The following is a 576,716-nucleotide window of genomic DNA, read 5'->3' as shown; positions in this document are numbered from 1 at the left end:
TGTACACAGGGACTTGTATGATGGACATTCTACATAAACGGATAATAATAATAATAATAATAATAATAATAATAACAATAATAATAATAGTAGTAGTAGTAGATATGGTGGAGTTGCCTGTAAGGAGATGTTTATTTAAGATTTATGGAAGGAGTCTCCAGTGTCAGCACTTTGTAAGAGTCAAAGGTCAAACTGTAACATTAAGTTTTGCAACAAAAAGTCTTCAGGAAAGAGGAGTTTGCGCTTTGTGCTTTTTCGTTTACATGATAAGCGTCATTAACTTGAAAAGTTACATCAGCACTCAAGGAAAGTTTCTCGTATTCAGTGTCGGGTTACGTAGCTTCCTGTTCAGATCATTAAAATGACCTGCATGTAGTTCACACCTCTGAGGTTGCCAGATTTTTCTCTTTAAAGGCAAGGCTCTATAATAGCATCTACACCACCATCTTTAAACACAAAGGATTCTATATCAAGGGATAGAAAATGCAGACTGAAGAAGCAAATCATGTTTTTTGTTGTTGTTGCTGTTAAATGTACTATGATGTAACTTAAATGCAAGAGACATTTTAAAAATGTAAGAGTAAAAAGGAGTAATATGATGACATATGAGTGAGAAGATGGCATGAATTGAAATAAACATCTAACAGGAATCTAGTATATTGCCAGTATTTAGCAGCTTGAATAGTCCTACTTGATATTATCACATTAATCCCTGCACGTTTAGTTTCATTTGACAATATGGCTTCCACAAGAAAAATGAGCTGAAGTCCACGCCTTTGTGCAAAAAACCCCTGTCTGAGTAGTATTAAATCCATAGTTACAGTATGTATGAGGTCTGAATACAGATGTGCATGATTTCTGTATTAACTCCTCATGACACAATCATAACTCAACTCTGAAAACAACAAATCATATGTACGTGTGAGTTTTAACAGTGTTTTTAGCACTGAATACACCTTGCTTTAAAAAATAAAAATATCAGTGCTTACGTCTCAGTTGTTTGGACCGGTCATGACCGTGATCATCTTTAATCATTTCAACGCCACCTGTGTGGCCTGGTTCAAGGTTCAAGGCTCTTTATTTGTATTACTGTGTGTATCAATGGACCTGTGCATCAATGTTGTTTCTTTTTTTTTTAAATACTTAGACTTGCAATGCATTTTGCACAAGCAGGAAATTATCAAAAGACCACAATTATTGTACGATGACCATCCCAATTATTCCACCTCAGTCATTCAATGGTTGAGTATTGTTCGATCCTGAAAATCTTTTCATCCCTCGTTGCAACTTTAAACTTTATATCCGACGTGCGCTGAAGCAAAATTGGAAAAAAAAAAAAATCTGTTAAATGGAGGATGTGCAGGTCAAGGGAAGTGATTTTAAACTGCTTTTTTGAAGCGCTGTATCAGACGTGTGGGACCACAATGCCTCGTTTCCTATTTGCAGATTAAAAAAGAAATCTTTCAGAGTTCACTGCTTTTGAACACTGCACGATTGACCTTGATTTTGTTCTTCTCTGCTTTTAGTTGGTCAAAGATTTTTATTCTCTTTAGTTATGCTTTAGTCTCATCTGGCCAGTGAGACTTCACTGAGATGCCCCCCAAACACACTCTCAATTTCTGACTTGAGGAAATCACGTAGTCATTATAACTGAATCATCTTTTACAGAAAAGTCACACAAACTACACACATGAAAAATAAACCCAATAACTTCACACGTGCTTTTTTAGACACTTTATATTATATTTTATACATTTTTCACATATAGGGCATGTGGTTTTATTTTCACATGTGATTTTCTCACAATTTATTCATTTATTTTATATTTTTTCACATGATCACATGATGTCATAACACTTTGAAATGCACATTCATGTGTTATTCATGTGATCACATGTTACTCTCATAATTACATGTGAAAAACATGATAGTTTAACTGCTGCTAAGGTGTATTAATTGTTGCGTGATTCCAGGATTGTAGTACCACTTAACCCCAAAAAAGTCACTTTTTTTTTCAATTGTTTTAGTCATTTTAAACAGTGAATCTTGAAAAAAAAATAAAAAAAAAAGAAACACTTTACCATTCAAAAATATGTTAACACATCTCAGGAAACTGTCTTATTAAGAAAAGGTATCTTGGCTTAGATGACAAACAGAGTTGAGTTTTTTTCATAGAATTAGCAAACACACAAAATGTGGTTAGGACATTAAGAACCTTCTTAATATATATATTTTTTTATTCCTATTTACTTTCACTATATAATTTGAGTGACAGGTTTGCACTTTCAAAGTGACCTCATCAGTCAATATCCCAAAAGTAAAGTAAAGAATTAAAAAAATGAGAAATCTTAATTTTCTTCTTCACATGATCATCAGGAAATTTGGATGATAAAACTTCCCGTTGAACATGCAGCTTGTGGAATATTCCAAATATTCCATGGGGGTGGATGTTTTCAGGTAACAGGATTGATCTGAAATGTACCTTTTCCAGAAGCGATCATGGACGACTCATGGAAAAGGATGTTTCAAGCTCAAGATTACTGCACAATGATTATATTTCAAGTTGTAGTCAATTATAAGTGCTGTAGAGGTTTAATTAATATCGTATCTGAAGTTATTTATCTGAAACATGCACATACGTTACTGTGAAGGACACTTTATGTCTTTTATCTTCACTTTACATACTTATTTGTAAATGTAATATCAGTGCATATTCCACAAATGTCACCGAATTCATGGAATCACCCTTTTCTGTAACTTTAGAAACCGATTTGTGAATTACTTCAACAGTTGTCTCTTTTGTTGGTTCCGTGTTTTTTTTTTTTTTTTTTGCATTTAAACTAAAAAAAAAATTAATTTAGTCACTTGGCCTCTTGCAGACTTCTTAATAAGGCTCCTGAATGAATGAATCCTAATTGTGTGATGTGTTTTACGTAAACACTGAACACTCCTCCAGCTGGTCCTTTTCTACCCTCTGTACTTGTATGATCTCTATTTTTTTTCTTTTGCCTGACAGTCTTTAGTGCAGAATGCATCTTTACACACCGCTCCATTAGCAGTGAGAAGTGAAAGGAGCCTATTCACACACTTTATTTTTAATCAAAGTGGGAGGTGAATTGTGCACTGAAGAACACTTAATGTTAGTGCAATGAAAGCGCCTCGGATCTCAAGGCTATTTTTCTCATCGTTACACCAGTTTCTTCACATGTTTACAGCAAATAAAATGCAATCTCGTTTAAAGGATGAACAAAAATAATGTGTATCATATTCTTTTAGAACCTGTGAGATTTACTGTTGGAGATCATCTTTACTATTTTCTTTACTTTTTCTCATCATATAGGATCTTATCATTGGCTCTAACATGCCATGAATAAATAAATCTGTATTTCAACCTACACGTTCAGAAAAATGTGCGATTCTAAACTGCATCATTCTTTGTACACCTTTTGTACCTTTAATGTGTATCTTTTACTTAGAACAGTGCAAAAGCATACCTTTAAAGTTTTAATCTAAAAGGTAATTGCATCCAATATATATATATATATATATATATATATATATATATATATATATATATATATATATATATAATTATTTATAAAAGCACACTGCATGCACATTTGCACATTTGAAAGATACATATTAAAGGTACAAAAGACAAAAGTACCACCCTACCAACAAGGAAAAGTACCCTTTTTTTTCTGAGAGTGGACTGTGTACGTACATTTATGTACGTGTGTCAAATAAAATCAAATTAAACCCGTTTTTCTTCTCTCTTTTTTTTTTTTGTTGTGCGCTCCACACCTGACTGATCCACATTAGTGAGACTCCTTTGTTCCATCGCTGGGACATGTGATGTCTAAAGAGACGCCCAGGCGTGTTGGAGCTTTGTTTAATGGACCTGGTGTTGTGTTCATTGATTTGGTGTATGCGTGTGAGATTTTGCACACCATACACATTAACACACCTATTATAAAATATTAAACGCATCCGTTTTTTTTTTTTTATATTACCACACTGTTGAATTCTGGAATGTGATTGGTCAGAAGGTGTTGAATTTTCTCTTTCAAGTTATCGTTTCTATAGTAGCAGCTCATTCGTGGGGACTTTTATGGCGCTCTCTCCACATGAACTAAGACTAATAATAAAAAACACATTAAAAAACATATAATTTAACAAAGAAAAATCATGAGTCGGTGATGATTGGTGACGATTTCTGTGAGATGTTTAATTAGCACTTTTGGAAGGAGTCTCCAGTGTCAGCACTTTGTAACAGTCAGAGGTAAAGCTGTAACTTTAAGTTTCCAGACGTGGAAAAGTGTTCAGGAAGGAGAACTTTGCACATTGTGGCTTCTCAATAACAAGCATCGTTAACTTTAAGAGAGAGAGAGAAGAGAGGCAAGTGAAGGAACGAAAGTTTATAGCTGCTATAACATAAGCGATAACAGGAACTTTTCACGGATGTTCCACAATATTAAATATAACTTTGAACTATATCTTTATAATCTATAATAAATCAATTGCAATCATGAGTAAATTGCTGTGATATAAGAGGAATAAAATACTTCAGGACATGCTGTTATTGGAAAATAATCAACTTTGGGCTAGTAACAGTAACTAGGCTTCGGTATGTGAACTCATTCAGTCTTATAGAACTTTATCATTTCAAGGTTGTGATATACAAACATCTCAACTTGTCTGATTTTGTTCTTTAGAGCCATAGATGAACTCAGTCAGTGTTTTCCCAACTCAGTGAATTTAACATGCCACCTCAGGTCAAAGAGTGGAGAAGTGTTTTATTCATTATGTGTACAGTTCCTTGGAAAAAGGCCTTCATTTAGATAACCAGGTCTGTTTTTTAAATAAAAACATTTATTAAACTTGTTTAGGCATATCTTTCCTGCAATACAGCCTAACTCCTTATATTATATATGTATATGCTTATATTATATATGTGTATATATATATATATATATATATATATATATATATATATATATATATATATATATATATATATATATATATATATATATGTTCACTTGTTCCCACCCTGTAACGAGATAATCAATGTTATTCACTTCACCTGTCTGTGATTTTAATGTTATGACTGATCTGTGTGTGTGTATATATATATACACATACATATATATATATATATATATATATATATATATATATATATATATATACACATATATATATATATATATATATATATATATATATATATATATATATATATGTGTGTGTGTGTGTGTGTGTGTGTGTATACACACAGTCATAACATTAAAAGTGAATAACACTGATTATCTCTTTACAATGGCAGGGGTGGGAACAAGTGAACAAGCAAGTGAACAGTCAATTCTCGAAGCTGATGCATTGGAAGCAGGAAAAATGGGCAAGCGTAAGGATCTGAGTGACTTTGACAAGGGCCAAATTGTGATGGCTAGACGACTGGGTCAGAGCGTCTCCAAAAAGGCAGGAGTGTTTCCAGTATGCACTGGTTAGTGCTTACCAAAAGTGATCCATCTGGTCCGAACCCACAGAAAAGCTACTGTAGCACAAATTGCTGAATAAGTTAATGCTGGCTGTGATAGAAAGGTGTCTGAACACACACTGCATCGCAGCTTGCTGCACATGGGGCTGTGTAGCTACAGACCAGTCCGAGTGCCCATTCTGACCCCTGTCCACTGCTGAAAGCCCCTACAATAGGCACGTGAGCATCAGACCTGGACCATTGAGCAATGAAAGAAGGTGATGAATCAAATTTTCTTTTATATCATGTGGATGGCTGGGTGCGTGTGTCGCTTACCTGGTGAAGAGATGGCACCAGGATGCACTATGCTGGAGGAGGCAGTGTGATGCTCTGGGCAATGTTCTGCTGGGAAACCTCGGGTCCTGGCATTCATGATCCTTCATGGCAACGGTATTCCCTAATGCCAGTGGCTTCTTTCAGCAGGATAATGCGCCCTGCCACACTGCAAAAAATGTTCAGGAATGGTTTGAGGAAAATGACAAAAAGTTTAAGGTGTTGACTTGGCCTCCAAATTCCCCAGATCTCAATCCGATTGAGCTTCTGTGGGATGTGCTGGACAAACACAGCTTGGTGCCAGATTGCCAGATACCACAGCACACCTTCAGAGGTTTTGAGGAGCCCATGCCTCGACAGGTCAGAGCTGTTTTGACGGCACAAGGGGCATGTTGTTTTAACGTTATGGCTGATTGGTGAAAATATATATATATATATATATATATATATATATATATATATATATATATATATATATATATATATATATATATATATATTCACCAATCAGCCATAATATATATATTGCTTTCAAATGGATTTAATTGATTTAATAAAAAAATCTTTTCAGTCAGGGAATTGAATTTCTCTTGCATGTCTGTTTTTTTTTTTTTAATAATATATAATTTATCTGTGTGAACTTGGTGGCTTATGAGAAAGTGATTACACTGAAATCCTCAATGTCAGGGGCATTTCATTTTTCCCCCATTTTCTTTGCGTCCACTTGCATCTTTCCATGCTCTTGTTTTACTCTCTGTATTGACTTACTACTCCACCTTGTCTAGCTTGACCTTCTATTATAAGTTGCTTAGAAACCCGGGAGAAAAGATTGAGATGCTTCATCCAAGCCTTTGTATCTCGTCTCTTTCATGCTGTTTTTGTCAGCCTCTATCCTGCCATGCAAGGGCGCCATAATAGCAGAACGGCTCCTCGTTTTCATTGTAAGAACCCATCCCACTGGTGTGTCACCACCTCAGCTCGCAGACTTTTAATTTATTTTCCACTTCACATCTCTTCTTCTTCTTCTTCTTCTTCTTTTTTTGGAGCTTTTACATTTTTTTGCATGTATTAAATGAACACAGGGACACCACAGATGTAGATTTTAACCATGCTTTTATAGATCAGACCCTTCCCCACTCATATATGCACCTCTAATAAAGGAAAAAAAGCCTGCATCCAGAGTGACAAACAGCATGTGGAGTCAACAATTATGTTTTGATTTGCACCTGTTGTGGTGTTAGCGAGAGGAGAAGAACATGATCTTTCTCTCATTAATGAGCTCCGTTTGTTGAATGGCTCCTCCGGCCGGTGCCGTCTTTTTCATCCTGCGGTCTGCCCTGCCTTTTGTGCTCACCTCCCAGCTCACCTAAAGGAGATAGCATTATACGGGCATTCAATTAAAGTCTTTGGGGACAGAAAAAAATGCTAGGCGGAGGACCGAGAAGAAAGCCAGGAAGAAAGGTTTATTCTTCCAGGCCTGGAAATGATTCTTAATTAGGAGATATGTTTAGATGTTTAATGAAGGAGATGCTAAGGATAACAGCATCAAGGCAGCGCTTAACAAACACTCAGGTTATCCCGAAAGGAGCAAAGCTAAAATGTGAGAAATGTTTTTCAAATGGTGTATTTAAGGCTGCATAATTACGGCTTTTAGAGCGGCCAGGACGGGTGACTCTGACACGCTGAATACCTGGGCACGCGGGGCTAAGCTCGGCCTGGAGAGCCGGAATTCCCTCTTTCATTCCCGTCACGGTATCAAAGTACTCATGAATGATTTGTGCCTTAATGAGGCTGATAAGTTAATTAATATAAATTCCAGTCATAATGAGATCATTAGTAAATCTTTAGATCCGTCTAATCAGGTTGCCTGCGTCACAGCACTAATGATTTTGACAGTCATGTAGTCATGAGCTACTTTCTTATTGCAATGGTGGAAATTAGGCTACTTAAAGGAAAAACTTTTAGTATATTTCTATTGAAATATTCATTATTCCTGTGAGGAGTTAGAGCTTGTGTGTCATGCTGATGTCACAGGAGGATGTTGTTGTTAGCACAGATACAATGGTATTTATTAAGAGAAAAAAATTTCACTAATCTCAAACATAAAGTATAATGTCAAGGTTTTATGGTTAGCTCCAAAAAGCAAAAGAGCAAGACCACTGGAGAAATCCAGTGCAGAAGGAGTGGTGATGTTAGTGCAAACACTGGACTCAAAGTCCCAGAATGCAATGTAGCTATATGACAGAGTTGCAATAATTTACGGCAGCTTGGCTAGTTAGCGATCTACACAATGATGAGCGCTTCATTAGCGTTGTTATATTATAATTATAATAATATCTTTTGCTAATAATGAATGGTTACAATGGGTCAGACTAAACTTCAGGTCTGCGGCTTGGTATGATTTAAGTGAGGGCCCAATTAAGATTTCACTTAAGGCCCCAAAAGATTCAGAACCAGCCCTGTTTTCTTCATTTCCACCATTTTCTTTTGCGTTTAACAACGTGAACATAAAACATGTTTTCTTGCACACCCCATTGTTGCTTGCATACTATACAAAGCAGTCCAACATTATACTAAAATACAGAAAATACAGAGAACTGCATGAGGGCCGCCATCTTGGAATTGTGGATTCATGTCATGTGATCTCCACAAACAGCATTTTCAGATTTATGGCATTTCAGACCTCCGGAGGCCTAGCATAATCATGGAAGTTAGCCACATCCATTAAGTATGGCATGTTAGTTTCATGTCATGTTTCATTTTATATTACAGAATCAAAAACTTGTGCCATCATCAGTTCACCATCATCTCTGCCCACTTATTACCAAAATACAGAAAATACAGAAAACAGCATCAGGATGACATCCGCCATCTTGGAATTGTGGCGATCACATGTCAGTCATGTCATGTGATCTCCACAAAACAGAGTTTTCAGATTTATCCACTTGATTTGAGATGCGTTTTCCTCTACAGAAAAGTCACATGGACTTCAAATGTGAAAAATCACATGGTTATACATGTGTTTTAAAGACACTTCATGTTTCATGAATTTTTACGTGTAGCACACGTGTGCAATCCAATTATTGCTCCCGTGATGTCACTTGAATTCACATGTGAAACGTCATGATGAAATGCACCTTAGCATGTTTTTTCAGATGTTATTACTCACATGATCACACGTGAAATGGATATTTTATCATTTTCACAAATTTGTACAAGTACAAATTTGTACTTGATCTAGTGTACATGATTTAATTATACTTATTATAAATATAATTTAGATTTGTAAATTTCTTTATACTGTGAAGGTCAACACAGATAGAAGAGCTATTTAGCACAAGAACCTTCAGTCAATTTTATTTGTTCTACTGGAACAACAAGCACACATACGCATTCCCTCTCTTTATATCCTTCACATACACACACACTGAGCTGTTTGCCCCCTGGTGCTTTTGAGCGGTTTCATTTCTTCGTTTTCTTTTTCAGCTGTCCTACTAGAGTTTCAGAGCCGTTTCTAACTTGGTGCCTGTCCCTGCAGCGTGGAGGCGCGGCCACATGACCGTTGATTCATGGGGACGCCCATAGAGCTGTCATTTCCAGGGCAGGTGTCGAGAAACTGGCCGGGCGCCTGAGCAAAGAAAAAGATTCTGACCTCATCCTGAAATACTGCAAGATGATGGCCCGCCGGTCACAGGACCCAAGGTAGTGACATAAAAGGGCTTTTCTAGGTACAGAAATGAAACCTGATCAAGTCCAAGCAGAAGTCGCAGCCATGCTGGAGTCTTACGAAGGGCATCGTGAATGACAGAGAAGGCGGTCATCTGTACGGCTTTGTTTTCAGCAGCTCATTCACACTGTGTGTTTATTTAGCTAGCTGGAATAAAGATACAAATGAACCTGATGAAAATGAGGACAAATATACAGTAAATGAGCATCTTTCAATGATAAAAAGATAATACATTTCATTTTTGGCATCTCCATCAGATTATTATTTCATAACAAATATCATAAAGTGGATTATTTAGAATTTTTGTTTCTGCACCAACCACAACAGCACTACTAAGAAAAACGCACAACATGGTGTGAAGAAGCAAGAAGCGTGGCTGGGGCTGATTTCTGTCTAACCCAGGCTGTAGATCATGCAGCCTGTCAGTAACAGGCGTGTCAGGTGATTACACAGATGAACACGCCCCCTAGATATGATTTCAATTAGCACTGATATTTTACACACACATCTATGAAACATCATTAGCGGAAATACAGTCACAGGTGTAATGAACGTGAAAGAGGTCTATAATTGACTCTAAATTGCTTTCTTTTTTTTTGTTACATGAATTTGGAGGAGAAACAAAAAGTAGATAGACTAAACACACACTGTGCAATCAAATCAAATACAAATTACACAAATTACTTTTGGTTTGAAAGTGATTTTTGGTTTGAATGAAAGAGTTGTGTGTAATAGTTTGCTCTAAATCATTCTTATTATGCCGTCAATGAGACCAACCTAATAGTTTGATTGTTAGGAGGCTGACAGATTAGATTTCACATCCTTAATGATGATGTAACTTCAGTAACTTCCAGTAGTTTCTTGCTCTATAAAGCTAAATTCCATTAAAATTCCAGCTTTCACTGCATGTGTCTTATTTTATTGAGATGCTACATTCAGGAATTCTTGTCATGCAGAATCCGATCTGGCTTAAGCACGCATAAGTGCATTGTGGTTTTTTTTTGTTTGTTTGTTTCGTTTTGTTTTTTTGCTGTGAGCGGAACCAAACTATTACACTCTCGGTGCTCAGCGTCTGAGGTGCTACACCGTAAGTGGGTAAATTCCTCAGGTTTGTTAAGTAATTTGGTGCATGATATTTCCACCATGATTATAGCTTTTGGCTTTGTGCCCTGAGCCGAGCCACCAGGCCTCCATGTGGGAACAGTTAACTGAAACGAGGAGAGGGAACGAAGAGACCACACAAGGCAGTGCTCAGGACATCAAATCACCTTTGCGAATTAACTGCACGCCACATCCTGGAAAATTTTAATCATGAGAGCTCACTGGTATGATCCCTCTCGGTCACTCTATATCCTCACACACACACACACACACACACACACACACAAAGACACTCACACACCATGCATACACACCCCGAGGTCCGGCTGAAGGCACAGAGGTTTAAGCGCAAGATTCTCAAGATTCTCCGCAACATAGCAGCGATGCTTTAGAGAGTTTCTGGAGCTTGTTATGGAAGATGCCTGGGATGGTTCCTCGAGTGTATATTTTCATTTAGTCTGAATGCCTGGCACACTCTCATCATAAACAGAAGCCTAGGTAGGCATAGATAGAATAGTTGCTTCGCACTCTATGTGATGAAAGAAACCATTCATTAACTTAGCTCATTTACATAGCTGAGGGGCAATTTCAGGGGCCCGCACCAATTAATGCAACGTGGCTGGAGATCCGTCTTCAGAGCCAACGAGAGATCTACTGTCATCTGTAGGACCAGATCCTAGATAAAAAGCTGAATGTATTGCAATATTTTACTGATTATCCTCCCAACTATTAAATACATACTCAATTCTAAGCTCTTCTTCCTATGAAACCTTCAATAAATTACATTATGTAAGGATTGAAACAGATGGAGACATGCAGTTATAGGAAAATGATCAGCAATGGGATGAAGCGGTGTTTCTGTTACCACCTTGAAGTTGATTATTTTCCTAAAACAGCATGCCCTGAAGCATTTTATTCCTCTTATACAACAGCCAACCACAACCACAGAATCTTACAAAAGCACTTTATATTAACATTTCTAAATGAGTATAGAAACATGGCCATTATTTTTGTTGTTTATTGTCAGAGACTCCCTAAAGCCCGGTCTCGCTGTCAAAGCGCATATCGCCTTGCGTCCAGCTTGTGTATGCCATTCTCACCGCGTCTGTCATGCACCTTGTTTCCAAGTATGGTCACTATGAGCAAGCTGTCACTGGGGGCCTTTGTGCAAAATTAATGGCTGACAGAGAAGGGCAAAAAAGTCAGGACAGCTGCCTCTGTCACCACCCGGGAGAGGGGCCACTCCACCTCCTCCACCAACCTCAACTCAGCCACCCTAAACATGTCTTTCTGCTCATTTGATTTTGCTGTCAGCGACTCTTTCTAATAATTTCATTTTATTTTATTTATTGGTGTTCATGGTGCCACCACCACACCACATGGCACCGACACACACGCTTTAGCTCCTGTTCCTATTCACGAGTCCCGTTCTGTATTTTTGGGAGCCTTTTGGAGCAGCGTGTAAAGTGAGATGTCTGTCCAACAGAGATGCCTTTACTCCACCCAAATGGCCTTTCACATTCAGCAATCCGTGGCGGCGGTGAAGAGACATGCGAAAAGAGACCGGCCTGTTCAGTGGACGATTTACCACATCTGTCCACACTGAGCCCTATAAATACACCACAAGTGTGACCTGAAGAAATGAGACCGGGCTGAAATTCCAAGCCGTTAAGGATTTTCTTCTTTTCAGCACTCATATACCTTTTTTCGAGCCATTATCTGTTTTTTGTTTCTTCTGTAACCGAATGCATAGACACTTTCTCACGATCTCTGTTAAAGCCGGTCTGTGGCTGTTTGTCAAACATTTTGTCAATGTCATTCAGCGTGCTTGGAATTACACTTCACTGCATATGTGTTCTTTCGTATCAGCACTCAACGGCACACGTGTGGTGGGTCTTTATGGCTAGAGCAAATCGCTTTCTGAAGGGAGATGTGCTGTTTCACAGCTTTAATGGTCCTGCATAATAGAGGTGTTGAAATGAGTATCTCAATGGAAGGTTCAGAAAGCAAGGACGTGCCCATTTAATGTGTACCGTCTTGTGAGGACACTCAAAGCACATTTATATTCTGTCATATTGTCTACTGTACATGACAGACCTGCCTTATTGGCACAAAGACCTCAGTGTTGACATTTAAGACTGAACGCTTTTGATTATTTAATATGACATTGCCGTGATAAACACAGATTCTCCGCTATATTGCTCTTGCAGTATTTTTCAGTGTATGAGGACAGATCTTTTGAATCTTTCTGAAAGAGTAAACCAGATGACATTTACAGACTTTTTGATGAACCATACTGACTTAACAATAAACCACTCAAAAGACTGAGCTTCCCCTCATCCAATTCGACTCCAAGCAGTTATCCAAGCATCTATTCTACACCATTCTACACCTTTTCATTGCATTGTAGACAGTTTTAATGAATTATTTGAACTCGTCTATTATATTACTGCCCACTACATGTACATTTTGTTTCTTTTTTTAAAAATTCTTTTTACTTTCCAACTGTTCTGTTGACTGGCTGTGTTCGTTAATGTGACAGGAAAATGCCTACTGAGAAAAAAAACATACCCTAAATATAGTTTTCTAACATTTGCTTACATTACTTTTCTAATTTTTAATTTCTAATTGTACGTAATGGTTTCCATTAAACATTGCTGTGATCAGGATTCTTCCATTATTGTTTTATTTTAACAACAGCAACAAAAAAAAAACACTTCTGTCTACATAACCATTAATATTACTGTATTTATTGAATTCTCGATTCTGATTGGTCAGAAGGTGTTGATTATTTTTCTACAAAAACAGGCTTATATTAATGCGCTCATTCAAATATGTTATCATTTTTATAGTAACAGAGAATTGTATCGGGGACAGTCGATAGAAATGGATTTTAAAAACGTGCATAACTGTGGATTTGGTGAAGTTTTTGGTATATTTGCAGGAATATTTATGGAAGGAGTCTCCAATGTCAGCGTAATGTTTTCAGAGACAAGGTTGTCTTAAGGAGAAACAGCTTTGCACTTTCCCTTCTAATTAACTTCAAGAGAGAGGAGAAAGAGAGGCTGCTGAGGGAACGACTGTTTATAGCTGCTATAATGCAAGTGATAACAGGAGCTCACTTGTTTTGTGGATGTTCCATGTCATTAAATGTGATAATAAGTGGATTAAAACATATGATGTGTCAATTGTAATGTAATGTTTGTCAAATTGTTGTGATATAAGAGGAATAAAAAAACTTAAGGATGTGCTTCAGGGTGGTGACAGTATCTATAACAGAATGCCCCTCAGTGTTCCATTCCTTACATAGCCGTCCTTTAGTCCACTACCTAGCTTGTTTTAACAGTAATGTCCAGAATGGTGTGGTCATTGAAGAATGTAACAGGATTTCATAACTGGGGTTGAACTGACAGTTAGCAAATATCCACCTTTATTTAACGACTTTGCAAGTCTTCATTGAGTATCTTCGGCCTTCTCCAGCCCCCTCCACTCCTCCTTTACTTCATCAGCTCCCACAAAGCTGTCAATCCCCCCCTTCAGCTGTCCCCCAGATCACAGCGCAGGCTGCTGATGGATGGCACATGACCATGACACCAGCCTGCTCGCCTTTGTTGGAAGTAAGCATGTGTTGTTACAAGTGGCCTGCCCTAATTTTAACCGCTAATGGGCTTCGGCCCTGCCTGGATCCAGGTCCTTGCCAGAAATAGGCCAGTCATGTGTTTGACAAGGAGTCAGGGTATCCTTCGAAGACATATCTGAAAGGAAATGGTGGGTTTTTTGGCTAAAATGTGGCATTCCTCTGTGGTTTCTACCCTTCAGTCTCTGCCTTGTAACTCGCAAACTCTAGTGCCATCCTCAGCTGGGGTTATAAATGAACCTTGGCCATAGCAGCAGCACAGGAAGGAATGACCTCAGTGTATCAGATAGCAGGTGACGTGTGGTTGTTGACACTGAGAGCGATCGGCTGCCCGCCTTGTTTGTCACTAAACCCCTATGGCTATGGCATTACAGATGGTAAATAGACATGTTGATGAGGTTTACATTCAGAAGGATGTTTATTAAAGAGTGCTTTACATGCACTCTTTACACTCCCAAATATTATTATTAACACAGTGTTTCTCTACTGTGGCCTGTGTTTGCAAAATAAATTACAAGACATGACAGAAAAAACAAAAACACAATAGCAAATCAGAAAACATACCAGCAAAGCCAAAAACATGACAACAAATCAGAAAACATGGCAACACAACCACAAACTAAAAAAGCAAAACTAAAAACATGACAGCAAATCAGAAAACGCAACAGCAAACCAGAAAACATGCCAACAAAACCAGAAACACAAGAGTATAATCAAAAAACACAATAGTAAAACCAAAAAAACACAACCATAAAATAAAATAACACAACAGTAACACCAAAAACACAACAGCAAATTTTAAAAAGGCAGCAAAACCAAAAAACACAACAGCAAACCAGAAAACATGGCAACAAACATTAAAATAATAAAAAATTACAGTAAAAACAAAAATGCAACAGCAAACCAGAAAACATGGCAACAAACATTAAAAAAAAAAAAAAAGTAAAACCAAAAACATGACGGCAAATCAGAAAACATCGCAGCAGATCAGGCAACATGCCAACAAAACCAAAAAACACAACAATATTTTACAAAATTTTAAACAAATTTTAAAAAGACAGCAAAACCAAAAATGCACAACACAACAGTAAAACCAAAAACACAACAGCAAATTTTAAAAAGACAGCAAAACCAAAAATGCAGCAGCAAACCACAAAATTTACTGTTGTAGCTTTGTTACAAAGTATTAACACTGGAGACTCCTTCCAAAAATGCCAAATACACATCTCCTCACAGACATTTTCACTGTATCAATGATTACAAGCATTTTTTAACAATACACTTATGCTGAGCATCCTCTACACAAGTCCCTGTGTAATTTGTTACGAGAAACTATAACCTACTAGAACGACCACATTACAGTTTTTTTTTTTTTTTACAGTTGCATGCACACATTTCTCAATACGTTTTCAAAACTCTTCACACAGTTGGCTTTACCAGCATGCAGCTCAACATAGCAGTTTACCTCACACCCAAAATGCACTAAAACTACCGAAACATTTCATACACACCTCAAAAACATCTCAATCTACCAGAACACTAGCAAAGGCTTCTCTCTCCACAAGAGCACTTTATCATTCAGAATCAGAATCAGAAAGCTTTTATTGCCAAGTGTGCTCACACACACAAGGAATATGACTTGGTGTGAAGCTCCCAGAACACACCAATAAGACAGTGAGACATATAATAATAAAAATGACAAATAATAATAATATGAGAAATATATATTTTATAACATATTTTATAACATATTATTATTAGTTATATATATATGTGTATATATATATATATATATATATATATATATATATATATATATATATATATATATGTGTATATATATATATATATATATATATATATATATATATATATATATATACACACACACACACACACACACCATATAGTAGACACAATAGGCTTAACAATAGGCTTAAACGGAATAGATATATGTACAGATATGATATAATACAGCTATGTGCAAGGTGAAGGCAATTGCAGAAGCATTAAGGATATGTGTACGGGTAATATAGTAAAAGAATGAATTTACATACTGCACAAAACAATTGCATCCACAGAGAGGTATTTCACTACATAATGACCTGAAAAACACTAACCTCAGGTAATATTTCTCATTTTGTTTTGGATTTTTATACATAAACCAACATTCTATTACAAAACAAGAACATAGTACCTTTTTATAGAATGTACTACTTTATAGTAGCACAACAATTGTAAGAAAATGCCACAATATACAGTATTTCAGTGTCATTTATGATGTCATTTTTGCAGGGAGTCAATCTAAAGAACAAAAAAATTGAAACCATGGAAATTCCAAGAAAATAACAAAAATTTGTAGATTTGCTGTGCACACATAGACACACATACACATGTGAGATATCACACATCACCAAGCACTAAAGATATCCATTTAATGTACAGCACAATAAAAATCATGCACTGAATTGATTCAGATGAGTGCATCATTCACACATTCACACGTGCTCGTTTTATATGTTGTGATAGCTCAGTTGTTAAGGCATCAGGTTATTGAGCAGAAGGTTGTGAGTTCAAATCCCAGCATCACAAAGCAGATTGTTATCCTTCAAGTGCTCTGTATCCTGTTGCTTTGGATAATAGTGTCAGGTAAAGGTGAGAAGACAGATAAAAAGATAGATAGTAACTAAGTAAAAAACAAATTACCTGAGTAAGGCTAAATGTGCTAAATCAAATGTTTGTTTGACTTTTTTAGAATTTGGATTTTTTTTTAATTTGTTACAAAGAAGTAGCACTTTGTCAGTTTTCGAGCTTACGGTATATTAATTAGTTTTGAAAACAGTATGTAAAGATGAAAAATGAGCTGTAGATACACAGAGTTTTGTTGAAGGTTGAGTGTGAGTGAGAAAAGAATTCATGAATGTGGAAAGCAGAGGTTATTCAATGCTTTTTGTGTTAAAGCAATGAAAAGTGGCGCACAGTTCAGTCCACATAGAATTATGAAAATGTAAACACAGTATTAATAAATACATGTAACTAATTGTAAAAAAAAAAAAAAAAAAAAAAAAAAAGAAAAAAAAGTTATAGAAACCTGTCATTTATAGCTACTACCGTCAGATCTGCTTTTACGGAAAATAACATCAGACCAAATTAACACCGTCTGACCAATCAGAATAGAGAATTTAACAGCACGGTGATGTATCGTTTATCCACTGTAAGCTATAGCAGGATGCAAATAAATACACTTCCGGTTGACGAATTATCTATTTATTGAAAGAACATAAGCTGCTTTTTGTTATTTCTTCTAATGTTCTTATAGACATGATTCATTAAATGGTTCTGTGTTGTCAGTCATGTCAAATCACCTTGATTGAACATTGTGCAAGACTAAGAGTATCATTCTTACCCAAACATGTTAACGTCTGTATTAACACCTCTATTACTGCGACATCCGGCAGCATATCAGTCTCTAGAGCTTCAAGGTCTTCCAAGAGTGAAGTACATATGCTTATTCAAAAAACAGTTTAAATGGCTGGCCTTGCTATTCTCAGCAGTAAGAATAAATTTTTAAAAAATGGAAATCGCATTTAAACACAGACAATGGCACTTTTATTTTCAGATTTCATATTAAATAGCCTGGTGGAAATAATAAAAATAATAATAATAATAACAGCATGTACTGGATATCAAGAGAAAATCAAATTCTATAATTAAACACTAGATGCCAACAGAATAGTGATTAAAGATTAAAACCTTTATGTCTCACATTTGGCATATATTTATATTACGGTTTTTCCCAAATGTTTACACACTAAAATTGGAACCTGAAACGCAATCACCGAAACCTGAAACTCATGTATCAAATCCATAAACCAAGTCTGCAAAATTGCAAGCACACTTCCTGCATTACACTCAGTTTTCAATTCTATATCATACTTTTTGCAGAACATACACACAGTTCTCTACCTTAGGCACAACATTCAAAATTAAAATCTCTTTAGTCCCTTTGGAAAGCAAGGCCAATCACAGTGCCAAGCTCTATACACCAATTGGCAATTCACTCCTCACAGGTGTGAAAAGTAGTTAGTTTTAGCACTATAAAAGGCCACAGATGACCTCTCCTGTTTTGGAGGAAAATGGAAGTCAATGGTGAAGCAAGAGCTAGAGGTGAAGGAGTGAGAGTAAGATGAGGAAGAGATGGATGAGGATGAGGAAGTTGTCTCAAATGAGGGCCACATTGCTTGAACATGTGCTCAACCATGGACTGAGTATGAGGGAGGCTGGGCAGAGGGTTCAGCCCAACCTGAGCTGCTACAATGGTTGCATCTATCATCTGTACATTCAGAAACGAAAACCAGAAAGTTACCTACCATCTACACTATTCTCTTTATGTATGTATGCTGTAGTATACTGTAGTCCGACATATCATATATACTCAGTGATTGTTGGCCAATGTTACAGTAATGTCATTTCATATTGAAAGAAAATAGATTATTTTAGCTTACTGTAGCCAATCATATCATATTTGTGGATCTTCTACAGAACTGAGAGATGACCAGGCCACATTGGAAGACACCGGCTGTTCACACCAGAACAAAAGACCGCTATTGTGAACATGGTGATGGCGAACAATACCATTAGACTATGAGAAATCCAGAACCACGTAATTGCAGACAACACAATATTCAATAATATTCACCAGGTGGGCTTGTCTACATTGAACCATGTATTACAGCACAACCGAATCCAGGTCTACAGGGTGTCATTTGAGCAACACCTACAACACCGCCCTTCTCATCACATTCCTGGACACACTACATGGCCTCCTCATTCCAGCCGAGCAGACGGGTTCCACTGGGCTGCTCTGGTCTACAACTGGTTCACTGACTGCCCACAATTTATTGTTCTATACCTCCTACCATATTCCCCATTCCTAAATCCAATTGAAGAGTTTTTTCGGCATGGCGTTGGAAGGTGTATGGCTGCCATTCCCTTGCACGCATGCCTCTTCTCCAGGCAATGGCGGATGCATGTGGTGAAGTTGATGTGGGGGGCTTTCGGTGGCTGGATCCGACACTCCAGAAGAATCTTTCCCTGCTCCTTTAGCCAGGGAGAACATCGCTTGTGATGTAGAAGAGGTGCTGTGGCCAGACCAAAATGGGAGGCACGATGCAGCCTAATTTCATTTTTCTTACATTTTTCATGTGTTTTTGTGTTTTTGTGTTTAGAATTTTGAAAGAATGAGCCACTTTCATTTTTTTATTTTTGTACAGAAAACCCTTAACCTTACTGAATGTTTTCCCTGGTTTTCTCCTGTTCGGTATGGAAAGTGTTATATACAAGTGTTCAAAAATACTGCATTTTGGAACTACTGTAAATGACAATGTTTTTGTTACTGTATTGTATTTGTGTGTTTATTTATGTATAGTTGAGTAGGTATACATTACTGTAACAACCAGCTACAGTGTAACACTGACAATGCAAAAGGCATCAACCTAATGATGAGATATTCATAGTAGTGTTTTGTGTTGTTGGTTGGTAGACAGATCTATTCATATTATGTGTGTGTGTGTGTGTGCCATTTTGGTGCAAAAAAACATTTTGGAAAGAGATAAAATACTTTTGAATGCAGTGTTTGCTTTTGCTACAGATTTGCAAAGTTTTGCATTTTGCATTTGTGGTTTTGTGTTTAGAGTTTTGGGACAATGGGCCAAAGATTCAGCAAAAGTAGGTAGACAATTGCAAAAAACTGTAAACCTGAGAGCCAATCAGTTTTCAATTTGGTGGCCACGAAACATGCAAAGTTTCTTTATGTAAGAAACAAAAATTAGAGATATTTTTTATTCCTCTTAAATTTGCTAAAATCAACCGAAATACATTTTTTGACCGCTTTTTTGTGGAAGATTTTAAATACACTATCAAACGTAACTAATTAGGCTAATACCAAAGTGCGTTTCTCCATTTAACTGATTCCTCAATTCTGATTGGTCACAAGGTTGATTAATTTTCTATAACAGCAGCTCTGACACTAGCACACCTGCAAATCACAGTTATATATTAATACACTTGTTCTAATAAGTTCTTGTTTCTATAGTAACAGCTCATACAGGGAGTTTATTTAATTAATGCTCTATATTAATTTGGTGAAGTTTTCTGTAAGGTGTTTATTTAACATTTATGGAAGGAGTCTCCAGTGTCAGCACTTTGTAACAGTCAGAGATAAAGCTGTAAATTTTCCCACAAGGCAAAGTCTTCAGGATAACCAAGGAAAAGAGAGAGGTTGGTGATGGAACAACTGTTTATAGCTGCTATTTATAACATAAGTGAGAACAGGAACTTGATTCCTTGATACAGAAATGTAACTAAAATGGATAAAAAGTATGTGTGTGTCATTCTTGAATAAATAATTTAACTTGCTGTGGTATGTGCGCATGTTAAGGTCAGTGGTTTTAAATTTGTTTTTTTTTTCTCTCATTCCGGCAATTTTAATAAAATATCTATGTATCTGGTGTGGATGTAACATTCTAGAAGAAAAATTAAATCACGTCCAATAAACACACTTGGATCAAATCACTTATTTTGGCAGAAATGTTAAACTGCACCATGCAAGTGAAGGACATTTTTACTCTTTTAACAGCAGGTGGGCCAACACACATGATTCACTGGTTATAATGAATCCCCACACACACCGTTGTGTAAGTTGAGCCTCTACATCAAATGACACTTTCGCCTCTTCATAAAGTAAACTGCTCTTTATGAAGGATTAATCTCAGGGTTGTCATGACTCACGGCCATCACTGAAATCTGAAGATGTGTTTTTAGCAGGTGGGTTTGTAAGATTAGTTTGACCTTTTATAAGGCTAGAAATGGTGCAACATACACAATAGAGACAGGCACAACGGTGTAATAGACAACACAATATCTAACTTTATAATACTGCAACACCTGACGGAAGATGAGAAAAGAGGTCGTCTCTGCACTCGCTGACCTTGATACCAAAAATCTTATCTTTAAACTGCTTCTTCATGTGTGTGGCAGGAGGGAACTGAGGTTCACCTGTATGTATGTGGGGAAGGAAAATACTTTCAGTTCGTCCTCTTTTTTCTCTTCCTTGGCAAGCAAGGGGTTTGATTGTGTAAAAAAAAATTAATTCTGGCTATCACTGGAAAGCACGATTACTCTTATACTCCACCCACCCCAACCTCTGGTAGCCTGTGCTTCATACATAGATCTAGTCTTTAATTTTATTCTTATTTATTCTAAGAAAAAAACTTATATAATTTTTATTTTTTAAACGCATGTGTTAAAATTATTGGAGTAATGCAATTCCAATATCTGTATCTGTTTAATTCTCCAAATATCTGTATCTGTATCAGTCTTCGGATTTAAACTCGATGTAGGTGTGGCATAAATCGCAGAGGATTTTTGTTTCTTTGTTTTTTAAAACTCTATCAGCATGGAGTATGAATTCTGGTCTCAACTAGACACATCCCTATCTATTATTTTTATTATTATTTTTGTTTTTACCTGCTTGTGATATTTATCTGGTTTAATTATTTCTCAAAATATAATCTAGTAACCTCATCTAAACCACTATGACTCTGACCAGGCAGTTACTAAGGATGAATGCTGTAAAAGCATTGTGCAGCCGGTCCCTCAGGCTTCGTATCTGACCACTTCTTCACATCCACATGAAAGTAAAAACATGCAACTCGTGACTTGCGGCTTTTTGGCTGCATCCCACAGGATCTCAGTCCCAGTACACACCTCTAGTCTCAAGTCTCCAATTTCCAAATAATGTGTTCATATTCTTTTACATTATTAGTCAAAATTACTGGATAAAAATGTCCTTGTGGTTATTTACCTTAATATAACTTCAATGTGGGAGAAATTTAACCTTTAATTGAAGTAAATATATTCTAAAAAATAAAACAAATCTATGTGTCACAATTATTGGCACCCCTGCACTTAGTATGTTGTGCAACATATCATCACTGATTCCTCTCTCATGATACATGATGAGTAATCAATCTGAGAGCACTCATTAGAGAAGCTCTCCCCATCCTCCAGGGCCCCATGACCTCACTGGTGGACCCTCCTCTTCAGCTCACCACACTGGTGAGTAGCTCAGATGACTGAGATGGTCATGACAAAAGCTTGATTCTGTTGGCAGTGAACCATTTTTGTGTGGACCTGGATGCGTGTTTTGGATCATTGTCCTGCTAGAAGATCCAACCTTGACACAGTTGTAACTTCTCGATAGAGGAAGCCAGATTTTCATGTTAAATCTTCAAGTCTTTCTTGGAGTCCATGATGCCATTTATAATAATAAGTTCCCAGAGTGTTTGGAGGAAAAAACAGCTCCACAATATCACAGAACCTCCACCATACTTACATACAGAGGGGATTTTTCTTTCCTGCACAGCCATTCTTCTTTTAATACCAAAAACACCTTGGGTGTTTGTTGTCCATAAGCTCTATTTTTTTGTCTCATCTAATTATAAAGTCATGTTTCAGTACTGTCTAGCGAACTCCATGCACTTTATTCTGGCATGCCTACCAAATAAATAAATAAATAAATAAATAGGTTGTGTCTAATTGTAGGTTTGGACACATGTTAACCCCCAAAAATCTTAACATCTGCAAATCTTCAATCATGATTCTTGGATGAAATTTTGCCTCTCTGACCATCCTCTCCACTGTGTATCGGGAAAAATAAACTTGCTGGCAGGTTCATTACTCTTTTTTAACTGAAGCTTAATTAATTTCCTAAGATATGAGCACTTTCAGGCATATCTTAACACCTTAAAACCATTGCTGGATGAATGACACTCAACAAACTCAACAAAATCTCAGTATATTTGTGTGTTTAATCTTTATTTAACCAGTTTGGTTCTATTGAGGGAAAGGAGCGAAGTCTGATCAAAAAAGGCAGAACCTAAGCTATCACACAAGAAATTAAACCAGAGAACAAAATAAATTAAAAGTTTAACACCGAGAGCAATCACATTAAAACAGTCCTCTTAGAAATAACTTAAAATCTAATAATGAAATGAGTTGCCCAGGTTTCAAAATGAACATTACTTTAATAACCTAGACTATACTACAATACAGACTAATATGAGAGAAGCTCATAAAGAATTGCTTTGTAATCTAAGCCACTCCAGTGTCTGTCTCTACACTGAGAGCTGAAAGCAAACACATCACAGTGATGAGTCAAATGTCTGGCCTTGCTCATGAATCTGGTAAACAGAATCCATTCAAAGCTGACTTTGAAACATGCACGAACAAGGTAAAAGGCAGAAAAAGAATTATTTATTAGCCAAAAAGCAAAGATTTGTTACTGAAATTAATAGACAGCTTCAACCTTATGAACTGAATATAAGTAATAAAAAAAAGCACAAAATAGTGTCTAATATATATATATATATATATATATATATATATATATATATATATATATATATATATGTGTGTGTGTGTGTGTGTGTGTGTATCCTTTAAGTCCTGTAAGTTGGGAGGTGGGGCCTCCATGGATCAGACTTGTTCGTCCAGCACACCCCACAGATGCTCAATAGGATTGAGCTCTGTGGAATTTGAAGTCAACACCTTCAACTCTTTGTCATGTTCCTCAAACCATTCCTGAAATTGCACTGATTTTTGCAGTGTGGCAGGGCGCATGATCCTGCTGAAAGAGACCACTGCCTCTAGAGAATACACTTGCCATGAAGTGGTGTACTTGATCTGCAACAATGTTTAGGTAGGTGGTATGTGTCAAAGTAACATCCACGTGAATGTCAGAACCCAAAGTTTCCCAGCAGAACATTGCCCAGACTATCACAGTGCCTCCACCAGCTTGCCTTCTTCCCATAGCGCATCCTGGTGCCATCTCATCCTCAGGTAAGTGATGCACAAGCACCCGGCCATCCACATGATGTAAATGAAAACATGATTCATCAGAGCAGGCCACCTTCTTCCATTGCTCTGTGATAAAGTTCTGATGCTCACATGCACAGGCGCTGTTTTGGAGATGCCCTGACCCAGCCGTCTAGCCATCACAACTTGGCCCTTGTCAAAGTCGCTCAGGTCGTTACGCTTGCCCATTTTTTGTGCTTCCACACATCAGCTTTGAGAACTGACTGTTCACTTGGTGTGTAATATATCCCGCCACTGTAATGAGATAATCAATGTTATTAAAAGTGTTCATATCCAATATATAATCAGTGAAATAGTACAGGGGTGTGCAGTTACAGGAAAATAATCAGCGATAGTGTGGTGCTGATGCGTCCAGAATAGAAGCAAAGTTACTGTTACAATTCCAAAATTGATTACTTTCCTACAGCAGGACATCCCGAAGTGTTTTATTCCTCTTATACCACAGCAATTTGTCAATTATTGGAATTTTTATTTATTAAAAAAAATTGCATTTTATCAGTTCATAGCTACCTTGAATGTTGTGGAATGCCCATATTTCCTGTTATGCCTTTGTCATTGGAGCATTTCTCTTTAAGTTAATAAGACAAAAAAAAATGCAGCTGGTTACAAAGAAACCTGAAAACTTTCCTGTGGATTAAAATATAAAGTTATTGCTTTATCCCTGAATGCTACAAACTGCTGACACTGAAAAATCCTCACAGAAAACTTCACCACGTCAACAACTTCATACGTTTTTAATCCGTTCACCTGGAGCTTCTGCCATAGAAGCTAAGTGAATGAGAGTTTACTATGGAAACAGTAACATGTCAAAACGAGTTTCTGTTAATTAACTGGCACCTTCTCACCAGTCAGAATGGAGGATTTAACAGCGTTGAGGAATTTTAACAAATGCTTAAAGTGGATCTTGTGCTGACGAAGGCATTTGTGTCAAAACATTTGCCATTATTTAGCTGTGGCTGATGAAATATCGAGTGTTACTCAATCTGGCCCGTGTGCTGAGCGTGTCTAAAGCATGTTGTGGAGAGGATGAATGGAGGCAGTGTGTGTGTGATAGAGTGTGTCTGTAAGTGCACTGTATCTGCCTCAGTCACAGCCAAACATACAGCTGACACCACGCCCGCAATGAGTGAAGAGTTGATCCGATGTGTATGGATTCCCACATTTCTTCCTCAAACAGGGTCAGCAGTTCATCACTGTCCAACAGCAGCGACAGGTGGGTCACACTCTCAAATGACCCGCTGAGCAGAGCCGCTTTAACGCTGGCTAGAAAATCTTAAAAACAGTCAAAAAATATGATTTTAAATCACTAATTCGTATTGGATCATAGATTACATTTATATACTGTAGATTGACATTTGGGTTAAATTTTGGGTCAAACAGTGTTAAATTCACTTTTTTTTTCTTTTCAAATTTACCTTCATCAGTTTCAGGGATTGTTCTGCATGTCATATAGGTTGGTATTTTGTCCATTTTTTGACCAATCATATCTGAAATCCAAATGATTAAAGGATAACTTAGCTAGCTAACTAAACATTAGTGAGGAACCTAAATCATGGTTGTTTGGCTGCTGTTAAAACAAATCACTGAGGCTCTGATACAGAAATCACACTCTTGTCAACCTGTGACAAGACCGTGCTAGTGAACTAGATAGCTAGTCAACAAGCTATGTGCTAAAATGATCTATAATGAAATACAGAGCAGTAGGAGCAAGCAACTCCAGTCTATACCTTTGCGTGAATGTTGTGATACGTCAGCAATCCCTGAAGAAAAAGTTCATGACACCATGGTTTTAAAGTATTTAGAGAGTTTTGTTTGTGGAAAAAATCTTTGTGATATGGTCAAACACCTCTTCCTGTGAACTATCTGGTTCTTGGCTATATTGAGGAATGGAAAGTACCATAAATACACTTTACCAAAAGCTAGAAATCTGGCTTAAAATACTACACATATAGCTGTACTTCAACAAATCCAGTGTTTCATTTTACATACATTTTACATGCATTTTTTTCTTTACCACTTTTCTTCCTTATTGGAGCAAGAAAGCACATTGCTCATAGATTTACTCTACTTAGCTCACTATGAATACCACCGCTAAGATCACTAATTAACACTATGTTCACACAAGCGACAGACCCCCGCTCTTTTTCTTTATACATGCGCAACACAGCTGAGATTTGTGTTTTCTCACTTCTGTGCAAATTAGATAAGATGCCATAAAGCCACAAATCCAAATAATTGGCTCAAATGATTCCTCTGAGCAATGCTATGCTGCGTGTGGTGCGACGTTTCTTCAGTTCCCCGTTCACAACATTAGTTCCCACGTGAAATGACTAAAAATTGGACAAAAATTTATTTCATCTCATTCTGGCATATACAACCACTCATTAAATGTGTGTAAAGACACATTTATTTAAGAAAAGTAGGAAGGAAGTAGCACAGATCGTTGGTGCCTCTGGTGCAAATATGTTGCTCGTACATTTAGCTTGATTTGCTAATCTGCCGATGACACTAGCATGACACATAGCTAGTTTTGTAAATCAAACTTAAAGACAATCTAAATAAAGTGGTGTTTATAAATCATCTAGTGGGTTCTAGTGTCCATTTTGGCTATTACTGTTCGTTTAAAACACCTAGAAACAACAACATTAGCAGTCGCTACACACCTACGGAGACGAACGACAAGTGAAACGCCACTTGTTGAATGAGTGTGAATGTAGGGTTACTGGATTAGCAGATATAGTGATAACAACTTCCTTTCCTCCCTAGTCTTCTTCTCTCATTCAGGATCAGTAGGTTGTCAGTATTCAGGAATATTTTGCCCATATGCTGTGCTGTGTGTGTCCAGGACAGGTGTTACACATGTCCTTCCTAAAACAGACACTCTCTGTTTCACGTTTCACACCGAAACCCTGCAGTTGCTCTGGACACACACACACACACACACAAGTGTAGAGATTCACACTCACGTCATATCATTACAATCATCAGCGACACGTGGGTATCAACTGACTCACAATTCATCTAGATGATGTTATGAATGAAAAATAATTCTTCCAGTGTCACATTTTGCTAGGCTAGCTCTATGGCTAGGTCTCAGTCATGTAACTTTGTATAGTAATAACCTGTAAAAAAAAATAAAGTAAAATAATAATAATAATAATAATAATAATAATAATAATAATAATAATAATGATAATAATGAACAGAAAAGACAGTCTTTATAGGAGCACGCACTTTTTTTACAGGAATGCATCGCACCTGTAAACTTTTAGCTACAAAACCTGCATGCTAAGCTAGCTTTCTAACTTAGCTAATCTTGAAAGTTAACAAAACTGTAATAGCTGTGATAGACTTTGTCAAGTTTGGCTACTGTAATAAAAAAAATCACTAAGAATATTTTAATGACCTTTGAGAAGTTAGATACTGAAAACCCACTCATGTTGATTTGCAACTAATACAAGCTAGTTTCCAAGCCATTAGCTAGCCCACTAGCTATGTAGCTTAAAGCTATGTACAGTAGACAACTGAACTTATCTTTCCGATACCTACATTTTTCTTTGTTACGCGTGAAATCAAACATTAATAGATTGTATTAAATAAAAATGGCTTGCGTCACTAAAAACGCAATAAAAACAGCCTTCGCAGGAACAAACAAAAATTTTGTCTATTAAATTGTGTCTCTCTCAATGCACCAGTGATTTAGAAAAAGTGTAAAGAAAAAAAAAAAGTATGGCAGATGATTTTGCTTCTTTATACAACAAAGATACTTAGCGAATTTGCATAATGATCTGCCAAGAGAATAAGAATAATTAAAGCATAAAATTAGGAAAAGTGTCTATAAATAAGCTTAGTGATAGTACATGTTTTATTTCATAATGAAAAATATTAGATTTTATTAAATTCCAAATATTTTCACTTGATATTTTCAGTGAAATCTTCACAACTACATACAGTATATATATATAAATATATATATATATTTGTAAAATAAAAACAGTGTCTATTTGATGTCCAATTGAATTATTGAATTATAAAAAAAAATGCTCAAAGAACCAGGGCATTGAGTGTATAGCTAAATTTCCATAATTTCCATAATTATCCTAGCTTTTCCAAGGCTTTTCCTAAACGTCATTACACTTCTCTGGAAAGGCATTTTACACTTACAAGAAAGCTTAAACAAATCTCATTCTGGCATCAAAAATCTCACTACAATCAAAACACCAACATGAACCGATTAGCTAGCTAGGTAGTTAGCCTGCAAATATAATAGCCTACATAATGGATTGTTTGTCTCTTTTCCCCTACACTTATGGCCGTAACTTTGCTTTGAAAAGTGCATGATCTATTCACGCAAAGCATTTGTGAGCATTGAATTTTAACCATTTCAACCAGCAGCTTTGTAAATCTACATCGTGTTGCACTGGGATGGCAGTTGGGGGAAAAAAGGAAGTGAAAGAGTAAAACTCTATTTCAGTCGAAGCTACAGCTGGTATAACACTTCACCCTTGAAGTGGGAAAAGTACTCACATCTGGATTCGCAGGTTTTATCACAGAGGAGCTGTTTTATTCCAGATGAATAAATTGCAGAAATGTGCTGAACTTTTTTTTTTTTTTTTTTTAGAAAGAAATTGGATCAGTTTCTGCTGCTAAGTGTTACATTAAATGTTTTAGGGGTAACACTTTACAATAACAGTACATGAATAATCATGCACTAATACCTGAATTAATAACTACTTAAATATGAACTAATGATGAGTTAAGGCATGTACAAATCATGAACTAATGAAGAGCTAACCTTAACTACGACATAAGTCTTATAGGTCTTATGCTATTATCTATTAATATTTAAACACCGGACTAAAACACTAGAAAATAATCTTATAGGACACTGGTTTTAAATATTAATAGATAATAGCAACTGCTAAATGTTAATGTGTTAATCTCATCCTTGTGGGCAAAGGAGCAGTGACCCAGGCCCTAGACACACGGAGCATGTACTAGTACTGCAGCGGGATTTGAAGAGAAATGGATGGAGAATGACATAAAAACAGGTTGAGATGAAATTATTGGTGTTTATTATTAGTGCGTCTTTCTACGTTCAATAAGGAAGATCAACGTAAATGAAAGTAATCATCCAATGATGCTGAATACGCAGCTGCATATGGCAAATTATATAAGAAATCAGAAATTATGCACGTTTAATTCATATTCTTTCTTACAGAGCCTGTTTGAGTTAGTTTACCTCTACGTGCTAATTAATACACTAACTAACAAATATGTACTAACATGTAGTTAAGGTGATCGTTATTTATGCATGAATTCATAAAACTCGTCGTAGTTGAGGTTAGCTCTTCATTAGTTCATGATTAGTACATGCCTTAACTCATCATTAGTTCATATTTAAGTACATATTAATTCAGGTATTAGTGCATGATTATTCATGTACTGTTATTGTAAAGTGTTACTGTTTTAACAAACAACACTTTCGGAAAGTAGTAGGGACATGACCAAAGTTATTTTTTGGTGGTTTTATTACATCATTCAGATATAATAGTGCGTTATTAGTACTAAAAGTAGGACAATTGCATGACTGGACATGTAATGTGTAGCAGATATGTGACTGAATCTGAATGTGTGTTTAGATAGTGTTTACCGAGAGTAGAGCAGAGGACACCGTGCGGCCTGTTTTTGTTGAAATATTTCACACCCTTTGCTCAAGTGCATGTTTGCATTCCTCGCTGCTTTCCGACTTGCCTTGACAATGCTTTTGTATGCTGGTGCTTTCATCTCCTGCGTCCCACCACCCCGCCCCTGCCTTGACGAGACGCAGGCAGATTAATAGCAAATGGACGGATAAGGCCAAGGGACACAAAGCCATGGACCCGTCAGTTTAGTCTGGAGAAAGAGTGAAAACAGAAGGGAACTAAAAGCTACACGTGAGATACTCTTCTCTCTTCTTCTGTCAGACGTGTTGAATGCACCGCTGTCTCAGAGGCATTAGGTCCTATTAGCTCTCAACGATTCCTTCTCCTTAAGCTGTTTGGGTGGAAATAGAAACCCTGTCGGGTTACACGGCCTAAAACCCCCATTGTTTTGGAGCTGTCACATCAGAAATGAAGAGTTATGACAAGCCGTAACTTTATCTGCTAACAGGTGTGGCACGGCCAAATTGGAAAGCAGAACAATATGTATGAAGTGGGATCACGAACAAACAGTTGCTCGTCCTTTTAATGTGTAATCTTTAAATAAACAAGCCATTAGCGTCTCCTCAGAGGTGTTACACCTATTCATTTTCACCACCACTTCAAGCCGCTGTGCAGGCTTATACACTGTTTATAGATATGTACGTATTATATATATATATATATATATATATATATATATATATATATATATATATATATATATATATATATATATATAAATATAATATTAATGCATAGTTGCACTTAAAAAAAAATCTGAAAAAAAATGAGGTACGAGTTAAAAGAAAGCTTCAAATTCATTGCTTAAGCACAAAATATACATGAACGCTGAAAGAATAGCCCCCTAAAAAAGCATTTTAAATAAAACTTTTGTTATCAATTTTAATTGCTAATGTAGAGGAGTTGTTAGCTAACATGAACATGCAAACAGTAATCCAGTTTACAACCTGAAATTATCCCTGAGGTTAGCTAGCATGCTAACAGCTTCCCTTATTAAACTTGAAATGTGTGAATTTTCCATTTTTAACCAATTCATATTTCAGTTTTTCACATGGAGTGCGTGTATTTTTAATGCCACATGTCACGTTATACAGGATGTTTAGAGTTACATTTAATGTTGTGAAACAAATTAGTTCCATCGTTCCCTCACCTCCCTTTTTTTTTCTTCTTCTTAACAAGACAAAAAAAAAGGCCCCGCAGCTTGTCATGTTACAGAGAAACATGCAAAAACTCCTTGGTCCTGAAGACTTTCCTGTGGCTGATACAAAGCTCTGACACTGGAGACTCATTCCAGAAATGTTAAATAAACAGCTCCTTACGGAAAACGTCAACATTTCTACAAATATACATTTATCATTGTTAAATAACAATGTTTTAATCCATCTATTATTAATCTTAGATTTTGTGAAGCGTCTGCAATACAAGTAAACCCGTGATATGATTGACAGCCGATGCTACTGTCCAAGCTGGTGTTATAGAAAAGAAATCAACACCTTCCAACCAATCAGAATGGAGGATTCCATACAGTGCTTTGGTATAAAAGAAAGTATTTCACGTCCAGCACTGCTAGCTTGTTATAATAAGTGTGAGTGAACATTCCTGTCATATTCCTGATGAAATGTTGATGAGCGGGAACGCTGCCTGTTCCAGCTTCTCAGCACGGTTATGACAAAAGCACTGTCGTTGCTTAAAGCGAGCACAGGCTCTTTGTTTTGTCAGTTGTAGGGTAATGTTGATTTTTAAAAGCCCTAATGATATATAATGCCCTTTGACCCAGGTACCAGTTGCAATGAGACTATTTGACCTCTGACCCTTGCTGTGAGATGGCGAAGCTGTGGCATTTTGAGCCGAGGCACCAGAGCAGCACTCGTCAGTTGCTTTCTGTGTACAACAGATTCGAGTGTCATAGTTAATTTGCTTCTCATTTTTTAACCGGTGAAAGAGTGGAGGTTTGTAGGCACGCCCCGTAGTTTAGCCGATAAACAGAACCATTATGCTATACTGAGCTTTTTCTCTGTTATGTTATTAATAACAATTCTACAATAAAATGTACTGAATTTGTCTTCATATGATTTATAGTTTTTCATAGTTTTGCAGTATATTTATTGAATATTTCTTCTCATTATTTATCATTAAGCTACTGTGAATTTTGGATCATTATTATGATCTGTTAGAAATGTTAAAATAGCCTCAAGGGCTGATTGAGTCGTAGCCTAAACACACAGATTACTGATAATATTAATATTAATGTATTAATAAATCACTTTCAGGTGTTAATTCATCAATACAACATTTTACAGGCTGTACCATCACCATCATCACCATCATTCATTTTCTATAACAGCAGAAGACATTTATTTAGCATTATTGGAAGGAGTCTCCAGTTCCAGAGATGAGAAAAGTCTTTGAGACAGATGAGTTTACACTCTGTGGTTTCTCTGTGACAAGACAAGCTGCATTTTTTTGTCTTATTAACTTGAAGAAACAGAAAAAAACAAAGGCTGGTGAGGGAATGACTATTTATAGCTGCTATAACGTAAGTGAAAACAGGAACTGACTTGTTACAACATTAATCGTAACTATAAACAGATAATGAGTGCGATGTTTTGGTCATTAATACATTTAAAAATTGTAATTGTTGGCAAATTGCTGTTGTATGAGAGGAATAAAACACTTTAGGGATGTGCTGTTATTGGAAAATAATCAGTAGCAGTGACTCTGCTTTATCACACCACCCCATTGTTGATTATTTTCCTATAACAGCATGGCACCAAGTGTTAAAATATTAATAATTGAAAGATAGAGGGACAGCAGATGGTACACTTGCCAAACTTTCTATACAAAAAAATTAAACTAATACAAACAGATTTAGGCCAGATAGATTCTGATTAGCTTGTAAAAATGCTTTTTTTAAAAAAAACATTTTAAATTTATTTTTGCTTTTTATTTATTTTTGATCCCCTGAAACATCATGAGTAGACATCATGCTACAATAACAGTCCTAATATACTTTTTTCATATGTCTATATGTGTTCAAAATGGATACTTTCCATCGGTTTGATCATGAAAGTTAGTTTTCGTGTGTTTTTTTTCCCTAAACCTTTGTTTTATCAGCATGACACACTGAGAGATGGATAATGAGCTGATCATTTGAATCGACACTGGTTTAGGAAATAAAAAGTAATTTATTCATCGATCATCAATCACTCAGTAGCTACTTCATCCTGATCACTGTGAATAAACAGAAGTACAACTTTTTTCCTGTAGTGCATTGTTATGACACTGTCGGCTATCTACAGAACATTGTATGACACAAGCATAATAATAACGTCATCTTTTTTCGAATTTGAGTTGACTGGAGAACCCCCTGTCCTTCACTGTCCTTTACTGTCCTTCACTGTCCACTTTACTGTTAATTATCTGAGTAGTTGAATCAGGTGTGTTAGAGCAGAAAAACACTAAAATGACCAAGTCTGGAACCTGTGTGTTAAATATTATTTGCATACTATGGGTCTTTTTCAAACCATCTGGTGATCAGTGGCAGGAAATACAGCTCACAATCACTGCAGCGTCCCTAAATCCATACTCAAGCTTTCACTCTTTTCCCACTGATGTGCTTGTAAGAAAGAAATGGCTTTGTGCTAATCATTGGGATGAGGGTGAGCATTCTAAGAGGTTAGCGTGTACTTTTGTGGCTCACAGTTCAGAAAAAAATCTGACTACTCGAAAACCTTTGGGCGTAGACTCTTAAAACATGGGTCTATACACTTTTTCAGTTTGATAGTCAACATCTGTAAAACTCACAAACTCTGAAAAGCTAGCAGTGTATATAGGACCTGCTCCTGCTACAGAGCACGACTACGCAGCTTTTTTTCCTCCAAGCATAAAATGACAATTCTCATCATCCCCTGCACACACACTTTTCCTGATTGTTGCTAATACTAGCTAGCTAGATTATAGGTGCTGTGTTTATTAGCATCTGCCCCAGTCGATTGATTTAAACAGACTAGCTAGCTAACTATGTGTGAACAATATTTACTGTTCACCTTAATCCAGAATATACTATTAATAGATGGTTCACATTCGGGCACTCATGCATTTTAGTATGTAAACAATGTTCAAAGTGGTAACCAGAACGCTATTATTCATGTACTGGATACGACGATCGTCAGTTGTCATGAAAAATAGCCCAGGGTATTAAATTGTGTTAATTAAAGCATGATTAGACTCACGTTGCAAACAATTTCCATCGATAATGTTTTATTTCTGATGTTACGTCTTCTCTGATTGTTGCGTGATGTCCACATAGACAATCTCTGAAGCATTAACACCTGTTCATTTGTTTTCTGCTGGATTTTTAAGTGTTAATTCACCGCTGCAACTTTGTAGAGCCTATAATACATTACCATCATCCATTTTCTATAGCTCTGAGTGCAAAAATGTGTTTAGTAACATTCTGCAAGCAATTTTCACAGATGTTTCGTGTCTCATTTTACTTGTTTGTAACTACTGTATAACATGTATGCTATGTCTAAAACTAGAAAAACTAAATCATTCGGCTGGAAAGCCATTGCAATATTGCAATATTTTGATAAGTAATAACTCCTTGTAGCTTTTTATTTCCTAAACCAGTGTTTCTTCAGCATGTTTGAGGGGACTTTCAGGATTAGATCTCTCCTGATAATGAGCTGATCGTTTGTATCGACACTGGTTTACTCAATAAGTACAGAAGTACAACACGCATTTATTTATTTATTTAGTTAGTTAGTTAGTTAGTTAGTTAGTTAGATGTAGTTCATTATTACAGCTCTGTAGACCATCTACAGCAATATTGAGTCAAAAATATTTAATCTTTCTATTAAATCTTTCACTATATGGCCAAAAGTATGTGTACCCCTGACCATCACACTCATATGTGCTTGTTGATCATCCCATTCCAGATTTATTCCCCCTTTTTACTGTTATAATAAGCTCCACTTTTCTGGGAAGGTTTTCCACTAGATGTTGGAGCGTGGCTGTGGGGATTTGTGATCATTCAGCCACAAGAGCATTAGTGAGATCAGGTACTGATGTTACAGAAGGTGAGGAGGTCTGGGGTGCAGTCAGTGTTCCAGTTCATCCCAAAGGTGTTCAGTGGGGTTGAGGTCAGGGCTCTGTGCAGGACACTCCAGTTCTTCCACTCCAACCTTCACACACCATGTCTTCATGGAGCTCGAATCGTGCACAGGGGCATTGTCATGCTGGAACAGGTTTGAGCCTCTCAGTTCCACTAAAGGAAAATTGTAATTCTACAACATACACAGACACCTTATATAATTGTGTGCTTCGAAATTTGTAGTACCAGTTTGCAGAACCACATATGTGTGTGATGATCAGGTGTCCATATACTTTTGGCCATATAGTGTGCTTTATGTTTCATTTAAACTTATGAAAAACACTAAAAATAATTTTCATAAAATGTATCAATAATGTTTTGTGTTGTTTTTTTTTTACTCCTTTTATATTCAGTTTGAATATTTAGAAAACGCATGCAACAATTTCGAGTTTAAAAAAAGTGGAATATGAGGGAAAAAACAGAAAAAAAAAATTTATGCACACAGTGGTTAACACTCATGCTGTATATAAAGCTAGAAGGGCTTTAAGGACAGCGCGCGCTCCTAGATTGGTCGCTTGAGCGCTCGCGCAGTCAGACGTCAAAACGGGGCGAGTAGCGGTTTCTCACACACACACACACACACACACACATACAGACACACACACACCGGGGTGGTTAGAGAGAAAGAGAGAGAGAGAGAGACTTCCACACGCCGCGCGCACACACCCGGAGAGCCACGCGCGCGCCTCGGACCGTGGACTCTTGTATTTCTCGTACTTCTTTCTTCTTTCTTCGCTCCAGAACCTCGTTGATCTCCAATGAAGCGTGATTGTCTGCTGTTAAACTCTTCTACTTGACAACATTGGCTCGTTTTTTTCCGCCATGAGCTGCTTGGATGTCATGTACCAAGTGTACGCGCCGCCTCAGCCTTACTTCACCCCAACTTACAGCCCGTACCATCATCATCCTCATCCTCATCCTCACCACCAGGTACGTCTCACAGCCACCAGTTCAGCTGGTGCACTACTCGAGTCAAGATTCAAGAACTTTACTGGAGTATGCACGAGCTTGCTGTGGAGTTGATGCAGTAGCCAGAAAAGGATAAATAATAACAAATAAAAGAATGGCAATGTTTAAAAAATGAAACAAGGTACTGTGCAGATTTAAAAAAAGTCCAATGAGGCATAAATTGGGGGAAAAAACTATCCAGGAATCCAGGAAGTAAGTGCAGTGTACTAAAGTAAACTAACTAAACTAAAAAAAAAAACAGAAAAAAAGATATAATTCTGTAAATAAAGAAGAATCCAGCAGGTAACTGCAGTGTGCTTCTGTACAGATAGTAGATGCAGTAAAAGTTACATCTAGTACACAAAGTTTTCCAGAGAAGCAGGAAGTTTCAGACAAAAAGTCCTTCATCAGCTGTGCAAGCAAAGTGTTTCTGAAGCTGTAGGAACTGAAACCAGGAGATTTTCCAAATATCTTATTTATAAATGAATATAAACTATTTATATGTCAATTATTTATTTATATACACACAGTAAAGGTACTCTTGGTCATACCACAATACTCTGAGGTATTGTGCAATCTAAGTCAAAATGAAATTCAAGCTGTTAAACTTCGAGTGAGTTCACGAATGTATATATTAAAAATAATATATCATAATTTATCCTAAAATCATTTACTAGTCTTAAAAAAGCAACCTGGTTTACTTTTCCCTCTGTACATTCTGTTGCTTTAGTATTTAATCTTCTCATGTGAACCATTTATTTATTATTAATTCCATGTTTAATTTCATGTTACATAATTTAAGTGTGTGTGGGTGTGTGTGCACTGTTTCGGATTCAGAAATAAGATTAAGGAGAGGTCTATTAAAGATGATATATATATATATATATATATATATATATATATATATATATATATATATATATGATGTGAAATCATTCCTTGCTCTTGGTAACTAAAGGGGTGTTTAAAGCTTTTGCACTTTCTTAAAACCTCTCACAGCAAACACACACATGCACATACGTGTTTGAACGCAGGGCTGGTGTTCATATTCGAAATAGTGCGAAAAGTGTCAAATTTCACACAGCTCACGCAACACACATGTAGCCAAGTGCTGGATTTTGCTTTTACCTGAGCAAGTCTGTGTGGAAATATAATATACATGTTTTTTTGACTGTAACGCAATAATTTATAAATTGGTTTTAAAGTTATCTTTTTTAACGTATATGATATACACTGAGAAAGGAAAAGGGTTAAAGAATATACCTAACTCAAAAGCTCATATTCAAGCAGAGATTATTATAGAAATATATTAATATTAATAATAATATTAACAACGTCCTGTAAGTGGTAATGTTTGTGTTGTTTCAGAAATTGGCTTTCTATTCAAAAATGCAAGAAGAGCCCGTAAGTGGAGGGAACTCGTTCTCCAGCCATCCCGCGCCCACTATAAAGGAGGAGGACTGCGCGCCGGAGAAGGAGCAGCCGCCTGAGGCTGAGTACATCAGCTCACGATGCGTCCTCTTCACCTACTTCCAGGGAGACATCAGCTCGGTGGTGGACGAACATTTCAGCCGTGCCCTGAGCCAAACCAGCAGCTACGGCCCCGCGTCAGCCAGCAGCAACAAAAGCACACGAGGGGGCGCGTCCTGGAAAGGTGTGCAATGCTGTTCATGTAGTCAAGTAACTGTGCAACACTCAGGAATATTCTCACTGATTGAGGATGATTGATTTTCAAAAAAAAAAAGAAAGTCACTGTATGTGAACGCTGCAGGATAATCACTAAAATCTGAGATAATCCTGATTATTTTGCATGATAGAAGTTACTATGATTTGAAATTATCCAGCTAATGTAGCTTTATTGCAGTTGATCGTGTTAATGTTTTAGATCAACAGAAAGCAGACTTCTCTGTCTGGAGTCAATCTCTCAAATATGGCAGCTGATTTGATTTATAATTACGGAGAACAAAAATAGTGCTTCAGTCTATTTTCAAACAAAAAACAAACCAAAAAAAGAACAACCGCACACTTAGTGCTTGTAACACATTGAATTTTTGAGCCAAAAGAATTTTTATTAAACTTTTTATCTATGCGTCATCATCATCATCATCATCATTTTGTCTTTATTCTCATAATTCGTAATTAAAAATATTCAACATCTGATGTTAATGTTTAAAATACATATTTATATGAATGCTGTCCATCTCTCTTCCTCCAGACGGATCATTCCCAATGAGCCAGCGCAGTTTCCCTCCGTCCTTCTGGAACAGCGCGTACCAGCCGTCAGTCACGGCGTCATTAAGCAGTGCTCTGGGCGCGTCCCACACCGACCTGCCCTTCCCTGCTGACCCCTACTCCAGCGCCTCGTTACACAGCCACCTCCACCAGGCGACGCCGGAATCCTGGCACCCGACACACCACCACCACCATCATCCGTACCCGCTCGGCGGCTCCATCAGCGCTCAGAGCTCGGCTTATCCTCGGCCCTCGGTGCACGACGTGTACGGGACGCACTTCGACCCGCGGTACAGTTCTCTCCTAGTGCCCTCGGTGCGGCCGCACAGACTGCCCCCGGCCACGGTGCCCGCTCCCGGACCCTCACCGTGTGACATCAGCAAGAGCGATCCAGCCAGCTCGGCATGGACCGGAGCTTTCACTGGGACGGGATCCGATATGGGACAGAGCCTCAGTCTGAACGTGGACGCAGGTAAGAAACACTGACTCTCAGCCACAACAACAGTGTAAAATTATTTCCAAAATTTACCTGCTTGGATGAATTTCTCTAATGAACATGCAAGATTATTTCATAGCAAATTTGTAAAATAGTTTATATTATGTTGTAGATATCACCTTCACAGCATTTTAACTTGAGAGTGTCAAGAACTTAATGAAAGACTGTTCTTTGTAGATATGAAGCAAAAAAAAAGTCAGAAAGTAATGAACATAACAGAAAGCTTAAATCGCAAGCTGTCCTTTCTTATCGCAATGTTTTAAAGGAACTCTTCAGCGTTTTTCGAACTAATCTCGATCTGCTGAAGAAGAAGAAGAAGAAGAAGAATTTCACCACATTTTCCCTGCACGAAAAAAAAAAAAAAAACTGGAAACCTGTTTCCTCCAAACACATGCATAATGGAAGTATAAGGGCAGTTGTTTAAAATACACGACAATATAATACAAATACCAAAAAAATCTACTGTCACACCCAAGACAGTAAAGGTTTAAGACACTTTCCAACACTAGAGCGATACAATAAAACTAGGTTCTTATACTTTCTGAAGGTTTTGTGGTGTTCCTGCACCATCAGAGCCACACAACTACACCAGTAACACAAATCCTTCCCTCTGAAGAAGTAGTCCCATCTCTATAAGGATGATACAGGATTAACGCTTCATTTATAAACCCATGAAAGAGCTCTACAAAAAAAAAAAAAACGCATGTGTACATGAAACCATGTACATTTTCGTCCTGATTTGTGGAGGTTTTGTTCTGGAAATATTATACCATTATACCATGTAGGAGATATTACACCATGTAGTAGTGACATCACTAATAAGTGAATTTGAATGTGTAATATGCATATTGAGAAAATATATCCAGTTTATAAACATGTAGAATTCAACAAAAGCTCTTAGACTTTCATTATAAGTGAGATTTGGCTGTAAACACGGGAATTTTTGTTCAGTTTTGTTAATGGTTAATGCATATGCATTACTGACATGATGAATAGACATTATTCCTTTAACTTCTTCGCCTCTTCATCCCTGTGTTCTTTGCAGTGTATGTCACGTGCTTCACAGATGTTTCAGATACAAAACTATACAAAAGAATTCAAATACAAATAGAGAAGGTCTAGCCAAAGTACACTGCAGTGAATATATATATATATATATATATATATATATATATATATATATATATATATATATATATATATATATATATATATATATTTATACATGTTTCTTATTCTCATGATAATTTTTGTAGTAGCTAGAAAATATCTAAAGGTTTAAAATAAAACAGTATCTATTATTCAATTCAATTTTAGTTATATTACTCTTTCAACAATGGACACTGCACAAAGCAGAAATATGGATAAAGATTTATATGTTTTCTGCTTCTACTTTTTTCCTCACAGACGTTGAAGTAGTTGTTATGAATACTACATTTTTATGTTCCTTTAAAAGTCAGAAGGTTGGTTCTGTTGTATAATTTTACAATCCTAGTTTCGGGAAAAAAAAGGATATGAATGGCTTTTTCAACCTTTACGCCTTTATTTTCACACTTTCTTGCTTCAGAGCTTGTTGGTTTCCCTCTTCCTTCTCCACTTTTCTTACCCTCCTTTTCTCTTCTTGTCTTACTTTTTCTCTCAGGTCTGCAAAACCAGGATAAAAGCAAGGACTTGTATTGGTTTTAGTGGCCTGCCTGCCCGCTCCAGCCTCGGCTGATCTCTGTCTTTCTGTGCCTTGCGCTTAGGCCACAGCAGGCTTGTCTTTTTTTTTTTTCTTCCCTGTAACAGATTGTGATCTCACTTGCAGCTCGGCGCTACGCGCTCTGCAGCGGGGGCATCCTGAGCTGAAATCGCACCACAGTGGATAAACCCAAAGGCTCTGTCAGCCCCTACCAGAGCGGAGAGAGAGAGAGAGAGAGAGAGAGAGAGAGAGAGAGAGAGAGAGACGAGACTTGCTGGAGGAACGGCCTTCCAGAAATACACGCTGGTGGTGTGACCGGCAGCTGTTCTCTCCAACACACATCCAAGAGAAATAAAAAAGAAGAACAAGCGCTTCATTCTGGGATGCGTGAGAACCGAAACGTCAGAAGTGCTCAGAACGTCCTTCACAACAGGGACCACGGCCAGTGTCAAAGACAGGACAGGGTCTTATTGCAACTTTTTTTTTTTTAAGAAACGAGAGACTCCGATGAGAGAGCAGCATTCCCTGTCGTGTATTACAGAAGAGACCGGAGGCTATTTGAAGCCACTTGACTCTATCTATATTGCTCTCGACAGCTGTCATCGACAACTGGCTTGGAGCTCAGTGGACACACACAATCGCAGCGTCGCTCTGCACCGCTTCCCGGCTTGGGATTTTTTTTTTTTTTTGAATAAAAGGAGCGTTTTGTTGAACACACCCACGTGGAAACAAGTGGTTTGTGAGTTAAGGATAAACAAGGGGAAGAGTTGACACATGAGGAAGTGCCAGCAGATGGACACACACATACACACACACACACACACACACACACACACACACACTGTTTCAATGTTGCTGTATATACTACATGTGTCTGAATGTGAAGTCGGCTCATTGCTGTGAACACACTGCCAAAAATCTGCTGTTCGGATTTCTGTCATCACTGGCTCAGTAGCTATGTTTACACGCAGTCCAAGAATTTCCAAATATAAAACGAATTTACATCAAACCGTGTAGATTTTGTATCCACCAAGACCTCAGAGAGCGCTATTTCATTCGGCTGTATACTTTCATATTACTAGAATGACAGTAAAGCTCTCAACTCTCTACTTTTATGCCAATTGGTGCTGTAAAGATTATCATTTATGCCAGTTTGGCTTTTGAAATATTACAACTTTATGTAAAAGATTAAGTCTGAGCGCACGTTAGAAGGGGTTTAAAAGTCAGAGAACATTAAAAATCTGGGAAATTTTGCATTTAAAACCGGAAATTTTTAGAATTTTAATAGAAAGAAAGGAAATGTTCAATATCTTGAATAGTGACTTGTTTCTAGGTTATTATTTAAATGTAAATCTGAGCAAAATTTGTGATATTGATCACAAAAGATCAGATTTTCCTAAAGTCGTATCCTTTCTGTTGGAGCACGGGTTCAGACGACACACAAATTTATGGAGTCCATGTCAGCTCGAGGGTCAATAAAGCAAAAAGGAGGACGTACCAAAACATGCTAAGAAATTCTGCAGTTCGTGTAAATATTTCTGTAAGACTTAAAAGCAGTTATTGCTGATAATATCATTTGCAATGAAAAATATTGTAATAAATCAGAAAGCAATGCGCAATAGAAGCATTTTTATTTCCAGATTTTTACTGCCAGACTTGAAAAATGAAATGAAAACGAATGAAATTTCTATCCAGCTGAACTAAGTCAATAGTATTAGACTCTTAAACTATTAAATTATTAATAATGAATCTTTAAAGCATATTATTGAGTAACTAGGGTGCATTCAGAGTTATGAGAGTGAGGAATATACATCTGGACACACCTACATATCCAGGGAATTGAATTCATTTAAAAAGAAAAACGTTTTTGAATTTGATTTGTATATAAACAATTGCTTATGTATTAGATTAAAAAAATATAGGAAGCCACGAGGGGTGTGTAAATAATATTTCAAAGCAAGGATGATGCAAAACTGGCTTTCTTACCTGTGAGTGATATTATCTGTTAAAAAGAAGCTTCTTGTTTTTTCTTATTTATTTTTACGCTATGTATTGACGCTAAAAAGTCCTCATCTGTCCTCATAGGTGATTCGGATTACATATCGCGTGCATTTACATTTGAGATTTTCAACAGATTTATAGCAAATTTAAGGTAAATATAATAAATAGGCGTCTGCGATCAGGCTGAATTCGGATTGGCGTGAGTCTCTGCGTGTAAACGCAGCCCATGTGACCAGTGTGACGAGTCCCAGTAGTGTATTTGAACATATTAATATATTACCTTGTAAAGTATTTTTCCTTGTTGAGGAGAGTTCAGTGTTTATCTGCTTTATCTATACCGTCTGTCTTCATGCTAACGGAGTGGAACTGTGTCATACACACAACTGTTGCTGTCTTCTTTCAGTATTAACGGAAAAGTAGTTTAAAAAAAACAGAAGTGCATGCACACTGCTCTAAATGCTCTCGAAATATTTATTTGAAAATGCTGAAATATTTTAAAAATCGATGCATTTAAACCAGTGTAGAGACTGAACCCGTTTTCTATTTTTAACTTATTTTGGATTTTTATGCCAAGCAGCACATACGAGCTGCAAGTTGGATGCACGTAAGACAAGGTTTATCTTTTTCACCAATCCTGGCTGGGCATTTCCACGAGGCAGTCTTTAGCACCTGAGCAGGACTTTTATAGAAGAAAGATTCCATACAACATTGGGAACCTTCCCTTTTCATAGTGACCTTCCCTGTGTATGTTTTTACCCGTGTACATAAAGGCTCAACGTCAAGGGCCTGCTGTATTAATAAAGTGACTCCAGCTGTCCGAAAACACAAAACGACTCTGATTAAATCATGACCAGTTTATTATCACGCTCTACATGGCTTTTACATTTAGTTTTGTCACTTAAATCATGATGTAGTACAATGTTTCCCATTACCCCGGATATTCACTGTTTTCTACAGATTCTTGCTTTATATGCCATAATAACCAGCACATTTATTATATACACATGAGATTTATATGCAGTGCACAGGGAAGCTGAACAGTATGGACAAAAATAACGTAATTATATTCCCTGTGCATTTTGATTGTAATTAGCCTTTCAGTATATTGAGGAAGAAAGCAGACGAACTTGTGATGTGTCCCAGTTAAAGTAAAATAGCAAGTGTGTCCTTTTTACATAACAAATAAAATAAAAAAAAAGGGAAAAAACACATTTGTATATTTAAAACATAAAATATGTAATACACAGGCATTGTAAAAATGCTGTATGAACACAAATTTTAAAGAAAGTTTATTTCTGTAACTGGCTGTTGTGATGGTGATATTAGAAAAAAAAAGAACAACCTATCATATGTCACATTAAATAAAAAAAATTTCTGGCCTAGATTATTACTGATAGATTATTATACTGACCAAAAATGAATTAAAAAAAATCTTTCTTTCTTTCTTTCTTTCTTTCTTTCTTCTCTCTCTCTCTCTCTCTTTCTTTCTTTTGTTTGTTGTTCCTTTCTTTCTTTCTTTTCTCTCTCTCTCTCTCTCTCTCTCTCTCTCTCTTTCTTTCTTTTGTTTGTTGTTCCTTTCTTTCTTTCTTTCTTTCTTTCTTTTGTTTGTTCTTTCTTTCTTTCATCTCTCTTCCTCTCATTCTTTCTTTCTTTCCTCTCTCTCTCTCTCTCTCTCTCTCTCTCTCTCTCTCTCACTCTCTTTCTTTCTGAACACTGCCACAGGTTATATTTTATAGTTTTATCAGCTTTGTAAGACAACTGTAGGCAAATATTAGATATAAACATAAATGTCCCCCTTTTTAAAAATTCTAATAAAAATAAATTAAAAATAAAAACAAATCAAAATACAAAATTTGCATATTCCAGAGGCTAAAACATAACAACAAAACATAAATATGGAATAAAACATCTGGGAATGCTGATTGGAAAAAAAAAAAACTGATGACCCTGTAATGTGTGTGTGGGTGTGTGTTTGCAGGTATTTGAATTTATGAATTGGAAAAATGAATTTATATGTTTGTTTGTTTGTTTGTTTGTTTACTAATAATGCCACAGTTTTTGTTTTATTAATTTATTGGACTTGTAAAGCAAATAATATAAGCAAATAATAGCCATAAACGTAGATGTCCCATTTTTTAAACAATAACCAAGACAAAATTTAACAATGCCAAAGAATTTTTACACAATAATAAATAATAACAATGTAACAATGGAATTTATCAAAATATCCACAATATTTACTAAACACAATGCAAACGCAAGAACATTAAAGTATGCATGTTAAAAAATTGTAGTGAAGGGTAATAAATTATATATTGTTCAATACTAATACATAGAATATGTAGTACATGGAGAACATCACAGGAACTGTCATAGGAAAATATTATTATTAAAAATTATATTATATTGCTGCACTTAGCAATCTCAGACGAAATATGATAACTGTGTGTCTTTGCATTTACATCACAACACACACTGAGCAATACTGTTTACGGATAAACAAAACATTATGTATTTTTATGATTTAAAATACAAGGAAGTTACATGGGGGTGTGACGGACATCTAAATGATATTTCAAAGCAAAATGATGCAAGTCATGAACACTTAGGGCTTTCAGCTCGATAAGACTGACATCATCTATTAAAAACGAGATTCTCTGAGGTCAGGACGCTCAGTAAATATAATAACAACACAACAAAATACAAGACCTGCATATTACAATGTCCAGAACTCCAATAACACTAATAAACTAGATATTATTCAGAATATATTTAATACACAGGCAACATGAGGAATGTGAAAACAGCCTTTAAATAAAATGACATGGTCCTGCAAATTGTAAACAAAATATGTCTTGCATATATATTTGGCAAAAAAAAAAACGAAAAACAAAACTGATGAACCTGTGATCACTGTGAGAATGTGTATATTTAAATATCAAAGAATCTAATTTGTGACAAAAAAGATTCAAGAAAATCTGAATGGGAAAAATTATAATTGGTCAGGAAACACAATAAATACATAACAAAATCTAAAATTTGCATATTACAGAGGCTAAAATATAACAACAAACATATTTTTGTAAAATACAAAGACCAAAATGTCTTCCATCCAGGGTATATTCTGCTGTGTGTGTGTGTGTGTGTGTGTGTGTGTGTTGCCCTGTTATGGACTCTCCCTATCTTGCACCCAGTGTTCCTGGGATAGTCTCCGGATTTACGCAATCCTGACCAGGAAAAAAAAAAAACTTACTGGAGATGATTAAATCACAAATCAGTAATGTCATTGTATTGATGTAACTAAAATTTGCATTTATTTTGTCTTTATTATGGATCACAAAAATGCCAATTTTTCCCCAAGACTTATCTTGAACCTCTGTGATTAGTCTAAATACTTAAAAAAACACAATATTTGCATATAGCAATGGCTGATATTGAAATCTCAGTTAACAAACGCTATATTGTACAGTCCCAGTACATAGGAAATGTAATACTTAGGCAGTATAAGTGCATGAAAGCATGTTTAATAGCAGAGCATCAGGTTATTACGAGTTAAAGAAAGCTGTCCATCTCCTCCTCACCTCATATCATGTTGATTAGACAGAAAACGAGCGCGGCTATTCATCATCATTAAAGCTTTTAAAGGGTCCCTGAGTTTGCACCGATAGCCGAAGCGACCGGACAGCTGTAGATTAATATCACTTTTTGACTGGAGTGATGAAGGATGAGCAACGGCTCATGAACAGAGCTTTTCTTTCTTAATGGAGTGGCTAAAACTGAGATCATTTTTCTCAGTGTTCAGAGAAAAGAAAAAAGAAGTCAAGCAATAGACTTGCAGGTCGCTAAATACAGGGCCGTGCAGACACGAAATGCTCAGAGGATACGTACAAAAGCTCATAAATCATCAGGACATGATGAAGTTCACACACAGCCACGTCCTAAACTCTGTGTTATGGAACTAAATATATCAAAAATACCACATTTAACATGTACATTAGAAATACATCCATCCTATACATTAGTATAATATTGAAAAATAATGAAAAAAATATACAATAAAAAATACACAATTAAAAATAAATGTATTACAAATGAATAACAGATGAATACATGAATAAATTAAAATTAATTTAATAAAAAATTAATAATGAAATGCTATTAGTTATGTGATGGATTAAAAATCCCACTGCTTTTAATATGGTGCTATTTTATTTATTTTTATTATTTTAAACTGGCTCTTTTTTAAATAAAGTCATTATTCTAAATTAATTAATTATAAATTCATTACTATTAATCATATTTTTTTTTTCATTTTTAAAAATAAAATCATAGCCCTTATAATGCTCAACACAAAATAAAATGTGAGAAGTATGTAAAGTTTAATAATGGCTTAATAATAATAATTTCACATTCAGTCATATTAATAACACAGATTATTATGATTTCCATCAGCTCTATTTAGACAAATCAACCACTTCTGTAAAAGACACTTTCACTATTTGTTTCACTATTGCATTTCTTTTTCATTCTGCCGAATAAAATAAAAATACTGGCTTGGGAAAGCACTTAAAATTCCAAAAATTTGCAAATAAAATTACACTCACCATAATCTTCTTTGTCAGCATGAAAAAGAACAACAGAGCTGAGGTTCGTGCTGCCAAAGCAAATTAAGGCGAAAATCGTTTTATATGCAAAAGTTTTATTTGCGAAATTGTTGCAACGTACAGTGTTTCACCGTCCTGTCCTCTCCTCACACCCGGGATAAAGCAATATGACTGGTGCTGAGAGGAATTACTGTATATCAAGACCTTGTAATTATAAATCATATCAGGCAACAAATAAAGGGTTTTGGTGCAACAGAAAAATTTTCACGCTTTCGTTCAAAGATCACGAGTTTCAATCCCAGTGATGCCACAGCTATCTGTGGCCGGAAGTCCAAGAGAGCAAAACTGGCCGTGCTCTCTGGGTGGGAGGGATTTTATGCTCTCTCCCCTGTCAATCACAGTGTCACTTGCCAATAATGAGCATCTGGGAGCTCATGGATGTGGAAGAGGGCAGATAGAGCTTTGCCCTTGAGTGTGTTACGCTGCCCTGTGCCCTGTGGTTAGCTGGCTTCATGTCGTATGATAGGGAGGAATTTTGGGGAAAATTCCAAAAAAAATTAAAAATAAAATAAAATAAAATAAAAGGAATTGACTCTCAATAAAGTCAGGGCAATGTTTTAGGGCAAAAAATATTTTTTTTTATTTTAAACAATATTTTGGGATAAAACTTCTCACGTAATGCATATTCAAAAGCTTGTAAATAACATATTAATAACTGTAAATTTACTGAAAAGTTAGAAAGAGAATGTCTGGATGTACACGTTTGATTTAGTGCGTTACAGTGTGCAGATTTCCTCAGGATTTACCTTGCTGTAGCGTTAGAACATATGACTCCATTTTGTAACGACATGTCAGAGCTGCCAGCTTTCCATCACTCTGTAGAAGCCACTCTGCTGTATATGCTTTAAGTGTCTTCTTTAATTACACTTCTCAATGTCAAGATGTAATTGTAAGCATGTGTACGGTGAACAGCAGAAGGAACTGTGTTTTCACTGAACGAATTCATTACGCCTGCGCCGTTACAAACAGACGGAGTGTTTTGAATGCATTGCCACACACTACTCCGGGCACGAAGCCACATTCCGATCGGTGCTAATCAAGGTCGATGACCCTCCCTGGCAGTGCTGCTGCTTGGAAGATGCAGTCTGAGAGACTGGTACATTGAAATCACGGGGTGTCTGCCATTCAGGCTGTACGGTTCCACTTAAACAGACCACCATGTGCACGGATCATTCAGCGTGTTTACAGATATGCCCCTATGACTTCCAATTCAGCATGCTAGCACTCACTTGTTGTCACCTTCAAGCACTTCAGTGCACAAGTGGATGCCAGGTTTGCATCTCGCTGCTGTTTGAGAATCTATAGTGTAGCTTTTTTGTGTTAATCTCCCACTGCTGATTGTTGGTATGTGAACATCACTAAATGCCTGTGGTGGGAAACGGCTCTGAGCGACATTCGGTCCATCCACAAGTGTCACATGGCTGGCTAGTCTCACACCATCACCGCTGGAATTTTTCACATTAGTCACCATCAGTGGTAGCAATGTGGATTTGTGACAGGAATGATGGACCAATTTAGCAATCTGCATACGCCATGGAGCGCTAGTCACCATTTTGTTTTATCATTAACCTCATCCTTAATAAAACTTCATTTTAAAAAAAATATGAAAGAATCCTGACTATGCCCTGCTACCGGAGATTACGCAGATCCTTTTTAAGGTCAGCGTGCCACTGAGGCCCTTGAAATCCTGAGGAATGGTGCTGATCCTCCACCATCAGCTTTTGTTAAACCTTTAGCACACAGGCCTGCTCACTATGAAGCCTGGAGCTGTTCATTCCCATCACAGAGAGACAGCATGCCCTGAATTAACAGCTGTTTTCAAGCCAGTGCACACTCGCATTATTGTTTTATTGCACACAGATGGTTAGGAGTCACCTTAACCATAAAGCTGCTTAATCTGATACATCAAATCATTCTTATTTATCATCATATCTGGTGTAATGGCCCTGGGTTTTGGATATTATTAACCTATTTAAGCCAGTTAAAGCTGCCACAGTCTAAAAGAAGCTTTTTCTTATTTATAACTAGTAAAAGAATGCAGTTGTACAAAAGACTGTGAAAATTGTTTACTTGACTTCCTGTAAATTCATGTCCTGCAATTACACCTTATCCAATTATAACCTTTCTTTAAAGATTTTTCTTGAAATTTAATATTTTATATTCTAATATTAGTTTATATGAGCATAGTTACTAACAGTTAATAATTTTTAAATAATGAATAATTGTAGAAAAAATTATTTTGTTTGCATCTTAATTTAATAATTTAATTTAATTTAATAAGATGTTAAAGATGCAAAATGTTCTTTAAAATGTTTATTTTATTTTACCTAGTTTATTTATTGATTTATGTATTTATGTATTTAGTTAGTTAGTTAGTTAGTTAGTTTATTTCCAGGTACACATTGGCAGAAACTTTAATACCTTTTTTCCACCTCGACTGACACTGACCAATTTCACGGATTTTGTTTTATTTTATTTTAGTTTAGTTTATTTTAGTTTAGTTTTATTAGTTTATTGTATTGTATTGTATTGTATTGTATTGTATCCAGCAAGCAATTGCAGCTATATGGCTCTATCAGATGACAGGAAGTGATGTAAATGGTTTGTTTCACAGACTTTCATGCAGCATAACTATAAATGGATTAAAGATATAATGTCATTTTTTAATTAAGGAAAAATTATAATAGTTGGCAAATTGTTGTTGTATACAAGGAGTAAAATACTTCAAAATATTCCTTTATTAAGTGGTGAGTGGTCGCTTTAACTCCTCTTTGTGAAGAATCCCATCACGGCACCCTTTCAGTGATTGCTTTCCTATAATGGCACACTCCATGGGTTCCTGCTTTCTTATGGAACATTGTACTTGCTGGGTAGTTATATTTTACATCAGTCTATTTCCTGGACATAATCTAACCCCAGTGCTATGCTTCATTAATTCTTTCCTAAATTAATCAATCACTAAACTTAACAATAACCTTAAACAAATTTATAAACATATAAATTTAATATGAAATTTAAATGAAAATCTAGAATTCACAAAAGCCAACTGATTTATAGCATTTGACAGATAAATACCTCCATGTGGGGTATATAAAGAACGTGAAACTTTAAAACATCCTGTCATAGTGCTACTTTGGAGGTGTTAACTCTTAAATGGTGGTGTCACATTTCACTATTCTATACGTTCCCTACATGTCAAGTGGAGCTGAACACGTTTTAAAGAAAAGAGAAGAGTCCAAAGGTCTTGTCCTGGGAATTCCTAACATAGCCGATATACTTTATTACAAAGAACAAAAAAAAAAAAAGAAGAAGAAAAGAAAAGAATGAAAGACCCTAGTTGAAAAATACGATTTTTTTGTAACATTTAAAACAAATGCGAACAAATGCAGACATTCATTTTCTTCTCACTGGAATTCTTAATTTTTTTTGTACCATGAAGTGCTATTTTAGCTGTTTAAGTACACTTGGCTAAGGTATGTGGGTTTGGCAGAAAATTGTGCGGTTTAGTGTGGAAACATGACCTGTATGCCTGACTGCCTGTGTGTAAGAATTTAAACATTTTTAACTGCCAAAACGTTGACATGCATCTTCAAGGGAAATGCGGTGACACATGGATTCTGTAAAAAATCTGTAAAAGTGATGGGATCCATATACAGTACTGAGTTTGAAAGCTTGAAAGGAAGTTAGCTTTAAGTCGAACTGACATTTCACCTGCAGAAAGTGTTGTGTTTCTTCCAGACCCTTGCGGCTGTGTTTACGCTCGCCGTGATTTCCTTTTCTGCTGCAGTCATGTGCGAGCTACACAAAGCCGTCACGTCTGCGTGCAGCGCTCTCCACTCTAAATGAATGTGAGTACACTCGTAAATACGAGACGTTTCCTTGGACTGTTGAAATACAAGCATCAACATATCGACTGACACCCAAATTAACAACGTACCCGTATTGTCACTGCTACAGTTACTGAGTGAAACACGTGCCTAGTTGGAGAAACAGCTGCTGGGCTCTCTGTGGATCTCTTAGACTGATTTTTAAAATGTATGGTCCTTCAGGGAAATCTATCTCGCATGTTAAGATATTAAGCTTAACAGGCTGAAATCGTTTACTTGTGAAGAGACGTACTGATGTTCTGATTAAAACAAGCTGCGAAACTGACAAGTACCGTTTTTCACACACATCATTCAGAAGTATCAAGGTTTCATTAATGCAGCTCCAGCCAGGGAATGTGGTTTAAGGCACAATACGAAGCTAAACGGAGACAGCACTTGAAGTGGCTTGCCGCACACTGAGCACACGACTCAAAGGAACTCCACATTCCCCAAAATTAAGAAATGGAAAAGCTAAATTATACTCATATGAGCTCATGCTTACTATATTCCTCCACATTCAGGACCTCCTCAGTGTGTAAAGACCCTACGTTCGAGAACCTACCATGAAAATGACACATTTCATGCACACATTTGTACTATTATCCATGTGAGGACCTTCCACTGACATAATTATTAATGCAGCTATTTAATGCTAGGCTAAACCTAAATCGAAATGAAACATCGTAGCTCTTTTTTTCAATTTTGTAAATAAAACCTCGAAAAAAAAAAGCTGTGAAAGCTACTAAAGGTAAATGTAAAAGAGACTAAATGCAAATCATTAGAATTTCCTTAATGTCCCCATGTCATTATCATGGATGCTAGTTAACCACATTTTATGCATTTGCTAATTCTATGATAAAAAGCTCAATGCTTTCAACCTTGCTACTTATTTAAGAGCAAAAAGCGGCTATTGCCAGCAAAGAAACCTTGTAAAAAATTAATTTTTGAATAGTTCAAAGCATATTTTTTTGAATTCAATGTCTTTTTTAAGAGTTACAAGGGCAGCATAGCAACATAATTATGGAATCATAATTTTGTCTTTTTTTCTGCTGTGCTGTCAAAGTGTTACACAATTGAAAAATTGAAATGGTGACTCAAAGTTAAAAAGCATCTATATATAAATGTACTAGTATGTAAATGTAAAATGGTCAGCATCATCTCAAAAATTTATTACTATTCAATTCTTATTAGAAGTTAGAAAGCTTAAGGTTAGGCTTCATACCTTTTCTTATAACTTTGCATGAAATTGAAAGAAATTCAGCCACATCACCTTCACGTGTTTTGAATTTGTCTGAATTTCTCATGTTCTTTTTTCCCATTAGAGGAAGTGGGACTAATGGACAAACTGTCCTTGCACACCTGGTATGGATTAATAAATAAAGGTAAAATACACTGGAATGTGATTTGAGTGAATTTTTAGCCAGACAGAAGAAAAAAATGACTTATGAAATTTGATATTTGTAAGAAGTCTGAAATACATTGTAAGGAGTTTTTTTTTTTTTTGTGGAAAGGTCATTTTCACTTATTCTCCAGTAAAATATAAATCACTTAAAGTGACACTTCAGTATAGTAAAAATTACCTTCCAACTCTTAGGAAGTGTATATAGTTATGAGAGTAAGGAACATAAATCTGGACCCACAGATGGCTCCTGGGACTTTAACGCTGACTAACAGCAATGTCCTGCACATATAAATATTTTTATTCCAGCATGGTGTGTGTTTGCATTCATTGTTGAGTTTTACAACCATGGAATACTGATTCTAAAACAGCATAAGTTTTATCACACTCATGTCCTGACTCTGACCTTTGCCAACTTGCAGGCCAAGTATAGATATAAACTGCATGTGAAAGTTTGTTGTGAGTTCTCAGCTAAAATTCTAAATAATAACGAGAAATAGCGAAATCAGTAACATCTGATATTTCCTCCACTAACTTTATTTATGGATATAATCAACATTAACAAACCATCAATTTCAGAATTAAAACACCATAAGCAATGTTAACAAAACACACATATCAAACCAAGTCGAGTCCAGCATCCCCAGCTTTAGAGTCAGAGCCAAATGCAGAGACCCTAAATCTAGAGTCCAAATCAAGTTGAGTCCCTATCTCTAGAGTCTTAGTCAGCATCCCAAATCCCCAGCTCTAGAGTCTGAATCAAGTGCAGAGTCTCCAGCTTAAGAGTCAGTGTCAAGTCCACAGTCCCCCAGCTATAAAGTCAGAGTCAATCTGAGGTAAGTCTAGAGTCTAAAGCCATAGTGTCGAGTCCATATTCCTAGGCTGTAAGGCTCAAGTTGTGTCTAAAGTTTCAAGAGTTCCCACTCTAGGGTCTAAGTCCAGTCCAGAGTCCCTATTTCTATAATCTGAGTCAAGTGTAGAATCCCAAGCCTTGGAGTCTGACTTGAGTCCAGGATACTAAGCAGTATAGTCCAAGTTGAGTCCAAAGTTCCTAGCTCCAGAGTCCAAGTCAACTACAGAGTCAGGTTGAGAATCCCCAGCTCTGGAGTCCAAGTCCAATCCAGAGTCCTTAGCGTTAGAATCTGAGTCAAGTCTAGAGTCCCAAGCCAGTCCAGAGTCTGAAGCCATAGTGTCTTGCTAAAGTCCATATTCTGAAGTCATAGTGTCTGAATCCCTAGCTCTAGAGTCTCCATGCATTTTTGAGTCCTAGGTGAGTTAGCTAAAATATGTAAGAGTAATCACTAAAGGAAAAAAACACAAAAACCTAGGATTTTATTGCTTCAGCTATGTAGTCACTATCTAAAAATATTAACTTGCTATATTACATAGCCTATTTCAGTACACTAACTTTTAACACCCTGAGAAAGGCGTGTCTAAAGCCAGTTTTAGCCTGTGTGATCACAACGGTCTTGCAAGATTATTACTTATCACAATGTATGAAATGATCTCAATAAAATCTTGCCCCAATTCTGGAACAGACTGCATGATAACGTGCGTTCTCCATGTCAGTTTGTACGATGAAGATCCTTTAACAATAGAGCTGCAATTAAAGAAAATTACTGTGTTCTGCTTGTGCACAAAATGGGGAACATAAACAGGAACAATCCAGAGGTTTAATAGTGGCAATGATATGCCTTGAGAAAACACATTTTAAAAGGTGAGGAAGATGAGTTTGGAGCCATCCATGGCTGGGTAAAGCGGCCCACATGAAATATCCATTCTTCTATGTGAGTTTGATGTAATAAGGATATTTTTCTGGCAGCTTTCCAGCTCAGTGCACGAGGACCAGGCATGTTGGCTGGTGTTGTTATACTAATCAACATGATTTGTATTTGTCTCATGATTTGTCTTCATGTAATACTATGTTATTCTCCTATCAGTGGCTTTTAGTCAGAAATTTGTTGCTTGCTGTTTTTGTTGGATGCTGGTGAGCACGTCACATTATATGTTCTAAGACCACCCATCTCAACTCACGACCAAAGATTTCTTTTTCTTTTATGTGCAGTTTTTGTCTGCAACACCAAAACTGCTGAAAATCGTACTGTGCAAAGCCAACTTTAGATGTGGTGTTGGTTATTCCGATACTATATGTTTTCATACAGACATTCTCTTTTTGTCATTTAATTCACTGTAGCCAAAAGATAACAACAGACACTGCTATTCTGATGGAACAAAGTAAATCTCTCGCTGTGGTGGTTGCATAATTCCATCTTAACCAGACTTGACCAGACATGTTTTTTTTCTGCATGCAATCTGTGTGATTGGAGTCCAAGAATTCTGCATTGAGTCACAAGTCAAGTGCAATTCACAATCCCAGATCTCTATACACGCTAGCGTAGATTCATGTTTCTGACTGGTTCCACACAAAGTTCAACCCTTAAAGATGCTGTAATTAGCATTTCAGTTGTGCAAAAGTACACAAGATTAACAGATGTGTATCAGTGATTACACTGGTCAAGACCCGTTCCTCTCTTCTACTGATGCAACAAATGCATTTGGCGTAAAGTAGGAATGTGTGTTGGGAAGCTCCAGCACTGAATCCCACACAATACCAGGATTAAGTATCATCCATTCGGTGTGTCAACAGTTCTCTGTCTTCAAACGCCTGAGCACTTTTTCATGTCCTATGACCTCGGGACTTGCTGTGGTAATGGCAAACAAACAGTGTTACCTGGCTAGGTAACCTAAAACCCTCCTACTTCCTTCTAAAAGCTGAGCTGTAGCCATTAGGCCTGGGCCCCAGGGTGCGGGAGCTTTACGGGCTGAAATGAAGGAGGGGAGACCCAGAGATCCTAATGGAGCTCAGCTGCATTAACCTGAAAGGTGCAGCTGCAGAGGAAAAGAGATGTAGGATGAGAGGTGATTGCTGAGGTGTGAAGATGAGTGCAGGGAGGCCACGGGATTTTCATGCCGCACAACAAAGTTAAAACGCAAAAGCAAATGTCTGTGAAAGCCTGAAATGGATTCTGATTTTTAACAAAAGATGTTTTGCACATGGATACCTGGATAGCCTGCTAAAGAAGATAGAAGAAGAAATGTTCTGTAGTCTTTACAATAAAAATGTCATCATTATTTACTGTTTAAGTTAATAGTACCAAACCAATTATGATTCCAAAGTATCAACTCTTATGAATTAATAAACAGAAATTAACCTGTGTTAACTAAATAATAAAAACCTATAACTTAAAATAAGTTCACAAAGAAGAATATAAACAAACAGTTTAGTTAATACTTAAGGAATTAGTTTATACTGGTCACTAAATGTTTACAATTTACCAAACTCAGGTATCTGGGTATCTAAGTTGAGAACAGCTTCATCACAGCTTTATAATGGATACTGTGGATTTATGTTTAGTCATGGATGAATATTTAACATTAGTTAATTCTTGTATATATTATTTATGGCCTTATAGCAGAGCACTGTTGAATTCTCAAATCTGATTGGTCAGAAGGTGTTGATTTTCTATAACAGCAGATCTGACATGTCAGCATGATGGCACAGCAAGTTCCCCGGGTTGATCCTGAGCTCAGGTTTTCTGTCTGTGTGGCGTTTTGCATGTTCTCCCCATATTAGCTTGGGTTTACTCTGGATTCTCTGGGTTCCTCCCAAAATCATGCTAGTAGGTGGTTATGCTAAAATGCCCCTGAAATGCCTGTGTGTGTGTGTGTGTGTGTGTGTGTGTATGGTGCCCCTGTGATAGACTGGGTCTACACTACATCCCGGGTGTATTCTCAACTCACACCCAGCATTCCCGGGTTAGGCTCCAGATACACCTCCATTCTGACCAGGATAAAGGGCTTACTCAGGATGAATGATGAATGAGACCATGTTGGATTGCCATGGAAGTGAAAGTATGATGAAGAAGCCTTCCAATTCACTCGCATGTTTAAATGTAGTATTGGTAATAAATTTAGTCAACGCACATTCTGAAGGAAACGGGTTGTAGTTGAAGTACTTAATAGCCACCTGTTTTTAATAAAAAATACCTACACTGGAAAAAAATGTGGAACTTGCAGAGATAAAGACAGAGTAGACGAGTGGCAATGCATTTATTTATATGTCACAGAATGTAAAGGACATCCAGCGAGACTGAGAATGAAACTGGTACGAAAGACGCCTGTGATGAGACTGAAACAACCCACACGCACACACACGTTCATGGTTAGAAAAACAGTGGCGCACACGTCACTGGTTGTCACACACGTAGCGGCGTCGCTGGCTGAGACTTGGCCGTGTAAGAGGGACAGGTGGACATAGCGGCTGTCAGGCTGCAGGAGATTGATGCAGCGGGTCATTGTGGAGCTGCTGGTGTCCTCTTACTGCACAGACAGCTGCTCTGAGGAGATGCACTGTCCTCTTACAGCAACACACACACACACACACACACACACTTTCCCAATGTGGAATAAATCTGAGAATTTAGTAAATACTACTAGACTTAATTCAACCTTAACAGTGTTAAGGTATTATTTTCACACTGTTAGAGTTCATTCTATAATAAAAGAAAAATGCTGTTAATCTCATAAAATGCTGTTAATAAAACAAAAAGATATTTTATTCTGCACTCTAGCTGGTATTGCAACATTGTAAGTGTTAATTCACTTCCTAAAAGTTTATATTAACACATTAATATTTAATGTAACATGGCGTATATTAATTTAAGCTTGCAAAAGACTTATTCATCACAGTAAGAGTAATTTAATACCTATAATTTAATATATATCTATCTATCTATCTATCTATCTATCGATCTCTCTATCTATCTATCTATCTATCTATCTATCTATCAAACATCAGAATGGGGAAAAATGAGATCTCGGTGACTTTGACCAGTTGTTGGTGCCAGACAGTCTGGTTTAAATATTTCAGAAACTGCTGATCTCCTGGGAATTTCACACATATCAGGCTCTAAAGTTTACTCAGAATGGTGAAAAAACAAAAAACATCCAGTAAGTTGCAATTCTGCGGATGGAAATGCCTTGTTGATGAGCTAGGTCAGAGGAGAATGGCTGGACTGATTGGAGGTGACAGGTAGGTTATAGTAACTCAAATAATCACTCTTTACAACTGTGGTGAGCAGAAAAGTATCTCAGAAAGCACAACATGTTGAACCTTGAGACGGATGGGATACAGCAGCAGAAGGCCACACTGGGTTCCACTCCTATCAGCCAAGACCAGGAATATGATGCTACAGTAACAGCTGAAGGCTGGAAAAAGACCAGACGATATTAAAATATATTTGTCTTGTGTCGTGAATAATTAATTGAAATTGTAAATAATAAAAGCACTATGTTAATTTAACACCATAGATTTCAACTGGATATTGCTTGTGTTCATTCAAAACCAAGTGTTGAAGTAATATTGGTATAGTGGTATTCCAGACAGCAAGCACAATTTCACACCAAGAAACTTAATTTAACACTGTAAGGATTAATACATGCTGTATTTATTTCCACGCGTTCAATCAACCCTGCGTTATATCCACATTGATTTAATAATTGCATGTGTGTGTGAAGGACAATGACCTTCTGTGTCAACCTAAGTGGAAATGTTTGAACGAATTAAAAAAAAAAAGTCCACTAATGATTTTTTTTGTCAGGGCGTGGGGTTGAAAGGAGAAAGGACGAGCTTATTCGCCAAAATATTTGGACAATTTATTTACTTCAGTGTCATAGAAGCAGTTTCTCACATTCCAAAAAATTAATCTGTCAGATCAAGTAGGGTGACTGTTGTTAATCAGCGAAAATATGTTAACCTTTTGTTAAATTTTTAATCCAACAGCAAAGTCCAAATATAATATAAAAAAAAATTGATCACAAAAGTGATGAAATACCAAAGACTGTGTGTTGAATTAAAAATTCCACATTGAATCAAACTAAAGGCTGCACACAGTCCCTCCATTAACTACAGCGGCCCTGAAGGGCAACCAGGCAAGATTGAGTGCTTTTATTTAAAAATTAATCCTGTCTTATTTAACATTGCTTCCCTTTATTTTAACTGGGCCTTTTATTTTAAAGGTGGCTCCTTTTTTAAAGTTGGCTCTTTTTATTTAAAAGTTGGCTTGTATAGGCTTAGCTGGCCTTCAAGGCTGCTGTAGTTAAGCATCTGAAAAACCCTAGAAGCCTCATTCTCACAATAGACATTTTAAAAAATACTAACAAATACGCAAGAATTACATCTATGATTCATTTTTTTTTCTTTGCATACCTGTAATTTCATACTTAAAACCCGAAATAATAGCTGACGTGATGTACTTTAAGCACTGAAACAGACTATTTTCACATACTATTCATTACAGTAGGATGAGTTGGGAATGTAGACAATGACCCGAGGCAACAATGACCAGAGGGCAGCATTAATGATCACAAAGGTTCGGCACTTTTTTTTTTTTTTTTTCCGGAAAGTGCTTTTTTAACAATATGAGAGTGGCAACTGGCTTATTAGAAACATCTTCGAAAACTGCAAAAGGGAAACTATGCCATTTTATTTAAAAATGCTGGATTTTGGAGTTTGTGATGTTCAGAGATACTCAAAGCGACCAAAGATCTGAGGAGGTTTCATCAAATACTGAAGTCTGAGGCCTCACTTTTGAGTGGCAGTAGAGTTTATTCTCAATTCATAAAAAGATGCAAGTGGTATGTGAGAACTTTTTTTTTTTTTTTTTTTTTGCGTTTCAGCAAATTGGAAGTACTCATTTCTTCAGTGAGGTCTTCTGTTCCTGTTCACAACACAACATTTCTGATATGTGGTGCTTTAAGGGCACATCAGTGTTTATGGCCCTAAACGATGACCAGGAAGTACAGTATGCCTCAAAGACACAAGGTAGATGTTATTGAATGCTCTGAAGTATGTAAAGAGGTGATAAAGGGAACCTGACTGACTTGCATATCAATATTTATAATTAACACGATCTTACATTTCATTATGATTTATTTATGAAATTCTGAGTTGATGCCTATGGTTTAAAATTCTTTCAACAACATGTTGCTCTATTTTCAAAGTGCCCTACATTACCCACAATGCCACATGACTGTCTGCTAATAGTGGTGCCTTTGCTCCATCTATACATAGAGAGCAATGCAGCAGCGCTTTAGTCCCCTCACACCCTCATTTATACACTCTACTCAAACAGATCAGCTTCTGAAGCTTCGACTTTCATGCCATCAATGTCATCGTGCCCACTGTCTCATAGATAGCTAGCTAGCTGAGCCGAGTCTCTGCTGTTACTCAGTACAACTGTGTCATATAGCAGTGTTGCATTCTGGGATTTTGAGTTGAATGTTTGCACCAACGTCTCCACTACTTCCACGCTGGATTTCTCATTAATATGATGAAAATACTAAAGTACATTTAGTGTGTGTGTTTTTTTAGGAGCTAACAGTGAAACCTGACTGTTATTCCTTATGTTTGAGATCTTATAGCCAGAACAGCTGTCAGAGCTGCTGTTATGGAAAATTTATCAACACCTTCTGACCAATCAGATTTGAGAATTCAAAGATGCTGTAGTAAAATATAAATCAGGGAGCTAAAAAACATCAAAATGGAAAATCCAAGGTAGTACTTGCAAATGAAGTGAAATGGTGAATATGCTAATGAATTGAAATGGTGAATATGCTAATGAAGTGAAATGGGGAATATGCTAATGAAGTGAAATGGTGAATATGCTAATGAAGTGAAATGGTGAATATGCTAATGAAGTGAAATGGTGAATATGCTAATGAAGTGAAATTGTGAATATGCTAATGAAGTGAAATGGGGAATATGCTAATGAAGTGAGATGGTGAATATGCTAATGAAGTGAAATGGGGAATATGCTAATGAAGTGAAATGGGGAATATGCTAATGAAGTGAGATGGTGAATATGCTAATGAAGTGAAATGGGGAATATGCTAATGAAGTGAGATGGTGAATATGCTAATGAAGTGAAATGGGGAATATGCTAATGAAGTGAAATGGGGAATATGCTAATGAAGTGAAATGGGGAATATGCTAATGAAGTGAGATGGTGAATATGCTAATGAAGTGAAATGGGGAATATGCTAATGAAGTGAAATGGGAAATATGCTAATGAAGTGAACTGGCAAGTATGCAAATGAAGTGAACTGGCAAGTATGCAAATGAAGTGAACTGGCAAGTATGCAAATGAAGTGAAATGGTGAATATCCAAATGAAGTGAATGGGGAATATGCTAATGAAGTGAAATGGTGAATGGCATGTGTGGGGCTGTGGGCATTTTAAGTTTAAGTATTCATAAACTTTTAAAGGATTTCTGTAAAAGAAGGTGGTTATGTGATTTTTTTCGGTTTACTAATACTGTTTTGTGGAATTACCAGCAATTTGTTATTCAATATGGGAAAATACAGGCTTCAGAAAATTTTTAGATGACTTCAACAATCTTATTACGTAAATGAATTATGTAAATCTTATCATTGTCATTTCAGGTATTTAATATCAACTTAACGTTTACCATCTTTTCATACTTACATGCAGTGATCTGTAGCACACCTGCTTAAACCATCAGTACCATCAGTGTTAGTGGATCAGAGTGACTGTTATCCCTCAACCTTGAATACAGTAAGAGCTACAGAGGCCTTATAAAGCAGTATCAATGATGTTTTCAGCATTGAGCTCACAGAGACAAGTGTGTACGTTAAAGTTTTTCTACTTTGAGATGGTTTTCAAAGTTATGATTTACGTCTTTTTGTGTCAGTATATGTCTAGCCATCACTATGAGAGTTTTTCTAGGACACATTTGGAAAAAGTACAAAAGTAAATCCCTGAATGAACACTACAGTGACATACCACTTTTCAGGAAAAAAAAAAAAAAAAAACAGCAGTGAAGAAGCCTTTAGGAGTCCTTTCAAATGTGTGTGTGTGTTTTAATTCACTTGGAGAGAAAAAATGATCATGTTAAAACATTCTTTGCAGTTGATGTCTCAAATTTTATCTCAATGTCCATCATTTTGTAAAAATGCACAAATCGTATTAGGCCTGAGTTACAGCGCCATCTGGGGACAGAAACTCTTTTGCACTGGTCTAATAATAAGGCTTGCTTGTAGCATCTCAGATGTTTCACTAAGTCTCTAGGTCAACTTCATATCTGTGTTGTACTGAATGATAATATAGAAGACAGTAAGAAGACAGTCTTGTAATTCCAGTCTTGTAAAGCCATAATTGACTGATTTGGGACTAACTTAAAAGATCATGATGTGCTATATGACTTGGACTTTTCATTCACTCAACTGTGACTCTGCATGAATACTAACATTCTCTATACTATGTATACTATTGTATACTATGTAAAGAATAGACCATTCGGTGGCATGCTGTTATAGGAAAATAATCAACAATGGAGCGTAGTGTTCCAGCCTCACCGCTCAAGGGTCCCAGTGAGTATCCCTGAGCTTGGGTTACTGTCTGTGCAGAGCTTCACATGTTCTCCCCGCATGGGTTTTTTCTACAGGCTCTCCAGGTTCCTCTCACCTCCCAAAAACATGCCAGTAGGTGGATTGGCTTTTAAATGTTAAATTGCCCCTAAGTGTGAATGAGTGTGATGTCATGTGATGACCTGGTGTCCCATCCAGTGTGTGTTATCTCTGTACAATGCACCTTGTATATTTGTACAGCTTGTCATTTGCACTGAGCTGGTCTCTACTTTCTCTACCTCACACCTTGCACATGTATATATATATATATATATACACACACACACACACAACATATATATATATATATATATATATATATATATATATATATATATATATATATATATATATATATATTATAGACATATTGTTATTTGCACTTCTGGTTAGATGCTAAACTGCATTTCATTGGCTCTGTACTCGTACTCTGTACAATGACAATAAAGTTGAATCTAATCTAATCTAATCTAATCTAAATTCCCACCTCACACCCAGTGATCCCAGTGTTCCTGGGATAGACTCCGGATCCACCATGACCATGACCAGGAAAAAGTGCCTACTGAAGATAAATCAATAGATGAATTTATTCTATAATTGAATATATATATATATATATATATATATATATATATATATATATATATATATGTGTGTGTGTGTGTGTGTGTGTGTGTGTGTGTGTGTGTATATATATATATATATATATATATATATATATATATATATATATATATATATCAGACTTCCATATTAACCACAGTTTGTCAGCCACAGTTTTGTTTGTTGTTGTTGTTGGTTTGATTTCTAGTTGTAAAGAAGGTTATCAGGTATTAAAAAAAATCACCAGTTATGTATATTAGACCAATAAAACACAATAAAATTGCATGTAGTGTCTGTTACATTGAGTAGATTTGATTGTAGACCTCTAGAGGGAGCCATGGCTTTAAAAACCCATTTCCCTGAAACTCCAGTTGACTTGAGAGTCCAGTCACCCTTCGAGGTGTGTCTGTGTGTCAAACACAGAAGTCACAACATCAGATCTTAACATCAGATATTTCAGGAAATCTGTGTTAACGTGGCTTCTTCATGGACATTTTCACTGTGTAATGTCTCTGAGTTAGATGAACTGTCTGTAGGCATGCCCAATTCACAGCGAGCAAACTTTAGTTTTGATAAGAGATGGCACGATACCACCTTTTTCTTTTCTGATCAAGTCAAGTCAAGTCAAGTGGCTTTATCGTCATTTTGACCTTATACAGCTAGTTAGTGCACAGTGAAACGTAACAACGTTCCTCCAGGACTAAGGTGCTACATCCAACAAAACACAGAACTACAGAGGCCATTACATATATTTACATAAAGTGCACAGTGCAAACATGTACAAGACAGTACAAAAACTATCAAACATAAGGAGTAGCAGCCAGATGGAGAGTATAAATATACAGTATATAATAAATATGTAATTGCAAAGAGGATGGAGTGATGCTCAGTTGAGTGTGTGTGTGTGTGTGTTTTCAGTCCAGACCCTGAGTGTTGAGGAGTCTGATGGCTTGGGGGAAGAAACTGTTGTACAGTCTGGCTGTGAGGGCCCGAATGCTTCGGTACCAAATCCGATACCGATACCAACACCTCGAGCATCACCTGATATTAATTCCAATCTAATATTGTATTTTAATCATTTTCAATTTAAACTGAAGCACTTCACACTCAAACTCTTACACACAAAAACCATATATATAATATACTAAAGTACAAATGTATTAAACTCATTCCTAACAAAAGAAAAAACAGTCAAGTCTTTTTATATGTAAAGTCCAAAAATAAATTTCTTTCCCAAATCCAATCCTAATCTTTGTCGTTATTTACAGGATTGGATATCTGATGTGTTTCTCCGATATCTGATCCACTGGTATTGGTATTGACCGTATCAGATCTGCTCCATCTCTAGTTTTAACCCTAGTGGAAATATACTTATTATTTAGTTAATTACTAATGTATACTTTAATTCATTTTATTTTTATCCCTAAAGCCAAACATCTCTAGCACAACAGAGAAACCTTATATTAATGGAGCTACCTCCTAAACAACACATTTAAGGTGTTTTCTGCATCACACACTTAATTTCCGTCCCTGAAGGAAAACTAGCCATTAGATGATCATCTTAAAGATGAGATTGTTTTCTTAGGCCACTTCAAGCAGCCTGACCTTTGACTTTCTCTGAAGAAGTTCACACTGTCTTATCTCGTATTTATTCTCCTTAATCATTTGTACGTGTCTACAGCCTGTGGTTTATTGGTCTAACGTCATATCAGTGTGAGGTGGATATGATCTGTGTGGAGCAGGACAGAATTACGACATCATTATCAACCATGTAGGATGTTTTCCTGAAGAAAAAAAAAAAAACATTCAACTTAAATCATATTTCAACAATAGTAAAGGATTGAGCTCTCAACATTATCTGGTTTTGTTCTGCAGTGTGTAATACATTTATTACAGTACTCTTGAATCTGTTTTCCAAAATTCTTAAAAATTTTGACAACAGCTTATTTTAAATATTAATTCATAATAATGAATTCATATTATTATAATGCTTGTCATCAGTGTTTATCTTGTGTAAATGCACTAAAATTAATAAATAGGCCTAAAATTAAATAAATAGGCCTAAAATTCTCCATTCATATTCTATTTGCTTGTATTATTTCATTTTTTGTTTTATTTTAAATTAATAATAATAATAATAATAATAATAATAATAATAATAGTTTTATTTATGCCAAATATAATTGACCTACATTGAAAGCTTTTATGAGTTAATTTATACTGTCTTGATTAAAAAAAAAAAAAAAGAAGCACCATATGGCATATAGACTGAAACCACAGAAGTGTCAGTTAGACAGGTCTGACTGGTAAAGTGACCGTTAGTTGGTGGAGGAAAAAAAATGGCACCCCACATCTTATACAGGTGCACTTTATTATGATTTTATTCTTTTTTTTTAATTTCCTGACTTTATATTCCTAATCTCTTAGGATTAGGATCAGATTCGAATTTTATACCATATACCATTTTTATTGTTTTCTGTTTCTTAAATTGTTTATAAAATTACTTGTTATTCATGTGATGTATTTGATTGCCATTATATTATCATCGTGTTAAATTCTATCTAAAAAAAATATTAAATTAAAATCCTACAAAGGTTGTCCAATATGTTTTTTTAATTTTATGATCTTTTTTTTATGCTGATAGTGTTGTGTTTGTTATCTATATTCCTAAAGCCGTCATTGTATATAATATTTTTAGACTTTTTTTGTTTGTTTTCATCATTACATATTTTAGACCTGAATGTTTGGATATTCGAAGATTATTGTTATTATTATTATTATTATTATTATTATTATTATTATTGTTGTTGTTGTTGTTGTTGTTGTTGTTGTTGATAATGATGTTATTTATTTATTTATTTCAGGCATGCTGTTTAAGCCTTTTTTCCAATCCATTTACTTTTTAATAAGTATTATTTAGACAGAATCAAAATTAATAAATCATGCAATTCTAAGGTTTAAAAAAAAGAAGAGAAAATAATAAAGAATCTGTATCTGTATAAATATAAATAAATTTATACACGAGAGGGTTAAAGTGTTATTATATTAATGGTTATTATTATAATAATATTATTGTTATATTAAACTCTGCGCGTGAGAGAGAGAAAAAAAGAAAGGGCCAAATCTCAAATGGCTCTGATTATCATTCCAGGTGCACTAGGTAGGGTGTAAATTAGACTTTACAGTGTGTGTATGGAGGGTCCTTATGGGTTTTGTATGTGTTTATTATTTGAGTGTGAGCGTGAGCGCATGCGCAATGTTGCCGCGTGCCGTTTGGTGGCGCAACTGGAGGCAAAACACGGAAGAGTTCATTCAGAGAGAGAGAGAGAGAGAGAGAGAGAGTGTGTGTGTGTGTGTGTGTGAGAGAGAGAGAGAGAGAGAGAGAGTGTGTGAGAGAGAGGGAGCGAGGCAGAGAGAGATAGAGAGTGTGTGTGTGTGTGTGTGTGTGTGTGTGAGAGAGAGAGAGAGAGAGAGAGAGAGAGAGAGTGTGTGTGTGTGTGTGTGTGTGTGTGTGTGAGAGAGTGAGAGAGAGAGTGTGTGAGACAGAGAGAGAGAGAGAGAGAGAGCGCGCACTAAAATCTCGTGCAGTAGACTCAGTTCCCGGCTCCTACACGGACGGGCTCGCGCTGTTTCTCTTTTCTCTCCGGGAAGAAGTTCCAGTGAAGTTGCTCCAGATGCGCGTTGGCGCTGTTTCCGCGTCTCCCGGTGGCCTGAAGCTGAAATGTTCCCCGAAAAGTCATTTTATGGACTGCTTTTCGTGTGTGTGACCATTTCCCCGCTTACCCTCACCGACAAACCCGGTAAGTGAGCAGAAAAGGCTTGTGAGAAAAAAAAAAACAAAAACAAAATAACCGGAAACAAACTATACAATGTTGCGTTAAATAAGCTAACAGTATTAGCACAGTGTTCCTAAGTGTTCATGAAAATGTAACCGAGACTAACGTTAACCCATTAACCTGTGCTAGCTAAAGCCCAAAGTGCATACTAACCTACTAATTAGTGTGTAAAAATCAAACACAAACCTGAGTTTGAGGAGTTTACAACGTAAAACGCGTTTGTCTCATTGTCAGGGTCTGGTTTTGCGAAATATAATGTTATATAATAGAAAATAAACATTTTTTAGGTCAAAGTTATAGTGTAGAACTACAAACAGGACTGTGGCCAAATCCCAAATAACTCCCTGCTCTCTCTCTTTCTCCATGTACACTGATTATAATGTGAAATAATAGCTGTAAAGCACCCTACTTAGTGCACTAGGGCTGTATTTAGGATTCAGCCTTCGTCATTGAGCACTTTTGACATTTAAATGTTAAAATTCTACCTAAAAAAGCAAAGTTAGTGATTATTCAGGGTTCTTACAGATGATTCATGTCTAAAAGGATGTTTTTAAGTTTTCAAATGGACTTCATTTTGAAAAGAAAACTAGTGAAATGCTTGATTTTTCCATTACTAGTGGAATAAACATAACATTTGGGAGAAACCTTGAAAATGTTCAGCTTTGTTAATGTTTCCACTCTGAAGTTGTGTGTTTGAGTTAGAAATATTGCGAATATTAAATAGATAAATGAAAAATGCTCAGTTCTTTCATTCCGAGTGGGTTAAATAACCATTTCCTAGGAAGTACGAACTGTGGGAGAAAAGGAAACGTTTCATAATTTTGCACACTTTTGAGCTTTGCAATAAAGTGACAGAATAATGCTACTTACTTTTTTTAATGTTGCTTACTTTCTTCCTCTTCAACCTCTTTATTTATTTGTTTGTTTGCTCATTCGTTCATCCACTTAGTCGTATGTCATATTCTGAGCTGAAATTTGTCTTAAAGGAGGCCATTTTAAAAAAAATCGGTATATTAAATATATCCAATCGATACCTGTACAATCTCCGTGAAGATTTGCTTCCTGGAAACAGGTTCATTTTGTTTTAGGACTGAGAGATATATCGATACGAGAGCAGTATTGTGATATGAACACACGAGTTCAGGGGTATGCTGAGGTGTCGGTACTTTTGTAACGCTGTTGTTAGTCGGCACTCAGACTTGAAATACATTTTTGTGCCTGTCACGTTGTTTTCCCTTCTCTTTCCTCGTATGATACTTTGTTTTGTAAACATTGAGTAAAAACTTGCCTCACTTTATATTTTTTTAACAATATGGCTGCACTGTTTGGTTGGCAAAATTTCAGCAACATGAAATATTGTGATACAAATCGTCTTCAGTACGATGATGCGATATTTTTCGTTAAATCGTCCTAAATATCGTGATGCAAATCATCTTCAGGTACGATGATGTGATATTTTCTGCTAAATTGTCCTAAAAGTTGTGATACAAATCGTGTTCGGGTCCAGCGATGTGACATTTTCCTCTCAATTGTCCTAAATATCGTGATACAAATCATCTTAAGGTATGATGACACGATATTTTCCGTTAAATCGTCCTGAATATTGTGATACAAATCGTCTCTGGGTCCAGCGATGCGATATTTTCCTCTAAATTGTCCTAAATATCGTGATAAAAATCATCTTCGGGTGCAGTGAGGTGATATTTTTCGTTAAATCGTCCTAAATGTTGTGATACAAATACTCTTCAGGTACGACGATGTGATATTTTTTGTTAAATCGTCCTAAATGTTGTGATACAAATACTCTTCAGGTACGACGATGTGATATTTTTTGTTAAATCGTCCTAAATGTTGTGATACAAATCGTCTTCAGGTACGACGATGTGATATTTTTTGTTAAATCGTCCTAAATGCTGTGATACAAGTCGTCTTTTGGTATGATGATGTGATATTTTCCACCATATCGTCCACTGCTTTAGTGCCACATTCTGTTTACACTTAGAGTTATCATTTTTTAATAATCTGAAAGGTTTTATCTTGCATTCGATGCCATGGTGGACTAGATCGGATGTTTTAGTTTTTGTGAAACACTAAGCTGACGCGGGGAGTTTCAGATGTGCCAGCCGTGTTGGTGTTATCACGATGTGATGGCGTCACTGTGAAAGTATGACGGTTGCTTTACTGCAGGTTTGTCTGGTTTGTTTTGTTGCAACAGCATGCAAGACTCCGAACGAATCGTCCAGCCATTCCTTGTTTTCTGGTCGGCATGCTGTCAAGCACCCGTTTCAATTTCATTTTTGATGTGAGCGCAATATCAGTGTTCAGAGTAACCGATACTGGTCCGATCCGATGTCTGATAACTGGTCAGGAACTGAGCTTATCTAGCCAAGTTATGTGAAACCTGAAAGGCATGATGGCATCATCACACATCTTCATTCTTCATAGCATAAAATATTATCGCATACAGACCCAGGAACATTGTGATGTATTTCCTGAGCATTGTAGATCTCAAGTGTCGGTGCTTTTAAACCTTCACTGTTGCTTTCTGCAATGTGATTACAAACCTATTTTTGCACTGATTGCATCATTTTGTTAGCAAAGCATTTAACCAAACCAAATAATCCTACATTTCAAGTTCTGTGAAAATGCCTCGAGATGATTTGTGTCCTCAAACATCAGCAGATCAGAGAGTTAAATGAGAGCTAAATGGATATTCATGATTATTTATCATGCGTTGGAGGAATTTGTGAATTTGCTTTTACACAGAAGTTTCATACTATATGCCTACAGATCTTCAATTTTTTATTCTTTAAATCAAAATATGGCAACTTCCGTTGTTGAGTTTGTAGATACACAAGACAGCTGCAGTGTTTATCCTGCATTTCTTTGCGCAGAAGTACATAACTCTGTACTGCAGTTTGCACTTTGTTAGATATGTATATATGATGATATGTATTGTAGAAATGCCTTTGAGAATCTTTACGTTATTACTTTATACGTAAATTAATAAATGCTTGTGCTACCAATTATGCAGTCCTAGCTATAGTAGGTTAAGCTTAGCCTGTGGAGTGATCTTTAGTTTTGTCTAACGGAGAAATCGGGAACTGTGAGAGCGTCGTAGTGAGGAGCTTGTGCTTTACTGCCCGAGTCAATAAAACTTGATTCCCAACATTAGCTACTTGGCTGATGTTTGGGTTTCGTCATTATTGATTATTGAGCTCTCATCTCTCAGAGCTGATTGGAGTTAATTAATTGAGAGCCATATCTGCGATCGCTTGGTGAGAAATCATGCACTTCCTGCCTTCTAGTGTATGCGCTTAGCTTTCTACTTTGTGGAAAAAGTACATTTAATTTTTTTCCTGATTTTTCAGACGGCCAGCTGGCCTCACTTTGGGTTTTCTCACTGTATCTTGTTCAGTGAATGTTTAGCAGATTTGAAGCAGCAGTTGCATTGCCTGAACATGTGCACCTCTTGTTCATATTTCACGTTTTCCTCTGAGGGACTCCAGAGGGGATTCAGGTGTTGAGCTCGAAATAGCGTTCCACTTTTATCCTCAAATCAGCAGCATGAAGGTCTTTAAGTCAGTCACTGACAGTCACTGATTATTTTTCTAGAACAGCACGTCCCTGAGTGTTTTATTCCTTTCCACATTTCTACCCACATGCCTGCATCTCAGCTGCTCAGTCTGTCACACTTCCTGGTATTAATTATATGTTGTGGTCCACACTGCGTGGTCTTTTTTAGCTCATGACGTCAACGCTCGCTCACCTGCCACCAGGTGGGTCTTTCCTGTTTGCGCATTTCCATTGGCCTCTCTCTGAAACGAGCCCATGAGCACGTCTGGCTTCGGTTTAGTCGAGACCACAAAGGCCACTGTGTGTCCACTACGGCTGACGTAATGCAGCGTAGGTAATGTGCTGTTAGTTTTACGCCCTGCTTAACATAAACCTCAAAGCTGCACTGTGTTCTGGGCTTAGAGGCGCGTTAGGTCAGAAATATTTTTCACTGTCGCGTGAGAACTGTAAGAATGTCTCTCAATGCCATGCCAGGCTTTAGGGTTGTGATCCATTAGTAATTTGCTCCTTGAGAGGGAAAGTAGTGCTTAAAATGGTTTTGTTATCCTTTATATTGGTGCAGTAATGTAATAATATGACACTAACATTTCACTACTAAAACATAGATCTTTCAGACACATTAATGCATTCAGTGCATAAAAAATTAGAGATGCATCAGTACAGATACAGGTATCGGGTATTGTCCTGGTACCGTGCTCATTTACTCACTCTCCGATACCAACATACGGCTTGTGTACATCGCCACACCAATGAACCAATGACACGAAATGACAGCGATCTGGACGTATTTCATAATCACTGATCAAAGCAAAGCAGACTGTGCTCTGTGAAAATATCTACACGAGCGTACTTCTACAACACAAGCAACCGGATGTGGAGCAGTGAGGAGAGCGTGCAGAGAGACCATCAGGCGGGAGAGCACTTCACTACAGCGAGCACTGAGACACGCTACCTTTCATCAGCATGTACACTTTGCTCATGAATCTCAAAATGCATGCTCATTTTTATTGACCATCCTCGCTGATAGTGCTCAGCACTCTCTGTTAAAGACACCGTTTAACTGGTATGACATTTTAAATGAAAAACTCAGCATGAGGAGTTCATTGCTAGCAGCACACAAAGGCAACCAACATAAACAGAGCTAAATAAAATGTTTCTTGATGCTTAGTACTACATACGTCACTCATTTTGGTATGAGCATCGCTATCGGTATTGCCGAGTACTGAAAGATTTACACTAATGCATCCGTATTAAAAATAATTCCATATATAAACAAATGAATGAAGAATTCAGTCATGTTTCTGGAGGCACTATGAGGGCAGAGATTTACAGCACTCCAGTTGGATGGAAACCCCACTACAGATGCTTCAGCCGTGGGAAACAGTGCTGAACGTGCATGTGACACACACACACACACACACACACACACACACACGCTGTCCCACGTCCTGCGCTCATCTGAAGACCTGCTGCTCCCAGCAGCTGACCATCCCGAGCAGCCTGTGAATACTCCGGAGGAGTCGCATTCCTCTCCGCGCCGCTGTGCTCTCCTCATTGCCGAGCTCAAACTCAAGTGCACGTCAGGAGCGTCTGCGCTTTGTTGCGACTTGTCTCGCTCAGACAAGGCATGCACTTATTGAAGTCCTGCTGTGGATTGCTTTGACATGCAGCATATCAATTTAATTATTCAGGATCTCAGGTTAAATCTGTTCAGTCATCCATATCCCGTGTGTATCCTTTTTCAGAAATTTCTATTCATTTTCTAGGGTCAGTGTTTGGGTTGCATATACGCCCTGTGTGGTGGGAATCATAGAAAATGAAATTACACAATCTACCTGGAATTCACACCAGACACCTCATGGTAGTCATGTGTGCAGCATTAGCATATCATAAGCAACCTCGTGCCCAATCTCCACTTCCGACTCAGGATGGAGGCTGTAATTAGCTGCAACAGCATATTTGGGTATGGGCAGTTTTCAGGGAAATGGGGAATAAATAACAATAATACGGGATACTTTAGTGCGCGCAGTACTGACGTGTATGGAATACTGCGGTGCACGGGACGTAGAGGTGTATGGGCTACCCAAGTGTACCAGATCCTGAAGTATACAAAACACTGTCCAGAATTCTAAGAATACCGGAGTGTACAAGATACTGAAGTGTATGTGGTACTGAAGTATTTGGAATACTGCAGTGTACAGGATGCAGAGGTGTATCGGGGATACCGATATGTACTGGATACTGAGGTGTACGGGCAACCCAAGTGTATTAAATACTAAAGTGTCCGGAAAACCGACATGTGTAGGGGATACTGAAATATATGGAATGCTGAAATATATTGAAGTGTATGTGTAAGGGATATTGAAGTGTATGTGATACCGAAGTATATGGAATACTGCAGTGTACGGGATGCAGAGGTGTATGGGCAACCTAAGTGTATCAAATACTAAGGTGTCTGGAATACCGAAGTATATGGGGAGCCAAAGTGTAATACTGCACCCCTACCTTAAACAGAATGTAGGATTATTGTATTACATAGCAAAGAAATGTTAATATCTAATTAGCATTTTCTTAATTGTCCCAATCGTGCAAAGAAATGCACTGTAAGGAATAATGACGCTTAATTTCAAGCACGTATTGGGAATACTGACGATGCATACTGATGAGGGATGTAAAACGTTCTTTATTGGTTCAAATACTACCTGTTAAAGTGCATTAGAGTAGGGCTGGGTGATGTAATCGATATTTTAATAAATTATGTCACAGTGTGATTTGCCCTCCATCTGCTACTACTATCTGAGCTGCTGTTATAGAAACTTCATCATTAAATTCTAACCAATCAGGTTAGAGAATGTAACAGTATAACATTTAAAAATATCAGCACATAACTGGGTGGTAGGTATATCTATTTGAGGAAATATATTAAAGTATTTTGTTCTGTGTTCCCCTCAGAGGATGGTTGTGGCCAGTCAGATCTGGGTCCACAGAGTGGTCTCATGTCCTCGAGGAACTATCCGGACGAGTACCCCAACAACTCATTGTGCGAGAGGAAGATCCGCGTGCACAGTAGCCTCAGGATCGTGCTAAAGTTTGAACACGTCTCCATCGAGGGAGTGGACTGTGAGACTGACTATCTGAAGGTCTTAAAGGAGAACCATGGGACGACTTTTGGTAAGCTAACAGTGTTTTAATTCTGTATAACTTTTATTTGTAGCTGAATGCATTGATGTAGTCATGAAGTGGATAAGAAGTGTTGCAGATCTAGTGCTGTATTTCCAACAAATCTGAAATATACCCAGGTGATAACCTCCAGAGAAGCTCCTCCTACTTTCACTGGATGTTATGTGATAGGAATGTTGCACATATACACTCGGCCTGGATAAGATAGTCCTGGGTTTAAATCTGTTCCTAGTCAGATTAACTCTTGTTACGAAATTTTCCTCCGTAAGTAGATTGCAGTAAGATTTTGCATGACGATCTAGACTTGTGCATCGTGTAACTTTAAGACATTCTTTCATTAGATGCCTGAGATGTTTATGTAGTCAGTTTCCTAAACACTTCCTGGTTTGGTCAGAGAGAAATCAGGGCTGTTTCCAGATTCCGACTTGGAATTCTGACTTAGTGGGTTGAAGTGAACGGTATTTCCAAATTCCCTGTATGGATAAATGCATCCTAACTGTGTCGGGTTTATTTGCCACACCAGTTGACTTTTATTAGATGTAGATTGCTTGTGGAAAAAGTTGCATGACGCTGCCTGTCTGCTGATTTTAGCTGTTTAACTTGTTTTGCTAGTTATCCAGCCAAAAGGAGAAGAAGCCAATCCTGTAAATGTCACTATATACTGTGATTCACACTCTGTCCTACACCGGCACTTCCTCGTTAGGAACAAATTGTGGTTTTTTTTTTTTTTTGTTTTTTTTTTGTTTTTTTGTAATTTAGAAATATGGACACCTGTTCTATTTACAACCTACCTCTCAGAACATGCTGCTGTTGTCTTTCGTTTTGAGCACTGTAACGTGAGGTAAACAGCTTCATTGTGCTGGTGGTGTGTTAATGAGATCAGTGCATGTTAAGACATTGTGCTTCTATTTTAAAGATTAAATGGGGATTTCACCAGGTGTGGTGGAAATCATGTTGTGAAATCAGATGGAAAAACTGTGTTCAGCAGTAGTGCAGAGAATCACACCATGTTGGTGTGAAAGTGTGCGAAATCCTGTTCTCATGTAGTGCTCTGGCATGAGTCAGGCTCCATAGGTCACATGTTCTAGGGTTCTTAAGGAAGGTTTGGGAAACGTGTTCTTAATGAAAGAAAGGAAGCTCATTTAAACATGGATGCTCCACCCCCTGACTGCCTATGAATGGCTGATACATGGTGACAGATCGTAATTTGGAGCATATACAACCATATACAGTGGATATAAAAAGTCTACACACATCTCACAAAAAACAGCTTATGACCCAGAGAACACCATATCCATGGTGAAGCATTGAGGTGGCAGCATCATGCTATGGGGCTGCTTCTCTTCAGCTGGCACTGGGGCTCTATTCAAGATAGACGGAATCATCAGCTCCAAATACCAATCTATTTTGGCAAAAAAAACCTGCAGGCCTCTGTTAGACAGCTGACGACAAAAAAACTTCACCTGCCAGCACAATCATGAACCACATTCTGGCAAGAGACATTGACTGGGAGGATTCAGTACAGATTTTGTTTAACCAAGCAGTGATCTGATTTCTAGCTTTGCCCACATGTCAGTATTTGTTTTTCTGGTACCCTGACATGAAATAAGGGTCACATGGCGATAGAAATAACGACAGAATGTAGAATCACGGTTGAGGTACTGTACCGTGCCTCGCTGTCTGATGGAAAAGTGCTACTATTCTCTTCATCTCGATCTCTATCTCTGTCACATATAAGCTGCTGTTAATCAAAGACACAGATTGATGAGAGAAGTGAAATTTCAGTCCAGTGCGTCAGAGGATATTGGAAAACTCCTGATGAACCACTCCTCAGTCATCCCTAGATCATGTGATTACTCTTTCCTAAAGGATGCTGTGTGTTGCTCACACCAGGTTTCACAACGTGAGCGCATGAGGAAGTGAGGAAGTGACTTAGCCAACAGTTCACCAATAGTTTCTGCACGAGGGTGTTGATTTGTTCGAAACCAGAGTAAGAGAATTTTATTAGCGGGGTATGTGACACACGTACAGGGGATTCGTAACATACTAAACAGACTGGACAATTTACAAATATGGCAAGAAGTACGAGAAATCAAACTTTAACTGACATAAACTGAAATAATTAGGATAAATGTATAAAGTAGGTAGAAATTATAGTGCTACAGAGTTTTAAAAGAATGATGAATAAAGAGTTTAAGAGAATTTCTGTGAGCAATTTTTATAATCCTTGTAAAAAAATATTGTCTAAATTATAAAATATATAAAATACTTTTATCATATAAAATGTTATGTAAGTTATAATGTATGATTTATAATTATAATATAAAATTACATATAATTTACATCAGAATAATTACAAAATTATTCAATGAATTTAACTGTTTATTTTTATGGTTAAATGTAATAATATTTCATATAATGTTTATGAAATAATTTGATACATTATTTTGCAAAATACATAATTGGGTTATTATATATGGGTTATTATGAATAATAAATAATAAATACATTCATTCTCTTAAAAATTATTATTTATATAAAGTATTTTGAAGTTTTAAATTTATTACAGTATAAATTACAAAAATATAAAATATGTTTTGTACAATTTCTTTTGGTACATTATCATGCAGATTTATATTAATCTATTCAAGTTGGCTACAAAGAGAGCAGTGCTTGTTAAATATAATGGATTCAGAAATACACACACTAGATTCAGCCTGTGAACTCCTGATGTCACACTAAAAGCTCTGATCTGAGGAATAATGATGCGCAACACTTCACAGCGCTGGCTCTAAGACCATCAGCTCACTGTCGTGTCACTGTATATCAGATCCACATCACATCACAGCACGTCCGGCCCTTTACAGCCCTATTGTCTCTCCCCGCCGGTCCTTCAGTCAGGCTCCTGCTTCTGACAAAAGACGACTCATTATTTCATGGCCGGTCTGAAAGGTTAGGAGGAAGAGACGGTTCAGGTGACGCCGTGCAGCGTGCCAGGGCTTTATGCAGCTGAAAATGGAGAACCGACTGAAATAAAGAGCCATGTGGCCACATAGGGGGGGTCTGTGAAACACCAGCTCTTCTCACACACCAATCTGCTACTGAAAAAGTGACTCAGTACTGGATCAGATTGGACAGATTTCCAGTATTTGTAATATTTGCTATGAGTGGTGTCTGCAACTTCAAGACCGACAAAACTTTTTGTGTTGTATTAATTAATTGTGTTGTATCTCGTAATGTGTGTTTCCCTATAGTCTATTTCGTATCCTGTGCAAACTTTAATAACTTGCTGTCTAACTTGGGAGCAGAGAAACAAAACATCTTTCTCTGATGCATCTTATCGTCCCTTGTCCTTGCTGTCCAACAGATAAAGCTGTGAATCTTCACTCGGGGTCGAAATTAACAAAATGAAACAGCATGTGCTTTATCAGGGCAACTTCACTATACAAGAATGCAATGAGTATCTCCACCGTTGTTCAACACAAAGCACATGTCATTTATATAATGTTATTTCAATTTCATAATGAGCTTAGTTACAGCTAATAACTTGTTAGGTTTGTGTCCTGACTTCAGTTTTACAAACATTCCTGACCTTGTTAATGGCTAATTAATTTTAAAAAAAAAAAAAACACACACACAACTAAATACTAATGCTAGCGACTAGGAAGCTCTTAACCAGCTTCTGGTGTGTTTTCCACTCTAATGATGTAACGTGTACATGATATTCATGTCTGGCCACGCCCCTTTCTCTGCCTCTCCTCACAGCCATGGCCGACACTGTCATCAGTCAGTGATGGTTAGGGGGCGTGATTGGACGATGGCATGTTACACTCCGTCTCACAAGCCTACTGATGAATAAAATTCATGCACCGTAACATGGTAATCTCTTGCGACACCATGAAGTGGGATGGACATGGATAATATTTCTGCCTCTGTGTCTGTTGTGTGTTAGCGTACTGGCAGTATTGCGGCGAGCCGAAATCTCACCCCACAGTGACCAGCCAGCCACTTTACACAGACGCCAGCGAGCTCACAGTGAGCTTCCGCTCCAGCCGTCACTCCTCAGGCAGAGGCTTCCGGCTTTCCTACACCACCGTGAACCGCACAGGTAGGTCAGACATCTTTCATCCTCTCACACACTTCACATATGCAATGTTTAGTCTGCTGTCCTCCTCCTCGCTGTGGTTCTTTAGGCAGGTGATGACACAGCAAACACACTCTGGACCAAAACAACTGGTCTGAGAGTGGGGAGTGTGTGAGTGAGGCATGCTTCCAACTCCAGCATGGGTCATTTGCAGTGAGAAAGTGATTCAACTCTGAATCGAGTGAGGAAGTGAATTAAACATTCCTTGTGTTTTGGGTTGCAGCTTTTTTTTTTTTCTTTTTTTTTTTTTTTTCTGGAGATCCAAGCTGCTAAACTGAGCCAAAGGACTCCAAATACCCTGCAATGCACAAACTATTTTTAAACTAATTATTTAAAGAATTATTACATTTTTCCGTCGCCGTATTTCTGACCAATGTGTGAATTTTTAAAGTATGTTTTCAGCCAAAGTGTTTTTCATAATTAAATAAAAAGAAAGAGAACTAAACCAAATAGGAGCCAAACAAAAATGATCAAATTCACTGAAATCCAACACATAGTGTCCGCCATTTTTTTTTTTTTTTTTTTTTTTTTTTTTTAGAATTTTGATTGGATTTTAAAGCAGGTTACACTCGTTAAGTCGGTCTAAGCCTCGGCATGTCCTCACTGTATCTTCACTCAGCATGTCCCGACATAACGCACTGCTCTCACCCTGACGTTACATATCCACTCCCATGCTTTATCAGTGTCTGTGTGTGTGTGTGTGTGTGTGTGTGTGTGTGTGTGTGTGTGTGTGTGTGTGAGAGAGAGAGAGAGAGAGAGAGTGTGGAGGTGTTTCAAGCCAGATGTGGTAAAGGAAGCAGGCTGTTCATCCTGTTGTGATGCCTGTGTGTGTATGTGTGTGTGTGTCCGTGTCCTGTTGTGCCTCCTGCTGTTTGTTGAGATATCCCTGGTTTTCCGCTGAGGAGACATTTCTGAGCTTCTCTTATTGTCCCTCATTGTGTTTGTGTCCCTCCTGTGCTTTTCCTCCTCAGAGCTGCTGACGTGCACAGACAAAGGCAGCCATTTCTCCCTTTCACACTACAGGTAACTGTTTTTACTGTTTTCACATCTCACATTTCACATCGCAAGCTCCCACGTTTTACTATAAATATTAATGTAGGAGAAAATAAAGGCTCTGAATAAACATGTCATTTATGGCACACTGTATTATCTCACATACATTTAATTATGTTAATTATTTAATTAAATATAAGAGCAAAGACATTATGTGACCTAAAAGTTATATTGCATTAGTTCAACAAACATACCTTTTCAACAGGTATGTTTCAGTGTCACTCTTTTTTCTGTGGCTGAATCTCAAATGTTGTTCTTCTGGCTAGTGTACTGTATTATGTCCTATATGTAAAATGGGCTGCAGTGGGGAAATAAATAAAAATGAACCTAAACCATTAAATTTGCACAATTTTCACCTTCTCTGGTCTATGATATTCTGTCTCTGCATTTCTCTCCATCTCTCTGTCTCTCTCCCCCCTCTCTCTGTCCCTCTCTCTCTTTTTTTCTGTCTGTCTTTCTCTAACTCAGTCTTTCTCTCTGTCTCTTTCTCTCTCTTTGTCCCTTCCTCTTTCTTTCCGTATGTATCTCTCTTATTGGTGCTCTCTGTCTCTCTATCTCTGATGCTTTCTCTCTGTCTCTCTCTATCTCTTTTTGTTGCTCTCTCTCCAGCTCTCTCTCCTGTCTGTATTTCTCTGTCTTTCTCTGTCTGTCTGTCTGTCTCTCCCTCTCCCTCTATCTCTGTCTTTTATTTCAGTGCAGATTGTCACTGTTTGTTGGTCTGAATCTTTTCGTCACTTTTGTTTTCATTCTCCGCACACATAAATTATCTCCCTAGCTCTTGTTGATTCTCTGTCACATTATCTCTGTGTGTGTGTGTGTGTGTGTGTGTGTATGTGTGTACGCGCGCGTGTGCGCACACATGTGTGCGCTACAATTAGCTGAAGTGTAAGCAGCTACTTTATTGTTGTCTCATGGTGTAGGAAGTTCTGTCCGGCCGGATGTGGAGCAGCAGCGGGTGACGTGGCCGGAGACGTTTCTCAGGGCTACAGACATGTGAGTGCAGCTTTTATTGTTCTGCATTTCATCAGAGAGGGGATGAGAAGTGTGACGGGATATCCCTGGGGACAGTTTTCCCCCCGCTGAGCACGGGGGAATATTTATGAGCAGGCAGAACAGGTTGGTGTTGGAGATGAGCGGCAGGATGGAGGCTCCTCTGAGCAGGAGGCCTGGGATGCTTTTGGTTAAAGAATAGAGGCTGGGGGAAGGAAAGCTCAGTGCTGGTCTCATTGTGTTTCATTGTGTGTGACAGCTCAGTGCGAAGTATCTGAGAGAACAGGGAGGTGTGTGTGTGTGTGTGTGTGTGTGTCCACATGCGGTAAATTAATTGTCCAGCCCTCATTGTTCTCATAGTTACCTCAGAAAGTCAGTGGAGTCAGGCTGAACCATGAACATCAAGTAAGAATTAACATCCACATGCAGATGTTTAGTTCCTTTTTGACTGAGAAGGCGCTTTCTATTTTACTCCCGTTCCCATTGTCTGGTTACTATGACTTCTTGGTGTAAATGTGAACATGATGCCAGACAGAATGAGCCTTTCTTGTTGAATATGATTGGACCATTTGTTGTAACGATGTGGGAGAGGAGTCCGATGTGTTTGAATTAAAAACCCATTTTCCTTACAGTTTGCACCACAAAACATCCTCAGTCTCAGCTTCCTCCATGTTTGCTGTGTTTCTGTACGTTTGAATTGTAGGTTTCATCACACAGCTTGCAACACTTTTATTATTTCACACAATGCTCATGGTCCCTACAGTCCAGTGGAAACGCAAAACAGGAACTCATCCTGGAACTATGTCGTTTTTGTTCTGGAAGTGAGCGATTTATTACCAGACCACAAATTTTTACCCACAAAGTTTGGGGTTCTGTTTGCCTTCACGTCCTCTTTACAGTCCAGGAGGTGTAAGATACTCTCCAGGGAGCAATCAAGACATGATGATACAGCCTGTGGGGTCTTAACCGAGGTCTTGATGTTGGATTCAACCTGACTCGGAAGTGGGAAGTTGGAACGTATATCTTTTTTATGTCAGGATTAAGCTTGACTTTTGTTAATAGCAAGCTAGCCAGCTAATATTAGCGACGAGCAATAAATTTAACATTGCGAAGTATTTACCTTGTCAAAACAGCAGACCATATGGTCAGTGTTGGAGCTTTATTTACTGTTGATGAGATGGCACGTGCTTTCCGAATAGAAATTCCACGTTAAAGCGGCGTTTTTAACCAGTCAGAAAAATCAGAGGCTGGAAAATCTGAGGTATGCTCTGTAATCAAACGCAGCACCGCTGACAGTATCAGACACCCCACCCACAAGCTACAGAGAGTCTTGTACACTTTTCTGGCTGGAAGATTCAGGATCTTGAAGGGTGCAATCTGATTGGCTGTTCATGCTTCAAGTTTTCAGCGTATTTTTGAACACGAAACTTTTTAGAACAAGATGGAGATTTGGAAGTTGGTAAAATGAGCATATTGGGAGAAAATGGAGTAAAAAAAAGTAGGCAGTTCTTGGCTGGTTAGTGACCAGACTCTTTAGCGAATGCTAGAAATCTGGCTTCCCAGGTACGGGTGTCGACTCTTCACACTCACAGGCAGTGTGGCTGATTATCTCACAATGGCTTTTGTAAAAAAAAAAATGAAAAAAAAAAAAACAGGTGGAGCTCAGAGCTGTTAGGTTACAGACACAAGTCTCGGATGTGGCTACAGCATAGATAACAAACACACAAAACAGAAACCGTCAGCATTTAAGCTCCACATGGTTGATCTAATCCCGCCTCAGTGCTTCTAAATGCCTTCATTCATTGTCTAAACGAAACTGCTGTACACTGTAAGAGCTTGTCTTTGTGTAAACACAACTGATCAAAGTCCTGTTAGTCACTAGTGTTAATGAGCTGCTCTAGGGGAAGGACTGATACCAACAGAAGGGTGGTGTGAACAAACTTGTGTGACAGTGTGGGATTTGCTTTTGCAGACAGCGGGAATTATTGTTTATCGTCTTGTTAGTGATAATTACTCATAAACTTTAAACACATTATGGTCAATAGCTCTGTATTAGTGCGGTCACATTAATTGATAAATTATACTCGCATGTGAAATTTGACAGTTCTGTTTATCGATTTAATATCCAAGACCAAACTTTTTCAACTCTCAAGGAGGCTAACTCTTACCCTGTGCTAACACCACATTTATTTATTTGTTTTCTGTTTGTTTGTTTGTTCAAATCACTCGTTAATGGGCGTTCCTACCCTTAGTTGACTGCCGGTTGCTGTGGTTTCACTGGTATCACAGTTATCTATAGACCATGTACAAACCCACCCATTTGACCACAAATCAGATGTCTTCCTACTAAAGTGTGATGAGTTTCCTTTTTGACCACAAATCAAAACTTTTACTGCTAAAAATAAAAAATCAGGTGTAAAAATCGCTTGCACTCAGTGCATCACTCTCTATAGTATCAGAATGAACAAAAACATTTGCTCTGTTTGTTTGCGGCACATTAAACCCGGAGCAGCGTGGTTCAGGAACTGCAAGCAGGTGCAAAAATCAGGAATTTGAATGTTTTACAGTAAGGAGGGAAAAAAATGTACCATTATCGCTCGCTCTTATCTGTAAGCGCCATAATCACTACTAATTTGCTTCTAATAAAGTTAAACTCCGCCTTTCCAGCGTTTTACGTCACTCTTCTCACCCACTTCACATTGCTTATGATTGCTTCACCTTCTGTCACTGGATATCGCTATTTCTAATTAAAAACAGGGTTGTTATGGTGTCATGGTTTCACAGTTAATCACGGTGTATGACCATTACATTTCCATCTACTGCCATCTCCACGTTAATGTTTTTTTTTTTTTTTTTTTTTTTTTTAACCGATGAGGGTCATTACTCCAGTGGTTCATCCCTCTTGTCCGACTGCTACTCAGCAAAAATTTCACAGCCCCTTTTCTCTGGAGGCGCTCTAAATCACACTACTACTAATGTTCTATTTTTGCTTTCATTATTTGTTTTACACGCACATGCGCACACACACACACACACACAAGGATGTGTAGAGACACTTGTACAAAGATTTCATGATACTTTTTTGCTGTAATTTTCACCACTGGCTTGTGTGTTTTTAAACTGTTGATTAATAGAAAGATATTCTAGACTAGATTTTTAGCAGAAATTTTCTGAGATATCAAAAATATCATGATATTGTGTACAAATTTTTAAAAATAACTTGCATTATAGTTTTTTGTGTTTTATGGTTGAATGTTTGAATTATTTATGTAGAGTGATCATTGTAACCAGCAGATGAATTGATTAGATTTTGGAATTGATCCGAACAGCGTCAAGGTCAGAGCAAGGTCAAATGTCTGAAATAATTTTTCTTCAATAGCTTCCTTCCTGTTTGAAGTAGGATATTTTAAGGATATTTCAGGCTTACAAATTAGTAACAAGGACTAGACCTGCTGGCAGAGGAGGCCTCCCTGTTGAGACGTTCTACTTTTTTCTTTTTCTTCTTAATAATTAACAGCTGATTTGATGTTAGAGTTTGTCCTAAATTGATAGAATTATTTCTACAGAATTTATTTTTCCTATAGTTCTCCTTTTCATATATTAAATATATTTTCAGATTTTTTTTTTTAAAGCAACACAAGTTTTGCTGGAAGTTTCTTAGCAGATCTCTGTGTTACTTACTGTATCTTGAATTGTAGAAATGTCTTTGAGAATCGTGACATCGTGAAAGTTTCAGCACACGCCATTGAGAATGAAAGCCTTTCAGCGGCGTCGTTCTCATCTAAGGGGTTAAAATAAGAAAGATTTAGTCAAAAGCATTAGCGCTGAAATCTGTAATCCAGCTGCGGTGTAGTTATGGCCCTGGTTGGTGGATTAATGATCAGGTTCATGAGGCAGAACGTCCTGAATACCAGCATCTGTTTCTGCTGATTAGACACAATGTGTACTCTATTACCACATCCCACTAATGAAGAGTCTGATGTAGAGCAACAGAGAGACAGTGTAACTCACAGAGAAAACACATGGAGCTAGACAGGTGGAGCTGCAGATTATGGATCAGGCCACTGGAGCCAGATAAAAAGCTCAAAATTGTCCTAGCTCATGATGAAAGTCAGCATAATGTCTCCTGATTGGAGGAAAGTCTGAGTAAAGTAATTACTTTGTTCACAGGTTTTCAGGGAGTGTGTGTGTGTGTGATTGTGTGTGACTGTGTGTTCCTACAGCATGCTGCAGTGACTGTAATTGTGGCTCATTACTTCTGTAACACTGTGCTCTCTTTATCCACATCTCAGCTCTGAAAAGTGTGTGTTCAGCAGTAATCTCACAAAAGTGTATCTGGAAATGGAAAACACTTCCTGTTGAGGCTGACAAAGAAGTTTCTGGAACTGAGATTGAGCTTTAAATTATATATATATATATATATATATATATATATATATATATATATATATATATATATATATATATATAAGTTAAAGCTCAATCTCAGTTCCATATAATGCATATAATGTGTGTGTATGATATGTATATATGTATGTATGTACATACGTACATATGTTTGTGTGTGTTCGTACATGCATACGTGTGTGTGGGTGTATACATATATGCATGCATACTTGGGTGTGCGTGTGTGTGTATGTTCTTTCCTGTGTATACATGTGCGTATGTACGTGTGGGTGTGTGTGTTTTGTTTAAATGCATGTGTATATATGCCTGTGTGTGTACCTCTGTGTACATGTGTATGTGCATAAGTGCCTACATGTATAGGTGTGTGTGTGTTGGTGGGTGGGAGTGTATGTGTGATTTTGTATGTGTGTGCTTACGTGTGTGTTCTCTTCCTCCTGGTTCTTCATTTCAGACATCAGTTCTGTGTAAAGCTGCAGTCCACGCAGGAATCTTTCCAGACCAGTTTGGGGGCGAGATCACAGTGGAGAATCAGAGAGGACTTCGCTACTACGAGTCAGTGCAAGCCAACGGCATCCAATCCAAATCGTGAGTTTACTTCACTCATCTTCAGTCAGGAGTCAGGAGTCACTGCAGTGTGTCTCATGCAGTGTAACAGGGGACCTTGTGGGCTGTGGTGCAGAAATACTTCAGAGATTTATCCATACTGTGTGTGTGTGTGTGTGTGTGAGTGTGTGTGTGATCACCACAGACACAAACTGCTACACCTTTCCCTTTTGGTTTTTTTTTTTGTTTTGTTTTTTTTTCTTTTTTCCCCCCACTCCCGGCTACGGATGGCATCGTTGGACCGTTTCTTTCTTTTTTTTTTCTTCCTTTCTTCCTTCCTTTCTCTCACACATACTTTTCTTTCCTTTCTCCTGTTTCTCCCTTCTCTTCCCCATTCTTCCTCTTTTTTAAAATTATTTGTTACTCTTTTTGTTTCCCATTTTCTGTGTTTTTCTGTTTCCTATCTCATTCTTTCCCTCTTTCTTGTCCCTTTTCTCTCTCTCTCTCACTCTCACCGTTTTTTTCCCCATTTTTAACCTTCTCTCCCCCACTCTTCTTCATTTAAATTCTTTGTTACTCTTCTTTCCCCCATTCTTCCTTTTATACATTTTGTTACATTTTGTGTTTCCTGTCTTTCTTTTTCTCTTTTCCCTCATTCTATTCTTCTTTCTCTGTCACTTTCTTTCTTTGCTTTTCTTTATTTATTCCTGTTTTACCCTTCTTTTCTCCATTCTTCCTCATTTAAGTTACTTTTTTGTTTCCTGTTTTTTTGTTTCTTTTACTATCTCTCTCTCTCACACACACACACACACCTTTCTTTCCTTTTTCCTGTTTTTATTTGTTTTTATTTCTTTCTTTTAATCATTTGTCTGTTCATTTCTCAGTACAGAGAATGATTTAAAGCTCTTGAGTCTTGTAATCACACACGTGCGTTACAGATGCTGTGGAGAGAAATGAGGTTAAAAAGCTGCTTGTAAAGGCTCTTTACAGTAAGTGTGTGTGGTGTGTGTTTAGTTACACTGCTCAGTATCAGTTAAACACCATGCTTAGTGTAGTGACAGTAACAGTTCACATTGTTGATGTGATTAAAAGGAGAGTTTATTCCATCTCTAGCGCAGAGCGTTTGGTATGCGAGTGTGGACATGTTCGTTAGAGACGCATCTTTATTTACCTGTGCATCTCTTACTGCTGCTGGTGAGACGGGGTTTGATGGGCCAAGCGTTGCCTCATTTGAGGAGTGTTTTGTTTGGAGTAGGGCTGTGCCACAGATGTGTTCGACAGTTTATCCTTTTATTTTGTATATCTTGAGCTGGCAGCTTGTTATCTGGAGCGGTGACAGGACAGAAGTGCCTGCTGGGAAACTGCTTTCTACATGTTGAAATGAGACGGCTGTACTGTTGGCTTCTCAAGTCTGTCTGTAATCATGTGGTGCATTTAAAATGCGTCGCAGTCAGCGCAAAATGACCTTCTATTGATTTGCCCTTGAGGTTTGTTTCTTTCAGAAATGTCCACATCGGTGTCTGCTGTGGTTTTTCACCAAAAGATATTACTTTTAGAGAATGGAGAAGTGGGAAAACAGCATGTCATGGAACTTGAATGCATTTTTTTATCCACCGTATTTTAATAGGATTAGGACAGTATTGTGCTTTACAGCAAGACAGCTGAGCAGTGGGCTTTTCATTTAGTACTTTACTTTCTTTTATTCCACACTTTTCGATTCTGAGTGGTCAGAAGGTGTTGATTAATGCTCTATAACAGCAGTTCTGAGAGTAGTTCCAAATAAATCCAAATAAATCAAGACTAATGATAAACAGATTTAAAATTGTGTTATTGATTTATCATTTGTGGAAGGAGTCTCCAGTGTCAGAGGTTTTTTTGCCATGGGAGGTTGCACTTTCAGGATTCTCAGTAACATGAGGAGTGCATCCCGTGCGCTTCAGGATCCCGTACAGTACCCCTCAGACTGCTTTGTAACGTTGCTTATAAATTATAGGGGTTTCCATTTTGGGACTTCTATTCCAAGGTCTTCCAAAATCTATTTGAAAATTCGAATAAACTACAAGCAAAATTAGAAATCTAAACCTGAGCTCGTACTGAATTGATTTTACTTTGTTGTTTCCTGCAATGGTTTAACTCTTGCAATGTCAAGAATTCAACTAATCACAGGATTTTTTAAAAATAAAATTTATATCTGACTGATCTGTTTAGTGTATATAATTTGAGATTTGTAAAATCAATACATTTTAACATGAATAAAAATAGGTTGAAATGATTTCTAGCCGAAAGAGCTGTGAAATGTGTGGCTGGTGTTCAGATGAGTTTCCTCTCATCACTGAGACAGATTTCTGTTAGAAGCAAATCTACTCCGAGAGGATGGATTGATGATGGAGGCTCTCCAGAGACAGCTTTACGCTCGGAGGAACGTTGGGATCAATACGATTCAATAATCACTTTCCCTGCTTGGCACGCCTGAAGCGAGTACTGCGCTTGTGCACATTTGTTGTTGCTCAGTGTGGCTGTGTGTTGGTGGCCAGTGATTAAACCTGAGTCATCTTATTTATTCATGCTGCCTTTTTACGGCGAGTAAAACTCTTTTTCCACGTGCGAGGCTCAACTCCAAAGTTAATGCTAGGAATGATGAAAAGGAAATGGCAGCCAGGACGCCTGTGAAAATGGCACGTTCTTAAGTAATAGCTGTGAGAGGTGCAATTTCCCGCCATGCGCCCTCTAATTAGCTCCAGCACAGCTCTGTCAGGCGGCTCGGCTTCACCGCAGACGTGTGTGTGTGTGTGTGTGTGTGTGTGTGTGGTGGGGGGTGCGGGGAGTTGCAGGGGCAGCAGGGGGTCTTTAGGAACAAAAGCCTCACTTGGTTTAGCAGTGATTTGGGAGTGGGACAATAGAGGATCTGCTCTTTACCCCCAGTGGGTGTTTCCCTCCATTTATCACTGTAATTATAATCACTGACTGATCTTTCTTTCTCTTTTTTCTCTTCTTCTCTTTCAGCGGCTCTTTGTCTGAATCTCTCTTCACATTTGTCACCAACGGTAAGAGATTTTTTTTTTTTTTTCCCATAAGCATGTATATTTCTATTATATATTCCCATTTGTTGAAGATGAATCACTTTCTGTCCCAAGAACTTTATACAGAAGGTGTGGAAGTGCTTTGAAGCTGCTTTTAGCATGTAAACTCCACAACCCTCAAAGCTCCGCCCACAGGACACGCCTCCAACATCCTCACTTAGTGATTCATAATAGCATCAACAACAATAATCATCGTCTTCTGTACTCTCTCTCCTCTTTATTTTCTTTTTCTCTCTTTCTCAGCTTTCCTTCTTCTGCTTTTCACACTTTCTCATTTTCTTTCATCACTTTTTCAGTCTTTTAGTTTTATCTCTCTTTCCTTCATTCTTCCTTCCCTTCTCCCTTTCTCCTTTTCCTTCCTTCCCTTCCCTCCTTCTTTCATTGCCTCTTTCTTTCCTTCCTTCCTCCCTGTCTCCCTTTCCTTCACCCTTCCTATTCTGTTTTTGCTGGATAATTATTTTTTTTAGTAAACTGTTTATTTATTTGTTCATAAGAGGAGCTTTATATATTGTTAGATTTATTATATTTTTTATTATATTCCAATTTGAACAATGTGATGCTGTCTGTTAATTACTCGTCTTCTCCTGTAGCTTCTCTGTGCTACGTTTTTATTTACATGTTGGCATCAAATAGAAATGTAGTTGGGATGATCCTGAGGGAAAATCTTTTGTGTGTGTGTGTGTGTTGGAGCGAGTGAAACTCCTGCTGGTGGTTTCTCAGGCTGCTTTAGGAAGCGTGGGAACCTCTTATCTCCTGATTAGATTTATTTCTACCTGACAGACTGGCAGCGGGAGGGTTTTATTTCCACAGAGTAGCTTGACTTGTGCTGGCACGTCTCAGGTGGCTCTCTTTGCCAAGAACCACGCTAACAGACCAAACGGCAGCCTGCTGTCAACACCGAGCTCCAACGGCCGCTTCACACACCTGCTCATGTCTGTGCCCCAGCAGAAAAACACTACTAGTTGTGTTTCCCTAGGATGATGTCGCAGGATGGCCACCACACACACACACATACACACACCCTGACTGAAGTAGATAAGTGGCTACAAATCAATGAGCTTTTCTCTGAAATTAATTTACCACACCACAGTGCACTTAAGACCGTGACAGACAACCCCCATTCTTTAAAACCAACTGAAACCTCATTACTGTCAATCCATCTCCAGCCACTTCAATCAGGATCAGTGTCCCGTCCCCCTTCCAAGCTTCACCTCACACTCATATCATCAAACTCTGACACTCCAAGGAAGTGGCTTTGAGACGGGGAGTAAAAGGCCTTTCTCATTTCTTTTCTTGATACAGATATGTTCCGTACACGTGACCCTGTTTAAGTAAACACATGCTGAGCTTTTTAAAAGGATTTTTTCTTTCCTGTTGAGTCAGTGAGCACCATAAATAAGTCATAGCCCACATGCGTTTTATGTTGAATACACTGCACACGCAGCCAGAAAAGCAGCGCTATTTCTTTTTGATGTTTTTTATATCCTTTTTCATTGCTTTCCTGTCGGGCAAAATGAAAACTGTTGTCAATGTAACTGCATGTGTAAAGGCCTCATTACTGTAAGCTCACTGACCGAGGCCGTAAGCTCACTGACCGAAGCTGTCTGTCTCTTTGTCTGCCTCTGTCTATGTATCTGTCTGTATCTGTCTAACTGTCCATATCAGTTTGTCTGTCTGACTGCCTGTCTGTCTATCTGTTTGTCTGCCTGCCTTTATCCATTTCTGTCTGTCTGTCTGTACATGTAAATATTATATGTTTGATATAGAATAGAATTATTGGGGTGGGAGTGTTGGACTATAAATGACTAGTCCTGGCCAATCAGCATACAGCAGCATCCCAACCCTCACACTGTTGTTCTACATAGTGAAGTGAAGAAGTGAAGTGATGTGTGGGCAGGTATGGTGACCCACACTCTGGAATCTGTGTGTTCACTACACACACCGTGAACACACACCCGAAGGCAGCCTTTTTTGCTGCGGCGCCTGGGGAACAGTTGGGGGTTCAGTGCCTTGCTCAAGGGTCTCACCTCAGTCGTGGTATTGAGGGTGGAAGAGAGCGCTGGTCATTCACCCCACCTACAATCCCTGCCAGATTGAACCCACAACCTTCGGGTTACAAGTCCGACTCTCTAACCATTAGGCCACGACTGCCCAGTAGCTATATGAAGTAACAGCTGGTGTTGCGCTATTTTCCTACTCGTTAGTACAATGTTAAGTTATTTGGGACATGACATGAACTCCAGATGCCTGATGTGAAGCTGGTGCCAGATCCTGACTCACTTCTACTGCTGTGGTTCCTCTCGCTCTCCGGATCTGCCTGATTCATCTTGCACTTCTTTCTGCACTTGTGACTCACCTTGTGTTGGTCGGGGATGGTCCCACATGGACGCCCTAAAGATTTTCACTTCCATATAACGGTTTATGTCCAAGTCTCACTCTTGTTTCAGTGTTCTCACCTGGATGCTGTAGATTTGTACGTAAGAACTGCAGCTGTGATCATAAAGACTGTCCTGTGCTCGTCACCACTGTCTCCTCTGATTCGTTCATTAGGGATCTATAGCTAAATCTGGTTTATGACTATGTCTAATGATAAAAGTGCTCTCTCTTTTCTTTCCTTTTCTCCTGCTACAGACTGTTCCAGACAGGTAGTACTTCAGCCCGTATCTGTTAACTCCTCATGGGAGAGAAACGTATTCGATGGGACTCATAGCGATTGGTCCCCAGGCCTCGGCCACTCCCTCTCCCCAACAGGAAATTGGGACAACAAGTCTGACAGTAAACTCTGGCTCCAGCTCGACCTGGGAGAGAAGAAGAGGATCACAGGTTAGAGTTACTAAAGCATTGTATTTACTTTTCATGCTTATCTGTGACAGTAGATATACACATTAGAGACCTGAGTAATGGATGATATCATTCTCCAGGAAATTAACAGTTGTCCATCAGTAAAATGGAAAAACTTGCACATACATTGAAAAAATATATTTTATAAAACATTTCACACGTAAATATTCATATCAAAGCTATATTTCTCTGCTTTAAAGGTTAATGAAGCATGTGCATGTTTTATTTAGTGGAGCCTTAGCTAGTTTAGCTATCTGATGTTCCCTAACTCACTACATTAGCTTGCAGTATTAGTTCATATAAGAAAGTGATGCTCAACACATCTTTTCTCATTGAAAAAAATTGGTAAATTTATGCTGAATAAGAATCCAAAGTTTACTGCAAATTATTGATTTTCATCTTTGTTCTTTTACTTAAATGCCCTTAGAAAAATCACTGAAGAAAATGATTGTGTTATGTGTTAAACTACTCTGAATTTTTCATAATTTTTTTTTAGCTATAAAAATTAGGGCTCTATCAATCAGTGTTTCAGTGTCACTGCTGATAATATCACAAAGTAATTTTTTGAATTTTGGCTGACTTTTTATGAGTAAAAAAAATTTCAGACACCCTGTATTTTATGGCATGGTCGTATGATGACTGCCATGTAACAGCTTGGCCATAATGCCTGTGAGCTTTAGCATGATGCTTGCAGAGGTTCAGCTCTGTTACTAAGACAGTATCTGGATTGTATCCTGATAATATTTTACACTTGTAGTTAAATGTGTCTTTGCTAAGGCTGACTGAAATCTGACAGCTGTATTTTGTGTTAATATGCATTACATTCAAACACCAAATACCAGAGTTGTTACCTGATTTATGACTTGATTTATGAATAAGGTTGCCACATCAAAAATCTTGATTTTCATGGCTTTTTTTTTTTTTTTTTATTGGAAGGGGTTTTAGCTGCTGGATGTGGTTTGGAGATTCCGTCACATTCACACCAGCATAACGTGTGGCTAAAACAGCGTTCCTGCATCTGTTTCCTAATCTGTGTCTCTATATTAGTTAGTTGTAACCCAAGTTCACCAGGCCAGAGCGTAGGTACAAATCATCTCCGGCTCAACAGTCACAATCTAAAAGCTCAGTGAAACTCTGCTTCTTAGATTTCAGCTGTTTTTCTTGATCAGTTTTCAACCTTTTTTTTTTCCTCCCGATCTGGAATAATGCAGATTAACAGGATTAGAGCTCTCTATGCACACATCTGTCAGAGAGAGAGAAGGAAAGGGATCAGAGTCCAGGCTTCAGTCCAGAGACTGTTACAAGGGGTAATTATGCTTACAAAGGCTCTTTCTCGTGACCATCGATGAAGTATCCAATGTTAGTGCCCTAGAGCACATGAGAGTTCCCATGCTCCTCCGCCTTACACCCAGCTGATCACTGCAGCTTTATTTCTGGTGTTGCGTAAAAGCATTGAAAGCCCTTCTGTTTTTTGTCCCCGGCTTTTATTTTATTTACTTGTTTATTTACAAAGGCACATTTCAGTATGGGAGCAGGCAGGAGTTTATTCTGAACTTGGCGGCCAGGCCAAACCCAGGACGAGAGAAGGCTCGCTTTGTGTTCTGCACGGAAGCCATGTTTTTTTTAAATGTGATGTTTGTGACTGAACTCGGCTCCTCAGAGAGAGGAAGCTCTGTTATCTTAGCAGCTCTGGTATAATATGATGAGACTGAGTGTCACTGAAGAATACTGCTCTTTATTTAGAGAAAGTCATCGGCCTCTGGTGTTCTCCTGGCCTCAGCAGGAAGCTTTATCCTCAGCAGTGTAAACAAGAGAGGAGATGATTCAGGGTGCAAATATACTTGACTTTATCTTTTAGATTTTTTTTTTTGTTAGATTGAAAGCACAATGCAATATGATAACAGATTTGTTATTTCCGAAAGAGGCTTTTCTGCAACTAAATATCTGGGCTGAGTTAGGTTACACTTCTTGTTCTTGGTCCAAGAGATCAAAACGGGGACCTGTGGGTGGAGCTAATAAGAGTGCAGACTACTGAAAGGTCCAATTCACAGGTCACATGATCATCCTGATCATTCCTCTGCTGGATGGAACAGTGATCTTCTGTAGTGTAGTGACTGTCTGACAAAGTTTCTATCCTTTTCTAATCTTGTTTGGCAATTTAATTACCCACTGTAATGTTTTCTTATCACTGATATTTAGCTTGATTTTACCTTTCATACTTGTGATCTAAGGTCCAATCCCAAAGGTCTTCCTTCATCAGGGGTCATTAACGGGTGGACCGTGGTATAGACATGAACCCAGGAAAGTATTTCAGCGGACCAAACCGAGTACACATAAAAATACTGTAGTAGAGTGTATAAAAAATGGGCGTAGTTCACTACAGTTTGTTAAACATCAACATGTATGGCTCCTGTAGTAGATCTGTTGCGGCTAATCATGTCCATTAATATCAATTATTCATGTGATGGAAGCTAATTGGACCAGAGGCTAGCTGCCGGACTAGAGACATTTGCTCAGAAAGTTTCTTAGACGTTCACAGATTTTTCAGGCAGTAGTCAAAAGTGGTAACTTGAAGTACTACTACTATACAAAACAACCACTTAAAATTCTTATTTTTAGCCATAAACTAATTGCTAATTATTAGTCATGTTAACTGTTTCTGTCATTCAGTCATGATAGTTGCTTATCTGAAACTTTGTAAGCAAGACAAGCTTGTAGCTGGAACTTTACTAATTTTAGTTGACTATTTCTGTTCCAGAATGTTGACTCACTACCTGGAGTGTAACATAAAAACACTGTAGAGTGTACATAGAGCACTTTAGGCCCAGTAAAATGTTTTGACGGAGTGGATGAGGATATTGTAGTATTGTGGCATTAAAATGAAATATATTTTATAATGGAAAATATTTATTTAAATGCAAATTCCAAACACCTTGTTGGTTTGCTTTTTTTTTTTTTTTTAAACCACATCAACAGGCAGAATTGTTCTCCTGTTTTTTTTTTTCTTTTCTGAACTGCCTAATCACCAAATTAGTAGGTTTCATGCATGATGGCTGAACACACCAGATCTTGACTTCTGACGGGTGAAAAATGAGGTAATGACAGGTCTCTGGTTCGCCACTCAGGCACCGCTAGGAGACGTCTTGGCTGTACGGCAGCAGGAAGTCAGACACAAAAATCCAGGTTACGTCAGTCATGAAGCGAGTTTTATACCTAATGCTTTCTGATGATAGCAGTAATCTCCATGCGTGATGCTGTAACAGTGATTTAAACCACGTTTGTAAAGACCTAAATGTTCAGAATTGACTCCATGATGCAGATAATGTGTTTGTTTTTAACAGCAGTTTCAATCACTTCCTGCTTAATACCATAGTGATGTCATCACTGATGCAGATTTATCAAAAGTTCAGAAAAAATGGGTTTATTTGTTTTCCTTTAACATACTGTGCTTTTATCATCATACACTATAGAGAGAGACAAAAAAGTTTGTGGACCCCTGTGCTGAATGTTTATTTGTCCTCATTTATTTTTGTAGATGTTCAATATAAATTAATGGTTTTTTTTCCAGTATTTTGTGCTTATCTACCTCTAACAAATGTTGTTTATATTTTTAGGGATTTTAACCAAGGGTTCAGATTCCGGTTACTTTGTGAGAAGCTACAAGATCATGTACAAGGAGAAGAGCCGCTGGCGCACGTACACACAGTATAAAAGCTCTGAAGATATGGTGAGACAGTGAATCAGTTAATTATGTGACTCTGGTTGCTGTTTGCTCTCTGATTAACTGTGATATTTGTCTGGCAGATATTTGAAGGGAATGTGGACAATCTCTACCACACACGCAACACTTTCCGTCCCTCTTTTGCCGCACGTTACGTCCGTGTCGTCCCTCTGCAGTGGCACCAGAGGATCAGTCTGAGCGCGGAGCTCCTGGGCTGCCCGTACGTCCGAGATTCAACAGGTGAGTGTGTGAGAAAAGGATGAAGGGGTTCTTCATGTGGTGTATGCATGTTAGGGTCACACAAACATCTTAGCTTCTGGATACAGTGATCAGAGAAGGTCAGCCATAGAATGACGATCCAAGGATGTGCATATCGGTTGAAAATTAGGAACGAATGACACAAAATGGCATCCTTTGTTTGTCGATCAACTTTAGCACCTTTGACACATTTCTGTAAAAAGAGGATGAGCTAATGTTGAATGAATATGAAAAAAGACATAAAGAAAAAAAATTATTATTTTATTTATATTATTATAATTTATTATACCAGCAAACTGGACCTAACTTGTAATCCTGTTATATCTCTACTAGCATTCGCAGTAGTCACTGCGACGTCTCAGGTCACGCAGGAGGTTTTGTCCAGCCAGCCCAAACTGGTTGAAGATGAAATCCCAGAGCACCTGCCTCAGTCTGATCTGGGTACAGCTTCATCTACATCTCCTGCTTTACACAGTAGACATTATACACTTGCCTGTAATGTTCTTCCTTTTCCTCCGTCCACAGTGAAGCTGATCATCATCGTGGTGTCGGCGGTGGGGTGTGTGGCCGTGCTGCTGGTGGTCGGGATCTGCATTTTTAAAGTGCTGCAGAAGTAAGTGCACCCGATGACGTTTAAGCTGTTGTTACGATAGACTGAACACAAGTCTAAAGAGAAATGCAGCACACTTCAGCAGATTTTGTTCCAGACGTCAAACGTTTCTGTGATGTAAATGCAAATATACAGTACCTGCACTGGCAATAGACTGATCGAGTATAGTTACTGGAAAATGTACAGGTTGAACAGAAATGAATCAAAACAAAGATGACGGTAAAAAACAAAGTTGCGCCCATGTTGCATTTTATTTATTATTCCTGCACTGAAACACTAAACTCTGCTTTGTGGCTTTTTTTTTTTTTTTTTTTGGCTCAGCGGTGGCTGTTTTTTGTTTTTTATTTTTTTAATTCTGGTTAGGTTCACGTGACACTGTAAGTTAGTCTACATTGTGTTCAAGTATGAAGGTGGACTCCTGTGCAAGCGTCCTCACACAGCTTGGTGAACTGTAGAACTGTAAATGCATGCTAAAGAGAAGTTAAACTGTAACTACAACTGAGTTTACACACAGCTTCACCTGAGAGAACTGATTTTTTTTGTCTTCTTGTTTTGAGGTGTCAGTGGTTCAGTTCAAATCAATAAAAGCCTGGAAATTGCTCATTTTAAAATGGCAGTGCTGTAAATTGGTCGATTGACGTGTCTACCTTTTCTTTATCTAAGACTTGTGAGCCGCAGGAGCTCTGAGATGATTAATGTCCTGGGTTTATCTTCACTCGCTTTCTATTGCTTATAGAACAGGTTTTATTGAACTGGTGGAGATACGCAGACGTGTGTGTGTGTGTGTGTGTGTGTGTGCGTGCGTGTGCGTGCGCGCGCGTGCTGGTTGTTGCTGTCTGCGCTGATAAGCATATGGGCCGCTGATGTACATGACCGAGCAACTGACAGTGGTATTATCATCCTTCTGATCACACTTATTGTATAGCTGCCTGTGGAAGAGAAAAGAAAGGGAAGAGGGAGGAGGAGAAGAAAAGGAGGGAGGGAGGGCCAAAGGTCAGAGTCAAGAGATTAACCTGCTCTGTGTCAGGCTGGGGATGGAGGGATTTGGGGGAAGGATGATAAAGCTGTGGAGGAGTGCAGCAGGAACAATAACCTGAGAGCTGGAGATCCCGAGGGAAAGACTCTGCTCACGTTAATCTGTCTCTCTTCTCTTCTTTCTTTCTTTCTTTCTTTCTTTCTTTCTCTTTTCCCTTATTTCTGTCTCTTTGTTTCTATGACTCTAATTCATTGTATGCATTTCTCTCTCTCTCTCTCACCTTCTTTCTGTCTTTCTCTCTGACTCTAATTCTTTCTGTCTATGTCTATCTCTCCGTCTCCCTTTTTCCCTTCTTTCTGTCTCTTTTTCCCTTCTTTCTGTCTCTTTTTTCACCTTTTGTCTCCTTGTCTTTCTCACTAAATCTAATTCATTGTGTGTGTCTCTCTCTGTGTCTCACCTTCTTTCATCTCTCCAACTCTAATTCTTTCTGTCTGTCTGTCTCCCCCCCCTCGCCTTCTTTTTGTCTCTCTCTTCCTAATGTGTGTCTCTCTGTGATTCTATCTCCATCTCTCTCTCTTCCTTTCTTTCTTTCTATCTCTCTCTGACTAAATCTCTCTCTCTCTCTCTCTCTCTCTCTCTCTCTCTCTCTCTCTCTCTCTCTCTCTCTCCAGGAAGAAGAGCAAAGAGAACATGTATGACTCTGCAGATCTTCCACAAGCAGGTCAGTGCATAAACACAGCACTGAAATTTTGGTCACTAAATTTCAGTTTTTGGGCAAAGAGTAAAAACATTTGATGTTTGTTTGTTTCCGTTGTTTAGATTGACCCCTAAATTTTCAGCTTATAAACAGTGTGAATCGAACATGAATCTCTTTCTCTGTATCAAATCCACATCAACTGAAACAGTGATCTTTAAACTCTGTTTAAAAATCAAAGCATGAGTGTCTGGTATGAACTGCTTCATTTTCACACGTACACACTACATCGCATTTCCCAGTCCTGCATGATCACCCATGAACATCATACAGCAGCAGCCAAACATTAAACCTCCTAAAACATTTCGCAACAAAAAAAACAAATACAGTCCATGCAGTGGTACAAGTGAACTCTGGAGCGAGTAGGAGCCAAGAATGTTCATTTCCGCACATCACTGTACTTCACACTACTTCACACACAGCTGTAAACACACTTGAAAGCCCTTGACATTTAAAGCCCCAGAAGGGAACCCGGCGAAGCAGCAGTGTCCTGACTGTCTATAAACACTGAGTGTGGAAAATACACACACCACATTGCTGTGTTTTATTAGGAGAAAGACCGACACAGGCGCTACTGTTAACTGCTAAACACTAACCGCTAGTTTAAATTATTCCACTACATGAATCACTTCACGAAGAAGTTACATTTTTGGCAACTGGAACTGTGTTTACTTCCAATTTTCAACAGGCCACGTCTCACAACGTGCAACACCACACACACACACACACACACACACACACACACACACACACAGAATTAAAATAAAGAGCAGACTGAATTTGTGCTCTTTGTGCCTCTCGATACCCACAAATACACAAATACTTTTATTTGTTTTCTAATCATGGAGTGCGACTTTTGTTACCGTCCTTTTATAATATAATTAAGCTATACTGTATAATACAAGAAGCACTGCGCTTTCAGGAGTAACAAGATTGTGGATGTTGCTGTTACTTAGCAACTCGGGTTTAGCCAATCAGATTGTTGCACAATTTTATTTTCATCATATTTGTATATCAGGTTTAAAATAATTTGGTTGTTTGGTTGTTGCTATGAGCTGCTTAACCAAACAGCCGTTTACACAAAGGAAGAACCTTAATCCAAGCACTTCCTCCATATTCATCTGAACAATCGTGCCGTCTCTCAGGTTGGTGGGAAATAAACTACAACCTCATGTTTTACTGATTCCTGTTTGAACAGGTTCCTGCTTTTTGACTATACTTTAAAAAAATACCCTAAGGCTTGTTTTAAGAAAAAGCTGGGGAAAAAAAAAAAATTAGGCTTGTTCAAACATCTGGAGACGATAAACATGATGATTCTGTGAAATTCTAACGAACAGTTCACATTCTGGTCACATTTTCTCTAAATTCTTCCTCTGTGTGTTCTTCTTTTCCTGCTTTGTCATTACCAGTGCAGTCTTTCTCCTCGTCTTTTCTTTTCTCTGTGGGACAGAAATGTATGATTTAAGGCTTAGTGGTTCTGTTAGGCCGAAGCCTGTCCTTTCATTACGTCTCTGACTGCTTCTTGTTTTTTTGCATATCCAGGTTGCTGGAAGCAGGTGAAACATCCGTCTGCCAGGCAGCAGTCCACTGAGTTCACCTTCAGCTACAGCTCGGAGAAAGAGCACCTGCCCAAAATAGACCTGGTCACCAGCGACATGGCAGGTCAGACACCAGCCTCGCTCATCAGTATGGCACTGTTTTATACAGAAATCGATTAAGTTTACGATAACACACTGTGTTATAATATTCACACTCCTCTACCTACGTGCTAGATTTGTTACTGTTCGAATACTGCCTGAATTTTCAATATATTTATAGTATTTGAAGGCAAAAATATTTACCTTTGAATATTTACGGTAATTGTACATGTAGTAGTTAATTTCCAATAGGATCTTATACATATATTTCTAATCTCAGATCCTGTTTTATTAAGCCTATTGTGCATTGCATAGGTTCTACAAGCCTATATGCTATGTAGTGAGCACATATAGAGAATAGGATTTAGGATTTGCTCTAAATATGTATCGGAAGGTTAAATTAAAACTATTCCTTTGTGAAAATGAGTTAAAGATGGTGGATTTTATATAGATCATGAAAAGAAGGTAAATATATGTGACTGTCAGAGAAAAATAACAAAATCCGAGAGATTTCATATTCCATATTTTATAATAAAATTACAAGCTCATGAATAGCCAGAAGCATTTGAATACTAAATTCAAATTCATATCTAAGTACATCCAAGTGCATTGTAAAGTAACCATTAACGTGTAGACAAGTGGTCTATGCAGTTCAAATTATAATCTGCGGCTCTAACCTGAGTGTTCACTTCTCAGACCCTGAGCAGTTAAGTTAACAAGCTTACCTATAGAACGTGTCATTGATTTTTTTTTTTTTTTTCTTTTCTTTGAAGAGGAAATGCTCTGTTGATGCATCAGAGCTGTGAATGCAGTACATTTTAACACTGACATTTTCTCAGAGCTTTGTTTGTGGTTAAAAGACTAATAGCCCTGCAGTGCTGCAGATAAATTGAGGGATAAAAAGGGAGTATTTTTTTTTTCCTAAAAGCCAGATCACATGTAAAGTACAAAAGCATAGCCCTTTATACCGAATTCAGTGGAGACTTTCAATATCATTAAAAAATGCGTCTATAGTGAGCAACAATGATGAAGACGATGTCATACCTCTCTTAAATAATCAAATAAGAAACAAAAGAAGCCAAAACTGAGTGAATGTCATTATTTTAAAAGGCAACATGCTTTTTCCCTTTAAGAATGTACAAGCAGTGTTTCTCACATATTTATTTACAAAAACCTTTTTTGGAGCTGTTCTGCTCTTCGTCATTCTTGAAAGTTATAAGATGCGTGGCCGTCATGTTGACAGGCTTATTTTCATGTTATAGATATTGTTTCTGAGAAATTAAGACTGCTTTAAAAAATACAATGAAATAAAATCATGTAAAATCATCTCCACTGCTAAAGGATTTTGCACTGTTGCACAAAAAAATCCTAATGACCCGTTTGCTTATGCTTATAAAAGGCTTTTCTCAATTGATAAATATTAACTGATCATAAATAACCAAATCCCCCAGGTATAGAAAAAAAATAATAATAAAAAATATAGGCTAAGGCTGTCAAATTAATACAAACACTGTTTTTAATTTTAATTACTTTATTCAGGAGTCATAAATATTACATATGAGTTAGATATGCATAATTAACTCAAGTTATTTTTCATGAATGAGTTAATTACTCAAAATGTTATATGTTAATTAGTAAATTAATTATTTAGAGTCCATTTAGCCAAAGAAAATTTGTCAGGCGACTAAAAGTAGAACACCAAGGATTTGAGTTTCTTTAAGCCTTTGAAAATGGAGTTGTATAATTATTATACATACTCAACTAACATTAAGACTATTATGACATTATTTTTAGTTATTGATGCAGCTTTAAAACATACTACATAAACTGAAGTGGTCTCATTATAAAAGTTAGAACTAAAAAAAAAAAATAATAAATATAATTGCATCATAGCACAGTGAATTAAAAATGAATGGAGTTGTGATTTTCCTAGATATTTGCATCCTTAACATCATTACTGTAGGTTTGGTCTGCAGGCATTAGTGTTTGGATATATGAACAGTCCTTAATAGTAATTAACTTTCTCCTGCTTTTTTTAATCTGTTGAACTTGGCTGATCCTTCTGTCTGACCTCACTCTAACCTCACTCTGATCTCTTTCCAATCTCACTCTCTGATCTCTCACTCTGATCTCTCACTCTGATCTCACGCTGATCTCTTATCTGATCTCTTGTCTGATCTCACACTGATCTCTTGTCTGATCTCACGCTGATCTCTGTTTGATCTCTTTCCGATCTCACTCTCTGATCTCTCACTCTGATCTCACGCTGATCTCTTATCTGATCTCTTGTCTGATCTCACGCTGATCTCTATTTGATCTCTTTCCGATCTCACTCTCTGATCTTACTCTGATCCTTATCTAATCTCTGATCTCTTATCTTATCTCACTCTGATTTCTATCTGATCTTACTCTGACCTTACTCTGATCTCTCATCTCACTCTGATCTTTTTGATCTCCATCTGATCTTACTCTGATTTCTATCTGATCTCACTCTGATCTCTCTTTTTGATCTACATCTGATCTCACTCTGATCTCACTCTGATATCTCTTTTTGATCTCCATCTGATCTTACTCTGATTTCTATCTGATCTCACTGATCTTCCTCTGATCTCTCTCATCTCACTCTGATCTCTCTTTCTGATCTCTATCTGATCTCAATCTATCTCTCTCATCTCACTTGGATCTTTCTTTAATCTCTGTCTGATCTCTCACACTCTTTTCAGACTACCAGCAGCCGCTGATGCTTGGTGTGGGAACGGTGTCCAGGAAAGGCTCCACCTTCAGGCCCATGGACACGGACTCCAAGGACAATACCAATGAGGCCATGTCTCATTACGACTACCTGCACACGGCCAATCAGTACGCTCTCCCACTGACCAATCAGGAGCCGGAGTACGCCACGCCCATCATCGAGCGCCATGCCTTTCGGAAGGACGTCTTCTTTGCGGATCCCAGCTACAGTGTCCCTGGGGTTGTCCTCAGCAAAAGTTCCTCATTTAAAGCCACAGACAACAGCAACTACAGAAAGGTGGTGGGAGGAAATGTGTCTGGGGGTTACCAGACGCCCCAGACCAAATGGGACGGACCAAACCATTCAGAGGGGGCCAAACCTGGCAGATCCAGCCATTCTGAGGATGTTTACGACAGCCCTAAGGGCAGGAATCCTGCAGTTCTGCAGAACGGAGGCTTTTCGGAGTATCAGAGACCTCAGGCAAAGGGTTACTCGGCACCTCGGGACTGCGTTCGGCTCAATGCCTCCGTCCCACAGCGACCCGACCCTGAGGGCTGCAGCCTGAGTGGAACCTGAACACGCGTGAACATACAGACTTGTTTCATGTGACCTCACAAAAAAAAACACCTCCGGGATCTTCTCATAACTTATTTTTATACTAGAGAGAGATACGGTTTTGTTTTTGGATATATGTGCTGAGAAAGATGGCCTTCTCAGTGAGCATGAGGAATCGTCGATGCTGTGTGTGTGTGTGTGCTTTTTTTGTTTTGTTTTTAAACTGCTGTGCAAATTGGTTATATTTTGTCTTAAGAGATTTATTGGTTTTATTTTTTTTAAGGAACAGGGTTTGCTGAAGCTTTCACCTCTCTCTCTCTCAGCGATGTGAAAATGTGTGTAACATATACAAATAAGGCATATGAGGCATTTTGAAGATGACCTCTTGTAATATAATGTGATCCACCGTCTCCATTTTCTGAGCTACTTAGGAGTAGCATCATAGGCAGTTCTGGTGCAGCTCTGGTGTTTGGAGGGTGACGTAACTTTTTTTGTTTTTGTTTTTGTTTGAATTGTCGAACTGCTCCGAGCAAGACGGGTTTCTTCTCTTCCTTTGACTGACTGGCTTCCTGTTTCAAGGAGACACTTCCTCTGTTCCTCTGAGCCATGTGCAGTGGTACTGTTGTGTCAGTGTGTAACATTTTATTGAGTGTACATATTCCCTGTACAGATTTGAAATGTATATCATGGAAAGAGGACGGAAAGACGTTGCGTCGCTTATTTAAAGCACCCACAAAGCTGCTGGCGTGCATTAATGCTGCTGCATTAAAGAGACATTAAAGAGACGTGGACATGTCATGTGGTCTTTACCGGCATGCCAGACTGAGTGAGTGAATAAGATGTCTGACATTGCTGAGATGTTCCTGCGTGGTTCCTGTGTGAAGGTTTCAGCTCTGAGACTCCCACCACTGCTCTTCAGCTGTGAGTAGAGTCGTGAATGCAGGCTCAGCAGTTGACCTGGCTCTCAGGCTGTCTCAGCATTGTGAGAATGTCTGTGTGTGTGTGTGTGTGTGTCTCAGCAGCAGCCGTAGCCCGTGAGAGCGACATGCTGGAAACCGCCTGCATTCCATACACACGGCTGTAAAACAGAAACACTGATCTACAGCCTGCTCACACTTCCTAAACACACAGGATGTGCATTATGAGTAGGGATAAAAACAGAGCACACACACACACACTTTCATCCTGCACTTCTGGTGGAAGCCTGACAAACAACACGCACTGGTGTATTCGACTGGTGTGTGTGTGTTGGAATGTGACTGTTGCATCAGTCGTGAACAGCAGCTGACGCCGCTGTTCAAGCCCACTATTAAACTCCATTTAGCTGATACATACAGTGAAGTGCAAAAGTTTACTGGAGAACGGTTAAAGTGAAATATTAACGTTTCACAGCACAGAGGGTCAGAAAAGAAATAAAGAGATAGTTTAGGGAGACCAAACAGTAGAAATAAAATAACTAAGAAAACCAAAAATATGAATACCAGGAGACCTTATAGGAATATAAGTTCATATTTTTATCTCATAAGAAGTATTTTTAATACTTAATGTTGAAACTTAATGTAATGGCTCATAAAGCCAACTTGCATTAAATTTCTTGTTGCAGTGAGGATGTCCATACTTTTGCACACAACTGCTTATATTGTACATGTTGCAGGAAGATGTTAAAATAACCAAATGCTTACTATTCATCTTTCTGTAATTATATACATAACTGTTAATGATTTAAATATGTTTCTTCAGTATTGAGATGGTTCCTTAGTTAACGCAGTTTAGAATATTTTATATATAGGTACATGTACAGGTACATTTATCAGGCATAACTACCATATAGGTCACTTCATAAGTGTAGAATTACTGACTGTAACCCATCTACTGTTCTCTGTGCAGCGAAGAAACAGGACCATCACTGAACAGCTATTATTCAGGTGGTGGTATAGCACAGCACTACTGAATCCTCAATTCTGATTGGTCAGAGTGTGTTGATTAATTTTCTTTAAGAGTAGCTCTGACAGGTCTGTATTAAAGCACTCATTCTAATATGTTATCATTTCTATAGGAACGACTTAGAGACATGTATGGTGGACGTTTTCTGTGAGGAGATGTTTATTCAGCATTTTTGGAAGGAGTCTCCAGTGTAAGCTCTTTGTAACAGTCAGAGGTAACTTTAAGTTTTCCGCCACAGGAAAGTCTTCAGGAGAGAGGACGTTGTGTTTTTCTGTTTCTTGATAACAAGCTGTATTTTTTTTCTGCCTGATTAACTTCCAGCGAAAGTGAGGAAATGACTGTCTATAGCTGCTATAATGTAAGTGATAACAGGAACTAACTTGTTTCACAGACATTCCTCAATACTAAACGTAACCATAAATGGATAAATAGCATGGCGTGTTGCTCCTTAATAAATAAAACAGTGTCAGTGTTAGGAAATAAAGCACTGTTACAGGAAAATAATCAACTTCTGGTTGGTAACAGTAAATCCACATCATCACACCACCACTAAGTCACTGATTATTTTCCTACAACAGCACAACACTACAACAGTGTTTTATTCCTTTCTTACTACAGCTGGAGACGAAAGCTAATCTTTTTCCGTGCACAGTGTGTGTTGACCGTCATCTAGTCTTTATCAGGGTCAGTTTCTGGCCATTGTTGGTTGGAGTTTTTGGCTGGTGGACTGTTTCTCCTCACCCCAGCAGTGATAATGATGTATTTATAAATGCCTAGTATATTCACAGTGCTGGTTCTTTTTCAGTGATAGATGAAGTAGAAATAGCATCCACCTACAAAGTGAACTTAATTGTACCACATCGTACTATAATAGGTTATCTTTAAGACAAAAGGCCTAGATGATGAGTGATTTGATTCCTAGGGAAGACTTTGAGGTGTATGTGTGTGGGTGAGTGGGAGGTCTGGGCTGTTCACACCAAGGTGTGGGCTACGTTCTCCACACAGCGTTCCTCCTCGTTCTGTTCTCGTCTCTCGGCTCACACCAGCATGTGAACATGGCATGTGCATCAAAGCAACATGAAAGCATGCAAGAAGCTTCTCTCATCTCCAGAGCTCTGGGCTTTCCTGCTTCGCCAAAAATTCCATGCATGTCTCTTCATGCAGAATGTTAACTGCAGAGGAGGGGGACTTCTACTCTCCAGGTCTGCTGTGTGTGTGTGTGTGTGTGTGTCTGTGTGTGTGGTCACGGAATATATCACATAACAAATCTCTGACTGAGTTAAACTATTGTAGACGTAATGAGTAATCAGGTATAGAGACATAACAGAGATGGAATATTTCCAGAATGATTTCCATATCACTCAGAATTTATAATTATGAAATTTATAAAATATTTTTTTAAGAACATGTTAGTATAGAATGCTGTAACGCTAGTACTAGTACCAGTTGCATACATGCAGACACAAGCACTCAAAAGAGCATTTCAATATTCAAGATTCAAAGAACTTTATTAATCCCAGGGGGACATTGCTTGTTACAATTGCTCTCAGAAAGAAGGAAAGAAAGAAAGAAAGAAGAAATTTAAAAAAATATATACCTATTTTATAAATATATATACCTAAATTTGTATTGCACATGAAAGTCCCTTATTGCACATGAATTGAACATGTATTGCATATGCATTACACATGAAAGTCCCAGCGCTTATAGAGAGGAGTAGTACATGATGGCCACAGGGATAAAGGATCTTCTGAAGCGTCATGTGATCATGTGATCATGTGATATCTTCTGATATCACATCGCCCCCTGGTGTTGGAACACCATCCTTACACACATTTAAATGAAACTGTAAATGCATGTCATTTCTCTCGTTAAAGGAATACTCCAGAGTTTTCCACCCTAATTTCTAGTTATCACATCTGTAGTACGTGTGTGAGCACCACAGCTAAGAATTTCAACACACTTCCCTGCACTGAGAAAAACCCTCCAAACTCACTTATCGTACAAGTCTAAGGGCAGTTGTTGAACGCCTTCATCAATTCTTCAGTCAAAGTTGTTTGCAAATTAACTAAATCTCTATAATTCCTCCTTTTGGTCATGGAACTACTTTTAGAAGGAAAAACTTGTGGTTACTCGTGTAGTTTTTTGGTTCTGGTGGCGCATGAATACCACAAAACCTTCAGGGAAGCCTCCAGTGCTGGAAAGTTAAAAAAAATAAATAAATAGAAAAGATAAAGTACATAAATTTGATAAGACTTTCTCTAAACTCTCTCTTCCTAACACCTTTCATTGCTAAGGTTGGATTATACTTGCTGATTATACGTGGATTACATATACTATGTGTATGCCGTGTATCCTGCAGTCGTTTGGAGCGTTGCTTGTGCATGTCCTCAGAAATTAACTCTACGCGTCGATGTGGTGCAATACCAACATAAATAGTGGGAGTAGAATAGCACCATGTGACACTAGTGACAAACTAGGGACAAACTCAATTCGCACACTTATGTACTGCTCTGGACTGTTATTGAGTACTAATGCTAATCTTTTTTCCTATTACATTTAATGTTTAAAAATCTTCTTACATAGTCTTCAGACCTACGAAAGGTCTGTTTTGTGTAGGTCTTCTGGATTTTCTAGATTAATAAATATTTTTGAGTGTAAGGTCAGATTTTTAGATTTGATACGCAGCTCATGACAACACTCACAACGACAACGGAAAGTTTTAACCGGGCTCATCAGTGTGTTTTCAAAATAGCTGTGCAAGAAATCTCGAAACATTTTACAGTTCGACTCGGAAAACAGCTGGAAAGGGATGTTTTGGCTCGAACATGCCATCTAGTAGATGTTGATTTTAATCTTCCAGATGTACTGTACATAAACTGCACTGAGTATGTAAACAATGTCACTTGCGTTTCTGCTGCTTCCGCACAGCCACAAAAAGTCATCATGTGACATTTCATTTGGCCTTAAGAGTGTAATGGCTGTAAGCTTTAATTTGCGCTACAGAGTAGAATATTTTAAACCCTTATTGACGGATTTCAACAACTGCCATTTTGTAATTACTGCTAAAGAATAATGTTTTCCTGTACACTCTCAGAAAAAGGGCAGCTTTTGTATCTTTATTGTGTATCTTTTACCTGGAATGGTGCATGTAGTGTACACTTAAAGCTTTACCTTTAAAAGGGGATTACATTCATGTCTTGGGGCAGTTGTTGAGTTTCTTCATCCAACTATGCTTGTGGTAAAACATTATGGCAAATCTCCTCCTTCTGAAAAAGTAACACAATCAGATTTAGAGCATCATTTACAACAACCTTTGACTGAAGAATTTATGAAAAATGTTTCACATAAACTTTTTTTAGACAGACTTCAACAAGTGCCCTTAGACTGCTATTATAAATGAGTTTAGCGTAAACAGGTTTTCTTTTTCTTTTTTTTTTTTCATGAGGAAAATTTGTTGAAATTTTTATGTGGTAATTACACACACCACACCACACACTACATATGCAATGTATAGAGATTAGTTTAAAAGTCTGGAGTATTCCTTTAATGGTATTTCTCATTAGCAGAGACAAACCAAGCTGAAATGAGCAAATAAGTTTATTCCAATATTATTATGCAGTAAATACCGATATGACATTTATACCAAACCTTTCAGGTTGCAGTAGACATGTGCCGATATTAGGTTTATATCACAGTCTTTCCAACGTGTTTATTCTGGAATATCATTGGGAATACAGTTATGAGATTTCCTTCATGCAAATTTGCAAAAATGAGGAAACGTGTCTTTACACTGCTGTTTGCATGGGACATATTTTACATACAGATGTACAAATGCTGACTTGAAATGCTCCCAACCTACAGTAGATAGTAGGGATAATCTACAGTATCTGTAATATCAACCGAGTTTAATAATACGTATAACTGATAATCAGATAACTGATTATCGGCACATGCCTAGCTTGCAGAAATAGGGATCATATGACAAGCAGGAAGTTAACAATCACCAATAAACCATATGAAGTACAGGTGGATTTAAAATGCAGGCTTGATGCTTTCTGTAGGTGTTTCCTGTGGCATGCAGTGACAGTGTGATCCAGTTACGAGAATCCTGTCTCACCACACACTCCGTAATACATCAGTAACAGAAAATCCGCTCCATAAGGTCCACAAGCTGATTGTCTGCAAAATTCCTCCTTTAAAAAAAAAAAAAAAAAAAAAAAAAAAAAAAAGGTTTCAGAGTCCGATTTAGAAAAGAAGCACACTGGATGTGTGTGTGTGTATGTGAGTGTCATGTTCACACTCTGTAAAATGTCTCAGAGGAGAGAGCAGGTAAAATACTGGTACAGAGATTTTCTATTTAGCGAATAATGAAGCAGTCACCCGAGTAATCATTTAGGTTTGCTGATATTTTACTGCTATACACACAGAAGACATCATCACAGCTCTCAGAGTCACAGCATAGAGCATTTTGCATGTTGTGGTTTCTCAGATATGTGACATTTTTTCTTGTTATTACCTTTGAGAGAGAAAAGAGAGGGTGGTGATGTTACGACTGTTTAGAGCTACTATAATGTAAGTGGTAACAGCAATGAAGTTTTTTTTGGGGAAAAAAAAGATGTTCCAGATTAAATGTATTAAATGGTATTACATTCATTAATAAATACAAATTGGTAGCAAATTGCTGTGGTCTAAGAGGAATAAAACACTTCAGGACATGCTGTTAGAGGAAAATAATCAACAGTGCCACAGTGACAGTCGTTGATTATATTCCTCTAACAGCATGACTTACTTATTTGTTACGTGATGGATGAAGAACAGCACCCTGTTCACCTCAAGTCACACACACATATTGCACATTCTCAGGTCACCTTACCGGTACTTTAACATCTCAGTTTTTTTCCCTCTGCATCCCAGTAAGTGATATCTCTTATTTCCTATTGGGCATTTCTTACAATTTAAAAAAACAAAAAAAAAAAGCAAAATTGTAAACCAGGCTGCTTCTTATCAGATTCCACTTGTTACCTTACGTTCCTATAACAATATTCCTCTAATGATGCGTTCAAATGGAAATCAATTTTGTGCTATAAATTGGTTCTCAAGAGGTTAAAGTTGGACGAACACTGTTGCTTGGCAACTGAGAAACACAGCCCCGGAGTATAAGCTAGCTAATAGTTGGAGAGATTGATTTAGCTAGCTAATACATAACAAACTTTTTCTTAAAGAACAATGTAAATGCAGAACGATAGAGGAAAGGAGATAAGATTGTAGAAAATATCAACATTTACCTCAGATATGTTAGTAAATTATTTAAAAAATGAATTTATATGGCTAAAATTCCATTTATATTTAGTGTTGATCGCTAACTGAACTGCTGACGAGTTCCAACCTGAGAAGCACCAACAGTGAACTCTGTGAGAAAGTCATGAATATCACATTAGGAAATTATTCACATTTATATTTCTAAACACAATGAATACACAATCCCTGTCTGAACGCAGTGTAAGTATATGTAGCAGTGTTCTGGCAACTCTCAGAATCATAACATACAAAGTCTTTTTTTAAGTAATTTTCCAATACATCTGAGGTAAATGTTGATATTCTCTATTATTTTGTCACATTTCCACCATCATTCTCCGTTTACATTATTCATAGAAGGACTTAGCTAGCTAAATGGATCTGTCCCTACATCATTTCTCCTACATTTTCATGTATAACACACATCCTCAGTGCGTTTTACATTAATATCTCTTTTATACAGAAATGGTCCAGAATTTATTATACCACATTCTCAGATACTGCAGAAATATTTCAGAAGCTGAAAGACAGACAGACAGACAGACTCACAAAGATACACACACACACACACACACACACACAGTGATGTGACTTCCCAGTTAGGCTATTGGGTGTTGTGTGTACACAAAATGGCTGCTATTTATATTCTGCGATCATTTGGCTCATTAGTTCCTCAGAAACTCCTCCGCTTTGTGTGTCTGCATGACGCAATGATGCCGAGAGTATATCAAAACACGACAGCGGCAGCAGACTAAACCAACCTGAGCTGCGTCTCAAATCACACACTAACGTTCAGCAGATCATTTACATCACATGCATTTTTAACAAACCCTCTTATACCCAAACCTCAATATTTTCTACATCTGAACATTTATAGTTTAGGTCAAAGTATGTGATTTGAGACACACGTTACAGCTACAAAACAATTTTGGAAAGTCCTCAAAACAAGCTAACAGACATTTTAGGCATTTGGGTTTTTTTTTCTCCACATATTTTTATACATATATTTCCACTCCTCTCTACAGTGACAAACATGCGCATAAGTTCTGGTGAAATCGCTAACATTTTACTAGTTGTCATGGAAACCTGCTGTCCATACTGCAAAAAAAGATATCTAATTAAGTAAAATAGTGAAATTTCTGCCATTTTTAAGCTTATGATTAGTAGAAATGTTTATAAATAGGCTTAATACTTATATCATGAGAAATATTAGCTACATACTACTAATTTACACTAATTTTACACTAAGATATTTTTTTGCAGCAGGGATCTGGTTGATAGAGTTTTAAATCCTCCAGATGCGTATAATGTACGCAGACCAGTTATTATGTGAGGAATTATACACAAGCAGCAGCAGTAGATGTGTGTGTGTGCATGTAGTTACCTGTGAAATATAACGCCACCCTTACACTATGTGATTTAGCACTTTTAACAAAGTTATTTCCTGAAATATAGATGTGTGTTGTGGCCTGGGAAAACCCTTTGGATGTCACTGATGTAGCTGAATTCTGGAAAATGGACAAAGTGAAAAATTTGGTTTGGGCCAAAATTGTGTTTTTTTCTGCTTATAATCTACTTCGATGCTTATACTTCAAGAAACGATAAAAAACGGAAGTTTTTTTTATTTACTTTCTAACCTTGCTGTGGTTACCTTCCTGCAAAGATCATGTTGTGTTATGTTTAACAAACGCAGTGGTAAAAACAGTCAGTCTGTTTAAAGATGTCCGCAACCTAGCTAGCTAAGTGTGATTTCCTCACGCAGTCAACGTCACAATTTGATCAAGTTGCTGGATAGGGACATGTCATCGCTAAACATACACACACGTAATTCATTCATTCTGGGTCTTAAAATGTCCGTGATGTCAAAATCTGACTAGGTGAAAGGTTTTTTCCAGACGCCACACGTTTGTCAACAGTTTCACTGTAGCTACACGGCTCATGTATAACTCTCTTTCTTAATCTGGCTTTTAGCATCCAATCAGAGCAAGCATGAGTGCAGAAACGGCTGTGATTGGTTAAGCATGGAAGGCAATGAAAGTAAAGGAGGCGGGCCTTACTGCAAAGTCAGTTCTATTCTTGTTCTTGGAAATGAACTAAAAATGTGGATAATAAAGCAAGTCTGTAAATTAATTTCACATATCGCTCAGTTCTAGGCTGAATAATAACATTTCACCAACCCTTTGCCCATAACAAGAGGAAACAACACCTTTTTCCAAACAGGAAGACACTAAAATGACATGTACGAAAGACAAAAAATTTATGGGTCAATCCACGTGAAATCACTGGAAGCTTCCCAACTGACCATCTGCATTAGTTTCTGAGATATAGAGGCTTTAAAAAAGGGGGTGTGGCCCTGTGAAAACTACAGCAAAATTACTCTTGAACTATTCTAAATGCATGAAATTTACAGAGACTGTTGTCTAGTATAAGATGTCTTTAACTTAAAAAATAGAAGGTTCACAGTTGCATACATGTCAATTTATAGCCTGTTGTTTGTAGTAAAGCATGGCATATTTTATACCTTTATTGTTATAGATTCCTTCAATATTTTGTGCTTTTGCTAATTAAAATATGCTCCTACAAGTGATATAATTCTTTTTATGGTAGACCTTGTCATACATGGGCAATATACATTTGAAATAAAGGTGCAAACATTTTTTTTCCCATTTTTAACACCACATAAATCAGAAAGTTTGAGTTCTTTCAGACATACACCTAATTGCTAAGAAAGTACTATAACATGAGTAATAGATATGAAAATTTCAAAGATCTGATGTGCTTTAGTGTGGAGATATAGAGGGCCAAAGGACATTTCTGTTTATTTTTATTTACTTATTTATTTTTATATTTTTAGCAGGCCATAAATTGGCAAATATGCAACTGTGTACCTTCAATTACAAGTTAAAGACAGCGTATACTAGACAACAATCCCTAAAAAACTGCATGTATCTAGCATGAATAAGTCAAAATTTATGGACTTGTGCAACTTTTTCTGGAGCACTGGTTTTTCCAGGGCCATGCCCCCTTTTAAAGCCTCTATATCTCAGAAACTAATGCAGATACAAGCTTGAAATTCTGCACTATTTTATTCGGAATAGTGACATTATTTCCAGAAAATATGAAGCAAATCTGAGATGGTTGGTCGGGAAGATTTTTTTTTTAAATCTGGTGATTTGAGGTGGATTTACCCTTACGTTAGATAATGATTATATGTGGTATGCTAACCTCCACTCTTTGCTATATCCAATTAATTTACAGAAAGAAGAGATTTTAGATTAATTCCCCAGTACTGCATCAGAGCTCAGGCCTAATTCACCTGCTGGGGATCAGTAACTGCACACAAAGGATATTTAAAAAAAAAAAAAAAAAAAAAAAAAAAAAAAAAAAGCACCCATCACATCCCATCTCTTCCACCTTTCCAGAGCTGTTTCTCTGTAAATACACATCACACTCAGCCATTTTCCTGACCACAGTTGATGTTAATTCAGAAGACATCGTGCTTGAGTACAACTTCCACGTGAGAAGCTGTCCTCTCTGTGTTTCCTCCCAGTGTCTCCATGTGATCTCCAGTGGACTCTGAAACTGTGTCATGTCCATACGGTACAAAACACACGTCTTGGTATGTTACAGGTATCATACAGGGCTGGAGTTTTTATTTCTCTCTCTCCTTCTCCCTGTGAGGAGGGGACCGGAGCCCCTCTCGTCTCTCCCAGCTCTTCAGGACGAGTTCTGAGGAGACTCGGCCGTCTTGGAGGGCGTCTCCTCAGATGGACTCTCGCTGGAGATGCCCGTGTCTCCGTTCTCGGCTCCGTCCGCCATCAGGTGCTTCTCCACAACTGCATATGAGAGAAAAGACAATCGAGACGTGAATCTGAAGGCTATGCTCTAAGGACATGTGTTGTAAGGACAGGAATTTGCAGGTTTAGTGTATAATTTTGTAGGTATTAGGCTGCTTTCACAGTTTCTCATCCAACAGCGCACATTCTAGTGTTTAACAAGCACAGCCAAATGGTCTTTTATGGCCTCTAAAATCATAAACTTCGCAAGTGATGGAGTACTAATCCATGTATTGGGGCCATCTTAAGCACTGAATCTCCACAACACTTAATCTAATGATATATTATTATCTACTAATAATTCTTTTGTTCTTGCCTTGCAGTGATGCAGAATCAGCAGGGCCGTTGCCATGGCTACTGCCATTTCCCTCCTCCAGCTCATCCAGGTAGAGACGATAGCGATGCCCACTCTCATCCTCATACTCCACGTTCTCATCATCCGAGTCCACCTCCGGTGCCACGTACACCACCTCAAACTCAATCTCTCCTCTCTGCAGGAGAACGGAATAAAATCATCAGTGAATAATCAGTCACCGTGCTGCTACAAGTGTATCACGGAATCTCACAAATCATGTTCTTAGCCACTGATGGAGGGAGTAACCTGCTGAGAGAGGATGGTCACTGCCTCCTTGTGCTTGGCGTCTCTCAGGTTGATGTTGTTGACGGCTAATATGGCGTCTCCCACGTGCAGCCCCCCGCATCGCTCTGCAGGCTGGGCCGGGTGGATCTCCGAGATCAGGATGGGAACGCCGTGCTCTTTACCTCCCTGCGACATCAGAAGCGCACAAATGTCACACCGGAAACGTACACGTGTTGTGCAAAGCCTAGGCACAACAGCAGGTCCTTTCTGATCTGTGATTAATGTGTTTGAAAACTGAATCATAGACACAATGTGTGATAAATTTGGTAGATTCAGGTCTTATGGATCGTAGGACTCACTGTGATCGAGATCCCAAGCCCCTCGTGGTCCTCTTTAGACAGAAGCACTTTGCGGATAGGACCGACTCCTTGAGTCTTCTTCAGAGATTCTGGGTCCTGATGAAAGAAGAGATCACCATCAGTAACCATCACGAATGGTATTCTACAGGGTGTCTGCAAAGTCAGGAACCAATGAGAGTACCAAGAAGCACTATCTCTACCCTTTCATTCAGTGTTAATGCCATTTTTTACCTGTAAGGAATAAAAAAATATATCTAAAAATAACTGTAAATAAATAAGTAAATAAATAAATACAAGATCACATATATGTAGTTTAACTCTCATTGGTTATCTCATTGGTTATCTCATTCGGACACCCTGAAAAAAGCAGTGATTCTCAAAGTGGGCTCCTTGAAGTAACCAGTGGTCCATGATGTTTTATTTTAATACCATACTTTTTAATTTTTTTTAATTATTTAGTCTTATAGTTAGCCTGTTTGACTGGTCATTTGAAATTACCTGGCTTCAATCCAACCCTCAATAACCCAAAAACAAGTCTGACTATAAATAATGTCATATAAATTTACCAGAATATGAATACACACATTTGAATAATATATATGAATTGCTCATAGAATAAATCTGTACTGAGGGGTCCATGGAATTTCTTTACCGCTAAAGGGCTGACTGGCTGCAAAAAGTTTGAGAGCCCCTGCTATAAAGAATGTTGTTCTTCTTTCGGCTGCTACGGTTAGGGGTCACTACAGAGGATCATTGGTCCGCATATTTTGCTTTGGCACAGTTTTTACACCGGATGCCCTTCCTGACGCAAACCTCCCCAATTTTATCCAGGCTTGGGACCGGCACTGGGAGACTTGTGCACCCCCAGCCATGAGAGCGCTGTGGCCTAACCACTAATCCTCCAGGGACCCCCTGCTCTAAAGAATACTTTTTTTCCTCAATTATTTGCTATTTTTGGTTATCTGTAACAACAGCTTGAAGTGACCGGCTATGCCATGTCGATTTTAGTGCCTGCACTATGTTTAAGTTGCATAATTAATTTTTCCCTGTTGTCAGGATATCGGGAGTTCGAATGTATGATGCCACAGCCATCCATATCCAGGAGTCCAAGACAGTGTAACTGCCTGTGCTCTCTGAGTGGAAGGAATGGCATTACTCTGTCCCCTGTCACTCAAACTGAATCTAACCAATCACGTGCATCCGTGAACTCATGTATGCGGAACAGGGCAGTTAGCACTTTCCTCCAAGTGTTCAGCTGTGCTGTGATGCAGCATGAGACATTTCTGTGTACTACATACTCAGTTATATAGTGTGTATTACACAGTACACTGCAGTGTCTGTAAGTTAGTTCTCACATGTCCTGCGGGTGATGGCAAAGGCTTCTTTGGGTCGTTGCGCCCTCTGCAGGCTCGGATGACTGTTTTGTGGCGGTGCAGATGAATCTCAGCTTCCAGCTGGTTCCACAGTTTATCGTGAGCCGGTCCCTTCATGTCCCGACCTAATAACTGAATCTGCTGGACCCTAAAACACACAACAGACAACTCAAGAAACTGGAGTTTTCTCCACACACTGAGTCAGGAAGTCTGCAGACACGACTCACTTTCACTCATTGCAGGGTTGCCAGATCTGCAGTTTTCAGGAAGAATTAATCTGACACAAGCTCTTGTTGTCTGCAGGCTGGGAGTTTTGCATTCATTTGCATTAATTAATTTCAATGTGAAAGACTCACTTTCACTCATTGCAGGGTTGCCAGATCTGCAGTTTTCAGGGAGAATTAATCTGACACAAGCTCTTTTTGTCTGCAGGCTGGGAGTTTTGCATTCATTTGCATTAATTAATTTCAATGTTTTGCAAGCCAAGTAGGTAAACTGCAATTTTTTTAATGCAAACAAAAAATGCATGATGTTCTACATATACACATACACATATATCTTTGCGGCAGTTATAATTAAAATGTTGTACAAGGGTGGGTCAAGTGAAAACCTTAAAATTTTTTTATTTGCAATCTTTTTTGTATATAGTTATATATTTTTGTTACAAAGGTATATCATATTTTTACACAATTTCCATTTTGTGCAATTCAAATGGTCCAGCGATTAATAGGTGCCCGGATTCCTCTAGAAAAAAAATTTGACTCAATTCTAATTCGAAGGTTTTTCTTTTGACCCACACTTGTAAATTAACAGGTGCAATGTTAGTGTTACAATATGAATGTACTTCTTGTGTGGTAGTGTACTGGTCTAATAAATCAATGCTAAGTTCAGATATTTTCATATTTGTGAAAATATCTGTAACAATTTGACCATTTTAGGACCTTTAGGAGATCCATTATTTGGCTTTATATTTGGCTTGAGACAGACAGATTTTGATTTTTGAAACCTGACTGGTTTTGTCATCATGCTAATCTGGCAACCGTGCCTCATCGTAACATCACAGCACAGTGTTTGTGGTTCTCTTACCTCCCAGCGAGCTCCTTGTCCAGGTATTTGGCTGCCAGTCTGGCGCCGTACACCTCAGCCTGCAGTACTGCGATGTGCCTGCGGAGGGCTTCGTTCTCTTTTTTCAGCATCCTCACCTCGGCTTCCAGCTTCACCTCCTTCACCTTCTCCTTCTTACTGGCCTCCAGTTCCTTCTCCTGTTAACCGCACACACAAAATGTATTTAAGAAGTGTGTGTATATAGCCTGAAGTGTGAATCACACACACACAGTTAGTTTTTTGCCAAGACTGTCAAAAACACAAACACACATGCACAGACTCACACACACACATCTACCACACTAACTAGACTAAGCCCGCTACGACACAAGACACACACTAACACCACTTTAGTCCAAAGCAATGGCTTTCATTACAACAAATGAATTGTACAAATTATGACCTAATAAGCAGAAGTGCAGGATTGTAGCAACATTTCGAGCCTTTCCGAAACATTTAAGGTGGCATATGGGCAATTTCCACATTTTTATGCAACATATTGACTTGCAAAGTGTCCCAATGACTGCACAAGTTCATCATCAGTGACCTTTCAAAGACAACACACACCAATATTCTATTACAGATGCAATTTACTAGCATTAAGGATGTTAAATTTATACCACAGCACTGCCGATTCTCCAATCTGACTGGTCAGAATATATTGATTGATTAACAATGATATTTACAGGTTTATATTAATGTGCTCCATCTAGTAGGTTATCATTTCTATCGTAACAGCTCATTCACATGAACTTGTATGGTATGGTGGACACTTACACATTTTAAGCTTAATAATAAATGGATTTTTTTTTTACTAGACATGTTATTTAACACTGAAAACTATGTATGTGCTTCTCTAGTGGAGCTTTCTTCAAGGAGATGTTTGTTTATTTCGTTTATAGAAGAAGACTTTGAGGTAAAGCTGATCCTTTTAGTTTTCCGCCCCACCAGGAAAGTCAGAGGAGTTTGCGCTTTCTGGTTTCTTTGACATAACAAGCTGCTTTTTTTCATCTTATTTAATTGTAGTGAGACAAAATAGAGATACTGGTGCAGGAAAGACTGTTCATAGCTGCTATAATCAAAGCCATAACACTTGTTTTGCTGATGTTCTGTAAATACAAATGGATAAAAATGACAATGTATAACTGTCAGAGTTGGCAAACTGCTGTAGTAAAAGAGGAATAAAACACTTAGAGAAGTGCCGTCATAAGAAAATAATCAACTTTGCGGTGGTAACAGTGACTCTGCTTCATGTTGGGGTGCACCACACCACTCAGTCGTTGATTATTTTCCTGTAATGGTGTTTCCTGAGTGTTTCCCTTTTTAAGGAAATTGCACATATCCATCTTCAAATGGCTCAGAACACAGTAAAGAAATACTACAAATCCAAACCAGTGTGTCAGTAATGACAGTACTAGCCCAACACAAACATATAAAACATGATCAGCGTGTGACTGTTCACCACCATGTAGAGTACATCGGTTAGACAAATCCACAAGCATAGACAGGACACAGAGAGACATGAGCGGGGGAAGACAACAAGATGCACACGGAGCACTTACCATCTCCTCCACGGAGGCAACAGGCTTAGGGCCAAGGAGAGAAACACAGAGGGTCAGAGGTTAGAAAGGCAGTGATTTCAGGATCAGGGAGGTAAAAGCAGAACTGTAGTAATCACTCAGGCTTTCTCCATACGCTCAGCTCAGTGAGACAGAAGAGAGACAGAGCAGTTAACAAGAGGCTCAAACCACAGCGTGGATTAGCAGCAAACACACGATGAGCACTATCACAACAGAAGAAATGATTAAGACCTGACTGATAGATCAGCTATTAAAGTTCCAGAGTATTGGTGGAAATCACACTGATAAAGCAGGACTAATGTCTTTAAAATGGTCTATAGCAAAATCATATACATAAATGTGAGGGTACAGTGCAAAAGTTTGCATACCCTTGGGACAAAACTCTTGTTCATGTACCTGCTCTCCATTGAACTGCATCCTCTCCAACCAGCTGCGATTATGTTTGCACTACAAATATAATGCATCCATATGCGTCCTTGACCACATCCGAACGTGGTTCGAATGAAGGGATCATAATGAGTCTACGAGACGCATACGACCCCATTTATATTTCTACTTACAGCTGACCAGCTGTAATCTGATCACTCAAGACGCATGTTAATATCAGGTTTAAAACACGGCCTTAGTGTGTTAGGTTTCACAGATGTTTTTACATTATCATAAGCAACAAAAACAGTCAAATAGTGCACATTATAATATTAAAACAGAAATAAATCAAAATATCAGTTAATATATCAGTTAAAAAGTTAGCATCTCCCTTCCAGAAAGTCATCTTCAGGAACCGCTATATCCTGGTCAGGGTTGCCATTTGTACATTGATATAAATATTTCCTAAAAACATGCCATAAGTTTTAGAAGAACTGCCTTTATATCCTTTGAACAGATTTTCAAATCTTTTCAAACTATTTTCCACGCATTTTGGAATGATCTCTTCTTGCAGAAAACTTGTACATTTCATTCCTAACCATTTTGGCTTTTTTGTAAATAGAGATATTCTTTCCTGGTTTCCAGAAACTATAGGGGATGCAAAGTTTTGCACCCATTTTTTTTTTTTTAAACAATATACTGTTGGACACTAGGGGGCGCTAATCAGTCATGGAAGAGTGTGATATGTTTGGGATTCAAACCCACAATAGTCTTCAAAATTGAAGACCTTTTTCAGTTATATGAGTTTTTGTTGTTTATTTGTGCAGTTGACCCATTATATCACCAAAGCTCAGTAAATTTAAGTCCTGCTTCAGAGAGCCAACAATTTTTCCACTTGTTTAAGAGCTACACTACTGCTTACTCAGGTGTAGACATTTCCTATCACACGGCATAAAATAATAGCAACCGTGAAGGATTTTACAATTTTCACTTTGGGCTCTGACAATAGAGTTTAGCCTCCAGACCCAAATCCTTCATTTATACACAGCACAGTGATTACATAACACCAGAGACTATTTATTCTGAATGCACTGCTGTTTAAAAGCTTTAACAATGTTTTGTTTCTTGCAATTGGCAGTAAAATGTTGCTTCATTTATGTTGTATTAATTTAGCTTTTTTCTTTTTCCAGAGACCCTTCATTGTTACATTTTTGTCAGAAAAATTACAGAAACTGGGTTGCTCATGGGGATGAAATAACTCCACCTCCGAGCTATAAAGTCTGCTGGTGTTTGCTTAGATTTTGCTCATATAAAACTGGATCAATTAACAAATGTTTTAGTTTATTTAAAGCAGTATCCACATCTGTAATCACTGGCATATTCGTCTGGCCCTAGAATAATATGAATACAATAATGCCGCGAAGGACAGAGGAGTCTCTAATTTTATGCAAAGCCAAGCAGAGATAAAATGGCCTATCTAAAATAGATCCTAACAAGCCAATAAGTCTACATGTGAGTCTGATGTAAGGTGCTAGAGCTAGGCTAAACAGGTGAAGAACAGGCTGTATGAAAGTGCACACCATCCTGTCTTTAATGGAGCTGGAGTCGACGTTCTGGCCTGCTTTGGCGTGGAGCTGCAGCTGCAGAGCGTGAAGCTGGAGCAGCTGCTCATGGACCTCCTTCTCCACCACGACCTTCTCTGCCTGCACGTCCGTCAGCTCCGACTTCAGATCCACCAGCTGAGCCTGAGGCAAGCACACAGACAAGAGAGAAGAACCTTATTAGTTATGACAATACTTAATGAAAGCTTATAGGATCAAGTTTTATCAGGTGAAGCTCATATCTGACACAGTGTTCACTAAACAAACTAAAAGCACTAAAACATTATACTCAAAACATACTAATTTTAGAAATTAGTTATAATGGGCAATCTAATTCATTTTTAAAAATTGCATCTGAATAATTATTAATTCATATATTTATGAGTCTGTATGTTATCCAGCCACAAAATGAACAAATTCACTTCCTGTTCACTATACACGCTTACTATATACCTTACAATAACAAATACGTTAGCATTTCTATAGTAACAGCTCATACACAGGGACTTGTATGGTGGACGCGCCACATAATTTAAAAATAATAATAAACAGATAAAATACATGTTAAACAAAGTTAAACCAATAATTGTTGATGTGGTGACATTTTTTGTTAGTAGACATTTATTTAACATTTATGGAAGGAGACTTAGTAAAAGTCACAGCGCTTTGCGAAGTTTATCAGCACAGGAAAGTATTCAGATATGAGGAGCTTTCGCTCTCCGTTTTCTCTGTAAAATGACAAGATGCATTCTGAGAGAGAGAGAGAGAGAGAGAGAGAGAGACAGAGAGAGAGAGAGAGAAGGCTGGTGAAGAATGATTGTTTTTGGGAGTTATAACATAAGTGAGAACAGGAACTAACTTTTAAAATCATTAAAATGCACAAGATTTCGTAAATTAATAAATTAAACTTTGTAATAGTTGGCAAATCTCTGTGATATAAGCAGAATAACACATTCCAGACTGTTGTACAGCTGTTACACAAAAATACTGCACTTCACGGGGGAGTAGTGGCACTCCGCTTGCGCGTTGGGCCGCATCACACCACCCTGGTCTGGAGTGTGTTATTCCTTATATAAAATATATGGGGCAAGCTGCGCTGTGATGGCGTTGTGCTCTTGGCGCAAAAAAAAAGGCATTTAATAGCTGAAACAAAGGGTTCCTGAGAGGGAGGGTTCCTGTGAAAGAGCTGTGAAAGACATCCAACATGGCAGATCTGATTAAAGGAGGAGAGACAGAGCTCGATCCCATCAACAAGAGGCAAGTTTAAATCTCAAGTCATCCAAAATAATAAGCTGAATTGGACATCTGGAGCATCTGTGGTTCAGTGTCAAGATTTTATACCAGGAGAAAGGCTTTTAAACACTGCACTTTACTCTGAGTAAGCACATCATTTACTCTACCTCACTTAGCTACTAATAAATGGAGTCTGTTGGGAAAGTTTACGACTCTAATGAGGAGGCTGAGAGAGCTGCTCACTGCTCATCATATTGTTCTCTTTCCTTCAGAGACAGGAACAGCAATCCTCTGAGAGACGAGGTTTAGATTCAATTAAACTTAAAAAACAGCATTACCTTAACAAGCTTTTTAAAAAAAACTGCTGAGAACAGAGACGGCTATTGATTTAGATTCACTAAAGTAACCAAACCTATGATTTTTAAAGTATATTAATATTCGTAGTTGTTAATAATCCTCACCTGTTAAAAATAGCTAACTAGTTAAAATAAACTAATCTGACAGGATTATCTTAACAGTCATATTCATACACTAATCCTCACTGATAAAAATAACTAACTAGCTAACAAGAGCCAAACTGGTATGTAAATTATATTTATAGATGTTAATAATCTTCACTGCTAATGCTAACCAACTAGTTTACATAAGCCAAGCTGACAGGATTTTTAATGCATTTTCATAAATGGTAATTATCTTTACTGCTAAAAATAGCCAACTAGCTAAAATGAGCTAATCTGACAGGATTTCTGAGTAGATTTGTAAAATATATTTGTGTGTTATTCTTAATTTCTAATGTGACCCGATTAGCTTATATATGCTGAGCTGACAGGATTTCAGATATGATTTTTTTTAAATTCATATACAATTAATAATCTCTACTATTAACACTAGCCAACTAGCGAATATGAGCCAACCTGACAAGATTTTTAAGTCATATTCATAGCCGTAAATAATCCTCACTACTAAAAATAGCTAACACAAGCCAAGCTGACAGGATTTTTAAGTCATATTCATAAAACATGAATAATCCTCACTTCTAATGATAGTCAGCTAGCTAAAATAAGCTCAGCTGACAGGAAGTCATTCAGAGATGCTAATAATTTTCACTGCTAATGCTAGCCAACTAGCTTACCTTAGCTAACCTGACAGGATTTCTATTAGGATATTGAAGTTATTTACAATTAATAATCTTTACTGCTCTCACTACCCAACTAGGTAACATGAGCTACGATTACAGGATTTGTTAAAAACAGCCAACTAGCTAACCTGACAGGATTTCTGAGTAGATTTGTAAGTCAATTTAATTGTCACTGCTAATGTTAGCCTAAGGGACTGACACAAACTAAGCTGACAGGATTTTTAACAGCATTTTTAGTATCAATTTACTATGAACACTGTTTACTCTAACCACAGCTAATGTGATCTAGCCTGACAGGATTACTAAGTGGATTTCAAGAAGCCATAATTCATAAACATGCTAAAGGACATTCCGTCAAACTGGAAGTGCAAATGAACGAACTGGTAAGCGTAAATATATACAAAGCTTCAGACTGTGAAAGTAATACGATTCAAAAGATGTAACTGGCACGCAGTCTTCCACTTAATACATTTTAATACAAACTATCCACCTCTCAGCTTCACAAAGTATTGTCCAGACTTAGGCCCATTTCTTACACACTTATAATACTGCATAAATATTTCATCTGGTGTATGATATTTGGTAATAGTAATAACTGCTTCATGGCACTTCCTGGGTTTTACTGCCTTCCAGTGATTTAATGCTTGGGCATTAACCCCGATAGCTGTCCGTGTTGGCTCGTGATCCCGGTTCTAATAAACAGGCCGAGAGTGAAGACACCATAACTTGGGTGAGACGACATCTATGGTAATAGCTGATTTTAACACTACATGACTTAACACACTGTCTTCCTGCTGAGTGCAAGAAGTCATGCAATTTCCACACTTGCTTTGCTGTTATTTGTGCAACACTACCAAAAATGCTGATCATTTTCTCAGTGACGACTCAAAGAAGCTTTTAAGAAATTTGGGAAGTTGTGGGCACAATGCAGCTGAAAGTGCTGTACTTTGTGACACACAAAACATACAGGAAAATAATCAACAACGTGTTGGTGTGACGAAGCAGAGTTTCCGTTACCACCCTGAAGCTGATTATTTTACTATAACAACACGTCTTGTAGTGTTTTATTTGTCTTCTACCACAGCCATTTCCAATGATTACAAGTTTCAATTTATTAAAATAACATATGACTTTTATCCATTTATAGTTACATTTAATATTGTGGATTGTCTATGAAACAAGTTAATTATGTCGTAGCAGTCGTTCCCTCACCGGCCTCTCTCTTTTTTTTTTTTTTTTTTATTTCTCTTTTCTTTATTTCTCTATTTCTCTGTGTTGGGATAAATCACAGCATTCCTTAGACCAAAATAACTGACATTTAAAGAATCCAACCTGACATTTAAACATTTCATATCAAGGCTTTACAACAGTGCTTCAAAATATCACGAGGCCATCAATACGTGATACGACTCCACTCCATATTTACATAACACCTTACATAAATAGTAAAAAGTAGGTACAATTAAGTATGTCATTAGGGACAATTTACACTGGCACACGGCAACCAGCAACTATTTTTCTATCAGTAAAGGAGCCGTAATTACCAGCTAATTGGAAAAAGCATATAATTGCTAGAATTATGATTATAATGTAGTTGTTTGTTGCAGTATAATTGTTTGACAGCTATTGGTGGAAAAAAAAAAAAAAAAAAAGTTACTGCTTAAATCATTTTTCGTGGGCGGGTTTTAGTTTGTGGGACAAAGAAAGAAAGATTTTTAGAGTGTATATGCCGCTTTTACTGCTTTACTTCCTTCCTTCGTTCGTTCATTCATTCATCAGTAGCTACTTTATCCTGGTCCAGGGTCACGGTGTTTATATTTTGAGAAATAGAACCAAGTTAGTTATTCAGAAAAATATCCCAGACAGGTGCAAACAATAATAACTGCAGGATTGGGCAGGATTGCTCAAATTTCTGTGAAAAGGGATCCTGAGATGCAGTTTGGTCATCTTTATGTGGAGGAAAGCCTGTTTCGTAGCTGCTGTGTGATGGAAGAGAGCTAGTCATTGGCTGGCAATTTGCAGATTGGGGATAAAATTGAGGATAAAATCAGGAAGAAACCTTTTGAAATACTCTAATGTCTAAGAAGTATTTTGCAAATATCTTGTGTAAATTTTCAAAGCATGAATATTTTATTAAATTGCAATATTTAATTTATGACTTAAAAACTGAACTTTCAGTGCACTGCTAATTTTTTTTTTTAGCCCTGCTAGAGCCCAATATTATATACGAGCACATAAATCAGTAGCCTAGCCTGTGTTGTTAAAGTTAAAGGTGATTTTAGCCAAAAAGATTGCTTTGTGCATTTTTACACATTTATATTTAGTGTTTTTTGAGGCTGCAATGACCAGAAAGAGCAGTCACTGACTGAACAGGTTCTATAGACTCACTTCTCTAAACCTGCACGTCTTGTTCAAAATGATCTGGCCTTAAGGCGAGATGTATTCTCTCGACCCCTGATTATCTCTGTTCTATTATTTCTTGGTCTTTGTCTAAGCGTCACATCTCAGAAAAGAAGATTCATTATAATAGAGCTGGATTTCAAACGTCATGTCACACCTACATTCTCACCAGGTCATATGGGAATATGTGAGATCTTTTTAACCATCTTTTCTGTACAAATAACTAGGACCAGTCGACGAGGAACAGTGTTTGTGAACCAAAGTCAAGGATCAGCATTTGAGAACCAAGGCTCAGGACCAGCATTCTAGGACAAGCATTCAAGAACCAAGGTGAAGGATGAGTGTTCATAAATCAGCGTTTGAACCCAAGGACCGGACCAGCATTTGAGACTTAAGGCTGAGGACCAGGGTTCTTGGACCAGCATTCGAGGCCCAATGCCGAAGGCCAACATTCACGAACCCGTGTTCGAGAACCAAGGCAGAGGACCAGCTTTCAAAAACCTGTGTTTCAGACCCAAAGCCAAGAACCAGGGTTTGAGAACCAAAGCAGAGGACCATCATTTGAGGCAGTTTCTGTTGTTTCTGTGTGTATTTATGTTTTTTACATATATTCAGGCCCTGTGTTTATGTTAAACTGTGACTAGGCCTACTGCCTTACTGGCCTGAATAAAACACTCATCACTATAAAATATTTTTTAGTTTCTTAATAATTCAAACACCACCTGCTATGTTTTTGTATGATAACCATAGCAATGATGCAAATCATTGTGGACAAAAGTTAGTGTATAAAAAATTCTTGTGTAATGGTGTGTGAGATAAGATGGATGAGTTTGGGACTGGAAAAGAACAGAGCATGTTTACATAGTCAACTCCAGCAACTTTTACACACACACACACACACACACACACAGAGGAAGGATCAGAGGGCAGATACTAATGACTGATGACGCAGGAGAGTGAAACACTCACGTATAATGATTATAGTGATTATAATGAGAGCTATACTGGTTCCACAGGTTTGTGAAATTAGGATAAGATGAGAGATATGATACTTGATATATGATATGATATGAGTAAAGTTTTATTGTCTTACTCATAAAACTCAGCTCATCATTAGGCCCAGGACATTATAAGCTGCAGCTCCTTGGGGTGGACATTATTGCATTACTCTGGACCTAATGATGAACATGTGAGTAAGATGTAACTGTATATAAGAGCAAGTCCTCACCTCTAATTTATGATTGAGCTGAAAGACAGTCTGTGCTTTATGGCAAAGCTGAGCAAAGCACGAACTCAGGCTCGTCATCTTCTGCCGGCCTTCGTACGTGATGTCGGCCTGGTCCGGATCGATCTCCCCCAGCAGCAGATCCACATCCACAAACGCCTTATCGAACTCCTTCTCCAGCACCTCCAGCCAGCGGAACACCGACATACCCGCGGCCGGGGCGGAGAGCCGCGAGCCCGGCGAGGCAGCGGGGGAGGCGCCGGCGGCGGCGGACGCGGACATTTGGAGAACGAGCCGAGCCTTTCTACACAAACAAAACCGCTTTTATTTTATTTTCTCCTCTTCTAATAAAAGTGTTTACGTTCTCTGATCACCTAAATCTAGCTACTCAGTAGGACTTCACACCGATCTGCGTAGATAAACGGAGACAAACAGCTTGATTAAATTGTTTATTTTAGCTTTTCCGCGTTCACATCAGGATGTAGAGATCCGAAATCGAAGCTGAGTCGTCAACGTGGATCGATTACACAAGTCTGCCACACGCTTCAGGCTAATGAGCAGGAAAAAGCAGCGGAAAACAGATCTAATCGATTGAAACAAACGTAGTCGAGCCCGGAAGTCTAAAGTTAGAACATGGCGACTTCTTCTGTCCTTTAGCTTTTTAATTTTTTTTTATTATTTATTTATGATGGGGTGTGTGTGTATATATATATATATATATATATATATATATATATATATATATATATATATAACACCATTATACATAAATATTTTGTTAATATTTAAATATATAATGCATATAAATATTACGTATTTATTTATTTATTTATATCCTTTCTTGTATGTACTTTTCACTTGTAGTTGTTATTATTATTATTATTATTTTTTTATTTCATTTTATCATAATATATATCTTACATGTGTAATTGCATATAATATAATATAATATAATATAATATAATATAATATAATATAATATAATATAATATAATATAATATAATTGCATTATGGAAATAATTTTTTTTCCAAAACATTATTACATTATTTTATTTTATTATTTTAAATTATTTATTGTATTATTTTTATATTATTGTTTAACAAAATGTAAAGTTTTCTATTCAGTATTTAATATAATATAATTTCATTACATTACATTATGGAAATGAAAACAAAACAAAAAAGGACATGATAATTTGTTTCAAGATTTAATATAATATATAATAATACAAATATATTTTTCTTCATTTTCTTATATGTATTTTACATTTGTATTTATTATTATTATTGTTATTATTATTATTATCATTGTTGTTGTTTATAATGTTTATGTTTTCTTTCTAAAATATTCTTACATTATTTTATTTTATTGTATTTAATGATATGTTTAAGATAATTTTAATTTCTATATTTAATTTATTATAATATAAACAAAAACAAATTAGAGATTAATTTGTATTTTAATTGTAACTTTATAATATTTGATACAATATGAAAATCTTCCACTATAGGACATCCTACACTATGTTAGCATATGTGTATGTGACAGTATCTGATAAATACTGCTATTTAGACAGAGAGGTATGAAAAATATCCCTTGTGATATTCATGTAAATGTATTGGGACTCCAGTGGCTTCTGCATGACATGCTGTGAAATTCCCATAAAGTACAACAGGTACACAAAACATCATTAAAATTAAAATCAGATAAATAATTCTGTGTAATTTTAATATTTAACACATGTACAAGATTTGATAAAAGAAGCATGCATAAATCAAACAGGTGGTAATGAGGGGTATCTATAAGTCAAGAACTACAGTTATGTATTTTAGGTTGTGTTAAAGGTCAGATAAATATATAATGAATTTATAATATATTCCAATAATTGGTATAGCAATTCTGAACTTGGAGTTAAACCTCACCTTCCAGTTTATTAGGAACACCTGTACACCTGCACATTCATGCAGTTATGTAAGCAGCCAATCATGCGGCAGCAGCACAATGCAAAAAATTATGCTGGTCAAAAGCTTCAGTTAGGGTTCACGTCAAACATCAGAATGAAGAAAAAGTGTAATGTCTGTAACTTTAACCATGGCAAGGTTGTTGGTGCCAGATGGGCTGGTTTGACAGCACACAACAGTCTCTAGAGTTTACACAGAATGGTGCAAAAAAAAACCAAAAAAACATCCTGTGAGTGGAGGGTCTGCAGGCTGAAACACCTTGTTGATGAGAGAGATCAGAGGAGAATGACCAGACTGGTTTGACAGGAAGTGTATAGTAACTCAAATAAGCACTCTTTACAACCGTGGTGAGCAGAAAAGCATCTCAGATTACACGACACATCAAACCTTGAGGTGGATAAGTTACAACAGCAGAAGATCACATCAGGTTCCACATCAGGTTCCTGTCAGCCAAGAAGAAGAATCTGAGGCTATCGTGGGCACAGACTCACCCAAACTGGACAGTTGGAAACTGGAAAAGGACCAGATGATTTTTTTGTGTGTTACATAACATGTGAAGGGTTCAAAAACCACATGTATAAATTTCAAATGTGAATTTCATGTGACTTCATTTCATCTTTGTGCGTATTAATGGGACTGGCTTGCCGTCCTCTCTGTTTCATGTCATTTCTTCCATGTGCTTCACCAAAATACCATATTGAGTCAGCTTTCTTAGAAATGTTATGTTATGCGTTGGAGCTGTGGTAGGCCTGCCATCCTGTTTTGCTTGTGTTTGTGAAGTATTTATTCACCAGCACATTGTGCTGACAGGATGGACCGAGGGTGGAGGCCAATCTGCCTTTCTTTCCTCGTCCTTTGCTAATGCTGACGTTGCAGTTCTTCTCCAAACCTGAAATTCACAGAACACAAGGATGACTTCATACAGAACTATCCAGACTTCTGTGAATATATCAGTCTGCTTTTCCCTTTAACTCCTAAGTTCTTGTCCTTGGGGTTGCTTGAGATGTGGATGGGATCTCAGGTGATTTTTTTATGAACTATTATTTATAATGTAGTTCTATGCATATAAAATTGATTTGTGGAATATTTAATAAATTAATTTGATTATAATCCTGAACTCTGTCATTATCTTTCATTCAGTCTGGAGATAGCATAGCCATGGTTTCTAGCTAGAAACACAATGAAATACTATATTCGTGCTATATTTTACAGTATTTGTCAATAATCTAAACAGCACATGTGTAATATTTCAGTCGGTATCTGCAGCTCTACTACAGAGCTTAAGAGTGAAAATCTCACATTATGCTATCATATATAATGCATGTATTGCATGTTCATGTTATATTATTATATAATAATATTGACAAATATTTGCAAGTTATATTTACCAAACCAGTACAAGAAAGCACAGATGTGAATGCTCCATGCCCCAACATGTGCACATCGCAATACTTTCGGAGTAAAATGGGCTTTAGAGTCATGAAAGTATTACGTGAAATGCACTATGTGAACTAGATTAAACTGACACCCACAACCATTTGCTAGCACTGAATTATGGGATGCACGGTTCAGTTCCATTGTATGCTATAAATCAAAGTAGCGATCTAAGTAACAGCCGAGGTGAGGTGCAGTATGTGCTTTCTCACTACTCTGAATCTCATAACTTTGATATGCTGCAGTGTGACGCACAATCCCAGTCCTCTCATTTGACATGGTGAGTGTAATGTATTTTTCATGTGGTTGTTTTTATTTACAGTAATACACTTATTTACAGTAATACACTGTGAATCTTTAAAGTAGTCGTTTTTACTCATTTCCACTAGGAATAGTTGGAGAGTATGAGTGAGTGTGTGTGTGTGTGTGTGTGTGTGTGTGTTTGGGGGGGTCATGAGAACTTTGAGGCCTTAAAATGGGGTCACTGATCAAAAAAGTTCAAGAACCCCTGCTTTAACTGATTAAGATTTATTGCAACTTAATATTTGAGAACTAATTTGTGTAAATTTTCTTCATTACAATCTGAATTTAAAATGCACAAATCTGAATCTTTATGCATTGATTTGAATTTGTGGGCGAAGTTTTGTAGCTTGGAGTTTGTAGATCAAAATGAAATTGTATTCCATGGCTTGAATTTTTTTGTGCATGGTTTCAAATTGTATAATTTTTATAATCAGGTGTAGAAAATATAGATTCATAAATTCATATTTTTGGTGGCACAATCCATTTCAAATTCAGATTCAAATTTTCAAAACATTACATCTGGTGATAAGCAAAAGAGCACAGATTCGATTGTCACCATTTTAGCCACAATGAGCCAGTAATGTAGTATTTTGAAAATTTAAATCTGGATTTGAAGAACTGAATTTTGTACAGTTTAAATTCAGATTGTACTGGCACATTTCTCATTCCATAAAGCACTACATCTTTCAGTACAAACTGCACAGAAATTTATTATTATTGTGTGCCTCAGAATAGCATTTAAAATAATTGCTGTCCTTTTTAGTGACCCATGCTAAGGGAACTCATTTAGTAAAAGTACTTAAGCAGAGGAAATGGCATTGGGCTGTAAACAGTTTATCAGCAAGTTTCTCACGTCTGCAAACAGAGAGGACAATCTACAACCAAGATGCCAGTTCCGTGTCAGTGTTTTCTAACTGAGATAATGATCTGAGCCATTGTTCCAGATAAACCAGAGGAGTCCTTCTCTCACTGGCAGATCAGCTATTTAAGCCTCCGAGTCTCAGGAAGCTGTTTCAGCACTGGCTTAGCCCGAGTCATGTCTCCATGATGTGGATGCTTCACGTTCTCCTTTACACTCTGCTCTATAATCTCAGCTCTGTGTTCTGCCATGTATGTCCAGAGAAATGTGTGTGTGAACCAGCAGCGTCTGTGCAATGTTTTAGGGTGCAGTCTATACCCTCGGGCATCCCAGGAGACGTGAGGAAACTGAACTTAGGATATAACCACATAAAGGAGATAAAGGTAATGCTTAATATCTGTCAACTTGGCACAGGCTTCTATTGGTTACAAGTGGCTTTGTAATGGTATTTTCCATATGGGTTCAATGTGAATGAGCTGTAATGGTCAACCAGGAAGCCTGTAACTGATTTGAGGTTTATTGAGAAACCAATATAATGGGATATATATATATATATATATATATATATATATATATATATATATATATATATATATATATATATACAATATATATATATGTGTGTGTGTGTGTGTGTGTGTGTGTGTGTGTACAGTACTGTGCAAAAGTCTTAGGCACCCTATTTTTGTTTTAGTACATACTTTGTTATAGATTTCTATTTTATGATTCTACATTATTGATTCAGTACAAAAACATTTTAGATTCCAAACATTAGTTTTCCAGCACAAAATAAAATTTTACAGAAAAATGTTTGTATGTCAGTAAAGAAAGCAGCAGATTCCATAAGAGACACTTTTCAGATAAAAACATAATGAAGGCTGCCGGGTTTCGCTGCAAAAATAAGAAGCAAGTCGACAGTCAAAGTCTCCAGAAGAACTGCGGCTGCTTCTGCAAGATGCTCAGTAACACTTACAGCTCATTTCCTTATAAAACTGCACACACTGCACCTGAGACTACTATTTTTTTTTTTTAAAGCGAAGGATCGTCACACCAAATATTGACTTTGTCTCATTTATTACTGTTTACTGCTCTTTATAGTATTTTTTAAATGTAGAAACATTTAGTTTCATTATTTCTGAAGGCATCTTTGCTCTACAGCATTTCTTTGCATGTGCCTAAGACTTTTGCACACTACTGTATATATATACATATAAAGGTCATACGGTTGTTTGTGCTGATAGACTATGAATGAATCCTGCACTATAGTCTTTCTGAAAAAAAAAACAGGAAAGCACTGATATATAACACTCATGGCTATCTAGATAGAACTGACAAATATTCAATTAAATTACAATTCTTTACAAGCATTATTCATCAACACTTTTTCAAAACTCCTCACACGTTTCTCTGTACAAACACGAAGCTCATATCACATCTCAAACTCAAGATACGCTATTTTTTTTCCTAATCAGACAGCAATAAGTGCAAAAAATTACGTTTTTACATTACACTGGCATTACAATACATGCACATACATTTGCTATGTATAGTTGATGTAGTAAATATTTTTCTTGCTAGTTTGCTTTGTATTGTAATTACTTGGTGGTTATTTGGTTGATATTGAACTCAGATGTTTCAGTTTTGCGGTTACAAATGCAAGGGCTCATTCTGACTGTACAGAACATACATTATTATGGAAATGTGTACAATAATATTTATTCCTGAATTCAACAGAACACAAGTTAGATTCAAGATGACACTATTTATAGGCCTGCTTGAAGTTTGGATTAAATTCAAGTTACCAGTCAAATCAGACAATAACTATACTAACATAACATCTATCTATCTATCTATCTATCTAACCAAATACGAATACATTACATGAAATGAACAGATAATACATTCTAAACAGATACAAATACAGATATGAATAGGATGTGCAGTATGCAGGTTTTTTCCTCCAGAAGTTTGCAGAGAGGTTCCTATGGCATCTGAATGAGACTAGTAGTGTGCATTGGGACTGATTTGGGATCCCAACTGAGTAGGATGCTTTTTACTTTCATGCAAGCATGAGTGAGTGGTCAGGTGTGAAGCTCAAATAAAGACCACTCTCATAAACATCCTGTATTCAACTACCTGGTAAGGGTCATGGCGGTTTATATTAGGCTACTAGTTCTTTTTATATTTTGGGGAAAAGAAACAAAAGAATTTGTTAGAAAATATTACAGGTAGGTACAAACAAAAATAATAATTGTGTGAGTGGGATAAAAAAAAAAAAAAAAAAAAAAACAGTCCTGTGCACACCTCGCCAGTGATATTGGGTTTAGGAACTGCCAAAATTCACAGATCATGCTGAGAGTTTTTTTTTTCTTTGTTTTCCAGTGTTCCAGGGACATAGTCATAGGGTTAATATTATAAACTTCAGGTTTAAATCCATATACAGATACAGATACTTGGAGCGCTGAACAGATATACAGGAGATACAGTGACATTGTGTTGATCTCTGGTGATCTTACATTGACCTCATTTGCCTGTGGCTTTTATCCAAAGCCACTTACAAATGAGAGAGGAAAAACTGAGCAGTTGTGGGCTAAAAGACTTGCTCAAGGGCCCAAAAGTGGCAGCTTGGTTGTGCTGGGATTTGAACTCATGACCTTCTAATCCATAGCTCAATGCTTAAGAAAAACCACAGAGTCCCAGCTTAGTTGCTAAGCACATGCCAAGTAATATAACTTCCAGACCTTTACACCTCTCTATTCAGGGTGAAGAAATGAAAAGGTCAATAAGGTAGGAGGAAAAGTGACTCCATTTTGAATGGGATGCAAATCAGTATGTGTCCCATGCAAATGTGTGTGTGTGTGTGTGTGTGTGTGTGTGTGTTATGTCAGGCAGGTTAGATCTTCGGTTCCCAACTTTTGTAAAGACTCCTGTAACTGTAAAATAGATCTCTTAAGGATCCTTTAAAGGTTTTGTGAACCCTACAGAGGCTTTCTTAATCAGAGAGGAGAATCTCTTTAGAAATCTAAAAACTTAATGACCCAAAGGACTCTTGGGATTTTCTCTTAGAAAATGTAGAAGAAACTCCTTAAGGTTTATTCATTTTGTCCCGTAAAGATGTTAACTAAAATCTACAACAGAGAGGGTTCCAGGAAGAAGTTGCAAACACATAATCATCCAAATAAACCCTTAAAGAACCCTTGAAGAACCCTTTTTCTAAAAGTGTGGTTTGTTTCAGGTTTCATTAAATACCTGCACCACATGCTTTCAAAATGTGCAGTTTGTAATATTTAATAATATTTCTACCACTGTTTAATTCCTGTAATTTTAAAGCTATAGTAACATTTACAGGTCTAGAAGCGTTCGTCCTTCTGAAACTCTATAACAAAGGGTTCCTTTTCAGAAAAGGTTCTGAGGAGTGTCCTTTTAGAAAGCTAGAACCATTATCCATCCTAAAAAATCTTGGAGGAGCCAGTTTTAAGAGTGTACCTTGGAGAACCTGTGATTAGCAACATTGCTGTGTGATGGATCTCACTAGCTTCTTATGCAGTGTCTGAATTTGTTCTCATTCACAATGAAGTGACTTATTTGGGATGCAGCCATTTTGTAATGTCATCTCAATACCCAGAATGCACTGTAAATCCAGTGCACAACCAGAGGTACACTACTTCCACACTGAGTAACAGAGTGTATAGTGATTTCTTTGTGATTGTTAAGTAATTTGCTTATCTAAGAGCAGGTCATGATTATGTGTTGATTTCAGGTTTATGTTTATATTTTTCTGGCCCTGAAATTAACTCTATCTCTAGCTGGAACAGTAGAACTTCAGCCGTGCCCATTTTTCCTGAAAGGCAACTCATGATGCATATGTAGTTTTAAGAGAAATGGTGGCTGGGGTTAAGGGGAAGGTTTGTAAGTGTTTTCAGCGCAAATTACAAACTGCTCCTTTAATACTTGTTTTTAAATTTTAGAGTAGAGAATTGTCTGGCTTGCCAGGTCTTGAAGAAGTCATCCTGTCATCATGTGGAGTGGAGCAGGTCGATGCCAACACATTCAGGGCTCAAAAGCATTTGAAGTCTTTGGATCTCCAGAAGAACAAGCTGCGCCACATCCCTCGCGGTCTTCCCTCCAGCCTCGAGATCCTCCACATGGGTCACAACCGGATCCACACGCTGCAGGAGTCTGCTCTTCACGGCCTGAGGAGACTTCGTGTCCTAAATCTGCAGAATAATCTGATTACCACGGTGCGCGCCAGCACCCTCTCAGCCCTGCTAAAGCTGGAGTCTCTCTATCTGGATGGTAATAAAATTGAGACTGTCCAGGGAGTTCTCAGGTTGCCAGTGCTGAATTGGTTTAGTCTGGCAAATAATAAGATCTCATCACTCCCGTCAGCTCTCTTCTCATCACTGCAACTTCTAAAGACTTTAGACTTGTCCTCAAACCTTCTGACCAAAGTTCCTCACAACCTCCCACAAGCCCTGATTCACCTGAACCTGGACAGAAACCAGATCAGATCATTAAAGAGCCGTGATCTGGCCCAACTGCGTGACCTTACGACTCTGTCTGCTTGCTTCAACAGACTGGTGTCTGTAGACGGCGGTCTTCGGCTGCCCAATCTCACCGTGTTGGAGTTGGCAGGTAACCAGCTGCGAGTGCTGCCCAGCAGGCTGTCGACTAAACTCGAGAAGTTGGACTGTGGGCAGAATCAGATACAGGATGTGACCCATCAGCAGCTGTCTGGTCTAAGGCACCTGAAACATCTGTTTCTGGAGAACAACACCATCCGACAGTTTGAACCCAACGCTCTGAGGGACTGTATTCACCTCACCAACCTGGCTCTGGAGCAGAACCTCCTCTCCACCCTCCCACATGGGTCAGTTCATTTCATTACCGACACTGACTAAAAGTGAGAAGAAGCATCTTTTAAATCACTTTTAAAGTTGTAAAATGGCAAAAATGTTCAGTACAGCTGGGGTGGTAATCCAGAAGCCGAAGGTATAGTGTTGTCAGATGGCACTTATTTGGGCTGCTAAAGGTTCATTTTGGGGTATTTTGCATACATTATATTAATTATATCCAGTGGGTAAATTGTAAAAATAAAAAATAAAAAATAATTCAGTGAGGGTGGGTGGAAGCCACGGAAGCGTTGAGGGAATAAATATTGAATATTGAATATTGAAACACGTCATTGAATTCCTCTCGACAAACATTACAACCAAAGATACACTTACCCTAGCAAGGTTTAATATATATATATATATATATATATATATATATATATATATATTTAATTGCCATTTAGCTTGCCTACTGATGTAATAGCCTGTGGCATAAAATAGTTCAATACTGAGGTATTTCCTCCATATAAATTTAAATATACCATTTTATAGTTTTTTTAATGGAGTTGCTAGCTTGGTCATTTGTAGAGGGAGAAAAGGAAAGAGAAGAGAGCATACATGTCACTCATCATTGGTTTAGTCGCAGGTGTCCAAGTGTAGAAGATTAAAGTTGAACAATATTAAGCGTAATGAAAGGATGTTCAGGATGAGCAGATTGTGAATAAGAGTCCTGGAATGACAGACAGGAGACAGGACAGACTTTATGATTACAGCAGCAGCTCTTAGGTCTATCTACAGGATCCAGGTGAGATTAAACACTGAAGCAAGAGTGATGCTCGGGCATAAACCGTTGTTGGTTAGTGCAAATCTTTACAGAATCCATCCAACAGTATGACGTTTATTACTGACCGTTCTGCTGACCTCTGTGCCCAATCTAGGCTCCCTGAGTCACTAGTGCGCCTGGATCTGAAAGGAAACCGCATTACCATGATTCAAGAAAGCACCCTGAAGCCCCTCAAGCGCCTTCAAGTGCTGAATGTGCGCAACAACAGGCTCTCCTCGCTGCCTGCCATGAGCCTGCTGCCCAGACTGAGGACTCTGTACCTAGAGGGAAACCAGTGGAACTGCACATGCGAGCTCGTCAAAGTCAAAAGAGCACTGCTGGCTCGGGATGTGGACATGAGCACAGAATTCTGCACTGAACCTGTCCATTCATCACTGGACATCTGGCAAGCGTACATCATGGCCCAAGAGACGTGTGAGGCACAGAACAGAGAGTTCTTACCAGAGAGCCATACAGTAAACACAGACAATGAAGAGTATGATGACTATGACTTTTAATTTGAAGAGAAAAAACAGCAAGTTAGGAAATATTAGAATTACAATGTACAGTTCACTTTTTATATAGTTCATAGACAACATGATGCTTAGGGATTTTTATTTTTAATTTTCTGTCATTTTGTATCAGAGTGTATGTAATGCATTTTTAATGTGTAACATTTTTTTAATTCTAAAGTCTAGAGTCTAGATTGACCAGCTTTAAGATTTCACCTACAGTAACACATTAAACCACCAGAGGGCGCCACAGATCTTCTTTCATTCACTGTAAAACTCTATTTAAATCCCTTTTCTACGCACTAGTCCACATTACATTACTCAATAAATCATATGGTACATTTTGTTATATCGTGTATACACTATTTGGTGTCCTTTTTTTTATTTACTGATCCTATTGTTATGTACTTATTTACGTTCCATTCTTATGGAAAAAATGGAAAAAGTTAAAACGTTTTATGTCCCAGCTTTATGTCTTCATAAAAAAATTATGTGACTTTATATTAAATAAAATATATTTAATATGTATTTTGAGTGTGAGCAAAATAAACACCTGTTGTTAGTATAAGCACTTTACTCAATTTTGGGGGAAAAATTATAATATCATTGTTGTTGTTGTTGTTGTTGTTGTTATATGACTTTTTCCCCACTGTCTATCTTCTATAAGATTTAAGCCTATATTAAACAAATACTAGATCGAAAAATATTTTTAGATATATTCAAGGCTATTATTATTATTATTAGTAGTAGTAGTAGTAGTAGTAGTAGTAATTGTTGTTGTTAATAGTAGCAGTAGTAGTAATTGTTATTATTAATATTAGTAGTGGTAGTAGAAGTAATTGTTATTATTATTAGTAGTAGTAGTAGTAATTGTTATTATTATTAATATTAGTAGTAGTAGCAGTAGAAGTAATTGTTATTATTATTAGTAGTAGTAGTAGTAATTGTTATTATTATTAATATTAGTAGTAGTAGCAGTAGTAGTAATTGTTGTTATTGTTATTATTATTATTATTAGTAGTAGGAGGAGGAGTAGTATGTTTTTTTTTTTTTTTTGTAGTAGTAGTAGAAGAAGAAGAAGTGGTAGCAGAAGCAGTTAGTTAGTTAGTTAGTTAGTTCCGCTTAAATCCGTGCATTCACAGCTACAATCTCATCTTTCAAAAATCTGATTTTCTCATTTTAAGACACAGGAAGTGTTCCTCTTTTATTGGCTCGAGCCTTGAATTTCCGGGGGTTGACCAATCAGAGCGCTACACGTAACTCGGGAGTGTAAAGTGTAAAGGTTAACAAAATGGCGGCCGGCAGTTTGAGGTGTTGGCAGTAATCGAATGGCTTGTTACCGGCTCGATTAACGCTCGCTGTTTAAATAAACACGGACGTTAGCGATGCGGGCTTGTTTGAGTCCCTGACAAACTCGAAATCTAATTAGGAGATTTTAAACTGTTATTATTGTTATTATTATTTTTAATTTAATTATGGCGTTAGTGTATGAGTTGGTATGGCGAGTTTTGCACGTCCTCCTCCAGCTTCAGCGCGCGGCGGTGTCCTGGTTCCAGGCGCGCGCATGGAAGCGCACCTGGCTGCTATGGAGACGAGCCGCGGCTGCTGTGCTGCTCCCGCTAGCGCTCGGGTTTGCTAACCAGAAGAAGCTCGGAGCCGCGGCGGGGAAGCGACCGAGCCGCCGGTGTCGGCTGCTGACGGACGGGAAGGCTTTGGAGAAGCTGCCGCTGCACGTCGGGCTGCTGGTCGCGGAGGAGGAGGCGCATTACACCGACATGGCTAATGTGGTGGTGTGGTGTATGGCCCTCGGCATCTCTTATGTCAGCGTGTATGATAACGAAGGTAAAAAAAAGGCCTTTGTATTATTAATGTGGCAGATAATAACAATAATAATAGGAAATAGATGAACTACAGAAGTGTTGGGCCGCGTCCTAAACGGCTCAGTGTTCCCTATATAGGTGTACTGGTGTTACTATGGAGTTATAGCTGTTGCGCCCTACATAGTGGACTAGCTGTTCGATTTGAGACGCGGCCCATGTCTGAGAGAGTCAGGTGCTCTGCTGTCATCACTTCTTCATTTGTGTTTTTCCAAATTTTCCTCAGCAAGCAACACTTTGTCAGCCTTATGACATTCTCCAGAGGAACTGATAATAACCCTTAACAATAATAATAATCATAATAATAACAATAACAATAACAACAACAAAACAACAACTACTACAGCAGCAGTATAGATAGAATACTCCTACACAGAATAATATGTATACATAATACATAGAAAATTCCTAGCAAAGCTTAATATCAATGTATGTCATGTTTGGAGCCTTCATCTGTTTGACGTTTTAACGTTATGATAATCTAGTCTTAAAAATCTGAAGGTTGTATGATGTCGTACTAGTAGGTGAAACAGTGACACAGGAGCTCCGGGGGAATTAGTTTGATCCTGAGCTCAGGTTAATGTCTTTGTGGAGCTTCACATGTTCTCCTCTGGGTTCTCCGTTTTCCTCCCTTCTCCACGAAACATGCCGAGGGTAGATTGGCTACGCTGGATTGCCCCTAGCTATGAATTTATGTGTGTATGAACTGGCATCGCACTCAATTCAGGGTGTATTCCTACCTCACACCCAGTGTTCCCAGGATCGACTCCGGATCCATCGTGACCCTAACTAGGATGAAAAGCTTACTGAAGATGAATGATGATGATATCATGGTACTTAAAACCCAACAAGCATATGGTGAAAAAGGAACATGCGTAATGAAATAAGAACATGACCACTCGTGCATTCATTTAAGCTAATGCATCTAAAAGAAAATATTATGTACTATCAAACTGTCAAACACTGATTGTTTAGTAAAAGTCCCTCAGCTGTCAGAAATATACGTAATTATGAGCTTGTGACTACACTTTGACGTCATGCTATAAACGCAATGAACAAAACCAACCGAAATGATGACAGTTGTACGAGATAATGCAAAAAGTAAAATCTAATAAAGCTACAGTCTTGTGCAGAAACTGGGCTCACTTAAACCGAATCATGGGTTTATCATCATGTATTTTATTACATGGAGTGATTATAATCACAAGGTCTGTAATGTTCTGGGATTCATGTTGAGCCATATCTTTTAGGCTAATTTGACATAAAATCTGAATCATTCTTAAACATGTGAAGCACCACTTACTGATCCGTCTCCATCCATATGTCTCCATACCATAAACATGTTCACGTCAGCGGGTTATAAACATTTTATTGCCCCTTTAGTCATAGTGTAGGAATTGCAGAGCTGGAGCTGCCAGCGTGTCCAGGCGCTTGGGTTGAAATCCATTCCAAACACACCACTGATGTTTTCAGTAGGCTATATCTTCAGTTAATCAGGAATCAATATGGAATTTAATATAGTGTGTTACGTTGCTGTTTTGTTGTGTCCACTGCTCAGTGGCCCGAACTGTACCTGTGCATGTGTTCTCCTTATTGCTAACCAAACTGAGACGTGTGTGTGAGGCAAGAGTGAAATAGTTTTTTTTTTTTTTTTTAATTTTCAACCTTCCAGTTGATTTCAACCTTCCAAGGATTGACGTATTGTGCGTTCTGAGATGCTTTTCTGCTCACCACGGTTGTAAAGAGTGATTATTGAGTTACCGTAGCCTTCCTGTCAGCTCGAACCAGTCTGGCCGTTCTCCTCTGACCTCTCTCATGAAAGAGGTGTCTCTTCTCCCAGAAATGGCTGTTTTTTGTTTTATGCACCATTCTGTGTAACCTCTAGAGACTGGTGTGTGTGTGTGTGTGTGTGTGTGTGTGTGTGTGTGTGTGTGTGTGTGTGTGTGTGAGTGTGTGTGAGTGTGTGTGAGTGTGTGTGTGTGTGTGTGTGAGTGAGTGTGTGTGTGAGAGAAAATCCCAGGAGATCAGCAAGTTTCTGAAATATTCAAACTGGCACCAGCATACATTCCAAAGTCAAAGTCAGTGAGATCACATTTTTTCCTGATTCTGATGTTCGATGTGAACATTAACTGAAGCTCTTGATCCGTGTCTGCGTGTTCTTCTGCGTTCTGCTGCTGCCATGTGATTGGCTGATTGGATTATTACATGAATGAGCAGTTCGATTCAATTCAGTTTTATTTTTTATGGTGCTTGAAACAATGGATATTGCAACACGAAGCAGCTTTACAGAGATCTGGATGTAGAAATAGTCTTCAATTTGGGAATATTTCGACATGCAGTGTGTGTGTGTGTGTGTGTGTGTGTGTGTGTGTGTGTGTGTGTGTGTGTGTGTGTGTGTGTGTGTGTGTGCGGGGTTGAACTGCAGCCAGCATTTACCTTTAACCGAGATTAAGCAACTGAACAAGCTCAACACTGATGCCAGATACAGAGACACAGACAGGGACCGTCATGCAGGCTGAGGGAATAGTGTGTGTGTGTGTGTGTGTATGTGTGTGTGTGTGGGTGGGTGTGAGACAGAGTCATGAGGACTAAAATTAAAGCAATGCACCAGCTTCCACACTCTTTGCTGTGTGAGAGATCTAAATCTGTCTGTGTTTTCATAGTTCTCAGTTACTAATGCTAAAACCTGATGGCTCCTACACCAGCGTATTTCTTTTCAGGGGATGAAAGATGACTATGAGCACCTCCCTGTATAGTATCCGCTCTTTTATAATGTTGAACAGAGGCTTAGCGCTTAGTAGTACAGCACTGACCTCGCCTTTGTTCTTCAGGTGTGTTCAGGAGGAACAACTCCAGACTGATGGAGGAGATTGTGAAGCAGCAGAAGGAGCTCCTGGGCTCGGAAAGCTGCAAATACTCGGCAGAGTTCCTGAATAATGGCACAGACACACAGGAACAAGGTGAGTGCCAACACCCAAAAATCACTTGAACAGGTTCCACCGGGAAAGCTTGTCAGGACTCACCTCATGTATCATGCCTCTAACAGCTTCTTTTCAAACTGGTCCAAACTGGCCATACCAGGCAATTTACCAGGACAATTTAAGAGCTTGTGAAAGGATGTGTTATAGGAACACAAATTTAAGAGTCACTGTTTTCCTGTATGTGTATTTTGTTTGGTAGTCAAGCAACAATAGCATCAGCTGAACGATTATGTTAAGAAAAGTTTCTAGTAGTAGGTTTCTGCCAGTTCCTGTTCTCTTTATTGTGAGTAAAACGAGCATGGTAACTGAGGCGATCACTTTTATTCTGTGATGGCTCTTGGTGCTCCTGCTGCATTATGGGAATTGGTGGTCGTTATTCCTGATCATCAGTACCTGAGGTGTGGACTTGTCTTTATGATAATAACATGTCTGACTGGTACAGTTATGCTGATTGCGTTAGGGCTGGTGAAACTCCAGAGACTGGGGTGGCTTCCTATAACTACGAACTTCCTTCGCATACTTTAAGGTTGTCAACTGAGCGCTTTCTAACGACTGCCCCCTAAAATATATATATATATATATATATATGTATACAGGTGAAACTCGAAAAATTAGAATATCGTGCAAAAGTTCATTTATTTCAGTAATGCAACTTAAAAGGTGAAACTAATATATGAGATAGACTCATTACATGCAAAGCAAGATAGTTCAAGCCGTGATTTGTCATAATTGAGATGATTATGGCTTACAGCTCATGAAAACCCCAAATCCACAATATCAGAAAATTAGAATATTGTGAAAAGGTGCAATATTCTAGGCTCAAAGTGTCCCACTCTAATCAGCTAATTAAGCCATAACACCTGCAAAGGGTTCCTGAGCCTTTAAATGGTCTCTCAGTCTAGTTCAGTAGGAATCACAATCATGGGAAAGACTGCTGACCTGACAGTTGTGCAGAAAACCATCACTGACACCCTCCATAAGGAGGGAAAGCCTCAAAAGGTAATTGCAAAAGAAGTTGGATGTTCCCAAAGTGCTGTATCAAAGCACATTAATAGAAAGTTATGTGGTAGGGAAAAGTGTGGAAGGAAAAGGTGCACAAGCAGCAGGGATGACCGCAGCCTGGAGAGGATTGTCAGGAAAAGGCCATTCAAAAGTGTTGGGGACTTTCACAAGGAGTGGACTGAGGCTGGAGTCAGCGCATCAAGAGCCACCACACACAGACGGATCCTGGCAATGGGCTTCAAATGTCGTATTCCTCTTTGTCAAGCCGCTCCTGAACAACAAACAACATCAGAAGCGTCTTACCTGGGCTAAAGAAAAAAAGAACTGGTCTGTTGCTCAGTGGTCCAAAGTCCTCTTTTCTGATGAGAGCAAGTTTTGCATCTCATTTGGAAACCAAGGACCCAGAGTCTGGAGGAAGAATGGAGAGGCACACACTGCAAGATGCTTGAAGTCCAGTGTGAAGTTTCCACAGTCTGTGTTGATTTGGGGAGCCATGTCATCTGCTGGTGTTGGTCCACTGTGCTTCATTAAGTCCAGGGTCAACGCAGCCGTCTACCAGGAGATTTTGGAGCACTTCATGCTTCCTTCCGCAGACGAGCTTTATGGGGATGCTGACTTCATTTTCCAGCAGGACTTGGCACCTGCCCACACTGCCAAAAGCACCAAAACCTGGTTCAGTGACCGTGGGATTACTGTGCTTGATTGGCCAGCAAACTCGCCTGACCTGAACCCCATAGAGAATCTATAGGGCATTGCCAAGAGAAAGATGAGAGACATGAGACCGAACAATGCAGAAGAGCTGAAGGCCGCTATTCAAACATCCTGGTCTTCCATAACACCTCAGCAGTGCCACAGGCTGATAGCTTCCATGCCACGCCACATTGAGGCAGTAATTGCTGCAAAAGGGGCCCAAACCAAGTACTGAGTACGTATGCATGCTTATACTTTTCAGAGGTCCGATATTGTTCTATGTACAATCCTTGTTTTATTGATTGCATGTAATATTCTAATTTTCTGAGATTGTGGATTTGGGGTTTTCATGAGCTGTAAGCCATAATCATCTCAATTATGACAAATCACGGCTTGAACTATCTTGCTTTGCATGTAATGAGTCTATCTCATATATTAGTTTCACCTTTTAAGTTGCACTACTGAAATAAATGAACTTTTGCACGATATTCTAATTTTTCGAGTTTCACCTGTGTGTGTGTGTGTGTGTGTATAAAACTACAATGTACAGGTCCCTTGTTTAGACTTGATGACTGCGGCGCAAAACAGCTTGTTCTCAATAAAGAAGAAAGATATACGCAAGTCTCCTGGTGTTCACTTCTGAGTTTCCAGCATTGTCCATGAAAAATGTTCAACCAGGCGCTTTGACGCTTTCAACCTTCTATCATGAGTTTGAATCTGAATAAAGTGGCTGGGAGTCCACGAGTGGCAAAATCAGCTATTCCTGTCTTCACCCTAGCCAACCACATGTGCTCATGTATGCAGAATAGTGCTGTTTAGATCCCTCATCCCTTGACTGCTGTCCTAGAGGAACCTCCAAGATAATGAGTTTGAAATGGCTGCCACTGAACTGAGAGAAAAAATGAGGTAAAATGAGATAAAGAAAATATTTCAGCCACCCATGTCACTGAAACGGCTAGTTATAGTAATCACAGTGACAGGATTTAAAATCTACAAGTTACCTTTTAGTTTATTCATGGAGTTACACTGATCAAGCCTGATTTAACGATTTAACTTTTAAGATTACAGTCGACTCCGTACGTTTGCATACTCTCAGGGCGAGACATCGAGTATGATCAGTTCACTGAAGCTTTTTCATAATCAGATTATATTAATTGTTAAATGACAAAGATATTATTCATATATAAAAATAAAACTTCAGTCCAAATGTTTGCTATGTTGTGAATTTTCTGAAATGAAGGACTAAAAACACTCAGGGGTGTGCTGTTACTGCAAAATAATCAACGAGCCAGACGGACATGAAGCCAGGTTATTGTTTTCACCCCTGAAGTGCTTTATTCCTCTTATACCACAGCACTTTATGACAATTATGATATTTTTTATTTATTAAATAAAGTCAAATCATATTCTTTATTTGTTTATCGTATTGTAACAGCTCTAAACAGTCGTGCCCTCACCAGCCTCTCTTTTTCTTTCTCTTGAAGTTAATAAAACAAAAAATGCAGCTTGACATGTGACCAAGAAACCAGAAAGTCCTCTATGCTGAAGACTTTCCTCAAGAGGGAAAACTTAAAGCATAGCTTTTACCTCAAATCACTGACACTGACTAAAGTGTTATTTAAAACTTATTTAAATGTTAAGTAAACGTCTTTTTACATAAACTTCACCAGAGCAATGTTTATACATTTTCTGTTGATTAGTAACAGCGCTTTCCGTTTATTGTTCATTTATTGTATTAATTATGTGGCACTATATGTCTGCTGTGCAAGTCTTCGTGAATGGGTTGTCACCTGTTATCTGATTTACAGCCAGAACTGCTGTTAGAGCTGCTGTTATAGAAAGTTAATCAACACCTTCTGACCTTCTCGATTTGAGAATTCAGCAGTGTTATGTTGTAACGACTTTTAGTCCACCTCGCCCCTCATGTAGACCAACCACATATTTCACTCACATTCTTCCACTACTGTCAGAGATTACACACTGCTTTCTGTAGAGCAGGTCTTGAACAGGTTTACAGATCTTGTAGATCAGGACAAAACTTAATTTCAGACTATTTTTCTTGTTAAATTTGTCCTATATTTTAAATTGTTGTTCCCCTGGGGGGGTGCGCATTATCACGGCTGTATCACAGATCTGATCCTCTCGATTTAATAGTTGTCGTGTCTTAAATGGTAGTTAAGCTAAAAAAAAAAAAAAAAAACACTAAAAAAGTCAGAGAAGACAGAAAAGTGATTCAGTTCTTGTGAGGAAACTTGAACCCCACAAAAATTATAAAGCCAAGAGGACAAACTATGGTCTCCTTTCTGAAAAAATGTAGCAACTGTTAATAAAGTAATGGTATAACAGGCTAGATTTTTTTTTAAATGTTATTTGATATTCACAGTCAGGGCAAAAAGAAATTGCTTAACTAGCTAAACTTACCTGTTCAGGAAACCATTTTATTCCCTAAATTACATCACACCAAGTGAAGAAAATCTCAAGACAATGTTTGATGTGTATTTAAAAAATTCTTTGTCTTTCTTAGGTAAGCTGAATGCAATTAACCAAAGAGTCTGAAGTTCATAAGTCCTACCATGCCACATGTACAGTAGATAGTTTAATTAAATGTCTTTAATTAAATCTGTTTTCACTAAAAAAAACATTAATGGTGACTCAGTGATACATGTGTGTGTGTGTGTGTGTGTGTGTGTGTGTGTGTGTGTGTGTGTAGTGTCATGGTGTCAGACGGTGGTAAAGGTCTTGTCTCCAGACGACGGGAAGCTCAGTATCGTGCGAGCGGCGCAGCAGCTGTGTAAGGCCGTAGAGCAGAAAGAGAGCACATCCAAAGACATCAACGTCACTGTGTTGGACTCCTTACTGCGGGGTAAGAGGTCACTACACACCAACATTCACTGAATACATAGTGCAGTGTGTTTCAACCGAAATACACACACAACCGTGTCATCACCAGGGTTCTAGTTCATACTGCGTTTCAGAGATCAGTGCCGGATCCGAGGCTCTGGATCTGAAGGTTGTTGCCTGAACATAACAATGATATTGGTTTAAGTTAAGCAAGAAGCAATGTTACCATAACATCAAGCAGTGTGTGAGTCGAGTCAGCTTTGAGTGTTTAGCTTTTTAATCTCCCCACTTGTGTTTTTTTTTTTTTTTTTTTTTTTTTTTTTCCCCCCCAAGTTTTAAAATATTTATGTCTCGTAAGTGTTATTATTGAAAAGAAAGCAAGAAGAACAATTTCTGTCCGCAGTAGAGTTGCTCAGCATTTCATATTTACCCGACATTCAGGAACACACACATGCTCTGGTTATTGAAACAGCATCAATATATTGCCTTTATCTTCTAATAATGACAATATTAACAGTGTAATGATTCTAGGAATAACTGCACAAGAAATATAGGTGTTTTTTTTTGTTGTTTTTTTTTAAACATATGCATGTACAAATCCTGTCTAAACCATGTCACTGAATAAAAGTGTCGAACAAACGCTGAGTCAGCTTCATTCAGGACATTTCATGTTCTCCTTCTACCTTAAGATGCTAGTTTGATTTAAAATAGATTAAAAATTCTGCCATTTCTCACAGGACTTTTTTTTTTTTTTTTTTTTTTTTTTTTTTTTAAACGTAGCCATGAGCGCAACATATCTCAAACACACATGCACAGAATAATCACAGATTCTGATAGTGAAAATAATCAGACACGAAGGTTTTACATGGCTTCTTCTATTTAACAGAATATTGAAAAGATTAGCCACCCCATTCGATCGGATAGGAATTTCATTCAAATTGGCCAAATTGATTGAGCTCTCAGCAGGATTATTAATTATTAATTATAATAATTATTAGGCTTCATGTAAACACTACCGATAGGGTTTTTTTTTTTTTTTTTTTTTTTTGCATATGCAGAGTGTCGGCTGCTCTGGTAAAGTTTGTGACTGCTGTAGACCTCCAGATGCATTTACATTCACATTTACCTCCTGCTTTTATCCAGAGCAACTTACAATACACACAGGATACAACTGACAGGTTGAGGCATAAAGGTATTGTTGAAGGCCAAACAATGTGACAGCTTAGTGATGTCAGGGTTTTAACTCACAACCTTCCAACTTTCCCAGAAGCCCAGTGTCTTACCCATTCCCCCCGACCCTATTCAAAACTACCAGCAGCTGTTCACTGCTCTCTCTCTGTCCCTCTCTGAAGGAGACTCTGTAATCACCTGCTTGTAGGACATTCTCCAACTCACACAAGCCAATATATATATATGATGATATATATATATGATGATATATATACCGTTTTTGTTTTCCAGAGTCAAAGAACATCCCAGACCCCGAGCTGGTGCTGAAGTTCGGCCCAGTGGAGAGTACACTCGGCTTCCTGCCCTGGCACATCAGACTAACGGAGTTCATGTGAGTATTGCACAAAGACCACGGGTAAACCCAAACCAACCATTCACTTATTTCTATTTCTAGAAAGGAAAAACCCTGAATTTATTTTTATAACCATTAATAATAAAGCAGTGTTTATAAAGTGTGTGTAGTTTCTAAATAGCAAACAAATTCATTTTGGTTTGGTCTTTTTATACCTTTTCTTCAAGAATTTGTATTTATTGAAATTCAGTTGGGTTTTATTTGATCAATAAGAAAAATATTACTTGATAAATATGATCCTCATGAAATTAAAGTGACATCATATCGATTTTTAGCTATTATTATAGTTTTTGTCATTTTAACCTGGAGGAACGGTATCCCTATGCTCACTCCCTCAAATCTGCCTTACATAGTCTGATTAGTCTGATTATCCGACCTGTGCAGATCGTTGCCTATATATAGCTCTGTAAACATCTGTGGGGGTCAGTGTGCGTTCACGGGAGTGTGTTCTTCCTCATGCAGTAAGCAGTGTGTTGATGTTCAGTTGCTCATTTCTTTGTTTATGGTTTAATATTCACTGTCATAAAATTCTTCTATTCTTCAGTAGCCATGCAGAAAGTCTGTACATAAGAACAAATCAGTGCAGATCAGTTTAGCGGTTAGGTTACAGCTGTCAAGTAGTCAGTTAATAGTTTCTGCATAAAGAATTCATCAGGAGGCTATAATGAGTCGTTTACTGATTTGTCACTGGCTGAGCTTTACGTTTTTAAAGCTTTAAAGTGTTTATTTCTAACACTGTTGAACCCTCTTGAGACTTTTCTCTAGCACTTTTTTTTAATGATTGTTAAGGCTACAGATTTTGCTCGGTGTCTCCTGTTTCTAAACCATAATGCTGTCAGCATTTCCCTGAACGTCCACTTGATGGCGATGGATCGCCTTTTTTTTTTCAGGATCCCGTATAATTTTTTCACTTCCTGGATCAATATGGAGGTCCATGTCCAAGTCTTTGTGCCTGATGGTGTATTTCCAAACCTTAAACATTATATTTCCTGATGATGTATTTCCAAACCTTAAACAGTGCAGACACTCAATAAAGGCCAGCTATTCTGTCTTCCAGTTATTAGAGACTCAAGACAAATTGTCTCCTTGTCCTTATTATGTGCACCAGTGCAGCCTCCCTAATGCATCTCACATTTCATATCCTTTTCAGGATACAGATAATGACATTAATTTTCTTAGTATATTTTTAAACATAGAATGCAATTTGGGGAAGTATCGTGGTTTTTTTTGTTTTTTTTTTTAATGAAGAATCAGTTACTGATCCAGCACTAGAGCACTACATGCAGGGCTCAGTGCTTAGAGGGATTAGTGGGGCTACGCCCTGACTTTCTTCAGGAAAAAAATAAAAACAAGGTTCAATTTTTGCCATTTATCTAAATATAATTCTGTTGAGAAATGGCTTAAAGTGGATATTTCTAACTTTGATGGTGTCAAAAACAATAGCATCACTGGCAGGCGTAACAAAAAAGACACGTGTATGAAGAAGCGACGCTGGGGCTGATTTCTTTCTAGCTTGCACTTCATGAAACAATGTCCACTGAGGTCATTTATTGAAATTTATTGAAATAACATCCATTGGGGCTTATTTATTCAAACCCAGGTCGCTGGCACAGCCATAACACATCATTAGCAGTGATTTAGAAGGCGCATGTGTAATACAGTAACAGGTTTAATAAAGGAGCTAGTAGAAGTAAATAGATTAAGCAAACATAATCCAGTCAATGTATAAATTAAACGAAGGGACAAATGACTGAATTATATGAAAGAGCTGATGAACAGCAAGGATAACTTTTCTTTTTCTTTTCTGTTTTACCCGCTTGCTAGTCGAGATTAAAACACTTGACTTAAAAAGAAATTAGGAAGCCTAAATGGTGTTGCCTGTCTTTATCTCTCTCTCTCTCTCTCTCTCTCTCTCTCTCTCTCTCTGTATGTGTGTGTGATAGGTTTATGAGTAATGATGAGACTCTGTGCAATAAGGCTCAGACATTATGATTACTGATAGATGTCTGTCTCTCTTCCATGCAGCTCTTTGCCTTCCCACAAAGACGTCTCTTACGACGACTTCCTCTGCGCTCTTCGGCGTTACGCGTCCTGCGAGCAGCGACTGGGGAAGTGAGCGAGTCCTCCAAAAAACCTGAACTGAAGGAATCCATGCGAGAGACGTCCTCTCTCTCTCTCTCTCTATGTTTACAAAACACGCAGCTGAGCATCAGCATCCCGACGCCGCATCAGCATCTCTCCTTCACAACACACACGGCCCGGTTCTGACCCTGTACACCAAGGCTCTGTGTGAGTGAATGAGTAAATACGTGTAACTGTAAGTGTGTGTGTGTGTGTGTGTATGTGTGTGTGTGCGTGTGTGAGAGCCTGCCCTGCTGCTGCGTGTACACGGAGCAGAACTTCCATTCATCCGTGAGCGGCTCCAGAGACACGGTTAGCAATATGGTGTAGATTTCAGCGTCACACTTCATCCCATTTTGTCCTCTTGGTGTGTGTGGAAGCACTGTAGCGTGGGCCGCTGAGTCAGCCAGCACTGTGCACTGAGGAAAAGGAACATTACGACGGGAAAACCAGTCATCCATCACAACATCTCGGCAGCATGCATCACAAGGAAACTCATTAATGACTTAGCAATGATCTAATGCAGTTGGAATGAATCGTGAACAGTACGAGCATGTGGACCTGAGGGAGCATGTGAAATGTGTTAAATGTAAACGTGTGTGTGGGGGTGTGCGTGCGTGCGTGTGTGTGTGCGCGTTTAGGCCACTGATTGTACTGAAAAAAAACTTGACTTTGATTTACAATTGATACAAAATTGTTTATGATCATATGCTGTATTGTTTTTTTTTTGTTTTTTTTTTGCCAATCAGTCACATTTTCAGGCTAATGCTCCGTCCAACAGTTTACTTCTTAAATAAGAAATCATTTTTTCCTTCTTTTCTTTTTTTTTTTTTTTTTAATATATAAATTAAGTACATGTCTATTAGGTGTGGGTGATATGGCAAAAATGTATTATGTATATACCGAAGTTAAAGTAGGAACACTATCCAAAAAAAAAAAAAAACCCCCAAAAAAAACAGCACCCCAGTATGAGAGACTGAAAGTCAAATGTTTTTTCAAAATGACTGATATTTAAAAAACATAACAAGCTGAAACATTTTTAACATCCAGACTCGTTACTGTAAGTAACCCTAGAGTTTGTTGTTGTAAAAGTACTCACGTTCTTCACAACACTCTTGCACTGTCATATCGCCCACTCCTAATCTGCAAATCTGAGAGACAAATCCGAAGATGTGTACGTGAATGTGGATCAGCTGCGTTGTGGAGAGACACTGCACTGAATTTTACACCGTAATGCTAACCTCAGAGGCTCGCAGACGACGAGTGTCTTGCCATTTGTCGGAAGTCTTAAACCGAGCAGTGTATTTATTAGTCATGGCTCATCGTATAAGAGGGTTGATGTAATAGTGTCCAGTGTCCAGTGCGAATGCTTAATAAATGTTACTGAAAACCTGAACAGAGGTTGAGTTCTGGCTTATTACAGCAAGCTAAAAACCATTAAACAATACAAAAAATGACATCTTAGCAAGTTAAAATATATTGAATATAGTCAAAATGATCTGTTTCTCCTTGTAGAAGATTACAAGACACCAAATCTGAGATTATTCATCCTATTTATAGATATTTTTACTCATTTCAAGCTAGAAATAGTCTTGTTCTATTAGCAGATAATTGTGATCATTTTAAGCATTTATTTTTAGAAAGAAGCAAAATTATCTGCTAAGAGAATTTTTAAAACTTAAAATTAGTAAATTATGTCCAGAAATAATAATTTAAGGTTTAATAATCTTATGTTTGGTTTATTGTATTCTTACAATAGGAAATAGTACATAAATCTGACTATATTCAAGATATTCTCACTTGCTGTCATTTTTTGCAGTGAAAGAACATTTTCATAAAATGAAAACTTGACTGAATCTAACTGAAATACTGCACAATGCACGAACATTTCTAATGAATCTTCAGATGAATTGTAATGCGCTTTTATGGATAGACATTTGCCACAAAGCAGCTTTACAGGCATTCAGATGTAGATTTAGATCCATAGTGAACAATCCAGATGTGACAGTGGTGAGGGGAAAAAAAGACCTGGAGAGGAGCCAGACTCAAAAGGAAGACAAGGATAGTGCGGATGTAAATCATTAGACCACAGTGCTGTTGAGCACTCCGTTCTGATTGGTCAGAAGGTGTTGATTAATTTTCTATAACGGCAGCTCTGACAAAAGTGCAGCTGCAAATCACAGGTTTGTATTAATTCCTGTTTCTATAGTAACATCTTACGCAGGGACTTGTATGGCGGCTGTGCTACATAATGTAAAGCTCAAAAGAAACCAATTTAAAAATAGAAACACGTAATTATGTGATTATTACAGATCAGGAAACGTTTTTTTAATAAACTACATTCTGCACCTGTATTATTCCATTATTCCTAACTATGCTGTGTTCCATCATTGGGCTTTTTGGTGCTGTCCAAAACAAAGCATCTATGATCACATCATCTCCTGTGCACACTTTCAAGCTTCTGTGCAAAGCTAATTTAAAATTATTGCAAAAAAAAAAAAAAAGTTTTTGGCAAGTGAACAAATCCTCAACATAGTCGAATGTATTTCCTAGTCCAAGATAACAATAAACCAAATTACACGTTTTTATTCATTTCAACTTTGAAACATTCTTGTTCTATTGGCAGATCATTTTTCTCATTTTAAACACTAAATTTCTAATAGAATTAGAAAATGTTGCTTCGCACCTCTGGGCTGGGGGTTCGAATCCCGCCTCCGCCCTGTGTGTGTGGAGTTTGCGTGTTCTCCCCGTGCTTCGGGGGTTTCCTCTGGGTCCTCTGTTTTCCTCCCTCAGTCCAAAGACATGCGTCGTAGGCTGATTGGCATTTCCAAATGTTCTGTAGTGTGTAAGTGTGTGTGTTTGTGCCCTGTGATGAGTTGGCACCCCACCCAGGGTGTCCCCTGCCTTGTACCTCGAGTCTCCTGTGATAGGCTCCAGGCTCCCTGTGATCCTGCGTAGGATAAGCGGTACAGAAAATAGATGGATGGAAAGCTTGAAATGAGTAAAATCATCTAAAACCAGGCTGAATAATATTACATTTGAGTTATAATAACTGCATATTGAGAAATATTAGATCAAGTGCTCATATTCATGATATTTTCACTAGCTTTTGTTCGGCGTCGTGTCGTTATACCCAGTTTCACGTACGTTGTACTTGATGTGTATGTACACTGCTCAGCACAGGAGACATAATCAATACCCCGACACTTTACACTGATTAATCGTTTGTACTTGTCAGAGCTAGAGCTTTGCTCAGCACGCTCTGTGTTATAAACAATGTTCGTTCAAATCTGCCCAGTTAAGAGAGATGTGTGCTGATATTCATATTCAACATTGTTGAATTCTCAGTTCTGATTGGTCAGAAGGTGTTAATTCATTTTCTATAGCAGCAGCTCAGACAGTAGTTCCAGCTACAAATCACAGGTTTATATTAATGAGCCCCTTCTAATACGTCATAGTTTCTATATTAATAAATTACACAAGGACTTATTGTATATGGTGGACGCTCCACATAAACGAACTTTTAAAAAAAAACAATGTTCTGTAAAGAAATTTTTTTTGTTTATTTAAAATTTATGGAAGGAGTCTCCAGTGTCAGCGCTTTGTAACAGTCCGAGGTAAAGCTGTAATTTTCAGTTTTCTGACACAGGAAAGTCTTCAGGACGGAGGAGTTTATGCTTTTCTCGATAACATGACAAGCTGCGTTTTTTTATATATTCATGAGAGAAACAAATAGAGGCTGGTGAGGGAACGGATGCTGCTATAATGTAAGTGATAACAGGAACTAACATGTTTTGCGGACGTTCTACAACATTAACTGTAACAATAAACAGAAAACAATTGATATGTTACCCTTAAAAAGGGTAATGGTTGGCAAATCGCTATAATATAAGTAGAATAAAACACTTCAGGATGTGCTATAAGTGCAAAATTATGAGCTTTGCTTCATCACATCATTCTGTTGTTGATTATTTTCCTATAACAGCGCACCCTTAAGTGTTTTATTCCTTACATACAGTATTTACCGTGTCTTGACCCTTTAGCAGACAGTCTGTTTGAAGTGAGTAAAATAATTCATGGTCATGTCAGCTCTCTCGTATTTAATGTTTGGTTTCTTCTGCTCTGTAAAGTCGTCTTTAGATCATTATTTAATCAGTTAATCTTTTATTGATCCGTGATTTTCCTCATACAGTTTTAAATTGTGTGTGTTTGATAGAGAATGAGAGTGTTGCTGCTTAAGCTGCTTAGAAAATTGATTGGCTCTCTGCTTTGTGGATGGTCGCTGGCAGAAAGTGGAACATTTATTTTGCTGTCGGCTTTTCCATGTTCTCTGGCTGAACACGAGCAGAACAACACGAGCCGAGGCCCAAATGAGCCGTCGCTGTTTATAAAGCGCTCGCAGCTGCTTTGGGGAGCTCAGTGAAGAGAATGTTTTTCACTGCTCATGGACTTGCAGGGGTTTTTACTCACTGGAGCCTTTATTCATTACACACTAACAGGAGATTATTTAATCGAAGCCAGATTTGATTATTTAAGAGCCAATAGCTCAGCAATGCCAACTCTTTCAGTGTTATAAAAAATACTCACGGACTTCCTGTGATTTCAGAACGGATTTATTTTAATGAGCATAATCCCACTACTCAAACAGGCAAACATGCATCATTTTACTTATTTATATGAGGCATTAGAGATTTTTATTCCTTTTATCCCTGAACCTTCCACATACAGAACCCAAACCAGTGCTAAATCATACATCTGAATTTTTTTAATCATATAAACAAAACTTTTCCTATTTTTATTTAGATTTCAGTTAGAATGAAGTTGGATTATTCATCTTTTATACTTGTTTTAAAGATCTCAACATTTATTTTCAAATCAGAACTGCATTGTAATCTGCGACTGAGCTCTCAGGCTGCAGTAAAATGTTCATTCTCTATCAGTTTATGCAGAAAGTTGCTGCTAAAATTAATTTAAAATATTTTTTGTATCACACTAAGAGCACTTTTCCTTTTTTTAAAAAAATTCCGATACAATGAAGAATTATGTGTACTTGTTTTAAAGTTATCAGAGCACCCTTAAACAGAAAATGAACACACATTTTAAACAAACAGACAAATAAATAAATAGACAAACAAACAGACAAAGAAACAAACAAAATAAATAAATAAATAAATAAATAGACAAAACAAACAAACAAATATACAAACAGGCAAACAAATAAGTGCATAAACAGACAAACAAATAAAAGAATAGATAGATAGATAGATAGATAGATAGATAGATAGATAGATGTTATTTGTACCCAATGCCCTTTAGGATTTTAAAATGACAGAACTGCATGTTAATAATAATAATAATAATAATAGTAATAATAATATAGCAACAACCAAAGCATAAAAATGAATATAGGTGAGCCGCACAACATTTCTGAGCGACAGCAGATAGCATGTGATGTGAGATAAAGGTGTTAGTTTTAGTTCCAGTACCAGTAGCCAGATCCTCTCTGCCTGCAGTAGTGTTCGTACTCTATTGGTTTTTATGCTGTAAATTGGACTCTGATTTCAGTCTGTGAATAAAATAACTCCCTTGATGAAGCAGTGAGATGTTTTGCATGTTTACTTTCCTGTTTATTCAGGGCTGGGTAGAAAATCTCGACTGTGGCACGGTGCTGTGTTCCTCTAATCAGTGCCGACTCCTCAGTGACGGACAGAGCCAGGTGTTGCTGCAAACGATTTCATTCTTCAGCAGTTTGTCAGTTAAGTGTGTGTGTGTGTGTGTGTGTGTGTGTGTGTGTGTGTGAGAATAATGTGTAAATGGGTTTATGCAGAACAGAAAATGCTTAGAAAAAAAATCACAGATGTGGTTAAAGTGATATTTTAAGTGAACTTACATTCCATTTTGTGTTGTGTTACAACCTGGAACTGAAATGGATTTAATGTCCTGAATCTTTACAAGATAGTGCTTCATACTGAATTGCTGGGAAAATCAGTACAGTTTGCAAAATTCATCAGAAGCCAGATAAACACAGACAGTCTGAAAAACAGCTTTCTCTCCCAAAGCTGTGGCGTCCATCATTCCCCTCCCAGTGCGTGTTACAGGACTGATCAAACCCCCTCCTCCTCCACAGCCACGTGACATATTTACTGTTATTCCTTATTTTGCTGCTCACTCCTGTATACATAATTTCTTATCTTTCTTACCTTATAATTAGTTAAATAAAATTGACCTGTGTATATTTAAAGTGTCACATGATCTCAATATAACCGTACACCCATTCCATTTGCTCGAAACTAACCGCATCATGAAGACCAAGGAGCGATCAAAAGCAAGTCTGGAACAATCCGCATCACATCACACCATCGTTGATTATTTTCCTATAACAGACCTGCCAATAAGCCCCGCCCCAAAGTGTGTTGTTCCTTATTTATTTCTGTCTCTACATTGTTAATTCTCTCATGTTGGAACCCGTGGAGGGGCGCAATGGTTTAGTGGTTAGCACTGTTGCCTCATGCCTCCTGGGTTGGGGGTTTGAATCCTGCCCCTGCCCTGTGTGTGTGTGTGTGTGGAGCTTGTGTGTGCTCTCCCTGTGCTTTGGGAGGGTTTCCTCCGGGTTCTCCAGTTTCCTCACCCAGTCCAAATACAAGAGTTCTAGGCTGACTGGCATTTCCAAATTGTGTGTGAGTGTGTGTGCGATTGTGCCCTGTGATGGGTTGGCACCCTGTCCAGCGTGTCCCCCGCCTTGTCCCCTGAGTTATCCCCCTGGTATAGGCTCCAGGATCCCCCGTGACCCTGTGTAGGATAAGCAGTACAGAGAATGGATAGACGGATGGACCCCCTAAAGCAAACAATGCCATTAGAGTGGATTTTTGGAATACGGTTGAGTGCAAAAGTTTGCACACCCTTACCTTGAGACCTTTTCCTAAGTTACAGCTGACTTTTATGAAGCGCTGACACCGGAGACTCCTTTCTTTCATGGATGTTCAATTTCCAGGTAACATTTCCTCATAGGAAAACTTCATCATATCAACATTTACACACTTTTTTTTTTTTTTTTTAAATTATTGATTTGTCTTGAAGCTACAACAACTGTTAGAGCACCTGTGATAGAAAATTAATCAACATCTTCTGGCCAAGCAGAATCGAGAATTTTACAATTTTTGTAAAGCATTTCGGCTGACGAGGTTAAAGGAAAATTCACATTCCTGGCTGTCTAGACATAATTTTAGAGCAATTTAAATGACAAAATAGCAAGCGATCTCTCAAATTGGGCAACCTTGAGTAACTTTTTGAGTAGAGAACTTTTTTTGTGTGAATAAAACAGTTTCTGATGGTGAAGCCGTGAGTGAAGCTGTGTTCCTGCAGTCAGCACCAAGTCCGCGGTCAGCTATCAGAAGCTTCTGGAAGGGAAACCTGAGACGCAGTGTAGAGAGAAAGCGAGAGAAACACATTTCAGTCGCTGAGCTAAGTGGAAAATTCATATTATTTCTTATACGATTGCAAGGTAAGTGGAAAATTGAAACCGTTCATCATGTCAGTGCAGCATGAAGCCCGCTGACAGAAAGTTTGTGCACCCTCATCAGCCTCATCATTTCTCACACTGACACGTTATAGAGGTAGCTGAGCTCTGGTGTTAATCCTCTGTGTAAATGATACGCACTTTACAAAGCAGAATATACACAGTATACCGTGTGATATATCGATTAACTCGAGCTGAACACTTATTGAGCTGTTTGAGTCAAGACAGGCTCCCATTAACACACACATAAATAAACATAAGGACTTGCTTGGTTCTGGTTTATTGATTTGAGGGTCTATTTATAGCTCATGCTCCATGAGGTCTGCTTTTTTTTTTTTTTTTTCAGCAGAGCAGCTATGCTTTGCTAACACCACCTTCTTGGTTTAGGAGATTAATGGCACCCTGATGCATCGTTACCTCTCGCAAAGCCTGGTGTTTGGAGATTGATAATGTTTCACTCAGCTGCACAATTATCAGTAAAGGCTGGATATTGCCTTATAATACTGTTTTATTTCATTAATCACGTCCAAGTGCATGCTTGTGCATTCACACATGCTCTGCCTCATTTTATTAAATTGTTTAATAATTTAAATTATTGAATAATAGAAGAAAAATGGTGCAATTCCATGAAAACTTGATAAATAATTTTATATTAAAGCATTAAATGTTATTTTTTAAATAAAATTTTTTTTAATTAATTTTTTTAATTAAAATATTTTTAAAGATTTTTTTCAGTTTAAATTACACATTTTTTTTGTATAATATTTTAATGTAGAATCTAAGAAAACTTGCATTTAACAAAAAAAGTGTTAACCCATCTCAGGCAATAATCTCTCTCTCTCTCTCTTTACAAGGTTTCTTTACTGACAGTAGAAAGTAGAATGCAACAGGGTTATTTTATTTTATTTTATTTTATTTTATTTTATTTTATTTTATTTTATTTTATTTTATTTTATAAATGGCACTCAGACATTACAGTAAAGACTTGATAATGATTTATTTAAAATTAATTTTTAAGTAAATCATTTATTTTCAGTGTGCACTATAAGAAAAAAAGGTTAAATCTAAAACCCTAAAGGGTTGTCCCTCTGATGGAGACCTTAAAGTAGAACAGATTCAGGAATTTAAAGACTATTAACGATCAAGAGAACCCTTTTTCTTCTGGGTGTACGGATTAGAAGAGAACACACTAGAACATGCATTCACACATTCCCTGTTATTCAGTGGCTTCTGAATCAATTTGGACCCATTCAGTTTTTGCACACTATATTGTGTTATAGATTTAATTTCAAACGGAATAAATGGACTTTTTGGCCATTACTCTGCACGCAATAATCCATAGTGACAAAGTGAAAACAAGCTTTTTTGAAATTTCTGCAAATTTACTAAAAATCAAAAACTGAAATCTCTCATTTAGCCGTATTCAGCCCCTTGGCTAAAACATACTCCAAACTGAACTCACATATTAGATAATAACCTACTAGAACATGCACATATGCTGTCTTTTCTTTCTTTCTTTCTTTCTTTTAAAATAAACAGATGCGTACAAATGAAACTAAAACGTACTAGAACATGCATTCACACACGTTCACTCTTTCTTCATGGATTTACTTTCAGATTAGATGAAAACATGCATTTACTGCCACTCGTTTTTATTTAATTTTTTTTTTTTTTTACAGACGCTGTGCACTTGTGAGATGAGAACATGCTAGAACATACATTCACACACGTTCACCCACTTGAGATTGATGCATTGACATGAACTCTGAGCATCTGGAGGATCAGGCTGAGGACAGCAGAGCTGCTTCAGGACAGAGATCAATACACAAGAGTTTAATCACATGTGGGGGAAGTGTAGGCATACACACCAGCTCTGATTTATGTGTGTGTGTGTGTGTGTGTGTGTGTGTGTGTGTGCAATGACACTGTTAGCCACACTGCTCACAGGAACATATCAGAACGCTCCATGGGTACGTTGCCTGTAAAGGAGCACACAAATGACAGAATACACAAAATATGATTTTGTACCTCATGGCCATGTTAAACAAAATCACTCGCACGTGCAAATGAAAGAAAGATTCATCTCATGACCTGTCCACAGCTCTGTATTAAAGCCACTTACATACTGAAATATTGCTCCATGGTGTGTGTATTGTTCCCAGCACACCTCGTGCACCACTCACATTCACAATCTTACTATCCTAGTGAGGACCTTCCCCTGACATAACTTTCAATGCTAATTTAAAAGCTAATTAAGCTAATTAATGCTTTGCTACACCTAACACTAACCCTGACCTTAACCTCAGTAACCTAAAGGAAACATTTTGTCTCTTTTACAGTATTTACCTGTTTTTTAATGCTGTTTTCCTTGTGGGGAACAGCCAAATATTCCTATCATTGTGGGGAACATTTGGACCTCAAAACATATAAAAACATACCCCCAAACCCCTCCACCAACACACACACACACACACACAAGACACACACTGTCTTGTTTCTCTCTATTCACAATCAAAATGTGTGTGGGTGTGAGTCGGTGTAAAGCTTAACCCATGTTCACACAGATACAGTATAAAGCTCGTGCGTGTACAGGTTCCTCGTGTTTGATGAGCACTGCATGGGTCAAAACGCCGATGTGTTTCCATGGCAACGGAGAGGTGGTAGGCGTCTCGGCTCTGTGGAAACGACCTTTGTAACCTACACGTGACCTTCAATTAAGGCTCCAGCCAGAAAGCGCTGCAACACACACACACACACACACACAGGCCTGTTTTTATTACTGACGCAAAAACATCATTGAACAAAAACCTTATCCTTAATAAAATCAATAGCTCCATGCTCACACAGTGCGTTTCATTTCACTGTTCAATCCTACAGCAGTGTTCAGTGTTCAGTCTTCCCTCTCAGATATCACTATTATTATTATTATTATTGTTATTATTATTATTAGTAGTAGTAGTAGTAAAAGTGGTGGTAGTGGTGGTGGTGGTGGCTGTAGTAGCCATTAAAATAATACTAATAATAATAATAATAGCATAAAAAAGACTAAACATGCAATGTCTTACTCTGTAAATATAATAAATATAAGTGTTTATTTTAAACAGCATTAAGGAATTCGATGTAAATCTAAGGAAAACTATACTGCTCTGTATTTATTTGAGTAATAGTACGTAATTACTATCTAAATAGTTAGCTATTTTTTTCCTATCTCATCCAGTGACAAACCCTTAATATAATGCTAGCTATATATAACACCTTATTTTTTATTAAGTTATTTATGTTTAGCTACTCTAAAAACGATGGAGAAGATTGCATGAAGGAGTGAAAGTGAGAATGCAATTCCCCTTTGCATTGCGTTTGACTTACATCACTGTGTTGCAATAGTGCCACACAGAAGTGCAATCACTGTCCAAATACAGCCCTAAGCTGTTCTCGGGGCGTGGTTGCAATGGAAAGAAAGAGATAAGGAGCTGAAAGTGTCAGTTTCCCGGCAGTGTCGCTGTCTGTAGAAAGAAATGCTATTTAAAGGCTCATTATTTCTTCATTTCTACTGCACTGAACCCTTCATCATCAGGCTTTTCAGAATTATTAGTAAAACACATGAATATTCCTAATAATAATATTCATAGCTCACAGTGGAGTCTAGGAGTTATAAAGTCGAATTTCTTTACAAATCACTCCTGACACAAGGTGAGTGTTAAATTCATTAAAAAGCAACACCTGCCTGATTGTTTTTCCACTGAAGCAATAATGAAGCTTTTTTTTTTTAAGTGTAATTTGTTCTCTTTGTGCCACAAATAAAAATGCAATATATCTGTTTATTAAATTTCACATTCTCCACCCTTCATTCCAACATTATCTATCTTATTCAATATTTAACCTTAATATCAAACTACAGATTGAATAAAATCTTACTACACCCTTCAAAAATGAATGAACTGAGATGACGTAAACCTCAAAAAAATCCCATTTGTAAAGCAGAACTGCACCAGAGATGAAGGAGCCTCCTTACCAGAAGTGTGTCGAGGGCACATGAGATCAAATATTGACATTTTCCCAATGTTAACCTTGGCTTGTCTGTCTCCTGCCTCACTAGCAAGCTGCTCAGTTTAGACGTGTGGTCTCTCGGGTCGCAAATTAATTGCGTACTGTGCCAGATGACGTGTAGTGAACTAGTGCTTTGTTTTACCCTCAAAAGGTCCACCTGGTTCCAACCTCGTCTTTATTAACAGTTTTGTCTTGGCTGAATGATGTGAAGAAGTGAAGATGGGGCTCTTCATGTACAGTGGCATGTTCTGGGTTTTAAACAGAAGGACAATAAGTTACTATTAAAATTGGTAATAAAAGGCATTACAGCACATTATACTGTAGTTACATCACGGTTCTTTTACAAAGGAACAGGAATACTTTTTAGTGTTCATTACCTATTGCAAAGATTGAAAGGTTTTTTAAAGATAGACAATGAATGAAGTTATATAAATAAGTAATAAGTAAGTAATAAGTGAATGAACAAGCAAACAAATGAATAAAAGTACAAACAACAAAATATATAAGACTACTTTTGATTTTTTATTTTGATCTATCTATCTAATTTATTTATTTATCCCTCTCTCTCTGTCTCTCTCTCTCTCTCTCTCTCTCTATATATATATATATATATATATATATATATATATAAACATATTTCACTCACTCACTCACTTCCAGTGACCACTTTATCCTGGTCATGGTGTCTGTGGATCCGTAGCGTATCCCGGGAACACTGGGTGTGAGGTGGGAATACACCCGGGAATACGCCCGGTAACCATACCTTGCACTGTTTTTACCCACTTTGCACTTTCTCCTGCATTATTTCTTTAAAGGATCTAAAAATGGTCACTCCGAAAAGCTAGGCATTGTTTGGCAAGTCCACTGAACTAATTGAGTTTTATAGCCAAGTTATGCTTTATTGTGTTTTACTGGTTATAAAGAATTTAGTGAGTAATAATTCTCTGAATCACTAAAAATCCACTAAAAACTGGACATAAATGGTGTAATATGACCTTGTGAAATCATTTGAAACTATAAAGCCTTGTGAAACTGTAGCAATCCGCGCAGCTCTTTCAGGCGATTCTTCATCATGGCTGAAAAACCGGGGGCTTTAGAAAACTCGTCATGTCCGAAATTCAGTGCTTTGCACAAGATGGTGACGGCTTTCAATCCGTGCCACTCACTGATTTGGTTGACAGCTGATGGTATTCTCTGTGAAGAAAGAGAGCAAATGAAACCATTCCTGCTTTTTTATTAGACTCTAAAGCTCTTGTTCCTGTAAGGCTTCAATTTACTGCTAGACTTCTACACAGCAATTTAAAAAAAATAAAATAAAAGTGATGACACTGTGCTCACTTGGCGCAGAGTCTTACAGAGACCTTGACAATTTAATTGAGTTTTGCAGCTCTGTAGTGTAACGAGGTCCGCAGCCTTTATTAGCAGGTGACAGTAACAACAAGAACTGAGAAATTAGCTGTGTATTTCCAAAACATTTTCTTCTACAGTAGCAACAATATTTATAAAGTGCTGAATGCCTTGTTTATCTCAAAACATTTGTACAGAGATGTGTAGTCGTTAAAAAATAATTGTATAAAATAATAATTACACGCATAATTTCATGACTGGAAAAATATCTACTTTTCTTCTAAGAACAAAAAATTATTCTTATTTACTTTTTTTTAAAATAGTATTTTATCTAAAAAAAAAAACTTGTCAAAATGATTCACCCCTAAAGAATATAAAATAAAATAAATGCAAAAAAAAAACAAAAAAAACGTCATTAAAGGACTTTATCAGTAATACACCAGAATATGACAAGGTGTGTTTTCTGAAAGGGAGAAAGACAGAAAAGGAGAGGCTGGTGAGGGAATGATTGTTTATCACAGCTTTAATGTAAATAATAACAGAAACTAACTTAACTATCTTAACTATAAACTGTTAAAATGCATGATGTGTTGTTCATTAATAAATGAAACAATGTAATTAAACTGCTGTGCAATGTAAAGGTAAATTGCTGTGGTATAAGCGGAATAACACATGACAGACCAGCGTGGATTATTTTCATATAACTACATCATCTGTTGTGCTTTATGCCTTACAATTAAAATGCAGCTTGTGTAGATAAAAAAAAGTCAAAGTCTTTTATTTGTCATTTGCACAGTTGCCACATGGAAAACTGCACACTGAAATTCTTGTGGTAACTCCACTAACAAATACTGTTAATAATATATTAACAACATATAACCTCTACTGGTAACACTTTCTATGATGCCCATGCTCATAATGAATTATTTATAAGCAAGTAATTATTTATAAAGACACAAGACCTATGGTTCATTATAATAACAGTTATAGTTACATTTATATTGCTGTTATAATTACTTATAAGTGATGTACCTGCTTTTTCAATGGCCATGCTCATAATGCATTATACACCAATTTATAAGTATTAATTAGTCAGTCTTATGGTTCAATGAATGCATTTATAAAGATGCAGCATCATGCAAATGCAAATATAAAATATACAGGGCAAAAAAAAGTATACAAGAATACACAAAATACATAAGAGATACACAAAATGTACATACATATGGGTGGGCAGTGCACATACAATATGCAATGGTGCAATGTGCAAAGTAGTGTGTAAAAATGAAAAAAAAAACAACAACAAACAAACAAACAAAAAACAGAAACTATCTTGAAGATAATCATGTGGCAAAAAACTGTTACAAAGCAATGGTACTGCAGACTCCTTTCATAAATATTAAACAAACGTCTCCTGACAGAAAACTTCATCAGATCAACGATTATACATTTCTTTAAACGGTTTGACAGTGACAGTGACCGTAACAGTGACAGTGCCGGTAACAGTGAAAGTAACAATGCCTGTAAAAGTGACAATGTCAGTAACAGTGACAGTAACAGTAACAGTGTCAGTGACAGTAACAGTCACAGGAACAGTGTCAGTGACAGTGTCAGTGACAGTAACAGTGACAGAAATAGTGTCAGTGACTGTGACAGTGTCAGTGACAGTAACAGTGAAAGTCACAGTAATAATGTCAGTGACAGTAATAGTGTCAGTGACAGTAACAGTAACAGTGAAAGTGACAGTAATAGTGTCAGTGATAGTAACAGTAACAGTGAAAGTGACAGTAATAGTGTCAGAGACAGTAACAGTAACAGTGTCAATGACAGTAACAGTGACTGTAATAGCATCAGTGACAGTGACAGTAACAGTGACAGTAATAGTGTCAGTAACAGTGACAGTGTCAGTAACAGTGAAAGTAACAGTGTCAGTGACAGTAACAATGATAGTAACAGGGTCAGTGACAGTGTCAGTGACAGAGACAGTAACAGTGACAGAAACAGTTACAGTGACAGTAACAGTGACACTGACAGTAACAGTGATAGTAACAGTGACAGTGAGAGTAACAGTGTCAGTAACAGTTACAGAGACAGTAACAGTGACACTGACAGTAACAGTGTCAGTAACAGTTACAGAGACAGTGACAGTGACAGTGACAGTAACAGTAATAGTGTCAGTGACAGTAACAGTTACAGAGACAGTAACGGTGTCAGTGACAGTAACAGTGATAGTAACAGTTACAGAGACAGTGACAGTAACAGTAATAGTGTCAGTGACAGTAACAGTTACAGAGACAGTAACAGTGTCAGTGACAGTAACAGTTACAGAGACAGTAACAGTGACAGTAACAGTAACAGTGTCAGTGACAGTAACAGTGACAGTGACAGTAACAGTGTCAGTGTCAGTGACAGTAACAGTTACAGAGACAGTAACAGTGTCAGTGACAGTGACAGTAACAGTTACAGAGACAGTAACAGTTACAGAGACAGTAACAGTGTCAGTGACAGTAACAGTTACAGAGACAGTAACAGTGTCAGTGACAGTAATAGTGTCAGTGACAGTAACAGTAATAGTGTCAGTGACAGTAACAGTTACAGAGACAGTAATAGTGTCAGTGACAGTAACAGTTACAGAGACAGTAACAGTGACAGTAACAGTGTCAGTGACAGTGACAGTAACAGTTACAGAGACAGTAACAGTGTCAGTGACAGTAACAGTTACAGAGACAATGACAGTGACAGTAACAGTAATAGTGTCAGTGACAGTAACAGTGACAGTGACAGTAACAGTGACAGTGACAGTAACAGTGTCAGTGACAGTAACAGTTACAGAGACAATGACAGTGACAGTAACATTGTCAGTGACAGTAACAGTGTCAGTGACAGTAACAGTGACAGTTACAGAGACAGTAACAGTGTCAGTGACAGTAACAGTGTCAGTGACAGTAACAGTGACAGTAACAGTGACAGTGACAGTGACAGTGCTCCCCCTAGCGGCTGAAAGCTGTAACTCTTTAATTGAAAGCTCACCGTCTCGGAGCAGAGCAGCAGCAGTCTTTCAGTCCGGCGGTGGCGTTCACACGCTCATACACACTCTCACACACACTCTCTCTCACACACGTCCTCCCTCCTCGTCCTGGACATGAACACCTGATTTTTCTCACCTGCATGATGGAGAGCTAGACGGTCAAAAAAAAAACAAAAAAAACAAAACACCAGCTGAATGAATTCAAAGAGCGCCATGCCCTGCGCTTTCTGACTCGCACACACACACGTTTCCAGCCGTGAGAGAGTGAGAGAGAGGAGAGAGAGAGGAGAGAGAGAGATGATTCAGCCCGAGCTCCACAATCATGTGGCTCCTAACACGGAGCCCAGTCCTGCAGACACAGCTCCAGCATCCCTCAGCCTGCTGCACAGGATCCGGAGAGTCTTCACCAGGTGAGGAGAAAACGCGAAGTGCGCATCTGTCACGCACGGTGTTTATGCACAAGCTCGTGCGTGCGCGCGCAAGACGTGGCTCTTCATTTAATCTTGTTTCGTGCGTGCGTGTGTGTGTGTGTGTGTGATCAATATTCTGTGTTTCTAAAGAAATGTTACAGCCAAGGCACTATAAACACGTTGTTTCCTGATGCACCTGAGTGTGTGTGTGTGTGTGCGTGTGATATTCATTTCCAGTTCAGTATTCTGTGTTGCAAAAGAAATATGTGTGTGTGATATTCATTTCCAGTTCAGTATTCTGTGTTGCAAAAGAAATGTGTGTGTGTGTGTGATCAGCATCTGTAAGCATTTTGCATCTGTCCATCATCTTGCTAAAGAAATTCAATAAGGACCTTCTTAGTAACATAAAACTTGGTTAAATGTGGTGTACAGAAATCTTATTTTGCAGTGTTGCAAATTTTATTTTTGCAGCCCTCCTCTTTTGTCTTGTGCATTGTGTGTGTGTGCATTGTGTGTGTGTGTGTGTGTGTGTGTTAACATCAGTCATGAGCTTAAAAGATTTCACACAGAAAGCTGAGGCAAGCATGAAAAATTGGCCTGAAAATCAACCAAAAGAAAATAATAAGCAGCTCAGTTTTGCAGACACTTCTGCGTGGCCCGTGCGTGCGTGTGTGTGTGTGTGTGTGTGTGTGTGTGTGAGAGAGAGAGACAAAGAGAGAGAGAGAGAGAGAGAGAGAGAGATTTGTTGATGGGGAGTGTATCAGGAGTGGATGCAGTGTGATTAGAAAGCATAGCATTACAGTGTGTCAGTGTGATAGAGTAGATTTCTGTCCTAGCTTAGATGAGAACTTGTCTTGTTCTGACAAAGTGGTATAGAAAGTGTGAGAGAACCAATGGTGCAGTGGAGAGCCAAATTCCAGCTGTGTGTACGTGTGTACGTGTGTACGTGTTTTGATGAAGCCACAATGGCTGACAGCTGGTGCTCCTGACTCTCAGATTGCTCACGTTCGCCGTCCTTACCATCTGCTGGAGCTTTTCAGGCCCGGCTTTATTCCTTCCTTTATGTACACAACAATGTGTCGTGCGGTGGAATGCATGTGGCCAGCTCGGGTTCCCTCCAGTTCGTCCAGGACCAGAGAGGAATCTGCTCTTGGGCTGAGCATTAATCACTGAGGGTGGTCCTCGAAGCAGAATCCATTGTTTTACACAGTGCAGTTTATTACAAATTAACTACTAATCAGAGTTGTTATAATTATTTATTGATACCACAGCACTGCTGAATGCTCAAACCTTATCAGTCAGAGTTTTCTATAACAGCAGTAGATTCTTGCTGTAAGGTAAATCACAGGTTTATATTAATGTGCTCATATCTAATCCATTATCGTTTCTATAGTAACCACTAATTCACAGAGATTTGTATAGCGGTCACTGTGCATAAACGCATTAAAAATCCATTTGCAATTATTGACATGGTGAAGCTTTTTGTGAAAGAGTATAGTCAGAGATAAAGCTGTTCCTTTAGGTTTTCACAGGATAGAGAGCTTTGAGTTTTCTCAGTAATGTCAAAAGTTCCATTTTTGGTCTTATTAATATGAACAAATGGGAGCATGGGGCTACTATAAATAAACTATGATGTGTTGTTGACAAATTGCTGTGGAATAAGAGGAACAAAACTTTTTAACTTTTTTTCATTTTAAAAAATAATTATTAACTTTGGGACAGTAACGATAACTGAACAAGTCAACAAGCCTAAGCTCCTTTACAGAACTGGGGCTGTGTGGATCCATTTAAGTTAGAAGTCTAAGCTAGCTAGCTTATTCACAAAGAAAGTTTTGCCTCGATTAGGCATGTTTGATATAACATCGTCTCTGTACATATATAACAATCGTCTCTACACGATCTTAGACTGCAACAATGTCCAGTGACACTTTTACTTAGCTTATATTGTATTAACTACCAATCGTTACACGTTTTGCGTAACTGCGCTGTAATTTAATATCGGAGTATGCTAATACATGCTATGACTTCAAAATACAAGAAAAGAGAAGTCTTCTATTCTCCCCAATAAAATGGAAGATGAGCAAATGATATCTGGAGTGATTGCCCGATGCTGCCTGGAAGTCGCTTCTTACTCTTACTAGCTAGCTAGTTAGATAGCCACTAACTAACTTCATTTAACTTCATAAAACTTTCCTTTTTAAGCCAGGTTAAGCTGATTTATCATTTGCACAGTATACCAGGATATACTGTATGTACACTGAAATGCTTGTGGCAAGGGTAGAGTAAGCTGCTCACGTAAGATAATATGACACACACACAGACACACACACACACACAATTACATCAACAACTTACCGGACTTCTACTTTTTCAGTTTGAATGTAAACGTAAACTGCAGTTTCTTTTCTTTTCACACTAGATGTGGCCCCCCTGCGACTGCCTGATACATAAACCTTTTCGCCAAATGATAGTGAAATGCGCTTTTCAGAATATCTATTTTAAAAAGTATGGGGCCCCCTGGTGGTCCGGAGGTACTAAGCAACCACTTATAGCAAGAAACAGCCCTGATTCACACCCTAGCATGTGACACGTCAGTGGTGAGTCACATCAGTTCTCTACACTGGATGGTTCTTAGTGAATAAACCTGTATGTTGGTTACAGTATATCTGTGTGAAACCTCTCTTTAAAAAAGGCTGTTATATATTACACACTGAGAGGTGTTCATATTACCTCCTGGGCTGGAGTATTCCCGCTGATCCTGCTGCGTGTGAGCCCCTGAGAAGCCCCGTGACATTTATTTAACTTCTTTAAACTCACTGTACGGCATAGCGTATTATCGCCTGTAATTTACTCTGAATGAGAGCAATGAAACGGCTGTTTAAGAGCACGTAATGACTCAGTGCCGATTACTGCCAGTCGTTTGTGAAGTTGTATAATAAAGCATGTGGCAAAGGAAACCCCTCGGCCACTAAATAGAGATACGCTTCGTACTGTTTCTCTCACTGATTATCTAAAGCAGTGCTGAATTTAATTTTAATCCATTAAAATTCTATGTACATAATAAAATGTTTACTAAAATGAACTAGGAACATTTGCAATCCATTACCCACATTAATAATAGCAGGATTTATGAATATGATTGGATATTTATAGGAATTTGTAAATGCTCTCATGTACTGCCACCACTGGCTAACTTTGCTAACTAGCTAGTTAGCTGCTAGTAAACTAGCTCACATTAATCACAGATTAAAATAAGAGAGAATTCAGTATCTGAGTCTCTGATTGCATCATCATATTCTCAGAGATTCATTTAACAGCATTCATGGCGTTACCATAACAACCTGTCATGAATTCCCCTTCTCAGGGTGCATTAGGGTTTTGTTTAGGGTTCGCATCATGTGCATTTGTTTACATTTCCACGTGCCTTTGTTTCTCTCTCCAGCCCTGTTCTGTCATTGCTGTGTTACCTGATTGTGTTCGCCTGTTCTTTGTTAGCCCTTTGATTAGTTTGTCCATTTATACTACACTGTTTCTTTCTCTTTTCCGTAAGTCTTATAGTGCATTCTTTTGTGTCATGAAGTCTAACTCTTGTTCTGAGTGTTGTGTGTCATTGTTCTTCCTGATTTTAATGCGTTTTTCTCCGTCTTATGATTATGGATTATTCTGGTTTAATGTTGTCTGCCTGTGTTTTTCTTTTCACTTGCCATCGACATTGATTATAATTCTCCCAAATAAAACAACCACACTTGTGTCCTGCCTCATTTAACCACACATTACAGAACCACAAATTTGTCTATCACTAATTTTAGCTAAAATTGTTAGCTAGCCAGCTTAGCATTCAAGTTCTGAGGCTAAAAGTTTTTTAGGCTCAACATCATCCTCTAATCACAGTAGTGTTAGGTACAAAAACCGTAACGCTCTCTGAATCAGGTTTTTATAGAATTACTGAGAAAAACAAGGAAAAATGTAACTTTTAATGTTTGTGCATTGACAAATCTGACCCAGACACTCTCCTGTACAAACAGAATTAGCCACTAAGTGAAGCTAACTGTTTAAAATGTAATATTTGACATGAGGGGCACTTCATGAAATTGGTGTTTTTGGTCCTGTCCCTTAGTGTTTTGGATAATAATATGAAATTAAGTCTAGAAAAAAACTGTTTTAGAGAGATTCTAATTTTAATTTTCTTTTTTGTCAATTCTTGGAAAACGATTAAAACTTTTGATGACTCATCCTGTGCTAGTCTTGTGATTGTCCAATTAAATGCGCTCTATAACGTATGTGTCTTGCTCTATAGTAGCAGCTCATTAGCAGTAAACATAGTTCATTGGTGTGTTTTTAGTTGTGGATCTCCCTGCACGCTATTCCCTTTCCATCTCTTGATGGAAAAAACATTAGTTAGAGTTTATTCATTTTAAAGAAGATGGAATTTGGCGGTTTTGTTTTTGCGGAGTGTTATATCGGAGTGGTGCTGTTCAGTGCCGGAGAGCTGCAACCTCAGACTGATCGAGAACGTGATTCCTTCAATAAGCGTCAGTAATATCATTTAATCCACCACGTCTGCCTGTGATGACCTTGTGACCTTCGGTGCTGCTGAAGTTCCTTGAACCTCGCCTCAATCTTGTACAGTATAACTCCAAAAACACGTCATCTCTTCATCTAGGATATCTTTCTGGTTAAAGTGGACAAGCGTGGGTAAAGGTGATGGTGAGAAATCTTTCACAGTTGAAAAAAAGGCTATCGTTAAATTCTTCGCTATTCATATTTAGCTAGATTTTTTATTTAGCTAAGCTACTGTCTAGTTTGTTTAGACTCAGCAGGGGGTGTGATGCATCTTGAACACTATTGGCTGTTGTGTAAATCAAACACTTCAACAGCACTTCACTGTCACTCTGACTCCTGTTTGAAAAAGAATATACAGGATCAAATCACAGCTCTCAAGCCATTTCATATGGAGTTTAAATTAAATTACTTAAGATACTTAAACTGTGTTAATGTTTTTTTTTTTTAAATAATATTAGTACTTTGCGATTTTATTTAATTTTTTAGTACTAGAATGAAATTCTGAACAGGACTCCAGGTAATCATTTTTATAATGCGTAAATGTTTATAGCACACAAAGAAAGATTTCATGTAGTGTGAAACACCAAGGAATCCAAATCAGTGACAACTTTAACTTATCAACATATATGATCATTTTTACATTACTGTTATCAGGAACTTTACTCGCCTGACAGCTCAGGCTGAAATGTGTGACGCTTATCTGCCCAAGATATTGCAGCATTTTCACAAAACTTTGATCCAAGATCCCCTGGTGTTTGGTGACAGGGTTCAGAAATGTAAGATGTCACACATTTTATTAATCCACCACATGACTGGTGAAAGGCTGAGTGAAAAAGTCTTGTCCTCTAAATCCATTACACACAGTACATTCTTCCTCAGTGCTGTGTCTTGGGTAAAACAGAGCTGATGGCAAAGAGGCAATTATGGTGTACAGTAGAAAAAGGAAGTGCCATTTCCTTCGCTGGAGATCTTTTGTTTCAATTACAGACTTGCCAGATTTTCCTCGCTCACCTCATTATAAGATGTATGGCTGGCCTATTGTGTGATGATGACAGAATGATCTCAGTAATTGTAGCCGTGCAGGTAGCGATCGATAAAACTCGGCATCCTTATTCACTATTACACAGAAAAATATGGAGCGAAAGAGAGAGAGAGAGAGAGAAATGAGAGCGAGAAAATATGTGCTATTTTTATGTCTACACGCAGAATTAAAGTGTTTTGCTCACATTTTTTAACATGTAGCTCTGGGGTTGATCATAATTTTCTCAAGGGAGATGTGTCTGAGTTGCCGCGCGGGTTCTCGCTTACAGAAACGAAAATAGAACCAAATAGAACCTGTTTAGAAATTTTCACCATTAACTACTCAAAGAGCCCTTGAGGAACCCTTTTTCTATGAGAGAAAAAGACAAAAGCTTTGGCTTTTGTCTCATGATTTAAGAAATATAATCATTTACAGCTTTTTGTGAAGAGGTTCGGCATGTTGTGCATGCTTTTCTGCTCAGCATGGTTGTAAAGAGTGGTTATGTGAGTTACTATAGCCTTCCTGTCACCTTGAAACGGTCCAGGCCATTGTCCTCTAACCTATCTCATCTGCAAGATGTTTCCGCCCACAGAACTGCTGCTCACTGGATGTTTTTTGTTTTTTTTGCACCATTCTATATAAAGTGTTGAGTGTAAAAATACCAGGAGATCAGCAGTTTCAGAAATACTCAAACCTGCCCATCTGGCACTAACAACCATGCCACAGTCAAAGTCATAGAAATCTCATATTTTCCTCATTCTGGTGTTTGATGTGAGCGTTACCTGAAGCTCTTGACTTCTGCATGATGTTGTGCTGCTGCCATGTGATTGGCTGATTGGATAATTGCATGAATGATCAGGTGTACAGGTGTTCCTATTAAAGTGGCAGTGAGTGCACGTGTTTGTAAGCCATGGACAAATATTGAGGTTTTTATCTGAACAGACAAAGCACTCACAAGAGCACGTTTTTTGCTGTTATGAAAAAAAATGCTCTTTTGGCAAACACACTGTAACCATAACAATGCTCTTACCAGTCCTAACTAGTATCAGATAACTAACTAGCTTAGCTATCTAAGTTCATTTTGGGTAAATGTCCCAGAAATAGACAAGTTATTTTAGTTGAATAGCAGTGTTGACAATTAAATATTTATGTTGCCCCCTCAACTTGCAATCTGATTGGTCAGGAGCTAAAAAAAAAAGCTTCAATCTGAACTATTCCAGATATTCCTGGCTGCTGGATTAACTTTAGTTTGCTAAAAAAAAAAGTTGAACATTTTAGCATTGTTACAGAGGGGGGCAAAGACAATATCACATTTACAATATCTTTCAAGCATTGAAATACAATGTTGTTGTTCCTCTTTCGGCTGCTCCTGTTAGGGGTTGCCACAGCAGATCATTGGTCTGTTTTTTTTTTTTTTTTTAATGCCAGATGCCCTTCCTGACACAACCCTCCCCAATTTTATCCGGGCTTGGGACCAGCAAAGAGAGCACACTGTTGAACGGTTTCCTGGCTGGGAATCGAACCCAGGCCACATCAGTAAAAGAACTGTGGCCTAACCACTAGTCCTTCAGGGACCCGAGTATTGAAATATAATAAGGTGCATAAATAACAGTGCAATATTAGCTAACATTGTAGCTATCAGTTTTCAGAACATTCACTAAGTCCTTCCTGTTAAAGATGTAGCTAATGCACAACACTTTTCCTCAAACTCTCCTGAAATCCATGTGACTGAGCTTATACTGCGCTTTCAGCTGTGTAATAAAATCTGATCATCAACCATGAAGGGGGTAGAAAATCTATACAAACCCTAAAAATGAGTACACACTGTTGTTTAGCTTGATGAAAGCAAATGTAAAAGATTATTTCAGAAAATATTTTCTCTTGTTGCCACTTTTTAAATGTAATCTGTCACATTTCACACATGAATTTAATCCAGTCATATTAGCTGAGGTTGAAGGAGTCTTGCTAGATCCAGTCACTAGCATAAAAGCTTAACCACTGAGTCACTGCTGCCATTTAATAGGTGAAACATTCTCCCCAGCCTGGCAACCTGGTAGACAATATGTGGAATGCTTTCGGTTCATTGAGGGAAAGAGAGACTGAGGCTTTTGTGGCCGTTCTGGACTATCGAAGCCATTCATATGAGCAGCGTGAGGAAATAGAGGCGACCGTGGCAGGCGTCCTCACGGACAAAGCCGCTGTTCGTCTTTTCAGCCAAACTAAATCTAGTCATATGCAACCTTATAACAAACAATGGCCATATGGTACCATTTCGTGTAAAAATTCATATGAATCAAGTTGAAATAAAGGGTACACACAGGAACTCCTGTCTCTAACCCTAACCCTAACCTCTGGATCATTTCCAGGAACGCTTCTTGCTATAAGTGCTATAAGCAATCACTTAGGAACCCTGAGCCACTATTGGATTATTGGATTGGATTATTTTCCTGTAACAGCGCACCCCGAAGTGTTTTATTCCTCTAATACCGTATGAATTACAATTTTTATTTATTAAAGAACGACACATTGCACTTTTTATACATTTGTGGAAGGTCAGTGAAACAATTTAGTGAAACAAGTCAGTTCCTGTTATCACTTACGTTGTAGCAGCTATAACAGTAATTTCCTCACTTTCTCTTGTTAATAAGACAGAAAAAAGCAGCTCGTTACTAAGAAACCACAAAACTCAGTGCTGTCTATCCTGAAGACTTTCCTGTGGCAGAAAACGTAACAGAACAGCATTACCGCAGACTGTTAAAAAGTGCCGTTATAGAAAGTTAATCAACATCTACTGACTGATCAGAAGGGAGAATTTAACAGCGCTGTGGTTATGTTCCACTGAAAGTGAGCAACATTTTTGGGCTGAGTGATTGATGAGATCTAGGAGCAGGATGAGCGGTGCTGATATCTGTATTGTCCTGATCTGTATTTCTGCTCATGGGGAGGGATATTATACAGCCATCCTCAGCGATGTGACTGGCTGTTTAATCATTGGTTGTAATTAGGAATTCAGTCAGGAGGACGCACATGGCTTGACTCAGCAGGGGATGAGCTGCAATTAAGTTTGGTACTCAGTCTTCATTGTGAAATCCTCTAGACTTTAATGAGCCTTGCAGTTTTGTTTGCATCTCAATGCGCATTTGTCTTGAAGAGCTTCATAAGACATTTATAAGCAATTTAATCTGAGTGCCTTAATCAGCTGCATTTCAGTGGGATGCTCTTTTTTCCTTGATGTATTGAAACATTTTGTTTTTGTTTTTCTCTTAAGTCGAATGCGCAATTTGATGCAGGTCTGTAGACCGTTCCGGGTCATCTCTGCTCAGACATACCTTTCAGCTCAGGACTAGTAATTAGCAAGTAATTATCAAACTCTCCATGAGCTGAGTCAGGTGTGTTAGAGCAGGGAAACACAAACATGTGCACTGTGGCGACGGATAAACCTACAACAGCTGTTTTCTAAAATATAGACAAATTTCCAGTCAACCTTGGCAGAACAATGTAGTTGATAAATAAGGGATTTAAACCTGACAGCGTAATCCGTATATAAAATTGCAGTGATCATTTGCAATTGGATGATTTGACAGTTCACATTAGCGAAAATCCTTGTATGTAAATTTACCCAAACACAGGAGCTCTTGAAGGATATGAATGTTTTTTCCCAGCTATGAATAAATACATCCATATCTGGTTTAAAATGAGGCCCATTGACTTTTACCATATGTGCTATGTCAACGGGTTTAAAAGAACACCACAGCTGGTAGCTATGGTTATCTGTGGGATATTTGCCAAATATGGGCGAATGTAAAGGTGAAAAATTGAGTGTAAAAATTGTAGGGCTTAATATCTTAATTCAAATCACAGAACTGTTAGGTCATTATGAGTCCAAGATCTTAAAGTGTTGTTAAAATCTTATCAGGTCAGATGCAAGATGCAGCTGTAAACAGGGTCTATTGTTACATCCTCCTCTGATCTCCATTAGGGTTTTTTTCCCCCAAGAAAAAACAGTGAGGACACATGAGCCGATGTGATGAAAACAGTGCTGAAATACAGGGCATGCCTCATGTCTCTGTACTCAGTTAGCCGACGGTTGCTGCGTTGTTACTCCTGCCTCGCAGATCTCTGGAGCTGGAGAGAAGCAGCAATACATGTTTAGAGGACTGACTGAGACTAATAAGTAAGAGGTCAGGCTCTGCACCAAACCCTGCACCTCAGACCTATGCTGCTCCAACGCTTTGATTATGGTGCTCATATAATATAGACGAGGGAGCTGTCTTTGGGCTGAACAAGCAAATAATACATAAAATATTTGGGCTCTCAATTAATCATCCTTTCAACGCACAGTGTCAAATAGGATCGTTTACTTGATGCTGGATTCCTTCCAGTGGAAAATGATTAATCAAGATAAAGTCAGGAGTGGCACGTCAAAGTGTCAGTTTTGCTGCCAAACGAAGGACACCGTGGATGCAATTTGTCTCTGCATATGCCACCGGGCGGCAGCTAGATCGCCTTTGATATGAGCGATGGCGCGTCTCAAAGAGAAATCATGTCTTTCATTACAGCTTCTTGCAAAATTCCGTCCAGAGGGATTGCATCATGGAGAGTGGCACAATACCTGACAGACATTTTGATGTATGTTTTAGATGCAGAGGTCTCTGGCTGTCATCTGCGTATCATCATGAGGGTTGAATGAAAGAGCCGCCGTGGCTGTAAAAAGTCCCGGCAGCACTGTGGCTCATCGAGATCCCTGCTGACAGTTGGCTTTTTATCACTACGGCTTGAGCAGTTAAAAAGGCCTGTAAGTTAGTCATGCAGCACTTCAGTTCACTGGTACTGACTCCGGTACACGGGTTTTCTTCTGACATTCTGTATTGACAATTTCACAGACACAATAGTTGCTTTCTTCTTCGCCTCCGACGTGATTGTTGCATTTTATAGATATTCTGTTGCTTGTGTAAAAGGTCTGGTGAATGCCGGTTGTTCCGTGTGGCTGCTTTTTAAAAGGCTTTGATAACATGTTATGTGTGTGGGATGTGTGAGTAAAAAAGTGTCTTTTTCAAGCTAAAAATAAAGAAGCGTCAGATTGTAAGAGATGTGTTTTTAACTGAAGTTCAGTAAAAAAAAAAAAAGGCAGTGTGATGAGTTATAAAGAGAGAAGAAGAAAAGTGGAGACAGATGGAGTGAGAAACATTGTGCCTTGCTTGGTAATTAAAAGGGGTGGGTTGTCTTTTACAGGAAAGCCTTCATCTGACAAGCTTCGCTATGCTAAAATGGCAGCTGTTCTCCCTGTCCTCACCTTGCAGCTATTGATGAAGAGAAGAACATGACATGTTTTTAGTGCTCTTCGTCCACATGCACCATGTTCAACTGCAACACAGCACAGGCTACACAGTGCCATTTTAATGCTATTCTGTCAATTGTATTTGATGGTCATAGAAGCAAATGTGATATATAATTAGTATAAAACATGTTTTGGATTTCTTGAATGATAAAACTGAAGATTATGGTACATTTTGGAGTAGGCACTTGTACAACTTTGCTTTGTACAACTAGAAAGTCTCTGCAGCACCTTCAGCTTGTGAGAAGTATAAGAAGAGCAAAGCAGCTTCCAAACACCTGAATGAAAAAGGAAACTCTGACTAGCTATTTTCTGCCCAGCATGACCAACTTCTTTTACTTTTAATATTCACTAATAGCTAGTGAGCTAAATGCTAGCTAGTAAGCAGAACTGCTTAGATCTTGTAGCTACACTAAGCTCTCACCAGCATGAGAAAAATATAACAGCAGGTTAGCATGTGTGATACGTATAACAGCAGGTTAGCATGTGTGATACGTTACGAATCAAAGTCTAATCATGTGCAAATATCGAGAAAATATTTTGACGACTGGTGTGGTTTCTGGAGGACACATAGCATTTAAATTAGCGCTAGCGATCATCCATCAGAAAGCAAACATTGCCCATGACTCATCATATTTTCCACTTACAAATTTTTTTCAAAATTCAAAATATGTACTATATTATTTTTAGTTGCAGTATATTTTAGGAATATTTACCTTTTGGGTATTTTGGGGATATTATGTAAAAATACATACATAATTTTTGCTAATAATTTTAGCTCACACTAAACACCAAATCAAGGCTTCTAAGATATCCAGTGTTCCCAGGATTAGCTCCGGATCCACTGTGACCCTGACCAGGATGAAGTGCTTACTGACGATGAATGAATGAATATGATCGAAGTGTTTCTGAGAATGTTTAACACAAATCCTGCTTTCAGAGAATCATGGAGCCTGGAGCAAAATGCCACTAGTCAGTGTCTGAAGATGGCTCGTGGCCGATTTTCCAGCACTGAATTTCCCCTAGCAGTGTTTTTCTGTGTGCCAAAGAGTGACGTAAAGCGAAGATCATCGGCACATAATCAGGGCATTGATGGTAGAGAGCCTATTTGAACCCTTCACCACATCTCTGAGGGTTATTCAGAACAGAAACACACACACTTAGACCTTTCCCTCAATCCCTTTAGTGTCTGAGCCAGAACGAGACCAATGGAGCATTTGTACTTTTCACACAATGACAGATTGCCTTATTAGGGGGTAATATGGGGGGAAGCTCATTTAGAGCTGTTTATTAGTATAGACCATATGTCCTCCTATATGTTAGTCTGTACTAATTATTTGTGATGGATGAGATGCCGAGGCATTTAACAGCCGCGTATATTAATATTCATAACCGCTTCCCTGTATGTGTATGACAGGAAGGTGAATGTTGATGCCTGAGAGCCTGAGAGCACACATCATGCCAACCCACATCCGGTTGGTTAATGGGTGTATCTTGTACTCATTTAGTAGCCCATTTGGTTGCTTTTATTACTTTGTAATTATCCTTGTAAAGCATTCCTTGGCTTTGCTAAAATGCTGTATAAATGAAACTTATTTTATTTATAATCCAATGGTGCTTTAATTAGCTGGTGCCTAATAATCCATTAATAATCCAACTGATAGCTCATTATTGAAAATTCCTTTCGATAATCTGTCAAATAGATGAATAATAGCCATGTAAACCTTTGTGTACTTTCACTATCGGAATCTTTATAGTCAAGGTAGGCTGAAAGGCAGATGAAAAAAAACACAATGTTGTACTGACATCTTCCTAATTAGCAACCGAACTGCACACGATGTCTTTGCCCCCTTTTTAGGTAAATATGCCATGAAGCAGAAATTATAAAGCATTTTTCTTTCATTACATGACGTATTTAAGAGTGAGACCATTTCAGATTGTGGCTGGACATTAGTTTTATTATTTCTTGAGATTTGGTTGTTAAAAACGCTGTGGTTTTGCTAACAAACAGCAACAAAACAGGTGATATGATATTTTCTATACAGTAGTACAGTATAATATAGTATATAATAGTTACAAAAAATTAAAGTATAAAATGAGGAAAAGTATGGACTCACACGAGTTGATACTCACTATACTCAGACAAAATCACCTATTGTGATATCATATCATATCATATCATATAATATCATATCATATCATATATCATCCAGCCTTATATGATTAAAGATGGAAGATTATGAAAAACAAGATTTTTGTCTTTTTAGTGACTGATATTGACCAGTTGTGCACAATATGACCAGGGACATGAACTAACAAGGAAAGGTTTGAATTTCAGTCTTTAAACCTTACCCATTTTTTCTCAATATGCACAGAGAAGCAGAGCAGCGACTTTAGACATGCAAAATGAGCCTTTGAGATGGTGTTCCTAGCTGAGGTGCAAAGCGAGCTCAGCTGGGTCATGCACATGGCTTTGGTCATGAATAGAGATCTGTGGAAGAAACAAATGAGGAGAATCCTTGGCTGTCTGGATTTAATTAGCTCACCAGTGTAGCCTTAAACTGCACAATTATTCTCAGCCGATTGGCTTTCTCTTTAGCCCTGGAGCCCCTGTCGAAGTGCCCCTATACACCAACGGCGAGTGGCTAATGAGGCTTGGGCTTGGCTAAGTGGGTCAGGCCTTTGGAGTGACCACCGAGGTCACCCACCTACTCGTAAATACTCAGAGGAAGGCCAATATGTCTCGACTAGATTATAGAGGATTATATAAGGAAAAAGGAAGAAGGTAGTAAGGAGAGATGAAGACAAGAAATGGCCAAGAGAGATGGAAAAGAAGAGGCAGAGAAAGACAGAGTGAACCCAGTACCCCTCATGCCCCATGACTCAGTAAAGACTTGTTCAATACACACATAGTGCACGTGGTTAATGAAAGGCTGTATTTGTGAGGCAGTGATTCTCAAAAAAAAAAAAAAATCCTAGCCTTCTTCTCATGGGGTCATGAATGCTGCAGCAGGAAGGACAAAGGGATTTTGTGTGTGAGCGGACGAAATCACACAAAAGACACACCAGCTCTGGCCCAAAAATAGTAGGACTGAGGACTAAAGCCCATTTAGGGACATTATGGAGGTCAGGACAAGCCAAAGTAACAGCTCATATCAGTCATTAGCCATGTTTGTGCTGGTTAGTGAATTTCATTTATTAAAAAATTTACTATGAAGAAATGTTTCCTAGATGAATAATGAACATCTTAATGTGAAAGTTCCAGCAGGAAAAGGCAGCAAAGTGTCTACAGCTTCCATTAGTATGTAAATCTCCGACCTTACACACCCATCCCCTTTCCTGGTAAATCAGTATTGCATGGCATGAATTTGCATATTGGAACATGATTGGCTCTCATATTTTATGATGTAATAGCACTTGCCTTACTCCAATGAGATGATCAGCTGCTCTTTCTTAAAAGAATGTGGCACAACACTGACAGTGGTCTGGGTTCGTTATAATTTTCCAGAAAGGTATTAATCAAAGAAAACAACATTTTTGTAAAGTTGAAGGACTAGAAAATATATTTCCAAAAATCAATTTAAACGCTAAAATGTGTCCCACAGGAAGAACTCTTTAAGGTTCTAGGTAAAACCCGACAACAGAGGGTTTCCCTTTCATAAGAGGAACACCTTTTGACCAGTTGACCAATTAGGAACCCTAATTTTTATACGACTGAAACATTTTATACTATTGCTATTCAAAGCTTACAGCCTAGAAGTGGATCTTGTGTAATGTTGCATGAAATATGATAATAAAAACTTCTGAGAAAAACAAAGTTAAATCTAGAATTAAAACTTAAACCTTCCAACACTGGGTTTCCCTTTCAGGAAAACTCCTTTAGGAACTCTCTTGAGGAACTTTTTTTCTAACAGAGTACTAGCTACTGATTGCTAGTGCCTCGTGGTGCATTATTATTATTATTATTATTATTATTATTATTATTATTATTATGGGAAAGGCTCTGTGCTGTTTACTTAGCAGCCTATTTTCCATATACCCAAGCCGTAATTTTTACTTTTGTCATGACAACACGTAAATCGGTGTTCAACTCCATGTCCCACAATGCAACTCGGACTACAGACATGGACTCTTTGGACTACCCTTTCACCACAGTCAATGTCACGTTCACAGTCACCCGATTTCTGATTACACACACCTGGACTCATTACCACCACAGCCTATATAAGCACACTCATCACACTCACTCACTGCGATGTATTCGTTCAGATCTGTAAATACCAAGCCTTTATTTGTTATTGCTCATGATTTTTGGATTGTTCCTCTGGTTCTTGATTCTGCCTTGTTCTTTGACATTCTGTTTGATCATTGCCTGACTTTGTACCTGTCCCTCGACCTTGTGTATTGTCTAAGGTTTTAGATCTGTTTGCAATTTGCCGGTTCTTTTAATAAAAGCATTTCCCACAGCTGTGGCTGTCTCTTCCACCTTTCACGATATACCTGTAATTATGTTAAAATACACAACGTATGTAATCGTCATCTTAAACAATATTTATGATAGTAGACCCGCAAAACCCTTTTACACAGCTTTAATGACCTATCAGGTTTCAAATTTATGATTCATTTATTTTGTAATGGCACTTCCACTGCTGTTTATTGCACCATTTATTATGCCATAATTATTCCAGAATTACTCAATTTGCAACGATTATTTCATAATTACACATTTATTGTCTGTGGTCATAAATAAATTTACTGTCTTGTTCAGTCTCAACTCATTTATCACATTTCATCCCATGGATAATAATACTGAATATCCGTTTTGCATTTTAAATGATCTGATATAGATACTGGATATGGGGAAATTTCACTAACTGATCAATAGCAGAGAAGATGATGAAATTGCAAACATCCATAAAATATTATGTTTTTAGGAATATTTGTGAGAAAACAGAAAGCTCTTAAAATAAAATCTGAGGAAAAAATGAACAATAAAATATACCCCTATTTTATGAAATTTTATTAATCGCAGATTTTGATTTGACTTGAAACACAAATTTTTATATTTTACGCTTGTCACGAGACCGTATTCGTGTTGCTACTCTTTATTCATGTCTCACTTTATAGGTTTACAGATTCCTATATTATGCGCAAAGGTTTTACAGGTTAAAACTGGAACTTGTTTATTTCAGCTGAATGTTATAATATTGAAGTATTTCAGTCACTTGACTGATTTGCTTTGACTGTAACCACTGAGTTGTAAATGTAGCATGAAAGTTCATATGTATCACATACATGTCCAAAAAGCACATAAATTCTTATTTGTTATTCATAAATATGAAGCTGTAATATGAGGATTGTGTTTGCAAAAAAAAAAAAAAAAAATGATAGATTTGCATTTCCTAATAAAGATTCCTAACTCATTGTTGCATTTACTTTTAATTGCAAAATAGCTACATATCCTCCTCTCTAAGAAAGAACGGTTGCTAGGTAATTAAAATCGAGACACTTATAGGAAATTCTGCTGATTTCTTGCAGGACCGCTGGACTTTATGGAGTCTGGAGTAGATGTGTGTTCTCATAAACTCATTAGAGCGCTCTTGTCTGCACTGTGAATGTGTTTGAGTTGTCTTGTTTCAATATTAACTCTTCAGACGTGACAGGATTCAAATTCGTTGGTCAGGACACTCAGGATTTGTTTGCTTGGCACTCAGTGAACTCTATAATGAGCTTACAAGTTTATCATGTATGCGTGTGCATTGTGTAGACATTCATGTGTTGTAGAATTGCGGCACGCTGCTGAGGAACTGTCCTGGATATCGACATCTACATGACATCCAAATACTTAAGTTTATTATCTCAGACAGTTTAACATAAAGCCCTTTCAAAAATATGGCTCTGTAAAATAATAAATCGTAAAATAATTTAATAGGTGTTTCAAGCCTTACAAATTGCTCACCTAGTAACATCTCTCCACCTTTATCTTATTAGAAATTAGATCATTTGTTAGAAATTGATTAGAAATGCTATAAAACCCTCCCAAATTAGCAAAATAGCTACCTTCTAGCAAACTAGCTTGAGTTTGTTACAGGTGGACACAAGTATGATTTTTTTATGTGAACATCAATTTATCCTTATGTTGTGCAGTCAACATAGGAAGGCAAATACACAGTACACTCAACGTTCGTCATGAGAACACTGTTGCTAGGCAACTGGGATATATGGGCACTGAGCACTAGTAATTGTGATTGAGGCTAAGGATTTTGCTAGCGCATAGTCGTTATATGTTATTTGCATCATGTCTACATTGTGTATTTCCAGACAATGTAAAGGAGGAATGACAGCAGAAATGACATAGAACTGTCAGGAATATTGACATTTTCCTCAAATGTGTTGGAAAATTACTAAGAAAATACTCCATGTGACTAAAATTGCACTATAATTACACTTAACATTGACTGCTAACCAACTGTATTGAGGTAAGTATCTCAGGATTAACCATTCATACAAAATCTTTTTGTAAATACTGTGAACACAAACACTGTTATTTTTAAATGCAGCATTAATGTCAGTGATGTATTTAACAGCAGCCAAACCTTAAAATATATCATTAAAGTCAAAACACTAACATTCTAACATTAGCTAGGTTAGCTAGCTAGTTAGTAGTGGCATAACAATATAACGCACCATATTGTTCCGTTCGATACAAAGCTCTCGATGTGATACATCAGTGTAACGAACAACACATTCAACACACTGCATAATAAAGTCGGCGACTCGTTATATAAAAAATTATTATATTATTTGAGGTGTAATAAACTTCTGAACACACTCTTGCCTTCTTTTGAAAAAGTAACTAACTCTTTATCTTAAATCAGGAGAAGCTAAAAGGGTTTAAAAAAAAACAAGCTTCTCCTAATGTAACGAATCCGGCCTCTGTGGTTCCCCCTGATCGTCACCAGAGGTCACCATCACCCGAGTATTGACTTTCCCCTCGAAACTACATTTCCCATCACCCCGCACCCAGCACTGATTACGAGCTCACCTGCAGCCTATTACCGGGACTACTTAAGCCTCCGCCTCTCGCTCACTCATTGCGAAGTCTTGTTTTGCCCCGGCTAACATTTCTGAGCGTTTATACCTTCTCTGTTGGATTACTGTGTTTGACCTTGGACTGTTTCTTCGCGTTTCTGATTCTTTGCTGCCTGCCCTGACCTCGGACTGTTCCTTCTCGTTTCTGATTCTTTGCTGCCTGCCCTGACCATCTGCCTGTTTGATCACTCTGCCTTTGTTTTGCCTCTGTTTACCCTGTTTCGCTGTAGCCCGACCACGCCTGTACGACTGTGTCTGCCTTTTATTAAAACGCTGCTAATGGATCCCCATTCTGTTGACTCCTCGTTACAGAAGACTTCGCCGCCTCTCGATCCAGCAGCGGTCTACAGACTCTCTACCGAAGTCTCTGCCCAGGCTAACGTGCTAGCCGCCCATCAACAACAGCTAGCACGTCTCACATCACTCACGGAGGAATTAGTAAAAACTTTGCAAGCGATACGGCTACCTCCTTCCGAATCTGCCTCACCGTCGGTAGAGCCAGCACCCCAAGCACCTCCCCCGAGTCATGCTACGGCTAGCCCTCGCTTAGCTTACCCGGAAAAGTTCGACGGCACACCGGCGAAGTGTAAGGGCTTTCTGCTCCAATGCTCCTTGTTTGTCTCGCAGCAGCCGGCGCTATATCCCACGGAAGAGAGTCGCATCGCTTTTGTCTGCTCTCTCCTGTCTGGCAAGGCGTTAGACTGGGCCACCGCCGTGTGGAATTTCACTCGACCAGCCTTTTCCTCGTTCGAGGCGTTTTTGCAGCGATTCCGAGAGGTGTTTGATCTGCCCGAAGGAGGAGACGGAGCCGGTGAACAAATTCTCAAGCTGCGTCAGGGGGAAAAAACGGCGGCGGATTTTGCCCTATCATTTCGCACACTGGCTGCACAAACCGGATGGTCTGATGACCCCTTAAAGCTGCTTTTCCGCAAGGGTCTAAACCTGGAGCTACAGGCTGAGCTCGCCTGTCGAGATGAGGGCAAGACCTTAGATCAGCTGATTAATCTTGCCATTCGCATTGACAATCTAATTCGCTCTAGGAGACCCAGCAGGGGTTCAGCGCTTCGTTCACCGAGCCCTCCGCTAATGCCTGAGCAAGAGGCGATGCAGGTGGGGCACGCTCGTATCTCCCCTGAGGAAAGAGAGCGCCGTTATCGTAGAAACCTCTGCCTCTACTGCGGCCAAGCCGGTCATGTGAAAGCTTCCTGCCCCACAAGACCCAAGCAACACGCTCCCTCTGCGGTGAGTCAATCATCTCATATTTCAAAGTGTATTAAGGTACCTGTTAAATTAGCCTTTAGTAATGGGATGGTAGAGACAATGGCTCTAATCGATTCTGGAGCAGCAGGAAATTTTATTGATGCGGGTTTCGCCAAAGCTCATGACCTCCCTCTCATACCTTGTAAATCTCCTTTGGCAGTGGCAGCGTTAGACGGAAGACCTCTGGGCGCCGGTCAGGTCCTACACACCACCAATGACATCTGCCTGACTACTGGCGCCATGCACTCAGAAACCATTCGTTTCTTCATCATACAAGCTCCCAATAACCCAGTTATTCTTGGACTGCCCTGGCTTCAGCTCCACGAACCACAGATCTCATGGACTGAGGGTCAAATCATTCACTGGTCGGCCAAGTGTTTTGTACAGTGTCTTCAGACCCTGGAACCAACGTCACTTAAAGCAGTCATCGTTAAGAAGGACCCTCTGCCCTCAGCCAACCTTCCTTCGGAGTATGCTGATCTAGCTGAGGCATTCAGCAAGTCCAACGCTGCCCAATTACCGCCACACCGGTCTAGCGACTGCGCCATCGAGCTGCTCCCTGGTTCTACACCACCCAGAGGTAGAATCTTCCCTCTTTCGCAACCAGAGACTGAAGCCATGAAAGCCTACATTGAGGAAGAACTGGCTAAGGGCTTCATCGTTCCATCTACGTCTCCTGCTTCCGCCGGATTCTTCTTTGTCAAAAAGAGAGATGGGGGTCTTCGGCCCTGTATTGATTATAGAGGTTTAAACGAAGTAACTGTCAAGTTCCGGTATCCCTTACCTCTAGTTCCACCGGCTCTAGAGCAGCTTCGCTCCGCCAAATACTTCACCAAGCTCGATCTGCGCAATGCCTACAATCTGATTCGCATAAAGGAGGGGGACGAGTGGAAGACCGCCTTCTCCACCACTTCTGGGCACTATGAGTACCGGGTCATGCCGTTCGGCCTCGTCAACAGTCCCTCAGTCTTCCAGGCATTCATAAACGATGTATTCCGTGACATGCTGAATAGATGGGTCATCGTCTACATGGATGACATTCTCATCTACTCCGCCTCTCTTGAAACACACATTCACCATGTCAGAGCCGTACTACAACGTTTGATCTCCCACCAGTTATATGCTAAAGCAGAGAAATGTGAATTTCATCAGACTTCCACCACGTTCCTGGGATATGTGGTCAGTCCTGAGGGAGTGGCGATGGACGATCGTAAAGTGCAGGCCGTCCTGAACTGGCCCCAACCTACGACTGTTAAGGAGATGCAGAGATTCCTTGGATTCTCCAACTTCTACAGACGATTCATCAGAGACTTCAGCTCCATCGCAGGCCCCCTGACTTCAATGACCAAGAGGAGAGGAGGACGCTTAACCTGGTCGCCCGTAGCCGACAGAGCCTTTAATCACCTCAAGGAACGGTTCTCTACTGCACCTATACTCCATCACCCTGATCCTGAACGCGAATTCATAGTGGAGGTAGATGCCTCCAGCACAGGCGTCGGGGCCATTCTTTCGCAACGTCATGGCAGTCCACCCAAACTCTTCCCCTGTGCCTACTTCTCTCGCAAGCTTAACCAAGCGGAACAGAATTATGATGTGGGGAACCGCGAACTATTGGCTATGAAGGCGGCGCTGGAGGAGTGGCGACATTGGCTTGAGGGAGCCAAATTTCCCTTCTCAGTTCTCACCGACCATCGCAATCTGGAATCATCCGCTCTGCAAAAACACTCAATCACCGACAGGCTAGGTGGGCGTTGTTCTTCACACGTTTCCAGTTCACAGTAACTTATCGTCCAGGTTCCAAGAACACCAAAGCAGATGCGCTTTCTCGCCAGTTTGAGTCCGCTTACGAACCCCTTTCTCCCGATCCCATCTTACCTACCACTCTCATCGTGGCACCAGTGCAGTGGGACATCATGACCGAAATTGCGGAGACACAGGGCACCGATCCCATACCGGCTGCATGTCCTCCTAATAGGACCTTTGTACCTCTTTCCCTGAGGAACAGAGCTATTCAACTGGCTCATGACCTCCCCGGCTCCGGACACCCCGGAATAACGGCTTCCATCCAACTCCTCACCAACAAATTCTGGTGGCCCTCACTCCGTACTGACACCATTGCATACATTAAGAACTGTGTAACTTGCAACGCCACCAAATCCTCCAAACAGTTACCGGCAGGTTTGCTCCAGCCTCTACCCATCCCTCAGAGACCCTGGTCCCACATCGCCATCGACTTCGTCACCGACCTCCCCAACTCCAGAGGCAATACCACCATTCTTACTGTGGTTGACCGCTTCTCTAAGTCCTGTCGCCTAATACCCTTACCCAAACTACCCACAGCCCTAGAAACAGCAGAGGCTCTGTGCAGTTATGTGTTCCGCTTCTACGGACTCCCTGAAGATATCGTCTCGGACAGAGGCCCTCAGTTCACTTCGCGCGTATGGACAGCCTTCTTCAAACGTCTCAACATTAACATAAGCCTTACCTCGGGCTACCATCCTGAATCCAATGGGCAAACCGAGCGGCTCAACCAAGAGATCACCCGCTTCCTAAGATCCTACTGTCACCGCAACCAAGCTGATTGGAGCCGATATCTGTTTTGGGCAGAATACGCGCAAAATTCCCTGCGCAAACAATCCACCGGGCTTACACCCTTCCAATGCGTGCTGGGGTTCCAACCACCTCTCTTTCCCTGGTCCGGGGAGCCCACAGAATTACCTGCAGTTAATGACTGGTTCAGGAGGAGTGAAACCACCTGGAACGAGGCCCATACCCATCTCCAACGCGCCATCAGGAGACAGAAGGAACAGGCAGATCACCACCGACGTCCCAACCCTGAGTATGTCCCGGGATCATGGGTCTGGCTCTCCACTAGAGACCTCCGGCTCCGACTACCCTGCCGCAAACTCAGTCCCAGGTACGTGGGCCCTTTCAAAGTCATTAAACAAATAACCCCTGTTTCTTATCGTTTGGCTTTACCTCCACAATATCGTATCTCACCCACTTTTCATGTCTCCCTGCTCAAGGCCGCTGGTGCTCCGAGAAGGGCGGACGACCTAGATGAGGCCCGGAACCAGGGACCCCCTCCCCTCATCATCGACGGTGAGGAGGCGTATCAGGTGCAGGAAATCTTAAACTCTCGGCGCCGGGGAGGAGTCCTGCAATATCTCGTGGACTGGGAGGGGTACGGACCGGAGGAGAGGTCCTGGGTCGATGCCAAGGACATTCTTGACCCGTCTCTTACTACTGACTTCCACAGGACCCATCCGGATAAACCGGCCCCTCGTCCTCGCGGAAGACCCCGGCGTCGTCTGCCTTCTCACGTCAGGAGCCGCTCGCAGGAGGGGGGCTCTGTAACGAATCCGGCCTCTGTGGTTCCCCCTGATCGTCACCAGAGGTCACCATCACCCGAGTATTGACTTTCCCCTCGAAACTACATTTCCCATCACCCCGCACCCAGCACTGATTACGAGCTCACCTGCAGCCTATTACCGGGACTACTTAAGCCTCCGCCTCTCGCTCACTCATTGCGAAGTCTTGTTTTGCCCCGGCTAACATTTCTGAGCGTTTATATCTTCTCTGTTGGATTACTGTGTTTGACCTTGGACTGTTTCTTCGCGTTTCTGATTCTTTGCTGCCTGCCCTGACCTCGGACTGTTCCTTCTCGTTTCTGATTCTTTGCTGCCTGCCCTGACCATCTGCCTGTTTGATCACTCTGCCTTTGTTTTGCCTCTGTTTACCCTGTTTCGCTGTAGCCCGACCACGCCTGTACGACTGTGTCTGCCTTTTATTAAAACGCTGCTAATGGATCCCCATTCTGTTGACTCCTCGTTACACCTAAACACCCTGTTTTTACAAGACAATAGACGTGCATGCTAGCACACTAGCTCCAACGTTCAGAAATTATTGTACGTTTATACAACAGTTAGATCCGATCCACTAATTTGATTGGACAAGTGGTGTTCCAAGAGTACTTATTCCAAGAGAATTTTCGAAGGTGTTCCAAGAGAGACTATATTTAGTGTAACCTCATCGTGTGTGTTCGCCACTTAAAATTCCACTTCCTAGTTCGAAACAGTTACTATAGTAGAGTTACTGACATCATCAGCAGACATACATTTTTCATGAATATATCTTTTGACTTAAAATATGAAAGCTAATCAGTTGAAGATGAAAAGCAAGACGGGACACCAATTTCGCCAGATAACAGGAACGTACAAATCACTGTGAGCTAGCTAGCCAGCTAGCTGACATGCTGTAAAGTAAGTGTAGCTTTTTTGGGATCTAATTCCCACTAGCAGAGCAAAAATAAACAAAACATTTGGCTAGATTGTGTCCAAAATGTCAGTTACTTGATATAAATTTCTTGTTGATAGAACTGTTGTATAAAAGCAACATTGCATTCGCAATCATGCGGTTATACTAAATATCAGCACGGCTGTGACTGTCGCTTCATGCAGCCTACAGCTGAATCACAGCGATGCCGATATTCAGCATAACCGCACTCTTGCTTGTGCAATATTGCTTAATTATAATGTTGAATGGTTTAATCAATTGAAAATGAAAACCTAAGGTACATATTCATACAATGTTTATTTTTGCTGTATCGAAAATGTATAGTATCAAAGAGATCGTATATATGTGGAGATTGTATCAAATTTGAAGTTTGTGTATTGTTACATTGCTAATAGTTTGATAGTTTAGCATGCAGGCTGTGAGGCTAAAAGTGTCTGAGTAACACATAATCTCTCACCTTGGACATGGCTGGTGTAAATAGAAAAAAACAGAAATCTATAAATGACACTTGAATAAACTGAGTATATTTTATGTTCATATGCTATATATATTATATGCGTATAAAAGAACTTTGGTTACATTGAGTTGCATGGGTTCATTGAGGATTTAAGTGGACTTAAGCCGAATTATTCATGCAGCAATATATTGGTGATATACTAGACTCCTATTAGATTTTTGTTTCAATGCTTGCCATGTTCTCATTCATATACCATCATATTAATCTTTATAGTTTTCATTTTTTTAATTGCAGTTTTAAATTACATCAGTCTACGTTTTCTGTCCCTGATTTATTTATTTTTTTTTTTTGGCTTAAAGGCAAGTGTTCATATTTCAAATCTATGGGCTAGACATTAGTGTGTTTAAAATCTATGGCCTAGACACTAGATAGTTTAATATTTATGGCTCTGGCACTTCTACCTAAGAAATTTCTGGCAACCTTAGAGGCCTGAACTACACAAAGGTAATTAAGCAGGTACGTAACCCAGCTCTGAATACACATAACTTTTCCCATGCAAACTTAATCCACTAACTCTGAAAATGGCCCGTAGAATGTAAGGATAGTGATGATGATGATCAGTAGTGACGGCTAGTTGATCATTAAACAAAAGAAGCTGTCCTCCATAGATAGGCAAAGTTAGTGAACATCCACCAGCTAGAGTGTAAAGTCTCTCTGAGACTCATTAATGCTCTATTTCTGTCTCGCAGGATGTGAGGTCACGGCATGTCAAATAATTTTTAGCATCATTACCAAGATAGACCGTCTCTCGGGCAGACATGAAAGACTTCTTCACTTTGCAGCTACAGATTGAAAATGCTTTCTGTCTGAGCGTGACAGGCTTGTAGTAGATGCAGATGAGCGGTAATACGCCTCCGATGCTGATGACAGACATGCTAATGCACTAGAGCTCCCATTAGCATGACTAGAAGAGGAAATCTGTTAAATGGACTCCAGAAGGCTTTAAAACCTGTGCATTATGCATTCCTATAGTCACTCTCAAATACTGTCATAGTGCTTTAGAGTCTCTTATGGCATCGTGCTAAAAGGTTTGGAGGCATGCACTTGATTTTAAATGTACTCTGTAAAAAAAAAAAAATTGTGAAACAGTGCAGACTATGGAACATTTGAATGATATCTCTGTCCAACAATTCTTAACTGTGAGCCTCAGTGAATCGACCCAGAAAACACGTGAAGCCCTGAGCCATTTGTACCTGAGTGTGATGTTTTTCATTGATGTGGATGTAGGATCTGCCAGCATTTAAATTAAATATGAATCTTCTAAAGCAGGTAGAAGGATCACAGACTCTGCTTGATACACACACACACACACACACACACACACACTTTTCTACTGACTGTCTTTCTGTCAGCCCCGCACAATGCACCATGGTCTTCTGGGAATTTCTCTTTGAGCAGTTGCTTCATACAGACTGTTTGGACTCAGAAGCATCTTCGGGCCACCACTGGGAGCTCGAGCAGGTACAGATCCAGAGTGTGCATTTTGTGAGGACTCTGTGCCTTGTGTTTTATATGCTTATCTGAGTGCCCTAAGCCTTATTCAGGCAGGATTAGTTTTACCTAGAGACTCATATTCTAAAGATATTCTTTAAAGTTTAAAGTAATGCTCCAATTTTTTTTTAAATCTCCTTACTTCTATTCACTGTATCTTTACCATATGTTTGATTACCAAAGAAATGACACTTTTCTTCGTATTAAGAAATCAAAACAAAAAAAACCCAGAAAAAGTCTTAGAGCAGTTGTTAATCTAGTTGAAACATATTTTTGTAGAACATTCATCCATTCTTCTTCCTGGTCAGGGTTGCAGTGGATCCGGAGCGTATCCTGGGAACACTGGGAGCGAGTCAGGAATACTCCGTGGATGGGATGCCAGTGCATCGCAGGAAACCATGTTCACGCACACTGACACATTCATTCACACCTGGGGCAAGTTAGAGTCAATCCAGCTACTGACATGTTTTTGGGAGGTGGGAGGAAACCAGAGAACCCAGAGGAAACCCACACTGACGTGGAGAAATGGCGCGTTTGTAGAACACAGATGAATACTGTAGTCAAAAAGATTATTTATAAATGAACCCCTAAATTTATAGAATTCATCCTTCCAGGGATGAAGCACTACTTTTTTTAGAGAGAAGACATTTGTGGTTGCCAGTGCAGTTGCCTGGGTCTGTTTGGAAAATGTCAGTGGGTTTAGTGGCAGTTAAACAATGTTTTTATCTAGCATATACACACACCCCTCTTGCAAATTTATCTGTCACCTAGTAGAGGACGGATTCCCCTTTTTGAATCTGGTTTTGCTCAAGGTTTCCTCCTCATGTTATCTCAGGAAGTTTTTCCTCGCCACTGTCACCTCTGGCTTGTTCATTAGGGATCTAAATATCCGGATTTCTGTAAAGCTACTTTGTGACTTTGTGACAACGTCTATTCTTAAAAGCATTATGAAAGTAAAAGAACTGAATTCAATTTTGAGCTGAAAGAAAAATCACTTGTGTGTTGTGATATTGTTGAGTGTAAGCTGTGTAAATCAGTTGTGTAACAGTACTATGTAAAGAATATCATTGTCTACTGAGGATTAAAACACCACAATGTTGCTGACACCAACATACTGTGCTAAATGTAGGGTAAATTCAGAAACAGCTTATATCTCAGGCATGATATGGATTAGTTTGTCCAAATTATTAAATTAAATATGATTGTTTGCATTTTGGGCCATTTTTAGTCCAGATTCGAAACTGGTATAGTTTAATTCTGGTGTAGTTGTACCACTCTAGGTTTATAATACTATGTGCCACTGCTGTGAATGATCCTTCCGACAATCATATTCAGGTCAAAATATTCTACCTGCCGGCTGATTAGCAAAATCTTACAAGTAAAGCTGGTCTTGATGGTTGCATCCATTACACTGGTCGGGTTGAATTGGCTGATGCTCAAAGGAACAGCTTGCGATGGCAGCTGTGGAAAAATAACAACAGATTCATTTCCTCTAGGGAAAATAAAATACTTTCACCTCTTCTGGCATTTCTAGCATCCTTGTATGTAGTATACCACAGGGGTCTGTCTTTTCTTCTTTGATAGGCTGCTTGTCTAGAACAGCTGATCGAATGTTTTGCTTGAACTCGGTCTCCTCGAAGTGCTTTATGGCGAGGTCGTTCCACAGGCAGGTTCAGGAGTTTTGAGTAATTATCGGTGTTGGCAGACTCATGGCTGACCTGCAGCCATTTTAATTCCCTTTTGTTCTACATCGCTTTGTCTACTCTCACTCAGGGCGTTTTTTGTTGATGTGGTGTTTTTGATAAATAATGTAACTCCACCAGTCATCTATTCCAAGCTGCAGGCGTTCTGTGGTTGAATTTGGAAAGGCGATTGAAATGTAGTTATGATACCGATGGAAGGTCAGAGGCTCCATAACTGTGACTGTTAAAACCCATAACGAGACACATATACAGTAATGACTTACTTATATGACTTACTCAGCTCTTTATCGACCCTGTTTTGAGTTTTTTTGTTGTAGTTTGTCCTAAAAGGTCTTCTAGTCTGAAGTATGTTGTTCATCGAGCTTAATCTGGGACAGCAGAGAGCAAAATGCACTCTGTGTGTTTGTTCAATAGAGCTGTGCTTATTCGGCTTTCATCCGATGGTTTTGTGTCTGTTGTTGTCCTTGACTATACTTCTTCAGCCCCTCGTGACTGCGGTGCTCTGTTTATCTCCTGACCTTAATCGAGACTTGTGTAGAAGAGTGATGCTTCTAAACTGCAGTGTGAACTTATTTACTATTACATTCAATATGTGAATGGTCTATATTGTGGAAATTGGCTTTTTTTTTCTTTTTTTTTTGGTTGGCTTTTTTTTTTTGTCCAGTCCATGGCTGAAATTAACATACACACAGCTAACAAACTAAAGGTGTACACTGGACCTGAGATCCCATAGGAACTCAGGATAGCAATGAAAATTCACATTGTTTAGTTTGACTGCATGCAGGTGACTTATGGTATAAATTTAAATATAAATAATATATAAAAATGTATAAATAATAATTTAAAAAAATCAGCAAAGACTGAAACAAAAGTTTTCTACATTCATTTACAAAAGATTTCTTGTTAATATTAGGTAGCTAATTTACTGCTATAAGGTAGCTAATTTACCGATGTAAGATAATGAACTAATGAATGTTAATGAGTCTTTATGAATAATAATGAGTAGTGGGTGGTCTTGTGGAAATCAGGCTGTAAATTGGAGACATATGGAAAGGCACTCTACAGAGGTTCATTTAAAATATTAAAAAATAGATTGTTAAACTAGATTTTAATGTAGCGTAAAAAATTTTGAGATGTGTCACATGATGCCCGAAAATAATAAGCTATATCACCTTTAAGGTACATGGTCACAGCTCAATTTTCCAGCTGAAAGTGTGAAGGGAAAAAAGGAGCTGAATGGGTGTGAAATGCCAATCTGCTGGCCCTCACTGGCAGGAATGTGTTTGTCTGAAGAAATCGCAGGCACTGGAGCAGGAAATGAAGTGTAATAAGGAAGAATAATGGCACCGTCAGCCTGTCAATAGCAGCTCAGAAACTTATTGTCCTTGACTTATTACTGCACAAATTTAATACACTTTTGAACTCTCTCATGCCATTTTGCATGCTGATTTTCCATTGCCCTGTGGACCTCGCCCATCTAAAATAATTATATTTAAAAAAAAAACATTTTAAATTTAATAATCAGTCAGCTTTTCTTTTAGATAATTGCAGGTATGGTGATTTGGATTATTCATGAAGGTAGAATGCCTCAAATCTGTATTAAGTTTTGATAGCAGATGAATTATTCATGGAGTAAAGACATCAGGTTATATCAAGAGAGCGCCACTTTTCAGCAGGGGTTCATAACCATAAATTTTGGTGGGGCAGGACGACATTAATAACGACGTAGCCTCAAACAAAATTAAATTGTGAGGCTATCACATTTGATTTAAGCTATAGGCTACTACCTGTTCAAATTTTAGAGTAACCCTGTAATAGACAGTTGAGAGTCGAAAACTCACAATCATCCAGTGTACAGTCTAGCAGCTTGTTTTGAGTGGTTTTAGACCTACCTTTGTTCAGTCGTGTTTGATACAACAGTTGTGTTTCCCTTTCCCATGTGATTAGTTTCATATATGAACAGTACTCATGTGCTGCAATCCATCTTACAAGACCTGAAGGTCTGAAAATGTAATAGGGTACATTTATACTTCCTTCACTTTTACCTCACTCATTGTCTTACCTGTATCTCAAAAACTGCACAAAACAAGCCAAAAAAAAAAAATCAGGCACTGGAAAAAGGAGACACATTTTACTTCTTGTTCTCAGCCTTTTTCTCTGCTCGGAAAACAAGGTCGCTATTGTGAACATGCCTTTCTGATAAACAGACATTATCCACTCCATAATCCACCTTTCTGTCTGTTGGTCTTACAATAAAACATCATAGACACAGTGTCTGCACTTACACTTTGCCTTTGTTTGTGAAAATTTATTAGATTTCATTTTGATTATATGCTATAAAACAAGCCACTGAGTATTTTTACATTAGTCCATTTTAGTGTAAAAAAACACAACCCTGGCAACCCTGTTCTTAAGTGTCCTATCTGCTGCTCCTCCATCGAGCATGGGGCAGCGTGATTCCTGCCCCAACGAGCCTCTGTTAATGCTTGTTGCAGTTCTCATTCTTGACCACTAGGTGCAATATAGTTATAATATAAAAGTGTATTCTGATATAATTTCAAAGCAATATTATGATAATTAGAAGGACACTTCTTTTTAAACGTGGTGAGCTTGGTGGTGTGAGTGCTGTGTGAAGAATTCCACCCGGGTTGCCACCTCACAGGGTCCTCGGCTCGATCCTGATCCCTGGTTGCTCTCTGTGGAGAGTTTATGTGTATGTTCTTCCCGTGTGTGTGTGTGTTTCTGGCTTCTTGGGTTTCTTCCCACCTCCCAAAAACATGCCAGCAGGTGGATTGGCTGTGCTAAATTGTCCCTAGGTGTGAATGTGTGTGCGTGTGTGTGTGTGCGTGTGTGCATGGTGCCCTGCGCTTGACTGGCATCCTATCCAGGGTGTATTCCTGCTTCACCCTAACCAGGATAAAATACTTGCTGAAGATGAATGAATATAATATTGTGTGTTGATGAAGTAAGATGATTTGCGTTAGTTCATTAACGTTTCAAGAAAGTAGATTTCTTGTTATCTGTGCCTTTTTGGAGTTACGAGAGGAGACACACACTCAAGAGAGGTTTTCTATGATATTTTTTGAGCAGTATTTAAATTCGTGACATCTATTCTGCCCATTTAAGTTTGTTATTTTTATAAGTCAACAAAAACAGCTTTTTTCTCCGATACTTAGTAGATTATAAGTCCATAATCCTTCAGATCTATACGAATTCGACCCTAAATAAGACTGGCCCTTGGTCACAGTAATAGAGTGTTGATCTTTTAAATGCCAAATTATAATTAGTTAGACTAAATTATAAAAAAGTTAGACTCATGTCAATAAATAAATATTAGCCACCACCGTGTGCAACTAAACAAACAATTAGAACCTGAACAGCTTGTAATTTTTTATAAAAAACATATCATCAGCATCACTAGCTTTAATTAAATAATTACAAAAAGCCAAACACTTGATCATGAGTAAATTATGATTAATTGTGCAGACATACATAGACACATCTCAGTTTAGCAAACCCAAACTCCTTCCTGACTTTATTTATAGCGATGCACATCCATTTCACTCGCTATAATTTAGGTGGGTATTCATTAACTCTTATTTTAATACATTTACGTAGGACTTTAGTGTTGATTTCATTTGCATGCGTCTTTCTTGTAGTAAGTTGTGCTGTTCGCTCACATCGAGTTCTCGCTTGGGAGTTGATTGTGATTTGATAAACGCTGTTCATCATGATGAGAGAATGGCTAATTAAGTGTTTCATAACTAGCGAATGAATAATTGAGTCAACAAGTAAGGCACTGTTTTTGAATATGGAAACCAGACTTCAGAAACAAAGACTGTTGCAGATGGAGATCTATCTGTCCTGCATATCTTCTGAACATTTCTTTGGGTTAGTCATAGATCAGATATGTGTTCATCACTGCAGTACTTGTGTCAAGGTCCTCTCTCATGTGAGGCCAAACTTTGTAGCCTCACGCCTGTTTCTGGGCACTGAGCACACACCCTGCTGATCCAAGACCCTCCTTTGCACAGCCTGGTGTGTAAAGGTCAGCTCATTGCCCTCGACAGTGTATGGAGTGTGTCACTGATGTTGAGATTTAACCACTCCATATGGTGCTGGGGCTGCTATGGTCCAGCCAATTTTAAGCAAGGAAGAAAAACACTTGGGAGTGTGCTGTTATTGGAAAATACCATATGACTGGGTGGTGTGATGCAGCCTGATGCCAAGGGGATGGATTATTTTCCTATAACAGCATATCTCAATGCATTTCCTCTTATACTACAGTAATTCACTTTTTTGCATGTTTAAATGCATTAATGTACGATACATTGTGCTTTTTATCCATTTAATGTTAGCGTTTGTGAGACAAGTTGGTGCCTGTTATCACTTACGTTATAGCAGCTATAAAATTTCGCTCCCTTACCAGCCTCTGTTTTTCCTCTTTCTTGAAGTTAAAAGACTTAGAATCATAAGACAGCTTGTGAGAAACCACAAAGCACAAATGCAAGTCCTCTGTACTGAAGACTTTCACACAGCAGAAAAACTTACTGACTGTTACAAAGTAACACTGGAGACGCCTTCAATAAATATATAAAAAAAAACTTTATATCAAAGATGATACCTTTTTCTTTGTTAAATAACAATAAGTTTTTTAATCTGTTTATTATTAGGCTTAGATTATAGAGACCGTCTGCCATACAGTTCCCTTACAATTCCCAGTGAATTAGCTGTTACTATAGAAACAGTAACGTATCAGTACAAGTGCATTCATTTAAACCTATCGTCTGATATACAGGTCAAACTACAGTCAGAGCTGCTGTTATATAAAATTAATCAACACCTTGCCCAATCACTGAAACAACCTCACAGTCAAGACAATTCGTTTTCAACAGCTTGTCATTAAATATATCATATTTAACACATTTCAAATATATTAATCACCAGAAGCAACCATTATCTAAAAATCAGGATCTGTAAAATTAGGATCTAAGATCATTACCATCGACCATCTACTGCTTTTTTCTACTGCTTTTAGCCTTCTGATATTTTATGAATTCATCTCATTTGTCAGCTGTGGAGAGACGGCTGAGGATCTGCGGTGGGAGCAGAATGAGACAGGACGTAATGGTATCTGTCTGTGGTGGTATTTAAATGCTCATAAATACTGTATAAATGCAGCAGTAAAGGAAGATGGTGGCTGCATAAGAATCAAGCAAAAATGATTGAATGTTTTATATTTATGTGTGTGCACTGCTTTGTATTCGGGTGTAGCGGCGCATGGAATTTTCTTACACTTACATGGTGGTTTTTTTTTTATTTCCTGATGTCATGTCTGAAGGGTGAGTGATATGACATAAGCATCATTTACTTTTAGCTTATGAAGAGAACATTTACTTTAAACAGTTCTTTTATGCCTCTCGTCACTCTTAATTAGCATTATACTTGAGTTTTAGTTTCAGTTTTACGTTTTTATGACTCCTGAGATGAATATCCTGATTCATCTCAAGTAAAACCAGCACAGTGGCACCGTGGGTAGTGACCAGGATAAAGTGCTTACTGAAGATGAATGAATAAAAAAAACCCTTATTTGAAGCATCTAGGCTTGATCAGGATGGTCACGACACACATTCTAATAATAATTTATTATTGGTTAGTCTTTGATTTGCATGTTACAGCCTCCTGTGATATCTGTACTGTAATTAATTAACAAATGATGTCTTGTGCAGCTCTAGTCTACATAAATTGAATCCTCAGTGTCCTGATTTGAATCAAGTCATTTACTGTAATGTACTGTCCAGTTGAATGGCATCTGATTAACAGTAAATTCAGTGTACTGACCCTTACTATCCTTGTTACTGTCCTATTATTCATAGTAATGCCCTCTAAGGCAATTGCAATGTGTCTCATTATGTCTCCGTAATGTATCCGCATACAAGCGTAGACTTGAATTAAACAATCTGTATCCATAATGGAGACTTATGAATCCTATAGACACTTACAAAGCAGCTTATCTGTTTAATTTCTTTAAATAAGAGCACAAATTTAACTACAATATGGACACCATTTTATTGGCTAAAATAATAATAATAATATCATGACTTATGGCTATATATATATATATATATATATATATATATATATATATATATATATATATATATGAGTGTGTGTGTGTGTGTGTGTGTGTGTAAAAGATTTCAGCTTTCCTGATATTTCCTGATATTTACATCTAGATATGTTAGAACATTTTTCTGTAAATTGACAGAGGTTGTTTCTGAAGGCTAGTGAATTCATTCCGCTGCTACCATCATGAGTTACATCATCAATAAAGCAGCTCTCTGGTCTTCATGTTGGTTTATCCTTTTTAACAACCTTTTTAATTGTATAACTCTCTCTCTCTCTCTCTCTCTCTCTCTCTCTATATATATATATATATATATATATATATATATATATGTCACATATATACTATACCCTCTCCAGGGCTCCAGTATAAATGAAGCAACTATTACATCTGCCCATACAGTCCACACTGCAGCAAGTTGTGGAATTAAAGTTTTCTTTGATTCACTTAAAAGTGTGCTGATGGAGCCTGTGGGGCAACAGAACTGGGAAACAGAGAATAAAACCAAATTAAAAAATCATCACGAAAAGCCTGGCGGTGCTTTAAAGATATGATCCCTTATAAGGAACCAACACAGACGTGTGCTACTCCACTTGTAAAACTCATCTGCTTGGGTCTTGCTTCATTAAAGTCAAGGATGTAATGGCATTCATGAGGGAAATTATATTTCTCTTTTTTCCGTCTCTTAAAGCGCATAAGTCTTGTTTTTTAGTGCACAAACATGCACACACATATCCTTGATGAAAGTTTTATGTGCTTGTCTCTCAGCGTGTGTCCACGCTGTCAGTCATGCTGCTCTGCCTCAGCTAGAAACCATATCCTTTGTGCTTCCTATTGCATGAGGCGGCAAATCATTAATTAAGTCTGACGAAGCGAACGGCTGCATTGTCGTGCTTTAGAAAAAGACATCCATTTTGCTTTGTCTTCAGCCTATCCAGTCTTTTCTATTCAGAACGTCTTTCCTTTACCTGTCATGTTGACAAGGTTATTACAAGTTAACATTTGTCTACAGATTGTATGCCTCTGTCTGTATGATTACAGTGACTGATGAACGACAGTAATGAATTTTAAATTTAGTGGCCTTGTGACCTGATAGGCATTTGATAGACAGATCCTGACGTTTGGAATCGTAAAGCAGACTAGAGTTCTAGAGGACTACAATTAGTGGTGTACTAGATCAGCAAAAGACACTAGAGAACTAAGGGACTAGAGCACTACTGTACTAGATTTAGGGGTGTACTAGGTTAGTACAACAGACTAAAGTACTATGAAACTAATGCACTAGCCTTAGTGGTGTAATAGATTAGTATAACAGACTGGAGTATTAATGTATTACTGTACAGGATATAGTGGTGTACTGAATTAGTATGACACATAGGAGTACTTGAGTACTACTATACTACACTTGGTGTACTAGATTAGTATGACAGATGGGAGTACTTGAATACTACTATACTACACTTAGTGTTGTACTAGATTAGTATAACAGACTGGAGTACTAGAGTATTACTATACTAGACTTAGTTGTGTACTAGATTATTATTACAGACTGGAATACTTGAGTATTACTATACTGGACTTAGTGGTGTACTAGATTAGTATGACAGACTGGAATACTAGAGTGTTACTATACTAGAGTGGTGGTAGAGTGATGTACTAGATCAGCAAAAGAGACAAGAGAAATAGAGGACTAACATGCTTGTGCACAACACTTATTGGTATACTAAGTTAGTACAACACACTAGAGTATTTGAGTACAACTATACTACACTTAGTGGTGTACTAGATTAGTATAACAGACTGGAGTACTAGAGTATTACTATACTAGACTTAGTGGTGTACTTTAGTACTATCACACTATTACTATATTACTTGTATTATTACTATTACACTATACTATCACAGACTAGAGGACTAGAGTAATGCTGTACTAGACTTAGTTGGGTACTGAATTAATACAACAGATTAGACTAGTAGTACTAGTTTCAGAGCAGTACTAAAAAAAATCAAGGTCTAGAGGACTGATATACTAGCGGTATAGAGTGAGAGGAGCTGAGTATTGGGCATTACAGCATGGCTGTGGCTGAATCTTTGCCTTGCAGGGAGGACGTGTCCCTCTTTGCTGTTAGCATGAGTGTAAATGACGAATGAATTTATTTCCTGTCTGTGTGAAATGAAGCTGAGTTATGCGCAGGCAGTGTGGCTCTTCACAGTAGTGTAGCAGTTCGCCGGCATGCATATGGAACAAGGTTGTGTTGTTTTGCTGGTATGAGTGTGTGTGGTGGGGAAGAGTGTGTCAGGGATTTCCTAAAGGAAATGACCATTAATTCTGTGCAGTGCTCGAGAGCCTGATACCTGTCTCAGCTCAACACACTGCTGAATATTTGATCAAGGTCCTGAGCAAGTAAAGCTCTCTGTAGGACGTTGCACTTTTAAGACCAATTAACATCTTATACTGTCAGAGCCTTCGCAAAGGTAATTACTGCATGTCAGTGGAAATATAATGTGAGGTGCTTAATGACATATCATTAAGAACTCTGCTGACACATTTATGTGTAAGGAATAAAATACCTAGGGCGTGCTGTTATGGGGAAATAATCAGCGACAGTGTGGTGCGATGAAGCCTGACACTAAGCGGAGTTACTTTTACCGTCCGGAGTTGATTATTTTCTTATAACAGCACACCTTAATCATTATTCCTCTTATACCACAGTAAATGTTAAAGATTATCATTTTTTATTTATGAACACTAAAAAATGTATGAGTAGTTACTGTAACGTGTGGGCTTGATAGGCAGGAGGTAAAAATAAACATGTACTTCATTTGTAGCGAACAAGGATATTAAGAAAGAACCAAGGCTTAGTAACGCATGATACAAGCAATGACAATTCACAATAAATCAAAGACACAGGAGGCTATAAATAGACAAAGTAATCAAGAACTAAACACAAAGCAAGTGAACGCAATCGGTTTAATGATCAGATGAAACGGGGTGGAGACAGGACCAAGACAGAAACCAACACAATCTTGAGCACATGGCACTTGTTGCCATGGGAACCATGATACAAAGGGGCAATCCGTGACAGTTACATTTAATGTTGTTGAACATCTGAAATAAGTTAGTTCCTGTTATCTCTTAGGGTAGAGCAGCATTTCCCTCATTTTTTAAATTTAATGAGTATAAAAAATGCTGCTTTTTACACAGAAACCTCATAGAGCAGTGACGTTCATCCTGAAACTTTTCAGTGGTGGAAAACTTAAAGGATGAGCTATACCACTTAACTGTTACAGCCATACCAGTAACTGTTACAAAACGCCAACACTGGAGACAAAATCTTCGTAATATCAGAGATTGTATGCTTTTCTTCGTTAAGTAACAGCAAATTTTATATCCATTTATTACTAGACTTACTCCGTAAGAACGGCAGGTAGTATTAGAATGAATGCATTAATATAACGTGTGATTTGCCTTGCAGCCGGAACTACTGCCAGAGCTGCTGTTATAGAAAATTAATCAATACCTTTGGACGAATCAGAATTGTGAATTCAACAGCACCGTTGTATAACGCTTATTAAAGCAAGTTATAAGAACCAATCAAGAGGACCATACTAATATGAGCAACAGCTACAGTGTTGAAAAAACACTCTACAGTCCTTTTTGTGTTTTTTTTTCTCTTCCTAGCTTTTGTGCTTTAATTGAACTGTATACTGACCTTGAGTCTGAGAATAGTGCTGCAGAAATAAAATCATAGCAGCATTGTGTATCTGCTTTTAAACAGGCTCTCCTGACTGTACTATTTTCTGTGTGGCATTTCTAATACGCTCAGCGCCTTTCTGCACGGCTCCCAAGCCTGCCTTAAAATCCCCTCGTATTGCTGTGAGAGAGGATTTTACGGTAGGCTTGGGCCACACTGATGTTTTGAACAGATCAGGGCCGGACAGAGCGCCCATTAAAGAGGCTTTTCTCCCCCTGTGTGTAAATTCACTTTGTGCTCTCCTAATCCCTTGGTGAATTAGTGAAATGAAGCGCTGCACTGTGTGGGGTGGACAGTAGCGCTGTGAACGCTCCGGCTTTCAGCGACCCCACAGGGAGACTGATCCACTTAGTAGAGGAGCAGGAATGTCCTAAGGAATGTGGACACAAGAGCAAGTATTTCAAATATACTGAGCTTTTTTTTTTTTTTCAAATTTGTTTGCACTTCTGTTGTGTAATATAATAGAGAACAACAACAAATAGATTTATGATATATTCAATCGTTTATTCATCCATCTTCAGTAACCGTCAGGGTCATGGTGAATCTGAAGCCTATCCTGGGATCACTGGGAGTACAGTGGGAATACACCCTGGATGGGATGCCAGTCCATCGCAGGGCACCACACACACACACACACACACACACACTTATAGACTCTAGAGGTTGACAACTAGGGGAATTTAGCATAGCCAGTTCACCTACATGCATGCTTTTGGGAGATGGAACCAAACCAGAGAACCAAGAAGAAACCCACTCGGACATTTGGAGAACATATAAAACTCCACACAAGCAGTTCAGAATTGAATCAGGGTCTCTGGAGCTGTGAAGTGACAATGATACCCGCTTCACCACCGTACTGCCAAGTGTGTAGTTAGGCACCAAATCTAGATTGGACATAAGAAGGACACGCAGATATGATCAGATATAATTAACAGCAACTTCATTGCCTCCAAAAAAGTCTGTAGTAATTTCTCCCATTACTGTGCAGCACTGTTAGATGGGATGTAAATTAGTGTTAACAAGGATCTTAAGTTGAAAGTGGATGTGCTAGTGATTAGTCATACCGTATAGTAATTAATAGGGCTGAGTCTTCTCAGACATAATGATGTCATCACTCACATATTTTCTGCCCTTTTATTAAAAGCTCTGGCATGCCACAGAACGTTACTGTTAAAATACACAGACATGCCTGTTCCTCTTTTAACTATCCTAGTGCTTTTCATTGCACATTAATGCATGCATTAAGAGGAATATAATGAGAGAGAGGATGTAGGAATAATGAAAGTGAATGATGCCATGCTGATCTAAACTGAGAGAAACAGCTTAGCGTCTATTCAATATGTAAAAGATGGAACAAAAAAACAGTCTACCTACGGTGTGTGTGTGTGTGTGTTTGTGTATGTGTGTGATCTCAGATGAGAAGGTGGAGACTAGACGCCGCATTACTGGTTGTTAATCTGGGTGATTATGTGTTGTAGTGGAAGCACGTCAGGCCCAGGTGGTGCTGGTGGCATGGCCGCAGTGGGACTTGGTATAACAGCTCCGTCTGTGCGACACCTAGCCAAGTTGCTCTCTGAAACATAATCCATGCTTTATGGCATTTATCTGTGCAAATGAGAATGGAGTAAGCCCACAAGCTCCGGGGGGATGTGACCTACTTCCATGTAAAACCATTGTTTACCCTGTGTGATGCCCCTGACTGTGTGTGTTTGTGCATGTGCTGCCAAACCTGGCCGGCGAGGGCACCTGGCAGGGCACCTGGCATCTCCCGGCACCATGCGAAGGGATCTGGAGGAGACAGGTGTAGCAGGCTTACTCCTACACGCACGGATGAGTTCCCTCATGTTTTCTGCGCCTCATTACTGTATTTTTTCTACACACCCCTACTAAGATGCCTTCTTCCGTATTCCCTTTATCACTCGCTGTGCTGCGTCCAGGTTTTTGGACATGGAGTAGCAATGTGAGAGTAGGAGCACTCTATAGATGGGCACCCCTTCAGAGAAGATTGCTTTAAGGCTACATGGAAATCACGACCTCCTCTAAAATTTCATTAAAATGTGGAAATGAAATGTTTCTGTATTAAATGTGTCTGTATTATTCATCGGTCTTGGTGAAATTCAATATTTTAGCGAATCGAATGATCAAATATCTCGCTGCAGTATCACGCTGTTCGTTATTTTAATGCAAACTGTTTTCGGTGGACAGTGCAGCCTGCGTGAAAATCTCCCCTGACATGGTGCTGATAGGAATGAAGTGAAGCCCAGCTTTTATTGGCTCCTATGGCAGATTTAAGAACACTGTGTTTTAGTGGTAGGTAAGTTTAATGCTCATTGGACAACAGATTTTTAATATATGTCGTTTTATGTCCTGCCCAGAAGCCGTGCATCTCTGGGAGTGAAAGCGAATGTGGGCGAGCGAGTTTTGCGTAGAAAAATATATCTTAATGTTTATTGGACAATGTCTCTCAGATCTCTCAATGGGGTGGAACTTCATAATCAACTTCCAAACATTAAAACAGTAATAGACATGACTGACATCTGAAACTTGAACACGTCAGACTCACAGAGTGCTCGGACCTGCAGCAGTCAGTCAGTAACCGAATCCATAACAGCGTTACACAACTAGCTTGTTATTTTATCGTTGTAATTGGTAAATATTGTAAATAAATTGTAAGTATAAATTTATATTTGATTATTTGTATTTGTTTTTTGGGTATTTATAGATCTAGATATTCTTATTACCTGCTGAAATTCAGCTATTTAGCTAGTAGCTTAGCTGGCAACATTAGTAATTTTGTCGACCTGACCAGCTCACACCTCGATGCCACTCACATGGCCACGCCCACGATTTCTCCAAATCTCTCTATCCTCTTTTTTCTTTTCCTCTCTGGCTTTTTTCTTTCTAGGTAGTAGTCTTGGTTCTGTGCCCTGCTTTGTAGTGAAGGTGTGAGGGGCGTAAGAGGAAGAAGGTGTCTTGCTGAATACCTGCTTCGAATGGGAATGAAATTATCCCTTAATGTGGCCTATACTCAGTCCGACAGCTGAGTCTCTGTAGGTCACCCTGCTGATCTGTATCAACCTGGACTGGAGTAATTTCAGGGAAAATCATCTTTGTTCTGGGCTTCTGGACTTGACGGGAAGCAAAGAGCTTGGGATGGGAGTGAAAAATATATATATATAATGAGTCTTTCTGAACATTTTCTCCCAATATGTGTCTCATCCCAGGAACCCAAATCGGCTTCATAATTAAGCTGTATAGACTTCATAATTTACTTTCTCAAAGAAAGAAAGACTGTCGGAATAGATTTCCAGAGGAGTGCGCTGCTTGAAGAACTGGCCTTGAAAAATCCTGGTGGTTTCAGTTGAAAAAAAACAACCCTAATTTCAACCTTCCTTTGTTTCTTAGAGTAGTCAAGTCAGGTTTACTGTAATGTATTCAGAATACATTTTACAACAAATACAACAAAGTTATTATTAAGCAATTTTATAATAGGTTTTTAAATATATATATATATATATATTTTTTAAACTAAATGTTTCATTTATAAAAAAGAAATACAAATATTTAACACTTCCAATCAGTTTATAATGATAAAAAAAAATTCCATGATATCTTAGAAAAGTGTATTGTGACAAATTTTATCACAATACCAACATTATATCATTATATCATCCAGAGATAAAATAATGTGCTTTAGAGAAGGGATATCACACTGATCGCATAGATAATTGCCACAAATCATGCAAGTGTAGGCACTATAAAATAAACTGGATGGGATAAAGCGACTATGTAATAATAATAATAATAATAATAATAATAATAAGCAACATTATTTATATATCATGTCGTATACATTAAAAAGTAGCTCAAAGTGCTTTACAAAGACAAAATGGCATAAAATAGAGAAAATAAAATGCAAAAGAAATTCTCAAAATAAATACTTATAAAATACTCTAGTAACTTATAAAATACTCTAGTAAGTAAATAATTATGTAAATAAGATATAATAGTCATAAAGAAAAATCAGGGATTTAATTAATTCTTTATGACTATTGTATCTTACTTACTTAATTATTTTTCAAAGTTACTATATTATTTTATAAGTATTTATTTTGAGAATATTTTTTTACTTTTTTTTTCATTAAAGCAGGGATTTATAGCTCAGGAAAAGATTACCTTTAAAGTAAATGATTAAATGAAAAAATAAATCAAGTGATTCATGAAATGTAAAACTGCTAGCTGGCTGAAGTTGCTTTTTAAATTTACCAGGAAAATGTGTGTGTTTTGGGAGGGACATCCAGGGTTTGGAGGTGTATACAGTTCACAAAAAGCAGAAGTGTGAAGTAATACAGAATTATGTAATTTTATATATAACTTTAAAATATAACTTTATATATAACTAATTTTATATGTAACTTTAAATATAATTTTATATTATTAACTGCTTGTTCTCTGATCTTATTGCGGCTCTAAATGAGTCTAAATTTATTAAAGGCAGGTACACGAGGAGGGTAAAGCTGTTAAAGCCTATAGATAAAATGCTCACATTAACTATAATACATAAATACATAATGTGTTACAACAAAAATAATAAACTAATCAAGGTTTTGTCTTTTTTTCAATTAGATTAGATCTAGATTGTTCCAGTAAAATAGTGACATTTCTCAATTTATTAAAAATTTAATAATCAACTATTCTTACTTTAGTTATAATTATTGCTTGGTTAGATTTTCGGATTTTCATTTTAGAGGTTTTAAAATACAGGCTGTTTACAAAGCTTTGACTGGCAATACACACTCTCAGTCAACAGTGTATGAACACCATTTCTATGAGTCTAACCCAGAAAGTTTTCCCAAAATAATACTGAAATAAAACTGTGCATGATTTTTACAGGTAGACATTTAGCTCAAGAAACACAAAGCCCTGTCTTTACTCAGAAACGCGACTCTGACTCACCGGCTCATTAAAAAGGTTAACAATGAACACACACTGAGCTTAATTTCAACTCTTATACAAAAGCATTGTAATTCATTTTCTGGTTTAAGACGTGTTTAAAAATAACACAGTCAGTCTTTCTGTCTTGTTCGATAAATTCATCTTAGTTTCAAGAACACACAGTGCATTATTTTCATATAACAGCTCGGTTTGGAGTGTGTTATTCTGCATATACCACAATGATTTACCAACAATTACACTGTTTAATTTATTAATGTATGAAACTCTGGAAGTGTCCTCTGTCCTGAAGACTTTCCTGTTCTTAGAGAAGGGATATCATGACCGTTACAAAGCACTTACATCTGAGACTCCTTCCACAAATGTTAAATAAATGTCTAACAAAAATACATCACCTCATCAATGATTATAGGTTTTACTTTGTTAAACAACACTATTTTTTTTAAACCATTTATTATTATTCTTAGATTATGTTGCGTGTCCGCTGTACAAGTCCCTATGTATGAGCTGTTGCTATACAAACAATAATGTAGTACAATGAGTTTATTAATATTAACCTATTGTTGATGCTACAGCCAGAACTACCTGTGCTGTTACAAGAAAATAATGCAGACTTTCCGACCAATCAGATTTGAGGATTCAGTCGTACTGTGGTATAATACATGTTAACACATATAGATATTATGAGAACCCCCCTGAACCCACAGATGAAAAATCAACCTGAAAAGATCCAAAACTAGTTTAAATCTGCTTAAAAATTTCGACCTGACAACACTGCTAACAACATAATTAAAATATTGAAATATTGATTAGTAAACATTCAAGTAGTGTCTATAGTCATAGTTATACACTCACCATCCACTTTATTAGGAACACCTGCATATTTATGCAGTTGTCCAATCAGCCAATCATGTGGCAGCAGCAAAATGCACAAAATCATGCAGATACAGGTCAAACATCAGATCAAGCATCAGAATGAAGAAAAAGTGTGATCTCTGTAAGCGTGGTGAGCAGAAAAGCATCTCAGAATGCACAACACATCAAACCTTGTGGTGGATGAACTACAACAGCAGAAGATCACATTGGGTTCCACTGTTGTCAGGCAAGAACAGGAATCTGAGGCTATAATGGACACAGATTCGCCCAAACTGGACAGTTGAAGATTACAAAAAAATAAACAAAAACAAAACAAAACAAAAAAAAACCACTTGGTCTTTTTCCAGTCTATAACTATCCAGTTTGGGTTAGTCTGTGTCCATGATAGCCTCAGATTCTTGTTCTTGGCTGACAGGAGTGGAATGCGATGTGGTCTTCTGCCGTTGTAGCAGATCCACCTCAAGTTTTGATGTGTTGTGCATTCTGAGATGCTTTTCTGCTCACCACGGTTGTAAAGAGTGCTTATTTGAGTTACTATAGACTTCCTGTTGGCTCAAACCAGAGATTAAAATTTTTTACCAATCTGTTGTTCGTCGTGAACATTAACTGAATCTCTTGACCTGTATCTGCATGATTTTATGCATTGTGCTCCTGTCACATGATTGGCTGATTGGATAATTGAGCATAAATGAGCAGCCGTACAGGTGTTCCTAATAAAGTGGACGGTGATTGTATATACTACAGTCATATGTGTAATGACGTATAAAAAATTTACATCCTGGCATCTGACTTTGAATGAATATTTTCTACTCTCCAGAGTGCAAGCAGTGCAAGAACAGTATGTATTTAGGATATTTTAATCTATTGATTCAATAATGATACTTTTAACCAAAAAAAGTTACACCCTGCAGCTTTAATTAGCATATTCATATAGATCAGAAACCATCTTGAATTTATATCTTTGTTTCTGTGTTTGTACCTGACATCAAGACAAATTGCTAGTACTGTAGAGTGTCCTTTACTGTACCTGGCAATAAATTGTTTCTGATTCTGATTCTGATCTTACAAATGTCTGACAAATATTTGAAGAATATCTGGTTCTTTGTTGACTGGATGTACTCCCCAGATAGCAGACGACTCCAATCTGGATCCACATTTTCTCCAGCAGATCCGCATAACAGTCACCTCCGCTTAGCGGATTTGGACCAGCTCCCGTGCAGATTCGGTTCATGAATCTAGACTCCTTTATGGCAAATCCACAGAAAAGTTGCAGTCATTTCACTCCTTCAGTGTGACTTCGGGACGGAGTCAGATTAAAAACGAGCTATTATTTGATTGACATATATGTATGTATAGTGAGAAGAAAACCAGGCATGCATAAAAGTTTCTCAATAATATATGGCATTTGTTAAAGGTTGTCTCTCGTAATCATTTTCTTTTTTGTAAGAAAAAAAGACTTTACAGAAGCTGTAATCCAAATTTATTTAAACATTTATCCAGGTAGGAACCCCCTGGGCATCATGACACAGGCACAGAAAAGCGAAAATGCGTACATATTTCATTTTAACCATAATTGCTTCAGCGGAAAGCAAATTGGTTTTCATCTAAATGCAAATGTTTTCACCTCTCTGGTCGTGTTGTACAAAAAGATCGTGCAGGCAGGTTTAGACCGTTCCTGGATGTGGAGAAAGCATCAGATATGTAACGTGCTTCAATATTTAATCTGACTAAACAGCACTGCTGGGAAAAAGAAACACACTATTGCCTGAAAACACTGAATACTTTATTCACACTTTAATGTCAGACTGTGAAATGCAACTGCATGTCCTTGAACATTTGTAATGTCAATATACGAGGGGTCGTTTACATTATGACACAGGATGATGTGTTATTATTTCACATTTCACAGAAAAAGCCACTAAGATCTGTATGAAAAATTCACATGATAACTGTCTAAGATAGTATAATCTTTTTTTTACACACTGTAGTTCCATAAATGATGACAGATTGACTCCTTTAACTTGATCTCAGATAGTTATCTAGTTATATTGATTAAAAAAAAGAAAAGAAATAAATGTTAGCTATCTAGAATTTGATATCAAATTTCTGTGAAGGGAGCTAGCTAGTTTAGTTTGGAGAAAAACAGCTAGCTTGCTAGGTAATATGTTTTGCATCCCAGTATATCTTGAATCTGACATCTTAGTTTGCTGAGTGTAAAAGCTGATTTAACAGACAGAAATGATTAGCAGCATTGCTTACAAACTTATCATAGCATGAGGCATTTTTCTTAGCAGTAAGATACTGAAGCATGATGGAATTTTACAATTTTACAAAAAAAAAATTACGAAAGTACATTTAAATAACTTTGCTCTAACATACAGGAATATTATGTATGAAATAATATTACTGTATGTTAGAGCAAAGTTTTTTTTTAAATGTACTTTTGGAACAGACTGGACTATGTTAGCTAGCCAGCTATAGCTAGCAAAGGTACTGCTAGGGAATGCTACTTTTAAGCTAATTTTAGCTAGCTAGGTCTATTTCTGTGTTTAAAGAGGGTCCTATGTAACTAAAAAAGTGCCCATGTACGGCTCATTTTGCCACCTCAAAAGTCTAAATTTTCTCAATATGACAGAACCTGTAGAAGTTTCTCTTTTTTATTTTAGTCTTTTTTGAGAAAACATCTGAGGAAAATGTTCATATCGTAGATGGTTCTGTCTCTTTTTCACCATCATTCTGCCTTTATGTTTTTCTTTACTTTTTTTAGCTACATGCTAGCGAGATAAATCAGTTGTTAGCATGTTTATATTCAGTGTCCATATTTCTTAGGTGCCTAGCAACTTGTTCACTCGACTTTAAACAGTTGAAATCCACTAAATCTGTGAGAAGTTTTTTTTTTTTTTTAAATGTTCATTACTGTTCATTTGGAGTTGTAGTTTAGACATAATGTGACTGGGCTCTTGCTAACCACTTGGCTACTGGTAGAAAACTATGATAAGAAAGACAGCAAGTAGCCAAAATAATGGATTTAAAAAAAAAATTAAACTCAATTCCCATCATACTGAATATCTATATTCTTGTGCAAGACTTTCAACGAGTTTACATCTGCCAATACAGCACTGCATTTTCAGTCAGGAAGGCATTCAATGAAAAATATGGGTGAAGGTTTACATTATTTAGGGCTAGAATATACAGTACTGTGCACAAGGCTTAGGCACATGCAAAGAAATGCTGTAGAGCAAAGATGTCTACAAAAATAATGAAATTAAATGTTTCTACATTAAAAAATACTATAAAGAGCAGTAAACAGTAATAAATCAAACAAAGACAATATTTGGTGTAACGACCCTTTGCGTAAAAAAAAAAAATAGTAGTCTCGGGTACAATTTTTGCAGTTTTTTAAGGAAACTTTACTGAGCATCTTGCAGAAGCAGCCACAGTTCTTCTGGAGACTTTGACTGTCACACTTGCTTCTTATTTTTGCAGCAAAACCCAGCAGCCTTCATTATGTTTTTTGTCTGAAAAGTGGTTTCTTATATAATACGCTGCTTTCTTTACTGACATACAAACATTTTTCTGTAGCATTTAATTTTGTGCTGGAAAACTAATGTTTGGAAATCTAAAATGTTTTTGTACTGACTCGATAATGTAGAATCATAAAATAAAAATCTATAACGAAGTTTGTACTAAAAAAAATAGGGTGCCTAAGACTTTTGCACAATACTGTATATTTTTAAATAACTTGTTGAGAAGGGCTGGATGATGAACATAATATCGACATCATGATAAATTATAGCATAATATACTTGTCTGGGCTATTTTGGGCATTGAGATCTCTTTTTAGGTTTTTTTATTTTTATAATGACAAACTCTGGAAACACATTCAAGATTCAAGAGTCAAGAGTTTATTGTCATATACACCTGGTACATGTCATATACATTTGTGTCAGATGGCAGAAGCAGATGCAGTTGCAACATGGTGCTTTATTTGAATGTAGCGGAGCAAACAATTCCAAAATGTGAGACAAAGGCAGAGTGAAAAAACAAGCAAAAAGGTCAGGCAATCAGCAAACAGAGCAAATTAGAAAAGGACACAATCACAGAAACCAGAGAACGAGAGCAAAGTCAAAAAACAGGAAAACAGTAGCAGTATAAAAGCTTGGCACGTCAGGAAAAAGGCACATCGAACCATACTTCTCATGATGTGGTGGTTTGGAGTCCGTTTATAGTATGTGTGTGTGTGTGTGTGTGTGTGATGGGAACAGGTGTACATGATTAGAAGTCAGATGAACTTGAATGACATGACATGACAATTTGATATTAATATTCTCTACTGTTTTAATTCTCTAAAATTTGATTTCAGCATTGATTTATTTTTGTAGAAATAATAATATAAAAGTATCATTAAACTCATATTTAAAGGTTTATTTTATTTTAATGCAAACCTATATTATTATGTATCGTATAAATGTCTTCAAGTATAGTGATAGATTTTTGACATATCGCCCACCCTGATTGTTGAGAAGATTCCCCTTAGACTAGTAGTTAGCTATATATAAACTATATAAAAATACCATTTTCTGTGAAAAACGTGACTCTGCTTTATTTTAGTGATGTCATCGTCAATACTGATAAAGTACCCGTATAGCATTATGTCATTTTTCCATATCACTCCATACCATACCTTTATAACAGCATACTCTCACACCCTTATTTACACCAAGGTCCTTGTTCTACCATGTGATGTAACATCTGTATAACAGCCAGTGATTCTGGTGGATAGAGACAGACTTATATTAAAGTGCCTTCCAGAGCAGCTTTAATAGTATCTTATGTAAGACTGTGTTTTATCCTGCCTGATCCATCAATGTCATTGCTCACTCCACACATCTTCTGCATTTCTATTAGAAACAATGGCTACTGCTGTGAACTTTCACTCCTCCGCTAGACAACAGATGATTTTGTGGACGCCTCATAGACCACACTCAATCCTTTGTATTCCCACGCTGTTGTTTTGTTCTGCTTTATAGGCGTTTAATGTAATGAAGGTAATTACTCCCGCTGCTTTTTTTCTTTTTGCTGGCACACAGCAACGCTGAGAGCAAAGTCCTGTAATTGCATGTGCCTGTGAGAGAATAAGCAAATACGCCTTCCGCAGTAGTCTGAAAAAATGCCTTTGACGCTGTATGATATCTGCTCCATCAGAGTAATCCCGTTATCACTGAATTTCCCACCACTCAATTACAGCCCAAATCAGCAGAGAGCTAGAAAACCAATAGCTCCAATTAATCTTAAATAGTGCAGTGAGCAATTTTCAGAATATAGGATTTTCTTTATTTCATTACCAAACGCAAGGGAAAAAAATCGTTTTTGTGGCAGCCTGGGAAAACCCATCAGATGTGACATACTGTGCAAAAGATAAATCAGCTTGGCCTGATCCCTCAACTTTAAGAAACAATTAAATATATTCCACTTAAAAAAACATGGAAATGTTTTTTTTAACTTTCTAAATTTGCCTAGGCATTCTGCAATTATCATGTAAGATGAATAACGTACCAGTTCATACCAGTTTGCTAGCATTAAAGATGTTTTAATTGCTAGCTTGCTAGCTAATTACGATTTCTTTACCCAGAGAATTTCAGGATTTGTTCACGTTGTTGGTTACATGCTACAGCAAAACACACATAAATAAACAGATTTGGTTTGTAAATGGTTTAAATAACAGCTGTAAAGTTATCCGCAATGAACCTGCACCATCGCTGATACCGTAGTCACAGTGACAAAGTTGTAGTGTTTGAGTGCTAATCAAAAAAAATTGGATATTTAGCCAACAGAAGAAAACACACTGAATTAATCAGCAGTTATTTTATCACCATCAGGGTAAACAAAGAAGAATAGATGACGATGAGGCTCCTGTTCATCAAATGCATGACTGACATTTACCTCAGGAGAAGAGACTAGAAAGACTGATGTGGATAATGATTACAGTGATTACATGATTTCCATCATAATCTTATACTTATTGATAATGTGTCACTAATGTTGTTTTTCCATAAATAGATTAGGTATAAATGTAGAAGTGGGCGAGGCGTTTACTTGCCTGTCAGCTCAGGATAATATAAAATCAGGTTTAATTCCAGAGGCAATGGTGCTATCGAGGACTCAAAAATAAATAAATGGACAGATAGATAGATGGATAGATAAATATATAGATAAATATATAGATAAATGATATTAAAAGTGTAATGAGTACTACTGTGACTGGATGGGTGGGACTTCTGAATAGACTGTCAGTCTTTAGTCTATGAATAAAATCCAGTATATAGACATAGATTTAATGATCTAATAGTTAATATTTATTATTATTTATTTACATGTATTATTTATTATTTTTATATTTTATTTATTACACTTTAAATTAAATGTAGATTAAATCAATATATAGTAGTTGCTTTTCGACAATCACTGTATTGGTGTCTTTTAGTAGAACTGTAAAAGAATCTTTCACTTTTCCTGGGTAACTATAAAATCTAAAAAAGTAAAATTTTACTCCCGGAAACATATTTCAGTTCAGGAAAGTTTTCAGCACTACATATGTAGTGGAAAATGTCAAGATTTCACCATGTGAAGGGTTTTCCCTGGCCGGCACACATTTTCTGTGGCAGTATTTGAACTGTCAAGTGTCAGGTTGGTGTCTGGTAATTGCAGCTGGAGCAGATGGATGCCTGAGGCAAGGACTGACACAACCTTCATCTTTTTCTACCTGCTACGTGGAATTTGCTATAATTTTAGCATGTGTCTGAGAACTTAATCATTTGTGCACATGTTTCTGCATGATTAGCATTAGTGTACATAGCTATTTAGCATTCATGGTGAGGAGATATTTGTGTGATTGTCTTCCTGCTTGAAGTAGGCTTTAGCTGTAAATGATGTTTAAATGTACAGTAGATTTTGATATTTTTGTCTTGTAGACATTTGGTCGATAAAAATATTTTTATTGCAGCTTCAAGCAGTGATGGTATTAATTTAGTCACACATCTTTTCTTTGTATTTTAGTTACTTTCTGTGAGGCTGTTGGATATGCAGCTGACTTGAGATACCTAGCTGCTCAGTCTTACACTGACCCTAAGGGAAAAAAACCTGAAACTGGACTTCAGGTTTCTGTGAAATAAATAGTATTAAATGTGTTATTGCCAGTGCAGATTATCCAGCTCAGCTGGATCCTTATCACAGAGTCTAGCTCTTCCGGTTTACCTCAGTGAGCTTTGCTATTTCTGGAAGTGTCATCATGTTGGAGGGAGCTGTGGAGACACGCTGGCTGTACCTCTCACATTTTCTGAAATTGGAAGAGACACAGAAAAAGAGCGGCAGCTGTCAGGGCTGATCCTAAACCAGCACAATGGCTCAGTAGTAAAGAGTCAGTCTTTAGGGACAACTTTCTAGGTTAATTGGTGTGTCTGATAATAAAAACAGCAAAAACCTACTACTACTACTACTACTACTACTACTACTAAAATTGTTACCACTATTACTACTTTTACTACAACAGCCGCTACTACTAATACTACCACTAATGCTACTAATTCTATTACTACTAATACTAATACTAATTGTTAGTACTATTACTGTTACACATCTGCTACTACTTCTACTAAAACTACTGCTAATACTATAAATGTTATTACTAAAACCACTAAAATTGTTATTATTATTATTATTATTATTATTATTATTAAAATTAAAATTAATTATTCTGCTTCTGCTACTACTACTACTACAATACCAATACTACAACTGTTACTACTATTACTACTCTGCCAGCTAGCTGTAATATATTTAATCGAAATTTTTGTGGCATAACATATACACTGGGTGACACCAACAAAACACCTTGTTAAGTAATAATTAAGACTAAACCAATTAAGCCATAATACAGTGTTTTACAGTAAACCCTGATTTACTTTCATCCTGTTGCTCCATTACTTTGAAACAACAAATGAATTTAGTAAGGGATTGATTTTAATCTCACAGAAATGTAAATTTCTGAAATACCAGTGTTTTTATTAAGTAGAAAAGAAAATGTAAGATTATTTTCTGAAAATTAAAAATGTAGCTATTAATCGTTTAGTCCACTGAATCTGGAGGGGATGAGAATTAATCCCAGGTTAAATTATTATTCTAAGATTAAGATTTTAATCAGAGGTTAAGGGCTTAATCCTGAATGTGTTAAAGCGAGGTTTAAAATGAAGTGGTGCACCACAGCTTGAATTAAAATAAAACTAAGATCAACAAATCCTTCATTAGCTCATTTATTTGTTGTTGCTTAGCTGACTATGACTTTATTATTAAAAACAACAACCATTCAGTTGCCAGTTTATTAAGTGCTAGGTAGATTAGGTGTCTGGTATTTCTCTTTTTATTCAAATAACATTCAGATAAACACACTCTGGTGTGTGTGTGTGTGTGTGTGTAAGGAATTATTCCTCCGTTCCGCTGAACTAGGACTGGGTTAGCAGTGTTGTCTGCTTTAGTATGCACCTTGTGTGTGTGTGTGCGTGTGTGTGTGTGTGCGTGTGTGTATGTGTGTGTGTGTGTGTGTGTCTGTCTTTGGCTGTGCAACGCTGCCTGCTTTAGTATTCACCATGTGTTTGCTTGGGACAAGGAGCTCCATTCCCCTGTGCCTTGTTTCCTTTCCTTGACAGTCCTTCAGTCCTTCACTTGCCTTCCTTCTTTCTCGTCCTGTTCACACACTCACTCACCTGAGCATGCACACACAGACACACACACACACAGTCTTTCACAGGGGTCATGGGTCAGTCTTTACTGCAGCTGGCACTCACAGAGCCAGAGGAAGTTTGATTTCTGTGATCACCTGCTGATGTAAGAGAGAAAACCTCATCACAACCTCATCACAACCTCATCACAATGGCGGCTGTTCAGCCTTTTCCCAAACATAAAATCAGACAGGAAGTGTTCTTTATGAGAGAATTTAGCTGGTTATTAGGTCTTGTTGTTGATGGATGTGAACACTGTGATAGGAAGACCTGCTCCATCATATATACTAGCCACTTAATTACACACCTCTTCCATTGTTTTCCACGCACAGTGTGTGACTCGACCTCTTCATTAGTGTCAGTGTCAGATTTTTTGGTTGGTCTGTTTCTCAACCCAGCAGTGACACGGAGGTGCTTAAAAAACAGGTTGTGCTGCTCTACCTGATACACTCATACCATCAGCACACACACCACCACGATGCCAGTGGGATTTGTACTCCTTTTATATTTAGGGGGCCAAGCACTACTGCTTATAATAATTATACTTCTAAATGTATTTTTAACCAAAATGTGTTATCATTGTAAATTATATATTATTCATAATAAATTATACATAATAAATTATGTGACATCACAACAATTTAAAGTAAATTGATTTGATTTTCATACAAGGATTTCTCAAACAGATAAAGTGATTACAGTTTTAAGTAATATTAATAAAAATGAGTATGATGTATTTTAAATATGAATACAGGTACAGTATGAGTGTATGGAAATGAAAACAAATAATAATAATAATAATAATAATAATAATTTTCTTTCTTCCTTTCTATGTTTAATTCATTATTATATAATTTACATAAACATTCCTAAAAATTATTAAAAAGTAACCATAAATGACTAAGAAAATAAGTAATAACCAATAGGGGAAACAAAGAATTGTAGCTGAGAAAAAAATGTTGAAAATTAGATAGATAGATAGATAGATAGATAGATATAACTATATAACAAATATAAAACTACAGAAAATGTATAGTTAAACTGAAGAAATGTGTTTTAATCTACTTTTTAGAATTGCTAACTGATGAAGCTTGCCTTATTTATTGGTTTTGTTCTCAGGCTTTTGCAGCCTTTTGTCTCTCTTCCATGACCGAAGTATTTTAATGTGCATGAATGCTGGGGGTTTCGCTGTAAGCGTGGTCCTGTACTGTGAGTTTGTGCAGTAATGACTGTGTTGTGTGTTTGTTCTTACCCACAGGGAGCTCCTCCTCACACTAGCGCTCGGTCAGGTCCTGTCTCTGCTCATCTGCGGGATCGGACTGACCAGCAAGTACCTGGCCACTGATTACCACGCCAACACACCCGTGTTCCAGTGCTTTCTCAACTACATCCTGCTGTTCCTGGTCTACACCACCACACTCGCAGTCAGGCAGGGTAAGAATGAATTCTCCATATGTGATATTATTACACTGGTTAGAAAAAAATTCCAGTTCAATCATAAGTCTGGGTCTTTTTAGTAGTAGCCATGATTACATGCAACTTAATATTCTGTTAGTAGTCCATCATTTACATGGCTGGAGAAACAGTTGTGCTGTGAGGAAACACATTTCATGTTATAGATTTAAATAAAAACATTTTGAGGTTGGATAAGAAGTTGAATGAGCTGCAAACTCACATTTCAAGAAAGATGTCAGGCACAAATTTTTCACATTAAAGTTTGCTCAGCATCTGAAAAAAAATGAAAACATAAAAAAAAATAGTAAACCTATTAGTAAATTGTTTTGCAGGTATTCACAGGAAATAGTGTTTAATGGTGATAACGTTAAACAGTGAGTAAAGGTAATATATCTGCTTTACTGATGGACATTTTCTGTTATTTTCAACAGCTAGCGTATTCTTGTTAGCTATTTGTGACACTTTGACAGAACTCGCACACATCTCTCATTGTTATGGTGCATAAACCGTATATTTTTCTCCTTGTATGTACAAAATTTCTGTTTGACACACACATATAGGGTAATGTAAATTTTGGCGTGTAAACATAGGAAAAAAAATTCACAAACATTTAAAGTGTATCATAACAAGCAATATACAAAAGGATCACATAATCAAAACATCTTCAGCCAGTTTGTAAAGCATCATTATAAAAAAATAATGTTCATGCAATCTTCTGAAAATGTGTGATTATTCTTATTATATTCGTAGAACCTTACACATGTCCCAAGTTAGATAAAAGCTAAAATTTGTGCTAACGTTCCTAAATGTTACATGAAAAACATTACCTTTCAGAAACTCTCTGACATTTTGGGACCAAAATTTCTGCTAAGCCACATCCATGATACAAATACTGTCATGAGAAAAAGAAATTACACCCTCCTTCAATTCTATGTTTTTATTTATCAGGACCTAAATAACAATTGTGTGGTCTTCAATAATTTCTATAAACAAACAAATAACTTGACAAAAAAAAAAAAAACAACACATTTCAACATGTAGTCATTTATTAGTCATGAAATGCACAAGATTAGCTCATCATCAAGAAGTATGACTACCTCTAGGAAAGCAGAACTTTTGGCAGTTTGGTGTTCTGGAGCACTCAGTTGTGTGTTTACATCATGCCAAGAAAAAATGACTTCAGCCATGACCTCAGAGAAGCAATTGTTGCTGCTCATCAATCTGGGAAGGGTTATAAGGCTATCTCCAAAAAATATGAAATTCACCATTCTACAGTGAAAAGGATTGTTTACAAATGGAGAGCCTTCAGACAGTTGCCAATCTTCCCAGCATCCAAGTAAATTCAGTCCAAGGACAGACCATTTAATGCTCAGAGATATAAAGAAAAACCTAAGAGCTACATCATGTGACCTACAGGCCTGAATGGCTAAAGAAGAAAAAAAATCAAGGTGCTGTATTGGCCAAGACAAAGTCCAGACCTCAACCCCATTTAGATGCTGTGGCAGGATCTTAAGAGTGCTGTGCATAAATTAATGCCCTCAAACATCAATGAACTGGAGCAATGTTGTAAAGAAGAGTGGGCCAGAATTTCTCCACAACAATGTGAGAGATTGATAAACTACTACAGAAAACATTTACTTCAAGTTATTGTTACTAAAGGTGGTTCTACATGTTCCTGAATTATAGGTTGTACTTATTTTTTTCCACCTGGTTTCTGAATGTTGGTTTACTTTTTGGAAAAAATGACTACATTTACACTTGAGGTTATTTGTTTCTTTATAGAAGTTGGTGAGGACCACAAAATTGTTATTTAGTCCCTGATAAATAAAAATATAGAATTGAAGGTGGGTGTACTTTGTTTTTCCATGACTGTATTCATGTTCTGTAACTGTACTTAATATGTGCTTGTTCTATAACCTCAATTTATTTTTTTTTCATGAAAAGCCATTTAAGAAATTCTAACAGTGGCTAATAAAATGTTAACGCATCTGTTAGTGTGCAGGTATAAGTTGCAAGCTATAACTTAAACAGCAACAATTAAAATTTCTAAATTCATTCATTCATTTTGTAATTCATAAATTCAAACATAGCTTCAGCTATAATGTAACATGCTACTTAGCAACAAGGTGTAAACCAACTGTACAAGAGGAGTTATAATTGGCAGGGACTGGAAATGAGGCTAAACTTATTGATTGATTGATTAAAGGCTGTCTAGAAGAAAAGATTTTTAAAAGGTTGACGTCTGAGTTGCGTTGAATTCTCAGAGAACTTTTAACAAAAAGGCAGTGAGTTTCCATCCACTAATCTTCCACTAATCTTCAGAAAGAAAGCCTGTAGTCCAGTGGATCATGTTTAATTCTGGATTTCTTTTTCGAGACCTGTGGTAGTGAATGTTTATCTCCAGTTCAACAGTAGTGCTCGCTGACTCTGTGAGGAAAACATGAAATTGGTGTAGTAAATACAGTAAAATGGAGGATGTCTGATTGAAGTGGGTTGTGGTAGGGGAGCGATTCCTCGCTCAGAAATGAGTGGCTTTTATCCTCATTACTGTTTCATGTGGCCGTTCCTCCAATCCTCTCCAGTGTTTTTCTGATGGCTCCCTCAGTGCTCATAAACAGTAAGCACCAAGCAGGGAAAGAATCAAGGGCAGGCCATTGTGAAGAGCATACTTACTGAAGAGGGAGTGGGTAATCATTTTATCCAGAAGTCTGACATTTCTAGGAAATAGTCCCTACAAATTTGTGAGAAGATGGTGTATCTAATGAGACCGTATGGTACACGACGTAATTAGAATGTAAATATCCGTTGCTATTTTAGTCTTTATTTTTAATCCATCCATACACTATGTATACAGTAGAAGGATCTGTTGTTTCTCCAGGACCTGTGAATCATAACAATACGTAATAGATACACTAGACAGGTCGTTTCACAATACACACTGACTATTGTCATGAATTCCCCCTTTCAGCATGTAGCACATGTCCAAGTTTGTGCATGTTACTTGTCACCCATGTTTTGGTTCTAGTCCTGTCTCTGTCATTGTTTTTTTTTACTCCAGATGTGTGCACCTGATCTGTGTCTGGCCCTTAATTAGTTTCTTGAATAGTTTGCCTAATGCTGTTCAGTATTTTTTTTTTCCAGATGAGAAATAAAAGAGCTTCTGAAGCAACCTAGTTAAACACAAATTATAAAACATAGTCTGCATTCAAAGGGGTTGTAAAATCCTCAATATTAAATAATGCACTAATTAGTGTGAAAACATACACTCACCAGCCACTTTATTAGGAACACCTGTACACCTGCACATTCATGCAGATATCTAATCCGCCAATCATGTGGCAGCAGCACAATGCAAAAAATCATGCAGGAACAAGTCAAGAGCTTCAGTTAGTGTTCACATCAAACATCAGAATGAAGAAAAAGTATGATCTCTGTGACTTTAACCGTGGGATTGTTGTTGGTGCCAGATGGGCTGGTTTGAGTATTTTAGAAACTGCTGATCTCCTGGGATTTTCACACTCAACAGGCTCAAGAGTTTACACAAAATAGTGCAAAAAAAACAGCAAAAAGCATCCTGTGAGCAGAGGGTCTGTGGGTGGAAACGCCTTGTTGATAAGAGAGGTCAGAGGAAAACGGCCAGACTGGTTCAAGCTGCCAGGAAGAATACAGTAACTCAAATAATCACTCTTTACAACTGTAGAGAGTAGAAAAGCATTTCAGCATGCACAAAACATTGAAAATTGAGGTGGATGAGCTACAACAGCAAAAGACAACATCAGGTTTCACTCCTGTCATCCAAGGACAGGAATCTGAGGCTGTCATGGGGACAGACTCACCAAAACTGGACAGATGAAGATTAGAAAAAAAAATCACCTAGTCTTTTTCCAGTTTTCAACTGTCCAGTATTGGTGAGTTGCGTAAATGAACACGTGTACAAGTGTTCCTAATAAAGTGGACAGTGAGTGTACATAGCTTATGTACTAGTTACATACTAGCTTTGTTGGCACATTAGCAAAGCAAACTAACTGTACTAGCTATGTGCACTCACCAGATGCACCAGTGATCTCTGCTACTTCCTTCCAAGCTTTATTTTTCTTCATAATGTCTGTACGTATTTAATGAGAGGTCGTATATGACAGTATAAGAGAAAACCACAGTTATAGGTTTTTTCTTCCATTTTTGTGCATCATAGAGTAAAATTGGAACTAATTGCTGGTAGGAACTAAAGTTGTGAGAGGGGAACTGAAGAAACTTCGGACCACGCTTGCCATAGGATTGGTCTGAGGAATCATTCCAGTCACTCGTTTGGATTTGTCACATTACTGCATCATATCTAATAAGAATAGAATTGAGAAAATCTGACTTCAAATATCACTTTGTGTTGCTGTTGCTGAAATCATGGCTCCAGTTCGCACACATATGTGGAGAAAATGATGTATGAAAATGAATGATTGCTTGTTGGCTTATTCATTTCTCTACTATACCTGTGTTGAGTGCTGCTGTGGAAAAAAGCAGCCTGTCTCTGTCATCCTTTCAATAATTGATCTGAGAAAATCAAATATCCTCTCAGAAATGAAAAAGTCAAGACTGTGTTTCAAAGACCTGACATTGTTAAATAAAGCACGTATTTCTGATGCAATGTCTGTAAAACCTCTTGTGCTTGTTTTGAGCATTAAAAGAAATTCAGACAGCTTCTGTTCTGGTATTGATGTGCCTGAAATGCCTTGGGAAGATGATGGTTTTGAGGATAACTTACTGTTTTTGAGCTTGTGTAGCCGCACGGTGAGCGTTATGTAGCGAGAGTTCTGGAGATTCTTTGATATGTTCAGTGCATCTTTCAGTGCAATGCATTTGATATATTCACTGAAGTTAGCAGATGTAGAGGTGCCAGACTGGGGAGTGTGCCTGTCACGTCAGAATTACAATAATTACAAAAGACAGACTCCAAGATTCTTCTTAGAGCTGTTCATCTCCTTAAAACTAGGAAATGAATTGTTTCCATAGCAACAGCAAAATTGATGTAATGATGAAACCATATTTTATTGCTGCACAGGTTTATTTTCAGACAGGAAGTCGATGTATACAAGCCTAAAAGCTAATATACAAAATAAGATATTTTCTATAAGATCATTACCGTTACCAAATTTAGGAATGGAAAATGACTGAATTTAGGGACTGCTTGATATCCAGTACAGGCTTAATTGTCATTAAAGGTAGAGTCAGTGATTTTTAAGTCAAGAGACTTTAAGGATTCTTTGAATTATTAAGATTTCTACTCAGAACATCTTTTTTTAAAAAAGCAAGCCCAGTGTTTTAAGGTTCTGCACAGAACATTTAAAGGGCCAAACTAATAAACTCTTTATTGTGCTAGGTTTAACCAGTGGTGGCTCGTCCATAGGGGCAGGTGAGTCAGAGCCCCACCATTTATATCAGCCATGTAACAAATATTAATCTTCATAAAGTCCTCCTTCACAACTCCATACATCTTAAACTGTTTTATAGTGTTTAAACTGTATATGACCTTTAATAAGTGTCATTGTTTGACAGATATACTTACTGCCCCTGTTGAGATTATATAGACTTATTATTGTACCTAGTGGTCAAAAAATCAGCACTAGAAGTAGCACAAGTAGCATAGAGGTCCACTGGTGCGGGAATTCTCTCTGCTTCGTGCTCACTTTGGAGGAGGAGGAGGAGCAGACAAAACACTTAATGACAGGGTTGCCAGATTGTGCTAAATCCAAGGCACTCTGTGGCCTCCAAGATCTTGTTTTATAGCAAATAATTGGGAATAAATCGAATCAATTTTCACCAAAAAGATGAAGCGTAAGTGTAGAAAGTGTCTGTGATGCATAGAACCGTTTCTATTCTAAGATACTGTGTTTTGCAAAGATTGGCAGAGAGAAAAGGGGATTATGGAGAGGATTATGGAGTGGCTGAGAAAAAAAGAAAAAAATGTCTCCCGTTTCCGTTGGCCAATTTTTAGGGCTAGTTTCAGGTCTTTTGTATGTTTTTTTTGTTTTTTTTTTGAGATGTAGTTGGGCTGGAAATTTTTTTGAAACCTGTCAACCCTGGATAATTGTATTACCTTGAACACAGCTGAACAAAGTGAAATTTAAAACCAGTCAAAACAAGCTGCTAGACTGTACACTGTCTGTCTATGTTGTCAATTCTCAACTGCCTTTTTTACAGGGTTAGTCTAAAAATTCACTAGATAGTAGCCTATAGCATAAGTCAGTTTTGTCTGAGGTGATACTATTAATGTTGTCCTGCTTCTACCTGGGTTTAACCTTTTTTTTTTTTCCTAAGAACACATACGTGAATGATTTTTATAATTATCATAATTCTGACATGACATGAATGCACTGTATGTTTTATGAACAGATTTTTTTCCAAGGACATCCTGTTCCTTCTCAAGCAATAAGCAAAAGTTCCAATGTAGCAGGTTTGCTTCCAGTTTACATGTAATGACGGTTTCATCACAAAACCATTTTTATTTCATTTATTGTTTCGAAAAATAAAATATGTTTTTGCTTGGTATCCGTTGCTTTGTTAGGCTTTACTTTGATTTTGTGGCCTGTGCACTTTCTGTGTGAGCGAGCAGAACGCATTCATTATTTCAAACCCGCGTGTCTGAGTGGACGCTGCCAAATTGCTTTGCTCTCTCTATTTTCTCTGGTGATTGTGGAATGTTATTTGGTGCTCCAGTAAACATGGCGGCACACCACCCAAAACTGGACACTCTGTGTGCGTGTGTGTGTATGTGTGTGTGTGTGTGTGTAGTCAATACGCACAGCACCTTTGCTTCAGCTCCAGTAGTGAGTGGACGTTCCTCTTTCCTCTCCTCCATTCCTCACTTCACGCCTCACGAACTCGCATGACCCTTGGCGCCCTGCTCAAATTCGATTTAAACTTAAACTGTGGCGCCGCTGAATTGGGGTCAGTAGATAGAGGAGGAATTGTGGAAGGGAAAACTGGCTGCCCTCCATCTCTCTCTCTCTCTCTCTCTCTCTCTTTCCTTCCTTCAGAGCGGTGACGCTTATCGGCGGAAGAGATGAGACGTGGCTCCTCATATTAATGCAGCCGGTCCGTTATTAATTACACTGGGCTAATGCAGATAGGAATGTTTCAGATGAAGGCATTCGTGTCTGCCTGGCGTTATTAAGTCTGACTTATATTATGCCAATTAAGAAGTACTGTGCTTGGCTGATCAGAAGGGATGTTGCTGCTTTTAATTAAAGATCCAAAAACTTTTATTGAGTTGACAGGGAAATCTCTGAGGTAATGCATGTCAACATGACAGCTTTTCTTTAGCTTATGGCTGCACTCAGTGTCCGTTTATGCATGGGACAGATAAAACACTACACTAAATAAAATAGGCTTGGATCATATATCATGTCATGTCATATACTGTATATCATATGTTATGTCATGTCATACATCACATCATATATCATGCCATGTAATTACATATCATAGCATATCTCATCATACTGTGTCATGTCATATGTCATAACATATCATATCATATATCATATCATGTCAGGTCTTTGTATATATTGTGTCATATCATATCATATATCATATCATGTTATATCTTATCATATACCATATCATTTCATGATGTGAAATCATACGACATGAAATGATATGGTATATGATAAGATAAGATCAGATCATATCATATACCATATCATTTCATGTCTTATCGTTTCACATCATGTTGTGTCATGTGCCATGTGACATATCACTAGACATTCAAATGTGGATTTTGCAATAACCAGTAGTTAATTGGTAGTTCGTATGCAATTCATAAGTGAAGGGAGGCTGGCAAAACAAAAATAATAGCTATCATAATATCTGTCATTTTAATGTTCCTGACACTGGACTCTGCTATAATGCAGACAAATTGCCAGTTTGGATGCCTGTAAGCCAGAAATAAAGGCGCCATTTCTGACTCGTGGGCAGCACAATGCTTTGGTTAAAAAAGTACAATAGCAAAACTGTACTTAAAGTACAGTAAACAGTAGACAGCCCTGCAAGTCCTGCCTAATTACTTGCAACCTACTATTTCGGACATTCACTACCTGTTTTTGTCAGCCACATGGATATTTCTGTTACTAAAATATTGAAAATTTTGTCATACATCATTGTTAAAATTGTATGAGGAGAGACCTGAGGAGCTGAAGTGAGTAGCCTCTTGATAATATTTTTATTCTGACTTCGCCCCTTTATACAGTTGCACTGTTCATCAGCAGGTTACCACCTAGGCTTGTAGAAATACCAAGAATATACAGTATAGAGCTGCAATTTTCAACCTTGTTTTGCACTATTGCCTGACTATGCTGAAGATGTTGAATATGCTGAATATGTCGCATTTCTCATTCCTCGTGTCTCGGTATGGTGGGTCTCAGAACATACCAAGGTCAGAGGTGATAACACTGTCTGGTTTGGTTGCTTCTCTCTTATCTCCCCTTTCTTTGTTTGACTCTCTCTTTACTGCTCCAATATTGAGATAGAGCTGGTGTAGACTTATGTTGGTGAAAAAGCTGACTTGAAGATGCTCCAAGCATGCAAATAAAAATGCGAAACCCTGAAGATCAATCCTGTCTCCTATCTCTTGACGTATTTTTGCCAAATTTTTCACAGGGCTCATAATGTATCATTTCATGTGACTGTGATGTGATATTGAGCAACTGCTTTGTAACCATTCGTACGCTAAAAACCAAGCCTGGATTTACTAATGGTGTACTTGTGTAAATATTACAAACAGGATCTGTGGAGCACTGGATCTTTCTTATGAACAAAATAGCACATGTTGTCTGAAGAATTTGCAATTTGAGATGCTTCTTTTTTAATGTGGAAAATGCAAGATGGTTGTAAATGCAAATAAGATTAATTTTGCGCCTGCAATACAAATTACTAAGCCTTAAAGGCTTCTGCAAATGTAATACGTGCCCTTCAGTTGTATTTATTTCTCAGGCTAGAAAAAAAAAAAAAAGAAAACACCCTCAGCTCAGAATTCCTACTTAGAAACTTGGTACAGTCTCTTCAACCTCGAGTTCAAACCATGACATCAAATCAACATGGCTGCTCACAGCAACAGTAAACAAAGTAGCACGCCTTTGTCTTTAAATGAGTTAAATCTATAACACTGATTATACATTTTGCTGTTTTGATGAGGTAAATATACATCACTCATCACAGTTAGCTGGCTAGATTGCTGCTAACAAAAGACAAACATGGTGTCCATAGTTTTTTTATTGTTTGTTTTTTGTAGCTGGAAAGCATGAAGTTCCGACGTTCCACTTCCTAGTTATGTTGAACACAGCATTATTCTTAATAATGAGAATGTTTCTCAAAATTATGCTTGATAAAGTTTACACAGCCTTTAAATGAGTTTACAGTCATGATTACTTTATTATGAACATAATGCACACTCATGTCTACACTTATATCATGTACATATTGTATTTGAACAGTATTTTAGATGTCTAGTAGCAGTTATTGTCACAGGTTCATCTGACAATCCCACTCCACACCACTAGATGTCTCCATCACCAGAATACCAACCCACTTTTGGATTACCGAGCAAACCTGATTCCCATCATTCTCTCATTCAGATATGCTATAAAAAAAAACTTTCCAGTTAGTCTTTGCGAAGTCTTGCCTTCTTTCCCGATTTGCAGTTCTGAGCCATTTGTTACTCATGTTGGATATTGTGTTTTGATGAATCTTGAACTGTTTATCATGTTCTTCCCTTTGGATTTTTTTTACAGTTTGTTTGCACTTAGGTGTTTTGACCTGGCTTGTTCTCCAAACTCAGATCTTGGACCTCTCGTTGTGTCATTGTTACATTTATACTTGAGTTTTGGTTTCAGATTTACTCCTTTAGGGGTGTCCTCACCTGGGTATTGTACCCAAACAGCACATGCAATAACCTTGTCATGTTGACTACCCCTATTTTGCACATGATGTCATTCATGCAATTCTTGTAAATGCTAAACACATCCACTAACTGCACATACAGATTAGTAGCATTCATTATTTGGCAACTTATTAAATTAGGGCCTGAATTGCCAGTTTATTATGTACTATCTAGATGCATCTAATAAACTGGTAAAATTTATAAACTGGTCTGTAATAATTAAAATTGTAATATTATCATATAATATGTAATATTATCAGTGTGCTTCTTTTACTCATTAAAGGCTTTTAAAGCCTATCTTGCTTTTGGGGTTTTAACACAACGCATCATAAACTTTCCTGGCAAAGAAATAAAAGCGTGTTATAGATCTACAATGTGACATGACAGACATAGGGTGGTGTGTCCTGTTCCCATCTGCCCCTGAGCCATGTGAGAGAAAGCAAACGGAGCCAAATTTGCCTCTTTCCAACAGGACAATGGCTGACTAGCATATGGTTCTCTCCCCTATTGTTCGAGGAATCAAAAATAAATGTGGTTTTCTGGTGCCAGCTCTCGCCTTACCAATCTGTCAGCGCTGAGCCGTGGACTGCCAGGTGGAACTCATCCAACAGCAAAGAGCGTGTGGCTGTGACTGCTAAAATCACAGAAAAGCTGACAACAGTTGCTGCGAGAAAATGTGTGGAAAAATAGAGTGGGTTTTCTGGAGAGGCAGTTGGTGGTTTTCTAATCGCCTCCTCTTGTCAAAAAGAGGTAAGCGGATCGATCTGTTAGCGGCAGAGCATGTATATTAAATGGGGGGTTTAACCTCAATGTATACAGTGGGAGCAGTTTCATTTTACAAAAACAGTCTCTATTGGCCAATAAGAGATGCATTACAATCTCCAGTTTTTTCTGGCTTAAGGGAAAATGTTTATCTAGATACAACTAAAAAAATTCAAGAAAAATCCCAAGAAAAAATTCAGACAGCCTTGGAGGTGTGAAATATACATGAGTAACTATTATTATTATTTTGATAATCAATTAATATATGTTTTTTTTAAAGCTAATTGATTAGTTGGGTTATTTTAAAATATATTAAATACCAAAAAATATTTATTTAAAATTCTTTTCTTTGCATATCTGTTCTTTGCAACTAACACTACTGGAGAACTCCTAACTAGGCTTAAGTAACAGCTGACATTACTGTCATCAGATAATCAGTCACAGTATGAGACTGTTATGAAGTACTTATTCTTATATACTTACTCACCCAGACGAGACACCCAAACTAATGTAGAGTGATGGTTTTCTGTACATTTTTACTGGTTTCACTTACTTTTTTAGCAACTAAGTTAAAAAAGAGGCAAAATAAATATCTTGTCTCGTTAATGGAAACACTCCAATGCTAAATGCATTTTGCTCGCCAATGTGTGTGGAATCGACTCCAAAGCTTTGGGGTTGAATTTTAGTTAGTCCAATGCCTGGAATCAGTGAATCGACGTGAACTGAAAGCAAAATAGAGACTTGATGACTTGACACACAGTATTTATTAAAAATATATATTGTGCACACTAAGAAACGCTGCATTACTGCCAAACACTGCATAATGCACATTTTCAATCCAAAAATTTGTCATAAAAACTACAGCTTTTTTTGGCCAAAGTTGCAGGAGATCATGTTTTCTGTTAGGACAGGAAAGGCCTACAGTGGAAGTGTGATATCCGTGGTTGAATCATGCTTATTAACTGCCTATTCAACCAGGGATATCACACTTCCACTGTTTTCTCACAACGACTACAAATTAATCATTACAAATCAAAATATTACTTACATGAAAACACAAGTTAAATCATGAGGCTAACAGCATAGTGTAATGTAGAGTTCCCATACATTCTGTTATAATATTCTGTGCCTTTTCCATCAAATGCATTTTAGTCTAGGTGATGCAGCATGCCGTAGTATGATTCATAATACAGTCCAACTAATTCATAATGATATTTGTTACCAACTATTTTTAATTGAACTGATTTTGTTGATTTTGTTAATTAGCATTTTAAACACCTACGTAACTTGGCTCTGAATACAAAGAACTTTTCCCTTATAAATATTGTTGTAGGCTTTGAATATAATTTGTTAAATCTAAATACAGCCCTCTATGAGCTTGAATTCAGTTTAGATTAGATGTGATGTTTATGTAAATGGAGGTTACCAACACATTTCAGAGTTCATTTAAAATTCAAATAGACTGATGCATATTGGAGGCAGCAAAGTGCTGTAAAGATTACATAGTGCTCCATTAACACACTAGAGTGGCATTATTGTATCATATTTTCAACTCTGTACAGTTCAGTTGACAATCAAGTCCTGACTTGCACTAAAGTAAAGCCTAGCTCCAAAAGCAAGCGTCATCTTCCTCGGGACTGATTCAATCAGGATTGTGGCAGTAAGTCACCTTCCTTCTGCTGACTTGAATCCAATTTGTGAAAAAAATAGTGTGAAAGTTTTTTTTTTTTTTTTCTTCAAATGTGTGTGACAGATAGCATCAGAGAAAAATAGCATCAGAGTGTGAGAAAGATGCTGAGGTGCTGAGGTGTAGTACGACTCCAGCTGTTACACTGCATCCTGTTCCCATGCTGACAGATAATCAATAACCTTCACCAACTAACTGCTATGATTGACCAAGAGTCTTTATATCCTTGTCTCCTTTAATCCCCAGCATGGACATGCCAATTCAGGTGTTTTTTCTTTTCTTCTTTAAATGCAGTACGATCTTCTAAATGAAACATCGATTCTCTGGCAAATCATTTTATACATCATGTATATTTACATTGTTTTGAACTCAACCAGCGTTTTTTGTTTTGTTTTGTTTGTGGCCGAGCTTTTTGTTGTTTTTTTTTTAATTAAAACGAGTAACCACTTCCTGGAGTGTCTTAATACTGAAGAAAAATACTGAAATTTTTACCATGTCAGTTCAGACAGGATATATATTACCTGGGATTAGTTCTACTGGTTCACAGTCTATGAAAAATTACTACATGATGGATTCAGATAGGACTAAAATCCCAGAGATACACCAGTAATAATTAAAAGCCAAATGGAATCAACCACCGTTTATGAGAAGTGTTAAAGAAATACTCCAAACTGCAGTGGAATCAAAGAAACAGCTTGAAATATCAGCAGGGGGCAAATGGTTCACTCTCTGATCAAGGCTAATGTGACAGTCTCTTAGAATTTAACCTTGAGTATATGTGGCTTTGTTCCTCCTCATCAACCACTAGCATCCAACTTTGACTACTATCTTACTGCTGAATGGCACTGAGCAAACAAAAACGCTCATCATTCTCACTACAAGTGCTAAATGGGCTCTCAATTAACTAGAAATAAAGCTAGCTCACATGAGGAATACAGCGAGCTAGTGTTAGCAAAGGTTTATCAGTTATCAGTGCTAAAAGTTGAAAAGCGGTTAACTGAAATGTAGTAAATATGAAATAATACTTACACAATGTACATTAACTATTTATCTAGCTAGTCATCATCAATGCTAATGTCAGGAAGCATTACCTTACTCTAATAGCAGTGAATAAATTCTTCCACGAAGTTTAGTCTTTAACAAAAATGAGGTGAAAAATCTTTCAATTGCGGTCAAAGGTGATAATAACGCTGGCGTTTCTGTGCGAAATATCAGTTCTAAGACTTACTGGAAATTCTTTTAGCCTGCATCTCTGTACTTCTATTTTATGTGAAAAGAGCCCATTAAAGGCCGCTCACTCGAGTGTTAATTATATCAAACTTGTAAAGCTGCCAATTTTTATTTTAGCACAGAAAACATCCAAAATGTTAGTGCTCATCCCATCCTTGTGCACATAACTAATGGCCCTGTACGACTTTATTATGATGTAGTGCACTATAAAATAAGGCTGTATGCACTTTAAAGAAAAGAATCTTTTGTGAACGATCCCTTTTAGTCTCTCTGTTGTCCCTGCACATCCTCGCTTTAATTGCCGCAAAAAGATTTCTCATACATCCAAGGTAATTTTATTATTTATTAATCTAGCTGATGCTTTTATCCAGAGTGTCTTATGCTTCTGCATCTGTTGAATGTCGCCACTTTATTTTGATCAAGGCCATCTCGGGTAATGTAGCAGGGCTTTTTGTTCAGTTTTGACTAATGAGAAATGAGTATGACGATCCATCATGTTTTGTCATGCACCATGCCTTCCAGCATCCTGTAAAGTCTGGTAAAGTATACTTATGGTAAATAAAGGTTCATTATTTAGTTTGTATACAACCCTTTACTGAATTTACATGAGGTCCTGAATCCTGAGTTTAGCATATGATCATATAAACATGGCTGCCCACATTGTCACCAGTAAATAATAAGTACCGCTTCTCTTCTTTTCCGTATGAGCGCTCCAGCTCCCACTGCCAGTTAATGATGTGTTGTATACTGTATAAATGAAACACCAGTGGAAATTAGTCAATCGATAGAAATGTTCTTGTTGAAAAACTGCTGAATGTACAGATGTGTTGTAGACGAGAGTGGCATTCTGACTGCTTACAGCTGCAATACACTTTCAGAATTAACAGCGTTTTCAAACTTGGTCCGAATGCTTGAGTCCGCACCAAGGATCGAGTCAGGGCTTGTTTGCGGAAGTGGCTTATAATCACAGGTTTGCTTTCACAAATGCGTGCAGATTTGCAAAATGGCAGGCACTGAGTTCATCCATTTGCTGTTTTTTAAATCATTTTCCTTTGGTACTGACACTCAAGTGGAGAAGAATATCGCGTTTTGGCAGTCGTGCAGGATCCCCTGCAAATGAGGAATCATTCTCGTATAAGAGGCAGGCATGTTATGTGAATTTTTTTTGTCATGTTCCCAATGCAAGTGCACGCACCAAAATGTGAGATAATTCCAGCACTCCACTCTGGTTTCATATATCAGTATCCATCTCTTCAGGTTACCATAACGATCCTTTCTCTGCTATCACCAAATTGAAACAGGAAGTAACATGACAAGTTGAAGAAAGTTGATCTTGTTACTAGGCGGGTAGCAAATGCCAGACCACTATTTTCAAGAGAACCAGCGCCTGATTTTTTTAGACCGGTCCCAGGATTGAAAATAGCTTTCCCAATTCACCAAACGTAACAAACTCTTGGGGCGAACGTTCCTGGGCGTAGAAAAAAAATGCAAGTCTGAGTAATGACAAACAAAATTATTTCTGTGTGGGCAGTAGTAGCATTGCTGCCTCACAGCTCTGGGGTCTGAGGTTGGAGCCTGAGCTCAGGTTACTCTCTGTGTGGACTTTTATTGGTTTTCGCTATATTCTCTTTTAAAGTACTCCCACCACTCATTTTGACTTTTGGTGAAAATATGTATACCATAACATACAACATACCATTTACTGAAGACAAGACTGAAGGCAGAAAGAACCTCAAACAAGCAGCAACTGAAGGCACAAAGTATCTCAAGGGAGGAAACTCAGCATTTGGTGATGTTCATGGGTTCCAGACTTCAGGCAGGCATTGACTACAAAGAAGTTGCATTCAAGTATTAAAAATAATTGTAATATTTATGATTGTTAGTTTGTCCAATTACTTTTGAGCCTGTGAAAATGGAGGGACTCTGTAAAAATGGCTGTAATTCCTATACGGTTAATGCAATATTTTTGTTAAACACCTTGAATTAAAGCTGAAAGTCTACACTTCGGTAACATCTTGATTGCCAGAAGGAAAGTGAAAAAAGGGAGGAAATGTCGTTTAAAGATTCCAGCTGCAGCACAGGAACATCGTGGATATTTTGACAGCCAGTATCAGATTATAAACTGAATTGAGACTTATGGCAGTTTTGCTACGGCAGTGCAACTTGATCAAATCGTGACATTCACTGTGTGAGAAGATCACACATAGCTAGTGAGATTTTAGACAAGCATAGACAGACTCACTGTTTATACCACCTTTTTTTTTTCAACTGGATTCTTCCAAAGTATATTTCCCAGACATATTTATATTTATACCACAGCATTATAGACTGAATTCTGACTGGTCAGAAGGTGTAGAGTCGATTGTAATGAGTCAAGGTGTAATTCAAATCACAGGTTTAAGTTAATGCACTCTTTCTAATACATTATTGTTTCTATAGTAACAACTCATTCACAGGAACATCTCCACAAAATGAATTTAAAAAACATCCTGTTATTTAATCATTTCTTGTGCTAAACCTTTTTGTAAGGGGATGTCTACTTATGATGTAACATGACAGGAGACACCACATCAGCGCTTTGTAACAGTTACAGTAGGTGTGAATTTTTTTCTGTAGGTTTTCCACCAGTGGAAAGTCTTCAGGACTGATGACTATTGTGCTGACTATTAACTTTGAGGGAGAGAGAGAGAGAGAGAGAGAGGGTGTCTGGTGAGGGAACTACAAGTGGTACGACTAAGAAAAGCCTAAAACAAATAACTTTTTAGAATATATTTGATTTTAAAATAATTCTAATATAAAACGTCTGCTTTATCAGCCATCCAAACTCCCATGCGATCAGTTAAACGGAGTGTTTTTATCAAGCTTTTCGCCAGCGCAGATTATGAGACAGGTGTTTTAGACAGCCTGCAGCTGATGTTTCCAAGTTTCCTCCAGCTTGTTTAATTAGCTTTCTCTGATATGAGCTCTACCTCAGCTGGCAGAAAAGGTGAACAATTTGTAGTGCGTTCAAATATGATAAATGCTCTTTAAACTTTAGGTGAAGTTTAATGGTCTTGGCAAGGACCAGTTTGAGGATTGAGAAGTGTAGCCGTGTGTCTCGGTGGGAGAGAGACGCAGAGCTGGACTGCCAGACTGATTAAGAATCTCTTCCATGTCATTACTCCACTCTCCCCAGTTCCCTGCTGCTGTTTCTTCATTAATGGGAATAAAAAGGACACCAACTCCACCACCACCTTGTTCTTTTCCTCTTTTTTCCTACTAGCTGTTCATTCCTCATTATGGAGACCCTCTAAACTCTGTAATATGACGTCTCTAATATAAGCATATGTGGCTTTGGCAGCTGTTAGTATGAAGAGCTGCCACATGAAGGCCACTTATGAACCGGATGTCGGAATAACACAGTGGATTGCATCAGTTTAGAGTTATTTCCTCAACGCTCGGTGGCTTCTCAGAGTATAACTCATGAAAATGGCACAAAGGCTGTAACAAGATTGAGTACAAGTCATCTGCTACTTGTGAAAAGTGACGTGATGACACACGCTCTTAATATTTCCTCTAATGGAAGGTGAGATAATAGGATTGGAAGAACAGCTTATTTAAGATGGCAGCTTTTGTAAAATCCTCAGTGAGGGAAAGAGGATGAAATAAAATGAGTAGAATGGTCGTCATGGTGGATTGGACATTGAAGCAATGTCACTGTGTATTTGCTTATTCAGTGGAAAATCCAGATCCAGGAGTTGTTCTGCTTTGTTTATAATACAGTCAATTCAAATTATTGGCACCCTTCAAGAGAATACTCCAAAAAGTAAACATTAGACACAATTGTTCAAAATTTCTACTCAAACAGTTGGAGAAACTTCTTACTTAACTAGTTTCCTTTAACAAAAACACATTATCATAAGACTATACTATATATTTTCAAATAATGTTATTTTCCCAAATACTAAATTGTTGATACCCTGAAAGAATAGGTACAGATACACTACCAGTCACATGGAGTTTTTTGTAAACATTCTATTACAGTTTATGAGTTATTAATAAATAAGTAAGGAAAATAAATTATTAAAAAGTGTTACATCCAATCCCTAAATCTTTGTATTTTCTGCATATTCTCAGATCATGCTGCCACATTTCATTTTGTATTCTATATTCATGTTATGTCTGTGCATATCATGCAGCAACCTTTCAATCTGTGTACTTAATTTCACCATGAGGGATTAATAAAAGTGAATCTCATCTTACTTACCTTACTTTACTTATATCTTTCATCATCTACTGTCAGATTCTAATGGGATTTGAAATTAGTTGTTCATTTAAGTGCATTTTTTGGAAAGCAGTTACTGTAAGACTGTAAGTTATCGTACAGTTGATATTAGACAGTGTTAGGATCAGTTGTATGACAAATATAATGTGTGCAGTGTGCTAATTACCTAATTAGAGTGATCCAGATCTACTTTTGTCCAGTTAGACTTCATTTATACCTATATATTAATTAGATTTCTAATTCTAAAGTCTTCAGCTTGAGCCATTTTTTGACAAAAAATGTTAATTCAGGGTGTTCAAACATTTTTGACTGGCAGTGTATATTTTTTTTTTAAATCAAAGGGTTGTCAAGCATCAGAATCAACTGTTAGACACAGTACCTCCATAACATGCTGCTTGAAAGACCATTCTGAGAAAAACCAACTAAATGCAGCTCTTGAATTTCACCAAGCTCTACTGGAATTACACTTGGAATCATGTTTTGTGGTCAGAACAGCATCAACATGCTTGGTGGAAAAAAGGGGGAGTGAATACAAGGAAAAGCACCCAAACCCACTGGATCAGTGATGCTTGGAGGCTGTTTTGTGGCTGGTGGTTCAGAGACTCTCACGTAGAATGATGGCGTCGTGAACTCTGCTAAGTACCAGAAATTGCTTCTACCAGGAGGTTACAAATTGGCATTAGATTGAGCTTTTAATAAGGTAATGACTACAAACCTAACTCAACCCAAAAATGGTTGCAACACACAAAATCAATGTTTTACAATGACTGTCTCAGCCTCGGATTTGAACCCTGCTGAACCCAGACCTGCAGTCTAAATTATCCATATGCATGAACCTAAGAATATAAAGGAGACTGAAATATTCTGCATGTAGGAGAGTCCAAGATCCTCTACAACATTGTTAGACATTACAAGAAGAAACTCAGTGCTGTTATTATCCAAAGCAGCTAATATTAATTGTGGAAGTGCTGATCATTTTGGCAATTAAAGGCACTGCTTAAAAAAAAAAACTTTTATTTGAATTATTATTGCAAAAAGAAGAAAAATATAAACTCAAAATATTACTCATTTATTTTATATATTCATTTTTGGTCATTTTTATAAAGGGTGCCAATAATTTTGGTAGTAATTTTGGCATTTATTCAATCATCTGGAGGTCGTGAGTTCAAATCCCAATGATGTCACAGCCGTGGCCGGGAGTCCAAGAGAGCAAAATTGCTCTCAGGGAGGGGCATATTCTCTCGCCCCTATCAATCACCATGACACTAGCCAATCACGGGCGTCTGTGAGCTCATGCATGCAGAAGGGGGTAGATAGCACTTTCCTCCGAGTGTGTTACGTTGCATGAGCAGCAGATCGAAAAGATGTTGTCGGCTGGCTTCACGTGCCTTGAAGGAAGAACATGATAGCCTTCGCCTTCCTTGGTTGGTAGCTGTCATGTGATAGGGGAGAGCTGCCTGATGGGTGGGAAATGGCCAAGACTAAATAAGGGAGAAAATTGGGGGAAAATGTTTTAAAGAAAGAAAGAACGAAAGAAAGAAAGAAGTGTGTGTCCTACATATATACATATAGTGTGTTTCCTATATAAATATATATATATATATACGTAGGATATACACACACACACATATATATATATATATATATATATATATATATATATATATATATATATATATACATATATGTGTGTGTGTTTATATAAGAAAAGTGTGTGGCCTGTACATATGAGTTTATATAAGAAAGTCTAAAAATGTGTTCTATTCTGACACTGTGTGTGGGAGTTTTTGTGTGTGTGTGTGTGTGTGTGAGTGTGAGTGTGTGTGTGTATGGTGTGTAGAGGGAACGTCCTCAGTCAGGGCAGACAGGCTGGCTTCATTAGCGCTCTGTCAAGGCTGGGACAGGTTCATATTCTGTCTCTCGGCTCTGCTCAATAGGCTCTGCGTTCTGGCGTTCTGGGTGCTGATCCTCATCACTACCACATTTCCAGCACCTGCATGTCCTCAGGTTACTTTCACATGAACACAATGCATTTAAATTGCTTTTCCTCTGAACTGCATAGAGCTGTGCTTTGACCCGGGCCACGGGCGCCCACCAGACGATTATTACACACTTTAAAATCTCCTGCCTTACATAACAGGTGTTTAATCGTGTGGCAGGATTTCCTATGTCATCACCTTTCTGCTTGTTTGCAAAGTTCCACCGAAATTGAATGTCAGCCTGGTGTGAGATGATGAAGAGCGCTGACTAAATGCTGTCACTGTCTTTTCATACATATATAATCAGACTGTATCAGTGTGTATGCAAGAGGGATGTTTGTATTTCCTGTTGTCCAGCTACTGGGCAATTTCTCACGATTCACCACATGATGACTCCGTAAATCAACTCACTGATCTCTACAGGATTAACTAAATGTACCTGAATATAATCTCTCTCTCTCTCTCTCTCTCTCTCTCTCTCTCTGCAGCAGTTATCAGGTTGGGAATCATGTCCTTGGGAGAATTTAATAGACTAAACAGCTTGCTTCAGGACTTAACCATTTGTCACAGATCAATTTACACACAAATAGCATGTTGTGTATTTTGGGGATGAGGACCTGCACTCAGGACATGATGTACTAAAGGTTTATATGGGGGGAAAACATGATGTACAAAGATGTACAAATTGGTTAACTAACAGGGTCATCAGAGGATTGCATCTTTCACATGAGCAGAATTAATCATCTGTTTTGTTTACGTTTCTTAATGAATATGCAATTTCTACTTAAAAGTGAAAAAAACAGGATGAACAGGGTGGGTCAATGCAAATGTAATTTACTGCAGTCTAAAAGTCACTTTAGGAACGACAATTATGTGTGCATATTAATATAACTAAAGGGCAAGTATTAAATTGGCATAGATACAATAAAACCATTATTTTATTGCAGTTTATCAAAATTATGTCCCAGTTTCCCAGAATAATGACTCTTGAAATGATGACTACTTTATCACAGTAAAGTTGGCCTCATATTAGATATTCACTACACATTTGGACCTTCCGTGTCAATAAAATTGAAAGAGAGACTGTGAAAACAGAAAGTACTCATGTCTACACTCTTTTATTTTTCTTTTAGATTTTTCATTTGTCGAACAGTTTTCCAATGTCTTACAGTGCGCATAATTTTCCGTACGTGTAACAAGTTTCATTTTCAGTCAGGAATTTCTTGTCAGGAGATCTAAACTTGCCATGCCTATCATGAACAATTATAATACACAGACACCTCATTCATATATTGTTTTCTCTTTCAACTTCTCCTTCACTGTTCTTCTTTGTAAATCACTTGCAGCACGCCTTCTAACTGCGTGCACAATTTATCCCATTACACACGCAAATTAGCCGTCTTATATGGGATCTAAATAAAGCAGGGCCTCGGGGTATATGGGAAAAAAAACAATATAAACTGAGTTTATGGATATGAATCTTACTTCTCAAGCTGTGTCTCAAAATGTGTTCACAACAGGAAACTTTTAATACCTGAATGATATATTAGAATGGATAAAAGATAAAATTACACTCAGCCATCTGTACGGGACAGAGCCATTATCCAGATCTGTGTTTTAAGTTTTGCTTAAAAAAACTTTTTCGTTATTGATTTTTGAGGTACTTAAGTAATCCCCAACAGCAACCAACACTAGTGATGCTGTCATGCACGGATCCCTAACCCCTGAGCTACCACTGCCCTTGAATAATTAACAGTTAATGGCTTTCTCAAGGACCTAACTGTGACAGTGTGGCACTTTTTCTGGTCACTAATACAGAACCCTAACCTTTCAGCTACCACTATCCCTGTAATGTCTGAAAGGAGCTAATTACATTTCAGCTCTCCTCCTCTGCTCCACTGTGTAAAAAAGAAGGCTGGAGATTTTGTCTTTAGGGCCCAATTACTGTTACCACACATTTCATACTGAAGGGATTTTCACCAATTAGAAAAGTCAACGCCAGCATTTATTTCACGTCACGAAGGTTCTTGTTGTGTCATTACTGCTATCCTTTAGCTGGGATAAAGTGTCAAAGCATATTCAAATAAAACTCATTTCTATTTGAACATTTTTTCCACTCCAGTGGTAGATTGAGTCTCTGGTGGGCATGTTGAGATCTATGCTTTTGTTTATCTACTAGTTTGTTGCAGTAATTGACCTGCTGTTGCTTCCTAATTAATCCTGGATTTATGTTCAGCCCTAGGTTTCAGATAACATCCTACACAACAGTGAAGTTTTAGCAAATAGTAGCTGAGAAGCAGCGTTCAGAGCATTGAACACTTGTTTCTCATAATTGATTAAGCCTCTAATGGTAATGAGGATTGTTGAGATTATACAATGAGTAATATAAATGATTATAAATGAACAGACATTAGTACAACATAGATGTCTCCCAAAAAAGCCAAGAAAGTCAAACCTGGGAGCAAAATTTTGCTGTGCTCTCTGGGTGAGAGGGATGGTAAACTCTCTCTCCCCTGTCAATCACAGTGACACTGTAGGCTCTTTGAGTTCCTGTATATAGAAGAGGGCGGATAGTACTTTTCCTCGAGTGTGTTACACTTCCACGTGATGCAGCATGAGCAGCAGTTCGAAAAGATAAAGTTTACTGGCTTCATGTGGCTCAGAGGAAGCACATGTTAGCCTTCACCCTACCAGTTGGTAGGTGTCGTATGACAGGGAAGAGCTGGCTGGTGGGTGGAAATTGGCCAAAACAAGTAAGGAGAAAATGGTGGGAAAATTCAAACAACAGAAAAAACAAAATGATTTCTCTTGTTCTGTTCCAGGAGAGGAGAATTTACTGGCAATCCTGAAGAGACGATGGTGGAAGTACATGATCCTCGGCGTGATTGATATCGAAGCCAACTACCTGGTCATTAAAGCTTACCAATACACCACACTTACCAGTGTACAGGTAAGTGTTCACTTTCATAGAGTTTTTAAAACATATACATATATATACATACATATACAAAATATATATATATATATATATATATATGATTTGACTAAAATGCGATGCTGGAAAAAAAGGGCTGGACTAAAATTCTGTAAACTCAGCATAACTTTATACAGGTTAGTCTAAAATTCATCACCATAGTTTATAGTAGTGATCAAAACACAGGCAGATGAGGTAAACTAAGAAAATGCATGAACAGAATAAAAGAATAACAGGCTTGGGTCAAAAACACAAATCAAGGAACTTGGAAAACGTATGGTATACGTACAAATTGATTAAGGGGAAACAAGGGACAGGTGAACATAATAAGAGAAAAAAAGACAACTGTGATGATAAAATAGAAGCACATGGCGCTCGTTGCTGTCAAAGTGAATCAGTATGGCATGAATAAAGGTCACTGTCACAGTATGCACCTCCACCCCCCCAACCCCCCAATTCGTACTGTGACAGTGACCTTTAGTCATGTCATTTTGATTCATTTTAGTTATTATGTCTTTGGCTTATATGAAAAAGAATGTCAAATAATTGCATTTTAGTCAACGAAAATGTGCAGATTGGTCAAACTGTACGTTTATTAACATTAATTATTAATTTTACAGCTACACGGTAAAATAAGGTTTTTATTTCTGGGTTTATCTCCCCTTGGTGTCTAATTGTGGTTATACAGATTGGTGTTTGGGTCCAGATTGTCTGTATGTAGGATAGAATGAAGTAATTTTTCTATTTTAACGCAGACTTTCTTAGTACTTCAGTATGAAATTATAATCTTAGGGATATCACTAAATAGAGGATAGCTGGAGCCCAGAATAATAATAATAATAATAACTGTACAAATTTTGTGCTAAGCTATGCAGCTAGCTAATGTTAATGTTAGCTAATGCTATTGATGAACAGACATGGTCATTGTGGTATGTCTTGAGGTTTGGCTAGTGTTAAATAAATCAGTGAGAATATGGCAATTCAAATGAACACACTGATTCTGAAATACAACTCTGACATTCGCAAGCTAGGTTACTAGCTGCTAAGCACCTGGCTAGCTAAGTTAGCACATCATATGATGTTAGGCTTTTTGTAATGGCTATATAACATGGGGCTATTTCCAAATTGCATAATCATGAATGCTTTAGTCTATTAATGAATGAATTCTACTGATAAAAAAAGATCAATGTCTTTTGAGAAGTTAAACTATATTCAATGGCTTGTGATGTCATTCAGAGGAGTGAAATTTCACAGAAAGTTTAAGTCCATCAAACATCCTTACAAATGTTATTTTTGTTCCATCATTTACTTTTGTGACGGATGGAAATAATATTATTTTAATGTCATGATAATTTTTATGTCATTGCCATTGACAAAATCTAATTTAGTCAGCGAGATGAGCAGTGGTTAAGCGGAGTGTGGTTCCATCAATGACTCAGCATCGACACAGTAGCACGAGGCTGAGTAAAAGAATGATTTTATCTGTCAAATACAGCAAATGTACAGACACTGACCGCCATCCAACAATAGCTGTAGTAGTCGTGTATAAGAGTGATCCAGTAATAAAACACTCCCCTGGCTGGTGCTTGTCAGTTAACCTTCACTAAAGTGTTGTTAGTTGTGAAACAGCCTTATTCAGAGCACGATTAACAGCCCCTGATTAGGCAGAGGTGGCCTTAATGATTATTAGAAAGTCCTTCAGAGAGAATGAGAGATAGAGAGTGATTGATTCTTTTGCTACTCAGGTCTGAATCTGCCGTTAATGGAGTGATTGCTGAAGATGGTACGGATGGACCTGTGGGAGACTATGTGTCAGGGATGGACGGGGTTTTGCCGCAGGGTTTTATTCGAAATCCAACAAGGCAGACAAATCCAAAGAGAATCAGAATAAGAGTTGAGGTTCAAGCGATCAGAATAAACAGACTAAACTAGGCAAGGACTAAATCAATAAACTAAACAAACAAGGTCAAATCAGGTAAAATCACATGCACGGTGGGAAAGGCTTAGGCATGTCATTACTGTCACTAGTGGTCTCAATGAACTGACGTTTGTGAAGTAAGGAAAGAAACACTCAGGGACTAGCTGTTACAGAACAATAATCAACGATGGTGAGTGATGCGACCGGTGCGATGCGGTGAAGTGGAGCTACTGTTACCACTCAGAAATCTATTCTTTTCTTACAACAGCATGTCCCAAAGTGTTTTATTTCTCTTATACCACAGCAGCAAACAATTAGAAAGACATTTATTAAAGAATGACCTGTGATACTTTTTATCAGTTTATAGTTACATGTTGAAGAATGTGTATAAAAAACAAGTTAGTTCCTGTTACCACTTAATGTTATCTGTCCAGATAGCAGATGATTCACAATGGTGGACACTCCAATAAATGGATTTTTTTTGTTTGTTTGTTGATATGGTGAGGTTTTCCATGAGGAGGCATTAACATTTACAGAAGGAGTCTCCACTGTTAGGGCTTTGTAACAATCACAGGTAAAGCTGAAAACATTTTCAGGACGGAGGACTTTGCGGTAACATGACAAACTGGTTTTTTTTTGTTAACTTCATGAGAGAAAAAAACTGGTGAGGCTGGTGAGGGAATGACTGTCTATAGCTGCTATAAAGTACTGTAAGTGACAATGTGATGCACTTCCCCATATTTCCCCATATTTCCACATAGCAGCCCGCAACGATACGGCGTGCTCTTCCATGTTGCTATGTGTTTGTTTACATTGCCATGTGTGTTTTGTTTTTCATGTCCTGACTCCTCCCACGTATTGTCATTGGTTGTCTCCCTCGTGTTTCCTGATTACTGACACCTGTTTTCAGTTTTCCCCTTGATTTGTTTGTGTATAAAACCCTCATGTTTCTCTGTTCGATGCAAAGTATTGTCCTGTGTTAACCCGCTTGACTTTACAGAGCAGTTTGTTCTGTGTCACGAAACTCCAGTTCATAATCTAGTTCAGTTTTCTGGTTTGTGTGTTTGGATAATCCCTGATATCATTGTTCTCTCATTGCCCAACCTATGCCTGTGTACTGCTCCTGATTCTGATTCACGATTTGGATTTGTCTGCATGTTTTTCAATAAAACTCTGCAGTTGCATCCATCTCAGCCTCCCATGCCATGACAGTTGACAGGAACGAACTTGTTATGAATGTATAAAAAGTATATGTTGTTCTGTAATACATAAAAACTTTGAATATCATATAAAGGAATAGAGCGAAGAAGACACTGCTATGCACATCCTGACATCATCATCTGGAAGACGTGTCTGTAATTAAGCACACAACTAGCCTAACTCAGCACAAATGTCTAGGTTGACTCACATGTCCACATTTTTGCCAGCATAACCATTTTGGAAATTATGCTTCTTAAGAGCAAGGCATGCTGTCTCCAATCTCAAGCAGTCTGAGGGAGAATTGCTGCATCATGGTGGTCTATGTCTACTTATCTCTCTCTCTCTCACGCACACACACACACACACACACACACACACACTCCTCTAGTAGATGAAACTAATGACTTGTCCCAGTCTGTTTCACTCTGGTACCATTCATGTCATCCATTGCCATTTGAGCCAACAGTGGAGCTGCTCTCAGACGCCCGAATCAATGATGTCGGCTCCCCACGGCCTCTCAGAAATCATCTGAAAGTGGAGCTGCTGGTCGCTAATAGCTGCTCGTGTGTGCTTGTGTATGGACCTGAATGTCCTACTTGTGACAGTGTGGCAGCTCACATGAGAAAAAGTGCACGCTGATCTCCTCTAAGAGCTTTCCACACTATGAGAGACAGGCAGCAGGGAGCTGACAGATGCTGAGGGATATGAGCAGCTGCTTTCATAATGAAGAATGTAATTTACACTCCACATACTCGCAGTGTGTTGTGTTGTGTTGAGACCGACAGATTTGGACGAGTGTTAGTGAAAATGATATTGATCTTGCAATAAATTATATCACAGTACACTTTTCCGAGATATCACAACTATCTTCAGGTTACTTTTATAACACTGAGGTATGAAATTCTTAAGTAATTGTACTTTGTTACTGTACTTATGTATAATTTCTGGCTGAATGTCAATTAAAAATGAATACTTGGATTTTTTTTTTTTAACTCATTTATATGTCCACATTATGTTTCCTGGCTACTAGTTTGCTGTTAACATTATTTATTAATTCTATTTATACCACAGTGCTGCTGAATTCTAATTGCTGATTGGTCAGTTGGTTGATTAATTTTCTTTAGCAGAAGCTCTGATAGCAGTTTCGGTTTATACTCTATGAACATGCTCATTCTGATAGTGATGGCTAATTCATATTGACTTGTATAGTGGATGTTCCACTTCATCTACACATCATTTAGGTATTTAATAAACAATTAATGTACAAATGGTGATACGTTTTCTGTACGGAGGTGTTTAGTTAATGTTTATGGAAGGAGTCTCCAATGTCAGCTCAGTAAATTTTCTGTCATGAGAGAGGATTTTGTACTTTCAGAATTCTCAGTAACATGCCAAGCTGCATTGATTTTACCTTATTAACTTCATAAAAGAGAAAAAATAAAGAGGCTGGTCTTGAGAATGATATTCGGTGAATAAATTAATCTGTGACATCACATCATGACATCATCTGGCAACTTCTAGTGGCCTTAGCTACTTTCTCCGGAAAAGTAGCTAAGCACTGGACTGAGATGTGTTTATTCATGTGTGAGGGTTTACTGAGCTTTAGCGAAGCTATGGTTAGGATGTTGGCCTCACACCTCCACGGTTGGGGTTTGATTCCTGTCTCCACCCTGTGTGCGTGGAGTTTGCATGTTCTCCCCGTGCTGCGAGGGTTTCCTCTGGGTGCTCCTGGTTTCCTCCCCCAGTTCCCTGGGATAGGCTCCAAGCTACCCCATGACCCTGTGTAGGGTAAGTTGTACAGAGAATGGATGGATGGATGGATGGATGGATGGATGGATGGATGGATTCCAACCGATGTAGTGTACCTAGAATTGAGAAATGGGCATATACCATTATAACTCATTGTATAATTTACCTAAAATGATCATAAACTAAAATCTCAGTGATTCATTAGAAGTCAGAAATCTAGTTCAACAATTCTCTCATGAAAGAAAACATGATGTAATTTCTACTGTAGTAAACACCATTAAAATGAACAGCATCTTAAATAAAGGGGCGTCTCAGAACTGTCACGAAAATGACATAAACTTGCATAATTGTAGACACGGTGATCCAGTGGAAAGTGAGCGAGGCTGTGAAAGATCTTATATTTTCAGCTTTCAATTATGCAGCGTTCCGAGGATAGAGAGACAGCAGCTCTTCATGAGATCAGGCTGTTTGTTAGTTGTCTGAAGGAGGAACAGATCAGTGTGCACTCCCACTCCAGAGAGAGAAACCTCAGCTGTGGTCCTGTCCTCCCTGTAAAGCACTTTCCAGAGTTAGTGAAGTGACTGTATGGATAATAATAATAATAATAATAATAATAATAATAATAATAATAATAATAATCATCCCCACACAGTGTGGGAGGAAAATAAGCACAACATATTGTAACTATTTCAAACTGAACTTCTAACAAGGTAAGACGATGACTCATTAATATTTATGTGGAGATACGAGCAGCGGCGCACAGGAGCCAAAGTTTTACTCATTACATAGACGTGATTAATGTTCAATGACTGTTCTGTCTCAAACCTGTCTGTCTGTCTGTCTGTCTGTCTGTCTGTTTCTTTCTGTCTGTCTCACTGTATCTCTTTCTTATCATCCTCCTCAACTTCCGCCTTTCTCTCTCAGTTTTTCTGTCTCTGATTGTCTCTCTGTGTTTGCATCTCTGTCTGTCTCAATCTGACGGTCTCTGTCCTCTGGCCATCTGTCTCTCTCTCTGTCTTTCTCTCTGTATCTGTGTCTCTCTCTCAGTCTCTATCTGTCTTTCTCTCTGTCTCTCTCTCAGTCTCTATCTGTCTTTCTCTCTGTCTCTCAGTCTCTGTCCAGCTTTCTCTCTGTATCTCAGCCTCTCTCAGTCTCTGTTTGTCTTTCTCTCTGTCTCTCTCTCTCTCTCTCTCTCTCAGTCTCTGTCCATCTTTTCCCTCTGTCTCTCTCAGTCTCTGCCTATCCTTCTGTCTGTATCTCAGTCTCTGTCAGTCTCTTTGTCTTTCTGTCTTTATTTCAGTCTCTATCTGTCTTTCTCTCTGTCTCTCTCGCTCAGTCTCTGTCCATCTTTTCCCTCTGTCTCTCTCTCAGTCTCTGTCTATCCTTCTGTCTGTATCTCAGTCGCTCTCAGTCTCTGTCTGTCTTTCTCTTTGTCTTTCTCTCAGTCTCTGTCTGTCTTTCTCTCTGTCTCTCTCTCAGTCTCTGTCTATCTTTCTCTCTGTATCTCAGCCTCCCTCAGTCTCTGTCTGTCTTTCTCTGTCTCTCTCTCAGTATCTGTCTATACTTCTCTCTGTATCTCAGTCTCTCTCTCTCAGTCTCTCTCTATCTTTCTCTCTGTCTCTGTCTATCTTTCTCTCTGTATCTCAGCCTCTCTCAGTCTCTGTCTATCTTTCTCTCTGTATCTCAGCCTCTCTCAGTCTCTGTCTGTCTTTCTCTCTGTCTCTCTCTCAGTATCTGTCTGTACTTCTGTCTGTATCTCAGCCTCTCTCAGTCTCTTTGTCTTTCTCTCTGTGTCTGTCTCTCTCTGTCTCTGATGCTTTTCTATGTGTTGATGTTATGAAACTAAGTGAAACTGTGGGAGTTGGAGCTTCAGTAAGTGGATCAGATGACCACTAGAAATGTTCTCACCTTTAATCATATGACCTCAGTGACCTTGCACTAGTCATCCACTTTCCCTTCATTTTGTGGCACCAAAATATCACTTGAAGTGCTGTAATCATTATTTTCTTAGCGTTCTTTTCACTCTGAAGGTTTGTTGTCTCTTTGCTAAACAGCCTTTTCAACAATAATAAAACTGACCACTTTCTGCTCTCACAAAATATGCTTTTTTTCCCTCAGCTTTGCCCTACAAGCGATTCTAGCTTCAGATGATGATTTTTGAACAGAAGCTGAACTGTGATTGTTCTACAGGCGACCCGAGCTGGGTTTTGGCCAGTGAATCACGCTTCAGGCACCACTTTGTTTACAATAAATCTTTAGACTCACACTTACTGCTGTAACTGCTTGAATGTTGGACAGAGGACAGCGTAAGTCTCACTCCTCCTGTCTTATGGGTTAATGTATGTGCTCATGGCCCATTCTGAACAGTGTCTCTGAGTGCCACTGGCTCTTCCTGGAATGGAGGGCTGATGGCTCCCCTGTGGCTATAAAAGCTCCATACGCTTCTCTCTCTCTTTCTCTCTCTCTCTCTCTGTCTCTCTCTCTCTCTTTCTCTCGCTCGGCCGTGGAGCACCCGGAGCAATAAACGCTCTCGGTCGATATTTAGTGCTTTGTTCAGAGATTGCAAAACAAGGAAGTGCATGTCAGAATATTTAAACGCTTGTATATATTGATGGATTGCTTGTCGCAGAGCTTATTTCATAACTCAGCAAGGCAGCTTTTGTGTACGAGACAAATGATCAATATTGGGAATACAGTGCTAGTCTGTAGCAAGCAAAAAAGAAAATTGAAATCATTTGCAATTTTTCCAGCGTAAATGTACGTGTTTTTCTAAAGCTCAAATAACATTAAATGTCACGGTGTCTATAAAGGGTTTCAGTCATCTGGGTTATTTGATCTTTTATCTAATAATCATAGATTATAGGCTGTGTCCGAAACAGGAAGTCGTTAACTTGATGACTCGTGTGCTGTTTTACAAATCAGCGTCTTGAGAATTACAAAGGTTCCTGTGAGACATTATTTAAAGGCAGCCGAGATACTGTACGTTAAATGAGATGGAATAAAGTACAGGTGGGGATTAGGAATGGGCGATATGTTAGAAATAACACGATGGACCCACTTTGGCCTGGATTATTTTCATATTATTTGTTAGTCCACTTCATTTAGTGAAAATGACAGTTTTAGATTTATTAATATTAATCATTGCGCTTTTAAACTGTTTCTAGTTTCTATATAGTTTGTAGTTTGTAGTTAATGTTATGGAACATCACCTCTAGGGAAGTTAATGAGACCAAAAAAAATTGTCATGTTTAATGATGTTATAGAGAAACCAGAAAAGCACAAAATCCTCTGTCCTGAAACTGTTAAAAGATACTGGAGACTCCTTCCATAATTATTAAGTAAACCTCTCCTTACAGAAAACGTCACCATATCATTGATTATACATTATTCTTTGCATAACAGCACACATTTGTTATTAGGCTTGGATGTAGAGCGTCTGCTGTTCAAGTCCCTGTGAATGACTTGTTATTTATAGAAACGATATTGTATTAGAATAAGCAAATTAATTTAAACCTGTGATTTATGTTACAACCAGAGCTATTGTCAGAGCTGCTGTTGTGGCTAATTAATCAACATCTAAAAAAAGGGAATATTTTTATTTAATGTTGGCAAAAATAAATTATTTAACACGAAAAAGGAGAGGAAAAAGTGTGTAAAAAAATAAATGTAAAAGAAATAATTAACATCAAATCAGCTGCTTCCCAGTTTCATTCATTCTGTATAAAAATACTTTATAAAAAGATATTATAATACAGCTGATATCTATGAAAACATAATTTATCACAATATTAATAATACATCATCATATTGTTCATCCCGATTGAATACAGAGGGAGTATTTTGTGACTACAACACAATGTCTCATCAGAACTAAAAGCTTATGTTAAAAATCAATTATAACCTGTGGACTTTGTCTGTGAACTGCTCCCTCACTACCTGATGTTTTCTGCTGCCATTTTTACAAGAGCAGCTGCTTCACCTGAGACATACACGATTATGAGAGTCGCAGAACAAAATATGCATGAACGCTGGGTTCACAAATTGTCCAGATGAAGGGATCTCAGAAGGCAGTACTTCATGCACACTCCAAATCCTGCCTAAGTATCAGAACACTTGCATGTTCTAGGAAATCAGCTTGGCAGAATTGATGTACGTAGATGGACAACAAATTACAGTGCAGTTAATATGAGACTGTGCAAGTAAGAATCATAAAAACAGTGCAAATACAAACAGTGCAACAATGCCAACACAATACAAGTAATGCAAACTGTACAGATTACATTAAACACAAGCCAGTAGGCAGCATTTCCTACATTTCAGACACACCCCATGGTGTTGGGATTTCTGAAATAATAAAAATATATTTAAAAAAAGATATTTTGCCATTACATTTACAGTTCTAGCAGTAGAACTGATGAAAGCTCTCAGCTAACCAGTCATCATGACGGAAATTTCATGTTAACGCAAATGCATAGCAACGCAAAGTTGCTCATTCTTGGTATTTTCATGGTAACCTGGAGAAAAGCATAATTCTGAAAAAGGAGTGGGGTTTTAATGAATACATTATAAAGAAGTCCAATCAAATCAGCTTCTCTTATTTCTTTTTCAAACTTGAGTATTTTTACTTATACAGTACTGTGCAAAAGTCTTAGGCACATGCAAAGACATGCTGTAGAGTAAAGATACCTTCAAAAATAATGAAATTAAATGATTCTACACTAAAAAAATACTAAAATATACGATAATTACTGTAAACAGTAATAAATGAAACAAAGTCAATATTTGGTGTGATGATCCTTCGCTTTAAAAAAAATATAGTAGTCTCAGGTACAGTGTGTGCAGTTTTATAAGGAAATGAGCTGTAAGTGTTACTGAGCATCTTGCAGAAGCAGCCGCAGTTCTTCTGGAGACTTTGACTGTCGACTCACTTCTTATTTCTGCAGCGAAACCCAGCAGCCTTCATTATGTTTTTATCTGAAAAGTGTCTCTTATGGAATCTGCTGCTTTCTTTACTGACATACAAACATTTTTCTGTAACATTTCATTTTGTGCTGGGAAACTAATGTTTGGAATCTAAAATGTTTTTGTACTGAATCAATAATGTAGAAGTCATAAAATAGAAATCTATAACAAAGTTTGTACTAAAAAAATTAGGGTGCCTAAGACTTTTGCACAGTACTGTACATATTGTCACAAAGCAGCTTTACAGAAATCCAGATCTAAATTTAGATCCCTAATGAACAAACCAGAGGAGACAGTGGTGAGGAAAAACTCTCCGAGATCACCCTGAGAGGAAGGGAACCTGTCCTCTTCTGCGTGATCATAAATCATTACAGTATACAGGTGTAGAAGAGTAAAGACTCACCGTACGAAGTGTGTTAGCTGTCTGGCTGATAGAACTTACAGTTTAGCGATTTCAGTATTTAATTTCTTTATTTATGTGACTTTTGTATCAACTGTCATTTTTTCACATTTTACAACTAATTTATTTGTTCTTGTTCATTGCAATAAAATAATTCACTCTGTTTTTTTTTTTTTTGGTTAAAATATGTGTAGTTTTTTTATGTTAACTTTAAAAAATGGCACCGATCCCGTACCCAGGATTGGTATTGGGCTGAAACCAACAAATAATGGTGGCTCAGATATCAGAGAAAAAAAGGAAAGAATTTGATCCAATTTCTGTAACAAATGGAAAAGATTAGAATTGGGTTTGGAAAAGATTATTTTGGAACATTAAATGTTTACATATAAAGATTTTTTGGTTAGGATTGATTTTTTTTAAATTGTAATTATACTTTATACTTTATTAGCCGTATATTTGCCGTTTAAGAGATTTTTGTGTGAAAGCTGCAGTTTTTCTCAAGCCATGTTTTTAGCTATGTATTTTTTCCCCTGTGTTTCAATTAGAAAATCATTTTAAAGCTTTGTAGTTTTTAAAGAAAAGACACTGGATGGGTATCCATATCGGCTGATACTCAAGGTTTCAAAACAAGTATCTCTATTTACATTAAACATATACATCTACAAAACCAGGTTATAAGAAATGGGACAAAATTATTAATGCTTTGGAATTGGAAATGGAAAAAAACATTTTGGCCTTGCGTCTGTACTGTAAGAGCGTCAAACAGATGGTAATGCAAGCACAATTTGAACAAAATTGTTTTTAAAAATACCAGTACACTGGCAGATTTTGATGTAAGCACAGACAAATTATAGCAACAGAAGAAAATAAACTGCCTTCTTCTCAAATAAAATATACTAATAAGCCACACTCGTGTCTGCACAAAAATAGAGCTGTGTGTCACGAGTGTGTTTTGATGCTATTAGTACATGGCTAATCTTCTCTGTGGTGTGTGTCCTCAGCTACTGGACTGCTTTGTCATCCCCGTCGTGCTCCTGCTGTCCTGGTTCTTCCTGCTGGTGAGGTATAAGGTGGTGCATTTCGTCGGCGTGGGCGTCTGCCTGCTCGGGATCGGCTGCATGGTAGGAGCCGACGTGCTGGTGGGACGACAGCAGGGTCTTGGTAAGGCTCTTCATCCAAATAACATTGACTCCAGCAACACACACACAGAGACACACACACACACACAAACACACACAGATGGAGAACTCCCGAGTGAGGTGTGGCATTTCAGATGCAGCCGCCCAGCATTGCCATCGGAGCTGTGTACAGCCCTCTCCGATTCTCACCAGCTCCCTGACTGAATCACTGCTTGTTATTAAATATGAATGAGACCTAGACCTGGTCTATAGAATATCACACACCACCTCCCCAAAGCCCCACAGCTCATCAAAAGAATTCACGAGCATGGCTTAGATTCTGCTGTATAAGGATTTATATGAAAGTAAATTACCCACAAGGGTCTTGTTGTTTAATAATACGGTGCTCGCTTGCCTTTGAGATTTCATCGTTCCCAAGGTTTGCACAGCAAACACAGGTAATATCAGGCAGCAGCGTTTGGGTGTGTAATTGATTTTACTCTACAGAAATCATTTTAGTGAAGGTTATTTACCACAGTAAGAGCAATATTTGATCTGCAAGTGAAACCACACTGTAAAATAATTTGATGCAACCGGTATATATTTGTACAGCATTATAACTGTGCTCTTAAAACATTTAGAACCCTTAAATCTGGATGTGGTTTGTTTAGCAAACCTATATATATTATATCATGATATATATTGTGTATCTTAGTAATATCATAGAAGTATTGAAACGTTTATTAAATTAACAACATGTTTTATTTCTCACAATTTTTTTCAAGCCCAAAATTTACAACTAGCTGTTGTAAAGTTTTGTAGTATGCTGTAAAGATTAAAGTTTTCTGATAGGATTTCATGACAATCACTCCAGGCTAATTCATTTACTCAAAAAAAAAAACAAAAAAAAAACATCAAGACAGGTGTCATATGGTCATACTGCACTATGCAAAGGTATTGCTGCTATAATGTGTAAGGAAAGTTACTTACAATGCAACAGGTTAATAATCCTTAATGCATAATAAAGATAGTAAAGATAGCTATAAAGTGAAATGCATCTTAAATAATTATAACAATGTGTACAATGCTTATGAATTCATTACAACATGATATGAACATAGTTAGTGTTTGTTAGAAAAATGAGCATAATAGAAACTGATACCAAAGAGTTCAAAAGACCAAAAAAAGTTCTTGTGGAATGATCTACATATGAAAAAATAAATAAAATGGAACCAAAGTGTTTCTCATCACTTTGGTACACTATAGAGGTACGCTATATGCCAGAAGTATGTGGACACCTGACCATGACCATAGGAGAACTTGAGTGTCCTGCACAGAGCCCAGACCTCAACACTCAAGACTTTTGTGATGAACTGGAACAATGACTGGAACTGCACCCCAAGCCTCCTCGCCCAACATCAGCGCCTGACCTCACTAATGCTCTTGTAGCTGAATGGACAAATCCCCACAGCCATGCTCCGGAATCTAGTGGAAAGCCTTCCCAGAAGAGTGGAGCTTATTTTAATAGCAATGTTCATCAAGTACCTACAGGTGTGATTGGTCAGGTGTCCAAAAACCTTTGGCCATATAGTGTATGCAGAGGAGAAGATGAATTTTCCTCATTCTCCAGGCTAACATGAGGTTCTTCACTCAACAGGGGACCATAAGCTGCTCGGAGACCTGCTTGTTCTGGCCGGTGCCACACTATACGGCATCTCTAATGTGTGTGAGGAATTCATTGTGAAGAACTTGAGTCGTGTAGAGTTCCTGGGCATGATGGGCCTGTTCGGTTCCTTCTTCAGCGGCATCCAACTGTAAGTCTCTCCCCACAACATACACTCCGTCCTTGCAATTGCAAACTGTTGGCACCAAGGCTAGATCTTAGTCTATTGGCATAATCTTATATAATCATATATAATCATATTTTACCAAATAGCAGCATATTTTACATCAAAGCAGCATTTGATTTACAATATGATCCTCCTGTGAGGTCTCCATGTACACATGACAGTCCACTCTGCCAGTTCCTGGTCAGGATGAGGTCATCCATGTGCCACATAATGGATTTTGCCCCTTAGCTGTGACTCTGCTTCCCCCTGTGGTCCTATTTCTGTCTCAGCCAGCTGGCTCTTGCTGGTACTAGCTGGAAGCATTTCCCAATCCCGATCCAAGAGGGATTGTCTTCCTCCCTAGCTGTTCTACCCATGAGCCAGAATGGGTTATTTGAATGCTTTACATTCTTTAACAAGCTCCCAGAAGCCTCCAGTTGGAGCTTAGACCACCAGCCGCTCACCTCCCCAGGGCAGCTCGCTGAATCGCTCACAAGTACATCAACATCCAGATTTATGCTATATATAAACACACCCCAGCAGGTCTGTTTACCCATGCCAACTGCTAACATGTTGGGAGTAATTACACCAAAATGTGATGAATTGTGAAAGAATAGCTGTTGCTGCACTTTTAGAAATAAAGGTCCCATCTGTACTTTTCCATGGTACCACCAAGGACGCATCTTTTGTCATTTTAGAGTGTACAGTACATTCTGGAAATATGAATAGCTTTAAAATAAGGTACGTAATCACACATCAAGGACCAGTGATGTACCTTTTAAAGCTTAACATGCACCTTCCCAGGTAAAACATACGTATTGAAAGGAAAAGGAAAAGTACAGTTTGGTACCTTTATTTCTGAGAGTGCATTAATACTATCCCACTGTGTACCAGTTGTCATCTTTGGACATCCATTATTGGATCAGCCTGGCCTAATTAAGATGCACTTAATGAATCTGGATCCTAAATATACATCTTATTTTCATCTATGTTAAGTTAAGACATCTTGTCCATTAACACAGCACACTCCAAACAGAGGGTACAAAACTTTCTTTGTTGCTGAGATGGTACTCTCTAGGATCTTTTGTGCCCGTTGTATGCATCTTTTACCTGAAAAGTTAAAGTTTTACTCTAAAAGCTAATTAAATTATGGTCCTTAAAGTCCAATTATGTAACACTTTCTCATTCTCACATTCATCACATTTTCAGGTGAAGTATATATACTAAGGCAAGGATGAGCAAATCATAAACTTATTAGCTAGCCCACTGGGTAAGTAAAAGCATTAATGTTCTGCCCAGTTTCATGTTTGGTTGCTAAGAAGACCAGGCTAAATGATCGAAAGGTTGCGAATTTGAATTCCGGTACTGCCAAACTGTCACTGTTGGGTCCTTGACCCTTAACTTTCATCTGCTCGGCTCAATTGTAAGTCACTTTGGGTAAAAATGTCTGCCAAATGACTTAAATATAAATGTAAATTTGTCTGCCGTTAAATTTGTCTGCAACTACAAATAAAAGACTAATAGCCCAGACATGAAATTTGCTTGTTCCATGCACCCAGGCTACTGATTTGTCCACTTGTACTTAGAGTACAAAAGATGCACTCTTGAAGGTACCATACCAGCAACAAGGAAGGGTAATTTCTTCGGAGACTGTGGGTCTCAGTGCCCTCCAGAGCACCTCTTACATTGACCACTTTCATTCACTTTGACATGGGAATTAAACAGGAAGGAGTTTAGTGTAACAGCAAGCCAGGATTGAAAGACCTTAGAGATTGATGAGGCAGTCAACCAAGACAAGACCTTGTACAATACCTGGGTAATTATCAGAACAACTATAGTTGCCTTTTTTTCCACATCCTTGAAAAGATGAACTACAGACATCCCATTAAGTTCTGGCAAAGACCCATTAAGGTCTGACTTCCCCATGTATTGTTAATTTAAGTCTTTGTGCACACTGGGATAGAAATTGTTACAGAATACAGAAGCTGGAAGTTCTGACTGATTCAAAATAAGCTCGAGGGAATAGCAAAAATCCTTTCCTCCATTCCTCTCTCCTGATCATCTCTGGTATAAAACAGATGAACGCAGAGGTGGAAGAGAGATCTGAGCACTTGTTTTTTGCCACTGTTCTTTCCATCACTGCTGGCACTGCTACAAGTCTTAGAGAGCCGTAGAGCCGTAGAGTCTCTTCGCAACAAGGTGAAGTATCGATTGAATCCCTTGGAGTTTCAGGAGGTCAGAGGGATTGACCACTTTCTACACCAATATTGGAGACCCGTATAACCTTGTCTGTCATACCTGAGATCTCACACTTGTCAAAGCAAAGAGTATCACCAGGCATTTCTTCTCTGTTCTGTTGAGTTTCCCCCATAGCTGAGGTGAACAGAATGGATTAAGGTTCTTTATCACCACTCTTAGAAAAAAAAGGGTTCCTTGGATGATCTTTGGATGGTAAACAGTTGTAGGACTTTTCGAACTGCATGACAAGACAGCGTAACACCCTCGCAGGAAAAGAAAAGCCCTATTTGCCCTCTTCTGCATACCTGACCTCACAGATATTCACAATTGGCTAGTGTTCCTGTGATTGACAGGGGAGAGAGGATCTGTCCCACCCAGACAGCCAGTTTTGCTCTTTTGGCACCCAACCAGAGACGGCTGTGCCATCATTGGACTTTAAACTCACAATCTCTGCATGATGGGTGAATGTTTTTCTGTTGCGTGACACTCTACAAGAACATCTCTACATAGCCTGTATGGGAGTTTTAAAACTTAGTTGTGTTTTGATATCTTTTAGTGGGATTTTGGAAATAGTGGAAACCAAATTAGCTGTAGAAACCATCCATTGTCTGAAAGAAAACAGTCTAAGGGTGCTCTTTTTATTCCTTCCACCCTCTGATAATGTTTCACTCATGTGGATATTTTTTCATGTTGATCCCTGAAATTGCTTTCTTCTGTTTCAGAGCCATCATGGAACACAAGGAGCTGTTGAAGGTGCAGTGGGACTGGCAGATAGGTAAGATTCATACACACCATCCATATTAAAAATGGGGCAGCCACAGGAGATGAGAGCGCTATAGGAGGCCGGGCTAATTAAAAACCCATGTTTTTCTGTGTGTAGGTGGGTGGGGTGTTGCAGAAAGGCCTGATTGCCATTTCTGCTCTATTCTGAACACCCTTATGCACACATACAGCACACATTTCCTTTCCCTGCTGCGTGAGATATTTTTTCTCTCAGCAGTGAGCTCAGGAGAGCTGTCACATGGTGGTACTGTTTCTGGGTAAGTGAGCTAGGCTGAAAGAAGACGCAGTAGGAGCTTTTCCTCAGAGATATTGAGAAAACAGTGCACAGTTAACACAGCTTCCTCACCAACCTCATCGCATCCCCCAACAGCTTTATTCAAAATGTCAAAATTATCTAGTGGCCTAATGCTGCATCATCCCTTACACCAATCTGGAATGATAAATGATATTTGGCTGAGGATCAGTATAGAGGTGGTGAAACTGTCAGAAACTGTTGTCCATCCCATATTTTCAGTGCTATTGCCAGGCAAAGTCAGTGATTAAATACCCAGCATTGTGCAATGTTTCTGCTGTGTGTTGTCAAAGTGTCCAAGACATGCCAAAGACAGCATTTGTACCACGTCTCAGGGGCATTGACTTGTCACAGGGGCATTAGCGAGTCTGGAGTTGCTCACAGGGCAGCTGTGTAAGTTATCACTACCATCAAACATGTAGAACAATGTGCTAGAAGGATAAGTGTCACCACCCGAGACTGTGCTGCCTCAGAAAAATAATAAGGGTTTGATCCTGCATAATTAATGTAGTGGTCTGGGAATATCTTGTCACATGTCACTGGAAATTCTGGAAATCAGCCATAAATTCTGAAAATATGATTTTGTTTTTGACCAAAATTGAGTTTCTGTCAATTAATATACTTAACTCTACTTTAAAAATCATAAATGTATTGTACCAAAATGATATGGAAATGATTTTATTTAGGCTAGCCTCACACTGGCTTTCTGTCTATGAAGATCACTTTGTGTAAGGAGCCAGTTTAACAAAAGCAGCTGTAATCTAGAACCATTAATTATTCAAAGAATCCTAGAGGAACCTTTATTTGCAAGAGTATAGGGTCATGGATAGGGGGTTAATATTTAGGGGTTAGAGTTTAGAGTTTTTGTTCATTCTCTATCAGAAACAAATGCAACTTTTAAATACAGTTATACCACAGTGCTGTTGAGTTCTCAAATTTGTTTGGTCAGAAGGTGTTTCTTAATTTTCTATAACAGCAGCTCTGACAGTAATTCTGGCTGGAAGACAAATCAGAGGTTTATATTAATGTGCTCACTCTATGTGGACACTTTAATGGTGCTGTAACCCAGATTAACCATTACTTTATATCTAATAAAGTCAGACTCCATGGTGTTAAAGGGCAGGAGATCGATGTTACACAGAACAAGCTCCGTATTCAACCCAGCCTGTTGAATTCTCACTCCTTAATATATCACCTTGCACACAGACCACATTTTCCTTTTGAGAGAGAAAATTATTCCATGTACTGATTGTGAGAGTTAACATCGCTCTCTGAGACGATGCCCTGGAATATATCTAAATTTGTAGTCATTAGCAACAGCGAATTTGAAAATTGTCCTGAATATTCATGATATTCAAATGTGTGTGCTGATGTCTCACGGTCGCACTGAACCTTTCAAGTCTACAGATTTTTAGACTAACAGGTGGAAACACATCTTTTTTTTTTTTTTTGGTGCATTCTATTGAAGAATTGAAGTTTAGGATGTGAGCATTTTAAATAATTCATTAAGTTTGGATGAACCAGCATTGTGTGAACATTTACATGCAGTGATGTGAGTATATGAAGAAGAGCATCTTTTTGAAGGAATCTTTGAACTGACTCTATAAAATCTCTAGTCTAAAACAGGGATCCTCAAATTTTTTGTAGCCAAGGACCAGTTTAACTGTAAAACCTCACCGGACCATCTCAGTACAAATTTATTTCAAGTACATAATGCAAATATTCAAATAACAGGTTTGTTATTTAAATGTGTGCAATAATATTTTGCTATTTATTGGCGCCATTGAGCTTTTTATTGCTAGACTTTTTCCACAGACAGAACACACTTATATTAAAATTGTCATTAGATTCAAGTTGATGTTATTTATATGCAACTCGATTTTGAGTTATTGAGATTAAACCCAGTCATCGTAGGTGACCAGTCAAACAGGCTAATAACTAAGATAACTAAGGCCTCAATCATAAATATAATTTATGATTATAATAATTTAATACAACTTTCCTAATGGTAGGTTATGGGTGGGTTTCTATCACTGTTACAAATATATATATATATATATATATATATATATATATATATATATATATATATACTATACTTCACAGACCCCTTGATGTCCCCGGACCCCGCTTTGTGAATCATGAGACTAAAGCATTTCCCTATTGCATTGTGCAAATCATTTTGCTGTTCTGTTCATGAAGCAGCCAATCCTGAAACTTTATCAACAGTGCATTTGTTCCAACAACTAACCAAAAGATTAAATGCTGTTACAATCATAGCACCACAACAGCGATTAGACAGCGGATCAGTAGCATGGTGAGCACCAGTAATTAGCCTACAGCAGTGGCTCCCAAACTAGGGGTCACTTGATTTGAAAACTCCTAGTAAACCGGTATCAGGATGTATTTACTGTTAGAGACTTCAAAGCACTTCTGTAAGTCTCTCTGGATAAGGGCGTCTGCCAAATGCCATAAATGTAAATGTAAAAAAAATGGGGTCATGAGAGAAAATTTTACAATCTCCTCTTTTGTTTTATTCATTTATTTCACAAAATAATATTACAGCTATCACCCTAAGTATGAAGATGCACTGTATTTTGTGTGCTACAGTTTTGAAATGTTACTGAGAGTCACATTCAATTGATCTACATTTAAATTTTAGTCTTTTTGCTATCCTGAAACTCTGCACTAACGTAGGAGTTCAGCAATAAAAATAGATAAATTTCCCTTTCCACTTACCTCTGCTAGTTCCTTGAAAACTCAAACTCAGTGGAACAGCAGAAGTCAGGATAACAAACACAAAAACATGGCGAAATATGCAAATCACCTTTCCTTAATGTAGTTAAAGCGAGACAATTTTATGCTGCAGTATCTATAGATGTAGATATTAATAGATATAGTGATATATATAATTGATTAGATTGATATATATAAAATATTTATTGAATATGTATTTACGAGTATGATGGTAAATAATAAGGAGAAAATAAAATGCCAAGGCTTGGGTCACTGAAAATTTATAATATCCATTTGGGATCATTTGTCTAAAAAATTTGACCATTAAAAATTACAGAATGTAAATGATCAATTATTAATTTATAATTCTATATATATTTTTAAAGACTAGATTATTAATATAATAAAATATGAATTATAAGGCATTTAATGTTGAACACTAATCACCTTTCCTTTAATGTAGTTAAAGCGAGACAGTTTTATGCTGCAGTATCTATGTCTATATCTATCAATATCTATATCTATAGATACTGCAGCATAAAATTGTCTGTGGCTTTGACCACATTAAGGAAAAGTGATTTGCCTATTTCGCCGTGTTTTTTGCGTTTGTTATCCTGACTTCTGTTGTTCCACTGAGTCTGAGTTTTCGAGGAACTAGCAGCAGTAAATGAAATTTATCAATTTTTATTGCTGAACTCCGACGTTAGTGCAGTGTGTCAGGATAGCAAAAAGACTAAAATAGCATGCTCTGTCTTCATTTAAATGTAGATTATTTGAATGTGACTCACAGCAACATTTCAAAACAGTGGCATACAAAATACAGTACATCATACTTAGGGCGATAATTTTAATATTACTTTGTAAAATAAATGGATTTTGTAGCTAATGTAGTTTGAAATCAAAATGAACACAGGCTACAAGACAAACATTTCATTGCTCAGACATTTTTTAAACAAATACACAGATTTGTGTGATATTTGTAACGAGATCTGATTTTTAAAATTGGATTTTTGGTTCTTTATTCATTTATCTTTTGAGAATTGGTCCAAACATAACTGTACATAACTGAATTCATTAGTGAGTTAAAGATTCAAATTGACTTGACTTGAATCACAAAAAAAGGATCATTTTGCACATCGCTACATACAAGTTCCAGGATTATTGTTGTTTCTTTGCAAGGACAAAACACTATAAGTAGCTTCACAATAGCTGTCTAAAATTGCTGTTATACGTAGTCTTGTCCTATTCAGGAAAAGATTTCTCATATAACACTCATATGGGTGAGTCTGCTGCTATTTGATGGAGTAATATTTATTTTCAGCCAAAGAGCCTACCTAGAATCACAAGGCAATATTCTTTTTAGTTCTAAGTGGAATGGTAAGGCTGAAAAGAGGTTTGTATAAAAAGCAGGCGTTCAATAGGATCCTGATTGCTTTTAGTGAAATTGTCGAATTGGGGAACGGCCATGCTGGAGTGGCAAGCGCTTTAGTTTTTTTCCGCATGAATGCTGTTTACGTTTCAGTCTCAAAGCAAAATCACTGTTATCGGTCTCTGGCCCTGTCACATCTTCGTCATCGTCATCCATGGCAATAAAAGTAGCGTCCTTTACAGACGCACTTTGAAATGACTGTCACGAGAAAGCCAGTAGATAATTTTATTATCTGAGACACTCAATCCTATTATGTTCGAAAGATGAGCAGAAAGTTTTCTGCAAAACGACCCAGCTGTCCTTCATGCTTCATGATATCAGTGATTTTTAAATTCACAGATAAAATGTAAGTCATATTTTATTTATTTGGCCTTATCTTACTTCTCTTTCTGAGTAAAGATTATGAATTAGCACTAAGGCTTTGTAAATATGAAACAAAAAGGGAATTTAGATCAGATTCTGATTTTAAAAAGAGATTTGTATGGCTATTTCCATGTTGTTTATCTTACTCAGGCCCTCCTGAATGAGTAGTATCACAACCTGTGGCCAACAACGAACAAAAACCAATATCCTCGCATACACGCAAAATAAATATTCTGGCACAAGCATGCTCACACTTCAACAGTTATTAACAATTCAGTTGTAGCTGGTAAATCGGTTATACTTACTAAATATTGCAACACTTGTTGCCAGTGCATAATCTCAGATAATATTCTCTGCTGATTTTGCACACTTAGTATTTTGGGAGATCAGCCTTGTGTCAAGTTCTTTCTGTTTATGAAAACAGTCAACATGGTCATTCGACTGGATACTTGACATATTTTTCCATACTTGACATATTTTCTCTCACGCCGACTAAAAAGTTTGCAACAAAAGCAAACGTAACATCCTCACTTACTGAATAAACGAGCCATGGCCTTTTCAGTATCTCTCCATTTACTGTCTGAGTGAAATGACACAGAAAATTTTCTGAGCGCTCTGTCCCTGTGAAAATCATTTCCATTGACTCAGTATGGTCCTCTCTCTATCAGAATTGTTACGTAATTCTTGTTGGCCAATTACTAGGATCATTCAAATTTTCGTCACCTCGCAGTGTTAGCGGACATTGAGTGTTCGCTCTGGACAAGAGTCAAATGCTAACATTACACAATTTCAGTTGTCTAGACATGCTGGAGCTGCGTTATTTTGATTTGATTAATGATTAATGTGAAAATTCTCCCACTGTTAACCTGAATTAGCATCAGTAAGCTATCATAGGCTTGTGAGGTTTGGAGCTGGAGCGGCCTGAGCAGCGACTCACACATTTCTCAGGTGTTTGGTGTGCTTCCGGAGCGTATTCACACGGAACTTGGGGAAATCTTGTACTCTGCCATCCAAGTTCAAGGTGGCAGAATAGAAAAGGAAAAGAAGCCTTTATTTGTCACCTATACATTACAGCGCAGGGAAAAGCTTTTATTCGCATATGCCACCCCTGGAGCAGATAGAGTTAAGGGCCTTGCTCAAGGGCCCAACAGTGACAGCATGGCAGTGCTGGGGCTTGATTCTCCAACCTTCTGATCAGTAACACAGAGCCTTAACCATTGAGCCACCACTGTGGCACTGTTCAGAAAGTTTGTTTAGAAAAAAGAAAACGTTTTGGTACGTTTTGCCGCACTTGTTAAACTGACGCTCTAGGCAATTGCTTAATTCGCCTAAATGGACACGCTGGCCCTGGTCTTACAAATAATTCAGTAAAAAAGATAACTGTTTGCATTTGCATTTTAAGTATTACACAATTATCATTAAGTATTACTAAGTAAATGCTATTATTTATCATAATAAAGCAAGTAAAATGTACAAACATGATTTTCTTTACCACTCACACCAATGTGATATTTATGTAATTTGTATAATACTTAAGTTATGTTATTTCCTGATGACAGGGTGAACGCCATTAGGAAGCCATTTTAAATCTGATTTCAGCAGAACTTTTCGTTTAGCCAACTCAAAATTTGTCTGTTGTTGACCAGATATAAAATACTGCATTTAAACAAATATGACCAAACAAAGCACTTACACTGCAAAATATGACTTAGCAAGTGAAACTATCTGGAACATAGTCAAATTTATTTCCTTAACATATTTCCTTAACAGAAAATGTTTCTAATGTTAAGCCAATAGAATAAGAGAATTTAAAGCTTGAAATGAGTAAATACATTGAAAAACTACAAAATGATCTAAAATTGATATTTGTTTTATAACAAAGGCATAATAAGAAATAATAGATCAATATGCCCATGTTTATGACATTTTTTTACTTCCTATCATTTTTGCAGTCTAGTTAAAAAAAAAGAAAGAAAAATCTATTTGAACAAAAAAGTTAGAGAAGACATTATTTTATATAAGATGTATGAGAGTTATCAGAAATATGCAGAATGATTTTTTGCTTCTGTGTATAAAAGCAGAATCCCTGGCTGAAAATAAAAGAATTGAGAGCCACTGCTTTATAGGACCTTAATCACGAGCTTCAGATTTGCCCTTGAGTTAGTGTATTTGTCAGTGATGAATAGCTGGAAGTGACTGTCGAGTGCTCTGTGTCTGTCTTTAGGGTTACTGTACATCGGCTTTAGTGCCTGCATGTTTGGCCTGTACAGCTTCATGCCTGTGGTGATCAAAAGGACCAGCGCCACGACGGTCAACCTGTCTCTGCTCACTGCTGACCTGTACAGCCTCTTCTGCGGCCTCTTTCTATTTCAGTACAAGGTGAGTGGGGTCTGTGTGTGTGTGTGTGTGTGTGTGGACAGACAAAGCACTCAGCTTTATCCCCTTCTTTGTAAAAATGAGATTATGCCGTCTCTCATTCAGCACAGTGCCCTCATCAAAGATTTTTATTTCTCTTCTGCTTTGTCCTGGTTTGATTAAAGGACTTCTTTATGTACCGCATTGATCCGTCTGGCTTTTGGGCGTCCAGAGCGATAGCGACATGCAGATTGTATTGAAGATTCGTGTGGCATTGGGCAACTCGGTATATTTCTCCAAGGTTTTCAGAAACACATCCTGCACTTGACTCTTTCATACGGCTTTAGAGGAAGATGATGTCTGCTTGCTCAGTCTGGTTTCTTTTCAAGGCTTCTTCCACCAAAACTCTGCCTGGATGAGTTTTTTTTTTACCCCTTTTGTTCTGGTCTTTGTGTCCTTGAAGGTCCAAGCACTGAAAAGCTGTTCTATTGTATATTTCCTGTAACAAAGCTACAAGATGGCATCATCATTAGAGATAAAGCAGCAACATACCAAAAGCCTTTGTCATGATGAATATGAGACTAATTGAAAAAAAAAAAAAAAAAAAGAAGCCAATTCACTGGAAACAGAAAGCTTGTGAGAACACAAACAAGAAATTTCACTTTGCTTGCAAATTCTCAAAACTCAAAAGCAATTTGAAAATAAGCGATTGGGCGATGATATCTTTTATTAAGAAAAAAAGTCAAACAAAAGAAAAAAAATTATTCATCTCAAAAATTTGCCACACTATTTTCTTAATTAGCCATCTGCCTAAGTTCGTCCATAATTTTTGCAGTTATTGAGGTAACACTGAGATATGACTTATGATATATTGAAACAATATGGTGGGCTCGTGATGTATCACGGTTAAATGTTACATTTACATAACATTTTTTAAATTTTTTATAACGTTATATTTATTATTTATTTAGCTACTTATTTATTTATGGATCATGTTAATGCAATTTATTAAATGACGTACCTCTGTGATATCGGAATGCTCAAAAAAACTAATTTATAAACAAAAAAAGTAGTTAGTTTCTTTGCAAAGGCCAATGCTGTGATATTAATTAGCAAAGAATATAGTTTACAGTGTTAGCGTTCGTGATATTACATCATGACGTTTAACTCATCAAGTGATCAGCCGTATGACCACATGCGGTTTGCTCTTAATCAGATGCCATTTTTAATGCCTCCTTAATCAGACGGCTTCTTATAATGTAATTGAATACATTTAAATGCAAATTATATATGTAAATTTATTTTAAAAAATTGAATAACTTTGTGGGCTGTATGAACTCTATATCATCAGTCCATTTCGGTACATGTTTCAGAGCATGGAGGTTAGGGTGTGTGTGTGTGTGTGTGTGTGTGTGTGTGTGTGTTGTGTCTCGGTGCTACCCACTTTCGATACTCTTAACAGTTTGAGAAACCTCTGAAGCACTCCAAAACCTTCGCACAAGTCTTTAAAGTACTGTTAAGGTTAGATAATTTTGTACTTTACTCTTATTCTTATGCATATGTGTAGGAGTAAATTTCCTCTTTTTTTCTCAGCTAAATTTTGCTGTGAGCAGCTTTTTACGTCGTATATGTAGCGTGTACTTTTAGGAAGAACTTAGACCAATACTCAGAAAAAAACGTACTTATTATTATACAACAGTTAGTTCTGGTCCACTAATTTGATTGGACAAGCGACTTTCCCAGAGGGCTTATATTTAGTATAAGGGCACTGGGATGTTTCACTGGGTGTATCACTCCGCTCGTCTGTGTTCACCACGTAAAATTCCACTTCCTAGTTCAAAACAGTTACTACAGTAGAGTTAGCGACATCATCAGCGGACATGGCAAACACTACTTTTTGCATGAATATAACTTTTGACTTAAAATATGAAAGCTAATCAGATGAAGATGATAAGGAAGAAGGGACGCCAGTTTCACCAGATGTACCTTTAACGGGAGTGTACGAATCATTGTGAGCAAGCTAGCCAGCCTGCGGCTTCATGCCTGCGCCGAATCGCAGCCAGTATAACCGCACTCTTGCTTGTGTGACATTACTTAAACATTTTATAGATATGTAGCCTTTTGTCTTTTTGGGAGACAAACACTGCAAATTTGAATGATTTTTGCCCCCCAAAAAGTGTGTTTTATTCACGTAGCCATTTCTTAATTTTTTTTTTTTACTTAATGCCTTCTGTATTGCTTGATGCAGGAAGTGTTCTGCTTAGAGCATGACATTTAATGTGTAATTTAAAAATACTAAAAATACATATATATTTTTAAATAGGGTTTTAATGAATAGAAAAAAAAATGAACTAAGCATCTAAAACGAGTCTTAAAAGTGACATTGCATGTAAATAGTTAACAATTTCCAAAAGGCACTTATTGGAGTCACTTTTTTCTGGCCATCATAGACTGTAGATCTATAACAATTATATTATTTCCTATGTAGTGAACACATATAGAATCCTTTAAATAAGAATTGTGATGCATCTAAGGATTGATTTTTCTCCATCCCTACTTAATGCAGTGAATATTTAATATTTTATCCACATGCCCACAGATAAATGCGATACTAGGCATTTATGTTTGATATATTCTGTTATGTCCAGCAGAAATAATGGGGAAAAAAAGCTGCATAAAATTACTGAACAAGTTACATAAACTCCAGGAACTCTATTCATCTGTCGAATAAATGGGAAGAGTTCTTGCTTCATCAGCTGCATGATGAAGGTTTGAAGTGGTGTAATTACTGCATAGTCATCTCTTCACAGCGATCAATCATTCCCGCATCTCCATTAAAACTTTTAATGCGCAGTCTTATTCAGTTTAGATTAATAGATGAAGTTTTATGAAAGTGATGGTGGAAATGAGGTTGATAATTGAACATTCATTATTGTATTACGTTCATCCTCTATTCGAGAAAGAGAAAAAAAAATTATAAAGTGCTTTGGGATGCTTGTGTCCCTGTGCATTGAGGTGAAGTGCTGCTTTGCCAGACTAAAAGCAGACCTTGGGAATAATTCATACGCTTGCCCTTTGTGTGTATTAGGGCGAAACAGGCCCGGTGTGTCCTGAGCAGAGCGGCTGGAGATTACTTCTGTGCAACAAGGCTCGGCTGAAATGCAGCTCATCCATTTCAATTCGTAGATGTTCAGTTGCACTGTGACCGTCACCTGAATGCCAAAGTTGTTCCTGGTGTGATTAGGCATTCTCTCTGCATCTGGTATTGTTGGCCATGAGCCTCATCTAAATTAAAGAGAAAAATAAGCCAGACTGTTCTCACGCTGGTCCTTGGAGTGTGTCGCAATAAGACAAACCATTTTTCAAACCTCCACCATGTCCTGAATACATATGGACCCATATATGCCAACGTTCCTGACTGATCCTCTTGTGGTAAAGGACCGTATGCAGAGATGTGCTCTTAGATTTATTTTTTTTTTTAGTAATTGCCAGATAAAATAAACACTGATTCCCACTGAGATGCAAACGAGGCAGTCTAGACGCTGATACAGCAGAGTAAAAGCTCCACTGACCTCTTAACAACTTGAAATAGAGCTGTGATGTATGTGCAGTGTGCAGGTTTGTACTACTTTCTACATACAAGCTTGTATAGATGCTGAAGCTTTAACGTGCTAATGCTTTCAAGAGGTTTTAGGGTCGTATTCAGAAAAAGTCAACTGTTTATGCAGGGAAACTCACAGTATTCAGAGTATTCAGTTAGTTTCACAGGTGTTTATGTTGATTTTCTGGCATTTGCATTTAACCCTGAAAAAAATCAGGGGATAGAAAATGTGGACTGAAGAAGCAGATCACTTTTTTCCATTACTGTTATGTAATATTATGGAACTGAAAAGCAAAAGGAAATTTAAAAATAAATAAAAAGAAAGATTAATACAACGATTTATGGCAGTCTAGTATATTTGCAATATATTGCAACATGAATAATCCTAATTTTAATGATCATATTAATCACAAAAAAAATTGGTTTAATTTAACAATATGACTTCCACACTCATTATTCTGCTGCTTATAAAATAGCGCATGATCCAGCACTGATACGTCCTGCAACTAAAAGTACAGCAGCAGAAAGTGTGAAGCTTAGACTGGGGTGAAATGAAATTGCAGAATGCGATTGGACAGGACACAAAAAATGTTAAAGGGTATTTACAGCCCAAAACATAAATTTCAGCGTGACATATTGTGGTTATTTCAAAGGGTCAGACAGTGTTGCTGGATTTAATATTGCTTCTCGCTCAAGCCGATATCATGCAAATTCCTTACAAGTAGAAATACATTTATCATTGTACAAGTACAACGAGATTTAGTATGCAGTTTCTCAATAAGATATGTATATACATTAAATAAGAAAAGAGATAAAATGTAAGATAAAAAAAAAAACATATGAAAGAAAGTCTGGAGTTATTTATGGAGTTATGTCTTAATGTTAATGTGCGCAGTTTTGCACTACTTTGGTATGAAATCCTCACGGCACACACATAATTCTGAATATGACCCTCAAGATTTTTCTCTCTCCACCACTTGGTGTTGGAGGCATTATGTTTTTGGGTTGTCCGTGTGTCCATCCAACCGTCCGTCCATCCATCTGCCCGAGATTCTCATTAGAGTGATATCTCAAGAAGAAGTGGTTGAGTATTAGTGGGATTCATATAGAATTATTATTGTGACCAGCAGATGAACTGGGCTTCCTTCCTGTTTAAAGAATATTTTAAGGGTATTTGAGATATGCAAATTAGTAATAAGAAAGACTGGCAGCGGACTCCGTTGGCATCCCATTTAACAGCATTGGCATCGAGTTCTATTGTTTAATCATAGTTCTTCATCTACAAGCATACTTTAAATCATAATCCAGAACAAATACATGGTTTCAGTTCTTCCTGAGAGTACACTGTTCATGTCAGGCTAATGCTTTTTACTCATATATGGTTCCTTTTCGTGTGAAACAGAGGACTTTTTTTTTTTGCATTGATTGTACGACACAAAGTGAACATGTGTGTTTTGGATTTAAACAGAATTTTTAAAAAAGCTAGAATGCAAGAACCCATAACATTTCTTCAGTTTGTCAATATGGGATACCTTTAATGGTTCCTTGTAGAACTTTACAGAGGAAGCTTTTTCTAGAAATATGCACTCTTACTACAAAAAAAGTTAAATCTAGAAGACTAAAGGACCCTTTGCTTTGTCCTTCTGGGGGACCCTTAATAGATCTATGTAAAATCTTACAGCAGAGGGTTTCTTTTTTATAGAGCGTTCCAAGTGGAAGCCGTGTAGGAAGCAAAGAACCCTTAACTATTCAGAGAACCCTTAACTATTCAGAGAACCCTTAACTATCCAAAGAACCCTTAACTATCCAAAGAACCCTTGAGGAACCCTTTTTTTACTAAATATATATTTTTAAATGCTTGTCCATCTAGTGTACCTTTAAAAATGCTCTGCAGAGTGAAGAACTCAATCAAATCTATCCAAAGAAACCTTGAGGAACTCAACACACACGCACACACACACACACACACACACATGCAGAGTGTTTCAGAGGGAACTGTGCTTATGAGGCTTCACTGACATCAGCAGGTGCATTAATATTCATGTAACCTATGAAGCTGCTGGTGGTTTTGGTTCGAAAGGTCTCCAGTTAGTTCAGGATTTCATTTCATACCGGTTCCTGGCTCAAAGCACCAGCTGTGATGGATGGATGCAAATATTGCTGTGGAAATTAAAGCCACAATGAGTTAGAAATCAGCACGGGATCATGAATATGCATTTATGTGTCACACTGAAAATGGATGACGCTGTCTGATGAGGAATGAAGTGGCTCAGGTGTGAGTGTTGTTTCGGGTCTGATTTTTAATGCATGGCTCAGTGGTTTGTGATGTCCTTGCCACTTCCTGCTCTCCTCTCGAGATGATGCTGTGTGAGCCAGGAACGAAGATGCTGTATCAGCGAAATGCCTATTCAACAATCATTTCTTCATTTTTTTTCAATAGCTCCTGACGTCGGACATGACCTTAAAGCTAAAAAGATGACCTTTTCTGTGCACTCCGAAAAGAATCTCTTGCTCAGATAGATATGTAGATCTTCTGGCATACAAACCTAGAGCTTGGTGTTAATGAGGCCGTAAGCTTCGGCATGTTCACCATGGAGTGGATCTGGTTCATAACGATTATGTGAATGACTCTGGCAGTAATAATCATATTGTGCAGCGTGAGTGTGAAATGAGCTCACTGCTGTAATTCTCCGTTCTCGCTGGGACTTTAATACAGCACTTTAAAGACCATCCTGACCAAACTGCCCCCTAATCATAATTCATATTCCTAAGCAAAGTTCAGCAGAGGTTGTTAACTACGCACTAGCCTTTTTAAACCAGCGAACCTTTTTAAGAAACAGACGCAGTTTAAGAGTCAAACCGCTGTGTAAATGACGAGTGAGTCAACGGCAGCACAAGCATTACAGCAGGACAGAACAATGCAAAAACGTTCAGATTGAACAGGAAAAAGTTTTACACTGAGTAACTGACATTCACTCGTTAACCCAATGTCTCTCATTCTCAGTGAACAGCAAAGCAACACTCTTCTAAATTATACGTGAATTTATTTCATATTTCTCATTAATCCACAGCGGTGTTGAATTCTTGAATCTGATTGGTCAGAAGAAAGTGATTTATTTTCTGTAACAGTAGCTCTGACAGGAGCGCATGTAAGTCAAATCACAGGTTTATATTAATGCTCTCGTTCTAATACGTAATTGTTTCTATGGTAACAGCTCATTCACAGGGACTTGTACGATGAACCCTCTATGAAATCTAACAATAAATGAATTTAAAAAAAAGTATTATCTAATTATCTAAACAATGACATTTTCTTTAAGGAGATGTTTATTTAACATGGTGGAAGGAGTCTCCAGTGTCAGAAAAAAGGAAAGTCTTCAGGACAAGTTTCTTGGTAAAGTTTTTTTTTTTTTTATTTTAATTACTTCAAGAGAGAAAAAATAAAAATAGAAAAAATAGAGGCTGGTGAGGGAATGACTGTTTACAGACATTGCACAATTATAAACAAATAAAAATATGACTGTTGGTACATTGCTGTGGTATAAAAGGAATAAAAGACTGTGTTACATGCTGTAATTGGAAAATAATCAACTGATAACAGTAACTTGGCTTCATGTCAAGCTACATCACATCACTCTGTGACTGATTATTTTCCCATAACTTCACAGCTCTAAGTGTCTGATTCCTTGCTAAAGAGATTATTAAGCTTATTTCTAGACATTGTTACTAATTTCAAGCTTGGAAATATCTTGTTCTGTTGGCAAAGAAGGAATAAAAAATTAATGGTGTTATTAGAACAGGATTATTTCAAGCATGAAAGTGGTAAAAATGTCTAGAATTAAGCTTAATGATTCATCATAATCTGATAAATAAATTTCTGTAATTTTTCTTTAGAAATAAGTTTCTGTATTTTCACTTGATAAAAACACTTTTTTTTCCCACTGGAAGGATGACTGCAGAAAGACTTTTCTTACATAACAGTTGAGTTTTTCAAATTGCTGTTGCCATAGTGACACACCGGTTCTTCACTTTATTCTTGGTTCCAGACCAGCAGCATTTTGGTCCTGGAACTGAACAGATTTTGCTGGAAAATCAGGAACCAGAACACGGCACTAACCAACTGTAGAGGATGAACGCTAGCACGTGCTTCCTCCTCAAACCTAAAGCCACTGCATCTTACTCCTCATGCTGCGTCATAGGGCAGCGTAACACACTCAGAGGAAAGTGCTCTCTGCCCTCTTCTGTATACATGACCTCATAAACGCCCACAATTACTTAGTGTCACTCTGATTGAATGGGGATAGAGTAATGCCCATCACATGCTGTGCATATGACTGAATAACTTCTGATTTTTTTATGCTACTCATATCGACAGAAGCAAAAAAATATATACATACACACACTGTATGTGGATAGTATCCGGAAGATCCGGAAGTATTTGGACACACCTAAGGTTTTTGCTATTTCTCTTATAGATTTATGTTGTTTTTTCAGCCTAATGATGGCCTCCTTCACTTGCATTGAGATTTCCTTGGAGTTCATATTGGTAGCTCCAGTCAAACAGCTGCCAAATGCCAACTCAATACCTGATATCTGCTTCATTTGTCTTCATTCATACATCTTGATTGTTTTATTTCAAATCCATTGTGGTGGTATATAAAGGCAAAATCACAAAAACTCTGTCATTGTCCAAATACTTCCAGACCTGACTGTGTATATATATATATACATATATACATATATATATATATATATATATATATTCCCATCCATCCATGCTCTGTACCACTTATCCTACACAGGGTCACAGGGAGCCTATCCAATCACAGGGCACAACTGCACACACTTGTGAAAATTTGGAAATGCCAATCAGCCTACAACACATGTCTTTGGACTGGGGGAGGATGTGCAAACTCCACCCACACACATACACAGCAAGGAAGCAGGATTCGAACCCCCAACCCCAGAAGTAGGATACAACAGCACTAACTATTAAGCCACCACACCCCATCCAGCGTAATAAACGAGGCTCAGTTTTAAGGATCCCTTTAAGGTGGGGCACGGTGGCTTAGTGGTTAGCACTGTTGGATTGGCACCATGTCCAGGGTGTCCCCCGCCTTCTGCTCCGAGTCCCCTGGGATAGGTTCCAGGCTTCCCGCAACGCTGCGTAGGATAAGCAGTACAGAAAATAAATGGAAGGATGGATCCCTTTAAGATTCTGTCTTTTATTTCATTTCAAATCCAACATGCTTGATGCCGACATTTGCAGTGTAGAGATAGCATTTAGGAATTTGACCACTTGTTATGGCAATATCAGAAAACTGTACTTTCAGCTTTCTCAGTTCAGACCAAACATGAATAAAATTCAGCATGTGGAAAAGTCAATTTAGTGAAGGGGAGAAGACGCAGGATGTGAGAGATGTATATTTGCTTCTGATAGCAGTTACTTTACACCATCTTAGGAACAAAGTGGGCCGGACCGTGGCCTCTTCAGTCTGTAAAAAATGGAGGAGCTGCTTATTATTAATTAGCGGCCACACCAGACATTTGCCTCTCTGTTTCCTTACTGTTGCTTAAAAAAAAAAAAAAGAGTCTAATCCACTGACATAGGCTATTCTGATTCCTCTCTGTCTGCTAGGACTTTCTTTTTAGCAATGTTAGCATGTCTGCTTAGGATTTTTTTTTGCCAAAGCAACAAAAATGACATCACTGTCTGGCTACTATCAGCTTTAATATGTCTCTGGGATATAAGAAGACGAGTTGTCGTCGGCTACCAGAGATAATAAATCAATAAAATCTGCTCAAATTAGCTCAGAACCCAAAGAGCCTAATTAATTTTATTTAAAACTTCACCGGGGAGCTTGAGTAAGCGCCGACGCTTCAGTATCAGCCTTGATCAGCAAGCGGCATGCAGGGACACTGTAATAACTCTTCAGCCTATAAACAAAGTATTCTCTTGAAAAATGACTACAGTGAATATTGCAGGATGATTTATGGTGAGACATTTTTATGGGTTGTATTCACGTCCATATGCCTTATTGAAAATGGCTACATGTCCGTTTTCCTTAAGCATTTTTTATTGAAAGAAGGGACAACATTTCTGTGGCTCGAAACAGACAGCCATTTAATCATAGCTGTGCTGGAATCTAGCAGAAGCCTGATAAATGTAAATGAACATTCCGACAAGCCATGAGCTTAAGTGGAAAATATTCCTCTTTGCTAGTTATTGCATTTTCTCCACATCTTCTCTCTGTGCAGATGTAGAGAGGTACGGAACAGGCATGTAAAAGCTTTCTCAGAGCAACCCGGCATTGCTCGTGTCCTGTTGTCTACATTAATACAGCTCTCAGTGTGAATAAATAAAGTAGCAGCTTTCGAAATGTTTGCTGTTTTCTTCAGTGCAGTGCCATTGCAGTGATTCATGCTAATCTGTGAGAATCTCTATTTATCCTGGATCGAGTGGCTTTTATTATATTCTTATTCATATTTCAGAATTTTAGTCAGCAGCAATGCTAAGGCAGATTTTAGGGAAAATATTTAGTCATCTGGTTGTGATAGACCTTGAGGCTGTGTTGACACAGAAAGGAAAATCTGATTTATTTCTTACATCCAATTTTCAGACCAAGACAACGCATTGCAAATTATACATGATTAAATGTGATGTGGGGAATCACAGGGGCACAATGGGTAGCGTTTTTGTCTCAAAGCTCCTGAGTACCCGATTTGATCCTCAACTCGGGTTTCTGTCTGTGTGCCATGTCGTTTGTTCTCTCGGTGTCTGTGTGGGTTTCCTTCCGGTTTCCTCCCACCTCCACAAAACATGCCAGTAGGTGGACTGGCTATGCTAAATTGTCCCTAGGTGTGAATGTGTGTGTGCATGGTGCCCAGTGATGGACTGAGATGCATTAAAAAAATGAATTATGACTGTAAAACAAGTGCGTGCACATGAGTGTGTATTGTGTAATACTGGCATCGGAGGAATGAAAATGTGGTGAATATCTAATATGATACCAGCTTTATCACAGTGATGATGTCTTCATTTTCACAATCGTGATAAACCGTCTCATTATTAAAACTTTCTGAATGGTCTAATTTTGTCAGCTGGTAGAAACAGGCTTCTGCAAATTTAATACTTGTCAGTCGTATTAAGTTGTGCCCAGAAGTGACTTTCAGGCTGCCGTAAATCACATTGCAGGTGCAAAATGTTTTCATTTATGCACACACATACATTTGTACAAAAACCACATTTTGCACATTTTTTGTGAGTGTTATCAAATTTGCCAGTTTGTTAGCTACACAAGGCATTTTCATGCCATGATCTGGCTCCATGTAGAGCGAAGCATCACTGCAAACCTTTTCTCCTATGATGAAAGGTTTCTATGCTGATAGGCGTGGTGTCTTCCTGGATGACAGCGCACGAGGGCTCACTGAACGGTTTGACGAGGATGGAAATGATGTAAATCATATGCTTTAGGCTTCACACTCAGCAGATCTCAACCCAGTTGAACACCTATGGGAGATTTTGGAGTGACCGCCATCATCACAACACCACCTGAGGGAATATCTTTAGGAAGAGCAGTGTTCATCACTCCAGTACAGTTCCAGGAACATGGAGAATCTATGCAGAGGTGCAGTGAAGTTCTTCTGGTGGCTTGTGGTGGTCCAGTCCAACACTTTGTAATGGTTTTTCCTTTAATTTGTCACTCATGTGTAGCAACTTATCAAGTCAGGCTAATGCATCTCAGAGTGTTCATACAAATCCAGGCTTAAGTCTTAACTTTAATAAGTCACAACCGTGAGCTGCTGATAAAGATCATAATTTTTAGCCCCCCTGTTCAGTACTGCACAGAGTCCAATCTCTGTGATTTTTTTACTGGACATTTCAAAATGTGCCTCCTGATTGAAAACAGTCAGTGAGCTTGTGAGTTTGTGAGTGAGACTGAGGCATCATGGGAATTCACAGTGATTAAGCTTTAGTCAACAAATACTTGTTCTCTTTTACTGCACAGTGTGTGTGTGTGTGTGTGTGTGTGTGTGTGTGTGTGTGTGTGTGTGTGTGTTTGTTATCTATGGCTGTGTGTGTGTCTGTGTCTGTGTTTCTTATCTATGGTTGTATGAGTTTGTGTGTGTAGGTGAGTGAGTGTGTGTGTGTGTGTGTGTGTGTGTGTGTGTGTGTGTGTGTGCGTGCTCCTGTATAGACTGTATTTGATTTTGTGTGTGTGTGTGTGCGTGTGCATGTGTGTGTGAGTGCTCATTCTGTCTGTACAATGGTGAAATGATCACAGTATCAGCTCTGGGATTTCTCACACCTTGACAATGCTCTTTTTTTCTGAGGCTATAAAACAGCAAAATGATTAGCTTTACTATTCACTTATATCATTACAGCGTGATGCAGGATTTTAAATACATTTTAAACACACCTGTTGTCTGCGATGAAGCTATTTCATAATGAAACATAAACAGATTGTTGATCAGCCTCACCCTGCTTTGTCCCACCACAGCATTAAATATTTACACCTTCATTATTGTGATCAGATTTCTGTCCTGGTTATTATTCTGAGTTTCTCTTACAGCGTGTGCTTTCAGCGTGAAACAGATCCGTCCCTCCAGACTGATAACACCACTTCATGGCCTCATTACACAGCCTAATGGCCAAAAATGGTGTTATAATCACGGCTTGTGGATTCCATTTCTGAATGTCACGTGTCTGTTCCTCAGAGAGAGAGACGTGACCCTAATGTGACCCATTTCTAGATCAACACTTGAAATAGAACGACATCTATAGAAGCTGTTATTGGGCTTCGCAGAGAAGAATCTGGTTTAAAAGTGTGTGTTGGGGCAACATTCTGGAGGATCTATTACATTCTCTTTTTTAAAAAAGTGCACACTTTTACTATGTGTTGAATTCTCACTTTTACTATGTGTTGAGTAGTTTAACTCTTTCCCAAGCAAAAATCTGTTTTCTCACCTTTACAGGTGCTTTAGTTGTCAGTGTGTAAGGTACTGATCTGCTTTCATTTGGACGGTTGGAGAGCCACTGAGGCCTTGAGCAAGAACCTCAAAGCAGGGGTTCTTAAACGTTTTTGTCAGCTAAATTTCTTCAACTTAAATTATTTTTATTGTTAAGCAGTCAAACATTAAGTGAATCTTTTTTTTAAAAAAAGTTTTACTCAGTTAAAGCTCATTGCTGGTTTATTCTATGCATCCTTGCCTTGTTTGGCCAGGTTTTCGTGTTTTTTATTTCCCAAATGTCTTTTTAAGAATGCTAACATCATACTTTCGTTATGAAGCTGCTTCAAACATATCGCAGGGTTTGGCCTTATCACTGTGTATGAACATAAATCCAAATTTTACATATTCCTTGCTGAACTTACAGGACGTTTGTCGCTTTGAAGCTCGGATGTTCGTTCTCTTGTGATTTTCTTTTACTGACGTGTCTGCCCATTTTAAGTGATTTTTAAAGACTTCTAACGATGAAGACACTTTTAGCCACGAGGAAAGATTTAGCTAAGTAACACTAATTTACGTTTAATTCTTACACGCTAAGAACTATTATCATGAGCAATTCAATCAACTTCAATCACTTTTTACTTATGAGGTTACAGTAAAGTGCTACTGTATATTTTACTTGTACAAATATATAACTTAACGTAACAGTGACATTTCCATCACAGCCTCACGAACAACCTGCACTGTACGAAAATCCTGGTGGAACATTCTGGCATAAATCTGTTTGTGCTGTTTGTGTTTATTGTTATTTATCATGTTTAATCATATTTTAACTGGATTTAAAACATTTTCCAGGAACTCCACCTTTGCCTGTGAGCATGTCTTGTTTCTCTGGGGTATAAATATGACGTTGCACACATGTAAGGTTTCTCTCATCCATCACCACCATGTGGAAAAACAAAAACTTCTACATGCCCAAACCTAAGAATATTACAGATCTTGGAATGTTCTGCATCTCTGAAAGTGTCTCCTAGACATTACAGCAAGACATTCAGTGCTGTTATTCTTTCCAGTGTAGGCGTCATGAAATATTAATTGTGGGGGTGCCAATAATTCTGAAACCAGTGTTTTGCAGAAAAGATTGCACTACTTCAGAAAACTTTTAAGAAAACTATTGTCTTAGAGTACAACTATACATCATCCCAATCAGCTGAAGCTCAAAACGTGACTCATTTCAGGAGATATTCATGTTTATATTGCATCAGTGTTATATTCTCCATTCTGATTGGTCTAGTGTTTTGACAAATACTTGTTGATAAGGTGACATTTTCTGTAAGGAGATGTTTATGTAAGAGTTTGGAAGGAGGCTCCAGTGTCAGTGCTTTGTAACAATCAATTGATTATTTTCCTATAATAGCATGCCCCAAGTGCTTTATTCCTTACTTACACCTTTGTGTAAAACTTGCATTCCTGTATTCTCTCTGCTTCAGTTTTCAGCTCTCTACCTGCTGTCGTTCTTCATCATCTTGCTCGGCTTGGTGATCTACTCCTCCTCCTCGACCTATGTGGCGCAGGACCCCCGCGTTTATAAGCAGTTCCGTAACGCAGGAAATCCCATCCCGGACACGCCCAACGTCGGCCCCTTGGAGCCTTCAGTGACCTACAGCAGCCTGGGGCAGGAGATAGAGGACGAGCCTCGGGTTCGAGTAGCCTGAGGGGGCGGAGTCACATGCACGCAATCATCCACGGCCCCTCCCGCAGCGCGTAGAAAGTGAATGATGATAATCAGAGAATAATGTATATAACCACGTAGCAAACAAGTACACTGTGATCACGAACTGTGAATAGGTAGCAGTGATCTCGGACTGTCTCGGATCCATCGTGTATAAACCTCATCGCCTCCACACGCAGCAGTTTAAGTGTTTGAGGATCTGTTTTGACTGTTTGTGCAAAATCTCAATTGTGACTTTTATTTTCTTACATGAGCACAAAAGGGTTCAATGTATCTGAAATATTGACATGCATTTTTTGCTATCATTAATATTTTAAAGGAACAAATCGGCCAAAAATAAAATGTAAGATTATATAATTTTACTCCGTACACTAAATGTAGTCAATCAGCTAAATTAGCATTCTTAATTTTGCACTGGAGCAACAAGGCTAACGTGGCTAACACTTAAGAAAGGTTTATAGCTACCAGTTTAACACAATTCAAACTGCATGCCTGAATCATCACACAGTCACCTTAAAAACTCTGTGGAGCTGTTTATTGTCTTGTGCATGCGGTTTTTGACACTGTGTAACACACAAATATTTCAGAGCTGAAAACAGTCTCAGCTCCATCATGAAGCTGGAATCAGGCTCAGGTAAGATCCGTGGCCTAGAACGTGAAGGTTGAATAGTATGCTAGAAGTGATTTCGTTGATAATGTACTACCGATGTGATTTTTATATTTCATTTTCTTAATACAGACTGTTATTGTATAAAATTGTTTACATACAAATGGTGTAATTGATTCAGTTGATGTCCTCTGAGGTGCATGCGGTTGTGCTAAAATGGTGGCTATATGCTTTTATACCACAGCATTGTTGAATTCCTGAATCTGACTGGTCAGAACGTGTTTATTAATTTTGTGTAAGAGCAGCTCTGTAGTAGTGCTGGCTGCAAACACTGCTAATACATCATCGTTTCTATAGTTACACAGGGACTTATATGGTGGACGCTCCACATAACCTTAGGCTAATAATAAACAGATTAAAATGTGCTGTTATTTAACAAAGAAAAACATAATCTTTGATATTGTGAAGTTTTCTGTAAGGAGATGTTTATTTAACGTTTATGGAAGGAGTCTCCAGTGTCAGTGCTTTGCGTCAGCGCTTTGTAAAAGTCAGTGAGAGTCAGAGGATGTTACGTGTTCCAGTTTATCAGTAACATGACAAGCTTGTTTTGTTTTTTTGTTTGTTTGTTTTTTGTCGTATTAACTTCAAGAGCGCAAAATAAAATCAGAGGCTGATGAGGGAACAACTGAAGTGATACTAAAAACTAACTTGTTTTGTGGACGTTCCACAACATTGTAACAATGTAACTATAAACTGGTAAAATGATGATGTGTTGTTCAATTAAAAAAAATAATAATAATAATAGTTGGAAATAATTGTAGTGTAAACGAATAAAGCACACTTTGGGGTGTGCTGTTATTGGAAAATAGTGAACATTGGGATGGCTCCGCGTCAGGCCACATCTCACCACCCTGTTGTTGTTTACTTTTGTTGTTAAAACAGGACGTTCCCTAGTGTTTAACCCCTTACACGTTTACATGATAGCTACATTAGCCTCATAGCTCCAGTGCAAAACCGGAGAAACTTCAGACACCAAACGTTACGGCTAATTACGTTTCATTTTAGGATCACTTTTGCTTTAATCGATTCTGAGTTACAGTAAATTATAAACTGATTTGTTAAGAGCCAGTGCCTTGCCATATATAGGTAATGTTGGTGAAACAGTCAACAGTGTCAGTTTTCCACTTGTCTGAGAACATAGATTTGTGAGAAAGTGCATTCTCAGCTGGAAATTAAAATATATTACTTATCAGAAAACCAGAATGAAAAACACACACAAACACACACATTTATGGGGTCTCTTTTATCCATCTTATTTTACTGTTACACCACATTGTTTAATCGTCCTTTTGAACAAACAAAAAGAATGTCATAGGGTTTTTTGTGTTTTTATTCTGTCATGAAAATATATGACGTTTTCCTTTGTATTAAATATACAATATGTGTACTAGCTTGATTGTAAACTTGTAAAAAACAAACATTTAAATGCACTTGTCTTATATTTAATTTGTTTTATGGCTGGTCGTCAGCCACATCATAGTCCTTTGAAGTATTATGAGCATTTGGATAAAATCTATGTATATAGTTATTATTTTGAGCAAATTCTCTAAAAATATTGTTTTTTGTTTTTTGTCATTTACATACTGGAATTCTTAATGTGTCTGAGTTGTCGCTTTAAATAAAGGATCTTTGTCTTAAAGCTCAAAATGACTAATTGTGTAGCATAAACCCGGGAAGTTATACTTAAAAATCAGCTGAGAAAAAAAAAACACATAAAAGAAGAACATTGGGGTTTACGTTTTTGACCTTAATTTTGTTGTGACCTTGATATTGTTGTGATCATTGAGCTGTCTCCTAAAAAAGATGATCAAACTGACAAACATGGCAGTTACTACACAGAGAACACATTTATTTAATAGTCCCTGCTAAACAGACCTCTTTTAATCCATGAATTCAAACATAAGAATGCAATTCACCAAAACTACTGTAATTTCACTACCAATTAAGATCAATATAAATGAAATCAAATCAGTTATCAGCTACACAAATGGTGGTATACACAAAACAGTTTGGAGTACAGGCCTATTGCTGCGGTACAAGTGAAATAAAACATTTTGGGACGCCATTGTTGGTAAATAATCAACTCCAGGGTGGTAACAGTAATTCCGCTTCACACCAGGCAGCATCAGACCACACCATTGTTGATTATTTTCCTACAACAGCATCCCCAACCCCCCAGTATTTTATTCCTTAGACTATAGCAAGTGTTTTTACACTCTTACCATGGAACATATGACCTATGTGTGTGTTTAAACCTTATACAAACAGATATCAGATAGAAAAAGTACAAAAAAAACCCAGTCATTTTAATAATAATTGTACACAAATACACACGTTTCTATAGGATATAATGCCTATAAACATTAGCTATCATTAACATTTGAGCCATCTAACAAAATATGTAAATAGGGGAATTCCTCTCGCTATGACCTCTTAGAGAAAATAATCAAATGAGCCCAGATTTAGGAATAGTGGATTACCATTTATAAAGTATGTGTTAGTAAAATGTGGGCTTTTTAATTTTGATTTCTATGTCAGTATTGATGATAATCGTAATACTGTCTACCCAAGACACCCCCGAGTTGCAACTTGGTACGCCCCTAACCTTTTAAACCTGTTGTCCAAGATGGCGGCGGTTGGCGAGGTGTTTACCGGCGGGTATGGCCTATCACGACACGACCCTGGAGAGCGAGCTTCTGGAGCATTTCTCTTGTTTATCTGTTAGCAGGGATGAAAGTATAATTAAAAACGAGCTCCAAGACTCGGATACAACCCCGGGTTTGTTACATTTAAGTGACGAGGTGCTTATTGTGATTTTAAATCGCCTGGAGCCGGTGTGTTTGCTGAGGCTCGGCAGCACCTGCTCCAGGTTGTTCCGGGTTTCTTCCTGTGACTCGCTGTGGACTCGCCACTTCCGGGTAAGTTTTATTTTCTAAAAAAGTCTACAGAAGGTTTAGTAAAAGAGCAATTTTTTGCGTAAACACAACGTATTTGAGTCTTATACGCCTATTTATAGCTCTTTTTTGTTATTATTGGGTACACAACAGTGGTAATTGACAAGCAATTAACACAAATTGGCTCCAATTAGCGTCCTGTTAATGATACTCATAGTAACCGCTGGCTCCACCTACTTCATTAATGAAGGGCTTTAAACTTAAATATATATTTAATTACATAGCTCTGTATACCTTGACAGAAACCTTTATAATACAGTAAAACTATATGAACAAACGCAAGGCTGTGTTTCCAGCCAGTTGTGAATATAAATATATATTTAACTGCAAAGTCTGACATGAATCTGGCAACAGTGTTTGTTAGCCACATTAGCATTTTTGGCAAAAAGGTTTAATTGAGATTGACTCGGAGGAAACGAACATTATTATTATTATTATTATTATTATTATTATGATGTCTTTACCTTTAGGCTTTAAGCTGTGTAGGGTACTGTGAGTGAGTCCTTGTTTTGGGTGCCATTTGTGTCTCATTGATATGATATTAAGACATTTTAAACAGGTAAATTGTAACATCACAACAGCCTTTGTGCATGTTTCAGATCAGTACCTTCAAACATCTTCAGCACCTTTAGCACAAACAGCATTCTGGCAGCCCCAGCTCACTATTACTACACTTCACCTTGGAAAATAATCATTCAAATGCTTCAGAAATATCATTTTTGCATAGCATTCATGTGTGAATCCATTACTTCTGCTTGAAACATCCTTCTCCATGACTCCTCCATTATAGTTTATGAAAAATGTGCACTTTAGTTCCACAGCGTTCCCTCAACCCCGGGGAAATATTTGGACTATTGCAGAAGTCGAATGTTCAACAGAAAATTTGAAGCTCATGAGATGAAGAAAATTAAGTTCTCATTCTTTATTTTCTAAGATATTGTGATATTGACTGATGAGATCACATTTGAAAGTACAAACTTTCTGCCCAAGTTATAGATTGAAAATAAATTATTAATTCAAAAATAAATGAAGTACATCATTAGAAAGCCTAAAAGATATTTTGCATATTTGCTTTAAAAAACTGAGAGAGAGAGAGATTGTGTGAGAGATCGAGTAATATAATAAGTCTAATTGCATAGTCCTTAGATTCAGTTTTTTAAAAAATAAATTTTAATTTTAGTGCTATATGACACTGCAATCTTGGAAACACCCTTATAACCTATTATAATTATCTCAAAGATATAAAGCTGAATTTTTCCTGAGTTAATTGTTTCATTTAGAATGGTTGCTTATGATTAAGTGACTCTCTCCTAATAACTCTTTTTGAACTGTGTGTGGTTAGGTCTCGTTTGGGGTAGGCCTGCCGAACATCACCACAGCCGGTTACGCCGCCAAAACCGCCTTTCGTTTAGTGTTCATGTGGAGATCCCTTTTCCGAAACATCCACTGTAACCGATCCCTTCAGGAGAAGCTGTTTGCTGAAGTGCCGTTCCCTCCGCATGCGTACTGGACACAGTGGCTTGTAATGGAGGAGCGAGTGCCTTTACCTGCCGCACAGCTGACGTGTGCTGACGTGGAGAGGCTGTGGGGGATGCCAAGAGAGCTGTTCACCGAGAAACTTCACGGTAGTCCTGTCACCTTTCCTCAGATCACACTGACTCATAGAGGGCTGCGTAGGAATCAGTGATGTGCTACAGACATGGGATCAGAAAGTGCCTGACATGCAGGAGATTTTCACGCTACCTTTTTTCCAAAATTTAATTCTCTTCACACAATATCTCAAACTGTTATAGTGCAACATAAAATCAAAGTTATGAAAACCTTTACGCTTTGATTTCAGTGATCAAGTAGTGTTTATCTGGCAATACAGTTATGCCACAATGCTGTTGAATACCTGATTCTGATTGGCAAGGTCTTGGTTAATTTTCTATAGCAGCGGCTCTGACTGTAGTTCAAATCACAGGTTTGTTAGCACACTCGTTCTAATATGTTACTGTTTTTATAGTAACAGCTAATTCACCTATTTTTTTTTTATCGCATACACTCAATCTGAGCCTTGTTAAATAAAAAATATAATTGTTAATATAGTGAATGCTTATTTAACATGTATGGAAGGAGTCTGCCGTGTCGGAGCTTTCAGTCAGAGATAATACTGTGACTTTTTTCAGTAATGTGACAAGCTGCATGTTCAAGAAAGAGGAAATGGCTAGGGAGCAACTGTCTATAGCTGCTGTTATAGAACTGTCTATAGCTGCTGTAATGTAAGTGATACCAGGAACTAACTTGTTTCATATGTTGCACAAAATGTAACTATAAATATAACTAAAAGCATAGAAATTATGATGTCATAATGCATTTCATGCTCAGCAGAGTAGCTGTAGTTTATTTTCCTATAACTGCACATCCTGATGTGTTTTTTCCTTAGTTATCACTGACCTCATGCAATAGGATCAGCAAAGCGTAGCCAGTGTTGATGGCTTGTCCCCAGTCCATCCTTTAAGGCTACAAACTGTTTTTCTGTTAAAAATGATTTTTTTTTCTTTTTTCTTCATAAGAGAAACCAGAAGGTGATGAGACGCTCAGGATGGAATGGAGGGAGTTGTATAACCTCGCTGTCACTCATCATGGAAGTACAACGATGCTCTTTCACTACGTTCTTAAGCAGCACCAAAGCAGTGGTAAGTAATCTGTGCCCTCTCTTCATTCCCCAGGGTTCAGTGCTTTACGGTCAAAGGGAGATTTGCATGGCCATACTTGTTCCATTAGGTCTAAATCTGCTTTTTTTGTGGGTAATTATTTCCATTTTAATAGCCAGTGGACCTGGCTCACTGGAGAAAATAATCATTAATATTTGGTTCAATATTGAAATCCTTGTTTATCACAAATAACCAGCCAAATTAGGATCTGTGTTATTATAACATTTTTCTCATTTTGAATCAAACAGGCTTTCCTCATCTCTAAGGATGGCTGCAATACTTAAAGCTAAATCTCTAATGATGCTCATGCTCAAGTTTCTGTTAACACAATTAGCACTTTTTGAGACAGTAGTGTACAGATACAGAAGAGAAATGATTTATAATTACACTATCCAGTGTCACCTAGATGAGGATGGGTTCCCTTTCAAGTCTGGTTCCTCTCAAGGTTTCTTCCTCTTGTTGTCTCAGGGAGATTTTCCTCACCACCATTGCCTCTGGTTTGCTCATTAAGGATAAATAAAATAAAATAAATAAATAAATAAAAATTCTAATTTATATCTGGATTTCTGTAAAGCTGCTTTGTGACAACGTCATTGTTAAAAGTGCTATATAAATAAATTGAATTAATTTGGATGAATTGAAAAATTCTTAATTCTTGTTTATCAAGCTGAATGAGAATAAATTTTGTAATGTACAAAATTATATAATCGTTATTTACACAATCATCATATAATAATCATTTACACAAGAAATTCGGTTAGTTTTGGAGGTGGGATTCCTGCGAGAGTGGTTTTGCTACCCCTTTGTGAATGTTGGATTCACAAATCTGGCATTTGCAACAATTTTTTTTTTTTTTCTCCTTGAAGTGCCATGATTGTTTTTAGAAGACCTTTAGGCATGACTGTCTTGTGTGTGCACTCATGCCCTCTTGCCCTACCAAAAAGCAACGGAAGCCTTTTGAAGGAAAAATACAATAATCCAATTTTTTGCTCTGCTGAGTAACTTCAAAGTGCCATAATGGGCTGCTGAAAAGAGCCTTCTTTGTCTTGCTACAAGACTGACTCATCTTTTCAGTTCTTATTCCCTGTCCTGTCTGATTAGTTTGTGGTCTTGGTTTTTCTGTTGTTTTTCACTGCCAAGTGTCTTTTTAATAAAATACAACCAATAAACCAAAATGACATTAATCATTTTCCATTTCCTATAACTTGTGGACCAGATTCTCATTTCAAATGGCTTGAAAATGCAGCATGAAAATTCAGTACTGTCTGAGATGTTGACTGTATACACACTTAAATTTCCCCCTTATTTGCTTTACACACACATCCTCTGGCTCTTCTAGACCATTCTGAACTGGAGTCAATGTACCGTCAGTACACCCAGTGCAGGTTCCAGTGGCTCTTCACTTACTGGCTCTTTCGCCAGCCGGCTCCACTAAACCGCCAACTCAGAGCCATATACCTGCAGTGGAGGAAACACAGTAAGAAGAAAGTTTCCACATGGGGAGAAACAGTGTGTGATGTGAGATACCTGGCCTCCCTCCATCCCATCACCAGCGACTACTGGAGGGGCAAATTGGCTCGGGGAGACGAGAACGTCGGTGAGTGAGTTTAAAACCTTGCTTCTGTGCAAGTAGTGAACATCATTGCAGGGTTTTTAATAATTAATAAAGGGTTCTGCTTTTTATTGTCCATTATTATTTATAAAAGCAGCTCAACCATCCAAATGATGAAAAAGGAAAATGTGAAATTTCAGAGTTGGGTGGGAAATGGCTGAACATGAACCATGTATTGAACATTTGAAAATGAACATGTGATCAGATCTAGATGCTTGTTCGTGGTCAATCATGGAAGGACTTGGTCAGTCATGGTTGTTGATATAGTTTCCACCTCTCCGTGCAGGGATTCATACAGTGGGAAACTACTTCTCCATGTGCAAGTCACTAGTGGCCTGGATCCTCGGCCGTGACTGGGGCAGACTGAAACGCAGAAAGGTACAAACACCCTCCACTCTTATTAAAGAGAACAAACTGTAACGAACCTCAGGGCTTAGCTGTCCTTCCTGCCTCACCACTTAAAACCCACACAAAACACGACAAACTAAATGAGCAGCCCGTTCTCGCATATTAGAACATACTTATACCTGAAGCGCTGAAGCAGCTCTCTTCAAACTGCGCTCCTGGTCAAAAATGCAATGCAAATTCCAATTTCTCTCTCTCTCTTCGTCTCTTTTCATTTAGGTGAAATTTAAACGAGCTCCTGCAGGGCATGGCAGATCTTTAGGTATTCCTGTGGTGTACATCTCCTGCCATTATGTGTCTTCAGTTCATTAGTTTATTAGCCAGTGTCTGTAATTTCACAGGTCACAGCATGAGCAGGCAAGAGGAAACACTCCCCTTCGTCTAATGGCTGGCTAAACGGATAACAGGCGTATCAATATGCGTCCTATTTAATTGTGCTGCGTGTCTGAGCATGCACCTTCTCCATTTTACTGCCACTTTAATAGAATTAATGACCTGCAGTTCAAGGAGAAGTTGGGAGGACGAGTGAAGTTGCTCCTTTGTTTTTAGCATGGATATGACCTTTAGGAAATGGTCATACTTTTAATGTCTTACTGTTCACCCCCATTTATGCGTTTGATCCAAACAATCACTGATAAATTTTAAATGGAATGTGTATTATGGATGTGGTGATTTTCCATTTTTAGTCTGATGCCCATATCAGAGCTCTAAGTATCAGCCAATATTTAATCCTGCTTTTCTTGCTCAGTGAAAGGCATTTTTCATCCTGATCTTTATTCACATACGGGAAGTAATACATTCTCCTGCTGTGAGACAAGAACAGAAAACCTGCTTCCTCCAAACTCGCCAATAATGGATGTCTAATGGCTGTTGTAAAACTGTCAGTAAATGTATAAAATGTGCAAATATATAGCAGAAATGCAAAAGTACAGTCATTACACTTGAACAAAAGTTGTTAGGGTGAGAATGGACATAACATCTTACCAAAGATGTCTTTTATCTGACTTTTACCCAACTTTCCAATAGTGGAGACATTTTTTAAAAATCTGATTACGTGCACTTTCCCTGAAGGTTTTGTAGTTTCCATATGTCAACATGCGCTCAAGGAATACAACCACATTCCTTCCTCTGAAAAGTATATTTAAAGTAGATTGTACTTCAACATACAGACAGTTCTTTTCCCAATATCGGGAACCATGAAGAAATTTGTCTGTGGTTTTCACACATGCACTACAGGCGTGATTAAAAGGAGAGGTTGAGGGGGGGAGAAAGTGGCAAGCATGAAAGAAGCCTCGGTTGTTTCATTCCTTCACAGCATGTATAAAATTGAAGTGGTTAGAAAATGTCAAATCCGATTCCGTGTTTTCAAATTAATATAGGTCCAGTTAGAAATACTCTGTATTGGATAGATGCATCTCTACACTCTGAGGGGACAGAAATGGGTTTCCCAAGGGTTCTTTGTATGGTTAATGATTCTAGCTTTATGAAGAAGTGCTACTTATGTAGCCTTGTGTAGGGTTCTGTGTAGAACCTTCAGTGTTTTCCTGTGTTTTAGCCATTTTTCCCCTCTAAGAGTATGACTTGCATTTAACAACAAATTAAATTTTTCCATCTTGTTGCATAGAGAAGCTTTTCAAACTGATTTTCTTGAATAAAAAGCAAAATTATCTCATGTATCCCAACTGCCTCCTAATTATTAAATCTCAGTTCTAGAAAAAAAATACCCTAATGGGCTATTTGGTACCCTTTGACCCTGAAACACATAACTGGGCTTACTGTATCTGGATTTATACCACAGCGCCATTGAGTTCTCGAATTCTGATTGGTCAGAAGGAGTTGACTGATTTTCTGTAACAGGAGCTCTGACAGTAGTGTAACTGCCAAAGGTTTATACAGATTTATATTAATGCACTTGTGATATTACTGTTTCTATAGTAACAGCTCATTCACAGAGGCTTGTTATGCTCCACATAAACAAATTTAAAACGACTAATTGTTAATATGAAGTTTTCTGTGAGGACGCGTTTAACATTTAGGGAAGGAGTCTCCAGTGTCAGAGCTTTGTAGTCAAACTTTAAGTTTTCTGACATCTTCACGACAGAGGAAAAAATAGGCTGGTGAGGGAACTACTGTTTATCTGCTATAATGTAACTAATAACAGGTACTAACTTGTTTAGCAGATGTTCCACTACATTAAATGTAACTGTAAATGGATAAAAATGATGTCATACTTTTAATAAATAAAAATTGTAACCGTTGACAAAGTGCTGTAGTACAAAAGGAATTAAACACTTCAGGACTTGTTATTGGGAAAATAATTAACTTCAGGGTGGTATCCATAGCTCCATTTCCCTTTAGACAGTGTCACACCACCCCATCATTGATTTTCTTATAACTGCATGCCCTCAACTGTTTATTCCTTACATAGTTGATTAGATATTTTGACAGTTTCAGTAACGACCTGAGGTGCATGTGTACATTTGAGAAATTCCCGTATGTTTAATGGTTCAAGTTTCTGTGTAGAACCCTAGAAGAGTTCCTTTTATATAAATAAAATCACAGCCTTCAATTATCCAACATCTCTTTAAAGAATCCTATTTTTCAAGTGTACAGTTTTTTTGCCCCAGCATGGCCGCTGTCGTTAGTGTGGTGTAATATGCCGGCAGGTTTATGAGGACACTCTGGATGGCGTGTACCTGCTGCTGAAGAGAGAGATGCAGGAGAGGCTGGTGGAACACGAGAGGTTCTGGCAGGTGGCCAAAGTGCAGATGAGCCGAGTATGCACTCTGGAGGAGACGGCTGTGAACTACGTCAACTGGAAGATGATAGAGACGCTTCCCTATTACAAGTAGGTGCTGAGCTTCACCTCTGTGTGCGAATGCTGAAGGGATTTAAGGGGATTTAAATATGAGCTCTGTTACAAAAGTACATCTTGGAAACTAGCTTTAGAATTTATTATTGAGTCTTTTCCTTCTGTGACTGCTTGATACTGATTGCTTGTGGTAGTGTTCAAAAGAGGTTGTTTTTTTTTTTTTTTTTAAATAAGCCTGCACTCACCCTCCCTGTATATTTCTAAAGTTACATTTCTATGGACAATTAAAGCTACTCCTAGGAGGAGGGGGGAAAAGAGAGAGAAGAAAAAGTGGAAGAATAGAAAAATAGAACAAAAGAATAAAATATGCCCATCAGCAAATCAAACACCATTTTACAGCAAAAGAGGGAGGATTATAAAAAAAACACAAAGAGAGAACACCAAACAGTTTCTTTTTAAATTAATTTCTTGGATAATAGAAGGAACTATTATGATTTGGATAAAGGTGTTGCTTCCATTTAATGCTTGTCAAGCTCAGTGTTTTTCTGCCCCAGTGCCCTTTTTTCCTTTCAGGCAGGGCTTTGAAGCTTGTTGAGCTCTCAGTGGGGGAACTGGGCTGCGGCTGGCAGCTTCAAAAACACAGCCTGCAGTCAGTCACAGGGCGAGATCCACAGCGAGTCGACGCTGTCTTTTTGAAGTGTGAGGAGAATAAAACTCTGCTCTAACGCCAGACCAAGCCATTTCCATCAAAGTGAACTGACTGCAGTCAGCTAATAAGAAATATTAAGTGGAAAGTTTATCATACAGGCGAATTAGTATGAGGAAACCTTTAAATCTGTCCACCTTTTTAAATGGAGATGAAAGTGATGGATCATACAGAATGTAACGTGTCACTGTAAATCATATATTTTAGTCAAAAAAAATAGCATTATTTTTTTAAAATCCCGTTTATGTAGCATACACATGTTCAATATATTTGTATACTGTACACTGGCAAAGCTATAGAGTAAAACCTAATTAAAATACAGAATGTAAGGAATAAATTGTTTAGAGTGCTGTTATAGGAAAATAAGGTGGTGTCATGCAGCCCAAAGTGAAGTGGAGCTACTGTTACCATCCTGATGATTATTTTCCTGTAACAGCACATCCTGAAGTGTTTTATTCCTCTTATACCTCAATGAGTTACCAGCAATTACATGATTTATTTATTAGAGAATGACACATCCAGCTTTTTATCCATTTATTGTTGCATTCAATGTTGTGGAATGTCCATGACATTTTATAGCTGCTATAACGCAAGTGATTACAGGAATCCTTTCTCACCAGCTCTGTTTATTCCTCTCCTGAAGTTGAGACAAAACCCACACCTTGAAATGTTAGAAACCACAAAGTGTAAACTCGTCTGTTCTCAAGACTTGTGTCTGTGTCTGAAAACTTAGTTATAGCTTTAACCTCTGATTGTGACAAAGCGCTGACACTGGAGACTCCTTACATACGGTAAATGTTAAAATAAACTTCACCATAACATTTGTTACTATAGAAACAATAACATGTTAGAAAGAGCAGATTTGTCTTGCATCTGACACTACTCAGAAAATTAATCAACACCTTCTGACCAATCAGAATCGTGTGTGTGTGTGTGTGTATGTGTATATGTGTATGTATGTGTGTGTGTGTGTGTGTGTGTGTGTGTGTGTATGTGTGTGTATGTGTGTGTATGTGTGTGTATGTGTGTGTATGTGTGTGTATGTGTGTGTGTATGTATGTGTGTATGTGTGTGTGTGTGTGTGTGTGTGTGTGTGTGTGTGTGTGTGTGTGTGTGTGTGTGTGTATAAAATCCCTTTAAAATATTTGTAGCTATTGGAGCATATACACTGATCAGCCATAATATTAAAACCACAGACAGGTGAAGTGAATAACAGGGATTATCTCTTACAGTGGCATCTCTCAAGTGGTGGGATATTTTAGGCAGCAAGTGAGCAGTCAATTCTCAAAGTTGTGTTGGAAGCAGGAAAAATGGGCAAGCGTAAGGATCTGGGCGACTCTGACAAGGGCCAAATTGTGATGGCTAGACGACTGGGTCGGAGCATCTCCAAAACAGTAGGTCTTGTGGGATGTTCCCTTTATGCAGTGTTTAGTACCTACCAAAAGTGGTCCCAGGAAGGACAACCAGTGAACCGGCAGCAGTGTCATGGGCGTCCAAGGCTCGTTGATGCCCGTGGGGAGTGAAGGCTAGCCTGTCTGGTCCATTCCCACAGAAGAGCTACTGTAGCACGGATTGCTGAAGGTGTATGATAGAAAGGTGTCAGAACACACAGTGCATTGCAGCTTACTGTGTATGGAGCTGTGTACCAGCAGACAGGTCAGAGTGCCCATGCTAACGCCCAGAATGGGCACAGGAGCATCAGAACTGGATGATGGAGCAATGGAAGAAGGTGGTCTGGTCTGATGAATCATGTTTTCTTTTACATCATGTGGACAGCCAGGTGCGTGTGCGTCACTTTCCTGGGGAAGTTTGAATGTTGTGGCTGATCGGTGTACTTGGCTAACAATATTGCCACACTGAGCAGTAGTTACTTCTGTAACAATAGTCCCAGTGCATTTGTTTGAGGAAAGCTAAGCTATACCTGCCAGTGATAACTAAATATATTGCTCAATCTTGAATCCATCAAAGGAAGGGTTTTAGTTATAGAGGTTTAACCCCTATGCTTTTAAAGGTATCATCTTCACTGAGGGTTTTTAAGCTGGCTTTCTTTTTCTTTTTTTTCTTTTCTTTTTTTTTTTTAAATAAATATTGCACTTTGTTTAAATTATTGCTTTGTTAATGTTGTTTGCTCTTCCCAGAGAACAAATTAGTATTGTAATTTGTTTATAAAACAGACTTCAAAAATGTTACAATGATCTGTGTTGATTGCTCTGCAGTTTTGTGATGGAAATTGGCCTCTTCTGATCATTGACCCATAGAGCTACCTGCCGTCTGTCCTTATAAATTATTCCTAAACAGGGTACCATTAAAAAAAAAAAAATATCTGTCAAAATAATTCATCCAAACTCTGTATAACATCACAATTTCTTTTCCACTGTAACAGTTTTGAAAAAGGGCATTTTGAACTTAAGACATTAACAAAATGACAGCGTTCAAAGTTTTTCTTGTTTATATCCACCCAGTACTTCAAAAAATATGAATGACTCAATGGCATCTGCTGTTTAATCATCGTCTCGTTGGTCTGCTGAAGTAAGAACACACGTTGCTCACTTGTGTCCTAACTTTTCCATTCAGGTGCTTTTAATCACAAATGATGCATGGCACGTTATTAATCAAGGCAGGTTTAGGGAGAAAATCAGCAAAAAAACAAGCAGTTCATCCTGAATAGAGATGTTTAATAAGTGGGGAAGTTATAAAGCAAGGCAGTTGAATTTGTTTTATTTTAGCAGAGTTTATAATGCATATTCATGTGGAAGTGAAGATGAAATTTGAGAATGTGTTCTCTGTTGTTTAGGCTGTATTTGGTGTCGGGTAACAGCGTGTACCTGCAGCACGTGCAGGGTTTCCTGCGCAGGAAGAGGATGCTTCATGACTGGATCTACCTGGAGGACAACACCTGGCTCAGAGAGCTGCTCCCTGAGGAGCTCTTCACACTGCTGGAGTTCGACACCAAGATCTCTCAAGGCAAGTTCACTGAACTCTGTAGATCAGCACACGAACACGAGGATCTCCGACACATCCTGCGTGATCCTGAACACAATTAAACATTTCCAACATTCTCGAGTTACAGTATTCGATTTAATCATGCTGCTGGTTTTATTAGATAAAAGAGATGGAAAATATTTAGCACTACAAAGCAGCTCAGAAGTTCAGAAAATTCCAATGTGCAAGTGTAAAAATATCTTTTAAAAAAAAACAAAAAAAAAAACTGCCAGAGCGCTAAAATTGTACTGACACACACTCATACATGCTGTATATTAAGTACCATGTTTTAATGTAAATGTCATCACTACAACAGTCAAGTTAGTCCACAAGAACATCTGAGAATAAAACCTCGCTTTGTCTCGTATTGAAATGTTTTGTGGAAAAAGGTTTTACAACCTACTGTGCCCTTCTTTTTTTTTTTTCTGTCAGCGCTCCTAATCAGCGATGTGACATTCGAGGAATGTCCGTCCTTGCTGAGCAACCCGAGACCTTCAGGAGATAATGTTAGCCATTTAATGTCTTCTTTTAAATATATGAACGTGCACCACTGAACTTTAACTTCATTTTTGACAGCTAGCTAAGGCACTAGCAGCAGGGCAAAAATATACTAGCCATTTACAGGCTTATTTAGCCAATAAGATCCAATTAAGTAACTCATCAGGAGGGTTCAGCCATTTAGATTTCAGCTTTAGTTTTCAGCATTAAGGTTTATCATGTTTTTTTTTTGTAATGATTTGTATTTGAAAGGCTTGGCATGAACCTGTGAAATCTTGCCCCAGTTCATGAGTTTTCAGAATATCATAATTAAATAATAATCTAATATTAATATATTAATTAATAATAATCTCTGTCATTAGCTTCATGTTTGTCTGAAGGTCCAGATTTCTTCAGAGAGTGAAGGCTGTGTTCACACTGCAGGTAAAAGTGAATCGAAAAGGTTTTTTTTCCCCTTTCTCCCCCTCCTTATTTGTGAGCAGCAAAAATCACAACAAATCTCATGTCAATTCATCTTTGCTCACACAGAGGGGCAAATCTGATTTCTTTCTTTTAGACTGATTGATTTCTAGTGAACAAATCTGATTTAGACTATAATCAGAATATAGACACAGCCATGTGCACACTGAACAGTACAGTTAGCTAGATAACACATTTTGTCATGGGTAATGTTTTAGTTTAGGGCAATGTCTAGTCATGGACATTTTTAGTGCAGGCAACTGTAAAAAATAAAAAAATAATTAAAAAAAGTTAATTATTAGTAGGAAAGGAGACAATTGTGTTTTGTTCCCTTCCTGGATAGATTCTCCTCTGACTTCCTGCTTATTGATGTTGGAAATTTACAAGCAAAAACAGTCATGCATTAAATGATAATCACACACAGTTGCGTATACAGAAATCCGGTTCGATATTTTAATATCTCAAACTGCAATTAAATGTGATTTGGTATTGTGGTGTGTTCTATTTATTTTTTTTCCTCCCTTCTTGTGTGGAAAATCAGGAAAAAAGCTATCTGTCTGAACGCCCATCATATCTGGTCCTGAAATCCAATATTTACAGCAGCCAAACCTTTGAATAATTATTACAATTAGTTTTCATTATTTCAGTAACTCTTCTTCTATCAGCAGTATCTGCTTCCTCATGTATTGTCTATTTAATGCTATATTTAATTAAAAATTGAATATGGCAACACACACAGCTTGTATTTCACCTTCATCTTTGAATTCATAGCTGTCCTCCACTGCACATAGATGTTTTAATAATTTTTTGCATCAGCTCTGATCACTTGGAGTGTGAATATAGCCGTATTGTTGTGCTCCTGAGCCACAGGTGGTCTTGGCGTGGCTCGTGGCATGGCTCGTGGCGTGGGGTGTGGCTCTTTGAGTGATGCTGTGCCGTTAATTGGTCTTTGAGTGATGCTGGTGGTTGCTGAGAGACTGGGATTGATTCAGGTCCTGGAGGTGAACCGTAGAAAAATACTTAAATAAATAAATGAATAAATCTGACCTTATTTGCCCTTGCTGGTGTATGAGCCATTCATCATTTGCGAGGTGGTGACGAAACGTCAGTGAAGTCTTAATTAGGATTTACGACGTTCCGCTGCACACGTCTCTGACCCTAGGCCACAATGGTCAGTTTATCAGATGGCTGCAGTCCCACAAGTGATTTGTCTTGTTTACCACCTCGGAGAGGAACGTAAATGCTCCTGTTCATTCCTGCATCTTTTACCGAGCTGCATGGTTTGTTTCACAATGTTTTTGCAAAAATAGCATAAACATATTTACAGGGTGGTTTGGCTTTATAAATAAAATTGACCCCAAATGCAATTGATGACCTTTTTGGTGTCTGTTTTCTACTTGGTTTTGGACTGAAGCTATGAGGCTGTGCTAGCTAACAAGTAATGAAATTCTCTCACCTAAAATCCTTTATCTATATTATATTAAAATCTAGTAAGTTTATCTGTGCAAGATTTGGCTATGTGTAAAATTTAGGTATTTATTGTTTGTCATGTAAAATGTTTTAGCTGTATAAAAGGTTTAAGCTAGCTGTATGAAAGGTTTAGCTATGTAAAGTTAAACTATGTGAGGTTTATCTGTGTGCAAGGTTTAGCTATTTAAACTTTAGCTATGTAAAGTTTAGCTGTGTAAAATGTTTATCTATGTAAAATTTAAGTATAAGGTCACAATGTAAAATGTTTACCTATGTAAGGTTTAGCTGTCTAAAAGCTTTAGCTGTGTAAAAGGCTTAGCTAAACCTTTTATATATAGCTAAACTTTACTCAGCTATGTATTAAGGTTTGTGTAAAAGGTTTATCTGAGTAACATTTAGTTTACTTTATAAAATGTGCAGCCATGTAAAGCTAAGCTGTGTGAGGTTTAGCGGTGTAAATTTAAGCTATGTAAAAGGTTTAGATAGCAATGTAAATGATTTAGGTGTGTAAAAGTTTTAGAAGCATAAAATATTCGCTTTGTTAAAGTTCAGCTGCATAAAAGCTTTAGCTCTGTAAAAGGGCTAGTAGGTTTAGCTCTGTAAAGTTGAGCTATGTAATTACTTTAAGTAGGTTAGTAAGTAGCAGAAACCTCCAGCTTCCTGGTACACTGCCTTTAAATGTTTGGAGGTGGAGCCTTGAGGGCAGAATGACTTCAAACTGCATTGGTCCAAGCTGGCTGTCCCCATAACATTAGTGTTCAGCTACACAGTGAAGTTTTGTTCATGTCTATGGATGATGTCCCACTGTGTCCTGAACCACATCAGTGAACCTGACGTCACTTTCATTACGTTAGCAACGTTAGTCTCTTAGCTCCAGTGTAAAACTAAAGAAATATCAGACACCGAACTCACACTTTGGCTGAGTGACTGCACTAAGGGTGCGTGTACATTGTTCCTGTAAGCATGTTTTCTTCTTGTGTCTGTGAACAGGAAGTTTACACGGTGCCTCTGCGAGCGCTCAGCTCAGTCGGCTCATCTGGCTGTACCTGCACTCAGGTGAGCAGCTCTACATGGAGGGAGTGAAACAGACGGTGCTGCAGTACGTTCACGCACGACTGGCCATCAGCACCAACGCCCTCTCAGCAGACCTCTGGCAGCCCGTCCTCAGGCCTGTGTCTCCATGAACTGGCCCAGACATCAGGTGGATTTTCATCTGAAATGTTTTTAGGGGACCACATGTCCATTTTATACATTTTATATTTTTTATTCATTTTTATAATTACTTTTTTTAAAAAAAGACATTTTATGGCTCCTGCATATTGCAGTGTGTTTTTTGGGACTGTAGCTGAATTTTAATTTATGATGGATCTGGCTGGTGTGTGGAGCCACAGACACTGAAATTGATGCTTTGTGTAAATTGTGTAAATATTTTTAGTATTATGAGTTTCACAGGTCATGATCTCTGTGAGCTATGATGTGCTAAAGTTTGGGTGTGCTCCTGGAATGTATTTAAATGATGTGCACAGTCACGTCACACATGATGAATTTTTGCTTTTTAATTTTTTTCTTGACAACCAAAATGCTCTTTTTTTTATTATCTGATTTGGTATTTTTGCATTTCCCCCTTATTTGAGATTTTTTTTTTTTTTTTTTTTTTTTTTAAACACAACATTGATTATATTCACAAACCTCAGATTTTTTTTTCTTGGCTGATTCACTGGATTTGTGGGTTTTTTCCCCCCCGTAATCCTGCGACTATTAAAGTCCCTTTCAACTTTAACTCATTGCCAGTGTTGCTGTATTGCCATCAGAATATGTTACTTGTTTCAGGAGGAACCATGTCCCTGTCCAGTTTTAAGTTTCTCTACAGTGTTGAGTTGTGTTTGTAGGTGCTAGTAGAAATGCCTCCTCAAAATAGAACAATTAAGGCCCATCCCCAAAAGTAGAAAAGCCTTTTGCCTCAAAATATAGAACAGGAACGCCTCCAGAATACAACAGAAATGCCTTTTCAAAATAAACTACAGAAATGCCCCTCACTCCAAACAAAAAAAATGTAATATACCTCTCAAAATAGATGTACCTTCCCTTCAAAATACACATGATTACAAGTCTATTTGTAGAAAAATATTTTATTCATCCTCTGTACAAATGGAAAGCATATATTTTTGTCCTTTTTGTGTTTTACATGAAAAAATATGAGTCAATACTTTCTGTAAATGTACATAAATAGAGCTTTGGCATGTGGAAAGTCGAGCTGAAAAACTAAAAGCTCCAAGTACGTTTAGATCAGAGAGTGGCTGTAGTGCAGTAAAGCCAACCAGCGGCCTCCAGCACACAGTGTGATCACAATCGGCCATGACAACCACGCGCGTCTGCGTCCCCCCGCCCCGTCTGCGTCTGCGCACACACACTCCATCAGGTTCGTCTTCACTTAACCTGAGTAGAAATCTGCATTGTTTGTGCCTATGGCTTCACTCGTCATGCCGATTTCAGACACACCCCGCTGCCACACACACACACACACACACACACACACACACACACACACACACACACACACACACACACACACACACACACACACACGTTTAACTTTAACTCTGCTGCATAGATTTATAAAGGCACAGGAAAGCAATGTCTGCTGAATTCTATGCTGGTAAATATGAGGTTGCATAGCATTTTATACGGCCAACCAGATTCAGAGACCTTCTGTTCCTGCACAATCTCCATCTGTAGCAATAAAACACACACACACACACACACACACACACACACACACACGCTGATCACCTACGACATGCAAACAAAACAACAACGCTAATATCACTACTGCAGAAACAACTTATAAATAAATATCCAAAAACATTCATTGTCCAGCAAATGTTTGTGCACAGGTTGTCATGACCGAGCATCATTTCTTCTTTTCTTTTGTTACTATATTACAGAAAATAAGAAATAGTCCTATACAGGGTCAAAATGGAGGACAAAAAGAAAAGATCCGACTTGAGACGAGGCGGCTCTTTTCTAGTTAAAATCCCTTTTTGAAATGAGAAAGCAAAGCGGTTCCACCGTAAGGGTGGAGTCTTAACACTGTCTGCTTTATATACCTGAGAATATATCTTTGTTTTTTTTGCATTGTCGTTTATACGTAAAGTTTAAACTGTAACACAACTCTGCAATTCTGTCGAGTATAAAATCTCTCGTGCGTCTTTTTTTTCCTCCGAGAAATCTAACAATAACATCTTAGCAGTTTGTACACAGCTCTTGATCTTACGCTAATGTGGGAAATTACTGCAAAAAAAAAAAAACTGTTTAAAACCATTACCTGAAATCCAGTACAATTATCATCTGTGACCCATTTGTTCCTCCATGGGTTTGTTTTTCATGCAATCGAGTCTTTCTGCGAGCTTTTCACTGAGCCTGGATTATCATTAATATGGAGTCCTATTAGAAGAAAAACCAACACCACACACACTTGTCCAACATGGCGGAAAAAAAAACAAAACAGATGACATCACACTCAAATACAAGGTGCTGAACGGAAGACCACTGGACCGTGTGTGTGTGTGTGTGTGTGTGTGTGTGTGTGTGTGTGTGTGTAAATGAGAGCAGTCTGCTTCAGTGTTGACCAGCAGCACTCAGTGGAGGAGATGAATGTCTTTGGGTGAGACTGAGGATCTGTCATGGTTTGGGCTTTGGAGACGTAGAACAATCAGCGAACGCACTGGAACATCACAAGGCACTTGATGGAGCAGCATGAACCACTTCACACACTTTTCCACACTCTGCGTGTGTGTGTGTGTGTGTGTGTGAGATGTAACTCCCTTTGCATTGCTGTGATTTCTGAACACCCACAGTGTGATCTCACCACCTCGCTCACTTCCCGTATTTTCTGGATTACAAGATCCTTTTTTTTTTTTTTGCCCTTTAAGTGCATTGAAGATACTAAATTTGCATTACTGTTGTACGCTTATATAAATGCAGCCGATACATGGTGTGAAATCAGGATATGGTTGTCAAGGTGACCACCAAATCGTAGACTCGCAGCGTCAAATGTGGATCGTTACTTTACACGTATGCTAGCAATACACTGAAATACTGTGAAATAAAAATGTAAGTAAACAATGCGATGTATAGCCTGATTGAATTTAGAGGGCTGTGACTCATAGTCCGGAAAATACGGTAACGAAATGACTAATGGCCTTTTCTGTAGTCCCAATAAATACACAATAAAAAGATCTCAGACGTGGAGATGAACACAGAGCTACAAAGACGGTGTAAACTCGATTCACAGCTTGGTCCAACATTCAGTAGTCAGACGGATTTATTCTCCTTTCCCTTTTGTTGGTGAGAGTGAAGCAGTGGCTCGGCCTCTAGGAGGCGCTCACTGCGTCACGCAGTTCTCCCCCATGTCCTGCGCGTAGCGGTCGGAGATGATGGTGCGCAGCTCGTCAATGTCCTTCCTCAGCTGACGCACCTCCAGCAGCTTGGCCCGCAGTCCGTCCTCCACCAGCGGCTTCTCGCTCTCCTCGGACGAGCAGCTCATTGCTGGAACGGGGGAAAAAGATTTTATCAAGACATGGCCACAAAAACTCAGGCAATGATTCTGAAAGAATTCTTGTATTGTACCTGGAGCGGGTACAGCAGTGGTGGTGGAGTTTTTCACTTATTTCACTTTATTACTGTTCACTCATTCACCTGTATTGCTTGGAAAACAAAGCTCAGCTTTTTCCACGCATTGTGTGTGTTAATCATCGTGTCAGTTTCTGACCACAGCACTGCTGTTGCACATTTTTAATTTCTCAACCCAACAGTAACTGGAATTCCATTTCAACGTTTTGCTGTTGTGTGTGTTTTTTTTTTTTTTTTAAATGAATTTCCAAAAAGTCAGCCAAAAATCAAATGCGTTAAGGACCTACTTCCTTCAGCGAAAAGGAAAATCTTGAAGATGGCGTACGTTTGAAATCTACTAAAGAGCTCTTTATTATTTTAATAACGTGGTTGTGTAGCCCTATAACGTGTGTCAGAGCGATCTGTATATTGTAACTCGATGGGTTGTGCAGATTGGGACATCTGGTATACAAACAGTGCAACTGCATTAGATGCATAATTAATAGAACACCGATATCCCACATTATCACTTTCGTGTATCGCAACGTATCATGTCACAATGTATAGTTAAACCCTGAGTAAGAGCTTTATCCTGTTCAGTGATGTAGTGACGCATTATGCTGTTTTTGCAAAATGAACTTTTTTTTTTTTTTTTTTTAAATTTGTTTTATCTTCATCCATGTTTTATTTTTCAAAATTTGCACACACAGACTTCCATGGTAAGAAGTTCAGTGTGTGTGTGTGTGTGTGTGTGTGTGTGTGTGTGTGTGTGTGTGTGTGTGTGTAGTTTGTGCTTTGGGAATCCTGCGTGGCTCAAGAGTGTTGCCTGCTTTGTGTTAGGATTTGCGCAGTAAAGTATGTACATGCTACAGTTTGTGTGTTTGCCGAATGATATCGTGATTTTACTGTTTTTATTTATTTGTTATAAAATTATTGCAGTTGTAACCAAGAACACAGGTATCGAAGAAACTGCTGTAACGGAGTTTCTTAAATATTCTTCAGGCAGAAATCAGGGAGACTTGTACTTGTGGACTTGAGGTATGAAAGTGATTCTTCCATGATTGTGCAGTGTAGCGAGGCGGAGTGCACTCGTGTGCAGGTTAACAGTGTAGTGACACTCACACTTGATGCCCAGCAGCAGTGCCAGGTTTGGCTCTTTGCCCTGCGCTCTCTGGGTGAGGATGCTGCACAGAGCCTTCAGGTCCAGCAGACACAGAGACATTTCCTTTAGCAGAGAGCCTGCTTCCTGCAGCACAGTGCCGTTATCCACATGCTGCTGCTTCTACATACAAACACACCAGAGAATAACGTTAATAACATGCACTAACATGCAAGAATGTTTGTGAGAAAATGAAGTGTTTTGGATGAGAGACCTCTTTTATGGTAGGCATATTTTATTTAAAAAAAAAAAATAAAAAAACACATTGAAAAAAATGAACAACTTTAATATTGCTAAAATGTGAATTTGTGGTCTGAGGAAGCGTCAACGGTTTGGCAGCGTTTCTTTAGATGACCTTTGAAGAGAAATATGAAGGAGTATGCGTTCACAATTTTAGCTTTCCAAAGTTCAAAGTTTTTCAAAGTTCGGGCTGTAACGATGTATTTCGCACGCTCTCAGTTTTGGAACTTTTTTTTTTAAGATTTGTATCTGAAAATATTGAACTATCTGAAGATATTTGTGTGATGGAAATTCCACCTGCTGACGCTGGTCTACTGGAGTGTGTTATTTTGGGATGATGAAGTGTGACTGTCACATCTGCTGAAATGCTGTGTGTGTGTGTGTGTGTGTGTGTGTGTGTGTGTGTGTGTGTGTGTGTGTGTGTGTGTGTGTGTGTGTGTGTGTGTGTGTGTGTGTGTGTGTGAGAGATTATACACACAGACCTGTGTGTACTCCGTGATACTGAAATAGACTGCTACTGTTTCAATACCTTTTTCTTGTGAGCTGAAACAGACTCGGTGAGTTACAAACTCGCACTGAAGTTCACGGAGCTGCTCAGCTCGATTTAACAGCGAAAAGACAGACTGCGGGATCGTTTCCGAGAGCTGCTTTGAGCTGGAGTGCCAGGTTTCAGCGTGATGAGTGATGATGAGCTGCAGCTTTGATCTCAGCTGCTTTCACTGAGTGAATGTGAAGACACCCAACAATAACCATCACCAATTATACAGAAATGAACCGTCACATCACAGTCTGCTTTACTGATTATCCAGATAACGCTGTTAGGTTGCCAGAAGGCCTGCAGGAAAGTTTTTATTTATATGTGCTCCTACAACACTGCTGCAACATGTGCAGAACTTCTCTCTTTTTTAAAGGCCAAGGAGCAGACTTGCTTTTACATATACAGCGTTTAGTCTGTTTGAACGAAGTATGAGCCCTTGTGTGTTCTCCCCTCAGTGCAGTTCTGTAAGCAGGTGAGAACACAGCATTCACACTCAGGACCAAAACAACCAGTCTGAGAGCATCTGAGTGAGGTTTCTGTGAACTCTAGCGTGATTTGATTGCAGTGAGAAAGTGATTCAGCTCTGAATTGACTGCGGGAAGTGAATCAAACATGGTAGTAGTAAATGTAAGCTCTTAAACTGAGCCAAAGCACAGAGCAGTTCTAGACCAACATCTGGACCAACAAACACAAAGTTTATTTAGCACGAGGTCCGTGTTCTTGGTGCTCGGGTGTTTTTTTTTTTTTTTTGCGATTTCTACGCACACATGCCAAAGGTTTGTTAAACTTTTTCCATCACTGTATTTATTTCTGACCAATGAATGCACGAGTTTACAAGTATGAGTTTAGCTCCCCTCAGCCAACCTTTTTTTTTCTTATTATTGCAGTCTCAAACTAAACCAAATGAGCAAATGAACCAACAGTCTATAAGGGTGAAAGCACCCTTAACCACAGATGTGCTGCAGACAGTTGTGTCAGGACCCTCCTGTACCTGCTGGACACTCTTAGACAGTGTCTCCAGGTCCTCCTCTCTCTCTACGAGCTGCTTATGGAGCTCCTGCGTGATGGCTCTCTCCTTCTGCAGCCTCTTCTCCAGTGCCTGAGAGAGAGAGAGAGAGAGAGAGAGAGAGAGAGAGAGAGAGAGAGAGATGACATTAATTTCACAGAGCACACTCAAGCGGCTCCTCTCTACCTATGCTGCGCTTTATCACATTGATTACTGGCAGTCTCACTAGCTGTGTGACCATCCATGTTATTATACCGCACCGGAAACTGCAGATGTGTTTCTATCAAATGCTGTTGCACTGAATAATATGAACAGGAGACGAAATTAACTCTGGGTTTCATACAGAAAAGTACGGAAGGCTTCTATCAATGTGTGGCGTGTTAGGTTCAAAAATACATGTCAAATAATGCATTTGGTTTTGCAGTTAAAGCCAGGTTAGTGAGCACTATATCAGCAGCCTAATGAGTCAATTAGTAGGTTAAAAAATCTTGGTGTGTGCTGTTTGGGGTAGTAACTCTGCTTCACCTCAGGTCACATCACACCACTCCCCATCACTGATCGTTTTCTGTAATGGCACGCCTCCAAGGTTTTTAGCTTACCCTCTACAAAGTGCTTTATTCATCTTGTACACCACAGTGATTTTCCAACGATTACAATTTATGTATTAAAGATCAACTCATCATACCTTTTCTCTGTCTATAGTTACATTTAATGCCGTGGAATGCCCTGAAAACAGGTTAGTTCCTGTTATCATTTACGTTATAGCAGCTATCTCTCTCTCTCTCTCTCTCTCTCAAATCATAATAAGGGGGAGGGGGGAACCTACTAGTGCCGCAAATCCCAAGCTCCTCTGTGCTTAAGACTTTCCCGGTGGAAAAAGCACTGACACTGACTGAAGCCATCATTTATAAATGTTAAATAAAACGCTTGCATAAAGCTTCACATTTTTTTACAGGTCTCTGTGTAAGTAGTTACTTTAGAAACAATAACATATTTGAACATTAATATAAACCTGTGATTTGCAGCTGCACTACTGCCAGAGCTGCTGTTATACAAAATTAATCAACACCTTCTAATCCAATCAGAATCGAGAATCAACAGCGCTGTGGTGTAACAGTGAATAAAAACAGCACCTTGTAATATGGAGATTCCTGAAATGCTGATTTCTTGTTTTTTAATGCTTTTTTTATTTTGTGTTTGGACGTCTCTTCTTCTATGTTTAAACTCGGCACATGCCCTCGTTTTGTTTTTTAGTTTCATATAAATGAAATGAAAAGAGCAGAAGGCTAAAAACAGTCATGAAGAGAGATGATGACGCTGTACACTGTTATTTATATAAAAACCTCTCATTCGGCTCTCTTTATTACAGCTATACGCCAGCTGTTCCGTCTTATACATACTGATATAATTTTTTTTTTTTTAAAGAATTCCTGGTTTTCTCCACTGCAGGTTTCTTGTGTGTGCAATTTCAACATTTGCATACAAACTCAATAACGCAACCCTCATCTAGTTCTACACTTCTACACACAAATACACCCTACACCCTGTACCTGTGCAGTGTGTGAGATGCGAACACAGAGTTCACGGAGTTCCAGCTGCTTACCGTTAACTCCAGGGTGAGTCTGTCGATCTGCTGCTTCTGGCTGTCGATCAGCTGAAAACAGAGTACAGACTGAGCAATTACCTACAGCTAAAGTCTGAAAGATGAGTGTGTGGGTTGTTAGGTGCACTTTATGTGTGTGTGGGGGGGGAAACATTCAGCTGTGCAGGTTGAGTGTACTCAAACAGAATGAAAAACAGCTCAGCTGGGACAGAACAAAAGCTGAGAACTAATAGAGGTAAAAGAGTTTGTTCTTAAAAAAAACTATTTCTGTCATGTTCCAGTAGGTGTAATGTGTTGTGAGAGATTTGCTACCGTGCTATTGTGAGACTGCTGTTCCAGGAGCCGCGTGTTCTCCCTCTCCAACTGCTTCAGGTCCAGCATCGGCAACCGCACTCCATCCTCCAGACACTTCTCCACCTTCTCCTGCAAACTATGGCGAGATTAGATAGAGAGGCAGTTAATATCTGACTCGTGTGGACTCGTATAACGCGGCAAATAAACGAGCAAATCGATGGTGCACGGCTCCGGCGGTGTTTTCTCTCATGCTTCAGGAGGACAGTTCTTTAACTGTTTAATCTCTACATACACATATAGGTTCACTCATGGTCCATCTATAATCTTGTCACATCTGTTTTTTTTATCTTGAAATAAAAACTGGGAAAAAAGTAAACACCTTTTTAATTCATTTTTGTGTTTCTTCGCACACACTAAAACAGCAAATTGACATTTCTTCTTAAAATTTTTATTGACTTGTTTTTAATAATTTCTACTTGTTGCACCACACAAAGACTACAAATCAAATATTCCAAATATGAATCCAAATATGGGGAAAAAAACTACAAACTGCAGTACACTTCAGTGTGAACAGAGTCGACCTAGAATACTATTCTACACGCTATTCTCTAGTTAAGATGTGTAACTCTGGAAATGCATAAAAAGATATGATAAAAATGGGATCAATATGAGCAGAAATAGATTTTGGGTGATTAAATTATTCATAACTAAAAGCACCTGGAAAATCCTGGTGATTTTTCCAGCTGTCATGTCGTCCTCCTTTGCCATCATGTGCTTAGTGTTTTTAAAACGCATGCAGTAATAGTATTAGCAGTACATCAGGGACTAACAACGGTCTTTAATATTTAATCGAGGCTTCTTGCTGATGCCCAGTGAATACTGATACACACTGGGTCATTCAGGGTCGTTTGTTCATTTTAGCCCCGAAATGAATGTGAAGTGAAGAAAACAAGGAGAAATAAAACAGCTTTTGTACTATTTACTTTTTAAAGGGAAAAAAAACAAATTATTTTGAGCTTTTTTTTTATTTCAAAATGAAAAACTAATGAACACAAACTTCAGACACACACACACACACCTCTGCACGGCAGCCACCAGCTCCTTCTCCCTCTTGGACTGTCTCTCGATGAGCGCGTCTTTCTCCTGCAGACGAGTTCGGCTCTCCTCTAAGCTCCGCTCCAGCTGCACCACTGTGTCCTGCAGCGTCTGTGCCTTCGCCTGTACATCCTCCAACTGACACACACACACACACCAATAATTACACATACACTCAAAGGTAAGGGCTTGTCAGTGAGTGTGTGTGTCTGTGCTTCAGGAAGAAGAGTCATTTTCATTTATACTGATAATTGACTGTGGTAATTCAGGCAGCAGCTGCCTCGTAGCTATATTAGCTAGCTACATTATGGGACAACTAGGAAATTTACCTCCGCACAGACAACATGCAGAAAGTGTAGATAACTTTAGTAAAAGGTGGAGATAGTTAAGGTGGAGTTCAGGGGAAAGTACATAAAGGTCAGTCTATTTTACCAGCTTTGTTTATTCTCTAGTCATGTGACTAAAACACTAGGATACTAACCATCACACTGATAAGCTACTCAACATCTGATTCCAGAAGTTACCTGATTTATGGAGTGATCATGTAAACAATACACCAGGGATGAAAAACATGACAGTGTAATATTGATATAATAAACATGATGTAACAATACATTTATCTGAGCAGGGATCGTTAATAATTTTATAACACTGACTACACAACTGCACTGTTACCCCGCTGTGTCAAATAACTAAATCAGCCATGAAATTATATTCTATATTTTTATTCCAAATGTTGATTTGTTACATGCAGCATATCATGAAAATGTTTTCAAGCACCATAATATGATGATCTGGCCATATCACTCACTCCTGTAGTTTATATATATTTATATCTAATGAAAATATCAACAGATTTTAGTATGATTTTGTTAAAGACGAGTAGATTTTAGCAAAATGATTCTGTTAATCTATGTTTGAGTCATGAAATTTGCTACCATAAAACCTATAACATTAAAATTTAAATTAAAAAAGACAGAAAGGATGATATAACTTCATACTTTTTTAATATCATATCCTTTTTTTAAAAAAAAAAAAAAATTTAATATTACTACTATGACTTTAGCAAAATGATTCAGTTAACCTAAGTTTGAATCATGAACAGGGAATTTGCAACCATAAAATCTATTAATAATTATATAATTATATTTATATTATAATTATATTAATAAATGAATAGACAGATAAATAAACAAGACAGAAAGTACATGACAATTTCTTTCTTTCTTTCTTTTTTTTTTTTTAAATGTCACATCCTCTCTCAATTTATTTTTCAAGGCAGGTTCCAAAGTAAATGCTGAAATGCCACAATTACTGAATGACTCACACAGACCAAGAGTTTTCTCATGTTTTTAGATCATTTATATGACTGGCGCCTGACGCCAAGCATTTGATTATCCCAAATTCTTTGTAACCATAATCACTGGTTAAAAAAAAAAAAAATATATATATATATATATATATATATATATATATATATATATATATATATATATATATATATATATATATAGAGAAACACTAGTTCAGTAGAAATCTTTAACCTGCCTGCAGCTTACACTGGAGCACAGAAGTCACATCACTGTTTTTTACTGCCCCCTGCTGGCTCATTTTTATAGTCTACAGTAACAGTGTGTCATCGTCAGCATCCTGTTAAGCCAATTAGCGTAGCTTAATCAGCTGCTGTAACGTCCGAGCGTGCTGATTTCTGTACAGGTAATATCAGCCTGTCACTGAGTGTTTGTTTTCAACAGGAATATTAATTCCTCTCAGCCTGCACATGTTACAGGAGGCAGTGATGTGGATTTAATCAAGGGTGAGTAGCTTGTTCATAAACAATAAAAGCGAGCATGTTGTCACATTAGAGGCTCTTTTACGGGCGTGTTAGCACAGCCACGGGGGACAGGCGCTCCGGAACCGGCGTTGTTAATACACAAATGTGTTCATTACACTTTAATCAACTAAACTCACTGCTGGAATTCATTTAGAGATTAATAGTGGAGGGTTTAGGTAAAGACACGCTGGAACACATATGAAGATCAGCTTGAAGCTTGGAGCACAGCGTGTACAAGCGCAGCACGTGTTTCTGTAACTGGGTGTGTGTGTTCAGTGTGTATTATGGAGGAGAAGAAGAAGAAAAAAAAAAAATACAGGTCTTTGTGTTTGAATAGCGGACTGACCTTCCTAAGACCCTAATCAGTGCACAAAGAGGGAAAGAGGGAGAAACCACAACCCACCATTATCACAGTTATTATACATGATGTCTGGAATCCAATGACAATTTTCATAAAATTGGTTATTTGGACTCAACGCTCAGGGACAAAAAAAAACCCTCTGGCTCCAATAAGTATCCAAATTGGATTCAAATATTGCACACATTTAAATAATGTGCCTAGTTTTTTTAAGAGATTTTTTTTGTGAAAATAAATACATTTTTTATTATTATTCAGAACGTTTATTTATTTTATTTCACTCAGTTTCAGGAACCACTTTGTCTTGGTCAGGAAGAAATATATTTACAGAAATATATAAATTCAGGATATAACTTTACTCTTTTCACTGTTCACTATCTCAGAGGAGCCTAAAGATAAAAGCGTTTGCCTAGTTACAGCACTCCGGGCCTAAATATACAGTCAGCTTGTTTTGTTGTGAGCTGAGTGATGCCTGAGATTTACTGCGTTTATTAATCAACACCACCTACAGCCCGGCTTTTTCATAACTCATGCTGTGACACTGGCATAAACTAAACAACAACAAAAAAAAGTTCCACATATTTTATTGCAATGCCTTTTTTTTTTTTTTTTTTTTTTTTTAAATATATTCAGAGTAATTGCTCAGTTCAGCTGAAATAAACAAGTCATTATGGACACTCGAGCACCAGAGGCGCAGAGTACTGATGCACTGTGTCTCATGATCAGCTATTATTTTATTCCTTATTCAGTTTTGTTAGCATAAGTGATCAAAAGCAGGCAAAATGGCACAGTAGCACTAATGGTATACAGCGTGTGTGTGTGTGTGTCTGTGTCTGTGCGTGTGTGTGTGTGTACCTGCTGGGCCTGGGTGTGCACCTCGTCCAGCGAGGGCAGATCTGCCAGGTATTTCTCTAAAGTCTCGATGCGCTGCTGCTTTTCCTGATTCTGCTCCTGCTCTCGCTGACATTTCTTCTTTAGACTGCTGATGTAGCGATCACGGGTCTTCATCTAGACCACACACACACACACACACACACACACAAACAAACACTTTTTTAATTAATCTAAAAACTATAATCAAATCAAGATTGTCTTCTAAAAGTGTGCTTAACTGAAAATCTGATTATAATTAGATATTATAAAGCCAAAAGAAACAGGATTTTTGGTAATGTCAAGAAAAATTTTAGTAGTGACACCATCGTGTCTCTCTGTATCTATAATAGTCCATCGTTAATAAATTAAAAATTGTAATCCATGTGAAAGTGCTGTGGTATAAGAGGAATAAAACACTTATGGAGGTGCTGTTATAGGAAAATAATCAACTTTGGGGTGTAACAGTAACTCTGATATGCATCAGTCGCATCACACCACCCTGTCGTTGATTATTTTCCGAAAACAGCACACCCCTGCGTGTGACATTCGCGCAGTGGTCCTTCCCACAGTATGTGAGAGAAGTCTAAAACGCAGCAGACCTTCTCCTCCAGCTTCTTGATGTCCTCTGTGTATTTCTGTGTGTTCTGCTTGAGGAACTCTTTGAGGTGGATGACCTCGAGCTCGGCTGAGGCCAGCCTGCGCGCCAGCTCTCCGTTCTCGCAGCACAGTGGAGTCTGAGGACTGTGTAGAGACGATGCAGGGCTGTCCAGCGGGCTCTCCTGAGGAGGAACGCCGAGACATAACATCTTTAACACCATCTTAACACCATCACAAATCAGAAGTTCCTCATATTTACATGCATAATGAAGTACCTTTGTTTTAAGCACATACGAGTCGTCACAGCGCCCTCTCTGGTTCTGGAGGACCTGCTGCGCCCTTAACTCGTTTTCCCTGATTCTGGCGTGGAGCTGCATGATCTGCTGCTTTTGCCTGGAAAATACAAAGACGTGAGAAAAAAACAGAAAAGAAAACAGGATCTTTGCATATCAGGACTGCAACTATTAATTATTTTGTTGTTCGTGCTCCTTTAATGACTACGTGACGGCATACAACATAAATGTCATTATCCAACATAAAAGTCATGAAACAAAAGCCACTTTCAAAACACTCTTCTACAATTAACGGGAATTAAAAAGAATTGATGTGTGAAAAGAAGCTGATACATTACTGGGAAAGAGAATTGTATCTAATGACTATCTGATGACGCACAGATAGCACAGTAAACCGGTAATGTGAGGTAAAGTCTAAACATCTGGAAAGTGGAGTCAATCAGAAATGAACGCTCATGCCTAGGATGAAATTCTTCGTGAGCGAGAGAAGCTGGAGGTGCAACAAACTTCAGTGTACAGCTGAAAAGGATTTTACAAGCACTGAATAATGTGTGTTTCCAAATGAGTATCGGTATAATCAAACTGAAAATCACACTTAAAAAAATAATACTTATGTTTCATAATTAACCATAATCTTAATTAAGTTTGTTACTGCAGTTCAAAATGTGTCCAGGAGGCGGCAGTGATGCATTAATAGTCTGTACAGGTATGAAATATGAAATAACATCGAGAGTTATTACCACAACTAATTTTGATCATTATTGCAGAACAGAAATTTAATAACACACGAGTCTAAAAAATGATCAGCTAAGATACTGAGCTGAACAGCAGAATGTGTAAAGCGACAGTTAAAATAAATACATCAGCAATAACCCACTTGCTTTCAGGGAACTTAAGAAATAGCTGACAGCGTAAGAGTCGTACCTGTGACAGAATTAAAGTAAGGTAAATTTAAAAAATGTGTTTGTAGGTGTTCAGCTTCTTCACTCCTCAGTCCCCCAGCATTATACCTTTCTGTTTTCCATTCTGGATTTCAATGGCTGTTTAAGCAATAACATCTGATTTGTTTAAACACAAACAAACACACAACCAGTAATTCAAATGTTAGTATTGGGGACTCGTGTTTTTTGATAAATAGTTGTCATTATAAAGTAGCACGTCATTTAGGTCACATGACTCTTTCTGAAAGATGTCTATGCTTGGGTGAATCCAAAATGTCCCTCGATTTTAACATATAGCGCACTAACGAAGGCGGACAATCCATTATTTCTCGCCTGAATACCAAAAAGACACGGATATCAAAGTAATGAACGAATGCTCGAGTGGTCAACTTATTCAGGCCAGCCTAGTGAAGTGTTAGATATATATATATGCATATTCTTCCCATTTATTAATAATGGATTTAATGCGACTCAATGTTCAAAGTCGGGGATTTTCCTTAGAATCAAATCCTGATTGACACGTTTCCAGAAATTTGTCCAGTTGTTGTTTTGATCGTCATGGTGTTGTTTGTTTAGGTTCTTCCAGGAACAGGTGTATTTATACTGAGATCATATGACATTCATTGCACACAGGTCGACTCCATACAAATATTTATGTGACTTCTGATAGTACTTCAACTGCAACAGAACTAATTTAGGGATGTCACATTGTTATTGATAAATAATTTTGCAAACGCTATGATTTTTTAGGCCTATTTTGTGCAGATTCATGACACAGAATCTGAATGAAGTACCACTACAAAATGTGGAAAGGTGCAATGGGGAGAATACTTCTGCAAGCCATTGTATATAAAACTTCATGTCATGGCATTGTGAACACATGCATCCAGGTTAAATACTGTCTGAAGGCTGTGTGTGTGTGTGTGTGTGTGTGTGTGTGTGTGTGTGTGTGTGTGTGTGTGACTTTAAGCCTGAAAATTACCGTTAGAGCTATGGCAAACATTTCTCGAGTTTATTAAATAGAGTAACAGCACTACATCCTCATCCACTCTACAGAGTATATACTGCACTATACACACCTTCAGGCATTTATTTCTAAAAGATAGAAGAACAGCTCAGGGATAAAATGCTCTCATATTCCCTCAGACTTGTTCTGCCTTTCAGCAAAATATGAGAGATGTCATCAAATGAAGGAGGTGTAATGATAAAACGGTGAAAGAGATTCTGACGGCACCACAGGTGTAACTTTAAAAAATGGATGTGTGACATTGCCAAGGTTTTAATACTGTGTGTGTGTTTGCAAGTGTGTGCCCTGTGACGGTGCCAGTTTGTGAGCTGAACCCACTTTGTCTGTGTGTATGTGGGCATGTTTTTATACCTTGATGGAGACCAAAATGAACCTAAAAGGATAGGAATATTTGACAGTTTGATCTTTGGCTGCTTTGATTACAAAGTTAAAGAAAAAATAATGTTTCCTTTAGGTTGCTGAGGTTAAGACTCGAATTAGATTTAGGTGTAGCGTAGAATTAATTAGCTGCATTAGTAGTTTTATCAGTGAGAGGTCCTCACAAGGATAGTAACACAAACGAGCGTTTTTGTGTGCGCCAGTGAGATGAAGGTCACCCAGCAATCAGGAGTGCACATTCCTCACCACGCACACTAGCACGTCAACACGCTGTCATTCACACTCCCTCTCTCTCTCTCTCTCTCACACACACACACACACACACACACACACACACACACACACAGACGAGGAAACCAGACGGCCCGTTTCGCTCTCCCGGATCTTCTCGGTTAAGGACACGAGATTTGAATGTAAAGTGAAATTAGCGAATACATCGTGCCAGATGCTTTTGCGTCATCATGCGACCACGCAGCGTTGTGATGTGGTAGGGGGTGCAGATGAATTCCCTCAGTTCATTTCATTTTCTTTGGCTGGAGGCTCTGACATTTCAACAAGCCCAGTTAGGAAGAGATCATCGCTCACCTGTCGATCTCCAGCTCCCGCTGTCTCAGCAGCCCTTCCTTTATCTTCACCAGCGTGTTCACAGGGAGAGGAGCTCCACCCAGCATCTATACAACACACAACACCACAATTACAACAATTATATTACATTATATACACACTTTCCACTCAGGACACACCCTGTCTACACACTGCACAATTACCTATTGTCGTTAAAATCGCTTAGAGCAGGGGTTCTTAATCTTTCTCCTAGTGCGACCCCTTTTTGGGGTTAAAAATTATGTCACGACCCCCAACACACACAAAACACACACCTCACAAAGGTGACTCAGTATATTACCCCTGGACAGCCATCGTACTTCGCTGGGTTAAAACAGCTGATTATGTTCGGATGTTAATCGACGGTAGCCTATCTTCCGTTTATCTCTTTTAGCGTTACTCTAATGACAAACCCCGCCCCCCAGGTTAAGAACCCCTGGCGTAGAGCAAATGTACCTTTGATGGAAAGAAACTTTCTTTGGAAAGAGTTTTATCTTTTTTTTATCCAGTGCACACAAGTACAGAAACACACCCTGAATAAATACTAAATTAACTATCTACTTAACAATCTGATTATTTTTAATGATCTAGAGTTCATTTTGTGCTGGAGGCATTCAACAAAATCCACAAGATCCACAAGCATAATTTTAAGTATTAAAATCTAAAAATTCAGGAGTTAAATGTAATATTGAAAAATGTATACATTTTTTTTATTTTACTACTTTTTCTTTTAATTCTGATGCTTACTGATGCATGTTCTTTCTATCTATCTATCTATCTATCTATCTATCTACTTACTTCTGGCACATTTTTCATTACAGGTGTGAGCATCTTAGAAAAGATACATATACATTAAACATCAATTTTTGCCAACTGGAAACTGAGAGAAAAACTCACATACTACCACACAATAAACACATACTTTATTGTGTATATTGTCACTTATGACTGTAAACAGTCTGGGGTAGATGAAAGATTGACATGATGAAGGTTATTGGAATGGTGTTTTCGCCATGTTGGAAATGACTGGAGCTTTGTGGGAACTGTGCTGAGAGGAGGGAGCAGGAGCAGATTTGCTAACAGCTGAGCACAGGATTCGCAGCTCACTGCCATTCTGGATGTCTCATGTTACCATGTAGGACAACACAGTCATCCTCAGTCTGGATCCTTTGGTTTGGGAGCTGATTTACAATGTAGGATTTATGAATAATGATGACAAAAATGACCAAAAACAAACAAACAAAAAAAATCATCCGCCCTCTTTGGATTAATGTCGCTGTATCACTTAATATGTCAACATTTTAATCCCAACCGTGAGATTTACACACCAAGACACATTTGTCATTGATTTATTCAGATGTGGTGTTTAAAGTTTCTTTTGAATATTTATAAGTACCAGAGTTTCCCAGTAAATATCTCATAATGAATTGAAGTAATTAATATTGCAGATTGTCTTAATATTTAATTGGGCTGTGTCACATTAGTTAGAGAGTTAACTAACTAGCCGGCTCATTTCATTTTTCCTGTTTAGCTAGATTTTTGGGTAAGACTGGTGGATCCCACATCATAATAAACATTTCATAAACGTTTATTAATCAGAGTTTTTCTGGGTGTTTTAATGAAACACAGCATTTACATAATCCAAGTCTGAGTCTGTGATTAGTCAAAGAGTTAATTCTTGTGATTTAATGCTGTGATCGATTGAAGCTTGTAACGTGGATTTTCCAAGCTACAGCAAGGAAAGCCACCTTGACTCTGAAAGTTCTATACAAAAAATCTGGACAGAGTTCAGCACATAATGTCAGATCAGCATGGCTTTTGACACCATAAAGTTCCAATTCTCTACTTTTAAAAGAGATTATAGTAGTGTTGATGCTCAGATAGAGCTAACATGAGATGAGCTTTCAGGGAAGCATCCATGTTTTTTCCCACTTTGCAGCCTGAACGTATGGAGATTGAAAATGAAGTCATTCCAAACTCAGATTTTCCACATCCAAATTTAATTCTACACAGCATAAAGCTTTAGAGTTAATGAAAATCAATATGTGATGTCAGCCAATTAGCTAACTTTCTGCTTCAAACCAAATGGGAACTCAAAAATCAAATTGGAATAAATATCTCTGCTCGCGACCCCACCATGGCAGTAACCTCCTGACTAACCGCTTCATGAATTTGGAAGTCCGGTTATCAGTCTGTCTGTCTCTCCCTGTGTGCTGCCAACAATCAGAACCAGCAGCAGCTGCTGGAGAGCTGAAGCCCATTCATTACACCAGGCTGCAGTAAAAATGCTAAATGCCAAGCCTTCCATTGGGATGGCTCACGATTCCTGATTCAGATTCCCTAAACAAGAGCACACACATCACACAGTAAAACCAAGCTCCCAATCATGCACCTGATACAACGAGTGTGTGCCTGTTAGAGCTAAAAATAGTTCAAGGCCTTGGAAGTTTTACCACAATAAATTTCACAGGTCCATGCACACGTTTAGCAGGCTTCCTATTATGAGCTGTTTCAGCTCAGGGTCAGGGATAAGAATACGACTTCTGAGCCTCGTTCACAGGTCTTCATTGCATGCCATAAATGTGCCTGGATGTATATTTAAGATGACAGATCAAATCTGCTCAGGCTGAAACAATACTGAGATAGAAAGTAGGCCATGATGCAGTAAATTAAGCCAGAGTCTCTACAGTAGAGATGTGAGTGGGAATCCCAATACAAACCAACTCCCAAAGAAATTCTGACCTGCCCGCCTGCTCCCAAAGGAATTCTGACCTACCCGCCTGCTCCCAAAGGAATTCTGACCTGCCCGCCTGCTCCCAAAGGAATTCTGACCTACCCGCCTGCTCCCAAAGGAATTCTGACCTGCCCGCCTGCTCCCAAAGGAATTCTGACCTACCCGTCTGCTCCCAAAGGAATTCTGACCTGCCCGCCTGCTCCCAAAGGAATTCTGACCTACCCGCCTGCTCCCAAAGGAATTCTGACCTACCCGCCTGCTCCCAAAGGAATTCTGACCTGCCTGTCTGCTCCCAAAGGAATTCTGACCAATCAGGCCCTCTCCAGAAAGAATTCTAACCAATCCAACCCACACTTGAAAAGAATCTTGACCAATTCCCCCTGCTCTCAAAAAGAATTCCAACCAAACCCACACACTCCCATCACACTCCCACCTGCTCCAAAAGGAATTTTGAACAAACCCACCTGCTTCTGAAAGCACTCCAACCAATTCAGCCCACTCCTGAAAGAAGGCCGACCAATTCTGCCTACTCCCAAAATAATTCTGCCCAATACTGCTCACTCTCAAAACAGTAATTTTTCCCCATCCCCCTTCTCCCCCAAAGAATCCTAACAAACCCTGCTCTCTCCGAAAAAAATCTGGACCAATCCCACCCATTCCTGACAGATTTCTGGCCAATCCTGTCTCCGCCCAAAAGAATTTTTAACAATCCTGTCTCTTCCCCAAAGAATTCTGAACAATCCTGTCTCTTCCCCAAAGAATTCTGAACAATCCTGCCTGCTCCGAAAAGAATTCTGACCAATCCTGTTTCCTCCCAAAAGAGTTCTGAACAATCCCACCCTCTCTTAATAGAATCTGGACCAACATCACCTGCTCCCAAAAGAATTTGTACCAAGCCAACCTGCTAACAAAAGAATTCTGACAGATCCTGGCTGCTCCCAAAATAATTTTGACCAATCCCGTCTGCTCCCAAAAGAATTCCAGCCAATTCAACAGTTCATTTTGTTTGACTCCTTGTTTCTATGTTGCAAAATACTGACCACAAATTTGACCACTAGCATGACAGTAAAAACATTTTTTGTCAGGCTCTGCAGGATCCCAGTTCTATGCACACCTCAACTTTACAGAACCTGAGCTGAATAGCAGCGAATAAAAGAGGAGGTTAGTGTGACTGCTTTGAGTGAACTGAGAGAAGATCTTTTCCATTCTTCACTGATCAGCATTCGTCAGAGCCTCACTATGAAGCAGACCTCACAGCTAATCTGCTGCCATTTCTGTGAACTCAATCAGCTCTGGTGCCACTCACTCCTTGTGTCTATAGACGCCTGGTACACACTCATCTGTGGGTGAGGAGCTCTGCATCATCTCTGGCTGTCAGATCCTAGAGACTAATTGGAAATGTTTAACTGGTTGGTGATGCCAGTCTACTCATTCTTTTATTCATGAGCACGAGTTTAAATTTGGTACGAAAATGGTTTGGGGTGTAAAAGATACCCATAATCCCTACTGTATTTATCAACCTGTTTATAATTAGCTTCTTTCTATTAGATATTGTATTAGATCAAGCTTACATCTTTCATGGTAAACATAATATTTACTAGGCTAGTCTTTTCAATAGGAACGTTTTCTTCATACCTTTATCTGGACTCTTGTGGAAAGACATGATGTCAGAGTTAGCAATTTATTTACATCAGCTACTGGTTTTACCACAGCTACAGAAAGTGAGACTTCTTTTTCGCTCACTCTGCCTCCTTGCCCCCGAGCAACCATCTTACACCATTCTACTGAGCTTTTAGAGAACGTTCAGCAAGTATTCAACAGGTTCCAAGGTAATTAGGCTGTAATGTTGCCCAAAAAAAAAAAAAAAATAATTCCTACAATATTCTAGAAACATCTGCCATAAAAAAAAAACATTCCCAGGTAGAAAGCTACCAGGTAGACCAAAAGTACAAATGTCATATAATATGTTCTCAGACTGATGTTCTTATAACCAAAAGTCCCCAAGACTATAACATTTAGAAAACGTTCTACTAACCTAAAAGATTCTTAGCAAGGTAGCATTTCAGTTCAATAGTTTACATGTGGTAATTGCGAGTAGTTCTACGTCGCACTGGTGTTTAAACTGCCAAATTAGTAATCAGCAGATTACGAAACAATGGTCACAATCTTCACCAGTCTCCCTAGATGTGTACACTTAGGTCTGTAATAGGCAGACTTCTGGGTAATTAGCCTGTAGCTGCCACAGTGCCAATAATGTTAAGCTACATCTTTAAAATGCTTGTCTAAAATGGCTCTGTGCTAATCTGTGTAGCTTTATAAACAGGAAGTGGTAAAGCAGCAAGAAAACGCACTTCATTTTACAGCTTTTGAAATGACCATGCCCTTAGGAATAGGTATAAAATACACCGCACGACTTTTGATTGTGGAAACATTATTCTTTGCCATTCCCAGCTGCCTTTCTAGCACTGGCACTGTTGCTGCATTCTTTATGTCCCCGGGGAGATGCCAAGTCAATAATTATGCAAAGTGGCATGCCCACACTGCTCTGATCAGACTGAACATAGAAGAGTTAGTCTTAGTTTCCAAGAGCTAATCAAGCTCTTCATCTGAATAATTAGGTGTATTAGGCAGTGAGCCAAGGACTGGAAGTGAAAATCCCTTTTCTAACACACCAGATCCAACTAATGAGCCAATTAACAGGTCCTTGAATCAACACCACAAGAGTAGGGATTTTACTAAATCTGAATCGAAAGGTTTTTGCACCCGACAAACAGAACTGCAAAATTGAAGTGTTCAAAGATACACAAGTACACACAGGCATACACAAAAAGAGCTTTGGATATCCCGAGATGACCTTGCTATGAGACACATGATGACAGGTGAGGCACAGAGCGGCTCTGCGCACTAAGCTAAGTGAAGAGGTGCGACGTAAATATATTGCTGCTAATAAGCAGATGTACCATTAAAACTAGCCAAAGGGCAAGGCTGGGACTTGTGAATGCACAAACCAGCCACGGCTAGCAGTAAACAGTCCATAAACAAAGGAACGTTCTGAACAAGGTCAACTCTAACAGCCATCCTTCCACAGCGCCTCCGTTTTAATGAGCTACTCCGTAAGCCGTGCCCTCCATTAGTCTTGCACAAACGGCGCCGGTGGTCCTTCGCGTTTTCCATCGGGGGGGCATAATGGTGTGCGTAACTGACACTCGGCTTGCAAGGCATGATAATGAACAATAAGAACTTGACCACGAGGGATGGTGCAGACGAGCTGCTGTAGGTCATGCTGGACAAGTGGCGGACATGGCTTAGCCAACTCATGGCTCAAAGGATTAAAACACCCTACTCAGATGACGTGCCTCTGACTTCCATCTTCCATTCTCCAGTGGCTCTCTGAGTATAGCCAATAACAGCGGTATTCAGTACACAAGTGCGTACGCTTGTCTCTGAGTACCTGGGATTCAGCTGCGGGGGTTTAACCTGTGCCAAAAACCGTACTGTCTCATCCAGGGGAAGCACAGCCAGCACATGCCACTGCGGTGTCCTGATCACCCTTCCTCTCCGGTTAAAAATGCACTCTTGGAACTCGCTCTGCTTGAAAGTGCCAAGCACCTTATAAGGAAGAGGAAGCTCAGAGCTGTTTTTGTCTCTGGAGCTTATGAAAAACTCAGTGACAACATTCCCAGGAGAACCCCTGTAAAAGTTGGAATCCAGTTGTTTGGAAGCCAAAGGTCAAGAATAGGAAAAAAGGTGGGTGGACAAGGTCAGTGGAAGAGGTCATGCAAAGCATACACTTATCTGGCTACAACATCAATTGAATACTTACGTTAATCCTCCAGCAGGAGAACAGACAATGAGAAAGTACTGTGTGCAGTCAGAGAATAAACAGAGTGTTCGTTAAGGGATTCATGGGAAGATTTTTGACGAATAAAATTTAACCTTTAAGTTAACCAGCCATGCTAGAACAAATTCACAACATAATGGATGGGAAAAAAAACATAAAAGCTGAACAACAGACAAAAAATGAACCATAACACAACCATAGCAGAACGGAGACACAATTTAAAAAATGTATAGAAGTGCTTACTATTCGGGGTTTAACTGGCGGTTTTCTAAACACTACATAAACGCATGAAGCTTAGTGATTTTCACATGAAGAATAAAAAAAAGCTGTTTTAAAAGTAGCAACATGTAGCAAAATATTAAAGTGTGACATATAAACAAAAAATAAAGATGTACTGTACTGTGTAAAAGTCTTAGGCACCCTATTTTTCTTTAGTACAAACGTTGTTATAGATTTTTATTTTATGATTCTACATTATTGGTTCAGTACAAAAACATTTTAGATTCCAAACATTAGTTTTCCAGCACAAAATTAAATGTTACAGAAAAATGTTTGTATGTCAGTAAAGAAAGCAGCATAAGAGACCACGTTTCAGATAAAAAACATAATGAAGGCTGCTGGGTTTCGCTGCAAAAATAAGAAGCAAGTCGACAGTCAAAGTCTCCAGAAGAACTGTGGCTGCTTCTGCAAGATGCTCAGTAACACTTCCAGCTCATTTCCTTATAAAACTGCACACACTGCACCGGAGATACTGGGTTTCTTTTAAACGTGAAGGATCGTCACACCAAATATTGACTTTGTTTCATTTATTACTGTTTACTGCTCTTTATAGTATTTTTTTTTAGTGTAGAATCATTTAATTTCATTATTTTTGAAGGTATCTTTACTCTACAGCATGTCTTTACATGTGCCTAAGACCTTTGCACAGTACTGTATAAAGAATCACCAACTGATATAATTACATCATGGCACTTCTAAATTGAATCTTCAGGCCTCGAGAGATTTCACCCCTGCTGTTCCTAACCATCAGCACAACACGCAAAACTAATTTGCACAGCAAAATTAATAACAAACTTCTCAATTCTCAAACTGATTACCTCTGATAAGTGTGAAAACGGGACAAAGAGAGTCTGAGAGACTGTATTTAGCTTCAGAGAAATCAGTGCCCCGATCCTTTTATGGAGAAATTAATTTAAAAGCTACTTTGAGCTGAGGAAAAAAAAACAGGCCTTAGAAAACAAAAGTGTGAGATGAGAGCCCAGAGAGATCAGACCCCTCCTACGCATCTCGTTTTGCTATCATCCCCTTGATTTCTCCACCCCTCTGCGCTCTTTCACTCATAAACTCTCAGACATCCTGAACAAAACTCCCAGAGCGCACTGTCAGCCGCTGAAGCAGTGTGTGAACCGGAGCGAGGACGTAAAACCCACCCGCGGAGGCTGGACCTCACTGCCGCGGCCTCGCTTCTACAGGCTCAGGTAAGACGCACACACACATACACACTCTCACTGGTCACTGAGCACATGCTGATGATACACATACATCCAAGTACAACTATACAAAAACGTTGGCTAGTCTGAATATCTGGTGGATGAAATTTGGGATGACAAATTTACTGAACAGAAAATCAGAATATAAAATATTGATCAGTGAAATAAATAAAAAAAACTGCATCAGCTGAGTATCTGCTATATGATATTCAAGCATAAGGGAATCTGTTCACTTTTTCTTAATTTGCATCACAAAATGAACACACACACACACACACACACACACACACAGTCCCCCATGTAGATAAGGAAAAGACAAACTGTAAATGACCTTCAAAGAAAACAGACAGAAAACACATCGACCGAGATAATATAACATTGTGTATGACGTTACAGTGTGTATTCTTCCATGTACTTAAACACTGATCAAGCCCTAAATATCATTTATTATTATGTGGACCAAAATTATTTTAGTTGAAACACAGAAATACAAATCAGAAGCGTCTACAGGTCCAAACATTTGGAGATTTGGGAGTCATTTGCATATCGGAGGCCAATATTATGATACTGCGCAGACTTCAGCTTCAGTGCCAGCACAAATCTCAGTCCAAGCATTAAACACGCAGCATATTTCTATCGTTAATGCCTACATCAAAATGTTAGCTGAACGTCCTATTTCTGACAGGAGAACAACAAGAGAAAGGTGTAACATGCGTGAAGCACATAGTAACAACCTCTGAGTGAGCTGTAATGATGGCTCTCAAATCCACACATTGCTCTGTCATGCCATCATGGAAAGTTCAGTGTGCAGTCGCGCACCCCTCCCCTCTGCCTCGAGAGGACTGTATTTGTGCAGGAACGCTGCCAGAACAGCGGGGATATAAAGCACGTATAAACCCGCACGGGTCTGGGAAATCTGCAGCTTTGGATTTCCTTCTTCGGTTTGAGCCAGACTTTTTCTCTCTCTCTCTCTCTGGCACTCAGTAGACATTCAGATGATGAAGAGCTCCTGCCTTTAGCCAAGCGATGCTCTGAAACACTTTCAAAATAAATGCAGCCATATTAGCAGCGTGCTTTGCAGTCTGCTCTGAGTAACCATGTAAGGGTACGCTTTCCCGGCCTGTGAAGTGTGTGTTGGGAGAGTTCACAGCCTCCTAGTGAAGTTATCGCCTAAAGCTACTTTCTGCTTGGGTGCTGGAATGTTTCTGGGCGACGCTGTTGACACACACTTTAGTGGTTCGTGTGTGTGTGTGCGTGTGTGTGTGTGTGAGGAGGCAGTGATGCATCATGCTGCAGCGACACTCTCTCAGGCCGCTCTGACAGGGTGATTATGATGAAGCCGTCAACACCACAAACACACACACAGACAAACATAAACATGGGGATGTTTCTGTGCTTGCTCAGAACCGACTAACCCTACAGAGGAAAAGAAGCTAATCTTTTTTTTTCCTTTCCCTTTTTTTTTTTTTTTTTAAAGCACAAGGCTTGGCAAATAAAACCGCCCTAAAAGAGACAAATTGCGGAAATCGCTTTAAGCTCGTTAAAATACCTTAAAGATCTGGTTAATCTCTAAATCGGTGAGTGGAGGGGGCCAAACACTAGAAAACTACATGCAATCAATTAAACACTTACCAGTGACACACAAGCATGAACACATCCGGTCAGAGATGATGTGCAGCGATAGCAGGGATCTGGCAGTGTTCATGTTTGCGTGTCATAGCCAGTAAAACGGAGGCGATGAGTTCTGGATGGAGCCACATTTTGTCTGCTGATAGTCAAAGGTCGTTCCTAAGAATAACCTTTAGTGTGCGTGGCCGATAGCGTCAGCCGGGGCCTTTTTGAGGATGTGAGGCTTTGGAGACTCTGGGAACGTTCCCTCATGAGGCCCTCGCTCCATACAGGAGCCAAGTAAAGCCGTGTGAGAGAGGAAGATAAGCTCCTCTCCACACAAACACTGAAGTCTTCATAATGGAGTGTCTTATCTTTTAGCAAAGCACTTGACAGCTGCACCCAATCTGCCTAGGAGCACTGTGATTTACTGTTTAGTCTTTTAGTCTTTTTTTCAGCGTGAAACTATAAACCCAGAGATTATTTCTTTTCAGCGCGAGCTGGATCAAGCCCTCGGCCACATGTTAGATACTGATGGATTAACATTAGACTTCTAGGATCTTCTGCATACCTTCACACATAAATGCAGCTCCTGTCATGACTCTAACGTGAAAACTGTCAGAATGCTTTATTACTGGGTTCATCAGCTAGAAAACGAGCATAAAACTAACAACAGAAACGTTCAGTGCCAAAATTCCACCACTGAATTGCGTTCCTGAAACATTTTTGCTATTTTCTGGTTTTTATTAAGCGAGTGCCTGGATATGATCACTAAGCCCGCTGAGGAAAAAAAAAAAAGCACTAACAACATGAAATATAACTATAAAAAGTATGACATGTTCTGTAAACAATAAAAAATATATATAACCATTGGCTAACCATTTTTATTTAAAAAATGTCATATTTTTGTCTGTTTATAGTTACATTTAATGTTGTGAAATGCCCAAGACACGTTTACATCATAGCAGCTATAAACGATCGTTCCATCACCAGCATTTTATTTTTTCTCTCTCAAAGTTAATAAGACCAAAAAAAAAGGCATCTTACTGAGTTACCCGAGTTACTTACTGATTAATACCAAACTTAAATAAATCAGTTTTCAGTAAAGATATAAAAAAGCATAAAAAGCTAAATAAACTGTTAAAAAAGTACAAGATAATAAATATTAACAATAATATTACCAGCACTAGGATTTTAAGTCTCAGGTTGTCAATTTTCAGTCCAGGGTACTACTGTAATGATATGTTTCAGGGTACTAGCATGTGGAAAGCACACAGTTGTAGAAGGGAATTGTGTATAATCGCACTCTCCGGTGTCACCCAGATGAGGATGGGTTCCCTTTTGAGTCTAGTCCCTCTCAAGGTTTCTTCCTCACATCGTCTCAGGGAGTTTTCCCTCACCAGCTTGCTCATTAGGGATAAATTCATATATTTACAATTTATATCCTGAATGTATTTATTTCTGTAAAGCTGCTTTGTGACAATGTCCACTGTTAAAAGCACTAGACAAATAAAACTGAATTGAATACGTGGCAGAGTACCAGCATGGGGACATGTTCCTGGGTACTTGCAGGTTGATGTGTTCCTGGGTATTATCAGGAGGGTATGTTCCAAGATACCAGCAGGGGGATATGTTCCAGGGTACTAGAATGAGGACACATGTTTTATATTTTTTGATAACAACAAAGCACTTATGTAAGTCGCTCTGGATAAGTGCAGTAAATGTATAATAAGTGCCATAATGTTCAGTTTGGGTGAATAATTTTGATTTTGGTTCATTGTTACCAAACAACCTACAGAAAAGTTCTTTCAAAACAAAACTTTCTGAAGGCTTATGCACAGTTTAGTATGTTGTACACGCATGTAAATGTGGCATGTCTGATCCCATGTTGTGTGCATGCATACTCATTCAGCTTCTCTGCTGCTCCCTCCATCAGCTCTGTGGACTCCACCAGCTCCTGGACCACCTCTGTCCTCACGAGCACTACGAGCACCTCCACACCACACCCTGCACTCCTACACCTCTCTCTCTCCCTCTCTCTCTGTGTGTGTGTGTGTGTGTGTGTGTGTTTGTGTGTGCACTTCACCTCCAGCACCCCACGAGTACAGTGCTAGCGTACTATGGAGAAGGTGCAGCACATAACCCGTGCGGCCATCAGGAGGGCGTCCACCATGGAGGTTCCACAGCAGGCTAAGCAGAACATGCAGAACCTCTTCGTCAACTTCTGCCTCATCCTCATCTGCCTGCTGCTCATCTACATCATCGTCTTGCTAATGTGAGCTGGAGGAGGGGCCGGGACTAGGCCTTGTGGCCAATCAGGGCCATGGACTGAGTCAGAGAGGGGTTTGGGGTGGGGCCAGAGCAGGGGGAGGGGTTTAATTGTCTATCTGATGTGACTGCATGCTGCATGAATTTCATCGCACTGTAAATAATACACTGTCTATCAAATAACGGCACACCAGCAGGGTAGCAGCAGGGAATTGTGGGAGTCTGAGGACAGCAGAACCGATTCCACATTCCCTGTCCCTACACCTGAGCTCACAACCCAGGATTGAGAAATGGACTCAAAGCCTGAGCACTGCACTAGCCCATATGTGACACTGAATATTAATAAGACTACAATAAACACTCAAAGATATGAATATGTGTATGTGTTGCAATTTTCTCAAGCCCCCCACCACGCTATGATTAATCCACATTAGTGTGTAAAACTAAACACACAAATCTTCACGCTGGAAAGCTTAACTATAAAGTGCAAACGCAATGGAGTCAATCATTTGGTGTCTGACGTTTGCTTCTTTTGTTTTGCTTGAGAGGTATGAGGCTAATATAGCTAACTAATAGTTAATAATCACTATAGTTGGAGATAGTTCTATGATAATCTATATCAAGGCATACGAGTTGGATTATACTTTATTATCTAGAAAAATTATTTAACGTTAAAAAGGAGAGAAATATTTGACGTTTTTAAAGATTCAGTACAAAATTTAATCAGCTGCTTCCAACCAGTTTGTAACGGTTGAAATAAACGGACCATGTTAACAATATCTTACAAAACTGTATTGTGACATAATATCAAGATTATTTTGTAATACTGTCAAGCCTTAAACATAATAGAGATCATTTTCATAAATTTGTCTTAAACTAGTGGCAAATTAGGTTTAATTTAAGCATTATTTATTTTTAGTAAATGATTTTTTTTCTCTTTTCACACATTTCTAAAACCATGACAGTTCTCATAACCTTGTCAACAAAAAGTCACTTTTTGCCATCTGTCCAAACAACTGGTCTCATTTATATTCATTCAAGAAACTGTTATTCCATTTTGTCACTGATTTTTTTGTGTAAGTGTTTTTTTGTTTATTGTTCCATATAACAGGACAAAGCGTGACTTACTGTAATCTATAAACTAAACCAGAGAATGTCTACTGCTTCAAATACTTTAGGAATGGGGCAATGTGTAATTCTCAACATGGCTGCTGTACTACATAAGCCCCGCCCCTCAGTAAACACAGCCAGTCGCCTTGGTGGCTACGATGTTAGCAGAAAACATCTGGCTTATCAGATTCTTACACTGGCGCATGTGCGCTAGCTGAAGCAATCTGAAAAACTCTCTTCTGTGTTATTTGAGCCACAAATTAGTGACGTCATTTTTGTCAGCTATCTTAAAACCGGGGTTAAAACGTTTTGTCGAGCCCTTTCTGGTTTAAAGGTCTCTCCCCATTAATGTAGATATGAGCCTGATCTTATATGATTGAAAAATAACTGTGTTGCCAAGATGGCCGCTACGTGAACAGACGTTACTAGAAAAACTTTGACTAAACTATAGAGTGTAGCTGAATGCCGAGATGTTAAGGTGTCAGCCATCTTGGACAACTGAAATCGCTGATGTGTATAAAAAAGCTTCACTTTAAACTTAATGTCTAAATTACAGACTCTTGCTCCTGGGCAAAAGTAAAGATGTGAAAGTCAGACACCGAATATGTCGGCATACAAACAAGCAGTTCCTTATTAAGAACAGCGACGCTGTGCTCTTATCTGTCCTTTTTGATGGTGTTTAGCTCTTTCCATGTGTGAAGGATGGACAGCGTGGTGTAACCTCGTCCTCCTCCCGGCACCGCACGCTTAGCACGTCTGTCCCTGAGCCACACGGTGCCTCACTGCGAGCTCGCACTCTGCGATTGTCCAGCTCCGACACACCAGCTCTGAAATCTTCACCATGGATCTCACCAACAACCGGGGTCTCAACCTGCTGCTCAACTTCCTGCTCATCGTCATCGTGCTGCTGCTCATGCTCATTCTGGTCAAGCTCATGTGACCTGAGCTGAGCTGCTCACCAAGCACGCAAGACTTAATATGGCCTGAACACATTTACTACAGAGGGAGAGGCATCGGTCTCTCTCTCTCTCTCTCTCTCTCTCTTTCTCTCTCTCACACGACTTGTCTGTTTGAGTGTCTGTTCCACTTTCTCACTTTATAAATCGCAATTTGATGCATCGCTTTAAGACTAAGTGCTCCTTAAAGCAACGTAGGAGGTCTTTTATGTGGAAAAGATGTGCGTGTTTTAACGACAACCTAAAATCAAAACTGACCTTTTTACCATGAGAGCGCACATCCTTGTTCAGATTGTGCTTGAAAAACAATTCTAATTTGTCCATAATCTTCCACTAAAGTGCAGCACTAAACGTTTTCCTGCCTCTAAATAGCCTCAGACTTTTAGCTACGTCACTGTGAAAATAACGGACGGGATTAAAAAATAAAAACCATTCAGCAAAGGCATGCTGAGACGCCCACTTTTCATAAGCCAGTCAAAGTCTGAGGGATAAAACCCAAAGCCCACTAATACATGCTGTTTTACCCAGAAATGTCAGTTTAAAGCCCTATTTGGATTGGATTCGTTTTATACGTGGAGGTGGACTAATGTAATTATTACCAATGTATCTCTGGGATTTTGGTCTGAATCCGTCATGTCAGATAAAATATAGATGACGTTTAAAATAACTTTTCAGAGAAGTGATGCTTTTGGGGTTTTAGGGAAGTTATTGAGCTCCACATGCGCACAGGTAAAGCTTACATACATGTCATGGTCATGTGACCTTTTGCTCAAACACAACTTGTGCAGCCACAAGACTTACAACATGTGCTTATAATAGAGGTCAATACGATCAGTTTGGTGTATGTAACAGGAGCGTAAACCTCAGGCTTCAATTCTTACCAGACTTGTGTCTGAAAATCTTATCCATCCGAACAGCACTTAAGACACGTAAGTGATAAACACGGCTTCCTACTCGCTTGCACCATCTGGTGGTGATGTTTATACTGCAGTGATTAAAACCCTAAGACCAATGTCTTTAATTCCACTCCTCCATCCTTCTCCCAATGCCCTATAAACTGCACAGTGCATTATGGGAGATCTGCAGACCCTAGGCTACACTGTTCGATTTGGTCTGATGATAAAACTTCTCACTACATAGTGAACATGGGTAGGGTATCGACTTTGCCTCTCAAACATACCTGATTCAGCTGACTAGGAGCTGGGTGATAAGACTCGATTGTTACTCATGGTGACGAACAGCTGGTGTGTACCAAATGTTTCATTTTTAAAGTGTTTTATTTGTCTGGACGTCAAATGAAATGTCTTTAAAACCGTCCTTGTCACAGAAACTTTTAAATGCGGCACTAGGGGTGGGTGATATGACAAAAGTCATATATCATGATACTTAAAGATATATATAGATATATATATATATATATATATACACACAATATATGAAAAATAAGTTTGCTAAAAAATAAAAACAGCAGCAAACCAATAGTGTCGCATCATGACTGAGTTGTAGGATACTGAAATAATTTAACTGAAAAGAAGGAAAAATAAATGCTGTAAAAAAAAAAACTGTACATATTACTACACAAAATTTTAACAACAAATCAGCAACCAATCAGTTTTAATTCTATTTTAAATATTAAAAAATATTTATACCAAAATCTGCGATATCTCAGAAGAGTATTGCGATATAATTGTTCACAATATCGATATTATTGTCATATTACCCAGCCCTATGCTTCACTACTGTTTTTTTTTGTTTGTTTGTTTTTTAGCAGTTCGCAAAAGTAAATATCTTGAAATATATTTTAAGTATATTAATGCAGTATTTTTGTCATGTCATTCACCCTCATTGTCATGTGTGGTAGAGCTGAAATGATCAAACTGTGCTGCACGCTGCCTTCCAGGACTCAGACTGATGACCTCTGATCTAAGAAATGTAATAACGTGGCCATGATGGGTCTCCAAATCATAAAGAAAGAAAGAAAGCTGCCTGAGTGAAACGTGGTGTACAGTGATGAAACACACATGGCTGTTCGATTACAGAAAATAATCACCATTTTACAACCTGAAACACTGATGTTACACTGATGTTACACTGTTTGGTTTGTATATAGTTTCTGTAGAAATGTAATCGATGTTGTTTGTACATTCACGAGTGTGCTGATTTTAAAATGTCAGCAGATACACAAGAGAGAGATTAGAATAAAGGTGTAAGTGAACTAAACTGCAAATAAACATCCTCCACTGATGATCACACCTACTGAGCCACCGCTTATGTTTCTTTTTGCCAACTTGTGATGTTTCTATTGAGTTTTATATATTGGTATGTATAATTTTACAAAAAATAAATAAATAAATCCGTATATAAAATTCTCACTAACTTCCTACAGATAAAATTAAATTATTGAAACAGATAAAATTAATTTCAGGGTTATATTATATATTAGCCAACTTGTATAAAATTAAAAGCTTAATAAAAAGGCAAAATATGATTGTATGCATATTAAACTAATGTTTTGGTAGTTTTTACAGGTGAAGAGGTGCGTGTTCGCCTGCTTCTAAAGGAAGAGAAATGGATTTTAAAGCATTGATGGTGCTGGGATGGAGTTTGTCCACTAGGGGGCAGCACAATATTTACTATACAAATTAAAAGAGCAAGTTTGACCTTCTAGATATTTCTAGCCATGTGTGCATGAGCAGACAGCTGTGTTCGAGGGGGAAAGGTGCCTTTGGCCTTCATGCACTGCGGACTGCTCATGACGGTCGTGTTAAATAGAATGTTTCTCCTACCTGTGAGAGCTCGGCCTCCTGCCTCATCCTGTCTCGCTGCTGCTGCTCGCTCAGCCACGCGCTCACGCCCTCGGGTCTGAACTCCATCTGCTCGCTCAGCCACATCTGCGTCCTCACGCTGGGCTGGATGGGTGACCCCCCGACGGCCTGGTGCCCCCTGGGCATCATGAGGGAGGCTCTGCTCTCGGGTAAGGCACTGTAGCTCAGGTCCAGTGTGTTAGGCTTGAGCGGAGACGAGTCGGCCCGGGAGTGGAGCAGGCTGCGGTCCAGTGATCCGTGGGCGTCCGGGTGACACGATGTCCTGCCGCTTTTCTCCTGGCCGCTCAAGCGAGTAAGGGAGGACCAGCGGCGCACGGGGCGAGGGTCCTTCATGTCCAGCGGGCTGGAGACAGGAGAGGAGAGCTGGCTGCTGTTCCACGGGCTGCCGGGCACCGACTGGGCGCTGAGCTTGGAGCTGGACGGAGATGGCATGACATGCGCGGTGGGGATGGAGCCCTGCGAGCGGAGGGGCTGGAAAGACAGCGTGCCGCTCGAGCTGGAGTGGTCTGGATGGAGGGGAAAAAGAGAGATACACGGATGTTAGCAGGTTGACAACGAACTCAGGCAAAGCAAAAATCTGGTCTTAGTTATACCAGTTATTATCACGAGCGATATTACATCACCCCTATCTGAAACATTATTTATGATGGAGTGACGTTGCTCCACATGGAGTGTGTGTCAGTATCATGTAGCTGCGGTGTCTCTCATGAATAAAGTATGATGCGTGTGTGTGTGTGTGTGTGTGCGGGCACCGTACTTGGCACAATACCAGGTTCAAAGGCATTACACTGAGACCTGAGGTCCCAACGATACACCACGTGACTATATGCAACACACACACAAACACACACACACACTCTCTTTCGCTCTCATCCAAATGATCAGTTATAATTATGCCAAATTTGTAAAAGTAATTAATACTCAAACGCAACAACAAAGAGGAATGTAAGAATGAGTGGAAATGATGATATTAATCACAGAATATAAAGGAAGACGGAAGGAAAAGTCTAAAACCATTTCATTACAGGTATCAAATCTCTTAATGCAGAACTATTGGCACCCTTAGGAAATATGGGCTTGAAAAAGGTTTGGAGAAAATATCTAATTTATTAGCTTAAGCTCAGACAGAAAATATGAGAGAAACTTTTACTTAAGTAAAGTTGTTCTTTAAAAAAAAAAAAATTAAAGAGAAAAATGAGAATCACTGCTGTTTCCCTTCAAAAGATAAAAAAAAGTCTTCACATCTAGCTAGCAAATTTGGTCGTTTAGCTAACGAACTTGAAAGTCTGTAAGCTTGTAGCTAACTAAATCTCACCAAGACCCTCATGTGCGTTATTTTCTAGTTAGAAAAACACTTACATATTAAGAAATGCTTGCTTTCTTCTACGCAGATGACTAAGTCAGTGACTTGTGAAGTCGTATTAGGGCAAATACACGTATTTCCTTTGTAATTTGGTTCTCAGGGGATTTTTTTTTTAAATATAAATAGAGATCAGGGATTACGGGAAAGCAGCCACATGAGCAGTCAGTGTGCAGGTGTAATGAAGAGAGTGAACACAGAGCTGACAGGTTTTATCAGTGTATGAGGGCCAGAGGAAACACTGCTGTCAATGCTGCTCTCATCATGTCACACACACCACTCCGGTACAGCAGCCATTCCGCATATATCCACGTACAAATCCCAAAGGTTTTGGAATAATTCACATTGCACTATCTTCATGATATGACTGGAGTCACAAACTCTCAAACAAATTCACAGCGCAAAGCTCACAGAGATAAAGTCAGAACAAAGTGAAAGTTATCATTCCAAGCAGCAAGTGTGCATGTCCAGTTTTCAGGAGGTCTCTTTTATGAGTGCACTAATATAAACCTGTGATTTGACCTTAGACTAAGAGCTGCTGTTTTGATAAATTGTGAACTCGTGTATTGCGTACGAGAATTTCCACGACTGCATCGTCTGCATATTAAGACTTTGTCATTAACCGTATAATCCTGACCACGACTTGGAATTCCTTGAGTTTTCTTCAGGAAGTCACTTTCACACTTCAGAGACCCACCTACTGTGTACTTTCACCTCGGTGGATGAAAGAGCGCCTGAACAATGCGGCTCTTTGTTAGCATTCAGGACTCATAGGGCAGCTGTGCAGCAGCTGGGGAACTGAGAGCGCACGTGCTCAGGTGAACCCACGCATACACACGCGTCGTAGTCATAACACACACGTACACAAACAAAAGCAAAATAATGTGTTACGGAGATACATTTATAATGCCTGATCGCATTTGTAGCTACAAGCATTTTAAAGCAATTCACAGTTTAGTGCCAGGAAAAACCACCGCTGGTGGCCTACAGGTGGGCAGCATGATGGTCCTGAAGGCCAGCCGCACTCTCACAGCAACGCTTTGCAAGAGAAAAGTCACTTCCCTAATCAGGACCAACAGCTGAGTCGGTATTTCTGTCTCCATTTCTGCTTCTACGATCTATCATTCTATTATTTCTACTCACTCTCTCTCGAACAAACAGTGACAGCAGAACACAGTCACGTAAATATAAATATAAATAAATATGAAGCATTGAATAATTTAACGGTAAACACGCACAGGCAGATTTTATGTCTGTGGGTGTGGATCGTTTGGTCTTTCAGGAGTTAAGAAGCTTATTTTGAACATTTTTCACTTCCTTTATTACTAAAGGAATTCACACATGCTGCGTCTTGTGCTTCTTTTCAGGAAGTACTATTCGTATGTACTTCCATAGAACTGTTTTTCCCCCTAACGTCTAATGTACACAATCCATATTTTGAATTCACCGTGTTCTGCATTTCGTTTGGTTGACTGAAATCACACGTGACTTGATGTCTCATGGTATATCATTTTTTTTAATTAAAAATTGTTTTATTTGTCTTGTTGCTGTCATATAAGACAAATAAAACATTGTGCAGTTGTAGGAAAATAATCAACTTCAAGGTGGTTTCATTAACTCTACTTTGCATCGAGCTGCATCACACCATCCTTGTGTTGATTATATAACGGTTATAACCAGTAACTTACTTAACTTGTTCTTATTATAATACACGCAATACAACATGAAGTGCAAGTGTTTAGAGGCTTTATCTGTACTCCATCAGTGCAGTGTGTGAAATACCACACACACACACACACACACACACACACACACACACACACACACACTCCTCACACTCTCTGAGATGATATGGCGCTCTTGAAGACTCGACAAGGTGCAGTCCAGCAACATCAACACGGCGGCTCTAAATGAACCGCCATGGCCCAGAGCCAACTCTCCTTTCCCGCAGCTCAGCCAATCACATCCAGAGATGTTTATTTTAGTGCCTCAACACGCAAGCTTGGTTATGTAACAAGAGAACGGCGTCCAAGAGTTAGAGAAGGACAGAGCGGTGTTATTTTCCTCAAAGGAACTTGCCCCGGTTACAGCGACATGAATAGAAACAGCGTAACATCAATTAAAGGGTGGGGCGATGTAACAAACATATTATATCATCATTTTTATTTAACTTCTATAGAATTATTTAGGTGTTTGTTATGGACAAACTCATAACAAACCCAGGATGGGTCGATATCAAACCCAAACGTTGTGTGAATTCACTCGTGCAGTCAGGAAACAGTCATGTGCCTTGTCCTGTTGAGCAATCAAGAGCGCGTGTATGGAGGTGACCACACACACCAGCACCCTGCTGCTCTTCCACATGCATTAACACGTATTTAAAATCAGCTCCTGAATTTCACGGTGTCCATTTCCGTGTGGCGCCAAAGAGACCAGCGGAGACGCTTCCATCCTCATAAGGGGTCCAAGCACCGCACTAAGAATAAGACTGACAGGAGGGGTATGTTTCCTATGTGCGCTGTCCTGAGGTGGCCATTTTGACTTTATATTATTCAGGATAAACATGTAGTTTAAACCCACAGAGGGCCAGAAGTGGTAAACAACCTCATCAAGTGTCCTTTAACTGCATTGCATCACTCATACACGACAAACCACAGGCTATGAGTGTCTGATGTGAATGTCACACAGTAAGGAAACATTCTCGTCCTCATCAGCTCTGTTACTGCCACTCAGCACTATCTACTGCAGAAATTTCCAAACTTTTACACTTCACAAGCCACATGACTGAACGCTACGACGCCCAGCGACAGGTCAGTGACCCGGCTGTGTGGGTGTAACTTTAACCAACACACTGATGATCAGAGAGAGTCACACACACTATAACACACCTTCACTAACACCTGCCGCAGGTCAGAGAGACACGTGCGGGAATATCGGTCAGCAGCCAGCAGCCTAAACAATCTAAACAAGTCGAGCTAACAAACGAGCAAGAGAAAGGAAGAAAGAGTAAAAGACAGAGCAACAGAAAGAAAGAGCGAAAGACTGAGTGAAAGAAAGAGACAGCAAAAGAGTGAAAGAGAGAGGGTGAAAGGGTAGGGTGAACATGAGCATGAAGAATAAGGGAAAAGAAAGAGTCAAAAATTAATGAATGAATGAATTAATGAAAGTGAGCAAAAAAAAAAGAATAAACACAGGAAAAAAGAATGAGTGAACGAAAGAAAGAACAAAAGAAAAAGCAAAATAAAGAATGAGTTAAATTAAGAAAGAATGAGAAAAAAAGAAGTGAAAGAACGAGTGAAAGAAAAAAAGAGCAAAAAAAAACTAACAATGAGTGAAACAAAGAAAGAAACAGTAAAAAAGCAAAAGAAAAGCGAAAGAAATAAAGAAAAAAGCGAAAGAACATGCAAATGAAGGAATGAACATGACTTTTAGAAAAATTTTACTAAAAGAAACAAAAGAAACAGAAAGAAAGAAAGAAAGAAAGAATAAGAGCAAAAGAAAGAAAGTATAAAAAAAGAAGAGTGAAAGAAAGGAAGAGAGAGTGAAAAAAAGTGCAAAAAGAAGGAAAAGGTGAAAGAAGAATGAATGAACATGTGTACGAATTATTTTAGGAGCAGTGTTAGTGTAATCAAAGCACCGCCCCCTGCAGTCACATGACCCACTTGAGCTCTACAGCATACAATTAAACTAACATGTCCTTACAGCTACACTGCACTTTCACATCGAGGCTTTATGAAGGCGCACTGAATACAGTGACAGAGCCAGCGCTGTTCCTAAACACACACACACACACACACACACACACACACACACACACACACACACACACACACACAAAGCTAATGCAACCGCTCTGAGTGTGTGAGCGTGGTGAAACCAGAGCAGAGTGTGTGAGCATGGTGAAACTGGAGCAGAGAGGACGGCGGTGAAGGTGACCTCTGCAGAATCAAACCGTTACTGTCTAAACACATGAAACCACACCCAGGAGCATCAACACGTCTTTTACATGTTTCTGTAACAATCTCAAACACAGGAGCGCTGAACACACACCTGGGGAAGCTGGCAGGATTTCTGGCCTTCTGACAGACTCCACAGATATTCAGGCTGATATCAGTGTCGCTTCCCCGTAACGTACAGAGCGGGAGGTGGTGAACTCCAACACGCTGATGGTGATGCCTCCACCACCATCAAGTCTAGTCCTTCTTCCTACTATTATTTTGTATGCCAGAAATACCCTTAAAATATAGCTCATAACAGGAAGGAAGCTATTAAAGAACAACCTACACGTATTCAATCACTTGTTCTTGAGATATCGCGCTAACGATCTTGGAAAGACAACATAACGAAAACATAATGCCATCAATACCTAGTGACGGAGACACAAAAATCAGTTTAGTGACCGATTACACATCAGCAACTCCTCAAGAATGAGCAAAAGAAATAAAGATGCAGTGGAAGAGGGTGAAAGAAATTACCAAAGGAAAAAAAAAGCAAAACAGAAAGAAAGAAAGAAAGCAGAAAGAAAGAAAGAAAGAAAGAAAGAAAGAAAGCGCTAAAGAGAGAGTGAAAGAAAGAAAGCTACCATGAAAGAAGGTGAAAGAAATTAAGAGAGAAAGAAAGAAAGAAAGAAAGAACTGCTAGTAAGAACGCAAGATTTTTCCTCTTCCTGTCCCTGACTCACATCCTCTCCACCGTCTTTCCCCTCTCTCCATCTTTCTGATTCTTCCTGAATGATCTTTCTCCTGCGAAACAGTAGCGAACAGTTGGCTATATAACCCTCTGTATCATCTTTCCCTCATTAAGACGGCTGTATAAAGCGTTCAGACTGAAGTGCTGCTGCTACGCGGCTTTAGACTTATGAATGAAACAATGAGTGAAAGCAAGAAGACAGCGGATGAATGAGAAGACATCAGGAGACGGATACGGCCCTCCTTCAAGCCTATAAATGGGAAACTGGGCTGTATTATTGGATCTCGGACCACCATCCCTGCGGAAAAGAGCGGGGCGATTAAAAGGATGTAATCCGACACAAATGGAGGATGTTGGACAGTCAGAGCTCCGTTCAAGCAGAATAGGGATATGGATCAATACAGAGATACTGCTTTAAAAAGCCGGTGATGGGAGGATGAGAAGAGGACGGAAGTGCAGTATGAGTGGATGAAATCAATCGTCTCGCTAGCGGAATAGAGTATGTGTGTGCATTTTTTTTATTTATTAAAGAATGCCATACTGTTAATCCATTTATAGTTACATTTAATGCTGTGGAACATCTACGAAAAAGGGTAGTTCCTCATTAGCCTCTCTTTTTGTCTCTTTCTTGAAATTAACACAAAAGACCTTAAAGGGAAAAAAAAAAAAAAAAAAAAAACACTTGTGATGTTACCAGGAAGCCACAATGGGCAACATCCTCTGTCCTTAGACTTTCCTGTGAGGGAAAGCTTTACCTTTTACTGTAACAAAGCACTGACACTGTAGACTCCTTCCGCAAGTGTTAAACTAACACGTTTTAACAGAAAGCTACACTATACCAACACAGGTTTTTAAAATTTGTTTATGTGGAGCGTCCCTGTGATTGAGCTTCGTCGCTCGTTACGGTTAGAAACCTGCATCACAGGACAAGCTTGTAGAAGGCCTGCGAAAGTAAGATGCCAGCTGCACGTGGTGTTACAGCTAGTGTAATTAATAGACATCACAGAAGTGGAAATGAGAGTGTGTGTGGCAAAGAAACAGCCAAGAGACATCTTAACATCCAGTCCCTCCTTCACACCACACACACACACACACACACACACACACACACACACACACACACACACACACACACACAGCGGTAAACCAGCCGGAAAGGCAGGACCATCATTCTAAGGCTTCCATTAAAAGCTCCAGACTGAAGTTAAGCAACTGTCTATTTGCCCCCTAGGGGGGTCACGATAACCTAATACACACCTCATGACTAATGTCTGACTTCACAAAGCTAATAACCAGAGCCGTAACTGCTTTCAGTCGATTCCTGAACAGATGCAAGACTCCGAGAATGAAGAGAAGTCTAGTACAGGGCCTCTTTACGGCTAAGCTAATCCTGAAGAACATATGGAAAGGATGAGTTTAAAGTGCTTTAACAAGCATGAACAGGCTGAAAGTAAATTAGCGCTGAAGGTTACACACACAGAGAGAGGATTAGCTGGTGAAGTCATTCTTCTAATTCACCTCATTTATTTACAGTCTCTAAGTATGTTTTTGTTTTGGTCATGAATTAGAAATTTCAATGTGAAATTTCAACTGTGATTCTGCGGGGTTTTTTTCGTCTACAAAGAAATCAGACACTTTTTAGAACCTATTATTTTTTTTATCTAAAGTTGAATAAGTTGAATTCTGCTTTAGAAACAAAGTCTAAGAGGTACAATATCCAAGAAAGTTTCTAACCTAAACCTAGTTTTGTGAGTCTGGCTGAACACACACCATCTCACGTTTCCTTCAAAACAACATCTTGCACAGATTTTATCTCCTATCAGTTATGTCCCAAGAGATCAAGAATTGGAAAATAATCAACTTTGGGATGGAACCAGAATCTCCGCTTCTCGTCTCGGATAATTTTCCTATAACATGCCCAGTCCTTACATGACAGACTTTTCTAAGTATCATTATCATCATCAGATGTCAGTGTTCCTACAATCCTATTTTTAATCACTGTACAAAGTAACTGATTGGATAATAATTTTTTTTTTTGTAAATGTTAGGCAAAGGTTTCTAAACCTACAATGGCTTTTGTTGGTGATGATATTGATGATCAGATATTGTATATGATTCAAGTATTTTTGCCAAATTGCCAGCGCTTAAACACAGAGGCAGAAGGCAAGCACTGCCTCAGTACTGGCTAGCATCAATCACCCAGCTGTTCAGCACAAAGGCACTGTGTCATCTCCACCAGTGCAACTACACACTCTCTACAGAGTGATCGAACTCGCTCCAAATGACCTGATCTTGCAACTCGATGAACACGGACACGCCTGCTTTCAACACTGACTTGTCAGAGAGAATGAAAAATGAAAGTCTCCATACTTTCCCCCATGCACACCCATGCCATTTATATCTGAGCCTGTGTTTTCAGAGGTTTAGAATTAACACCCCATTAAAAAGGCAGGGCTGGATACACAGAATGTGAATGTGGCTCTGCTCCAAGTGTAATCAGCCAGCTACACATTTTGCCATGTTGCACCATACAGCAAGGAGCTAATCTCCAGCTCTTTAGAAGCTTTGAAAGTTTTATAATTATGTGCTTTATTTTAGGTTTTGACTAAATCAGTGTAATGAAGAGCTCAAAAATGAGTACAGTGTTTCCACAAACAATGTACGGATATCCAGTTTCTACGCATTTCTCTGCATCCCCAGTGCAATGTGTCTGTCTTTTGCACTATTCTACAAAAAGTCCACCAATCAGGAGAGACTACCAGTAGAGAGATTAGTCCAGTGCTTCCAGTTCTACAGGACTACCAGGTTCTTCCTTTATAGAACTCAAAGCTCCAAAACTGACTTCAGATCCATACTAGACTCCTTCAGACGCTGTGTTTTCACGGCATGGGAATCTAGAGTTACACGTACCCTGGTCAGGTACCTGCGTCTACTTCCTGTAGCACAGCAGTATTAATGAAATTTGGATGCTTTCTCTGAAGCTTGTAGGATGGAGATACTAGGATAGATGATAACAGTAAGGAAAAGATTTAGGGGACTTGTACATGTATTAATCCATTTGCTGAATCCAAATTAATGCAAAATTGATATTTTGGTTCATCTTCTGCAGTGTGAAACTACTGGTTTAGTTTCACACTGAAGGAAAAGCACAAAAGGGGGTGTGTATGGCTGAGAATGTATTCATATAACTCATTCATTGGTCAGAAATATGGCGACAGAAAGAGATAAATCTTTACTAACCAAAGAATTGCGCCCAGAATTGCGGTGACATAAAACATCTCTGTTTTACGTCACCAGACAGTCCTAAAAAGCATTTCACTGCACATCGTACTCTGTACTATATAAAGAAATTATATAAATTACTATTTTAAAACATTCTGTTTATCGCATCCACCATTTATCTTCTCTCTTTTTCGTAGGTCAAAATCTCCAAAAAACAATGGCTCTGTCACTTGGCTTGGTTTAACAGCTTCCATCTACAGAAAATGTCACCCACAATCCAAAATCCAAGACATGTTTGGTTCACTTCCTGCAGCTGGATTGATTCAAATCGCTCTCTCACTGCAATTAAACCACAACAGAGTTTGTGTTAAACCGGACTGAGATCACCTCTCTCAGACACTCTCGGGTTGTTTTGGTCCACCAAAGAGAAAATGCACCAGAGTTCGATTTAAAACAGACTAAACGAAAGACGAAAGTACACTTAAGGTCTGATTTAACCTTTTTAGTTGACAACTGATTTATAGTGAACAAAGGAGATGCGCCAAACTCTCCATTGTACTCAGTAGGAATGTTCATACACTGATACTGAAAATTTTGCAAGCTATACTTGTGAACCCTGACTGAAAACTCAAACTAGCTAGCTATTTTTAATACTGGTTTTACATTTGACCAAATAAATGATCTGCACTATTTCTAGCTCTACCCATGTGGCTATGTTTGTTACTCTGTTATCTGGCAAGAAGCATAATCAGATTAAGCATTGCTCACATGCAATGGAAATAACAAAAAATGTGGTATAACGGATTTGTTACCATACTATTGTATTTTATACCACACTGTCAGGCTACTCTCTAGCCCCACTAGAGCAGACTGAAAGCACCATATCTGCCTCACATCTAATGAGAATACAGACAGCTTCAAGGACACTCTTCACTCAACGGCTACAAATGCACAGATCATCAGCAGCTCATGTGTGAGGAACATAGATCAGCCAAAACCTGTCCTTAGACACACAGGCAGAGTGGAACAAGACAGAAAGCAGCTGTAGTAAACATTACAGAAGCGGCATAATCAGTGTGGGTAACTGCGGCTACATGGCTATGGGGTAGCTGTTTCATCTAGGTGTCACAGAAATACAGGCAGGAAATGGGGGATCCTGTTCATGTAATGTTTTTAGAAAATTAAGTTAACTAGTAAATTTCTGTAAGCTATCGATTTGCCTAATATAATCTCTTTTACCCTGAGCAGGTGGAAACACTGTCTAGCTGCTTAGCCATTCCTAATTCAGAGCTTAAAAGCCCACCATTAGAAAGGTGTAGAGCAGCTGGTGTGTCAATATGTTCCATGGTGGGGGTTAAAAGGGAGAGGACTAACCCAGATAACGCCTCCTTCAATCAAGGCTTAACTACATTACCACCACATCTCCTGCCTGATGGTAACAAGTGACTCCCAACTGGCTAATCAGACTATATAATGTATAATGGAACCAAAATCTTATTCTGGGGGAAAGGATTCGTGCAGATGCTCCTCTTGAGATGGGACATTAGCTAATGGTCTGGGATTTGGGAACCATGATCCTGACCCATCCCAAATTAGGCTAACCTCTTCACTAAAGTGCTGTAGCTAGGACTTCCAGGGGGGGTGATGACCATTTGAAACTGAGGAGAAGTCTTTGCAAATTTTAGTTATTATCTGTCAACCAGGCCATGGTGCTTCATATCCATGTTTCTTGACACTTAGAGCCAAATGTACTGAGTGGTTTTGTGTTGCCAGTGAACACTACTACTGGAACGTCCACAACAAAGGAGAAGAAATGCACTCAACAAGTTCTGGCTCTCTTCTGAGAAGAGGTATTTATAGTGCTTTAGGAGCTTCTTTAGCATGCTTTCTGGCGTGTTGTTGGTCACCTCTAAGTGTATTCCTGGCTAATAAGTCATGTGGCTTGGGTTGCCTTTCAACACTGGTGATCGTCGCAGTGCAAGCTGATACCCTGACGATGCCCTGGGCTCGACCTCCATTGCGTCAGTGCCGGGTGGAAACACGAGAACCTCAAGAACCTCTTTAAGCAGACCAATACAGAGGATGAAGACAACAAGATTTTTGATGAATTCTTTCAAACGATGATTTTCTACTCCTCCAAGCAAAACCAGGCTCAAGCATCCTAGCGTAAATGTTCAGTGGTAAAAGGAGGGTAGAGTTTGCTTGTTAGCACAGCGGGGGCTCCATAACAGCTGTGAATTTGCAGTCTGAGAGTGAACACACCAATTTACTCCCATACCCACCCATCAGACGCACAGATGCTTGTGATGTTGAAACGAGAATGAAACAATGTTCTGGTCTGTGTTATTCAGGAATGCCCGAATAGAGCCATAGACACCCAGGGGTAATTATGAGGAAGCTACTCTTGCCACTCAGTGATATAATTGGTATAATTAGTGAGTTGGGTCAGCAGGCGGCCTGGTTCAAAACTAGAGGAATTTCCTGCGTCTTGCTCTAGGTCACTTAGCTAATTTGGAAGATGGAGATTCTGAGTAACCATCCTGACAAGACCAAACATGGGTCAAAGTTGCATACTCTTGTCTTTTGAGGGAACACATATTATAATGAAAATGCAATTGCTTTAAAGGTGTCTATCACATTACACAACTTCTGCAAAAGGAACTCATGCATCAGTCTTCACTGCCTTCAAAACACCAGCCACGCTTTCAAACCCACTGATCTCAAAATATCCTGCATCTGACAAGCTAGGCCCCTGAGATTTCTGACACACTGTCTATAATGCTAGCTAAACTGACCTACATTTTAAGAAATGTTTTGTCTGGAACTCACTAGCTCTGTTATCCAATTGTTTTGGGACCTGGGGATCCTCTGTGTATCCTGGGTCACTGAAATTTGACTGAACACTGGATAAATTGGAGTGGCATCAATGCGGGACACGTCCCCAGGCTTCTAATGAACTGGAATGAGGCCGCTGTCTCATCATGCAACTCACTTAAGGAGAAAAATCACCGAAAATGATTTTATATAAATAAACTCGAAAAAAAAAAAAAACTTGGATACATGCATACATTCTCAAAGGCTGCTAACGAAAGACTATGCAAGAGTTTGATAGGGACCAATCCACTAGTAAACCTGAGGGTAGTGATTATGTGGCAGCTCCCAAAATATCATGCTTTTCGTGTGGATTACAGCCACTGCATGCAGAATTCCTTCTGAAGGAAAGATTTTGGATGAAAGAACCTCAGAAATACCATTCTTCAAAATTAAAGAAAGAGGTTTCTTATTAAAGAACACATGTAACACCAGACACACAGCATCTGAGACATTTTAAAGAAAATATGCTTTGCAAGGAACTACTGCCTGAACACTGTTTATGAATTTAAAACAGGAGGTATCTTTCTTTCCAAAGATCTGTTTCATTAAATTTAAGTATCGTCGCATGAGTCATAAAGAACAACAAAAAAAAGTTATATGTGCGAGACAATCCTTCATGTCAGCAGAGATAAAAAGAGAAAACTAACGACAGATTTTCATCGCAAAGACTACTGCTCTGGACGTGATTCATGATTAGGATCAGAAGGCGAAAATAGTCCTGACGTATATCTTTAGCTGTTTTGATGCCACTACTGGCTCTCATTTGCCAAGAAGCATGTGAGCAAGGAAGATGACCCAGCAGTGATATCCTCATCCACAGTAAAGCGTTTAATGAATTTAAATCCTTATGGTTGCATGCATCGCATGTGTAGGTGACTTAAATCTGAGTAAAAAAGAGCAGATTTTTATAATGTGAAACCAGCCTTTGAGAAAATAATCTGACCTACTTCAGTGCTCTTTCCTAAATCTCCTCTGCCTCAGAGATGTCTGTAACTAGAGATGACTAATGACAACCCCTGTTTCTCTGCTCGTAGAGGTTTTCTGGTGATATCACGACTCAGCTTCCTACGCAGCATTTACAGACATTTTCACAGTAGATCTGCTATACCTCTTGAGCCAGCTGTCTGTTTTAAACCTTGATAATAGATCATGCAGGGCTGAAACACTCGCTTACAGGATACGAGCGATTCTGGATCCTCTGCGGTCACACGTTTTAGCAAAAGCACAACCACTGAAATCTAGGCCACAGCCCAAGATGCTGCACGTGACTTTATTCCTGGCTCTTTGCCGTTTCAGTGACTGATTCATTGATTTCTGATGGTCAAGCCCGAGTCCACGTGCCAAGATCAATGTGAATGTGCCGCTGGCTCTCTGCATATGTTAGCAGCTGAGGGAGTGAGCTGGGTGAGGACAAGAGATCCAGGCCATGACAAAGCTCATACTGGTGGGGACACAATGTTTTGTGGGATTCACGGTTCAAATCCCTCAACGCATCCAGCACTAATTAAAACCTGACAACTGCTCATGTTGTGATGAACTCAAGAAAAGTTCCTATAGTAACCAGCCCTCTCTTGGGTAAACATTGAGTACAGCTGAAGCTGAGACCCCACCCTGATGCTCACTCTTCATCTGGCAAACAAGAACAATCAGCAATCTGAGCTGTTTAGTGTAGCAACACAGACTTTCAAAGGTGGTAAATCTTAACTAGGCAGGACTGCACTAGTTATTCATTCAATTATTTTTCTGGTGGGGTCAAATTTCTCCACCCCTGAGCCACAGATACGAGCTCCTCCTAGGAGATCCTTGGACGGTCCAAAGCCAACCGTGAGATACAGCCTCTCCAGCTGTATGGTCCTGGGTCTACTCCAGGGTCTTCATTCAGTAGGACATGCCTGGTACAGCTCTAGATGGAGCCAACCAGAGAGCATCCTTGTAAGATGCCCAAACCAACTCACATGGTGCCTCTCGATTCAGAGGAGCAGTAGCTTGACTCTGAGGTGTTCCCAAGCTCCTCACACTTTCACAAAGAATTAGGTCGAGCAACCCTGCAGAGGAACCTAATTTTCCACCACCTGTACTCAGGCTCTTATTATTTCGGTCACTACTCACAGCTCGTGATCACATTTGAGGATAGAGACCAATAAATTGACCCGGGAAACAGAGAGCTTCGTATGAAACCTGAGCTCCTGCTTCACTACCACAGACAAGTACGGTGACTGTAACACTGCTACCGCTGACCCGATCTGCTTATTAATCTCACACGCTCTATCATTTAGGATGGCTCTTTTTCCCATGCACTAACTGTAACTCGTCCAAATGCTTAAGGTCGTTACCAGTCATGCTTTTCAGTCAGACCTAATAATTTGGCTACGAAAAACATCCGCTTTGTTGTTTGTCTAGCCTCTGACCTCTCCAGATTTCAAAGTGGACACAAATGAAGACCACATCTCAGTTCTACCCTCTAAAGGCTCCATGTACAAAAAGACCACAACTGTGACAGAATAATCCCGAAAGTCCATCCAAAAATTATTGTTGCAGTTGGTCAAAAACAGCGACTGGAAGTAAATGTTATGACTAACATTTGTGTAACGCTTTGAGATCATGCTGTGCTTTCAGGCCATGACTTTTATGCATTTCAGATATATGAATCATGATTTGGCCTATTTAAGGTAATTCCTTCCAGCAACCCTAAAATATTTGGCAAAAGTTCCTTGCACTATGACTTTCCTTTGTGAATGATGTTGTTCTAAAGGAAAACCATCCTCAAAACCACCCTCAAACTGGTTTCTGGCTGAACAATTAATCATACTTTCATCATTATAGTGAAAACTTCAGGTTTTGTGCTTTGGGTCGGAAAAAGCAAAACGTAAGTAAGTATTGAGATATACTTTTAGGGCAATACTTAAGGCTCCATTTTTCTGTAGGGTTAGGGTTAGTTGGGATTTGCCAACAAATAACAAATACTGCTGTCTGAAGACGTATTAATGATGATCGCAGGTCTTTGCTGATTGTTTACATTAACGGCAGTAAAACATATTCATATATTTATTCATTTAAAAATATTTCTGTCTTAATTTATCACGTCTCATATCGTTATCACCTCGTTGCATATCACATTTTTTGTCCATATTGTTCAGCACTACTATGGTCCAGTCTGCAGTGTGTGAGTTGGGTGAGGGGTGTGTGTGTGTGTGCTGACAGTAGTACTGTTCTTACTAACAGGATTAGAGGGCTCAGTGGTGCTGTACTGGAAAAATATATATAAATATATATAAGCCTATTAATGCTTACTGAAAATACAGGCTGGCCTACATAGCTGTAATGATCATAAAGGATATCTGGGACGATCTTATGTTTGGATTCTGCTATTCACACAGCTCAGGTCAAACAAATAAAAAAGACGACAACAGCAACACACACCAAGCTGCTCTAGTCACTGCTGCTGATGCTCAGAGATGCTGTCTCACAACCATCCCTTTAGTTCAGCTGATTTAGAGTTTAAGAATTTGTCTTATGATCGTAGCAAATGAGCATCACTTGTAATAATCAATTAATCACAGCACTGATCTCAGCTTTCGGTGCTTTCACATACGCAGCATTTGGTCTTTTTGAGTTGAACCCTGGTGTGTGTTTTTCCTCCTTCGTTTAGGCAGGTGAGAACACATTTCACACTCGGGTGCGGACTAAAATAACTGGCCTGAGCCTGAGATCATCTGTCCTGAGATCATCTGTCCGTTTCCAAAGACTCACAGACTCAGTGCAGTTGAGGGAAAAAAAAAAAAACAAAAAAAAAAAAAAAAACCTTGTTCTTTGGGTTGCGACATTTTTCTTTAATGCAAGCTGCTAAACTGACACGCAAAAATGCAGAGTGTTTTAGAGGGGAAAAAAAAGAAAAGAAATGCTGGATACAGTACATTAAATATTTAAACAAGCTAGGTATAATATTTAATATTTAATATTTGTAACATAAACTTGGCAAAGGTTTCTTTATGTTTTCGCATCGCTGTATCTCTGACCAATGAATTTTATGCTTATGTTTTATGTCCCATCCCTTCCCGACTCTCAGCTAAAGTTTTTTTAATTCAAACGCACTAACAGATGAGAACTCAGTAGTTCTGAACGTAAGCACACCAGCAGGTTGGTCCATGTGAAAAGGTCAAGAGCATGACCTTTAGGAGGTCCCTTACCTTCCACGCTGTCCGAGCAGGACGTTCCTATGCCTGTGTCGGCGCTGTCGGAGGCGGCGCTGTGGCGCCTGGCGCGGTTACTGCTGCTGATGGAGGATGAGCCGTGCCATGCTGACTCACAGCCTGGCACCCACCCAGGAGAGGACGCACTGGAACCTAGACAGCAAAACCAGAGGACACGGTCACCACAGAAACAGTGCTCATGAGGAGAAAAACATTCAAACAGTTAGGACTCACTCACAGCACAAGCGTGCAGAGACTAAATGACCAGGCTTGCATAATCCTGAGCCCTGTGGATCATAATCGTGAAATGATTCTGACTCAGTAGAGGCAGAGTGAGATGAGGAAGCAGAGGAAAATCTAAACATATTCCAAACTCTCAGTGTTCAGTGTGCACACTACAGCTCTTTCTCATCCCCCTGACTCATATAAGAACAAAACAAGGCCAAGTGCATGTGAGTAACACCAACCCATAAGCCCGGGTTTTAACTCTTCATCAGCTAACCTGAGCTATTTCAGGGTGTAATGTGGTTAGACATAGTCATTACGGCTGTCCTCTTTAACGCAAATCAGGAGGGAGTTCTGTTACAGCTACAGTCACACGTAATATTAATACTTCCACATAGCGATATACCCGGTTAATTCAAATTTACAAAGTTACAGTGGGCACAAAAACACTGGAATCTACTACATATAATATCCAGTTCAAAATATAATAGCTGACATTCTTCCTCATGCGCTAAATACAGATTTCTGCACCAAGTTTAGTGTCACTACTGTGCTGAGGATAAAGCTGCGTCCAACTTAACTCCATCCATCGCAGGGCAAAATCACACACAAACAGACTCTACAGACAAATTGGAAATGCCGATCAGCCTACAACACATGTCTCTGGACTGGAGGAGAAAACCAAAGTACCCGAATGAAACCCCTGAAACCACTAAGCCACCGAGCCCCCGGCCCCAAATTAACTCGGAAATGGAACCTCAGTATCGCGTATACGTATTATTTCTGTATACATATTCCGTATACATGTATATGTACGTACACGATGTATATTTACCTTCACGAAACAGCCAACTGTATAGTCAGTGTTATAGATTTAATAAGGGAACATGTCTGTATGTAGACTGACCTAAAGCAAATACTTGTATATACAGAATAACTCATGTTTCCTGTTCGTGCTGTGAGCAGCCATTTTGATTTGGTGTCACTTGCTGAACTCGGGGTTGAGGAGACCGTGCTGACATTTATGTAGAAATTTCAGATTTGAGTTACGAGCTATAGACAAACGTGGTATAAATCTATCATTTACTGTTGGTCCTAAAGCAATCTCTTTCCACTGACAGAGGCGTGTCAATACCTGTGCAGTTGCACACCTGCAAAGTGACTCATGCAGTAGGTAGACCTAATAAACTGGCAATAAAACCTCCTCACACACAAAGAGACCTCTACACCTTGGGGGGAAAATGGAATTTTCTCTAGTGTGGATAAAGTTAAAGGTTTATTATTTGAAACCTAGAGGAAATTTCCACCACAACTGTTACAGAAACTGGTTGATTCAATTCCCGGACATCATCAAGGGGTTCTGTGAAACAAAAGATGGCAACACTAAGTGTGTAAGAGTGATCTTTAATAAAGTCACTATTGAGTGTCCAAATACATTTTTGTCTAATTATGACCTATATGTCTATTAATTTATTTACATTTTTAAACATAATACTCTATTTTTTTGGGAAATGTTTTGCTTGTAATGTGTACTTATAGTATCTTTCTTTAAAATGGTTTGACATGCTGTTTTATAATAAATCTATACATTTGTATGTGTGTCTTAAGTGTGCAGCTATGTTCTGTTTATACATAAACATGGCCACAGAGAACAGTGAGTTAGTGTTTGGACAGAAACTAAGGTTTTTCTTGATTTCAAGAAAATCAAAAAAAGTAATATCAATCATCACCTCCACACTCAATGGGATACAGAGCTGTCGTGAACTCTGAGGCAGTCGAATGTAGAAGCATGTGTAGTTTTAAAAAAAAAAAAAAAGGTACAAAAAAAAGTCAATCAAGCAAAGAACGTAATCAATGACAAACTTGATTTAAAAAAAAAAAAAAAAACCTGCACAGGACTGTGACTCATGAAAATGAAATGCCAAAACCTCACAAATAATCGAGTGAAAGCGTGCGGCTTAAACACACTGACGGAAGAAATGAGAAACAGGTGAGTTAGAGCTCAGGTAAGTTAGAGGAGAGTAAAGACTGGATCTGGAGTGAGAGAGCGGTGGCTCCTGGATCAGCGCTGGAGATGAACGAACATCGAACATCAAACATCAAATCTCTCGCTGCTGTTTTGTCTCTTTTCCTTCAGTGCAGAGGCGAGAAACCGCCATGCGCTTTGATTAGTGTCGTCTTTTCTCCCTGGTCACTTATTAAATCCTCAGGATTTGTGCATCAGTAGTTGATGTAAACAAAGCTTCGTTATGAGAATTAATTCAAAATTATTACGAAACGTTCGAATGGAAATCCAGCTGCTGTGTTTTTCTACAAGTTTGAACGTACAAGCTCCTCGCCCTAAAGATGAGATAAACTCTAGACTTTTTCTCTGGAAGATGTGTGAGGCGTGTCTCGAGCGTCCACCGCGGGCGATCGCACAGCAGGCAGCGGCGTGCTCCTTCAGGATATCACGCATACTTCAGATTTTTTTAACGTGATACTTAAACTTGCACGATTCGGTCGGATCGTGACGACACACTTCCTGTGTTCAGACTAATATCCCCTCAGCTCCTGTAAAATGTTCACAGTAAACTGTATACAGTAAGTGCTGAGTAAAAGACTCCGGGGTGTGCAGTTACAGGAAAATAATCAGTGATAGGATGGTGTGATGTTACTTTTATTTTCCAATATCAACACGTCCCTAAGTGTCTTATATCTCTTAATCGACAGCAATTTGGCAACAATTATTTATTTTTTATTTATTAAAGAATAACATCATATTTTTATCCATTTATCCGTTTTAAGACGTTTAAGAAACAAGCTAGTTTCTGTTATCATGTACATAATCGTTCATAATCATAATCGTTCACCGGCTTCTCTTCTTTCTCTCTCTTCACGTTAATAAGACAAAAAAATTGCAGCTTGTTACTGAACCACAGCAAAGAGCGACGTTCTATAAAGTTACATCTTTACCTCTGAGTGTTACAAAGCACTGACACTGGAGACTCCTTCTATAAAGATTAAATAAACTGTGCAAATCTCACTACAAACTCAATCCGTGTGCAGCTTGTAAGAAGGGAAAACTGGTTTGACCAAATATTTTTCCCCAAAATGTCTTTAGGACAGAAAAACTGGGGACTGAAGGCAATTAGCAAAAATAAAACATCGTACAAAACTGACGTCACCACGCAGTCTGTATTTAAGACGCCGTGAGATCACGATTGTTAAATATCGGTCTTTATCTTAGAACCAATTCATGGCACATGCTGAGATCTGAGAGAAGTGAAAGTGTGGTATGTATGATGTGTGTGTGTGTGTGTGTGTGTGTGATATTTGTGATAACGCTGGTCCTCATTTATCAAGCTGGAGATGAACGGATTTATTTATAAATCATTAGCACAAGCTTTTACACAAGAAAACTGGTAGTCATGAAAATCCCGGAAATTCCTCCGCATCCCGTAAAAAAAACGTTCGTATCCTACTCGTGGTCCTGAGGGTGAGAAAACCGAGAAAACTAACTAACGTAAACTTCGATTTGATCGACTTCAAATCATATAATTTGCATGGATTGCTGCACTTTTATATCTGGAATAAACTGGTTATTTTTTATTAAATTTACAGCGTTTAGCAGACGCCGTTATCCAGATCGACTTGTAGAAGCGCTTTGGAGTCTCTATCAGAAACACATCCTCATGCTAGTTCACTGGGTCAGAGGCTAAAAGTACCATCAAGTCATTTCACATTATTGGAATTAATCAAGGAATATAAAAAAAATAAAGAAAGTGAGCCAACACAAACCCAGAAGTTAAATTAAACTTTTCCATTTTGACTAAAGAAATGGCAGTTTATAAAAACAGGATGGGTCGATCTGTAAGCTGTAAAAGAAATGCCTCAGCTGATGAAAGATTCAGCGCTTGCTTATTATTATTATTATTACTATTATTATCATTACTATCATTAATTCCTAAATATTTTTTTGGCATAGAAGTGAGTCAAAATAACTTCCACCTTCCACCTCTGTTTATACACCTTCACTTCTTTAGTCACAATGAAAAAGTTTAATTTAATTTCTGGGTTTGTGTTGGCTCACTTTCTTTATTTTTTATATTCCTTAACTGGAACCCAGAAATCAAATTAAACTTTTTTCCTTATGCCTAAAGAAATGGCAGTGTATAAACAGAGGACGGGTCGATCTGTAAGCCGTAAAAGAAATGCCTCAGCTGATGAAAGATTCAGCGCTTGCTTATTATTATTATTATTAATTATTAAATATTTTTATTGGCATAGAAGTGAGTCAAAGTAACTTCCACTTGTCTTTCTGCCGTTACCCTGATAGTTCATTTCGTGCCCCCAGCTGTCTGTGCACACGACCTTTTATGGAGTTTTGTGGGCGTCGCTACATGCAAATGAGCTGTGTTGTTTCGAGCTGTGTCAAAGTGAGCTTGAAGTAGTACGGATATTTTACGTGTTCGTTAGCACGTTTTGTCTTTGCCGTTACCACTGCTGTATCTGTAGTGTACTCGAGCTTGGCGTCATCCTACAACGTGGCGGCTTTTCGATAAGCATCGTAGCAGCGCTCACTGTCAGGTTTTAATCAGAAAAATCTCTCTCACAGGAAATTTATCGTCAACTGTCTGTGTTAGTCGCAATGTGAGCGTGATCACAACCAGAGAACTGTTATGAATTATAATGTGAGACTCTTGTCTCTGAGAAGTCCAGCTTTAGAGAAGTCCAGCTTTAGAGATGTCCAGCTTTAGAGAAGTCCAGCTTTAGAGAAGTCCATGCTGAGACACAAGCGTTTAAGTAACGCTTATTTATAATTTATAACTAGTTTAGACAGATACTGACATGAACCTAAACCTCTATAACTCAAAAAACAAGCAGCCTTATATATAAAAAACATTAATTTACACTTCATGTGATCTGTGAGAGGAAAACTTAGTTATAAAATCTCTACATCTGGAATAAATAACCAAAAGATTATTGTATATGTTTAAATCATGGACCTAATATTTCAGTTATTTGAGTAGTTGGATTATGTTCATAAAATGATATGTTTGTGAAATTTAAATATGTTGCTGGATGTACAGGAAGAAAAAGCTTGAGAATGCATTGTATAATCTCTAATCAAATCATATTTGTGAAAAAAACCCAAACATTTTTATGTAGTTTTGTTTCAGATGCTAATTACACTGTAGTAACTCAGCAGAGGAAGTGAGGAAGTGCTGCCAGATTTTCGCAACATTAGCGTTAAATATTGTGCAATATTCAGCTAGTTTGACCCTGAAAACACACAAAATACAAAATAGTAACAATAATAATAATAATAATAAACACTAAAATGGTGTTTAACTGTGTAACAGTCGCTGACCTGGTGTGCAGCAGGAGTAAAATGAACACCAGTGAAGCTATAACATGATGCAGCTAATGCTAGCAAGCTAATTATTTATCCGTTTTAACTACTAGTAATATTGGGATAGAGACCTCCAGCGTGTCAGTGAATGAGTTATGCCTGGTTTAAAGCTAATTTATTAAAGTGTAAATGAAAATTAAAATGGTTTCCAAGCCCACATGCAAAAAAATAAAAAAAATAAACCGCCTTGCTAACTGAGCTAGCTAACAATAAGAAGATGCCGTTAGTCGCGCGCTGAGATTCCGTTAGGCACGAGCGAGACAAATCTCCATCATTTCCCCGGTTTTAACCCTAAAACACCACCTGTCCCGGGACTTACCCGCTTTATAGATATCCAGGCCATCCTCGAAATCGTTTCTGCTCCACATCTCGGTGGATTTCATGCGCTATTTAAACGGAAACGTCGAAGGAGTTTCCAGAATGAACCGAAAAAAAAAAAAAACACCAAGAAGTAGCCCAATATTACGGATTGGGAGGAAATTAAAAATTATTAGGAGTTTTCTCTACCTGTAATCCATGTTTACGACAAAAACTGATCACGTATTATATATATATTTAAAAATAATCCCTATTCCTATAAGAGAATAATCCTGAATCGGGTAACATTCACCTGGAACACGAAGCAGCGCTGAACTACAGCGCGACCAGCTCGCTGTGCCAACGGCATCGCAAGACTGTGAGCTCAAACCCAGGCCGCGTCCCAAACGCCTCCGTAAGGAGCACAAAGTGCACTCATGTGACGCACAGAATGCATTCCGTAGTGCCCTAGGTAGTGCGCGTGTGTAGGAAGCATACAGACGTTTAGAATGCGGCCTCGAGCTTCTGCGTGTCCTGGCTGTGAGTGGAGAATGAAAGCAGCAATCAGAGCTATAAACTCCGCCCACTCAACCGACACATGCACCACGAAAGCGGCTCGGATTGCTGTATTTCAGCTCCTTATCCTTCATTCTGACACGGGTCAGACTTCCATGGGGGGCGGTTTTAATCCGGGATGCACACACACACACACACACACACACACACACACACACACACACACACACACACACACACACACACACACACACACACACACTCAATCAGTGTAACAGCAGAACCGATTCCGTTTTGGCACGAATCGAATCACTTCAATTGAGTCGAATCTCTTGAGATGAACTGAATCACTTCAATTGAGTCGAATCTCTTGAGATTAAGTGAATCACTTCGATTGAGTCGAATCTCTTGAGATTAACTGAATCATTTCGATTGAGTCGAATCTGTTGAGATTAACTGAATCACTTCGATTGAGTCGAATCTGTTGAGATTAACTGAATCACTTCAACTGACTCGAATCTCTTGTAACGAATCGAGTCACTTAAGTTTATAGATTTCCAACTCTAGTCCTGGAAAAACCCCCCGCAAGTCCTGCACATTTTAGACTTTTCCCGTCTTCCAACACACTTGATTCGACTCCCAGCCCTTCCTGAATTGAAGCGGGTGTGTTAGAGCAGGGGAAACACTGAAATGTGAAAAAACAGTGACAGGGTTGGGATCCTGTGCTGCAGTTCGAATGACAGCAAGGGAGCCTGTACAAATGTTGGGCCCCTTGACAGGTTAATGGACTGCCTGGACAATTTTTGGTCCCTCTTACGTGTCCTCCTCACCCCTAGACCCCCTTACACGACACCAGGGTTAGTGCTTCCTGGAATAGGTATAGGTGAGAATTTACAACCGTTCAGGGAGAAGGGAGGCAGCATGATGGCACAGCTCCAGGGTCTTTCATTCAATCTTGAGCTTGGTTTACTGTCTGTGTGGTTTCACATGTTCTCCCCTGTGTGTCTTTGTGGGTTTCCTTCCAACCTGCAAAACATGCTGGTAGACCCCAAGGTGTGAAAGTGTGTGTGAATGTGTGTGTGTCCCATCCAGGGTGTATTCCTGCCTCACGCTCAGTGTTCTGGGATAGGCTCGGGATCCACCACCACCCTGACCAGGTGCCTGAAGATGAATAAACGAAGCCACTATTATGTTAAACAGCTCTGAGCAGACGATAGGCTGATGGTTGACAATTAGGGAAACTATTCATATGCAAGTACGTATTTCTTCGAACTGTCTCACTTTTTTTAATTACTGAGAGCGGCTCAGAGACTCAAAATGGCCCTCTGGTTTGAAATAAGTTTACCCGTGATGTGAGGTTTGGTGCCAAGTCATGTACACAATTTGGCCACCTGACTACTCACCCTGTTTCACAGCTAATTAGAGATCATCTTTGGACTGCACTAATCAAATAGACTAATCCTGAATGTACATTGCAGGTCCAGGAATGCTAGTGTTAACAAAAGAACATTTGCATTCCCCTATTCAAACTAGGGCAACAAAACGCACAAGAGGTCTCCTCAGCCCCCGTTCTGCACGCACATTCTTTTTAAAGGAATTTCAGCCGAACTATTTAAGGGGGCTGGAATCCATTTGGCACCTGTTCAGTGACAGACCGAATGTCTGATGGGAGCACGTGAAGTTTTCCAAGCGGCATCTTCATCAGTTCAACCTGAGTAGGATACAAAGCAGAGTAAACATCGACTCTAATGTAATAGTTTAATAACTAATAAAAGTGAGGGACCTGTTATAAAACTACAATTGAACATTATAAGCCAGGTTTTCAAGTTTGGGGATTAACTGATGTGGAAATGTTTTTATGATAATAAGTAGAACATATTAGAGATATTGTGCTGCAATGGCACAGCGATCCTATATTCCAGATCAAGCTCTGGACTTTATAATATTGCATATTTGCATCTGTGTGGACACGCTGAATGTCTAAAAAGAAAGAGTTTATCCAAAAACACATTTATTTAATTCTTTGTCTCCCAAATGCAGTTGATCAGCCTAGACTTGTTTGGTGGGCAAGGTTTGTTTCTTTAGTTTTGTCCCAGAGTTAAAGGGATGTGATCAACCAATCTATGAAGCAATAGAAAGTTGCTCTATACTAAAACAGAGGTATGAAACAGAAACAGAGGTATGCTCTAATTTGTAGCACTGATTTGATTCAAAATTCAAAACTGGCACAAGCTAGAGGGCATGAGATCAGTGAGAGACTCTTGCTTTTCTGCAATATCAATTTGGATAAAATCCAATATGGATAATGTCCAGCAGTGACATTTATCAGAGGTCTGAATTCTGGCCACTGCAGTGGTTTCAGATACCACAGTACATTCAGTCTAGCCTTCATACATACGATATATCTGTAGCAACTTCTACATTAGATAAAGCTGTTACGCAACCATGTACATACCAGCAATTTGCCCATTTTACGAAAGTTTAAAATAAATAAATACATTTGTTAATACCTAAGACATAAAGATACCCCAAAACAAATGTGATGTCTTTCTTTTTTCATCACTTTATCCCCAACACTGCTTATTCTATATTTGATCATTTCTTCATCATCTTTAAAAAAAAAACATACAAGAAACTTACTACAGAATGTACTTCCTGTAAGTTGCAAAATAGGCCTTATATCGTAATCCTCTGTGCAAGTGGTACACGGTTTCATCATGTTTTGGGTTGCTCATACACAGTTCCTCTTTTTTAAAGCGAAATCCTGAATTTGCCATTATTGTGGAAACACGCTCATGGCACATTTCACACATATTCAAGATTAAAGGTTGAAAGCTGAATGCATAAGCACTAGCATCTCAATTGGTTTCAGCGTCAGCAGAGAAGAACAGCGGGGCTTTCAGCCGAGGAAGAAAGGGCATGCACGCAAAATTAAAGCATTGAGCTAGTTCAATTACCCATGAACTCCCAATTAATCCAACACCGGTCAGTCATGTACGAACTCGAGTGCAACCGAGCATGCACAAAAGGAGAAAAGAGCCTATGAAAAACTAATATTTGGAATCTGAAAACATGTAATACAGGATAGATCAATGTAGGGAAAAAACATGTTCAGAATTCCTGCAGTAGACTGGCATCCTATCCAGGGTGTATTACCAACTCACCCCCAGCGTTCCTGGGATAGGCTGCAGATTCACCGTGACCCTGACGTGGATAAGCAGATACTGAAGCTGAATGAAAGTCTTCCTAAGCTTTAATGTCACCATTATTTCAAAGGCTACTGCTGAAACTTGTGACTATTTAATTACTTACAGTCCTCCTATACTAGTTGTAGCATGTGGCACTGCCCAATCTGTCAGATGTTTTGCAGATGAGGCCTGCTACTACTAGTCCCTTTCATGTGGATCTCACACTTTCTTTTTAAAGATGTACTATACACTGTTGGTCATGCTACATTATTCATAAAAGCTTAGCCAGTGGCACTGTTCTGTCCCACTTTAAACATCCAGAATCTTATAACAAACAGTTCTGTCTAAGGTCTCTAAACTACGTGTCCTTTTAAAGGATTTAAAGCGTACTGTCTTTTCTCAGCTTTCCTTATTTCCAAGTAATATATTCTTGAGAAATCCCATTCAGGTTTTTGAGTACACCACAGCACAGAGCGTGCTCTTTCTAAAGTAATGACTTACAACTAGGTGATAAATTAACAACTTGTGGCTGCCCTGCTGTTGACAGCGTTTATTTATTTTGCTGGCATAGTTTGGGTCCACTTGTTAAAATCATTACAGTACGTTTTTTCAATAAGTCAATAAGCATGATGAAACATTCCTATCATTGTGGGCGTGGTCTCTCCCAGGATGACCACCCACACTTAGACGGTACAAGGGCTCACTGAAAGAACTGATGAGGATGAAAATGATGCAAATCTTGTGCTATAGCCTTCACAGTCACCAGATCTAAAGTGGGAGATTTTGGAGTGATGTGTTAGACAGCACTCTGCACCACCATCATCACAAAACCAACTGACAGAATATCTTTAGGAAGAATGGTGTTCATCACTCTAGTACAGTTCTAGAGAGTTAAGAAGGTGCACTAAAGCTGTTTTGCTGCATGTGATGGCCCAACCTTATTAATACACTTTATTTTTCATTAATCTTGACACCCATCTATAGTATCTATAGCATAATAGATTCATTTTACTGAAACGTAGTGCAACATTTGACACCTGCGCACCTCACGGTGACATCTTGGGTCCCATTTTGTTTTTATTGTACACACTTTCACTTAATTGGGTTTCAAATGTACCATCTCACATCACTACTATGCAGATGATACACAGTCTCTGATGTATTGATGTATTATGGAAAACTGATTCTGGAAACGTGTGCTGGTTTAATTGCACTAGGCCTTAGCATAGTATGTCTCAAGTGTGGTGTCGGCCTCTGGAGAGCTGCCATCTTCCTTCATGGCTGTTACTTGAGAAGTACTTCAAGGTTCCATCTATTTTTCTTTTTATATCATGATTTCTCTTTAGTTTATCTTTTGAAAGTCCCCTACAGTATTACTGCTAAACTGATGACGACCCCTGTATCTTCTGCTGAAAGCAGGATGATGGAATAGCACCTAATCTCCGACCACTCATTTCCTGTCAATTACAGAACTGAGTTTCTGGATTTAATATGTATTTTTAAAGCTGATGTTAAATCACCAAGTTACATTCTGACCCCATTCTACCTCTCAAAGCCTTATTAAAGTCTACAGCCTCCAGCCATGTGTTTTGTCTTGTTCTGCCCTTTAAATGAACTTTCTAAATAGAGAATACTTCACCTAAATGTTGTGGTTTGTGGATCTAAATGTTTATTCTAAGCAGTCGAGTGTGTGGCAAAGATTCAGGCTGGTTTCAACATTGTCTTCACCGCCTCCTGCTGATAGGCCACAAATGTCTCATACTTCCACATCATAATTATCATAAAGAAGAGGAAATGTTTATTGCTTGAATCTTTTACCAATGAAAGTCACTCTACTCAATTAAATCCAACCCCAGGTATGCCGAAACCCCAAACCCATTAATTTACAGAGACTTTATGATCATACTAATATTTGACTCTTCTCAGGTCAGTTCAGGTCACAGTCGAATCTCTCTGATGGCTTTCATGGCCCTTTATAAATATATAATAGCCCTAATCTGGCACCTTCCACTGAAATGCGATACAAAAGCTCTGACAATGAGAGGTTGCATAAGGTTTTACATTATTAATAGGACTTATTATGCATACTGTTCCCTTACAGCCACGTGTCAGCCAAATGTTCTCATGGTACTTTAACACCCAGTACAAGACCAGTAGGGCCTCCTGTAAAGCAGCACTTACATAATATTCCTAAAAGGCATAGAACAGAATATTGAATATTCATTGACAGTACAGGCTGAATCTTGGCACCTGAACTAATTATACACTTCTAAACCCCCCATCCATCATCCACCTGACCTGAACATTACACGACCTAAAGCTCTGCCCAACATCAACCTGAACTCACTGTCTGATACATACAGCTCCCATGTCACTTACCTGAACTTAAGAGGTCTAGAGAACACTCAAGCAAACACTGGGCCTCACTTATTAATCATTTTGTAAAGCCGTGAGTAAATTCTTTTATATGCCAAAGGTAACAAAACACATTCCCAAAAGATTGAAATAAAAGTTGTCTCTAAAGCTGATTTTTCAGACTTATGTGGATGTTGATAAATGCCAATCAGCCTTAAATTACCAAGTATGTTCATGGCACAGCTGATTTACATTTAGGAACTCCTACAAAACTTCGCAGAGAGATGAAAATGATAACTAAACATTGAAAGACCGCCTCGTATGCATGGTATGCGCGAATCTTCCCATAACGCAGCTCATCCACTGCAGCGTGTCAGCTACCATAAACACACACCAACTCTTACTTCTTTTACAGGGTGCCATTACTTTAGTGCTATTTGAACAGCTAGTCTTATTTGACTAAAAAATTTTTAATGATTTGATTCTTTCAAATTGTTAATATGAAACAACTGAGTTTCACAAAATGTTCGTTAAATTGATGTGTAACTTATATAAAGAAGCGATTTAAAATCGACAGTTGTGTTATCCATATATAAAACAGCAGCAACTCATCATCAGCTATAAGACTGAAAGCCGATTAGCCAAGGTTCACATTAGAGAGTCTCCAACTATCCATATTCCATACCGCATATCCTACACAGGGTCGCAGGAGAGCCTGGAGCCTATCCCAGGGAACGCAAGGCAGGGGGACACCCTAGACATGGCCAACCACAGACAATTTGGAAATGTCAATCACTGCATGCCTTTGGACTGGGGGAGGAAACTGGAGCACTCGGAGGAAACCCTCGAAGCCCGGGAAGAACATGCAAACTCTGCACACATAGGGCGGAGGTGGGATTTGAACCCCCAACCCAGGAGGTGTGAAGCAAACCGTGCTAACAGCTAAGCCACCGTGCCCAGATTAGGGAGTCTCCTTATATGTAAATTTACACAAACTCTGGAGCACTTGTAGGATATGGACATTTTTCTGAAATAACTGGATTTTCATTAATTATACCTTTCTTGCGTAAATGTCCCTGCAAACAATTTATGAACAAATTCCTTCATGTCAGTTTGATAAACGAGAGCTACTCATCTGAACTGAACATTCAAGGTCAACAAGCTTGAATTGAACATTCAATGCCTAAAGCCCTAACACACTGACTCAGACATACCCAAACACACCCCACACCTCCCATACACACTCCTCTGGCTTACAGTCTTGTGTATTTTGCAGTCTGTTTAGATTAGCATGTTTAATTCTACCATGTACTTGATACTGATGCTGCTCCTGTATTAACCACCTCCCTGGTTATGCACTGTGCTGTCCTGAACTGATCTTAATCATCAATATTTTGTCTAATATCAGTGTTTCGTACATGTGTGTATACGGATGAAATAACATTAAACTCTTTGACTACATAAACTGGACATTTCCAATCATTCCTGTATGCTCTAGTGTTTGGAAATCCTGGCCGTTCATAATAGCACTAACTGTCGTCACGACACACAGAAGCTCCAAGCAACGACTGCGTCCTACTCACACACAAAACAAAGAACACACTCTGCTGTGAACAATCCTACTGCTGTTAGTGATCCACAAATACACCACCGATCAGTAGCACACATTATGTGGTCCAATGACACAAAGAGCACAGCATAAAACCAGCACTAAGTGAGATTAAATCAGTGTGAAACATCTTTATGCAAAACAACTCTCTGAAGAAAGATCCTGTTCTGGTAAAGCAAAAGCTGATTTTTTTTAGCACGCTGACGTTCTTGCATTAAACTGTGTCATTAACAAACAAACACTTCCTCTCAGAGGAACCCACGTGGTTTGGTGTTCCACACACTGTGTGTGTTTTAGCCTCTGGTTTGAAAGTGTGTATGGTGTGATATCCCAAACTGATATCAAAACATGACACTAATGGAACTTTGAGTCAACAAGAATCAGTATTGAGTATCACTGTTTTTGTGTGTTATCAGGAGTGTGCACACTACGCCCTGCCCCCCCGCACTTCCTGTCTCTCAGTCAGGAAAGCTGGCGCTCTCTCTGAGGCTACATCACAAACCGCATACTACCATACAAAATATGAATGATTAAAATACAAAGACTCAGGACATGTCCCAAATCACATACTAATGACATCTGACATAGTAATTAGTGCATCAGAATAGTACTGAAGATTACAATACTACCTCAGGACACGCCCCAAACCACATGCTACTGTGCTAAATAGTGTTCAAATAGAATGAATTATTAAAATACAACCTTAGGACTCAGGATATGTCCCAAATCACATAATAATGTATTAAATAGTGTGCCAGAGTAGAGCTGATGATTAAAATACAGTCTCAGGAATCAGGAGGCATCCCAAACCACATATTAATATACTAAATAGTGTGTCAAAGTAGTGATGATGATTAAAATATAATCTCAGGATGCAGGATATGTCCTTAACCCATACTACCATACTAAATAGTGTGTTAAAATAATACTAATGATTAAAATACAACCTTGGGGCTCAGGATACGTCCCAAACCACATGCTAATTTGCTAAATAGTACGTCAAAGTAGTGCTGATGATTAAAATACAGCCCCAGGAATCAGGATACGTCCCAAACTGCATATTCATGTACTAGTGTGTCAAAAGAGTACAGATGATTAAAATACAACCTCAGGATATGTCCCAAACCTTACACTACTACACTAGTGTGTTAAAAATAATACTAATGATTGAAATCCAACCTTGGGACTCAGGGTATATCCCAAACTGCATACTAATGTATTAAATAGTGCATCAAAGTAGTGCTGATGTTTAAAATACAACCTCAGGTAACAGGATAAGTCCCAAACTGCATACTAATGTATTAAATAGTGTGTCAACATAGTACTGATGATCAAAATACAACCTCAGGCCATGTCCCAAACCACATGCTAATATAGGGCATCAAAACATCATGCCACATACGGCATAGTGTGAGCTCCAGCATCAGCTCAACATCACTACGACATCAGATCAGAAATAAAAGGTACCAAACTGTACTTTTTTTCCCCCCCTTGTCTCTGGGGTGGTACCACCAAGGATACCCCTTTTGCACCTTTAGCTTGTATCTTTCACCTGGGATGGTGCATGGGGTGAACCTTTAATTAGCTTTTAGGTTAAAGTTTTAACAAGTACAGTGGTTATCAGTGGTCGTGAAAGTCTAAATATGGATCTTACATCATTTTGTAAAAGTACACTATGTTCATGTTTCGAGGTGAGATACATACTAAAGGTACAAAGCATGCGCCTTCGATGGTACACCCCCAGCAACAAGGAAAGATACAGGTTAGTAACTTTTTCTGAGAGTGTGTATCAACAATCCATGAGCAGAAGCAACATAGGATTAAACTCAGTAGCCTTTAGAAAGTGCAGTAACGTATTATTAACCTAGAAACAGAAAAATGTGTGAAATATGCAGCACATTCCTGTTTGCATTTCTGCTTAGCTGTCATATTCTGTTTTTTTTTTTGTTTTTTTTGAAAGGCAGCAAAAGTGGCCTGGCTACATTCTACAGCTTTTCACCTCCATTAACCCACTGGACATTTTCAAACTGAAAAAGAACACCACAAATAAAGAAAAAGAGTAACAAAGACCATTTTAAAAAGAACTTACAGCTGTTCTTCTTCATGAGAAAGGCGCATTATGCAGAAGTAGCGAGAGGAAGTGGTGATGCTTCAACATACGTTAGCTAAAGTGAAACCCGGCACAGGAACTCGTTCAGCCAATAACCATCACAGAACCTTTTTTCAAATGGCTGTACAGTAGAAAAAAAAAAAAACCTGTGACTTAACAACAAAAAAGCGGGGATTCAGGGAGGTGAAGGAGGCAATCGACAGAAATTACAGTGAGGAAATGAACGTGACGTCTGAGAGCAGTGTCCTGGAAGTAACAGGGACACTGTGTATACGTAATTATTAAGTAATAACTATTGAAAAAATAACACCAAACAAAAATATTTGAAATAATGTTGCGTTACAGTCAGGTCCATAAGTATTTGGACAGTGACAATTTTTGTAATTTTGCCTCTGTACACCACTAGAATGGATTTGAAATGAAGCAGTCAAAATGTAGACTCTCAGCTTTAATTCAAGGGGTTTAACAAAAAAACGGTTTATTGCATTAACCATTTAGGAATTACAGTCTTTTTTTTTTTTTTTTTTTTAAAAAAAAAACAAACAAACAAAAAAAAAAACAGAGTCCCTCCATTTTCACAGGCTCAAAAGTAATTGAACAACAGACTAATAAGCAGTTTCATGACCAGATGTGGCATCTTTCGTCATTAATTCATGACAAATTAAGGAGATAAAGGTTTGGAGTTGGTTCCAAGCATTGACTTTGCATTTGGTAGCTGTTCATGGGAACTCTCAATATGCCGTCCAAAGCGAAGGAGGCCATCATTAGTCTAAAAAACAAAACAAAACTATCAGAGAGACAGCAAAAACTTTAGGAGGGGCCAAATCAACAATCTGGTACGTTCTTAAAAAGTAGTAATGCACTGGCAAGCTCAGCAACACCAAAGGTTCTGGAAGGCTAAAATGGATGATCGCAGAATTCTTTACTTGTTGAAGAAAAACCCCTTCACAACATGTAGCCAAGTGAAGAACACTCTGGAGGAGGTAGGCGTATCATTGTCAAAGTCTACAATCAAGAGATGCTTTTAGGAATGTAAATACAGATGGTTTACCTCATGATGCAAACCACTGGAAATACTCAAGAACTGAAAGACCAGATTAGACTTTGATTTAAAAAAAAAAAAAAAAAAAAACTTTTAAAAAAAAAAAGCCTGACCTGTTCTGACAAAACATTAAGTTGTACCAGAATGATGGGAAGAGAAGACTATGGAGAAGGACTATGGAAAAGTAGAGCTCATGATCCAAAGCATACCACATCATCTGTCACACATGTGGAGGCAGTGTTATGGCATGGGCATGTATGGCTGCCAATGGAACGGGCTCACTAGTGTTTATTGATGATGTGACTGCTGATAGAAGTAGCAGGACGAAGTGTATAGAGCTATACTCTCGGCTCAGATTCTGTCAAATGCTGCAAAACTGATAGGATGGTGCTTCACAGTACAAATGGATAGTGACCCAAAACGTACCGTGAAAGCAACCCAAGAGCTTCTTAAGGCAAAGAAATGGAATGTTCTTAAATGGCCGAGTCAGTCACCTCAACCCAGCTGAGCAAGCTTTTCATTTACTCAAGACAAAACTGAAGGCAGAAGGACCCACATACGAGCAGCAACTGAAGGCGGCTGCAGTAAAGGCCTGGCAAAGTACCTCAAAGGAAGAAACTCAGCATTTAATGATTTAATGATCTTTGGATCTAGCAACTCAACGGATAATTCAACGTTATTATTATTTTTTGGCTCAACAGTTAATAAAACCTGTTACTCAAATAAAAATTGTGTCTATTCATTCATCATCAGGAACCACTTTTATCCTGGTCAGGGATTCTGAAGATACCTATCACAATATTGCCATACTGCCCAACCTCACTCCTAAGATATTATTCTGTAAAACCCAATAGCCAAAATCGTAACCTTCTCTACAGATAAAAGTTATAACACAGAGACGAAGTTATAATATCGGACTGTCTGACTGGAGTCTCTGTTCAGGCCTGGTCTGGATTATGGCTCCTGTCTGTAGGACTACAAGATGAAATCATTAGGCTCTTTCACAGCAGGAGTCGTCTGCTCACCAGCGTGGCCTAAAGCACATCCTGTGAGGATCAATGCCTGTCTGGCTCACTGAAGTAGTGATGAAATGTTTGTGTGATTTGATTGTCTGGTCTATGAAAGAAACCTTGAAGTGCAAATCAACCAGAAGCCTTGAGAAGATATGAAGCTCAGCAAGTTATTACATCAATCATTGCTCTTGTGAGATTTGGTCCCAACTAGGTTTCGAGACATTTTCTGTATTCGTCTTGGTCTTGGAAATATTGGCATTTGTACTTTGACTTGTCTAGGTCTCGGTCAAGAGTTTGTTTAAAAATAAATAAATAAATAAATAAAAAAAAAAAAAAAGAAAGAAAATGTTTGTGTTGCTTCTTTCAGAATGCACAAAGTGTAATGAGAAGTAATTCTTCTACAAAACAGCCTAATCACTGGTATAATGTACAGACTAAGCCAACTAGCTGATGCAAAGGCTTGGCCTTGAAAAGGATTTGCTGGTGTTCAGTCTTGATCTTGACTCGATCTTTCTTTCAGTTGGACTCTATCCTGCTCTTGTCTCAGTCTTAACAACAGAAGTCTTAACTACAGCTCCTGAATTAAAATTATTCACTTTTGTTTGATAAAAAATTAATCAGAGATGTTGATTATAGTAATGCTGGAGATGCATTGCTAAAGGAAAAAATGATCGATTGAATTGGGAATTAGGAGGTGGGGAAAGCCCTGCTTCTTTTATGAGTGGTGACAATGTGGGGACTTAACTGTTTAGTTTGTCTGTTGAAATATGAATTAAATCTGTTTCTTTCAAAGGCCTAAATTTAACTTAACTGTACAGGGAATCGTTAAGTTTACATTTTTCCTTGTTTGGGTATCCAAATCATATCAAAATACACTATATGGCCAAAAATTTGTTCACACCTGACGATCACACCCGTATGTGGTTCTTCCCCAAACTGTTGCCACAAAGTTGGAAGCACACAATTGTATAGAATGTCTTTGTATGCTGTAGCATTACAGTTTCCCTTCACTGGAGCTAAGAGGACCAAACCTGTTCCAGCATGAAAAACCATGTCTGGGTAAACTAGGGCTGCACAATATAGCGAAATATCGCAATTGTAAATATCGCGATATGCATATCGCAAGGGCTTGCAATAACTGAATGATCTGAATACTTCAAAAAGTTACGTAAAAAAATCAAAGCTTTAGGGTGACACATAGCAGAGAATGCTTTCTTTTCCTTAAAAGAACATGAAACATGCATGTTGGTTAAGTTTTTAAATATATAAATATAACTTCAATCGATTTTACACACTTATTATTATACCGCATATCACATTATTTAACCAGTTATCATATATCGAATTTTTCTTCAATATCGTGTAGCCCCTAGTGTAAAATCAAGAGTTCTTTGAAACATGCCACAAACTGCACAACAGGCTAACACACACACACTTGTGTTTCTTACTAAGCAGTTTAACTTTAACAGGAACACCCTGACAGTGACTATATGTGTTACTTAGTGAAGTGCACAGAGCTGAGGGCCAAAATATATGTTCCTCTATGCCTCTAAGCAGCAAGCTGGTTATGTAAGGCAGAACTCAGGCATTCAGAACCTCAAAAACAATCCTGTCGCTCTGTTGGGTCCCATTTCAGTACTCACAGAACAGACACGGTTGCCAGATACCAGGGCAATCACAGCTGCTTTCATGTCATGTGGGATCATTTGAAAAGCTGGGAAAATTTCCCATTATCCTGAATTTGTCAAAAATGATTATAATTGTAGTTTTCACTCATTAATGATTAATAGAACTCAATTTATCAGTTGGGCCTCAACCAAAACATAACCTAAAATTCCTTTGGCTGGAGTAACCGTTGCTGTCAAACATCTCCCAAATTTCCTACTCAGAGCTGACATGAACAGTTTTCCTGGTGGAAGATGGTAATTAGGGTTATTTAGATATGACATGAATGCAGTATTAGGAGAAAATGGCCTTGGAATTGCTTTGCTGCTGATGCATTTTTTTTTTTAATGACTGATTATAAAGTTGTTAAACTCCTTATCATCATTCACAATTCACAACAACAACAACACTCATCCATCTACAGTAACTACTTTATCCTGGTCAGGGTCACAGTGCTTCCGGAGTCTAGCCTGGGACCACTGGACATGAGGTGGGAATACACCCTGGATGATGATGATGATTATTATAAAAGAGATGAGTGATTTGGATAAATTAGATTTGGTTTCTATCAGTCCATGCTGGTTTTAAATCAGAACTGATTTTAAAAACAGCTGATCCAATCTGGCAACCCTGAGAGCTGAGCTGCAAAAACAAGCTGAAAAAACAAGGCTAATAACTGTGTTCATGAAACACTGCTGTAGCCATGAGAGCAGCACACACACTTAATCCCCTGGGGTTCCTTTAAAAAGCCAAACACCTCATAAATCAGGCTTACCGCTGACTAAAGCCATGAGTCTGACTTCTATAACTTTTTTTAAACTCAAGAACAAAACTATATGATATGCTTTTTAGCATTAATCATACTGTAGCACTGACAATCCACCTGACAAATGAGTGCAGAATAAAGACTTACCTTAAAGGCAAAGCATTCATTTAAGCTTCACAGAAGAAAACCCCAGACTTTGAGAACAAACTGAACCTTAACATGGTTAAGCTGAACAAAACAGAAGGACGCATATCTACTCCCCATGTGTGTTTGACATGAGCTAACACCTCACATGATGCTGTTAAACCTGTCACAACAATCTGCTGACAAAATGGAGCGTCTAGAAAAATCAGCTACAGCTAGTGACAAGTGATTTAAAAATCACACACACACACACACAATTTCAGTAAAACAGGTTAATGTTCTCCTCACAGTCCTGTGCGGTCACTGTGTGGTCCCCTGTGGCATGATTTATAGCTCAAATGCCCCGGTCCAAGTTTTGCTGTTGAGCTATCTATCTATCTATCTATCTATATGAAAAGGTTTAACATCTTATTTTATTTAACATTTCATTTTATCAAGTCATAGTATCTAGTATCTGGTAATTCAGTTACTTGTTTAGCCACCCCAGCTACAGCCACATGGTGTTACACTAGCCATATTTAACACCTTGCATCATGGATCTCTTTGCTAGCTAGCCATAACAGCCCCTGATTGTAATGCTAGTTCATTTACTCAATACCAAGCTAGCTCAATTTCATTTATAATTACAGTTCCTACTTTGCAGTTATATGTTACATGTGATCATTACATAAACATTATAGATAGCAGGTTGGGTGATTTCAGCCAGAGAAAAGGTATTTATGACTTCCTTGTCAATTCAGAAAGTTCTGCCTCTTGCACTTGCATTCAAGCTTTCATTAGCATTACAGAATTCATTGGGACTGAACTGGTTCCTGTTTTCAGGTGCCAAAGGCTTCAATAGTGTGGAAAATCCATTTCAGTAAAGATGCAAATGCCTTATAAAATATAAAAAAACAGACAGACTGGTTGTCTGTGTCCTGTCCTGTCAGTCTTGCTATAGACACTTAACTAATTTCCTCCTCACGCTGCCTCCAGCTTAACTCCATTTGTCTTTTTGACCTTGCTGTGGGGGGAAAAAAAAATCATAATATATAACATCATCAAAAATAATGAAATGAGAGGACATTTTGGAACCTTTTTTTTTTTTTTTTTTTTTTTTTTGGTAAAAAAGGCGGAGGGGAATGAAACTGGACACAGATTTAGCAACAGCAGCTTTAGCAGAAAGCTTGTGCGATCAGCAATTCTCAAAAAAAATATTGCTGATCACATAATTTAAATGCCACTTGATTACCCAGTCAGCTAGATGAATAAACCAATGATTCAGATAAAGTGTGTTTATGCTTGTGAGCTAGCAATCTAGATTAGTTATCATAGCCAGGCTAGAGCAGCCAGAGAAGTGGGATTGAGTTCTTCTAATTGTATGTGTTAATGTACATCACGTATTAACCTTTAGAGCTCCAGTTCTGTGCCTATTTAAAGCCCTCGATTGAGAATCTCATTGTGTCACAGTGGAATGCAACATCTTTATTACTTTTTTTTTTTTTTATATATATTACTGTGCTGTTCCACTAATCCTGAGGCACCAATAACCAATAAAACAAACTACAGCTAGTAAAACATGCTGGTCTAGAACCAGACTGATTAATTTCAATACATTATCCTCTGTCATGCTGCAAAAAACAATTTTCCTGGAACTGAGACAGCTCTCAGAGCCTTTCCAGAAGCAGATTCCTGACCTAGAATACAAAAAAAATAAAGGTCAGTCTGCAACTAACATAATAAAGCACACTAAAAATCCTCCCAGCTGCTTTGAGGATGATGTAATGTTGGTTAGAGGAGGGGATGTGCTAGCCTGATGACACAGAGAGAGACGTTAAAGTCAATATCACTTCATTATTGATGATGCTGGTGCTTCATCTGCAGGAAGCTGGGATCCATTAACTCCTCATGTTACCGCTCGTTTTCTCCTGCGAGGAACACCGAATCCGACGCACCCCACCGTCTGACATTGACTAGACTATGGCCGGCTCGAGCTGGAGACGAGATCTCATTCAGTAATGGAGACAACTGGACTGACCTTCACTCTGTTCCTGATTCAAGCGCAAAGGAAAAGTCTTCTAATGGACACATAATAATACGTCCATCACAAAACATCAACATCTACACAAAGATATTATATTTTTAACTAAAAAGTGAAAGAACACTGAATATCTTTGCAACATATTTGAGTTATTGGATTATTTGTATTTATAATTGGCTAGGTTTTAAACATTTTACTTTTCCTATTATCTATATACAGTATATAATCCCGAAAAGTAGTTTTTCCTGAAATATGTTTCTCATTCACATCAGTCTCGGTCTCATCACCTGAGGTAAAAGTCACTCACGAGCCTCATCGCCGTCTCTTCACTCTGTTCACGCTAACATCGGTGCAGAATTAATGAATGAATGAAATAATCTCTGAATCACTGACGCACTTCTGTTCTGTCAGCTAAATGTCTCGCACACTTTTTATTAGGTCACTTAAACATTTTAAATCTTTGTCCTCTGTTGTCTTTAGTGTGTGTAAGCACTCTTCTCTGTTTTGATGACGACATGAGGGCGCAGGAGCACTGATCAGGCTAATGTTCGATTTGCTACGACACGTAACTATCCAACAACTTGATCAAAGTGTGACATTTGCTGTGTGAGGAAATCACAGTTAGCTAGCAAGATTCTTGGCATTTTTAGACATACTGACAGTTTATTAAACTGGCTCCTTACACAACATAACCTTTGAAGGCAGCTAGCCCAGGCAATGTCTGAAAGAAAATAAAAACATTTCTATATTGCTTAAAAGTGAGGTGAAGTATGTTATAGACAACCCGATTTTGGCCAAAAACAGATTTTTCATCACTTTTGGCAGATTCTGTGAGATCCCAGCCCACTACACATATTCGCTGTGTTTTAATTCTGTTTGAGGTTTTACCTGTAAAGTGCATTTATTTACTTTGTTATTTGTATCACTTTGTCAGAATATTGAGCACAAACTTTAACTTACCTCAGTCCATCTCAAGCTCTCATTAAGATCTCCTTGGAAGTTTCTCATAAAAGTCTTTCAGCCTAAAAGCTGCTAAATAAAAGTTTTTTTTGACAATATCTGCCATCCAGAATGCATTTATACGGTAAGGAAGACTATAGAGCACTATATAACCAGATGCACTTACAGCAGTCTCTGTACTGAAGCTGTAGAAGGATAGCGCCGTGCTAAACACAACGTAACGAGCAGTCGCAGTTCTGTCAGCAGTTATCCTGCACTGCTGAAGGAAGTGGTCATGAAAAATGCAGCAATAAGAGAAGTGTTATAGAAAAGCATGGCCACTATATCATCACTAAACACAGGGGAGCATGAAGGAACGTTATACTTGCTGATGAAAGAGCAGAAATGAGTACAGAGTGCATTTTTTACTGTTGATTCAGAACTTGGCAGTGCTTTACAACAGCAGGAGGAGACTGCTGGATTTTTCTTTCCCAAGCAGCTTTTCATTTCACATAATCCAAAAAAAGAGATTTTACATCATAAAACAAGATTCATATCTACAATTTTTTTTTATGTTAAAGGAAAACTCCAGTGTTTTTAATCTAATTTCTACAGCATCTGTAGTGTATGTGTAATTACCAGAGACAAGAACGTAACTGAGAAAAGAACAAAAACCTGTTTACACACGAATTCGCATATAATGGGAGACTAAGGGCAGCTGTTGGGGCAGTAATCATTTTTGTGCCACATTATGTTTGTAGCACTTACTTAAGAATTCTGCAGACAAAAAAAAATTAGTAAATGAAGATGGCACTAGATTTTCAGTGGGGAGAAACTGTGGTAATGCCACCACCAGCGCAGATAAATGGGCCTGACAACAAAACTTTAAGAGCACTCAAAGTAAAACACGTTGCTAAGACTTTCTCTAGTGTCTGTTTCATCCTAATACCTTTTTAGGTAGTGTAACAGCTGTCATTTTTGAATTTGCATCGTATTGTCACATTTTAAAACATTTAGCACCTGCCCTGACATCTGCCCCTAGACATCAATTATAATAATGGTTTTTGTTCTTTTCTCAGAACAGGAAAGTGTGTTGCTCATGGTGATTACACATAACCTACAGAAATACTGGATAGAGATTCGACCGAGTATTGCTGGAGTATTACTTTATTTATAACATTTAATAATTATTTCTTTCTGGACTCCTCCTCCCAGTCCACATCAAGAGCTTCATCATCTACAATAGAGGAGCTGAAGAAGGAGAGACCAGAGAAAAGACCTCCGGGACGTGCTGAGCTCAACTCAAAGCACTTCCTCTTCCTGGAGCTCGCTGATTGTTCTTCACACATCTCCGTCCTTGCGTGTGGCCTGCTCGTCTTCTGATAAGTCTCTGTGGCTGAGTTCATGGAGCTTTTCTGCTCTACAGTCGGAGTGCTTGTGTGTGCACTTTCCACTGCGCTGGCATCTTTTTCCATTACGCCGTCCTTGGAAACCGGCGTGTTGTTCGCCTGTGTTGGAGCTGCGGTAAGATTCTGGCTGGTCTTTTCCTCAGGAGAGGAAACAAAAGAGAACATGGAAAGCTTGGCCATGGTGGAGGAAGCGACTTTAGTCTTTGGTTGGCGTGGCTGAACGGAAGAATCAGGCTCGTTTGGAGTTGCACTGCTCAGGCTGTGGACGAGTTGCTGGCGTCTGCGCTCTGCATCATCAGCTGTTCTGTTTCTCTCTCGTGACTTCTCAGAGGGAATTTCTACAACTTCAGCCTGGACTCGCACTCGGAGCTTCTTACACGCACTGCTGCCCTCTGCTGGTGGCTCAGGACACCGATCTTGCTCATTCTCTTTTTCTTTTCTTTTCGTTTGCGTAATTCGATCTGTGCCAATTTTGTGATCCCTTCCATCCATTTTAGGAGCCTGATTTGAACCACGAGCCTGATCTGTGCGTGTCATTTTCTCTCTGGGTCTGAAGGTGAAGCTCGACAGGTCGACCTGTATATCACCCTCGGACTGTTCCATCACAGGTGGACTAAAAGATGTAGCTTTTCTTTTAGAAGGTCGTTTCCTGTCCACCATCGGCGTGCTGTGGCACGGAAGTGTGTGTGGAGACGACGGCTGCTCTGTATTTAATCTTTCATCCACGGCGTTCTTTTCCTCGTTCTCCAAGCGCTTAGTGTTCATCCCTTTCAATCTTTTGGTCCTGAGGTTTTTGGAGATCTTCTGCACTACTGAACTGCTGTCTTCGTTGGCCTGCTTCTCCCACGCTGAGCCCTCGCCATGTGCCGAGCCACTGTTGCTAGGCAACACACTAGGGCATGGTGTGTTAGCTGGGTGATACTGTGTAGAGGAGTGAATGGGAGACACTGGGAATGCTGCTTTCCCCTCAGCTGGACTGGTTAAGTTGTGAAACCAGTCGAGGCCCGGGTCAGAGACAGATGTCTCTTCACTGTTTATACTCGCTCTGCGCATGTCACTCGGCTGCTTACCTCCAGATGATTCATGAGAGCTGTCCTGCTTCCTGAATGAGGAAGAAAGCATGAAAATTAGGGATGGGGAATTGATTCTCTTTAATCTAGTCCTTCATTTAAAAGTACCAACTATTTCTAAGATGTAAATCAGCACTATAGACTTGCAAACTCCTTTAAGATTCTATTCAACCTTTAATTACTTAAAATAATTAGCATTCAAAAGCATTTAAATATTAATGAACCGGTCATGTTATACTGCCACAGAGTGAAGAATGCTGTTGAATTCTCCATTCTGATTGGTCAGAAGGTGTTGATTCATTTTCTATAACAGCAGCTCTGACAGTGGTGACAGCAGTAACTCAAATCACACGTTTATATTAACACACTCATTCTAATATGTTATTATTTCTAAAGTAACAAAAATTGTAATTGTTGGCAATTTGCTGTGGGATAAGAGGGAAAAACAACACTTCAGGGTGAGGAATAATCTACTTCACAGAGGTAACAGTAAATCGTAATGTTGTGGATTCTTCATTATATATTCACACCCAGTATTTGATACATTTATACCATGCTACCTGTGATCTGCATTTAAAAAAAAATAAAGAAAAAACCTCATGCAGAAATCTTTTTTTTATAATTTAAAGTAAAAAATCTCAATCTCAAACCTCAAGGTGCATCAGGGCACATAAGCTTTCACAATTACACCAAGAATTCAGAAGTGAAAAGAATTCATTTCACTTCCCAGTCATGAGGAGTGGAATGAAGGAAGCAGCTCATCTGAAGACATGTATTTACTGATAATTAGGGATAATCATGGTAACTCCATTAACATGTGGTTTACCCTGAGAGCCTCTGCAGCTCTTTGTTGAGGATGTGGGTCAGGCCCAGGCCCTCCAGCACAATCTCACACTGGATTCTGTACTGCTCTCCAGGGTCGTCGGGGAAGGACGTGTGCAGAGCGTCCACGTTACCGAGCAGTGCACCACCCTGTGGCCAAGACACGCAGACACAAAAACAAATTCCAGAGTGTTTCATTTGTAGGAATAGCAAAGACATGTTTCCCTAAGAAATAAGGAGACACTATTGGCACTATTAGCTAGTGGCACACACTGATATTTTAATGATTTTTGTAAATTTAATACTCTCTATGTTCTTGAAATCTTGAAATAATTAGATAAGAGGGCTTGAATGTCCTGTTACAGGAAAATAATCAGCAACGAGGTGGTGTGAAGCGGCCCAGTGCAAAGTGGAGATACTACTACCACGACAACGTTGATTATTTTCCTATAACAGCATGTCCCGAAGTCTTACTACTCTTATACAACAGCAATTTGCCAACATGTTTGTTTCATTCATTAATGACATTATACTTTTTATCTGTTACTAGTGACATGTTGTGAAACATCCACAAAACAAGTTCTCTCTTTTTATGACTTGTGTTACAGCAACTATAAATAATCGTTACATACCAGCCTCTATTTTTTCCTTTCTCAAAGTTAAGACCATGAAAACTGCAGCTTGTGTTACACAGAAACCGCAAAGTCCAGAAGATTTTCCTGTGTCTCACTGTTACACAGATGCTAAACGTCTCTCCAGAGAAAACCTTCCATACTTTTAAAAAAAAAAAATCTGTTTATGTGGAGTTTCAGTGCTGTTGCTACTGTAAAAATGATAGTTTATTAGAACAAGCATAAAATTGAGCATATTCCTATATACAAAGGGAAACATATTGCAATTAGTTTTGTTCTGCATTTAGCCATTGATCAAAATGTAGAAACAGACTTCATTAAACTATGTACTATACAAACGGCATACAGAGTTAGAAGCTCCTGTTATGTTATTCACGGTAGTAGTGTTGTTATTATACACTCGATTGTCAGCCATTTTATCAGATACCCCTACCACAGAAGTTATATTCTATCAGTTATAAACGATTACTGACTGGAGCCCAGTTACTGACTGTAGCCCATCTGTTTCTCTGCACAATATATTGGCCCCCTCTACCCCACCCTTTTCATTAAAGGGGCCGCCACTGAACAATTATTATTATATAACATTCCCGTTCTCGCGGAGGTGACGTACCTGCATGGAGCACTCCATAACAGACACCACCACTACGGCGTCCTCCACCGTCACGGTCTTTCTGAACATCAGCTTGGCATGGGCTGGAAACAGGAAATGGATAAAAGAAAGAAAAGTGACGATGTGGCTCTTTTAGTGCTCGTTAGTTCTTGAATGCAAGTTTGCGTTTTAAAAGTGTGTATTACTTTAAATATATGAAAATATATAAAATAATAGAAAGAAAAAACAAAACAGGGTCTATGTTTTATGTGAGTTATAATTGTGAGTCAGATAATTTAGGAGAGATATACTGATATAGATGTATACTGTACTAGTAAGTATGATAAGAGAGGTGATATGGCAGAGGAATCGTGTGTGTGTGCGTGTGTGTGTGTGGGACAGACCCTCTGCGAGACGGCCAAGGCTCTCCAGCATGCGGATGGTGGTGCGTGCAGCGTTACGGCTGTCGCTCTGTCTCTGCAGCTGGTAGTAGCGGGTCAGGATGGAGTTGGCGTCCTGAGTGATGCGCGGCTGCAGCCTCTTTATCACGCAGAAGTACGCTCTCATCTTCTCCATACTCCATAATGATGAAGACTGACTCGGGACACCTGGGCGAGACAAAGATAAAGACGATGATGAAACAGACGAACCGTAATGCAGTTTTGTTTTCATTATGTGGCCATTTTATTCATTTTCTAACAATTTAGCTAAAACAAAGATGACAGTAAAAGAAAGTAAGTGCTTTATATCCTGGTCAGAGTTGCAATGAATCTGGAGCCAATCCCAGATTATCTGAGATTCTGAGAAATCTGAGAATAGCTGTACCGTTCCCACTACACGACTTTTATCACTTACGATCTGTTGTTGTGCGTCAGTGTGCACACTACATGCACGATCTCAGACAAGGCTCACACACACACACACTACATAACCTTTCACCTGGGCAAGGCATGCCTGATCCCAGAATCCTGCTTTCTCACAAAAATAAATAAATATATAAATAAAAATGCAAGAGCTGTCCATCATGTAACTGTCAAGAGTTTGGTTGTTTCTGCACTATTTTTTACAGAAACAAGAAAATAAGGAAGTAAAGAAAAAGATGTGGAGGGAGGATTGATTGGCAAGGAGTGTAGACCCCCAAAATAATTCTACGACAGGGAACTCAGGGGTAAAATTGTGCAGTGTGTAATGGCAGCACACATGGTAAACCGGTACCGTTCCCTTTTTAAATGAAAGCACTGTCCTATATATATTTTCGGTTACGGTATACACAAGCACAGACAGCATTAGAGTATTTGAGATTTTAGAGAAGAGCAGAACTGAATCTATCTATTTTTCTAAATAGAAAGAAGCACTGAAATTGGATTTAGCCCTGGAACACAGTATAAAGCCTTATGTCCATGTGATGCCATGGTTCAAAAGATCACAAATGCTCATGTCCTTATTACACATAAGGATGTAAACAGAGCAATTAGACGTGCCCTTCTGTCCTACAGCATTCCCCGAGTGCCATTTTAAAGACATGCTACTGGGCTACAAGTGTCAGGAAAGAAGCACGCAATAAAGCTCAGTGTAACAGGTTAATGATACCTGTTATGTGAAAGGTGAGGCATGAGTGATGTGATGCATTAATACATGTCAGGCATGAGTAACAGGATAAAAACAGGCTGACTGAGCTGAACCTTTATTCTGGAGGATAAATGAGGAGATGATTTTGTCCCACTCCGGGTTCTTGGTGTCCAGCAGGATGAGAACCAGGTCAAAGCGGCTGAGGAGAGGACTGGCCAGAGCTACGTTCACAGACATGGACACATTGGGGTCGTACTGGCCCTTTGGGTTGGCGGCTGCCAGAATCGTGGTCCTTGTGTCCAGTTTACACACCATTCTGTACGTGAGAGAAACACGCGTCATTAGTGTTCACAGTTTTCTTTCATAATTAAGTGAGAGCCATAATATGACAAGGCAGTGATAGTTCAGGAAAAACATCTGTAGACAGATGAATAACGAACCAGTGTAGGATGCTGTACAACTGTCTAATGGCAGGTTTACACACAATAATACTGCTGCACACAATCACTGTGACTCGTTAATGTCAAACAGTAAAAACCATACAGAACACATTCAATACTGTCCTGTTTACAAATTACCTGTGCAGTGTATCTCGTTGAAAAAAAAAGTAATTTTTCACTGTTTGATCCATTTTTCTTTCTTTTTTTTTTTTGGTCAAAATGTTCAAAAACCAAAAGTTGCAGTAGAATATTTTTGCCTGAAAATTTTCAGTACCGTATATAGTTAACAATATACTCGTCTAATTCAATCATACACTGATAGATTTTATAATCACATTAATTAAATCAAAACATTCTCCCTTTCTTGCGATAGAACATGAGAGCGCTGGATCAGAGAATATATTCAAGTAAGAAAAATCGAGCAGAGACGAGAGCAGAGGCCAAAACATTACTAATGTCAGAAGGTGGAAGGAGGCGGGGCTTCCAATGGTGTCATTTAATATTGGAGAGTTCAAATCACCTACATAATTGTCAGTCGTTTCAGATCCACACTGCTCCGATTAATCTGCTCGACAAGTCTTAAAATGAGGACATCTTATGCACAAGGTCAGTTTTAATGCGCAATTAGTGGCTTTGGAGCTGCAGTTGCCACAAGCACCTTTGTACTCAGGACTTAATCAGTAATCAGTGGACGGTGGATAGATTTTAACCAACCGGACTTCTTGCGAAAACTGTGATGAATTTACTGGTTGCACAATTGCACTATTTGTCCATATAGTACACAATAATAGAAGGGAATTGTTTATAATTGCACTATGCGTTGCACCCAGATGAGGATGGGTTCCCTTTTGAGCCTTGTTCCTCTCAAGGTTTCTTCCTCATATCATCTCGGGGAGTTTTTCCTCACCACCGTCACCTCTGGCTTGCTCAGGGATAAGTTCACATATTTACAATATATACTTTTTTGAATCCATTTATTTCTGTAAAGCTGCTTTGTGACAATGTCCATTGTTAAAAGCGCTATACAAATAAAACTGAATTGAATTGAATTTGATATATTTTAGGCATAGTCAGACCTAATCAGTCTCAAATCTGTGTCCAACGCGTGTATAGAGCCAGGCAGTCATAGGTGAGCCAAGTAGAATGTGGTCATTTTTGTGCATCATAAAGCTCACTGACAGAAAATGTTTATAGTCTGGTGCTGCAGTGCAGGATCTTGTACAGTGTGACATGTAATAAATGTATAAGAGCACTGTTGTTGTACAGGTTGCAGCAGGTGTAAGATACAGTGGAGCATTGCTAACCCAGCTTTAGCCACACTGATGGTCTGCTGCTCCATGGCCTCATGGATGCTGGTGCGGTCGTGTTCCTTAATGCTGTTAAACTCATCTATGCAGCACAGGCCTCCATCAGAGAGAACCAGCGCTCCTGCCTCCAGGTGCCACTCTCCAGAGTCCTTCACTGCTGCTACAGTCAGACCTAGTGATCACACACACACACACACACACACACACACACACACACAGAGTATCAGATACCTGACTGCCCTCTTCTGTAGATGTGAAGATATAGTATTTAGAGTAAGGCTGAGTCAGTACCTGCATTAGTGGAGCCGATGCCAGCAGTGAGGACTGAACGCGGCGTGATTTTTGCTGCATACTTCAGAAACTGAGATTTCCCAGTGCCAGGGTCGCCCACTAGCAAGAGGTGAGACTCACCTGCCGAAAATAAACATCTTTATACCACAGTGCTGCTGAATTCCTGATTCTGATGGGTCAGAATGTATTGATTAATCTTCTATAACGGCAGCTCTGACAATAATTCCAGCTGCAAATCAATTCTCTATGCACTCAATACTTTATTGTTAATATAGCAACAACGCATTCACAGCGAGCTCCACATAATCCAAGGCTAAAACAAATTTAAAGTGCTATTATTTAAAAAATAAAAACAGGCCATCACTGATATGATGTTTTGTGTAAGAACGGTTTAACATTTGTGGAAGGAGTCTCCAATGTCAGTGTTTTGTAAAAGGCACAAAGATTTTCACTAAGGGAGAGTCTTCAGCACAGAGGACTTTGCAGGTTCTGATTTTTCAGTCATATAAGCTACCGTTTTCTGTCTCATTAACATCAAGAGAGAGAAAAAAAAGAAAGGCTGATGATGGAACGACTGTTTACAGCTTTATAAACATAAGTGATAAGAGGAACTAACTTGTTTTAATGTTCCACAACATTAAATATAACTATAAATGGATAAAAACCTGTCGTTCTTTAAGCAATTTAAAAAGATTATTGTATTGTTATTGAACTGTACGATTACAGAAAAATAATCAGTGACAGGGTGAGGTAATGCGGCACAATGTACAGCAGAGTCACTGTTACTCCTGAAGTTGATTATTTACCTAGAACAGCATGCCCCGCAGTGCTTTATTAATTGAGGAGGCGTGAAGAGGAACACACATACCTCTCACCTTCATTCCTGAGGGATCGACTCGCTGCACTCCACCTGCCAAAACCAAGGCTACAGCCAGCTTTACCACATACATCCCAAACACCTGCGGGCACAGACTCATCAGAATCTGATTCCTGCCTTAAGATTGTTAGAACAAGGAGAGAAAGATAAAAATTAGAGAGTATTACACAGAAAAATCAAAGAGTTTGGATATCTTTACACTAGCTATGTTACACGGAGTCTGATAATCAATTAATACAAGTCATTTGAAATAAATATAACTCATTTGAAATTTAAAAAAAATATATATATGTTTACATCTAAATCCAAGGAAGCAGAAAATGAGGTTATTATTAACTGCTAATGTATTAATTAAAAATATATGTAGCTAGAGCACATCACATGTATATTGCTTAAAATTCCCACAAACCCTAAATCAGAGTAGAGTAAACCATCTGAGGCTAATCCGAGTGAAACTTCTATCCAATTGAACACTACGAGTAAACTGCTTAATAGTTCCATAGACTAATAATCATTTCCTAAATCTTTCCTATTCGCTACATGTGCGTTTGCATCCTGGAAGAAAAAAAAAAACCTGGTTCCGTGAGGGAAAAAAGTTCATGTTAAAGGTTTCAAAAGATTTAGAAATAAATAAGGTTTGATAAAGGTGAGACGGACTTCAGCAAACTGGTAAACTAACGTTAGCTTGTTATTACTCTGAAAGGACTCGTGCGTCCTGTTTTTAAAGAAGTGATGATAAATGTACAAAAAAAAGTCCTTGGTGTGTAAAGAAATGCTGTAAAGCAAAGATGCTTTCAAAAATAGTGAAATTTAACGTTTTCTACATCAAAAATCTACTATAAAGTGTAGTAAGCATTAATAAATAAAGTTAATATGTGGTGAGACAACCGTTCTAAAAACATCAGTAGCCTCAGGTACACTTTGTGCTGTTTTAGAAGGAAATTAGCTGGTAAGGTTTTCTGAGCATCTTGGAGAATCTGCCATGTTTCTTTAGGAGATTCTGACTGTCGCTCTTCCCTCTGTTTTCGACGCTAAAACCTGACAGCCTTCATTATGTTATTTTGTCTGAAAAGAGGTCTATTATGTAATGTGTTGCTTTCTTTACTGCCATACACACATTTTTATGTAACATTTAATTTAGTTGGAAAAGTGATGTTTGGAAATCTAAAAAGGTTTTAATGCTGACTCAATGCAAAAGCCATAAATACAACAAAACAACTACAACAAAAGTTGTATTAAAGAAAATTAGAGTGCTGTATCTATAAGCATAGACATACACAGAGATTTATGTGGATGGGGGCAGGGTCTTCTTGAAAGAGACCACGCCCATCAGGATAGAACTGTGTGATCAGTCAGAGGAACTTTGTAATAATCTGATTAAATAGGCCAATTCCAGTGGATCCAATTGCCCACTTTCATTTCTTAGTTTTATGTATATTTAAACGTTTAGTGTCACATTAGTACGTCTATACCAGCTATAGGGTTGTGCTTGTGAATTTCCCAGAATTCCTCAATTTCTTTCTGAAAGTCTTCTAGTGCCACTGCCGCTGTGGATTGATCGTTGTTGATTTCGATATAGTTGGCCTTCAGTACAATCTCCACGTCACAGCGAGAGTCCTGATACAGTGGCTTCCAACGCTGCCACACAACCCCATACACCGTGATATCATCTCCTGGAGAAAACACAAATAATCTGTGATGTTCTCAGTGAAGCAGAGGTTATGGCATTGTTAGCAAACCTTTCATTCTATTTATACACACTTATAGTCTTATATTCTCACTGTGGCCAAAAGTATGTGGTTCTTCCCCATACTGTTGACACAAAGTTGGAAGCACACAGTTGTATAGGATGTCTGTGTACGCTGTAGCATTACAATTTCCCTTCACTGGAACTAAGAGGCCCAAACCTGTTCCAGCATGACAATGCCCCTGTGCACAAAGCGAGCTCCATGAAGACATGGTGTGTGAAGGTTGGAGTGGAAGAATTCGAGTGTCCTGCACAGAGCCCTGACCTCAACCCCACTGAACACCGACTGCACCCCAGACCTCCTCACCAACATCAGTGCCTGATCTCACTAATACTCTTGTAGCTGAATGATCACAAATCCCCACAGCCATACTCCAAAATCTAGTGGAAAGCTTCCCAGAAGAGTGGAGGTTATTATAACAGCAAAGGCGGAATAAATCTGGAATGGGATGTTCAACAAGCACATACAACTGTGATGCTCAGGTGTCCACAAACTTTTGGCCATGTAGTGTCTGTAAAGATTATGTCGCTTTGGTTAAAATGTATTTATTAATTATAAAATGTATACGTTAGGGAAAAAGAACCAATTTAGTTTGATAGAAAAGATCTCATACAACAATAATAACTGCAGTATTAAGTGGGAATGGGATTTTAAAAAAAAAGTCTTGGCTGATTTAATATATTTTTGGAAAGATGGAAATGCTTTTTTTTTTTATTTTTTATACAAACAGTTCCTTTGAGTAAAACATTTCAAGCAGCACATTTCCCTTTATTCTGAGTAAAAGATATATTTCAATATTAGCTCTATAATATAAAAACAATGACTAAAACTGCTGCATAATTAATAAATCCACTAGATGGCACTGTAAACTCATCTATAGAGAAGCTCTTGGCCTTGGGGGGGGGGGATTTACAAGATGCTTTGCTTCACTGAAGGCAACAGCAAGTAAAGTAACCCTGAAAGTGTGTTTAAAAGGTCAGCGCTGTTTAATAAATGAAAGCGATGCCTTAATAACTTTAATTAGAGGGAGATAAGAACACGCGCAGTTCCCTTCACCAAATGAATGTCGATAAAATAATTTTATTTACTCACTACAGTAGCATAGCAATGTATGCTACAGCTTACTGTGTTTTTATTAAATCATTAAATAAACATATCCTTAAGAAAAAACAGTTTTATCAATTATAATGAGTGTTACATTAAAGAGCTGTGCATTACAAATTAAAATGTTAATATTACATATTCAAATGTTAAATATTAACAGCAATACAAATTTTAAAAAAAGATATTAAAAGATCCCAGTATTAGATAATATTTATAATATAATATTTATAATAGTTCTTATCCACTGCCTGAGAGACAAGACTTAATGTTGCATATGGAAATGACAAATTCCATTTCATGAGCATTTTATTTATTTATTTATTATATATTTTTCAAATCTCACCTCTTTCCTAATCCCTGATGTAAACAGCTGTTTAAATAACCTATACAAGCCCAAAGCCAAAGAGCACAGGGATCATACTGCATTAATTTGGACAGAATTGGGTTATGAGCACAGCATGTTTACCTGATTTGCAGCTGTCCACCAGATCGTCTTCTAAAATGACCAGCATGGAGCGAGGGATGCTGCCCACGGAGAGTCTCTGTACCTGCAACAAGGCATCATGACCCCATCACTCAGGAGGTCATTACGTTCCCCTCACATTTAAAACCACTGGAGAAGACTAGACATGGGTCCTGATGCCTCACAGTAAGTCTGACAACTTATCTATAATTTACAATGATTATTTCGCAGAAGGCCTCGGTCCCGAGGTCCTGACCTGCTCTTGGATCTTGATCTCCTGGTAGTCTCTGCAGGATGATGGTGGGGCGTCTTGTTCTGCCAGGCAGCTGAATTTGAAGGAGCTGCACTCGTCCTCACTGGGGCAGCGGCTGGGTGGGGTGAAGCTGTAGTACTGCTCGAAGTCGGCCTGCACGGAGAACACGTGTCTGCACTTGTTGCATATGTAGTCCCGCTGGTATTCCAGCACTTTGGTCACACTGGTGCGGATGACGGTGCCGGTGACGGACAGGAAGTGGCCCACATCCCGGGCTTTAGGGATGTACTCTCTGGTCATCTCGGGACACACGGGCAAACCTTGGAGTTTCAGACAAGATGGACAATTTATTAAATCTGCTTTGGTCAAATATAAAAAAGTGGTTTGTGATCAGAAATAATCACAGGATAAAACGTGCCACGTAATCCAGAGCCATTTTACACCCTTATGGAGCTGTAATGTAATCAGAACAGTGGCATGTCTCTTGTAGGTGCAGGACAGAGACAGCTGTGAAGAATGGCGGGTTTAGGAGCTGCAGTGATGTTTACCACATTTACTATCCACAAAGCCGGCTTTAGAAAAAAAAACGGAAAAGGAAAAGGAAAAAGAAAAAGAAAAAAAAAAAAAAGTTTGAGCCGAGAGATTATTCAGATCTGGGATTGAACTTGAACTTCGTCTCTAACACTTAATATTATGTCTAGTGAATTGGCAGATGAGAAGAAGAAGCCTTTACTTGTCACATATACATTATGAAATTCCGTCTTCACATATCGCAGTTTGTCAGGAAGTTGGGGTCAGAGTACAGGGTCAGCCATGATACGGAGCGGAGAGGGTTAAGGGCCCAACAGTGGCAGCTTGGCAGCGCTGAGGCTTGAACCCATGACCTTCTGATCAGTAACCCAGAGCCTTTGATATATACTGGAATGTAATCACTCAATTATATCAATTATTTATTTAAAAAAAAAAAAAAAAAAGAAGAAAAAAAAAAAGACAGAATGGAAAAAACAAACCATATTTTTATACTGAGGTGTAAATAATTGAACAGGCTGGCGAGGTGATTTGCCTGTAGCACTGACACATTTAAAATAGCCCTTCTCTACATCATCATTTGCATAATTAACAGTCGGTCTGCACCAGATTCTGGTCACATATCTATCAGAGGTTATAAAATTGAACTATATTGCAGGAGATTTGGAGTTATCTTCGAATAACGAATTGTTGTCTTAAGAAAAGAAATTGTATGTTGTATAGAAGCATGAGGTTTACAAGCCTCCTAGTAACCACGACCAGCACTACTATAAGTAGCCATGCACCGAAACCAAAATTCATGACACACTAAGCCAAAAAGAAAAAACCAAAAAAGGTATCATTTTTTTTTTATTTATCTGAATGCAACTAAATTAAAAACCCTGCAATTTAATTTAAGGGAAAAAACACTCATTGTTGATAAGTTGATAAATAAAAATTGGTTAAGATTAGGTCGCTCTGGTTAAAATGACTAATTTGTTTATACTTTGAGGAAAAAGAACCAATTTAGTTTGATAGAAAATATCTCAGACAGGTACAGCCAATAATAAGTGCAGTTTAAAGGGGGAATGGGATTAAAAAAAAAAAAAAAAAAAAAAAAAAAGTCCTGTACCGTATCTGTGGGAAGGAGGAAATGTAGATTTATTTTTTATTCAAACCGCTCCTTTAAGTAAAATTTCAAGCAACACATTTCCCTTTATTCTGAGTAAAAGATATAGCTCAATATTACTTCTACAATATTAAAACAATGACTGAAACTGCTGCATAATTAACAAATCCACTAGATGGCACTGTAAACTCATCTATAGAGAAGCTCCTGGCCTTGGGGGAGGCCACAAATCAGGGGGGAGAAGGGGAAAAAATTACAAGATGCTTTGCTTCACTGAAGGCAACAGCAAATAAAGTAACCCTGAAAGTGTGTTTAAAAGGTCAGCGCTGTTTAATAAATGAAAGCAATGCCTTAATAACTTTAATTAGAGGGAGATAAGAACACGCGCAGTTCCCTTGTACCAAATTAATGTGCAGGAAACGGTGACGCAATGACGCCTGCACTTCCTGATCTGTCATATCTGTAAGCATACAGAGTGTCTCTGTAATTACAGGTGACACAGCTCCCTTCTCCATCCCACGTGCCCAGAAGCATAAACAGCCAAAAAAAAAAAAAAAAGCTCTGCTTCATTGGCATTCAGTCCAATATTTCACCACACAAACGTCATTGGGGATGAAAGGCTTTTCTCTCTGTTCCTCCTACAAAGCATCTTCTCACTCCTCGCTCTTTTGGCTTTTTGCCTCTCCTAAAACGGCACTTGAGTAAACCCCGTCCCTACAGATCCGACTGAAAGTCTGATGTAACAACGTCCTTCAGTGAAGGAAGGTTAAAGAGCACTCGTCCTCAGCACAATCAGACCTGAGCTGCTGTCTGATAACCGCCTGCCTGTGCTCTCTCTTTTGCTCTCTCTCTTTCTCTCTCTCTGTGCTATTTATAGACTGTCCATTATGTTCTCATCATGTCCCTGAGCGAAGAACAACCTGCGGCTTTTTTCAGTCTGATTCCAGACCAGCTCGCGATTGCAAAAGGTACCAGTATTTTATAAAAGCCATGTGACGCAGGCACAGTGCCAGTAATTTCCTCCATCTAAACTCCATCTCTTGTTACAGGAGCTACCTCGATTTTCTACGGTTGAGCTTTAATCTCATCACAGTTTCTCTAAAAATCATCCTCTCCCTTAGCCTTGCTACAACTAGAGCTGGGCGATGAAATATGATATGATATCCTGATGAATTACATCACAATGCACTTTTTCTAAGATACTGTGATATATTTTTATTATTTAAAATTTTATATTTACAGCTGTGCTCATAAGTTTACATACCCTGGCAGAATTTATGGTTTCTTGGCCATTTTTCAGAGAATATGAATGATAACACAAAAACTTTTTTTTTCACTCATGGTTAGTGTTTGGCTGAAGCCATTTATTATCAATCAATTGTGTTTACTCTTTTTAAACCATAATGACCACAGAAACTACCCAAATGACCCTGATCAAAAGTTTACATACCCCAGTTCTTAATATCGTGTATTACCCCCTTTAACATCAATGACAGCTTGAAGTCTTTTGTGGTAGTTGTGGATGAGGCTCTTTATCTTCTCCGATGGTAAAGCTGCCCATTCTTCTTGGCAAAAAGCCTCCAGTTCCTGTAAATTCTTGGGCTGTCTTGCATGAACTGCATGTTTGAGATCTCCCCAGAGTGGCTCAATGATACTGAGGTCAGGAGACTGAGATGGCCACTCCAGAACCTTCACTTTATTCTGCTGTAGCCAATGACAGGTCGACTTGGCCTTGTGTTTCGGATCATTGTCATGTTGGAATGTCCAAGTACGTCCCATGCGCAGCTTCCGGGCTGATGGGTGCAAATTATCCTCCAGTATTTTTTGATAACATACTGCATTCATCTTGCCATCAACTTTGACCAAATTTCCTGTGCCTTTGTAGCCCACACATCCCCAAAACATCAGCGATCCACCTCCGTGTTTCACAGTAGGAATGGTGTACCTTTCATCATGGGCCTTGTTGACTCCTCTCCAAACGTAGCGTTTATGGTTGTGGCCAAAAAGTTCAATTTTGGTCTCATCACTCCAAATGACTTTGTGCCAGAAGGTTTGAGGCTTGTCTCTGTGCTGTGTGGCGTATTGTAAGCGGGATACTTTGTGGCATTTGCGTAGTAATGGCTTTCTTCTGGCGACTCGACCATGCAGCCCATCTTTCTTCAAGTGCCTCCTTATTGTGCACCTTGAAACAGCCAGACCACATTTTTTTCAGAGAGTCCTGTATTTCACCTGAAGTAATTTGTGGGTTTTTCTTTGCATCCCGAACAATTTTCCTGGCAGTTGTGGCCGAAATTTTAGCTGGTCTATCTGACCGTGGTTTGGTTTCAACAGAACCCCTAATTTTCCACTTCTCAATTAGAGTTTGAACACTGCTGATTGGCATTCTCAATTCCTTGGATATCTTTTTATATCCCTTTCCTGTTTTATACAGTTCAACTACCTTTTCCCACAGATCCTTTGACAATTCTTTTGCTTTCCCCATGACTCAGAATTCAGAAACATCAGTGCAGCATTGGATGAAAGATGCAAGGGTCTGTCAGGAGTCCAGAAACTCACTGACCTTTTATACACACACACACTAATTACAAGCAAACAGGACACAGGTGAGGATGGCTACCTTTAATAGCCATTCAAACCCATTTGTGGCAACATGTTTGCATGTTATCAGGCCAAAATCACCAGGGTATGTAAACTTTTGATCAGGGTCATTTGGGTAGTTTCTGTTGTCATCATGATTTAAAAAGAGTAAACACAGTTGATTGACATTAAATGGCTTCAGCCAACCACTGACCATGAGTCAAAGAAAAGTTTTTGTGTTATCATTCATATTCTCTGAAAAATGGCCAGGAAACCATAAATTCTGCCAGGGTATGTAAACTTATGAGCACAACTGTATTTTGTAATTTCCTAAAACAATTACAGTCTGACTGGAAGCAGCTGATGTTAAAATTACGCACTTTAAACATTTAAATTGTAAATTTGTACAGATTGTTTTTCCCTTCTACCCTTAACTGTTTGTCTTGTTTTTATTAATAAAATGTTATTATTTTAATGTAAAAAACTAAGAACAAATGTATTCTTGTAAACATCAAATAAAGTATCATTCAATTCATTTTTTTTTTTTTATATTAAGTACAACTGGGGGGAAACTTTTCATAAACTAATATTATTGTGATACATATGTATCACAGAAATGCTCTTAAGAATCAAGTTATGATATTTCTGTCATATCACCCCACCCCTAGCTAAAAGAATATGCTCCATTATACCACGTCCCTCAATTCTAATTGGTCAGAAGGCAAGCTTAAGTAAGGAATAAAACACTCAGTGGTATGTGGTTAAAGGGAAATAATCCATGACAAAAATCTGTTCTTATACCACACCAATTTGTCAACGTTCACAATTTTTAATAAATTAATGAACGTGTTGTTTACGGTTGTTAAGTTGGTTCATGGCAGGACACTGGAGCCTCTTTCCATACATGTTAAATAAACGTCTCCTCACAGAAAACATCACGATTAGATCACAGATTATACGCTTGCCATACAAGTCCCTGTGAATGAGCTGTTACTATAGAAACGATAATGTTGAGAATAAGAGCATTAATATAAGCCTATGATTTTATTCTTATAATCTAAGAATAAAAATAAACCAATAATAAATGAATTAAAATGAATATAATGTTATTGAACAAATTAAATGTATAGTTGTTGATATTGTGACGTTTTCTGTAAGGAGAGGTTCATTTAACAGTATTAGGAGGAATCTTCCGTGTCCTTCAGTAAATGTTTATAGCTGCTATAATGCAAGTGATAACAGGAACTAATACATTGTCAGTCTGTTTCGTGGCGTCTCGGTATAACAAGCTGCATTTTCTCCGACTCATAATTACCCCACCCGCAACCCCGTAAGGGGGGGGGGAAAAAAAAAAAAAAAAAAAAAAAAAAGTGGCGGACCAGTGGTTTATAACTTTTACAACATAAGTGACAATAGCATCACAGATGTTCCACAACATTAAATATAACTATAAATGGCCAAAAAGTAGTACTTGTTCATGGATAAATAAAAGAATTTGGCATTCTGTTGTGAGGAATAAAACACTTCACAACACGCTGTTATAGGAAAATCAGCTTTGGGGTGGTTTGATGCAGCCAGAGACGAAGCGGAGTTACTATCACCGCCCTTAAGTTGATTATTTTCCTACAACAGAACGCCACCAAGGGTTTTGATTCCTTACTTAAAATTCATGTCCGCGCTGAAAACTGCATTATCAACCAGAAACAGACGAGTGTTTCTGAGCAACTTAATTAAAGTTTACCTCACACAGTAAATCCGCTGCGCAGCGGGTGTGTTGTAATGAAAATCACTCTAAAAACACACCATGAGCCAAGAGCTATAGTAAATCGCTCACTATCTCCCCAGCAGCACGTTCAGACAATACCGAGTCCCTCAACGCTGACGTCTCAGGTGAGAACATTTCTCCTCATCTGGTGATCGATAAAGCTCCTGCAGAGTGCAGTTCCTCCTCAAGCTTGTCTCATCGCTGCATCACGCTGGGGTTTTACTTTTTACCCAAACGCCTGCAGGGAAACCCGGCATCTCTGCCACTTTACTCCGAGAAGCCGCACATCAAACAGAGCTAATGGAAGAGATAAAGGAGATTCTTTTCAGGCACCGGATAATCAAAGCAAGGATTCAGTCATGTTAATTCTGAGCTTGACGCTTTTCATCACCCTACCGGTGACAATACGAGTTCAGCGCCATACACAGAACAGGCTGAGGAGATCGGACGTGAGGAGAAATGCTCCTGCTGTAAAGCCTTTGATGCATTTCAGTCATTTCTTCCACATAATGAATCTACAGCAGACCTGAATAGTTTGAACACTCGAGTATTCGTTTGTTACTTCACTATTTGTTTCTCAGCTTCCTACTCCCTATATAATAAATGCACCAAACCATGTAGGCAATGACTTAGTGCCTTCTCCACCCTATCTAGTGCACTACATGTTCAAATAGCGAGTCATTTGGGATCAAGCAAAGAACTTTCTCCCTGGAAGACAGTCACGTGACCTAAATCATGCGCTACTTTATAAACACAACTATTAATCAAAGAGTCACGAGTTGGTTGAGTCAAAAGCAATTACAATAAATCAAATATGTAAATGTTTTAAAAATGAGTTGTCAAGTGGAACAGAAAAAAAAAAAACAATATCAAGGGACTGAAGACAAAAAGGTAAATGCCTTCAACGCTTATTTTAAATATTTTTTTATTTTACTCTCCCTCTTACAATGTAAGCTGTTTAATAAGTACTTTCAAGGAAAGTAAACGGGTTATTGCTGATATTTTTTAAATTTTAACGACAGTTTCTATATTATCTCACTGTCAGCCGCAATATCTTGGATTATTATTTGTTTAGACTCGTGCTATTAAATTTCTGTTTGTGTGATAAAAAAAAATTAGCAGAAGTAACTGTTTTATAAGCACAGCTGATTGCAGTCAGAACTATTGTCAGAGCTGCTGGTAAAGGAAATTAATCAACACATCCCGATCAATCAACTGGACAATTGTCCAGAAGTGATACATGTAATAATAATAATGATAATGATAATAATAATAATACAACTACTACTAATAATAATCAGCTGTGCAGTTGGGAACCAAACATTTGTGTTGTTTACCCATTGTTTAATGTCCACATGGCCAACATTTTCAATGCTTTCAGGTTGAATACATCTGCAGTGACTGGCACAGGAGGTAAAAAACAGCATATTTCATCACTGTCTAATTATCATCAGCATTAACATTATTTGTAACTCGTTAGATTTAGGTCAAAATCTCCATCCTAGTTTCTCTTTCAGGTGAAAACCGAAAGTGCCGTTTTTGACTATTCTTAGCAGAAAATATTCAGTGGCCTTCATTATAAATATTATTAACAGACATTTAATATATATTTGTCTAACCTTAGCTAAAGTGAACATACACTGATGGATTTTATTTCACACTAATGAACTCAAATCATTCTCCATTTACAGTGACAGAAAGCGAGAGCGCCCCAAGAGTCCGGTTGAGAACAACAGGCGAGATGGAGGAAGGGGGCGGGGCTTCCGGTCAGGGTCAGTTCATATCAGAGAGTTCAAAACACCTGAGCGGATCACTTGAGATTCATAAATTGATTGCCATGTCTGCTGTTTTATTGGTGAGAACAATTCTGAGTATTTCTGGTGTATTATATAGTGACACTATGTCTAGCAGTACTAGGATGAACGTCACTGGATATCATGGCAGTGTAATGTGGTGCTGAGACGTTCGAATCGTTATGCACAAACCTAACGCTAAATAATTATCACTAAGCAAATCAAGCTGGACTTCACACTTCAGGTCTCTTCACTGCTGAAAAACTGCAATGATATTCATCCATATTCCCTTTTACATGCTGTCACTCCTATCTGGAAGCTGCACATCAGCCCTCTCAGTCATCCTTTCCATAAGTTTATCAATTTATCTGTTTATCAATAACTCTGCTGTAATGCTAGTCTTAGATTTAATTACTTCAAGCTAGCACGTTGTTTCTTGTGCATCGTACAGACTTTTATTTTTTTCACTCGGAGCATCTATTTTAGTGATGGGTATCAGGATGCAAATACAGTTTAGCAGAAGTGTTCAGAGACAAACTGCTTATCGCTGCTTTAATTTAAAATTTTCAGTCAGTTCAACTCCACTGAAGCAGCCACATTTGATTGTTACTGTTGATTATGTTGGTCCGAAAGACTGGGTGAGCTCAAAATGAACTTTAAAACTGTTTTTTTTTTTTTTGTCAGCAAAAGCTGGTTTCCATTTATTACACAAAGTCAAGGGGATCCCATAATTCCTTTAAAATGTTACTACTGCAGATAAATGTTAAACTGTTCTGTTTCTTTCCCACACATTCCTTACACTTCAGATCTACACCTGATGCAAAATAAGCAGACACTGAACGTATTTCACACCCATTAGGAGCATCCCCTCATCTGTACGCTGTTGTCTTACCTGAGATGCGGACGTGCAGGTTGCGTTTCAGCCTGAAGGAGCTCTGCAGCGGCTCGGACCGAGAGATGGCGAGCGCGGCGGCGTGAAGAGCCTCGTCGAATATGTGCAGCACCTGGCTGGGGAAGGCGTTGAAATACTCGCCCACCTCCATGTTGGCTTCGAATAAGGTCATAGCATTAACCACGAGCGAGTAATGAGCATCTTCATCAGGTTCCTGCAGGATCTGCAGGATGTCGTTCCTGTGATGTTCCGTCACGTAGGTTTCAAACATCACGCTTGTGAGAGCCACCTGCTCCGAGTTCAGCCACATCTTCAGCCTGGAGGAGAACTGACGCTTCAGTCTTATACCCACTAATGCTCCTGTAGTCTGTCAACATGGTATGAACTCTGATCTTCCTTTATCAGTCTTTAATAAATGCTGAAGTAAAGCAAATACTGACACAACTCATAAGATGGCTCTGTAAATCATTTTGCTTGATACAACTTTTAAGTGGTTTAGAAAACATATTAAAGTTGTGAGTCTCAGCTAGACAGGTAATTTGAACTGAACTGGATTCAGATTAGGTTTTTAAACTGAGTTTATCAGGAGTCTGGGTGTCTTGTAATTATTATCTCCTAACTAATTTTTTCATTATTTGATGGAATGGACATTTATGCAACATTTGTGCAACATACACAAGATATTTTTTTATATATATTGTTACACAAGTTATATGGACTCAGACACACTTTGCTTGCACAGCTGATGAAGGAAAAGTCCTCCATTTTGTCCAAAATGTCCAGTTTCCCTTGAAAACACATTTCTCACACTCACCTCAAACCACACGGAGCTGTTCAGTTGTTCAGTGGATATGTGGTTTCTGAAACACAAGAGATCTATAAAAAAGATTTGACAGAAAGTAAAGTCACAGAGCTAAAAACAGATACAGATCCTTAAAGCAGCTACTTTCTTCCTCAGCACATAGTTTCAACAAAGAACATCAGACTCAGGTATGAGGCGTGGCCTAAGGTTTAATGCACTTGACTTAACTCCGAAGTCAGAGTTTGGAATTACGCCATTTTCGACCTCTGTGTGTTTGAGCTGCAAAGTGAGGTGGGGAAAAAATAAAAAAATAAAAATTAAATTAAAAAAAAAAAATAAATCACAGAAGCCTCTGTGTTTGTCTGTTGTTAGCAACAATCTAGCCCTCTAACTGTAATGAGTGATGTATGTTTACCTCTTAAAAACAGCCAACTGTATAGTCAGTGTTATAGATTTAACATATGGACAAAAGTATTGAGACACCAGACCATTACACCAACAGGGACATTAATGATGTTGCATTCTAAATACATAGACATTAATATGGAGTTGGTCCCCCCTTTGCAGCTATAACAGCTTCCAGTAGAGCATTTGGGGACTCAGGCACTGATGTTGGACAAGAAGGCCTGGCTCACAATCTCCATTCCAGTTCATCCCAAAGGTGTTTGATGGGGTTGAGGTCAGGGCTCTGTGCGGGCCAGTCAAGTTCTTCAACACCAAACTCATCCCACCATGTCTTTATGGCCCTTGCTTTGAGCACTGGGGCACAGTCATGCTGGAATAGAAAAGGTCCTTCCCCAAACTGTTCCCACAAAGTTGGAAGCATAACATTGTCCAAAATGTCTTGGTATGCTGAAGCATTAATATTTCCCTTCAGTGGAAGTAAGGGGCCCAACCCCTGAAAAACAACCGCATACCATTATCCCTCTTCCACCAAAATTTACAGTTGGCACAATGCAGTCAGGCAGGTAACGTTCTCCTGGCATCGGCCAAACCCAGACTCGCCCATCAGACTGCCAAACAGAGAAGCGTGATTCGTCACTCCACAAAACATGTTTCCACTGCTCCGGAGTCTAGTGGCAGCGTGCTTTACCCCACACCATCCGACGCTTGGCATTGTACTCGGTGACGTGAGGCTTGCATGCAGCTGCTCAGCCATGGAAACCCATTCCGTGAAGCTCCAGCCGCACAGTTTTTGTGCTGATATTAATGCCAGTGGAAGTTGGGAACTCCTCAGCTATGAAGAGTTTTACGCACCAGGCGCCTCAGCGCTCGGTGACCCCGCTCTGTAACTTTACGTGGTCTTCTGCTTTGTGGCTGAGTTGCTGTTGTTCCTACATGTTTCCATTTTCCAATAATACCACTTACAGTTGACCGTGGAATATCTAGCAGGGATGAAATTTCACAAACTGACTTATTGCAAAGGTCACATCCTATCACAGTCCCATTCTTGAATTCACTGAGCTCTTCAGAACCACCCATTTTTTTCACAAAATGTTTGTAAATGCAGACTGCATGGCTAGATGCTTGATTTTATACACCTGTGGCAATGGGTCTGATTGAAACACCTGAATTCAATAATCAAGAGGTGTGTCCCAATACTTTTGTCTATATAGTGTGTGTCTGTAAGATTGATTGATTGACCTAAAGCAGATACTTGTTTATACAGTATAACTCATTTAAATGTAAAGAAGTGCTACTTTGTTTACTGATCTGATGTCACTTGCTGAACTCGGGGTGCAGCGTTAATGCACAGCATTCAAAAACCCATATTTCATTTACAGACACAGATTTATTTAGCTATATTAGGAAACACAGTAATAGACAGATTTATTATGATTTATAACAGTTTTTTTTATGCATCCCTTCTGAATTGCTGCCACTTTATGAGCAAAACTGTATATCGTGATATATAAAACCGTGCATCAAGAATCGTGATACAATATTTCTGTCATATCGCCCAGCCACTTAAACACCAGCTTAACACTGAGCTGCTTTAATTACTCTGCATTATTAAATACCGACATTTTAACAAACATATCAGTCTGTTTCTAGTAAATATTTAAACTGAAACACACAGAGGTCAATTAGAGAGATTGTGTAGCACCGAATTTTTACTTTTAATTACTCACTAATAACAGAAACACAAAATGGCGGCCAGACTTTAAGCTTTTAAAACTTTTAAGCCTGAAAATGTTTAGTATTTTAGCACGTTAGTCAGCAAGCTGAGCATAACCTCCTCGTAAACAAATAGCCTATATTTATCATTTGACGAGTTTATAATAATGTACTGACCTACTGGTGGTGATTTTTCCAGCTTTCAACACCGCAAAAGTTTCTCCTGACATCTGTGTGTATAAACATGCTTTAGATTTGGCGCCGGGCGCTTCATTTTCTTCAGATTTAGGGGTGCGTTGAACAACAATAACGAAATAAAACCACAATTAACTAAAAGTTAATTAGTAAATATGCAACATAATGGTAAAAATAACCTTCTATAAAATGTGTAATATATATTGTTACATGATATTCTCGTTTTTTTCGAAGCTCATGCAAAATATGAATTAACGGTTCAACCCTCTTAGCAAGGATAGTGGTACATTCCAGGAACCGTCAAGCTATGTAGAAGGCTGAATTCCAAATAGCGCAATACTCGCTACACATGTGCACTACGTCAGATACACAATAACTGTTTACGTAGTGCACTTCTCATCCACTAAGAAGTCGTTTGAGATGAGGCGCCGAAGTATTCATTTTTTTAGATGTACAGGGGTCTGTCGAGAATAACAAAATAGAACTGAATAATTAAAAAAAAATAATAACGCTGCGCAATGTGTAAATTCAATCTGTTAGAAAATCTACTTTAGTAGAATGTTTCAATTATATATTTTACATGACTTTCTGGTTTTTTTCCGAAGTTTGTGCAAAATAGCAACTAGTGGTACCCCTCGATTAATGAGAATAATGGTACATTCCAGAAACCGTCACGCTTTTAAAAAGAAAGAAAACAAAAAAGGTCAAAAAGGAGTCATTTGGGTTCAGGCTTCATATGGAGCTGATGATTCTCTCTGTTATAGTTAGTACTCTGCACAAGTCTTAGACACATGCAAATAAATGCTGTAGAGCAAAGATACCTTCAAAAATAATGAAACTAAATGTTTCTACATTAAAAAAAATATTATAAAGAGCAGAAAACAGTAATAAATGAAACCAAGTCAATATTTGGTGTGACGATCCTTCGATTTTAAAAAGAGAAATAGTAGTCTGAGGTACAATTAGTGCAGTTTTATAAGGAAATGAGCTGTAAGTGTGACTGAGCATCTTGCAGAAGCAGCCACAGTTCTTCTGGAGACTTTGACTGTCGACTCGCTTCTTATTTTTGCAGCGAAACCCAGCAGCTTTCATTATGTTTTTATCTGAAAAGTGTTATGGAAGAATTTTCCTGTTATCTATATCAATATCATTTGTCAATCAGTACTGTGTCAATTAGTATCTATGCAACAGTATTGAAATATGACCTTAAATCATCTCATGTATTCAAGCAAGTACTTAACTTTCAGAGCTTCAATTCTATACTACACTGGATCATTTCTAGTACATTTAGAAGGGTGACTTTATGCCTGTGATCCTACAAGGATGTTTCTGTGAGAACAAACTGGTGTGACCTTGTAGGTGGTGTTTTTAAGATGAAGGCTAGTGTTTGAAGGCTAATGGTGTTTTTAAAAAATAAACGGACTGAACTCTTGCTATGGTTAAAACTAAGATAAGGGGACAGTGAAATAATTGGGGCGAGAGGCAGGTGTGTGATTAAAAGAAAAAATAGAAAACGCGATCCAATGAGATCATTGTTTTAGAATTGTATAAAAGCATGAGCCATGACTATGTAAATCAGATGCTCTGCAGACCATCTCAGCTTTGTTGCTTGATTCAATAAAGTCTATTGATTTTTGGCATCCAGAACCCCTTGTCTTTGTAATTCATTTTGTTATTCTGATTTGCAGAAGTATTTGCAACGACAGTGTCTCTTATGTAATCTGCTGCTTTCTTTACTGACATACAAACCCTTCATTACATACAAAGACTTTTGCACAGTACCGTATATTACCGTTTTGCAATTTAATAACTGAGGAGAAATGACACTCTGTTAAATCTCACAATAATCATTTATTCTGTAAGCATACATACAGTGTAATATAAATATAAAATATGCATTTTTCTTTTTAAAATTGGCGAGACATCATTGTATCTGTGTTGAGACGACCATACAAACAGTTTTAATTCTACCAAAAGTGGATTTATGCAGCTGTAAACAAACTCTCATTACGGTGCCAGTAATCTAAAATAAGATACAGGGAGCAGGACAAGGACTTTATACTGCATTTAACAAATCATCATTATCTTCATCATCTTCATCTTCATCATCTTCATCATCATCATCAGAATATGAGATGCAACGTCAAACATATCTAATTTTATTTATTTATTATTTTTATTATTATTAATCACTGTACAAACAAGAAACCCATTCACAGTGGAGAAAGAAAACAGAACAGTTAGAAGGATGTAAAGATGAAGATAGCTTTTTTTTATTATTATTATTTATCTGTGTGAGTGTGTGTGTGTGTGTGTGTGTGTGTGTTTTTTTTTTTTTTTTTTTTTTTTTTTTTTCCTCTTTTGGCTTGGCTGACATGCTTTGGAGATTCTAAAAGTCAGAAGGTGAAGTACTGGGCGAACCACTCTTGTCTTTGAGGATCTGGGGAGGACGGGGGTGAGTCTTCTGTCTCAGGAGGGCTGTGGGGAGAGAGAGAGAGAGAGAGAGAGAGAGAGAGAGAGAGAGAGAGAGAGAAAGACATGGAGAAAGAAAGAGAGAGAGAGATAGACAGACAGCAAAAGACAGAGAGAGAGAAAGAGAGAGAAGGCCAGTGAGGAGGAGAAAGATGGGGAGAGATAGAAAGAGAGAGAGAGAGACAGACAGACAGACAGACAGCAATTGACAGAGAGAGAGAAAGAGAGAGAGGGCAAGTGAGGAGGAGAAAGATGGGGAGAGATAGAAAGAGAGAGAGAGACACAGACAGACAGACAGCAATTGACAGAGAGAGAGAGAAAGAGAGAGAGGGCGAGTGAGGAGGAAAAAGATGGGGGGGGAGAGAAAGAGAGAGACAGACAGACAGACAGCAAAAGACAGAGAGAAAGAGAGAGAGGGCAAGTGAGGAGGAGAAAGATGGGGGGAGAGAGAAAGAGAGAGACAGACAGACAGACAGCAAAAGACAGAGAGAAAGAGAGAGAGGGCAAGTGAGGAGGAGAAAGATGGGGGGAGAGAGAAAGAGAGAGACAGACAGACAGACAGCAAAAGACAGAGAGAGAGAAAAAGAGAGCGAGAGAGGGAGAGAGAATGGGAGGAGTGCAATGGTTATACTGCAAACTGCAGTTTTATCTGCGGGTTTCAGCCTGCATGCAGTTTTCATTCATGCATCTTTAAAATAAATAAATAAATAGATAGATAAATAGATAATTAATTCATGAATTAATATTAAATAAAAAAGTGAAAAAACAGCGCCTATGACCTGATGACTTTCTGTGTCACCCTGAAATAAAATGGAGTTGTTTTTTTCAAATTGTAAGTATGTTAAGTATTTTTTTTTTATAAAAAAAAAAGTAATTTATTTTCACAATCATCAAGAGATCTTTACAATCATCCTGAGATCTTTACAATCATCCTGAGATCTTTACAATCATCCTGAGATCTTTACAATCATCCTGAGATCTTTACTATCATCCTGCGATCTTTACAATCATCCTGCGATCTTTACAATCATCCTGAGATCTTTACAATCATCCTGCGATCTTTACAATCATCCTGAGATCTTTACAATCATCCTGAGATCTTTACAATCATCCTGAGATCTTTACAATCATCCTGAGATCTTTAGATTCATCTTGTGAGCTTTACAAACATCTTTATCCCATGAAAGCGCCTGGTGCCAATACCTCTCAAAGAAGCAAATCAACAAGCCCAACAGATTTGAGGGAAGGGTTTGTGTCTAAGTGACAATTTGGTGGTAATATGCGTGAAAAGACTTTAGTACCGAGTCAATGATTGGGCAATAAGTGCAGAAGAGTTAATGGCTGTACTTCATTAGTGCTGATGATGGGAAGGAGCTTTGCTCTGCTCTGGTCTCTCTCTGTTCACTCTCAGTCTCCATCTGAGGTTCTCACACAGTTATTTTTCACTTGGCTATCTTTAGTTTATTTCTGGTTGCCAAGGTTTTTGGAAGATCATGGCTACTGCAATATCCACACAAACAAAGAGAACTGTACAAGCTAGTTACAGATCCATCAGTTGTCTTCCCACGTCAGCGAGTGTCAGAATGAGTCTCATATTGTTGAAATCTTGAAATCTGTGACCCAGTGTTGTTTTTCAGTACAGACAAAGTCATGAAAGTTAGCAGTTAATGCTAAGTGGAATTACAATATATTACAGATTTTAGTCTCACAGAGCTTTTTCTCAGTAATTTCCCACCACATCTGAGGGAAATGTTGATATTCCCTATGATTCTGTCTCATTTCCCTCGTCATCCTTCCTTTACATTTTTCACATGTAAGACTTAATCGCTAGATAGTTAAGTAATTAGCCTTTCTCATTAGCCACACTGATTTCCCAGTTGCCTAGCAACAGTGCTCTTACAGCACTTTAGGCACTCGCACAGCGTGCGTATTGTGTGTTCATCTTCCCATGTTGAAAGCACAAATCCACAAGTTCCATTTGAACAAACCATTAAACACAGGCAGCTAATGCTAGCTAATTAACTTAACACTTAAAATGACGAGGGAAAAGAGCCTCGCTACTAAGTGGCAAATAAATCCCTTCATTTGGTTCCCAAAGACAAAACCACCATCTTCTATCTGTTCTCCCAACTCCTTACACTCACAGTACGGCACACTTCTCTCAGACCAGCACTGAGCATTAGCACGACTACGAGAACTTGATTTAGTTGCATTTGTTTATTTATCAGCATTTTCCCATTTAAATCTGTAACACCAGCAGTGATTTAAAGATCTCTGCTTATATTAACGTACAAAATGTTTGTCTGTTTGCTAGCTAGCCGACAGACAGCTAAGCTACATGATTACGCTAAAGAAATTTAAGCCTTAAACCCACCTCATTATTATTATTATCATTATTATTATTATTATTATTATACACATACAGCTGAAGTGCAGAAACCGTATTTCAGAATGCACATGTTGACTAATGACTGTTAATAAACATTAGCATGGGTTTGAATATTAATGACTAGGGGGCAGCAAAAACTGGCTGTGAGTTGGAGAGGCACAGAATGACACTCTGCAATAATTTATTAAAAATATAAACATATAAACATGAGTTTTAATGCAAAAATCAATCAATATGTGTTTTATAGACATTCAGTAATGATACTTATATAATAATAAAATATTAGAAACATCATAAACACCTTAAAAGTCTCCGATCTTATCGTCATTGAGTGATCAATTGCAATCAATATATTGCATAATAATGATGGGACTTTAAACCTCAAATGTTTTTTGTTTTTTTTTCTCCATTTTAGAAAGTGTGTAAATATGAGATGGAGGAAATGGGACAGCTGAACTAAAATACATTTCGCTGTTTGTATTTAGACAACACACAGTTTATAACACCTTTATTTCACCTTAAAGAAGTAAAATGACCCTGTGCAAAAAAAAAAAGGTTTTACAAATATACATATATTATTATATATAATAATAATATTATTATTATTATTGAATTGTACCACTAAATATTGATAGCTCTTTTTCCTTTTTCTTTAATTTATTCAAAAAATAGTAATAACAATGAGGCCTGTTTTTGGAGGGACAATATAATTAGTTGCCTTTTTAATCCTTACCACACAGGTCACTTTGTAGGTTGTACAATTACTGACCATAGTCCATTTTTTATTATACACAATGTATTTGCGCCCCTCTGCTCCTATCAGTAATGATAAATGCCCAGCCAATAGCACCCGTGAGCAGATATTGTACAGGTGGTGATTTATTCTCACAGCAGTGGCACTAATAGTGATAGTGTTGTGTGTGGCGTTAGTACGTGTAGATCAGCTACAGCAGTTTTTTTTCATTATTAGTGTCACTCTTAATGGTAAGGAAGCACTATAAAAACTTAATATTCACTCAAATTATGTTATTATGTTTTGATACTACTATTGCCAAATAACAGACTTACACTGTAGATTTTAAAAAGTTGGCAACTTACTTACTAAATAGCTTCAATCTGGCCACTTTACAAAAACAGTGTGTGACAGTGTTACTACTGTCACACATAATCAGAAAAGCAAGAAAAATCTTGTAAGTAAGTTGTTTTGTAAGAACAAAAACACTCAGGGATGTGTCGTTGCAGGAAGATAAGCAACGACAGGCCCATAAGTGTGTAATTCCTCTTATACCACAGCAATTTGCCAACAATTACAAGTTTTAATTTATTAATGAATGACAGGTTCTGCTTTTTAACTGTTTATAGTTACAGTTGATGCTGTGGAATCCATGAAACATGTTAGTTCTTATTACTTACATTATAGGAGCTATAAATAGTCGTTCCCTCACTAGCCTCTCTTTTCGCTCTCTCTCATAGTTACTAAAACAACAGCAACAAAAACATTACTGAGAAACTGGAGAATGCAAAGTCATCTAAATCTTCATGAGACTCCTTCCATAAGTGTTACATAAACGTACAGAAATGTACAGATGTTTAAAAATCCCAACACCACTGCTGAGATCCAGCACCCAAATAAGATGTGTAGTCCTGTGGCTGGGTCTTGTTTCTCTGATCCATTCGGTGGAGGGATGGCCAGATTGTTCGACTAACTATTATTTACAAAGTGACCTATATGGTAAATGTATCTCACATTAGCATTTCAGTCTACATATTATTTCATACACAGTTGCTAATCTATCTAGTTAAAAAAGGGTTTGACATTAACTCATTTGCCAAAATCACTGCAGCATCATTTTAGTGTGTGTGTGTGTGTGTGTGCTTAGCTAGGTGCTGTGCCATGCTGTGGCTCTGGATTCAGGGTCACCTTGTCCTGCTCTGAGCCTGGCAGGCTGTGAGTGTGTGTTTGAGGAGATGGACGAGTTCCATGACAATGTAGGGCAGTCCGGCTCGCTCGCTTCATTCCCATTCAGGACAGCGTGCATGCAGAATCGCACAGCAACGCCCCAGACATGAAGCACAGCCACACATGCTCGACGAGCCACACCACAACACACAACACACCACACACCACACACACACGCACAACATGCCGAGGAGTCACAGATTTAAGAACACAGAGCTCGTTTATCAGAATGCAGTGAAACACATACAAACAAACATACAAACAGAGAACGATAATGAATGAAAAGTTCAATACAATATTAGATCACATGACCTTAAAGTGCAGTTCAGAACAATGCAGATGTTACAGATGACTGACAGAAAGACACCAACTCCCAGCGTGCATTCTGACAGTGGGGACACATGCTCCCTTTTGCATTCCAATGCCATTTATAATAGAAATAATAATACTCATACATAAACATCAGGGTTAAGAAGAGGTATCCCCTTTTTCCTGTCATCTGGAAAGAAACCAAACTGTGTCTCTGCCACGACACGATCGATATCTCTCAGAGACAAAATACAAAAAAGTTCTTCTAACAGCATAGTGATCGAGGGGGAATCTTCACTCCACCCCTCCTTTAAGCTGCAGAGCTTAAAAGGTCGAGGGCTTTCATTACTCGAGTTAATGACATTTTTCAGAGGGATGCGACTGATGCTTTCGGTTTCTAATTCCTGATTTCACGCCCTCTGTTTATCAGAGAAAAGTGATCCTCAGTGTCACATTGGATTCTTTCCAGTTTCTCAAAAGGGATACAGCAGCAGTGGTTAGAAATGTTTGGAGATGAGCGGAGAGGCGAGCGTCGTGCTGGTGTGCTCATCCACTGGGCGAGAGAGATAAGAGAGAAATAAGAGAGAAAGAGAGAGAGAGAGAGAAAGAGAGAGAGGCGTCTGTGGCGGAGAGAGGTGCAGCTCACCTCGTGAATTTCTTGGGTTCGGAGGGAGGGGTCGGTGGGGGCAGTGGTTTGCTGGTGTTGAGCTCCAGCTGGTGAATGGGGGAGTTGGGGATGGGTTCGAGGCGATTAGGCTGGGGCGGCCCACTCCCCGTCCCCCCAGCCTCCGCATTGGCCCTTAGATTGGGCGAGCTGCTGAATCGGGTGGACGATTTGTCATTCTTTCGCTTTTGCTACACAGAAGAACACAAAAAAAACAACAACAACAAAAAATATGTATGTATAGAAGCTGGGAGAGCTGGAGTAGCCTGACGCTCTCTGCTATAACTTCTATTATCCACAGATTGAGATCAGATCAGGTGTTGATGGTCAAGCTTGCAGGTGCTCAGCTGTGGAAAGCGACAGTCGCGCTCAGCCAGATGTGTCGGAAAGAGTTTGAGCTGACAGAATGGCTTGGAAAGCAAAGAGTTGGATGTCTAAAGGCATACGACACACACTGGACACACATACACACAGACAGATCCACAGTGATACGCATAAACACACACACACACACACACACACAACCCCACACACACACAACACTGAGAATGAAACAGATTTGACTCTAGAGAAACGTTTTATTCAAATCCAGTTTTTTGGTGTTTTACCTGCTCGAATTCTTTTATTAATCTGATTAGCCGAAACCGTACAGTTTTGTGTTAAAGCAGGAAAAAAACACCAAACATGTTTGGCGCTTTGTAGAGCACTAACATGAGCAACAGTGTTAGTGACAGCCCTCTTGCTCATGTGCTCAGGCATGTTATGTGCGAGCTGATGCAGCTACATTGGAATGGGAAATACATTTTCCTCTTCTGTCTAGATCAGTGGTTCTCCTGGGTTTCATGATTTTTTACATTTAGCTACAGCAATGGAAATCACAACTCACTGTTATCAAAGTTACTATATTTATGATCGAGTTCATATAGTTATTAGCCTCTTTGATTAGTTTGTTAAATTGAACAGGTTTACTGCGAACCTCTAACTCAAAAACAAGTAGGTCTTGATGGGAAGTTCAGAAATAACAAGCTCTATGGCTTAAATAAATACTGAGGGGTCCGTGGAATTTATTTTACAGTTAACGAAAAGTTTGAGAACCCCTGATCTAGATCAATCTTCCCAAAACCCACCCTAGTGCTGAGATGATATGGACCGTTCGACACTGCTCCACAACATAATGTTTACGATGTACTGCTTTTATTAAATGAGCCTCTGATCAGGAAAACTGATTTAGGTGAGTCATGGCTTGCTTATTATTATTTATTATTATATATTATTTCATTACTCAGACACAGAGCTTTATTCTGGATATTCAGTCTGTATTCAGTCTGAGTGTATTGCCTTTGATTGCACTCTTGTAAGAACTGTGTTTGATTAGGTGAGATCGCTGGTATTTTAAAGGTCTTAATCAGCAGAAGAGTGAAAGGTTACAATGAAAACATGCAGCTCTGTCTGATATTTCTACAGTCAAGGATTAGAAACCATGGTGCAGAAAAAAAAATTAAACCTAACAAAAACCCACGCAGTGATGAAAATGAAGTTTTAACATTTACACATATTCGGTTATTAGCCATATCAAATGCATATTTGTGCTGTGATGGAAAGACGCTTTGCTATAATGCAGAGAAATGTAGCCGCTACACTACAGGATACAAAGCAAGACTGCATAACTACATACACCATCGATCTTCCAAACAAACAAAACTGCCGGATGAAGATTTTGCTATTTTTTTAATGACACAATTAAAAACAGCTAATTATCCCTTGCTGGATAACTTGCTGGATTGTATCAAAGCTTATTCACCATTACTTGGTTGATAAGTAAGGAATAATACACTTGAGGGTGTGCTGTTATAGGCAAATAATCAATGACAGGGTGGTGTGATGTGACCCTGACACAAACCTGAGTTACTGTCACCACACAGATGTTGATCATGTTCTGATAAAGGCATATGTGTTTTATTCGTGATATACCACAGCAATAGAAATAAAAATAATAACGTGCACTAATATAAACCCGGGATTTGCCTTTAGCTGAAACTACCTGGCTGCTGTTATAGAAAATGAATCACCTTCTGATGAATCAGAATCAAGAATTCAACAGCACTGTGGTATAAAATAGTTTCACTACTTGCAATTGACAACTTTATTAAAGTATTAGCGCCTCTGATAATAACAGACATGACAGTCATGTTGCATTTTTTTTCTGTGGCAAGTGAATACTGTTAATATAAACTCTGCATGTCAAATGTTTGGGGATACCTGGCTTTACACACTTTTTAAAACCTGGTCAGGGTTGCGTTAGATCCGGAGGCTATCCAGGGAACACTGGGTGTGAGGCAGGAATACACCCTCCATTACAAAGCACCATGTGCAAACACATTCACACACCCATTTACACCTAGGGACAATCTGACATTGCAAGTCCACCTACAGCATGTTTTTGGAAGGTGGGAGAAAAACAGAGATGAAACCCACACGGACACAGGAAGAACATGAAACTTCAAATTGTAACCCGAACTCTGGATCGAACCAGGGACCCTGGAGCTGTGAGTCAGCAACGCTGTAAATATTTGAGAGTAACTGTTCTTAAAGGAAAAAAAAAAGAGCTCTAACTGCTTCACACTCTTACTTTCAGGAACAGTCAGCGTTTCTAGAAATTTCTCACAGATGCCCTGTCGTGTCTCTTGCATAACGTCCTACAAGTTTTTGGAGATTTTGGAGGGTTTCGGATGAAGTCCTGGACTGGTCGTTCACTACAGCTTTCTTTCTTTCACTCAGCTTTGAAGTGTGTTGGCAGGAAAATTTCAAAAGCAAGCTAGATATCCTCAAACTTTTGATCAGCATACAGTATATTACGGTGTATGTTACTATGCAACTGAAAATAAATGAAAATGACCCCGTTTCAAATCCTTGACCATAGTGCAGCATAGTTACCGCGCTGTATAAGCTCCTGGAATGGCTACAGGAGAGTTCCTCTGCCCATTCAGCAGAGGTGCCAATCATCTGCACTATTGGGACGTGTGTTTAAAGACGCAGCTGTTACTGAACAATCTGTTATACAGCAAGTCTGCCATTTTTTGATGAGTAATACCACAGAACCTGACATATATCTTCATATATTATGAATAGACATGCCAAAAATATTCTGCATCACTGACACCATTCATTTGTGTCAACAGAAATGCCCGATAATCATTAAAACAGCCAACAGCGAAGAGAGGAAGTTAGCTTACCTTAATGAGAGGGTTAATTACACCGACGTTGGGGCTGGCGTTGAACACTTTGTTGAAGTTGGTCTCTCTGTTTACAAGCTCTAGCTGGTAGAACTTCTTGTCATCCTGTACACAGCAGGAGAAATCTCAGATCATCGCAGACACACAACTGAGATTAAACCGGACAGTATTAACGGGATGGATCTATGCATGCATGGATGGCTTATCTCTTATTTACGCTTTTTATTTTTCATATCTAGTCATGGAACAACCTTTGGAAAGATCCACTCTAATTCAGACACCTTCTGTAGTTAAAAGCTTGATTGTGTGATGTAATGAAATACTGCTGAGTGCTTTATAAATCAAGACTGAGACACACTCACCACCAGCTTCTTGACCAGGGCTTCTCTCTCTGCCACCATTTCTTTGAGTTCAGCAATCACCTGCAGATCTTCTGGCCTGCTCTCCCGGTTCCTGAACTTCTCCTCTGTCCCCTCAAGCCTGAAGAAAACAGCAAAAAAGTTATCGTCTTACTCATAGGAAAAAAAAGATCAGCTTGTCTGGTACCAGTAAATGGGCAATTCAACTTCTTTGGAACTCCTGATTCAATTAAGAGAATGTTTTCGAGCACTCTGAAAGCCATTAGTTTCAAATCGATGTAAAAGTTACATCCCACATCATTGTCTGCACTTCAATCTCACATGGTAATTAAAATCAGCAGCACCTCTGAATACCTGTCTCTCTCAATGAGTCCTTCATATTCACACTTCCCTCCATTCTCAGCATGAAGAGAGTCATTATGAATCAATGTCTGCCCTGCGTCTGGATTTCTGACTATTCTAGGCCCATAATGGACGTACAGAAATCACCAGGTAATGCTTTTGATGTATATATTTTTATGACTGATGTGGATTTGCATGTCATTAATCGTCACCATTTTATAATTTTCATGAACATAAATTGTCAAAAAAAAAAAATTTACATTCACAAACTAATCACAAATTGATTTCTTTCTTCTCAACTCCATCCATCCATCCATCCATCCATCCTAACATTAATCCATCCATCCATTCCTCCCTCCAACTATCCAGCCTGAAAGCCAATAATCCACCCATGCATACATACATTCAGCCTGCTAGACACCCACCCACCCAACCAAACATACATCCATCCAGATATCCATCCATCCACCCAGCCAGCCAATTAGTCATCCATCCATCCATCCATCCATCCATACACACATCTACCAATCATTATACTATCCATCCATCCATCCATCCAACAGTCCAACAGTCCAACCGTCCCTTCTTCCATTCAGCCTGAAAGGCAGTTAAACCATCCATGCATACATACAGTACATTCATCCTGCTAGCCATCCACCCAATAAAACACTCTTCAATCCATCCATCCATGTGGTCAGACATACAATAATGCCTTGCATGCATACATTCAGCCTGCTAGCCACCCACCCAGCCAGCCATTCATCAATCAATCCATCTTTTCATCTACCTTGCCAATCAGCCATCTATCCATCCATCCGTCTATCCATCCAACCATAAAATCATCCAATCGGCTATCCATCCATCCATCCATCCAAGCAGCCAATCATCCATCCATCTAGCCTGAAAAACAGTCATCCATTAATTTCATCCAGCCAGCCAATTATACATTCAGCAATGCATGCATGTATGCATCATTATACCCTTGCATACATACATTTAACCTGCTAGCCACCTAGCCAGACATCGACCCATCCTTCCTTTCATACATACATACATTCAGCCCAGACATTCTTCCAGCCAGCCAATCTCATATCCATGCATCCCATCAATCCACCCAAGCAGCCAGACATCGATCCACTAAACTCACCCTCCCATCCATCCATTTATCTATCCATCTATCTAGTCAGCAGGCCAACCTGCCACTCAGCCAAAGTACTAGGAAAAAAGGGTTCTTAAGAGTTCTTTTGTTGATGAACAATCCTAGCTTTCTACAGAAGAAACCCTCTGTTGTAGGGTTTCCCATTTGGAAAAACCTAAAATCACATACAGAAAGTGAAATGAATGGCTAGACATTCAATCTTTCATTTCACTTTCTATATGTGTATAAATGTTTGATGGAGGCTGGAGGATGAGGAGATGAGTTTATACATGTGGAGTTTGCTGGAGGCTGAGGCAGTGAGTTTATACATGTGGAGTTTGCTGGAGGCTGGAGGATGAGGTGGTGAGTTTATACATGTGGAGTTTGCTGGAGGCTGGAGGTGATGCCTCTGTGGCCAGGCTTTCCTAAATAAATCATCACCGTTAATTTTACACTCTTCACAAAGAAACAGCAGCCACAATACCCACTCAGCTCAGTCCTGCCATCATTCCAGCAAATAAAGCTAAACACGAATAAAAACACAAACATCAAATATGCATGAGACTTAAATGGGTTGAAATTTAATGACGGTTTGGGGAAACTTGATTGTCACTGTGATTAATCGCGACAAAGATGGGGCTGGCGTTAAAAAAGATTTGTGTTGTGCTTAATTAGCAAGCTGTAAATCCAGGCCCTGCGGGGACGCCCCGGGAAACAGTGTGAAAAATACCAGTTAAGACTGCTCCACTTGAGACCTCATTCTGTTAGGCAGTAAAGGACTCCCTCGTCCTCGAAAAAGTTTACAAGTTGTTAATTTTCTTAATAGGATGTGAAATGAGATGGCACAAGTTCAGCATTTAAAAAGTCAAAGGCAAAAGGATTGAACACATACATATTTTTTTAGCGCTTTTAAACTAACAGAATCTGATATAAAGAATTTTATTTCATATAATAAAGCTCTTGCCCAGGACACAGCTGTTTAATTTCATTTGCTTTAGCCTTGGGATTTTGACCTGAACTTAGTGGTGCTGGTAAAACAAGCTGTATGGTGCTTTCGTTCAACAGAATTTAAAAAACAGCAAACTTCTATACTGGTTCATCTTTACACACAGACACGCACACACACACACACACACACACACCTCTGTCCTGAAGGCTTTCCCAAGGTGGAAAACTTGACTGTTACAAAGTACCGACACTGGAGACTCCTTCCATAAATGTTAAATAAGCATCTACTTACAGAAATCTTCACCATATCAACAATTACAAAATGTTCTTTCTCTTAAGTAATAGACTTAAATTACACTTAGATTAATTAAACAAATTAAACAAGGGTTCTAACAGATCGTAAACTCTGTGATTCTAACGAGACTCTAAATGAGAGCTATTTTAGAAGCACTTATTATTTATATCATTTATATAGTTACTGTAAATTACTGTACATTACAGTTAAGCCTACATTTATCTCTCAGCTGATATTAGATGGTTTTAGCGTTAACTATAAGACAAACTCATGTTGTTACAAACATTTCTCACTTCACTTACATCCATTTCTCACTTATGTATACTAATTTTAGAGTATTTAATTTGAACCCATATGTTGAAGTGATTTCAGGGAGCTCAATAACGTTTGTTTAGGCAGTGTATTTGTGATTCTGGGTGTTACAGTGCTGCATGAACACAGCGTGTAAACTCACAGGATCTGCAGGGCTGAGATTTTGTCCTTGAGCAGCTCCTGGGCTTTGTTGAAGTCGGAGAGCATGTTCTGCGTCTCCCTGTTGTGCAGTGCGTTCAGCTCAGCCATCTCCCGCTCATGCTTCTTACATAGGTCCTGCTCATGAGCCCTGAGAAAACACACACACACACACACACACACACACACAGTGAGCTCATGTGGTGCGGCAGAAACCTGCTGTCCTCTGATTCATTGTCGTCCCCGTACACCATGCGGCGTTTGATCACACCATTAACTTTCATCCATCCCTGGGCTGCTCTGCTGCTTTGTCTCGTCCACAAGAGCGGCCATCTTCTGTAAGAAAGCTGTTTATAAATCATGACATCCCCAGTTGGACAGGACCGCTGCGTTTTATACACTTCCTCCTGTTTATTTACTGATTTTCATTCAGGACAAACTGAGCACGTCCCCCACTTCAGGAGCGACTCTTCATAATGTAGCAACAATTTACACCTTTAACCAGCTCATATTTGTGTATACACTCACAATCACACTCTCAGTCACACACACACACACACACACACACACACACACACCCCATCCTTGACAGATCTACACGTGTGTACATCGAGGATGTGTGCAGGAGCAGGCTCCGCTTTCCCACACTCATTTCTCCACAGGAGAGCAGAAGCGATTTGTCATTCGCTATTATTAGCACAAGGCTCAGGATCTGCTGCCATGTTAAATAATTGGAAATGAAACCTTGGCTGAAAAAGCATATGGACAGTGTGTTACAGTACAGCTACACAACATATATGTATAGCATGTATCTATACAGACCTGCTAACCTCTACGCATATCACATTTACACTACTATACTCTCCTTGTCAGTCAAAAATACGTAAGAAGAGTAGTCTTCTTATTAAATAAACACTTCAGGGCTATTCACGGTGGAATTTTCTGTTAAGGCCAATGGCGGCTCATCCATACGGGCAGTTAGGGCAGAGCCTCACAATTTATGTTAGCTGTTTAACAAATATTAATCTTTATAAAGTCCTCACAACTTCATACATTTTAAATTTTGCTGAAATACTAATTGCCTCTTTTGAGTGACCAATAGTTTTAAAAAAAAAACATTGCTATTGTTGTTCCATTGATTTGCTCGCCTTTCCAGATGTTGTGCAATCGTGAGGCAGAGCGCTCACTGCCCCACTTAGTCCATACAGTTATAATTGCACCAACAACAAGCAGTCCACTGAGGCAGAAACAATGACTGTATATACATCATAGTGGACAAGACCGTGACAGGGTCGAGAGAGTCTTGTATCTGACACCAAATTGGGCTACCAAAACCTTATAGCGTAATCATAATAAAATATATAAAATTTCTGCAAACAAAGGCAAAGTGTAAGTGCAGATAGTGTGTCTATGATGTACAGAACCATTTCTACTGTAAGATTTATTGGAATGACTTGGGAGAGGACAAGGTGGATTAAGGAGTGGGTAATATCAGTACATCAGAAATGCGTGTGCACCACAGTGGCCTTGTTTCTTTTCCAGTGCCTGACTTTTTGGGGGCTAGTTTCAGGTCGTTTGTGTGGTTTTTGAGATGACATGAGCTCTTCTGTGTGCACCTCGCAAACTGTGACACTGACGATGGGAAACACACCTGCTGTATCAAATGCAGTTGAACAACAGTACATCTAAAACTACTCAAAATGAGTTGCTAGTGGCCTATAACATAAGTCAAGTGTGATAGCCTCTCGACTTCATTTTGTATGAGGTGATGATGTTCTTTAATGCCATCCTGCCCCACCAAAATCTCTTTAATGCTGTAGTGCTGAATGAGACTTTGCTGTTGAGATGATTGCTACTTGGTGGCTTGTAAATATTTCGCAGGCTGATAAATGATTTGAGGGACTTATAGGGTATTATCTCAGGATGTGAAAGTTGATACTGTCACACTTCGCCACATGTTTTGGTGAATTGACTCCACTGAATATCCTAAACCATGGTAAAAGCCTGAGCAAATATGATTAGCTCAAACTGATAGGCATGGATTTGTGAAGCTCCAGGGGTTAATCTGAATTGTGATGAATATTAACAGCACGTCAGACAAAAATCCAAGTAGGAGATGGTGCACTGAGAATGCTTTGGCTTTAAACTTGTCTTACTATACTTGTGAGGACCTTTCACTGACATAACTTAACTGTCAATGCAGCTAATTAATGCTATGCTACACACCTGATCTGCTGGTTGGCTTCGCTGCGGATCTTCAGCACCTCTTTGCCCTTGAGCTCCAGCTCCTTGGTGAGAGTGCTGATGTTCTCGTTCAACGTGTGGATCTCATGATCCAGATCGGCGATGTGGTTCTTCCTGCGAGTCACTTCCTCCTGGAGCTCTGAAATACGACTCAGCAGCTCCCGCTCCTGCAACACAAAAACACACACACACACCCCAACTTAGGAACAACTGTTGTGGTCCTGCTATTTGTGTGGCAACACTATATTTGCTGATCCTTCATTTAAAATCTGTTAAATCTGAAGTTTGGATATTTCTTGGAGCAATTTTCTTGCCCTCACACAACACCCTGGAAGGGAAATGATGTAATATTGATGGCCTTGCTTTCTTTTCTTGCTTCTCCATTCCTATTGCTTCAGCTTACATGGTGTATAGGAATAGCTCTGCTATGAATAAGTAAAGGAAGTGCAAGCAGCGAGACATTGTTAATGCTCAGGGTCAGATGTATGCATGTGAGACTGTAGCTCATCATGCACACTTATTTAATATAGACTCTCATATCAGAGCAAGACATCATTAATACGGCTGATATGCCATTTGGTTACTAATTTTTTTTATAATGAAAAGATGGCTATAGCTATTTTGTCTAAAAAGTGTGTAATTTAAAGTCTGCTCCGTTTTTTTTTTGTCATCGACTCCTGCTTCAGAAAATTAGCACAAAAGTTCTGTTTAACATTGAAATACATAATGTACAGCAAAAGTATTCAACCCCCTTGGAATTTATGAGATTTGTCTGAATAAATACACATATTCATTCATATTCAACTCCAGATGAAAGATATTGTCATAACAAGAACACAGTTGACTTATAATTGGCCGTCACATCTGAAATATTTAAACCGTTTCGATTTTCTTAACAAAAATCACCTCAGTTGAACTGAGGTGATTGAAGAGACTGTCAGTCTGAAGGAAATGAATGTAAGGGAATGAATGAAAATGAAGGCTAAGCAGTATTCTAAGGAAGCTAAAGATAAGTTAATAGAATTTCATATCTTAGAAATAGGGTGTAAAATTATATCTAAGAGGTTTGACATACCAGTAAGCACTGTTGGTTCAATAGTGAGGAAGTGGAAGCCGCATCACACCACCCAAGCACTACCAGGACAAGGTCATCCCTCAAAACTCAAAAACTCAAAAACCAGAGCGAGACTGGTGAGGGAAGCCAGAGTGAGGCCAACAGTTACTCTGAAGGAGTTACAGACTACAGTGGCTGAGAGTGGAGTGAAGGTGCACCAGAGAACCATTTCAAGAGCTCTGCATAATTTAGGACTATATGAGAGGGTGGCTAGAAAGAAACCATTGCTCAAGAAGAGCCATATGAAAGCACAAAAGTGAAGAAGTGTTTTTTTTTTTTGGTGTGATGAGACCAAGCTTGAGATACTCTATTTGTGCAAGTTTCAAAGCGCTATGCGTGGCGCAAACCTAACGCAGACCATACTTCAATTAATATCGTCCCTACAATGAAATATGGTGATGGCAGCATCACGCATTTGGGCATGCTTTTCATCCTCAGAACCTGGGTGTCTTGTGAAAATCGAAGGGAGAATGGATGGAGCAAAATACAAGGGATATTACAAGGGTGTTTTGGAACATAACCAAACAGACTTAAAGCTGTCATTACAGCTGTTATTGGTGGTTCTACCAAGTACTAGTCTGACAGGGTTGAATAAAGCAGCATTTTTCAGTTTTATTTTTTTTTAAGGATCTGCTTACAAATCTGATGACTTCTAAGGGAGTCGAATACTTTTGCAAAGCACTGTATCTGCTATGATCGGGGTTGCCAGATCTGCACAACAAAAGCAGAGCAATTGACAAGTAGTACTAAAAGACACAGTTCTTTCACAAAGGTCCTCAATGACCTTATAATCTCACAGGATCAGGCCTTCACTCAGGTGTCTCCTCTTAGCAACCAAAGTTACTACGGCCCAAAATGTCCTGAGTAGCTTTGTTTTCACATAAAGCCAAACAACAAGTCGCCCTTCTTGGAGATGGGGCTAGTGCATAAATTATTCAGACACTTCATGAATGAGATGAGATGAGAAAAGACATCTAATAGTTCTTGCCCAATTGCTTCAGTGCTCTGGACACTTTTTCAGGGGCAGTACCCCCAGGAATAAAGCCCTGCTTTGAGTATATATATATATACTGTAATAAAAAAAAATAATAACCTTGATGATTTTGAAATGTCATCATTAACATATAGTCATCATCATACATTAAGGGATACATGAGCAGAACTAGCAGCTCAGTATGATTAAGTGGAGTGTACTTTAATCAGCCGGCGCTATGAACATAATCTTTCGCTCTAATGGCACTGACTTTTTAAAACGCCAGCTCTTCCTGTGGCGCAGAGCCCAGCCTATAGCTGCGTTTAAGAACTAAATGAATCTTGCTTAATTGAATTATAATCTGCTCATCTAGTTTTACATTTTTTGTAAATATCATTTCACACCTCACAAGTAACTTAATAATGGCATAACAGTGAGTCTTGGAGCTAAAAGCATGCATTGATGCTCCTCAGGTCACTGTTTCTATTAGCTAATGATGGAAAACTTAGATCTAGCATGTCAGTGTGTGTCAGTGCTAAAAAAAATATCCACCACCTAAATAATATCTACTCAGACATTCTGTTGAGGCACAGAGTAAAGGGCGGCCAACACAGTGTGCATAGCAGGAGCTGGACTACAGTCAGTAATTATACAACTACAAAGCTTGTGACTGTGTATTGTATTTGCATTAGGTGTCTAAAATAGCTAAATGTACGTATACATGTATAATTTTTTTGTTTTCACATATTCACTTACTTATTTTTGCTCTACACTAGTGATATAGTCACTGAAAGTATTGGAACAGCAATGGCAGTCCTTTTGTTTTTGCTATATGCTGAAGACATCTGGGTTTGAGATCAAAGGATGAATATGAGACAATATAATTATAAAATACAATATAATATTCAGATTTTGATCGCATTCAGATGTCTTCAGTCAATAACAAAAACAAAAGCATCAGCATTGCTGTTCCAATACTTTCGGATTCTCAAACATTTCTCAAACATTTTGCAGCCTGAGGTGTATTTCAGTATAAAACAAAAAATCATAATACTTTATGACTGCTGCAGATTATAAATATATAATCCAGCTATTTAACTATTAACCAGATTATAGTCATTAGAGCTTTTCATTCCTGCTCATATCTTATATAAACAGCACTTCTCCTGCTTTTAGCAAAATTGCACTTACTGTAGATTCAATGTGACAGAATTTATGATTGGTTTAAGAAATTAAGCTTTAAAATTAAAAAATACATTTCTAAACATTATAAAGCACATTAGTGAGTGGCATCCTTTTAAAGCCATTCATTCAGGCGATCAATCATTTAAGTGACAAAATAACAACTCTAACTATAACAATAGTGGTTGATAGTCAGAAATTATATAAAAAAAACAAAAAAAAACAAACATACAAACTATGGATCCTGCTGCCTATACAATATGTTACAGACCCCTGTGACCCTAGGCGATGCTGCAAGTCTCAGCAAATTACCCATAATCCTCCGCATTGTCGCTATTTCCATCACCAAGCAAGCCATGCCGTACTTATTTACCCATTCTGAATATGAATTTGATTACTCTTCTTACTCAGGTGGGAGTTACCACATGAGCCGAGTCGGGACGTGTGGGCAGAGCTAAAAATACTGCAGAGCTTTCTCTACTAACAGAAATATCTTCAGTACTTGACTAGTGTAGTGGCTGCCAAAGTTTCTCACTTGCCTCAGAAGTCCATTGCTTAAACAGCAATTTAAAGTTTCAGATTCATTTTAATTCATTTACCCACAGCAATGTTTTATTATTGCTACTTAACTTGATCTTACATTCCCTCCCTGTGATCCGAGTGAAATCTCCCATGTTCTAGTTAGGGCAAATTCAAAATGGCTTCCTATTCACACTGTGCCCTACATAGGGTCTAACCTAAAGGAAAGCCCTACTTAGTGCCCTCACACATAATGTAAGATGTTTGAGATTCAGCCACAGACATTTTGCACGGAAACTCCTCTATATTTTCATTAAATGTAAAAGTTTTGGCACCTTTGGCCGGGGTAGCCATTAAATGAAAGTTTGCTCTTCTTCAGTTTCCCATGAATCATTTACTTGATGCTGGAAAGTATTTCTGTTTAGATAGAAGGCCAACTCGAGAAACACTTGTGCATTTTTAAATGCATTAGTATTAGTGTGGACTTGGCATAATGTGTGGACTATGTCTGGATGCCAGATGATAAGACTGCTTGGAATGCTAAGTATCATTTCAACAGTCAGCTCTCTCTCTCATTTGTTAGACGAGTTTTTGAACTTCATAAGCCCGTGACTGATGCTTTCGTCCCGTCTCGCAGACAGACAGAATCTCTGAGGAAATCATTTTGGGAAAAAGCTCTGTCCTCTGGTTCACTGCCTGCATACTGTGCAACTGCATGAGTGTGTGTGTTGGGTACTTTAACTACAAGAACAACAAGAACTAGAACTACAAATATAAGCTCTGACTGGTGATATTTCTATCAGCACTAGAACACAAAGAACAGCAATAGTATGACGAGAACATCCATATCTGCTTTCTACATACTTTCTCTAGCTTTCTCTAGATATTCCTGTTATCTTGTCTTTTTCAAAACAGAGCAATATAAACAGCATTTTAGATATCAATATGTATTTTCTATATGCCACTTAGCAAAAGGCCAGCTGCTTTCTAGATAACTGTGCCACGTTTTTCTTTCACCTATACGGTTTTGTGAATATTCACGGAATATTCCTTTTTCATCCTCTTCAAATTAACCATACTAACTCTAATTTATATTTATATTACATCCATAGTTACAATTTAACTACTACATTAACTACCACACAAAACACTGTAATCTAAGTAAGGAATAAAACACAACAGTGCATGCTTCTATAGGAAAATAATCAATGTCAGGGTGGTGTGGCTCAGCGTGAAGCAGAGTTACTGTTATCACACGGAAGTCGATTATTTTCTAATAACAGAGGGTACTGGAGTGCTTTTTTCCTCTTGTGTCATAGTAATTTGTCAATGATTAGTTTTTAGCCATTTATAGTTGTTGTGGAACGTCCCCGAAACAAGTTACTTCCTGTTATCATTTATGTTATAGCAGCTATAAAGTGTAACTGCCTCATTAGCCTCCTTTTTCTCTTGATTGAAGTTAATATGACAAAAAAAACAAAAAAACAAAGTAAGTGGAAAAGCTTCTGTCCTGAAGGATTTTCTGTGTCGGAATACAAAGTTACAGCTTTACCTGTACAGGTGACTGTTACAAGGTGCTGACACTGGAGACTTGTTCCATAAAAATTAAATAAACTTCTCCTTACAGGAAACAAATCACTGTATCAACAATTACACATTTTTATCTGTTTTATAATTCCTCTACTATTCAAGATCTACAAATAAAACAGTTTTTAAAGCAAACCAACACACAGATAGGCCAAATCCCAAACAGCTTCCTATTCATTTACTATACATACACTACATAGGGTATAACATAATAGCATTGTAGAAACGATGTAGTGCACAATAGCACAGCATTTGAGATTCAGGCACAGAAACGAGTTACTCCAATAAGCTCCTGTCTTAATAGGAACAAATATATCACTTCTGTTCTTTAAATTAATTTAACTTTTTGTACTTTTTATACAGATATTTAGTTAGCTCTTATATTTAAATAGAAAGTTCATAAATAATTTGAAAAAAAAAGTCAAAGTGAAGAAAGATTTATTCCTTTAGACAATTTTTTTTTTCTCTGATAAATATTTAAATTATGAATCTGTATGTAGAGCAAAGAATCTGAAACATGTAAATGTGTATTTTTTTTATCTGTAGAAAAAGTAAATATAAAAAATGAAATATGAAATGAAACTTTGGCTTCCATAACCTTGCCAGGGAAAGATTTGCATCTTTTATCATCTTCCTCCGAAGTTCAACGGAAAGGCATACAATCTTTCTGATCACTCTCACATACAAACAGAGAATGAGCGACAATGAAGGAAGACTTCTATTAAGCCCTAAGACACTAAGACAGCCATGTTGCTTAATGTAGTCTGACTTCACTGCTCTATAAAGGTTAGAAAAGTCGGTTGTCCTTCTGCTCAGTGGCTGATAACAAATCAATAAAATCACATTCATCAGCTGCTGTAAAAGCCACAGTAGAAGAGAATGTATTTATGCCAATTTATCTCCTAAAAGACTTCAGTGGCACTGTGCATCATAAACACCAATATTAATCAAAGAGCTGCAGAAGCCGTGAGTTTGGTGTAATGATGGGCACGATGGGCAAGAGCGAGTCTGCCCAGAAGACGGATTTGTGCTCTGCATTTAGAAACTGTTCATCAGCTCTAATGCAGTCGTTGAATGTTAGGCGAGCATGGTGTTTATGTTCATGTGTGTTTTGTGTGTGTGTGTGTGAGAGAGAGAGAGAGGGAGAGAGAGAACTAGTGGACAGTAAAGTGGCACGCAGCTCTGCTGATTGTCATGACGATAAAACTTGATTCTTCACACTGAGGCTTTGACCAGCCCATTGCCCACAGCTCATTACACCAGACACACACTGATGTCTCAAAGGGGAACAATCAATGAAGACAAGAGAGGAAAGAAAGAGGGAGAGCGAAAGGGAGGAGAAAATTAGAAAAGAGACAGCAAAGCAAGAATGCAAGTAAGCAAGAGAGATAAAAGCTGTATAGACAGAAGGACAGAGAAAGTGGGAGAAATGTTCTGCCATGATGAGTGATCGGTATAATTATTTTAAATCACCCACGTATTGAGCTCAGACACTAGCAAGGCTTTATTCCTGTTCTCAGAGCCAGCCATCTTGTTAACAGCTGCCTGTACGGGAGACTAACTGCATATTTGGCGGCATAGATTTTCTTTGATTAAACATTAAAAGGTTTATGGAAGGTGTACAATTTCCTGTGGAAAACAACATGGACGTTCAAAAAGCTCAGAGCTACAACCAGGTTATTACAAACCGCATACTTGTTATGATAAAGTTTCCTAATCTCTTGCCAAAGTGTCTTAAAATAATACTCATTAAGACTTTGATTAAAAAGCACCTTCACGCAGGCCCAAGCTGCTGGATGGGAACATGTCTGACGGGAAGGACAAGCTGCTATAAAGTCTTTTCAATATTGATCATGTGAGATTGTTTGTGGGAAAGTGTGTGTCCTGTGCTGGTGCGCTTCACATTGTGTAATCTTTTAGCTTAGAGTGCTGCCTGCACTGCAAAAAATGACATTTTACCAAGTTAAAATATCTTGAATATAGTCAAATTGAACTAGAAACCAAATATGAGATTATTAAACCTATTTCTTGACTTTTTTTTTTTTTTTAATTTCATGCTTGAAATAGGCTTGCTCTCTTAATAGTCTTGTTCTATTAACATAATTTTGTATAATTTTAAGCATTTATTTTTAAAAAGAAGCAAAATTTTCTGCCAATAGAGTAAGAAGGTTAAAAGCTTGAAATTAGTAACAAATGTCTAAAAATAGATTTAATAATCTTATATTTATTATAATCTTATAATAGGAAATACCAGATAGATGTGACTATATTCAAGAGATTTATACTTGCCAAGATATCATTTTTTTCAGTGTGCCAGCTTCCTGAGGCTCATCCAGATGAATTTTCAGACGCTACTAGGGTCAAAGATAATCATGGCAGCTCATAAAGGCAGCTCTGTTGAAATACATGAGCTTCCATGCTGCGCGATCTCAGTTTCAGAATCAACAATCAGATGAGATGCTGGTTGGTCCACACAACTGCATTTTAAGAATTAGTATGTCCTTAAATAGTGCACTATGATACACAGTACAGACGTACAGTATTACTGTGCACATTTATTGCACTGATTTATTTTTGTTTCCATTAACAGAGTAGCCTAAAAAAGTGAAGTGCGCTTTGGCACGTTCTTTGCTGTTGTTTATGAGAATTTAACTGCACTAATAAAACAGCTGAAAAATAGCCCAAAAACACCCTGAATTGGTTTTGCTTTAACTATGGGAAAGTACTACTTTCTTGAATTACTGGTCAGCTTGCACAAATCATCTTTTTAAATCACACCCTTAACTGCACTGAGTTGTTTAGTCTAGCTGATACACTGTTATCTATAAAAAGAGACAAAAGGATGTTACAGAACCTAGCTCTAACCTGAAGCTGAATCACTTTCTTTCTCAGTAAATAGTTCACTCAGGTAGGACACAGTGTCTAAGTTTGAAGGTGGAATTAGAAATGATTAGGATGATAATATGTTTCATTTGATTTGCATTTTTATTAAATACAGACTTAATCTGTTACTTTATGAGTGTGAGTATTGATGACGCTAAACCGGTGGCTATAACCTGACATGTCCACATCTGTACACATACCTTCTGGTATCTTGATGGATACGTACATCATTTTAGCAAAATCTTCTATTCGTGGTGTATACAGACAGTCCTCATATTTTCTCATAACACAGCTGGTGGTGACGGGGGAAATTTATAGATACATACATACAATCATTAACAAAGAGAAATCACACACGCTGTGTGTATGTGTCATCAGTGCAGTCTGGTGGATGTGAGATAATTAAAAATTTCTACTGCTAACTTCAGTGCTTGACTGGTTCGAAACATACTGAATTTCTGTAATGAATGATGTGTGTCAGTGAAAGAACATCTGGATGAGCCATCTGCAGGACGTGGCGCAGTGATCATGAGAACTGAATGAAGGTGATTGATGCGGGAGTGACATCAGCGAAGGTGTGGGTTAAACAGAGATGAGACCCTGCTGTGGAAGTCACAGAGCTCCAGCTGGCCTCCAGCCTTGCACTTGCTCAGCACCAGTGTGAACGAGGATGATGTAATGTTTACTCACTCGGCGAAGATGAAGTGGAATCTTCGGTTTCTAATAAGCGGCAGTTAGAGACATGCAGAATAATGCAGACAAATGAGTGTGCTTTTATAGCATGAGAGCCACAGGGGGTTATTATTACACTGTGTGTGTGTGTGTGTGTGTGTGTCTCTACTAAATATCAACCACACTGACTCATTTCCTTATCCGACAGTCCTGAACGATTGCTCCTGTGTTTTACATGAGCACTAAAGTTTGAAGGTTTTTGTGCTCTTATTCTGTAGCAAGTTGACAGTGTACTATGATTAACTAGCTTCTTTTCACATGGGTGTGCTGTGAGCTGTTCTGCGTTCCCATCACTGATATTAAGAACTGATTTTAAGCAGCAAGTTTTGTCCATTTTAATAGCAAAATTAATGAGAAATGTAAGCAGACTGAGAAGGTGCATGTTCGGCTCATTGCATCTTTTACATTTCAAAAGGAAAATTTCTCAAATCCGTGTGGCGCACACAATCTATCTCAGCCAAGTTGAAGTGTGTTTAGCCAATTGTACGAGGGTACTCTGGTGTCCTGATGACATCAGTTTTAAACACGGAAATTGCTTATAAGTAAAATGTACTACTTTTGGAAACAAAAAACGTAGCTATTTTTTTTTTTTGCTCAACAGAAAAGTGTTCGCTCCATTGTAGGGAGACCGCAAGTTCAAATCCTGACGATGCCACAGCCTTGGAGCAAAATTGGCCGTGCTCTCTGTGTGGGAGGGACAGCATACTCTCTCTCCTCTATCAATCACAGAGACACTAGCCAATCATGGGCTTCTGTAAGCTCATGTATGCGGAAGAGGGCGGATAGCACTTTCCTTCAAGTGTCATGTAGTGGGAGCGGTAGTTCGAAAAGATGTAGTAGTTGGCTTCTCGCGGCTTGGAGGAAGCATGTGTTAGCCTCCTTGTGTGACCAGATTGAAGAGAAATACAAAAACTGATGCTTAATAATAAGCAGATCCTCCAGTTTGTTTTAACAAACAACAAGACCCTAGTCCTACCCTCTTGCTTTCTACTGTCACACACGACAGAGCTTCATGAATTCACAGGTCATAGTTCACCTACATAACGCTGGTGCGAAGCAGATGTAACCTTTCCCAGAAGCAAATGAGCGTCTTTCACACCCACATGAAAAATGATTGGGAAAATCTTGTTGAATGGATTTTGCAAGCATATACTCTCCTGGGCAAAAGAAATGGGCCAAGTCCAAAATAGCAAAATATTAAGCTTTTAATGGTCTTAAGAATAAATCATTGGTAACATAGGAGATTAACAAGAATGAAACAAATAGATAAAGGAAGTTAGTTTGGGAGCTTTTCCCTTTGATTTCTTTAAATATTTAAGCCTTGTGGCCCTTGAAGGGCTGCATCAGGTGTGGCAGCTATCCAAATAATGACTAATCTTTTAAGAAAAAAAAAAAAAAAAAAAACATCCCAGAAGATGTTTTTGGAAAATGTACACCCAGACATGTTTTAGTTTGAATTTTACATCAAACATTTTAATCATTATCATGATTTTACCTTTGCATACAAAAAAAACTATATAAGTGAATTTCCTTGTTCACTGCAGCAAAAGTAAACGAGCAAGTGGTGGCACAGGAGGTCTCAGGAGTGCATTTGTTTAAATCTCGCTAATTTTCTGACCAATGATTTGCCATTTTGGGCTTGGCCCATTTTTTTTTTTGCCCGGGACTATAGTGCGCATGAGTAAGAAATGTATTCAGTGAAGGTAGCGTAGTGATAACTATTCTGCTATTCCAGTTGCTAAACATGTGCTGTAGTGTAGTGGTAAGACTGATATTGTTGGTAAACACTACTGTATAAAAGTGTATAATACAACGTTTAATTTTTCCCACCACTGTTTTCATGTTTTACCCCTGCTGTGACAGTCAGTGGTGTGGATTTTTCCAGAAATCTCAGTATTTAAACAGATTGTGACCATTCAGATATTTAGCTAATGCAACCTTGTACTGTACCTAATTAGGTCTTGTCACGCCCATTTTGCCACCTGGACACACCATTGGCTGAGTAGCAGTGAAGTTTGAGCTGATACTTTAGCTGTTTAGCAGAAGTGTAATGAAGGAGAGCTGAAGCTGCAGTAAAATCAGCACTATTGTCCCGCACACTGATCATTAGACCGGAGGGTGAAGGTGTGATCATCACCTGTATCCTGCTCTGCTCCAGAGCATTCTCCAGCTCCTGCTTGGCAGCTGCAGTCTCCTGCTGATGAGTCTGCCGCAGGTGCTCTATAGCCGAAGCGTGGAGATGATTCAGCTCTGAACGCAGAGACGCTACAGAGAAAGAGAGAGAGAGATTATTCTTGTGACACGAATCTCTATGTTATATTAAAAATCATCAATCACTGACGTTCTACGCACAAAAGTCAAGTCAAAGAAGTAATTGCTTTCATTCTAACAATAGCAATTTTCTCCCTCGGTCTCGTCTTCTCGGCGCTGTACAGTTTCTCATATTTATGGTTACATTTCAGAGAAAATTGGTGCCATTGCCTCATAATTCTTCAGTGTGAAAGTCGCTAGGAAAATCACATTCAGACTCGGAAAACTTTAATTAAACCTGGAGCCATACACCACGAGCGCTCCATAACACTGCAGTTTTAGATGCTGAATTCTTGCAAGCAGCTTAGGAAACTTTTAGTGCTAAGTCTTAGTTGCGTAATTTTTTTTTGTAAATGTGGCCACACATTGTTAAAGGTGCCATTTGTCATGTTTAAAAGTGTTTCTAGAACTGTAATAATCATAACATATCAAAGACACCTTACCAAACTGTGATTTTGCACTGTTCCATTGGAATGGATCTTTCAAGTTTCTCCATTTTCTCCACCCTACATAATTAAATATTCTTCTCTAATGCTGTTGTTATTATTATAATGATTATTAGTAGTTGTGTTAGTGGTAGCACAGCTGGCAGCATCACCACATCATAGCTTCAGGCTTCCAGGTTCGATCCTGAGCTTAGGTTACTGTCTGTGTGGAGTTTCGCATGTTCTCCTCATGTCCATGCGGGTTTCCTCTGGATTCTCTAGTTTCCTCCACCTACTCAAAAACATGCTAATTGAAGGATTGGTGACTTTAAATTGCCCCTAGGTGTGAAAGTGTATGTGTATGGTGCCCTGCGATGGATTAGCGTTCCATTCAGGGTGTATTCCTGCATCACACCCAGTGTTCCTGGGATAAACTCTGGATAACTACAAACTTAACCAGAATAAAGCGGCTACTGATGATGAATGAATGAATTAGTTGTATGAGTAGTTTTAACAGGTCTATTTAAAATGATCTAAGAGTGCAGAAAATTATGCTCACTGTACTATTTAACAACAATTTTGGTGTGGGACAGTCCTGAGCTTCATGACGACTTAATTAATATTTGGATTTAGCGATTTAACCCTTTAGCTTATTAGTAATGCCTGTGAATCACTCAATAGCTTCACTCATAGAACTCTTAGGGAGTTAAAAATAAAAGATTTCTATGAATAATCTTAGTGATAGTGTTTCCCTATCAGAATGGGTTCCAAGTAGAACCCTTTTACCTGGCTAAGAATCCTTATTTATCCTTCAAGAGCCGGTTTTTCTAACAGTGTACACTAAAACCGATAGATATGCAGAGCGGATGATGCGTCCTTGAACTTGTACTGCACACACTACCGTACGCCTGGAGCAAAAAGATTTTTACATTTTGCTCTGTGGTTATGTGGGAAGAAAATGTGTGCCTTGAAATCTGCCCACCACACCACTGAGTTCAAATCCACTGTGTCCTCTCAGCAGGGACAACCATGAGACGTCCTTCAGCCTGGACCTCATCACTGTGTGTCTTACCCAGCATGGCTTTCCCCTCGTCCTCCAGCTCGAAGCGTAGCGTCTGCAGCTCCTGCTCCGACTGCTGCTTCAGTGTCTCGATTTTCTGCCTGTGGGCCTCTCTTAGGGACTGCAGCTCCATGTGGTGCTGCTGCCGCAGACGCTCCTCCAACTCCTACACCAACACACACATGGCACGAGCACTTTCTTTAGCCTCCATAAAATAAAGCAAAGTCTATTAAAGCAGAATCTTTTAGCAAACCAGAAATTAGAGATGGACTCTAATGGACTTTCTCCAGTGCCATCAATTAAAGCAGTTCGCAGCCTGGGGATGATCAGTAAGTCTTTGCCAGTTGGAAAAATTACTTTAAAATCAATAACCACTTAAACATATTAGCAACTTATTGTGGATTTGAAATGGCTGTTCCATACAGGTCGTAAATGTGAGCGAAGCAGACATTATGTCGAGCTAATCTGGTTGGTCATGCTACCAAGAACGACAGATGCAGAAATCCCTGATGAAATATGAGCGGAGGCAATTACGTCTCTAAACGCATTAGGAAAGCCTGAACTGCTGCATCTGCACTTCGCTGCTGGAAACAGAAGTGAGCAAAGGTGCCTGTTTACTTTCTTAGAGAGTTAGGAAAGAAAACTTCTACAAAGTAACCAGAGATGAGTTTCCCAAAAGCATCACAGCACACAGATGAGTGTTGCAGGGTTGAGCGAGCAGCAGACTGAACTCTCTCTCTCTCTCCCTCTCTCTCTCTCCCTCTCTCTCTCTCTCTTTCTGCTTCTCTTCAAATGGTCTTCAATTTGACCAACAGTGAATAATGAAGAGAGATGAGAGAGAAATCAGAGAGAAGTTACATACAGAGGACTGGATGGTTTCAAATAGGGGTGAGAAAAAGAATCGATTTTTAGATCTTGATTTTCTATTTAAACGATTCTGATTTGAATTCTGTGGTATTATTTATATTTTCAATGAAAAGCCAACAATTACAAAAACCCAAAATACCTATTTTTGGCCACAAGTCTAACTGAGTGGTGAAACGTAAAGGTATAGCCTAGTGTGTGCACTAAAAACTAGCCAAGATGCATATGGGGGCGTAGTTTATTGGGTGGATTCTGTCTGGGGAAGAGCTAATTAACATGGCACACCTGACACCTATCTGTGCTGTTATATTAACAAACTGTTTGTGTTTCTCTCTATCCCTCTCGTTTGAACAGTGAGCCAAAAAGAAGTAGAGATCACTGAGCGAGCTGAAAAGCTGCAATATTTTCTGCTAAAACATTGTTTTTGTTTTTCCTTTTTAATACTGCATTATAGGATGAGCTTTAGAGCAAAATAAATACGCTTACGAGCAAGCTGACCCTGGTTTCTTGAGCAGCGTGCCACTGGAATTGCTACAGACTAACTCAGACCAGCTCAGTTTTGGATTTGAAGAATTAAAGTATTTTGGGAACACAACCCACGTGAAGTCACATCACACATTCCCATCTGGAGCTGGAGGAAAAAACAGTCCTATATAATGGTTCTGTTCCTGCTTAATGGAGAAATCTCGAGCAAGTAGCAAAGCTTGTAGATAATTCAGAAAGGGCAAAGTGAATTAAGAAGTCAGTTGCAAGTTTCGTTCCTGGGATTTCGCTCTGGAGCTGAGGTGCAACATTTTACTTTATGCTTTAAAAGTCATAAGTGGTCAGACAGTATAAAAAATATTATGTATAGAATTGTGACAAGAATCATTTTTTAATCACATCATGGCACTCTGAGTCAAATTAGCATTGAATCCCTACATCCCGATACAAACAAAAATATATAATGGAAAGTATTTTCTATTGGAAAAAACATATTTGCTTATAAATGTAGTGTCATGTGACAGGATTTTCATCACACACCAAGACAAATCAGTGCTAAAAGCTGGAGGGTATCAGAGCAGGACAGCCGTACTGAGAAAAACAGGTTTTCTAGTTTATTTCCAGAAAATAACGTGAGGTTTGTATTTGATGAAATTACCCTCAGCACCTAGTAGCATCATGTGACCACTTGCTTTGTTCTTGTTCCCTCTCCTTTACGCGTCATTAATTGGGGAGATGAGCTGAGTCGAAAAAATGATAAAAATGAGTAGTTTGTAGATTCTGTCCTTTCTGTTTCTGTCACCCGCATCAGTCAGTAATGGAAACGTCAAACTTTAATAAGAGGCTAAACTGTCAAATCTCACCCTTGTCACTTCCTGTCGCAGCTCCCATGAGAATAACACCATGATAGCTTCCTTTACTGATTTGTTATTAGACTGTGCCTCCATCAAATTGTTTTTTTTCCATGTCATTTTCTTTCCTGTTTTTCATGTTGGCTGTATTTCCTGCTTTAATCTCACATATGAACCCTTGCAGGACATGCTGTTAGAGGAAAATAATCAACAATAGGGTGGTGTGATATTGCCAGACTCAAAGTGGAGTTACTGTTACCACCCCTAAGTTGATTATTTTCCAATAACAGCATGTTCTAGAGGGTTTTACTCCTCTTATACCACAGCAATTTTCCAATGCTAACAATTTTTATTTATTACACAATCACGTCATAATTTTTATCTGTTTATAGTTATTTAATGTTGTGGAATGTCAGTAAAGTTAGTTCCTGTTATCATTTGTATAATTTTAACAGTCCTTCCCTCATCAGCCCCTCTTTTTTTCTCTCTCTACACGCTGAAGCTTTTTTGTCTGATGTCTGAAATCTTAAGTTACACCTTTAGCTTTGACAAAGGTTCTCCTTACAAAAAAAAAAACAACTATTTTTTAGACATTATTTTATTATTAGACATTACATAATGTAGCACATCCACCAGCTGTTACTAGAGAAATATATTAGAACAAGCATTTATATAAATTTATATAAATAAATTTATTATATTTATATAAAACTGTGATTTGATTTACAGCATGAACTACTGTCAGAGCTGCCGACCAATCAGAATCGAGAATTTAACAGTGCTTCAACAGTGCTGTGGTATAACCATTACCCCTGCTTTAGACTGCATTAACTAAATATATACATACACATCATTTTTGTGAATTACATAAAATTCTTGTAATTCTTTTCATTTTTTTAAGGCAAAAATCTTTGTAGGAAATAACATCATTAAGTAAAATCATTTTCATCTCAAAAACTAAATTTGATGGAAACAAGCCTTCAGTTGTAGCTTTTTTTCTGTCATTTTAAAACCAATTTATTTTATTGCTTGCATTATGCACATAAAGCCAACTGAGGCTTGAAACTGAACCTGAGCATTGAAATGTTTAGTAGCTTATTTAAACTGGTTTATTTATGTTTAAATATTCATTCATCTTCAATAATCAGGATCAGGATCAAACCCCAGACTCTAGAGCTACAACACCTGCCTCCTCATGCTTAAATATATGATACAAAATCTGTGTTTAAACCCAAACAGGACACGCAGCCGTAAGCTCTGTCTCTGCAGGAATACTTGTCAGACTGAAAAGGTCAGTCCATGTCAGTCATCCAGACAGCTATCAGGAGACATGCCCCAACCAATCTATTGGCCATGTACACAAACCAACACACATACACAAAAATGCTCTACACACTCTCCCTCACAAAGACAACAACCTCAGAAAGAGCAAAGCACCCAGGAGGGCTGTGCCCCTGTTTTCAGCCTGACTGACAAGATTCCCAAACCACCTCTCTCTCATATTCACACACAGCTGCATCCAAGACACCTCTGAATTCTCAGCACATTCAGTATAAACACTGTAGCAACCTTCCCATAAGACAGGATCCCATTTGCACCTCCACAAGTGCTACTAGTGTGGTAACACATCTATATACGAATAGGCTCTGAGGTCTAGATACCCCTACTCTGGAGTTTCCAGCACTGAATGAATTACACTCAGTGAGAAAGCGTATATATATATATATATATATATATTTATATATACCATTCATACTACAAGTGTAATGACAGACAAATCAATATAAACTCATCAGGATCTCCACGACAGATTTGTGGGATTTTGGTTTGAATTGGGAACTGGATAAATCAACTAATATTAGTACGTCTGTAAAAGCAAAAATGATCCAATCAGGTTGGATCCAATCATGGTGTCTAGATGAAAGGAAAAAAAAAAAAAAAAAAGGCAAGCAAGAAATGGGTAGGACCTTCAGGAGTATGGACAGAAGGCCTTACTAGGCGTTGACAGAGAAGATTATTCATCTGAGCTTCTTTCTTTCTTCTTTCTTTCTTTCTATTTATCTATACTCATAGTCTCCTGATGAACCGCAAGGAAGAAATGAAAGGAAAGGAAAGCAAAAAGAAACTCTCTATTGACTTCTGCAAAACAAAGATTTTTATTTGGTATGTATATATTTAAACAAAACATGTTTCGTGGAAAAGAGAGAAAAAGAAACTCGCTATTGAGTTTTGCACAACGAAGGTTTTTATTTGGAATGTATATATTCTTTGTAGCCAGACTCAGACAATATGTTTTGTATGTGATGTGAAGAGAAAACACTGCGGCTCACTGCCAAACGTTAGCTAACAAATTGCTGACTTTGTCAAGCGGGCAAACACGATGTATGACCTTAGACACTTTCTTAGAAAAGAATAATGACTATGTTTTACACTACAATAAACTTTTATAAACTTGTTTGTGTCTGTATTAATGCAATGAACTACTTAACTTGCTTGCCATACATTATTGCATTATTTTAGCTGCCATTGTTTTAGTTTAGTTAGATTTCCGGCCAACAAAAACATTTGATAAGTGGGAGCACTATGTGGGAAAAGTAATCAACCCATTTGTGTGGAAGTTGGAGACAGGTCACTGATGTGAGCATGAGTGCAGCCTGTTAGCTGCCCTTGATTTACACAATCACACATTTTACTTGCACTCATTAATCACTTACAGTCTGAGATGAGGTTCAATAGGCCAATGAGGCAGTTAGCCCTGTTAACATATGTCAATTAAAACAGAAATGAAATGCTTCAATGCCAGAGGGAGTCTCTCTGGATTTGTGTGGTTTTTGCTGTTAATGGAGAAAACTGGAAATAATCAGAAGTCAATCAGTGTCACACGTAGCACACCAGCCACAGGTAATTGCTTTAAGACTACATGGAAAGCACAGACCACCTAACATTTTTTTAAAATGCAGCAATGAAATATTTACCATTGTGTCTATGTTATTGATCAGTCTTGGTGAAATTCTACATTTTAGTGAATCAAAATATCAAATATCTCACAGCAATATTGCGCTGTTCATTCATTTGTCAACGTAAACTTTTCGGTGAACAGGACAGTCTGTGTGAAAATGTCCATCAAAGCCCCCTGAGCTGGGAGTCAATGAGTCAAGCCCCCTGAGCTGGGAGCCACTGTTGGGCCCTTGAGCAAGGCCCTTAGCCCTATCTGCTCTAGGGGTGCAGTATCATGGCTGACCCTGCGCTCTGATTGGTATGCGGAAAAAAAATGTCACTGTGCTGTAATGTGTATGTGACAAATAAAGGCTTCTTCCTCTAACAGATGAGTGTGCACTGAGAAAACAGGACACATAATAGGGTTGTGTTTATGTCCACTATCCTTATTTTTCTCTTTTCCATCCAAGCAGGATCATATGTTCTCTTCTGGCTCCCCGGCCAGTGTGGGCAGAGAGAATAACAGCTCTCTCTGGTGCAGCTGGTGGGAAGTATGCATGGTCTTTCCGGATAAATCAAAGAAAAGTAGAGGTAGTTTTCCATCATCAGCAAAAAATGCTACAGGCATGTTTGGTGAGGTTTTTTTTTTGTAGTTGGTGGAGTAAAAAAAAAAAAAATCTGCAGTAGGGAAAATGATATGCTTATTTTGCCTGGAAAGACACTACTTTACAGGAAATGAGGCAACCCTCCTGCTACCACTCCAGTATTAGAAGATTTCCTCTATGGCACAAAGAAATCCATCAGGAGTCCATCTGAACATGATCAGGAAAAAAAAAAGAAAAGAAAGTGCTGCTTTTTACTTCCTTTAGCACTACAACAAAAGGAGAGGGAGCCCACCCCTCTTACTTATTAAAAAGCAGTGAATAAATCAACAGCACGTTGTCCTCTCTAACCAGAGTGCCTGCTTAGCCATGCTGGTGCTGGGCTTCAGAGCGGTAAGGTATAAAAACGAGCCTTGCTGATGGATGTCTCCCCAGCACAACAGAGACACTCATACTGAATAATGAAAGAACAGATGGAAAAGGACCCTCAGTTTAACAGCCCTAAGCTAGATAGAACTTTACAGAGACTGCATTGGGGTCGATTCACTCCATTTGGAGTGCTGAAACTCTATAGCATGATACTGAATGCCACCAATACCACTTCTTTTCCACTTTCAATCTTGTTAAATATTAATAACCAATGTTTAAAGTGTTGATGGGTAATAAATAGCTGTTTAACCTGCGGTTCAGGTTTATATGAAAGCTAAAGCTGTTGTTTGCTTGGTCTGCAGACTGCTGGAAAAGGTACAAGCCATAAGATAAGCTGTAAAACCAAGACCACAAGATTATTAAATTTCCCAACTGTAATGAAATCGTGCCAGCATGATGTCTGAGTTTAACCTAACCACCGAGGCCTTTTGCCAATATAAACTGTGAATTGTAATCTTCGCTGTCAGCAGTGCAGGGCAAAGCATTGATTATACAAAGGTGATTAGACATAGAGAGCTGTGTATTGCATTTAATCTCATTTAATGTGAAAGTCTGAGGAAATGTGCCATCCAAATAAACTCCATTTCCTACCACTATTTCACTTTATAACCCAGAGCAATCCAATTCACACAAATCAACCTCTAGGTTATCAGTCACCAGGAATTTGGACTTGTGTGGACTCCTTACGTGGTACTTTCTTTAATTGACTGTATAACCAAGAATCTATTGCATGAGCTCTTTTTTTAAATTGATCTCAGCTTTTTCAGACTAAGAAGGTTAATTTTATTACACTTTATCTTAGTGAGTCAGAAGCAAATGGCAGTCTTACACACACACTCTGCCCAAAGACTTTATATAAATGGCTTATTGTCTCATGAATTGCTCCTAACTATAGGTGTCCCTCAGGGTTCTGTCTTATCACCTCTTCTGTTTCCATTCTATGAGGATATGAAGAACCAGAGCAGCACTTCTGAGCTGTTTCAATATACAGGTAACATGCTGGACCAGATAGGGACCATTCAGAACTCTTTCCAGTCCAGTCCAGTGCACAGGAAGTTAATGCTACTAAAACAAAAGGTTTTTACGCCAGCCTGACAGTATTATATGGTCAAGCTGTGGATGTTGTAGAGAGTTGTAAAGCTCCTGGATCATACTGTATATAGATTTTAAATGACATTTTAGCATCATCATCATCATCGGTAAATGCAGTGGATATAAAAAGTATAAACACCCCTGTTAAAATGGCAGGTTTTTGTGATGTAAAAAAATGAAACCAAAATAAATCATGTCTGAACTTTTTCCACTCTCAATGTGAAATTACAGTGTATAAAAATTAAGTGGAAAAAAAATCAGAAACATTTTAGCGAAAAATAGGAAAAATAAAAACTTACAAAAACCTGGTTGCATAAAGTGTGCACACACTTTTAGAATTGGGGATGTGGCTGTGTTCAGAATGAACACATTCAATCTCATGTTCAAAAGTAATTCTCATACAGCTGCCATAGATGAAATTATTCTGATTAACCCCAAATAAAGATCAGCTATTTCTGTAGGACTTTCTTCACATCTTCTTGGTTTCATCTGACCTCTGAAGCCATGGTCTGCAAAGAGCTTACAAAGCCTGTACAGGGTCCCACTGTCGAAAGGTATTGATCAGGAGAGAGGTACACCGGAACACCGTGAAGGCCATCATCAACAAGTGAAGAAAACAGAGCACCACAGTCACATTGCCAAGAACAGGACGTCCCTGATGCGAACGATTCCAAAAGGCATAATGTTACACTGTTTACACTATCTCAGCTGTAATATTTGCACTACTGTCACTTTATCACTTTCAACAGGACTGTGTACTGGTCGGCGTCGTTGTTATGTACTGTCTGTTCTGTCTTGTGCTGTCTGCACATGTTTGCACTTGTGCACTTTACGTTTGATTTAGTTTAATTTATGTAATTTATGTAGTCCCCGTAGTTCTGTGTTGTTCTGTGTTGTCTTATGTGGCACCTTGGTCCTGGAGAAACGTTGTTTCGTTTCACTGTGTACTTGTATATGGCTGAAATGACAATAAACTCCACTTGACTTGACTTGACTAATAATTCCATAATTCCAAAAGGTATGTTTGGGGCAAAAAAACAAAAACAAACAAACAAAAATAAAAACATCACCAAAAGAACACCATATCCATGGTGAAGCATGGTGGTGGCAGCATCATGCTTTAGGGCTGCTTTCTTCAGCCAGAACTGCGGGTTTTGTCATAGTGGAGGGAATCATGAATAGCTACAAATACCAGTCGATGTTAGTGCAAAACATTCAGGTGTCTGTTACTAAGCTGAAGATGAAAAGGAATTTCCCCTTTTAGCATGACAATGACCCAAAGCACACATCCATATCAACAAAGGAATGGCTTAACCAAAAGAAGATCAATGTTTTTGAATGGCCTAGCCAGAGCCCAGACCTGAATCTGTGGGGTGACCTGAAGAAGGCTGTGCACAGGAGATGCTCTTACAATTTGATGGATCTAAAATGTTTTTGCAAGAAAGAATGAGAAAATATTGCCAAGTCAAGATGTGCCATGCTGATAGACTCTTAGCCAAAAAGACTGAGTGGTGTAATATAATCAAAAGGTACTTCAACAAAGTATTAGTTTAGGGGTACACACACTAACACAACCAGGTTATTGTAAGTTTTTTATTTTTCCCTGAAAGGTTTCTGATTGTTTTTCACTTTATTTTTATACATTGTAATTTCACACTGAGGGTGGAAAAAGTTCTGACATCATTTATTTTGGTTTTAGTTTTTTTTTATTATTATTTATTTATTTTTACATAAACCTGCCATTTTAACAGGGGTGTATAGACTTTTTATATCCACTGTATGAATGTCATCTATTAAAGATGACCTATAAAGGGAGCATCATTTATTATGGCAGCTTTGACATGAAGAGTAAAAAGTAATATCTTCAGAAGATTGCAATTGGCAGGCAAGGTCAGTGGAAAGAAAGAGGCAGAGTGAAATTTTTAGCGGCCAACCCGTCTCATCCACTTAATAGTTTAAAATGCTTCCCTTTGGGGTACAATTCAGGAAATGATCCAATAAAAACATCCATAAAGGTATTTTATCGCTTATGCTATAAAACCTCTAAATGAAAATATGTAAAGCCCCAACATCTTATTCAGTTCACAGTGTGTCTGTGGTGAATGTTAACCTTTTTTGCTTGTCACGTTTTATGTGTGTTTTATCTTTTCTTTAAATATTTTTGTGTGTCTGATGTTTCATGGTGGGGCTAATTGGGTCTGTTTAACACTAGCTATTCCAGAGGTGTTACATCAAGGTTTTCAGATATCTGGGTAGTTCTGAAATGTCTAGTAGTAGTAGGTCATAGCAACTGGATTTGCGGTATAATCTTGAAGACAATCCATCTGAAAGTGACACCTGGCTCTGGTTAATCGTTCCCTGCCTGAATGAGAACTCACATCACCAAGAAACATCGGGGGCCAGGTAATACATGACTACGCCTCAGAACCAATGACAGCGAGCACTCAGTTGTTGCTAAGCTAAGCACTCAGTTGTCGCTAAAGCTCTTTGCCCAGAGAAATAAGCTGGAACTGCACTGAACCAGGCTGGATTACCAACAGATCTTCCCCCTTCACTGATCCACTGGTTGAGAAGAACAAGCTATCTTCATGGGAAGCTGGAGACTGGAGGTCCAAAGCTGCCTTGGTGTCTTGCTGCCTATGATGTTTTATAAGTCAGCTGTCCTATGAGTCAGGCAGTGCTTCAATATCTATGAAGGTAGGTAGCTGTAGTTGGTTGCATACCAGGAGCTGGGCACTGAAAATTTTAGGTAATCCTAGGGCATTAGACAAATGCAGGTTTTGTAAGATAGGTATTCATGTAGGGGCTAACGATATACGCCTTCATCAGTCAGAGGTAACTAAGCGTAAAATTGTATAGGTATGTAAATTAGCAAACATGATATTCAATGCTGTAATATACTCTGGCCACATCCCAATCTGGCATGGTAATGTAATTTAGTTTAATGTTCTTTGAACTACTGGATATCCAAGTGGTACTCCAAAAACAATGGTAGCTTTAAAAATAACTGCACTACATTTGAGGCCAAATCTGGCCTTTCGGGGTGGGACGGCATCCATCCCACTTTGGAAGATGCTGCTCTCATTTCCTGTACCCTAGCAAATTCCTGAATTTCTCTAGTCTGAAATGATCTCTGATTGCTACCTTGTTTCATTTAAAATGTGTCTTAGACATAATGTATGCACTTAAATGTACAATCATTTCAGCATGTTAGCTATCTTCATTAAAAATGTCTATTGTTAAAATCACTATATGAATAAATAATCAAACGAAATAATTCTTAGTTCCCAGCCTAATCAAATCCTATATAGACAGGTGGGGCAGAGTGAAACAGACGGTGGGGGGCTGCGGGGGGGCACCGAATGGGACAGGTGGGAGGGACGGAGTGGGACAGATGGGCGGGACAGAGTGGGACAGATGGGCGGGACAGAGTGGGACAGATGGGCGGGACAGAGTGTCAGAGAGCTGGTTAAGAGCTCAGTTCCACAGAGTGAGGAGCAGGTAGTAAATATGATGATTAAAAATGAGAGAGACCTTGAGGTCGTGCTGACGCGCCTCCTGTAGGTCGTGGATGGCGCAGCAGTGGGCCTCGCGCAGACGTTCCTCCCTTCGCTGGTGCTCCAACTCCAGCTCCTGCAGCTGCTGGCCCAGGTGCTCTCGCTCCTGATTAAACTGAGCCTGCAGCTGCTGCAGAGAATGTTGTGACTGCGACAGTTGCATCTCCAGACTCTGCTTCAACAGAGAAATCTGCACAGACAGAGAGAGAGAGAGAGAGAGAGAGAGAGAGAGAGAGAGAGAGAGGGACAGAGTGAGCAAACCATTATCAGAACAATGTGAAAACAACATAGCAGAGACCTACAATCTGTCAAATATGTCCTAGGGATAAAGAGAATGCAATGAGAAGAAGCAATAAAAAAGCACTTGTAGGCTTGTAGGGGTACATTTATTCCTCTGGAGCATCCATTAGCCTCACACCATCAGTGATTCACATAATCAGTGATTGTGAGGATGTTACTTGTCCTTTTTTTGTGAGAATCATAACCACAATCTTCTCTCGCTTCTGTGAGATTTGGCTTGCTCTGTCTGTTTTATAAACAGCTCCCTGGACATGGTCCAACAAACGTAAAAGAGACTGCGGTAAGTAAAAGGATTCAAAGTTTGTTATAAATAAGTAGGGTATTAATAAAATGACAAATAGTGACAAATAAGGCTAAACACTTCCCGTCATTACAATGTGGAGCTAGAGTTAGGAGAATAGCAACCTTCTGTCAACCACAGATGCTCTTCTTATTGAAAAAATCGAAGTTCAAATGTATAAAGAGATCAGTTCATTGCCAAGGGATCAGATTCCTATAAATGCACAGTCTGCGACTCAATGTTCTACTCCAACATGTTGTCTGTGTGTGCGTGTGTGCGTGTGTGTGTGTATGTGTGTCTAAGCTGCCATGTGGTTGCCAGTCTTGCCTCAGAGATGAGGTGAGAATGAGGGATCGACAGCAGACAGTCTCTCTTTACACCAGTCAATATCACTGGAGGAGGCAGGCAGAAGGCAGAGGATCTGCAATTACTGAGCCTCACTGAGCAGCCTGCTAGTATCATTAGCATAGTCTCTCACTGCTGAGAGTGAGCAGCCTGCTAGCCTGACATGCAAACACTGACAAGTCATCAAACCAGCCCACATCATACCCCTCACAAGAGGTGCAAAATATTTGGGTCAACACAAGGAACCTACCATAACCCCAGCTGACGATTCCAGATTAAGTATACTAGCCCTACTTTCAGACTAGCGAGCTGCTCATTTTGCTTGCTGCTTGGTCTTATGGGTGTGTCTTGCGTCCGCTAATGGTGTTGCTTGTAGGCTTTGACTGTTCTGGCTTTTTATATTTTGACAAGGAAAAACTTTCACTCAGCTATCAGCCACTCAATGCAAGACACACAGTGTATAAATAGGTCATGAACACAGGTGTAATCACTTATTCATTACCCATTCATTCTCTGTGACTTCTCCTTGACCATGTCCCTCCTCAACAGTTATCTATATTGTAGTTAAACCTAGGAAAATATGGCTTTTTATTCCATTTCTGAGCACCAAATGTGGTTGAATGGGAGATGAATGTGGAATTCATAAGAGAGGAGGTTTCCAGGACCAATGAGCAACATTGGTCCAATTGGTCCAAGGAATTTACTGGAGCCAATCATTTGCATTTGTCAGTTTACTGTGTTATATTTAATTTGCGTATTTGCTTGTCGCTCTGTTTCTGTATCGCTTACTGCTGCTGCTGGAATTGCAGCTCTGTGTTCTGCAGTCATAGAAAATAAAAGTTACCTGTTGCTTGCTGTTGTAAACTTCGTGTAAGGTTACTACTTTGCTGTAAAACTATGATCTTTGTGCATGGCTGACTATTTCATACAGCTCACTTCCATTTCATCATCCACACACGGCCTTACTGTTGATTAGATGTCCTTCTGCAGTGTGGCCTGAAACCGAGCCTCTCAGCAGACAGTGTGAATAAATCTTGGATGCCTGGTGTGTGTGTGTGTGTGTGTAAGCCTTATGTTCTTCACCTGCTCCAGCAAGTCCTCCACTTTCCTCTGCCAGCTCTCTCGCGCACTGCCCAGCTCCTGCTCTTTGGCCTGAGCAAGCTGTGTGAGTGCTGCCCTCTTGTCCTCCTCATGTTCCTCTCGCAGCTCCTCGCGCAGCTTCTTACACTCCTGTCTGCACACACACACACACACACACACACACACACACACAAATATGAACACTCCAGTATGTAGTTACACACTTACTTGCAGCTTTGTTACATTTTTAAAAGGAGTTTAGATTATTTGGAATTATAGCTAAATCCAATAGCAGATGTTATGAACTAAACATATTAGTCCTAATATTCAAGTATGCTATATAAGGCCAAACCTCCATCATGGATCACATGGATACAGACCATTTACACTATAGATAACGTATATATATATTAGTGAGAGGAATAAGCCCTAATCACTTATTTCAATGTATAAGACCAATACATTTTTTCTCTCCCAATATTATATTTATTTTCACATTAAAAGTGCTTTATAAATATTACTGGAAGATATTCATCAGGAGGTGATTGACATCTAGAATGGACAGTGTTAGGCACAGAGAGGCGCCAGAGAACTTTTGCACCATTAGACGATATAAGCCATAGTTTACTATCAGTGACTGTGTAAAGTTTAACGGTGAAAAATGTAACTTAAAAGTGCAGGCTGTTGCGTTCATGTACAGTAATTCTGTCTCATCCTGTGTCACCAGCTGTATTACAATGATTATATAATGGATCTTCATTGACATTTGGATCAATGTACGGCTGCTGTTTCTAGCAGATGTTTCACCTGTGGCTTGCTTGTACTGTGTAGTTCCAGTTATTACTGCACTGGTGTTTATCTCACAGCATTGTGACTACTGTAGGCGGGGCATGTAGATCTGTGTGTGAGGAGTATGCTCGTGTTCTGTGGATATATGGTGGAAAATTATTTAATAGTATACAAGATTAATGGGGTGAGACAGTAAAGCCAATTTAGGGTGTTAAATGTATAAATATTGTAAGTATTATGTAAAGAGTTTGTATATTTTTTACGGTGTGTGTCTGTCTTGCAAAACACACAAATGTATAACGCAGAACCACTGTTGATTTCAAATCAATGTGAAGCTAATTAAGTATGCTTATGTACATATAAACTGTCACTTTTAGTAGGCACTATGTGTTCTTCCAGCATGAGGAGAGGGTGCGTGGGCATAATAAGGGCACACTGGCCCATCTCAGTCTTTACTGTATGCATTGGCTCCAATTCTCATCTTCTCAGCTTTGCATAAGTCTGTGTGTCCGTGATCATGCTGTCACCACACTACAACTCTTAGCATTGACTTCCTTTTGTAAAGCGCCATATTATTATAAGATTTATTTGATTTAATTTAATTGATTACCAATTACCAATTGAATGGATTACCAATCCATTGCCCTTATATCTAATTTGAAAAGGCGATACTGTGAATCTGCATGAGCTGTTACATGAGCAAACAGATGGACAGAATGATGAGAGATGAGAGAAATCAGCACCACTGTGCATTTATAATAAAAGCCACCTTCTGCTCCTGCACTGTGGAGCCTGCAGTTGATCATTAAAGGCTGGTAATGGAGGCAGACGTGCCCTGGGCCCTCTATAGCGCTGCCATGTGACTACAGGTGAAATAAACATCCCCGAGGAGGTTAATTGCCATGTGACATAATAGCAGGACACCAGAGATTCTGGTTTGTAACGCAGTCTGAAAATACCACCAAACTACAGTTGAATCCCAGCGCACCATGGTGGTCGTTTAGTGGTGAAATTTTCTTAATTGCTAGCTGACTGAAAATGGTGGGTTAAATGAGAGCATGGACAACTCACTGGGGCTCTGAAAGCACTGCAGCAGTGGTGTGTGGGTGCAGACATGGTGACGAGGGAGGGAAGGTGCTTATCAGAGAGATTTCTCTCGGGAATACACTGTGAAACAAAAAGTCATTACTGTGGACTCCAGATCTCACACTCACAGCCGAGCAGGTGGTTTGTGTGCTCCCTTAAAGCAGCACAACACACACAGCAGCCCATCACACAAAGGATTTGGTGGTTTCTAGTGTGTGAAAAACACTACCCTGTAATGTAATGTAAACACACTGGTTGATGCACCAAGACCAGGACATCTCTTTATTAATGTTGGCTAACTTTAGATCACTCATATTTAGCTTGTGGTTATTAATTTTTCTTCAAAAAAGTAATTGTTGAACCATATTTGGGCATGCAATGTGAATGGATGCAAGTGCATATGGACAATGGAAAGATGCCTTTCGTCACCGCTACTCGGCTGCTGCTTGTAATTTAATATAATGCATAAAGTTAAAAACCAGCACAACTTTTCTTGCTGCACTGACACAGCACTTCTCACTGCTCGCTATCCCACAATCCCTTGCACTTATTTTTCCTACTCCCCATTGGAAATGAATGGGAGTGTAATAGCTTAGTTTTCTGATCCACTATAGAAAATTGAAAAAATATTCATGTCACTATTCACGTGATTCACTGACCCTCAATCATGAGAGACCAGACTGATGATGTCGCTTTTCAGTCCATCTCCTGTCTAATCATTAATAAGTGGAGGGAATTAAAAGCGCTTACTGTGATTTAAAGACTTATCCGCTTAAAGATGCTAGCATTACTAAATTGGCTGTGTAATTGTGATCAATAATCTTGATTTCAGTATGGACCAAAATAATCGTTCTCATCAATTGACTCATTATCATCCAGCCCAATGAGACATGAGAGCTTGCACTGTTCACTTCTTCAATTCTGTTATTTACTTGAATCATTTCCTGAGGAAGAAAAAAAAAGAAGAAATGAGCTAAAGTAAATAAAGACCATTTGGAATAAAACCAGGACTTGTGAAGGATGATGGTGCATGGCAGGATTAGACCCGTGCTTAGAAGAGATGTAGCGATTTCTCAGCAAATCCTTACTATATTGTATTAAGACTTTAACGGATTTGGAAAGCTAATTCACAACTTTTTTTTCCTGTGCATGAATAAGTTTCTCATCAGTAGTAGGCTCTTAACTGCCCTATTATAGCACTGGGTCATTGAGATTCAAAAGTTTATTCACCATTTGACATTCCTTACAGCCTGTAAGGTTTCAAGGCTCCCACATCTCAATCCCATGCTCTCTCCAGCTCATTAGCGGCTCATCGCCTGAGCATTAACGAGCTCCACCACAGATCCTGACACATTCGGTGAAAAATGTACTGCCCAAATTTCAGACGCAGTAATATACTGGCAAAAATCCTAGCAGTGGTGATGTCTATACACTGTATACACGCCACACTATTATTTCAGGATAACTCAGGATTAAAACCTGAGGCCACACTAAACTCAAAAACTAGAACACTGTGATCAATTATTATTCCTCAGACCCAGGAGGTTTCAGTCAGAACCTTGACGCATGGCCCCTGAATATTATCGATCTATAAGACAGCGCTGTGATTTCTTGAGAGGTTTATAAATACATAAACATTTGAGTTTCAGCCACAAGTTTAGTTTCGCTCGGCTGTAGTGGTTGCTGTAAACTGCACACACCGTCTCATAACACAAAATTATTAAACAGGCCAATGTGTTAAACTCTTAAAAACTTCTGCACACATCCCCAAATATAGCAGATGACACCCACGGGTGGGAAAATTACTAGCAGAATACATGTACATATTTATCATCTTTTTCATTCAAGGAAAAGAAGGTTCAGGAGGCTGTTAATATAACAGTCACCAGCATTTTATTTATTTATTTATTTTTACTTCATGCATCCATCAACCAGAGAACAAAAAACTCTACTTCCTATAGACTTTCACAAAAGAAAACCTTTCATTTCAACTGTAAAAAACAATACACAACCAGGGAGGTGTGATACAGCCTGATGTGAAGTAGTATTATTATCCTTTTATTATATAATTATTATTAAGTGTTATTCCACTTATACCATTGCAATGTTCCAACAATTATAATGTATAATTTATTAATGAAGGAATGAAGGTGCACTTTTTAACATTTATAGTCAGATAGTTATAGTTAGCTATATATAGGAACGTCCACATGATACAAATTAGGTCCTATTTTCACTTGTGTTATAGCAGCTATAAATAGTCTTTCCCTCTCCTTTTTTCTCTCTCCTGCTCTCAAAAAAAAAACAAAAAAAAAACACAGAGCTTGTCATTTTACAGAGAAACCAGAAAGCATAAACTCTGTACACTCCGTAAAGTGTAAGAGTTTCTGTGCCAGGAAACTTTACAAAGCACCATAACTGCTACAAAGCGCTGAAACTCTAGGCTCCTTCCATAAATGATACATGAATTTACATCTGCTAACAAAAAACTTTACCACATCAACAATAACAGGTTTTTCTTTCTTAAATAATAATTCTTTTTTAAAAGTCTGTTTATTTTTAGCCTTAAATCATGTCTGCCATACAACTCCCTTAGTATGAGCTGTTACTATCGAAAAAAATAACATATAAACCTGTTGCTCATGTTACAGCTGGAAATACTGTCCGAGCTGCTGTTATACAAAAATAATGCACACCTTCTGACCAATCAGATTCGAGAATTCAAACCTGCTGTGGTATACTTTTGTTTAATAGCAACACACTCCAATTGATTCATACATCAAGCACCTTGACTCACGTGAAATGAGGACATGGCATGGCTGTTTTTATTATGAAGTATTTTAACTAGGCATGTTAATTAGCTTGAACGTTGCGAGACGAACTTTCACAAATGCAAAGGGAAACTGTGACTAAACTGAGGAGAACACAGTACAGTACAGTGCAAAAAGTGTTATATAACTCTAACGCTAGCAAACATGCAGCCACTTTGCATTTAAACATTAGCGAAAATGAAGACGAGGTGAAAGAACATCGCTAATAGTCTAAATGTTAGCCAAAGACATTATCAGGAGAGGATAAATACTGCAGCTACATAAAGTCGTCCCTCAGAAGGATTCAAGTACCCACTTATTTTCTTTTAATTCACTTTATTATAATGTCAGTTAAATTATGAATTAAACGTCAGAATTAAATTATGTTACTACTTTTTAAATTGGACTGGGCAAATAGCCGGTGATCTAGCGAATGAATTTATTATTTAATCACCTCGGTCATGTGAAAACATGTCATATATAAAGCAAGTAAGTAAAGCAAGCACCCTACTGTGAACAGCTACACACACTCACACACAGTCACTCTCTTTGACACACACACACACACATGTAAACCCACACAGCCACCTACCTGAGTGTTTCGGTCCATTTCAGCTCCAGCTCCAGGGCCATTTTGTCCATTTTGAGCTTCTCATCCTCTTTAGTGGAGATGAGTTTGGCATGGTGTTGTTGCTTCTGAGTTTCCATCTCTCCCTGTTGAGAGCAATACAGAGTGAAGAAGTGGTGAGGCGCTGAAAAAAGAACTTTATAAACCCTGTTCACAACCACCAATCATCACAGAACACACACACACACACACACACACACACACATCTTTGCTTTTTTTGTGATTATGAGGACATTTGGTCTTTTTTGGTTCTAACAAATGGCTAAGTATCTACAGACACACACAAACAGAAGTATGTGCATATACAAAAACACACACACGTGCACACACACACACACACACACACACACACACACATAAAAATACAGTTTTTTTTTTTTTTGCAAGGAGCAGACGACAAATGGTTAAATACACACAAACCGTTAAATATGCACACGTGCGCACACATGCAGACACACACACACATTTTGCCTCTTTTAGTTTTTCAAATAAAAGCTGTAAAAAACAATTTCTTGTGAGGACCAAGTGACTGTGATGACATTTCGTCTGATTAGGTCCTCACAAAGGGCTAAATGCATGTCCATACACACACACACACACACACACACACACACACACACACACAACCATCTTTTGGATAAAAGCTGTAAAAACCTATATATATTTGTGAGGAATGGATGATTATGAAGTGCTAAGTACATGTAAACAGACAGACAGACAGGCACACACATGCATGCACCACGCACACACACACACACGCACACACACACACGCACACGCGCACACGCACACACGCACACACGCACACAAACACAAAGCCATCTTTTGGAGAAAAGCTGTAAAAACACAGTATTGTTTGTGAGGACCGGATGACTGTGAGGACATTTGGTCTTTTTAGGTCCTCATAAAAACATAAAGACATGCACGCACACACACACACACACACACACACACACACACACACACACACAGAGCACTATACAAGGTCAGAGTGAGAGCATGTTCTGCCGGTCAAGGGAATGAACAGTTTCAGTGTCAGAGTCTTGCTCTAATGAAGTGTCAGTATCACTGCTCCTCATTGGTGCCCAAAACGCTGAGATCCATAATTCATCACAGCACCTGTCACACGTCCCACTCCACTGATCTCATTACAGATGTCATCAGCATCACTATTCATGGGGAAATGAGGACATGACTGACAGCCAGACTACACTTCAGAGCAGATATTAACGCACCCCGCCCTCAACCTTGGCCGTGAATGACTTTTCCTCTCTTTCTCTGCGCTGTAAAAGGTCTGTCCAAACAACACCAAAGTTACTGGATGAAAAAAAATCCATATGGGCGTGTTTCTTAATATCGTAGAAGGCACTAACAAATAAAATAGCAACGTCTCTACACTTTTACACTCATTAAAAATGCACAAATATGTCCCCATGTCCTTGAGCACGCCGAAAAAATCGCTAACATTAGCTAACATTAGCCAGCTGGATAGCTAACTGCTAGTAAATAGCCTGCATGTGTTACAGGTAGATCAGAATTCGATTTCGATTTGCATCATCATTTTCTCAGTGATTTATTTAAAAGTAGACAAGCCTTGGGAATTAATGTAAAAATCGAATGATTTTTATTCATCACTAACATTAGCTAGGTAGGTAGCTAATTTAGCATGCAGGATTTGTGCACTTTCTGTGTACGAGGTCGTCGCGTAATCTTGGACATGATTGGTCCAAATGATCGATAACATTAACTGAGCTCATACTTAACACTTCTGGTATAAATTTTATACAGAAGTATTTAGAAAGTCTCTGATAAAAAAAATTATAATTATTATAATAATTAAAATATGATTTTCAGTGGAGTCCAAGATTTCTTTTGAAATATAATTCAAAGTTAATTTTTTTAGTTTAAATTTCATCAACATAGCAGTTGTTCTAATAGTTTCCTACATTACCCACAATGCAGTTTGACCCGCTGACACTGATGCAGTGGGAATTAGCCTTCACTTTATTTCTACCTGATGCAGCTGCACTTTAGTGTTTGTCCAGCTCTCTCACCTCGTCGTCTATACACTCTTCTCAAACAGATCGGCTTCCAAAGCTTTAATGTTCATGCTAATACCACCGTCATCTCGCAGATCACTGACTAGCCGAGTACAACTGCGTCGTATAGCTGCGTTGCATTCTGTAACTTTGAGTCCAGCGTTTGGAAAATGGTGAGTGAGAAAAGCTCTGACCTGAAGTGCTGCGAGGAGATTGGTGGTCTCTCTCAGTCTGGCCCGTGTGGCATCTAGCTCTTCCAGAAGCTTCTCCTGAGCCTCCTTCAGGCTGGAGATGTGTCCCTTAGCTGAGCCCAGGCCCTGCTCTCCTTCCTTCACCATCTCCTGAAGATGGTTCACCTAGCAAAGAGAGAGAGAGAGAGAGAGAGAGAGAGAGAGAGCTTAAAGATCCATATTATAGTTGAGCGCAAAAGTTTGCACACCCTTAGGTCAAAATAAATCAGACCACAAGGTGTCAAGTTTGAAAGATGTTTCTTTTTCATCACAAAGAGAAACAATGGTCCTACAGTATACTGTGATGGATAAATAAGTATTTGGACACTTCTGTTTTGTTTTTGTTATTGAACATACATCCAGTGCATATATCCATTTAAAATTTACACACATAGTGTCTTTTGACTCCTGAGTATGTATTCATAAGCATATACAAATATATTTTTAAAAAAAACTAAACTGATAAGGAAAAACAAAATCAGTATTCAGACAGTATATTATATTAAAAGTTTACATAACAATAAATCAGGTTCTATATATAAAGCCTGCAAAAACTCATGCATGTTGCACCCGGTGTCATTATACAAGAGGCTGCCGCTGCTTGGGAAGATTTCACACAATAAGTCGCAATTAACTTAATAAACTGAATCTGGGGAGAAAACAGACATTTCAACAAAACAATGACCACAAACATACGGCCAGAATAAGTCAAGAAGGCCTTGCATGGCCTAGCCTCCTGACTTCAATCCCATTTATAATTTATGGAGAAGTTTGAAATTGTGAGTCCATCAATGGGACCCTCGTAACCTTGGGGAATTGAAGATGATTTGACAAGTGGAATGAACCAAGGTTGAACAAAAACGCTGCAAAGAGCTAATTACTTCTTACTTAAAGCTGTAATTGCCAACAACGGCTTTGCAACAAAGTGCTTTTTTCCCCTAACAATTTCATCTTAAACATATATTTGCTTATGCTTATTAATACGTACTTCGTTGTTCATATTTATAAGTACAAAGCCAAAAGACATTTGAAGTTGATATATGTACTGGAGGTATATTAAATAACAAAAACTAAAGTGTCTGAATACTTATTTCCCCTCACTCCATGTTAAGGTATTAAATCATGAAGCAAACTTTTGCATTCGACAGCATGGTGTCACTTTAACTTCATTAGCCTTGCACCTGGCCCCTCTATTCCTATCAGGCTCTTATAATGAAAAGAAGGGAGGAACGATGACACAATAGCTTTAAATGAGGAGCCAGAGAACAATAAAGACTCGATGCCAAAGTGGAGTCCTTGTCCCGCAGCAGTGGTGGGACTTTGTGCGACACGCAGCCAGCTCTGAGAGCAGAGAACCCATTAAAACAGCAAGAGTAATGAGACGCAAAACACACAGCGCTGAAATTAATCACTCTGAAATGGGCCCAGCTCGTCCGCCCACCAGAGAGCTACAGAGCTCTGGAGCTCGACTCCGAGAACAGCACGAGGCACAGAGCCTTGGAGAATCACGAACGAAAACAAGGAGCACAGCCAGCTCAAATTCACCAATTCAGGTTTGATGTAGTAGAACATTAAGAGTTTATTCAAGCCTGTCTTTCTTCATATAGTCACATCTGTTATGATCTTTTTTAAACAGTGTTCTGCCGATTCTTATGACTGATAAACAAAGGAGAACGACAGCTAGTTAGGCAAGCCGAAATCCAGAAAAAGGGAGAAATGATGCTAAATTACGAATGCCTTCTGACACTTTTCACATGGAAGAGTATTATTATGAGTGTCACCCACATAGATAGTTCTGTCAGAAGATAACAGCACTGTCACACAGATCACTAACACTGAGCTAGATGAAAAAAAAAAATACTATGACCGCATATTTCCACACATTTCATTTATTTCTTTTTTGCTAGTCCTGAGAGTAAAATTGTACTTTTACCTCTTCTTGTGATAAATAAACCAGAGTCCAGTTATTTAAGGCCATGGTAAGCTAGCAGTTCATCTGGGTCACATTTTAGTCAATAACAGCACTTATACCACAGCCCTGTTGCATTCTCAAATCTGATTGGTCAGAAGGTTTTGATTAACTTTAATACATTATCATATCTATAGTAACAACTCATTCACTGGAACTTGTATGGCGGACGATCTACATAATCTAAGGCTAAAAATGTGTGTTGGTTTTTAAACAAAGAAAAATGTATAATTGTTGACATGGTGAAGTTTCCAAAAAAAATTATTTATTTCAAATTTATGAAAGGAGTCTTCAGTGTCAACGTTTTGCAATGGTAAGTTATCCACCAAGGGAAAGTCTTCAGGATGGAGGAGTTTGCTCTTTTGCGGTTTTTCTGTAACATGACAAGCTGCATTTATCTTATTAACTTCAAGAGAGAGAGAGAGAGAGAGAGAGAGAGAGAGAGAGAAGCCGTGAGAAAATGACTGTTTATCGATGCTAACTTGTTTTGCAGATGTTCCACAACATTAGTTCGAAGTTTGCTTCTTTAAATTTGTACTGGAGTTAATATTGTTATGAAATAACCGAAGCTTATAGCCAGTAGCTTAGCAAACTAACTGCATGCCCAAATCATCACACACTCCAGCTAAACAGAATTGACCATGAAATGGACCAAAAAATGGACAAAATCACACATCATATTGCACAGGTTAAAAAAAAAAAGTCAGGGTGGTTTTCCTCCGCTACAGCATCAGACTCAGACAGGAGGCGTGGCCTAAAGTCTGAAGTCTGAAGTACACAAATATATTTGAACTGCTTTGAATAAAAATGTAGTTACAATCTGATTTGTAGATCTTTTTAATACAGATTTATTCTATAATTTATGAAGCAATCCACTAGGCTTGGTCTTAATGAGTCAAACATAGTTAGCCGTGTAGGTCCAGGGTAAAACTACAGAACCAACCTTAATAAAATAAAAATAACCTGGTTCATTGACTACACTGCAAAAAAAATTATATCTTAAATAAAAAATATAGTGTATATTTGCAAATTCAACTAATATTTCATTTTATTGTTGCTTTTAAACAAATAGAAGATTATTAAGCCTATTTCTGATGTCAAGCTTGAAGTTGTCTTATTCTATGGTATGATTCTTTATTTCTAGAAAGAAACAAATTATCTGCCAATAGAATAAGATAAACTTAAGCTATTTAATGTGTCTGGAAATAGGCTTAATGGTCTGTGAAATATTAGATAACTTTTCCTCTATTCATGATATCTTCATTTACTAAGATATCATTTTTGCAGTGTGCAGAAAGATGAGAAATTGTGCCAACTTCAATTATGGCCAAATTGTGCCTTTAAAAGTCTTTCAGAAGGATATCTTTAACATTTGGAGGGGTGGTAAAGCTTTTGTAGTGGTCTTTATGGGACAGGTTACTACGACATGACAGAATGATGATTAAACCCGTGGTGAGCATCTATAGGGATGAGCGATCAGGCTGTGAATCAGTAAATGAGTTTCGTGAAAGGCTGTACAATAAATCATATTAAAGCCATGATCTCTATTCATTTCTCAGTGCAATGCAATTCAGGAGCAGCGTCGATTCATAAAACAGAGCACCACTATTCGGAATGCTATGTCGGAAAGCTGTGAATGAATTTTAAAATGTCTCAAATGTCTGGTTGTAGTGACAAGCAACACATTTGTTCTAAACAAATGTTTAATATTACACTGTATATACAAACGTTTGTGGACACCTGACCTTAACACTCATATGTGCTTTCTGAACATTTAATTCCGGATTTATTCCCCTTTGCTGTTATAATAAGCTCCACTCTTCTGGGAAGCTTTTCCACTAGATTTTGGAGCGTGGCTGTTTGTGCTCATTTAGCTACAAGAGCTTTAGTGAGATCAGGTACTGATGTTACAGAAGGTGAGGAGGTCTGGGGTGCAGTCAGTGTTCCAGTTCATCCCAAAGGTGTTCAGTGGGGTTGAGGTCAGGGCTCTGTGCAGGACACTCCAGTTCTTCCACTCCAACCTTCACACACCATGTCTTCATGGAGCTCGCTTTGTGCACAGGGGCATTGTCATGCTGGAACAGGTTTGGGCCTCTTAGTTCCAGTGAAGGGAAACTGTAATGCTACAGCATACACAGACGTCCTATACAATTCCATGCTTCCAACTTTGTGGCAACAGTTTGGGGAAGAACCACATATGGGTGTGATGGTCAGGTGTCCACAAACGTTTGGCCACATAGTGTACGTTCTCAATATTAAATTCTCAACTACTAAACAAAGAAAGACTAAATGTGTAAAATGCATGTGCACAAAACTTGTCGCATTTCACACAGAGCATGTTTATCAAGACTGATTTTTGCGCACAAGTGGATTATGAATTGCTCTTGACAGGAGCAGAATTTCATACACAATAGCAAGAATTTAATACATATACAGTAAACATTGTTCCTTACAAAATTGCTCAGAGAATCCTGAGTGAGAATTGTGATCTCTGTTCTAAGCAAAAAAAATTCATGATTCTCAAAAATTGCACAAGGTTTTTGAAGTGTTTTTATTGATGCAGTGTTGTATTTAAACTCCCCGAATTATCCTCCACTATACGGATAAGTGCACATACACACCAAGTTTACACTCTCTGTTCATATCATATTGTGACTTCAAGGTGTGAAAGAATCAGAGGGAGGAATTGGAGATGCTCTCACCTCGCTGTTGGCCATGTTGAGCTTGGTGGTGAGCTCCTCTCTCAGGCTGTCCAGCTGTTCCCGCAGACGGTTCTTCTGCTCCTCCAGTGAACTGCGCTCCATCTCGAACTGCTGCTCCATCTCCTGATGAAAGACACACAACAACACAATGAGAAAATGGCCCGCATGTCACAGTAAGGACACTCTCAAGTCTGCTCGATTGAATACTGGGGAAACCTCCTCCTAATGATGCATACTGAAGGCATTTACCAAATTTTCTGGAGGCTCAAAAAAAAGAGACAAACTTTCGTCAAAACATTGAGGCTTAGAGACATCATGGCATACTCCTTTTTTGTAGGAGTTACAAAAAAAGTCCAGATTTTTTGAAGACACAATTGTCGAAGTGCTTAATATATTTTCATGAAATCTTTTTATTACAGTTTACAGCTGCGTCTTGTGACTAGATTAATATTTGTATAACGGGAAGGTTAAGCATCTTTCAGTGCAATATTAGAAAAAAAGGAAACATAACTATAAATTATGGATGCTCTGTGAAATATTCGCATGGAAGAGTATTATTATGTGTCACCCACGCAGATATTTTTGTGGCTGGATGACGGTGTTAATGTCGCATGCATCGCCAACGCTGAGTCTGATTTAAAAAAAAACAGAAAAGAAAAAAAGAAAACAGGCTGAACATAGTGTCACAGCACAGCATCTGCCGCAATAAGAGGTGGTGTTATAAAATCTGAGACACAGCTTAATTATGGACTGATGAATGCAGTGTAAACCCAAATCACCTGTGTAATTATAGTAAATGTTTATCTGTGTACGGAAGCACAGTTGTAATTCATAATTACAATCATTATCAAAAATGACAAATATTGCAAATGACAGGCTTTAATTCAGATTTGCATGGTGCTGTAAATGTGCAGTTGCCACGCCGAGTGTCAGGATGATCGATCGGAAATCGCACTGAAGTGCTGTGTAATGGAGGCTGTTGGCACTCAGAGTGCACTGCTGCTCAAAACTGCGCTTTATAATTTCACATTTAGCTCTCGGAATGATCACACGACTTTATCATATTCACAACTTTGGAAATCTTCGAGAGGCCGTTTCTAAAAAACGCATGTGCCGTTTGTCAAACGAGGTTTATGGCATGTGCTTTCTATGCAAATATGCATGCACACACATCTTAAAAGCATAAATAATAAACGAGGCCTTCTACATATAAAATATTTCACTTGTCGAAGAGGGAAAGATATATATATAAGAGAAAGAGAGAGAGAGAGAGACCCTGAGTAAGACTGCTAAATAACTGATAGTGTTTAGAGCTGTTCACCGACTACAGCTGGCGAGTGTGCATAATTCACCGTCCCAAACTTCCAAGCAGACAAATATGCAAATATGACCTCATGCATGATTAAGAGGGCTACATCTATCGCTGCAGTGTGATGAAATCAAAGCCGAGCTTTTGGTCTACAACAAAAATCAAATGTACGCAATGTTCCATTTACCCCAAAAGTAACTGGTGTACCAACATCATGTCTTGACATTTGCTAACTTTGCTTCCCACAAAAATACTAGTGTATGTCCATAGACACAATGGCACAACAAACAAATGATAAAATGTGATTTATTTTTAACTGCAATGTGCAGACAGGTTTCGACTTACACTTTTTAAAAAGCAATCTGCTCCATGACCATATTATGTTGAACATAATAATAAACTGTCCACAAATATATTGAAAGATGTATTCTGTTGAATAACTGCATAACTGTGAATCATACAGTAATAACTACAATCTCAGAAAAAAAAAAAGGGTACTAAACTGTACCATTCCTTGTCGCTGGGGTGGTACCCTTACCTTTTGTACCTTTAATATGTGTTTCATCTTTCATCTAATATGCATCTTTTATCAAAATACACAAATGAGGTTTTATTCATATTGATAGACCACATCAGCAGGTCTGAGTGACATCACTGAAGAACTGGATGTGGATTAAAACGTCCATTACTTGTTAGCTAGATTAGCATTGGACCTCCAGTGTAAAACCTATCGTAGATTAATCATTGTATTCATGATACAGAGAAAATTGGACCAGTTTTTAATTTTTGCCAAACTACTGCTGGAAGCTTCCCCTACAGAGACTGTATATATTTGTGAGTTGTTTGGATACAGTTGTGTGCTATTCCAAAAAAAATGAAGTGTTCTCCCTTGGTTTTGAAGAGTGCCTCCAAGCGTTGGATGGAGCTGACAAGCCGTCAGTGCTTGGGGGAAGAAAGGAAAGTGATGAAGAACAGGAGAAACTCCAAGTCTAAAATAGCCGTTGTCATCATGTTGTTTTTCTATGACTTGGCGCTCAGCTCTAACGTAATCCCTTCTCCTTCATTATTCATCCACCCTTCAATTTTTCTCTCGCCATTTCCATTCCTGAGCGCGGCGGCTGATAAGCCCAAAGCGGCTCCGCGCTAATGTGATTCAGCCCTTTAGTGTCGCAGCTGCTTCAGCGTCCTGTCCTCTGGCTCTGTCCCTGAGGATAGGTCCCAGCAAAAAGGGCAAAAAGGGCTGCAGGATACCCAGGTGCAGCATCGGAGAAAATCAGCCGTGCCTGCATAAAGGCCTGCCTCAGGGACTGCAAGGAGACATGTTGACAGTGGAGACACAGAGAGCACAACATCCGAGACTCACTGTGATTTGGACAAGAAAAAGGAGTAGAAACAGACGAATAAAAATAGATTTGAGATTTATGAATATTTGCCTTACTCCTTGTGAAACAACCATTGACGGTTGTTACCAGTTATTGCAAAACAAAGTTCTATTCTTACCATGGTGCAAAATCCTGCAACTGTGATTTCTGCTGGTTTTAATGCTTAATGCTGAAGGAAAAGTCTAATATGTGGTAAAGTTTGATCATTAAATGTATGGTTTAGCCAAAAATGAAATACCCCAGAAGTAGTTCATCAGCCAAGACATTTGGTGGCAGTTTACTTCTGTAGCGTAGTTGTAGATCATGCAGACTGAACTGGAACTATTTTTATCTTCGTCATTTTGTCCATAACAGTGTCAGAAAGCACATACTCAAGTCTTTTTGTGAAACTAAATAACTCGATGCAAGTGTGTCAGCTGGTAGCTCTAAGCTTTCCTTACTTGTTACATACATTAGTCTCAAAGCTTCAGTGCAAAACTAAGGAAGCAAACTTTGGACACCAAACAGTTCTTGGCTGTTCATCTACCCTTGATGTACATTTGCTATTTGGCTGATCCACTCCTCCAAGCCAAATCGATTTCAAAATAATAAGTCTGAGTCCAAGAAAAAACATTCTCTTGGCTGTGAAACACTGTTTGAAAAATCGTTTCTCACAGGTTCTTTGGATGATTAACAGTTCTAAAGGGATTCTACTTAAAACTTTCCTGGAAGGAAAATCTTTTACGTAGAAACATTAAAACGTTTCCCATCAGGGAAAGAAGAAGGTTCTCTATCTTAGCTCGGTCTGGTGTCTTTCTCTTTCTCATTTTATTATCATTATAATAAACAATCTGATTGTATATTATAAAATAAACCTATCTGTGTTAACTTATAGACAAATGACCTTGTTTTGCACAACAGCGTTGCATAACGTAAAACTACGTTAAATATAGCTACATAATAATGTTAGATATAATTAATTAACACATAAAAAATATGGTTTTATAAGATATTCTAGGTATTATTATTATTATTATTATCATTATTGTAACCCTGACTGACTTATTAACAGTGTCTAGCAGCTAATAAGTTGTTGAAAAAATGTCTTTGAGTATCATCATATGATACAGATTTATTATTTAGATTTAGGCCCTGATTTACTAAAAGTTTGCAAACTACCTGGCATGCAAGAAAAAACATGCAAGCTGATTTTCTAACAGGATCTGTGAAGGACTGTGAAATGAGCAAAACAACATTCACTCTCAGGTTTTGCAAACTTGCCTTTATGAATGCAACTGTGGGTTGAGGCTGTGGCTGTGTGTGTGTGTATATATATATATATATATATATATATATATATATATATATATATAAAAAACATCTGAAAAGTGACTTTCTAAGCCTGAAAGTAATTGTGCAAACTGGTACGAATGAAAGGCAGGTATTAAATTTGTGGAAGCCCATTTCCGTCGACAAAATTATACCATTCATTGAATTTTAATAATGAGAATACTTTTTCATAATTACATGCAGTGAAAAGATTTTCACTTCATACATACTATATACACACAACATAGACATTTTAAATATTTTTTTAACTGCCTTTAATTAATGTTATACTTGTCTAATTATGCATGTGTAACAAGTTTTCTTTTCAGTTTTACTAATCCAGGAGTCTCTCAGAGATGTGAACTCAGCTAAACGCAAAAATCTTACTTATATATTTTGTACATGACGTAAATAACAGTATTTTTCTTTGCGTAACTCACCTACTATCTGCGCACACAATTTCTTCCACTGCACTCGCAAATTACAGTGCGTTATTTGGGATCTTAATAAATCAGATCATTTAATTCCCTCTTACTCACCACATTCTCTCAGTCTACGTGTGATATTAAATGGCTAATGGATGAAACAGTATGTGGAGGTTTTGGAGTGTGACGGGCGGCTGTTTGTTGGCAGGAACACAGTCGACAGAGATAGATGACAGATTGTGTGTTGGCTGAGCCAATCATGCATGGCTTTGTGGGCTTACATTTCATATGCTTTCAGTCGAAAATATCACAACAGACAAGCTAGTTGTGTCATTTTGTAGCTTCTGGGCTCATCCCTGCAGACGACAAGAGAAACGGATGTGGTGTGTCAGGCAGAGTGCTGAAGGAATGTAAAGGTGTGTGTCAGCATGAAGAGGACATCTCGGATTAGGGCAGGAAGAAGAACTAGGATGTCTAATGAAGCGTGGGTTCGGGACAGATACATTGCTTCTTAGAACTGGGAGGCTTCGTGGAGCTTGAGCAGCTGGACTCAAGCGTACAGAACATACTCACACTAGCAAAAACTCTTTTAAAGGGCACACTGTAGTGTCAGTCAGGTCTGCTCAGGAAGTCGCCAACTGTGATCCATGTCACTGAGTAGGTGCACACATCCAAAATAAATAAGCAAGGCAAGAAAACCGGCAATGAACCAGTCACACTTATGGAACAACCCTTAGTCCAAATACTGTATCAGGGATATGACCAATTAAACGTATATGTGGCCAGGCTGTTTCTACCCCACTGTTATCCGTCAATCCAGCAAATTTATATAGCATTATACAATATCATTAAAAACTATAGAATTATTATATAAGGAATAACACAAGAAAGACTGTGCAATTATATGAAAATCCACGCCGGGGTGGTGTGATATGGCGCAACACAAAGAGGAGTGCCGCTACCACTTCAAAGTGGATTATTTTCATATAAACACAGTCTGTCGTGTGTTATTCTGCTTATACTACAGCAATTTGCCAATGATTACAATGTTTACTTTATTAATATACAACACATTGTGCATTTTAATGGTTTATAGTTAAGATTTAATGCTGTGGAACGTGAGAGAAAAGTTCACTTACGCTATAGCAATGATAAACATCATTCCCTCACCCGCAACGCCTAATCGCTCACTGTCTCTCTTTCAAAAAAAACGCAGCTTGTCATTTTACTGAGAAACTGGAAATTGTAAACTCCTCTATCCTGAAGTCTATCCCGTGTTACCTACACCCGAGATTCCTTCCGTAAAAATGTCAAAAAAATTTCTCCTAACAAAAAACATCACTACAGCAACACTTCTACAATATATATTAATTAGATATTAAGCTACTCCTTATATATTAAATAACTAATTTCTAATTTGTTATAAAAATAATGCACACCTTGTGACCGATCAGATTCGATTATTCAACCATGCTGGATAATGCAGTTATAAAAGGCATGTATCCAATAGTGAAACTTACTCTGATAAGCATCTCTCTTCAGGTATCTGACTAAACGTATCTCTACAGGTTAGGAACCCTTGGGTTGAGATCCAGCAGCTCTGAGGAGTGAAAGCTTATTGTTCAATTAAACAAGGGGCTGCTAGGACACAAACCATCCGCAAAAAAAAATCAATAAAGCCAATCAGATGGAAACGAGTGTCAGTTCATGAGGCTGCAGGATGTGAGAGCGAGACAATGAATTGCTGTGTGTGTTTCTGATGTCAAAACACTAACCTCGCCTAACAAGGTCTAATAATAGAACATCCAACGTGAGACGACAACAACAATAGAGCGTGGGACTACGCCACAGCCTCCTCTCTGTCACATAGCTGCTCTTCTCCCTCTCTCCTTATCTCTCGCTCTCTCACTCTCTCCTTTACAAACAGCGTGACAAGATGATAACACGCTTCGTGTGCCGACATGGAAAGAGATGCACTTCCATTTTCATTTTTCAGCTAATGACATTCCACTTGTGTATCCTCGTAACGCTGTTTCCATCCAGCACTGATCGAACCCAAACACTCGGAGCGATTTATAGCACAATTTATAACACGATACGGCTGCAAAAGAAAGTATTTGAATGGTTTAAATAATATTAAGCCTAATGTTATACCGGTAGAGACAGAACAAACATTACCAGTAGCAACATTTAATGCTTGAGTACCCCAGAATGTTTAAAATAAAAAAATAAAAAAAAAAAGTCAAATGGTTTTACATTTCTTAGGCTTCCTGAGGTTCACATAAAAATCTGATAGTAAAACAATAATAAATTAGAACAGTATTACAGGTTTAGTCAAAAAAAAAAGAATAACTGAAAGAAATGATTAAATATTTGCTCACATTAAAGATACACATTTTGTTCACTGTTATACCCAATTAAATAATTTTAAGCATCCAAATAAAATATGCCATAAATTACATGCACACGTTCAGAGCTGTTTTAATAATATAAGGGTCAGAAACTTATGTTAGGCACCGAAAGGTAGAAAATGAGATTTTCTGCTTTTGAAATGATAATTTTTTTACTTCCTGTAGTAATATCCTAATACCTTAGCGGATGTCTGTGTGTGTGCCCTTCACAGTATTAATTCAATAGCAACAACTACACAGGAGTTCATTCCTTACTTTCCCCTTTTCTCAGTGTGTGTGTGTGTGTGTGTGTGTGTGTGTGTGTGATGAAAGTGCACTCACGGCCAGCAGTCTGTTCTTCTCTTTCTCGGCAGAGCTCTGGGTGTTCTCCAGGGCAGCCCGGTGTTTTTTGGACAGCTCCTCCAGCGCGCGGCTCTGCGTCTCTCTGAAGTGAGAGGTTTCCTCCTCGTATCTGTTCCGCAGGTTCATCAGCTCCTTCTCACAGGCTTGCTTCTCCTCCCGAAGATTCTGCACGGGGACAGAACAGCGGGAGGACGTGTTGAACTCGGTAATAACATCAGCAGGAAAAAACTTCCACACTTAAGACTGAACAGTAGTAAGTGAGTTAATCTGATTTCAGAAATTACCAGAATTTTCAGGTGCTTATGTAAGACGCATACTATGTAAGGAATAGAAGGAATAGAAGGAATACCTGGAGGTGTGCTGTTGTAGAAAAATAACCAACGCTGGGGTGCTGTGATGCCATAAACAACCCCAAAGTTATTTATTTTTCTATAACAGCATGTGTTTCTTTCCTCTAATACCACAGCTGGTATACAATTCATGTTTTAGTTATTAAAAAACAACACACACTTTTGAATCATCTGTGAAACAAGTTCCTGTTATCACTTATGCTACACCAGCTATAGCAGTCATTTCCTCACCAGCCTCTCAAATTCCACTGTCCTGAAGACTGATGTTACAACTCACTGGAGTTGTAACACAACTTAATGGAGACTCCTTCCATTAAGGTTAAATAAACATATCCTTGCAGAAAGCTTCACCGTATGATTAACGATTATATATCTTTGTTAAATAACATTTTTAAAATTAAAAATAAAATAAATTTTAAAATAAAAGTTTAAAATAACGTATGGTTTTACAATATGTGATGCATCCACCATACAAGTCCCTGTGGATTAGCTGTTACTATAGAAACGATAAGAAAATTAATCAACACCTTCTGACCAATCAGATTCGAGTATTCAACAGTGTTGTTTAATACTAACTACTTCCAAGCTAGACGACTTGATATAAAAAGTAAAGGCTATACCACCTCGTCTACTAGTTAAACTATTACTCATGTAGCTTCGGATTTTTTTCCTTTATATCCCATAATACAAAAAAGTCAACTGAATTATTGACAAAATCAGATTTATTTATTTATTTATTTATTTATTTTGGTCAGATTGTATCTGCACAACCATTAGAGAACTACAGGCTTCTTGTAAAGCTCACATGGTCATAACAGGCTTATGTAAGCTGTTTAGCTTAAGAACACACATGGAAAATGACAGGGAGTGGAACTGCACAGCCCGGGGCACTCAGGCTTAGATGCAGCATGTTATTTTCAGCGTCTGTGATGAACAGGTAGCGATAGAGACTTGTTATTCCACCATGTTTTGGATGCTCAGATCTCTCAGATCTCTCTTGACACATCCCGCATTGTTAGTGAATTCAACAAGCCTAAAGCAAAAAAAAACCAAGAGATTCCATTAAAGAAAAAGCATAAGCATCCAGGAACATCCAGCAGAGTGAATCATTCGCTCCTGCTTTCATTTAGCCCCACGTTGTCATAGCAACGCCAAACCTAAGGCCACGTTCATAACACAAGGCCGTGTTCTTCTCTTCTCTACAGGCGCACTGGGGCTGTGCTCTGAGCCGGCAACTTAAGTTCAAAAGTTATGACAATATTTATGCAGGAAAGTTCCTTGTATTCAGAATCGGGTTACGCAGCTGCTGAAGTTGATTTTCTAAATTGGATCTCTCCTCCAAAGTTTTTGGAAATTTCTTTAGTAGAAACATCAGAGACAAGGTTTTTTTCGATAACGTGTAGACCACCAGGTACCTGTTTTTAAACTAAGTTTGTGGTCAAATGAAATGCAAAGGGCTGACACCCAAGACTTCTTCCATAAATGTTTAATAAATGCCTCCTAAAAAAAAAAAATGTCATGACATCAACAATTATACATTTTTCTTTGTTCAACAACGGCACATTTAAAAAACAAATCTGTTTATTATTAGTCTTAGATTACGTGGAGAGTCTGCCAAAAAAGTCCCGGTGTACAAGCAGTTATTATAGAAACCATGTAAACAGTATTATTACAGAGTCTGCTTCACGCCCATGTTAGTTTTGCTCAGGGTGACTTTAAGAACTGAAACAAACATCTAATATAGGTCTAGTATATTGCCGATGTATTGCTTGTAATGATTGTAATTGCAATGATCACATTCATCACTGCAAATTTGGTTTCTTTTAACAATATGGCTTCCACACTCATTATTCAGCAACTTGTAAAATAACACTTGATCCAGCACGTCCATCATGTGGAACGATACTACAATTATTTAATAGAATCATATTTATGTGTTTAATATTGGCTGCAAACTGCTTTCCATGGTTTTTGAGCATATTTACAGGCTAAAACATAAAATTCAGTCTGACATATTGCACTAATAAACTCTAAATGCAGCCCAAAGAGAGAAAGAGAGAGAGACAGAATCAGAAAGTTTCTGAATTAATGTTAAATCCCTTTACTATGTTGCAGAAGGTTTTATTATTGCTCAAATGTTGAACTGCTAGGATGTATGGGGGAGGTTACTGCACTGTACTTATGCAGCCTGAGAAGCTGAATAAAAATCGTCTTTGACATTTACACAGAATTGCGCTGTGCGATGTTGATACTGTCTACATCTACTTTGCCCTTTTCTCCAGGCTGTAATTCACATTTAAATATTTCAACTTTGAATAAAAAGTTTCCTTCCTTTAATTCAAAAAGTACCAAATGAGAAAACATGCCGCAGAACATATCCTAAAAATGCGTCTATGGAGGCCACTTCCCAACATATTAGGCCTAAATGCTGCGTGGCTTTTAAAACCCCAGCTTGTGCAGAAAAAACCAAACACACAAAAGCTTCTGTATTGATGAATCATGATGAAATAATTAAACGTGTGTAATACGAAAACATACAAATAACTGGAAATGAAATTCCTGTTTTTCGTTTAATAATGACAAAAAAAAACGTTACATTTTGTCTTTTGGAGTGTTTGGAATTAAACCCGGAGATATAATGGCACCTGAGTGGCTAGTGTTTATCATGAGAGGGGCGCAGCTGGAATAAGTGCTGCAGCAGAATGGATTTTTCAGTTCAGCATATAATGCAGGTCTCTGCAGGTCAATTAGTGATGTATGTGCACACACACACACACACACATCTACATGTTAGACCGCTAATGAAATATGTAACCTCTTTTACCAAGAGGATCTCATCATTCTTTACTAATGACATTCAAGATGAGGCAATATCAGTGGTTGATCATTAAGAAGACCACAACAACATGAATGTGTCACAACGATGTTAAACAACAATGCAGTTCATATAGCTGCAGCTCAGTTCTTTTCTTATATGAGCAGGAACTACTCTTACGCTCAGTACTCAGGACCTTCTCTCAGGACCTTTGCTCAGGACCTTCTCTAGTGTGAGATAGTAGGCAAAAAAGCATATAATTTGTCATATTTGCACGTGGCTTTAAATCCAATCAGTATTTCTGCACAAATTCAGATTTATGGACATCTATGGACATTTATGTACATCGTAATTTTATGTTGCCGTTGTCTTCACCAAATATCTAATGTAGAAACTAATCCAATTTGGTCACTTGTACATTACAGCGCAGACACATCATTTAAACAAAAAAATCCAATTTAAGAAGTAAATCAGATTTACTCTGCTGTGTGAACCTCAGTTTCAAGGAATAAATCGATTTAAAAAAAAAAAAAACAAAAAAAAACTATTTACTCTAGTACAGTGAACCGAACCTTTGTCCCGGACTTGTTATGATCGCTCCTTGGATTTCATGGCTTCTTCCAGCAACAGGTTTATTTATATTGAGATCATGTGACACTTTAATCATACGGAGGTTGACTGCATTCAACTAATTCTGTGACTTCTGATGTCAGAACTAATTTAAGGGGTTTCACACCAATGGGGTGAATAAATATTCAATCACAATTAAATTTTTTTTTTTTGTAAATATTATATAGGCTATGTTGAATATATTCATGGCATATCTTAATGGGCTATTTGCACAAACACTGCTGCATTCTTCTTCACATGGCTCCTGCATTTCCGGTTCTTTCGCTACACTCACAATAGCGATATTTTACAGTCAGGGTCTGCAAGAGCTACTGAAGATAAATGTCAGTGACGTTCATCAGCCATGTAAGAACACTTGCAAAGCTCCTTCTTCCAAGCTGGAGAAAGGCTTCAAAGTGTATTCTTCATCGTAAATACACAACGATGAAGGTAAGAAAATGGACTTATTAACAGAAACAAAAGATTCAAAAAGCCATTCAAGCCGAATAAAGAAATAAAAACAGCTCTCAGCTGTGGACTCAGACTTTTGTATCATTTTTTTTTCTTGTAAAGGCACGACACGACTGAGAGCTCGTGAACACAGAACAGAAGAAGGTCGTCTTTCTCCGTGCATCTCTATGATGATAATCGGTGAGTGATGCGGTGTAGTTTGCTCAGTACCTTCTCTAGTGTGAGGATCTGCTGCCTCTGCCTCTCGTCCAGAGCCTGGCTCTTATTCTGCAGCGCTCCCCTCTCCTCCTCCAGACGCAACACCTTGTCCTTCAGACGCGACTTCTCCGACTCCAGATCACGGATGGCCGCCTCGTGGGTCATCTGTGTGGCCTGTAGGCTGCCGATCTGACCTGAGTTCAGAGGTCACATTCACAGCTTTAGTGCTTAAACAAAGAAAGCTTAAAACTTTTTTTAACTGTAGCATCCTAGCTTTAGATCTGGGCGTGTGACTTGTTTTTACTTCAGTGTAATAGTTGATGGATGTTATTAGGACACCAGGTGTGGCTGGATAATGGGGGAGACAGAGAACACACTGAGACCTGGAGAGCTGAATGAACAGATTTTGATTGTAGCAAAGATAATGAAAGCCTGCTGAGACATTGCTTTTCTGTTTCATCATGTGTAAATAAATCTGTGGATCACCCACGTTGTTCTGGAGCTGGGCGTCCATAATGCCCTTCAAAAATTGGTATTTCAAGTTACTACTTTAATTTCAAAGTACATACAAGAACTTTCTTTGCCAAACATCTGACTTCATGCCTTTTATCTGCATTACTTTGCATTAAGTCTATAAATAGAGATCAAGCAACAAAAGAAAAATCAATAAAGATCCAGCTGTTTTGTAAGACTAACAGATGCAGCTTAAGTTAATCCATCTGAATAATATACTACGAGCAGTCTGATCGAAAATGTTTCATGATAACTACACATAATCACTGGCCAGGTTGATGCATACACTGACACGAAAACAGTAGGAGTGGCACTTAGTCCAGGTGTTGAGACCTTGGGTCTGGAGGAACGTTCCAGAAATTGGCTGACGGGGTCTCAGGGAGCAACAGAGCTGAGACATTCAGCTGCTGTTGCCAGGAAACCAGCAGGCGATCTGTCATCCAAAATTTCCCAACATAGATCCACACAGAGTGGCTGAGAAGAGCCTCAAGACAAACCAAACACCGGATTCCGGCTCTTAAACTCCCCTATTCCCTCCATGAATCACATAGGAGACGAGTAGAGACGAAAGATTGGAATAAATCGCTTTGTGACCCATCAAGCAAATCACAGTACTCACCCAGTGCTACAGCCACTCAGAAGTAAATCAGGAAGCATCAGGTGTTGTTGGGGTTGCCAAACAGGGGCATTGCATCCTTTATTAGACAGACACTTTAATGCTCCAGCTATCAGCATCATCAAAAAAGACAGCTTAATCAACAAGGACAACAAAGACCAACTAAGGAATCTCGATTTGAGATACAGAATATAGTCGAGATTCCTTAGTGGGTCTTTGTTGTCCTTGTTGATTATTGTAACAAGGACACCAAAGAACCTATAAGGAATCTCGATTTGAGGACATAAGACATAGTTGGTGTCCTTGCTACAATAATCAACAAGGACAACAATATAGTCAGGATTCCTTAGTGGGTCTTTTTTGTCCTTGTTGATTATTGTAACAAAGAACCCCTAAGGAATCTCGATTTGAGGACATAATACATAGTTGGTGTCCTTGTTACAATAATCAACAAGGACAACAAAGACCCACTAAGGAATCTCGATCTGAGGATAGAATATATAGTTGATTCTTCTGATTATTGTAACAAAGACACCAAAGACCCACGAAGGAATCTCGATTTGAGGACATAATACATAGTTGGTGTCCTTGTTACAGTCAACAAGGACACTAAAAGACTCACTAAGGAATCTGGACTTGAGGACAGACCACATAGGAAATATGCTTATTTTATTTTTAAAGACATCATGCCTTTTAATCTCCGAGACTGTGCTGAGTTCATTGGATAAATGACTTCACCAAAAAAACATTCATACAGTTCCCAGTACTCCTTATATTCCCTTAACAGAGCAGGCAGTGATGACAACAACTGCTGTATAATATCACATACTGGACAGCATTGCAGATCCACTGTTTCTCTTGCTGATGTCTCTGAAGTTTTAAAGACTTCCTGGTCTGATTTTGTAGCACATTCTTCAAAGGCAAAACAGGCAAGATAAACTATTCCTTCATACAGACAATATATTTATGCTGCGTGTAAGAATTTGGCTGGTCTCAAAGTCAGAGGTACAACTTGTGTAATCTTTCACATTTATTATCACTCTTGCATCTTATTAAGTGCTGGTGTGGCTCTTAAACCAGTGGAAATAGGGACCACTCTGTTAAAAAACATATATATATATAGTTCCAGCACCACCTTCACCAGCTCCATGTGGGTGTAAAAGAGGCAGGATAGAATGCTGTAGAGGTGCGAATTGAAACTGCATCCCAGGACACTGGATATCTGAGTCAGCCTCTACTTGCAAATAATGATACCTTTGGTTTATAAGTACAGTCTCCTATTGAAAGTCAAAGGTCTTCCTCCTCAATTTGGAAGCCATAGTCAAACCTCTCAGTAAACAACTCAAGGACATATCAGCTGAGTATAAATATAATGATGTTCAACTTATCTTCTTCAAAATTGCCAGGGTAGATTGGCTATAAGTGTCTCATAGAAACCTATCGACTCTTAGAATACTTCACGAGGAGACAGCTGGCTTCCATGAACAATATAACGTGTGGAGCAAACAGATGTCATTGCTTGCCGTGTCAAACTCTTAGGATGAACATGGTATGCGACCACGCCTGTTACTAGTCGTTACAAATGAGACTTGCCCATTCTGATTCATTCCAAGATGGATAACTTTGAGAAGCGGCGATTGTCTTCCTGTATTCGTTGAAACGGTCATGACATTTTAACAGCTCGACCTGCAGTACTGGAGCACTTGTACGCAATGGCCACAACAAAACTGCAGAGAGCATGTCAGCTTGTAGATTCACAAATCTGATTCTGTCTTCATGGAAATGGTGTATAAGGCAGTAAGTATGCTGAGACCTTAACTCGGTTAGAACTTAGCACTATTGTTTGCCAGTTTTAAACTTCTGAATCAGACTGATCTAGTCTCTCTTTCAGAACGTAATCAAGTATCAGGTAATAAGATGTCCTTTGGTGTATTTAATAAATGGTGTTATTTATTTATTTTTATTTATTTACTGAGAGTTGTGGTGGATCTATTTTCAGACATGAATATAAATGATATCATAGTTATAACATGAATACATGGCTTGTTTTAGCAGGTATTAAAATAAAAATCGGTATATATATTTATATATATATATATATATATATATATATATATATATATATATATATATATATATATATATGTGTGTGTGTGTGTGTGTGTTAAGATATATACAGATATAAAGAGTTTATATATAAAATATATAAATATAAAAGTTTAAATATAAAAAGCAAAAATTAAAAGGAGGAATAGATTTTGGGTCACTTTTAGACAAGAACAAAAGGAAAGAATAGATATATGTTTGATTTCATACTCAAAGAGAAATAAATCAGAGGTGTAAGGAGAGTGTATATGTTGATAGTTTTTGACATGAATTGAAATTTAAGGAGATATCTCACTGGCTTTGAGGAGGATCTCCGTGGCCTGCTGCTGAACTCTGTCTCTGGTGGCTTCCAGCTCGCACTCCGCTTCTTTTTGCCTGATCGCTATGATCTCTGCATCCTGAGTCACCTCATCCAGCTGTTTATGCAGCTCCTGCACACACCCACACACACACACACACACACACACACACACACGCATAAATGAACCCATAGATCAAATGAAATGAGCAGTGCATCACTGATTGACACAGGCACTGTCTTATTCTTAGTTTTTCCTCTCTCTCTTTCTCTCTCTCTCTTTCTTTCTCTCTCTGATCAAGACCACTCATGTCTTTTCGCTCTTTCTTCTCTGTCCAGCCATTTCCCTTTTCCTTCTCGTGAATTGTGAATGTGCACCTCATCTCCCTCCACTCTTCCTAGCCTATGCTAAATAACCATTACCTGTGCTACCCTCTCTTTCTTTCTCTCTATTGCTGTCATGTTCACTACTATTATCCAATCCTGGCTATCTATCACGCTCAAATTTTCTGCCTGGAACGGTCCTTTATTACTCATTTTTTTACGCATTTTCATGATCTCGCAGCGCAGTGAAGAGGAGCGGGCACTCTGTCAGATCTAATTGGACAGTTTTTATAGTACACTGTGAGTGCTGTCTTCTTTGTGTGCTTCAGAAAATTAACTAATTTTATAGTTCACAAACGAATGGTGTGTATTCTTGAACAGACTGTGGCAGTGGAACTGGAAACACAGTACATTTTACTGCCATTCTTCTTCATTTCCTCTGCTAGACAATTCGATGCCATTTTGAAAATGTATAGTCTACAGCAGAGGTTTATGAAGGTTCAGTTACATAAAATTTCAAATACATTTTGAATTTGATGAGGGAAGAATAAATGTATACATCTCCACCCAATCGTCTAAATATTCTGTTTTTGTTGTCAGTTTTTTTTTTTTTTTTTAAACCAAGCCATATCGAGGGCAAATAAGAAGAAACATCTGTAAAAGTCTATGAAAACTCTCCCTTTTCTGACCCGATGTCTCTAGCCCTGTAGCTAGTTTTTGGTCCATTGAGCTGCCTTTAGTGAAATAATTGACATAAATGTATGTGACTGTATAATCTGTAAAGAAGCAGTTTGAACTTCCCTTGCCATAGGACTGATCCATGGATCAGGAAACTAGAGCCAGTTTTTTTGGATTCGTCGTTCTACTGAGTCATAATTTATTTGCATGAAAGATATTAAAGGTCCTTGTTATTGTGTATCACTCTCTCGAGTCATAGCTCCATTTATTTATGTAGGGTAGTGTGTTTATAACACATTCATAAGCACTGCATGACTATTTTATAAAGCAATCCTGGAGAATTTATGAAAGGCTTATGTCAAAACGTGCATGATAACATTGGAGTTTTTTATGCATCTTTGTCTATACATGCAAGAGAAAAAAACAGCCAACAATTATTACTATTATGAGTTGACTGATTGAGATTCTCTGTTACTGTAATTTTTGATCCATATCTCGGAAGTTACTAGCTTGAGTTTGTACTAACAGCACATTCAGGACGCCTTGTGAAAGTTAGAGAAGGGTAGAAATGTGTGAACTGGTAGAGATTTGCTCATCATTTCTAATACAGTAAAAAAAAAAAAAAAATGCACACAACAGGAGGAGTATGCCGTTTATGAGGCCAAACTTTAGTTAGTATGTAAAGAGAGCAGACATGGGTCTCTCTAATCCAAAAAACAAATACAGGTAAGATGAAAAGAAATAATTGTTCAAGAAATAATTGGTGTGAAGTGAAATTAATAGGATCTTAATAATCTCAGCTATTTTTGTACTGCTGCCAGACTGGTATGTGACTTCGAGTGTTCACATTAAAGAAGTTTTTTTTTAATAGCACTGCAGTTTTTCATTACAGCTTATTTGACTGTTTAAAAAAAAGAAATAAAAAATCTACATCTCTAAAGAGTCTTTCAGTCGTTTTCAGTCACCTACTCTCAGCCAGTTCAGGGCGTGGATATAAATATAATAACTGGGTTGTGATTTCCACCACTGTAATAACATTTTAAAAAAAATCACAGTCCCCCTGGCTATTATTCACGGACCCCATTTTGAGAGTCATGGGTATAAATGATATATATGTCTGTACAATCTTGTGTGCTTCCTCTCATCAGAACATCTCAGCATTATGATATTTGTACAATTGAAAGCTCTCTTTGGGGTGTTATCTGCCTGTTACAATACTTTTTTGCACAGACTGTATTACAAATAACAAATAATAAATGCATTGTGTAGGCTGGATTTGAGTGCTTTTTCTAGTGTGTCATTAGCTAAATGTTTAGAAAATTTATTTCTGAACAGTTATTTTTCCTTCTCCCCATTTATTCTGAGACGGCTCAAAAGCCCGATGCGCTAATTACACTCATAAATAACGTCTCCATTTCTAAATTCAGAAAGGGGTTCGAGGGATTTAACGACGGTTCGCTCATTAACGGGTGACTGTGTGTGTGTACTAAACACAATCTGTACACTCTTTGAAGATCAAATGAAGAGAGAAGATGAAAACGCGTGTTCGTGTTCGCTGCACATCAGCACTAAACTCTAACTGCATATATTTTATTAATCAGCTATGCAGGATATATTTGTTGTATATTCTGTATGAAATGAGGAGGTGGTGGAGTCAGCTGATTCCTCTGGATCGGTACAAATGATGTTGACTTTGAAGGGGCGTGGTCACGTAAGCCTTGCCACAGCAAGTTACTTCTTTGAGGCCCTGATTTTTAGTAAGTAAGAAAGTAAATTTTATTTCTAGAGCACGTTTAGAACACAGTTTACACTGACCAAAATGCTGTACAAAGGACATAAACATATTATTAAAAAAAATAAAAAGAATAAATAAACATATTATAAAAATACATAGAGAGACATACACCAACGAAACTGACACATACCAACAGCAGCAACAACTTGGCATACAGCACAGGACAAGCACAGAGTTACAGACACAGCGGATTGGAAGATTAGTGGGCTGAGAAGGCCAGAGAATAAAAGTGCGTCTTGAGCCTAGATTTAAAAGCAGAAATGGAAGGAGCACTTTTAACGTCAAGAGGCAACTGGTTCCACAGGAGTGGAGCAAAGCGACTGCGAAGGCTCTGCCACCTTTTAGTTTGAGACGTGACCGTGGGACATGTAAAAGAACTTTGTTGGCAGATCTAAGAGACCTACGAGCTGAATGCAAACGGATAAGGTCTGTGATATAAGATGGGGCCTGCCCATAAAGAGCAAAGGGTTAGTAGAGGTTTGTGTATGTTCACTTCCAAGGGTCTATGGAGTGGCCTCAGATTACTCTCCAACACTTATGTTGCAAAATGGAGTAAATAAAGCATTGCTATGAATTCCTTGACGTTTATTCAGGCTCCTTAGTTAAAAAAATGTTGTGCGATAAAAAGTGTTAGAAATGATGTTAGAAAAGTAAAATGGTTCACATTCCCTTATGTCACAAATAAAAGTCGTCTTTACTTGCAAGCAATAAGGAGAGTTAACTGGACGGATGATCTTATTAACAACAACACAAGGCATGATATGGTTTCATACACAACGAGCAAGGGTTTCTTGTGGAAGATGAAGCCTGAAAACCAGCACAAACAGCTTAGTACATCATGTCATAGATGAGGGGTTCACAAACTTTTTCACAAACAAATTACCCCAAATGGACATTATGAATTTTCTAATTCATAGAAAATTCATGGAAATCTCTAAAGCCTTGACCAGCCTATATTTTTTTTAGGACTTAATGATTAAATGATTTGGTATATTTTTTGTTCATTTTCTTGAATTCTGTTCAGAGTCACTCATCGTTGTCTTGGAACTAGCGGATGCAGACTGATGTAGAAATCTGACTGTAGCAGGTGGGGGCACGGCGGTTTTCTTTCTCTCTCTCACTTAGCGAGTGTGGCTGATGTATGTGTGTGTGTGTGTGTGTGTGTGCTGAACTGAACCGAACCGAGCCTCTGGAAAGCAGCTGATTTTCTGTGCATGTGACAGCGGGGCTGAAATTATCTGAACCGAACCCCCATGCAGTGGCACAGACAAAAAAATAAATAAATAAAATAAATAAACGCTCCCCAGTCATCTCAACCCGAGTCTGCTGTGTCCTCGAGCTGCGCAGTGTCCAATTTTACTGTTGAAATACTACGCTAGTGCAGCGTGTCAGGATAGCAGGTTAGCGAAAAAGACTAAAACAGCATGTACACTCTTCATTTAAACGCGGATGTGAATCCCAGTAACATTTCAAAATATTAGCATGCAAAATGTGTCTTCATAGTTAACATACTCATAAAATTAATTTGTAAAATAAATGAATAAAACAGAAGAGGAGATGACTAGTTTGGGAACCCAAACCAGACTGCATGCACATCCTTCTTGCTTATAAGGAGTCTGTCTGCTGCTACTCAACATTTTTCACTTCACCTGACTGTGTTTACTCTACCTACTCTATCCACGTGTATATGGGACATAATATTTACCAAATCCACACCACACTATAGTTTATGTTATTGTCTATTGTCTGTATTTACTGACTGTGCTTTGCCTGTGACTGTGTTACCAATCCTCTGCTCTCTCACTATCTCGTGTTAAGTGTAGCACCGTATATATCTGGGACAAGCCATATTTCATTCCTAACCTGATGTCTGTCTATGATGAAAGGAACGACAATAAAGCCTACATGACTTAACCTGAAGTCCATCCTAATTACTCACTGATATTTGATGTGCCACTTCAGATTGTATACTTTTTGAACTGTGCTTTTTTTTTTTTTTTTTGTATAGTGTGTGATTTGATGCCTGTGTGAGAAAAAGAAAGATGAAACGATACGACGAAATGCGTAGATGATTGAAGTCCCAGTTAAATTCACACTAAAGTTATTCATCTACCTGCAGTTTCTTTATTGCTCCGTTCATTACCTTGATGTTGCTCTCGGCGGCGGTGAGTGAGGCCTGCAGTTTGTGTGATTTCTCCTGGCTCTCTTTGGCCTCCTCTTGAACTCGCTGCAGCTCGGAGCGCAGCTTACCCAGCGTCTTCTGCAGCGCCGCCTCTTGCGCCTGGAACTCCTTCCTCAGCTCCGCCTCGGTCTTCTTCCAGGCCAGCAGGTTCTCGGCAGTCATCTGCTGTGTGCGCTTCATGGCCTCCAGCTCTCTCTCGTAGAAGGCCTGAGCCTTGCTCAGCTTGGCCTCGTACTCCTCCACCAGGCGCTTCTTATCCTGCTTGAGCTCCTCCACCCGCTCCGTCAGAGCCTCCACTTCCTGCTTGTGCAGCTGGCTCAGCTTCTCCTGATCTTTGCTGTAGTTGGCGTTCTGGCTCTGGTGTGATCGCAGCAGCTCCTGGACCTGCACCAAAAGAATTAATTTGTAAATGTTTGGTGATAAAGTGATTTTAAATATTTACTAGTACTAGCAACATGCATAAAGAATAGTACACAACAGTTACAGAGATACAGGGTATTTTTAACAAAAGTCCTTCATCGGCCTTCAAGAGCTTCTGAAGCTGTAGGAGGTGAAACCTTATATATATAAATATCTTGTAGCTGAAATGTGATATTAGTACCTCCTGTCTGTGTGCGGTACGCAGCTCCTCCAGTGCCTGTCTCTTCTCCTGCTCAAACTGCGCCTGCACCTGAGCGAAGGCCCTCAGCTTCTCCTCAAAGGAGCGCCGCATCTCCTCGACCTCACGCGACATGGTGACCACACGCTGTGTGTGCTGCGCCTCCGTGCACAGCTGCATGTCCTCCACACGCTGCCGGTATGACTCGAACTCAGCCAGCGCCTGCCGCTTCATCCTGTCGTGCACCTCCATGGATTCCTCCAGTGACTGGATGCGCCGCTTCAGGTCCATCTCGTCGCTGATCTTGCTCTTGTACTGCATGATCTTCTCACGAGTCTCTGACAGGATCTGCTGCACCTCCTCTTCATGGGCCTCTTTCAGGGTCTGGATAGCTGCCTCGTGCTCATCGTTCTTTGTATTGAGTGCGTAAATCACCTGGTTTAGGAAAAGAAGTGGTTTGAGAGAAGGAATGGGTTCTGAGGGATTTGAGAAGACACCAAGTTAAATAAAGCTGCTAGCATGTGTGGGGGAAAGGCTTTTAGGTTCCCAGTGCACAAATAAAAGCTGTGTATGTGTTTGTGTGTGTGTGTGTTTTAAAGAAATGAGAAGCCAAGGGGAACCTAACTGTGATTACCTCTTATTTATTTCTCTTGTGGACACATAATCTGAAGTATAATGTTTGAATAAGTGACTTTAAATAACTAGTTTGAATAACTATTCCAAAGGATATTTATTTTTATTAATAGAAAAATTTGAAAACATATTTTAACATGTTTTTGCTCATTAACACTTGGCTGTACATTCATTCATTCATTCATTCACTCATTCATTAGGAAACCACAATACACATATTAATTATTAATTTATTAATTATTAAGTCATGGGAACGAATTCTTAATTTGTGGCTACTATAATATTGTTTTTTTTTCCCCGCATGCCATGTACTCTGTACTAATCAGAAGGCAACGGGCAAAAACAACATTTTAGACAGAAGCTTACATATTAATGTGCTCGACATTAAATGTGTTATCATACTGCAGTTAAAATTGGCTACAGCTCATTTTCAATTTGAGGACATAGAGAATTTAAAAATGTATAAATTATAGATACACATAATGAAAACATAACTGAATTATAAACACCAGATACACTCCTCATGACTAATAAGAGTCAATGATATAATAGTAATGAATAAATTACTGAGGTTTATTTCGCCACAGGAATAAAAATAACTCTGTTTTGCCTGTAATTATCACTGGAAAAAAATGTGACTTCTGATTTTGAGTCTTCCACTTTGTGCGCCACACTCCGAGCCACTTCCATAATTGTCTGGCCAGAGAGTAATATTCTGCATGAACAGCTCTGGTCAAACAATGACTAAGCCACAGAGTGGGGTGAAGGTGTCATCTTCATCTCATAATGGCCAGTCCACTCCGAGAGACAGAAGAGCAGTCATTATCTTCACACTCCGCTTTCACACATGGTGCTTTTTTGAGCACAAAGAACGCACTGGGCTGGTGAGCGAAGCAGGTAGGTCTGAAAGTGCACTTCAGCTCATGGTATTGATGCAGGATCCTTTCTGCTTACTGGATTCGTTTAAGAGCAGTAAAAAAACAATTTGTCACTCTCGATCACAATGTTTAACTGAACTCTGTGTACTGATGGAGCTACACACACACACACACACACTGCTTTTCACAGCCAGGGCTTAGCAAATGGCTCTGATTAATAAAAACCTCACACAGTATTCAGAGTTGAGTTACGTGCAGTTTTTTGAGGATTTAATACCAACATCATTATTCAGACCTCAAACCTTACCACAGAAGTGACATGAGAGTTACACACACGGGGCGGAGTTTGCCTAAAACAGAGGAGTGTCTTAGTTATTCTTACTTATTCTGACCTTGCACTTTTTTTCCATGATATCAGCATGAGTGAGGAATATGGCCAAAAGTTGAGTGACTTGAGTGACTCACAAGATGATCACAGATGGGGCTTGTTGAACATTTCATTCCAGATTTATTCCCCTCTTTGCTGTTATAATAGTCTCCACTCTTCTGGGAAGGCTTTCCACTAGATTTTGGAGTGTGGCTATGGAGATTCATTCAGCCACAAAAGCATTAGTGAGGTCAGACACTGTGAGGAGTTCATCCCAGAGGTGTTCTGATTGGTCAGAAGGTGTACATTATTTTCATTATAACAGCTAGGTTATACGATAGGTTAATATTAATGCGCATTATTAGCAATAGCTCATACTCAGGGAATTGGATGGCCAGACACACCACACCGTATAAGACTAATAATAAAAAACTGATTTAAATACGGGTTTGTTCAACAGAGTAATTCTTATAATTGTTGATGTGGGGAAGTTTTTTTGTAAGGAGATCTTTATTTAACATTATGGAAGGAGTCTTGGATATAAGTGATCTCAGACTTGGTTCTGCTTTCCATTTTCTCTGTTTTCCCAGTGAAATGACACTCTGAGCTGTGTGTGTGTGTGTGTGTATGTGTGTGTCAGAGAGAGAGAGAGAGAGAGAGAGAGAGAGAGAGAGAGAGAGAGATAGAGGCTGGTGAGGGAATGATTGTTTATTGCAGCTATAACGTAAGTGAGAACAGGAACTAACTCTTCTCTTGGACATTCCACAACATTAAATTTAACTATAAATCGTTAACATGATGTTCATTAATAAATTACACACTGTAATTGGTGGCAAATCGCGGTGGTATGAGACAATATATTATTCCTTACTTAACATTTCCAGTTCCAAAAAAAATCTTTTCCAAATTCATTTCCAATCTTTTCCATTTGTTAGAGGATCAGATTGAATTCTTTGTTTTTTTCTGCAATATCTGAAGCACTATATGCATATTTTTTTCTTTTTAACTTGTATCGTACTACTACTACCAATCCTGGGTATTGGATCGGTGCCATCTCTAATTATTATGTCATTAATTATTATTATTTAATACATAAATTAATACAGTGTACAGTGTTGTCCCTTTAAAGTGTACTTTTTTCCTGCATGGAGGACATCAGAGGAGACGGCATCTTAATCAGAGACGTTGCTCATTGTCCTTTTCTGTCTTCATTTATTTATTTTATTTATTATTTTAGAATTTCTGTAATGATCTATATTTATATCTACACATTTTCTCATTTAATAAAAAAAATATCTTTAAAATATTGCAACACTACATTAGGAAATGTGCAGTGAAACGGTAAGTTTCAATACAGTTGCAATAATGTAAAATAAATACATTTTTTAAAAAATGGAGACATTTCTCATTCTACAGACTGAATTTTTTATGAATAAATGTATGAACAACACTTACGGTTGTTCTTTCTACACTGTAACCGTAGCAGATGAGAGCTTGGCCTTCACGTACCCTGAAGTATCCTTCATGTTTTCTTTACGAGAGCGTACCTTGGCATCCATTCTATAACTCTCTAGAACTGCAGAGTTTAACACTTTTCTTTCAAAAGCTATTCCTTCCATTAAATTAAATATATTTGATACAAAAACAGATTTTATGACTAACTCATTGCTTGTAACAGTGACGTACAATGAAGCGTGTGAAAAGTATCGATGTCTATATACTAAATTAGCTCAGAAAAGTGAACTGTGCCATAAAGTATTTATATTATTAAAACCTTGGTCTTGGTACTGTCGTATTGTCCAGCCCAAGGATGTCTACCAAGGATTTTCATTTTGGCGTGTGTGTGTGTGTGTGTGTAGAATACTACAAACTGCTAAAGCCAACACACCCTGGGGATTTTATTTTCTCCACATCCAAAATAACATGGAGCTTTTCTCTTCCAGTATGCTATCATATCTCTGTCTTCTTCTCCGGCAGGCTGACAGAAGCCTAAACACACACTTTACACACCTGCGTATCCTGGAGGTTAGACATCCTCCCTGCTGTATACAGACTGACTGATATTTCCTTCCAAGTCATTTTTCTGGATATCTGGTCACTGGGGTTGCAGTTGCAGTTTATTTCTTTGCGTGATCTCTGCAATGCCTCAAAGCAATGTCGTTACTCAAATAATACCCAAGCTAAAAAAAGTCAAATGTGTTCAGTTGTAAAGCGATGTGGCTGTTAGACTTTTACCTGTATTATTCAGCTGCTTTTGCCTCCCAGCTTTTGTCCGACTGGCATCCTGACACATCAATTTAAATGAGTTGAGAAACTGCTTTAGCTCTGTGCTCAATCCTGAAGAAGTGCACAAACTTTTGCAGGCATTTGTGACCTAACAGAACTTCAAGTGACAAATCTGCTAATGTCCCTCGGCAGTGGAGGTGTAATCACGTCCTCTGATCTCAGAGCCATTATAGGTGGCCTCCTATCAGTCAATACTTCATGATAATGGTAATATCAGGAATTTGCTGAAGGACACTGAAAGACTAATGTGTGTGGCAGCCTGGGAAACCTGATCATATTTTCTATTTTCTATTAAAAAACTTCAGGTTTTCTTGAACTGAAGTTTCTCGTTTGCATGTATCTCAAACACAAGTAAATTTCTAGCAGTCTGATTACCGTCTAAATAAATGCATTTAAGCATTTGACTCCAATTCCTAAAAGACTCCCAGCCTATATTTATAACTTAATCTACACTATATGGCTAAAAGTATGTGCATACCTGACCATCACACCCATATGCGCTCCGTCCCCAAACTGTTGACCCAAAGTTGGAAGCACACAATTATCTAGAATGTCTTTCTTTGCTGTAGCTTTACAATTTCTCTTCACTGGAAATAAGGCGTCTTCGCCTGCCATCAGCGCCTGACCTCACTAATGCTCTTGTGGCTGAATGATCGCAAATCCCCACGGCCACGCTTCAAAATCCAGCAGAAAGCCTTCTCAGAAGAGTGGAGGTTATTATAACAGCAAAGTGGGAATAAATCTGGAATGCTGGAGACGTTCAACAATCACATATTTGTGGTCATTTGTGTACAAACTTTTGGCCATACAGTATATTGTGCAGTGCTAAACTAGTCCAGAATAGTCAAAGGTGATGAGAAATGTCATTAAGTGGCTATAGCTAACGTCTGTTATCAAAGCTTAAGGTTAAAATGAATTCAGTTCTTGAATACCAACTTCGGCTTGTGTAGAAGAACATTCAGACCAGTCGTATATTTGGAAAAATCACAGACAGGACGGAAATAGAGTTAGTGCGTGAGCAGGTGCACAGGACCCCATGATCTGTCAGGCGTGTGAGTATGCATTAAGCAAGAAAAAAAACAGACTTTAATGAGCTTCATGGAGAGCACTAATTACAGTAATTATTTTCACTAAACCGTAAGGTGCACCTTTATCCATAAAGTAATTAGCAGCAGTTGGAAATGTGTGCGTGGAAACTCTCTTGTGTCTTTCGACCAAGCGGAATGTCAAGTAGACTTTTTCATGTGAGGAAAAATTACGCTCCCTTTAAAAATGATAATCTACTTAAAAAAAGTATTCTTCTGAGGTCTGATAAAGCCTTCTGCATTAGCTAATGATGAGAGTTTTTTTTAAAGGCCTTGTGTTGTGCTTGGAGAGATGATATGGTGAGGAGTGTGTTCCTGGGGTCTAGGGAGCATTTCCTAATATTACATAAAAGCATTTGCATGTCCCTCATAAAAGGACGACTTGCTATTACTTCATAACATCATTATGTTAATGAATATTTCATACAGGTCACACGGATGTGCAATATTCATTTCCTGTTCTTAGAAATCACTAATTGGTGGCAGACGAATAACAAACGCACTTTCACGACACAATGTGTGGTGCTTTTCCCATAAGCACAGTCATGTGATATACAGTGGGGTCCAAAAATCTGAGAGCACGAGTGAAAATGCTTCTATTTTGCATTCTTTTGTAATTCACTGTAAAAAATTTTTCATTACAAATTATGTTACAATAACAACAACTTGAGTGAAAAGTAGAATCTTAAAATATTTACATTTTAGAATTTCGTTGTATTCATAGTATACATCTATAAATAGTATACGTCTATCAGTTTTTTGCTTTAAGGTCACTGAGTACTCGAGCTGGCATGGACTCAACAAATTTATGTAAAACCTGACAATCTATGTTAGATCAAATCCACTGGAGTGCCGTTTGAACACAGTGGACGAGATAAGACTCAAGGAAAATGTGTTTTGTACAAAGGAGTTAACCTGATCAATGTCATACATTTGCCTGAATTTAAATAGTGAATGAGAAATAGTGTTGAATCTTGTATACTGTACATTGCCTTGCTTTGTTTTAATTTTTTTCAAAATTCTAAAACTTTGTTTATCCCCAGTTTTAAACGAAAGAAACATTTCCTGGATTTCCAATGTGGTCACAGCCTTTTGGACCCCACCGTACACACTGGGAATCATTTTTCAGGCAACACTATTGTTGGTAGTACTGCTATTTCCAGTCGCCAGAAATTGAGGATTTTTGCTTGCCATTCAGGTCAGTGAAACGGAGCATCTTCAGCTGATTCGGCTGAAAAAATCCATCAAATAATCAGCAAGTCGTTGGTCAAGGTTTTGGCTAGGAGATGTGGGTATTTTATTGTTATTTGAGTCTAGCTGGGTAGCTTTTTCGTGTAGCAGCAGGAAGAAATACGTATATTACGGCTTTGTGCTGTACTTTATTCTTTTCTGCTTTGTCAGTGTTTCCACAAACCTGCACGTCCCTGATTATGAAAAGATCGCCTGTTATCACGCATGCTAATTAAGCCGACTCGTAAAAATCATTCGACCGTCAGCCAATTTTGTTTTGCAAAATTAATAAAGGAGTAGGTTTTATTTTCTTTTTCGGGGAGTTGAACCTAGTCTCATGGTAGGCAACTGCGGGCTACTGATTTGTCCAACCATGATGAACCATCACCACGGTGAAACAACATGAAATCAAATCTAGTCTTATCAAGTATGTGCATCTCGTTATGCTGCCGGATGACATGTTCTCTAACCAGACAACTCAAGTATGGGGTAGACAAATCCTTTTATAACCACAGGTTGAAACACACACACACACACACACACACAAAGAGACGCACACTGCCAGGAGGGGACCGAGACGTGAAAGTAATCTACACATAAATATAGAGTTGAGATGTGTGTCAGTGGGTGGGAAAAGGCATTTACAAGCTGATGAAGCTGTCAGAAGAGCGAGCGCACACTATGCCAGATGGAGTCAGCTTCTGGCATCATTTTCAATCAAGGGAAACTGCGAAAGAAGGCTCGTTGCATAATTACACTGAGATAAACTGCTCTCCCCATCAGCATCTTCAACTCACAGGTCTCACAGCAGGGTTCTTTGCTATCATTGCTTGCTTGCTGTGAGCATGCAGCATTTTCACAAAACTAGCTGCCAGGTAGTGTCCTGTCACATTACTTCGCTTCAGGTGGTACAGACTGAGTATGAGGATATCTGTCATCACGTGCGCATTCTTATCATTAGAGAGCATGACTGATTCTCTCAGTGGTGTGACTAGCTCTAGGATCTGTCAGGATGCTAGTCAAACCAGCTGTACTGATTAATAATGGATATCTCAAACGCTACACAGGGCAAGGCACTGTTCAGGAATGAAGATGCTAATCTACCATGCATATTTTTAATCTCATTACCACTTTGGAGTGGAGATCGTCACTGACAAAAACTCCAGATGATATGTGTCATCATAAAATGTCTCATCATAAAATCTAACTGAGATTTCATCATTCGAACACAAAAAAGGTTGTAATCTTCATTTTCCGGTGCGCCCAAGAGAATTACAAAAAAGGTTCATTTGATTAAGGAGAAATAAGTCTGTCATGTTACTGACTGAAATGTTCAGAAGGCTACATGAATTGTGGTTAAATGTTGAGAATTGTGGCAAGAATAGCAATGCTGATCTATGCTGCGTGAATGTGTATATAATAGAAGTGTAACGTAATACCATTATCTGTATCTGTAACAGTCTAGTACTCTAAATATTTGTATCTGTGTCTGAAATCGTATTGATTTTTTCAGGATTCAAATATGAACCCTAGCAAACTGTTCCTCGAAACACTAAAAACCTGAGAGGTGAAAATGCCAGCAGTGTCAGTATCATGGACCTTTATTCTGGCTCTGACATTTCCTCAACTTCACTCGAGTTCATTACTGGCCTCAACAACAGCTGTGTGCTGTAGCTACTAAGAATGTCATAAAACTTCGATATACTGACTGTAAATCGGGCCTGACCTCGCTGGAACACGTAATACAGCCTCATCTAGCGACATCTTTGATATATCTTTGTGGTTTTGATAGTATACTTGTAGACCTATGCTATAGATTTAAGGATGCACTGCAGCAGCCAGTATTTATATTTGAAAATTTTAGATTAAAATCGATAATTGCTGGAAAAATTTCCTAATTATTGATACATGAAAAAGGCATCAATCCCAAGCCTAGGAGCTACTGTTTTTTAATCCCACTAGTGCAATTATTATTTTTGTTCATACCTACGATATTTTGTAGTGAACATAGTTGGTTCTGGAGGTTTAATTTAAACCAATCACAAGCCTGACCAGGCAGTTACTAAGAATGAACGCTAATGAATAAACGCTAAATGCATTGCACAGCGACCCAATTTCATGTAAACAAACGTGTTCTTTCTCTCCTGCAAGCTTCATATCTGATCGCTCACCCACATGAAAGGAAAATCTCCTGCTCACGTGCACACCTCTAGTCTCAACCAGATTTCTGGAGCTACATGGAGCTACATGTACAGAGTGTCCGAAAAGTCAAGAACCAATGGAAATACGTTGAGCAAACATGATACAGTGGCTGAGAAAATGTGCAGAGTGTAAGGGTGAATGTATAGCATATATGTTGTAAGTCATAAATACAAAATTAAGGATAGGTAGTTTTACTCTCATTAGCTCCCAAATTTGTGTACACCCTGTATATACAGTGGGGTCCAAAAGTCTGAGAGCACTAGTGAAAATACTTTGATTTTGCATTCTTTTAATTTAATACAACAATTTTCATTAGTATTTGGTACGTCCCCCTTTTTGCTTTAATGACAGTGTGCACTCGAGCTGGCATGGACTCCACAAGTTTGTGCAAAACCTTATGATCCATTTTAGATCAAATCTATCAGTGTGTCATCTGAACACATGCTTCATTAAAAGAGATGAGACATGAGGAAAATCTGACCTTTTGTACTAAGCAGTTGACATGGTCAGTATCACAAGTATCACTTGTTTACATTTAAATAGGGACCAGGAAATAGTGCAGAATCTTGAATATTAAGTATACTGAACATTTACTGTCTTTGTTTTAACATTTCACTATTTTAAAACCTTGTTTATCTCCAATTTTTAATGTGGTATCAGAATTTTGGACCCACACACACACACATATACATATATACATATATATATATATATATATATATATATATATATATATACATATATGTATATATATATATATATATATATATATATATATATATATATATATATATATATGTATATATATATATATATATATATATATTACCAAACATAGCTACAAATTGTTCATATAGTTTGTCCCTGCAGGGAAACTCTTAAAGGTTCTACAGTATGTAAAATCCTACTACAAAGAGGTTTTCCTTTTAGAGATGTTTCTTTCGAGAATCCTTTTAGTAAACTATGAACCTTTCTATGAACAAAAATCCAAAAAATTATCATGATGATAGAAGGAATAGTTCAGATATCTTGTGCTTGCCGACAAGTTCTTCACGACCCAGTAAATCCAGTACGATCCAGTAAATATTTACGTTTAAACAGATGATCGTGGAACGTAACGGTAAATCCGAGTCGGCCCATTGTATAATCATCATAATGAAAATATTTGTCACATACCAAATGATGAGCAGGAGCGTGAGCGGCTAAAACACAGGGAACCCATAACCAGGACTGAGAACCTGTGGCACTGCAAACAGTCCTAATGAGCCTCAAACTGAGGAAGAGGCACTGTGACTGGTTTAATAAACCTTCCTGCTTTCTCATGGTTGTTTGCTAGACGAAATCTTATAACTGGAACTCTTGTCCAACCACAAGGCTGGCTGTGTAACTGTAGCTCTCTTTGTACCAGCTCTTTTTAACAAGAATACTCTGCTGAAACACATCACTCTTCCTTAACACAGGATTTTTTTTATCTCTGGCCTGCTTATTAGCATACACTCTCTGGGATTTCACTGCAAGTCTAAACACGCACGGAGTCCAGAGAAGAAAAAGAGAAGCCGAGGAAAATTGTTTCTGTCCTCTCTGTCAGAGAAATGCCTGCAGCCTGGAATGGCAACTAACGCCTATGGACTGTCTTCATGCCATGTCTCTGAGATGCGCAGTGTGTGTCAAATCAGCAACTGAAAATATACATAGAAGGGATGAAACAGAGAACTTGGGGACTATGAGGTATGGCATTCAGTAAAAAAAAAAAAAATAAATAAATACTATCTTGCATACCATTTTTTCAGCTCATTGACAGAGAACCTTCTTTTACCTTTATTTTATAAGCTGATATACAGAGTTATAATGCAAACAACCCAAATAAAACTGATGCAGCTTTTGAGTAAAAATACTGAACCACTCAGTTTACTACATCCTCTTGAATGAAACAAGGCAAATCCCCGTTTCAATTAAAAAAAGTCAAAGAAATACGAAGAATGTGAAAAATGCAGAAAGAAAATACTTTTCCTTCCAAGGTTAAGTCGAATAAATACATTTAAGACTTGATTGCTTAATAAAAGGAGTACGTGGGTGATAGCTTGGGTAAAGTTAATGTTCCACTAATAGATTCACATTTTTTTATTTGTTGATTCTGTGTCTGCTTAAACATGAAGGTGTAAATAGCCAAGTTGTAATTTTACACTGCAACCAGGGCTGGGTGATATGATGATATAATATTGTGATAAATGATGTCACCATATGCACCATATCAGATATCATAGATATCGTGATGCATTTTTATTCAGTTTCAAAAATTTTTAAAATAACTGCAGACTGACTGGAAGCAGCTGATTTAATGGTAAAATGTTGTATTTAATCTTTAAAATTGTAAAAATTTTAATTTTCACAATTTTTTTAAAAAAAATTTTGTGTTAAATATTATCTTTATTTTTTTAATAATTTTTTTTTTCAAAAATAGCATTATATAAAGCATCAAGCAGTTTTTTTTTACTGTTCTGCTGGCCTTTTTTTTTTTTTTTTTTAGGAAAAATATCATGATACGTCATGTATTGTAGTAATTTCTTTGAGAATTGTGATATATTTCTGTCATATCACCCAATCCTAACTGCAACACTGTAACATTCAATTCAACATGTAATAAATATCCTTATAATCCTCATTATCCTTATACTTCTTATAATTATTCACTAGCACTTTGTCCTCCATATTATTTTTTCTCTTTCCCCTCAAAAAGCAATCTGGTTGATTGGAAAAACTATTTTTGTGCTATTCTGAAATGTTTAACTTTTTTCAACTTTTGTTATGGCTAAAAACACCATTTCCTATAGGACTGCATGAAAAATGTGTGTTGGTGGTTTAGAAAAAAAAAAAAAGCAAATGTGTGAAGGCAGCCTTATAGAACAGTTTTAAAGTGTACTTAAAAAAAAAAAAAAAGTTTTCACAATGTGAATTGTGCCTTAGGCTACTGACAAAGGGACAAATATGCTTTCCTCTCTCTGAAAAAATACAGGAAAAAAGCTTGTCTATAGACGTAGTTTACTTCCCAAGCAGCACCATCATCTTCAAAAGCAAAGTCACTTTACAAACAAATGAAAGCATCGTCTCTTTACCCCGAGAGGACTGCAGATAACAGTAAAAAAGTGGAAGTGTTTAGGTAGGGCTAACCTAAGCGACCGATTACTACGGTTTCAGCGAGAGCGCACACAAGCACTGGGGACTGGGATGTAGGCCAACTTAATTAAATATCAGCCCCATCCTTGAGCTGCATAACAAATCAAAAGGACACATGAAGACCTGAAGAGATGGCAGGGATAGCGTCCAACTCCCTCCGCCTCCTGACAGGAGCCACTTTTCTCATCCTACACATTTCAGTCTTTATTTCAGCTCCGCAGAATCTATTCTTAGGCACATCAGAAAGTTAGAATAGAAATACAAATCCTCCAGAAAGAGCAAAGAGCAAGAATTCCACCACTAATAGCCTTTACCTCTGGAAAATATTTGTTACTCCCAAATGAGAAGCAATGTAAATATTATTTATTGAGAAATGAGAACACTAAAGCAATGAGATCAAGGAAAGGCTGGCAGCAAGGACAAGAAGGACAGTGGAAGCAAAGTGGATGAACAGCGAGTCCCATACAAAACCTGAACAGACACTTCAGGACAGGTAGCACAGTCCGTAACTTTAAAAAAAAAAAAAAAAAAAAAAAAGCCTCGGAGAAAGGATGAGATGAGCCGTCACCTAGCAACTAGTCTCAGGAGAACATCCTTTTACAATTAATCTGCCATTCAGATTTCAGGTGGACATCTGAGGCTGAATAGACTTCATGCACCTCTATGTAATGCTCAATCGATGCTAGATCCAATTCAGTATTGAAACAATTTGTTAAAAAGGGTGTGACATTGAAAAAGTGTGACCACAAGCAGCTGAAGCGACGTCCAGCATTGATAAAACAACGTCATCACTACGTCTGATCTTTTTATAGAAATGTTTGAAAGACGTGTGGGTAAAGACAGCTTGACAAACAAGGCACAAGATGGTCAAACACATTTACTGCAGTGCCTTTTAAGGCCCAGGACAATCTGCTATTCAACAAGCATAAAGGCCACGTCCCAGAGTAGAGCCACAGGTGTGACACCAGACCTTTCTGCCTGTTTGTCATGTCCGCTGCACACAAATGTCTGAGATCATTATGCAATCTTGAAAAGGGGGTTGAGGAATCAATTATTCAGAGCACACACGTAAAGCAAATCCATCTCGCTAGGAGTAAAACAAGCTCTGTGAATTCGTCACTGTTATCATCTGGGAGTGCGTAGCCAACTCTAATTTACACCAAGTTACATAATAAAGCAAAAAATAATAAACAAAAAATGTCATGTAATATCCAAAAACCATGTTACAATACAGACGTAAAACCTTTGTTATAAACTGGTTAACAGAAAATTACGTAACTGGTATGGTTAGTGTAAATAATGATAGAACTGGTCTCTGTGCATAACATCTGCGAATCAGCCCAAAGAGGAACTTTTAGTTCTGGTTCATGTTCCCCCAAATTGAGAGAACAGAAGCACTGTCTATAGTAAAAGTGACTGAGTGTACAATGACACCAGCTCAATATGTAAGAAGTGCTTGCATTATTCCTTTGTCTAATTGACCATTTGGTTACCCACTGTATTCTAGCTGCAACAAAATGAGTTGATGAGGAAGGGTTTTTAGACAAAACGGCACACCATGACAAAATTAAAACTTAATTTTAACCCATTGTTCAAAATATAGCTCCATTTTAAAGATGTTAGTGAAAACCTACTTGAAGTTGGTACTCAATTTATCAGAAAACTAAGGCTTGAGCTTTGTTTTTGTACTGTAAAGTCATTGTTCGTCATTGCTGCATTACTTCATTTTTCATTAGAAAGTGCTGTATGCTGGTCAGAGCAGCAGTGGATTTGGAGCCTATCCCGGGAACATTAGAAGCTAGGCAGGAATACACCCTGCACTGGATGCCAGTCATTCGCAGGGAACCAAGTACACGCATTTACATATTCATTTACACCTACTGGGAGGTGAAACCAGAGAACCCAGAGGAGACACGGTAAGAACATGTGAGATTCCGTACAGACAGTAACTCCAAGCTAAGGATCAAACCTTGGAGCTGTGAGGCAGTGCACCACCGTGGAGTCTACACCACTGTGTCGCCTAGGGTGTTGATACAATTTTTGAGAAATTAACCATAAATTTGCATTGGATAGCTTGACACAATACATATAACCAATCAGCAACACACACTGCTGCTAGCCCCACCCACAAATACCACCAGTTCCTATTGCTGCCAAAGGTGAAGCTTCAAAACCATGAAACTGAAACTTTTGATACTGGATATATGGCTAATAGAAGAATCACAACTACCAATGGTTGTAGTACTTGTAACATATAGCCATGTTGCTAAGCCCTGATTTGGATGAAAGAATGGATGGATGAAAGAATGCTGCTGTGTGGTCCAACATAACAGGGAATGTGTAAAGTCCCACCGAGTCCATAACTTCTTGAAAAGACAAAACAAAACAAGCACTGACAGACATGTGAGAGGCTCTTTGGAGAGCAACGGCGTCTTCCTTTTGATGTGGTTCAAGTTTCAAGCTTTCATCCCACTCGGAAATCCCACAGTAATGCTGTTTATCTCTTCACATGAACCCGACCACCTATCAGCACACCAAATATGGATCCACTGTAAGTGGGCAACAACCCACACGATGGTGCAAACTTCTCCCTGATACTGAGTCAAGTCAGCTTTTCCCAGTTGTAGTGAACACAGCACTACAGTACATACATCACATGCATGAGCTGTGAGACCCTGCTCCATCACCATGGTAACTACATAATAATACTCGTTTGATAAATTCTGGACCACAGGCTGAAAGTGGGAAGGTCTGCTTTTGCCTTTAATGGATTTGAGAGCTTTTTGGTTAGACAGCAGGTCTGAAATGTGAGCCCGTGAGCCAGGCTTGTAGCACAGATCAGAGACTGGATCGTTGTGTCCTGCTGAGGTTGCTGTCCCTACTGTTTAAAGCTAATGAGACAGCACACCCGAGAGGGCATATGTCCAACACTGGAGTACACTCATTAAAGGGCAAAGTTGCCCAACTATCAGCCTGTTGAGGAAATCTGGTGATGTGTCCTAGTTAAGACAAAGGGGTCAGAACATGCTTCAGGGCACCTTTTGTTCCAGCAGTATTTTCTTTGAAAACCATACACACAGAGGAAATGATTTTGAGATACTACACACGATTACATACATACTTAAAAAAAAAAAAAAAGTGAAACTCTTCCACAGTTTGAAGAGAGGTTCCCTAGTGGTGCAATAGGAAAGCATTCCCTCTATCTGCAATTTGAATTGCGATGATGCCATAGGTATCTGTGGCTGGGCATCCACGAGAGTACTGGCTGTGGGAGTGAGAGCATACTAGCTAATCGCTGGTGTCTGTGAGCCCATGCATGTGGAAGACAGTTGATAGCGTGTTCCTCTGAGCTTTTAGCTGCCATGTGATGTAGAATAAGAAGTAGTCTGAAAATATGGAGGAAGCACATGATAGCCATCACATGCCATAATTGGTAGCTGAAGTGTGATAGGGGCGAGCTACCCTGTGGGTGGGAATTGGCAAATGGACTAAAAAAATTCATTCACAATTTCATTGGCTTGTGAAAACTGGGCATTCCAAAACAAACACAGAGAAAGCCTGCAGTCGATTGTTGAGGAGAACTTGCCTCCCAAAACACCACTTGAGGAAGTGAAGGCAGGAGGCAGAGATACACTATATGGACAAAAGTTTGTGGACACCTGACAAAGCGTGGTCCATGAAGACATAGTTTGCCAAGGTTGGAGTGGAAGAACTCGAGTCACATGGCCAGAGCCCTGACCTCAACCCCACTGAACACCTTTGGGATGAACTGGAATGCTGATTGCACCCCAGGCCTCCTTGCCCAACATCCCCGCAGGCACACTCCAAAAGCTAGTGGAAAGTCTTCCCAGAAGAGTGGAGGATATTATAACAGCAAAGTGGGAATAAATCTGGAATGGGATGTTCAACTAAAACATATGGGTGTTATGGTCAGGTGTCCACATACTTCCAGCTGGTAATGGAAGTGGTGACTCAAGATCCAAGGTTAACGTTTGTGCTCACAAGTATCTCGAGCAACTCAGGAAGGAGTGGAAGGTGAACATGACATTTTTGTCTCACCCACAATTCTACTGTGATGTAATAAAAAAAAATCAGAGGCTTTTTATTGGCAGGAAAAAGTTGGAAGATTATGGACAAAGAAGTATTTTGTCTTTTAAGCGATCAGAGCAGATTAATACGACCAAGGAGATTAAACAGAGTTAAAACAGAGTAAAAAGGTGCGTTTGGTTTCACGTTGTCTTTAAGAAATTAAAAAAGGTGTTGGTGTCTCACAGCTTCATGGTACAATGGTCTGATCCTGAGCTTATTGTCATGAGAGTCTGCCTGCATTATCCCCAGTATTCCTGTAATAGGTTTCCTATGACCACCACAACACTGACCAGGATAAATCAGTTACTGAAGAGGAAAAAAAATTCATAATTGCTCATATTTATCCAAAGAGTATTTTTTCCAAAACTTCTTTTTGCTGTACAGATAACCAGCTGGACGTGTTCAATGTGATTCATGTCATGTGCTGTATATTCTATTCGGTATATTTAGGTTTGTGTGGGTGGACTGTAATTGCACATGACAGCATGCAAAATCAGAGAAATTAAGCAGTTTGCTGCCTTTCTGATTGCCGTTTCTGACCCGCGCAATAAAGAGAAACAAGTTACTGTGGCAACCATCACCAGCTGCCTGTGTAGAAAAAAAGGTACAGCCTGGTTTTCCTTTCAACTGCAATTTACTGTTACTGTTTTTAACTCCCACAGTGAGCTCTAATTGAGTTTGAGTATTCCAGGAGCCTATAATTAAACTCTTGCAGAAATCAGTTGATTAGGCTCATATCAGTCTCTGTGCAACCATTAACTCACATGTTGATTAAGTAAGTTTGCGAAGACATCTCTCAAACTTCTAGTTGAAATGAAGCTTCCAGTTACATTAGGATTATAAACATAGTAAACTTCACCAACACGAGCTTGCTTATCACAAAAAGGGGTGAACATGTGGATTTGTGTGTATGTGAGGAGCCTGAATAGGGAGAACGTAGAGAAAGGAAAATGGTGGATGGCTGTCATTAGCATTCCTAAAAAAACTCAGCATGTTCACTTCAGAAACATAGCAAAGGTATAGCTCCCAAGTGGCAGAACAGAAAAGCGTTCGTCCTATCATTCGGAATATTGCGAGTTTCAATCCCAAGGATGTCATCTATGGGAGTTGAATTGGCCATGCTCTCGGGGTGGGAGGGGCCTGTTCTTCCACACTTGTCAATCACAGTGACACTAGCCAATCAGGGGCCGTTTATGAGCTCATGTATGTGGAAGAAGGAAAATAGTTCCTTCCTATCTACACAGCATGAGCTGCAGGTCAAGAAGATAGAGCTGGCTGGCTTCAAGTATCTTGGTAGCTGTTTATTATAGGGGAAAGCTGTCTGGTTGGTGGGAATTGGCCAAAACTAAATTACGAAGGACCAGTCAAAAAAAAGTATGAAACATATCGTAGATATATTTTTTCTGAGCTCATGGTATTTTCATTCCATCGTAATTTACAATTTAGCAGTTTATCACTGGTATAAATGGACAAGCTGGGCTAAGTTTTCATTTTTGACATCCACATTAGGTCTTTATTATTAATAAATAGGGGCAGCATGGTGGCACAGCGAGTAGAGTTCAAAGATTCGAGTTTTTCCTCCTGGGTTCCTCTTCTGCTTGCAATTAATGTTGTGGAAACAAGTTAGTTCCTCTTATCACTTACATTTTAACAGCTATAGCAGCTCATTCCCTCACCAGCTTATTTACTTTCCTCTCTCTTGAAGTCAATATGACAAAAAAATGCAGCTTGTCATGTTGGCAAGAGCCACAAAGTCCTCTGACCTTCCTGTGGTGGAAAACCTACAGCAACACTTTTCCCTCTGACCTTTACAAAGCACTGACACTGGAGACTCCTTCCAAAAATGCTCAATAAACATCTCACAGAACAAATACATTTTGATTTGCCTGGCAGTCAAACTATTGTCAGAAGTGCTACTATAGAAAATTAATCAACACCTTCTGACCAATCAGAATCGAGAATTCAACAGCACTGTGGTGTAAACTAAGAAGAATATGTGGTGTTGTGCCTCTTTTTAGACCTCTAATTAAGGCCAGAAAGAAACTGTGCATAATATCAGATTGCTATGGCTGGTGTTAGCTCCCATTTTCTTTCAGAACTGATTTTAAACCAATTCCCTGGTGCATGTGCATATATTCTTACACAAAATTAGTGTTTCAGTTGCCAAGATACAACTCAATGATGCTCATTACAATGTGCAGTTCTCGGGTACAAAGCGAGATGCAAACAGATGATGTGTACATATGAGGTTTAAGTGGAAAAATGCATGTAAATAAAAAATACAGTATTTTTTTTTTTAGTGTCTGTGTGAGTGAGCAAGCCAGTAAAAGCTTTCCACTGAGAGGAAGTGCACTGCAGTGGAGAATCAGGACACATGACTCATCAGCCCCAAGCTCTCACATGGATCTGTATTGTGTGCACTGGGCAGAAATAAAGCATAACCTTCATCACGTCATCACACTCTTAGCTCTCGCCAAGTTCCGATCTTCACTTCCAACCTCCAAAAAACCTGCAGGTCTGCAGGGACTTGATGTATCTGTGCCCTGTGTTTTCATTTCAGAACTTCAGTCAAGAGCTTTACCTGCACACAGTGCGTTTCTTAAAAATGTCAGAACGGATGTGCACAACCCCTTTCAACTCATCCATCCATCTTGTCTCTGAGTCAGCGTAAGGTCATGTGAACCTATTCCTGTGTTGCACAAGTTTGCAGACTCAAAATAGTCACCAAAAGACCCTCACAAACAAACACCACACACATACACATCTGATTTCAGACAGCGCAGATATGATGGATGAGGAGCTTTATCATTTGTCCCTGGCCATTCGGCTGTGAAATTGTACGCGCGAGCTGATCTAGGACAGGGATGTGGACTGCAGCTGTGCAACTGCCACCACGCGCACCCATGCGAGAAACCCACAAATGCACTGTATTCAATTATCCAGGGATAGTAAATAAAATTTGCACAATCATCTACTCAATATACACCAAATATCATGATTCTGTGACACAAACAAACTCCTAAAATACATATGCAGATACCATCTGGAGCTCAACACACTCTCTTTATCTCAATCCCTCCACAAATGTTCACTAACTTCACCTATAACTCATCTATACCTGCTTCTCTTGAATAGCGACAACAGGTTCCTATAATTATCTGGCTGGTTGAAGTAATATATTAGATTACATTATGAGAACTTATCAATGGCAGTATGAAGACTATGGCCAAAGCAAGGCAGTCTGATCCATATATTCAGCACTACAGCTTTGCCATGTGGTCTTTTGTCATGCAGATCTATTTCTCCACTTTAAAATCCCACGATGAGAGATATTCCCTTAAACCAACTGCAATATTCCACATCCCACCCCCGTGGTCTACAGGGAAATAGCTTGTCGGTAGGCAAGCACTGCACAGCTTCCAGTCACAGTCAATGTAGTGCATGCTCAGGTTTAAATATGGCTCCTTAGTTCTACTCGACCACAAGTCAGCAGTCGATGCATAGTGCCCTACTGAAGCTACGGAGCGGTTAAATTAGCACGCCATTCTTCATACATTTCCGGCAAGGCTATTTCATGCTCAGATGTCATACTGTGAGTCTAACTTCGAAATAACACAAAGCCATTTCCTTCTCACAAGCACATCAGTGGGACATGAGTGAAAGCTCATGAAGTACAGTTATTTGCTTGAATTATTTGTTCACTTAGGGACGCGGCAGTGTTTGCAAGCTGTATTTGCTGCAGTTGATCACCACCTCACTGGACGTTTTGAAACTCTACTTCTGAGGCTTCTGCACTTGTATTATAGAAGAGTGAAAAAGGTCCAATGACTAACTAACATTTTTACAAATATTTTTGTGTCTGTGTTCTGCACAGAGTTTTTTCTGCATGGGAGCATCATCAGAAGTGTGTGCCCTTGCATGCACACAGCTTAGAAAGAACAGTGATCACAACATTGTGTTATGGCAGAAATCATATCCTCTTTAAAAATATACCAGCATCATCAATGATATTATATCGCCCACCCCTAATTAAACTAAATTATGTAAAAGAAGTCGACGCATACTGTACGAATGAACAGGCTCCCAGATGTGAATAAAATCCTAGAAGAACTCCAGTATAAATACAAATAATTCACTTTCGCTCCTTGTAATTTTGCATTTAGCTCATACTTTTGGGTTTAGCTGATACGTTTCCCAAACCTGAAGAGTTTTTCTTAAAATATTCAATGCCTGAGTAAAGTAACATTGAATATTGTAAGAGAAACCCAAAAGTATGTGCTAGGAGGCCACCCATCTGAGTGTGGTGTCTCTCCTAAATGATTGTCTAGGTCAGTGTTTAACCCAGAGCTCCACAAAGCTAGAAAGAGATCAGAGAGCGTTGGTTACAACTGAGCAGCTCTTTGAACATTTCAAAATGAGTAAGAGTCTCTCTTGGGCACGGCCACGAGACAGGGGTAGATGAGCTGAGATGTGCTTTTATCTGGCAGGCTTGCCTCTATAGACTCTGTTCCCTGGTGGCTGAGAAACTTTCTGAAAAACTAAAGAGTTCAGAAACTATCCAGAATGCAAGCTAAAGAGCTCTTGAGCGTGTTCATGCTCTGTTTTCTCCACCACACTTCACAAATTGAAGATAATGAGCATAATATTTATAGAAAAAAATGAGATGTGCAAATATTAGAGGAGTTTGTATATGGAAATGCTAGAGCTGAAAAGGTGAGATGGTATATGTAGAATTATGACGATTGACTGTACCTGCACTGAGGTGGAAGGTATGTCTGGTGTGTTTTGTATTTTCTTCTGAATCATCACTTCTTTGCTCACACAAGCTCGGAATGACTTGCCCTTTCAGTAATTCTGAGCTTGTGTTTGACTATTCACCAACATTTATTACTGCAAGCTCCAGGCCAATATTTCCCACACCATCGAACGGCATCTCTGGAATAGAAATTGCACAGGAGATGAGAGACCATGGGCTGGAAAAGCCATGTCAGTCTTGGCTCCTCTGGAGTACAACATTCTTGAGTTCCTGAATTCCAAAAATAGCTTTTGATGTGGAAAAATGGCCGGCTGTGAGCGAACTGCAGGCTGAGCACGTCGACCCTACGCAGCACTGGCAGCCTGGTCCTACAGCCCCAAGCCAAGCATGAACCAAGAATAAAGCTATTAAAATTAGATGCGGACTAAAGCTTTATGAATACAGTAATGAACTGCAGTTCTAGAGGATTTCTGGCATTTTCTATCCTTCTATCCAAACCAATTTATTCTGCCAAATGCCTCTTTTGATAAATAATGTTTTTTTTAAAACCTGAGACTCCATGATAAGAGCATAAATAATAAACAGCTAAACCTGTTAGTGAAGTGTCATTTGTGAACTAGACAACTCTTTTAGAAGCTGACTCGCACATAAGACTTTGTTTCTCTTTTTTTTCCTCTCTTTTTTAAAGGTAGGCAATGTAGGCACGGCATTACTCCTGTAGTGTAGCATAATTAAAAATTCTTCCATGGAAACCTTTGCTTGCATCAATTCATTGTTATTTAGCAAGCGCAACTGTTCTGATCAATTGTTGTCAAGATCAATTCTTTGCTCTTTTGTTCTGGTGCAAATAAAACTTTTGGGGTTTCGTCTGTCCATACAGTGCATAAGTGCCCTCTTTGGCCCCGTTAAATTTAGATATAGCGTTGAAACATGTCCCTATTTATACGAAAATATCACAAACCTTGTAAGGCGAAAGAGTTCTGAGCCAAATCTGATTCACTATCACTACATTTTACTCTCCACTTTTACCAACCAGAGACCACAACCCCACCCTCTTGATTTCTACTGGGTCATAAAATCACGGTTCAGGAATATCTAGGTCAGAGTTCACCTAGATTAAGTCACATGCCACGTCCTTTCCCCTTCAGTGAGTTGGTTTTTCCGCCAGGAGAATTTTATTTGTGATTGGCAGAAAAGTATCGTTTTCAGGTGTCTGCAGTATTGCCATTGCATGGAAGCAGCATATTTGCTCTTAAAATCTCATAGTGAATCTTTACAATTGTAAAATGGTCAATTCCACAGAATTTTCTATGTTCCTGCTTTCCAGTGTTAAGTACCTTATTGAAAGGTTTCATTTATTATTGAAAGTTTTTTTTAAAATATAATATTAGTTTGTTAGTTTAGCTATTTGTCATATTCTGTACCATAGAAATGTCTTCAAAGCATTATGAAATGACATTTCTGTCATATATGCACTTCAAAATAGCATGCTTATGCTATATTGTGTAGTCTAAAGCCATAATCTAAACAGCACATGAGCTGCAGTATATCTTAATGTGTAGTTGTAATGCTTTGGTTCAACTCAACTGTGTGAATGTTCTAAAGAGAACTTGAGCAGTGAGTGAGCTGGAAGAGTAGCGTTGAAATTCATAACTGCGGTGATCACAAGTGACATTATTTATTCTAATTACCAACGCACCAAAAATAAGGTTCGCCTCTCAATATTTCTCTCTAGCTTGGACGTTTAACATGAATATGAATGAGGTTCTGTTCAAATGAGTTCAGGCTTCTATAACAATGTAAGAGGACAAAGCTTTGAAATCACAAGCAGAGAATGACTAAGCCTTTCCGCGACCTACTCAGGGTGTTAGCAACCTTGGCCTGAAATGACTCTGAGGCCCTGGGCTTTGGGGAGGAAATGTGCTTTAATACTGCAAAAAAATTCCTTTTCATGCTCATGATGCAACAGATGTAAGAAAAAAAAAAAAAAAAACCCTTTCATGACCTTGCTCGATAAAAGAGGCACATGTTAAGCAGATATTAACCACAAAATAAAACCCAATCTCTATTCAGGTGTCCAGTGTAATTGAAATCACATCATCCTCAAGACGGGCCAGATCTGCTCAGTGGCGTTCAGAGAGAACTGAGGAGGAGAGAGAATGATTACGGAAAAGAGATAACACTATTGCTCCTGTTTCCAGAGGGGCACGAACATAATTCCTTGAGTGAGGTCATGGATCAAAGCCATATTGTGGGTCGGTAATGTGGCCCAGAGCACTTCACATCACTCTCATCCTCACTCCAGGGAACAATGGATCTTCATTTGGACAGTTGATGCTCGGCACATTCGTCTACTGCACCTTATCATTAGGATGCTCAACAATCTAGAAAATGAGTGCAGAAAAAAAAAAAGTGACGTGGCACTGAAAATTATATACTGTGAGAAAATGGTACAGATTGGAATGTGATGTGATGCTTCAACAGAAAAGAAAATACACATCTGTGTTGCTGTATTAAAGACCAGCTTTGAGATTTATGATCATAATATGCTTTATGACTCAGTAGGCAAGTAAAACGTCTGGCAGCTTATAAGAGTGAAAAGCTGTGCACACAAGGAAATCAATACAAGGATAATGTCTACTATGACTACAGGGGTAAACACCAAGTACTGTGCATTGCACAAGTTGACAAAGCTGTATTCCTACAAATTGTCCCTGATATCAGAGATATGGTATTACATATACAGGGGTGGACAAATCATACATTTATTAGCTAGCCCACCAGGAAAGTCAAAGCTCAATCAATGTGCCTAACCTAAAGAAACCAAAAAGACTAGGCTAAAAAGTGGCAGCTAACAATGTGTTAACGTCCAGCAAGCTAGTTAGCTAGTAGAGTGCCTTAATAAAGATGATTAAAAGTTTCTAATGCAGCACATCGTGTTTGCTGACCAACATTTCGGTTTTAAGGTATGGTATTTCTCCTCACATTGTAAAAGATATTTGAGTCTGGCTAACAACTCCATTTTCTTGATATGTTTAATTGCGAGGTGACTGTTACTTATAACCCGAGAGTTAGCATACTTGACAGATTTGTAGTGGACTATATTTTTCTCGGTTTCATCAGGGTTTCTTCATGTGTGTTCCTGATTCTGAGAAGATCATCTATAGGAGTAGGTGTTTTTTTTTCTTTTTCTGAATGTTGAACCTATTTGTCTGCTGAGCAACTAGAAAATGGTTATTAAAAAAAAGAGGGGTTATGAAATCTGCTTGCTCCAGACAGGCTATGGATTTGTCCACCCTTCAGTATGAAATTTAAACAATAATACAATGAATGACAGTAGCTATAACTATTTTGATAATATCAAATAACCTCCAGTTTACTGTTAAGACTTGCAAACAAAACATCAAGCCTATAAAATGGCTGTCAAGTAAAGACTTTAAGGCTGTTTTAACAGGTTGCATTTTTCCGAACACAAGGATGTTTGAGCCCCGAGTGCAAACACTGCATTTAAGCTTGGGATCAGTCAAGCGATCCAATCCCTAGTCTTCCACCACTGAAGACAATGGTCTGTGGTTTGCTTCAACTGAACCACAACACAATTTTCATCAGGTGTGGAAGCTATCCGTGCTGAGCCCGGTATGTCGTCTAATGTGACTGGTTCAACTTGTTATGCTACTTATTGTTTTAACTTTTGTAATGCTGATGAAAGAGCTGTAATACTTACTGATATATAAAACAAGACTTCCACAGGACTGGAGCACTGTAATTAGCTCACCATTGTGATACAAGCACTTGTGCTGAGAGAATCACAAAAATGCATGTCTCGTGTGAGCCTGCATAGGTAAGAATATTCTTATACAAGATTGGCTCCTCGTTTGCAGGCATTTGAAAACATGACACACATGTCCTTTGCTGCTTGATTGTTGGCATCAGTGGAAATGGCTTTGATCATCAGTTGATAAGCAGAAGCCTTTATTTGTCACATATACATTACAGCACAGTGAAATTCTTTTATTCGCATATCCCAGCTTGTTAGGAAGCTGGGGTCAGAGCGCAGGGTCAGCCATGATACAGCGCCCCTGGAGCAGAGAGGGTTAAGGGCCTTGCTCAAGGGCCCAACAGTGGCAGCTTGGCAGTACTGGGGCTTGAACCCCCAACCTTCTGATCAGTAACCTGGAGCCTTAACTGTTCAGCCACCACTGCCCCAAAAGACTGCTGTCAGAAGCAGGATTCGAACCCACACCTCCAGGAGAGACTGCAACCCGAATGCAGCACCTTAGACTGCTCGGCCATCCTGATGTAACGACGAGGCAAAGGATCCCCTGACACATGTGTGATCTCTTACTCTAATTGGAGCGAGCATATAAATCATATTATTTATTTTGAATAACCTCCTAGAGGTAAAACTCACCAATTTGACACATTTTTTGGAGAGTGATTTGCCTAGATTGTAGAGTTGTGTATAATGGAAGGCTCTGATTACAATTATAGAACGTGCGGGTGTTAGGTTATCGAGAGAAGATTTGAGAAGATTTTGCCCACAATGGATCACTACCTCAATTTCATTAAGGGCCCAATCCCAGTGAGAACCAGAGCAGCACAAAACCACTTTATACCATCGACTTTGCTTCAGGCTAAAAATAGTTCAGATAGTCCTGACGCGAGCTTCCATTCATCAGTGCTCCAGCTTCTTCAATTCCAATCTGGAGAGGGGACTCGCACTGTTTGAAGTGAATGAGCGCTCTATCGCTGACTGGGCTTTTCCCTCTAAGGCTTAGCTGATGTGCTGCTATGATAGTGTAGAGGAACTGATTGCCCTGGTGGAGGCCGGTTTAAAAAAACGGAATAATGACCAAAAGAAATCAAGTGAAACTTTATCTTTTTAGACCATATGCTTGATTTGTTGAGAGAACTTTTTTATGCTCATCCTGGCCTAGAATGAAAGTTCACAAGACTTTCTCAGGAGAAAGAGAACTTAAAGCAGCTATGATGAGACAGACAGAAACTGGATGTTCCTTGGCACAATAATTTCATTTATTTGAGTTTTATTTCAGTGCACTTTATATAAAAAAAAAAAAAAAAAAAAAAAAAAAAAGAGAGAGAGAGAGAGAGAGAGAGGCGGCAAAACTAAAAGAGGGAGAAAGTGACAGCGTGACAGCTGGCATGGTGAGGAGATATTAAAGGTTGGTTTATGCGTCTTCAGAAAGTACTTTTGAGAACTACCCGAGACTAATTCCTGAAAGTGTGAAATCTTTCCGAGTTAAAGTAAGCTTTTAGAAAGGTCTGTTTGCAGGTTTTCAAACAAAAAAGGTGAAAGTGTGAATGCATTTTGCTGTCTGTGGTGGCATTCTTTAATGAAGAAGAGAAGTTTACTGGCATTTTGGGTAGGAATTGCACACTCTTAGAAAAAAGGATCCCTCATACACCCTAAAGCTAAACTGTCCAATCGGTTTGACGTTGTCTAACCTTTTGAATGCTTCAGGAGCCTATTTGGAATATAGCATTAAACGACCTTTAGAAAGTAGAAAGTAAAAGGAAGAAGAGAAGAAGACAGAGATTTAAAAACCTTCCATCCAAGTGGGAGGTGAAAGGTTTCTGAAATCAATGGCCTTTCAGTGTGAAGTTCTGATGCGAAAGGTCAAATTTGATCGGTTATCTTATCCTAATGGGAACAGTTCTAACTCTGCTAGTCCGGCTTCTAGGGAGACATGGAATGAGGAGAGGAAACAAAAGAAAAGCAGTGGATAGAAAAGAAAAAGGGCTGCCAACAAACAGACAGCACACAAGAATGAAACGAGAGGCTTGACAAGGCTGTATTAGTGAGTGCTCGAACATTGATGGGAATGCTATCCCATCAGCCAATAGTTCAGAATCAGAGGCAATTATTTCTACTGAGCAGTTGCTCCCTAGGGGTGACATGCTTATTTAAAAAGAATCATGTCACATCACATAAATCATAGCTTTAATATGGTTGATGTGGTATTCATTCATTCATTCATCTTCTTTCTGAGCTTTACCCTGATTGCGGTGAATCTGAAGCCTATCCCAGGGACACTGGGTATGAGGTTGGAAAACACCCCGGATGGGAATATGATGGGAAGAAACCAGAGAACCCAGAGGAAACCTCTGCGGACACAGACAGCAATTCGATCCCAGAACTGACCCAGGTACTCTGGAGATATGAGGTTGCTCAATAAGGCTGCAACACTACTATTTGCATGCTGTCTTATACATTATATGGCCAAAGGTATGCGGACACCTGACCATCACACCCATATGAGGTTCTTCCCCACACTGTTGCAACAAATTGGGAAACATACAATTGTATAGAAAGTCTTTGTATGCTGTAGCATTACAATTTCCATTCAGGGGAACTAAGAGGCCCAAACCTGTTCCAGCATGACAATGCCCCTGTGCACAAAGCATGATCCATGAAGACACGGTTTGCCAAGGTTAACAGTCCTGCACAGAGCCCTGTCCTCAAGCCCACCGAACACCTTTGGGATGAACTAGAATGCCGACCGTGTGCCAGGCCTCCTCACTTGACATCAGCGCCTGACCTCACTAATGTTCTTGTGGCTGAATAAACAAATCCCCAAAGTCACACTCCAAAATCTAGTGGAAAGCCTTCCCAGAAGAGTGGAGGGTGTTATAACAGCAAAGAGGGGATGAAATCTGTGTTAATGCCCATGGTTTTGGAATGGGCACATGTAAGTGTGATGGTCAGGTGACCACATATTTTTGGCCATATAGTGTACAAAATAACACATGGTTGTACACAGATAAAACAAGTTTCCTTTACTTTATTCAAATAAAATATGATATTAAATGTCCATTGTAAGAGTGGCACTTGTCTGCTGTAGAGGAATACCCTTGTTGCTAAAGTGGTGATGAGATGATAGACAGCATCAGTACTCGAGAATATTTATCATGCGCAAAACTCGAAAATCATTAATGATTTGATACATGCGCTACATCTTTCTTCATAAACGCTTTTGTTATCGGATTGTACATATGAGAATGGTCAAGCGCAGGCTGCTTAATGGCTACATAAAGAGACAAATGAGACAATCTTAGAAACTGACCTGCAGACCTGAATAATGATGGACGGTCTCTTGACTGCGGTATCCCCATTAATCACAGCTCATCAAATTACTAGCATGGAAGGAATCTGTTTTTATTTCTATATTTTGCATTAACTACACCATGTTGCACTGAACTTGTTACTATAGAAACATACTTGGCTTGTTGCTATGTTCTTGTTCAGAGACTGGAAGCTTAATAATAAATACTAATAAATATTACAGTACTGGACAAACAGTTATTGCCAGTTGCAGCCATTCCTGCTGCAGTTTTGCTATTAATCACAGCTCGTCAATTTCCTAGCACTAAAGATAGAGGTGTAAACCTTAGCTTTAATTCATAAGGCAACGATTCAGTTTGATGATACCACTGAAAGGGTACGATATGATTTGATTTTTAGTATTCGATTTTGTTCAGAATCTGGGGATCTGTAAATTCACAAATAACGATGATGCAAATCACCTTGCTAGACTGTTTACACATCAGTTTAAAACTACAAATGATATTTAATACACCAGTTGTCAGTCTTTTTTTTTTTTTTTTTTTGCTAATAATCAATTAATAATCAATTATAATCATTAACAATCAAATGTTTCAAATTATTGTTTCTTCGATTCATTTCATTTGTTGCTTTTTAAATCGATGCATTGATCCAAGTCATCTGATCATTAAAGGAATCTATTTGTATAATTTTGTCTTTTGTATCGACTTAGCTCCTACAAAACGTCTATTTCGCATTGAACTTCTTCAAAAACTTGGAGTCATTACATTTTATAATAAATACAAATAAATACCACTAATAGATATTCCCATCCCTACTGCTCACACTGACACAGATATTGTAACCAAAGGCAGGACCTAAGAATAAGGAAGAAGTAAGTAAATTAATAGCACAAGCATGAAATATTAGCCATACAGTACATACTAAAAAAGATCCCAGGATGTGTATTGTAATTGTGTGTGTTCTTTTTGGTTGACTCGTTCTAGACAACCTAGAGTGTTTCCCTTATTCCTGCTCCCTACAGTAATCAAATGCATACCTAGCTGAAAAAAAAAAAAATAGAAAGTGTAAATTCTTACGTTTGCATCTTCCCTGCCACAGTGTTTATTCAACGCAATGTGTGAAAAGATGTGATAACACACACAATATGATCAGGGAGACCTCTGCCTTACTCTGCTGTCTGTGCCACACTGCTTCAATAATGCATAAAGTCATCCTTCAGGGAGAGACATAAATGTGATGCCAGCAGAAGCAGCATTGTCTATTTGATCGTGCTATATTGTTGTACATGCTAATGCTGTGTCTTAGACCGGAGGGATATGATAAAGTTTTATGTGCGAGTGGGATAGTAATGCATAATGAATCACATTTTAATTATGAGCCCCTTTTTTGGGGCTCTGCCATTGGTAAATCTCAAAAGGCAACAATTAGTGCATTCAGTACAAGCAATACTACCATTCAAATGAGCGAGTAAATGAAACATAGGAATTGCTATAATGCGTGTAGAGGTTGTACTTACTAATCTCATGTGTTCGATTGACTTAGAAACTCATGAGCTGTGACACACAGTGCGCTGTATGTGTACTGGTTTAGTTATTCCAACGATACGATCATATTATTGCTAAATTATTGTTTTTGTCAAGTATATGTGAATATGCCTCACATTAGACACAGTAAAGAAATGAAAAATCCTATGGATAAAGTGTAGATCTGTGTGATATGTCTGTTCATATTAGGGCTTTTGAATTCCTTCGAATTTAAATTAGAATTAATTAGAAGATTTTGTGCTTTGAATATCAACGAGCCTATAATGTAGTATAGTACTTCCACAGAAGGAGCAGACATTAGCAGCAACGCTACACTATTCACTCATTTTATATTACAAATCCTAAAAGTTTAAAATCATCTGGCTTTTCTTAAGCAAATAATAACACGAAGCAACATCAAAATTTTTATGTTTTAAGGTTTATGCAAACTATTATCCACTTAATAATCTGCCATCTTTTTTCAGTCTGAATTATAAATTGCTTTCTATATTTTCAATATATGTGCTCACTATACATTGTTAAAGTTAGAGTTAGGATAAATGATGGATATATATGTACATGTATATATGTATGTAATGCCATTTATGTCCAATAAAATGACAGAAATACTGTATTGTGTCTCCAATGAATGCATATTGTAAACTTTTAACTACTTACACATGCGTTGTTGTTTTTTTTTTCATAATTAAAAAGAAAATGACCCCACCCTAACCCATTCAGGTATCATTCAGCCAATAAGTTAAGGAGACATGTAGACAGGAGACATTTTGATTTATCAGAATTACATAACATCAAAATACGAAAATGTGAATAGTATTTGAGTCATTTGTTTTATTCTGACAGCGTCGAGTACATTTGATAAAATACTTACGATAAAGAGAGTAATTAGACAATTCTCGGACAGATATCAGTTTAACTTACATACAAAGGCAAGTCAAAATCCTGCTCTTTATGTTTGATGACCCTGGAAAAGTCTTCACATGGTCAATTTTTGACATTTTCTACTAAATATAGTTCTGAAACCTATAGACAAGACCTTAATTGAAGTATGTTCTGCAAGTATCTCAACCAAAAAAGTGCCAATAAAGAAAATCACACAAAGATTTCATTCCAACTCCACTTATATTATTAAAACAAAGATATATTATATATTATATATTATATATAATGTATTATAGATGTATTGTATTAAACATTACTGCCCAGGTTTAAAGAATTACAAGTTTCAAATGTGAAATGAGTTCTCGCTTTGATTATCAGCATCATCCTCATCAGTTTCTGTCTCACTACCTGAGGTTAAAAGTCACTTCCAGCCTCAAGCACTAGCCTCATCGTCATCTCTTCACTCAACTGATCTCTTCATGCTAACATGAGGGAAATAATCCCTCATGTGGAAATAATCGATAATTCATCCTTTAATTTCTTTTGGCTATATTTCTTGTTATTAATGTCTTCTGACAAAGTGAAATGATAAGATCCATGTCCAGTTCGCTACTGCATGTAGCTATCCGAAAGCTTCATCAAACCATGAGGAAAGTGCACTTTAGCTAGCAAGGTTTCAGACATCTTTAGGCAGACTGAGTGTTTACTGAACTGGCCCTTTATCCAGCATGATCTTTACAGATAGAAAGTCAAAACAAGGGTAGATTGTAGCCTAAACAAAAACAATTCCACACAGTTTTGGTAAAATATAGTAAAGTATAGTGTTTTCTTAAAGTAGAGACGTTAAAAAAAGGTCTGTTTTGGTAAAATTTTTCGTCTTTATTGGCTGTTTTCCAGAATTTAGTGACATCCGACAGGTTTTACCAGACCAGCACATGTACAGATACAAGAAAGGCAAGACTCCCTCTTTTCTGTCCTATACACATTCCGCTACAGAGATATGGAAATATAAAAAAAAAAAGAAACTGTTATACTTTTACAGAGGAAAATGGGCAGACTGGATCACTGGTCTACAGTAACTCAAGTAACCACTCTTTACAACTGTGGCGAGCAGAAAAGCATCTCAGAATGCACAACAGAATGTGGACCCTAGAGGAGAATGGGCTACAAGAGCAGAAGACCACAACAGCTTTCACTCCTGTCAGCTAAGTGGCCATTCTCCTCGGCCCTTTCTTATCAACAAGACGTACCTGGATGTTTTTTGTTTTTCGCACCAGTTCACACATTGCTCAGAAAGAAAATCATACAAAGTGTGCATAGGCAAGGCAAGACTCCATTTTTCCTGTTTCACACTCGCTTACAAACAGTGGACTTACTAAATGTGCAGGAAGGTCCCGAAGTCCACAAACCTAAATCTATTACAGGCTTTATAGAAAGAGGACATGCTCTTGTCATGTCCTTTTTGCAATGAATCTTCATCTTCAACAGTAGACACACACTCAGCAAAGCTAACACATGGTTAAATGGGCAATCACTAGAGATCATAAGCACAGATTCTTTCGCCTGGTGTGAAAGCGCGTGTACAGAGGGAAAAAAAAGGGCATCAGATGACGCACAAGTGAGCAAGACTTTGATGTTCAACGCGTTCCGGCCTGCACTGACATCCCGTGTCCTGCGCTGTCATCGCTTCAACGTGACACAATCGCTCTCATGAATATCTCTATGAGGGGATTGCTATTCTATTATACTGAAGAGGTGGAGGAAGCTGAGGGGCAGGGAAGAGCGCTGACAAACAAAATCACCTGCCAGTGTATAAGCGCCACTGAGATTCTTTTCATTTCTGCTAAAAAAGGTGGAGGTGTTGACAGAGGAAGAGAAGAGGAATGCAGAAAAAAATATTCCTTTCTTTAAAAAAAAAAAGTCGGTGGCACTCACAAGGTTTATGGTATCGCAAATGAAAGTACAGCCAAATCGAATAAATAAATTACAACTTATAAGTTGCTGTATATGAGATACTGAGATTTAATACAATCAGCACTGCTCAGCTTTTGTCTCCATGACCTAACTGTTATCCATCCATCCATTCTCTCTACCGCTTCTCCTACACAGGGTCACGGAGGAGCCTATCCCAGGAGACTGGGATACATGTCTTTGGACTGGGGGAGGAAACCGGAGTACCCGGAGGAAACCCCTGAAGCACGGGGAGAACATACAAACCCCTGTGAACATTCGAACCCCCAACCCCGGAGGTGCGAAGCAACAGTGCTAACCACTAAGCCACCGTGCGCCCCCCCCCCCGAAGTGTTGTCATACATGAAATTAACAACAATATTGAGCTGTAAATGTAGTAGATGAAGGTTTACTCAAAACATTGCTGTTATTTTATTAATTCAACGAATCAAAAGTGCAAATTAAACTAGCCAACATCCTGCAAACATATTACGATTCATGATTTTAATCTCGTTTTAGAAGCTCACAGCCACGTTAAATTATGTGCACAATTAACTGTTGGTGCACAATATAAAAATTAAATAAATATTTGTCTTCTAACAGTAAATTCAGCATTTTTCAGCAGCTTTATGCTTTATGCCACTGTACTTATAGCTCATACTTGTAATTTATCATGAGTTTAATATCAACACCCCCTATCTGAAGTCCCCCAGGGCAGGATGTGTTAACGTTATAAACTAAATCATCCAAAGTTTCGTTCTCATGCCGTGTCTGAAGTTTGTCCTTGCCAATGATGCCGTTGGCTTGCTTGTAATAGTAATGCAGCAAAATAACCACAAAATAATCAGTGGTGAGACTGAAGCCAAATTTCAGGAAACACTGAGCCAAATACCTATTAGCTTGTTTAACAAGTCCGAAATCAAAATGAAATAGGTAAAATTGATGAAATACATTATTCTTAGTACATATTAGGGGTTGCATTCATTCACTCGTTGAAGCAGTGGGGAAAAAACAAAAGAGAGGCAAACAGTAAAGAAAGCAGCCTAAATGAACATCATTATTCTGGAAATATTTAAGATTCAAAGTCTACATTGTGTAAGACTACACTGGGAAAAGACTTTTTTTTTTTTTAAAATATTTTCTTTAAAGGAACGTTATCATTTTCGTACCAGTTGACAGAGATTGAAACAGGACATGAACAAGGTGGAAAAAAATGCCCAGACGCCGCTATAGTAGCATTCTCCATCCAAGAAAGGCGGCTCGTTCAGCTATACTCTCACTAATTTCTACTACTCTCACTACTTTTTACTGCTCTTACTACTTTCTTTCTTACTTATCTACAAGACTACCTGAATTTCCCTTCGGGGATTAATAAAGTTTATCTTATCTTATCTTATCTTATAAGAAGGGCTCTGTTGACTGACATGAACTTCCACTCTGAGCTCAGCTTCAGAATAAACCATTTCAGCTTTAACACTAGGTCGTACACATGAATTCAAGAATTGCTATGTCCTTAAACAGTGTAATGTGCTGCACAGATGTGTTATTTTGCCGATTTATTGAACTGGTTTATTATCGTCATTGTTAATAGCGTTGTATTGAAGCTTGGAACCCGTGTAAGGCTATTAATTGAGGTGCAGTTTGACGAATACATTGCTGTTGCTTACCTGTATTTGAGTGCACTAAAAAAATAGAATAAAAACGCAAAACCCTGAATCAGTTTTTCTTTAACTGTGGCAAAGACAACCAGTCGAATACATTTTTAAATTTTACGATGCCAAACACGTCTGTGCAGCCAGATGGGAATTCTGATGTAGTTTGCATGGCCTATTGATCGGGGTGTCAGCTCTCACACGGTGGAGAATTTCTCTGCCTCTGTGCTGTCGCTGGATGAACGAGTCATCAATAAAAAAAAAAAAAGAAAAAAAGAAAAAAAAAAAAAGAAAACCATATTCAGCATCGGTACTCATTTGTCCAAACATGAATGTGCTAATCATTCTTCTATAAAACGCAGAATTCTGTAAAGCTACTGTGTCACTCTGTCAATTATTAAAAGCGTGATGCAAATAAAACTGAATTGAAATGCCTGTTTCACTCCTAATTCCATCGCAGCATTGTCTCGCACAGTGCCAGAAAAAAAAAGCCTCACGTTTTCACTAGTACACTAATGTACAGCCTCGTGCTGATCTAAATGAGATCTGACAAGGCTTTATGAAAATCTGAGAAACTCTCTGTCAAGGTTAATGCAACTTGCTACATAACAAACAGTCATGTCCGGCTCTGACAGCTTGCTCATTCTGTTCTCAGCTCTTTCTATTAGCTTTGGGAAAGAAATCGTACTAAATCCTCTAAGCCCAACAGTAAAACTCCAGAGAAATGAGATTCTGAGCAGAAGAGCTCAGAATAAAACCACTTTAAAATGACTAATTTTTTAGACTAACATGTCTGACCTAAAGTAACAAACAGCGCTTTATATTTAAAAATGTCTGTAAATGTTAAGTTTGCTTTTTTTTTTTAATACAAAGGTTTAGGGATTTTATGCATTTTTTTGTATAACACTAAACACTAAACTGCCAGTTCTCACAGAAACTAGGAGGAAGAAAAAAAATTTGATTCTTAGATCCATCTCAATACTTTCTTCAAAATGACTTTGCATTGATGTGCAGATCTCAACAATTGGATTAAAAAAAAACAATTCAAATACAATGTGAAGCAAGTCATAATGAAAAGTAGAGAAAATTACATTTACACCAGTGTGGTGGTGTAATATAAAGGCGTAGGTGTATCAAGTGCTCTGCTTTTAGAGCAACTGTGTGGGCATGTTGCACATTTTATGAATTACATGGACAAAAAAAGAACTGGATAAGATGCATGATGCACGTCCTGCCCGAGTTCGGTTCTACCAAGATAAAACTATTTTTGGAAACACAACGAACACACAAAATCTTAATGCACATTTCCATCAGGATTTGGAGGAAAAACATAACTTCTTCTCCTGTCTCCTGCCAAACAGAAAACCCTCAAGCAACTGGCAAAGAGAATCTCCGAGTCAATTCCAAGTTTCACCACGAAAGATTTGTGCCCTTATGACGTTGTTGAAAACTTGAAGCTGATTTATAGCATTTTACTTCATGCTTTAACAGCAAAAAGTGGTCACACAGCAGACTTGACGATCGACGACTCTTGACAGTATCAGGAATCACAGATAGGTTCCACGCCTGTCAAGTTGGACAATTTAAACGTCTGTTGGAATACGTGGTGTCTGCAGCTTTAAGATCAACAAAAAATAATTTGTATCTCATAATATGTGTTCGTAAGCCGTAATAGCCGTAATAATGTCCGACTTCAGAGCAAAGCAACTAAACATTGTTCTCTGATGCATCTTAAGCTTCTATTGTCCATGCTGCCGAACAGATAAAGCCATTAATGACTTCGCTCTCAAGCCATGAGCGGGAGTTTAAATTAAGAACATGAAACAATGTATTGTTTATCCAGGCGACTACTAGAATTCAGTAAGTTTATCCGCTAAGGAGAGCAGTCACTGCTAAAAACTGGTTAAGTTTATTTACATGCTCCATTCAGCTTACCTCTGAAGTGGGTGTAAAGAAGTCATGTTTGTTTGTTTACTGTTCATGTTGTGAGCAGCCATTCTGATCTGACGTCACTTCGTGAACTCAGAGTTAAAGACATAATCCTGAGTTCTTGAGAAGGAATTCCGAGTTGAAGATGGGTTCTTTGGTTTTTCCCTAATTCGGAGGTCGGAAAAATGACCGGTTATGACCTTTAGTCGAATTCAGCAACAGTCCTGCCTTCAGTTTTGTAAGCATTCCTGTGTGTTAACAGGAAATGATTAATAAAAAAAATAAATAAATAAAAAAAAACCCTGACTAAATTCTAATGCAGTGACTAGCAGCTATAGCCGCAGCTTGTAACCAGCTTTTTTGTTGTCAATACAGCAGCTGTATTGACACTCGTCGCATATTTCTGGATTTCTGGCCCTGCCCCATTCTTTTTCTCCCCAAGTCAGCTTTTTGCTGTCTACACCCCTCCTAAGCCACTATAATTGCCAATCGGTGACAGAACGATGGCACATTGTAGACGATCTCACAAGCCTATGATACACCCTATACAAAATAAATCATCATGTATAGAATCGAGATGCATCAAAAATCACACCGTTTTACAATCACACCATGAACCGAAATCTAACAGACATCGCACACCTTTTGGAGATGCAAATGTGGTAATGCAAATGTAACAAAGTTATATGCAGCTATTCCCAAAATTGTCTCCAGAATGACTCTTAATCCCGTCTCCAATACTGGCAGTGCTGAAGAGAGCAGCTTGAAGAGAATGTACTATGGTACATGAAGTCCTTAAATGTCAGAGAGGATTACTGCAAATACAGTTATTTCCTCTCAGTGTTTGTGGAGGAATGAGTGAGAGGGTGAAAATAATTTCATCTGGGTTTGTGTTGATTGTGTAAAAACAAAACAAACACACGCACACACACACACACACACACACACACACACACTGGATTCTATAGCAATAAACAACTCTTCATTGTGGGGCTCCTCGCTTTCTTTTACAGTATGAAAGTCATTACTGCGCATTCTGTGAATGAGAGCGCTGCTTCCTAAAGAACACGTTACAGCCGTCCTGTTGCGTTTTGGAGCTTTATCCCTACAGGCCCGAGGCTATGGCCATCTGCTCAGCACCATGACGGTCTGTATTCCTCTACACAATATCACAAGGGTCATTTTTTTCTACCCTGGATTAAGATGAGCACAAGTGTGTGGCCTATTTTTTTGGTACAGTTTTATCTGATTTCACACAGAGAGCCAGCTGGCACTGCGGTGATGAGAAGAGCAGGAAAAAACAAGACATTTGTGATGATTAAAGTGTTCTTATGTTCTTCATCTCAAGATGGGATCATTGATGAAGATGAAGTATCAAATGTGGGTTAAAAAACGTGAAATTGATTATTTTCCTATAACGGCACATTCAGAAGTGTTTTATTCCTTGTATACAAAAGCAATTTGCCAACAAGTTTTATATTAAAGAACAACAACTCCATTTATAGTTACATTTAATAGTGTGGAAAGTCCATGAAAAAAGTTAGTTCCTTATCTAGTTATCACTTACATTACAGCAGCTATAAACAGTCATTACCTCACCAGCTTCTCTTTTTTTCTCTCTCTTAACATTAATAAAGCGAATCTCTGACTGTTACAAAATGCTGACACTGGAGATTCCTTCCCAAAATTATATCTGTTTATGTGGTGTGTCTGCTATTGAAGTTACTACAGAAAGAATAAGTGCAGTGAAGCACTTGAAGTTGTTGTTATAGAAAACTAAACATCTTCTGAACAACCAGATACGAGAATTCATCAGCGCTGTGGTGTAAGAACTGAACACACCACGCTTAATACCAGCTATCAGTCGTGCAATAATTGTATAATAATAGTAAATATATAATGTACTGAGTTACATAATGCAGAAGGGTACATCTGTTGTTTCAGCGCTGTGATTTAAAACTCGAAATTCAGAGTCAAAAATGCTGACTGTTTCCAGCACTGTGTTTATGATCAACTTCTGACATCATTTCCCTGGACATCATTCTGTGACTGCAAACTCTTTGCTTATTGTGTATTTTCAGTTCTCCGCCTTAAAGCTTTTTATTTTAGTAACTGCTACAGTGAAATTTACAATAAAGTTAAGTAGTTAGGAAAGACCCTGCAAGGGGTCCTGGGAGTTAAAGAGCTTACGTTCCACTGGATAAAGTAACACCCTAGAATGAGTCAAGGAAAAGGATGGAAAAAAAACTGGTTAATAAGCAACTATTGGTCCTGAGTGGATGATCTCAGCCAAGTTTGAAACCTGACCATGCCATGATCAGGGCTGGAGAACATGCAGCTGTCAATCTGGGTGACACTGGCCAATCAAGGGCTCTTAACTCATGTATATAAAACAGGGCAGTTAGTGTCTCCTCCAAAAGTGTTGAGCTTTCCTGTTCGAAAAGATGCAGCAGCTTCACCAGTCTCAAAGGAAGCACTTGTTTGGCTGTTTGCCTGATTGTTTGGCCAAACTCTCTGGGAGGGTTGCTATCTATCTCAGTGACACTAGCCAATCATGGGCTACTGTGAGCTCATGTATGTGGAAGAGGGCAGATAGTGCTTACGGTGCCCTGTTAAGCAGCAAACATGTGTTCATGTGTCTCGGAGAAAGCACATGTTAGCCTTCACCCTCCCAGTTAGTAGCTGGGGGAAGTTGGCTGGTTGATGGAAGAAAGAAAAGGGAGAAATTGCATTAAAAAAATGCATTGCCACATACTTCTGATAACCAAAAATGAGTCCATCAATAGTACTGTCTTACTGCACACAGTTGTTGTCCAAGTGACTTTTTGTGCTTCGTGTCCAGAACAACGCTGACACTCCCACATTCCAGGATGTCAACTATAGGATGCCAAATCTGTGAACATGATGAAGCACTGGGACACTCCTGTAAAATCACCAGACCGCAATCCTTTAGAAAACTTGCAGGATTATTTGGAACATCCAGCATATTTCCTCAGGTAAAAATTGGTCTGTACCTCAGGAATTATGGAGGTAAATATCAACACACCCAATATCTAGCTAAAAAAATGAACCTGAAATCATTGAATCGGCTAGCAATAGTTTTACTTTCTGTCATGGTTTTGTAGCTTCCTACAATTCTGCGAAACAAAAACATACCCGACATAACATAAAAATCAACGTAAGGCTAGACTATTTCATTAGCTACCATTGTTACCAGGTAATTAATGCATATAAACCTGATGTTAGTGAAGTAGCGAGGTCTATGTAGATAGGTTTTTCCGTAGTTGCTTTGTTTTTTAGAGCTCATTGCTGTTTTGTGATGATTGCTAATGCTAGTAGATTTTACACTATATATAAAATATACTTTTAACAACTGGTAGAGACTGATGAAAATGATGCAGGAGGAAAACGAAGACTTGCTCATGATTCATATGCAAGCTGTGTACCATACAAGGCCGGCCAGGGGAAAAGCGATGCGAATCCATGTTGAAGGAATGCTCAGATAGCAACATAAACACTATTATCGTGGATGTATTACACAAAATGGGACACTAAATTTCCAAATTTTCTTCTGAGGGGGTCTGAAATTTCACTGTAGCGAACACCACAAAATGTTCTACAGAGGAAAAAGAGTGACAGGTGAAATATTGGCACCCGGACTTTCGCTAGTTTGCACCCAGTCATTGGAAGATCGAGATAAAATTGTTAAGATCGCGATGAAGATGAGGAGAGATATGACCAAGTGCTTTGGGAAGAAATAGGCTAACACGTGATTATTATTTATTTTTTTTGCCCAAGGAGCTTAGGTAAGCATTTCTGCACTTGTATATGGAGCATTAATACCCAATGCATGCAGAACTGCAGTAAGACATTCCAGAAGTGTTACTAATGAAATCCTGGCTGAGGATGAATTGCAGTTCAGAGAAGGATCGGTGAGTTTGGTCAAGGACCTGACAATAATGAAAAGGCCTGTCAGGAATCACCCAGAGCTCCAAAAGCGATCATGATTCGTCAGATATGCCGTACAGCATTACGTTTCATTTTTAACAGACCAGTCTACACAGGCTAATAGTTATTAAATGTTAAGTGTTAATGTACACACGCATAACTGGGTACTTTGAACGCTGCACAAGTGTTCGAAACAATAACCTTGACTACTCTTGGCAGGCTGAACTGCCTGAGGGTTGCCAAGTTTGGTAAAACAGTGCAACCAGGGACATGGCATCATCTATAATTTGTCAGCACACAGACATGGGCAATGAGAGCGAGTCCATAAAGACAGCCTTAAAACAGAACAAAGCCTCAAGCCATGCTTTGAAAGAAGTACCGAGCATGAGGCATTCACTCAGAGCTTTTCCTTCACATCACAATCATATCTATTTTTAGAGGAATTTTTAGCAGCTCTTTTTGTGCTTGATGTCACTGTGAGCATTCTTTAATACCCTCCCGAAGCGCTGTTCATCCAAAACCCTAAGGATTTACTGGTCATCCTGGTCAGCTGAATCACAATGTGTGAGTAAAGACACAACATACGGCCGTTCTGAGGGCTCACAGTATAACAGAGTGAGAGAGAGGCCAACAGCCCGAATGGAGGTGTTGGATTCCACTGTGTGAAAACAACAATGTAAACTAACACCCTTTTTGTGGCTGGCTTGTCCTCATATAGATGCACAGATAACACGTTATTGGAGTACAGATTATTTACAAATACATGTATATGGTATTTCAGCAAAATATGAGTGGAATGAATGAACAATGGTGCAAGTACACAAGTGTTTGTGAGTCACGTGTTGCAACTTATGAGCTAAAATTACCAACAAGGCTGAGATTCTGTGCAGTCAGATAACAAATCACCATATATAAATATCATACAGGAATCTTCAACAGTCCAGCTTCAGAGATCCTGTGCTCACTGTAGCCTCAGATTCCTGTTCTTGGCTGAAAGGAGTGGAACCCCATGTGGCCTTCTGCTATTGTAGCCCATCTGTTTCAAGGTTTGGCATGTTCTGAGATGCTTTTCTGCTCACCACGGTTATAAAGAATGGTTATTTGAGTTACCGTAGAATTCCTATCAACTGAAACCTGTCTGGCAATTCTCCTCTGACCTCTCTGATCAATAAGGCGTCTCTTCCTGCAGTACTGGCATTTACTGGATGTTTTTTGTTTTTTTGCACCATTCTATGAAAACTCTAGACTGCCGTGTGTGAAAATCCAAGGAGATCAGCAGTTTTTGAAATATTCATACCAGCCCGTATGTCACCAACAACCACGCCATGCCACTAAGATCACATTTTTCCCCATTAACTGAAGCTCTTAACCTGGTCCCTGGAGGACTAGTGGTTTGGCCCGGGTTCGCTTCCCGGCCAGGGAACCATCCCCAGCCACTGGGGTTGCATATGACAGTGCGCTCCCAGTGCCGGTCCCAAGCCCAGATAAAATATGGGAGAGTTGCGTCAGGAAGGGCACCCGGCGTAAAAACTGCGCCAAATCAAATATGAGGACCAATGATCCGCTGTGGCGCCCCCTAACGGGAGCAGCCGAAAGAAGAACAACAACGACAACTGAAGCTCTTGACCTGCATCTGCATGATTTTATGCATTGTGCTGATTGGATAATTGCATGAATATGCAGGTGTACAGGTGTTCCTATTGAAGTGTATGTACACAAACTGGAAAAAACACACTGTGAAACTGTTAAATATAACGATTGGTGTGTGCTATTGTTACCAAAATATGTTTTGTTCATGATCATGTAAATGCTCTCACAATATAAGAAATGCTCACTGCTTAAAGACTCATTTGCATATTGCAGCCTTCTGTTGATTAATTTCCATTACAGCAGCTCTGGTTTTTTTTGGACTCAAACTGAAGGGAATGAAAATAAATGAATTGAAACAGATGATTTATAAATTCAACACTGCCTACACCACATCAATACAGTAATTATGTTGCTACCTTATTATTATTTTAACATTTCGCTAGACATATTGAGACTGTTTGCTTTGAAAACCCTCAGAACATGATTAACAGGAACACGCTGGATGAAACTCCAATAGCTGGTAAAACCTTTATTTTGTATAGTTTACAAAACTCCAAACTTATTTCCCACATAAATCAAGCCTTGTCTCTCAGGCTATCAGAGTTCGCTATAAATCTAGTTTTAGACCATGTCTTTTGAGATTATGACTTATCACACTGCATGAGATGATTCTAATAAAATCTTAGACAAATTTTGTAATAGATAGCACTGTTGTACTCTTTGTCAGATTATATGCTGAAGATCCTCTAACGATAGACCTGGGATTAAAGAAGATTACTAACTTCTGCTTACGTCGTCAGTGAGCGTATTCTTCTGTCCATTCGCATGTTTCATCATTACATTCGTTTATTTGCGGCTGTCCCGTGAGTTTGGCGTTATCTAATTCTGTCCGCTTATTGGTGGCTTTTAAAGGAGCATCACAGCTGCGCTCATATTCCAAGCTCTTTGATAAAAAAGGCAGAAAAGTGTTTACCCTATTGGCCAGACATTGTAAGTTTGAATCCCGGCAAGCCATCCGTGGCCAGGAGTCCAAGAAAGCAAAAATGGCTGTGCTCTCTGGGTGGGAGGGATATTATTCTCTCTCCTGTCAATCACAATGACACTAGCCAATCATGGGTGTCTGTGAGTTTATGTATGTGGAAGAGGACAGAGAGCACTTTCCTCGGAGTGTGTTACGCTGCCCTGTGATCCAGCATAAAGATGTGGTTGCCTGCGTTAGCTGCCCTCCCAGGTTGACTGGTGGGTGGGAATTGGCCAAAACAAAATCGGGGATAAATAAATAAATAAATCTGCCAAATCACATTATGTGTTCTAAGACTGCAAATTTCGACTCACAAAGAATTTGTTAATGATATGTGATTTTTGTCTGTGACAGTAAAACCGTGCAAAAATGTACAACCTAAAGCCGCCTTAAGAAAAACAAGGAGTCACACAAACATGATCTCATCATATGAGCTATTATATAGCACAGCAGTGTGCATGTATTTCATATGATGGCAATTTACCTGCACTAACACACCTGAGTTAATCAGATTTAGTATGTCGAAGCAGAAAGAAGACCAAACTGTGCATAGATGTAAAAACACAGCTGTGTTTGCTTTGGTTTATACAGAATATGAGCTCTACCTGATTCAGTCACTGACTGGCAGTGGACTGGAGTTTAACTGGGACATGAGAGAACGACTAAGTGATAACAGGATCTAACGTCTGTATTGTGGACGTTCCACAACAGTAAACGTAACTGTAAACGGATAAAAAGTATGGCGATGTTCTTTAATTATTACAAAATGTAATTATCGATGAATCGCTGTGATGTAAGCGGAATAAAACTCTGCTGTTAGTGGAAAATAATCAACTTTGCAGTGGTCAGAGTAACTCCTCTTTATGTCGAGCACATCATGATCACATCACATCACACTACACCAGCGTTGCTGATTATTCCTTATTTAATATATAATATATAATACTATAGATTTAAAATATAGTATTAGTCTAGAGATTCTGGGAGATTTTGAAATGAAGTGGAGTGACGTGTTAGACAGGATTCAGCACCACCATCTGAGGGAATATCTTTCAGAAGAATGGGGTTCATCGCTCCGGTACAGTTTCAGAGACTTGTAGAAGGCATGCTGAGGAGTGCTGAAGCTGTTCTGGTGGCTTTGTGACTGGTCTTGGAGATATGATGCAACTTATACACACTTACACACCTGAATAATGAAGAACTGGATGAGATTTGGTCCTTTAACTGATTCAGTCAGTGATTGGAGGCAGTGTCTGGTCTGTGCATGCAAATGATGGACAGCACCACCACCACCACCACCACCACCACCTCAGTGCACCTTCAACCATCTCACACACACACACACACACACACTACCTTAGTGAGCTGTGCGATCTTCTTGCTCATCTTCAGATGCAGGTCCTGTGTGTACTCCATGGCCATGCCTGATCCTGAGGCGCTGTATTTTCCAGCAGGATTGTAGTATTGCTGCCATCCAGCTCCAGTCGCCATCTTCACCCAGTCCTTCACACGCTCTCAATGGGTTTAAATCAATGACAATGAAGGATGAGGTGATGCTCAAGTGATGTTCAGGTGATGCTCTTCTCCCCCTTTCTGTATCCAACCAAAGGAATTCACACGCAACGAGAACCTTCCTTAATACCCCTCATGTTTGTTTTTGTTTATGTTTCGTGTTTTTTTTTTGGCTAATATAAACCCAGCACTGCCTATACATATGATGTACAACCTATTTTAGTAAATTATGAACTCAATGCGGCGTTTCTTGTCGTTTTTTAGCTGCTAGAACATTTTGTTCGCTGTTTTAATGATGGAAATTGATGAAGCCAGCTAGCACCGAAGGAGAGCTGCTACATCAGAAAGCCTCTTTTCAGCTGTTTAAACGCCAAATTTCTTCAGGTTTCTACAATAACAGACAGTCGTTTGCTGTAAAAACGCGAAATATTTCGTCTTCTCTTACAAAAAATATAGAAAAACAAAAAAAAAACAAAAAGAAAGCGAAGGAACGGAGAGAACCCGGTCAATGCATTAGAGTCGGTTGAGTGTGTGACAGGCTGCGCGCGCGGCTGCTGCACTGACTCTGTTGCCATGGATCACCTCAACAGTTTACCTTACCCTCTCTTGCGTCACTTCCGCCTGCCTCCTGCGAGCCGGAACAAACCCCGCCTCCATGAGCCAGGGGGAGTCGTTAGACGTTCCACTTCACGTGGCCAGTCAGTAGGATTGACAGCCTGATCAGCCAATCAGCGTGCCAGTATCAGCTCATCCTCGCACAGGAGGCGGGAACTAAGGGCTTTAAATCGTCAATTTAGTATACTCTGATAAGATTTTATTACACAAGCTTGTCCAGTGGCTCTGTTATGCTGTAAAAGCAGTCCATTTGTCCCTTTAGGGCGTAGCGTCAATGCAAATCAACGCAAATTTATTTAATTCACACTTCAATTCTGATGGGCGTGGTCTCTTCCAGGATGACTCCGCCCCCATCCACACGGCATGAGGAAACATTGACTGGGCTGATGAGGATGGATGTGATGTAAATCATATGTTATGTAAGAACTTGTGTATACACGGTTATATTTTCTTTATATTCTACAATTATATATTTTATAATTTTTTTATTGAATATTTTTATTTTTATTAGTTCATGAATACTTTTTGCTGCTGCTATAATCTGTGAATTTCCCTCTGTGATTAACAAAGTGATCAATCAACCAACCAACCAACCAACCAGTCTATCTATCTATCTATCTATCTATCTTATTTTTATTATTTTATTTTATTTTCCTAAATTTTTATATTTCTATATTTATACTTATAGTTGTTTACTTTATTAATATTCTGTTTATTTCTTGTATTTTTACTGTTATACTATGCACCAGTACACCAAGACAAATTCCTTGTACATGTAAACCCATGGTACTTGGCATTAAATGTGATTCTGATCTATCTATCTATCTATCTATCTATCTATCTATCAGTGATGGATCAGTGGTTAAAGGCTCTGGATTACTGGATTACGGCAGCACCACCAAGCTGCCATTACTGGGCCCTTGAGCAAAGCCTTCTCAGCTCCAGGGGTGCCGTATCATGGCTGACCCTCCCCTCTGACCCCATATTCCTAACAAGCTGAGATCTTATTATCTATCTTCTGACCTTCACACTCACTATCCCTGAACACCTATGGGAGATTTTGAAATGAAGTGGAGCGACATGATAGACAGCATTCAGCACCACCATCTGAGGGAATATCTTTCCAAAGAATGGTGTTCATCGCTCCGGTACAGTCCAGAGGCAGAGGAATGCATGCTGAGGAGTGCGGAAGCTGTTCTGGTGGCTTGTGGTCACGTTATGTTGACTTTTGTTTTAACGTGTCACCCATCAGTAGATCTATCATTCATTCATTCATTTACTGATTTGTTCAAAGGGTTGTGGTTGCTTTGTGGTTTGACCAGCAGTCATGACATGCCTTCAAATGAAGGCTGACACTGGGTTTCCTTTAGCTTTATTTATCTTTGAGTGAAAATATTTTTATAGGCCAAACTGAACTAAAAAAAATCCCACCAGATTTGAAAAAGTTTCAGTAACACTGACTTTCTTCATACTCACATGTGTATGTTGATAAATGCCCATCACTATAAATTATGCTGGACTAAACCTTCAGAATTTCTGACCGCTGAGTAGGAAAAACCAAAGAAAAGGCCCCTTCAACTCGGAATTCCTACTCGGAAAGTTGGGACAGTCTCCTCAATGCCGATTTTTGCACGTGACAAATCAAAATGGCTGCTTACAGCATCAACAGTAAACAATAAGTAACAATAAGTAAAATAAGTTATATTGTATATACAAGTATTTGCTTTAGCTCAGTCAACATACAGATATATTCACTTGTTAAATCTATAACACTGACTGTACACTTCACTGATTTGAGGAGGTAAATATACTTCACTATTCACAGTTAGCTGGCTAGATTTTTGTGTCCATGTTTTTTTCATACTTTGTAGCACAGAGGTTGAAAATGACATAAGTTCTGACTTCCCACTTCCAAGTTAAATCGAACACAGCTTTACTAACATTCACGTTCACATCATTCACGTTCAAGTTCACAGCATATTTGCATTTAGTGAAGCCAGAAATTTCCATAAAAGGCAAAGCTCAGAGAGCAGATAATGACAAAATGGCGACGAAACGTGAAAGAGCAGCTCCTAAACATAGCGTGAGCAAAATCTTCCAGTAACACACACTTCTATATACACACACAAACTCATCCTCTTTTCATAGGGTGCCATTTCTTTTGTCCTGATTGAATAGCTAGTCTGATTGGTATTAATTTATGGATTTGTTTTGGATCTTTTCTCATGCCAAATTTCACAATATTTTCATTAAATTCGTGTGTGATTGAAATAAATTGAAATAAATAAGCTGATCTAGTTCACATTATGTTTAAATTTACACAAGCTGTGAAACTCACGCAGGATGCAAATGTTTTTCTGAATGAACTGGTTTTTCATGAATACCACATTTCTTGTGCTCCTGCGAACAATTTGTTAGTTTGATAAATTGTATAGTTTATCATGATATTCAAGGATTTATTTCAAATCTAATGCTACTGAGCAGCTTCCATTGTCTACAATATGTATAAATGTCCACTTGCTTATCTTCTACACTCTGTCCGTCTTAAATTTGTCCTCAGATTCCAAAACATGAGTGTGTGATTATGCAGTTTGTGTATATTTTTTTGGGTACTTCGAAATGGCATTTTAATTCAATAGGGAATTTATTTATTTATTAATTTTGCAGTAATACTGCAGGCATTTGGGTTCTGCTTGCTTCTCTCTGCAAAGGAAGCTGATGCAGTTCATTAAGCAAAATGATTCTGGGGTTGATTGAGAAGTTTTTTCTTTTTCTTTTCTTTTTTTTTTTGTAAAATAGGGCAAGGCCTCATTTATTTGCCTGCTGATAAATAATGCATAACCTTTCCTCTGCCTCTGACTCTAGCTACTGAAATATGCTCTTTTACTGCTACCGTTCAGAGGCTCATATAGTAAATAGTATATGTAGGCCAAGCAAATGATCCCAACCACAGGCTGCAGTGGAGACAGATGAGAAGTGTACCACAGGAGAGAATGGGATTGGGGTGAGCTGTTGTGCTTTGGGGAGGAACGATGATCGATATTCTATTGTTCTCTTCCACATGACGAGGCTGCAAAAAAGCTTTCACACCAACACTGGCACACAATGACATACTAGACCTAACATAGTGGGTGGGGATTGAAACTATTGTTGTTGTTGTTTTTTGTTGTTTTGCAAAGCTCTCTTCAGTTTCATATGACAGGTTTTGAGCAATTCATGCTGCCTGAAAAAGGTGTCATAGAGAAGTCACATGGGTGTGACATGGTATGACAGGCTACACGTTGTTTAAAGGTTTCGCTTAATCTTATCATATGATTCATTTAATGACTACTATAGGAGAAGGATAGCACCAAAAATTATACCATCAACCCATCCGTTATTAGTACCCGGGGTCCAATAGTTGAAGACTATTGTGTATCTACCATTCAAAGAAAATTTAGCACCGGGCACATAAAGTGTACAAGGTGTTAGTATCCACCTCTAGCAATGATGAGAATAAAGAAAAAGTCCCCCAGGATCTTCATGATTGTACTTCCTTCTCCCATTTTTAAAGTCAGCTTAAAATATACCTTTTCTCCTAACATTTTCCCCTGTCTTTTTCTGGTGTGTGTGTGTGTGTGTGTGTGTGTGTGTTCACAGAGACCTTGAGGGTTAGAAAGGTGCTAAATGGAGCACATTATTATATTACTTTTATGATAAATATAAAAATGTCCCTAATTACAGTATTAAGCAACCATAAAAACATAAAGGACATAAAGGATTTTTAAACACAGTCATTTATAATCCACTAGCCAATGTCACCCAGATTTAATTAAAAAGAAAAAAACTAAAAAATAAACATCAGTTGACTAACATGCATTTATTTTCAGCATAACCTTGAATTATAGTTTTGAAAACTTCAACTTTTCAAATTATCATTTGAATTTCCACATATTGCTGTTTGGAGCTATGGATTAATGCCAGTGTAATCAATTACAAATCTTCTAAACTGTAGACGTTAGGGATATACCAATTTGATGCTGATATCAGGCCAATAATGGATTAAAATAATGGATCAGTATTGGATTTGACAAATTTTTGTATTTAACTCATGTTATATTTAATGGTCACCTCTGGTATTTTGAATAATTTGGAAAAAGAAGTTCGCAGAGAGTTGCTTTTCACAAAGAAAAATTCAATTATTTGTTTTCATCTGATCTGTTTCTCAGTGTGAAAATGGATCTAGTCATCCTTTGTAGAAGCACTTACGAGAAAGAAAATGGTCAATTAAGAATAGCGTGGTCAGTATTTTACTTGATACAGCTTACACAAATATTTGATGAAGCAAAAAAAAAAAAAAAAAAAAAAAAGAGTTATATGTTCTACTGTCTGTTTCTCTTCCTCCCAGCTTTAATTAAACGCAACTAGAGCCAGATTTCTTGGAGAAATTTCTAGAGACGCTGTTGTTCTTATACCATGATGTGAGTAGGAGTACATTTATGAGCATATTTATTACAATTATGAGCACACAATGATGCTTATTTCAGAGATAATTAATAAGAAAACATGATGCTGTCTTACATTATATTAAACTACAGAAATGCATAAGCACCAATTAGAGACGAATAGGTGTAAATTTCTAAACCACTCCTTAACCATCCTTCCAAGATGTTCAGCTGTAAACAAGTGAACAGAATACAGTGAACTTTTTTGCTTGTATTTTTGCATTTCTACATACGTTTCATCTTAAAAGGCTTATAAAATATTCTGAATAGTGAAATCACTCATCGTCTGTAAAAATACAGTGAGTCATGCTGACTTAACATATTGCTAGGAGCTCCAGGATGTGCAATCTAACATGATTAGTCAGGTAAATGTGATAATCTGCTCCACCCTTACACAATGCCGTGTCATAGATCTGTAGCGCATATACAGTGCTCAATGATAGAACATTTAATATACCTAATGCATAACACTAATATACACATACATTAAAAAACAAACAGACTGCAGGGCTAATTGCACACGTTGTCATGGTTTTTCTGCTGAAGTAACCGAGCCCTTTTATAAGGGCATTGTGAAGTGAAAAATGCCAAGTCTTTCGAAAATAGGACGCTTGTGGCCATGAGGAGAGTTGCTAGGCAATGACTCATGTCTTAGCCCTGAGAGGTTCAAATGTTAACAGAGAGGTGGCATAACTCTTTTTCTCACTTTGCAAGATGCGTGTTTGCTGGAGATCTCTGGATGAGCGGCTGTGTATGACCTTGCGAAGCCGTCATCCCACGCAGTGTGATGGAGAAACGCTGTTCGTCTGTTGTACTGCTGAGGCAGCTGGTGGAGATTCTGACTCGAATTCAAATCTTCATGAAACATTTCTGATGCAAATGTCATCAAAACAAGGCTGTGTCTTCAGTCGAGGCACAGAGTTTCTATACACCTAGGCTAAAGATATTCACCAACTCCACGTTTCCTGTTAGCATACTGTACATGTCTTTTGGCAAGTCTACTTTGTTCACATCAGAGGTCAAACAATCGATAAGAAACAGATTTACTTCAGCTTTAACGCATAATATCAGAATTCCTATGGGTCAAAAGTTTACATACACCAAGTTGACTGTCTCTGATGTAATTACTTTTTAGAAGTTTCTGATTAGGAGTTAATTAGGAGTGTACCCATGGCTGTATTCAGAGCCAGTGTTTTTTTTTTTTTTTTGTCATTGATTCCATGGGAAAATACAAGCAACTCAGCCAAAACCTCAGAATAAAAATCGTGGAGCTCCACTCATGATTGGTGTTGATTACCAAGGTGGTTAAACTCACAGGGTAGATGTTGATGTTCCATTGAATTAATGCCATGAAGAAGTGAATGATCAAAATAGCTAACTGGAGCAATATGAGGTCTTCATTTTGTAGAAACATCCATCTACAGCTAGGTTGCAGCCACAGGTTTTGAAATAAAATATCCTTCCAACTATAAATTTTTACAGCAGCCCCCAGAGCACCCACTGCAAAACAGCCCCAAGCTATTCATAACCATTATTGTGTTTTACAGTGGGTTTGGGGGTTTTTATTTATTTTTTTTGGAAAATGAGATTTTTTTTATATATGCAGTTCCCAGCATTCTGATGGTGTGTGTTGGCAGAAAGTTAAAGGTTGGTCTTATCAGAGTCCAGTAGATAATATGATGAGATACGAAAGACACAGTGGTAGAAAGCAGCAGCTTCTCTTCATTTAGATTCCTCTGCTCTTGCCTGGGCATGTAGCTTCTGACCTGCCAGCCTAGGACTTTTTTTTTTTTTTGGGATCCAGAATTAAATTACAGCAGTTGAGGTCTGGTATGTCATAGATCAAATTTAGGTTCACTTTTTTTTCCATACCATTTTTGCAGGTTATATATACTATTACAAAAAAGGATTACCACTGAGCATTATTGTGCTTTAAGAAACAAAATCCATGTAATTGCCAAACACTTATGAAAACTATTGTTTCTTACTATTTTTCATGATCCCATGTCCACTTTAACGACCCCAAAAGCTGAAAGATGACCTAATAGATGATCTATTTATTATTAGAAGGAAAAGTGCTTAGGAAGGTGTAACAGTGTCTCCATTATTACACTCTCAGAGATAAGGGAAGTACCTTTCTTTGTCACTGGGGTGGTACCCTTATCTTTTGCAACTTTAATATGTATCTTTCAGCTGGAAATGTGGCACTGGTGTACCTTTAAAAAGATGTAAGGTACAGAATTGGACTGTAATTACCTTTTAGAGGAAAGCTGTAAAGGTACTCTACAAGGAACAGTACAAGTTAGTACCCTTTTTCTGAGAGTGTAAGTTTTAGGAGGAAAATACACTCACTTTCAAGATAAATATTGTCAATATTGAGTCATTAGTATTCCAGAGGCACTAAAACCTCATGCAAAGGAGGCAAAAGTTCTCCTGTTGACTTTTCCACTGTGTTTTTCGAATCATTAGTAACAAGGGCACTTTTGATAAGCGTGGAATAACGCAGCACATTTGAGGTCGGTACACAAATGCAGAAGCTCATATCTTTTATTGAACAACAATGAAAGACAAACACATTGTTTTCCTACTAGATTACTCAGACTACAGATTAGTCCTTATGTCTGTGGATTTTTTTTTTTTTTAAATATTCATTTTTTAATCTAAAATGGCTGATTAGCCATATTTTGCATGTAATTGTCAAAACAACTATTCTGCTGTCTGTAATGGCTGAAACACAATGGCCCATTAGCAAAAGCGACATTAACAAAAAACATTGTAGAATCACATTTTTTTTTTATTCATTCGCCGTTCAACTGTGTATTGTGCAGTTTTCATTGTTAAATACCTACCTGCATCATAGCATGTCAGTTTCATATTATTTCTTTATTCATGAGTCTAAACAACACATGAAAGCTATCCACTGATATGAAGTGTGTTTACTCTGGTGTGTAAATTAAAATGAATTAAAGGACAGATTTATCAGTGACACATTTATCACTGATGTGATGCAGTTCTCTTATGGAGCAGCCTGGGCTGAATATATTAGAGTGGATGATATGAACATGACCCACAGAATATCTAATATCCATTTCCATGTTTCTGGCCACAAGCTTCAGAATCTTGAAGGCTGCAATTTGATTGGCTCTCTGTATGCACATATTACTGCACTGGTTTCTGATGGAAAAACAAACTGTTGAGCACTCTGACGCAACTTTCATACATAGCAAGATATTGTCACTGGATTGAAAAACTTGCACTAATCTTGCTGGAGTTGCTGCTTCTTTTAGCGAGAGAGATGCATTTTTTTGCCACAATGAAACTAGAAACAATGGACACAGAATGTCGGTTTTTCTGTAAATAAACTGCCATGAAGATTTATAGAATAAAATGGATAGTGGATTAATGGTCTCGTTACTTTTCTGAGTCGTGTGGTTCTGGTAGGTCACACTACAGCCAATCAGAGGGCCTAATTTAGAAGGGTGGATTTTTTTTATAAGTTCTGGTAGTATTTAAACAGTATATCAATGGGTTTTATTGCTGAAAGGATAAACTGTGTCTGGCTGGTTCTTATGATAAAGTCTCTTACTGATATACAAGCCATAATGACTGGCTCTAGGAGTTATTAGCAGTTCTGTTAGTGGCAAGTAAATGTAATCCTTTCCACAAATTTGCCAGTTTTGTGAAAGCTAAAAGACTCTCTAATGAATGCTAGAGGTCTGGCTTGAGAGACTGAATGTAACCTAACCATGAAAGCAAGGAGACTCTCCACTTAAACAGGTTTGATCAGACTAAATTATGGCTAATGCCACAAAATCACAATGGCAAGTGCAATTCTTTGTCTGTGTTTACAGGAGAAGTGATCACTGGCTTCAGGTTCAGGCTTGCTTTGATGAATTGTAATTTCCTAAATGGCCCTTTCTCTTGACTCCATCTCTTAAGGATGGAAAGAAATTTGCCTATCCACATTTTCTAGGATCAGACTTCCAACCATCCATAATGATGTTCACCTTCATCCATGGAGTGGGTTATAATGGATTTCCACTCAGCACTCTCTCAGGAGGAAATGAGGAAGTGGACAATTTATTTCTAGTCTCTGGACAGCTGATTCTGTCCAGCTCTCTCTCATTAGCCTCACCCCCAGGGAGACATCATTGCCCTCTTGCTGAGCTCCCAGCATGTATATCTAATACTCTACCTGTTCATAGAAATAATAATCACTCAAATGGGGAAATGTACACCGATCAGCCACAACTTTAAAACCACCTGCCTAATACTGTGTAGGTCCCCCTCGTGCCGCTGAAACAGCTCTGAGCCTTCACGGCATGGACTCTTACAAGACCTCTAAAGGTGTGCAGTGGTATCTGGAACCACGATGTTAGCAGCAGATCTTTTAAGTCCTGTCAGTTGTGAGGTGGGGCCTCCATGGATCAGACTTGTTTGTCCAGCACATCCCACAGATGCTCAATTTGATTCCTGAACAATTTTGCATTCTGACAGAGTGTATTATCCTGCTGAAAGAGGCCACTGCCATTAGGGAATACCATTGCCATGAAGGGTGTACTTGGTCTGCAAGAATGTAGGTGGTAAGTGTCAAAGTAACATCCACATGAATGCCAGGACCCAAGGTTTTCCAGCAGACCATTGCCCAGTGCATCACACTGCCTCCACCGGCTTGCCTTCTTCCCATAGCGCATCCTGGTGCCATCTCTTCCCCAGGTAAATGATGCATTCATCAGACCAGGCCACCTTCTTCCATTGCTCCATGGTCCAGTTCTGATGCTCATGTGGCCATTGTAGGGGCTTTCGGTGATGGACAGGAGTCAACATGGGCACTCTGACTGGTCTGCGGCTATGCAGCCCCATACGCAGCAAGCTACCATGCTCTGTGTGTTCTGACACCTTTCTATCATAGCCAGCATTAACTTTCTCAGCAATTTGTGCTACAGTAGCTCTTCTGTGGGATCGGACCAGACAGGCTAGCCTTCACTCCCCACATGCATCAGTGAGCCTTGGGTGCCCGTGACTCTGTCGCCGGTTCAATGGTTGTCCTTCCTTGGTCCACTTTTGGTAGGTACTAACCACTGCATGTCAGGAACACCCCACAAGACCTGCCGTTTTGGAGACCCAGTAGTCTAGCCGTCACAATTTGGTCCTTGTCGAAGTTGCTCAGATCCTTACACGTCCATTTTTCCTGCTTCCAACACATCAACTACGAGAACCAAATGTTCACTTGCTGCCTAATATATCCCACCCCTTGAAAGGTGCCATTGTAACGAGATAATCACTGTTATTCACTTCACCTGTCAGTGGTTTTAATGTTATGGCTGATCGGTGTATGTGTTACCGCTTGCGTTGCTCTCTAACTCCTGATACTACTACTACTACTACCACTACTACTAACACTACTACTACTACTAATAATAATAATAAGAACAATGATACACAACACATATACTTCACAAATCATACACTTTATAAATCCTCAGTGTGCATCAAGGTGACAGAGTACAAGGCGGTGTGTGAGTCTCCTAACAGCACTATCAGATAGAGGACTAAGCGTGACCTGAATGAGTTTGTACGTATTACAAACATCGCTGGAGACAAAGAGACAACGAGGACAAGACGTTCTCCTTTTTTTCCCTGCTACTTATCTTCATGCTCGTGTATCTATGCCATCTGAGGACACTGTTTTCGTCCTCTGCTGCAGGATGAGATTTATGCTGCGCAATCAACAAAGCAATTAAGATGTTTTCTAGTTGATTCATTGAGAAAGACAGCCAAAATATTAACAAAGATGAAACTTTTAGCATGAATCTATGCACGAGTCTCTTGGTGCTGTGGGCATATATTAAAAAACAAAAAACAAAAAAGGTGTTTTATTGATATTCTTATCATTTCTGGGAAAACGTGTCCAATTGCACGTGTCCAATTTGCGTCCAATCAAATGCTCTCTACAATGCGTGCACCACGTCTCTGTAAACAAACTGATTATTGCTCTACATTCTACAGCAGCGTCTAGATAGCGCCAAATATGGGTCAGGTTTTTTTTTGTGCAGCTTCCTTTTTGTGTTAGAAAGATGACTAGGGTTTATTGTTTGTGTCTGCATTTATTTCCCATCCAACAAACTTGATTTTGACTCAAGAACATCACAGGCTCCTCAGTCTATGCATTACAGTGCACAACTTTTACAGTATATACACTAATCTTGTGTGTATATAAGTTGAACACTGTAATGCATAGACTGTAACACATAGTTCATTCTTTGTGTTTTGAGGAATGGTGGGTTCAGTCGAGCCATGCTAGAACCTTAAAGGGAATGTGGTTAAGAGCAGGGTTTGTTAAGCGTCTTATGATAGCTTGGGGTCAGTTTTTGGCTTTGTATGCAAGCCCGAGTGTTTTAAATGCAGTATGATGTTGGAGTGGTGCAGGAAGCCAGGATGGAATGCAGCAATGGGGTGATATTCGAGATCTAGATCTTGGGGCGGAAGAGCTTGGGGTGCATTCTGGATCACTTGCAGGAGATGTATTGGAAAAGCTTTCGCAGTAGTCCAACCTTGACAAGGGACTGAACAAGCACCTGAGTGACCTCTGTGGAGAGGAAACTTTGGATCCTTCTGAGAAGAAACCTTCATGACTGAGTCAGGCTAGGAGAGTTGGATAATTCATTGTCCAGAAATACACTAAGGTTTCATACATTGTCAGATGGTGGGATACAAGTGTTTAAGGAGATTATAAGTTCTTGATATGGCATCTCCAGGGATATAGCTCAGTCTTGCTGAGATTTCATTTCAGCTGATGAGCTGCCATCTATAAAAAGATGTCCAATCAGATCCGTGCATCAGAATATTAAGTCATCAGAATACTGAGATCCTGTATCGAGAAATAAGAAAACTTATTTCTTGATACAGGTTTATTTTATTACCTCATGATACAGGGCAGTTTAATGCTAGTGATATCATTGGGTTCCTGTGTAGGAGAGGGGAAAAAACTGCTCCAGCCTGGTACTACTTCAAGGCATGTTGTTTGGAAACATCTGATCTATCATAATGAACATAACAAAGTTGCAATGAGAATTTGGAAAGGGAGAAATCCTACACAGCTGAAAACAAGCTCTCTTTAAAATCTCATCTGCACGTCTGCTTGTGATGGTAAGTCAGGAGAGTAACGTTAATAAATAGATAGACCTTTATATACAGAGCTAGTGCCATGACTATCACACTTAAACTAAATACTAATTTAGGTGCTGTAGATATATAGGACACCTGTGTCCAGGTTAAAGATAACCTTTAATTATCACTTAGCAACAGTATCAACTCTTGCTTTAATCCACAATACAGTTAAATCCAGGAGAGGGCAGCTATAGGTTGCCAGCACTTTATACATATACCTGAGCTGAGCAGAAATTTCTGGCACATTTTACTGACAAAGCTCACACTGATGCCAAAATACAGGACACCTTCCGAAACGAAAAAGCCACAAATCAACAGAAATTATTTTCTCATAAAGCCTACATTCAGGCTTTAATACCAGATTACAAGGTCAAGTGTAATGTCGAAATGAACATTCAGCATATTCTAAAGCAGAAAGTGAGATTTATGAGTAATATAACATAGCTTATTGGCTGAGGGATGATTATATTTTAAATTTCCCCTTCATGCACAACTTTTCATCTAGGACTATATGATTTTGAACAAAGAAAGATCTACGTCTGATGATTACTGCCTTTCAATAGCATCAAACTTCCAGCTATCCATCCACCTATGGTAAACACTTTATCCTGGTCAGAGTGGCGGTCGATCTAGAGCCAATTGGGTTCAAGGTGGGAGAATTCACCCCGGATGGTACACCAGTCCATCACAGGGCATCATGCACACACACACATTCACAATTTAGTGTAGCTAATCCACATACTAGCATATTTTTGGAACAGCAGGAGGAAACCAGAGACCACGTGAAAACATGAAAAACTCTACAATGGCAGTAACCTGAGCTCAGGATTGAACCAGGGACCCTGGAGCTGTGAGGCAGTAAAGCTACCCACTGTGCCACCATGCCACCTAGCAGCAACCTCCCATATAAAAATTATATAAAATAAATAATTCCATCTTTATCAAAATAATGTTGATTTTATGATCGTTCTTGATATTACCATAAAACTGGCAGATTGGCATTATTGAGTATTTCGTATAGATACTCAATAATAGTTTAGTATCAAGATAAACTGGAAGGGAAATGATTTTAGGCTTTCAGACAATAAGACATTACACATTAAATGTCTTTGTCTTACAATCACCTGAGAGTTGAGGCAGTCATTAGATAAAGTCGTTAGATTTAACCAGGTGCTTTTAATTGCTTAGGAAATAAAGCAGCAAAGACAGCATGGAACAGCACTGGACTCTTTGTAAGATACTTCTTTTCATAATGGAAACGCTTTTAAGCTTTAATATTTAAAGGCAGTGATTATTTAGTTGGAAGCTCAATAACCTTAAAATGCCATCATTTTTCTTTAATGTGTTTTAGCTGGTAGAAACAAGACTGTAGCAGTAATTAGCCAATTATATCCAAACTTATCTTCTCTGCAAACCTTCTGTAAACTTATCTCCTCTTTAAACTACTACCGAACTCTGAAAGTATCTAAGCTTTGGCCACACCCTGATTGTGGCCCTATAGCCGTCTACACCCAGAAACCCAACTACACCCAGAGCCTAAACACAACTAGACCCAGATCTTAAACTCTAATAAGACTGATAGGCAGCAAAGATGGGTGCAGATTTAAAACTACCAAGCCTGACCTTAAACCTCTATAACCAGACCCTAAATCATAACCACACCCACAAACTACACCCAAATAAATACTTTAAAATGTTGCATGTTTTACCTGGAAGTTGAGGCAGTCATTGGATAAAGTCATTGGATTTAATTGCTTAGGAAATAGATCAGATACTTTGTCAGATACTTCTTTCCATAATGGAATCACATTGAAGCTTTAATATTTAAAGGCAGTGAATATTTAGTTGGATGTTCAATAACATTAAAATGCCATTATCTTTCCTTATTGTGTTTTAGCTGGTAGAAACAAGACTGAAGCAGATTACCCGTTTATATCCAGACTTATCTCCTCCATACCTACTCCTTAAACATATCTGCTCCATATCTGCTCCATAAACATATCTGCTCCATATCTGCTCCATAAACATATCTGCTCCATACCTGCTCCTTAAACATATCTGCTTCATATCTGCTCCATAAACATATCTGCTCCATATCTGCTCCATAAACATATCTGCTCCATACCTGCTCCATAAACATATCTGCTCCATACCTGCTCCATAAACATATCTGCTCCATATCTGCTCCATAAACATATCTGCTCCATAAACATATCTGCTCCATATCTGCTACATAAACTTATCTCCTCTGTAAACTACAACCAACCCCTGAACCTATCTAAGTCTAGACCCTGAGTGTGACCCTATATACATCTCTACCCAGACATTAAACCCAACTCCTCCCAGATCCAAAACCCATGTGCATCCAGACCCTACACCCAACTACACCCAGATCCTAAACCCAACTGTACCCAGACCCTAAACCCTTCTATACCCAGACCCTAAATTCAGTTCCACTCAGATGCTAAACGCTTCTACAGCAAGACCCTATACTCAACTCCACCCAGACCCTAAACTCATCTGTACCCAGACCCTAAACCCATCTATACCCAGATCCTAAACCCATGTGCACTCAGATCCTAAACCCAACTACACAGACCCTAAACCCATGTGCACTCAGACCCTAAACCTAACTACACCCAGACCCTAAACCCAACTACACCTAGACCCTAAATGCAACTACACCCAGATCCTAAACCCAAATGCACCCAGATCCTAAACCCATGTGCACTCAGATCCTAAACCCATGTGCACTCAGACCCTAAACCCAACTACACAGACCCTAAACCCATGTGCACTCAGACCCTAAACCCAACTACACCCAGACCCTAAACCCAACTACACCTAGACCCTAAACGCAACTACACCCAGATCCTAAACCCAAATGCACCCAGACCCTAAACCCAACTACACCCAGATCCTAAACCCAACTACACCCAGATCCTAAATGACAGGCAGCAAATATTTAAAACCACCAAGTCGGAACCTAACTCTCTATGCCTTGACCCTAAACTCAACTACCCAAGACCCTAAACCCATTTACACCAAGACCCTAAACCCATCTGCACCCATACCTTAAACCCAGCTACACCGAAAGCCTAAACCGTAACTACATCACCACTTTAAACCCTTCTACACTCAGACAATAAAACTCAACTAGACCCTGACTCTAAATCCATCTGCCTCCAGACTTTAAAGTCTTAAAAAGCTGACAGGCAGGCAAGACAAAACCACCCTAAATCCTTATGCCTTGACCCATAACTATATCATAACTATACCTACAGCTTAAGCTCAACTTCACCCACATTTCTAACTCATTTACAGCCAGTCATGAAACTGAAATAAACCACCCTTGTGCTGTTGAATAACCTGTTGTTGCAGTATGTCTTGTTTATTATGATTTCTGAAAGGTATATGTTTTACTTTTTTTTTTTTTTTTTTAAATCTCTTTCGTAGCCTAACATGCAAATCATGCTGTATATTCAATGACTCATACATTATATTAAATGAGCATTACAGGATTTGGGTGTGGGCAGAAACCCTCTGTGCTTTTATGTGTCTCTTATGGCTTAAACAAGATAATGCAGAGAGAAGGCGTCTTAACATCAGTGAAGTGGCTGCCAACACACAGATCTGTTTGAAACATTGATATGGAAATGTCTTTAAAAGGCTGACAGGCAGGAGAGGTGGGTGCAGATTTTAAAATCCACCGAGTCTGAGTCATACTGCAATTATATTTAACTTTAGTCCTGTTACTTTTAGCATTTCTCAAACCCTTAGCAATCAGTCTCATCAAAAAAACATGTTCTTGGCTCATGTAATGAGGACACTTGGGTATCCATGTGATAACTTTCTTTAATCAAAGGCTAATAAGTATGAAAAACTCCAGTTTTATCCTTCCTGACTACTGGAATGTGCTGTAATCACAACTTGGGTTGTACTGCCACCTGGTGGTTTCTAAAAAAAATGCAATTTACACTTGTAAAACAAAACAAAAATATTTCTTCTATTGTAATATATGTTTAAGGAATTCCAGCTGTTTTGGCATGTGGTTTGGCTGGGGAATGGCTTGATTATGAAGAAGAGGAAAGATTAAAAATGACTGCTTTTACACATTTCCCCATGCTCTTTTGTTCCTGTGAATAGCAACACTGGCTTTTCCATCCACTAGCCTTCAAGCTGTGTCTTAATTATCATGATTTCAGTCATCACATCTTTCCAAATGCATCTCAGTGAGCAGCCATTATTGCTAAATCACCCGAAAAACATCTCCATTAGATGAAAGAACCACAGGAGCTTCTGCACGAATGCACAGTGACCACTCTCTTTCTGCTGGGTTTTCCTCAGAATGGCTAGCAAACATAATACTAAAAAAAAAAAATCACCAAACTATTGTTGGGTTCCTTCTAAGGAATGTTTTTGAGCCACTGTTAGTTCCAGTTTAATCAAGTTCAGTTTTAAAGTAATGAGACAATTTAATTCACTTCATTTTAAATTCAATTAATTAAAATTCAGATCCACTAAGAGAGCACTCAAATTCAATTCAGTTCAATTCAATTTTTGAATGCTGACAGGCTGAAATAATGATCAAATTTGGGCTTGTTTGCTCTCTCTCTCTCTCTCTCTCTCTCTCTGTGTGTGTGTGTGTGTGTGTGTGTGTGTGAGGTTAGGGTTAGAGCTAGATTTACTGATTTTACTGGCTTTGACAACATTATGTGTTTAATATGTGTTCAGTTTAAGCAAACCTATTTTTAAGGCACTACACGGACTGGCATCACATTGCATTTCTAACATTCCTCATTCCACTTCTAGCTTTTTTCAGTCTAAAGTGTTACAGGCTGCAGAACTGTTCAAACTTTTGCTTTTAAATCTTATCCTTGATGTCATTTTTTCCTCTGGGATTTGCGTTGTGTATTATCTTGTGTCTATATAGTGCCTGGTCTTTTATTGCACACTGTGCATAACTGTATATCATTTGCTTGTTCTATTGTCCTCATTTATTGTATTTTGTATAATTTATGTACTTGTTATTGTGTACTGTCCTTTATTGTTTAGAATGTGCTTTTGATGTGTTTGTATTATTTTCCTTCTACTGAATCCTTCATTTGTTCTCTACCTGAATTCATCTGACCTCTCTATCACAGCACTTCTGCTGTCAGCCTTTGTTGTGTTGAAATGGCCTTCATAAATAAATAAGACTTAAATATGACCACCGTCTGCTTGCTATTTTTGCTAACCCATAAATCCAGTGCTAACCTGTGCTCTTCTGTTTCATTATAGTAATGTTCCAGCATAAGGTTGTGCTTTCTCATGTTCATTTTGTAATAATGTTGGAATTTGTTTTGCATTGTGAATATACATATGCACTATGCATCTATAATCACCTGAAATAGAGGCTTTAAACTCTGTACTCAATTACTGCACATAATATTAAGCAAACCCAGAGCGTTCTGTGAGATAATCTTCCATTAATACAATTTATCCAGCATAAATCCAAATGAAACCAGTTTTTGATGTTTACTGACTGTTAATCTTTGGAAGTCGCAATTTTTACCACATTTAAATCCTTTTGATGTTCAAGACATGAATTATTTATCGCAGGGGAAAAATCCAAGGGCATGGATTATCTTTTTATTCGCTCTAAAAAAAACATAGATAGAAAATAATTTGAAGCAAGAAAATCTGACAGTGAAGACTCTCCAACACAAATTGTTTTGCCAGAGAAAAGGTAAAACGAGTTATGAAAATAATTTCTAAATAAAAATATACTGCTCCAGATATTGGCTTTTGGTCTGTAAAATAATACATAAAAGGCTAATGTTGCTATGATTTAGCATCTAAATCATCACACACTTGGGTCAGTAATGCTATTTGTGCAGAAACATGACATACAAAAATAAATTTGTATTTAAAAAGTATGACTTTTATGACTTTTTTTTCCAGCTCTGCAATGTCATTTTGTTCATGTCATACAGAATCCACATGAACATGTGTGTTTGAAATACTAAGCAATTCACACATTTGAGGTGTTGATGTGTGACGACTGATGCATGTGTTTAGTTTGTATGGTGCTAAACTTTCAGCTATAAACCTTCTTTAGTTGTAAGTTACTGTCATAACTAACATCAGACACCACACCTGACTGACTCACTATATTTTTGGCCTATCTTTTTCTTTAATAAATGGGGTTAGTGTGTATATTCAGAGCTTAGAAATTAACAACTGCACTGGACTCATCTTATACAGACTACCCTATAGAGGTGATGTTGGTTTAGGGGTGGGCGATATGTAACGATTCTCGAAAACATTTCTAAGAAACACAAAATATATCATGAAATACAGGCTTGCTAACGGGCAGCAATACAGTAGGACTGCATAAAAAACCTGTTTAATGATTTACTTAATGTCTAAAAAATGTATTTTACTTAACTTTTACTTAAAAAAACTATTTTAAAGATTAAGTACAACTTATTTTTAATAATAAGTACAATTAAGTACAACTTTTTTTTATATCAAAATCAGCCGCTACCAGTCTGTAATGATTAACATTAAAAACTTTAAACATTAAAAAAAAATAATAGAAAGATATCCCAACATATACAAGTTACATCAGAAAAGCATATTGTGGCATAATTTATCACAATATCAATATTATATCATCATATCACCCATTATATCATCATATCACCTACACTAGCTCTCATTAGTTCTGCATTTTTTCAGTATTTAATTAAAGTTATTATAGCAGTATTTGGAAATGGGTGGATAAATAGTTGGTAGTGCTTTTCATTAAATTCCCATAACTAACATACACTATATTACCAAAAGTATTCGGTCACCTGCCTTGACTCACAAATGAACTTAAGTGCCATCCCATTCCTAACCCATAGGGTTCAATATGATGTCGGTCCACCTTTTGCAGCTATTACAGCTTCAACTCTTCTGGGAAGGCTGTCCACAAGGTTGAGGAGTGTGTTTATAGGAATTTTTGACCATTCTTCCAAAAGCGCATTGGTGAGGTCACACACTGATGTTGGTCGAGAAGGCCTGGCTCTCAGTCTCCGCTCTAGTTCATCCCAAAGGTGTTCTATCGGGTTCAGGTCAGGACTCTGTGCAGGCCAGTCAAGTTCATCCACACCAGACTCTGTCATCCATGTCTTTATGGACCTTGCTTTGTGCACTGGTGCACAGTCATCTTGGAAGAGGAAGGGGCCCGCTCCAAACTGTTCCCACAAGGTTGGGAGCATGGAATTGTCCAAAATGTTTTGGTATCCTGAAGCATTCAAAGTTCCTTTCACTGGAACTAAGGGGCCAAGCCCAACTCCTGAAAAACAACCCCACACCATAATTCCTCCTCCACCAAATTTCACACTCGGCCCAATGCAGTCCGAAATGTACCGTTCTCCTGGCAACCTCCAAACCCAGACTCGTCCATCAGATTGCCAGATGGAAAAGCGTGATTCATCACTCCAGAGAACGCGTCTCCACTGCTCTAGAGTCCAGTGGCGGCGTGCTTTACACCACTGCATCCGACGCTTTGCATTGCACTTGGTGATGTGTGGCTTGGATGCAGCTGCTCGGCCATGGAAACCCATTCCATGAAGCTCTCTGCGTACTGTACTTGGGCTAATCTGAAGGTCACATGAAGTTTGGAGCTCTGTAGCAATTGACTGTGAAGAAAGTCGATGACCTCTTTGCACTATGCGCTTCAGCATCCGCTGACCCCTCTCCGTCAGTTTACGTGGCCTACCACTTCGTGGCTGAGTTGCTGTTGTTCCCAAACTCTTCCATTTTGTTATGATAAAGCTGACAGTTGACTGTGGAATATTTAGGAGCGAGGAAATTTCACGACTGGATTTGTTGCACAGGTGGCATCCTATGACAGTTCCACCCTGGAATTCACTGAGCTCCTGAGAGCGGCCCATTCTTTCACAAATGTTTGTAAAAACAGTCTGCATGCCTAAGTGCTTGATTTTATACACCTGTGGCCAGGCCAAGTGATTAGGACACCTGATTCTGATCATTTGGATGGGTGACCGAATACTTTTGGTAATATAGTGTAGCTTACTACATTAGTTCATTTGAACAAACCATAAACCTGAGTAAGTAAGTTAACTGATGTTAAGTCAAATGTTAAATACATGTATGTGCATTAACTAAGGCATATTCTATCCAGGACTAAAAAATAAAGCCAGTATGTTACAAACTATTGACAATGAACTGAGCTCAGGTCTCTGGGTGTAAATATTGGCACCCATAATTCAGAATAATTTATTCATTTTGACAGATAACCACCAAAAACATTAATAAATGTTAGCTCATTTGGTTGAATAAACATCATTTAATACAAGTGTAATGACTCTAACATAACTCTAATTATGGTATATTAATGCTGACAATAATGTCTTATTACCTCCTTAGTGCTCCAGATTATTATTATTATTCTATTTATCTGAAAGCATGTTATTTAGTGGCTATTATGAACTAGCACAAATTATTTAACAGGGTGAGAAATACACTATAAGTAAGGATCATGCGAGTTGAGGTGGAGTAAAATGGATTACAATAAAACATTACCTGGGTGTTTTTATTCTCTTTGCAGCTCCAATGTGGACCACCAGAGTGCACACTCTTCCCGCTGTGTGTTCACATCTTCTGTAAGAGAGAAAACCCTGAATACTGAATGGACAGACTCAGGAGAATGAGGAGAATGATCTAACCACAGTAATGATGCTGGACATGTGAACAGTCACATGTGTTTGGCCCAAGGTTTGATCAATAGTGCCCTCTTTGTCTCTTTCTCTTCCTGAATGTCACAAAAGAGCACAAAATGATTACATCTTTAAGTCCTTTATTATCTGATTAGCACATTTTTGCTTCATTCTCCTCTCTCTGATCGATGAGCAACTGGTTTGTGTGTGTGTGTGTCTCTCTCTCTCTCTCTCTTTCTCTTTATATATATATTTTCATTGCTGTGATTATATCAGAATAAAGGGCTTTCACACTGGGATCCTTTGTAAGGACATAAAAAGTTTCCTTCTTTGTTATACAGTTAAATAAACCCTTTTCACTGGTACAGCATGTGTACTCATACTCATACATCCACCATGGCTACACAATTACAGCTACTGCAGAGCTTATTAATATCATACAATATGTTCCTTATAACCATTATTTAACACAAATGGCTAGTATTAAGCATAATCCCATGTTTAAAACGTCTTCGTCGGTTTAATCCTATCCTATCCTTTAAAGTGAGTGCCATGCCTATACAACAGAACCTTTTTATACTGGGTTATTAATAAACACAAGGTCATACATAATGCAGTGACCTTCTGTTTGAGGAAGTCCTGTCAGGAAAACGATAATCTCTGGCCACATTTTCCACATGCCAACAATAGAGTAAAGGTCTCAGTGCCTGTTGGGGAATAGAGTCTGGCATTTGGAAAGCTTCTGGACTATTTGGCACTGTTTCCTTCGAGTCACGTTTTAGAAACAGATACATACTGAACATATCTGCTATCCATCGCAGTTGAACTAATTGATGCTAATTTAGGTCACTGATTACCAGGTTCCTCATTTAATCCTATATTATTGTATTTGCTGCCTATTATTATAAGTTCAAGTTAGACTTACATTTATACATACTGCATTTTTCTGTCATCTTCATTTGAAGAAAGCCAGTGACTCAGCTGTTTGGACAGCCAGGCCAAGTACATTTCACCACCTGGGTACCAGAACAGAGAAGAGTCTTGAGGTATGTCCCATGTATCTTGAAGAATGGCGGGTTACGCCGAGTCGTGCTAGATGCTCTAAGGAGATATGGTACAGAGTGGGGTTTGATTAGCATCCTTAGGTGGGTGTGGACTGTTCAGGTTTTGGATCTGTAGGCAAGCAGCAGTGCGGTTATGTGAAAGAATTTGAAGCTTCATTCTGGACCAACTGCAGGGGTGTAATGTTGCATTAGTGCAATCTTGAGAGGACAGTGGACTGAACAAGCATGTGAGTGATCTACATGGAGAGAAAAGGCTGATTCATAAAAGAGAACCTCCATGATGAAGCATAATCAGGAAATGATGGTTGTCTTGAACTATCTCAAGGTTTGGTGTGTAGTCAGATAGAGTGATCATAGAGTTCAACATGAAGATTACAAGATCTTCATATGGGGATGCCATAGTAGTAGTAGTATAAAAACCCGTGTGAAGATATTACCTCACTGATAGCATTTGTATAGGGTGAAAAAAGAAGAGGGTCAAGCACTAAACCTTGGGGGGCTCTAGTGGAAAGTCTGCACAGAGATGTTGCAGATCCCTACCTTGTCACCTGACATGACCATCCCTCCAGGTATGAAGCAAACTACCGCCACTAACCACTAACTCCAAAGGTCATGAGGATAAATAGGAAAGTCTTGTGATTGAATTGTCATATGCTGCTAAGACATCAAGAAGGATTAGAACTGATCTTAATTTGGCTGATCTAGCAGTATGAGGCTTCTTTTCCACCAGGGCAGTTTCTGTGGAGTGTGCTGCTTTGAAGCCGGGCTAGGGTTAGTGTTAGGGTCCCAGTAGTCATTCTGGGTATGAATGTGTATTATCAATCACATCCAGCCCTTTAAATACATTGGACATTAAACCAATCTGCGAATCTCGCTCCTGTATTTGGCAGTGACGTTACAAAGCTTTTTCTGTTGTTTTTCTAGAATTCTCAGTTTGACTTTGGTTTGACTGTTTACTGATTATTGTGTCTGCCTAGTTTTGCCTGTTTGCTGATCTCCTGACTTTCTGCCTGATTATCATTCTTGATTGTTTGTCTGCCCTGCTTTTGTCAATATACTTTCACCTGCATTTGCATTCAAAATTGTGTGCTGCATAACAGTGTGAATTAGTGCTGTGAAGGTATAGGCTGGTTGCAATATCACTCACTCTACTCTACAGTGGTGCAGTGGGTATCGTTGCTGCCCCACAGCTCTAGGGTCACTGGTTTGCTCCTGAGCTCAAGGTTACTGTCGCTGTGGAGTTTCACATGTTCTTTCAGTGTTTGTGCGGGGCACAGGGTCTCCAATTTCCTTCCACATCTTAAAAACATGCTGGCAGGTGGATTGGTTACTCCAAATTGCCCATATAATGTGTGTGTTTGCATGGCACCCTGTGATGGACTGGCATCCCTGCCTTGTATTCCTGCCTCACGCCCAGTGTTCCCTGGATAGACTTCAGATCCACAGTCACCCTGACCAGGACAAAGGGGTTGCTTATGAAGAATGAATGAATACTATAGAATATTATATAGAAGGAAGATGTTTGGTCCCTTTTACAGCTGTGTGCTTGGGTTGATTTCTCCCTCACACTTAATAAAAGCCAAGTCTAAATATCCCTACATTTTTGGATGTGTGTGTTTGGGTGTTTATGTATATTAATGTGTTTGTACAGGAAGGTTCAGTTGGCCAGTGGGAAAATGCTGTAGTAATAATAATACGGTGTTGTAATCACAGGTTCCACTGAAACTCCATTACTCAACTCTGAGGTGCCATAACTCACCTAAGTCATGAAGGTCACTTGTGGAAGTGTTGTGGAAATAACAATAACAGCAACAACAAAAAGTCATCCTTGACTCTGTTTTCCTTCCTGCTTTCTTGTGAAGTGGATGATTTAGAGCACAGAAGGGCACCAGCATAGGAGACGCCTCTTCATACATTTTAGTACAAAGCAGCTGGTCGGCAGTAAAACATGCAATATTCCTTTATTTGATTTAATTTTTAAGCTCCATCTCTGCTTGCCTTCAGAGTGCTGTAAACTATAATAAGAATGCACATACTCACTGTGCATGATAAAAAGACTGAAAGTCAAAGGAGAAGAGGAATAATAATGACCCCATGTGTGCACGACTCTGTAACTGAATGTTCTGTCACACTGGAAATGTCAGATCAGCATCAGCTGCTCACATATTCATCATCTTCACTGACATGATGCCCATCAGTTGATCACAGTTGCTGTTTGTTATACTGTTTATAGCATAGTATTTTTCCATGGATGGCCTTTCTTCCATTTTAGCAAATACTTCAATCCACCCCAGACTCCAGCTATGAAAGAATGACGGATGTAGAAGGATAGATCTTTCAGAGGTTAGTTGCTATGGTTTACATCATCTCCATCGTGTCTTCAGTGCGAACCCAGAAGGAAAATAACGAAAACAAAGAGTGTAGTCCTGGAGGCTGAATAAATTGTCCCAAATACAAATCTAAATGGCATGGCGGTACAGTGGTTACTATTGCTGCCTCACAGCTCCAGGGTCCCAGGTTCAGTCCTGAGCTTGGGGTACTGTCTGTGTGGAGTTTCTTTGGACATTCTGCTCATGTCTGTGTGGTTTTCTCCCACCTTAAAAACATGGCAGATTGGCTAAGATAAATTGCCCCTAGGTGTGAATAGATATGTATTTGGTGCCCTGCGATGGTCTGGCATCCCATCCAGGGTGTATTCCCACCTTATGCTCAGTGTATATTCAATGTGACTTTGTACTGTGTTTTCTAGAAATACGTTCATGATGCAATACCATGATCATGTCATCATGCGTGATGCAAACGTCCATGCTTTCAGGAAAAGAAATCTGCTGTAAACCTGTAAATCATTTAGAGTTGCAAGAGTTTTATCATTTCATTACACAAACAACCCTGAGAAACTACCACCACATATAGTAATATTTTTACAACTGAGTTTGTATCATTTTTCCCCCCTGCATGAGCTATTATGTAAATGAATTCTAATGCACTACATATTCAAAAAGTGGGACAAAATCAGTCATAATAAAAATGAGGTACAGACAAGTCTTCAGAGTCCACAGTGTATCCAACAAGTGTATAGTGCATTCAGCCCCAAAAAGAAAGAAAACTCACCTACTGCATAACCTTGTTTCCTACAATTACAGGCTATAATCCAGGAGAACAAAGAAAGTCCTCACAGAATCCCATTAACATTTAAAAAGCATGTTTCCATCTGTGGAATGAGATGGTACAGAAGTGTTATTTCATTATTTTATTCAAAGCATTATTTTCTTTTGATGGTTACAATGCCTTTTTTTTTTTTTTTTTTACATAATTGCATAGACAGCGAAAAGCTGGAGAGGAACTGGAATCTCATTTACTTAAACAAAGCAATGCTTCTGCTCTCCAGGGAATTTATATGCCAGATAGTCCTGGACCTCATATTCATGCCAGGAGATAACCTAAGAGGCTTTCCACTACCTTAATCCTACTACTAAGAAATCAATATTATCAATCGACATATTCTTAGGAAATAATTCCATATTTATATCAGCCTGCAAGTTTTCTCTTCTCCACTCTTCTGTTCATGGCAGTGCATTTTTAATTTCAATAACACAGCTTTCTCCATGCCAAATAATAAGAAGCCAGTGATTCCTAACAAAGCTTATGGCATGATGGTAATATCTCAGCTTAAATTTATACAAGAAATTCATTAAGTTTGAATAAATGGAGAATGGATCATGGGTATGAATATTTTCAAGACGTAAGATGATATTAAGAGGTCTGTGTGTTGCTTCTATGAATTAAAAAGGTGTGTGTCTGTGTGTGTTGCCTCCACGAATGAGTGATTTTCTGTCAAGGACCATGAGGCTTATCGGTTTTATATGCTAGTGCATGATGCCTAGAGTAGTAGTTCAGGTTTATGAGTAAATAGTTATCTTTTGGAGTTAAAAAAATCACCTCTATTCAGAAATAGTGCTGCTTTTCATAAAGTTGTCAGGTTAGCAAAGCTTGATGAGGGTTATATGCTCAAGCAATATATGCTCAATGTGCATTCCCAGTGATGCAAAAATATATTAGTAGACACTCAGACTTCACAGCAGCTGTTCTCAGTTGAGTTTCACCCTGCGCTAAATCTCTTTATCCGGCCTCACTATACTCACTCAGAGGTAATCAGCCATCTTGTTCAGCTTTTCAGGAGCGTTAAAGTGGATGCTGTGCCAGGTGCAATGAAACACTAAAAGCCCCAATCCACAGTTATTCCTCTGCGCTGTGAAATCAGTGAATATTTATCCCTTTCCGAGTGCTTCCATTTAAAAGTGGAGGATGACGCTTGCAAAAAGCGAATGTAAGGAATTGTTTGTGCTCCAGTCAGTGAATAGGAGCTGATCAAAAGCACTGAACAAGATGCAGGAGCTGATATGCAACACTTTATGGAATAATTGAGGCCATTTACTTGGGGCTTATGATAAGAGGTTTACATGCATATGGCTTTTTTGATGTTGTATTTTTAAGACAGCCTGCCTTGGATATGCTTTATGTCATTTCCAAAGCATGAAGAGGATTTTGAATCATTTCACAAATCATTTTGTAAAGCCATTTAAACTCTTGTAGCATTCAGTGCACCACTGATGACTGAATTGACTCCCCAGTGAAATAACTAGCTACAATAAAGCCTGGGGTGTTTTCATTATGACACACGAGGGTAACTTTGGGCCCAAGCTGCTACGTGGAGTAGGCTGGATGTTTTTATGGCCAAATACTCTTAGAACTCAAGTGATATTTGGACACCTTGGTGCTATCAATAAACAACGCTTGTTAGAATGCAGGATTTAGAGCCTATGACCTCAGAGGCTATAAATACACACACAAAGATAAACAATAATTTAATGATTCATTTCAGTTGGAGTCTGTCTTTTCAATTAAGCATACAGCATCTGTCATCCAAACAAACTGACCTTCCTAACTGAATAACTTTTGAGAATTTTTATATTTCTTCACATACACACAGTTTCCTAAGTGTATAATTTTTTTCAGTAATATAATCAGTGCTGGAGGATTTATGTAAAATGTATGTTGACAGGTCCTGAAGTGCTTTATTAATATTATACCACAGAAATTTGCCACCATTTACAATCAATTACATAATACTTTTTTTTATATCAATTTATTATTTCACATTATAGAATGTCCACAAATCAAGTTATTTCTTTTTAACGCTTACATTATAGCTGCTTTAAACATCCGTTCCTTCGCCTTTTCATTTTCTCTTGAAACTAATAAGACAACAACAACATTGCTGTTACTGGTGTCACAGGCAACATGACACAATTCTTTGTCCTGAAGATTTTCCTGTGTTGAAAAATTTACAGCCTTTTACAAGCACTAACACTGGAGACTCCTTCCATAAATGTTAAATAGATGTCTACTTACAGACATTATTATTACCTAATGCAAGCCAGAACATACAAAGCTATCATACAAAGCTTGTATATAATTGGTTTTCATTTTTATTTAGCGTTAAAAATGTACTTTTTGACAACACACGATGCATCAAATAAAATGTCGCATTCGTAATAGATGGAAATGAGTGCTGTCGTTTTCATCCAGGCTTCTTTAGCACCCAGATGAATGGCATGAACATCAGTGGAATTTCATCAGTGCTGACGTAATCAGATGAAGATTTGAAAATTGAAAACCTCGTGACGTCCACAGAGGATTTCAAAGCGCACAGCCATCTGTTCATTTATTTATGCAAAAAAGAACTTCATAAGGAAAACCCATTGCACCATCACTTGAGGAAAGTTTTCAAAGTATGGCTGGTGTTCACAGTAGTGATGCTGCTTTCAGAAATATGAAATCTGAATGAAGATAAAAGTGCATAAGCAACCCAGAATTTTTTTTAAATCTCTCTTTGAAATGTGCTATAGCTCTTCAAGGCTCTGCCTTGGACTTTAGTGGTTTGGAGGTTTGGTGTTTCATTTCTCCCAGGTAAATGTTTGTGCTCTGACATGTGGATCAATAATAGATGTGTAAAATGTGGTAAACATTCACACCTTATTCTCCATGTTACAAATGGGCAGACAATTGGTAGAAGCTCAGAGAGTTGGGGATCACAGTAGAGCAGAAGACTTGTCAAAGATTCATTTTCCCCCTGACTCCTTCCTCTCAATGTCATATCTCATTCGTCAGTCCCTCTCCCTGTTTTCTTAATTGCTCTTATCACTTACCTCCCATACTTCATTCTTCCCTGTCTCTCTTCATCCCCTTTCTACGTAGCGCATCCATTTACTAATTAGGCCTGGAGGAAGAGGGTGTAACAGTCTCAGCACGCTTCGCTGATCGCAGTGTTCTCAGTGATTGACAGCAACTTAGTGGGCAGAGTATTTATTTTTTTTCAAAACCTTGGTGTCCTTCAAGAAATGCACACACCATATATCAGCTCTTTGGTCAGCACAAGAGAAGAGACCATTAATTACATATTATAACAGGTATTTTAAATCAACCTAATGAAATACTGTGGCTCACTCTTCTCACCGATCTGCAGAGGAATACATTATATGATTTTAAGCTTGTTTTAAAATGATTTACCACAGCACTGCTGACTGTTCAATTCTGATTTGTCAGAATGTGTTGAATAATTCAACACCTAATAATAAATAGTTCAGTTGCAAGATTTATATTAATGCGCTTGTTCTTATATGTTATCGTACTATAGCAAGAACTTAGACGTGTATGGCGAACACGCCACATAAACAGATTAAAAACAGGAGTCTCCTGTGTCAGAACTTTGTAAAAGTCAGAGGTAAAGATGGATTCCGACACTGGAAAGTCTACAGGATGAAGGGCTTTGCAGTTTTGAGTGCAGTGATCCCTAATCTGGCTACAAGAGAACATTAAGTTCAGTAAAGTATTTAACAGGTTCTAAGAAAGTTTGGCTGTAATGTTACAGAAACACCATTCTAAAAAACATTGCTTTTACTTCACTGTGTTCTTAGGATGATGAAAAGCTAATATTATGGAAACATTAGCTACAACCAAAATCACATTATGTAAAAGCGTATTAGAAAATCTGGCAAATCAAACATTTTTAAAAGTGTAACTTTAATGAAAACTTGAAAACAAATTTGTGACCTTAGAATTATAAGGTTCTATCCAGGCTAAGAATGAATGATATATATATATATATATATATATATATAGTAATGATTTGTTAGCTGGAGATGAACTGATCACTGGTCCCTTGTGATCATTTTCTAAAATTTATGCATCTACAAATGGCAACAACGTCACTTATATGTATGCCATAAACGCAAGGCAAAAGGATAAAATCATTGAGTGTGTGCATTTAAAAGATTTACACAAAATCCAATACCCAAAAGTACATTAGAAAAACAGGCACTGAGTCTAAACACTGCACAAAGTCCACTGTGGATATCCAAAGGCAAAATCCAGTAAACAGTTGAGGAGTCAATAATGGTTGAGGCAAACCCACATAGATAAGTCTTGGAATTGCACACTGAATATATGGCAAGACATGCTAGTCTAACAGAGCTCATATACATTAAGCTAATGAGAAGCAGGTCCTAATTAAAACACATGGGGTTGCCAGATCATACTGTGACAGGCTGAGGTAATGACTGTAAGCATAGTGACTGGAGGCCAGGTTGGTCGAGCTGTGGCAACATGCAGTACGTACCTGTAGGATATTTCTTCACCATTCCTACCATGACTAGCAGGAACATCAGCAGGTGATAGTCACTGACCTTTACAGTTGTGTGTAAGTAACAGTGCATATTATTTGTTCCAGCATATGATGTGATGCTTGCAGCCCACAGAGTATCTGATACCTTTTATTTATACTCATCTGATCATAGATCCTGTATAATCATAACTTCCGTGTTGTTATTGGAACATGGTCTGCTCTGGAACTTGCTACTGGGCTTTTCACTATAATGAACACACAGTACATACTGTAGCTCACTGTATGTGACAAATAAAACTTTAAACTTGAACTTAAGCTGGCCACAAGCTTCAAAATTTGAAAGGCTGCAATCTGATTGGCTATCCTCCCTTCTCTGCATACTAGTGTGCAAACAAGTCAGCTCTCTGAGCAGGCTATTTTCGGTGAACACTGAAAGACGACTTGCATGAGCTGCAGTATGAGCTGTTATTTTTGTTTGAGCTTTTTTCTCCTAAACATCGAGGCAATGCTGTTACTCGTTGCTCCTGTAGTATAATGCTTCCATGGAAACCTCTTTTCAACATCAGAGCTCTTTGTTAGTATGAAGCATGAGATGTGTGTATAATTCGATTGGCTTTCAGGATAAATGGATGTGCATAATGAAGCACAGAAACAGCAGCACAATAATATTAACACAGGGATCTTTACTCTATTTGTCAATATCATTTGTAGTGACTTGCTGATTTAACCATTATTAAAGTAGATTTTATACAATGCATAGCAAAGTAATCATGTTTTGTTAGTGAGAAGATCAAGTAAGATTTCATGGAACGATATCAGCCATAATTAGGCAAAGACGAAACAATCACGTTATGATCACGTTATGGTTATGATTTCCCTAACTTAGTTCAGATTAGGGGCATTTGGGAGCCAAAAGATTCGACTCTTGGTGGGCTGAGTCAAATGATCTGAGTCATTGAAAAGAGTGTATATGTACCTCTATACACTGGTTTCTTTCTTGAAAACAAGCTCTTGAACAGCTTTTTGTAGCAAGATATAGTCACTTGATTGAAAGTTCACAGCATCTCGTCTTTAACAAGTCGTTAGCGAGTTTTGTTTAAAGGAGTCAGTGATGGAAAAAAGGTGCTTGGGCTCTTCTTGTGAAAGTAGGTGGTTTCTTTTACAGGAATGAACCACACACGCTATCAAAAGCTGGTGCTTTTTGAGACTATACCCACACTGTGATAAATCCAGTTAAACCACTGTTGGGAATGTTCCTGTAGGGATTGCATTTCTTGTACAGTGTACAATGTAAGCACCCACACATTCATACATCTCTGTATTCTAATCATTCGAGCCATGACTATGCTTTCATATTGAAAGGACGGAGAGTGAACAGTAATTACAGAGGATTACATAGACAGCTAAATCAATCTAAAGAGTGACAGTGGCCTTGTCACCGATGCACATTTGCAGTGTATAGATTTATATAATCCTGGGTAAATGTTGTGTGATTTAAAGCAGTTTTTAAACCTGATTTCATCATTTTTGCTGCATCACCCATCGACATTTTGATGTCCCATTAGCTCTTCAAGAGGTATCTAATCAGGCTGCAGGGCAATTGGATGAATTTCTGACATGTCTGGTGGGGTGAGTGTTCTATCATGAAGTGATTTTCTAACATTTTTGTGCCTGGGAATGATAAAAATAACACTGCCAACAGAATGGTGCACATTTGATAGGATAAGATGCAATAATCAACCTTGGGGTGATAACTGTAACTCCGCTTCATATCAGGTATCATCACACCACCCAGTCGTTGATTATTTTACTATAATCACCAGCACACCCCCAAGAGTTTTATTCCTTACTTATGCTATCATTTATATTGTTTGATCACCACATAAAGTTGTCTATTGAATAGTTGGGCATAAGAGTCTCTGCCTCTTTCAGGTTGCTTTTTCAGCCCCAGGAGGAAAATCTGCTGTTTCTCCCACAGAGCTTCCAAAATAGCCAATGCTGGTATTCACACATTCATTATAACAGGCTTCTGCTCTAATCTACTGCCTTTCTGTGGATTTCCAAGACAATAATTAAACTCTCAGTGAACCTAATTAGAAATTGTCTTAAGGAGATGTGCAAGGACGCTTATCTGAAATTGTGCTGCAGCTGACAAGTGTCAGTGTCTTTCTATTAACCATTATTTTTCTGTGCTGGGATGGAAAAAAGACTTCATGAAAAAGATGTCATATTATTTAAAATATTGAGGTGCAAACTGCAAAAACAAATAAAAAGTATCAGCAGGTAACTGAAAGTTCCTTAAGACAATTTTAACGATAAGTCAAAATGACAGCTGCACTATTTATAACAGCGAAGTGATTAACTCGGTGTATATAAACAATAAAATGGCCGTCAGTCACAGAGCCTGTGGGCGGAACAGCTGCTGATCCACATCTGCGAGGGACGACAGATCTGAGGTGAAGCTGCCCTTTAACGCTGGATGTGTTCATGGCTCACTGAGCGCAGAGAACACAGCATCTTTATCTGCACAGGAACACATCACTGAGAAGACCTGTCTCACATCCTCCCATCTTCCTCTCTCTGTCTCTCTCTAGCAATACCTCTCCTTTCACTGTCTCACTCTCTTTTAAGACCTATCTCTCATTCTAATTTAGCTGTCTGTTTGGCTTTATGTTTCTTGTCTGTAGCTCTGTCTTTTACTATAGCTGCCTCTTTCTTCACTTTCTCTCTCTCTCTCTCTCTCTCTCTCTTTTTAAGGTTTCTCATGCATGACATTTACACACAATAAAATTGGGATTCATCTAATGTGTACATGAAAGAGATTTTGATTTTGATCAATAAATTGGAGACTTATTAAGCTGCGCTGTTGAATATGTCTGTCATTTTTAAATAAAATACCGACCAATCAGATTGGTCAGTGCTGTGATACAACAATGTTCACGTCTGGTGCTACCTGGCATTTGATACACTGCAAAAAAAAAAAAAAAAAAAAAATCTATACCTTGGCAAATGAAGATATCTTTAAAAGAAAAATTAATTAATATTCCTCATTATGGGATTAATATATAACAAACATAAAATGAGTAAGCCTATTCGTAGACCTTTACTAATTTCAAGTTTTATTATTCTACTGGCAGATAATTTTGCTTCTTTCTAGAAAGAAGCACTTGAAATAAGACAAATTATCTGCTAATAGAATAAGATAGATATAATTTCAAGCTTGAAATGAATAAAAAGGAAATCTTATGAGACTTAATGATCTTCTATTTGTTTTAAATCAAACTAATAAAGAGAAATATTTGTTGAATTTGCCTATATTCAAGATATTTTTACTTGCCAAGCTATCATTTTTGCAGTGTATAAAGACTGACTCCAAATACTGAAATGCATCACCTAGAGTAACAACAAATGTTGAATAAAGTAGTTGATCGAGCACGAAGAAAACAAAGATGGAATATTGAGGAAATATATACATTAGGAAAAAAATGCATGATTTGCTCTTTACTGTTACAGTAAAGAAGCTGTGATATGAATGAATATAACATAGCATTACATAGCAAAAATAAATATTACTGTTATAAATATAACTGGCTCATGGCCATAATGAGATTGAATTTACAATAATATGTTAAAAACAGGGTATTTTTGGTCCTTCTAGGGCTTACTGCTGATGTGGCCAGGGCTGAAATAGAGTTTGACACCTCTGTTACAGCAGGAAGTAACTTTCCGTTTCTGTCTTCACATCTCTCTCCTCTATTTCTCTCTCAAGCTCCCTGTAGCTGTCATTTCTCCTCCGTTCTTTCACATGCAGCTCAGGAACTAATCAGGGGAAAAGAATGAAATAGCATAGACAGATGGAGATAAACATATTCACTATGAAATCTGCCAAGGTGATTCCATTTCTCTATTTTGTTAAGCATTGGTGGTTATAGGAGGCGGTGATATGGTGTAATTTTTTTGCAGCCACAATAACGTCGCTGTTACGGCGCAGATGCAAACGGAATCAAGCACACTGGACTTGAGTTATTATTTAAACCTCCATTTGCCTGGCTTGAAATGTTCTCCTGATGAAATGTTGAATATGATGAAATTACTAGGCCATAGTCATTATCTTTGCTCCCACATAAAGTCTGGAAAAAGCAATATCTCGTTCTGTGCATAAGCTTGCAAATAGGAGTTGGGTAATAGAGTTTCAGCGATGTGTGTGTGTGTGAAAGAGAGAGAGAGAGAGAGAGAGAGAGAGAGGAAGTGAGAGACAGGGGCAGTAAAGCTGCACACAAAGGAGTTTGTCTAAATGATTATAGCCACACATTTCTGTGCCACCAGACCAGAGAGGCACTGGACAGGGGAGAGACGAAAAGGGGTCAGAGCTCAGATCATGAACAGAATCTCTGATCAGCGATGCTCGAATAGTCTGCATATTAACCACATCCACTATAATTAAATGGTCAAAATGTTCAGCAGACTCAGTGGGGATAATTAGCTCATCCTATTCATGAAAAATGTTATGTTCTGATCCCAAACATACCCACAGGCCCCTCATCATAATACAATTGTGTTAAAGTTTTGGTATTGTTCAGCACCATTTGCGCATCTGGTGAAACGTGCCGTAATTGAAATTATGTTATAATGGGGTTATAATGAATGCATTATCAGTTAGCATGCTGTTGTGATATTCAAGTAATGATTACCAGATGTATTCTCAGACTCCAGCTGACAGAAGTGGAACCTGATATGGTCTTCTGCTGTTGTAGCACATCCACTTCAAGGTTTGACACATTCTGAGATGCTTTTCTGCACACCATGTTTGTACAGAGTGGTTATTTGAGTTACTGTAGCCTTCCTGTCAGCTTGAACCAGTCTGGCCATTCTCCTCTGAAATCTCTCAGCAGTAAGGTGTTTCCACCCACAGAACTGCCTCTCACTGGATGGTTTTTGCTTTTCGCACCATTCTGTGTAAACTCTGAAACTCTATTTCTGAAATACTTAAACTAAACCATCAGGCACCAACAACCATACCATGGTTAAAGTCTGAGGCTGAGATCCCATTTTTTCCCTCATTCTGTTTGATGTGAATATTTTTGCTCTTCACCTGTTTGCTCTTGACCTGTATCTGCATGACTTTATGCACTGTGCTCCCACATAATTGCATGAATGAGCAGGTGTACAGGTGTTCCTATTAAAGTGGCTTGTGAGTGCATTTCTATGGTGGAAATAAACATCTATATATTTGTGGTTCTCTTCTTGTTCTGTCTGTAGAGCACTAAAGAAGTGCTTGTCTGTTATATGGATAACTTCTGAGAAAAAGTGTGATAATATCTCAGAAACCTTTCGAGAGTATTGAAATATTACTTGATTACTTCTTTCCAAACATAGCACTTCCTTTCAGTTTGCCCAATTTTTGTATTTCTGACACAATCCCAAATCTGAGACTCTGAGAGGTGCTTCAGTAAACAACATGTCTGAAAGAAATGATCACAAATTCATAATAATGTAATAATGGCTTTTGTAATAATAGTCATCTGGTGACAAAAGGACAACAGGCCTTTTCAAATAGCTTCCTCTTGTTCAGTCTAAAAACTTCTAGTGTCTAATGTGTTCAACTGTTGCCTTTCAACAGTGCTTAACTGCACTGTCCTCAGTACTTCAGCATTCACCATCCATTTCTTGTACATTATTCCTGTTTAAAATACCTTCATTTAAATGATGCAGAGGATACCAAGTATTAACCACGGTGTCAAGATTCAAACTAATCCAAGTGAAATTTTAATTTGTGTCATTAAAGTTACTATTCAAATATTATTTAGTAATTTTCCATAAGGTGTGTGTAACAAGAAACACACAAATGGTTTCTTCATTGGATCCAGATATAGAAATTTTCTTCAATGCTACCCCAATCTGTGTCTCCTACATTACCCACAATGCAATTCGACCGCTGACAATGGAGTCAGTGGGATTTATGCTGCCTTCAACTAAAGCCAGTAACTCAGAATTTCTGACCTCTGACTAGGGAAAAACAAAGAAATCCCCTCCCTCAACTTGAAGTTCCTACTTGGAAAGTTGGGAAAGTGTCCACAACTCCGAGTTTGAGCATGTGACGTCCACAGTAAATAAGATAGAATTTCACTACTTTAGCTCAATCAACATTGAAACATTAGGTGGTTAAATCTAAAACACTGACCATATACAGTAGTTCACTGTTATGAGAAAGTAAAAGCATGAGAAACTTTACGCTTTCATAGAGATCTTCATGTTTTTTCCCCACTTTGTAGCTTGTAATTCCAAGTTCAGACTTCCTACTTCTGAGTTCATTCGAATGAAGCAGTTGCCCTCACTTCATCTCTGTCTAAACACACTGGTCCAGCATCACTTTATTTATTTATTCTACCTTTCTTTTCATCAAACAGATCAGCTCTCAAAGTTTCAACAATCATGCTAATATGGCATCAGTGCCATTGTGCTTGATATCTTGCATAACTGAGATGGTTGCAGGCTGCTAACTCAACACAACTTTGTCGTGCCTTGCACTGTGGAACTCTGAGTCCAGAGTTTGCTGTCTCCACTATTTCTACGCTGGATTTCTCATTACTGTGACATTGACTGTTATCACTCATGATTGAGATCAGTTTTTTTCTCCTATTACACTCCACTGTAACAGCGCTAGCAATGTGATTTCAGAGCACCAGCCAAGTGTTAACTTCTCACAGGAATAAAGAAAATACAGCAACAAAATTAGTACCAGAATCATTAAACACATCACCAATATTCCAAAATAAACATATTTAATATGACTTTATACTTTAACCCTTGAGTTAATCCAGGTTAAATCTGAATCTTTACTAGTACAGCCAGTTCTATAATACTGGGAATGTTCTCCTTTGCACTGAGGCTATATGAAACATTAATTAGAGTGTCACAGCATGTGAGTAGTGGAGTGTGTTATGACTCGTATTCATCATGCCAACATGAAGGCCAACATGAGACCAGCTCAATGACAGCACACAAGGACAGCGTCACTATTGCTGCCTGAGGAGGCTCTAGGCAAATTATGAACATGAGCATTTTAAAATAGGCCTGTAAAATTTTAACTACGCTCCAGGCAAGTGTACCAGAGTATTATTTTTATCATTAAGACAGAATGGGTTTTAGTAGCGAATGTGGGCATAATAAAGCATCACCATAAAAACGCAGGATGCTTTCATTGAAGCAGTGAGTCAGAGAAACTACATATATAAAATCCTCATATGGTTATATGGATATGAAATGACAAATGCAAGTACTTGCGCTGGCACAGTAAGACTAGATTTAATTTTTACTTTCTGGGCAAAACCAACAGGTTCGCCTACATTGTTAAATACCAAATCAAATTCAGAAAAAAATTTTATTAGATTTTTTTAAACAATAGATATCACTTTCAAGCTGTTCCTGTTAATTGCTGATCTTCTTATGGGCACGTTTTGGAACCTTTTTTTTTTTAATCTAGATTTCTTTATGCAAATCAAGATTTGTCTGATTAACTATGCATGAATTTGCATACTTAATCAAATAATTTTTTTTTTTTGATGTTGTTAATGTTTATTTCATGTTGTGAAGTGAAAGATTTACTATATATATATATATATATATATATATATATATATATATATATATATATATATATATATATATATATATAATACCATAGTTCAGTAATGTAAACAATAATCAACCCTTCTAAATAGGGACATGAATGAGCATTTCCTGAGTGCAGATCAATTTGGGTTTTGAATATAGAATAAAATGTAATGGTTTTCAAAATCCAGTGTGGTTTAATGTACCGTATTTCCATTGTAATTAGTGTACAAGGTTTATAAATGAAACTAATATATACAGTATTCTGTATATCTTAATGACACAAATTGACATCAGGAAACAAGCTTTATTTTAGGGATATATGAAGCGAATGTGCAGAGTGGGTGGAGCTTCAAGCCTTTTTCAGATAAAGTGGTGGTTGTGACTGGACAAAAACTTTTTCTGTAGAGTTTTGTCATGTTTCTATTAATGCAGTTTAAGAGAAGGCATGTTATATGCATCTATAATTTATCCAAAAGTCTGAAAAAAATGATTGATGTGACCAAAACTGCCATGTCTACCTGTAGCATCTCGCCTTAATAAAGTGTAGCATGTGAATTAATATCTTACATTCATATCATTTATGCTCACATTCCTGTTATATATTCATTTATTCGGGCTGAATCAACACCTACGTCCAGATGGACCTCAGTGAGCACTGTATGAGTTTTCAACACTGAGGATTTTCAGTGCAATGAACATTAGAACACTATTAGAAATTAATTGCTCTTTTGTTTCTCAGTTCTTTATTGGTATTGAATTTATACCTAATGTCATCTCATGAAATGGAATGTATGTATTTATCATACAGTTATGAAATAGCATGACATAAAAGTAGTGGTTCTCAATTTCATCAATGATGAGATTAAATCTAGAAGTAAAAAAGACCATCTTATTGCATGCTATGTCCATAACAACCTTAAGCTTAAGGATGTCAATGCTGGTTGACCTCCACAAGCATCCCCCCACCTGATAAGGTTAAAGAACTGTGGGAAAAGATTGTACATTTTGTTAATAACATTTTCAGCCTAACACTACACAAGAACCCTGCTCTTTGTATGTTGGGTATTTTACCAGAAGATGCGTGCCTCTCCCGGCAACAAAGGCAATGGTGCCGTCTAGCTATGGTGTCTGGATGTAGAGTTATTCTGAGACATTGGAAATCTGTTACGCCCTCTTCGTTTGATGAATGGCTAGAACTCATGTCCAATATTGCTAGCTATGAGCGTGTGATATTTAGAGTCTCAGGACGCCTCGATCTGTATATGAAAATGTGGGGTTCTTTTCTTGCATTGATTGAGAAAATGATATAAAGAGATAAGTATAATATTAAATATGCTCTGTCTCCTTAAGAGTGTATGTAAAGTCTAAGATATCTCGGTGTGTCTAAACCCTAAATATGTTTTTTTTTTTTTTTTTTTTTTTGGGTCCAATTGTTAAATGTCATTTTCATATGTCATAGTGTCATACGTCTGACTGTCATTGTTAAGTGTTATATTAAGTCAGATTTGTTACTGTCAATCGTTTGAGTCAAGTTCGGATTGTTGTATTGTGTTCAAAAAAAAAAAAAAAAAAAAAACATCCCCCCACCTGCCAACTCCTGATAATCAACGGCTCGGCTGTGTACAAAGTTGACCACAATCGCTGAAATGAGTCAACAACATAACCACCACCCTCAAGACATTGTTCTTCCTACGCCAACTCAAGAAGCTCAGTATCTCTCAACCCGTCCTGAAATTATTTTCCTCAGCCATCATAGAGTGTGCTCACTACCTCTTCTGCCTCTTCCATCGAATGGTCCACTCAGCTCAGATGATCATCGGCTGTGAACTCAAGGACCTGTAAGCCATCAGGGTAAAGAGGTTAGAGCTGAAAATTGTTCCTGACCTCAAACATCCAGGCAGCCACCTGTCTGTCAAACTGCCATTGCAGAGGAACTCCAGGTCCATCACTTCCTGAACCACAAGTCACAAGTCACAGTAGTGATAGCTACTTTCTGGCACAATCTAGATACTTCGCTCCTGCCCAAAGCAACTCCCACCCAGCTACCTTAAAACAAAAACTTCTCCACATCAAACATCACATTTTTCTCTGTTAATTTAAAAAAAAAAATCTGTTTAGATTATATGGAGCATCCACCCTACAAGTCCCTGTGTATGAGCTGTTACTATAGAAACAATAATGCATCAGAACATGCACATTAATAAAAACATTGCTTATGGTACAACCGGAACTACTGTCCAAGCCATGCTTTTATACAAAAATAACGCACACTTTCTAACCAATCAGATTTGAGAATTCTACAGCGCTGTGCTATAAGCATCATTTATTAAATTGACAACTTAGATAGTTTAAATGATCATTATTGCTTATATTCTACTACTAAACAATTACGAATTAATTTTAACATCGAAGAATAAATGTTCACAGCTTAAGTAAGCTGACTTAGAATACTAGAAAACAGTGGAGGTGTCAACATCTATGGTTTGGCTGAGGCATTTCTGATTGACCTGTTGCCAGGGCGATATGGAAGACATCTGCAACCTACGCTTTACTTAAATAAAGCTGCTATCAGACCAACCATGAATAAAATTCGCTTTGCAGCAAAAACAATTCACTGAAGGGGAAAGGACACTGAACATGAATGATGCATTTTCTACTTGCTAAAATCCGTCTAAGTTAAATTTGTGCTCTTAAATTACAGAGGTAGCAATTTTATAAAATAAATCTAAAAAACAATTGTAACAATTTTAATTTTTAATTACGATAACAATTTAATTAGAGACTGAAAAACGAAACATCAGTCTAAAAGTCAGCGGAAACACCAATAATAATAATAATAATAATAATAATAAACGAAAATTTATAGCTTCTTCAATAGCTTGCATTTTTAATTCATATTCTCATGTCATCTTCAATTCTTTGGAAAATCTATTTTTTTTTTTTTTTTTTGAGACAGCAGTGTGTGAAGTTTGACATTTTTTCCCCAGAATGAAAGCTCTCAGATTTATTTGGCAGGTAACATGCAAGTCGCTCACAGACGGAGTGTGTGTTTGGGTGCTGACAGCAAAAAGTAATAGGTTTGATATTAGGCATGTCTGCAGTGACACGGTTTTCTGTCACTCACTGTTTTATTTTAAACAATCCTTTGATATATCTGCATGAGATGAAGAGGTGAGAGTCAAGAACGGAAACTCACATGACTTTATTTTCACACATTTACCAGTAAACACAATAAAAACAAAAAAAGGAGCATAAAACAATAGTTCTGGGCTCTTTCATAGTCCATTTACAGTTCATTGTGATGACAAAGAGGCTTAATCTCTGCTCTATAACAAACCTGGAATTTAATGCATTAACTGATATACAAAAAAAAAAAAAAAAAAAAAATCCCCACCCCCACCAAAAAAAAAAGACAAACCCAACCACTGTTTGTTAACCAGTTAAAATGTGCAACTCCTTTTAATGTTCTTGTATTTTAATGCTGTCGTTCATGCAACCTTTGTTTCACTAAAGTATTGGCACCCTCCACTGTGTATTTATGCTGCACACCAAGAAACTTGCTGTCTTATGCTCAGTATTTGTAAGAAAACCACTTTGCAAACTTGAAGTAACATTTTACTAATCACCAGACACTCCACAACATCTCCCACTTTCACACATACTATTTATTTAATAGACAACAGACACAGGTACTCAGCCAGGGTGCTGGATTCAGATTAGTAAAAGTGCACCATGCCACACTGTCTGGTGGAAAAGTGCTTATAGTCAATGCGGGTTTGAGGATCGTGTGTAGAATAAAGTGATTATCCACCTTGCCTCCTTTTTTTCCCCCCTAAAGTATGCCTTAATTAATTTTCTTTCTGCTGCCCAGGACACATAGCCTCTCACTCTTTTACACTTTTCTCTGCTCTAACACCTCTGGTGTTTCCAAAGCTCTTGATAATTAGCTGAATCAGATCTGGAGCAGGAGAATCACGAACCTGTGCGGAGCTTCACTTCCCCGAGGCCGGAGCTGCAACTCCTGCTGTTATATCCAAACAATACAAAACATCATTAAATTAAATGAGGCACAGAGGCAACTGAAGGCTCTTTTATTCTGCTGGCATGAGTGCACGAGGATTGTTTTTGCTTTATTAAAGAATTTATAGTTTAGCGGTAGACGTGAGCTTAATACAGCCATGTGATGAAGTGTAACTATGAACCACTAAAGGTACAAAGTACGATGCTTGTCATTCATCTGGGTATGAAAGATGAAATGCAAGTGTGTCCTCTTAAGCAAAAATAAGGGATCTGTAAAAAAAGAGGTAACATTTAGCAGTTTTAAGTAACTTGATTTTTCTATTCTCAGACTAATCTAGACCAACTAGTGAACTTTCTTCAACATTGAAGAGATATATAAATACTACATACTTAACCAAATTCTAAGAGAAATATAAACACACTGTTAGGGCGCAAAGTCCAACCTCTTGCTTTAAATGCTTTAACCAGCTTTAAGGAGCTGATACTAATGTCCATTTCACTTAATTTTATTATTTACTGTTGTCAACTTAGACTTAAAAAAAAAGTTTGTAGATCCAAAGTTGTGTTTATTGGCTTTACTGGCTAATTGCAGTAAACTGATGGCTGGTGAATGATGTCTCCAGCATCAGCACTGTCAGATATAAAGCCCTTCCTTAAGTCGCCGACTCTGATTACAGCTCAATATGCAAACATTGCCTGAAGTAGCCGCATTTTTCCTGCTCCTGATCCCATTCTATAAATTACACTCTTTTCTGTCTTGAGTGTAAATATGATGCCAGATGTGTGGATCTTTCTTTATAGCTTTGATAACCAGGATTTTTTTTTCTGCTCCTTGTTGTGGAAACGTCTGCAGAACTGTGGGCCTCCCACTTCATACCAGATCTCTGATCTCGCACCAATACAAAGACTGTATCACATCACCAAACACACACTCAGAAAACTAAGGAAATTAGTTATGAGTGGAATGGAGATTGTTTTAAATACTCTGGGTTTTTTTTTCAGATGGAGTTCCATCTCACATCTTGTTGCAGAGCGTATCTGTTCTGCAATGCCAGGCCTCATTATAAAGTATTGCAGCTCCTGTAGCTTTGGGATTTCAGCACAGGAAGCAACAAAATCAGGCATACAAGCCAGAGCCAAGGCTTACTCCGTTATTGTGCTGTGGTACATCAAAATCAATTCATTCTATATTAAATGTGTGGCCTTGCAGCATTTTGTTGAAGTGGGTGAAGTTCTCCATAGCACACAAAGCTGTTATGATCTTGTAGCTATATTAAAACCTTTGCCAACGAATGATATAACAGCATTCCAGTGTGGTTTCTAAAGCACTGGCATTCTGAAACTCAAAAAAAAAAAAAAAAAAAAAAAAAAAATTGGATCGGATATCAGAGGAAAAAAAGAATGAATTTGATCTGCTCCTGTACCAAATGGAAAAAGTTTTTTTTTTTTTTTTTTTGGAACTGGAGGAAATGTTTGCATATGAAGAGTATTTCATTGTTTTGTTATACTTTTATATATCTAATATATTTGCAAGTTAAGTGATTTGTGTGTGAAAGCTGTATTTTGTGTAAGTTGTGTTTTTAATTATGAGTTTTTCTTTGAAATTTTTTGAAACTTTTGTTTAAAAATCATTTTAAATATTAGTATTTTTTAAAGAAAAAAATATTGGCTGAGTATTGATTTGATACATTTCGGTATCGGTATCAGTATTGGAAGAGAAAAAGTGGTATTGTGCTATCTCTCACATTAACATTAGCTAGCAGTCATCTATCAGAATGATAACGTTAATCCTACCTTTATTAACAGAAGGGGAACTGCTGAACTCCTGAACCCCTTTACGACATGTTTTTGTATTTTCAAAAATATCCTTTATTTTAATTCACTCAAATTAGAAAATTACTTCAAGACTAGCTGCTGAAAACCCCTGTCTCTGACACATCTAATCAAGAAATATCTGGCAACCTCAGATGAATGATCTGCACTCAGGTCATTTGAATAATTGGATCTGGCACGCTGCCAGGTTCAAACTGTAATGAGAGCTTTCAGGCATCATGAGACCTTGTAGTTTGTTGTATGTAGATAAAAGTACATAATAAAGTACGCTAGGTCTAACATAGATAGCTAATTCCATATGCAATCTCATTCATTAACCTCCATTTATTCCATTTCACTAGCATGGATTAGAATTTGATTAGTGTATCAAGCAATCGATCATCATGAATCATCTGTTCTGCTACAAAGCGGAAGTAAATTGCACGTTAGCAACTCAATTTATAACATCATAATAAATAAATATCACTATTTAAAAATACAACAACAACAGATCACAACACATCATTAATATGTTGAAGAGCAAGGTGTAATGAATTTCTGTCACAACCTGATTTATCATTTCGAAGGTGAATAAGCAGAGTATAAGCGTTTATCATTTTCATACATCCATATTATGGTGGCCATCTACAGTGTGTTGGAGATTAGATCTAAAATACTACTGACCATTAACTAATCTCATGTAGCAAATGATTTAGCCTCATTAATATCACAAGCTGAAGCTGATCCTTTATTTGTGCTCAAATCAGTTCTATAGACATCTGTATCTTCTAATAATTATAATTAAGGTTGTTAAAAGTGATTATACTGATTATACCGTATTGTTTTTAAAAGAAATTGACAATATTTTTATTGCTATGGGTGTTTTCACACCTATTTGTTCATTTACTGAGACTGGATCAGAGAGTAACTGATACTTTTAGTCTGTTTGCAATTTGGTTAGGTTTCGTTTCACACTTCATATAAATCAAACAAACTGAAAAGCAAAAAAATAAATGTTTGCAATGTTGTCTATGGGGCATCTATGTGATGGAAAAGGTAAACAAACCTCTGCCAAATGCATGAAGAAATCGTAGAATACGGAGCCAGTGCTGCTAAAAGCATTAAATAATTGAATAAATACCTGAACATCCAATGTTCACTTTCTCATTTTTTAACTCTGTCCAAATCTCCAGAACACATAGCATTTCTGCAGGGATACAGCTCTGTGCTTTGGCTCGGTTTAGCAGATTAAAAAAAAAAATGCCTCTGCGCTGTGTGTGCATGTTCTCCCCATTCTTCAGGGGTTCCCTCCGAGTACTCTAGTTTCCTCTCCTAGTCCAAATACATGCGTTGTAGGCTGAGTGGTGTTTCCAAATTGTCTGTAGTGTGTGAATGAGTGTGTGTGCGATTGTGTCCTGTGATGCTCTCTGCGACCCTGTGTAGCATAAGCAATACGCAAAATGGATGGATGGATGGATGGACGGATGGATATATAAACACTGAAAAGAAGAAAAATATTACAAATTTGTCAAAACAATTTAACATTTTACCATGTTGAAGATTAAGTACAAAATATAACATCAAATCAAAAAATTTTAAAACAATTTCTCAGAATAAAATCTCATATTATCAATCTCATTATCATGACAAATGATAATGATATCGATATTATATTGGCCAGCTCTAATGTCACATGTGTGTACTTGAATTCATGTGCAATTTCAGGGCATAACATGTACCTTCACATGTAATCACATATACTTCAAATAATCACATGTGTAAAACTTGCTTGTGATCGCATGTGATAATGTGTGTGATTCGTCATTCACAAGGCTGTCCCTCGTTCGGTTGGGGATTAGATCCTGGATTACATAGCGAGTTATTTTCAGGTAATAAGCGATTTTTAATTTTTTTTCTCCATCATTCAGTCACATCTCATTCTGGGCGGATAACAAAAAGTGTGTCATATCAGTATAACAGTATGGACAAATCCCATATCATAAAGAAATTCCAAACATCAAGCCATACACTACGATTTAGCAGTGGCTCTATGATTATCATTATTAATCCCAGGGTGTGTTTAGGCTGAGTGTTATTGAGTCTCACCCTGTCGAATGTAATACCTTAAATCACACGTCCATCACGACTGAGGGGTAAATCAGACCCTCAACATAGTCGAAGCACATCCCTCACTTTCACCTTCTACACCCCTAATCAGACTGACAGGCATGACCACACACACACACACACACACACACACACACACAGGAGAGGAGGAGGTGTTCAGAGTGACTTCAGAGCAGAAGGAAGTAATTACAGTGTGTGCGTAACCGACTCAGATCCTCTGACAGCTCGGAGAATGATTGCAGGAGATGATAAGGTTAATCTGTAGCCGATCGATTTGTGAGTGTGAAGGAAAACATTGCCAAAGCTGCAACACCTTCATAAAGCACAGACACGGAGGCATTTTACACACCCTGGGTCAATCATGATGTCTTCATGGACGCGGCGGTTTCTTAAGTGTGACACGGACAGCTGCAGTGTGTACAGATTATACGTTAAAGACTCTGCTGTGCCTCATAGTGTTGGACACTTCCTGTTGGCTAATTATGATTTTTTTTAAATCGATTTGGCTAAATTATTTATATTTTATATTTATATTTAAGACTTCATTTCATGGGATTTTTGATGATGATGATTTTTGATGCACTCATGATGATCTAGTCGACGGTCATCATTTTGGATTTTAGCACAGCTTCATGTCCTGTTAAATACAGCGTTTCTATGAAAGTCGGCCATTTTAAAAATTCACACATTTTTTCTGATTATTTTTTCCCTGTAGGAATATACAGCCAATAACACATCAGAATAATATAAACACTGTCATAAACAATTAGACCTTGGATTACAAAATGCTGTACACACATTTTGAAAGAAGATTCCTAATAAAAAAATTTTAACATATCACTCTGAGCAGAATAATTTAACATGTTCTTTACATTCCACCTCCATTCATACCATTCCTAAACCAGTTAGAACAAAAGCGGAAAACTTTAACATTGTATTTATACCTGATATTTGTAACACTATTAGACCTGGTAGCTGTCTTTTTTTTTCTTATTTCGTTAGGGTTAGGGTTATGCAATTTTATTGATTGTGCATCAACAAATAGCTATAAAATATCCCATAATAATCTACCAGAGATTTTTTTTAAAATCAAAAATGATACCAAATACAAGGTTACACATTGTCAGTAGACATGCTAGCTAACTAAATGCGCACTGCTACTCTGGGTTAGCTTGCTAACCCTGTCACGAGTGCAGTGCAACAACAAACGGATTCGGTTATCTGTCTAATGCACAACATAATGACGTTAACATAATGTTGAAAAATGTTTATAGTATGTATAATTTATCTTCGTCAATGAATTATAGCATTAGAATATAGAACAATTATTAAGAAGAGTTCATATCAGTTTCAGTCTAAGTTAAATCTGGCTGGGGTTGTAAACATATGGTACTGCTTTAATTTATAGTACTCCAACAAAACTCTCCAAGGCGTGCTGTTAGGAAAATAATTAACGACAGAGTGACGTGATGCAAAGTAGAGGAACCATTTCCACCATTTTGTCCGTTTATCTTTACATTAACGTTCCTCGTTCCTGTTACAATTTGCATTATAGCAGCTAAGAACATTCATTCCCATACCTGCCTCTGTTTTTTTCACTCTCTCTTTAAGGTACTAAGGTAAACATAGAGCTTGACACGTTACTGAAAAATCTCAAAGCACAAAGTTCTCTGTCCTGAAGACCTTAAGTTCAAATGTTATGCCAATATTTATGCAGGAACGTTCCTCATAGTTCCTCATATTCAGAGTTGATTTGTGCAGATATAGTTCATGCCTATGAGGTTTCTAGATTTTTCTTTAGTAGACGCGTCAGAGAAGTGTCATTTTTCAATAGTGTCTAGTGTAGCATCTTTAAACACAAGGAGGTCCCTTTAAGTTAAAAAAAAAAAAAAAATCAGGGTATAGTAAATGTGGACTGAAGAAGATAATAGATAATATGAATATGAATGAGAAGATGGCAAGTATTGAAATAAACATCTAATAGTAGGCTAGTTCATTGACAATATATTGCTGCATGAATAGTCCTAGTTGTAATCATCACATTCATCACTGCCAATTTGGTTTAATTTAACAGTATGGATTCCACACTCATTACTCAGCACTTGATCCAGCAAATCCTACTTTGTTTTTTGCATTTTATTTTCATTAGATCATGTGTGCATGGGATGTACAGTAACATTTTAAATTCCCTATTTTGAATTGTCAAATTAATAAAATAATGCCAATGTGTTCTATAGAGAAAATGTGACTATGGTTTGAAGGATAAGCTGACCAAACACTTATCTGCTATGCTTACAGCTCACTTTAATTAAGTGCTGTTCATATTTTTATCTACAAAAATTTAGTCCTCGAGACAAACAGTGTCTCTGATTTGGATGTTGATTCCTGTGATGTGCATTTTAAAGGGATAATAGTATTAATTAATTAATAATGTCATATGTTTGTATTTTAATATTGGCCTTGAATGTCATTTCATAGTTTTTTGAGTGTATGTACAGCGCAAAACATAAATTTCTTTATGCTTACGCACCTATCTGAATAGTGCTTATGTCTGAGGTTTGAATACTGTTGTGTTATATAAAACTCCTCACTATGTACATGCAACTCAACACTAAATACAGCCCACAGATGTTAATTTCTACTTAAGATGTATATATGATTTAGATGATCAGGTTTCAGTGCGATGCCTCTGAATCTGATATGCTTTTCACGTGTTTTTCACTTTTAATGAAATAGAAAATTGAATTTTTTCATCAAATTAAACAAAAAAAACAATCTTCAAGACTTTTTAAAAACCTTTTTGTAACAGACCCCTACAGAAAAAAAGTATTGTATTGTTCACTCACTTAATAAAATCTTTAAGACCCCATTATATACAACACTCCAGAGACTCACTCCTATAATCCTGTATTTCAAGTCTTCAGGAAGATTAACTAGACTTAAATTGCACTGTGCATTGTACTGTAAATCACAGATATTTGCAGTCTTTTAAACACTGGGGCAATTAATTTTGAAAGCTTTAATGAGGTATAAAATAGTAGGTAGCAGTATTCACAAATTAAAGCCATGACAGCTTAAATAGTGCAAAAGTTATTATGTCTGCTATACATAAGTTCTAATGTCTAATTAAAAGCTGCTAGATGCTAAAGCAACTGTATCAGTAATTTGATTCATTGTCTGTAAATTAATGGAAATTAACTCCAGATGACTATTCTGCAGTATACTTTGCTTATCATATGAGCAAACCTGCAGAAATAAATCTCAGCATTTCAATAAACCTCATCGACGACATCTTTATTAGCGCAGAGAGCCTGTGTGTTTTCTTTCTGCTATTGGTCCTGTTTCTTGGGAAATCAAACGCAGAGTCGAGAAGTTTGTCGGAGTTATTGCTTTGTGTGTTATCCAGCTCAAACTGCGTGTGGATCAGTTTAGCGAAGGCAGAGGCCAGCTGTTACACAGCCATGAGCCGTGCATTCGCAAACAGCTGGCAAATGAAGAAAATAATGAATTCCATTAAGATTTGAAAATGACTTCTCATGTGCAATGGGGCAGATTTGAAGGTTTTACACCAAAAAAAGAAGCTAGTCATCGGTGAGACGTAAACACTCAAACACCATAGAAATCCCTCAGGTCCAAACAGTGACAAAGAATTACACTGGCAAATGTTATGGCTGCCTCAAGAGGCGGATGAAATGAAAGTTCAGATCGCACCAAGAGGGTGCCACCGCCCACGCTGCCTAACGCATAAACACCGACACCTGCTGAGCTTTACGACTGACTGGTTAAAGAGGCATGCTGGGACAAACATCTGGCCGAGAGACTGGCCTCGTGTTCAGCAGAGCTGAGCGCTTGAAAACACTAATGAAATGTCAATGGGGCATAAGAGCACATAATGAAATTTTTCTCATTGTCCTTCATATGAGGATTCAGTAGGTTTCTTTGCTGCACTAGATTCCATAATAACAAACTCATATAACAGACAAAACAACTGTCTTCCTCCTATGCAGGAATTATAAATTGCTGAACAATCTCTGAAGCATCTGTCCTCATTTTTCTCCACAATCTGGTCACCTGACTATTCCCACCCACCAGCTAGCTCTCCCCTGTCATACAACAGCTACTAACAGGGGAGTGTGAAGGCTAACACATGCTTCTTCCAAAAATCATGAAGGCAACCACATCTTTTCAAACTGCTGTGTCACAGGGCTTTGTAAGACAATTGGAGGAAAGCATTATCTGCCCTCTTCCACATACATGAACTCACAGATGCACATGATTGGCTAATGTCAATGTGACTGACAGGGGAGAGAGAGCATGCCATCCCTCCCACCCAGACAGAAAGGGCAATTTTGTCACAGATAGCTATGGAACTGTTGGGATTTGAACTCAAGATCTCCCAACGGTAGGGCAAATACTTTTCTGTTCAGTAGTGATTTTATTTCATAAATGAATTTTTAATGACTCCATATGAATAGTCATAGAGCTATGTTCAGAGTGCATCACAAGCACTCATTTCAAGTATGATTACATTGTTATGTAAATTACTTCCATAGGCCAGGTTTATGTGACAAAGACAAACATAACCTGTTATTTGACTCAATACTAGATGCTTCTGAAGTAACGTATTGTAAGTTCCGTTAATGGAAAATTTATGAAATTAACAGAGCAAATCTCATTAAAACAATGATAATATTAAAACTCATGATGCTCCCTTTGCTTAAAAAACAGTACTGTAATTTTTAAAGCAAAGACCAAAGCAAGTGAATAATTGGGTCCAAATGTTCAGGGGTAGCTACATTTTTTATTCATTAGCTAGACCACCAGGAACGTAAAACCTCCAGTGTGCTGCCCTCTTGCCGGGAAACCTAATTAACAAGGCTAAAAGGTTTTGGTGGTATTCAACATAATGTAATAACATATGTGGATTAAGTGCAATAACACAGACTAAGGGAAATGAACAAGTATATGATTATAATATAGTCATCTAACAAAGTGTCTAAAGTGTTTTTTCTGTATTTGCTGGTCAGTATTTTGGCTATGAGATGTGTTGTTCTGTCCTCGCATCGCATCTAAAAGCTATTATTCTAGTTTGGCTAGTGTCTTTATTTTCTCTCTTACATTAATCACAATGTAGCTGTTACTTATAGCAAGAGAGTTACATTACAGCTTTTTCAGTGTTTCCATGGACCTACATAAGGACGATTCCATAAAAAAATAAAAAATAAATAAAAAAAATCCACCATCATCCAGGTCACATCTTGGCTGATGTGTGTAGTGCAGCAGGTGGTGGAATTCGGAATGAGAAAAAACTTGAAAGCTTTTGTTTTGCAAAAGTCAAAAAGAAGTAAAGATTTTACTTTTTCTGGTTGCTGAACCTAGAGTTTTTATGCAACAACTACTGATTTGCTGGCAATTTGTTAGCAATCCTCTGTATACGATGATACATATTGTGGATCAAAGAAATGTTTTTGATAATGGTGATATGATAATTTAATTTTTTTTTTTAAAGACTAAATCTGCTTGTCCTGGGTGTAGAGGAGTCCAATGAGGGCACAGGAGGCAGGCGTGTGCATTTTCGTATGCAAGTAGGATAAGATTTGCTTTCTCCCTGTAAGATGTACTTTAAGAAATAACTAGAACAATTTGATGACATTTGGGAAAAAATATAAAATGCCGTTCATGAGTGGTGTGAAACAAAATGATGGTGGAAAATTGCCCTTAAATTGTACTTTTCAGCCTTTTCTGGGTTATCCAACCCAAAAATACTAAAATAGCGTATTCAGAAACAAGTGTGAGGGGTAAAAAAAAGAGAAAGGTTTTTAAGGAGGAAGCAGTCAACAATGCTACTTCAAATCTTATGTCTTTCATCCATTCCAATTAGTCAGACAGCCCAGGTGGGGATCATTGATATGCATCGATTACTAATCAGCACGTCCATGCAGGAATGAAAGCCAGTGACTCAGAAGTGCCCTAATGAGTATATCATCTGCGTAATGGTGTCTGACTGACTGCACTCACAGCCAAGACTCTGCCTAGGAAAAGAGCTTGATTAAATCTGCTTACTAATTTAGTCAAATGTCCTGGGATTTACGTGGGATGAAGCCAGTATCAGTGCATATTCATAGAATCATTTAAATAAAAAATAAAAAAAAACTAGCTCACAAACATGGCATCACAGAACAATATTTCAGATTAGTTCTCCTTGCTGCTGTAAAAGCTCAAAGTGAAAGCACTAAAGCATTAAATTGACATTGCATGATGTTCATAGTGCTTAATGATACCTGCATAAGCCCTTAATGATAACTGATATTAAACCTACATTCACATAAATACAGGCTTGTACACAATCAGTGGTCATAGAGATCGATTTGACAAGTTGACATCATACTCACCTGTTCATTCCTGCAATTATCCAACCGTCCAATCATGTGGCAGTGGAGTGATGCAAAAAGCATGCAGATACAGGTCAAGAGCATCAGTTATTGACCACATTAAACATCAGAATGAGGAAAAAAATGTGATCTCAGAAGACTCTGACTGTGGCATGGTTGTTAGTAATGGTTTGAGTATTTCAGAAACTGCTGATCTCCTGGGATTTTCACACACAACAGTCTCTAGAGGTCACATAAAGTGGTGTGAAAGACAAAAAAACATCCTGTGAGTGGCAGTTCTGCAGGGAAAAACACCTTATTGATGAGAGGAGATCAGAGGAGAATGGTAAGATTGGTTTCAGTTGACAGAAAGGCTACAGTGACTCAAATAACCACTCTTTACAACTGTGGTGAGCAGAAAAGCATCTCAGAATGCACAAAACGTCGAACCTTGAAGCAGATGGGCTACAACAGCAGAACATATAGAACTATAGAAACTATAGTGGGCACAGTCAAAGTCACTGCCATGACATAGCTTTATAATTACAATTCCAAAAGCATCTCTGCAGTCTCATGACAGTGTTATAAGTGTTCAAACCTCATGAGCAGAAATCATGAAGGCACTTTCATACTTTCTTAAGAGTCTTTTCTATGCATCAGTGTTATACAGCAGATTTTCATGTTGAGGGTTCGATGAGGTCATTCTTTTTGAATGTGTCACATGACCATCCTGTGACTGACACACAACAAAAGTCCACTGAGTTACAACGTCAGTTTCCATGATGTTCTAGCGAATGTCAGCATAGAAACTGTCATAAGACAGTCTGATATCAACACAAATCTATGCCAGGTCACTCAGCTGTTATGTAACCTGACATATAAAAGCTACTCTTATGTCAAGCGTTACAGCTTATGGCTTAGGCTCAAACTGCAAAAGGCTTTGAGGTACCCAACAATCCAACAATACTGAAGCAGCATGCAGATTTATTACAGGCTCTGCTAGTAAAGTTAGTAATAATCCTGGCAGTATTTATCTTTCTTACTGATATGATCCAATTATAATATATGAGCATATCATATAAATGTGGATTTTTATTCACATAGATGAAATATTTTGTGTGCAGAGCATCAAACAGGGAATCAGTCTTGAGTTTGAACTTGATAATTGGAGGGATTTTACGCCCGACTGGGACCTGAATCCTCAGTGTAATCCATTAGCTTTGTGTCTTGGAGATCTCACAACTAATTAGCGCCTGAATTCTCCTGACATCCAATTAAACCCCACAACAGCTTAAGATGTCAATGACCTTTTGTTTTACTAGAAACTGCTTTGCCAGTTTATTAGACACCCTTCTCTAGTACCTAATAAACTGACAACTTGGTGTACTGTATCATCTGAAAGCCTCTATGAGATACTGTATTAATCACGCACTTATGATAAGAGTTAGGAGTTTGGTTATTTTTTTCCCTTTGCTACTACATGTTAATCAGAAAAAAATTGCTATAAGAATATACTCCTGATAAAGACTTTCCACATTGTATTTACTATTTGTGTGGTGTCATGTTAAGCCGTCCTATTTAGGTCCTGATTAGAGACTCAGAAAGCATTCTTGAATCTTATTGGTCAGAAGGTGCTGATTAATTTTCTATAAGAGCAGCTCTGACAAGAGTGCCGGCTATAACTCACTTTAATTTCTGTAAATCTCAGATTTATATTAATGCACTCTTTATAACAACTTACACAGTGATTTTCCACACAATCTAAGAACTAATAAGAAACAGATTTTAAAAATCATGTTATTATTTAACAAATAAAGGCATATAATAGTTGATGGGGAATGGTCAGACGTTTCTGGAAGGAGTCTCCAGTGTCAGTGCTTTTTAAGAGTCAGTAAGTTTTTGGCTACAGGAAAGGATTTGAGTTTGTGGTTTCTTGGTAACATGACCGGCTGCGTTCTTCCAAGAAAGAGAAAAAAGAGAGGATGGTGGGGGAACAACTGTTTATAGGTTATATAATGTAACTGATAAGAGGAACTAACTTAATTCCCAGATGTTCCACAACAATAAAAGTACCTACACTGCAAAAATGACAGAGTGTAGAAAAACCTTGCATACAGTCAAACTGAGCTAATATTTCCTACTATAAGATTATAAAACCAAATATAAGATTATTAAGCCTATTTCTAGACATTTTACTCATTTCATGATTGAAATAATCTTGTTCCTTTAGCATTTATAGAATAAGAATATTTAAAGCTTGAAAATAAAAAAAAGGTTTAATAATCTTATATTTAGTTTACTGTAATCTTGCTAAGATGACATTTTTGTAGTGCATAAATGGATAAGTATGATGTGTCATTTATTAATAAATAAAAAAAGGTACTTGGTATGGCTGTAGTATAAGAGAAATAAGTTTAGGATGTGCTGTTTTGTAAAATAATCAACTTTGGGATCAACTTCATCACAACACCCAGTTGTTGATTATTTTCCTATAACACAAAGGAAGAGCGAAAAGATTTCTCTCCTACTCAGGTTCATGAGAAACCGTAACACATAAATTATTTATTGAAATTATTACGTAACACACATATGTGATATTCACATTATTACAGATTAACACAGGATTCCTCTGTGAGTGATTAACAAAATTGTGGTCATGACAGGTTTAGCTAGTGTGACTAAATCTCAGAGAATATAACGATGCAAATTGAAACTCAGATATTGAAATTCCTCTTGTGTCCTTCAGAATGTGTCAGACTTCCTTAGTTTATAAAATGGTTAAATAGTAATAACAGACTAATGTGTGAACGACTCCAGTGGTTTAGGGATTAATCCTCAAGATACACATTGAATGTGTGTTTTGGATATTTGACCTGCTGAGTTTACTACAGGTTGAAGATAATGCATATATAATTCAAAGTTTCAAGATTCAAAGCGTTTATTGTCATGTGCACAGTGACGAAACCAAGTTTCCCTGAACAATGAAATTCTTCCTTTGCTGTCCGCATTGAATGCCAAGATAACAGAACTATATAGAAATAAAGAATAAAAACAGACATGCACATACATACAAACAAACATAATAAGTGTAGAATGTTACAGAAGTAGAAATATAGATTATATATATAGAAATATAGACTATATACATCTGTATGTGTGAGTGTGTAATGCGTATTTTACACACACACACACACACACACACACATTTTATATATATATATGTATATGTGTGTGTGTCATAATTCTATAGCCTTTTTTATTAGACGTAATGAAGCCTTCAGAGGCAAATACAGAATTATGACCATTTAAATCTATTTAAATCTATCTTGGTAATGAAGCCTTATATATATATATATATATATATATATATATATACATACATATATATATACACATATATATATATATATATATATATATATATATATATATATATATATATATACATATAAAATTAGAGGAAAAAACCTCTAATTTGCAGCACTGAAATTTCTGTTTCGCTGTACATGTAGGCTGTTCACTTACACATCTCACCCACAGTTTTAAAGGATATTTATATCAGTGCTGACAAGAACATTATTTACTGCTTGTCATTGTAGATAAAAATGCTTTCATGAAATGCTATGTGTTTAGATCCATGCCAGATGAAAGGAAAATCAGTACTATTTCATTAATTAACTAGGTAGGTAAGGGTTCTTCACTTCCTAAAGGGGTCCTACTTGGAAACCTATCTTACAGGGAAGAACTATGTTGTTCTGTTTTAAAGGTTTTTCACAGACAGACTGAGGGACCCTTAAGTTGTTGGTATGCTCGACTCTGTATCCCAGAATACACTGTATCCTACAAACAGGTGATATATTAAAGGAAAAACTAACATGAAGTGTGTTACTAAGGTGTTTTGGTCTATGATGAGCTGCAAGAACACCGTCAATGCTCACTGGCATTGATTGTACAAGTCTCTAGAACTGTACTAAATCGATGAACACTGTTTTTTTTTTTAAAGATATTCCCTCAATTGGTGTTTTGATGATGGTGGTGGAGATCAGTAACACCTCGTGCCAAAATCTCCCATAGGTGTTCAATTCCGTTGAGATTTGTTGAGATTGAAGGTTATATGTGAAGGTTATAACATATGGTTTACATCATTTTAATCCTCATCTAATCAGTCAGTGAGTACTCATGTCCTGTGGATGAGGGCGGAGTCATCTTGGAAAAGACCATGCCCATCAGGATAGAAATGTTTCATGGTAGGATAAAAAGTTGTCAGTGAAGAAGAACTTTGGATTGATTTGAAGTGATGCTTCATTCAAGTAGACAAATGAATTAAAAAAAATCACGCTATCAAAATAAATAAATGCCCCCACAGCATAACAGAGCCGCTGCTTTATTTCCTTTGTCACCTCCTGGTATATACTATGTACTTGAGTATATAGTTCCTGATTTTTGTAGGGTAGAAATGTTTCAAACTGAACATTTGGCACCAAATAGGCAATGACAAATTACCATCATTGAGCCATGCCAAAATAGTCTACACAGGAACAACTACTGATTTTAACCTTTCCGCTAGATAGAGCAAGCTGTGACCAATGATTGCACAAAATGTCCACACACGTCATCTTTTTCAGTGATTTTAGTACATCAACCATGTATTAATAGAGCACTCCCTGTGTGAACACACTGCTCGCACTAAAGGTATGTGAAGTGCACCATTTAAGATGCAGCTCATGACATTCCCATGGCTTCGCTGTAGTACAGTTAACTGTTATGTTGCTAATTGTAGAAATGACAGATACACAGCAGTTGGCCTGGTATAAATATACTGTAGTCTGCAATTCATTCTGTAAAAAGGTTTTTGTTGTTAGGTATGAAAAAGACTGTAGCTTAATTTTGTAAAATTACACAAGTACACATTATACATAACTGTTGTAACTGATAATCATAATGATTATGTGTTGATTAATGTGTGAGTCTGCATACAAACGAATGTGCAGTGATGATGTGAACCCTATTACCTGTGCTGGCCTTCGACCAGGGATGAACTTTGGACTTAATGATTCAGATTAATATGGCATTAGCACTCGTCAGCAGCAGACTGAACCTCAGAAACTCTGGGACTGGATGAAGGGAAAGGAAAGATGATGACGATGAGGAGGAGGACAGAAAGCCGACTGAGCACAAACAGATCTCAGCCAGGGCTTCCTGCCATCACTTCACACCAACGTGGCTCACTCTGACCCAGGAGCACACTCGACAGTGTGCGAAGCGAAGGAAAGCACCAGAACACCAACTTTATGAACGCTGTTTTGAACCCTTATGCACAAGTCAAACTCAAGCAACCTACTGAATTCTGGCTTCATTCAATTAGCATGATTTCATCTTATCAACTAAAACGGCATTAACGATCTAACCTGCTTTTTCTGCTAAACCTGCTAAAAAACTGAAAAAACAAACCAGTAACACTTTCTATGAATCCCACATTGATTATAACGTTATGTAATAAGGTTACATAGGAAGCTATGTGCTACATGTGTGTGTCACATCACAGTTATAATGATTTATGCATATGGGCTAAACACAAAACAGGTGGATACAATCAGATAACAAACCAATGAGAGAACAAGGCAGAGACAGGACTAAAAGTAAAACAAAGGCACATGACAAAACAAACAAAGGCACTAGGAGAAAAGTGGAAGTTATAAAATGATGTATTTTTTGGAAAGAGCCCAAGATTTATGCATTTTTTAATTTTAAAGTTTAATTAAACACAGCTAAAAAGGAATACATCATAGGATAACAAGACAACATTGCTAATAACAAAATCCTAGCAGGCAAAGTTAAAATACATTTTAACCCAAAACCTCAGGTGCGTGTCGGTGGACAAGACAGTAAATTAAAAATGTGTGACAAGAAACAGTAAGAAAACAGCAAAGCAAAAGTCTGCTGTGATCACTACTTAATAATTGATAATCACCAGCTCCGACCAAAGAGACCACAGGCCCATCCACAGGTTTTTTTTTTTATTTTAATTTTAATTTTTATTTTTTAAATTAGCTCATAAAGAGATAGGCTTGTGAATTCCCAGGTCAAAGTTTGAGTGCTTCCAGAAACAAATGCATCTTTTCCCTCCAGTGATTTGGACTAGTTTCTGCATTTCCACTGGGAGAATTTTATTTGCATTCGGTTTGACTGCTGCTTTAGAGAGAAACAGAAAAGTCTCCCATATCGCCATAGCAACACCTAAAAAATTGTACATGCTAAGGCTAACCCAAAGACCTTAGCACGTCTGTCAGAATGCTGGATACTATTCATTCTCTCTTGTCCTTCCAGGGACTGGCAGAGATGACAAATCCCTGAAACTATAACTTTCCTAATAAGGAAGGTTGAATGTGCAGTGCTAAGATCTGACTCAATAAAGAAACCGCAGACATCACTGACGTCAGTAAACTGCTGCTCTGGTTTCTGTTATTTCTTCTATCTTCTTCCATTTACTGCTCCTCAGTGAGTGACCCAGCCATACCTCTAGACAAATGATTCAGTTTCTCTTCACACTTCCCACGGTTTCTCATCAAACCTTAATAAAAAGGGATCAGAGACCTGAATACACCACCACCACCACCTTCACAGCCCTGTACCATTTATTCTTGTGTTTTCTGTAAAGTTCCATGTGACACAAACTATACAGACAACTATAATACAACTTCAATCTCAATTTGTGCTATGATATTTTGCACTAGGTGTGAAAGTGCTCGCTATGCTGCCTGATATATAAAAATATATTTCCCGTTTATCCTATAATCCCTTATGTTTATACAGTATGTGCTCTTAAGGACTATATATTTCAGTGAGCTGATCATAGCCCACAAAATCCTTTCCAATATAAAAAAATTTTACAAACACATACATAATAGTTGGTACATGCCCTTTTAACTCTGCATACAGTGCACATTGAAGAGAATTACACAATAGCTTTGGCTATGGCAGATGAATAATAGCACCTACTATTATTCTTTTATATATACTTTATTCATTTATTATAACTTAATTGTATGTTAAAACTATGCTACTTGGAATGACTGTAATTTTTCACTTGGCTTTTTCACTCCTAATAAACTTGTTCAAAACATTATGTTCTCTGATAACCTTTAAACTCCCAGCTAACTAACCAGCCTCTAATCTCCATCCTGCAGGAAATTACACTACAATTATCTGTAGTTGCAGCTGCCACGGTTTGGGAGATAAAGATGAAATATGCACATCTCAGCCACTTTACTCAGAATATCTAAAGATATGGGTAAGTGATTAGATCAGCTGTTCTGATGCAACATGATCAATTCTGAATATGTAGAATAAGAAAGCATAAAAAAAGCTGAAGTTGTAATCATTTTGCTTAAAAACCCACTTGCTATACATGGAGAGATTTTTTTTTTTCGTGAAAAAATGACCCAAAAGCTCTTGGAAAACCCACAGGAACTGCACGTACCAAAACAGCACGCTGCTAAGCGGTAAGTGAAGGATATTTTAAGCCAGCACACAAAGCCACTGGAGGTCTTCCAGCACAACCTTTTAAAACACTTGCAGAGAGCTTGACAACCTTTTCCCTCTTAACACACACTCAAGCTCTGTCCTGTTCTGTTAGGGTTCAAACAGAACATCCTGACCAGAAAGCTTTTATCTGTGCTTTAAGACGTCTCTTGGAAGGAGTCCACAGAGTGATTAGACAGAAGGTTGAATTATTGCAAGATAAACAACATAAATATGTTCCATTTAGTGTTAATTAGTAAAGCTTTTTTCCCCAACTGGTCCAGCATTTAATTTGATTTGATTTGATTTATTTGGACACCCTTTAATAGCAAAAAGAAATTACATAGGCCATTCATAATGTGTATAAAGGCTCATTGCAACAGGCATCAGGTATTACGAACACCGTAAAAAATTTTACTTGTAGATTTACAATATTGTATTGGCAGCAGAGTCAGGGGTAGGTTACTTGAATACTTACAGCATGCCTACTTCGATTTTCAATTTTTTTTAAATTTTTTTTTTTTTTACAATAATCCCACATTGTTCTGTATTTTTAAATAGTGTATTACAATATAATATTGCTAAAAAAAAACCCAATTATTTTTATAACAATTATTACATTTATTTTATTGCCAAAGATACGTTATAAATAAAAGTTTCAAAAATCATAGGAAGTAATCTGGAAAAACTGTGTTTGTTAAAGCAATCATTTCATTTCAGTTAATAAAAGAATAAATAGAGCAATTACATAAGATAAACAAATTACATAAGATAAACAAATTATATAAGATAAACAAATTATATAAGATAAACCTCTCAATATAAGAAATTGCTAAAATTGACAATCAAGTTAACCAAAAAGAAACTCCTAAAATCAAAGATTCTACCATATTATACAGCAGTTAGTTCCAGTCCACTAATCTGATTGGACAAGCGGCATACCAAGAGTGTTTATGTTTCCTGTAACCGCACTGTGCGTATCACTCCACTAGTCTATATTCACCACGTAAAACTCCACTTCCTGTTTCGAAACGATTACTACAGTAGAGTTAGCGACATCATCAGTGGACATGGCGAATGATCCTTTTCAGGAATATAATTTTTGATTTAAGAATATGAAAGCTCTTTAGATGAAGTTGAAAAGGAAGCCAATTTTACTGGAAGCACCTTTATCAGGAATGTACAAATCATTGTGAGCTAGCTCGCCAGCTAGTCCACATGCTATAAAGTGAGCATCACATAGCTTTATAAACACCACCTTTAAGTATAGTGTTACTGACATTTCTGATATCCATACTATCATAGTCTGTACTCCTACATAAGCTAATAAAGGCGTTAAAAGAAAGAGATTTGTAAATGTCATCCACAGTCATTGAGGTTGTCATTTTTATGCATCTTGACTGCTTGCAGTTTAACACCATCCCACCCTGAGCCACACACATGGGCTGCATTTACATAAATAAGTTGTCAATTTGTCAGTTCTTGAGAGAACATCGCAGTTAGTACATCTGTTCCAGTGTCACACCAGCGTCAGTGACAAGCTACTAACTTCTTTGCTTCCGGAGGAATACAGTATGTATGCTAATGTATCTGTGTGCTAATAGGATGCATGGCAGTTTTATCGCAATTTTTTTTTTATAATCAAAACAAGTTGAGTATTTCTGGTTTGGGCAACAGTACCTCCTACCACATTACAGAGATGAGCACAAAAGTTTGCATACGGCTAGGATAAAATAAAAAATAAATGAAGTAGTGAGTAATAAAACCGAACGGGGTGTACTGTCATAGGAACATTTTGGTTTGTCTATCTCTTAAGATCTCTTAAACTCAGTGTTATATGAGAGAGAGCACAGAGTGAACAGAGGTTTGCTATTTTCTCATCAATTCTGGCTCTTTAGATAACAGAATACAATAACATCATGAGTATTAAGTGTTAAAGCATCTTCCTGCCTAACCACAGACATGGAAAAATTAACAGTATCTCTCCATGATGCATGAAATTGACTTTTGAAATAAAAAGACTGTTCACTGCTAAATTAATTCATCTCATTTATCACAATTTTGGCAATTTGGTAGAATAAGCAATTTAAAGAATGATCATTCAGTGAGCTGTCAGATCCGTGGACATCATGCTCATTTTTGCTCTTTTGGACACTGATTGTTGTGACAGCTTTCTATCTCACGTCAACCTCCAACCTAATGGGCAAAACCTTGATTTATTTATTTTAATGTGCAGCACTTTGTAAGAAGTCGACAGCCCAGATCAATACACAACTTTGTAATGAGGCAGAAATCCAACAGGAAGTCGCCGCATAAATTTCCACATTTTATAGCATATCTACACAGAAACTGGAGAAAATGGGTGCTAAAACAAAACCAAAATGACTTCAGAGACTTGTACGACACAAGTGTTTCATTCTCAGTGATTACATGTGTAGTGTAATTGCTATTTTATCGCGTATGGTAGGCTGAGAGGCTTTTCAAGGGTTATAAAAAGCAATATATTGACAGAGAGAGGATTATGCTAATAGATCTTTGTTTGTATAAGAAATTACTCATGAAACAAAGGGAGATGAGAAACTCTCCTCACAAAATGACAGATCGTTATGTAAAGCACGAGGCTCATTTATAAGGGAGAAAAAGTAGATGTGGCTGCTGCAGGCACGAAAAAACTAAGTGTGAAATTGCCTCCAGTGGAGAAAGATAGGTCAAGACAACATTTTATTAAACACACATATACATAGGCAGTGATAATGCTGACTAGAACATCTCAGGGTTTCTTGTTTATTGAATAATCGCTGCTGAGACTGCAATATCGTGTTGTGCCATATTGGAGGAATATGGAGCTGAGTGGATTTGCATCTTCTTTTTATTGAATGACTCCACTGTTGTTGTTGTATTACCTACCACTGAAATGGACGTAAAAACGCTAGTCTCAATCTTTAAGTCTATTTTGAAAATCGATTTGTTTAGTCAGGGATTTTGTTAAAAGTACACTAAGCAAGATTTGAATGATTGGAATCATTGAAATAATTTTTTTTATTCCTTGACCCCACCCAATACATACAAAGCTCCACACCCAGAACCTACAGTGGTTCAATGAGAGTTAGCATGCTAACTAGAGTTAGCATTAGCATTGACGATAATGATAAACATGCAAACTTTGGCTCATAAAGACTTATAAAGATGGACTTATGAGGATGGTCAAGAGTAATGAAAAAGACACATCTACTCGGTTCATTACATAAAGCTGGCTATTCAAACAATATAGATTTTTATATACAGTAGATTGTGATTACAGACATGTCCAGGAGGAGTGTAGCTAATTCTGCATCCAGCTTCATCCCTTTCACCAATTAAAAAATACTTCATCTTGGAAAAGCACTGTCCGTGTTTATTCTGGTGTTAATGTGTTTCTTGTCATTAGGTTTGTATGAAGCACAGAGTGATTTTTTGCTCACAAGAGAATTATCAGGCTGCGCTGGGCTCTTGCTGATTTCAGAATATAATGGAGGTGGAGTAAGGGTGCATTGAGGAATGTCCATCCAAACACAA

General features: G+C 38.4%; 11 protein-coding genes across 21 annotated transcripts; 7 read left to right on the top strand and 4 right to left on the bottom strand.

Moving 5' to 3' along the window:
* The first annotated feature begins 35,622 nt into the window (after window positions 1-35,622).
* On the top strand, window positions 35,623-43,783 carry vgll2a (vestigial-like family member 2a). 2 transcript variants are annotated; one of them, XM_026923501.3, is made up of 4 exons: window positions 35,623-36,003; window positions 37,390-37,675; window positions 38,237-38,725; window positions 40,557-43,783. In XM_026923501.3, the coding sequence occupies exons 1-4, from the start codon at window positions 35,896-35,898 to the stop codon at window positions 40,595-40,597; spliced, it is 924 nt and encodes a 307-aa protein (XP_026779302.1). In that variant the 5' UTR covers window positions 35,623-35,895; the 3' UTR covers window positions 40,598-43,783. The 2 variants fall into 2 exon arrangements, with proteins under 2 accessions (XP_026779302.1, XP_026779301.1); XM_026923500.3 differs by having other exon boundaries at window positions 35,628-36,003; window positions 40,392-43,783.
* A 21,960-nt stretch (window positions 43,784-65,743) lies between these two features.
* Window positions 65,744-102,126, top strand: dcbld1 (discoidin, CUB and LCCL domain containing 1). The gene is made up of 15 exons (XM_026923612.3): window positions 65,744-66,249; window positions 72,814-73,032; window positions 76,994-77,149; window positions 78,157-78,208; window positions 79,159-79,231; window positions 84,087-84,220; window positions 87,182-87,222; window positions 89,890-90,081; window positions 93,714-93,826; window positions 93,904-94,060; window positions 94,412-94,519; window positions 94,604-94,691; window positions 96,336-96,385; window positions 97,961-98,080; window positions 100,779-102,126. Exons 1-15 carry the CDS (start codon window positions 66,171-66,173, stop codon window positions 101,360-101,362), a joined length of 2,166 nt encoding a protein of 721 aa, XP_026779413.2. The 5' UTR covers window positions 65,744-66,170; the 3' UTR covers window positions 101,363-102,126.
* Window positions 102,127-107,679: 5,553 nt separating this feature from the next.
* On the bottom strand, window positions 107,680-125,941 carry gopc (golgi-associated PDZ and coiled-coil motif containing). 2 transcript variants are annotated; one of them, XM_026923765.3, is made up of 9 exons: window positions 125,382-125,941; window positions 119,362-119,526; window positions 117,398-117,421; window positions 115,818-115,993; window positions 114,714-114,879; window positions 113,359-113,454; window positions 113,021-113,185; window positions 112,736-112,910; window positions 107,680-112,419 (listed from the first exon to the last, which is right to left on the bottom strand). In XM_026923765.3, exons 1-9 carry the CDS (start codon window positions 125,658-125,660, stop codon window positions 112,301-112,303), a joined length of 1,365 nt encoding a protein of 454 aa, XP_026779566.1. In that variant the 5' UTR covers window positions 125,661-125,941; the 3' UTR covers window positions 107,680-112,300. The 2 variants fall into 2 exon arrangements, with proteins under 2 accessions (XP_026779566.1, XP_026779567.1); XM_026923766.3 differs by lacking the exon at window positions 117,398-117,421.
* Window positions 125,942-130,087: 4,146 nt separating this feature from the next.
* Window positions 130,088-136,817, top strand: LOC113531921 (nephrocan-like). The gene is made up of 3 exons (XM_034313852.2): window positions 130,088-130,320; window positions 133,906-134,807; window positions 135,711-136,817. Exons 1-3 carry the CDS (start codon window positions 130,123-130,125, stop codon window positions 136,111-136,113), a joined length of 1,503 nt encoding a protein of 500 aa, XP_034169743.2. The 5' UTR covers window positions 130,088-130,122; the 3' UTR covers window positions 136,114-136,817.
* Window positions 136,818-137,370: 553 nt separating this feature from the next.
* On the top strand, window positions 137,371-150,597 carry nus1 (NUS1 dehydrodolichyl diphosphate synthase subunit). Its single transcript, XM_034313953.2, has 5 exons — window positions 137,371-137,949; window positions 140,816-140,944; window positions 145,368-145,520; window positions 146,960-147,059; window positions 149,106-150,597. The coding sequence occupies exons 1-5, from the start codon at window positions 137,583-137,585 to the stop codon at window positions 149,194-149,196; spliced, it is 840 nt and encodes a 279-aa protein (XP_034169844.1). The 5' UTR covers window positions 137,371-137,582; the 3' UTR covers window positions 149,197-150,597.
* Window positions 150,598-165,169: 14,572 nt separating this feature from the next.
* Window positions 165,170-281,570, top strand: slc35f1 (solute carrier family 35 member F1). The gene is made up of 8 exons (XM_026922908.3): window positions 165,170-165,549; window positions 218,571-218,746; window positions 241,440-241,567; window positions 252,822-252,981; window positions 254,596-254,752; window positions 257,728-257,780; window positions 264,833-264,987; window positions 279,004-281,570. The coding sequence occupies exons 1-8, from the start codon at window positions 165,437-165,439 to the stop codon at window positions 279,226-279,228; spliced, it is 1,167 nt and encodes a 388-aa protein (XP_026778709.1). The 5' UTR covers window positions 165,170-165,436; the 3' UTR covers window positions 279,229-281,570.
* Window positions 281,571-282,533: 963 nt separating this feature from the next.
* si:dkeyp-114g9.1 (uncharacterized protein LOC555399 homolog) lies at window positions 282,534-298,165 on the top strand. Its single transcript, XM_053242216.1, has 8 exons — window positions 282,534-282,830; window positions 284,209-284,491; window positions 285,422-285,544; window positions 286,902-287,159; window positions 287,461-287,552; window positions 290,246-290,427; window positions 293,892-294,065; window positions 297,501-298,165. Exons 1-8 carry the CDS (start codon window positions 282,573-282,575, stop codon window positions 297,688-297,690), a joined length of 1,560 nt encoding a protein of 519 aa, XP_053098191.1. The 5' UTR covers window positions 282,534-282,572; the 3' UTR covers window positions 297,691-298,165.
* Window positions 298,166-298,619: 454 nt separating this feature from the next.
* On the bottom strand, window positions 298,620-362,936 carry cep85l (centrosomal protein 85, like). 5 transcript variants are annotated; one of them, XR_008305266.1, is made up of 14 exons: window positions 353,063-353,419; window positions 347,121-347,276; window positions 330,750-331,294; window positions 313,939-314,024; window positions 310,990-311,107; window positions 310,717-310,896; window positions 310,100-310,252; window positions 307,036-307,190; window positions 305,976-306,093; window positions 305,664-305,714; window positions 304,046-304,153; window positions 302,240-302,399; window positions 299,832-301,054; window positions 298,620-299,236 (listed from the first exon to the last, which is right to left on the bottom strand). XR_008305266.1 is itself a non-coding variant. In XM_034313437.2 (13 exons), the coding sequence occupies exons 1-13, from the start codon at window positions 362,811-362,813 to the stop codon at window positions 300,891-300,893; spliced, it is 2,010 nt and encodes a 669-aa protein (XP_034169328.1). In that variant the 5' UTR covers window positions 362,814-362,936; the 3' UTR covers window positions 298,620-300,890. The 5 variants fall into 5 exon arrangements, 3 of the variants coding, with proteins under 3 accessions (XP_034169328.1, XP_053098190.1, XP_034169327.1); XM_034313437.2 differs by lacking the exon at window positions 353,063-353,419 and adding an exon at window positions 362,798-362,936 and having other exon boundaries at window positions 298,620-301,054; XM_053242215.1 differs by having other exon boundaries at window positions 298,620-301,054; window positions 304,046-304,141; window positions 353,063-353,422.
* pln (phospholamban) lies at window positions 319,315-330,215 on the top strand. Of its 2 annotated transcripts, XM_026922822.3 has the most exons (3): window positions 321,852-322,009; window positions 325,566-325,904; window positions 327,691-330,215. In XM_026922822.3, the coding sequence occupies exons 2-3, from the start codon at window positions 325,750-325,752 to the stop codon at window positions 327,704-327,706; spliced, it is 171 nt and encodes a 56-aa protein (XP_026778623.1). In that variant the 5' UTR covers window positions 321,852-322,009; window positions 325,566-325,749; the 3' UTR covers window positions 327,707-330,215. The 2 variants fall into 2 exon arrangements, 1 of the variants encoding a protein (XP_026778623.1); XR_003403300.3 differs by lacking the exon at window positions 325,566-325,904 and having other exon boundaries at window positions 319,315-322,009.
* A 7,881-nt stretch (window positions 362,937-370,817) lies between the features above and the next one.
* On the bottom strand, window positions 370,818-395,149 carry mcm9 (minichromosome maintenance 9 homologous recombination repair factor). Of its 3 annotated transcripts, XM_053242102.1 has the most exons (15): window positions 394,745-395,148; window positions 392,679-392,728; window positions 392,462-392,525; window positions 391,648-391,964; window positions 382,988-383,304; window positions 382,735-382,816; window positions 380,889-381,089; window positions 379,408-379,533; window positions 378,540-378,659; window positions 378,246-378,420; window positions 376,615-376,817; window positions 375,337-375,540; window positions 374,954-375,036; window positions 373,713-373,858; window positions 370,818-372,918 (listed from the first exon to the last, which is right to left on the bottom strand). In XM_053242102.1, the coding sequence occupies exons 4-15, from the start codon at window positions 391,955-391,957 to the stop codon at window positions 371,595-371,597; spliced, it is 3,291 nt and encodes a 1,096-aa protein (XP_053098077.1). In that variant the 5' UTR covers window positions 391,958-391,964; window positions 392,462-392,525; window positions 392,679-392,728; window positions 394,745-395,148; the 3' UTR covers window positions 370,818-371,594. The 3 variants fall into 3 exon arrangements, with proteins under 3 accessions (XP_053098077.1, XP_034169814.2, XP_034169810.2); XM_034313923.2 differs by lacking the exon at window positions 392,679-392,728 and having other exon boundaries at window positions 392,462-392,507; window positions 394,745-395,149; XM_034313919.2 differs by lacking the exon at window positions 392,679-392,728 and having other exon boundaries at window positions 392,462-392,523.
* A 1,444-nt stretch (window positions 395,150-396,593) lies between these two features.
* fam184ab (family with sequence similarity 184 member Ab) lies at window positions 396,594-514,536 on the bottom strand. 2 transcript variants are annotated; one of them, XM_034313817.2, is made up of 19 exons: window positions 513,813-514,536; window positions 470,157-470,588; window positions 469,517-469,939; window positions 464,574-464,709; window positions 461,056-461,237; window positions 456,580-456,765; window positions 449,424-449,546; window positions 444,717-444,878; window positions 442,448-442,569; window positions 437,174-437,324; window positions 435,143-435,355; window positions 424,363-424,516; window positions 422,693-422,820; window positions 411,548-411,732; window positions 409,326-409,472; window positions 406,152-406,269; window positions 405,790-405,894; window positions 402,539-402,747; window positions 396,594-397,240 (listed from the first exon to the last, which is right to left on the bottom strand). In XM_034313817.2, exons 1-19 carry the CDS (start codon window positions 513,945-513,947, stop codon window positions 397,159-397,161), a joined length of 3,393 nt encoding a protein of 1,130 aa, XP_034169708.1. In that variant the 5' UTR covers window positions 513,948-514,536; the 3' UTR covers window positions 396,594-397,158. The 2 variants fall into 2 exon arrangements, with proteins under 2 accessions (XP_034169708.1, XP_034169709.1); XM_034313818.2 differs by lacking the exon at window positions 402,539-402,747.
* Between the last annotated feature and the right edge of the window lie 62,180 nt (window positions 514,537-576,716).

This window comes from Pangasianodon hypophthalmus, chromosome 19, assembly GCF_027358585.1.
Source record: "Pangasianodon hypophthalmus isolate fPanHyp1 chromosome 19, fPanHyp1.pri, whole genome shotgun sequence".
Classification (NCBI taxonomy): domain Eukaryota; kingdom Metazoa; phylum Chordata; class Actinopteri; order Siluriformes; family Pangasiidae; genus Pangasianodon; species Pangasianodon hypophthalmus.
Note: the sequence above shows the minus strand (reverse complement) of the source record. Positions and strands in the feature narration are given on the sequence as shown.

Coding starts and splice junctions, on each gene's coding strand:
- vgll2a (XM_026923500.3), top strand. CDS start 35,896: ATGAGCTGCTTGGATGTCATGTACCAAGTGTACGCGCCGCCTCAGCCT. Junction 36,004..37,389: donor ATCCTCATCCTCACCACCAG/GTACGTCTCACA, acceptor GTGTTGTTTCAG/AAATTGGCTTTCTATTCAAA. Junction 37,676..38,236: donor AGGGGGCGCGTCCTGGAAAG/GTGTGCAATGCT, acceptor CTCTTCCTCCAG/ACGGATCATTCCCAATGAGC.
- dcbld1 (XM_026923612.3), top strand. CDS start 66,171: ATGTTCCCCGAAAAGTCATTTTATGGACTGCTTTTCGTGTGTGTGACC. Junction 73,033..76,993: donor GAACCATGGGACGACTTTTG/GTAAGCTAACAG, acceptor GTTGTGTGTTAG/CGTACTGGCAGTATTGCGGC. Junction 94,520..94,603: donor CCTGCCTCAGTCTGATCTGG/GTACAGCTTCAT, acceptor CTCCGTCCACAG/TGAAGCTGATCATCATCGTG.
- gopc (XM_026923765.3), bottom strand. CDS start 125,660: ATGTCCGCGTCCGCCGCCGCCGGCGCCTCCCCCGCTGCCTCGCCGGGC. Junction 119,527..125,381: donor AGCTCAATCATAAATTAGAG/GTGAGGACTTGC, acceptor TGCTTGCCTCAG/GCTCAGCTGGTGGATCTGAA. Junction 117,422..119,361: donor GCTCCATTAAAGACAGGATG/GTGTGCACTTTC, acceptor CTTGGCCCTAAG/CCTGTTGCCTCCGTGGAGGA.
- LOC113531921 (XM_034313852.2), top strand. CDS start 130,123: ATGATGTGGATGCTTCACGTTCTCCTTTACACTCTGCTCTATAATCTC. Junction 130,321..133,905: donor ACCACATAAAGGAGATAAAG/GTAATGCTTAAT, acceptor TTTAAATTTTAG/AGTAGAGAATTGTCTGGCTT. Junction 134,808..135,710: donor CTCTCCACCCTCCCACATGG/GTCAGTTCATTT, acceptor TGCCCAATCTAG/GCTCCCTGAGTCACTAGTGC.
- nus1 (XM_034313953.2), top strand. CDS start 137,583: ATGGCGTTAGTGTATGAGTTGGTATGGCGAGTTTTGCACGTCCTCCTC. Junction 140,945..145,367: donor CACAGACACACAGGAACAAG/GTGAGTGCCAAC, acceptor GTGTGTGTGTAG/TGTCATGGTGTCAGACGGTG. Junction 145,521..146,959: donor GTTGGACTCCTTACTGCGGG/GTAAGAGGTCAC, acceptor TTTGTTTTCCAG/AGTCAAAGAACATCCCAGAC.
- slc35f1 (XM_026922908.3), top strand. CDS start 165,437: ATGATTCAGCCCGAGCTCCACAATCATGTGGCTCCTAACACGGAGCCC. Junction 254,753..257,727: donor TTCTTCAGCGGCATCCAACT/GTAAGTCTCTCC, acceptor CTTCTGTTTCAG/AGCCATCATGGAACACAAGG. Junction 264,988..279,003: donor TCTTTCTATTTCAGTACAAG/GTGAGTGGGGTC, acceptor TCTCTGCTTCAG/TTTTCAGCTCTCTACCTGCT.
- si:dkeyp-114g9.1 (XM_053242216.1), top strand. CDS start 282,573: ATGGCCTATCACGACACGACCCTGGAGAGCGAGCTTCTGGAGCATTTC. Junction 284,492..285,421: donor GTTCACCGAGAAACTTCACG/GTAGTCCTGTCA, acceptor TTTCTTCATAAG/AGAAACCAGAAGGTGATGAG. Junction 294,066..297,500: donor ACCAAGATCTCTCAAGGCAA/GTTCACTGAACT, acceptor GTGAACAGGAAG/TTTACACGGTGCCTCTGCGA.
- pln (XM_026922822.3), top strand. CDS start 325,750: ATGGAGAAGGTGCAGCACATAACCCGTGCGGCCATCAGGAGGGCGTCC.
- cep85l (XM_034313436.2), bottom strand. CDS start 353,126: ATGAAATCCACCGAGATGTGGAGCAGAAACGATTTCGAGGATGGCCTG. Junction 307,191..310,099: donor TGCACACCCAGGCCCAGCAG/GTACACACACAC, acceptor TGTGTGTGTCAG/TTGGAGGATGTACAGGCGAA. Junction 302,400..304,045: donor TGTCTAAGAGTGTCCAGCAG/GTACAGGAGGGT, acceptor GTTTGTATGTAG/AAGCAGCAGCATGTGGATAA.
- mcm9 (XM_034313923.2), bottom strand. CDS start 391,957: ATGTGGCTGAACTCGGAGCAGGTGGCTCTCACAAGCGTGATGTTTGAA. Junction 376,818..378,245: donor ATCAGTGTGGCTAAAGCTGG/GTTAGCAATGCT, acceptor TCTCACGTACAG/AATGGTGTGTAAACTGGACA. Junction 373,859..374,953: donor TTATGGAGTGCTCCATGCAG/GTACGTCACCTC, acceptor TCTTGGCCACAG/GGTGGTGCACTGCTCGGTAA.
- fam184ab (XM_034313817.2), bottom strand. CDS start 513,947: ATGGCGACTGGAGCTGGATGGCAGCAATACTACAATCCTGCTGGAAAA. Junction 461,238..464,573: donor GGAGATCCTCCTCAAAGCCA/GTGAGATATCTC, acceptor CTCTGAACTCAG/GTCAGATCGGCAGCCTACAG. Junction 397,241..402,538: donor GAACCCAAGAAATTCACGAG/GTGAGCTGCACC, acceptor CTCTCCCCACAG/CCCTCCTGAGACAGAAGACT.